At 41.8% G+C, this 503,838-nt stretch overlaps 6 protein-coding genes across 21 annotated transcripts; 5 read left to right on the forward strand and 1 right to left on the reverse strand.

Annotated features, from left to right (window-relative positions):
• Positions 1-753: 753 nt before the first annotated feature.
• On the forward strand, positions 754-36,165 carry AGK (acylglycerol kinase). 4 transcript variants are annotated; one of them, XM_005527953.3, is made up of 15 exons: positions 760-1,003; positions 8,787-8,826; positions 12,611-12,690; positions 13,946-14,021; positions 15,376-15,468; positions 16,385-16,417; positions 18,353-18,447; positions 20,445-20,514; positions 21,292-21,371; positions 23,449-23,506; positions 25,882-26,026; positions 27,118-27,215; positions 29,408-29,478; positions 33,701-33,785; positions 35,690-36,165. In XM_005527953.3, exons 1-15 carry the CDS (start codon positions 903-905, stop codon positions 35,825-35,827), a joined length of 1,263 nt encoding a protein of 420 aa, XP_005528010.1. In that variant the 5' UTR covers positions 760-902; the 3' UTR covers positions 35,828-36,165. The 4 variants fall into 4 exon arrangements, with proteins under 4 accessions (XP_014112358.1, XP_087911038.1, XP_005528010.1 ...); XM_014256883.2 differs by lacking the exon at positions 15,376-15,468 and having other exon boundaries at positions 754-1,003; XM_088054912.1 differs by lacking the exons at positions 15,376-15,468; positions 16,385-16,417 and having other exon boundaries at positions 754-1,003.
• Positions 36,166-38,284: 2,119 nt separating this feature from the next.
• On the reverse strand, positions 38,285-52,992 carry DENND11 (DENN domain containing 11). Its single transcript, XM_005527952.3, has 9 exons — positions 52,758-52,992; positions 47,314-47,413; positions 46,084-46,242; positions 45,246-45,399; positions 44,867-45,005; positions 44,266-44,397; positions 43,926-44,076; positions 43,660-43,728; positions 38,285-42,561 (listed from the first exon to the last, which is right to left on the reverse strand). Exons 1-9 carry the CDS (start codon positions 52,990-52,992, stop codon positions 42,366-42,368), a joined length of 1,335 nt encoding a protein of 444 aa, XP_005528009.3. The 3' UTR covers positions 38,285-42,365.
• A 3,731-nt stretch (positions 52,993-56,723) lies between these two features.
• On the forward strand, positions 56,724-74,658 carry WEE2 (WEE2 oocyte meiosis inhibiting kinase). Of its 3 annotated transcripts, XM_005527921.2 has the most exons (17): positions 56,724-56,768; positions 57,185-57,556; positions 60,244-60,443; positions 60,985-61,033; positions 62,625-62,797; positions 63,449-63,570; positions 64,833-64,979; positions 65,746-65,847; positions 66,173-66,258; positions 67,170-67,340; positions 67,426-67,568; positions 70,005-70,041; positions 70,945-71,005; positions 71,907-72,047; positions 72,784-72,871; positions 73,386-73,474; positions 74,493-74,658. In XM_005527921.2, exons 2-17 carry the CDS (start codon positions 57,224-57,226, stop codon positions 74,537-74,539), a joined length of 1,989 nt encoding a protein of 662 aa, XP_005527978.1. In that variant the 5' UTR covers positions 56,724-56,768; positions 57,185-57,223; the 3' UTR covers positions 74,540-74,658. The 3 variants fall into 3 exon arrangements, 2 of the variants coding, with proteins under 2 accessions (XP_005527978.1, XP_087911929.1); XR_015772596.1 differs by lacking the exons at positions 70,945-71,005; positions 71,907-72,047 and having other exon boundaries at positions 74,493-74,542; XM_088055803.1 differs by lacking the exons at positions 70,005-70,041; positions 70,945-71,005; positions 71,907-72,047; ... (1 more) ...; positions 73,386-73,474; positions 74,493-74,658 and adding an exon at positions 68,492-69,765.
• A 6,336-nt stretch (positions 74,659-80,994) lies between these two features.
• CREB3L2 (cAMP responsive element binding protein 3 like 2) lies at positions 80,995-155,870 on the forward strand. Of its 2 annotated transcripts, none has more exons than XM_005527920.3 (12): positions 80,995-81,211; positions 119,580-119,796; positions 131,414-131,580; positions 133,171-133,258; positions 135,245-135,426; positions 136,110-136,256; positions 137,973-138,031; positions 139,142-139,210; positions 146,242-146,341; positions 147,256-147,382; positions 148,066-148,291; positions 149,081-155,870. In XM_005527920.3, the coding sequence occupies exons 1-12, from the start codon at positions 81,104-81,106 to the stop codon at positions 149,154-149,156; spliced, it is 1,566 nt and encodes a 521-aa protein (XP_005527977.1). In that variant the 5' UTR covers positions 80,995-81,103; the 3' UTR covers positions 149,157-155,870. The 2 variants fall into 2 exon arrangements, with proteins under 2 accessions (XP_005527977.1, XP_014112356.1); XM_014256881.2 differs by having other exon boundaries at positions 135,248-135,426.
• A 5,542-nt stretch (positions 155,871-161,412) lies between these two features.
• On the forward strand, positions 161,413-359,646 carry DGKI (diacylglycerol kinase iota). 7 transcript variants are annotated; one of them, XM_005527919.3, is made up of 34 exons: positions 231,426-231,550; positions 236,615-236,723; positions 246,274-246,369; positions 248,866-248,940; positions 251,354-251,410; positions 252,094-252,159; positions 257,940-258,011; positions 258,330-258,446; positions 263,934-264,029; positions 264,330-264,404; positions 265,654-265,749; positions 267,557-267,639; positions 268,942-269,002; positions 272,060-272,173; positions 272,704-272,841; positions 273,999-274,077; positions 277,930-277,985; positions 278,853-278,915; positions 279,143-279,216; positions 280,553-280,664; positions 283,559-283,758; positions 294,691-294,791; positions 304,200-304,279; positions 306,158-306,202; positions 309,035-309,104; positions 311,531-311,571; positions 313,166-313,293; positions 313,835-313,960; positions 331,108-331,133; positions 345,528-345,565; positions 347,104-347,224; positions 354,623-354,659; positions 356,547-356,646; positions 357,551-359,646. In XM_005527919.3, exons 1-34 carry the CDS (start codon positions 231,546-231,548, stop codon positions 357,665-357,667), a joined length of 2,874 nt encoding a protein of 957 aa, XP_005527976.2. In that variant the 5' UTR covers positions 231,426-231,545; the 3' UTR covers positions 357,668-359,646. The 7 variants fall into 7 exon arrangements, with proteins under 7 accessions (XP_087911547.1, XP_087911550.1, XP_087911549.1 ...); XM_088055422.1 differs by having other exon boundaries at positions 258,330-258,431; XM_088055421.1 differs by lacking the exons at positions 231,426-231,550; positions 263,934-264,029 and adding an exon at positions 161,413-161,618.
• Positions 359,647-384,160: 24,514 nt separating this feature from the next.
• On the forward strand, positions 384,161-459,840 carry PTN (pleiotrophin). 4 transcript variants are annotated; one of them, XM_005527918.3, is made up of 5 exons: positions 384,161-384,464; positions 435,711-435,820; positions 437,314-437,487; positions 438,482-438,643; positions 453,125-459,840. In XM_005527918.3, the coding sequence occupies exons 2-5, from the start codon at positions 435,712-435,714 to the stop codon at positions 453,175-453,177; spliced, it is 498 nt and encodes a 165-aa protein (XP_005527975.1). In that variant the 5' UTR covers positions 384,161-384,464; position 435,711; the 3' UTR covers positions 453,178-459,840. The 4 variants fall into 4 exon arrangements, with proteins under 4 accessions (XP_005527975.1, XP_087911641.1, XP_087911639.1 ...); XM_088055515.1 differs by lacking the exon at positions 384,161-384,464 and adding an exon at positions 399,258-399,276; XM_088055513.1 differs by lacking the exon at positions 384,161-384,464 and adding an exon at positions 405,922-405,940.
• Positions 459,841-503,838: the final 43,998 nt, after the last annotated feature.

Consider the following 503,838-nt stretch of genomic DNA (forward strand, 5'->3'; position numbering starts at 1 on the left):
CTGGCATTTGTGGGTTTTCCTGACAAAAGCTTTACTGAAATCCAAAAACATTACAAATACTGGCTTCCCTTCATCAAATGGGTGGGTTATCTTGTGAAAAACAGCTATAGAGAATACTGGTTACAACCTAAAGCTAGGGCGGGCTACCACCACTAGTTTGTCCCAAAGCTTTTTCTATGACGAGGTCAGATCTTGCCCCTTGGTTATGTTTCCACCTTCCCTTGGCAGGATGTTCACGGCTGCATGGCATCCTTGTGATACTGCTGTTTTCCACGTGTGCTTGCAGACATTTCTCCAGGTTCTTATGGCCATCCCAGTAGTTAGGCTTAAACAGCAAACCCCAGCTACTTCCAGGACAATACTTCTTCCAACTGCGTATTCTGGAATATTTTCGGTTTGTTTGTTTGTGATTTTGTTTTGCTTGTGAATTTTGATTTTCTTTGGGTTTGTTGTCGTGTTTTGTTTGGTTGGTTTGGGTTTGGTGTTTTTGACAGATTTGAGGTTTTCTTGGGGTTTTTAATGTTTTTTGTTTTGGTTTTTGTTGTTTGTTTGTTTGTTTTTGTTTCGTTTTGCGGGCGGGGGCACCACCGTGGGTATTTACTGATGTGGAAAAAAGACCCATTCACCCGCTCCATCTCCGCGCGCTCCCGGCAGCGTCAGCGCTGGCAGCCCAGACCACAGCAATAGCTCCTCTGCGGGGCTGGACCAAGACAGGGAGCGCCGGGACTGTGGGGAGGGTGAAAGCTCTTTTCCCTGGGATTCGCGGGGGTTTTGTTTGTTTGTTATTTTGTTGGTTAGAGCGCAGTGCGGCCGGGTGTGTGCGCGGAACGCCGGGGCCGCGGGGCCGTTTCCAGCCGAGCCGAGCTGCGCCGGGCACGGGAGCGGCGGCGCGGCGGGGCGCCATGGCGAAAGTGCTGGCGGCCCTCAGGAACCACTGGAAGAAATCCACCTTCGGGGCCTGCCTGCTGGGCTGGGGCGGACACTGGCTCTATGGGAAGCACTGGTAATGCCGGCTGGAGCCGGGCCGGGCGGGGAGGCGGCAGGCAGAGATGGAGGGACGGGCAGCGCCTAAGATGGGGGTCCCCTGTCGGAGGGCCCGGCAGGCAGAGGGGATGGCTCGGTCTCCCTCCAGCTTCAGCAGCTGTGGGCGTGGGAAGCTCAGAGCCTTTTCCTGCCTTCCCACGTCGGCCGTGGTGTAAGAGTGGGGCGGGTTCAGGCGGGAGGTTTAAACAGAGGGGATGTGGCTGGCGTGAGCAATGTTGGGGCCTCTTGGAGAGGAGGAGGTTCTCTGTCTTCTAAACTAAAAATTAATGTCATGAGCCATAGTGTGCCTTCAGCTTGCTTGCTTTTAGGCTGTGTGATAAGGATGGGTGGCACCAGGCCCGCAGGATGTGCTGAGCGTGGCCCATCCCAGCGTGGTGGCCCTGTGGCGGTGGGTGCTCCCACCTCCCCCTTTCCCACCTCCCCCTTTCCCACCTCCTTTTTGCTGGAGCTGAAGTCCTTGTCTCTTCCTTGAGGCCTGGCACAGGCAGCCTTGTGCTGTCCCTCCCTGCTGTGGTGTTTGCTGTTGTCGCCCACCCAGCTTGGAAGGAGCCTGTCAGCTGCTCCTCCCATGAGTTATACCTAGTGGTGTCATTCCCACTGCTTACCTGTGGAGTAAATGTAAATTTACAGTAAGTAAAATCCTCACTGGTGTTCTTTAAAAAGATGAGTTTATATTTTTAATCCTTGTCCTTCAAGATTATGGTTAATACATTTAACCGAATAGCAGGTGTAGCCAAATTATTTTTTAAAACTTATTTTTGGTTCTGCTGTTTATTATCACTATCTTAATGATTTTTAAGTGTTTTGTCAGGTTTTTAACAGTGCCCTTTTCTGCTTACATTGCAGTGCTGCCAAAGCCTCAGTAGAAACATTAGGAAAATCTGTTTATGTTGTATTTATACTTTCCTTCTTCACATCCTTTTGCTTAGGGACTTTGGCATTAATTCAGCCTTTATTTTTCATGTTACATCTGCTTTAGTTGCCTGAAGCACTGAGGCTCAGTGTCCCCTTTGTGTCTGTTGTGTCTGCGGGTTCTTATGCCCACATGCTGTTGGTTTCAGATGTACAGTGATTTCTTGTGTGGTAGTGGTGAAACTGTGTTTGGAGCACAGAGAATGTGGAGTGTGCCACAGGTGATGTGATGGGGAATAAGGAGGAAAATATGAAAAGCAAACAACCAAAAAGGGAATCTTTGGTATCTGAATTTTGGTGCTGAGGGTTGCTTACTCCAAATGTAGGCATGGTGCTTTAACCTGGATGATAGACTGGGAGCAGAAAAATTTTGCATATCCCATTCTCTGTCCTCCCTTTAATCTGTAAAAGAAAATACAGCATTTTCTTAGGAGACACTGGAAATGCAAGGTAGAAAATCCTGTGGTAACGGACAGCTCAATGAGACTTTGATGTAGTCTGCAGCTACTGCCTTCTGAGTTTGAAGCACTGTTTGGAAGCACTGCAACTGTTTAGCAGTTTCTGGGCCATTCTCTGTGGAGAGTTGTTTTATCCAGGTTAGAGAACAACAAGGAACAACAAGAGCCTGATGGCAAGAGTGTAGAAAACAATTCAGAGGTGATCTCAACAGCCCTTTGTGATGCTCTGTGAACAGTGAGCACCTTACCTTGTAGCAGCTGGACAGCAGGGCGTAGGCCAGGATCCCTCTCTGCAGCTTGTGGGGATGGCTTTTGGTGTGTTTTTGTACATTCCCTCTTCCCAGTTTCTTTGTCTATGTCCCAGTTGTGCTGGGGAGCAGAGAGGTGCATTTTGCCCCATGCACAGATTGCCACGGGCAGTGCTGGAGAGAGGTTAATGAAGGATCTGTAAGGGGCTGTGTTGGCCCTGAGGCTTGTTGTTATCCACATCAGAAGCTCAATTGCTGTGCATGAGCCATACCTGACTAGACTGATACTTGGTCTTTGAGAACACATTTAAAGTGTAATGAGGTCTTGTGCTTTGGTTTCTGGCATCACAAGTTCCTGATGATCCTGATGAAGAGCCTTGCTTTAGCACAGCATTGGTTCAGATTAGCCTCTGACTTCTTGGAAGTAGCTGAGATGTTGGTCATTTATTTGCAGGCAAAGAAAATTTTTGTTTGCCATCCTGCATCCCTCTTTCCGCCCTTGTGGGTTTTCTAAAATATTTCTCTTGTGGAGAGAAGGTAATTTGCTTTTTTTGACTTCTCAAGGTTCCTTCCTCCTTTTGGATGCAGCAGCCATGATGCCTGCATTAAGTGGAGCTGTTGTAAATAACAGTCTGTCCTGCAGCTCTTCTGTAGTCAGGGACAGAAGAGCTCTGAAGTACTTCCTTAAGACTTTGGAGGATGCTATATGGACAAGAAGAATGTTGCCTTTTCCAGGCTTGCTCCCAGTGCCTCCTCCCTGCCTGGAAATGGGTGTGGGAGCCCCCTTGCACACCGTGAAGACTGTGCTGTGGAGCCCGGTGTGGATGTGCTTGTGCTCCCTAGGGTGTAAAGGGAAGGAGGGGCGCTGGAGTGCGATGGATCATCACTGAGTTGCTCTAAAGGTGGCAGTAATTGTGAAGGTTGAGGAGCTGCTTCGTCCCGGTACTTTCTTCCTGCAGCATTTAGTTTCTGGATCAATGTATTAGCCTTTCAGTTTGGGATGTGTTTGTTCAAATACTGACTGATTTAAAAGTAAGGAGATTTGGATGAGCAGGAAGAATAAAAGGAGGAACCCTTGTACTTTTTCCTCTTCTCCCATGTGTTATTCAGCCCTTCTAAGCATGTGATAGTAGAGAATGTACCCCTTCAACAGGGGTGTGAGTCAGGAGGTGACAGAGGTTTTTCATGTCTCAAATGACAGGAGTCATGTCTGGTTGAGCTACTGTTAACTAGAACCCTACTGCCATTCTTGTGAAACCATCATGCATATTGAAATTCCTTTTGCTCTCATAAAATTATATATTTTAAAAATCCATTGTCTTGCATTTAGGATAGCAAATACTCTTGTGCTGTCTGAGAAGAAGGAGGATAACTCAGTGTTGCTACGTGTGTGGTTGTCTTTAATTTCTCTAGATTGCATGAATTTATATATTAGACTCATTTAAATCTCTAGCATATCGTGCTGCAGGTACAAGGTATACTTAATTTAATATCCTGGATCAAAGCTTGCAGGGTATGCAGATTGTCAGATGTGTGTTAATACACAGTGACGTGCTTTTGCTTAGCGTACGCAGGTGAGGTTGATTACAAGTAAAGATTGTTCTTTGCCATATGATTGTTCTAAAACTTTCACCAAGTTTGGAGTCCCCTCTCAACTTTATGTCCTGGGTCACCTTTCCTGAATTGAGCTGCAGCTGTTCTCTGTATCCCCAGGGGTTGCAGTGAGTTACCAGCTCCGTCAAATCAGCAGAAATGAAATCTCCAGCATGAGGGACATGAGCTGAACTGATTGTCAGATTTGACCAGACTGCTACAGTGATGCCACTGCATAAGTGATCATCACCATGTCAGGACAGAGACCTTGGATATTCTACTGAGGCAGTGGACTAATCACATACTTAGTTTTACTCTGTATATGTTAAAGTATTGACATTCTCAGTAGAAAATGCTGGCAAAGCACCTGAGCCTTTGACTTCCTGCCAGTAAACCTGAGTGGTGCTGTTATCAACAATTTGAATGTTAGTCTCTGTGTGTTTTCCAGCTGATAACTCACTTTGTCACCTTTCTGCATATACTTCCTCAGTAGCTGACTTTATTTCATCAAAACTTTGTCAAAAAAACAGAGTATAAATTCTGAGTCTTAGGTAAAGCTGATGAAACCTAAAATTTGTCTTTCATGCCCTTCCAAGGCCAAAATGAAAGTAAATCCTAATATCCAGTAAAGAGGATTCTGTGCCCTTTCTGTATTAGAAGCAGCCAGAAAAGCTCTCTGCTAAGATAAAATCTTTTTCAGGAGTTCTGATATAGCTCCAGAGGACTGATCCTGTGTGCACAGCTTTGGTCAAGTTTCTCCTCACAAAACTCTGTGTTTTGATGCAGACACTGAACTTTAAAGTTTTTTGGCTTCTTCATATTTGAGTATATTTAATAGTCTTAGATTTAATGCTGATAACCCAGTTTGGAATGAGATCCTGAGCTTCTTTTTTACATTTTTTAGTGTGATCATTTTAAGGGGAGTTGCTTTGGTTGGATCCAAGACAGACGCTTGCTGCAGCTGAGAGCCTCAAACAGTGTCAGTTTAACTTTGTTGTCTTCTGCTTGTTGCGCTCATTGCTGCCCTGGGTGACCTTTCATCATGGGAACTGTCCTTTCCACCCTGGCTTCTGCTGGCACTTGGGCACAAGGCTCAGTCTCATCTCGAGAAGCATCCACACTAAATTGTGTGGATCTTGTGCTTATGTGTAAGGGTGTGAATGCCCTGTTCCAGCTGAAAATGTCGAGGGCAGGAGCAGTGGTCAGCTGTCCTGCGCTAGGGGTGTTGCAGAGAAATCAGAACAGCCCTATCAGGGTGAGTTGTACAGATGTTGTGTGCTGTCAGCCTGGCATGGCTGGGGCGTGCGGAGCTGTGCACAGTCACTCTTCTGTCCTTTCTGTGTTGGTTCCATCCTTTGGTGTGAGCCTGCTCTGTTCTCCACAGAGTCTGTGCTGCTGTGGCTGCTGGCCTTGAGGCTTTGCTGGGAGTGTTCTGTCTGTGAGTTCAGCCTGGGACAGCCTCTTTCTTCCAGACCCTGCTGCCACTGTTTGTTCCTCTCCGTTTCCCAATTTTTTACTGCTTAAGCAAGTTGGCCCAGCTGTAAGCTGTGTGACACTTAATTCTCACAGCAGGAAGACAGCCCTGAGTTGGCCAGCAGATGCAACACTGCTTGTCTGTTTGGCTGTGATGCTGAATTGTGTAGATAAGGCCTTAGGGGAAACATAAAGTAAAAATTGATTTTTAGTTTGCTGTGGATATGGTGCAAGTCAGGAGAAATCTCTGTGTGTTCTTTAAGGCAATGGAGCAATTTCCCTCCACCTCCACCTGCTCATGTTTGAGCATTGCTGAAAAGGCTTTGTTACTACCTAATAATAGACAATATAGTACAAAAAATCAATGAAATCTTACATTTATTAATAAAGTCTCATCTTCTCTGGGAGCTGGTGAGCAGTCGTATTTTGAGAATGAATACATGCTGAGGCAGAAGGCTTTAAGAAGTTACATTTTAGCTGGTTTTCACATTTTTCTAGCTCTGTTTATTGGTTGTTATGACCTGCAGAGGATTTGCAGTGCCACTTGGGGTACTTTAGGTGAGCCAGGTGAGGTGAGTAAAGGCAACAGCTGTGATGCAGAAGGAGAGCTGCTGTTCTTACAGGTGCATCCCTGTGACTGTACCTGTGCTGGTTTTTTTCTGGAGTTTGAAGCTAGTTAAATGTTGACATGATATTTTAAGGAAATAAAACATTTACTGTTATCTGGCACCTTTAAACCAAACTTGGGACATCCTTGACAAACTCAGATGACTTTGAAATGTCCCAGTTGAATTAAGTGGAAATTCTATGAGTATGGCTTGGATGGTATGGGATTCTGGGTGCTGTGCTGCTGGAGAAGTGAGACAAATCTCCTGGAAATTGCTGATGGTAAATGATTTTTCTAAACCTAAACTTTTCCTTTGACACCAAAATGGTAAGTGTCGAAGTAGGCTTCTTCTGTCTCTTTAAGTGCTTCAATGCAGGAGAAAATCAGCATAAATGTTGACATCTAAGCTGTCAAGCTTAATTTTTATGGGTAAGACTCATTGAGGTGAATCCTTGACAGTTGTTTTGAGGTTCTTTGAGGTTGAGAAGGGGAGCACAATATCTTCTGCTTGCATTTGGAAAATGTTGCTGGACGTCATTTTAAAGGCAGTTAGCACTGCAGCATAAAGCTGCGGGCGCCAGGAAAACAAACTGGCTGACAGTGTGAACAGAGCTTGACTTCTGAACAAAATAGCATCAATGTGAAGTAAACAGATAATGTGGGTTTGGCTGGGATTTGTTCAGAAGGTTAGGACAGCAATTCTCAAAGACATCAAGTGTGCACCCTTTCATTTGATAGTGGGGGCTCCTTGATATGCCATAATATTTCAACTTTATATATTGAAATTGCAATTATTTTCTGTTCACTTTGGCCACACATGGTCACAGAGGAGGGGGAAAATGTCCCTGTGTGAGGGCTCATGCCCTCAGTGGCACAGTGTGGACTCCACCTGTCATGCTGTCTTGATTGAGCTGGAATTAGCTGTGACACTGCTGTTGCACGGCTTGGAACACCAACCTTTGTAGAGTTATTTAAACTGCTGCATTTCCATCATAATGCTGCAATCAAACCCAAGGCTGTTGCTCCTCTAAGTGATATTGCAGGTGCTCAATACAAATTATCTACTCCTTTGGTTTTAAGGAGCGAATATGACAGTATGGCTCTGGGGAATTTTTTTGCAGACATTCCAGTTACTTGTTATCCTGATGAGGTATTATTCACGTATTTTCTTTTTCCACGCTTCACCTCTTCCTTTGTCTTTTCGTTATTACCAGGAATAAATCTGTGGCTTTTATGCTGTGGTTATTTTCTCAGAACCCAATTTTATATCTCACCTGAAGTCACCCTACTTCTCGTTTTATGGCATTGCAGCATCTCTTGGTGATGCCAAAAAGAGCAGCTTATATAGTTCCAGTGACAGAGAAATACTGTAAACCAATGGAATCAAACAGATGGCACCAGGGTTTGGCCTTGCCTTCTCTTCTGCCATTTCCGTGGCAGGGTTTGGCCTGACAAGCCACACTTTGAGGCAGAAGTGTGCTGTTCTCCCAGTCACCTGTTTTTGTCTGGTGACCTTTAATCCTTTTGGTTGATACAGTGTTAGTTTTGGTATGCTGACTATATGTGGGGGTTTTTGTATGTAATGTTTTGAGACAAGAATATATGGTCTTGCCAGGTATTGGGAAGCACAAGCTGCAGGATGGAGAGTGTTGGTACCTAGAGGACAGGCAAGACTCTGGGCACAGCAGAACAGTACTTGCCATTTTGTCTGCAAGGGGAAATAGGGCATTTTTGAGGCTGGGGAAGGAACAGACTTCGATTACTCACTCAGTAGCTGTGTCTCCAGTGCTTACCATCTATATACCCTGCTTGCCAGTGACAAGTCAGGTGTGTATTTCTGGAATGATCATCTGTGACATATCTAGCAATGATCAACTTTCTTTTGTTTTTACACTTCACTTAATGAGTGTTTTTCACCTCTCTGAGTTACTGCTTTGGGCCCTGCTCAGACCTAGGCGGGTGGGAGGTGCTGCATTAAGGTGTGTTTGGCTTGCAAACTGATGGAGAGGGGAGTTCACAATTGTAAAGCACAAAGACTTCTCCCTAGAACCCTTCTACTTACTCTACTCTTACTGCCAGAATGGTAAGTACATTCAGTGTAAACACCAGGCAGCGAAAACATTGGAAAAACCCACACCTGAGCTCTGGAGTACAGTTATGAAGCAATTTAACAAATAAATCACAGTTTCACAATGTGCCAGAGCTGATGTCATTGTCTTTGTTTTCTGCTTTCCTTTTGTGTAGAAAGAATGTTTGTGTGCACATGCAGAAAAAAATATGCATGTGTGTATAAATGGGGGTGTTTTATCCTTAAAATGTTTTGGGGCTTTTTCTGTTTCAGTGTTGTCAAACTGTGTGTAAAAGTGGTTTGTACATACATTTTAAAAATGAGCAAACTGTTTAAAACTCGCACAACGTAATGTCCCCTCTCTTTTCTGTCTTACCTGATAGTGATAACCTGCTACGAAGAGCTGCATGCCAAGAAGCCCAGGTAATACCACTTAAAGTAATAAAATTAGATTAAAATCTCCCTCTTATCTTGGTTGTGCATGGCTCCTGAGATTTTCCCAGCAGGCCTTTCCTACATGACAAGCCTTATAGTGATGCCATCTGTGTTCTTTCCCTTAATGCCCAGGGCTGCACGGGGGGTACTGCCCCTTGCGTGTCCTGGCTGCTGCTGCAGGGGAGTGCAGCATTACCCTTGGGGCGATCTTAGTCACTGCTGGAGCTACCCAGACCTCCATTGCTGCACATGAGCCTGTAAACTTCTGGTGGGAAGATGATTTGTTGATAAGAGTGAAATCCCAGCCCCACCAGGGGGGTGTAGTCTGGGCAGAAGCAGCGCAAACCGCTTCATGTCAGTGCTCAGCTGCAAAGACCTCTCCCTTGTCTGTTTGACCCTGAGTGATTTTATCAGGGGGATGCCAGCTGTGATGACTGACTGACCCAGCTCTTTTGGGACCCATGTAGTGGGAACTTAATGGGGACAGCGTGGTTGCTGATCAGTGACAAGAAGGCCACTGTTTGAGAGGGGAGAGTTACTCTCTCAGGGTAGCATTTCATAGTTTGTTGCCTGCATGGGCAAACAGCAGTCTACAAACTCCCATACTGTAATATTCCCACAAAGAAATCTTGTCCTTAATAACCAGTCTTTTGGAGGTGTAAGTGCTACTGCCCATGGGTGGCATCACTTCTGTAAGATTTTAAGTTTTTACCTCCCACAAATAAAGTTTATTCTAAACCTGCTTGTTCATGACAGATCTTTGACATTTTGCAGGGTGTAACGCTTCTCCCACCATTGCTATATACTGGGGCCTGAGTAGAATGGTAAAATTATTTTTTTCTCTGTAGAGAAGTGTTGTGCACCTGAATTATCCCAATTTCAGCCTGTCTACTGTTGAAAGATTTTCACAGCAACTAGTCTTGTGCAGTGGATCTTCATGTCAGAATAGATGTAAGGGAGCTCACTGCTCATGAAAAAGCATGGAAAATCTTTCCCTGAAAATACTGCTTTCATAAACCATGATTTTTATTTATAAAAACCAGAGGTTTTTATTTTCAATATTAATTTTTACTGCATAATAACAAAGTGATAGAAGTTTTTTATAGCACAAAAAATAGCCACTAATACCTCCGTATTTGAAGCATGCTGACCAAATTAAACCAATTTTTTTAAAAGGTGCTGATGGAGTGGTTTATGTGTACTGTCAAAAAAGTGTAAATGCCAAGGAAGGGACTGGTACTAGCAGAAGTTCAGTTGTGGAAATCCTGAATTTCCCGTTTCTTAAGTCCAGTTATTAAGTGGCAGGTTCTATTCCATTATGGCTTATTCTTGAAAATTAAAACACAAAAGCACTGTCAATAGAGCTTCCTGCAATTTTAGTGGTTAAAGCCTGGGAAAATGTCCTGCAGAAGACTCCTGCACTAGAAAGGAATGAACCAGAAAGCCTAGTAATCAATTTTTGCTGTAATTTCCATTCTAACTGATGTGTCAGTGCCAAGTACTGCTTGAAAACACACAGCAATACTGCATTAAGGCATTAAGTGTCTGGTATGTTCTTCAGGATAACAACAATCTAAAATTGTTTGAAAAATGCTACTTGCTTTTGTAGTGCTGCATATAGGTATTGGAAAAAAAATAGAGGCAAATTCACTGAAGAAAAAGTTTAGTCCGGATGAAGTGTGTGTAAAGTTCTTACCATTTTTACATTGGATTTTTAGATTTTTAAGCCTGTTACATTATCAAATTGATGAGGAACCTGGCTTCCTGAGAAAGTATCCATGACAGCAGTATTTCCTGCAAAGGTTCTGCCACGTGTGTCTGGATTTAAATACCAGTTTATAATGACAACCTTGGTGTGGCAAATGATTATGGAAAGATTCTATAATAAAGAGCCCTTTAGTCATATTTTTAACATTTTACACTTCTGTCTCTGGAATAAGTCAGTGTCAGCTGACTCGGACTTCTGTGGCAAATCAGTCTTGCTGATTGACCTTTTTGTTGCTAAACTCTGGACACGTGTTAAAGAGGTGCTGTTTAGCTGACAACAATTCACTCAAGGATAGTTTTCTTTAAAAGAATGTAGTTTCTTTGCTGGTATTTATAAAGCACTATAAAAGCTTTGCATAAAGGGTTTTTCATAGTTGTAAAATAGTGATTGTCATTGTAGAAGTCCAGAAATACAGTACCTGGAAGTGTGCATTTGACAAGAAAGTGAAAAAGGCATTGACTTACCTAAATTATACCTTCATATATATATTTAATTACCATTTATATGGTATGACTATTAGTTGTCTTTACTTATGTTCTGCTCTGAAAGACTTCTAGAATATTGTATTATTATTTTTTTATTTCCTGTCTTACAAATCAGCATTTGCTTTAGAAATGTCCCTGTATGTAACATAAATGTCTAAGTATATTACATGAAGAAGCAATTATGTCATTACTAATAAAATCTTTATGAGCCTTGTTGGGTTGTTTAGAGCCTTGTTAGATAGCATGCAAATACATCATATCATGCCCCCTAAGCAAATAATTAGTTGTTTCTAACAGCTGTAATGTGCTAGAGGTCCCCTATTCCCCAATTCCCACCCAACAATTGCAATATAATAAGTTGGTGTTTTCCAGCTGATCTTTGAGTAACACTTAAGAGCTATTGATTTGTTTCACTTTGAAGATTTCTTTACTCTCAGCAACTTTCCTCATCCTTTTTCTTCCTGAAGAAGAAATTCAGATGTTTTAAGCAGTACAGCCAGCTGTACCCTTCTTTAAATTGAGGTTTCCTGAGCTCAAATTTGCAAGTGGAATTAATAATAAGTTTGAACAGCTAACAACCACTAAAATATATTCTTTGTGTACAGTATCACCTCCTTCAATATAAAAATTCCTGCTAGGGGGTTAACTTCCAAGATAAAAAGGAAAAAAAGCCAGGGACAGTTGACTGGGCCCTGTTCAGCGCTGGTTCCTACTCTTTCTGGGGCTTCTGGATGGTATTGCTGAATACCTTGTATTCCTTGTGTTCAAATCCAGTTTGATTAGGTGTGTTAGTGAGGATGCCTTTAACTGACTTTCTAGAGACTTAGAGCAGGATGTAACATATGTGGATGTCTTGCATTTTCTTGCTGTGCTGAACAGTTTTGGAAATAGGTACGAAGTGCAAGAGACTTTGTGGAGGAACTCTCAAAGAATTTAAAATTGAGATCCCTCTTCAGAACTGGATTAAATGTTGAAGAGGAATTGAATGACTTTTATAGAGAGAGATTAGTTTAAAAAAAGTGTAAGAAACAGTGGACTTGCTTATAGGTCAAGGCAGATTCTCTTGTAATTATCTTTCCTGTCTTCAAAAACTGAAGCATAGAAAATAATAGAATAAGTAGAAGAGATAGAGGAATTAAAGTTCAGAAGTTGGAAAGAATGCGGAGAGAAGGTGGCAGGCAGGTGTATGAGAATTACATAAGGAAAGAAAATCCCATAACCTTGGAGTCAAGGAGAGCTCCCTGGATCTCTGCCCATTGCAGAAAACCAGAGGTTGACAAAAACGAAGTGGTGGTGGAATTGTAAAAATGAGCTAAAGAGTACTTATGACAGTGATGTGAGCTGCTGCTAAGAGTGCAGATCTTTGAATAAGAGACCTGTACAATGGCTGAAGATGGAAGTCATCTGAATGTCATGAGGCTTGAAAGCCCATTGACATTTGTAGAGATGCATTTTTTGGAACTGTTTTAGCAGTGTGCTTAAAAGATAAACTGAGCCCTGCCTTTTTTCTCTTACTTAGGCTTTTGGCAACCAGCTGATCCCTGCCACTATGCCATTGAAGAAAGCAACAGTCTTCCTGAACCCAGCAGCTTGCAAAGGGTAAAATTCCCCCTTCCCAGCATTCTCATTTGAGCCACTCTTTCTGCATTTTTGCTCTGCTATCCACTATAAAAGCCAGCCAGATTTTTGAGCTCATTTTTGCCTCCCTCTGGTGCCAAGCTGGTGCTATGTAACTATGCCAAACTTTATTTCACCAAAAGTACTGGGATGAGAAATAGAATTAGTTGCTTGAGGTGGAAGAGTAATTTCTAAATATATGTATAAATATATATATATATATATAATTTCATTTTTTTTCTTTAATCTTGTGTTTTGGCCTTTGTCATTCCTTTGAATGTAGAATTTCTTTGTCTTCCTTCCAAACTTTTGCATCTGATATATTTCCATCCTCAAAAACTAGAGGAATGAGAGATGACCTTGATTGCTTCAAGACTTGAAGTTGGCAAGAAGTGATCTTACTTCTGTGGGAACCTGCCCTTGACAGGGATGTGCCCACAAACTGAGAGGCTAAATATGGGCTCGGAGCAAGACTCCTGGAAGAGGTCGGCTGCTATTTTTACGTGCTCATTAGCAGAAAACCATAATCTTGGATGTGATGTGTGCCTGTTTCTGCTGATCAGCTAAGCTTTGGAATAGTTGCATTTTGTGGAGGGGCAGAGAATTGCTACTAGCAATATGAGGGGAATGTTACAGATGACATGGAAGTGCTTGAACTCACATGCTTCTGTGAGTCTGGAAAATGCATAGTATTAATCAAGTCTCATGTTTGTAAACAATTTATAGTTAGTGATATTTTATTATGCAATGACAGGCATAAAATTATCAGTCCTGTAACAAAAAAGGTCAGATAGAGTTTTGCTTCTAACATTATTTAATAATATGCAGTAATAAATAATTGGGATTTTAAAAATATTTCTTAAAGCACACATGAGCCATCTTTGTGGTCCTAAAGGCTGTTGCTTTGTAAGTTATTAGTTTTCTAATAAATTTCTTTCTGGAGATCTTAGTTTATTTTAATGGGTTTTTAAAATTATTTTTGGCAAAACTTAGATGGCATCTTGTGCATTTATTAAAACTGCAATAAAACCCTGACATCTGACATATGAGACTAGAAATGTAATACATTTGAACCACACAAAATCTCATCTTTCCTGACTGTCAGGTTGAGCAACTGATTATGGAAAATGAATTCTTGGTTTTAAGTAGATTTCTTCTTGCTCTTTGTTTATTTTTAAATTTTTTTCAGCCACAGCTGAAAAAACTCATTAAACTGTTTTTACTCTGTTATTTCTAGCAAAGCTGGGAACCTTTTTGAAAAGAATGCTGCACCAATTTTACACTTATCTGGCTTGGATGTAACTGTGGTTAAGGTAAGAGCTGATGGGTTCTTCCTCTGCAGAAATATTGACTGCTCTTCTTTCTCCTCTTGGAGAATTGAAATTCAAATCTGCATGCATTTGGAATTCTCAGTTGTCCTGTAGACATCTTATAGGAAGAAATAAATACTGAGATATTAAGTTGATACTTAATCTTTATAATTCACGGTTTTCAAGCAGTGTAGTGAGATTTTAATTTTCAGCTAAAGCAGTACATATGCTTGTTTGTCTGTCTAAAGCAGCCCTTCTGTAATTCATGTTTGAGAGAAAACTCTCTGAATATTTGAGTGCTGGCTAGTGGTGCGTGCCCATTGCTGTTGAAATTGTCATTTTTGCCTGAACCTGAAGAATTGAAAAGTGAGGAGTTTTGACATGCGGTTGAACTGTTCAGATTAATTTAAAAAATAAGCTTTTATTTTCCTACTGAAATTATTTCTGTGTCTCTCCAAATAATTAAATGTTTGCACCATGTAAGTAGAATCAGCTTTAAATGGTGTGAATTAACAAACAGGTTTTATTTGGAAAGAGAAGAACAAGGAAACATTGAAGGGATTCTTATCTTTCTGCAGTTTTTTTGAGGCTGTGATATGTAGATTGCTTAAAAATCAGTGTGTCCTAACAGCAGAGCACTCTGATATGCATCTGTCTGTCTTGGAATCTTTTCCACAAGGTTTAGTATTAAAATGCTGTTTTTATTAATCCCTTTCTTTAATCATTAAAAATACCTAGGCTCACCCTAAGAGAAGAAATTATTTTACAAGACTTAAAAATGATGCTTAGTAGCATCAGACCTGACAAGTTGGCGAAACGGGGCTGGACAAGGAAGTGAGGCTGAGATGGCTCTGTAGAAGACTTTAATTTTGTAGAAGACAGTTTTGATGGTTTAAAAAGTCAGTACTCTTTACTGTTAATCCATTGTCAGTGGCTGTCAGGCAGTGGCCTTTTATGTAGTTGATGCTGTGATGCTGTGTTTCAGGAGATGCACTTGAGCACTTTGGCTGTTAAAGATAGTGAAAGCTTTTCTGCAAGTGGTTGGCTTCTGGTTTTGTTTCAATATAATATTACCTGGAAATAAGATGATTGCTATGGTATTCTAGGTCTATCAAGTAAGATTTGCTCTGATATTTCACTTAACCTCTGTGTGTGTGTGTTTACTTACACATATTATATTATACATCAAAATGGTTTTACCAGTTGAAAAAAAATTCTGATTGTAAGTAATATACAGTACTGTGTGCCTGTATAAAAATAACTATTAACCACATGGATAGATGATTCTTTTTTCTGTAAAAGAGATATACTAGAAATAGTCATTTGAGTCCTCATGTTGGGATCTCTGTTTCTTCAGACTGATTATGAGGGACAAGCAAAAAAGCTTCTGGAATTAATGGAAAACACAGATCTGATCATTATTGCAGGAGGAGATGGCACAGTCCAAGAGGTACTGCTGGAGCCTGGTTTGTTGGGAATCATAGCTGGGATGAGGGCAAGAAGACCGAGTCTGTGCAATGTAGCAGCATCATAACAACTGTTCCTAGAGATCTGTCCAGTTTAGTATCTGTATTTCACAAAATACTATAATATTCTGGGGACAGAATACTCTGCTCATTGGTATTAGTCTTACAGTGATGATGGGAGTGGGGCAAAAACAGTGTGTGGCATAACTATCTTCCAGAACTTTATTCTAGAATGGGCAAACGCTTTGGAGGGATGTGGCTCTTTTTTTCTGTGTGATGTAGTTGTAATGGTTTGATTTTTAAAGTTTTTTCCTTTCTGTATACTCCCTAAGACGAATGCATATTTTGCTAAGTGGGAATCAGATAATTTAAAAATTACATGGGAATGATAACAAAGCGTGGAACATATTTAATGTATGCCTATTGTTAAGATGATTAATGACAGGAGCAGAACCAGGGGATGCTCTTTCTAGACTGTATTTTACTCAGGCAGGTCCTGGTTTCTAACTGCTGATTTCATAAGACAATGGCTAAATTAATGCAATGACCTTAAGAGAAAGTGATCAGAATACATCTGCAAGTTCATTCTGGCCTTTTGTTACTTGTACTGACCAGTGCTGGTTTTGCATTATGCAGAGCATCATTCAGTGTTAAAACATTTACACTGGCATTGGTTGTGGTGCCAGCATGTACTCAGGCTCACTCATTAACCTGCTGTTTCTAACACGTTTGCAGGCTGAGCATTCCTCCCTTGCCATGTAAACAACTGTAGCACTTTCCATGAAAGAGTAGCTGCTCCTTAAATCTTCTCAAAGAGTAAACACAGATGAGAATTCCATAGCTTTTTACTGTAACTGAAAAATAAATTTAAAAAAAATAAGCATTTCCCATGTTTTTCAGGTCATAACTGGACTTCTCCGTAGAGCAGATGAGGTGAGAAGGTGTCATTTTAAAAATTGTGTTTATTTCTTGGAGCGGCTTGTGCATCCGCTGTGATCTCTTGGCCTCAGCTGCCTCCAGCAAATACTTACTAAGCTGGAGCCCGCTTGCTGTGCAACAGTCCAGCTGGGCTACTGTCCTGCAATGCTGCCTGTTGTTCTTTGTTCCCTTTCTGAGGGAGTGCAGTGACTCCCAAGCCATGGCTTTGGGAAGTTTCCAGCGTCAGAACAGGGATTGTGGAGAAGCCAAATGCTCAATTTTCAAAGACCCATGGACCAGCTGTGCATGCCACTTTGTTTGGCAGAAGGATTGGGCAAAAGTATGTGTTTTTCTTGTATTTGTACAGGCTTGAAACCGAATTTGGTTATGGTCACACTCCTACTGCTTTGGGACTGCTTTGCTGTTTCTTCAAGCAGTGCATACCTACCTATGCAGATGGTTGTACTAAGCAAATTTTAACCTCTCAAGGTGGATCACTCTGAATGGAAATGAGAGAAATTTTTCTTTTTAAAGTGGGAGGACCGTGTTATTGAAGAAAGGAGGGAATCATTGTTCCCAAAACCTTCTGGCAGGAGCTGGCAAAAACTCAATTAAATGATGCAGACAAGATTATAATGATACCCTTGGCAGTTAGAATTGTATCAGTTTAGGCATTTGCTTTGTCTGAATGTGACAGGGGGAACTGTGCAACCAAGTCAATATTTTTAAGGGAAGGCTATTTATGTCAATTCTGAGACATCATTGTTTTAAATCTAATATTATTATAGTTGGATCCTGAGACTTTTATAATCAGACAATAGTAGAAGAAAAGTTTAGAGGCTTTACTGGCTAATTTCGCTTTATTTTTTTTGGCTTCTTATCTTGATGTAGCTTGGATCGTTTTGCAGTAGTGTAGAGATTCTGCATCCAGCACAATTATGGGTGGAATACTGCATTGTAGTATTGCCACTGTGTCACTTCATGTCTTTGCCCAAGGAATTCTTGTCCTTTATGTCACTCTGTCCTAGGAGTAGAGATCTGCATTCGAGCTCACTCTCTCTGTGCTCTGCTTCCCTTTTCCCTTGGGGGTGCCACACTGTTGTCTGCATAAGAGCCTATGCAAGGTATTCCAGAAGCCCCGTTCCTAGCAGCCAGGGGAGCAGAGCTTGACTGCAGGAGCTGCAAACAGCCTCTCATCTGCACTCCGTAAAGCAGTGCTGAGGAAAATGAGAGCAGGGTATTTGAGAGCGTTGGGATTCACAGGTGACAGGGACACAGCAGGGGAGAGCTGTTGGGTGTGCAGTGAGCCCAGAATTCCCGAGTGGCTGCAGACTGGCTGTGTCCCTGTGCTGCTGGCAGCATTGCCCAGGAGGGAGATGGTGCACTGGAATATGGGGTAGTTTACACTGGTTTGCTGACTTGCTTCAAGAAGCAAGATTTAAGATGAGGTACAGGGTAATAACTTGCTCCTTCAACAAGCCCTATTGCTAAACAGCGATACAGAAAAATAGCATGGTCAGTGACTTCCAAAAATTAGACCTTCTGCTGCTTCATGATTCAGATGGCAATTAATTTCCTTTCCTTAAGTGAGAAAATCTCTTGGCTGTGCAAGGTTACTCTGTCAGAGGGGGATTTCTGCATTGGTAAATGGGATTCAGAGCCTTTGATACCACCATCAGTATTAAGAAAGATGGCAGATTGCGGACAGAGTTCGTGCATTAGTTGGGATGTGGCTGCCAAAATGCATGTAACAATGCTCTTAATGATTACAGAGAGCTCTTTTGTAGCTGGTTGGCAGTGGTGGCTCCACAGATTTGGGTGCCATGTACTGAGTCATTGTGTGAGGAAGTGCCTGGCTGCTCAGTGCCAAAGGGGTGATGCTAGACACAGCTGTGATCTCCACACAGGAAGCTTCATGCAAATGTTAATTTACTCTCCTTATGTGTCCAGGCTGCCTTCAGTAAGATTCCTATAGGATTCATACCCCTTGGAAAAACTTGCACTTTGAGCCACACACTGTATCCTGAGAGCACGAATCAAGTCCAGTAAGTATGGCATGTTTCTGAAACATGGTTGTTTGTTTTCAAGGGAGCAGTGCTTCTTGGTAGCTTGATGCTTTTCTTTTTCTTCTGTGTTACATAGAAGTTGGCAGTCTCTGGGCAGAGCCTGATGATTCTCTGGAGTTGCCTGAGTTAATGACTTCCAAAAACTGACTAAAAATTAAAAGGAAATGTATGTATTATTAGAAATCATTTGCTGTGTCTAATTTCTCTGTGATCGTGTGATGCTCAGAGTTTAAAAAGAAAAAGGGATTAAAAGGATCAGCCTCTTAGGAATAGCAGGAAGGGTATGACAAGGATATAGCAAGGATATTACAAAATAAGCCAAAAATAAGTCCTCTTTCTGACCCTTCTCCAGTCTAAGAATTCTAGAAACCAGTCCACATATAGCCTGGTTAGGACCTGCAAAGTAAGGCATACAATATGGGGAAGGTTGTATCCCATTACTAACTTTTGCAGGGCAGAACTGACTTTTCCCTGTGGTGGGACTGATGGTGGCAGTAATCCAACAACCCAATTCTTATCTTCAGCATCCTGGATATGATCCAGTCTGGTGGTATCTGTTGCCTGCAGTTCAGTTTGTTGCAGGATTGCTTTGTTCTCTTATAAAGAGAAAAGGGAGTCAAATAAACTTTGTTTTCCCCACACTTCATTTCTTTTCAATTTTTTCCTTCCTCTCCTCTCATTTCTTCTTGATCCTGAAATCTTTTCACTGTCACTCTCCCAGTAATTCATTAACATTGTTCTTTGTGGAACTGGTATCCATCATACATAAAACCCATGAGTCAACTGGCATAACATCCTTTATTAAAACTGCAAGAGTGCTTTGAAGCTCAGAAAGGTGGACAAGGCTGTAATCAGCAGCTAAGATTAAAATAATTTTTGTTTGGGTTCTAAAGAAGCTGATGAAATGGATGATCTTCTTGTCTCAAGGTAATGAACTGTGCAGGTAGGACTGCTGCACACTGGCGAAGCTGAAGGGTAATTTGGTCAATAGGCTGCTTAACAACCCACACCAGTAACAGAACCTGAATTAAGAAGTGTAGAAATTATATTTTTTGAAGAAATATTTGGGTTTTGGTTCCTTCAGCACTCTCTTACTTTGGAGTGTAGGAACAGTAAAGGTCTTAGAGAAAGATAAGAGCTGGGAGAGAAGATGGGCTGTGAAAATAACAGCTTCCTTATCTGTCTCAGTATTACAGTCCTGATGAAACCAGGGGCAGTTTCTCCCACTGATTCACATGAATCATGGGCTGGATCTGAAAACTGCATTTTTTTTCCTTGTCCAGCTGAGACACTGGATATGTATGCAGTGTGGAAACTAATTATTACCCAAGTTTGAAAACAAGGAAGGGGTTTCAATCAAGTGTATGCTTCAAGGTTTGAACATAGATTATTTAGTGGACTCGGACACTTTGGTTACAAAATCTTTACAGCTTGAAATGGCAAAGTGCCCTGGCTACTGTCCACAACTTAATGGAGACCTAAACTATATGAGCACTGCTGATAGGTAGATTTACATTGATTAAAAGCTTCAAAATAAATTAGCACATACTAAAGCAGTTAAATCTCTGACACCTAAGTTGAAAGTAGTCATGCTGTCCCCTTCTCTCCCAGGCTCTAATAACTGCTACCACTAAAATAAGACCATGATTTAGGCCCTTAGCGTGTTAAGTATCCGAAACAGGATGTAATACAGTTGGCCTCTGACCTGCCAGGTTAGCCAAAAGCTTAGGCTGATAATTTCCTTTTGCTTTTTGTGTATTTTGCTGTTTGCTAGGTTTTGTCATGTGTTGCAGCCACCCATTTTGCTTTCTGATCTCAATTAAGTGCAGCACAATTCCCTGGGGTTTTTACTTTTGCTGAAAAAAAGCCCCACCTGGACTCTTAGTGGAATTTGCTGGGAAAAAAAAAAGTAATTTTAAAGCTTATTCATTTCCTTTCTTCCTGTTTTCTTTGCTTTTTTTCTGTTTGTTTTGCAGACATATTACTAATGCTACATTGGCCATTTTGAAAGGAGAGACAGTTCCACTTGATGTGTTGCAGATCAAGGTGAAAGCATCTACTTATTTGGAGCCAAACATTCCTAAAACTTTCCTGTTCTCATGTTTTTATGGTTACATGGACTGGTTTTCCTTTGTGTATTGCTGTTAGAAATTTTGGTTTATGATATCAGCAGTTCTGCTGGTAGTGATTTCTCCATCATGTGCTGTGGCATCAGACAGTCTAAACAGAAGAAAACACTAGAAATGCCTCAACATCACCTTTCTTTGAGACTCAGAGAGTATTGATGAATACAAAACTTAGTACAGTGATATTTCTGTAGCAGTGGTGAGAGATAGCAGTGACTGCTGATTTGATGCACTCATGTGTATTGTGAAGTTAATAGCTTTCTTTGACAAACTGAAAAATACAAAATGGGAAAACCTTTGACTATACCTCTTATGGTTTCTGAATATTATTTTTCTGTTCAGTTGTGGAATGGACATTTCTGCAGCAAGTGTTGTGTCGATGTGCAGAGCTCCTTGCTATTGGCTAACAGTCAAATCCACAAAATGAAATGGCCATTGCTGGGTGTGCAGTCAAACTCAGGCTATCTGTTCCAAACTTCACCACTTATGTTCCTTCCTGGAGCAGATGGAATGTGCAGTGCTCAGATTCTGCTAAGCTATATTGTTGCTAGCTCTTTTTCATACCTCTTCTGTTAAATTTCTGTATAGAAATTTAACATAAATTTTTATGTAGAGATGCTATTTTTGTAACTCCAGAAAATAAAGCTGGAAACAAGGTAAGATAAAGCAATTTTGTAATGTCTGTTTTTCTTTACAGGGAGAAAAGGAGCAGCCTGTGTTTGCAGTCTCTGGTTTAAGATGGGGATCTTACAGAGATGCAGGAGTTAAAGTTAGCAAGTAAGAAAATGCTGTTTTTTGAAACTGCACCCTTTTTAGCATCTGTTGCCTAAAAAGACACACCCCCCTCTCTCAAGTAAGTCTTTTTTTTTGAGTGTAGGTATCTGACAGGCAGAGGCACCCACTCTTGCTATGTCTTGCATTACACACAGGAGTGTAAGATGTATCAGAATTCTTGTAATTTGAAATAAATACTTACTCACTGCTGACCTGTTCTTTTAAGTATTTAAAAAAATACTTTGTGGTATGCTTTGTGGTATCTGCTTCTGGAACTTTCCTGAAGGAGAAGTAACAGGGTGACCCTGTTACAATCTGAATAAAGTCTAAGTAAAGTAATTGGCCATTGTTTTTCATCATCTGCCAATGAAAAGCTGCATGCGTACTCTGAAACTCTATTCCAACAAGGGACAAGATGCAGTATAAATTCCCTTCAGGTTCCTGCCAGAAATGGCATGGACTGTGCTATCTGATGACTGTTCTCTGAATGCTAAACTCATAATTACTGAGCTTTCTCCAAATGGACATTTAACATGTCACTGTCTGTGTATCAAATGACAGGCATTATCTGCTGAAGGAGCAGCAGAGCCAAAGCAGCTCACTCCCCAAACTATTACGGAGGAAATGCAGCTGTAAGGAAATACCATGTGCTCTGTGCATGAGCTGTCGTTGTCAGGAAGGAAGAAGTAGCAGACCTATGGAGTCTGTCTGGCAAATGTTTGAGTAGGTTTGAGAGGTGATGTGGGATGGGGGAGATGCAGTAAATGGTCAGGTTGTTTGTCCCTGGGAAGCCAGGGACATTCTTAGTAGGCTGTGTAGGTGCTGACTTGGCTGTGCTGCAGGCTCTCCTGCTAATTGCAGCCCCCAGTTCAAGGAAGTGCATTTCTCTCTGCTCAGCACTCCTACTGGCCTTCCTGCCCGTGCCCTGGTTTTCTTCTGGTGTCAGCCTTCACATCTTTCCCTGCAGCACTTCCCTTTTGTAAGAGTCCTTTGGGCTCAGTGCTGAAGGCATGACAACACCTTTGGTACGTGAGGCACGTGGACATCCTCAAGCCTTGCCTCCTTCCATAAATGCTTTTGAATGCAGAGAAGCATGTCCAGCTTGGAAAGCACTTCAGCAACAAATAAACAGGCCCTCAGAGTCTGCTTGGAACAAAATCCTCGTGTGCTTGTCCTCTTTTTATACTTTCCACTTCATCCACTTCTGCTCCCTGTGAGAGATGGGTTATTGGTCTAAAAACATTTGGTGTGTTCCAGTGCTGCTGATCTTAAACTGAAAAGAAGTCAAAGGGAGTTAAGCCGTAAGACACAGTTTCAGAAGTGTGTCTGACTATCCCTCTGCTAAGGACTGTGCTGCCGGAGACCTGGTGCTCTTTTATGTTACTATTTTACAGACAGTTTAGTGGTTTGAGGGCATTTAATGTGGTGGCACAGTTGCATGTCTTAATGGTTAATGAGATCCTTAGATCTACAGTACTCTTGAGCTGGTGGTGTTTAATATGCTTTGTTGACCCTCTTTGGAGAAAGATGGTGATCAAAATGTGTGCCAAGCCTGCCTAAATACAGTCACATCTTTAGATTCTATACAGTGCTGTGTAGCTGGCAGGATTTCTATTTTGTAAAACCCTGATTTTAATGTGAGAATCCTTTGGGACTAATGAGTGTTTGCTGGTTCTTTTGTCACTGAAGCTTTTGGTTTTTTGTTTGTTTTCTCTGACCTTTGGAAATACGCTGTATTACATATTGTGAAGATGCACACCACCAGCTGTTAGACAACAGCCCTTCAAATCATCCCCAGTTGTCTCACAGAACAAAGTAAAATTCTGATAGTGAGATGTTCTGCTGCCCATAGTGAAGATTATACACTGCAGTTTGGCGATGTGTAGCTCAGGACAGGGATGTCACTGCTAGGCTGCTAATGTGTAGAAAGTATCTCACAGTATCAAGAAGCTAAAGATTGTCAGGGAGTACTAACTCAGTGGCAAGCAAGTCTGTGTGCTCTGACTTCATGCAAGATTTCTCCCTTTCCCAGTATTGACCCCTGGATATCTTAGAAGTTCTATTTCTGTTCTTTTTTCAGGTACTGGTACCTTGGACCTCTGAAAACCAAAGCAGCTCATTTTTTCAGTACATTTAAGGTAAACATTAATTGTGAGGATATTTTTGGAAATTGTGAGGGAATATGTTTGGTTGGGAAATGAACAGGCTGACTTTGCTTTGTATAATCTATCCTCAAGCTTTTGTGAAGGGTTCTGGTAACAACATAAAATGGGACTAAAACTCAACTTCTTAAAAAGTCTACCAATTGATAGACTTACTTTTGAAGAGAGGAAGGGGAAAAGAAATACTTTTTAAAAAAAAATTTACATTTTTTTGCTGCAAGATCACCAGGGGAAGCCAATAACCCCCTGTGAAACTGGTGAGCAGCAATGGTGAAGTGTTAAAGTGCTCAGCCACCTTTTCTCAACAGTCTTTGTAATAACATTTTACTCTGATTTATTCATCTAGCAGAAGGATCTATAATTAGACTGCTCTTTTACATTGATTATCAGACTTCCTTGTGTAGTAAAACGAACATGAAGATGAATAGCTTTTATCTCACCTTAAACTTTTCTGTTACTTAAAACTGATCCTGGAAAGATTAAAATTTGACCTGCATGAAAGGTAAGGCATTTTCATTCACGTGGTTTTCCTGTTCTCTGAACATATAAGGAACCTCATGAAAGGCAGTGAAAATACCCAGGAGCTGGTACAGTAGATGAAATAGTGCAGTCTAGCCATGCTGGCTGTGAGAGTGACAATGCTTCCTTTATAGGAAACTCCTGTAAAGGGGAACTTAAAAGTAATGTATACAGGAAAGTTGGAGTGGGTTTCCCCCTCCCCCCACCAATCCCCAGAAAATTTGAGGTTATGCTTCTGTGTGCTGGCATTCTAGGTAGAAAACTGTTCTTAATTTCTGTCCACCTCCTTTCTCATTTCCTTTGAGTCCTTAGGCTGAACTGGGGGTGGTGATAGTGGACTTCTCTGGTGAGCTATTAATTGTACATTAAAAAGATCTGTTTAACCTGCTGAAGGTTAAAGAGAAGTGCCCACTTCTTTAGCCATTTAGATAGACAACTTTCTAGCTGATATCACCTAATTGTGGTATTCATTGCTTTATGTGCCTCTTATGTTATCATTTTGTTAATTTCTACAAGAAGTGGCTCCAGCCTGTTGAGTTTAATCTCTTCCTGGCTTGTGGTTGCTGCTCCACACTTCATATTTTCTGTTTTTACTGTGGGTGTCTTTTGAAACAGGATGATCTGTAGCTGAAAAAAAGTGTAACGGGAAACATCACCTCTGATATTGGTAGGGGCATTGTTATGAGTATTATCATCTCTTCTAAAATACACAATAAATTATATTTAATAATTATGTATATAGAAAATATACAAAAAATTATCACAGCTGCTTTCCCATTTAATCATTAATATTTATTGTTTGTGTACTGCCCTACTGATACAACCTCTGTCCTGCTTATTATGTGAGTATGAGAATGGAGTCTTTCCTTGCTCTCAGAGGTGTGAGGTGAATTAATTTAACAACCTATGCTATATGATTGATCCAAAACGACTTCTGAAGTTTTGTGCATTGAAAAATAATTGTATTGAGTTAATGTGGGCTCTTGGCTGTGTTGTTTTAGTATATAGATTTAAAAAACAATTCAGTTATTCTTTCCCTAAGTCCTGTGCTTGGAGCATTTCAGAAATTATTTTCAAAGCAATGACAGGAAATAAACTTTGTCAGCAGAGATATTTCAAAAGCTAAGGTTCTTCTGTAGCCCTGGTACTGGAATCTGAAATATCACCAAGAGTAATGTGTTAGTACTTTTCTTTTTATTTTTCTTTTTTTAAGCTGCTTTATAGAGCTCACATGACTTGCCTTAAGAGCTGTTGTGTTACTGTTTAGAAGCACCTGCCTATCAGGTCAGATCTGGATTGTTTGAGTTGCTGGAGAACAAAGGCCTGTCAGGTTTTAGTGCCCCTTGGCTGCACACAGCACTGTAGTCTTTGTCTGTTTCCACTGGATCCCACTGAGCAGTTGCTCTTTGAGGTTGCCTTTGTGCCATGCAGAAACCAACTGTGCTTTCAGACATCACTGTTGACCTGTCTGGTTTGGGTTGTTCCCTCCAGCCAGAAGCAGCTGGGTCACCCTGCCACACATCAGCAGCAAAGGAAACATCCCCATCACCCCCTGTTCATGGAGGGGAAAACACCCTCACTTCTGTGCAGGGAAGGATTAGATTAGTGGATTTGGGAACTGTGGGTAATCTTTTTGAAACTGCAGAAATGTCATCTCACCAATGAAACTGGAGACTGGAGAGCCATAAAGGCAGTGGGGGGGTCTGAGTAGCTCTGCAGGACTACGTGTGAGTACACAATAGATGTGCTACAGGACTAAAGAGAATAAACAGGTAATGCCCTAAACAAAATGCCCTTTTATCTTCTGTGGTTTCTTTCCATGCAAATACAAGGAGTGGCCTCAGAAACATCAAGCTGCTCTCATATACCTGGGTCCAACTGAGAGACCTCCAGAAGAGCCAGAGGAGGAGTCATCCAGACTTCCTTTTCATGTGAGGCTTTACAGACGACTTCTTTCGTACTGGTCACGTCCAAAAGGTGGGCTGGGTGTGTTCTAGCATAAACTCATGTGCATTCTCTACTCCTCTAACAGATCCAGGGATGTGTTGTGTGGAGGGCATGTCTACTTTACTGCTCTCTTTTTTATTACTGTTATTTCTTTGTTTGTTTCTTTTTTTTTTATTTATTTAAACTGTGATTTTTATCAAGACTGTACTAGTGGCATCTGTCAAAAATGGAACGGAGTCATCCTGCCAGTGTTTGTGGTCTCATAAACAAATACTCATTTGTAAAGAGCCCAGGGCATTCCCTGGACTCACAGTTGCCATTGCAATGGAGGCATCCATAGAGGGTACTTGGCACTTCTGGGTGAGCTTCTTGAAATCTTCTTCCAGCAGAATGGCTTCTTAGTGGGCTGGAAAGAGAGGAGCAGCCCTTGTTTTCCAGGGTGGGGAGGGTTCCTGACACAGAGCAACAAATGTTACTCTAAACAGAACAGTAAAATTTGGGCCATGCAGAATCCCTAAATTTCTCTTACTATGTTAAATTCTTCCTGTGCCATAAACTTTGTGTTCTCTGAGCCTCTCTTGGTTTGGCCTGGGTTCTGGGCAGTGCACATGGCAGGCCACAGGAGGAAGGAGAGTGGGTATTTTGCACAGTCTGGTGCAAAGACCTCGTTCCTCCTTAGCTAGTAGAGGTGATTCATGCAGGAGCATGAACCAAGTGACTTGGGGATGACAACTGAACTGTGGAGCTGCCTCCTGTAGAAAATGTGTTACCACAGCCTCCTGAACATTAGATTCCTGTTTTTTTGGCACTAGCACTTCATGGGTTTTCTAAATGTTCCTGTCACCAGCCCAGGAGATCTGTTAATCCCTGGACATAAGGACTCACAGGGCTGTGATGTTCTATGCTTGTCTTTTATGCTGTGTATAAATGCTGATGGTATTTTTTCTTATCTTCAGTACTCCCAAGCTCCCTTTTACTTTTTTAAGATTTTGACATTTTTGAGAAACAAAACTAGTGGCCAGAATGGCTCAGACTGATTTTTGTGTCTGGCATCTGCTTCATAGCGATCTGTGTAATTAAATTCCACTTAATGATTGATACCTTCTCTCTCTGATATGCAGAAGTCTCCCAGGAGGTAGCCCCAGAGGACTGGGAAGAGGTGAAGCTGTCCACCATTGAGCTTTCCATTGCAACTCGGAACAGACAGCTTGATCTAACAGTAAGACCATAAAATAATTGGATTCCAGGTGCTGCCTGCCCACAGAGTTTTCCTGTCTTGCTAAACTCCCATTCTTGGGTCTATTTAAACAACATTTACTACCTCATGCAGGAATAGGTCCATGACTGAATCCAGGAATGCACAAGTTTCAGAGCCAGTGTAAAAGCACTGAAGACCAGTGTAAAACTGGGATGCAGTGAGATCACAAAGAATTGGTGCAAGGTTTCAGTAGCCAGAGAGAAATTTTTAGGATTGCCCATGAGTAAACAAAGCACGAAGAAGCATTCCTTTCCCTCTTCACCTATGTGAGAGTGATTCTCTTTTTCAGCTGCTGCTAGAAGGAGGCTGAGCCTGGGTGTCTGGCTGGGGCTTTTGATTTTTCTCTCGTTTTTTATACTTGCAGAGTGGAGTTAAAAATAATTGGTACCAGGGAAAGGACAGGGGCTACATTGATTTGAAGGAAAGAAAGTGCAGGTGCTTGAAAGAATAGAAGCAAGGCAGCAAAGGAACTGTTCCTGTCATAACCTTCTTAGCATGTTCATGCTATTCATTCACTGTTTTAGAGCCTGTCTTTGGCTTATGCCTGTGTTTTGGTGCAATTTTACTGCTGTGAAAGCTATTTGGATAGATGTCAGTCTTTAATTTTACAGGAAAATGCTAACACAATGATCCTATACTCATGAGCTTCCCTTCATTTCCTCCTCAAGGCTGCAGGAAACCCTTGCCACTATACCCAGCTTAACAGGAGGTGCTGAACTTCCTTAGAATTTAGGGTCTTTAAGAACATGAAAATGTGAGTTATACTGGTATGTTACCTTGTAGGATCAGACCAAAAGAAGCCCAAACAGGACAATATATGTTCTCCTGGTTTCTCCTGAGAACATACTGCATGAACTTTAGTTTCTTTTTCATCGTGGTTTATTATTTGGACTGTCAGTGTTCTAGTAATGGTAGAAGCTAGACAGAGACTAGTATTTGGGTATTTTTTTTAGTGGTTTCAAGGTGGCACTTGAACACAAGAGTTTTAGTTGTTGAACTGGATTGGAGCCAGTGATGTAAAGTAAAAACAGACCTGCCAAGAACAGAAAAAGTATCTGATTGCTACAAACTAGCCCTTATGCTCTTTCTGGTTTTTTTGTTTGTCTCCCTTAGGCCTTCAAGATGCACTTTAATATTGGTTTTGAAAAGAAGGAACTGATGTAGGGTTCTCAGGTCTGTTGCATTGTCTAGAAAAATGGACAAGTTCATGTTAGAGCAGTTGTACTTTCCTGTTTCTAGAGTTGGAATTATCTTGGTGCTGCATCTCTTTTTCGACAAGTGTGGATCCCTTATCATTGCGTTAAGGTCCCTAAAGTTGAAACCACTGTCCCTGTATGCCTCAAAGCTGAACAGGTCTCTGGAATCAATGCCAGGCCATATCTGCTGACTGCTGCCAGCCACTCCTGTCTCTGTGTCTCACCTCAGATTCATGCAGAGGCTGCCCCATTGAAGAGAAGCTGATAAAGCCATACAGGTGCAGCTCAGGCAGTGCCTCTGCAGAACAGCAAAGAAATAAACCAAGTTACACTAATAGATGCATTTATTTTTACTTTTGTCATTTTGATTGCATCTGCACTAGGACTTTTGCCAGGACAGAAATGTTAAAATAAAGGAAAAAAAAAAATTGCATCTTAATCAAAGTTGCTTTCCTGGAAAAAGCTGTACTGTATACTCATTTTAAGGGCAGGCTGTAAATAGGAAAGAAGCTAAATAAGGAGTTTCAAGGATTGTTATCAAGGACACTTTGATTTCCAATTCATATTGTTTAAAATTCCCTTACTGTGGTGTTGGGTGGCCAAATGTTGTATCATTGTACGATTGCTTAAATTCATGAAAGACCCATTGAATAGAAATTAAATAAGTGAACCTAAGAGATTTGCTATTGTCTTTAAATGTAACAAGAAGCCAAACCTGTGACTCATTGTTTTGCTTCTTGTGGTATTTATTGAATATTCATTAATGGGAAAATACTGTCTGTAATTTCTAATTCACATCTCAAGTTACCATTTGAATAAAGCATGAAATGCAGAATATATATCTTCTGCCTCCTTTTGCGGGACAAAGGACTGGCCATTGTGTGAACATATTGCAGTATCATGGGTGTGGCATTTTCAAATGCTAACTGCTTGATTTCTGAATCCTTTTTTGCACAGCGCACTGAGGACTTCATGGACATTTGCATCGAAGCAGAGAATGTCAGCAAAGGGCAGTTTGTTCACAGAGGGTGAGTATGGAAGGGCTGCAGAAAGGGGACAGGATCTCTGAAAAGTGGGCTGGTTTTCTCTCATGCTGTGCTGCAAAATTCAGAAGCAGAGGACTGCAAAGCACACCAGTCAGTACTGTTTCACAGGGACTAACACTTTGGTTCTTTAAAATTCTTACTCATCTTCTGTTTCTGTAAACAAGGCAGAACTCCAGAACCTGGAGTGTTGGTATTCAGAACCTGGAGTTCTTCCTAGATTCTGAGTTTGCTAAATCTTTTGTCTGTTCCCCTGTTGCTGTAAGTCACTACTGCTTGGATATTACTGAGTTTTATAGGCAACTATGCAGACTTAGCCCAGAATCTCTTAGCCCTAGCTGCTCCATGGATTGAGAGGTGGGTCACAAAGCTGGTATGTTTGTACTACTAGTACCTGGGAATTTTTGAACTGTGATTAGACAGGCCCTCTTTGAAAAAAAGAGCTTCCCTGCCTCAGTAGCTCTTGTGAGAAATTAAGTCTGAGCTGGAAGAACTTTGGAAGATGTGAATTTAAATGCGGACTTTAAGCAAATGTCCTGCTTGTATGTAGAATAAGAAGGCTGCAGCTATGAAGAAGCAGCATGTGGAGAAAGTGAGTGTTACTGCTTCATTTGTGCTTGAGATGTTGTCTTGTGGTGTGCTTATTCCTCATGTTCTCACAAGACACAAATCAGAACTTTTCCAGCTCCTTCTTACAGTCCCACTCACAGATATGTTGCATGTTCAGTGCAGGTTTTACCAGCAACAGATTTTCCTGCTAAATCCAAGGGAGCTCCTCTCCATATTACCTTTTTACTTCCTGTTTTCTCAGTCTTCGAGCTCCCTCTAGTGAAATCAATGGGTGGATTTCAGTGCAGTTTTCCCTGCTTCTCATCACCCTAATAGTTCCTGCAAGATATTGTTTATGATACTAATGGTAACTCAGGCCATCCCAGGAGCCTCAGTGGGAACAGAATCTTCTGACCTATGCATACACTGTAAGTCAGGTTACCACCTGCAGCTGCTTTTAAATTGCATGATCATGTGGACCGTGGTTGATTGGGACTGATTTGTTTGCTTTGAATGCTACAGAGGGAAAGGAGGAGGCAGTTTTCCTTTTAGAAGCAAGAAGAATCTGGTCTCATAAAGGAGATGCTATTCTGGGTTCTCAAACACTTTGCTAGCAGAAAAATGTAGATGAGCTTGTGTGACTTGAGGGAGGCATATTCTAGTGTATTCCCATTGTAAATAATACCTCCTGTGCTGACTGGACCTCCTTCCTGCAGTAGTGTGGCACATTTTCTTGACTGCACTTACAGTGTCGTGCAGAAAAAGCCTCTGAGGAGCATTACCATTGCCCTGCTGTTGAGAGCTAATTAGAGGCAGTACTGAAAGCTTTGAGCTGTTCAAGCAAAGTTCAGAGAAACGAGCTCTTTTGATTAAATACTGCCAAAAAAGCCTGCAGGTAGCAAAGAAAGACAAAGAGGAGTGTGGGGGGTGGGGGAGCAGTGGAGGGGATGGTTAGTTGTACATAGGGGAGTACCAGCAAAAAAAAGGTGCACTGTTTTTTCAAGGCAGAATCAGGGTGTTAAGAGGTCCCACTGTGCCTTTGCCAACTGGATTTGAGTTAAGCCCATTATCAGAGGCCCCCCATTGCCTAGCACCTAACAGGGTTTGTCTTTGGAAATGTGTGAAACAGCTCTTTCCTTTTTCTTCTTTTTTAGTACATAGTTTAAATACCAGAATTTGGGGGGTTGAAAAAAGTTTTTAGGGGAAATACGTTATTGGTGCGGATATCAAGGGGTTTTTATATTGGAGAGGGCACTGATATGAGCTGATGAGTCACACAGAGAAAACCACACATCCAGCAGGAAACTACCATGGAGGCTCAGGGAGTGTGTGTGTGTCTGAGGAGGTGTGGGGGTGCATCATTGTGCTGGAGGGCAGCTGCTGCTGGATTTCGCAGAAAGGAGGAGGTCATCCCAGGTGTATAAAAGTGCCCTCTGGCTGCGGGTCAGATTTGTGCGAACAAGAGCATCCACAGCAGCCACAGAGCTGATGTTTAGACAAGGTGGGGGAAGAAGAGTTCTTTACAATGGAGTGCTTACTAAGAAGTGCTGCAGGGAAGGAGAGCAGTCATGGAAAGTGTGGCATTAGTTATTCACCTCCTGGTAGCCAGTTTACATTCTATATGTGAAAATATGGAGAACTGTAACTCCAGGGAACAAGTACAGTTATCATTTACAGTGCAGAAAACTGGGTTTTTTGTTAGAGATCTTACTCTGAATTGTTTCACATTGGCAGCTTCTGGATATGAAAATGAGGGTCCAGTTGTGTGTTACATGCAGTAAGTGTTGTGGTTCTCTCTCTGCCTGTATTTTTGTGGTTCAGCATAGAGTAGGTTGCAACAGTCAATGGAAGCTTGTTGTTAGACTTCTGGTCTTGTTCCTATTTCACATTGCTGTCTGGTCTAGAGTGAGGAGCAGAATCTAAGGGAAATGAATTATGATTTTTTTTTTTTGCTGGACCACTAGAGGTGCAATCACTACAAGTGCAGTTGTGTCTTATTTGCTTCTACCAGTGTTCTCCTTTGATTGATCTTTAATTCTATGTCTTGGCTCTTTTGAGTTTACCTTGACCCAACATTGAAGGCTTATGTGCCTTCATTGATCAAAAATATCTGCTCACTCACCAGAGCATGCCTTGTATGTATTTAGTATCTAGGACCTTGTATGATGAATTTCAAGCAGGTTAAAATTTAAGTGGGGAATGTTGCTGCTTGTTTGTACAGCACTGTATAAACTGACTGTATTGCATGCCATCAAAGATTTATAATTTATATTGCTGGAGGATGTTTAATTCCCTCACAGTCACTCATCAATCTTTCAGTGTATACATATTTGATTAAAACCAAACTTTCCACAGTTAATATTGCTTCTGTCCTTCCCTGCCCTTTCCTTAGCTTTTCTTGATTTGTCTTTGATTTTCATCTCCTGTTTCAACCCTCTCTTCTCATATTCTTTCTCTGGGATTTTCTGTGACTTTAGAGTTGCTGCTTTCCTCAGGGCATAGAAGACTTGGGGTACAGGGAGATTCTGGCATGCTTTTGTATGTTCTTTTCCTAGGCAATATTTAAATATACCCTTCTTTCATATCACTCTAGAGATGGAAATTTGGGGACAGCTGGCATTGCCTGTTAGAGAAATATCTGTGATAATTCTGCCATGCTTGAGAGTTGTGATGTATTAACACTGTAATTCTGTGCAGTTCTCTTTGCTATTTGTGTGTTGCTGTCTGTCAGGAGAGGAGCCCAAACAGAGAGGCTGCTGCCTGGGGTGCAGTGTACCCTTTGCTGGTGGTCAGTCAGAAGGTTATGTGTGTTCTTAGTCAGGAGGCCAGAGGAAGGTCAGCACAGCCCAGAGCTTGTGCTCACTCTGCAGCAGCACTTGTGGGGAAAAGGAATCACAACTCACTGTTCTCTAACAGCTGAGCCAGTGACAGGACAGCAGCCTAAGCCTTGAAAAAGACCACGTGGCACTTGCATCACCAGCTTTCCAAGACAGGAAACTGCATTCCATGTGCTCCCTTTTGACATCACCAGAAGTAGGAAGGAAAGCAGCACTTATCTGAGTACATAAATAAGAATCTCACAGGCCCCAGAAGAGAGGAGCTGTCAAAACTGGATATGTTATTTGGAATGGATGAAATGATGGGGGTTTTTATCATGAGTGATAACACAAGCAGCTGATCAGAAATGTCATGCTGATTGGTGTTGATATGAAAAACGTGGGGTATTTTTTTGTTTTTAGATAGTAATTTAATGGTTCACAGTAACTATAATTCTGTCTTTTTTAGCTTAGGTTGTTTAGTTTGCTGGGAAGCTTAGGTGCATGAGATATCAGGAGATGGTAGTCACTGCAGGAAGTGCACAGTTCAGCATGGAAGTGAAGAGCACAAAACCATGCTCAATGTTCAAATACATTCAGTGAGCCTCAGAGCAGAAGCTGGTTGGAGGCTGTCAGTGCATTCTGATATGCATTGACTGCAGCAGAAGAGGGAAGGACTCTTGTAGTTTTTCACAGTTATACCCACAAATACATATCTATATCTATATCTCCTCTAAGTTTACCAAATGCATAGTGATTTACCACAACAAGATGTCATCCCTGAAGAAGGCTGTTTCTGAAAGAAGCATGTCCTTACCTTACCTCTCTTTTGGTTTGGACAGAAGTCAAAAGATGCGTGATCCACACATGTGCCCTGAAGGGAGTCAGCACATCCAAGCCAGCAGATGCATCTTAAAACTTCCAGAGGTGAGAAGCTGAGAGAGCTGAAACACTCTTTCACTTTGTTTCTTGTACCTGTTGATGCTGCACTTCAAGAAATTCCTACTCTAAATCTGGGAGATTGATTACAGTGCAAGTGAGACACTCAGTTCCACAGCACAGCCAATGAGTCTCTTGCCAGGACAGATAGACTGCAGCTACCCAAGTGGTCTGTAAACCTGAAGGGGGAGCTTTGTTCTGCTGGGAAATAATGGCAGATCTTTTATGAAGACAGTCATGGTGGTTAAAGGGTCTCTTACTTGAGTTCATTGCATACAAATGGGAAGTTTCACTTGAACCTGAGGAAAAATTACTGTGCAGATAACCAGGCACTGGAACAGACTGCACAGAGAGGTTATGGAGTCTCCCTCACTGGAGATACGAATCATCTGGACACAGTCCTGTGCAATGTGCTCTGGGATGACCCTGCTTGAACAGGGAGGCTGGACCAGATGATCCACTGTTGATTCCAACAGACCCGTGCTGTGATATGCTGTGATATATGGATCTTCTCCTTAGCATTGAATATGTGTACATTTTGCCCTAGAAGGCATTGTGCTGTAGAGAAGATAAATACTAGAGACAAAAAAGGGTAAGACAGGGCAGAGGAGCTGAGATTGGTACATGGAAATGCCTCAAAACTTTGAAATGATGAAACTGAGAAAAAAGACAAAGCTGTGTCTGACTGTGTAATTTAGATGTGTCTTTTTCTGCCTCTGAGCTGTTATTGCAGCCTTGGGAGGACAGTTTCTTGTTTTTGCAAGGACATGAAATCAATCTCATAGATAATTTCTGTCTTCAAGTGATCTATCATTTGGCAAAATAATTCCATATTAAGGAAGAAGGAATGTGTTGAAAGGCAAAAAAATCTGTTGCTACCAAGTGAAAATCATGAATTATGATGTCATGATTAACCAGCATCCTAATACTTCCACTGAGTTCAGATCATGGCAGATTTGTGATTCTGAAAGAATACTCTGCAGTGCTGGGCTAAGTACAGCTGGGCCATAAGTAAGGGTTGTGGTATAAAATCAGCTGTTCATACTGCAGCTGCTGCTAAGATCTTCAGAACATGGGTGCATGGTACAGAGCAGTGTTCAACTCCATGGCCCAGCTCCAGTGAAGGAACTGGAGGCAGCCCAGATGAGTCTCACCAGCTCATGTTGTTGGAGGTGGGTTGCTTTGCTGTACCTCTGACTGCCAGAACTTGTACCAGTTCCTCTAGTCTGTGCTGCTCTGGTGTCCCAGTTCCCTTGGAGTTGGTTTGAATACCCACATAGCACAGCCCTCCCGTGAGTCAAGGGCATGCAGAGCAGTCACTGAAGTTGTTTTTAGGTAAAGTCAGCCTGCCATTTTGATGAATGCTTTTAATCACATGGTGACTTTATCAGCATTAAACGCTTGAGAAAATTCTACTTCTGAGTAATTCCTGGCCAGTAAATTACTTTGCATCTCATGTTTCAGATCAATATAGTAAAACAATGCTGAAAGGGGTTTGTAACACGGATTTAATGGAAGTTACTTAACAGGCATTTCTGCAGATTAGTTTATGTCACCACTGGCAGACCCAAGATCTAAGTGCACATAATTGTAGTTCCAATAGCAAAGAATCCTTCAGTGTAAACAATGTGGGTCATTAGACCTTCCTAGCATTTAATTATCACTAATTAGTAACTAAGTGAGGTAACACCTTATGTACCAGATTCTTAATACATTCTGTGCTTTGAAGGATAGGTCTCCCTGTATTGTGGAGAGGAAATGGGCTGGAAGGCAGAGGCAGGGGATCATCTTGGTTGAGAGTGAGCTAAGTATGCAACTGTATTGTATTAGTAAAATCAGCATTGCAGCCTTGCCAAAATAATGTTTGATGTTTAACTGTTATCTGCACACAGGGCACTGAGGGATCCTTTGGCATTGATAATGAGGAGTATGAAGCTATGCCTGTGGAGGTGAAGCTCTTGCCCCGCAAACTCCAGTTCTTCTGTGATCCCAGAATGAGACAGCAGATGCTGCAGGCAGCAGTACAATGAGAATTCATGGCAAAGGGGCCACTGTTCACCAGTCTTACTAGGGTCTCTTCAGGGCACATGAGACCTAACTAACTTGATTAACCCCACGAGACTAACAAGCCTTTTGGCTGTTTTTATGTGCGAGGTACTTCCATTGGAAGTGTATGATTTAACTGGTCTCAAAGGGGTTAAAAATGCAAATGAAAATTCTGAAAAATGCGTGTTAACTTGATGGCATCGTTCTTTCCCCCTCCCTTAAGAATTCATCATTGTTCCATTTACAGCACTACAGGCTGAGTGCTGTGTGCCAGATGCTACTGCTGTAATGCAATTGTATATTAAAGTGAAATTTAAGTATACTTGTCCTTGTGTCCTGAGTTTAGGTTTACTTACCCACATAAAAATCTTGCAAAACCTGAGGTCCTGGGAAAAAAAAAAATGTGGGGGAGTAATGCTAAGAAATTCTATGAAATATTGGAATTGCCACATTAAAACAGATGGTTGGTTATCTACTCCATCACAAAATAAACTGGAGATTGGTGATACAAAGCTTTGGAGCAAGTTTAAAAATTCCCCATATGTATCTGGATAAGATATCTATGTTAATTTTTTTCATCTTGCCAGATTCAACAGCACAGGGTTCCAGTAATTATATAGTAGAAGTGTATTCCTTTGATCAATTTAGGTATATTGCACAGAAGCAAACTGGAAAACATCATTGACCCAAAGCTGTGTGAAGTACACTTGGAAAGACTCTTTAACAAGCTGAGTGAGTCTTTTTTTTGTAAGTATTCCTTTTATTCCTGCAGTAGTATAACGCCAATAAGGACATCCAAATAACGTTTATTATTTATTGTGTCTGATTGCTCTTCTCTAATGTAAACAGTGCTCAGCACTCCATATGCCATTTCCATCCCCTTGAGCCTCAGTGCCATAATTGGTTTTGTTGCTTTTATGAGCTTTTGTTTGTAGCTTTGCTTTAATTGCTGCAAGGAAGTATTACTGACTTAGGCAAGCTTGTCTGTTGCCCTCATTCTGACTTGGAAATGCACATGATTCTGCCTTGCTTACTGGAAGAAAGAAAATTATCCTTATTTTTCTGATGGGATTGTCTGTAGTCAATGTGTTATGCTGTGGTCTAGTCTAAGTTCACTTGTTGATTCTCTGCTGTTACCAAAATACAGACACAAGTGAGTTGGCTTCCAGCAGCTCTGTCAAGGACTGAATCCTGGCAGCCTGCGCTCCAACAGCATCCTCTGCTGGAGACATCTTAAAGGAAAAATGCCTCGAAAGGGGAAGCAAGGTTGCGTTTCTGCATGATGCTGAAACCAAAGTGAATGTTCTTCTTCCCTGGACTACACTTTGGAGAGACAAATTACCTAAACTATAGGTGATCTTTAAAGTCCCTTCCAGCCCTAGCTGTTCCATAAGTCTTGACTGAGATCAAAGGGGGTAGAAGCCTGCTAGTTCCTTTTCATAGTTGCGCTGGTGACAGGACCTGGTTTGTGCCATCTTTTGGTCTGCAGTAATGAGGAGTGCCCAGTGGAGCCCTGGGTCACTCTCCAAAGAGCATGGTGGTTGTGCTTTGCTCTTTTTGCTTGCCACAGAGACACCTGGGACATTGTGCTGCAGCCCCTGGCTCATTCAGAGTCAAGGGCAGTTCTCACCACTGGAATTTTTCCTCAAGTTGATGTTTCTGTAATAAAATCAGCAATGTGTTTTTTCTCCAGTGGCCGGAAAGACAAGGCAGCAGCCATTTCAAAAAGGTAAGCTTTAATTGTATTAAAAAATACCCATGTTTTTAGTAAGCAGTTTCTCGACAGAGCCACAGGTCTATGGGAGCAACCACACATCTGCAAGATGCAAACAACATCAGAGCTGTTAGAATTACAACCAGCCTAGGTTGTAGCAAGGGGTGAGATGGTGAGAACTGGCTCCTTGTTCATCTGTACCATTTTACAGGGAAAATTACTAATTCTCTTCCATAGCTCCCATTGCAATGTGATTTCCTTGCCTGAGGGTAACCAAGAGATCCCTTCAGAATTGGTATTGCTGCTGCTGTTTTGATGTTAAAGTACCAAGGATCATCTGAGACACAGGCTGGTATTTAAATACTCATACTGGCATAAGTTGAGTAACTTGTATAAATAGCATTCAAGTAATTTTCTCCTTCCTCTCAGTTCAGAGTTCTTCCAGTATAGGGTAATTCTAGACCTCTGAACTGTAACATTCAGAGGAGAGGTGTGAGACAGATACTACATAAAATAGGCAGGGGCTGAAACCCACTATGTACAGTGTTGAGAAAAGGACTCGGTTCTGTCTGACAGCAACACAAAAAACTTTCTTTGTACAAACTCCAAGACAGGAAGGAGTAGAAGCCTAGGTCCCACTCATGAACACACTTATCCTGGCTTCAACTTACAGTCCATTCGAGAAGGGCTTATACTGTAAGATAAATAAAAAGGAAGGATAACAATCTAATGATGGACCACCTCAAGGCACCTGTTTATTTTGATTACATTTAAACATTCCCATTTGAATGGCATGTTGCATTAACCAAGATCTAAAATCCTGGTTCACAGGCATTTAGTACCCTGTTTCAGACAGATCACACTGTTAAGTCAATACATTCCAGTCCCTCATAAAAGAAATTTATGCTGTCTTTCCCCATAATCACTACACCACTAGTTTTGGGAAGATGGGAAGAAGACAGCAACTAACTTAGAAGTAATGGCCAGGATGAGAATTTGGGTTAGTGTGCATGCTTTGTACCTAGATTTTTGCTTTATGATAGAGTGCTCTTGCCCTGGTATTCCAGGAGCCACTGTCTTTCCACCTCCCAGAGTGAAGCATGCCTGTCCCTAGCATAGCCTGTGGCCAGGAGGGCCACAGCTACTCCTAGCCTTTTGCTCATTAATTTTGACAGGTGCTAAAATGGGGTATCTCCATAACCCTGCTTTACTGAATAGCCTGTACAGGGAGCTACTTGAAAAGGTGATGGAACTTTGTTCTGTCCATAAGGACGGTGGACAGGCAAGCTCAGCTCCTGTGACAGCCATGACCATTGGCTGTAAGATACACTGCAGTAAGTACCTTGTGTATGCTAGAAAAGAAGGTAAGTAGCATGGCTGTAAGACAAATCTGAATTCTGATTCCATAAAGTGCCTTTCTTCTTAGTATTCATTATAGTTCTTTATTGGCTCTATGCAGCTTGGCCTAACCTTGCGGTGAGAAGACTCTTGGATGATTTAAATGTCTGGCATGATGTTGCTTGTTCAGATTGAAAACTGAGCTTTTATGTCTCTCATAAGCTTTACCCTTCAATGCAGATAGTACAAGTAGTAATAATTCATTGCTTGGTTACACATTTCTAGTGCGGCTTGAGTTAAGATGCAGTTAGGAAGCTCTTGTTCTCCTGGTTAAGTATGTACCAGCTGAGAACCTGCACTGGCTATTCAAGGACTTGTTTTGGAGAACAGCTGGGGCACAGCATAGACCTGGTTACTGTAACCACCATTCAAACCTGGGCTCTGATCACAGCAAGTGACCAGAGGCATTACAGCCAAGAAACTGAAGGCACCACTGTAAAGGCAAAGTACTTCAAAGGGAGAAGATAAATCAGCAATACCCTTATCTTAGGCACACTTTCCTCCCTCTTTTTCAAAACATGCCCAAGTAGATGGCTCCCAGCTGGTAGTATGCAACAAAGCGCCAATTGAGTGCCTAGGAGGGGATTTTGAGTATCTGCATATAACTGTTTTACCTTGAATAATCTCCTGGAAAGATAAGACTTAGTTAAACTGGTTCCACAGAACAGTCCTTCATGTCCCAAGCTATAACAATTTGTTTCTATTATGTACCCATTGCTCATTTCTCTGGGACTTTTCACATGTGACAAAAATAAAAGCAGTATCTTTTAGAAAAGGAGTGCAGTTGAAAGCACTTTTACAGCTAATCAAATAAGGAAGGGTTAGGAGAGAAAAGTCTTTTTCTGTTTTCTGTCAGACAACTTCTGACTTCTGTAGTAGTTGTCTGCCAAGAAAGACTTGGTAGGATGCAAAATTACAAGGAAGAACAAAATAGGCTGTAGCCATCCCACTGGATGTAGCACATAGATGCTACTTCTACAGTAATCTGTACTGTGGGTGCTTCACCCCTGTTACTGCTGACAACTGAAGACCTAATTTCTGGAAAGTAGAGGTTTAGTACATGTCAAATAGGAATTTCAGGAGCTTCTGCTTGGTGGGAGCAGGAGCTTCTGGCAGTGCTGTCTACAGGGCTTGTAAACAACATTGTGCAGGGTGTTAGCCTCTGGCTGTTGTGACTGTAAAATTTCAATTTAACTCAAAGGTTTGTTTCTGTTCAGTTTAGCAAAAGAACTACTGACAAAGAGAATAGAAAGTCATTAACAACTGACCACAGCTAAACTATGCAGCAAACCTTCAAGAAAGTGAGAGGAGAAATTGCTAGAGACTACTAGTTTCAGTTCTGTTTTTTTTTTCTTTTTATGTCTGAAGAAGTGACAGCAATACAAGGGCAGCTCAGCTGTACTTCCTCACGGATCGTCCCTGCAGACAGCATGTTAAAACTGAAGTGGAAGTTAAAGTGTGAAGGTTGTTGGCCACTTTTATACTTCAGATGTCAATTTAATAACAAAGCTATTTCTAAAGGAAAAGAGATCGGTCTTTCCATTAAATGATACTCAGCTGTTCTTGCCTCTTTCTACATATTTTTCCCCACCCTTCTAAGTATGATGATGTTACAGTTGTTGTGAGCAACTGACAGTATGAACAACAGCATATTTTCTTCTCTACAAAAACATCCCAAGCCTTGAAAAAGCAGCCAGAGCAGTGACTGCTCAGAGACAGGCAAATTGCAGGAGCAATTGCCTCCTCCCTTCCAGAGGGAGACAATCCACAGAGGGTATGCTTGGAGAACATTTGTTTCACCTGTTTCAAAAAGGTGCTTGCCTGCTTTTGAGTGGGTGAGATCTCAGTGGTTCAGGCTCTGTCTCATCCTAGAAAATGCTAGGACAATCAGCTAGTACATCAGCTACAGTTTGCATTCCTACAATGCACAGAGAGCCTCCAAGGGTGCTGAAATCTGTAACTAGAAGCAGCAATTCATCAGCTATAGCCACAGTTCAGGAAGAACAGTAAGCTGTAAGCTTGAAGCTGATACTGCTACTGGCTGAAGGATTTGGGGCAAAGCTGTATGTCACACCTAGAACCCACAATACCATTCTTGGATTTTGCATGGCAAAGGGATTACTCTTTACTGGGATAGCCTTCCTGGAGGTAATGACTAGTCAGTCCTTCAGGAACTGAATCCTGTTCTTTCCACAGCATAAGAAAATACCTGTTTCATCTGGTTCTGCAGCTCTGCCCAGAAAAAAAAGACTTGCTTTTAAACATTGCTCCTAGCAGCTGTGCCAGTTAAGAATACAAAACTCCAAGGGAACCTCCTGCAAACTTCAGTTGTTCCAGCTGAAAGGTACATTCTCTGTCTCACATGGAAAGCAACAGGCAGTGCTGAAGGCTCAGCAAAAGGAGGATTAGCAGACAGTGTTAAAGCAAAGGAGCAACAAGTCCCATCAGCTACAAAGGAAGGGCTAGTGACACTAGTTAAAGCATACTTGTTCTACCCCTTCCAGCCCAGCACCATCCAAGCTGAGGCTGGAAAACAAAGTGACTGCAAAGTGGCTCAGTGGTGTTGGTCCCTGTTAAATGGGAGACCATCTTGCTGGTTTGAAGATTTTAAACCAAAGCAGCAGGTGTGATGCAAATAAAAACCAGAGGAGCTGGTGGGATGGATTGAGGAAGAGAGGGTGCTCTTCTCCAGCTATGAGATAGATGCAGTCTCTGCCAGTTTAGACCATCTCAGATGCTGGAAGTGAAACCGTGCTGCTCCAGTAAGCAGAGTCATAAGATCCTGTAGCGTCCCCGATCCCAAACTTGCTTCTGCCATTTACAAGGAAGGGTGGCTTTACTCCAATTCACCTTCAAGATGGGTGAGGAGTGTTTAAAGGAGTCCTGGTTCTTATCGCTGGTTTAACTGTCCCCACCAATAAACTTGGTAGGAGCTGTTTATGAGACTGGGCTGTGCTGAAGCCCTCTTCAGTCCCCAAGTGGAAGGGGGAGTTGTTAGGAGGATTTCCAGCCAAGTCTGAAAGCTCAGCTATAGCATTTCACATTGGTTGTCATCAAACAAAGTGCTTTCCTGAAGTCATCAGCCTTCAGGTATCCAGGCCAGGCCAAAACCTAGCTATCACTGGCAACAGTGAGGTTTGGTGCAAAGGTGCCACTGGTCCTAGCTAGACAAAATGAAAAACACAAATGAAAGGGAATGGGAGACAAAACCAAAAGGAACCCCTAGAGCAGGTACTCACTGGGAAGTGGAGTGTGAGAAAATAAAGTCACATTTTGTTTTAAAATTATAAATACTCTCCATATAAAGTTATTAAATAACTGTGGCTGTGGTGAGTTCCAGTGATCCTCCTAAGCAATGTCTGGTAGTCTTTAAAAAGTGATCTTTGCTCCCCATCTCTCTTGCCCTTGGTTTAAGTGCAGCAGGGGTTGTCAATGACTAGCATAACATCAATGCCATACACTTCCAGGAGGTCCATAAGGAAACTTCGATCCCCTTGGGGATCCAGGCCCATGCCTCGTGCGTGGTCAGCTGTCAGTGTCTTGTCCTGGCTGGCTGACACCTCCATCAGCGTCTGGAAGATGCGGTTGTTCTGCTCCATGAAAAACCTACAGGGTAAAGTCAGGGAAAGCAATTGCATTGGACCTCCAAAAAGATAGTGTATTTACCAAACAGGCAGCAGAGCCCCAGAACTGCATTTAACCCCCTTCAGCCAGGGATCCCACTTTGTTAGGTGATGCTGTAATACTTTTCCATTCACTCTATGGGTGACTCAGAATAAACAAAGATAAAGCAGTAGCTTTTAATTGACAGTGGTGCTCCCAGCTGTGGGTGGCATTTCCCTCAGAAGAAGCCAGGTATCAGCTAAAGTGTGTTCTGTGGTCACCAAGCAGGTACATCACACCTACAGCTCCCGTAATGTAAAGGAGGAAAGAATGTTGTCACCCATCTGATAAGCTCGTGGGTAAATAAATTCTCCATTACTGGTGCAGAGCACACCAGTGAACGCTACTCCTTACCTGTTGTTTTCCTAGAAACACTCAAAGCTGTTCAGGAAGAGCTCTAGCTACACCTGTGAAGCTCAGCAATCAGAGCTCTGCCCTGACAGCCCTTCACAAAGTTTCATGCCATTACTTCTCACTTGCTGCAGAGTGTGAATAGCAACAGGGAGTGAAGGGCTTCAGAGGTGGTAGACATGTGTTATTTGTCTAATTCTGTACCTCCTACTCTGCACCCAGTTCTGGTTCCTCTGATTGCCAGGTATGAAGTCAGCCATATCAGTGGGCCAGTCCTTCACATGCAGGTCATATCTCCACACTGTACCAACCCTCAGCATGGTACACTGCCTCCTTCCCACAAACATTGTGCTTTCCAGAGCCAAATGTTCCGGCAAGAAAAATTCTATGGTGCTTAGGTTTGCCAGGGCATTCTTACATCTCTAATTGTGTTTTTAAAATTCACTTCTCCCTCCCGGCACATAAGCAACCCCAGTGGATACTGCATTTTGGCTTCTCAAAATGAAAGGAAAATGATCTGAAGAGGGAGAGAGCCAGTCTCTTTTTTGGAGCCCTAGAGGAAGAAACCTGACTATGGAATTATATCAAACGCACTGTTTCACAATATGCCAAACAGTGCAACACAAAATGAATGCAAGAGGCTCCCTAAAACTAGCAGTGTCCAACTAAGTATTAGAGGTAGCCACTCACAAGATGAAAAGGTCCTCTTCACAGGAGCTGCAATCTTCACCCACTTCTTGAGAATACATTAACATCTGCCTGAGAGAAGGGAGACAGGTTAATTGCACACACCTACCTACTCTGAACCTGAAAGCTTTATGAGATAACCAGAATCTTCAAGAGATTAGTTGAACCAGTGGGATATTTTGAAAATACTACAAGGAGGAAAGTACAAAGGAACAGGGTCCTCTTTATGCCACGTCTCCTATCAGGACCACCCGGGTGTCTGTGATTACCTTTGGTCATTGAGCCGTCGGTACTTCTCCTTGTCAGCATTGTTAATTTTCAGGAGTGGTTGCAGATGTTCATGATGTGTCTTCACATTCTGGTTGTCCACATAGACATCATAGAGATCCCGTTTCTGCTCAAAGATCTTTTCTGTTGTACCTGCCAAAATCAGAGAAGATTTTCAGAGCAGCATGTTGCTTTCCCAGCAGACCAGCTGTTCTCTCCTGCTTGCATAGTTAGTCATTCTATGCACAACCTATTTCTCATCGGTTCTATTCCACAGTCTGGTGTCTCAAGACATTTTGCAGCCTGAAGCTAAAAACATCATGCCTAATCCATCATACTTACAGGCCACATATGATACTTCTGTCTCCAGCATTTCTATGTCTGCCACATTGACATAGAAGAATGGTTTGGACTCTGGGACAGTTCCTCCAAGACCAGGCAGAGAAACATTTGCAAGGCAACAGCAGCAATACACTGTGGACAAGAGAAGCACATCCTGAGATGCTTTTGGTTTCCCTCATGGGCACTCTGAACCCCACTTGCCCAGTTCTCCCGCAGGCCTCTATGAAAACAATGGTCAGAGCTCTGAAATGCCCTTGAACACCAGAACTTCTCAAGTGATGACATCCTGTTTTGCATAGGAAATAATCAGTTTCCCCATAGGAATCCAACATTCTAGAATCCACAAATTCAGTCAGTGCTCTTATTGTCCTGTGCTGACAGGAACTGAGTTTGACAGTGCCAGATGTGTCCTTACTCACGAGGCCTGAAGAAAAGCATTTGGTAGGAAACGTGTAAATGCAGACTGAGCGGTATCTTCACAAAGCACAGTCAGAATGGATTTTGAAGACCTGCCTGATGTCTGTCCCCTTAGTACTCATGGGCATTTCTGCAATGCTTCAGCCTACTAGATTGGAGCTCTGCAGTGTCCCTGGAAACATACCTCTATAGCAGACAACTCCAACTGGGGGTGGTGAAAATATCAGTATGCGCTTGCGCAGCAGGGCAAACTTCCAGAGGACGAGGATCTGCTCACCGAAGAATTTGATGAACTGAGACATACAGCCAGCAGGGTGTGTGATCTGCAGGTGGAGCGAAAGGGAAGAAAACAGCTCAGAGGTGAAACAGGGACACATGCACAGATGCTAAATCTAAATGTGGGAGCAAGACCAGCACGCAGCTTGCAACGGTCCAAGAAACAAAATCTTATCTAAAGCAGCCTACAAAGCGGAGGAGTGACTGCTTACATAAAGGAGTATGAGGCACCAGCAAGGAGCAGCAGCCCTTTGCCCATTCCTGCAGGACTCAGGCACCTGCCTCACCTTCATCTCTGGGTACATGTATCTGTGGATGGAAGGCAGCCAGTGGACAGGTTGCTGAGAGCTGGGGGTGCCCTTGCTATCAGGGAGAACTCCTTTCTTGTCATCATAGAATGCCTCTAGATGGGAGTAGTGCCCCGGCATCTCCAGCTGGTGTCTGGAAAAGAAAGGAAAAAAGGAGAGATTTGTAGTGTCTCCAGACTATTTGTTTAGTGCCTCGCCCCCAGCAAACACCTGCTCTCCCAGCTAAAAGGGATCCTGGGTGCCTCAGTTGCACAGACTCTCATCCAGGAGGGCTGAACAAACATCAGGACTACCAGCTCACAGTGCAGCCAGAGAATGCACCTGGGACTGACACAGGCAGCGACCTGGGCTGTGCATAGTACTGGTCCTGTTTTAAATACACTAAGGAACAGTTTTCTTTTCTACCATCACCATTTTTGCCGCTGGATCCACTCAACACAACTGAAGCACACAGCTAGCCAGGATCACCATTACACAATCAGAAGCCTTTTGTAAGCCCCTAGTGAAATGGTTTTCAGAAGGTGAAAAGGGAAACTTCTTGTTCTCTCAACTCTCCCTGTGACACTTAGGTCTGCCACAATAACTATGGTTTGGGTTGCATTTAACTAGGCTGTTAGGAAGGAACAGACTGCTGCTAATCAGTTCCTTGTCTCGTTCACACTGTGAACCTGTAATACTTCTTGGAGAAATAGCCAGCCAAGGAAATCACAGCAGAGCATTGCCACTGATTTCTCACTTGCCTAAAACTGCTCTCCATAGAAGGAACATTTCCTCTCCCAGGTGGGGAACGGCCAGGCTCATTCCCAAGGGAACTTACCTGACCTGGTTCTCCAGGAAGTGCATGTACCTATACAGCAGTGTGTAGGAAGGGGAGAGGATGCCCACAGACTTCATGCGGGCACCACGCTCTAACTCACTCTCCACAGGCATGTTGGCAAAGCAGGCCAGGCCAAAACAGAGCCCTTTCCGGAAATAACTGGAGACAAAGGTTTGACAGAAGGGTTAATGTTAAAAAGAGGAAAGAAGGAGAAAGAAAGGTAACTAAGTGCTAAAATTACTGATTTGGGAACATATTTTCTTCTCTAAGGAACTCCCTGAAATCCCACCCTGCTAGCTGAAGGGCTGAAGACAGGCCTTGGATGCTCCAGTCTTCTCAGTAGCAAGACAAAATGTTTAAGGCAAGAGTTCCCAGAAGTTCCCACTAAAGCCCTTACCAGCCATGTCAGGAATAAGGACCAGTAAGGAATGCAAATAAATAAATAACTTGGAAGGAAGACCAACAGAATGCATGATTCAGTCAGTGCAGAGCCCTTCCTCCACGGAGGAAGCCTGCAGTGAGTGCAGTTCTGAGTACAGTACAGCTACCTGGTCATATTTTGGGTGCCAGCATGTTGAAGCACACTCTGATTATCTGACTGCAAGGGTTCAGTTCACATGCCTTTAAGAAAGTAACTGTTATTCCTGACCAAAAGGAATTGTGACAATGCAGTTCACTGCAAAACATTGCTGCATTGCAACACTGGGCTAGCAGAATGCAGAAAATTCCTCTCTTATGTGCTTCCACTGAAGGAGCTAGCAAAGAAGAAAGTGAGCAAGACCTCTTTATAACAACATTTAAAGGAACCAAAAGCCCTGGCAGGGTTAAGAACATTTTTCCTAGTCCTGTTCCTGCAAAATCCTTCCCATTTCAGTTCTGCCATTCCTTGTCCTTCACCCTAGGCCTCTGCTGACAGTCTCAATAGTGGCAGTGCAGATCATTTGTCCAGTAAATTAAAATTAAAATTTGCACACCAGTGAGAAGCTGGCCTGCCCCAGTTGGCTTCCATAGGCAAAGTAGTCATACAGCAGATCCCTGCAGGTAGCTGGTACTTATTATGATACTGAAAGTGTCTGAAAAGTATCTTTGGCTCAGGTAAAAAGTTTAGCAAGCAAGTTTCTGCAGGACCCTAGCTTCTTAGATGGCACTTTTTTTGCATGTTCTGAATTAAGAGCTGGTGGTGTAGATGCACAGCTAAGAAAGGAAGTAATACAGCTCAGATGTACTCACATGAAATCTGACTGGATTTTGTGGGACCCACTTGCCATGGATTTGAATTCCACACCTTCCAAATCTATATCTTGAGGTAAACACCATTCCACCATGTTGCCTGCAGAGAAGCAAATTAATTTGGGTAAGCTTGAATACAGTACTCATTTCTAAAATGCATAAATCATCAACAGCAAGTTGCTGCTTTTCTAACCCTGGGACACCTCTAACAGTGCCCTAACACAACTCCTAAACTCCTAAATTGTCACAAACAGTAGGTGACATACAGTACTTCACACATCTCTTGCAAATGTTACTTGTTGTAGCACAACACACAGACACTTCAGGACATTTCTGAAGCTAGTGCTATTTTGTGGGTTTATCCTTGATAAGCTTAGTCACAGAGCAGCTATGATTTTACCCGATGGTGGATAAACTTTGGTCTACACAAGTATCCATCCCATACAGAAAGAACCAAAGGACAGACTGTTGCTCTTTAGGATGAGTACCTAGGATAGCTCACACCACCACCAATATTGTTCTTTGCCTGTGCTCGGCAGGCCTGGTCAAACAGAAACCCCTAAGCCATCATCCAAGTCATCGCTTCTTCCCTGAAATCTCTCCTATTTTCTTTAGTATAGGAGGTGTTAGCTGAAGCATTGTATGGAGGCTGAGGTGATCCAAGTACTGCAATGTGTTTGTGTATGCTAGAATAGCCAGCAAAAAAAGTACATAAATTACAAGCTAGATCAAGATCAGCAAACATCTGTCACCTACCAACCCAGCCACAAAGAAAGCAGTTGTTCAGGGGAAAAGGCCACCTGAGGAGCTTGATCCTGGAACAGATGATATCAGAGAAGTCACAAAATGTCCCTAAAGCAAATGAAGTCCAACAAGTTTACCATGGGCCAAAAAAAGGGGCGATTTCTCATACTTTCCCATGCCAGCACTTCAGAGCCCAACCTGCTCACCTGGACATTCCCACTGCACTGAGATGTGCTCCAGATTTACCCACCAAATTTCTGTTCTCTGTCAGTCTGCCCACAGCATTTGGAGTCATGTGGCTTAGTTTTAAAAATGAGACAAAAACCCCAAAATTCTTCATGATAATGCAATGGCAGATGCAGCACAAAGGTGCTTCCTACTGGTTCACTCCTTCCCCTGCTCCTTGGGGTGAGCATTCCAGCTGTGCTTGCATGGACAGCGTACATTTGGAAGGGCCTTACACTCAGCCAAGACTTTTGGAGATATTTAAATCTAAGGCCTCAATTCTGAAGCCTGTCTTTTGTCTCATTACTCATACTGCACAAGTATATGCCTGCACAGGAATAGGGCTTAGCTGCTGACATTTAAATAGGCTATTTTTCTTCTCACATAGATGCTGTATTCAGTAGACCTCCCCCAGCCCTGCCTGGCAAGGACTTCAAAAAAAAACCAGCAGCGTTAGGCACGGCAACAGGAGAAGCTGTGCATCCAAGTGCCCGCTTGCAGTGCACCAGCAGACCTCTCCCGCAGAGCCGGGCTGGCCGGGGAGCAGCGGCAGCCTCGTGACCCCGAGCACAGCCCTGTGCAGTCACACAGAAACCACAGAGCTCTGCTGTGCAGTGCCTTGGCCTCTGAGGCGTGTGAAAGGCTGGCACAGGGAGCCAGTGACATCATGGCAGCCCGCGCGCTCCCCTGGAGGGCTCGCAGATTATATATAGATGGTGGCTTTTGTTGTTTGGGGTTTGTCAGTGCCTGTTTGGTTTGCTCTTTAAAGGCGCAAGACCATTTCTTGAAAGTGTGAGGAAGTCAACTCTTGAGACTGTTGCCTCATAACCACAAAATTGTGGTTAAGGCCAGATGTGCTTTTAAGCCTTGCCCCACAGAGCATCTCTTACTGGTCATTACCTGTAGATTAACAGATCGACAGGCCAGAGTGCCGTCAAGAGCAAAGGAAGATTGGCTTTGCTCAGGTTAGTCACAAACACTGCCAGGTGTCACATCCACTGCAGAGGTGGGACATGAGGGGGACATGGCTCAAACAATGCCTGTTCTGTAGCAGCAATAAGGAAAGGATGCCTTCAAACAGATCTTTACCCAGCATGTGACCTCAGAAGCAGCTCACCTATCATGTAGCAATTTTTTTTTCTGGGATCTGTCAGGAGCAACCTGCACCTGTGCTCCTGGCTGTTCCTCACGCCACCGTGCCCTATGAACACACGAGCGACGTGGCAGTCAGAGAACAAACGCGGAGATTAAAAAGTAGGCAAGTCGGTCTGGCGAAACAGGAAAGCAAACAAAGGAAAGACTTCACCCAGATGAGATACGACTGCCAGCCTGCCTGAGAGACCAGAGGAGGGAGGAGGAAGTAGTGTTGTAGGAAAACAGGAAGCATTGCCCTTCCCCATGGAGAAAGCGGCTCTCGTGCACACAGGAAACTTTCCAAGTGAGAGTCACCCAGCATTAGAGAGCAGGCTAGTGATTTTGCTGAGAGTCAGATCTGCAGATCTGATCTCCTGGAAGCAATCTCCCACCTTCAGGTCAGGTCTGAGCCAGCACTCATTTTCTAGTGTGCAAAGTTAAGGATGTTCTTCCTCTTTCCCTTTTCTTTCCACTGGATTTTCACATCCCCACAAAGAAGACATTGGTACCAGCATTTGGGGGTCATCACCTGGCCCTCCTCACTATCAGATGTTTCCCAAGGGCTTTAGGGTCCCCAGCTGTGCAATGCTACCATGTTGTGCTAGGACAGGAGAAGCATAAAGTGTAACCTAAACATCACACTCCCTCCATTTCCTGCATGGAAGAAATGTGGGACAGAAAACCAGAATATTTTGTGTACTGGTGCAAAACACATGACTTCCCTCTCTTCTCTCCTTGTCTCTCTCCATTACTTACCGACCCTTTCAGCTAACAGACTGTGTGGGACCTCCACAAGGGTGATTGTTATCAGCTGCCCCAGAGCAGCAGTAAAGAGAGCTCCTTCTCAAGGGCCACAGGGTTCACCATGCTGCAGGTGAGGACAGCAGCAATACAGGAGCTGCCTCTGGCTCTTACGTCAGTCACTCACATGAGTGTTGACAGTCACAGGGACACCGGAACTGTAACAGTGACCTGGCAACCCCATAACCTACCTTCGGAAACTCATCACATGCCACTGCTGTACACTGAGCTCCTCTGCTTCAAGCCCTTCTAAATTTAGGAGGGAAGCTGTTACATTCTTTATTAACACAGTTGCCACTTCATCCTTGTACGGTAAAACCTCTCTTGCCCACCTACTTGCCTGTAGTTGAGCAGACATTACTTGGCATAACCACCTGCACAGCCACCAGCAGAAATTTGGCTGTTCCTGTGCCTCAGCAAGCTGCTAGAGGTGGTCTGCTGTGCTTTTCGTGGGCAGGATCAAGCAGGTTTCCTGCTCAGACACTAACTGGATGATTTCCTTTAAGTCATACACAAAGACCAGACACCCCCACAAACAGTACAGGAGTCCTTCACGCTATCTGATGTGGTTGACCAGTAATTACCATATTCTCTTTTTGACTCTAGCAACTTCACACCACTGCAACTTCATGATCTTTTTCCAAGTCCACACCCTCTGTAGGGCACTTTGCTCCTCAGCTGTAAAGCTGACATTAGCTGGTATATTGCCCACAGTCCTATCATCATGCTGAGTAGCAGCAGGAGGCTGAATCTTCCCAGACCTGACAGACTACTTCAAGGCTGATGACACCCAGCATTAACTGCACATCAGATGTGAGAAGAGCTGTTTCCCAACTTTCCCTGGACTTCGTTCAAAGCAACAGCTGGTTCAGAAAAACTCCTGAGAAAGTTCATCTTTCTGCCAGCTCTCAAGAAAATCTCACAATTTCATAGAAGGCATATGCTGTCGGATTGAAAGACAACCTGCTGTTGCTGCAGTCATCCAGACTCTTTCATGTTTTGGAATACTTAGGAGAAACACCTCCATTTTCCATCTCCTGGTGGAAAGATGACATCCAATCTCATTTCAGATTTTTATGAGTGAAGAGCCTCTCACCTCTAGACTGAATACACTTCTCTCTGGTGCAGTATGAAAGGGTAACTTCTCAAAAGCCCCTGGGTGTTTTGGGACACAGCAGCCATGCTGACAGTGGGCATTGCTGACAGCACATCACACCAGTGGCTACAATCTGTTCAACTACTTCCTTAGGATTTTCAGTTCAAGACCAGCATCCAGCCTTCACTACCAAGGCCATCTTGTGAGCATGATGGCAGGTACTCTCCCTTCCCACTGAAGAACCAATCTCACTGTGCTTTACAGACCTCTTTACTGTCTCTAGTACTTTTGCCATGGATCTGTGAAGGAAGTGCTTGTCTAGAGAAGAAAAAGAAGCTCGCTCTCACATCTGGATGCAAATGGGCTCCTGAATCTCTCCTTCTTGCCTTTGAACCCTAGGTCGGTGCCTGGCAGCCAAAAGACCCAACAGTGTGTCTCAGGACACCAGGCTCCTCTGCACAGTAGTACCTGTGTTCACAGGTGCAAGGCAGGTGCTAACTTCATATCTGTGTCCTAACATCCTGTTTTGTGGATACTGTGGGAGCAGCAGGATTGGAAAACAAAGTTAAGACATTTTCTGAAATGCTGATTTACAGGTTTGAAATTAATAACCTCTGTCAGGAGTGATACAACACCACAGTCCAACAGCACTGAGAAAGATTGATATGGCAGTGAGAAGTGGAAAATACATTCCCTTGCCCCTCTCCTCTACCCTCCTGGATCGCAGCAGTCCTTCAAAGCACTAAGTCACAGAAATCCCACCAGAGGCCAGACTCTAAACACATTGGTCACCAAGAAATACACAGCTGCTGCTGCTGCTGGTGATCATGCCCTGCGAGCCTGCCGGATTTACGCCTGCCACAAACGCCATCCATCACCGATAGCTGCGGGCAGGTCTGCGCCACTCCACGGAGACAGAAGGATGCTCTCAAGATGCTGCTAACAGGTTGGTGCCCTCCAGGCAGCGCTGGGCAGAGGCTCGGCCTAAGTCTGTGCGGGGCACAGGGGATGCCCCAGCGCCACCCACGAACTCTCTGTGCCGTGACCCGCTGTGGGGAAGACATACACCCATCCCTCTCTCTCCTCGGAGCGGCACCAACCGCGGCGCCTTCCTCCCGCCAGAACTTCTTCCCGGCGGGATGGAGACCAAAAGCAATCCCCCTCGCGCTCCGTTTTCGGCAAATGCCCACGGCATTTACCCACGGTCCCCGGTCCCGACACCGGCAGCCGCGTTCCCCCGCGGGGCCAGAGGGCAGCCCGGCCCCGGGTCCGGCGACGCTGCCCCAGCGCGGCGGGAGGAGCGGTCTCTGGGAGGCGGGATGCGGGATGCGGGGAGAGCGCTCCCCAAGGGATGCCCAGTCCCGCATCCATCTTACTCCAGCGGCACCGGGAGCCCCAGGCCCGGCCCCTGCTCCCCGGCCCGCCCGCCCCCGGCGCCGCTCACCCGTGCGGGGGTCGAAGGTGACCACGAAGACGGCCACGATCTGGTCCTCCTCCGCCTCGGCCCGCGGCGGCCCCGCCGCCTCCGCCGGCCCCTCGCCGTCCCACGGAGCCGCGCTCCAGCCGCCGCCGAGCCGCCGCCCGCCGCTGCCGCCCGGCTCGGCCGCGGGCGGCGGCGCCGACACGGCGGGGCCCTCGGCCCAGAACAGCAGCGGCGCCTCGTCCGAGCGCTCCACCATGGCCGGGCCGAGCGGAACCGAGCTGAACCGGGCCGAGCCGAGCTGAACCGAGCCGAGCCGGGCAGAGATGAGCCGGGCCGAGCCGAGCCGGGCAGAGATGAGCCGGGCCGAGCCGAGCCGGGCAGAGATGAGCCGGGCCGAGCCGAGCGGGGCACAGATGAGCCGGGCCGGGCCGAGCGGAGCGGAGCGGAGCTGAGATGAGCCGGGCCGAGCTGAACCGAGCCGAGCCGGGCCGAGCGGAGCCGCACCCCCCGCGCCGCACCGGCGGGGGGCGGGAAGCGAGGGGGCGGGAGCACGGGGGTGTCACCGGCGGGGCGGGGCCGGGGCCGCCCGGGGCAGCCGGCGGAGATCCCGGCTCCCGGCTCTCCGCTGCCGGCTCCTGGAGGAGCGCGGGGCGCAGTCCGCCTGCCCGTGCTTCACCTCCCCGCGCAGCGCAGAGCCGGCTGCCCGCCTTCTGTCCGCCCCGGGCTGTGACCCCGGTACCGAGCAGCTGCCTCCCCCCGCCCCGGTAAAGCCATCCTGCCGGGAAAGCCACGGGAACTCGGCAGAGAAGCCTCAGGGCCAGCAACGGGGCAGGCTCGCACCCTCCCCCCGCCCCAAATGGCTGTGGTGAAAGGTTCGAACCACAAATCTGAGAGTCAGGGATACTGATCCAGTATGTACTGATGTGTGTGTGTGTATACATATACACGTACATACATACACACACATACACGTATACATATATATATATTATATGTATGTATATACATATATAATATATGTATATTCATACGTATACACACACATACACATAAATTTTATATATACATAAATATATATATGTGTATATATACATATATATATACGTGTATATACATATACATGTACGTATGTGCTGCAGAGGGTCATGAAACAGTTTTGGGCGGAACAAGCAGAATCAGCTTGAGATTGAAAGATGGGGACACAAGCATGGCCAAGGCATCTACAGGCAGCCAACTCTTTGTAATTACCATCCTCCTTATGCCACCACCAATGTCATTAAGTGTCATTAGGATTAATTTGGTTCCCTAGGTCTTTCTGATTAATTGAATTACCCAATTAAGCAGGCCACAATTAAAAGGAAGATATCGTCATAAAAGCCTTAATTGTCTAACTTTTTTCCTGTTGAGCAGTTCTGAGTGTTCAATACCCCATTAAGAAACCCATCATCCAGTTTCCTCAGCAGTGGGGTTTGGGTTTTTTTCTCTTTTTTTATTGGTAACATTAGCATCCATTTGCTGTGAGCTTCCTTTCAGACAACTCCAACACTGAGTGGGCATTTTGTTTCGCAAAGCCCATGCACAAGTTTACTTTGCAGAGCTATAGACCAGAGTAGGTGGATTTTAGCAGATGGAGTTTTTCATAGAAGGTGACTGGTAAAGAAAAAAAGAAACAAACCCTGCACAATATTTTGTTACTGTGTAAAGAAAAGCCAGATTCTGCAAATACTTGGCCACATGCTTTGCTTTAACTGTATAGACAGTGCCAATCTTCATTTGGATGGATATATTTTTGCATATTGGTGACGCTCAAATGACAGCTCGTTTCTATCTTCATCTCCACAGCAGTGCTGCTACAAATGTCAAGTGTCTGTCCCCAAGCAATCTAAGCAGGAAACAAATCCCAAATAAGAATTCCTTCATGACCCACACAAGCTATTTGTGGTGCAGAACTGTTCCTGGTCCCCTCAGCAGTGCAGTCACACCAGTATTGCCCCAGCACAAGGGAGGGGATGCATAGGGAAGAGCAACCAGTGACAAGGAGCAGGGGCTGCCACTGCTGGCTCTGGGATGTGTGAAACCTCATTGTGCTCTGAGCTCCTGGCTTTGCTGAAAAAACCCATGGGACAAGTGACCTGGTGGTATCAGAGCAACTGATATGGCTTTGGCCAGCAATCCAGGCCTGCTGAGGGCGCAATGTGTATTAGATACACGCAAAAAACAAAGGCCACATTTTCTACTGTTTTATTATTTCACCAAAATTGAAAAGATTTAGGCTGGAAGATAATATTACCCTTTTAGAAATAAAAACTCTTCCTCAAAAGAAAATGAACACCTTTTCCCTCCAGCTGAGAGCTCAGGAAATTGTCATCAGGTCTTTGAACAGTCAGGCTGAAAGTGTGGTAGCTTTTATCTTTAAAATGCATGATGAACAATCTGGGCCTTCTTTACACAGCAGGTCCAAGTTTTGTCCTTTACATATCACATCCCTCCTTAGAAAAATGGATACTGCCTCTAAATCCTGAGGTGGGGGTGGGGGGGGAAGTTTAAAAATTATTTAAGGTGGGATTGAAAACCGGTCTGAAGAAATTTCCTTGCTTAGTTATTAAAAATATGTAGTCATGAGGACTAAAAACATTATTTCTTCAGAATAAATATATTCAATGTAATGCTTCAGGTACTGAACATCTGATTGATGCAGTCAGATCACAGCAGTAGTAAAGTGGTCCTGGATCTCAGCTGGCCAGATGCTGCAGACACAGTTTGCCATAGCAGAAAGCAGCCAGTGCTTTCCCTGCCAGGCTTTTGGACCTTGCTCAGGATATGGCACAGGGAGATGCACCATCTGCATTTTAGGCTAAGAGAGGCTGCATGGCAGCAACAGCTCTGTGCCTGAAAGAAATACTGCAACCTCTGGGCCAGATACAACCAGTACTGGGCTCCTGGCATGTCCTCCTGGGGCTGTCTTGGTGAACTGGATGCAATTCATTTCTGCATCAAATTAAATGTTCATCTTAACAAGAAATTTCAGAGACCCATATAGCCATACTTTTCACTTCAGGAACGGGTTAGGAGAGCACAGAGACCTCAGACAAGGCCCTGTGTGTCCTGGTGGGGATTGCCCTTCATGTGTGCAAAGCAAAGCAGATGCTGCTTCTGCCAGGCACCCATACCCTGTGGGCTGCAGCCTCTTCCAATCTCTGCACGTCCTTTTCTAGCAGCTCTCCCCAAGGCTAAGAAAAAAGGCTGCTGTACCTTGTTCCCAATTAGTTAAAACTTGCTCTAGTCCCACTTTGAAACGCACGTGCCCAAAGGCTCAGAAGACTCCTGTTTTTCACCGAGGTGCAGCGAGGGGAGACATTGACCTGCTCCCAGGGAGCAACAGAACAACCCCACCTCTGGGCCTGCCTTCACCAACATAGCTCCTCCCTCCTCTCCTTTGAAACCTCAAATGGGAAGCTATCCTAAGACCTGGGTATGGCTCCTAACTCTCTCATGAAGTCTTATAAATTACACATTCATAAATCTGTACATTATAAATTAGGCTAATGACCTCTCCATGCAGTCTTCAACGCTTGCCCAAACTTACACATCTCTAAATGCAGGATGTTTAGGAAATTCAGACTTAAAGAAGGAAACACAGGGCCCCATCACCACAAGACAAATAACTTATACGGGTAAAGCCCACAAAGACTGGATCTCTGATGGGATTATGGAGCAGACAGGCTGTCAGCAAACATCACCCCCTTTACAAGCCCCAGGAAGCTGGAGAAGGGACGAGCATGCAGGAGCAGGGGGATGACTCCGACTGAGAGAGAGTCCTGGCTCCCTGCAGAGCTGGTTGTTGGCACCACAAATCCACATCCAGACAGATTTCCTCATCCACCAGGCAACTGTGGACAGGTGCTGCCAAGCTCCAGATGTTTCCCATTAGCATGGCTCTGGTGTGGGGTGGTTATAAATGCTCCAAGGCAGGAGGGAGGCTGTTGGTGGGGTATCTGGTGACTCCTTGGGGCACCCTCTGCTTTTACAGCTGTATGTAGCATGGAATTTCTCACCTTCACCCCTCTGGCTGAGAAATTTAATGTAGAAGAGAGTGGGTGGAGGCTCTGTGTGTTATTCTTTAGCATGTGTTTCCTTGTGTGATGAGAGCAGTGGATGGAGGAGTTCTCTTGGAAACTTACTGGGAAAGGCAGTGGCTTCTGAGTTGTATTTGACTTATGCCAATAAGGCAAAAAGCAAAAACCTGTTGTTACATGAGCAGTAGCTGAGTGGCTTTGTATCTGGTAATTCAGGGGTGGTCTTCATTAATAAATGCTACCTAATTACACTGATGGATGACCAAGGTTTTTGTGGGATTGAGGATTGTGGTCAGCAGAACTGATACCCTTGCTGGAGCAAGGAAGAAGATAGTTTATCTGTAAATAATGTTGTCTTTCTCTTCAAAATAGGCCAGTATCAGCTCTACCTGTTCTGTTTCATGTGGTAACATGGATGACTGGGACAACAGCAATGAGTTCATTCAGCGACTGGACTTTTCCAGTTGTGGTGAAGAGAGTGAAGACAGAAGTGTAAACGAGGAGGACTCCCTGAGCTTGAGCCCCCCCAGAAGCTCAGAGTTCCAGAAATGGCAAGAGAGCAGTCCTCTGCCAGCAACCCCTCAGAGAAAGCTTAGTGAGATTTTCCTGAGCACGACAAAAGCCTGGATGAGTCCCACCCTGAAGTCTTCCCCACCTGTGAACAAGAGCTGGAGTAAACCTGAGACACCACTGCACATCACCTGGAAAAAGCTGCAGCTCTGTGACACCCCGCACACTCCTAAGGTAATGGCAGGTCTGTAGCACCTCTGTGGGAGACAAATGCATCTCCCTTCAAGAAGCTCCTTGTTTGGGGGGAACTTGGAGGTGGACAGCTGCACTTGCTGCTCTGTTCAGAACATTTTTGTATGCAAGTGGGTTTTGTCTTGAAAATTGGAAGTGGCATTATGGCTGGGATGTGTACTCTGCCTGGCAAGTCTGATCAGCTCCAACCAGCTTGTTGTCTGGTGCCATGGTTTTTCTTTTCGTGTGAAACTGTTGCTAAGTGAATCTGAGGAAAGCAGGCCTTTGTTCTCAGGGTAGCAAATCCCCCGTGGAAGTGGTAACCAACCGATGTGTGCTTGTGGAGGGAAAGTTAGCCTCTCTTCACCTCTGTCACTGCCCTAAAATGAAACTCAGCTACTGAGCCAGTTTTCTGGGAGAATGAGCCCAGCCCCTGTTTCATGTGTAACTTCTTGGAGAGGGACAACTGCATTTTGTCTTGAATAAGCACAGGTGGAGACTTGGCACCAGTTTCTCTATTCCTAGATAATTTCTGCTATCTGCTTGGCTCCAAGCAGTCCAGACCTGCAGTGAAGCATAGCTTCACTCAATGCTCCTGCTCTACTAATAGATTGTTTGGTCTTTTGCTTAAGTGATACACAGAAGATCAGTGCTTCAATGCTTCTGAGCTAGGATTTGACTTCTGTCCTCCTACAAAAACCTGTTTATGTGGAGAGAAGGATGATCTTCTGGCCTTATATGGCTGACTGTGTGGTAGTATTTCCTGAGGAATGGCCTCTCACACCCTAGGAGAAAGCAGTCTAAAGGACATCACTCCAAAAATTTCCTGCAGTGACCCTTTATAAGAAATCTCCCTAAATCTCACCTTAACATAGGTGAGAAGTTGTCCTTGCTTTGGATGGAGTTAATTTTCTCCTGGTAACTGGTACTGCACTGTGGTTTTGGGTTTAAGGACAGTGTTGCTAAAACACGGTTGTTACTGAGTAGTGTTTACCCAGAGTCAAGGCCTTTTCAGTTTCCCATGTTCTGCCAGTGAGCAGAAGCACCAGCAGCTGTGTGGTTCCATAGCCAGGACAGCTGCCAGGAAAAAAGACAGGAAAGTTCATACCATAGAATGTTGTGTTCGACATACAAACAGAAGGAAATTAGCCAGGAGGGGCTGATTAGGGCCCAGGGATGGGCTGGCCATCAGTCAGCAGGTGGTGAGCAATTGTGAATCACTTGTCTGTCTTGGGGTTTATTTATCTTTTTGCTGTCTCTTTTCATAGCAATAATAATTATTATATTTTATTGTAATAATGAACTTGTTCTTTTCTCAACCCACAGGTCTTACCTGTTTTCCCCTGTTTCTGCTCCCCATCCCACTGAGGAAGGCATTGTAGTTGTGATAAAGGACTCACAAGCAGAGGGCTTATTTTCTGGCAGGGATTAAACCACGATAGAGGTCTATAAAAATCTTTTGCAGACCAGATGGTCTGCAGGTAGTGAAGGCTGCTTTCAGGGTGTGCATTGTGTAGATAACATGTTGGCTGGATGATTCAAAACATGCTACTTGTAGTTTGTCATGTTGTAGCCCATAAGCAGCAATTGCATGAAATCAGCAATCTCTTTTCCTTTCTCTTCTGGGATAAAGGTCTTGTTTTCCAAGGATGCTGCAAAAAATGGGCTCTCAATGGCATAAATCTGCTTGTAGAAAAATCTGGGAGAATATTTGAAAGTGACAGGATAAGAGAGTGGAGCTTCATCTAAAACTGCAGACAGAGCCATCAGATGTGAGTGGAGATGTGGCTCCAGGATTGTAATAGTGAGACCACTGTGGGATTGAAAAGATACGAGTACCTTGATCTTCAACAGAGAGACTTCTGTGTTCTTAAAGGGTTTTTAACTAGAAGAAAGCACGATGCTAAATAATCCTTTAGGCCTTATACCACTTTCTTGAAGCTGAAACGAGTTCAAACTAAACACATTTTTTAAAAGCTGATGGCAAACTGAAGGACTCAAATTAGAGCGAGTTGATTTTTGTCTTCATCTCAAGACTGGTGTCTATGCTTTCCATGACCCAAGGTTCTGGACTAGTGAGCAAAACACAATGGCCTGTGTCCTATGGCAAGGTGAACTATAGAAGATCCAGAGGTTCTTTCTGAACTTAAATTCCTGAAACTCTGGTTTTTATTCATAAGGAGAAATGGGTTCTTTTTGCTTTGCTCGTAGCTGCGTAAAAAAAATATTTCTAGCAACTTCCCCATCCTAATGCTGCTTAGTGCAGGGAAACTTGGGCGGTGCTCTAGCTCACCTCCTGGCAAACCTCCCCTGACCAAATGGATGCAACAGTCCATGCCTGGCAGAACTAGGTCTTCCATGTTAATGCAACATATGATGCAATTTATGCCTCTCTGTAGGAGGGAAAAGGGAGCAGCTGGCTCCTCTTGAGGACTGTGCTTGCCAAAATGGTTCTGCAGGCCTCACCCAAGTGAGCAGGGAATAGAGTATGAAAGGGCTTAACAAAGAATGAAATGCTTTGGGGAAAATGAAAACTGTGGGGACTAAACTAGGGACACAGGGATTTAATGATTCAACTATTCCAAGGATGGGAGCTGAAGTCTTCTTGAGTTACAGGAGAACAAAAAACAAAACAAACAAAAAAAAAATCCTGGACTATTTGCCACTTTTGTTTTCTTCTCTCGGTACAGAGCCTGTTATCAAAGACAGCTTTTCCTTCATCTGCAACCAAGGTCCCACCCAAAGGCTTCCGACATCTGAGGCTTACTCCTCGTGCTGACTCTGATGACTCTTCCCAAGCTTCTCTTGTCAACATTAATCCCTTTACACCGGAGTCCTATCGACAAATGCTCTTTCATCCTAATAGCAAACGGAAGGCCAGAGGAGAGCTGTAAGTGAGCTACTGTTAAGCAGCAGACTGAAATCACACTGTTGGAAGGAGATAAGTAATGGAGATGTTCAGTATCTGAACATTGTTATCATTGCTAACAACGAATCATCTATTTCTGTAGTATTCATTGGTGTAGAGTAAATGTTAGCAGACATAAAAAAGTAACAGAAATACAAATAACAATCAATCATTGCCTTTGTTCAGGAAGGTAAGTGGGGGATCAACAGCTCTCTTTAGTGTTATGGCTGCAGCTTCACCAGTAATAAAGAGAATGATGCCTCTGGACAATGCCACTCTGTCCTTTGGGCAGTACTGAAATTGCTTTGTGGAGGCCTTCTAAATGGAAATAAAGAATTCCTAACCTGGAGTTGCAGTCTTTAAGACCTCAACCAAAAACCTGTTTATCAACTCTATAAAACACATGATTAGGTTGTGAAGCAAGGTTTGGAGGTTTTTTTTTGTTGTTTTTTTTTTAATTTCAAATCCAGATGGATTGCTGCACTGAAATGATATTCCAGACTTTCTTAATCTTCTGTTCTAGGAATGATCCTCATCCAGGAAGCCAGATTAAACAGGAGCTACCTACGAAGGTGAGTGTCCATACATTTTCCTCCCACAGACTGGATAAAATATTTGTTAAAGCTTGGTGTTTGATAGAATTTATTTTTCTTATTGGAATTAAACCATGGCACCATGCTAGAGGATGAATAGCTATGACAGAAAAGGTCTAAACTGAACATTTGTTTGAGGTGACAAACTTGGAAAAGGTGGAATTGTTTCTTGTAATGGTGCAACAGCCAGGTTTATGGAAGGATAACGATACCCTCTAGTCGAGGAGACTGGGATTGCATGCAAATGGGCTCCATGGAAAAACTACACCTGCAGAGCAAATCTGCTACCAGGCAACATCCAGTGCTGCCACAATTACTGTTTTACCTAGAAGAAAGCCTCAAGTAATTTGTGAATTACTGAACTATTATTCTGCTTGAGTGCTAATGAGATTGAGTATGTAATATAGGTATAAAATTGTGTACTAGGAGGTATTTTCACTACCAAGCTTAAGACAGTATCAAATATGTGTGCCTTATGAAATGTAACCTGTTGGGAAGGGCTGCTATTTCCTGTGAGCCACACTTTACTGGCTGTGAGGATCTCCTCTGTAAGCTCATGTACCATAATCTACAACAATCACAGCAGTGGTTTCTGTGGAAACCACTGTGCAGCATGAGCTGCTGTCCCTGTAAGGGATACAGGAGGATGGAGAAAAATCACTTTAGTCCACTCTGGTTGTTCACTTCATGGTCCAGTGCTTATCTTTTCTTAACTTATTTTCTATCTTTTCTTAACTTATTTTCCTTTCCAGTAGACATCACTCTACTAGCAGTTCCTAGATAACTAGTGACCATTATTGTAGCAATAATTATCTTCCAACAGTTCTGCCAGCTTTCAAACCTCTCTGGAAAAGTGTCTCTGGGTGAGATATCAGTGGGAATACAAACAAATACACTGAGACCAGCTAATCTGCCATTAGTCAGCAGCTGGTGTTTCAAACCTGGAGATCCTGAGCTGATGCAGAACACCTCAGCTGCCAGGGTAAAGTGGCTCTTGCATAGCTGGGGTCACAGGAAGCCAACACACCAAGCTCCTCTCCTGAGCTCAAAATAGGCAATAGATCTAAAGTCTTCTCAAGTCCTGGCTTTAGGCCAGTATGATGTTGTTGCTTGCTGCTCATCCCTGACTGACTCCATCAGCTGTGGGTCTAGGAACTGCTCTGGGTTGTCAAGAGAAGGGATGTGATGGCAGTAACCCAAGGAGTTAGGGTTATATCTATATGTAGGCATATACAGCCAACTAGACTAAATTTCTCCTTGATTTCTACCTCTATGGCTAATGAGTCCTGCCTTTATAAAACCAACCAAACAGCCTTGCAACTTGGCCAAACCAGAGAAAGTGGCCTTTAAGTAGTCAGAAAAAAACACAAGTGAAAGGTAATTTCAAGAATTGAAACCGCTGTTTCAAGAGCTGGCCAAACACCTGCACATATGCCTGGGTAAACATCCAGAATGGGAGAGGGAGCAATGTGGGTGCTCAGTGACAGCAAGTGTTGCACATGTCTAAAACAATGACAGCTGTTAAGTCTTTCAACTCCCATTTGTCTTTGCTGTTTTTGTGACTTTGCAGAGATACACTCTGAAAGCAAGCAATATGGTTTCCCGCTACAAGAAGGAGTTCCTGGAACTAGAAAAAATTGGTGTGGGGGAATTTGGCTCTGTCTACAAGTGCATCAAACGCCTTGATGGATGTGTTTATGCCATCAAACGCTCCAAAAGGCCTCTGGCAGGATCCTCAGATGAGTGAGTGTGCTTGCTGGGAACTGCCAGTTGAAATGATGGGCATGTTCTTGAGAGGTGTGATGGGAAGGAGGGAGTGTGGCTCTAAAGGTATCTGATGGGTGGCATGAGCAAAAATTGGCTGCTGCACTTCTAAATAACAGCTGGGAGAGTGGGGGAAGATACCACTATTCAACTATTGGATATAAATGTCTAGGGAAGGAGGAAGTCACATGCACGGCAAAGTGAGAGGATGGTGTACCTGAACACCATGGGCCCATCCAGACAGTTTCTTTACAATAACTGTCAAGAAGTTTATTTGACAGACATACAGCTGTCCCTGCCTTGCTGTGTGGCCAGCACTACTCTTATCTGTATTGACCAGCTTGTGGTGCCCTGAATGCTAAAGAAAATTCTTTGAAGCTGCAGCTGACTTTTGCCTCTTTAACAAAAGACTTGCTCAGTGATGATTTTCTTTAACAGCTTCTCAGGGCACTTGAGCAAGGGCTGGTTGTGCTTCAGCAGCTGTGAGAGCCAGTCTGTATGTCAAAACCTGAGAGAAAGGAGGCACAGAGGGGTTCAGGACTTTAAGGCTGCAAACCAGGGCTTCTTTCCTGGTACCAAGCAGCCTCTGGCAGCCTGTCACCTCTTCTTTTTCTGTGTGTGCTTCCCTAGGCAGCTGGCACTGCGTGAGGTTTATGCTCACGCTGTCCTGGGGCACCACCCCCACGTCGTGCGCTACTACTCGGCCTGGGCAGAGGATGATCACATGATTATCCAGAATGAGCACTGCAATGGTAAGATCTGGACAGGGTTCAAGGCCGAGATCCCAGCACGAGTGGAGTTGCCTTCTTTTGCACTTCAATGTGGGATGTTTTGGCTTACAAGAAAGTAAACTGCCCTGGGGCTGCATTTCTGTGGAGAATACAGTAAGGATACATAATTTTAGATGAAGCTGAGTGGTGCTGATGTTTTGGAAGCAGTGAATACCCTCATTAGTTCTGGGATTTGAAAACTGTTTCTCTATTTTGGCTGGCCTGGAAAAGCATTGCCTGTTCTGACATTAGAGTTTTGCCAGGACTGTCCAGGTAACACCTGATATGAGTGACTCAGGAGCTGCTGGCTTAAGGGCCATGTATCTTGGCAAGAACCTCCTCTTAATGGAGGTGGGTAGCGACTGGTTGAGGATGAAGACATCTTGCATCCTGACTAGAAGAAAGGGGTTGACAGCTGCAAAGGAGTGGAGCAAATGATGAGGCAGAGTATAAATGGGATGCTGCAGGCAGAATGGTAAACTCCTACCTGAGTTTACCCTTAGCAATACCACTGCTTGAGAGAAATTGGGGAAGATACCTTCAGCTACAAGAGTTGCTTGTATATGTATATGCACTGTTATCTTTTGACTGCACCTGTAGTTTTGGGGCTCGGTGAAAAGTGGTGGCAGCTGTTTGGAATATTGCTTTCAAATCTGGTGGAGGCAACTGTGAAATGTGGTGCTCATTGCTGCAGGATTGATGTATTGCTTGTGTTCTGGTGGCTGAACATCTAAGGCTAAAGGAGAGGTGGTAAAAAGTAAGCTGATGGAGGCCATGGTATCTTCTGGTTCTGAAATATCCAAAGTGTCTCAATGGAGACCCAACAAACTGTGTTGAATGTTAATGCTTTTCAGTCAAACATCTGCTAGTGGGAATTTCCTTGTTCCACCATTCCTATGCCTGCTTTCTGCACCTAAGCAGCAGAAGCAATTAATTTTCCTGTTGTTCACTTGTAGCAGCTCTGCATCATTAGCAGGTCAGCCCTCCTGGCAGGATGTAGAGCTGTAGGCTGGAGGTAGAACTGCAGTTGTTCATCCTTGTTGAGCAGGAGGCTGGCCATTCCAGGGCAGTGGAAAGGCTGGCGCCAAATGGTGATGCTGAAGTTTGCTCACTAGAGCACACAGAGCTGGTGTGGTTGGAGTTTGTCACTAGCAAGCCTCTAAGTGCTCTGGGCAGCTAAGCTATTTCAAACATGCTGTTCCATAAAACCTCTGCCAGGTCTCAGACTGACTATCTTCCCCTAGGTGGGAGTCTCCAGGATGTGCTGCTGGAAAATGCAAAGCTTGGGCAGTATTTCCCAGAAGGAGAGCTGAAGGAAATATTACTGCAAGTCTCCATGGGACTAAAATACATCCACAACTCTGGCCTTGTGCACCTGGATATCAAACCTAGTAAGTATAGTGCCCGCCTCCTTTGTGGAGGCTTTTCCTAGTGATCCCTCAGGGGTAAAACCTGTAATAAATCCTTCTGAATAGACTGTCTGTAGTGCTTTAAAGAAAAGAAGACCTTGCCCTTGCCTTGTGTGTCATGTTTTGGGTTTTTTTTAATTTTTATTTTCATTTGTGCCACTACTGCTGCTCTAAAATTGAGCCTTCTCTGATAGTTGGCAGCATTTCACTCCTGTCTCATGATCTTTGTAATCCTGGCTCGTGGGAATCACCTTTATTCTGGTGGAGCAAGTAGGGCTGCCAGGGAAGATGGGGACTTCCTTATTTACTGCTGTCTTGTTGCTCAACACTTAGGTTTTGTGTGTGTAATACCTACCTTGTGGGATTAAGTTCTTGCAGAAATAGCAACAAGGTTTCCTCTCTGCAGCTCAGGATGGTCACCTCCAGGGAAATGCTCCCCCTCACGTAGGTAATATTCTTAGAGGGAAACTCCGTTTTCCCGCTGACTTTAGGCTTCTAGCTTAGAGGGCAGAGGGAGGAGAAAGTTGAATTCACTGAGGTATTTTATGAAAAAGATACAATTGTCTTCTGGCAGCTGTGTTGCTGAATGTGAGCTGGGCAGAAAGCTAACTGAAGGGTGGGAAGCATGTGCATAGTTTCTCTGGCTGCAAAGCTTAACTACTTTGACAGGTAGGATTTTTACAAAGTTGTCAACTACTGCAGCCTGACCACTGATATCACCTTATTGCTAAACTTCTCTGTCTTGCAGGTAATATCTTCATCTGTCACAAGCTGGCAGTTTCAGGTCCTGCTGGGCAGGAGGAGAGTGACAGTGAAGATGAATTCTCTCCTGGTGTGGTGTATAAGATTGGTAGGTTTTAGCCTCCTTTACAGCTGGCCTAAGATTAGGGCTGCCATTGCTGCCTGAGACTGCCTTGTCCTGTGGCTGAAGAGACTTGTACACAAAACTGATAGGATAGTCATGAATGCCCCAATTACTCACCAGAATTAATTCCTCTAAGAAGACAAGTCACAGAAAATCCATGTGCTTGTTTCCAAGTGCAGATTCCTGAGTTAGGGGCAGGCTTGCTCTCTTACTCAGTATTTCTCTGTTGGTGCCTATAAAATGCAAGCTTTTATTGGAGAATGGCTTCAGTTTGCTTCCTTACATTTCAGTTGCTTGTTCTTTGTCTCAGGTGACCTTGGACATGTGACATCAATATCAAACCCTCAGGTGGAGGAAGGAGACAGACGGTTTTTGGCCAATGAGATTTTGCAAGAGGTACAACTGCTGGAGCAGGGCAGTGGGGAGAACAGGGTGGGAGAGCAAGTAGGGAGAGATCAACTGTAGAGCAGACATTAGTACAACTTGTTCCTCGCCTTATCTCCTCTTTCTTCTGTCTGGTCTGGCTGTGAAATCTGTGAAATTAGCACTTTATCATGAACAACAGTGGTGTGGGTCTTTTAATGTAAATACTCAACTTCCTATGTAAGTACTTCATAAGCAGCTATCATTGGATTATTGTGACTATTCTCCTTGAGGGATCAGTGAGACAAAACCTTTATCAGTTTGAAGACATTTGATTTGCATATCCAGCTGAGATTAAACTACTGAATGTGATTATTGAGAAATACATTTACCCAGACAGATGCCTTGTAAAACAAACACAGATCAAGAGGTGGGAGGCACAGCACACCTCTTAAACTGACTGCAGTTTTGTCACTCTGGACAACAAATGAAAAGGTAATCAGTATTGAACAACCAGGTTGGATGTGTTATTCAGTTCAGGTATTTAGGTGACAGTATCTGTGCTGCAAGTGGATTTAGGAACTCTTAGGCCAATATATCAGATGCAGTCTTCAGTTTGAGCTGGCCATGGGGAGGTTACTGCCTTGTGGTGAAGGCTGGAGGTACACATGTTGGGCCGTCCTCTGGAGTTACTGCAGTGATCCCAATGTAGCCTGCAAGGTCCTTATGACTGGCTGAAAGCCAGCATGCTGTTGGGTAATGGTGCTGCCTGTTGCCAGCGTTTTCATCCTGAGGAGGAGAAAACAGCTCACTGGGGTGGTGAAGGCAATGCCATATGTATATAGACACTTGCTTGGCTGTTTCTTTTTGAGCTCATACCCCAGCTCACCTTTGCTTAGTGTAGCAAGGTATTCCTTTCTAATGCCTTTCCCTTCCCTCTGCAGCAATACTGCTACCTGCCCAAGGCAGACATCTTTGCCCTGGCACTCACAGTGGCTCTGGCAGCCGGGGCAGCACCGCTGCCTCACAACGGGGTCCTGTGGCACCACATCCGCAAAGGCAATATCCCACCCATCCCCCAGAAGCTCCCCCACCACTTTCTTGAGCTCCTTAAGGTGAGGAAGTAGTCTTGACAGGATGGAGGCTTTTGCAGCTGGTATGTGACAGGAGTGCTAAGCTCTGAACTCCTTTGCCTTCTAGCTCATGATCCACCCTGATCCAGTGCAAAGACCTTCTGCCACAGCTCTCACTAAACACCCTGTTCTCCGCCCTTCATGTGGAAAAGCTGTGCAGCTCCAAGAGCAGCTAAATGTGGAGAAATGCAAGACTGCCATGCTGGAAAGGTAGGGCTGGCTTGGGCATGAAGGGGAGAAGGCAAGGGCACAGCAGTGCTGGTCACTGGCGATGAATGGAGGGTGGTAGCGCTGGGAGGCTTCACGTGCAGAAATCCCTGGTCAACTCCTGTGCCTGGAGCTGGGGGAATGATGGGGATGTAAGAGGGACTCGCAGTGCCCAGGCAGCAGCTGTGCTTCAGCTCTGGCTTGGAGGAGCTGGCTGTTACACTAGTGAACTTGTGTGCTTCCTGCAACCACTGGTGATGCAAAATGCTGATACAACCTGCAACCAGGGGGCAGATGAGGAATTGATAATGCTCTGAGATAGTGGGCTAAGCACAGAAGGAAGAGAAATATCAGATGGTGGCAGATATCCTTTTTTCCCCTTGCTGTTGGCAGTAGTGTTTTGAGGTGCTGGGATGTAAGAACTGCCCCACAACCCCTCTAAGTGCAGCAGTAAACTGAGGAGTAGGTTTTCTGTGTAGACAGAAGAGTGAATGCTCTGGAAGAACAGCAAGTACCAGGGAAGAAAGCAAATGGAAAAGAAGCATATGCCTTTACTTAAATATTTGTGCTGCATGAGATGACATGGATTTAAGTTAAACCATTATCAGATATCTGGGAGAAACAACGGGAGAAAAACTGAGCTGGGGGTTCCTCATTCTGCCACCAGCGTGTTGCTGACCCAATGCATAGTTTTTCTCCTGGTAAATCTTCAGGACTCCTACCTTTTGAAGCAGAAACTCTAGAGACAGCTACAGTAACCTTCATGTTACACTCTGGGCTGAGAAGTTGCCCTCTTCCAGCAGCGCTGGAGTATTATAGTACTCTTCTTGTGCAAGATTGTTCATAGTTTGCTTCTGTAGTTGGTGAGGATTCATGCATGACATGGTTTTCTTTCCTTTCTTCTTCCTTCCATCTCCCCCCTGCAGGGAACTTAAAGCAGCTCGCCTTGCCCAGACCCTCATGAAGGACCAAGCCTTAGGAAGTGCCAAGTTACAAGAGTCTGAAACCTCTTCTAAGCAGAAGAGCAAGCGTCTGGTGGGAGGGAAGAGCTGTCGCTCATTTAGCTTTACTCTGGGTTACTGAATTTCTGTGTTGTCCAAAGACTGCTGAATGGCCCTGTGAAAGCAGGGGGTCTGCACAGACCAATGCCCCATCTTGTCTCCCTGTCATTTTCTTTTTATCTTTGTTTTTTTTTTTTTGGGTGTTTTTTTTTTTTGTTCCCCCAGTTAGTTATGAGATGTTGGCTGAGAAAAGAATGACTGGCTTACAAGTGCTGGATAATGGGATTTAACGTTGTCCTCAGTCTTTTACCTGCTTAATTTCTTGTGTAATTGGCCTTGCTATAGGCTGAGTGTAAGTCTGCCGTGATGAAAGGATGACATTCTCTCTACTCCCCCCTCTCTTGAGTTAGGCCCTGTTATTGGTCATTTTCTGGTCTTAACACTAGGGCTGACTACATCTTTAGAGGGGTGATAATAGCTGTATGGGGAGAGCATCTACAGCTGGCACCTTCTAGGAGCAAGTAGGCAGAGACGATGGCAGCCAGTTTTAGCTACACATCAGGAGCCAGGCTGGTTACACGGCAGTCCTGGGGGGCTCGGGATGCAGCTGGAGTGATGTTTCACTGAGGGGGAACAGAGTAATAGGCAACACTTCGCGTTAACGAGTGGGAGTTGAAGAAAGACATTCTTTCGAATTTCAGCAACAAAACTTTTGTAACCGGGTGCGCTCTAACAGACTGATGAGAACCTGATGCCCGACTTGTTTTTTGTCGGTCGGGGAGGTGTCCTTGTTCATGCCGGGGAGTGTTGGGAGCTGGGTGTCTGTACCCATTTCCCCTCCAGTATCTCGCACGCGGTGCCGCTGCCTGCCCGTGAAATGCAGCCTTTTAGCTGAGATGAGGGCAATTAGAAAGGGCTTTTCCAGCTTTTTTGGAGCTGCCCGTGTTAATGGTGGTATCTATTTCGTGTTTGAAATCTCATACCCCCCTCCCCCTCTCTCCGCTAAACGTCGCTTTGGGCGTGCTTGTCGCTGGTTTGTGTTGGTTGGACAGAGCGCTGCGCTGTTCTGAGGGAGACCTTGGAAACGCGGTTATTTCCAGGTTTTACCGGTTTGTTTTATGATGTTGCACATGCTGGCTTTTAACTGTTAGATCCTACGGTTTCGTGCGAATAAAGGTTTTAACATTTTCTTTAACCGACGATGGAGTGATGGAATTTTGTTGGGTTTGGTGTTTTTTCCCCTCCGCGAGCCCTGTGTCGGCGGTGGCGGCCGCTCCCGCCGGGGCCCGGGCCGCGTTTCCGCCCGGAACTCGGGCCCGTGCCGGCCCTTTCCTCTTCCGCCCGGCCGCGGGCGCAGCGCGGCGCCGGGACAGCTGCGGAGGGCGGCGGGGCCGGGGCTCCCTGGGGCGCTGCTTCAGCCCTGCTTTTCCCTCCGCAGGCTCGGCGGCAGCATGTGGCGGCGACCGGCGTGGCAGGTAGGGCCGTGCGGGGCCGGGGCGGGCCCCTCGGGCGGCGCTGGCGGCGGGGGGGGCAGCAGCTGCAGCCCCTGTGCCCCGCCGCCAGGCTGGCAGCCGCTCTCCGGACACGGAACAGCGCTCGGCCGCGGCCAGGGGAGGGGAGGGGAGAGGAGGGGCGGACAGAGCCCAGAGCCCTCGCCCGGCCGGGCCCGCTGGGCCGGGGCCTCGGCGCTGGGTCTGCTCTTGGGGAGAGAGTGTGAGCTCTCTCACGGGCCTGGAACCACGTGTTAGGCGAAATGAGCCTTTTTTCCTATTCTTGCACATGGACCTCTAGCACAAACGTTGCTCCACTTTTTTTTTTTTTTTTTCCCTCCTTTCTTCTAGGATGGAATATTTGCTGGAATAACGGCAGTTCCTTTACTGCTTTCCCACTTGCAGTACTAAGAGTTTTGTGTCCTAGACTTGCCTTGGGAGCAAGGGTGTCAGTGCATCCACTGCTTGTTTCAGTAGATGGATGTACTTTTTGGGCATGCCTGGTTAACCTCCAAAATGAAGCAGATCTGTCAGACCTGTTTGTTTCCAAAGATTAAAGCCCAAACAACCAAACCTCCTCCCCTCCTATTTATATATCACAGAAAAACAGTAGTTACTGCATGTCCCAAAAATAATTGCTGGAGGTATAGCTTTGGGGCACACTTCTTTCTAAGTAACTCTTTAACCTTGATTTAAACAGATGTTCTTTAAATAATCCTGCTAGCTTCATTTGGCTGAACAGATTTCTTTCCCCAGTTCCCCCATTAGTTACCCAGAAAAGAACATGCTTGCAGAACTTCTACAAGCATGAAGAAAATGAGGTGTAAAGGCTTGTGAATGCTGCTCATAGTTTGTGTCTTGGAAGCTCACATTTCTCTGTTTCTTCAGGTGCTACGCCAGTTTGTAAGACATGAGTCTGATACGGTTACCTCATTGGTACTTGAAAGATGTAAGTAACTCCTGAGATGTAATTTAGTTACTCATTGTGTCTGTCTCAGTTTTATAGTGTCTGAAATAGGGCAGGAGAGAAGCAGGGAGGAGAATGGTAGCTCCTCAGTGTAGCAGCTAAGAAGGTGTTGTGTCAAGCCCACAGACTCTTGTGAGTGGTTTCCTGTCTGGTCTGTCAGGTGAAGCAGCGCTTTAGGGGGAAAAGAAAAAAGCCCTGACAAGGACTACCACCTCTATAGGGTAGGTAGTTGTACTTTCTGTGGCAGTGGTTTGGGCCTGCTGTTGGCATGGTTTCTAACACCTGCCTTCAGGTGTCTTGTGTGCTTTTTCTCAGACTCCTGGGGCACTTGTGTGTTTGCTGCTGGCCCAGCAGGATTTGCTCCAGGTGTAATTCAGCCTTCACTATTCACTTCACATGCTTATTGTGCATAAGGGATACTTCCCTGACCTCTTCCAGTTGTCCTTGAACAAGGGGGATAGACTGTCTGCCTAGGCCTGGTGCTGGTGTAAAAACTGACTGTTATTCAGAGGATGGAGTATAGTAATGCAGCTTTGTTTCAAGGGTACTGCTGTGCATTGTGTCTTATCATTATGAAACAAGTCGAGTAAATGCAAATTAGTCTCAAGTGATATGTGGATGTGTCTGTGAAAGAGATGGAGCAGAAAGAATAAAGAACCTTTGGCTTTTAAAATCAGTTATTTTGCAGTGATAATGACATTACAGTCACAATTAGCCATCTGCTGGGGCCCAAAAAAGCCAAATGTCACAAGAGCTTAAAAAGTGCTTAGGAGGTGCAGAAAGTTGTGTTCCTGGCCCTTAAGAAAAGCTGCTGACTGATGGCTTGCCATGCTTAGAAGCATCATAATTCACCTGTACGTCTGTTTGGTCTCTCTTGTTTCAGCCATGAATCGTGTTCAGCTGCTTGGTCGGGTTGGACAGGACCCTATCATGAGGCAAGTGGAAGGAAAAAATCCTGTTACCATATTTTCCCTTGCAACCAATGAGATGTGGCGGACAGGAGATAGTGAAGTGGGCCAGGGAGGTGAGTCTGCACGAGCAGTGTGTCCTAGGTCATGGCTGCATGGCCTGCAGCACCACACTTGCAAATCTCTGGGGTGCAGGAAGGTTCCTTTGATGTCAGCAGAGATGCTGGTACATTTGTGTGTCTCCTACTGATCTCCAACAGCATATACTGAAGAGTGATCTGCTGTTGGTGTTCCTCAGGAGGAGAGGAGATGGTGTTGAGTGGGTAGTTTGTCACTGTCACTGGTGGGGTTTGTCAGAGGCATAGCAGGTTCATACTCTTACTTGTATTTCAGGATGAGAAAAATAAATAAAAGATAACTTTCTCATTGATTCTCTCATCAGTTTGCACCTGCAAATGTCTCATTCTCCAAATTCTATTTGGTATGGAGTGTCTGAGGGGAGAAAAAACAAATATTTTTTAGAGGGAACTGAGGAAAGAAATCTGTTCAGCTGAATTAAGCTAGTAAGATTATTTAAAGAACATCTGGTTAAATCAAGGTTAATAAGATGATCACTGTCTTAATAGAAAAAGCAATGTCTTGGTTTGAATTGTGCTTCTGCACAAGAATTTGTTTGGATGCAGACAAGTGGAACATTTAGTTCTGAGTGAAGTGGGAGATGGAGTGCTAGTATACTTCTGTTTTCAAATCACTTCTCATCATTTGAAAATACCGATGTGTTGAAACTAATTTCTGAGTCTTGGATCACAAAGAGGATTTGTCATCCAGCTCTGTTACTTCTGTGTCCCATAGGTGATATCAGTCAGAAGACGACATGGCACAGGATCTCCGTCTTCAGACCTGGCCTCAGGGATGTCACCTATCAGTATGTGAGGAAGGGGTGAGTGAATAACAAATGTGGGTGAGGATTTAATGCCTTTGTAACGGACAACTGTAATAATTATGGTGACCAGGAACTGTAGTAAGATACAGGTGCCATAAAACAGGTTAGCAGAGCTGCTACAAACAACTGATACAAAACCCTGTGTGCTTAGAATCAGATTCTGAATTCAGCCTTTTCATCAAGGAAGTGTAGTGATAAGACAAGGAGTTGTGGGCTCCAAGTAAAAGAGGGAAAATTTGGGTTGGATATATGGGTGTAATCCTTACTGTTAAGGTAGTGAGGCCCTGGCACAGGCTGCCTGGAGAAGCTGTGATGCCCCATCCCTGGAAGTGTTCCAAGTCAGGCTGGATGGGGCTTTGGCAGCCTGATCTAGTGGATGGTATTCCTGCCCACGGCCAGGGGGTTTGAACATATGGTCTTTAGGGTCCCATTTTAACCCAAACCAGTCCATGATTAGAGTGGAAAACAGCAGCACAGTTCTGACCAAAACCAAATTCTTGCTTTTTTTCAGCTCTCGAATCTTTGTAGAAGGGAAGATAGATTATGGTGAATATACAGACAAGAACAATGTGAGGCGACAGGCCACAACAATTATAGCAGGTAAGGTGCAAAGCACCAAGGTGCCCCTTGCCCTTTTGAAATGAAAAGGGGCTGGAGGACCTCTGAAATGGAGCTTGGTTTGTCTTCATCCTTGGTATCTGCACTCAGGGATTTTGAGAGCATGGATAGTGTGTACCTGAAGATTTCACACTTGTGAACACAGAGAAAATGAGAGTATACTGTTGCAAACTCTTGGTGTCATTTGCTTACCCCACAGAATGGATAAGGAGTAGGCTTGTGCCTTGGAATTACACAATGAAGAAAATTAGGAAACTTAACTTTTTCCTGGAGCCTTTAAATAGCCTGAGCATCCTACATCTTCATTGTGGATAGAGCTGCTACTGTCTTGCTTTTGAGTGAGGGATAAATTAATTGGGTAGTAGAGCAAACATTTCTGTTGCACAAGTATGGCTAAAAAAAAATAGGACAGAGGAAAAGGAAGGGAAAAAAAAGCAAAAAGAACACTCATATTCCTGGATGTTTCTGCAGCCTTTTTAAAAGCTAGCAGTGCTATATGGTACTGGAAGGGAGAAGCAATTCTCTTTTTTAATTAGTATTCTCCTAATGGTTTCATGTTCAAACTGCCCAGTCTCAAGGCGCTTCAGAAGTTCCTTAGGCTTGATGAAGTAGGAGCTTCCCATAGTCCTAGAGGCTGTGGACATGGTAGTGCAGACTGAACATGGCAGAAGAAAAAGGAAATAAACTGTAACTGATAGAGATTGTAGGCAAAGAATGAAACCATTATTTTAAAGTGTTTCTAGTGCCTTTGACTGTTCAGCAGCTTTTCATCAGCTTTAGCACACTTGTTTCATAGAACATATGGCCACCTTGAATTGTCTGCTTTCAGGGGACGTAGAGAAAGAACCCTGTATTGGACACTAGTTTTATGAGCTATTATTCTGTTCCAAAATCCACATCCTAGCAACTTATTTTAACACAAATACCTGGGCTTCATGGTGTGAAGGCTTGCAACAAGGCAAAACAATGCTCAAGGTTAGTTTTTTTAATTTATTTTCAGATAATGTGATTTTTCTGAGTGACGGCTCGATGAAAGACAAGGCGTGATGTCCTTAGTGCTTGGATCCAGGCCATTTCATTCCTTTGGTTTTTCAGTGCTTCATAATTCTGTAATCATGTATACAGCTGTAGTTTCTTTAAGAAATAAATAAAATGTTTGTTACCTAGAGGGTACTTCTGTGTGTTTTGTTTTCCCATATGCTTTCTCTCTGTTACAATCTTTTGGATTCCATTCTTTTTTCCTTCCTAAAAGAAAAGGTGTACCCCAGGCAGCTGTATCAGTTCTTGAGCTGATGAATATAGAAATGGGACTCACTCAAACATCTTCAGCTGTTTTCAAACATTCTGTCCTTGGCTGCCTTAATCTCTCTCCTGTCTTGCAGGGCCTGCCAGCCTGATCCCCTCTCACTGTTGACATCCCTCTTCTGTTCCATAGGTGCCATTCCCTGTTTTTCCCTCATTAAGCCAGTTGGACGGTAAGATTTCTCTTACAGACCCGGAGAACGCCTCTTGTGCATCTGCCCCTCTGCTGATGCCTAGGTCTTGTCTTTGACCAAACCCTGCTTAGGTCTTGTTTGTTGTGGTATATGGCGTAGGATGACATCAGCCTTTCCATCCAGTCCCTCGGTTAGGGTGCTGCGCCCATTGTTCGCCATCAGGAGGAGCTGGAGGAGCGACTGCAGAAACATTCCGGGCCCGGGATTCTTCGTGTGGGAGTGGCGCGTGTTTCATTTCGTTTTGTTAGAGAGAATTATTGTATTATTGGTAAGGAGTTACTCAGCTAAAAGATGTTTGATTCTACTACACGAAGAAGAGGTGAAATTCCCACTGTAATACAACATGATGTGAACAGGGAAAGGAAAATATTAGAGGTGACAATTTCCTGCCTTCAGAGCTGGTGGGATTTTGTATCTCATCTCTGAGCCCAGTGCAGAACACATAAATAGTTGGCAGCTCTTTCCCCTACAGAATTTTGGGGTTTTTTTATGCCCAGTGAACATTGTCTGTACTAACAAAAACTTCAATTCTTTCAGCATCTATTTCTGGCTGATGTTAATGCTCTAACAAGTATCTGAGTCCCTGTCACTGGCATACTGGGATGTTAGATGCATTGCAAAGGCTTAGCTACATCAGTGGCTTGTCATCCACAGGAACTTGTCTTTTTAAACAGAAAGTTCTGACTTTAATTCCTTTAACTACTTGTTTAATCTGAGCCTATTGTACTGCTGGGAGATGGTACTCTTGCACAGTAGTGATCCAAGTACAGTTTGTGCTTGGTCCACACAAATTTCTCCTGCTTGCCAAAAGCTGGGGTTTGTCTTGAGCTTTCTGCTAGGGGGCCTTAAGCAAATGTGCTGAGGTACTGTTCATTCAGTGGTCACCTTGTTTGTACTCTGCTGTGGTGGTGGAGCTCATGGCAGTCTGTTTTGGAGCCTGGAAGCTGCCTTTCTACTCCAGACTCAGAGCAGAAGTGGCAGCAAGGATTCCCTTCACCACCACAAGAGTAGCCAGAGCTGCCAGAACTCTGCAACTGCTGAATGCCTCCTGCTAATCTCTGCCCCTGGCTCAAGTTGGAGACAGCAGAGCTAGCACAAGATATTAGCATTAGGTGCCAGCAAAGAAAAATATTTGCTCAAGAACTTTGAGTTTTCTTGCCCTTCCAGTTCTATTTAAAGTAGCTAGTACACTTTTAAAGATTGACTTGCTACAAAGACAACACACACTGACTTTGAGCACACACTGGAAGCAGTGTGCTGAACGTTCAGCACAGCTTGGCAGTAGGGTAGGCCTTCCCAAATGATTCTGCATGGCCTTAGTTGCAGCAAAAATAACCAGTGACAAAGGCTTGTTGTGTGTTCATCTCTTACGTCTGCTCTGCTGCTCTGGGGCAAAGTTAATCTGTAACTAACTCATTTCACTTGTGAGAAAATCCTGTGTGAAGTCAGCATTCCTGTAGCATCTGGTTGTTTTTTTTATGGGTAGGTACTGGTTCTGTGAGGTAATGGAATGGGAATGGTGTCACCTGAGTGAAAGACAGTGATTCCTTGTTTATAACTAGGCAATGAGTGTTTTCCCACAGTATCCCCTGGAAAATGGCATTCTGCTTTTTCTTGTCTGTGCTAGCATCTTGTGTAAACCTGATGAGGCAAACCCTGGTTGCTTACATCAACCAGGATATTTAGAAATGTTTGACCTTAACAAGGAATTTATTTTATGTATTTATGGAGATAATTGGAAAACATAAGTACGGGTGACTTTTTAAAATGTCAGCATGTTCACCAAGTATTTGGAGTGTTTCTGAACAGCTCTGAGGTAGAGCTATTCTGGTCTGGAAAGCAGCTCCATGGCACTCAGTTATTTCTGTTAGCCTGCTGTAAGATGTAGGAAACTCTTCTCTGCTTGTTTGTGTGGCTGGTGACATGGCATTATGTCTGTCACACACCAAAGAAGGCTTTCAACTTTAATTCTCATTAATCTGCAGAAATTGCTCTGTCCACAGAAATTATGAGGCATGAATAAGTAGGTGAAGATGCTTCATCCAAAGAAATCAAGTCCTACTTTACCAAAATAGCCCTCTCTGTGTTCTGTGGGGTTGGGGGCACTGTGTCTGTGTTCCCAAATACAGGCCACACTTCAGTTCAAGACCATCAGTGCCTGTGGGGGTGAAAGCCCTTGCAGAGGGGCAGGCATTGCAAAGGCAGGAAAGCTGAAATGGCACTTAGAGAAGCCCCTGGGTACAAGAGCAAAGAAGATTCTGGTAAAGGAAGCCTGCATTTCTGTCAGTGTACCAACTATGTGGGTTTAGTAACAGGCTCTCTTCAGGGCTGGCTATCCCACTCTTTTCATATGTCAGAAAAGGAATAAAATGCCAGGACTGTGGGGAGAAAACTACTATTCTCAAGCTCACCTTCTATTTTTAACTCTGAAATTTCTGTGGTGGAAGCCTTTTTGCCAAATAGTTGTGCATGTCTGAATCTTCAAACTAAGGCTTGGTGTCTGTTTATCTTGGCAGTGGTGACCTTCTCAGCACAGCAGTGTGATTTAAATCTCATTTACACAAGAAATTTGCTTTGTTAGTGCATTGCCAGATACTGGGTAGTGCAAGTCTTTGCACAACACACAAAGAAATAACTTTCACAGGGCTTCTCCTGAGACATCCTCTTGTGGGAAATGTGTGACAGTCTGTGTGAGATGTCTTTCTTCTGCTTGTTGCTTAGTCCTAAAAGTTCAGCTCATTACCATACCTGGCCATTTCACAAAAATCTACAGTAATTACTGTGATCAGAAATTGACTGCTGGTTTATTCTGTATATTCTTAGACCTGAAATTTGTGTCCTGCACTCTTTAAGAGGTGCTGAATTTGTTGAAAAAATCTTTAGCTGTGGCTGTTTTCTGTTGCTTTCAAGGGGTAAAATTTTTATTTGTAGCTGGTCAGAAACCTGCCTGTGGGCTCTGTTGCTGTTTGTTCTTTCTTTCCTGTTTGGTTTCTCAAACTGATTTGAACAGAGTGGCTGTAGGAAATGGATGGTTATCTTGATCCTGGTTGTCACAAGTCAGAAAAATGTCACCTGTAAATATTTAATGAACCATTGTGCAGCTGACCTGATCGAGAACTGAGTATTTATGTGGTTGCAGGAGTTGTGGTTTCTGTAACCTGGATCTGCAAGGAGAAAGAGAGCACCTTTCCTTTGCTAGGCTCTGTATTGTTGCTTGCTTTGTTCTTGGATATTTTAAGTAAGTGGTGTGTGTTTGAAGCTCTGCCTTAGCAGCCTCCCCTTTCTTAGCTGGTTTTCTCTGTAGGTTTTCATGTGTGTTTTCTGTGTGGGCTTTCTGCTCCTTGCAGAAAGGGAGCAGAATTCCCAGTAAACAAAAACTGAGCTCTCCTCTTCCCTGTATGTGCGGACAATATTCTCCCTACCCTTTTATGTTCTTGTAGATTTTTGGTCAATTTTTGCACTTTCCCCCTGTGCTGCAGAGCAAGTTCAAACCCTCTTCAGAACAGTGGGGTGAGGAAAGGGTCTCACACAAAAGAAGAAATCAAAAATGCTCACAGATTTACATGAGTTGGAACTTAAAATTCCTATTAAAGCTGCTTTAAGAGAAAAGTAATGGAGCATGGAGAAAAAGCCTTGAGTTTCAGCAGGCTGGTAACTGTTGAAATCCACCATTTAAATCCTCCAAGGAGCATGGGATAAAATTAGGATAGCTGTGTTTTTATCATGTTCCTGTTGGTTTTAAGGTGTTTTCCCCAGTGCCTTATTTCTGGTGCAGTGTCAGTCTGTGGGCAGCAACATATGACACATTAGACTGCTGTCCCATGTGTTGTATCAACACACTGAATAATTAATATTCTCTGGAAAGGATGAGTTTCACTTTTGTCTCTTCCTTCTTGGTGCCCTCTATGTGCTGCTAATCTCCAGCAGAACCTTGCTCTTTCAGATTTCCTTTCCCAAGAAGAACTCAACACATCAGCGTGGTCTCTTTGCTGTTGGTTTCCACCATGCAAAACAAATTGGTCACATTTCCTTATAAACCCTTGGGTAATTGTTTCAGAGATATTGAAGCTCAAAATTTACATGTAGCCTTGAACACTAATTTTAATAATGTGTCAGTAACTGGGCAGGGTGCCCAGTTACCAATATTGTGCTTTATATTTATTTAATAGCCCTGGAAATGGAAAGTTTTGTGTGTCAAAATATTTCAGTGGCCAAAGAAGTCTTCCAGCATACTTAAAAATTCTCAGCAGCTCTGTGTCACACAGCAGCTGCTGCACCTCAGTACCAATGATAAAGAGAGAGCTCCTGGGGAAGTGCAGAGGGGAGGGGATGCAACTTTATACGGTGCAGGAAGAGTGGAAATCACTGGGGAAAGCAGTGTGCTGTTTACCCAGGGTGCCTAATTTTGTCTGAGCGCTTTACCCAAGGGCGAATGACAGAAGTAGAATTGCCTGTTCAACTCCTTCCTTAAATAAATACTTCTGAGAAATGTGTTAGGGTGAGAAACTTCAGCCCAGTGCTCTTGGTCAAATACCAGTCCTTGGGAGCCCCTTGTTCTCATCATGCTCAGCAAAGGCAGCTGCACTCGCCCAATCAGGACCACCTTCTTCTAAGGTGTTTCATTTTGTTGGTTTACGAGGCAAACACGGGTCTCCCTTTAGACTTCTCTTTCTGGCAAAACATTCGTTTAGTGCCCCAGCCGCAAGAAATTATCTAGTCACAGCAGTGATTTTAGAAGGTGCTAATCTCAGCCAGCAGGGTGATGGAGAGCCTTTTGTTAAAGGGATTATCACAAGGCCACAAAAGTTTTGAAAGGAAGAACGCATCCAATGAAAACACGGGGGCTCCTGGATAAGGAACTGACCTTTACAAATTTCACAATCTGCATCTCTGGACTGGCACAATGGTATTGCTTTGATAAACAGTGCCTGGCAGTGCCGGGACACAAGAAGTTTGTACCTCTGGCTGGGCTTGCCAAAGTGTAAAGTAGCGATTCAGGCACTGGAAATTTGGCTTTAAATTTTTAACTTTTGTTACACTTTTACATTTTTTTTTTTTCTAATCAAACTCCATCAGTTTGATAAATTTTAAAGGAACAAACCCGGTGCAATCATCGTAAGTTCTCCATTTTTGTTGTGCCTATTAAGTGCTGGGAAATCCTTCTGGCTTTGTTTTCCTCAGGGGGCAAGTCTGGGCTCTCCTGAGTGCGGACTGGGTGACTCGCTCTGGCTCTGTGGGTGGATGGAAGCGGCTGCCACAAGAGATGATGGCTGAAGGGAGGTGTGGGAGGGAGAGAACACGCCAGAAGTCCAGTTCTGGTTCCTGCACAAGGCAGCCTGGAGGGGTCAATGAGTGTTGAGTGCACACAAGCACTGAGCAATGCCCAGCTTTCTGCATCCTAAATATCCGGCAACTTTCCACTTTTAAAGAACCATGGAATGTCAGTGTTGCCCCGGCCTGGCAGCAACACAAGTCTTAAAATACCATACTTTCCCGTTGCCTGGGATTATTTTTACTGCCGGTTGAGGCAGGCTGCCCAGAGCTGTGAAGTTCCGGTTTTCACAAGGTGCGTTCTGACCTGGCTTCACTGCACAGGTTCGCTGGGCCGCGCTGTCCCTGTCCCCTCTCCGTGGGCCCGCCCTGTCCCCTCTCTCTGGGGCCGCCATCCCGGGCGCAGTGCCGGAGCCGCCGCGGCTCCCTCCCTGAGGGCGGGTACGGGGCGGGGCGGCGCGCGCCGGCAGCAGTCTTGTCGCTGTCCCATTGGCTGGCGCGCCTGCCCCTCCGCCGCGCCATTGGCCGCACGCGCCACGCCCACGTTCCGCGGCCGCGGCCGCTCGAGGCCCCGAGCTCCCATTGGTTCGCGCCCGGCGCTGCTCGTCCCCGATTGGCGGGCGGGGCGGCGGGGGCGCGTCCGGGCGGGGCGGGGGCGCGGCGCGGAGCTGGCGGGGGTGGCCCGCCCCCGCGCTGCCGGCTGGGGGACCGCGCCGGGGCGGGGGCGAGCGCGCGGCTCCGCGGCCCGGGGCGGCGGCGGGGGCAGGGTCCGGCAGCGGGGCGGCGGCCGGACCGACGGACAGACAGACCGACCGACGGCCCGGCGGGGGTGCCTGCGGCCGCCATGGAGGTGTGCGAGAGCGGCGGGGAGCAGCCGCCGCTGCTGCACTGGGACCGCAAGCTGAGCGAGCTGTGCGAGCCCGCGGACCCCGACACGCTGCTGAGCCGCACGGTGAGGAGCGGCGGGGGCGGGCGGCGGCCCCCGGCGGCGCGGGGAGGCCGGGGGTGGGATGGCTGAGACGCCGCCGTGGGCGGCCCCGTTTCGGGGGCGGGGGCGGGGTTCCTCGGGCTCCCCGTGGGCGGGGGTGTCCCGGCGGGAGCCGGGGTCGGCACCGGGCCGGTTTGGCCAACAGGTGACTGCCGCCGCTCTGGGGCTGCTCCCCGAGGGCCTTGGGGTCCCCTGTGCGCCGGGGGGTCTCCAGTCCCTCCCTTCCGAGCCTGGCAGCGGCTCTCGGTAACCGGGGTCCCGCAGCCCTTGCTCCGGCCGGCGCCGCTTCCCCCGCCCGGCCGGGGCTCCCTCTGCGCTGCCGCTTGTCCCGGGCGACCGCTCAGGAGTCGCCGGCCGTGTCTTCTTCTTCCTCAAGACGAGACTGTCCCGACTCCGTCCCACTCCCCAAGCGCAGGAAGTGACACAAGTTTCGATGTTTTTGTTGTTTATTTTTTGGCTGGAAGCCCCGTATTTTGGTTTGCGCAGAACGCGTGGTTAGGACAGTCCCGAGGAAACGTGTCTTGTTATCTCTGCCCTGTTGGCTCACTGCTGCTCAGGAGGCTCCTCGTAAGCACAGCGGTGCTGCCCTGTGGGTGCAAATCCCGGGTGTGCCGGGGCGCCTCGGGACGGCAGCACGGGAGGCTCCCGCAGCCCGCTGCCGGTGCGAGGCCCGGGCAGCCACGCTCGGTGTGGTTGTCGAGCACGTGTTTGGGTGGAGAGCCAGAGGAACGTGGTGGTGGCGACTGGGATGTGGCAGTGCCCCAGGGATGGAGCTGGGCTGGGGCTCCGCGCTTCTTCCTTGCCCCTAAGAGGTGCAGTAGAGCCCCGGAGTGAGGCAGCCAGCTCTTCGTGCGAGCAGCGGTGATCCCACAGCCGCTGCCCCTGCGCCGGTCCTGGCGTTAGTCTTGGAAGGCAAACAAGGAAAATCTTATTTGTTGTGTGTGGTATGTGGTCGACTTACTGATCCGGGATCGTGTCCGTCACAAGCTCCGAGCCTCGTTCCAGCAGGAAGCGAGCCTGCTGCACGCATGACGGTCTTTAAACAGTGTTTGGCTCCTTTGTCTTTGGAAGTCTTGGGCTTTCTTGCGCAATACGTATCTTCTGGTAGATCCGGGGAAAAGCAATCATGTTATGGTGGCTTGTGTTTTTTCAAGAGCCAGCAGGACCACTCAACAATGGAAAGCTCTTCCTTCAAACAGCTGTTTTCTTATGGGTTGGTTTGTTTGTTTGTTTTGTTTTTTCTTTATCAACAAGAATATTTTGAACTAAATGAGAGGCTCTCTGGAGAGTGTTCCCCTTCAGATTTTACAGTTGTGCTGGCACACTTCCTCTTGCTCTGTTTGGATCGTTGTGATGAGAATGGAGTTGCCACTCCTGCTTTCTTACTCAGTGTTCTCATATCTTCTTTATTTAGTGCCTGGAAGGAGATCTTGCACTTGGGTTAGAACTTGTGGCTGCAGTGACATGGATATGTCTCTTTTCTGCCCTATGTCAAGGAGCCTGAGAATTGAGATGAAGTGTGTCTTGTTAAAGAAAACATCCTGTTTGTCTGGTGGATGGAAATGGGATGCTTTTTCCTCTTCTGTTTTCAGGTTTTATTGTGGATTTTCAGCTTCAAATGCTATGATTGATGAGCATTTTGTAAGGGGCAGTGCACAGCTGGATCTGCAAAATCTTGGGCAGTGATGACCTTTTTTGGGAGCAACACTGACATTGATTTGTTTGTATTTGTTCTTTTGCTGATTGGGTCTTCATAGGAGTTTAAGATTTCTTCAGAGACCCTCTCAAAGCCAAATAAAAAGTGTGAAATCAATTCCTTTTTTTGGTTGTTCTTGGAATTCTTCTGAAAGAAGTTTCAGAAGAAAGAGCCCAACTAAATGCTGTAAAGTAGGTATAGTGAGGTATTGCAATCTTTAAAGAAGAAAAGAATGTGTATGAAATTAACATTCTTTAGAGTGAAAAAACCCCACACTTCTGCCCGTTGAACTTGTTCTTTTGTGAATGTGTCCTGTCATGTGGAGGAAAATACTGTGCTTGATACCATGAAACACAAGGTCTCTATTTACCTCTGGCCAACACTTCATAGAATAATCTGAAATACCCAAAACAAATAAACAAGCTCTCTGGATGAAACATCTGTTCTTCTCCTGTGTTATGCTTTCCATCTGGGAGGACTGTTTTGACCCAGTTACTCTGCTGTTTGTAAACTTACTGCAGGGTCTCTCAGGAACGACTGGATGATGAGGAGACCCTTCGCGTGCTCCCTCTGCAGGAATGCCCATGCCTTGTGCTGTCACCCTCACAGCCAAGGAACACGTGTCCTACAGCATCTTCTAGTCTTCACACCCCCTGAGGTGCCCTGGAAGTGCAGGTCTGCACACCCAAGGAAACGGTGGGCTTGGGAAAGGTCTCTGGGACAGTCATGCAGCCCTGGGAGCGTGAGCTGGACTGGCAGGGGAGGAAGGAGAAGATGGTGATGACTGAGGGCAGAGCTCACGAGCAGGAAGAAGGATCAGTGTCATTTCACAGTCAGACCTGTAGATACAGACTGAGGGTGAGAATTCCGTGCCAGCTGCCTTTTGTGTATTTTGAGTTAAAAATTAACCTTTCTATGACCAAAAAGGCTGTTCCTGGCTCTTGTTGATTTGATACTAGTAGACAAGTGTGAAAGTATGCATACACTTAAAAACTTGACCTCTATTTTAAACTGTTCCAGCCTGCCTTAATTACCAGGGCTGAAATCCAACCTCCTGGGGATTTACATTTCTTTTTAACAGCTGATGATTTCACCAGTGCCTGGAGCTGTGTGAGGAGCCGTTCCCTCACCCCACTGGTGCTGTCAGTGATATCATCGGCTCTACCTGGAGAAAGTGGGGCCTCGAGGAGCTCAGCTCTGCTATTGGCAGGCAGCAATCCTGGAGGTGTCTTGTTAAAGTCCTCACAGTGCTCACCTGGATGCCAGATAGCTTTATAGCAGTTGTTTTTCCAGAGTGGTTTAGTTTCCCATGAAAGCAAAGGCTGAAAGGTTTCCCAGAGGTGTGTTCATGGTACGTGTCACGTGTTTGCATTATATAATCTTCATCTGTGCTGTAGCTTGCTGTGACTGTGTTGGCAGTGCCATGTGCTGGCACGGTGCAAGGCAGTGTTGTTGTTACTATTATAAATCTTATTATTGTTATTCTATGCTTTTTCCTGGTGGTCTAACAGAAGGGAAACACAACACCTGCCACTGTCCAAGGGGAGCAGGAGCACAGCCAGGTGGCAAAACCTCCCGCTTCTTGCTGCTGCTGTTACTTTCCATAACACACAGGTGGGCTTGAAGTGGGAGAGCTCTGCTGTTGGCCGTGGGGCTTTGCTGGAGTTGATCTGTGGTTGGACGTGGCCCAGCTGGGACCGTGTCTTCTGTGACAAGTGCCAGATCTGATGCAGATGGATAAGTCTGACAAACATGCTGTGAAATGCCAAGTACCTGTCCCATTGCTGGATGGGGGCTGAAAGAAAGGCAGGTGGTTCTGAGGAGCCTTTGACATTCAAAAACCTTTGACTCCTTTCGTAATACTGAGGAGGAAGTTTTAGTCCCCCCCATTTTCATGTTTTTTTTAGTACTTTGGCTACTGCTTCCAGATGGTAGCAAAATGCAGCTGAATGCAAGCATGGATGTGATCTCTGCATGGAACATGGAGAACTGCAGCTGCCCTACAGGTGTGGGGGGACAGCAGCTGCCTTAGATATTTAGGACTAAATTCCTAGATGTCAAGTCCTGGGTGTCTGGATGAATGGTTAACTGGAAGGTTACCTTCAAATGCCAAGTAGCCCAAATGGTTTATTCGTTAAAGAGCGTGATTACTGAACTTGGAACTCATGAAAAAATTGGACATAGTGAAATGTCACATTGCTGCTGCTGTTGTCTGAGTGGTGTTTGAGCCCTGTGATCCTGTTTCCATGTTGCTGGCGATGCTGTGTGCGGCTCAGCCTTGGGACAGGGGTGTAGCGTTGGTTGGAGTGAGAGAAGGAAGCTTCCCAGGCTGCAGCTACCAAGTTTCTGTCTCCCTATGAAAGCAAAACCAAAGGTGAAGGTTAATGGTCGGGGTTGTGATTGTCATCTAAGATGAGCTCGGGAAACTCTGAGCTGGCCTTCTTTCCTCCTCATTGCAAACCTCTGAACCTCAGCGGCGCTCGCCTGGTGATTCATTTCCTCTGCCACAAAAACGATGGTTGCTGTTACTTTGTGTTTCTAATGACTTCTGCAGGAAAGCTGCTTCTGGATGAGCTGCCAGGAAGTGCCTCGAGCCTTTGGAGTAGGGCAGTCGTTATTGTAATGGAGGGCAGCCCTTGATTTTTACAGCCTGTGTGTATTTAATTGAAAGCTGCGGTTGGTGCAGCGGGTGGGGATGGGGAGCTGGCTCTGTTCTTACTGTGGGGTGGCTGCATGTAGCTCTCTGGTGTCAGTATAGTTGGATCCAATTTTTGTTTCATTTTGGTAGGGGGAGAGCTACTTCATTTATTTGCACATGGGGTTTGGTCTGTTGCCCACAAGCCATAAAGCTGAAATCTCTCATTCTTTCTTCTCTATACACCTGCAGCTGACTTTAGGTAAAATATTTGTACAGTCAGTACTTGCAAAGATTTTTCCAACATTTGCAGTAAAGAGGGGAAATGAGAAAGTGAGATTTTAAAGTAGTTGTGTACAGAGCTCATACAAGGCAGCAGTGTTAAATTTTGTCCATGACTTTCCATATCAATAAAAAAGTCAACATCACAACTGCTGAACAGCAAAATTAGTTGTACCCAGTGCCTTGCACTGAAAACCATTTCTCCTCTTCATTTTCTTCCCAGATTTAAATAAGAAACCTATTCCAGTTTGCCAAGAGACATGTCGCATACTTGTAATGGGTCTAACTGATCTACAGTTCCTCTAAAAGCTGAGATAAACACAAGTAGGAGACCATGAAACTTTACCCTGCTGTTTTCTGACAGTTAAAATTAGAAAAATAGGGGTATTGAGTTGCTGGCTGTAACTGTATAGTGAAGTGCTTGACCTGCAGTGAAGACAGGAGCTGGAAAAATTGTTAGTCTTTCTTGGGACTGACTTTGAAGCGTGGTAGATAAGAACGAGCCAGAATTTGATGTACAAACCCACTATTTATTCTTTTTCCTAAAGGATGTGGCTGATGTGTGCTGTCCTCTGTAAATGTTTCCTTTGGAAAGCCAGTCCTTACACATGGAGCAGGTCGTGCATGATAGCAGGGGTAAAGGAATTTCACTTCTGGTGTTACCAGACAGGGCTTTCCTGTGTCTGGAGCTGTTCAACTTATCTACAGGGCTGGTGGGAACTCGTGCTCTTTGCTGGTCTTTGTAATGTGAAGGGTCCCTTCTTAGCTAGGGCTAAGTGAGTTTCCCCTGTCCTGGGATGGGGACCAGGTTTTTATTAAAGCAGTCTCGCTTTTTTAGGATTATTTGTGTCTGTAGAGGAGGCCAGTGTGTGCTGTGCCTTGCTGGCTACTCCTTCCTCCAAAGAGCTGGGAGCTCTGTGTCACTGTGGGCTCATTTTCTCTTGGTCCCTCAGCTCACAAGGTCCCTGTGAGTTACTTGGTAGCTTTGAAGACAACAGTCCTTTGAGAGTAGCCCCCTGTCTCTGACCAGGCAGTTTTTCTTACTGCCTTTGCACTTGCAGATAGGTGCTGCTTTTTTGTATCCTAATGTTGGTTATCAGGCCTTGCTGTCCTTAAGCTGTACACCTTCCTCCCTGCATTCCCAAAAAGCGATTTTCCAGTCACTTCATAATACTTGCTTTAAACATCTGTCATCTGTATCCTCTGTCTTAGGCTACTCCTCTCCCTTTTGGAGAAGGATCATTTTGTGGGTGAGACATTAGCAATTACTGATGTGTGAAATTGCTATCAGACAGTGGCTCAGTGGCATTTGTCACAGCCTGTCTTGGCAGCTGACCCTGAGCTTACAAGGTCTCCCCTTTAACTCCTCTGATTCCCTAGAGCATCTTGCCTTTTTCCAAGAGAAATAGGTTCCTGGTGAGTCCCTGAGGGCTGCTCTCACAGCAGAGCTCTTAGTCTGTGTTTTCAGGAGGGCACATTCTTTTGTGCTGTTGCTCCCTATTTGTCTCTCTCTGAATCATGGAGATGCCTTCTGACTGTGTTTTTTTTGTGGGTGACAAGACCTGACAGTGCAGTTCTGCACCTGGATGTAACCACAGGCTGTTGTGGCAGCTGCCAGGGAGCCCATCCAGTTTTAAAATTACTTTTTTTGCCAGAAATTAGCTTTCAGGGATATCAGTTCCCTGACACAGCTTGCCCTGTAGCAGCCCAGGTACTGACATGAAGGGGCAGGTAGGAATATTTGGCTGGGGAAGGGGTAGTGGAACTGCATTTTGAGCTAAAGGAATGTGCAGTGGGAATAGTCAGAGTAGATTTATGAGATGTGCTTAGATGCAAGCCTGATATTCATGTATGTATTTATTTGATACCTGAAGATAATTATTTGGATGTCACTGGAAAGAACACGGTTTGCCTGGAAGTGGTATTTGTTCAAGGGTCTGTAGGAAAAAGGGTTGCTTGAGAAGGATGTGGGTATGTAGCAGAAAAATAGACAGACCTGATGTTCAAGGAAGCACTGATGTTGGATTGGTGCATGGCCCCACCACCCCATCATGATATCAAGTGCTTGTGAAAAGTGGAGGCTGCCTTGGATGCTAAATTATTTTTCTTTCATAAAAGCTAAAGGAGTGACTTGCAAAGAATAAGCTTGGCTTAAGGGCCACAATTTTGCTGGCAAATATGTTGCCCTTTCACCTCACTGAAGTAATAGGCAGTAGAGAAGACAGGTGAAAAATGGTGAGGTTTAACAAGGCATAGCTGAGGTGCACATTCAGTCTGAGATGCTGAGCTTTTCAGAGCAGGGACTTTTTCCTCATTCTCTCTGTCTGCGAGATGACAGACACAGATCACAACTGCAGAAAAGAAAGTCCCTGGACTGAGTGCTAAATGTGTGCAGGAAGGATAGGCATACTCTACCAAATAATGAGCATTCCCTCTCCTGAGAGTGAGTGGGGAAGCAGAGAAGGCAATGTAAGAAAATAAAGTGTGGTTAAATGGGACCTTAATTACTAGAGTTGTCCCCATAGGTGCCATCCATCCAAATGTGGAGCTGAATGCTGCCAGTGACCTCTCTGTGCCTTCTCTGTGTCTTGGAAACTACTACCTTCTATTCGTTTTGCCATCTGCTTCTAACTGGCTTTCAATCTTCTGTATGTGAGCTGGCTCCACTGTGGTGACAGGCAAAAATTTAATGGAAAAACGTGACACCCACTTCATCTCTCTCCTCTATGCCAAAGAAAAACATTCCTCTGCAGCTGTGCCGGGGCTGACTTTGTCCTTTCATGCAATCTGTCAGTCATATGGGGTGCGAAATAGAGACCAGGCTGCTCTAATAACCTCTTAGGGAGCTTTGGGGGTCTTAAGGAGCTTCAGGCCTCCTTCACTACCAATCTGGATGTGTCCTGAGCAGCAGTTCAGGGCAGAATTTGATGGAGGCTCCTCTCCTGTAGCGTAGGGGCAAAGAGCAATATTCCTGACGGGCTTTAGTGGCTCACCTGGAGCTGGGCTCACTGCACTCCTGCAGCTCTGCTGGGATGAGCCCAGGCTGTTTGGTGACCCTGCAGTGCTCATCTCCAAGCTCTTGCTGTAGCTGCAGATGCCGGCAGAGGTAAGGAGTATGTTTTGTTGGGTGAGATGGGCTGATCTCCAGCAGACAGGAGGAAAGTTATTTGCCCTTGTTGCCTCAACACTGAAGATGTTGAGTGCTGCCCCTGATTTTGGATGTGAGCAGAGTCCTCAGCTGTGGCAAAATTCTTTGAAGCACGTGGTGGCTTGTGAAGCAAGAGAAGCAACTTTCAGTTGCTCTGCTTAGGAGTACCCGGTTTAATTTCTCTTTTCCAAAGTTTGCACGCTGTGATGTGAAGGTCTGTAGAAAAGAGTGGAAAAAGTCAGGCTCTTCACACCACAGCATGGCAGGAGGGTGAGAGGAAATGGACATCAGCAGAAGTGAGAGAGGTTCAGACTGGTAAGGAAAAAGGGCTTCACAGTGAGGATAACAGCACTAGAGAGAGCTGCCCAGGGAGACTGCACCACCTCTTTCCTTGGAAGTTTTTAAGACCTGACTGGCTGAATTCCTGAGTAAGCTGGTCTTAGCTTAGTGTTGGCCCTGTTTGGGCAGAAGACTGGGCTAGAGACGACCTGAGCCCCCTTCCAGCTGGAGCTGTGCTGTGTTTCCTTTCACAGCAGTCTGGACTTGAGGCACTGACCTGCTCAAATTGAGATAGGGCACTGCTGGGCAGCAGACTGGTTTGTTTCAAGGCTGTTTGTCTATTCTACCTCATACCTGTGTTATTTCCTTTTTATGGATAACCCTGAATCTATGGGTGTGGGAAGAGACCACCTCATGGATTAGCTCGTGTGAGTAGCATGGAGAAGGTCTTCTAGACATAAAAGCTGAAAAACACCCAACAAAAAAACCCCAAAACTCCAATCTTTGAATTCCAAGCAGATCTCCGTTCCTTCATCCCTACAGCAAATTCTGTGCGCAAGGGAATGCTTATCCCAAGGCTGCTTTTTTCCCCAGTCTTCTGTAGTTTCTTTTGTTGGCTTCAGTGCCAAGAAATCTGCCTGCAATATTTTGATTTTGTGGGGGTTATCTGAAGACATTTGTGTTCTCGTTTACGGAGCCCCTGTTACCCACAGGAGTGATTTGTGTATGGGTAGAACCAAAACACAGGAGCAGCAGAGAACTGATCTTCTCTCCTGGATTTTGTCTCCACTGCTGAAGCAGTGATGGCACAGCTGCCTTAGAAAGCCTGTGATGTTATGGACAGGATGCCTTTGGCGTGCCAGGACTAAGAACTTAGATCTAAGACTGCAGTATTTTTTGCAGCCAGACACCTGGCTTTCTGGGATCTGTCCTGGCTAGCAAAGGATGAAGACTAAAGGAAAATATGATGTCTGAACTCTCCACTTTCATAACTCCTAATACGAAGCAGTGGCTGACTTTCTGCAAAACATCTGTCTTTCTCATCATGGGCGTAACTGGCCTCGTCATCAGCGCTGATGGTATGTCTTGTTTGAGCTCCTTGGAGCTGCAGCTCCCTTTCCCTCCTCTTCTGTGCCTCCCCCCTGCACAGCTGGCTGTGTGACTCAGGCCTGGGAGTGGTGTGGGGTTTCAGGCAGGCTGGTAAGATGTACTTTTTAGAAAAAGGGCATAAAGCAGAAGAGGAAGGGTTCTTTTCAGAAAAAGAAAAGCAAACTGGCACTGCCTACATATGGCTCCAGTGCCTTGCGTGTGCTCCCTGGTGAAACGCTGCAGGGACTGAGGGCTCTCTGGGGATGTCCATTATGGCTGGCTGTGAGCCATCTGCCCTTCCTCTCGCTGGGGAGCATTTCCTCCTTGCCTCTGCAGATGGATGCCTGGGTGTCTGGCTGAGCCCTTCCCTCACGGCACCCCTGGAGGGGCTGAACCACTGGGAGAGGGCAAGAGCTGGCAGCTGCAGGAGGGCTCCAGATGTGTGTGGGTGCTGCTCCCTCGGGATCCCCAGCTGGCTCTCTCTGCCAGCTGCTAGAAGGCACCGCTCAGGCATGACTCCCTGCAGGAGCAGGCATGGCAGGAATGAGTTCTGGCACAATTTTTAAGGCATGAGCTTTCTGGATGCAAAATTTGTCTCCTCCTCCAGCTTTAGTGCTTTTGCAGTTCTTTTTCAATTCAGCTCGTTTGCTCCTCATGGCTTTCAGTGGATGCTGTTCCTTGCCAGAAGGACTAAAAGAGAAAAAGTAGTATTTTGTACTTGCCCAGGGTGACTTGTGACTTCTCACTTGGGTGTACTAATTCAGAGCAAAATTTCAGCTAAATTTCCATCAGAAAAGTGCTTTGGGGAGTCTGCCCTTTGACTTGGGAATGCCTCCCTATTGCCATTGCTTCTTTGTTGGGATGTTAGAACTATGTTAGAAAAACCACAGGGAAAAGATGAACTTAATTTATGTTGTTGGTTTTTTTTCAACTACAAACACTGCAAGATCTGCAAGATCAAAATGAATACAAAAAGTGCCACTGACTTTCAAAACTGTGCAGTTAAAATCTTGATTACTTTTCTAAAAAGTTTAAAGGCATTTCAGGTCCAGAACGTCTTTTTTTAGCTTTACTGAAAAAGAGCCTTGATTGGGACAGCTTGCTGGAAAAATTAGTTGGGGATTTAAAAAAGTCCTACCTGGTTTTAAGATGTGGCTTCAGTGCTCAAGAGGGACATTACATGGTGTTGTGGCTGGGATGGAGCCACTGCAGCTACGAGGAAATTGTTTCAAATTTGCAGGCATTTGAGAGGGAAAAGGAGCTTGAAATTATAAGCAAGAAATGAGAGTCTGCAGAAACTTGCATTGCTTTTGAAGCACTAATTGAGTGCAGAAAGCTGTAAAGTCTAGGTGTAAAGGAGCCAGGGCTGTGGCTGGCGATGGCAAATTAATGGTGCCGCTGCCATTGTGGTGATAAAAGTGTTGAAAAGTATGGTTTGGGGAGATTCTTAAAAATCTGAGTCTTGCAGGTGTCAGTATGTCACAGTTTGGCTGAGGACTTTTCAGTTCTTGACACCTGGATATCTGAAAGAGAGCCTGATTTGGGAGAATTCCAAAAACAGCCGCAAAAGTAAGTGGTTGAAGTATGAGGTTTGTGAGAAATGATTACAAACATTAAATGTGTATTGCTTTGAAGGTGGGCAGGTGTTTGGAGGAGTTTGAGGAAGTGGTGTGATCAGAACAGTTTGTATTAAGCTCACAATACTATTCTTGAGGCGTCTTTCTCAGTTTCATGTGATGTATGTAATGTCATTTACAGTAATAGTACCAGAATAGAGCGTTCTGTGAAAACTTTGATTTCAGCTGTGGTTCTTGTAACACACAGATAATGAATATTTCTGTACTCGCAGCAAGATCCCTTCAGAGCTTTGTGCTTAGATTAAAATTATCAAAAAGGGGATTACGAATCTTAAGCTATCATTATGCTCTGTCTTCTTTAAACTGCTAATGTCCTCTGGTAGTACCTTTTCTCTTTTTGTCTGATCTAATGCTTACAGGTTAGAGAAAGGTAAGAAAGAATCAGTGTGAAATAAAGAGAAGCTGATGATGATCAGCAAAGAATATCCAAGGGGAAAACACTATGTTGGCAAATGTAAGGTTAGAAAGGAGACTTTTCTAAATGGTGTCCTATGAAAATTAGCCACTGTCAGTAATCAGGTTACAAAACGTTTTGGAACCAATAATTCTAGATAACTGGAAATCCAGATAGGCTGGAAGGTCCCAGAGGAGAAGTTTGGCTTGTTGACATTGATTTTTGTTGCGTCATGACATCATGAGGAAATAGCTGAAAATATTCAATTAAAGAGTAAAGGGGAGGTAATTTAAACTATTCACTAGAGATCCTGGTACCAAAGATATGTAAAAATACTTGGAATCTTTTAGGATTCCTCAGTTAGAGAGTGCAATAATACAGATAGGATTTAACCCTGGTAGGTAGAATTTAATGGAAAGCAGACAAACCTGGTTTCATTCTTTGAGATGAAAAAAAAAATGACAGTAAATGGAGACACTTTGCAAGCAATTGGCTATTTATTTAATTGTATTGGTTGAAAGATTGTACCGCAAAGTGTATGGGATTAAAGGACTGACTCAAAGTAGTTGCTAATGAAGAATTAGTGTCAGAGGATAGATTTATTGGGTTCTGCAAGAAGGTACCAGACAGGAGGCTTCTCAAGGTTCTCATCCATGGTCTGGAAACAAAGTTATGTGACTAGGAACAAAAAAAATGTGTCTACCTATGGGACAGTGAATATATATTGGAAATCAAGATTTGGAAGGCATAACAAGAAAAGTGCTAAAATATACTTAAGAAAAATGCTCAATCTTTGAGGCACACCCATGTTCTCTCCTGGCAGTTATATTTCAACAAATTATCAGATCCTATGTAAGTGTGTACCTCATGGAAACGGTGGATTAGGACGGGGAAGATTAGGAAGGTTTCATAGTCCTTTCTAGCTTGAAATGCCATAAAACTTTATTGCTGGGCCTGTTGACTCTGGGTGCTTCAAGGCATAACATACATCACATGCATCACAGCATTTGGTCCTTTTCCTGAACTGTTGATTTCAGTGAAGTTTAAATAAGTGCTTTAATTGGTTCAAGCTGTTTTTGAACTGCTTGTGTTTATCATGACACCTCTTGGCACATATTAAGGAAAAAAATGTACAAGGCGTATGGAGAAGGATAAGATTTCTGCTAGAAAAGAGACGTTAGTCCCAAAATGCAAAATACAAGGCCACCTTTATGTGTATTCCCTCTTGAAGCTGAGTACTAAAGGTGGCCTTGTGTTCTCTGAGCCTCCATCTGGGGTAGACTGGTAAAACACACGTGGTTGGTGTCAGTGTGCCAAGGGTCTTCAACTCTGTCAAGTGAACGGCAGAGGAAAAGAAGAAAGCAAAGCAGTTAGGGTGAGGTATGAGGAAAAAGGGAATATGTGATGGTGGGATAAATACCATCCCAGATAAAAAAAAGCAAAGTTTGTAGCTTTGATTTTAAAGGTGTAATTAGTGGAAGGTGGTGGTTGGTATGGTTCCAGTTGTACTAATGGTACCAACTTTTGCCCCAGTGTTTAACAGTGGAAGATTGTTCTTGTCCCTCTGTCTCTGTGCATCACACTACAACCCTGTACTTTTCTACACCATCAGCTGAAGAAAGCTTAAAATCCCTTGCCTGTGGCAGGTCTTACCTCATTAATGCCTGTCCAGAACTTCTGCAGCATTTTAAGAAGTGTGGAGATCACTATGCGATCCAGGGTCAGTCTCCTCATAGTTTAGAGGGGAATAATCTTTAATTCTGACATGCATATTGAAACAGAAGGAGGAGAGTGCCTGGGACATTTGGGAAGGGTGAGTAATTTTTCTCCCTTGGCATCTCTGTATTTAGGTGGCTGGCCGACAGGAGATGCTGCTTTCAACTGCTTCCGTGGCATGGCATAACCTTTTGTAGTGGTAATACTGTTTTGTTTTTTCTCTGGAATATGCTAGAAGCAAAAATATTTTATTCAAGTATATAGTATGGACAACAGATGTGTTTTGAAAGTGTACAGAAGCTGAATTGGAAACATGGCAGTGACCAGGAGAGTACCCATCTTCTCTAAAGCGGTGTTCCTTCTTTTGGCATGAAGTCCCAGTGTGCCTGTGATGTGACGGTGTGTGGGGGAGTGCTGCTGCACTCGTGGAGTGGCCCCTTCCTGACCTGCTCTGCATGGAGAATGTCTGGCAAGGAATGGAGCTTCTCAGCCTGATGATCCTGTCAGGCTGGTCAGGCTCCACCAGGAGAGGCTGAAGCTACGTGCTGCTGGGAGTCACCGCCGGAGCCTGTGTGGGGATGGAATAAATGAGCAATGCTGGTTGTTCAGCACCAGTTAGTTTGTGGAGCAAGTTCTCCTCCTGTGACCGCCTTCCTCATGGAAGCCACTGGACAAGACATGCCTGACTTTTCAAAGCACTGCCAGAAGGCTTTTGAGGGGTCTCTCTTGACTTACAGGTCCTCTCTAATTGAGATAATTAAGGCACTTTCCAGTAGGTGTCCCAAAAATCTCAATTCCCACTTCTGCTTAGATATCCAACAAGAGGTCTGGTGTTTGAGCCGGGCAGGCTGCATTCCATCAGTTTAGTCCAGCAACAGGAAAAATGGGAGTCAGAATTCTGTGGAGGTGATATGGAGTGAGCAAATGCCTGAGATAACCTGGATCAAGTAGGGGTGTGAAGAATTGTGGAGGCAGATGGGGTAAGGAAATGTAATGAGCCGTGTGCAGCCCAGGCTGTGACTTCAGAGGTCTGCACTAGGTACCAAGGAGAAATGGCTGTGCTGGTGCTGGGGAACAGCTCTTTCACCAGCTCAGTCACTGGCACATGCTGCACTGTCTGTGAGCTTTGAGGCAGTGCTGTGACAATCTGAAGCGTGTCTGTGTGATGCTTTGCTTCAGAGCTCTTGCATTAAGCAGAGATATTTGACACATCTCGGACTGGAGCTGTATCCATACGGGAGCTGATCTTCTCTCTGGACTTTGGAGGGGAGAGGGGCCTGGTTTAGAAGCAGCTCTGAGGTTGCACATGGCCTGGTACTGTCTCATAGCAGCAGGGAGGAGGTTGCTTTTTTTGTCGCTAAACAGATTTTCAGGGATTTCTCTGGAGTACAATGGCACAGTTAATGTAACCAGCACATTCAGGTTCCTCACCGTGGTTATTTGCAACACAGGGACACTTAAACCCTCTTTTTGTTAGCTTAGCCAGGGACCAAGCAAAGACCTGGTTCCTTCAGCATCCTGTATTTTCCCCTGATTTGGTTTGAGGAGTGGTGCCTGTGGTTGCACCGCTCCTTTGGACTTCTTGGAATCTCCCTGCAAACGCGCCTTTTCCAGTTAGTGACGCAGCGCTTCAGGAAGCTGAGCCAAGCCAAACAGGGATGTTCCCCACTTGGGGAGTGAGCAGGGAGCCTTAGGAACTTACGGTCAGTGTAACTGCAGGCAGTATATTCAAATATTAACTTCTCAGAGTCTCCTTTTCAGCAAATAGTCTTTGTGTCCTGGTGGTGTTCCTTTGAAAACCATCAGGAAAATAAGGTTGGGAGGAAGGAGAGGGTTTTTCCATCCCGCTCTGACAGGGAAGAAAAAAAGTAGGTTATAAAATGTCAATTTTTTTGGATAGTTTTATGCAAGGAACAGCTCTGCCTTCTCCACTATAGCCTAGTGCACAGTTTCTCACACTGCTGGACAGGCTCATATGAAAGTGTACAGGTGTAACCACTATGGGGAGTAAAAAGGGTTTCCATTATTTTATTGGAAAAGGGTATAGCCAGAGGATCTATTGAGGGGATCCAGGGAAGGGGCAGAGAGATGTAGAAGAGCTGAGAAATGTGTGCTCTTTCAGCCCACTCCTGCCCTAGAAACCATACAGTGTAGGAGGGTGTCACTTCTGCTCCTTACCTTCCTGGTAGGGACTGGTGGTCTTGTGGAGCTCTCATTGTTATGTTTTTGTGTGTCTAACCCAGATCTGCCACCTCCTGCTGAGTCTGTTTTAACTGGAGAACCTCCTCCCTTTCCAGATTAAGCTTTGGAGAGCTCTCTAGGGAGTTCAGACTAAGGGACAGAGCATGGACTAGACAACAGTCAGTTTGACAGAAAGTGGGAGGGAAAAATAACAAGGAGCTCTGTTAGCTTAAAACTTTAAAGACTAGTTGGACTGACCAGGAAGAGATTTAAGAAAGCAGAAACTGTCTGTAATCTTATTTAAGCAAGAGTTATAACTAAAGGAGGCTGGGTTCCTTTTATTCTGTATTTCTAGTATATGCGTGATGAACCTGTGACTTAGAATATTTATCTGCAGACTGTGCTTTTTTTATCTTTCCCTGGCAGACTTCATGAAGTTGTGTGTATCGATGCCACTGTGGAAAGCTGGGCCTGCTGGTCAGAGGCTCCTCTGGGAAGTCTGGATTGCTTGCTTTGGTCAAAGGCTGACTGGTAAAGGGTAGTACAAGCTGGCTCAGTCACTTTGGTTTGGATTCTGGCTGGGCTTGGAAGGGTTTAAAGGAGGTTTAAAGACAGGGAAAAAAAAACCAAACCAAAATCTGCCTTTACCAGGAAGTGATGCAAACCTCAGAAGATCCAAATTTGATTCCCTCTTCAGCAGGGGAAGGCGTGTATTCAGCCTTAGCAAGAAACTGTCATCTGTCCACTGGTGTGTTTTTCTTGGAGGTGTGCAGTATTTTGGAGACAGTTTTTTTATTTTGGGAAAAGAGTGGGAGTGTACCATCCAGAGCAGAATATATCAGAATGTGGCACTGGCACATTAACAAAATAATGTTTAACTAATGTAGCTTAAATAACTTAAAGAAATTTAATTGCTCATTAATGCGGTGGGATTTTGCTAGATGGAAGCATATGTGAAGAAGAAAACACGGAAGTGTGAAATATTTTGAAATCTCCTCTTGTATCTGCAGTGCTTAAAATGTGTCTTGATAACTCTGTAAGAATGAAATCATGCCTGTTATGAGTCTTTGATAGTTACCAGCCAGCTCTGATCCCTCAATGATCTTGGCCGATATGGGAAGTGCACTGCTCTGGAATCTGAGATGTACATGGCTTGTTCTGTTCATTAGACTTTGCACAGGTGCTGCCTTGCACAGGAGACACAGATTTGGGATCTTGTGGGAGGGTTGGAGCACCAACAGTGCTTGTCACGCTGTGTAAATAGGGAGGGAGGGGTTTGTAGCTCTGAGTGCATCTGTGGTGTGGGTGGCTACAGACTCAGCTGCGGGAGGGCGGCTGAGCGAATGTTTTACTGCTGCTGTCACAGCTATATATGGGAGACCAGAAAAAAAAAAAAACAAACCAAAAACAACCCACTGCAGTGGCCAGGCCAAAAGAGCTTCAGCTGAATTTTATTTTCCACTTGCTGAAGCATGTCTGGATCGTTTCTGTAGTAAGAAACAAAGTCAGGTACTTCGTGTCTGGTGGATGGCAGCCGGCCCAGAGAGGAGTAGATTGCTTAGTTTGAGGCTGATCTGTTGCCACCATGAAGTACGTGGCTACCTAGAGTAATCTTTTCAGGTGGGATTTGGGAATGTTACATGCCAGAAGCAGATGTTCCCTTCAGGAGGAGGGGTTGAATAGTCCTGTGTGTGGGCTCTAACAAAAGTTTGCTTGGGTTTTGGAGGAAGCAGTGTTGCTAGTGCCCTCCCAGAGCCTGCAGAGGCAGTCCTGTTGGTATAGCCTGCAGGATTACGCTGGTTTATGGCAACTCTGACACTTCCAGCCATTCAGTGACTCAGGGCTGGGGAGAGTAGCCTATGAAGTCTACTTGGCACTTAAATTTTGTTGTTGCAACATTATGAGAGACAGTATGTCCTGGACAGGATGCACTGTAGCCTGAGGCATTTCAGGCTAATCCATGAGATCTTAAGGACAGGGAACCACACAAACCTCACATTCTTCTCTAGGGAAGAGCTGTTCACCCTGGAGATAGTACAGCTACGCAGTGCAGACTTGGACAGGATGTGCAGATCAATCGGCTTTTTTTCTCGTTCTCTGATCATGGCGTGACAATTTAGTGAAATTGGACTTTAAAGTACATCTTCACACAAAGAAATTTTATGAAGTCTTTATTGATAGAGCTCAAATTGCTCATTCCATGAATTTAAGAAGAATTCTTGAAGATGTCTTTTGTCTCTACCAGTTTTGGTTCTTCCTGATGCTGAAGACAGAGTATCTCTTTTTCAGACTTACACATATGGGGATAGGTAAATTTGCAGATCCCTTACAGGAATAGTCAAGTTTTTGTTGCATTTTCAATGCAAAATGCTGCTCTAGTTTGAGGAGGTCACTTCTTGCACTACCTTATCTGGAAAATAGATGCTAATGTACCTCACCGTGTTTTATGGAATAATTATAGAATATATTGTTGGCAAAGATCTGCTGCAAGAATGTGGGTCTTATTTTTTATTTTTTTATGGAAGTGCATTTTTCACTTCAGTGAAGTTCTGTGCACCTGACCTCAGCCAGAATGGTCTAATTGTTGCAATTAAATCACCAAATTCTGTCATTCATAATACCCGTAAAGGAAGCAGTGCTCTGTACATGGCAGTGTGATTTAGATGAAGCAGCCTAAACAACCTACATCATAATGTCTAATTTTACAAAGGATTGCACACACCAGATGATGCAGGAACAGTGCATGATTTTTTATTATGTCACTGTAAGATTCTGTATGGAAACACTGAATTACTTACATGCTTCTACGTTCTCTTATGTTTCCAAGAAGAAATAGGATGTGAGGTGAGCTGCTGCTGTAAACAATGCAGCTCTGAGAGAAAAAAGAGAAAAAAAAAACCCCAATTTTGCTGGGAGAGCTTGAGCTGTACAAATCTGGGTGCTTGGGCTGCTGCTGTTCCAAAGTTGTTGAACTTTGCTGGTGTCTTAAATGAAGTCAGTCCTGGTCGACCAAACAGGTAGGAATAAAGCCAAAATCACCTGTGGGAGGGACAGCAAGAAATGAACAACTGGTTAGGTGTTCTGGCTGTCCACTTTGGAGCTGCTGGCATAACTGAACCTGGAGTAACTCCCTCGTACTGCTCTGCCAAGGTGGTCTCTGTCAGCTCGAATAATCCACAGATCCGTCTGGGTGGAACTAGGTTTGAGCAGCAGATGCGGAGTGAAGCTGCTCACTCTGACAGAACAGTGACCTCTGGGAAGGGGAGTGCCATCTTTTGAATATGAGGAATAAACCAAAAGTTTCTGGCAGAAGGGCATGTATCTCTGCAGGTTATGGGTGTTAAACATTTTTATCTCAGAATTCCAGTGACATAGTGATACTAGGGTTTCCTTGGTGGTGGCCTTTTGTGTGATCTGCTGATGCTGTGGGATGCTGAAAAGAGGCTGAAGTGCACCTTTTGGTGAAACAGATAGCATGGAAGGTCAGGCTATAAGAAATTGCATATTTATGAACTCCTGCATTTTCAGTCTGGTGTGATGGCTTCAAATTGAGTCTTGCAGTTGAAATGTGCCTCTTTGTTGTGCTGTCTGAGTTTTAATGACGGCACTGGCATAGCTGAGTAGTTTGCATGTGACTTTGCGAGGACTTGCTCAGTTTTCAAGATGTGCTCTCATCCATTGGATATGAGCAGCATTTAGACTCTTGAGCTGTTCAAGATAGGTTGCCAAAGCATGTTTCATAGCTTGATATTGTTATAACACTCCTTCCTGCATGTGCGTTTTCAGGCACGTAGAGGTTTTCTGAAATGTGTTCCTTCAGCTTTGTTCACACTGGTTGTGTCGTCTGAGATCCCTGCTTTCTTCACCACTATCAACAGAGAAAAATGGTTTCTCAGAGTTTGAAAAACCCCAAGTGTTACCCAAAAATGAGAGTAAGATAAGATTGTGGTCATTTAGGCCGGAGAGTGTTCCTTCAAAGTCTAGGAATAGGCAGGAGGACCATGCCATCACAATAGGATGCCTTCTGATTGCTCCCCTTGCCCCTCCTCTTCCCCATCCACTTGAAAGTAGAACTTGGGAAAGAAGTAAGAAAGACAAGAAAGAAGCTGACCCCAAAATGTAGCCAGCTGGGGCAGTCTGAGCTGGTGGAAGCAGAGGCATGCAATTAAAAAAAGCTGTGTGTGCCCGGTCCCAGTCCCAGACATTCCTGCAGCTGCCGGCTCCTGGCGCGGTGTCCGGGTGGGCTGGATCCCTGCTGGATCCCTGCTGGATCCCTGCCGGATCCCTGCCGGATCCCTGCCAGCCCCTGCCTCGGCAGGGACTCTGCTGGAGAGTGCACTGTGGATGGGGAGAGGCGGTGGCTACTGCTCTTTCTCCACAGGGTGATGGAACTGCTCCTGCCTCTGCTCAGAAATGTCTCGCTTTCTGTTTATGTGCCTTGGACGAGCTGCGCTGAGGGAAGAAAGAGCCTCAGAAATCCATCTGAAAGGCAGATGGGGCACAGCTCCCCTCCAGCGGGGAGCCCACCTCAGCTTTCCAGCCTGCCTGCACAGTCCCTGCTCTGTGCGCCTGTGGGGGAATGGTTTCACAACAAATGTCTCTGTGTTTCCTTTGGATCCAGAGGGAAAGGGGCAGGGGTCAGTGCCAACAGTCAGGCTTTTGAGACCCTGGGCCCACTGAGCCTTGCATGTGTGTATAACTTTTAACCAAACCCTGTTGAATCCATGTGGTTTTATTCTGCCAAAGGGATGATGTAAATCCAGGGAGAGGTTAACACATCGGTTACTGGTAGTTAAATACAACGTGTGAGAGCATGGCTGGGACTTTGGTGGGGTGAATCGTGGGGATGCTCTCTCCTCTCTCCAAGGACAACAACTCTGTGTTTGTGCTTTGGGCTGAGGCAGGCCTGAAGCTGCTCTGGGCACATACTTGGTCTTTCTTTGCACGGTGTTGCTTTTCCACACTGCTGCCTCCAGTTGTCCCTCTCGTGTCTCTGCTGGGGACTGGTGTGGGAAGAGGTGCCTGGGCCTCACACACCAGTGTTTTGGCTTAACCCTGCCCTGGAAAGCGAGTAGTGCACCTTGTCCCTTCCTGAGAGCAGGCACGGCGGGGGTGAAGGCCTGCTCCTGCCATCACAAGAGTGATAATCCTGCAGGTGTCTAGCATGATGTTATCTTACACCAGGGCTGTTTTTCTGGATATTTTTCTAGAACTTGTTTATCTGAGTTTTTGGGCAGTGACTGAAGGGTTCAGGTATCTTGGGGCTAGATAGGTGTCTTAGATAAAAAGCACCTGGGATGTTCTGGGTGGCTGTTGGTGAAATATTGTCCCTTTCCCCAACATCCCCACATCCCCAGGGCTCTTCCCATCACAGGCTCACAAGCGTGCTCTTGTGCCACCACTGGCAGAGGCTGAACAAGGTGAATGACCACAAGACCATTTTGCTGCTAGAGGTTATCTTGTCAAGGATGAAACTTCTGTCTGTCAGCAGAGGAGGCTTGCTGGTGGTGTTCCTGCCCTGGTTTCACAAGTATGCTCTTGTTTTCGGGAAGAAAAGTCATTACCATGGGAATTTGAGTGTTGAAAGGCAAGATGGGGAGCTGTGCACGTTCCTCTTCTGCTCCCCGGTTGTGTCTTTTTGTCTTGTTTATTCTTCTTGTATCACTGAAGTCTTCAAGAAGGTCTGTGTTGCGGTTCTTGTAAGTCCTGGTAGGGACCCCCTCTTTAGTCCTCCTTAGGTGCTGGATTTTTTCTCTAAACAGAACACCAGCTTCATAGTGTCCCAGGAGAACACCTAAATATGTGCATGGACATCCCTTAACAGTGAGAGATTTCACAGCCCTTGGCTGGGTCTGTAGACCATTTGCTTATTGGCCCAGGTGCGTCTCTTGGAGGTGCAGAGTTGTGTTGTTGTCTGATAATACAGTGCATTGCCTAACAATGCTGTGATGTGGTGTGATGTGGTGTGAAAATTCCTGTCCAGCTTTTGTTCCTGCAGGTACAGGGCTGTGTGAAGGGCCTCTGTCTTGTCAACAGAAAAGCCAGGAATACAAATATTTACACATCAAAAAAGGCTGATTCTCTACATGTATCCTTGTTTACTGCTTGAGCTTCTAAGAATGGATTTACATCAGGATCAGTCAAATCATCTGCTTAAAAAAGAATGGCTAGAGCACTAAGCATATCAGATTGTCACTGCTTTTATTTGATATTTTCATTTTAGTTAGGGAATATACAGTTTGAATTGCTATTGGCATGGGAATCTGGTTTAAATCTATTTCCATGTTCTGTCCTGACCTTTTTTGACTGGTTTAACAAATCCTGTGGATAGGGGAGTAGGTCTAAGTGCAGCTACATGCACTGGAGATTATAAGCAGGATGGGGAGGTTGATGATCTCTTCTACTTCTTCCCCCCCATCCCACTCACCTGGCAGCTTGTAGAATAGCACATACAGGAGTTATGCTAAAAGCTGGATGGTCCATTTAAATTTCTGTTATCTCCATCTGTTTGCAGGCTTTTCTGGGTGTGCCTGCTATCCCCATAAAGCTCAGACTGGAGGCTTGTGTAATGGAATCCTTTCATGGAACAAAACTATTAGGTCTTTCTGTAAAATGGCCTGGTGTGTTCCTTTTACAAAATTAAAACTTTCTGGACCTTTTGAAATGCTACTAGATATTCTTTATTGCATTATTGGAAAAATAAAGATAATTTAGTGGGGAAAAGAGGGAAAGCTGCTCTTTCCAAAAGAAGAGCTTTTCTCTCTACTGTCCTATGCTTGAGTTCCCAATGTGTGCATGCTTGCAACTGTTACAACATGGGAACAATTCAGCTTTATAGAAATCCCAGAAATACTGAGTTCTTCTCCTTTGGCATTAGTGCCAGCCATGCTCATTTTTACTTGCCAAAGACCAGGTCTTCCAAAGCTGTCTGAAACCACAACTTGTTGGTAGAACAGAGCAGTGATTTTAAATCCCTTGCTATTTGCACACCCAACACTTTTCTGGGGAAGTTTGCGGGCTCTGCAAACTTGAACTTGTTTCATATTCTTTAGTTTCCTTTGTTAGACTTTGCAGCTCTTGCAACCAGAAAAAAAAAAAATTAAAATAGAAGCAGAGAGGAGGATGCTCAGTAATTCTGAAAATCTGATGGGTGTAGTTTCAGCATGTCTGAGTCTTCGTATTGTTATTGCATTAGATGTGATTATTGTGAGCCTTGATTTATAAAATCTTCTGGTTTGTGAAACTTTGCTCTCATCTCTGGAGACCAGAAGCTGCTGAAGGGTGTGGAGTACAGATCTCCTGGCGAGTGGCTGAGGTTGCTGGGTTGTTTAGCCTAGAGAAAAGAGGCTCAGGGGAGACTTCAGTGTTCTCTACAACTACATGAAAGGAGGTTGGGTCAGTCTGTTCTTCCAGGTAACAAGCAATAGAAAATGGCCTGAAGTTGTACCAGGGTTGGTTTAGATTGGATAATATGAAAAAAAAAATTTGTGGAAGGGGCTGTCAAGTATTGGAACAGTCTGCCTAGGGAAGTGGTTGGGATTATGTCTCCACATAAACATTATTATTCTTGGTTAGAAGGATGTTGGAATGCTTTGCACAGGAACCGTTTGTTCTTGTATGTTAGTTGAATGAATTAAAACTTGTGTGGCTTTGATGTGCTTTTTTTTTTTAATGGAAGCAAAAGGCACTCTGTGCTAACCTGCTGAATGCCAGGTACCACTTTCAGTTCATTGGGGCAACATCAGTTCAGTACTTGATCTTCTGGCACACTCATGCCTGTCCTGGCAACTTGGTTTGGTTTCATTTCATGATGCTGAATTTAAGTGGTGTGAAGTCAGTCCTGTTATCTGTAGTCAGCTCCAACCCCCACAGGAAGCAGCAGTTTTAGGATCACTTCTCCTTCTTTTTTTTTTTTTTTTTTCCTTCTTTCAGTTAGAAAACCTTCCTGATACCACACATTTGTCCGTGTCCCTTATGCAACAGCTTTCTGTGTAAAATCCGCTGCAAGTTTCAAATTCCTCAAGAGTCCCATAGCGTTTTGGTCTCTCTCCCTCCCAGCCCAGATGGTCTGTAGCAGATGCTCATCCGAAATGTTACGCAGCCAACGGTGCCGTGTTAAAAAAATGATCTATATTTAATACACACAGACACACAAGCACGCACACACATACACATGTATATAAATCTATGTATATATAGTCCTAACTGGCTCTGAAGTTACACATTGCAGATGAGCAGTACAAGGTTCCCCTGATTATTTTTTCTGGCTCTGTACCTGTGTTTCCCTAGAGCCAAACAGCCTCATTTAGCTCTGGGAGAGTTTTCCTCCCTTTGCTCTCTGCTTGAGCTGTGTCGTGCGGGTGGCTGTGCTGTGTTGGTACCTGGCAGCGGGGTCTGGCGTGGCCACGTGCCACAGGTGGCTTACAAGCTGCATGGAAGAAATCACAAGGCCTGAAATTTGAATGCACATTTTGATTTCTGAGCTCCCGAGCTTGCACTTGATGTCTGGGTAGCCCTCAGAGCCTGAAGTACCGTATGTGGTGTTGACAGGGTGGCATCTTGAATCTGGCGTTCACCCTCATGACAGGAAAGACACTGAGGTGCTGGAGCAAGTCCAGAGAAGGGCAACAGAGGTGATGAAGGATCTGGAGCACAAATCTTGTGAGGAGCAGCTGAGGAAGCTGGGGTTGTTTAGTCTAGAGAAAAGGAGGCGCACGGGTGACCTTCTTGCTCTCTGTACAGCTATCTGAAACGAAGTCATAGCAATGTGGGGTGGGTCTCTTCTCCCAAGTGATAAGCGGTAGGACAAGAGGAAATGGCCTCAAGTTGCTCCAGTGGAGGTTTTAGATTGGATAATAGGAAAATTTTTTTTACCAGCAGGGTTGTCAAGCACTGGAACAAGGCTGCCTAGCGAAGGGATTGAGTCACCATCCCTGGGGATTTTTTAAAAGATGTGCAGATGTGGCACTTTAAGACAAGGTTCAGTGTTGGACTTGGCAGTGCTGGCTTGGACTTGATGATCTCAAAGGTGGTTTCTAAACTAAACAATTTCAAGTGCTTGTGTGTGTTCGTCTCTCGCTCCTGGCCTTTGTGCAGTATTCAATGCTGTGCCCTGCAACAAGGGGCTTTCTCTATCTCCCAGCTGGCATTGGTTTTCTTATGATCCTGATAATTTTGGCACTGAATGTGATGCAATCTTCCATGCCACTACCCTTGAGATCCCTCCCTTCTCACTAGAGTATCGCTTCCTTACTGCCCCTGGGCACGTGGCAAAGGGTGAAGGCAAAGGGTGCCCAGGCTGGCCCAGGTGGTATGTGATGGCTCCTACCCAGCCCTCTAACCACCAGGCCATATTTCTTTTCTTAGAAGAAGGAAAATGTTTGATAAAGTCTGGAAAAACCACATTTTCCACCCTGCTCCCCCCGCTTCTAAACTGTGGGGTGGTAGTTGCACAAGCGGGGGCTGAGGGGCCCCTGGAGGCACTGGCTGGGTGCTGGGACAGGTCCCATGTCCTTCGCAGGCACACCCCCAGGCTGGGCCTCCCTTGCATGCTCCCCCATTCAGGCACCCAGCCACCTCTGAATAGCTGGAATAGATCTTGGCCATGGCTGGCAGAGGCCTGAGCTAGCGTTGGCCGGGATAGCGGGAATGAGCGATTATGTGTGCCCGTGCTTATGCAATGTCTGATACTTCCCTGCGCCGTCTCTGTCCCCAGGACACTGGCAGGCTCTTTCTGCAGTCTCAAGAGAGAGGAGTCTTCCACGCTGCACAGCTCACTGGCTTGCTCAATATATCCAATTAATTAAATTTCAGTGCCACAAGTGAAAGCGGCTTTGTTTGCGCATTAGCGTTTGGGAGATGTGGATGGGGAAGATGCTGTGCAGGGCTGTGTGTCTGTCTGTCTGTGTGTGTCTGTCTGTGTGTGTCTGTGTGTGTGTCTGTGTGTGTGTGTGTCTGTGTGTGTGTGTGTCTGTCTGTGTGTGTGTGTCTGTCTGTGTGTGTCTGTGTGTGTGTCTGTGTGTGTGTCTGTCTGTGTGTGTGTCTGTCTGTGTGTGTGTCTGTCTGTGTGTGTGTGTCTGTGTGTGTGTCTGTGTGTGTGTGTGTCTGTCTGTGTGTGTGTGTCTGTGTGTGTGTCTGTGTGTGTGTCTGTCTGTGTGTGTGTGTGTCTGTGTGTGTGTGTGCTGGCTGGAGGTGTTGGCTGCAGCACCTTCTGCTTCAGTGCCAGAAATTCACATCGCCTGCCAGCATTCGTCTTGTAATTAATCTTTAAAACTGGATGAAACTCCTCCTTTCCTTAAATGCTCCCTCCTTTCATTCTGTCAGCTGGTTGCTTTTAAAGCTTTTCTTCATCAAACTAAAAAAGCTTATTTCTAATGTAAAATAAGAGCACAAGTAACCTTGTTCTCACTGTGTTTGAATGGGGCTGCACATTACGTGCTTGTGTTTGTGCTCTTTGTCAGATTTAAAGCAAGAATAAAGTTACTTGCCTTTGATTTCTCTGCTGTGGGCAGCCAAGTTCTGCTGCTGCAAGCTTGGCACTTGGAAAGGATGATAGTCCCTGAAAGAGATGCCCAAACACATGCAGCTTTACTAACTAGAAGACTTAAAAGAGACTTTGAAATGAGCAACTGCTAAATGACTTCTTTTGAAGCAAATCCCTTCACAGGAAGTTCCCTTTTAATTTCCCCATGCAGTTTAGCATTCCTCTCGCTTGGGCTCACAGGGAATCTCCATCAGCACTGAAAGTGGCCATCTATTGGATGTGGCAATCAGCTGTGGACTCTGAAAAGGATCACAGTGCTCTGTGCTTGGGAGTCCTTGCAGTTTGTCACAACTGTTTGCTTGTGCTGTGTCGTGGCTGCAGCTGCCCCTCTGGTCCTGAAAATCAGTTTCAGAAGGATAGGGAATGGTTTGCATGCGTGTGTTTGCGTTTGCAGTCTCTTTGATAGAGAAGCCTTGGGGTCCAACGTGAGCTTGCCAAGTCTTTCCTCCGAGACCCCGTCCCAGCTCGCTGTTGGGGCGCGGCTCTCGCAGTGATGGCAAGTGGTAGGGGCTCCCTCTCCCACCTAGCTGGAGATGTCTGAAGCCTTCACCAGCCCTCTGGTGTGGGGAGGGAAGCTGTCTCACTTGTGCAGCAGAGCTGGAGAGCCCAGCCTGAAAAATAAACAAGGCTTTCAGTGTGCTGAGGCTGCGGGATGTGCCGGCCGCTAGAAGTTTGCCGAGCAGTGTGTTTGGAGCAGCCTTGTGAGTGGGAGGGTTGTGTCTAACACAGACAACCTTTGGTCCTAAACCTGGGTGCTTGAACTGTGTTCCCCAGCTGCCTTCCTGATAAGGATATCAAGTTACCTGGACTACAGGGAATGCAAAGCTGCATCAGCAGGTTTCCCAGCTCTGGGTTTGCATCACTTTCTCCAGAACATGCTGCCATTCTAGTAAACAGCCTTGTTTTGCTGCCAGAAGGCCAAAGGAAACAATTATGATGAATTATTTTGACCTTACGTAAATCAAGGGCTATAAAACTTCACCAGATTGTTTGAATTCCTGCATATCTTTCTAGGGCAACCTCTAGTCTTCAGTTAAGAGTGGTTTGGGTCAAAGAATTTACACTGTTCCTTCATGATTGATTGTTCTCCGGTTTTTTAATATTGTGAACCACAATGAATGGATCCGGCTCCAGCTGGTAAACTTAGCTGAAAGCTGGTAGAGCCATCCTCTTTAAGTCTTATTCCCTGTTTCACTACTTAGGAACATTCACGTTCTGCATTTGTTTCCTCTTTGATAAGCTGAATACATTGTTTTCTTACTTGCTTATATTTTGGGGCAAGATTTCCCTTTCTGCAGTGATTCTTATGATTCTCTGAGCTTTCTCCAGTTGTTCAACTTCCTTTTTGTTTTGGAATTTGGTAGCAGAGGAGTAGAGCCTGGCTGTGGCCAGGAGCAGCTGCATCCACCATGAGCATGGAGAAATTTGTGCTTCACACCTCTCTGTCTTCTGAAGTCCTCAAACTCGTGTGCTCTGGGTTTTGCAGGGAACAAACTTGTGCAGCAGGTTGTGTGATTGGTGTGAGGCTGCAGTACAAAGCTGTAGCTGGGGGTTGAGCTTTACAGGCACACTTCTTTTAAATGTGAAAGAAGTTTCTCATTTAAGAAACAAGTACAAACAAAAGTAGCCCTAAATAAATAAAAAAGGCAGAATTTCTACAGTGCCTTCCTGCTGTTCTTTGGGTGCTGGCTGCGCAGCAAGGGATGGCCGTGCAAGAGTCTCCAGCGCTTGGCTGCACCTTGAACTGTGACCTGGAGTAAGCAGGGGTCTCCTGCATCTGGAGCATACACACATCAGCAGTAATTCCTCCCCAGGACCCAGTGCTTGTGGTACCTGTCCCACAGATGTTCCTTCAGCCATCTCTCCCAGAGTCCTGGGGTCTTGGTTCTGATTGTCAGTTGCCTAAGTGTGGCTTGGAGCCTTTTGTTTGCACAAAAAGATACTTTTATTTTTATTTGTTTTTACCTTCAGCTTTACTTAAGACATGTCTCTTGTTTATGGCTGCTTACCAGTTCTCTGTGTTTTGGTTTTGTGACCTGTGCTTTGTTACTTGCTGCCCCTGCTGATACTGCATTATCTGCAGCCTTCTGCAGTGGTGGCTTTTCCTTTCAGGTCACTGATAAAATATTAGAGTCTGAGGCCAAGAACTGATCCCCGTGGGAACCCACTGAAAACGTGTGGCACAATCAGCTCATTGCATGTGTGTGTTGTGATTGACATCTGGAGATGTGTTTCACATCTGGAGATTTCTGATTTCCTTGTCACACTGAGTGAGCCCTCCCTGGTGACTTCATCTCCCTCTGGCTTTGTTTGTGTAGCACCAAGTCTCTATATTGTATAGCACCTCACACTACAAGGGGTACTAAGCTTGTAATATTCTTTCAGAATGAGGTAAAATTTAAGAAGCTTGATTATCAATTATTGTGAAATTATAAGCATAAATTAGATTTATCTTCCTTTTGGAAATCCTTGGGCTCTTTACTACTCTCTTCCCTTTTCCATCTCTTCCCTTCATCGGACATGAGCAGTAGGTAGGTTAACTTGCTGTTACTTTGGTTGCCTTGTTTGCACTTAAATATTTTTGTATTGTTTCTTACAGTCCATCAGTACTGTCTCCTACGGAAAATTGTTCCAAGAGCTCCTTAGAAGCTGTATTTAGACTTTTCAGATGGAAGTTTTCTAGGTCTACTAATTAAAATGGCCAACTTTGAGTAGCTGTTTTTATAGTCTCTCCCATTATTGTTGGGATAAAAGTAATTTCATTACCATCCTGTGGGATGGCTGTATCATCTGGTCTTATATAAAAAGCAGTAATTCAGAACCGCCCCCTCCCAGGAATATTCAACTAAACATTTTGATCTTCTTTTTTCTCCCCCAAATAACTGCAGCCAAGCAATGGCCTGATCTATAATTAACATTCCTCTGGATCATGACAAACTCAGAAGCAATCTTTCTCCCTCTCAATTGTATTTTCTATTAACTCTTTCTTGTTTTCTAGATTCTGATTTATGTTAATTCTTGGTAATTTTTCCTTTCTCCCAGTTGCTCAAATATATAATATTTATGTTCCCATGGTAAGCAGGTTTGTTTTCCCTGTGTGGTTTTCTCTTCACCTGCCATGGTGAGATGGCAGTGGTTTTGCCTTTCAAGTGGGGAGGAACAGAGGAGAGAAAGTCCAGAGCAGTCATGAGAGTAAACACTAATAGGCAGAGATTTAAATGGCAGTGCACAAAAGTCAACGACACTTGGCAAAAATACACAGCTGGGGATGGAGGAAGTTCTTGCACAATCTTAATATGCTGCTTATCTGTCATTGGTTTATTTTATCCCTTTCCAGGTGCTGTGACTTTGACTCTTCCTGTTGTTTTCCTTCTGCTCCCTTGCTTTTCTGGCTCTGCTCCTCCAGAGTCTTTGACTGCAGTTTGCAGTTTTATTCCCAGTTCTGCTGCTCTTCTTTATGTCCTGCAAGGGGATGAGTATCTTGGCCTCCCTTTCACCTGCTTGGGAGCAAAGGCCTGGAAATGGAACGTGCAGAGAGGAGGTAGAGGTGAAGGAGAGGGGTGCTCTGAGTGGGAGAGGGCTAAAAAAAAGAAGCTGAAATATCAGCTCACAGACAAATGATGGCAACACTGACAGTCTGCCCTGTATTCCCAGGATTTATGAGGAGAGAGAGCTACCATACCTCTTGCTAGATAACCTATTCCACAAGTCCCTGCATCTCTGGAAGGAAGCAGAGAGGAGAAATAAGCACACAAGTTTGTTTTTGTTTAAGACCTGGTCTTAGGATACAGATGTTTCCATCAACTGCTATCTTGAGTCCTGAACCCAAGTCCAATACCACTCATGGTTTATTTATGTATTTATTTTTTACAAAACTGAGTGAAGTAATGTTTACTGGCACTGTGACAAAAGGCTTGTCATAGAAAATTGGAATACCAGCTCTCAAGTGTGGGATATCTTAAAATTATTTGACCAGATGCATGCTACACATGCTTGTAAGTGTATTTTATTTGATCTTTTTCATATCCTGTCTCCTTTTTTCCTTTCTGCAGATTTCAGCAGGGTTTCAAAACAAACTTTGTCTGCCTTTGACACAAGTGAAAACCAAGTGATCCACCCACACTCCTGTTTTGACATAAAATGAAATGTGTCTTCCCTCAGAGGAAGGGTCCCAAAGTACCAGTGCTGATGGAAGTACTGGTCCGTACAAAATGATGCGCCAAAACCATTTCTGTGGGTTCCTGTGTGAATTTTTGTAGAGTTCAGGCTGTACAAGTGCAATGTGGGTGTCCTTAAGTATCCATCTCATGGTACAGAGGACCACTAGGGGTGGCTTTAAAATGCAAGGCTTTTTGCTGTGGGATGCATTTGGTAGGGCTGGCTCATCTGAAGCAGCTCCAGCGTCCTGGCTTCAAAAACCATGTTCTCTTTCAGGTAGAGGGTAGGGATGTTCTTGGTGGTGTCAGCATCAAGTACTGTCACACTGCTCTTCATTAGCTTGCTGGGCTGTAGCAGGTTTGACATGAAATTTGCTGCAAAGTTGCAAACTGGAAACATTTTGACAGTGAGGGATGGGAAGTCTGTGATAATACCTGCTGTTGATGAAGTCCTGGCTCTGTATGCATCCATGGTGTCTGGACTTAGTGCAAGCTCATGGGAAGTGTGAGAAGCACGTCAGATCAAACCCCAGGACGTGTCTGCTGAGAGCAAGGTAGAGGACTTGTTTGGAAAGGTGTTCTTCACTGTGGTTGTTTTTTTGACTGTCTGGTGAGATCACACACTGGAGTAGTATTTGACACACAGTCAACTTTTTTAGTGCATGGTGCTTCATGTGTAACCTCAGTGAGAGCAGCACTGAACACAAAGTCCTGCCAGTGTGTTTCTCCTCCTGCCCTGATAGCAGATATCTGTGATAGACACAGGTCCTGTTGGGCAGGGTCTAAACCCTGTGGCAGCTGGGGCCATTGCTAGCCAAAGGCTGCTGATCCTTGAGCTCTGCAAGGGTTGTGCAGTTCATCCTCCTGGGTAGGGCAATATGACCCTTTGATTTCTTTACATTTGTTTCACAGAACCACTCCATTTTGTTTTCTCTCCATCCACTGTGCTCAAGCACATGTTTCTTGAGTTCAAGAAAGGGTTATATCTGTGTGGTGTGTTTTTTCTTTTTAAAACTATACACACATCTGCAATTTCAACCATTATGTGTATGAATTTTTGGTAGTTTTTATAAAAGCTAATTAATGTTTTCCATAATCAACTCAGGGTGTCTGCATTTAGGCACTTGATAGTCTGACTCTTCAAAACTGAAGAGTACCTAAATAAACATTGAGGAGCTTAAATTTGTGTCTTTTCAAGCCTCAGTTTCTGTGCTTCTGTTCTTAAAAACAAACAAACAATGCAGCTGTACAACCCCCCACCCAAAGAGTGCTATAAATCTGTAAAACAAAGCCTCCTAACTCTTTTGTGAAATAAAATGCCCAATCTCTCTTTAAGCTGCCAATACTGATCATAAAGCCTTGCTCATTTTAATAATAACAGCTTTAATTAAAGAGCAGCTTTTGATGGGTGGTATGTAGGTTTGCAGCCAGTGTTAGGAAAAAGAAAGAATGATTGCTTCTGCAAGCTGGAACCCTGCTATTTAAACTTTGCAACCATTAGAGAAGAAGCACTTCTTTGGAAGTGGAAGGAAAAAATCAGGATTTTTATTTTAAATGTCAAGTGTCCTATCAGTCAGGACTAGCAAGCACTGCTGATAGGGCAGAAGTTGTTTCCTACCTACACCAGTCAGGCTAGTGAAGGATCCTCCTTTGAAAGATACTAATTTGGTCCTCAGGGAGGAGGCTGTTGAGAACACTTTAAACATGAAACAGCTGAGCTGGAAAGCATCTGTGTTCTGCAGGACATCCCCTGCACTAATGGGAACCTAGATGTGAAATTACAATTTTTCTCCTAACAGTATCAGTGGTTATCTTTTCCTCATTCCTGTTACAGTTCTAAAGTCAGCTGGGAGTTGGACTTGATGATTACAGGTTCTTTCCAACTTGAGATATTCTGTGATCTCTCAGATACATACAAAACTAGTGGATTTTGTTTAAAATACAGGAACTGTGCTGGCTGTGCCCCTTACAAAGGGCTCATCTGTACCCATTAACAAGGGATGCTGTTACATGAAGCCTGAGATGTATTTTCTTTCATCCCCTCCCATTTCCATGTTGAGGGGAAGATGTTAAATGAAGCCAAGTGCAGTGTGCCCAAATGGTGTGAAACTCTCCTATATTGTTAAGATCTGTCTCCTGTCAAGAAGGAACTGGAGCAACCATGTTCTTTTGAAAATGTCTGTAAGTTGAACCAGCTGTGCAAGAACAAAATGTGTTATCCCTGCTGCCGAGCTCTTGAGCAGCAAAGAATACCCTAAATGCCCACCATTGAATTGTAAAATCTGTGTACAATCTGAAAACTTTCTTCACTCTTTATTTTTTGACTTAACCCTGTGAGTTACACAGAAGACACTAATTTGATGTAAAACTTGCAGTAAATGTGAGTTCCTTCCATGGAGCCTGGAGGTGTAGCTAGGGTGTAGACAAGCAAATTAATATTATCTCACAGCAGATATTTATGACTGGCACTGCATGGCTGAAGCACATCTGGGGAAAAAAAAAAAAACAACACCAAAACCCCAAACAAACCAACCAAACATACTTTTCTATTTTCTTTTTTCACTACACAGTTTTTAATACATAGCTGGCCTCTTCAGGTATCTTGTGTGGGAGACCCCCAAGTTTTGGGAGCTGAGCTCCCCTCCCTGTGTTGTGTGAGCCACGCTAGCTGGAGGTGGCAGGAAGAAGTTTTGCTCTTGGTGGATTGGAGGCTTGTGAGATGCAGATGGGTCAGCCAGACCTGTCTTGTTGCCTCTGCAGTCACTGGGGTAAAGAATTGTGACTCTGCTGGGTGAGGGGAATGGGGACAGGTAATGGAGAGGTTCAGTGTTCTGTGCTTCTGCTACTCAAGCTGGCAAAAAAAATAAGGGATAAGGGAGTAAGGGGGGAAGAACTGAGACAAAAGAACAGCTACATCTGACCTGAGAGTGTAATCCAAATGCTTACTTGCAACACAGAATTAATAATGTACTTTGAGGTCTCAGTCAGGGACTCACATGAGGGGAGCCTTTTTGAAGGGCTTCCAGCTCACCTACTCACTGCTCTGGCCCCAGTGACTCACTCTTCTGGCTTTGGCATTTTGGGGAGAGGGTGGGAAATAGCAAAACATGCACCCAGCCTGTTGAAAAATTAGGCTAGATCCAAGAGCTATGCACTGGGAGAAGGGCAGGGGAGTGTGAGAAGGATTTTCCTATTTTGCATGACTCCCAAGAGGCTTGGGCTAGGAATGAGCAATAGCATCCTTTTCTCTTCTTGCAGAAAGTAGACTTAAAAGAGTGAACTTAAAAGGGTTGTTTCTCACCCTTGCCTCAGCTGCACAAGGGCTTATTTTCTTTGATTTTTGTTTTTCTTTCTTTTAACCCATATTTAGTCCCGTCTATTTAAGAGTTTCATATAGGTTTTATCTTTTTTAAATACAAAATACTTTTTTTGGTGAGGGTTGTTAAGAAAGTGAAAGAATATTTTGGAAGAAGGGCAAAGAAGTAAGGACGGTTCTTGAAAAATCCCCCTGATGAGTTAAAAAAATGCATGTCTTCTTTGCTGGTTGTGGGGTGGAAATATTTGAGTGTTTGCTACGGGAGTGTGTGCATACATGTGTACATAATGGGGTGGATTATAAGATTTGCTCAGCATGAACTTCAACATTTCCAACTGTGTAACCTGAGCAAGCGGAGAAGATGTGCAGATTTAATTACCATGTAAATCTATTAGCGCTGAGTTTCCTGGCATTTGTTTTGCTAATGACACAACCTGTATGTTGTTCACTTAGTGGATTTTTTTTTTTAATCTGCCCATTTTATTTTTTAAGTGCTTAAAATGAGTAAATGCTGGTGTGAGAGTCCAAACAATTGTGTCTGCTCTTACAGTGGATCTCTTTGCTGGTTTGAAATGCCAGTTTTGCATTACTCTTTATGTTCATCCACAAATAAAGGACTTTCAGTATAGTTACTGAGTATATATTAAAGGAGTTTACAGTATAATAAAGAGATAAAACCCAGGCTGTTTTGTACCTATGGGTGGATAGTGGGATTTTCTTTTATCCCATGAGTGCCTGTTGTGTACCTGACAGTTCCTCCTGTGGAGGGGTGACTGATTCCTTCAGCTTGGGGAGACTTTGGGGCGAGCCAGAAGGGAGACACTAACTCCCAGGAGGGTAATATCTTGAATTTGTGGCTGGTTATAACCCTGGCATGTTGCATGGCTGCCTTGCCCCGGCCTGCTGGGAGAGCTGGGCTTGTTTTGCAGTGTGCAAAAGGTGCTGTCACTGCAGCTGCAGCTCCCCTCTGGCATGGCTCTGCTGGAAAAGGTGGGATTGTGCTGCTGCGGTGTGTGGGACTTGCAGCTGATGCAGTGCATTTTCCAGGCTCAGCAAAGCCTGCTACTTTTTAAAAAATTAAATACAATTGGAAAGTGTCATCTGGGGCTCTTGACTTCTGTGCCTTCCTTTTAAATGAGTTCTTAGTCAATTTTCTGAAGATGACTTTCATTTTTAGGCATGGTAATGTCTTATCTTTAAACGACCAACTGGGCTGGTGGAGAAGCCAGCACTGCCATGCACCTAGCAAAACCTGAGTGTTTTGCTTCACAGATCTTCATTTGGTCAGACAAGGAGGAAAAAAAAACCCTGGTCCCTGAGGCAGTTGGAGAAAAGGGCTTTTGTGTGGCAGGAACAGGCAGATGCTGTGGAGAGCTGCAGCCCACGGCACAGCTGGTCTGCAGCCAAATGCTACTTTCGAAGAGCTGTCCAAAAATCCGCTGTTCCCCCGGATGTGAGAGCTTTCCTCTGTTTGCTTACTGCAACGTGATGTCCGGAGGTGTTTGTGTTCCCCAAAAACACCCAGGATATAGGCATGAGCCAATGTCCAGCCATTGAGTGCTGGAGCTCCTCAGGGCTGCGGTTTACTTTCTGTATGTAAACAGGAGTGCTGCTGTTTTGTTTGTCTTTTCAGGGTTCTGGGGGAAGGGGAGGCGGAAGATAAGGTTACATCTGTCCTAAATCCCTGACTTTTTACAGAGGTTAAAGTCTCAGCTGAACACATCTCTTTGCTATGTGGTGAGAATAGTTTAATAATTCAAACAGACTCCTTGTACTAACACATGTCTGCAATTAGTGCTGGGGCTGCCAGTGGGGTGTGAGGATAGCAGGGAGCTGGCAGCTGAGCTGTCTACAGAGGTATTAATAACAATAAGGGAAAAGAAGAAAAAAAAGGCAGATTCTCAGTGCAGGTGCCCTTTCCTCTGCTTTTTAAATTTTGCAAAGGTGAACCCACTGGGTGAAAGATGGCCAGCTGCAAGCTCTAAACAAAGAATTTATTTCTTTTGCAAACAAATTTATACACAGGTTCTAAGGGTCAAAGTCTCTGTTTCCTTCCCAAATTGCCCTTTCCTGAGCGCGGAGGTGGCTGCTACTGTGTCAGAATTGAGGGTTATTCTGGGACTTTCCAGCTATGGAAGTGGCTGATGGCCACTGAGGTGCATGTGGAAGTAGAGAGGGGAGGAAGAGGAGGAGGAAGAGGAGGAGGAGGGGGGTTGACAATGCTTTGAAAAGAAAGAAGGAGCAGCTTAGGTGTAGGTGGAAGTTTTGGGGAGTTGGAGGTTTGGCTGCCCCCAGATGGTTTGTGCTTTAGCTACTGCTCAGATACTTTTTCTTCTTTAGTTCTCTAAGCAAATGGAGCCACTTTCAATGAGAATTGTTTTTTCAAGGACAAAAAGTGATCTAGCTTTAAGCATTCACAGTAGTACAGAAGTGTATAACATGTGAAAGATTCCTGTAAATCAAGGAGTCTGTGATTTTTTTTAATCAGAGTGAGAAGTCCAGATCGCTAAAATTGTCTGTCTGCTGAGTTCAGTAGCTGCACAGTCTGACCTGTGGCAGTCTCTACTGGCCAGTGTACAATGTTATATCACAGACCATTAAAAATAAACTTGAGAATTATAATGAAACTAGAAAATCATTTTAGAAACTAACCATTTATTTGCTCTCAGACAATTCTCTTATAAATGCATATTCTTTTCTTGCTTACAGCTTGCTGCTTTGGAGCTGCATGTGAAAAGGAGAAAGCACAAATATTGACAGACAAACATGTTGAACATTCTTCCCCACCCTGAGGTCCTCTTTCTCTCTGGTTTTCTGAAGTTGAATGTTTGTTTCCTCTTTTGCTTTTCCTGGAGTGGTTTTAGGAAAATTCCCCGTTCAGAAAAGAAAAAATAAATAGGTCTAGCAGATTTTAACTTCAGTCAAATGGAAAAATAAAATAACATTTGATAAGCTTTTATTCCATATCAAAACAGTGATAGACAGAAGGCTAATAAAAATCTTTATTTGTCAATTTGCCAAAAATAGCTGAGTAGCCTGTGGCCATGTTTCTTTCAGCTGAGTCTGTTAAGTTATAACATCGAAATAGTGTCAGACTAAGTCAACACATAGGTATGATACTTTCAAGGATGACATCCTGAAATTGGATGATGCTGGTGGTAAAGTAGCTGCATGTGGAACCCATGGGACAAATATTGTAGCAGACATATTCCAGCATCTGCTGTTCATCAGTCAGAGTAATGCATGCAAGAATTAGAAAGAAGGAAATGCTCCAGCTTTAGGAAAATATGTAAACAAATATAATTGACTCTTGCTATTGCTCCAAATGAAGTGTGTAGACCGGAGGGAAAAACATTGTCCCCAAGAAAGGCAAAAAAAACACAAAACAACCCCATTTTTATAGGTTCATCTTTGACTTCTTTCATGTCTGGGAAGTATTTCTGTGCCTTGTTTACACATTAATGGCTGCCTACACCATTTTACTCAATGTCTTTGTTGATGTACCAGGAAGTTCAACTACTCTGGTCATCCTTTTTCTTTCTTCTTTGCATAGTGGGGTGTTGTAGTTTATACTTCTATCCTTGTTGGGAATCACCTGGTTGTGAAGTGCTAGCGAGTCCTTGGGTATCAAAATTAAAATAAACTAGGCTTTCTAAGGTGGTCATGACCCTCTAGCAGAGCCCTCTAAGAGTTTATTAGTGTTATCATTTACAGTAGGTAAATATGATGATACAAATAGGTTTTGCCATTTGTAAAGGCTTTTCTTGAGCTGGCTTTTTATTCCAGCAGGGCAGCTGTGGTCCTCTGTTTATTGCCTTGTATTCAGTCAATATTTTCTTTTCCTCAGCATCAGTCAGAATTGACTCAAGTCTTACTAATTTTGAAAAAAGGCACAGTTAGCATTTGGAAGAGGTGCTTGAACATCCAGGGAACCCTCTGAGAGCCAGCTGTGCTCAGGGTTTTCAGCTTGAGGCTTCATGGCCACAGGTGCTGCTGGAGCTGTGAAATGTGAGGGTGTGAGCACACTGTTTCCTTTGTGGGTTTATACAATATTGACTTGTTTAATTCTTAATTTAGCCTACAGGAAACTGAATCTTGAATTTCAGTGTTTGTTTCTGCAGGAGAGAGCACGATAAAGAGCCAAGATCAATACTGCTTGCAAAAACTAAACAAATCAAACAAACTTAGACTTTTATTAGCATCGTGCCTCAGCTGACAAAGATTCCTATATATGATGGTAGATAATGCCTCATTGTTCAGAAAATCTCATTACAATTCACTGTGCAAGTATTTTTATATAAAAATAGAATTCTTTGTGTGAATGAGATGAACAGGAATGATTTGTTGCAGTGCAGATTTTTCATCTGCCAAAGATGTAGTTTTCTGACATTGGAAAGAAGATGAATAGACAAAGTTTTTGGCTATTGATGGGAACTGCATTGGAGTTTGAAGAAAATAGATTGCAAAGTTTGGTTTGTGCTCATTTGAATAATAAACAAACATGAAATTACTCTGCTACATAGAGATCTAATATATGTTGCTAGTGTAATGAATTCAGTGCAATAGACAGTGGTAATTAGTAGTGGCTGTCAGGAGCTTTAGCTCTGGGGCCTAGAAGCTGGATATGGGCTCTAGGTGGAATGCTACTTCTAAAATAGACACATAAATCAATCAGGAAACCCATTTTATAGCAAATGTGTTAATTGCTTGGCTGTGGATGTGCATGGACCCGTTTTCCTGGAGCACACAGAATGTTCTGCACAGCTAAAATAGTCATATGTGGTGTCGGAGTCTGTGCTGGAATGTGTTTCATTTTCCTTCTGTGCTTCAGTGAGCATTAACCCCCTATATTCTATTCCACACGTATTATGTTCTGGTGACAGATCCTGTAGGATCTTTCTATCTATCTGAGTCTATCTGAGGGAAATACGCTGTCCCATTTTTGGTGGTGCACTGTAGTGATGCAGTTGGTGTGGCGGGAGGAGGCTGCTTCAGGACTTGAGTACCATGCTTCCATTTTCCATTTTTTGTTGCAGTTTGGTGACAGGCTCCTCAGTTGTAATGTGTGCCTCTGAGAGGACTTTTGTTCTAGCTGTAGTGATTGGAGGAGGAGGTTGTTAGACAGGGCTGGTAGATCCTGCTGCTGACTGGCACGGACAGCCAGGGCACATATAGAATTGTTCTGATCTATTCTCTCCTGTGGCTGGCATGACAGACAGGCAAGGAGATAAACTTTCCCCTGCCTTTTTGTCTCCACAGCACTTCACAGAGTTCCTGGATGAATTTTCACCTGATGTCCTAGGCCAGCTCTTGAATGATCCCTTCTTGTCTGAGAAGAATGAAATAATGGAAGTGGAACTGTCTCCAGCATCCCCAGCGCCCCTCATCCAGGCTGAACACAGCTATTCCCTCTGTGGGGACTCCCGACCTCAGTCTCCCTTGACCCACATCTCTACTGATGACAACTTCAATGAAGGTACAACACACTGAGCCCATGTTCATTTCTTGTGATGATGCAGTAATGAAATGCTCCTGGTGGAACTGTGGCTGTGGAAAATGGTGATGCATAGAAAATTATGAAAACCCATAGCATTTTTAACAGTTATCTGTAATTCAGCAGCTATAAACTTCTGGAGGGGAAGAAGGGGGAAGGCAAGAATGGTGGGAGTAGGAGATCCAACCTTCTTGTTCTGCTGTGAAGGGGTTGATGGAGGAGCAAGACCATGAATATCTGGTAACTCTAAGGAATAATTGCAATGCCAGACTGACTCCTTTGACTAATACTTGGTTTATTTTCACCATTAGCTTCACAGTACAAAACAGTGCAGTGTTAAGCTGCATTACAGTAAAAGGCAGAGAGATTAGTGCTTGTGGCTAAGTATTACCAGCTAAGCTGATTGTGAAGATCCACCAGACAGGTCTTCAAAGGCTGACAGTTTTGTAGTCCAAAGTGCTCTGTTGGAACAAGATGAAATCTTTTAGAGATTTTACAAGAGGACAACTAATAGAACCTGTGAGAAGGATTTTTCAGTGTGGGACAGGATTTTTTGGAAATGATTGGGAAACATAATCTACAGAAAATCTTCCATTTTTATATTTCCTGGTTGTTTTATATGAATATTTTTAAATTAACACATACAGGAGATATTAATTGTGGAAGGGGAAACAAGCACAAGGAACATCAGAAACCAAGCTTTTCTGGAAGTTAATAGAGAGAAGCTTTAAATTAAGCTAAAAGTGAGGGGAGTTTCCTTTGGGGAAAATTTCTGAAGAAATTCATACTGCTGAGACCACTCTAATAGAACTGTAGTCAAATGGTGTTTTAAAAAGCCAAGAAACATTAACAGGTGGGTTTAAAAATAGAAAATGAATGGAAGGCATTTCATCTTATGTCCAGTCTGCAGAGTGTTTCATAAGAGAGGAGGAGGAAGAAGGGTTGTTCTTGGTGTTTGGGATTTTATTTAATCTTAACCCCAGGATCTTGCTCATGACCTTTCTGCACCTATTGACTTCAAAACAGTGAAGCTCAGAGAAGTGCTTAAGGGTATTAAGTGCAGTATTAGAGTGAACCTGGCTGTCTGATAGATATTCAAAGGCATCACCCTGATGATTTTTCATTCCTTGAATCTGTGAGAGCAGGCGGAAAGGATTTTGTGGATGGCAGTACTGCAGGGCTTGACACTGGAGATGGAAAGCATCTCTGTTACTGGACAGTGAAGGTACACAGCACTCCTGACAGCTCCAATGAAGGCCAGTCTCCTTGGTGGAGTAGCGCACAGATACTGGAAGCTCCAGTGTCCTTTTGGGGACCAGAAAGTACAGAGTGTTGAGGAGGAGGTCCATATGCTCCAACATGATCCTCTGCTGCTGGGGACCTGGGAGGGGTTTTGTGGAGTGGCAGGAGCTGAGACATATATAGAACGTCCAAAAAATTTGCATTCTCCAAATACCCATCCCAATGGTCAGGTTGGTGAGCTCTTATAGTGTGTTCATGCTTTTTCTGTGGTGAGGAGAAAATAGGCTGGCCTTGTTCAGCACATGATCTTCAAGACAGGTTTAAGCCCTTCGATGTCCATTTCCATCTTTTGTTTTTTCCCCCCAAGTCTCCCACCACCTTATTAAAATTTTATTTGATGTTTCCTCTCAGCCATTATGGTGAAGTGATTGTTTGCTCTGATTCCATTTTCCTGGCCACTCCTGCAGGGGAACGAGTAATTTCTGCTGTGAGCTGTTTCTTTCTGGCCACTGCCTGGCCATTACCGTAATTTCTGCAACTGCTGAGTTGACCTATTCCTGTAATTGTAAATTTTATATAAAGTTTTTCTAAAAGGAGCTAGAACTATAAAACCTAGGAAACTCATAAGCCTGGGTTTAACTTTTCTGAGAAGTCCTGTTAAAGTTCAATGTGAGAGCACATATAAGTGGCCATAAAGTCAAGGTCCAAACATTGGCTTTCCCCACTTACTCTTCTGACTTCATTGTATTGAGGCCATTTCCCCAGCTTTCTACAGGATAACTTCTTTGAATACTTGCAGCCTGTTGCTAGTGTGGGCTCTCTGAAGGTGTCAGTTTTAAAGCACATGTGTACAAGACATCTGGCATTTAATGCATTATTTGGTTTCTCCCCATGACTAGAATCTATTCTTAGATTCAGTTTTGCATAAACTTTAAAGATACTAGAGGGAGAGAGATTTACAGGCTTGACCTGTCTGCTTGCAGCTGGCTGATCACTTTTGTTTGCCTGAACTGGTAAATAGGACTTATGGCCTGGGGAGGGCTTCAGGCTGCAGCATGGAAAAAGGAGGCTGTGTCCTGTTTACAAACTGTCCACACCAGCTGCACCGCCACCTCTCTCCCACCAGGTTTCTGCTTTCTGGTTTTGAGCCCTGGGGTTTTTGGAACAATTGTAGGGTGGCTGTGGAGAAGGGCAGTGGGTAGCTGCAGAGTGGAAAATGCTCTTGAAAGGACGTGAAGGAGCTGAGAGGTCAGACTGAGAATAGGGCTGATGGGTAAGGGAGATCTCATCACAGCCTTTTGAGGCACAGATTCATTTCTGACAGCTGTAAAGAAACAGAGAAAGCTCATCCACAGCCTAATTTTCTGCTGTGGTCTCTGCAGCCTTTTAGAAAGGAAGGGCTGTGGGTCAGACAGCCAGGAGCAAGGCAAGATCCAAGTTTCAGCAGGCACTATGGTTATTCTCCTTGTGACTTGAGACAGGAGTGTAGGCTCCCTCCCTGCCCGCCCGTGCTTGATCTTGTTGGCTGTGGGCACAAACAGCAAAAAGACAGTGGCTGTCCCTTGTTTGGGACGTGTGAGATACATGGGTGACAGCTGAGTACAGGTAATACTGAGGGGCTGGTGTGTAGCAGGAATGTGAAGGAAGAGCCTGCAGCATCTTGTGGGGCTTTCCATCCTCTGAGATGAGTTCAAGTGCTGGGGGTGTTTTGTGGTAGGGCTGGGTTTGATTTTCCTGATGTTTTTCACTTTGTGAGCCTGGCAGGGCAGTGGACAGCTGACCAGTCATTTGGATGCTGTGTCTCCTCAGACTGTGCCCAGGTGCCTGGGTGCATTCCTTTCCCAGTCCCCTGAGGCCTCTGATTTTGAGACTAGTCTGGGTCTCCACCTGCCCCTCCTGTTCATGCTTTCCTGCTCAGGAATGCTTTGAAGTTACTTTTGGATTTGAAGAGGCTTGTCTTGGCTGACGGTTTGACAGACTGATTGCTGAAATGATGTGTTTCTGTTTTACTCCTAGCTGTGCCAAAACTGGGGCTGGCCCCAGACTGTAACCTGTATTGTTACTGGGTTTTTACTGCTGAGGTTATGTTTTTCTGCAATGTGCTTTTAAAATTTGAATTTTCTTTTTCAACTTTTAAACTTTAAGTCCATCTCTCTACATGCTTTGAAAAAGAAAAACACAAACAAATAAGAAACGCAAATGAACCAAACAAACACCCCAAAAACGTGGCTCCTACTTTTTTCCCTTCAACAATAAATCCATCCCTCATCTCAGGCAGGGCTATGAAAAACCACTGCTTAGGTATGGATTTCACAAGCAGTAATCAGTGTCATATGCTCTCTCTTTGCATAGAGGCACCTCTGTGAGCTTAGGCTCAGCTTGGTCTTCATAGATTTTATATGAATATTATATATGTATTCACACACATAACATATGTATGTATGTGAGTCATAAGAATTTTATTATTTATAGTAGGTTATATTACTAATCTGAGAATCATAATTTTTTTTTTTTATACAGCCTCTCTATAGAGAGGTATAATGTCCTGCTTCTGTCTTTCTCCAAATACACTGAACAATGAAAATGGGAATCTCTGCTGCCCTGATTTTAGAGAAAATGGAAATTAACAAAGAAATTCACTTGTGCTTTCAAAAGTTGCTGCCAAAGCTATTAGAGCATATTCCTGCAACTTTTTTTCTGTGTAATTCTTTATCTTTTGTATTTATTTAGGAAATAAGGAGAAAGCCATTAGTGGGAGTAGCCTGTATTTGAATGATTTTTATGTGGAAAGGTAGCAGCCAATCCTTGTCACCATCTACAGTGTTAAAGTCATAGAATCATAGAATTCTCTGAGTTGGAAGGGACCTATGAGGATCATCAAGTCCAGTTCCTGGCCCTGCACAGGATACCCCAAGGATCACACAGTGTGCCTGAAAGCTTTGCTCTGTATGAGAACAACTAAATTCATACCAGAGTATGAGGAGATTTTAGAACTTCTATATATCCAAGGTCCACAACTCGATAGGTCACTCTGCATCAGCCCTGTAACTCCTACTTGAGCAGCAGCATGCCTGAGAAATGTTAGTTTTGAGTTGGAGGTGGGTCTTTACTTATGGCTACTGTTAATAATTGTCAGCTCTATTTGAACAGTCTGGCCTGCTTTAGCTTCCAGTTATACATAGATGAAATCTCATTTTAGCCTTTGTTTCTTTTAAAGAGCCATCTGCTCTCTGAAACCTCTTTCCTTAGGTGTTTGTAGGCTGTGATTAAGTTCCCTCTTGATTGCTGCTTGGATACAGTCTGAATGAACTGCACTTCCTTGGTGTTTCCCCTGAGGTGGAATCTTCTGGAGATTCAGCTGTTGCCATGCTTTTCTCAGCACAGGAACTTCACAGTTTCTTTTTCAAACTCTTTGTCAAGTGACTACAGAAACTGATTTCCCAGGAATAGTTTTCCTGATGATGCTTGTTATGGGAATACTCCTCCCACTTCCAGTCCTGCTGTTTGTGAAACCAGTGATCTCATTTTTTCTGTAGTGTTGCACTAACAGCTTGTGCTCACTTAGTTATGTACTGTGAGCATCAAGTCCATTTCATGTGTGTTGAATTCATAATACAGATCTGCCTTCACAGCATCTGTGTGGGGTGTGAGGAGGAAAATCCAGACCTGAGAGAGAAAACTTCTATTTGACCACAGTGCTTCTGTAGATAACTTTCTCATACCTTAAAATATCACTATCCTATATAGAATATTTAATGTTATCCAACTTTAAGGCTGTAAATCCAGCTACCACCTCAGTCTGTGCCTGACTCCCATGTACATAAAGGTGATATGTCTTTGTTTCTATCTTAGTAACTTTGATAGCAATGGAAATTATCTGTGGGTTTTACATGGACTCCATGCTGGTCAAAGAGGGGATGCCGGTAGAATGATGATCATTTGTTAGGAAGAAAGCTATTTTTGCTATGTGTTGTAATTAATGTGTATCACTGCTGCTCGTCTTTGCCCCTTTATTTAACTCTCCCTTGCTGGCACTTTAAAAAGGACCCCAATGTTTGGTAGTCAAACAGTATCTCTTTTGTCGCAGCAGTGCTGAGGGCTTCGGTTTCATTGTTGGCGGTGGGAGCGTGTGTGCGCGCCGGGAGGGGGAAATGCCATCTGGGAAATCTGTGAGAGGAACTGTTTGTCGATGAATGTGGGCTCTCACCTCCCAAAGGAGAGAGGGGGAGAGGTAGAGGCGTTGGAGTTCAGCATTTCAGGCATAATAAACAGGGCCTGTGTCTGACAGGGAGTGTTATGTGAGCCCAGGGCTGGGCACTGAGAACCATCGGAACCCAGGGGATAGGGAAGGAAGCAGTTATTCCTCCAGAAAGGTCCAGTTTGCCTTTGGGAGGCTGGAAAGTCTCTGACAGCAAAGCCGGGGACACTGAACTTTCTTCCCTGCAAGTAGTGTGTCCAGCTGCTTGGACATACAAAATGTATGCATCAGCAGCCTTTTTGGGCTCATGGTGCAGAGGTGCTTCTCTGACAGATGAAGCAGTTGTTTTCCCCACAAACAACTTGTGAGCCACTTCCAAGAGGTGCCTTCCCTTTTGCAGTTAGCGGGCTCCCAGGTGGCAGCTGTTCTTCTGTGGTGGAGAGCTGGTGAGCACCCCTAGATCCTACTGCTCCACGTATGGAGGCACTCCCTGCTCAGGGGGAGATTCAGGTGAGCACTGAACACGTATCCAGAGGCCAGCTTTGCACACAGGGACCCTTGGTGCAGTTGAAGCACCATCTGCATCAAAGCGTGTCATTAGCGTGTGGTGAGCTGAGCCTGAGGCTGCAGATGGTCGTGCATGGCAGAAGCCAGGTGGGCTGTGCATCCAGCCCTGTGGTGCATGGTGACATGCATGGAGTGGGGCATGCACCAAAAGGAGTTAGTTGGAGCCCTATTGTTTGAGTCTGTGACACAGCTGAAGAGGGAGGTTATTTAAATACACTTGGCTTTGGCTCATTAGGGAACTTCCTGCATTACCCTGTTCAGAGATGGCTTTTCTGATACCTGTGCACTTTGATAGTCTGTGGTCTCCTTAAATTCTCAGTTTTGTTTTTCTCTAAGTTACTTTACCCATCGCTTGAACAGTGAACTGTAAGATGGAGGCAAAAGCTGCCTCTTCATTCTGGTGATACAAATAAAGATACATCCCTTGATGGTTCTGGAGGTCTTATTTGCACACTGGTTTGAAATGACATTCAGTGCATGCATCTGCTTTCTGTGATGGAGATCTGTAATGGTGGTATGGGCTTTTATTCCCCTTGAAGATTGGGTTCAGTGGTATACCCTTCATGTGGGTTGTTTACACAGTGGTGCTATCTTACTTCTTACTGCAGGGGAAAAAAGGTGAAACCCATGTTGTTTTTCTGGATACTTGCATCTCTGTACTTGAGATGAGTGAATGAGGGTGAGATGCAGAGTGAATCTCTCATTTATTTAAAAATGTACAATAAATGCACATGCAACTTAATTATCCAGCAATAAGTGTCTCTGTAAACTCTAATGAAGAGTGCTGAAAAGAATGTGGAGAGCAAGGGACACGATTTTAGTTATTTTTGCAAGTTCTGTTTTTCTGTACATTTATCAGAAAGGGTGAAATTTAGTCAGTGTTGGAGAAGATCTACTTTTTCACAGAAAAGGAGGTGGTATGATGGACAAGATTGAGGAATTAGTTGGATAGAAATAGGAAAAGGAAAACAAAACTTGTCAGGAGCTCTGATATTAGAAAAACTGTACAGTTGAAATAAGCATTTTTGATCTTTCCACTTTTCCTATCCTGCATTTCTTTAACATGTTCATGGAACAAGAAAAGAAGCAAAACGTTGCAGTTCTGAGAGATATGAATATCCTAGAAAGCTGCGCATGGTCTTATGAAGACACTATGTAGAATTTTTAATATCTGTATAAATACAGATATATTAAAAATGTTTTTTATAAACACAGAAATGGTATATATTAATTATGACATGTAAAAACACGGCTGTTGTTGGTTTTGTGCCTAAATCACACACACTGATTACAGCTACAGCTGTGATGCTCAGAGGAGCACATTTCTGTTGACAATTATCATCACAGTGTGTGAGGTGTGCAGTGGAAGATGCATGCTAAACAGGTCTTCAGGAGAAGAGGAACAAGCTTGATGACAGAATAAGCACACAAAAGCTTTCTGAAGAAATGTAATTTTAGTCTTGGACACAGAAGATCTTAGGCGCATGTGTCACAAACCCTGGGTGGCTGTGACAAATGGATTTTTTGGATGTCTTAGTTGAAACTCTGATGTTTAACTTGCAGCAGTGGTAGATGCTCACAGCCCAACCTGAAAGCTCAGCGCATACTGGATTTTGATCAAGTGTAATAACGGGGCTAAATCTGAAAATCCAATTCCAGTTATCTCCAGCTGGACATTTTAAATTGCTAGTTACTTTTTGGCCTTAGTCTCTCCATGTCTCACTTGAATCTTCAGCTCCACTGTGAAAATGAATTCAGGTTGTGGAGCATTTCCCTAGGAGGGAATTAAATAGCCCTGTGGGATCATATTTTGAGTTGTATTTGGTAAAGGAGAGGTGAGGCTGTGCATGGGACAGTGCAAAGAACATGGAATATCTTCTCAATTAGTGAAGCACCATGCATTCTGCTTGTTGGATAAAGCTCGGATTCTGCAGAGAAATTGGTCACATTATTAAAACATTCCTATTTTAGGTATATATGATGTGCAAAAGGACACTGAGTTAAACTTTCATAGGTATTTCCTAACACCTGGGCACTTTGCAACCTGAATGTTCGGTTCACATGGGTGATTTACCAGCACTAGTGCACTGCATGCAGGAGTGTTGGCTGGCATTTTGCTAAGTACTGTGTGGACTCCCTAAATGACATGTTCTATGTGCCAAAATGCCTAGCATTCATGGACTTATGGATGTGTGGGTAAAGGGAAATTATATTCATCTGAGCAGTCCTTGCATGATGGTGTTCTGAGGTTTGTAGAAAATTTCAGCTGGGGAGGGAACTGACAAGCCAGGATCACTTACTCAGCACTGAGCTGTTTTGAAGCCTGAGAAGAGATTTTTAAAGAGAGAGAGCCAAAGTGACAGTACTTAGGATGTGTTTCCTTAGCCATTTTGAGAGCTAAATCTCTTCTTGTTTGGGCTTTCTTCTTTCTATATCTGAATGACTTGTGTTCTCATTGTTCTGTGAAACCTCTCCCATGGTTCTCTATAACCCTCCATCAGACATACTCCTGTCTTGGAGGGTGTGCCATGCCTCTCTGTATGACCACTGATCTATTAGCCTGCTCCATTTTTCCTCTTTGCTTACGTTTTTCTGATTTTGTGTTACATTCTCAAGGGCTTTGGGAGAAGGGTTGCCACATTGCTCTGCTAGTACAAGCGCTTGGCAGAGTACACTAAGATGCCAAGGAACTATTATAAGAGTAAACTAAGAATGATTTTCAGATAATTTCAACCTGTTGCACTCAGGAAGAAGAGAAAGGAGAGTGGTAAATGGCCTTGTAGCTGCCTTGGAGCAGAGGAGGGAATTGTTGGTGACTTCAGAAACTAGAATTTGTCAAAATAAAGTAACCTGTAGCACAACACTCCCTGATCCTGGTACGGAATGTGTAACAGCAACTTGGAAAAAGGGGTGCGGGAGGAGAGTATCAAGGTGAGATTTGACCAGTCCTCTATCCCTTCCTTTCACGGGATTGTTCATCTGGAATGACAGCTGTCACCAGGCATTGTGAGAGGCAGTGTCAAAAAAGTGCCAGGTGCAGTTCTTCAGAATTATATCTCAGTGCTAAACGCAGCGTGTTGTTGTCGCTGGAAACCATCTGTAGCCCTACAAACTGGTTAGACTGGCTTAAAGCCTAGAATAACTCCGAGTAGTTTATGCAGATCTAAGTGGTGATGGCAGGGGTGTCAGGTTAATTAGTAAAGTCGGCTTCCAGAGGAGTAAAATGATGGATTCCAGAGGAGTGAAATGACCAGCCAAAGGCCAGCATATCTTACTGTCTTAGAACAGCTGAATATTTGTGATGAGTCTGGGGATTAGAGGTGATAAACATCAGAAAGTGCAGCCTTAGAGAACATGCCCTGTTTTTCTGGTCACCCTTGGCTGGATTTCCTTTCTACTTTCATGATGATACAAATTTGAGAAAATTGAGGGCTAATTACTGGCTTCACTAATAGCTCTCATTTATCCATGGCCTTCACAATAGCCCTGCCCCAGGGGTAGCTTGACCCAGAGGTGCAGGAGGCAGCAAACAGAGGCTCTGCACAAGGTGGTGTGGGGCCAGTTTTGACACAAGTTATACAAACAGGCATTTGGAAGTTGCATTTGCCAAAGGACTCTGGATTTCCAGGCAGATACCACTTGAAAGGTTTTACCTGAATGATGCATACAGAGCAAGCTGGGAGGGAGCTGCACTTTTGTGTTTGTGAGTAGAGAGGCTCAGGGAGGGTTGAAAAAGAGCAATGTCCTCTCTCCTGAGTTAATATTTAGACAAGCCTACCTATTTTTTTTCCCATAAATACTTCTATTTTTGAATTTTTTGCATTTCCCAGGAAGCTTTGGAGTAAGCTCTGCAGAAGCTTAAATATGGTGTTTAGCCCTTGCTCTGCAGTTAAATCTGGCAGAGCTGCTGGCCTTGCTGTTCCTGAGCTTCTGATTACAGGATACATATTTTTCATTTTTAATTCCTTGGTGTGTCTTTACTCAAATTACCTCCTTCCTTGCCAGTGGTGGAGGTTAGGTCCCACCACAAAGTAATTACTGGAACTGGAGATGAACATTCTTCTCCCTTCTTCCAGGCACCCAGCTTCTGCCCAGTGCCTGTGTGCTCTGCGCGTGTGTGGTCTTAACAGCAAGGACACACGGCAGCACAGAGGCTGAAAGCACACTCTTACTTTTCTTACCTGTTTGCAGCTGAACTCTGGTGACATTTCAGCAGCTTGATACACTCAGCTGTGAATGAAGGGTCTTGTGTAGCCTTGCAGAATGCTGGTGGCACGGCACACCAAGGATGTTGGTGCAGCACGCAGCTAATTCAAAGCTCTGTAGCTTTTACCAGCCCTACGGTGTATGCATTGCTCTCTCTGTTTTCATTTCATATACACAGTAAAGAATCTGTTTGAAGGCAGTAGAAAGCTTTGAACGAAAGATCAGCACTCTTTTTTCTTTCATGTATATTTGCTTTCAGATTCCAGTTGCTCTGTTTAACGGATGTGCCTCTCATGATGACTGCTCAGTCTGTGGCAGAGGACTGTGCCACATGCAGTTGGGATGCAGTGCCCCTGGTATAGGATATTCTCCTGCAAGAGGAAAGACTAAAGTCTTTCAGTTGGAATAGGAAGCTTTCTAAGGCAAATTGCAATTGCCAAAAATGCATTTGATTATTTTGTATTTTTAAAAGGAGTTGTTAATAGCCTTGCAGAATTGTTTCAAATGTTGAGTGTTTCCAAATTCTTCAGACCTGGGAAAGTAAGTCCTTTTTCAGCAAGTCAAACAGTGAATGGAAATAGGTACCTAAACTTACCATGCCAACCTTCTTCCAGTTCTTGGCAATGCTGGGCAAAAACCCTTCAGGTTTGTCTGGAAAAAAGTTTCATGGCTTTCTCTTGACTCTTGAAAGTGAGCTTTCAGTAAGTGGAGTTAGGGGATAATTCTGCCAACATGTGATGCATGTTTCATTGCTACCAGATAAAATATGCATCCTGTGCTGTGCCTTCCCAGAGGCTGTATGGAGGAAATTAACATGATCACCATGGCACTGCTGCTCCTGTGAAATCATCAAAACCTATATCCTCTTTTGCATGTACTAAATGAGTCCTTGGGGGAAAAAAATGAAGTTAGGGCGTGACAAATACTTTGTTCTTAAAAGTATAATCCCACCATTTGAGCTATTTGCTTACTGCAGGCAGCAGAAGAAGCAGAAGTCTGGCTAAAGGCTATCTCTAGAAGGAGGAATAAAACTGAGTCAGCAGGCATTAGCCTGTTTGGGACATGGCTCCCTGGCTGCTGTACCCAGTGGCTTGTTTAGTCTTGTTCTGCTACGCATTAGCAGCTTTCAGCAATGTGCAGTGATTAGTGCTCTGTGTCTTTCCTCGATGCTCCTCTGTGTATCCTGGGGCTAGGATTAGGTTACAGCCCTGAAATGGCATGGTTGTCTGCATTGACTGAGAGCTGAATAGTAAGGGCAGAGTTTTGTTGATAGACTTAAAATGTCCTCTGTGTTTCCCTTCTCTGGAGGAGGAATGACATTATTTTCATTTGTAGTCTTTCTGTTTCTGATCTAAACATGTGGTGTCCAATTTCCTTCCCTGGCAGGTGACCTGGAAAATGAGGAATGGTGTCTGGCTACAGAGTTTACTCCAGCTTCAATAAAGACTGAGCCAGGGCTGTGTGAGACATCAGGCCTCGCTCCCTCAGTCAGTCTCACCGTCACAGCCGCGTCGCTGGAGGGGGAACAGCCTGAACTACAGACAGATGTCCTGGTACTGCAGACTCTCTGTTCTCTCTGCACAGTTAGCTGCAGCTTCTCCTAAGGCTGCACACCAGTGTACCCTCCTTGGTGCCAGAGCTTGGCAGTTCAGGATGCACACTGCAGTCTGCTTTAATGATTTTTAGTGTTTGCTGGTCCCACTATTGCTGTAAGAGCTTGTGTTTCAAAACACTTGTCTGCATCTTTAGCTCTTAATGGCTGGATATACAACTTAGTCTTTTGTGCTAGCCCCAAAGCTTGGGGCTCTTGGGTATGTAGAAATATTTGAATAGTTTCTAATGAGCCAGTTGCACCTGAACTGACTAATCCACTTGCTCTATCAAGCCTGTGACAAGCTGAGTGTCTGTCGTAAGAATTTGCTCTAATGCTGCTGTGCCTTCCCCTAAGCAGAACAAGACTCCTTGTTTGGATTGATTGGAGCGTTTCCCTGTTTGCCTGCAAAGTTACTTTTGCCAGATATGTGAAGCTTTGACATTTCAAGCTGCTGCCACTTCGAGACCAAGCAGCCTCACAAGGAGCTTTGTGATGCTTTTCTGACCACAGCTGGAGCAGCCAGTGGGCATTCTAAAGAGCTTAGTTTGGTTGGTGCTTGGGTTAAGGAGAATGAACTGCAGCAGCTGGTGGCTCACCAGGGTCCCCAGCCAGTAGAGGAAGAAGCATAGCTGTTGTCAGCCCCCAGGATGCAATGTCAGTCCAGGCTGGAGGGAGTTGATATATGCTGAAAATAAATGTTTCCACTTGGATGTGGATCAGAAATTTGTGCAACAGAAATTATTTAAGGAGAAACTGAAAAAAGCTAAGCACAAGTTTCCCATAATTATCTCCTAGCTTGAGTGTGCTGTTCCCAGGACGTAGTCCTGCTGTAGCTTGGGATGCTGTGGTTTGCAGAGTGGTGGGACTTGCTGGTGGCTCATTGCTGTTGCATGGATCGATTACATGGGTTGCTGGGAGAGATTTTGGCTGCAGGTAACCCGCTGGTGTGCCAGACTGGCTTCCTCAGGCCTGGGACCGTAGCACACAGACAGGCTCTGGGCAACAGCCCTGTCAGTGGGGCAAGCCAGGTGTCTTCCAAACTTCATTCAGCAGTGACTGTCTCTTTTCCTGCTCCCCAGCACTGTGAAAGGGACTTGGGTCCCAAAACCTGGTGCTCAGTGACTGGCACCTTGCTCTTGTGCCAGATGACAATGGCCTTTAACAGGCTCTCCCTGACTCCCAGGGGTGTTTCTGTCCTTGCTCAAACAGACCGTGCAGTCCAGCACATCCTAGCAGCAGCTCTGTTGCTAAGAGAAGTAATTTGAGTGGGTTACATGTTAGCTTTCAGTCTGAAATGTCATCTCTGAGGAGTAATCTTTTATTTTAGCTAAATATAGTAGGAAGAAAAGCCATAGTGGGAGTAGTCAGGGCAGTATTCTCTGTAGCCTCGTTTAGCAAACTGTGCAAAGCAGTTAAAACTTTGCCTTTGGCAGAGCAGGGGGAGAGGAAACCTCTCCATTTATGGAGAAGTAATCCTTGTGTCCTTCTATTAGGATTTTTATGGTGTGTACCCCAGGTTTTCATGCTTGTTTTAATTTCTCTTTTATAGATCAAACCACTGACCCAGAAAGTTCTTCCAGAGATTAAATTGGAGCCCCATGAAGTGGATCAGTTCCTGAACCTCTCTTCTAAGGAAGGTCCGTTAAATACCAAATGAAAATGTAGGGGTAGATGTCCAGAAAATACAATAAATGTACTTCACCCTGATTAAATACTTGGATTTCTCCTTCATCATGTTAGTTTTTAGGCTGAAGCTGTTGTTTTATAGGGATTCAACTAAGGCTGTTGATCAGGCTGTTGAAGATCCAGAGTCTCTCTGAGCCTTTATGTGAGGTCTTTTCCTTTTCCTTTTCCTTTTCCTTTTCCTTTTCCTTTTCCTTTTCCTTTTCCTTTTCCTTTTCCTTTTCCTTTTCCTTTTCCTTTTCCTTTTCCTTTTCCTTTTCCTTTTCCTTTTCCTTTTCCTTTTCCTTTTCCTTTTCCTTTTCCTTTTCCTTTTCCTTTTCCTTTTCCTTTTCCTTTTCCTTTTCCTTTTCCTTTTCCTTTTCCTTTTCCTTTTCCTTTTCCCACCTTCCCACACCTTCCCTTCCCCCCCCACTTTTTCATCACAAAGAAAATGATCTCTTTTTCTCTGTAGGTTATTAATAATTGTACCAAAGGGAGCTTGAATTATTCAAGTGCAGGATTATTTAGGATAGAAAAGAAATTAATTTAAGGAGACTTAGTTAAGATATAAGAAACTTTTCTCTTAATCTCTGATGCAAAAGCAGGATGTGAGTTTATATGAAGATGAAAATTAGGTGAATCTGTTTGTAGTATATTAGTTTTAAGAACAATCATTATCTCTTTATACTACTCTCTAATGTGGAAGGAGGAGCAAAGATCCCTGAAAGCTAAATGCAGGTAAAGCCAAGAAAACTTTGGAAGAGCCAAATATTTGTTGTGAAATCTGAGCAGATAACTGCATTTCAGTTAGAAACACTTGATATTCTGTGAGTGAACTAATTTCTGTGGGTAAGTAGTACTGCTCTAGGGAGAGAAGCAAATGATGTAGCAGGTGGATAAAGGGAAGGCTGTATCTCAACTCACGTGTAGATTTGTTTGCTCACTTTGTGGGATTAAGAGCCTTACTGTTTTTCAGACATGTTTCTTCTTCTGACAACTGCAAGAGCTAACATGTGAGAAAAAAAAGAGTATTATAGATTTCTTTTTTATTACTATTTTTCTTCCATCCTCCCTCACCACCCATTTGATCTTTTCAACTCAAATTTACTAAGCATAACAGAAGTGGAAGGTGGCAAATTAGCCCTGTATCTTCCTACTTCAAAATCCAATTTCTGTAAATTTAGCTCAGAGAAAAAGAGACTTAGTTATGGCTGTTTTGAGTATCTGCTAAATTGTCCATTTAATAATAAGAGTAGGTGAGACATGTCCTGTTGCTCTCGGTCCAGACCCATTTCATCACAAGCAGTGCTTTGACAGCCCTAGAGCAGGTTCTTTTTTCTGCAGTTGAGGTTGTTGGATAGACAGGGTGAGAGAGGTTCCTGTGGTGGCTGCCTGTGCTGCTCCAGCTCCATCAGTGCATTGAAGCCTTTGCTGTCACTAGGTTGTCAGTCACTTCTCAGCTCTGCCAAATCATGTCCTTAGGAGGCCTTCCTCTTCTTCCTGATCATGTAACTCCTTGGATGTCATCCCTTCCCTTGCAAATACTGGCAAATTCTTTAATCCACGGCAAAGTTAGGAAATACTATTGTTTTTGGAGAGAAAGTATGCTGGCTCAGAGTCCCTCTGTTAATGTGGTTTCCCAGGAACAGGGAGCTTGTACTTTACATTATACATGAACCTCAAAGCATTTGAAGAAGGAGCTGAAGTGTAGGTAGAAGTGACTGGAGCATATGCACAGAGCCCTGTTTTGTCTGTCAAACCTAAAGATAGCTGCTGCATTTCATTCCTTCTTTGGAGACCTGCATGCTCCCAACCTCTTCCAAGTTGCCACTTTTGCTTGATCCATTTTTTCGCAGACGCTCCGAGTCTTGGCGACTGTGTGGTGGTGGCGGCGGCTGTAGTGGCAATTTAAATCAACACCCTAAACCCCTGTGTTACTTTCTGTCTCTCGTGCCATTTAGCAGTGGATCCCCTGCATTTGCCTCCCACCCCTCCGAGCAGCCATGGCAGTGACTCTGAAGGAGGGCAGAGCCCAGCTCGATCACTCCCTCCTTCCAGCCCAGTCCAGCTCCAGGCCACAGCTAAGGTTGCGTCGCGCACAGCTTCAGTGCTCTCCAATTCCCCTCTCCTGACTGCACCACATGTAAGTTGAGCTGGCTTTCTCCATCATTTATCTCTGTGGGTTGTTTTTTGTTTGGTTGGTGGGGTTTTTGTTTTTTCGGGTTTTTTTAACTTTTTTAATTACTGGTTTTGACAACGATTTGCTTTCTGTTATTGTTTCAATGAATCCATCTCTGGTCAAAACTGCAGATCCAGTAATTCTCGCTCACTGGTCTGTTCTGTTCCCACAGGGAACAGCATGTGCCTCTCCTTTAAGCTGAGACAGAGTTCACTGGTGTTATCAGGTTTATCCCATCATGGACTGTGTTTTGCCCTGGGGCCCAGCCCTGCTGGGTTGACCTGTCTTTGGTAGACCTGCATCTGTCCTCTTGTCGTGTCATTAGCAGGTGGTGATCTTCAGGGAGGGATTTTCAGTAGTGTTTCTCACATGTCTCTTTCCCTGTGAGAGCCAAAGGCAGTTTTACTGTTGGCTTCAGTGTGTACAGAGCTGGGCCAAGAACAACTGTTTAGAGGGAATCCTGTCCCAAAGTTTTGAGCTCTGAATAGGAGTTAGCTGAAAGGTCTTCCACACACTCCCATTTGCAGGAGCCTGTTCTGGTCCTCTCCGAAGTGGGAGACCTGCAGCCTCTCCTCCCTAACAACCTTTTCTTCTAGGACTGTATACACTTACTGTTTTCTTTTATTTCATTTCTATGACCCTTGAAGAAATTACAGGGGACTGGCCCCCTCATCCTGACAGAGGAAGAGAAGAGGACGTTGATTGCAGAGGGTTACCCAATCCCTACCAAACTGCCCCTGACAAAAGCAGAGGAGAAAGTTCTAAAGAAAATCCGCAGGAAAATAAAAAACAAGGTAAATGTTAGCTAGCTTGGCTGGGTGGTTCCTGCTTGTCCTTCGTTTTAAAAAATGCTGTAGAATTCTGCAGTAATGGTCTGTGGTACTGTTGAATGCTCTAAGTTGTCTTTTAACAAAGTGCTTTTCTTTGTTCCTAAACACATCCATCAAATTGTCTGTCAGTGTGAGTGTGCCTCGGAGTAGGTATTTACCTGACCCCTTTAACAATAGAGTATTTAGCATGCAGGGTATCAAGTTGCTGTGGCTTGGCTCCGTTTAAAAATCAGTACAATCCTACCCTTATGGTAGGCAAGGAGTTCTGTATTTGCTTGGTGAGGAAGGTGTTCTTTTCTGTTTCCTGTTTTAAAATATGATGTGTATTTCAGTGCACCAGTCTTCTGATCACTGAATTCACTGAATACATTGTACAGTTGGTACCAAGATATCAAATGCCCTACAAGTCTTTTTTTTTTTTTTTCCCTTCTGACATGGGGATAGGGAAGAATGAAATTCTTTTCAGACCTGGCCAGCTCACTTGTTCTAGAGGATTTTACCACATCTTCAGTGGTTATTATATTCTGCTAATAATCTGCTAATGATTTTGCAGATAGAGGTGTAAATTTGGACACATTAAATTGAAATAAATTGAAATTTGGTCTCGTAATGTGTTTTTTCAAAATTTTCTGAAGTGATCTTGTGCCTTTCATGTACCACTTACATAGAATCAGAGTCATTTATATTGAGGAGAAATCTGGAGGTCCTTTGGTCAAAGCCCTGGCCTGGAAGGCAGGGTCAGCTTAAAGTAGGTTGCTCAGGGTCTTGTCCAGTCCTGTTATACTGCCCCAAGGGGTGATGAGTCCCCTGTATCTCTGGATGCTGTGTTCCCATTTTAGGCCACTCTTGTGGTAAAAACAAATAAATAGAATCCCTAATATGTTATTGGAATTTCCTTTGCTGCAGCTTGTATTTGATGCCTCTTGCCATTTTGCTGTGTGCCTCTGAGAGCTCAGACATCATCTTTGTTGCATGAGATAGCTGAAGACAGCAATAGGATTCCCTCCTTGGCTTTCTCTTCTTCAGTCTGAACAAGCCCAGCTTTTTCTGCCTTTCCTGAAATGTCATGTGCTCTGGCATGCTTATTATAGCAGAGATCTGCCTCTGGGTCTGCTTCTGTACATCCAGAGGATTTATTTCTGAGCCATGGTGAGTGAGTACACTGCTGTACTCAGCTGTGGCTTTGAGCCACTGAACAGAGTGGGAAGAGCCACCCCTGGACCTGCTAGCTACAGTCTCATTGATGCAGACCCACACTTGGTTGGCTGCTTTTCCAACAGGGGCACACTGCTGACAAATGTTTGACTTGTTCATCAGGACCCCATGTCCTTGTCTGCAAAGCTGCTTTCCAATATATTCATGGGCTTTTCCTCTCCCAGATGCATGACATTGTCCTGGGATCAGCTTTTGGTATTTGTCCATGGATATTCTCTCCAGATGAGTCTGATTTACTTTTTAAGATTAGCAAGGGATGATCTTTTTTGTGTGATTGAAAGGAGGAGCCTTGCTTCAGAATGTGGAAATAGATCAAGTCAGTGCTTTGCTTGCCAGGAATAGAAATGAGAACAAGACAGAGGCTTGAATCTAATAATACTGTGGCTTTTTAGCAGTTTATTAATTTGTCTCTGATGCTTTTGTTTTCTATGCAAATATTTGGTGTTTTCCCTCCTTTTTCCTTAGATCTCTGCCCAGGAAAGTAGAAGAAAAAAGAAAGAATACATGGACAGTCTGGAAAAAAAGTAAGCCAGCCCCCTTCCTGTTTCAAGCAGGCCAATAGCACTAGTTTGTGGGACTGGGAAGTGATCCAGCTGTGGCTGCTGGGACAGTTCCATGCACAGAGTGCCAGCTGCCATCTCGTGGCAGTGACTGAGAAAAGGCCTTGCTCCTCTTGTCGGGGTCAGGACTGTGCCTGCCTGCAGCAGGTTGTTAACAACACTTCTCACCTTAAATTAGGCAAGACCCAGCTGTATTGGCCTTCGCCTCAGGTAGCTGTGTTGGCCTAGAGGACAGGCAGCGTTCAGGGAAAGATGGATCCAGAGTGAGTATATTCTGTCTTCTAGCGCAGATGAAAACAGAAGTAGGAAGTGGGTGAGTCAGGACTGCCTGGGAAAATAAGCAGGACTCGGGAAAATAGCATGTGACCCATCAACTTCCCTTAGCAAGCAGGAGCCAAACCCCCAGTTAGTGATTTATATCCCAAATTAATCTTTCTTCCAGGAGATGAATATTCTAGTATTACTCTTATGCAATTCACCAGATGGTTCTGTTAAAACCCTTGTACCATCTTTGGTTATATCCCTGATGTAATTTCCATTTTTTTCTTGTCTCTTTATAGCTCTGTCTCGCTTCCTCAGAGTTACTCTTGTGAAATTCCACCTCATGTATACCAGATATCAAGGCTATTTCCTTTTCCCATTTTAATTCTTGAAGCTGTTCAGGATGGTCCTGTTTGTCTTCTTAGGAGTCACATATTTTACTTGGTCCTCTTACATCTTGTATGACAATCTCCTTTAGTTAGGGGATTTCCAGGGATCGTTTGGAAATGGGTAGTATCTTGGGACAGTCTTGAGCACTGTCTTCAATCTTGTGGCTTATTAACCCTCATAAACCTGAAATTTGAGCCTCTGATTTCAGAAGCGTGGCATTTGCCAAACAGCTAATGCAACTTTTGCTATGTGTTTCACACTAATGTGTGATCAAATACTACGACTGAAGTTCATTGGTGTAATGTCTCCTTAAATGTAGGCAAGATCACAGAGCTCTCAGTGAAAGCAAGTTTGGCTTGTTTTGCAATCACTTGAATAAATAACTGATGTTTTTATATTTCTCTTTCACTGTGCTGTCTCCAGAGTTGAGACCTGCTCAAATGAAAACAGTGAGCTGCGTAAGAAGGTTGAGGTCCTGGAGAACACTAACAGGTAAGGTATGAAGATCATCAAACAACACTTGGCAGCGGGCTATTACCATGGAAAGTGAAGATCTGGAGGTTAAGAGATCAGCTGAAATGTGAACAATAGCTGTGTCTGATGGGGTTCAAGTCAGAGAAAGAAGTGGAAGGCGAGTTATTGTGACTGCAGTGGGATGTAAAGCATGGAGGTTTTGATGTCATGTTTTAAACTGCCTCCCCACCTGTGGTGTGCTTGAGAAACCTTTTAGCACTCTTTTCTGAGTTCTTCCACTGCTCAGGGGAATGTAATTAGTTATACAAAACAAAAAAAACACTACAGTCCAGCTCTCCTAATTGCCTTTATTTAGTGAAGTTTTGCTAGGAAGCCTTAACCTGAGACATGACACTTAGAGAAATGACAGTGCTGAAACTCACGAGTCATTATTAGTTCCTTATGCACTACTAGATGTCATTGCAATTATTGTGCACCATTCTAACTATCTCACACCCCAGAATTTTCTTCATTTGTAGGGGAAAATCACCTTCTTCCTTCTTCATTTCTGAAGAAATGGGTGACTCAGTGGCTTTTTCAAAGGACACATGGCAGAAAATGTTGAATAACTAAGCTTTTAATTGGGTGTTAGCTTGAGAGTGTGCAGTGTCAATTCTGGTTTATGTTCAGTGTGGCAAATTCCAGTGAGTAGATACTAGATGAGCCCACTCCTGCCACTTTCCAGCTAGAGGCATTTGCAGTGGTGTTTGAATGTTACGGAGGAACATGATGGTGACACTGAAGTGTGGGAGGAGGCTGGGTTTTGAAGATAAGACCCACAATCATGGAAAGTGGCCCTAGAGCTGATCTGGCAGCCAGTGCATTGCTAATTGAGTGGCATGTGCTGTTTCTAATCTCTGGTTCCAATCTCTAATTTCATGAAGCCAGACCCTGTAGTACTGTGACTTGCTGGAGAGTGTCTCCCACACACTGCTCATGCAAAAAGGCATCTGCTGCTTGCTTGAAGAGAGCCAAGCCATTTCTGTGCCTCTTATATCGTCCTCCAGGGCTTGACATAAGAGAACCAGGAACTGTTCTGTAGCTCTGGAGTAGGGATGTCTCACCCAGAATGTGTCCCAGAAGGTACTGAAGCCAACTTCTCTTAAGAAAAGGTTCAGCTGTAGATTATCCCTTTGGGGACAACATGTTGTCAACCCTGGAGTTGTTCTCCCCAGTTAAGATAAATTTTGCCAGCTGCTTTCATCTCTGAGCTGTAGAGGGTGCACTCATGAGAACAGCTTTGTTGGTGTTGTCCATCCTTTCAGAAAGGACCTTTAGCATCTTATCTATTATTTGATTATCTTAATTCTTTCATACTAAATGCTCTAAAATATTTTAATTCAAAGGTAGGTGATATTATCTCCAAACCCTTCATACTTTGGCCGTGTGGGATGAGTTGCATTGTTTTCTTCCCTCTGCAGTAGCATTGATATTGCTCTGTAATATCATGCAGAGAAGCAGATGTTCGTCCTTCTGCACAGAAATTCTTGTAATTCATGGCAATGCTGTTTTGGCTATTTAGATATCAGCTGTGTCTAAAATCTGCTAAGGCTTACATGTGAAGTACTGAGAAATTTCTTAAAGTGCCTGCTTTCATCAAACATCAGTTTTGTAACATATCATATTGTAGAGTTTTCCACCTTATATCCAAAAAGACTTTTCCTATTTACTGTATAATTGTGCAGCTTGTACAAAGAGAATGGTTCCAGGCCCTGGTTTAATGTACATTATCCACATCCAGTGAATTCAACATGTCTCATTTCCTCATTCCTGGTATTTGCATAGAGTCTTGGCACGACATCCATAAACTGTTCACATGTTTCAGAACTTGTCTTCACAGCATCCTGTAGCTGGAATTTTCATCTCCTGCATACAGTCAGGAATCTAAGTTCAGAGCAGTGGTGGTCAGAATTATTTAGTGTCAGTTTGGTGTGTCAGATGCCCGAATTTATATGTTTAGGACGTTGTTTCTCAAGGTACCTAGCACAGTTATGCACACATGTATCTTATTTAATATGCCCAAAGCAGAGCCCTAGTTGACTTCAGCTGTAACTTTGAGTGCTCATTTCAGTGAAAAATGAAGACATTACTGAACATACTATCTAAAATTAGATCTACAAACATCAGAGCTGTTCTCCCATTGTGAAAGATTGTGAGAGTGGAAGATTACAGAAAAATAAGAGCTATGATTACATGTTAAAATGATGCATTCAAGTGTAGATGTAGACAGAGTTGGATTTTTACCTTGTTGAAAAATTGGGCTATAGCTGCTTACCTAAAAGTTCATGAACATGTATTGCTGTCAGTCAGTATCATGTTTGTGTAGTCTAGCTGGATTGAGAGGAACTGAAGGGCAATTTCCAAAGCATGCAGCTATTGTATAGCAGTTTCCTTTCAGTATATGCAATCAGATTTTAAGAGCATGTTAATCTCTATACAGAAAAAGTTAGCATAGATGCATACCTAAGACTTCAGGGGAACCCTGCTTGCATTTCAAAATCTGTCTCCAAACCATGCAAACACTAGAATTTTTTTTCTGATAAAAGTGTTCCTTCACTACTCTTGGTAACATGAAAAATAGAGAAGATTCTTCTTGAAAGCAAGCCTTAGCCTGAAAATCTGAGTCTGAAAAGATGTAATGTCAAAGGTGCAAGTGTTGTCATTGCATCCACGAGCATCTCCCTAGGCATTCACACATCTTAAAAGACAAGGCAGGAGGCTGGGGATCAAGATGCTAGAGTTTTTAATTCTCATTACTGAGTGGGTGAGTGCAGCATTTTTGTCAGCTTTAGTGTTAGAACACTAGCATATGTTACCTCTCCTAATTTGTGTGACTCAATCCCTTAAAAGAAACCCATCCAAGTCCCTTCCTAGGCAGTTTTCTCAAAACTAAGGAAGCATATTATTACATGCTTATCTGTTTTGTCTTATAGCCACAAGTGAGCCTTGGTTTGAGTAGCATCTAAACATGTGGGAAAACTGCTTTCTTAGAAAGCAAAGGGTGTGAAAAGAAGCTGGCTCTGGGTAGTGAACTGAGTTGTCCCAGTCACCAAGAAGGCTTGACCCACTCACATTTTGGCACTGAGACCAAAGGCAGAAACTGCCAGTGATCCAGAGGGTTGCAGACATTCTCTGACACCAGCGTTGTCTACCTGGGAGCCAGGTCTGTTTGGGCTTAAAGACAAGTTTGAAACATCTGGTTCTGGGTGTGAAGTGTTGAGAAATGCTTTTGCTTCTCACTTTTGTTGAGTCTGTATTTGTGAGTATCTGATGATCACTTTTCCTGGAGAAATGATAGGCCTAGGATTCGGTGCATGTGTGGTTGAGAGTGTCACACATGGACAACGAATGCAAGTGGCTGCCAGATTTGCTCCCATGGAATGACAGTAGCCAGCTGTATAGATCTGCACTAACAAGCACCTTAAAGGCAATGCCTTGTAAATAAAAATGGGATATCCTTCCATTTCTCCAGCTCCCAGTTATCTAAAGAGCAAGTTGCACATCAGTCTGACCCACCAAGGGTTTATTAGCACCAAAGCTTCCAGACTTCACTGATTTTCCTGGCTGTTCTTTCATTTGAGACTGGTAAAGTCATTTTACCCAATAATTTTCAAGAAGTAAGGGATCTAGTTTAAGTTGCAATGAGATATCTTGCACTTAATTTCAGGCCACCATTACAATATTTGACAAACCTTGGCAGCCCTGGAGTAGCTCCTTAATTTCAGACCAGCAGGACATTTGTTTTCATGCTGAAATACCTTTTATGAAAAATTACTGAAGATTTTATTTGTAATTCAAAGGAGGGAAAATTGTGGATTTAAATGGTCTTTTAGTTAAAACCTTACTTTGGGATTTGTTCCCTTTCCTATAAATGGGATGGGCAGAGAAGAAATCTCTGTGTAGAGTTACAGAATAATTTTTCTCTCTCCTTATCAGAATTAGGTTTTGTTCCTCACACAATAGGAGCAATCCTCTAGAAACTTTTGATTAAGTGTTTGGTGTCCACTAGAAGATGTCTTGTTTGTTTGTTCTTTTGTTTGTTTGAATCAATGTTGGACTTTAAACAGAAATACTGACTTGAGGAAGTCTCCCAGGTGCTTCTGTAGTGACAAGTTTTCTCTCCTTAATTAAAGTATCTCTGCAAGCAGAAGGGAAGGCTTGATTTGGTCCATACTTTTGTAGTGGAAAGACCTCTTCTGAAGATGAATGTATGTGAATGTGCACCAGAACCAAGACATCACAGAGCAAGTTTACTGGCATTATGTGTAGGGAAGTGCAGGAATCTTCAGTCACTTTACAGCTTTCCTGTGAGGTGCTTCCATTGGCAGGGAAAAGTGTGAAAGCACGCTCACACCTCCTACGGAATTGACCCTCTAATTGAATATCCCTGGGATATGTGTCAGACACAGTGAAAATAATCCCTGTGGGTACAAACCCCCTTAGCATGCTGTCTTGGGATTGCATTTTCTCCTGTTAGGACTTAGCCATAGGCAGTGCATGCCACTAAAGCATTTGTGGCCTTTGTACTGCTATTTAGAGGGAGCATCATAGTTCAGGAAAGTCTCTGTTCTGCAGGGCAGAGATCTGCTCCTTTTGCCTCTCCTGGTCCAGATCACCCATGCAGCTCTCCAGTCACAAGCTTTTGCATGGGAATCTTTTGACCTCAGAATCTTCCACCATTCCAGATTCAAATAGAGAGTAAAAGCACCAAGGAGTGTCTCATTTTGGCAGTGGCAGGATAAACTGATGTCATCTGATGAAACTTGTTTCTTGTTCTTGCCTTGGTTCCTGCTCACAGTTTGCAAATGCACCTGTATCCTGTCAGCTCCAAACACTGAGTCCTTGTCTGTTGAGAAGAACAGTAGCTCTGCTCAAAGTAATAAACTGCTTGGGGAAGAAAGACATTTTATGTGAAGGTATTTGGTAAATAAGGTGGGGGATGAATCTTCCTCAGAATACCTGCCTAATCATACTTTTCAAAGAGACTGTTTTGTAATCAGCTCTCTGGGCCCCCTCTGCCCAACAGGTTTTTTAAATTGAGCATGAAAAGGCAGAGATGAGCAAAATGAGGAGAATTGCCTCTTCTCTGTTGATTTCCTCACCAGCCATTAGCTGTTTTCTCACTGACGCCTCCACAAAAAGTGGCAAGAATGATCAGCATTTCAAGGCTGCTGCTGCTGCCAGCCCCCGAGCTGAGGAGGAGGAGGAGGAGAGCTCCTTCCTCCTCACTCTGCAGAGCTGTTCTGCATCGAGCCCAGTGAGTCAGGCCTGAAATGGGGGAAGGATTTAGCCTTCCAAAATAGCACAGAAAGTTCAGGGTTGAAAGGGCATTGCTGTCTAACACAGCAGGTGGCACATGGTGGGAATACTGTGGGCAATGTGTTCTGTGCCAGGAAACGATGTGCACAAGTCTGGTGAAGCCCATGCCATGCAGTGGATGTCAGGAGGGATTGGGGAGAGCTGCCAAAGGGAGCAGGGAATTAGGATGGTCTCATTTATGTGGTGGACACTGTTCATATCTCTTCATTTGCCTGTGGTCTCTGTATTACTGAATAAAGGATTGCACTGGGTACATCACTCTGTTGTTTAAATACTGAGTTGCAGAGTAAGCCATGCCCTCAAGAGCATGCAAGATATCCTTTCTTAACGAGTTGAGAAGGATCTGCTGGCCCAGATAAATCTGTGCTGTGAGAATGCCTTGTGCTCATTTCAGAATGTATTCCTGAAGTCCTTGAATTCACTAAACCCTAATTAGCAATGAGCATTGATGATTAAAAAAAAAAAAAAAAATCTATGAAAATAGGCAGACCAGTGTATATTGAGCTGTGGAGGCACCTCTGGATCTGACCTACAATTAGCTTTTAGCCAGTTTGGTCTTAAAATACTCCTTCTATTTTCTCTGACATCCTGACCTTGCTTCTTGCTTTAGCTTTTGACGTAACAGCCTCCAAAACTGTCGTCTGGAGTTTCTATGGGGTATCCTCCACAGCAGATTGTGAAACTTACAGGAGAAGTGAAAAGTAAACTTGGAAACAAACAGAAAATTTAGCATCTTGGTACAAAATTATTCTACATTTGTGTTGAGGACAGGCATTTGGGTTGCTCATAGATTGCTCAAAAAACTGCTGTGGAAACCATGTATCAATCATACTTTGAGATCATTTCCCATTTAAATTACTTGTATTCTGACTGTAGTCAGAATTTATGCTGTAGCAGGAAAAAAACAAACGGAAAACAAACAACCAACCAGTCAGAAAGGCTCTTCTGGTTTGGGCCTTGACTCCAGCCACAAGAGAATTGTCATTGTGGTTGGGACCTCTGAATGACACAGTCAGAGTAGCCACTTGAAGCACCTGCAATTTTTGTCAACTCCGCAGGATTTAATAAATAGCATTAAAGTGTTTTATTTATTAAATGAATGTGAGAAGTGAAGGCTGTGCCTTTGTCTGGTTTTAAGTCCTTCTCTTTAAAAGTCAGCCAGCATGTGTTCTAAACCAATAAACAGCAGATTTTGGGGAAAAGAAGGTTTTGATAACCAACTGTATAACCAGCTAGAGCAGTGGGAGGTTTTGATAACTAACTAAAGCAGTTATAACCTCAATTCTGCATCTTTAAAAATAATGGGAAAGCTCCTGCTGAATTCATGACATAGTGTCAGGTTATATATGCAACTGGTCACTTGCATGTAGAGCAAGTGCCGTTTTGTATAGAAACACTGAAAAGACAATTTTTATTTATAAGAACTTACTGAAAGTACTGAAGAAGTAATTGTTCAGGGACATCAGCTGAGAGAAAAGCAAAAGATCTTTAAAGTTCCAGTGCTAATACATCTAAAAACTATGTAGAATTAAAAACATTCCTTGCTAGTAATTTCAAGGAGTAGACTGTAACTCTCTCTAGCTTATCCTAAATGCTGTATTATTTCCATGTGTGGAATTTGAAACAAGAATCTATTTAACCAACAAGCAGGTCGGTGTGTGTGATGTTTGTCTGTTGTCTTTGCTTTCCAGAACTCTTCTGCAGCAGCTGCAGAGACTCCAAGCCATGGTTGCTGGCAAAGTGTCCCGCTCGTGTAAGGCAGCTAGCACACAAACAGGGACCTGTCTTATGGTGAGTGTTCCTAAGGCTGGGAATTGTAAGGGAATGAGAATCTCTTTCCACTCCTCAAAGGCACATCTCTTGTTCTGCAAAGCCTCTCAATGGCAAATTTGCAGCTTGGGGAACTCCTTTTCATGATTTGACAATTTTGAGGGAGATGAGACTTGTGACTGATGGAGATTAATGATGGTGGGAAGGTACTGAGTTCTGGAGGAGACTGGGCCTGCACTTTTGGTTGGGTGCTGCAGTGATAAAAGAAGGAGCAGTGCTCCTCCAAGTTACCCACTTGATTATTTCCTGCAGTATTATATGGTGGAAATAGTGTCTAGGGTTGTAAAATGAAAATGAGGGTGACCTTTGAGGTTCGGTGCTTTTGATACCAATAAAAATAAACTTGCTCAACCAAATCAAAATATGACAGAGGCTGTAAATATGCCTCTGTCCTATTTCAGTAGTAGTAGTCAAGATAAGAAAATGAGTATATTGAAACATTTCCTTTTCCCTCCTTACACTCAGCTATCAAGTTCCCCTTACATCTAAAGTGCTGTAAATTGATGGAAATCATTTACAAGGCCTAAGCTGTTCTCCCAATCTCGCCTCACTTTCTCTTGGAAGCAAGACTGGGGCCAGCAGCAGAAATAACCTTGTAAATCCTCAGCAGTGTCTGTAGAACACCCATGGCAGCTTTATCTGCTTTTCAACTTTGTGAGAAAATAAGGCAGCTGGTCAGAATGGTGCAGACATTGAAAGTGAACCCCAGCATTGAAATGTGCCCTTTAAAACACTGAATGGTTATTGTACAGCTGCCTTTGCTAGGTATGTAGTGATGAGAGTGGCCTCAAATGATTTGTTTTGATATGGTATCAGTTCTGATGTGCGCATGTGGGTCAAGTGCACTCACCTCTCCCGCATCCTCCCTTTGCCAGATGGTGGTGCTGTGCTTTGCAGTAGTTTTTGGCAGCTTCTCTCAGAGCTATGGGCCATATCCTTCTGCTACAAAGATGGTGTTGCCCAGGCAGCATTCCTCACCAGAGTCCTACACAGATTCCATTGGTAAGTGACAGCTATTCCAGTCCTGCTCTTTGCTTGGTTGTACTTAAGCACTTGTTTTCCACACCCATTCCTAACCCCTTTCTCAAGCACTTCTTGCAGTTCTGCTCCTTAAATGGCTATTTTTTAATATACATATATATACCTGTGTTTTTCTAAGAAAGATAACTTTGCAAACTATGCTGATGGCAGCAGACTTCATAAAAATGAGCAAAACCTTTTCCCCACTAGCTTGCTTGATACTTCTGTTTAAAGAATTTTTTGCCTCTGTTTGCAGAACTAAAGTTAGTGGTCTGTGAAAGGTAGCAGAGTTTCTACTCAGTAGCAAATGTTCATACTGTTAAAATGCACAAATTATTTCAGTTGCTGTTTTCTTTGCCGATGTCACCAAAGAGTCCAAAGACTGAGAGGGAAACTAAGTATTATGTAACCATAATGGACCAATGTATTATGAAAGTTACTATTTAATTTCGTTCTTGTTTTGTGAATAATTTAGAGCTTTTTGATCCCTACCTGGACCATTCCTGCAGTTTCTTTCTTCAGCTATCAAATTGCCAGTTAATCAATATGGAAAGGCCTTTGCAGCTTTGGCTCTGCCCTAACAGTTTCCATTTCCTGAAATGACCAGGGCTGTTCTCTGAGCTGTCTGTTGCTCATGTCATTTTGCCTTCTGTCTTTGTATGCAGTGAGGTCAAGGAGTCTACTAATTTATGAAGAGCCTCACCAACTGGAGGAGCCATCAAGCCCGATCTCCTTTGCAGATCGCAGTGACAGGCAAACAGACACCTCCAAGTTCACAACACTCTCCCTGGAAGCTGTGTCAGGGACACAGCAGGATGATATCATGCAGTTCACAATAGCCAACGAGACAAGGCTAGAAAAATCAGTGCTGCTGGGCCTGCAGCAGCACAGGTGAGTGCAGGGTTGTCACACTGTGTTCTGTGTCACTCTTGTTCATGGCTGAGCCTAGCAGCTCAGCTGTGCTGGGCACTGTGAAGCGTGAAGTAAGAGTTTGTTTTTGATCTGGAGAGCCTATAGGCAAAGTCACTGTTGCTCTGGAGAAGTGGTTGCAACAGAATTGTACTAGTACAGCTACTAAACTTGGTACTTCTGCCAGAAGCCTAACCCCTGTAAGCCTGTTAGTTTGGCTTATCCACTTCTTTAAAGCACTTGTGTGCTTCCCAAAGGAATAAGCTTTTGGCAGTTGTATGGAAGTGTGAGGTTGTGACTCACTGGAATTTCAATGAGGTTAGGGCATGAAGAGCTGGAGTTTCTCATCTTACTAAAGCATTACTGTGGAAAGTTTGCAGGACTCAGTCTCAAGAGACAGACATGTAAAATTATCTGACTATTTAAGTTCCTACTCTGAGTTCTCTCACTTTTAGCATAAATGTAAGGGATTTTTGGTGGTGGTGGTGGTTTGTTGGGGTTTTTTTAGGCATAAATGTAAGTTTTGCAGGCCTCTGAAAAGAAAGAAAGTCACTAGTTTAAATATGTGTGCTTCTGTCTGCTGCACCTTTGCTTGCCTGGCACCAAAGAGATGACTACTTCAGTATAATTCAGTATGTTACCAGACTCAGCTAACTGACAATACCTACCTGGTAAATACTGAATGGTTCTTTAGCATTAGCCAAATCAAGCAGGATATGTACTTAGAAAAATTACTATTAGGGTTAACCTTTGGTTTTTTATTCCCTACAGAGTCAACTCGGAGCTAGAAGGAAATGAAACACTGAAGATAATTGAAATAGATAGAAGAGTCAATGCCACCTCTTAAAAATAAAAAAGGCCTTTTTTTCTTGACTTCCCTCTTTCCCATATATTTTCAACCAAAGTTCCCCTGACTTGTCATCCTCAGTGAACCAAAGTACAAAAGAGAGGGAGTTCAACTTCTGCCATTGACTGGTGAGGCTGTGACTACAGATGGGATCTCTTGTCTTTGTAACTCCCTTCCTCACGTTGCACACAGTCCCTGTCTCTGCTTTTATCCCTTTCCTGTCTAACACTGCAGGGGCAGGATTGAATTGTGATGGCAGATGATGCCAGCAGTGTGCTGGTGACTGGTGGGTGTGTGTGCCTGCACAGCCTGGTCTGAGCACAAGGACATTCTGGAGAAGGGTGAATTGTGTGAAACCAATGGGAGCATGTGGGTGATAGGTTTCTTGGGAGAAGGTAATTGAGAGAGAGAGGAGATGCAGCATGATGGTGCTTAGAGTCTCACCACAGCTCCGTGCCTACTGGTCTACAGCACTCGAGCCTTTTGGGAGGATGGAGAGGCACATGTGCAGCCTGCTTCTGTAGGGACAAGAAAGGGCCCTGACACTGCTGAGTTCACAGCACAGGCAGGAGAGGGCTGGTCCATGATGCTGCTGAATTGTCCTCCCCTAGCTCTTCCTCTTCTCCCCTCCAGTCTCTTCATCATTTAGCATGGTAGGTTTCTCTGTGCATTGGAAGCAGTCCCTTGAGAAATTAAACAAAGATCAGTCACTGTCTTACCACGCTCTTTGTGGGAGAATTACGCTAGTTTAACTAAATCTGTTTAGAAAGCAGGTTTTGTTACATTTATGCAATATTTTAGATGGATGGCCTTTAGTCTGCTTAAGCTAATTTATTTAGCTTAAATCAGTTCCTTCCCAACAAACTAAATCAATGTAAGGCTTAAACCAGAAGTGCCTCCTGAGAGGACCATATAGATTTAATTTATTGGCTTCTAGCTGGTTGATGAAAATTCTTGTGAAGACCCAGTCTCAGATTGTCTTGTGTTTTCCTTTTCTTGCCATCTTCCTGTTACTGTTGTAAATAGTATTTATTAGCTTCGAAACATTCTGTTCAGGCAGTTGCAATGAAGAGAATTGAGCTTTCCTAACCCTGCAAGTGATCTGGGCAAACCCTGAAGTTGGACACATAAACATCACTGAACACCCATTTCCTCCCCTTAATTGTCCTAAAATAAAGCCACGTGTCTTATTTTCCTCTTACCTGCTTTTCCAGAGATGTGATCTGAGACTAACTGCTTTGGGCACAGATAGGCCCAGCTCATGGCTAGAGGTGGTAGGTACTGTATTAACTGTGTGGCAGGGCAGCCTCTGCTCTGGGCAGCTGATTATGTTATGTAGGCAGGAGACCTGGCAAAGGAGGAATGGGATGAGCATGTGGGGAGGTGAAGTGACTGGCCCAGGCTCATTGAGAAAGCCAAGAGCAGCATTCTGGTCTGATCCCAGTCCAGTACTCTTCTCCATGCTTTGTTTCCTTATCCCATGTTGTTGTTGTCTTCAAGTGTCCTCTCCCTCTCCCTCTCCCTCTCCCTCTCCCTCTCCCTCTCCCTCTCCCTCTCCCTCTCCCTCTCCCTCTCCCTCTCCCTCTCCCTCTCCCTCTCCCTCTCCCTCTCCCTCTCCCTCTCCCTCTCCCTCTGTACCCTAGTCATGCCTTTGCCTGAGCTGTGGTTTTTGTAATTTGTCCTTGCAGGGGCATAGTTGAACTCAGTCCAGAATTTGAGCAGGGTTTTATCTGGTTCCTACAGAAGGGCACTTGTGCTCCATTGAGGATGGATCTAATGTGAAAATCCTAATTCAGCTGGCTAGCATAGCTACTTTACAGTTTACCAGAAGAAGTCAATTAAAAAACAAAAGTAATTTGAAGCTCTTTTTGTTTTTTTTTTTCCTAATGATAAATAAGGGAAAAACTAACCTAGCCTTACAAATAATTTTTTTACTATGTACAGTAGATATTTCCTGCATTCTATTTTGTAAAATATTGTATTTGTATTTTATTACAGCATCTGTCACACCAGCTCCTTTCTTGTTCTTCATTCTCCTTAGAATTCCTTCCTTTGGTGTCCTATTTGCCACCCTCAGGCCTGACTCAAAATCCAGTGAAATGAGTGGAAGGGATTTGGTGACTTGGAGAGGACTGTGGATCAGTCCCCTCCGTGCCGTTTTAAGAAGGTGTTTCACATCTGTGACAGTGAAACAAGTGCCTGACTCCGTGAGCTAGCTCTGATGTACAGATATGCTTTTCTAGGTAGTGCCCTATTCTTCTATGCAAGTGCCTTGTTATTTTACCCGAGGTGACAATGGAAGTAGAAATGCAGTTGTAGTCTGTTCTGCAAGTGTTCCCATCTTGGCATGGGTCAACCTCCACCATAAAGTCTGTTTCCCTTCGCAGTGATCCTGCTGGGTTTTTGAATCATTCCAGTATCCATTAACAACTTTTGTGTTTGGGGTTTTTTTAAATGGTTTAAGGCTTGACATGAACAGTGATCACTTGTGAGTGCCACCAGGGATGGCTGCATTGCTCAGCCACTTGAGGTCAGCAAAGTGACGGGAGAAAGCTGAGGCTGACCCCAGCTGGTCAGCGTAAGTGGGCAGGGTCAGAGTTTAGAAAGTTCCTCAAATGGTCTTTTTTTTTTCCAGAGCACCCTTGGTTTGCCGGATTTGAGGGCAACCAAGTGGTTAAATGTTTTGCAAAAGAGGCCCCAGGGTGTGAAGCACAACACCACTTACTTGGTGTTGCAGTTTGCACTGTGCCCATTGCCAGCTAAATGCATCACCTCCCATTTCAGATACAGCTGGCTGACTTCACCTTGTGAAAACCAAAGTGGAATTATTTCTCAGCTCTTAAAGGACAGATGATTTTGCACAACCGAAATGGCTCCTCCTCTCTGAAACCTACTGCACTGGCCACCATTAAAATTTTGCCCTTTTTTAAATTTAAAATTTAAACTTTAATTTGGGCATATTGGTGCAAATCTGGTATCTGGAAGATAATCATATTTTTAATCATATTTTCATTGTGAGTATTTTAAACTGGCCATGGTCTGGGTCAGGCCTCTGTACTAATTCATCCAAGCCAGTATGGCCATGCTGATTTCTTCTAAGTGTTTGATAATCTATTGTTGAATCCTAATTTGTGTAATCCTTTAAATTATTTTTAGGTACTCTTTTAGGGAATCTCTTGACCTAGCACACACATTGCATGGGGATTTATTGTATTACATGTTACTTTATAATAAGGAAAAGCTTTGCTTCACTTTGGTATGTTTGTGATAATTTTTCTTCAGGGGCTTTAATAGAACAGGTTTCTCTGCTAGAGGCCAGGAAGTCCCCTGTCATCACCTACCCACAGGCTGTGGTGTGGCCAGGACCCCACAGTCCCCAGAGGGAGTTTGTGCCCGTGTTCTGTACCTGGCAGGGGACAGAGGAGGCAGGAGAAGCCTCAGCATCCAGGGAATACCCTGGTGGAAATGTTGATGCACTGCAGATCACGTGGAGAGGCAGCTTTGTGCTCTGAGTTAAGGGCATGGGGCAGGAGTAGGAAGGCACATTCAGGGAGAGGATGCCAGTAAGTGCTTTTAGTTAGTTCAGCTCTATTACTTGAGGCCTTAGCTTTCTTCCAGTGTGCTTTTTCTGGTGATCAGTGACTTGGTGCTGTGGAATCATGTGTGTGTGTGTGTATATGGACAGGGTAGGCAAAGGCCTTGTGTGCTACATAATTTCCATTTCCAGTAGAGGACTTAAGAGTCCTCAGCTGCAAGGTTATGTTGCTCATCAACATAATTTTATAAACACTATTAAACTTACTTTTTGGCCTATAGCTTTAGAGCATGTCTAGATCTGTAGGATCTTTGCTTCTAGGGAGATAAGCTATGAAGGAATGTAGGGCATTATTTTATATATATATGTATATTTAAAAAGTCTGAAGCACAGGGCATGTGACGTTTCTAACCTTTTTACCAATGTGTAGATAACACTGTTTTCTGCCCCACCCCAGGCTATTTATAGTTCTTTGCTTCACTTCTTTAATTCCATATATATTCCATAATACCAGTCAATATTTTTCAGCAGCACAAACTAATGTATTTGGCTTAGGTTCTTAGGCCAGATCCCAGCTGATATAGCCAGCATGGTTCTCACACACTGCTCTTGGAGGCTGCAGGTCTGATTTGTACTGACAGGGGACCTTTTCCTCCACATCTCTTTGTGTAACCATGTATCTTGATGTGTTCTTGATTCTTGTAACATAGACCAAAAATTAATCTAAAACCTCTTTTTTTTCCCTGCAAAAGAAACCAACCCACCTCTCCACTCCCATCCTCCCAGACTATCAGTGGTGAATTCTGTCTAGACACTTTTAGAATGTAGGTCAAGTAAGTGAATGATGCTAATTGCTACGTTGGGAGGGATTTCCACTGAGTATTTGGGCTCTAGATTCTAGCTAGCGCCAAGAGGCCATTGTTCAAAACCCACGCAGCTAAGAACAGAGGAATACAGAGTATTTTTATACTCTTGGTGACTAAAATATTTCTTTCTCGAGTCACTAATTAAAAAGGGAACATTTTGTATTCTGAAGGTGAAATGATAGGTCAATACTTTGTAGCTACAAAAGTTGTCCCAGCCTATATAACAGTGTAGTGCTGTGATGCGTTGCTGCTTTGCACTATCTAGTGTTAAAGTTTAACAACTTTGGGGGTTGAAAGGGGAATGGACTGATGTATGTGTTAGGTAAGGTCTGTACGAAGAAAACGTAAGGATTCAATCCATCTTGGAGCTTTCTCATGGCCAGTAAAGTGACACTGGGCATTCAGAGACTTTCTTGAAGGTTGATCCAAATTAATACTGCATTGCTTAGGTGATCAGCATCCATTGGAGACTCCAGGATTGAGAGGGAAATTGCAATTTGATTTTCTCATTTTGATGTCAGGCCTTTTTCTGCTTTACCAAGGTGTGTATTATATATATGAATCAAATTCCTGTGTAAAAAAAAGTGCCTCATGCAGGGAACTCATTTGTGATGCTGTTTGGATCTGATGCTGAGTGGAGTTTGAATATTCTTTATTAGCAGTAGTCTCTTGTCTGCCCTACAACCAGTCTCCAGATTCTTCCTCCAAGAGCTGTGACTAAAGAGGTGAGACCAGAACATGGGAAAGCTGGATTTGTAGACCTGTCTTACAGAAAGTGTGAAAGAAGAGGCAGGTGAAGGGACTCCTCACATCACAGGGAAACCTTCTAGTTCTTGATTCCATAAATCAGCAGTGATAGTCTCTTTCATTAGTTACCTGCTAGGTTTAGTTTTACTCCTGTTCCCCTTGCTCTTTAAAGCTATGCAATACTGTGTATGTAGAGCTGACCTGTACATTATATCTTACTTTATCCTCTAAACATCAGGTAAAAATGTTTTGGAACCTTAGCAGTCCATAATGAAGGGAGTGGAATGGAGAGAGGGGGAAGCAGAGGCAGGTACTGCATTTTTTTTTAACAGAACTCTGCTCATATCTGACTTTACCATAGCAGATTTTAATCCAGTGGTGCTGGTTTAATGGCATCTTGCTTTCTTGATTTGTACAGTTAGCGAGAACGAGTGTGAGTGTGTGTGCATCTGTGCACATGTGCATGGTGAATGATCAAAAGGTATCAAAACCACAGAGTTTCATTTGTAATTTCTTAATGTAATAAATGTTGCTAAATAAAGGCATCTACCTGAACACACAGGGCACTTTGGGCTTGGTGCAGCAGAAAGCCCAGGCATTTCTCTCTGAAACCTGTTCACATTCCACATCACTGAGCACTCGTAAAACTGTTGTGTGACTTGCTGTCTGAGGACTGTCCTGTGATTAATTGTCAACTGAACGTTATTGCACTGTGTCATTTTGTCTGGCCTTTCTAGAGAGCAGTTCTGGCTTGGTACAAAAAAATAATTGTCTTATATTCTGCTATCATTTTTGGTCTGCAGAATTATGGCTTTGAATGCCTTCTTTTTATTTTTATTTTTTTTCTTAAAGTGGTGTAAATTAGTCTTAAAAGGTGGCCCTGGGAGCACTGGTGCCCTAACCACCCCTGGAGCACAGTGAGATGCCAGCCAGGGGAAATAATTTCCTCTCAGAGGGTGGTGCAAGTACATCCCAGTTTCCCTGAGATTCACTAGGCCTTGCAAGGGTAAATTACCTGGTGTTGCTCTCTTGAAGAGAAATACATATCCATGGCCAATTCCATTGCCTTGGACCATGCAGAACAGCACCGTGTGACTAAGTCACTCTGCTGTGACACCCCTAGGGCACTTAAGCTGATTTTTCCCTTTCTCTCTGTTCATGTGAATGCAGTATAGGTTTGTGCAAACATGTAAAACTATCTAAGATGCCAGGGACAGTGATCCTAGTGCAAAAGCACCCCCCCAGACTCCTTGGTAAGCTTCATTGGGGCCTCTTCTGACTGCAGATATCTCTATTCTCTTGCCATGGCTATTTAACTCTGTGTCTGTCTTCAGTGGCCTGTCTATTTTTGTACAAGTGCTGTCATCTGGATACGGTCCCACCTGATTGTTCACACTGCAAGCATGTCCATTGGGTGGAAATAAATTGCTGTTTCTCCTTTTTAAATCATCTGCCTGATTCTGTGAGAAAACAGACTACCTGCTTTTGTAGCCTAAATATGTATGTAGTGAAGTATGTTATGCTTTTAATTTCTTGCAAATAAATATTTTCTGTAGAAAAAAACAAGTACTACTTGTTTGATTTCCTGATGATCAGAAAAAATCGGGGCCCTCGACTTTTCCACGTGTGCCATGTGTCCATCTTCAACACAGCAGAACCCTAGTGACAGAAAAGGCAGCTAAAAGACTGATGTGGGGTTTTACGGAAGCTGTCTGCCCCTTCCCTTTTTGAGGTTAGCAGGGAATTCTATCTCAGTAATGGGTGGAAATCGGGTGAAGGCCGATGGCATTTGTTAGTGACAGTAACATGCAGTGCTGTGCTACAGCCCCATTAACACTAAATTCTCTGTACAAGTGGGATCCAGGAGGGCTGATGCTGGTGGGGGAATTGCTTCAGCCCAGTGACACCATCTGCCAGGGCTTGCTGGGGCTGATCTGTGTGGCCAAACAGCCCCCTGGAAGATAAAGCCTTTCCCTGCTCTGGCTACGCACTGGGCTTGCTTAAACTGGAGCGAACACTTTAAAAGAGCACTTCCTGCTTTGGCTTTTGGGGATTGGGTCTTCTGCTGTCCTCGGCTCCTTTCCTTAGCCTGCCTCACCCCTGAGGTGTTTTGGGAGCTTTCTCCAGCAGTTTGGAAGCTGTTCTGCCTGTGTGAGCACCCAGCATCACACCCTACAGCCAAACCCAGCATCCAGCCAGGACACAGAGCTGACCTCTGAGTGTTTGGGTAGACATGGAAAAGAAAGATTCCTTTCAGTTTGGGTTGGCTTTTTGCTGGTCATCTAGGGAACCTGGCTATGGATGACCTAGTGCAGATGTGAAAGTTACCCTGTGCAGAGCTGGCATCACAAATGGCACGCTAATCTGTTTTATGCCAGTTTTCTACTAGGAGGGAGACCTCATCTATGAGTACCATGCACCCCTACAACAGGACCCAAGAATTTCTCTTCCACAGGAAATACTAGCCATAGAAGTCATAGTTTCAGCTTAACTGGAAATAGGAGCGAGACAGATGGCTTTGGTGCCTCCTTTCCAAGGCCTCTTAAAGAAGGCTGCTTTAGAGTTTGGGGAAGGCAGCATACCATGGAAATTGGAACACTGTGGCCTGCACTAAACTTGTGGCTGATGCGGATTTTCAGAAATGCCTCGATTTTGGGCTAAAGAGGTTAAAGTAGCAGAAGAAATTGGCAGTGAAGGAAGGAAAAAAATAAGCTCTTCTCCAAGGATCTACCCTGCATGCCTCTTGCTTTCCAAACAGGCAATTTCACTTGCCAGGACTATTGATCCAGGGCACTTGTTTGCAGCATCAAGCCATATATAGCATTTTTAGAGGAAAATCGTTAGACTGTGACTGATTGGGAAAGTTACCCTCAGCTTAGTTTTAGCTGAGCTCAGTTCCTCCAAGCAAGCAAAACACAGGCCGGTGATTTGCCCTGGGTGAAGAATCTCCTCGGATCTCCATGTGACCCTTAAAGCATCACACAGCAGGTGATGCTGCAGGGAGTCTGTGATTAAAAAAGAAACCCCACACAATGGGGAAATGCTGTGTGATGAGCTGTCAGCCTTCCCACCTATCAGCCTCCAGGACATGCTGTTCTTGGAGAAGCATCTTACTGTTTGAATTCAGGGCTGGATTTTGATAAATCCTTTCTCAGGCTGGTTCATGTTGCTGGGCTGGAGGAAGGATGTCCTAATGCAGTTCGTGATGCCTCTCATGGCATGTTTGGGTAGAAAGTGTTCTCCTTGCCCTGTTAGCTATTGTTTGTACCTACTTTAAAACAGCACAGACTTCACCCCTTTGAAGGTATTTCATGGAAGATTCATTCCTGATGCTCCCTTTCCTGATTTGTTTGCTTTAGGGTTTTTTTAGAAACGTGGGCCTCGTGCCTATGGCATGCTGGTGAATCTGGCTTGCCCTGTTCCATGCTTCAGATTCCTGGTCTGCAAAACCAGTGGCAGCTTATTCCTCTCTGTAAATCACACTGAGTGAGATTAAGCTAAGCAAGGTGATCCAAAGGAGATGGAAATTGGAAACAAAAGCATATATCCTTTCTAATGAATAATAATGCATGAGTGTCTTGTCTCCCTCCAGTTTGTGCCTCAAAAGTCAAAGTAATTTATTTGATTTCTCATTTTCTTGGTGTTGCCTCTTTGTGGGCTTCAAATAGTCCCTAGGAACGACTTCTTTAAGTTATCATACCTGAATTAATCTTACATTGTATTTGCATGAGTTCTATACATTGCTATAAAATTAATATTTTTTGTATCTCTAGTAAGGAGAAAATTACAAGTTCTGGCCCCTCTCTTTGCTGTGGTACAGCTGAGGGAAGATAAGAATAGGTTCATGACTGTTGGGTTGTCTCATTTTCTCTGTCTAAAGAAATGCTGAGGTTCTGGTTAGCCTTCTTTTTTCAGCCTCTGGTAAAAACCTGTGTTTGATCTGCTCAGCTGAGGTCAGTCCCTCCTCACTGAGCCTCCACATCCCTCAGTTTCCCAATGGATGAGCAGTGTTCTACTAGATCTTCAAATGTTGACCAAAAGGGAATGTTCTTGTGGGTGGATCCAATCTATCAACATTGGATCTGGAATGGGAAGTTGGCCACTTATGTCACATTTAAAAAAAGATTTACAGTTGGAGGAGATGCAAATACATGCATACACGTGTCCATGTGTATAAATATATTTTTATATGTTTTGTATGTTCTTCCTGAAAGTTCAATGCTGGGGGCTAACTTGGGGAAGAATTTTGTATGAATTTAAGGAATATGGAGCATTTAAAGTAGACTGACTTCCCACTGGCTGGCCTGGCACACTGAACAAGTAAGGTTCCTTTTCTTCTCCAATCCTTTTTTTCATATATCCATTTCTTTTGTATTAGAAAAAGAATTTTCATACCCTCCCGCTCGGAATAAAACTTACCGCAGTGCACACAGTCTGTGCACACTGGAGTGTTCAAAATGGGATTTAACAGGCGTGTGAGTAATGGAATAAACCTTCCCTTGGCTTTACTCCAACAGGCTGAAATCCCTCCTTTCTCTGCATTTCCTCTGTCATTCCCACCATCCACCCTGCTATTCATGGCATGCAGTATGGTGAGAAGTTTCCACCCAGGAAAAAGAGCTCCCCACCTGCTGAACCTCGTCAGCTCTCCCAGACAATCAGGGGAGGCACCGCAGAGCAATGTGAGGTGCCCCATTTAACCTGACAGCGATTAAGAGAACCCAGACATGGAGTTCGGATTTTTGTTAGTATGATAATCCCAGATACTGGCAAAACCTGCTGAAAAATCTATTTTTGTGCTCATCTTTTCCCTCCTGGCCCAGCGGTATGTCTGCAGCAACCACACCTTGGAGCAAACGTGATACTCCTACAAAGTTTTTGCTGTTGCTGCCTTGCTATACCCACAGGGATTGACAGCTGCACCACAGGTGTAATTGCGTAAGCAGGGCTTTCCTTCACGAGCCTCAGACTCTCATAATTGCTCATATTCAGAAAAAAGGCAAAGGAAGTCAATTTAGCTCTTCATGTTGCAAATGAGTCATGCAAATTGCAGCAGTCAGAGGAAAAATAGGTAATCCTGGAGCAGAGTGTAAATTTGGTCATGTGGATAAAAGGGTTATTGACAAGCAGGAGCTACAGGAGGGCTTACGCTGAAGGAGGAGGCAGCTCAGTGGCATGGATGTTCACTGGAGAGGAGGTAGGAAATCCTGATTAGTTGTTAGGCTTTCCTCCAGATGCTGTGGGGGAGGTGGAGCTAGTAGCTGGGGCACAGGCCGCAGAGCTGTTCGCATGTGGTCTAAAGGCTGGGAGAATAAAGCTGTGAGATGATGCACAGCATTCTGCTCTCCAAGTGCAAAATTAATTTGCAGTTGCGGGTTTTTTAGCGCATGTCATTGGCATCTTCTCATAGCAACGGGCCACACGGTTTTCACCAAAGACAAAACCTCAAAAATAGCACTGACAAGAGAGGGACTTACGGTGCCATCCCCCCATCCCTGAAGCTGGCTTTTGGGCTGGCTCTGAACTGCTCTTTGACAGGTCCACCCCAAGATGGTTTAGTTTGGTTCTGCAAAAAATGATTTTCATGTGATCTTAAATTGAAGGCTTACACAAACAACATTGGCTGCTGATTTCCCTGGGAGCTCAACCGGAGACTTTCCAGCCTGTGACCCAGCTCTCAATGGAAGACACTGATGCTTCCAGTAGAGCTCCATGCTGGTTTGTAGATCCCTCTGCTCAGAGGAGGATCTGTACCTTCCTTTTACGGTCCTGCATAAGAACCTTAGTTTTGCTTCTAATACGCAAAGGTTCTACATGGCTTAATTGTGCTTTACCTGCTTCACTAGTAATTAAAAATACTCTGAGGTTTGGGGGAGAAAACATATATTTGACAAAGCACCCGTGCATGCAGGGAAGGTATGCATTGGTTATGCACAGGGGTAGAACATTCCCTCGAAGGTTCACTCAACTTTTCAATACTCATGCTGTAGTGAAAAGACCCACTTTCCATCACCCAACAAGGTGCTGGTGGCTACTGCCAACAAGGGACAGGTTGATGTTAATTGGCTGGCTCGGAGGGCCTGTCAGTGCTGAGGCTGAGGTGAAAGATGTGGACACAATATGTGCTTCATGTGGGGAAGCTGAATCTGTGGGTGGGATTGGGAAGGAGCAAGGATCAGCTGTAATGAATCTGTTGACTGTCATAAACCTGACTGGCACAGGGTTCACACAGAAGAGGCAAGGCTGCTTTGGGAAGTCATCTGGGGAGCACAGGAGCTCATGAAATCTCTTCCTGTAGGGTTTGCTCTTCTCTATAGAGCTTAATTGTTCATGCTTCTCTCTCCCTATTTATTTTTTTTTTCTTACATCTTTCTATTTTGGATTGCGTTACTTCTGAGAACATTTGGATACAGAAAACAAAGCACTGTCTGTGTGTAATTCCTGCAATAATTTCTGTATAGCCACAGACCTCAGCCTTTTCTGTAGTTTTTAATCTTATTGTCACCCTCAGCTCTTGTGCCGAAACATGCTGACTCCTTCCTCTGAAGTTTTCCTTAGTGTCCCCTAATGAAGAAAAGGGAGAGGCAGGGAACGAGGTGGGAATACAATTAGCTTAACGAACGGGCACCGAGATGCTCGTCAGAAGATGTCTCTGCCGCAGGAGAGAGCACCAGGCTGAGACCGCCGGGGGAACAAATCGGAAGCAATTGGCAGACGAACAAGGACGGGTATAAGAAGACGAGGGCAGCGCTGGATGTTCCGGGGCTCTCTCGGGAAGGGATCTGCAGGGTACCCGCTGGGGCGTGGCTGCGGGGCGTGGCGCTGCCGGGCGTGGCGGCGGGGGCGCGGCGGGGAGCGGCGCTGCCATTGGCCGGGGCCCGGGGGGGCGTGGCTGCGGGCGTGCCCGGCCAGGAGTTTCCCACAATGCCCCGCTGCAGTGCGGCCGCCGATGGATGCTGCGCGGTCGCGCTGCCATTTGCAGCCGCCGCGCCGCCCAGCGCGCCCCGCGGCCCCGGGAGCTGCTGTCCCCCGGCCGCCGCCGCCCCCCCAGCGCCTGCAGCCGCCGGCCGGCCCTCCCCTGCCCCCGCCTCCTCCTCCTTCTCGGCCCCGCTGCCCCGCCGCAATGAACCCCCCCGCCGCGGCCGGCGGGGAGGGGACGGGGGCGGCGGGCGGCGGCGGCTGCCGGGGGGCCGAGGGGGGCGGGGGGGCGGGGGGGGGCGCCGGGATCCCGGAGGAGCAGGGGCTGTCGGCGGCGGACGAGTCGCTGGAGGAGAAGCTGCGGAGCCTCACCTTCAGGAAGCAGGTGTCCTACAGGTGGGTGCCGGGCGGCTCCGGCCGTGCTGCGGCCGGGCAGCGGAGTGAGGGCAGCACCCTGGAGCCTGAGGGGCTTCTCCTTTCTTCATCCTGCAGCCTAAAAGAGCGTTCCCAGATCTGCATTCCCTTAAGCCAGCGAGCGAGCTGCTCTCAGCCCCGCTGCTGCCGCCAGGTTCAGGGCGCTCCTCGGGCGAGCAGCGCCAGGGGAGATGGGGAGAGTGACGGGGAATGTGGGTGAACTTCAGAGTTACTCCGAGCCGGAGCCGCGGCTCCTGCGCCGCTGCCTGGGGAAGAGGGTTTGCCCTTCTCAGTGAAAACACATCCGCCCGTGATCCCGGCGCCTCCAAACGCTCCTTAAGGGGACAGGAAAATCCTTCCTGGCGGCGGCACGGCTGCTCCCGGGAGGGGTTTCTCTGCGGGAATTGTCCCGGAGTGCGGTGTCCCCTCCCTGCCTGCTCCCCACTCGTTGCATAATCCCCGGCTGCTGATAACTAAGATGGGGGGCCGCTGTGCCCGCACCCCACGCGTGGCTGAGGGCCACCAGCGGGCAGCCCCCGGGTGCCACATCACCTGCTACGGCCAGAGCAGGACGCTACTTTCGTAATCGGGGTCTTCTGTTTTTACGGCTGTGCATTTTCCTCACATGTCTGATGTCAAATAAACGGGTTTGTTCCTCCTGTAAATACACCTGCGCCAAGGGGCCGGCGGTGGGGCTCGTCTGCTCTTCTGTCACCAGCTAGGAGCTGCTAATTGCCAGCATCTGCCGAAACGGATTGCTGTCTGAGAAGGTGCATGCCAAAAAGTTTTTGAGTCTTACCTAATTCTAGTTGCAGAGCCCCTGTGGAGGCAGCACACCATCGGTAACTAGCGTTCCAGTGTGCTTAGGGATGAGCCCTCTCAGCTGGGAGGACAGAAAACACAGAGCTGTTACTTGGTTCTGCAGGAAAAGGGTGTCTCTAGCCCCAGGTAAATTAGCTGAAGATTCTCCCCAGCCACGGGGATGCTTAATGTGCCGTCAGTTTACAGCTGGGATAACTTAGGAGCTGGTCGGAGTCTAAGCTCTGCATGTGGCAGGGCTTAAAAATGATGTAATTAAACACTCTTCATAGCTGAAGTTTTATATAATACTTGATGTGTGCAGAGAGACTTTCCCCATCAGGGCTGACTGTCCCAGTGGTGAGTGTGAAGTTTGGGATGATTCATCCCAGACTCAGTAAGGTGAGTGATGTGAAAATGAAAACTTACTGGACACCTCTGAAACAAACATTGCATCAGTCAGCTCTTGGTACTTTTTCATCTCTACCCTGACAGTTTTCTTAGCTTGTACCATTTGGGGGAAAATGTGTTGCAGGTAAAGGCAAAGTCTGAGGTGAGCTGCTGAAATAAAGTTGCTGCTAACAAGCAACTTTAGGTTTGCTCATCTGTCTGCTGTTGGGACAGAAGGCAAGGAGTTTGTAGTAATTCTTCTGTCTTTTTTTGGTGGGGGGCATGAGGGTGGGGAAGAAGAGGTTCTCTGTTTCTGATGTTCTGCTCTCTAGATTGTCGAGAAGTGTGTTAAAGCTGTGGGTGTTCTTGACATTTTCTGCATGGTCAATATTTGTAAGGGTTTCATAATAAATGCTTTTAGGAGGAAATGTAGGGGTCTTTTTTCCTACTTCTCCTCTCCTTCATCTATGTAAGCTTATAACAAGTCCTGAACTTCAGATATAAAAGCCTTTTCTTAAGCATGTTTTGTTGCATTATCACTTGACTTAAGATACGAGAAAGTGCAAGAAATGTACATTTATGCAACAAATTGTACATTAATGTGCAAGAAAGTACATTTTCTTTTCATCCTTAGATTTCTACACGTTTTTCTCATTTACAGTTGGTTTCCTACAGATAATATGTACTTTATCATTTACCCATAATGAGAACAATTGGGATAGACAGAAGAGTAAAAAACTTCCACAGAGGACCTCCACTGAGTTCTCCACACCTTGCAACCCTGGCTCTTTAAATTGCTACCATTTCCCTCACTAAATTATGGTGCTGAAATACATTTGCAAATGTAAATGGCTATATTAGGTCCAGGAAAACCTATTTACATTGGCACTTGGACTCCCTTACCCACTGGCACAAGAGAAATTATTCAAGGCTTCACACAGCCTTTCGAACAGCTCATTTAGGGCTCTCTATGCAGGTGCATTTACATTGCCATACACACCTATAGAGCTACATTTACACATTCAGGAAATAAAGCCCCAACAGCTGGAACTTGCTTAAAATAATAAAGGTGCGTGAAAATGCATGGAAAAAAAGAAAATCTTCTGGTAACAGTTGAAGGAGTGAAATGGGAGGTCAGGGTATTGTTACAGGGGGAAAATGGGGAGAAAAACTTCTGCTGTATCAGTGTTATTGAACTGTAGTTTACCTGAGACTGGATTTAAAGTATTCTCTTCTGCCCTCCCTTCTTTTTTAATTTGTTTTTAAAGAGCAAATATCGTCGATGTAATAATACATCTCTGATTAGCTGACATTGTTGTTGTGAGCAAAAAATTTGTTAGTTTCTCTAGGATTGCACCAAAACTATGAGTAACATGTTCAGAAATCAATGTTTCCTACCAACGTGGCCCGGAGCTCGAAATGCAGAAAGTGCTGTATTAAATATGTCATGATTTTGTGCAACAAATACCAATGTAGGCGTGTTTGTCCCCCAGCCGAACCAGCAGGAGGAAAAACTTGATTTAAATGGCACAGGTATGCCTCGTGGGGAGCTTGAAGGCTCCCATGCCCTTGCCATGTTGCCAGCCATGCCAGCTGGCAGTCCCCAGAGCTCATTGTCCCCTCCAGGAGCTGGGCTCAGAGCAGCTCCGTGCTGGCTGTGCTCTGTCACAGCCCTGCGCTGTTTTTAGGGACACACCGGTGGGGATGTGCTGCTTTCCCTCCCGTGCTGGAGCTGGTGGCTTTGGGGTGCGGCTGTTCCCATGTCCGTGCACTGCCAACCCCTCTGCAGGGATCCAAGGGCTCTTCTTTGCCCTGGAGCTCCGGTTCTGCCCGCTGGGATCAGGGAGGGGACGGGGGGCTGCAAACGGAACCTTCAATCCCTTGCTGAGGGGTCTCTTGCAGGCCGAGTGACAGCCAGAGAAATCTCCCTTTCCAGGGAAAAATCTCCCTTTTCAGCCTCATGTTCTTAAAGGAGGCCGACCGACCCAAGGGTTGGATGCTGACATCAGGATGCCAACAGCCAAGCAGCAATTCTTAGCCCCAATATTTTCACCTGACAAACATGGAGTTAAGTATCTTAATGGTGTTTTGGCTCTTCTGCTGAAAATCTGAAATATTGGCTCACAAAATGAGAACTTTTTTTATTATTATTTTTCTTTCTTTTTTTTTTCTTATTTTTTTTAAATAAACTGATAGAACCAGAAGTTCAGTCTCCCACCCCGCTGTGAAAAGATTGGCAAATGAAAACTGAAAAGTGAATTAGATATGTACATCTGCCAGAGAGAAATGCTTTCTACAGTTAGGTTCTCAGAGTACTATTTACCCCATACATTTCTAGACCCAGCAGAATATTTAGAAGATATTGGAACAGAAAGCTGTAATTATTTTTTCCCTTTAATTTTTATTATTTTGTCATTGCAAAGTTTGTGAGGAAACTCATGGTGTCCTTTAGATTAAGTAGAGGTTAAAGTTGTTGTTAAAGTTGCTTTCCTGAAGTAATTCTTGATATAAAGAGAAATCCAGATTGTTCCAAAGACGGATGCTCAGTAAGAATATTTCCACAATAAAAAGCTAAGGTAAGAAGAAACCTGGGAAATAAAGCTTTATCTGGTAGTTTCCTGCAAGTGTTTGCACCTCCAAAATCTAATCTGAAATGCAGTCTTGTCATGTAATTGTTTAAGCTTAAAGAAATAGTAAAAGCAATAAAAAAATGAATAAAACCCCCAACCAAACGAAAGATCACCCCTAAAAATCAAAACAAGCAACACAACCTAAAGAGCAAGCAAACTGGAACAATCAAGAGAGAAAATGGTTTTTGATCTCTTAATTAATTATTATTTAGAAATTTAGGGAATCTTGATTAGTGGCATTGGAAATAAAAATAAAATTGTAATTTTCAATGTGCCTCTTGTGAGAGCTCAAGTGGTTTTTGGCAAACAGTTCTCACTAGAGAGTAGTTTTCCTAGAGAAACCCAGTTTCATTTTGACCAAGTTGAGAAATCCCGACCGAGGCGGTGGGTGGCGGGCTGGAGAATTTTTGTTCCTACTTGAGTCATGGATTTCCAGCCTTGGTGCCATGATGAACCCTGTGATGTGACCCCCATGATGTGCTGCTAACTGGCAGCATCCTGGCAGCTCAGTGGTCGTGCCTGGTCTTTGGCTGAGGTGTCTTGCTCCAGCAGGGAATCATGCTTTCGGTAATAGAAGAGGCTGGAGGTGCTGCTTTCCTTAGCTCATTGAGTCCCCTGGCCACCCAGTTCCACTCCTGCTGGGATGATTCACTGTGGAGGGTCACCACCTCAAGTAGGTGGTTTGAGTTTCCTTGGCTGAAGTTTTTACCCCGCTTGCCAAATGAATCTGTTTGGGATGTGCCTTGTGTGCTTTCCCGACCCTTCCTCTGCCAGCAGAAGCCAAGAATCGAGCTGGCCTCTCCCCCTGCACCATCAGCAAGAACTGCTTGTCTGCCCTGGCAATAAGTAACAGGAGTTATAATTAGAGTTGGTTTTGTCACTGCATGTGAAGGGGGAAAAGTTATGGCAAGGAAATTCTGGGAAATCCTTATTACACAAGCCTTGTCACTGCTGATGCGCATAAAAGTACCTGAGACTGCAGATGGGGACCAAAATAGAAATGTAAACATAGGAAACATCCTAATCTTTTTTGGTTCTTTTATTTTCAGGCATGATAACACTAATAAAACATGCATAATTTCTTAGTAAATATTAAATATAGACAGGATAATAGAGGTGTCTCCTATTACTAAGACTTAATTGTTTTATGAAATGTGACAGCATTTACTATTGTGCTGTGAAGCATTATAAATAATTAAAGCTGAATGACATTTGTAAAAATGAAAACACCCAAGCACCAAGAGGAACACACCAACAAGCCTTTGATTTTTTGATTGTGTTGTTTTATTTTACCCAAGTTTCCTTGAATCTTAACACATTCTAATGCTATAAATGAGTGTGGCTGCTCTGCATGAAAGTGATGGATGAGTTTTTATCTCCTACCAAATGTCAAGGAAATAATTCTCACTCTCTGGCCTAAATCTCAGAGGATCTGTGTGCAACTGTCTTTGTTAGAAGCTGTGGGTAGGTACTGTGCAGTCTTGTTACCACCCACTCGTGTAAGTGACTCGATTCACTCTGTCACCCAAGACTTTCATCACCATTTTGTCATTTCCTCCCAAAGCAGATCACTGGATGGTTTTGGTACATGAGGGGGACTTCATGAAGCTATTTGAATGATAAAGCTTTGAGGTGGAAACTGTGCTGCAGCAAAATGCAGAAAAATGCATCCTAGCAGTCAGAAAGAAGAATCCTACCATGGGAATCGAGCTGACATTTAAGGTTCCCTCCTGACACTGAGCTGTGGCTGCCAGTCTGGCCATCAATGTCTCTACACAGCACAAAGTAAAGGGACTGTCTTTGAATTTAGAGCATGTCTGACCTTCTCCCTTTTCTATCTGGGCTTAGCAGCATCTCACAAAAGAGATGTTGTGAGTGGTAGCTGACTAAAATTACATGTGAGCTGCAATGGAATTATGTACATAGTCAGAAGGAGATAAGTGCATCAGTGATCTGAAAGAGTGAGCCTCTGTGAGCACATAATGAAGCTGTTGTGTAGCACAGGCACGGACCTGTACACCCAGATTGCCCTGCAGGTGGAAAATTTCATCGTGTAAAAAGTGCTGAATCAGGTGCCACATAACTTTGATGAAGTGGAAAACCAATTTTGCTCTCTCCAGTCCTTTGGAATAAATCAGCAGGTAGTCAGTTCTTCTCTCCTGGGTCAGCCATGGGGCTGACAAAATTATCTTCTTGAAGCCTCATCAGACTTTTGATAGGTTTGTTTGTTTGTTTGTTTTTTAATTTTAAAATATTTTTTTATTTGGCAACTTGGCTGAGGTTTTGGGAAGGAGATGTGCATAGCCAACCGTCTTCTGTGCTCTTTCTGTTGCTTTATGGTACATGCAGGAGAGCCTGGGCATGAGATACACATGTGACAGTCGGGCAAAGGATTTCACAGATGTTAAGGAAAAAAAGGAATGGGGGAAAGAATAATAATAGTCAGAAATGGCAGCCTCACATCTTTGTATCCACTTCTAGTCACAGAACTGTCAGTGAGAAACTTCACCTTGGAAGAAAATGGATGTAGAAATTTGGAGGTCTTTTTTTGTCTTGCTTTACAAAGCTGTTGTTTTGGGTTTTTAAAAGCTCTTTGTAAGTCGAAGTAATGCGTGAACTCAAATACACTTGACATGTTCACCCACATGTCCCAGTGTTGGTTTGGGGACATTTTTTTATTCCTGCTTCTTTTTAGTTTTTGAATGGTTCTATGATTTGTTGCTCTTAGCAAAGAAAAGCCATGTGGGATGGAGTATATTTGAAAAAGAAGTGTTAAGGGTACCTCTAGAGAAGCCCATGTGTTTGTAGGGAGACTATAGGGGCCTCCATGTGGATTAGTGCTGGGTATTTGGTGGCTGTGTGTGGCTAAAGTGATGTCTCTTCAGGGTAAGGAAGGTTTATGGTGGGACATGAGCATGAAGGACTTTGCTATGTGTTTTAAAAGTTGCAATCACGTGGGAAAACCATCTGTGCTTTCACCAAAAAATTGCTGGGCCCTCCGTGGGCTGAGAAACGCATACCATGGTGTGCTGTGTTCCTGTGGGCCTTGGTGCATGCTCTCTATAAATATCCAGGGACAAAGATGAAGGGACGTCATGATGTTGCTAATTCCAAGGTATGGTGTGTGAGTTTTCAGCCTTTTTCTGTCCTTTCCTCTAAGGCAGTACATATTCATGTGTGCAAAACGTTCATGTGCTTGCTCATGGCGAAGGCTATAGGTCTGGTGGAAGGGGCAGTGCCAAAAGCTGTGTCCCAGGTTTTCAGGCACATTTCTGTCTTTTTAAAAGCCCCTACATCTCTCTGGTTTCATTTCCCATTTCTGTCTGTACTGTGCTTTTCCTTTCTGTTTTCCTGTATCTCTTGGTGTGGATGTGCTGGGTGCAGCCGCTTCCCTGGTGCCGTGTTGTGCCAGCCCCTGCATTCTCCCGTTTCCCTTTCTCCCCGGATGCTGAGCTCCTGGTGAGGCTGCTGCTGATCCATGTGCAGCCCACTTCATGCTGCCAGCAGGGAACTTGATTCCCTCTCAGCCTGCTTGTAAAGGCTTCTTTTTTCTACCTGGAAACTTGTCTTCTGTGTCTTGCCTATAAAGAAGTTCAGGGAGGATTTTGTCCATGAAGATTAAGATGTGTGCAGCCCTCAAACCAGCACCACCTTGTCTACTGTGTTGGTTGCTGTGTGCCACAGGTTAGACTGTCCCACTGGTGCTTGAATCTGTCTCTGAGGAAAACACTGGGCTTGGGATGACTGTGGTTAGGAAAAAAAAAAAGAGTCTTTTCTGCTTTAAATTTCACCAGAATGTTTTTTTGTCTTACAAAAGACTACAGTCCCTCATCTTAGTCTGCAGAAGAGATCCACAAATGAAGTAGGAGACTGTAGTGTCAAGGAAGTATCTTTTTCTTAACCCCCAAAAAATCTCATGTGCTGGTCAGAGCCTTACCTCAAACTAAAAAAGTGTAATTCTCACCCATTGGATGTTGTCTCAAGTTTTTCCACCTATGGGGCTGTAATCTGTGACAATACATAACACAGGCAGTGTAGGGCCTGAATTTTTGTAGATACACTTAGACAAACAGAGGGAAAGGAACATAAAGAGACTTAGAGGGCAGATGGAGTCTGTGGGACAAAGTGGGAACAGATTTTTAACACTAGCACTTAGAGCAAGACCTCTCATCCAGGCCAAAAAAAGACTGGAAGAGAAAGGGATTGAAACTACAACTTTCAGAGAAAAACCTGAAAGTTAGGGGAGAGACAGAGGACAGCTGTGCATGAATACTGTAATTTAATCTTGCTTAGAGTATAATATACCCAAATATATTTAAAGGGAGCCTACAGGAAAGCTGGAGAGGAACTTTTTTTACATGTAGTGACAGGACAAGGGATAATGGCTTTAAGCTGAAAAAGGATGGGTTTAGATTAGGTATTAGGAAGAAATTCTTTCCTGTGAGGGTGGTGAGGTGCTGGAACAGGTTGCCCAGAGAAGCTGTGCATGCCTTGTCTCTGGAAATATCCAAGGCCAGGCTGGAAGGGGTTCTGAGCAATCTGGGGTAGTGGAAATTGTCTCAGCCTGTGGAAGGGGTGTTGGATCAAGATGATCTGTAAGGTCCTTTTCAAACCAAAGCATTCTTTGCTTCTATGAAGTTTTGCTTCTGACTTAATTAATTGAGCAAGTGGGAAGGCTCATCTTTAAAGATCTTCTGTAGCCTGAGGCTGCCACAGGGCACTAAGTGGTTCTTCTGAATGTCTCAACACCTTTGAATTTAGTGAAGGGGCTCGGTGTAAAGTTGAGGAAGAGGCTGAGGGGAAAGTGAAATGTTTGTTAGGTGCTTCTGAGGAATGAATGATCGCTAACTACTGTGTTCATGACAAAGAAAGCTGGTGCAGGGCTGACCTTATCTGTACTCTGGGATTGAGCCCGGTATTTCCTAATACCTGTCTACAACCCTATTTTTGAGGAAGTTTGGTGGTTTGAAACGCTTGTTCTAGAAAAAAGCCTTGGTAATGAGGTCCTGAACCTTTCAGTTCTGGATTTCCATTCCAATGCAGCTCTGAATGGCACTGCCAGGATCCCTTTCCATTTAACAGCTGTTTGAAAACTTTGCTAGATTCAAAACTTACAGTTCCTAATGGGAAAGTTCTATTTCATAATTTGGTTCATCCAATTTTTATTTTTTATTTTTATTTTTTAGGGGTTATAACATTAATTCTACCTACAAAGTTTTCCAGCTCACTGTCCCTACTGACCTAGCTAACACTGTTATTGTTGTAGACAAATGGCCATGCAGTCAGAGAGAAGGGAGGTGTCTAATTGTACTTGGGATTGAGGTGTAATTGAACACTTCACTGCTCCTCCTGTGGCTAAATATGAGAGATGAGAAGATGCAGGATGCCCTTCCCTTGAGATGCCAATAAGGTGTGTACCATCAGCAAAGGGGTCACTTATTGGCAGTGGGCAAAGCTGCTGCTGGCACCTGTAACCCCAGCTAGGCCACAGAGGCATTGCAGAGATAAATGATGCCAATGCCTTTGGTGGTCTGACTCCGTGCAAGAGCTCTTGGAGGAGAGATGTGGGCACTTTTTCGGCGTCCAGAGACTTGGGGGAAGGCGTTTAGTGGTCAGAGGTGTGGGTAGTGGGAATGTGGTGGGCGAATACTTTGTCTCGCTTTCTAATATCCTTTTCAGATTTATTCAACATTATCCATTCCTCCCTCGCTGTTACTAAGGAGTTTGTGTTTAATATGTACATCTAAAATATGTACATATTGAGGCTATATGATACAGAAATGTTTGGGGGTATGAGCTGATGTTTTTTAGAGAAGGAGAAAAAAAATTATGTTTAATAGAGACATAATTATTAGAAGCACTGCGCTTATGTAGAACTCGCTTCAACATTTGTAATTCCGCCAACTTCAAAGTATTTAAAATCTGTAAAATTTGTTTCAATGTTTCTAGTTTCTTTCAAGTGTTCATGAGTTTTTCCTGCCATAAAACCAAACAGCAAAGTCCTTAGTAGTCAGATTGTATTTCTCCTAAATTGTATGACTCATCAGGAAGCTTGACCCACTGGGGAGCATTTTCCAAGTGGGGCAGGGATTAAGCTTCAATTGCCCAGATTCATCAAAGATGATGAGTCGAACACCCTAGAATCCCTCTGTGCTCTGAAACTGCTCCCTAATGCTGTGTAATATGCAGGAGAGGGGACTGCCTGTGATGCTCTGAGAGGTGCCATGGGGTTTCTGGGCACCACAGGAGAGGATGAGGAAGCAAAATAGCTTTAAAGCCCTTTAGCATTAAAAGATGATGAGAAAATACCTTCCTGTCATCACTTTATTTCATTAGGCTGCTAATGAGTTTCCTCTAGGGATGGTAATGGGGTAGTTCTGATGCTTTTATCCAATTAGTGAGTGGCCCCAGGAGTGTATCCTTTTGTTGTGAAAACACATCGAGGTTCATTCCTCCTGGAGCATTGCATCCTGCAGGTGCTCTGAAGGCAATGAAATGCCATGTGAAGGTGCATGCTAGGCCAGGTCCTTCATTACTAACTGCTGATGTTAGCCTGAGCTGTGGTTTTGAGATGGAGCCCTAGAGGGCAATGGACTCTCCTGTGAAGGTAAGTAAAATGCCAAAGATGTGAATAAAGTTTCATTATGAGTTTTGAGGTTACTTGTAAGTTGAGACACTGAGGGAATTCGCATTTTAAACACCCTCATGTAGATGGGAAACAAAAGATAAGTGCCTTGGATGCTACTGCCTCAAGGGATATCCAGTACCAGTGCCTTGCCAGCTGCTTGTGCTTGTAGGAACCTTTGCTTCTGGCACTGCAGTCACCCCCAGGTTTTAGCTTGGTTTAAAATGACATTGAAGAAGGAATTAGCAACAGTACTGATGCAGCTGACATGTTTGGTTGTGGGTGGCCTTCCATTAGTGAAAAGAACTGAAGCTATTCCCTGTTTTTCATTTTTGTCGCTGCAGGTAGCCAACAGCTGCAACTGTCACTCCTCTAGGACGCTGCATTTGGCTTTGCAGCAGGCAGTTTTGTCCCTTGCCAGTGTCTACCACGAGAGGATTTATGTCTTTCTATATTTTTTTAGTTGCTCTCTGTCCTTTTAATTCTATAATTTTCCTTTGTTGCCCTGCCTTCACCAAGACCCCGGCGCTCTGTGTTATTTATATACCTGGGGCCGTGCAGTGCATGGTACAATGAATGAACACAGAATTACATGAACACTGGGTTCCACATTCTACAAGGTTAGATATAAGTTATTGAGGTTGCTCAAACCGTATTTTTCCTGCCTCCAAGGTTAGTGTGAGCTTTATAGTACAGTGCTTTATCTCTGATTCTTTGCCATTAAGGTGCTCATAAGCTGCTTCCTTTTTCCTTTAGAGTTGCAACATGGGGAGTTTCCAAGCCCTGCAGTGGTAGGCTGTGTTGCAGAGGGTTACATGCTCTTTTAAAATGTAATTGGAATAGACACTGGTTTTTGACTTCTTCCTGTCAGTACAATGCAAACCTGTGGCAAAAAGAAAGAGGCACTAGTTACCCTCTCCAGGTTTTCAGCTTTTATTTTTTTTCAGCTTTTTCAGGTATTGAAGGAATGCTGAGAGGTGTCTCTGACAGGCCCCAGTGATGCATAGCAAACAGTGCTGGAGTAGGCTCCCAGTGGGTTGGGTACAGGGTAGGGCTGTGATGCTTGCCTGGACTCTCTTTTGGCTTCGTGAGTCTTGATTCAGCCTGGACAGCAAACAGCAAAACAGTGTTTTTCATTTCCTTGAGTGTGATATGGACCACATCATCGTTTGATAAATGTGCCGTGTTCCAGAGTGAACAGCAAAATTACTGAGTGTCAGATTATTTGGCCTCTGTCTTGGCAGCATTTTGTTTCTCTTTTTTCAGCAGAGAGAAGGATGAGTAATGTTGGCTGTGATGCTGGGGCAGCTACGAGCTGGATTGAGACCAATGAAACAATTAAGATACCCCCTCATAGATTTTACATATGGTGTTTAGAAACTGCCACCCTGATGGCCTTAACTCTAGTGGCCTAGGAGTGGTAGCTCTTTCCCCAAAAATCCCCTTACCAATCAAACCTTAATCCATTTGAGAGGGAGAAAAACCTTCAGCAGGGATGGCTGCAGGCTCTGGTACCCTCCAAAGGGAGGGCTGGCAGAATCACAGCTTTTCTGTTTTCCAGAGGAGATACTGCATGTCTTTCCCTCTGGGAATAGCCTGGGCTTTCCCAATGCACAGCAAACTGCTGTCCAGACCCCAGACTCCTGGGGATGTGATGGCCATTAACAATGTAAGCCAAGAATTATGCATGTTTATCCAAGCCTCTGGGCAGTCTCAAGCCAGAGAAATGCTGTCCAAGACAGGACAAACCCAGAGTGTTGTGTGAGCTCCCCTCTTAAAAAAAGTGTTTGGAAAAACCTCACGTGATTAAAAAAAAAAAAAAAAAAAAAAAGAGACGGGGTGGAGTAAATTCTGCTAATTTTTCCAATTTTTTTTTTTTTTAATGAAGGACACAAAGCTGAGCTATCTCTGGCTGCAGCTGGGTGAGATGTTTAATATGACACACAAGTAATTTTATTTCCTCCTATGTAATCTTCTAGAGTCACCTATTCAAGAGGAAGGAATGCATTCTTTCCAATTTTCACCTCATGTCTGGTGAAAATATGAGAGATCAGATAGCAGGGAATTTAAAAGGAAAACCTAATCTAATCCCTTGGTTGTGCAATATGGTATTTTTTCCCTAATCCCCGGATTGCTCAGTACACTCTTCTCCCCTTACCCCCACCTCCTTAGTGCAGAAAGGAAAGCATTGAAGTGTAATTCTGCCATCAGCAGATGACAGGTTGACACTGTCATTTTCCTGCCCATACAATAGCTGCTTACAGTTCCAATTTCCCTTCTCTCTGAAGAAAGGCTTTGAGTTTGGTGTTTATATTAGTACCTGGTCCAGTAAGCCGCAGCTGCTGAGCCCGAGCGTGGGGCTCCTCTCCTTTCACAGCTCGCGCTATTCCTCTGTGGGAAGAGAAGATAAGATGACTAATTTGGGGAGAGAGATGGAAGGAGGAAGGGAGCTGACCTACGTCTTTGAAAGTGCTGGGTTCATTCCTCATTTCCTAACTGGTAGGGGCTGCTCTCTGTTCAGGGAGAGGTGCAGTGCAGACAGAGGCAGGGAGAGCTTCAATCACAGACTGATTATATCCCTCTTCTGACTTAGCAGAAAAAGAAAGTAATTCACTTTCTTTTCAGTTTTTGGCCTTTGTCCTAAGATTACTCAACTTTTACTTCACGAAAATTTGAGATCACCCCATTTTACACATGAAATGCCAAGATTCCAAATGGCCTTTCTTTTCTGCCACCAGTGATGTTATTTTGCTATCCTTTGTGGCTGTTCATCTTATCAGTTATAAAGCTGAGCCTGAGTTTCTCCTGAAGGATATGGATGTGCTCCATGTGCCTGTTTCTCCCATCTGCATGTGCAGGTGATAAAAAGAAAAGGATTTGATTATTTCAACCCTGTCAGAGTTTTGGATCCTCCAGCTGACCGAAGATAGGCTTTTCCAGTGGGTCACCAGCAATTATAAAATGAGAAAAGGAGAGGAAGGAAGGGTGGAAAGTCATGCTTAGAGAGCACCAGGTAATACTTCAGAAGAAAAATTTTTCCAAGCTTGAAAGAAGCCAGTAAGGATGTGAAATACAGAGAGAAAGAAAAGAAGGAGGAAATAAGTTGGGACAGCAGAATCACCGTTCAACTCCACCCAATTTGATCCAATGGGTGAAAAAGAGAAAGGCGTGGATTGCTCTCACAGAGGAGACACAGCTTGCTGTCTCAAGAGGCAGTTCCCTGGCACATTGGCTCTCCTGCCCACTCCTGCCTGAACCAGGAGGGTCATGTCCAGAAAACATGGGGTTCTCCTGGGTTTTGCTGTGTCTGAGCTGTGCCTGGACAGCAGCCCCCGTTTCCTGCATGGCAGCCCCTTTTCCAGCCACCCCTACCCAAACACACAGTGGGAGCTTTTTGTTTCTGATTCAGTCACTTTGCAAACAGTGTCACAATTTGTCAGGTGCTGAGAATGATATTTGCTTGATGGAAATGTTGGCCCTATTGTGAATCAATCCTAACAGCTTCTCACAGCGAGGTTGTAAGACAATGAGACAAATTTACTGCACAGGCAGACAAAGCAGCTTCTATTATGTGTGGAACCACAAATAATAGGAGGAAAAATGAAAACCAATGAAAATATCTTCATGATGGGTGGTTGCAGGCACAACAGTGCGTGTCAGCAGCTGACTGGAGTGATGAAGGTGTTGGGGATGGCCAGGTGAGCCTGGAGGGCTCCTGCCTGAGCTGGGGGTGTGTGCTGAAACACAAGGAAGATGTCAAAGCCATTCTGTGAAGAGTCTGCTCAAACATAGAGTCAGTGGGAAAACACACGTTTGCTTTTTAAAATGGCTCATTCTAAGAAAGCTGGGCATCAGGCAATACTTGTGAAGGTACCACAGTATATGCATTTGCTTGTAATTCCAGTCCTCTATAGTGGAGAAGGGTAGCTTAAAAGTTCACAGTGGAGTATTTCCATTTTAAAAACATTTTTGACCTAATATTTTCCAACTGAAATCTCCTGGGGAAGATACTGATTTATTTAAAAATCCTCCCAACCATGACCAATATATTTATATATTCATCTTATCAATAAAATATAGAATGGTTGATATTATAATTAATTTTCTTCATCCTGAGTTCTTCTTTTCACTCTGATTCAGAAGAGAAAAGAGGTTTCGTTTTGATTTGAAATTTGAGAATTTTCCAACGAATGGGAATGCAAGCCAAAGTTGTTATTTGGTAGCATTTGTGAAACTATCTTGGCCATGATTAATTTTTTATGATAGAAATGTGTTGTAATAACCACATCTAGTGCTGGTCAGCCCTGTGACACTTAGTCTCTTCTGAGCTACCAGAGACAGAAGGAACATGGAATATGAGTTGTCCTCTGACTGCTAGCAGGAGCTTCTTGAGGTCGTGATTAAATTATCTTATCAGAGTAATATTGGGTGGCCATCCAAATTTTTCCAGCTAAAGAGAGCTGAGAGCTGAATGTACATCAAGGTGTATGGTTAATGGTTATTTTTTCTTCTCTTTCTGAGAATATTCTGTATCTATGGAAATCTTCCTCTGCAGCTCCTGGTGGAAGTAACTGGCTAGCAGAAAGCCGAGTAGTCACTTAGTGGCCACAACTCTTGTCTTACAGAGAGGATGAAAGTGATGTCTGATGTTAGAGCTGAAAAGGCTTCTGCCCTGGAGAGATGTTGATGTGCTCTTTAGCCATTCCTGCTGCTCCTTTCTGAGCATGGAGCAGTTGGATCAGCAATTACCCTGTCTCAGGGAGGGGGCACCAGGGGGGTGGGTCTTGGCAGGATGGTGATCTCTCCCACCATGCTCTGGTTGCTGAGCACCACAGTGTGCTTGGCTCAGCAGGGTGAGAACTTCCTACTAGTCAAATTTCTGTGAAATTTGGCTCTCTGGGCTGAGGAGCTCCCATCCAGCTGGTCTGGGCAGCAGAAAAGGAAGGAGGATAAGACTGAAGGGTGCTGATAACTGCAGCCTGGAAATAAATGTAAGAGATAGGCGGAATAGCAAGGCAGTGTTTGATATAGTGAATTATGTCTGGACAAGGGATTGCTGAATTGTCAGTCACAGAACAGTGTCTGCTTGTACTGGTTTTGCTGTTCCAGACATGTGTCTCCCACAGGATTTAAGAACTTTCTTGGGAAGAGACCATGTGAATGTGCAGTTCTTGCCATTAAGACTAATGCATTTCCTTCTAATGGCTCTGCTGTGATGAATCAGTCCCCACTGGTGGTCGGTGTCATGCCCTGATGGCTCTGGAAAAATTGTGAGCAGTGGTATGTGTGAAGAAGTCAGTATGAGGAGAGGAGGAATTATTCCTGGAGGATAATTTCAGGCTGGGGAGACTACCCCTACTCAATGGTTGTTAGCATGTGAGAGAATCTTCTCCAGAGGACCATTTTGCCAACATAATTCTGGCTCCAAACTGTCCTCTGGAACAGCCCATCTCTGTTGACTGCAGGCAGTCTATGGAAAGCAGTCTTAAAATTAGTTTTTATGTGGACCCTTCCTACAAACAAGATGAATAGATGTATGTGCTTGTTAGTGTTTGACATATGCTTCCAAAATAAAAAAAAAGGCAAAACATAGAACTTGCAAAAAATTTTTTTATTTTTTTTTTTTTTTTAATTTTTGTTGTTGTTTTGGTTTTTTTTGGCGAGATGTAAATCTGCTTTGAAGTGGAAATGGTGACTTCTTTTTAGTGGATGCTGGAAAGTATGTCAATTTTATAAAATGCTGCAATATCTCTACAGCCAAATAGAGATGTTGCCATTTTGCCTGCTGTGAACTACATCTTGAAAATGAACTGCTTTGCCAGCTGCAAGGGCAGCTGGGAGCCTCTTGTTCTGTGATTCAGTCCTGGTGCAGGACATGAAAGCAAATCTCTTGCCTCTCTAGGGCATATATATCTAGGGGGGCACATTTGTCATGTTTTCCGTGAGCTACAATAGATTGCCTGGAAAATAAAATGCATGGATTGCCCATGACTGCTGGTCTCTCAGGATTGTTCTTTAATGGTTCAGAGCCAGCCCTGGCTGCTGAAAAGAGCATGTGTTAGAGGAGGGTTGGGTGGATGCCTCTGTGCAAGTCCTGATGTTATTCCGTGGGACAGTCCCTTTTTTGGTGAGCTTTGCTCTTAGCTTAACATTTGCTGTTACTATAATTCATTTACCTCGCCAGAACGGCACAAACAAAACCTGCAGGGGGGCAGGAATGGGGACAAATCATCTTTATTGTGAATATGTGACACCTCCAGCTGTTGATGATGTGCTGAATGGTACCTGGGTGGCTGATATTTGACCTCTTTGTTAGTTTTGCTTTTTTCTTCCTTTGGTTTCTTGGGAGCCTGAAAAGCTATAGATGAAATGAAAAAGGACTGAAGAAGGGTAAATCACTTCAGGCATTCAAGTGTGTTTGTGATTATTCTGCAGGAAGAGAGATGACAGACTGTGATTATTTGGTTTATAAGTAGAAGAAAATATGATGGAATAAGTGAGCTCAGGGGCTTTTTCTTTTCTTTACATGATTGTTTTGTGTGTATTTAACAGGGACTTCACTGCTGCAGCAAATCATTGAAGGGAAATATTCAGTAGAATCCAAAGAAGGATTAGGCTTTTATAGGAAAATGAACTGCATTCGTAACAAGTCTGACTGCTGAGTACCCACAATGTCACTGGAGCTGCCAATGTTTTCATGCTTCGGGAGCTGAGAATGTGACCTGGAAGGGCTGGAAAGGGAGTGTCTGTGCACTGCAACTTTCCATCCTCCACTGGGTATGTGCCAGTGCCTGTGTTTCTGTCTCCCTTGCCCTAAAACACCAGTATAATCATTGGTGGGATATTGAGCAGAGTTTTTGAGCTCATTGGGCAGTGATTTGATCAGGTGTGACAGCCGCTAAGGACCTAAACAAATAGCAAAGAAGCTAATTCTGTTCCCCTATCTAAAATTCTAATCTTGTTTGTGACATCACAATTGGTTGCCATAGGGACAATTATGGTGTCATAAAAAAAGGATTAATGATGAGTTTAAGTGAGGATTAAGCAGCTGGAACAGATGAACTTTTTAATAACTCCTGCCTCCTGAAAGCTACTGTTTTGTGCATAAAAATATAGCTCCAAATAAAGAATGATGGGCTGCATGAAAGAAAATACGCACTGAAGGAACTGTTATGCATCTGAAATGATATTGCCCTAAGCTTCTATCAGGATGCTGCACTGTAAAAGAAATCTCATCCACACAGAGAAATGCTAGAGTGAACAACAGATGTCCTGTCTCATTTGTGGACTTTTCCCGGTGTGAAACTCCACAGGTTTTTTTTCTTCTGTGCATTTTTTTTTCGTGTGTGTGTATTCAAACATGAAAAACTATGTGGATTTGGGGTTAGTGTTCCACTGTAGTTAGTTTAGAAAATAAGTATGAGGGAAGCAATACATAAAAGATAAATGAATTTTGATGCAACTGAATATATTCACTTGTAAGGCTGCTTCAAATTTTAGTGGCTTGTCCGTTTGGGATGGCTTTGTCAAGAAAATCAGGATTCCTGAAGCTAGCAAACTTCAATATAGATCATCTGATGCTTTAACTTTTGCCTGTGCTATAAAAGCTGGGAAGGGCTACTGAACAGAGGGCAAATCAAGCAGACAGGATTCTTGTGCCCAAGCTGGCAGGATCTGAACTACTGCATCAAATGGTCGGTTCATACACATTTTCCATGCTGCTGAATGTATGCCATTTGTAAAGCAGAGTTTTGAAAAACACCTGGATTGTTTCTGCAGCATGAGTGTCTGTGCTGGCTGCTTTGTGCATGTTCCCTCAGAGCCAGGCAGGCTCCGTGTGGCTCCGCAGCTCTCACTGCCGCTCTCACCTGAACACCCTGGTGCCATGGGGTAGCAGAAGGGCCATCAACAAGAAATATTAACACATGACAGGGGATGGAAAAGTAGTGTGGATAGCACTGGGGATGGACTCAGTGGCAAGAAACTTCCTGAGGGCTTGTGTGTGGGTGTCAGTGCTTTGTTGTCTCCCTTGCTCTTGTTACATTTGCTTGACTCTGTCTCTCTCCTTCCGGCTCCTCTTGGTGCCTCTGTTATGAGCTGGAGAGGAATGCCTGCTTCTGCCTGCTTGGGAGGGGAAAAACTGGGTTCCTGAGGTTTTCTGGGGATCCAGTTCTCTTGTTTATTACCGTGATGTTGGTCTTGGTTGTGACTTTTGAAGTGGAGTAAGACCAGCACCGTTTGGCTGCTGTTGCTGAGTGTTGGAAAAGAGCTGCTCTTGCATCCACGATAGAAGTGCATGGGAATCCTGAGCAGAACACACTGGCTTGTTCAGTGTGTTGTTGTACAGACAGTGACTTGTATGCCAGGTGTTCCTGTGAGGTGTTCCTGCTGGGGTTGCCTTCTGCCTTGGTGTGCAGGTGGCAGATGAGGCTGGGTGTCTGTGGTCCTGGCCCTGCTCTTGGCTGCTGCATGCTCAGCACAAACCTCTCTCTCAAGCGGTTTTGGGGAGTAATGACAAACTCTGAGGATTTGTAAAGTGGTTTTCAAAATCTTGTACAGGCATACATTAATCTCTGCAACACCACTGGGGCGGCAGAGGACAGGCTGTTCTCTTACCACAGGAGATGAAATTCAAGAGTAAAGGTTAAACTATGAATTTTTCAGACATTTGTAGCGTTGAAACAGTCCTTTCAGAGTACTTGCTCAGGGACACATGAACTTGGGGCACTTAAGAGTCTGTCTCTGATTTTTAGCCAGGCTGAAGGTTTTGCCACAATTATAAGGGATTTCTGTGGGTATAATGTCAGTAGGTTTGGATACTCTGACTGCTGCCTTCTTAATTTTATTTATCTCTTCTCTCCCAAAGCCTTTGACGTTCATTCCCCCTGGATGTAGCAGCCCAGTGTGCAGCATTTCACCTCAATCTGCCCTTTTGCCCCCAGGCAAAGGATTTCCTGGCCAAGGATCCAACCCTGCAGTTTTGCAATACTTTGGAAAGAGCAGTTTGTAACTGTACTCTGGCTAGTCCTGCCCTCTAAAGTAGTGATACTGAAATCAGCTTGAGAACAAAAATTTTAACACAATTGGAAGTATTAGGAAGCTGGCATTTTTTATTACAGTGCTGGACACATCTGGGAAATTTTTCCTCTGAATGCATGAAATTTTACAACAAAGTGTTTATTCCACCATGATTAAACATATTCATTGCAACATTTTTCCTAGCCAATACATGAACATCACTTTTCCTGGAATTAATTTACATGCTTCTGCCTCTTACTGGAAGTCCTCTTATGGTCCTGAAGAGTCCTCTAAAGGGGTGGTCGCATTCACTGAGAGCCCCCAATATTGTGATGACTTTGCCTTGAACTTCTCTTAGGGCATGTGCTGTTATTTCTTGATGCATAACTTTGCCACAAAAGACACTATGCTCCCCACTGTTTATCCACTGGTTCTAGCTATGTTTATCATCCTATGTGCATACTTCTACATTCTTTTATCTAATTTGCTAGTTAGTCTTTAAGCTCCCTTTTGCAGCTTCAAGGCAACTGAACATTTTTATTCTCCGTGTTGTCTCTCAGCAGGAATATCACAGAGCAGGAGTGTTGCTGCTCTGAGCTGTGCAGGCAGGCTGGGGAGTGCTGTGCTCCCAAGTCCTGGAGCAGTAAGTGCAGGGCAGAGTGGCATGATGAGCTCAGAGCAGGGCAGATAGCTTGTGCCAACACAGACCTCTATATTTTGGGCTTTTGCGGGGGAGCAAAAACTCTCTGCTGTCTGGACCTTGGTGGTTCTCTTCTGAAGTAGATTATCCAGTTGAGCCTCTTACTAGATCAGCAGTAATTCCTTGAGGAACAGCTGGGACGGCACAAACAATTTTATCGTCTCCTCCAGACTGCAAAAGGTGTGCCCAGCACCCGGTGTGGAGCTTCAGGCAATTTGAGAATGCAGTGCCCAAGGATCTACTTTGTTATTTTTCCATCCATGCTTATCCAGTGGTCTGCAAGCTCCTCCCTTCCCATACAGAGATATGGGGCTCTGACTGCCCTGGGAACACCTCAGCTCAGTGCCAGGCCTCCTCAAGGTTTGCCCAGGGACCTGGTACCACCAGTATAGTGATGGGGACCTGCTGGTAGCTCACAGGGGTGAATCTGGGAGAAAGCACTGCCTTGGCTTCCTCTCAGATGTGGATTCCCCCCTTAAATCCCAAGAGCTCCTTTGTAAAATCAGACACATTCTGTTTGTTTTCAACAGGCTGCACCTTCCAGAGTCCTTCTGTCTTGGTTACAGCAAAGTCATGGTGTACAGCTGGAAAGAAAAGTGTTCTATTCTAACTCCTGTGCTAATAAAGCCCTGAAATAAGCATATCCCAGTTGTGTCTTAGATGGTCTGTATATGACACGTGGCCAGTGAGAGGGTACAACTGTGTGCCTCTGAGCTGGGCAGGAGAACATTATTCATGAGTGATCACATGCAGCTGACAAACGGTGGAGGCATATGATAAATTGGACCTTTGGCTACCTCACCCTGGAGAACAAACAGCCTGGCTCTCCACTGAGTGCCTGCTGTGCTGCTGGGGCTGGTGATGGAGGTCCCCTTGTGACAGGAGAGCTCATGATCTGCCTCTCCGTGGGTGGGGAACAGGATAGGGCTGTCCCTCCTTTCAAACAGGGGGTGAAGTACATCTCTAGACTAGCACAACCGTTCCCAAAGTCACCTTGCCCTTGCAGAGTTCGGATGCTGCAGGGGTGGACACCAGCAGCACTTTCTGCCTCCAGTCTGAGGGTTTTTCTAAAGACTGGTCCTGCCTGCCTGGGCTGCAAAAGTGCTCTCTGAAAGTGCAGGTCTTGTGATCTCAGGAGGCATTAAACACAGATTAAACTGAAAAGCGTGTGGGAGCAGTGGGTCTGGATGCTAACATCTGCCAGAGCACAGGGGAGGTATGTGAATCAAGGGGAATTTCTCTGTCTGTTGATACCTAGGTAAGAATTGTGAGCCAGAATGCTTCAATTATCTGTTTATATAGATGTCTTGAGTTCCCTGCTGCTTTCCAAAACACAGCAGTAAACTAAGCCCGTTTCACCTTCTGACATTTAAAACCTATTTCCATTTGCTGTGTCAAAATCTCTCCCCTCTTCTCCCTCAGTATTTTATCTTTGCCCTAATTAATTGGAAAATTATTAAAAGCCCCTACCCAAACCTTGTAAACAACTTCTTAAATTCTAGATTGTGAATTTATTTCACTTTAGCTGGGACTGAAACCCTCTACCATTTGTAAGTTACTGAAAAGCCTTTGCATAGGTATTAGTTTGCTCCCAAATGGGCAAAGACACTGTTTTGGTTTTATTAGTGATCTCCATATCAAAGAGAAGACCAGGCTCTGAGGCTATCCTGGAGGTCTTTGAAAGAAAGCTAGAGGCAACCAACATCCCAAATCCCATTAATTTCCATAAGATTTGCTCTCCAGCTTTTTTGATTCCTCTGGAAAATTGCTGCAGATGGTTTAATGGGATCTGCCTCACAGAAGCCTTCTGTGGATCAGGGTTTTGTGGCTCTAACCAGAATGCTCTCCTTGTTTGAAATGGGGACTTTCCATGGCTGAAGCAGTAACAGTTTATATCTCACCTAAATTTGGGTCTCACTTTTTAGGGCTACCCTTTTTTGATTTTTAGAAATATTAAATAATAAATTTCACTGCAAGATATGTGTAAATGGGAAATTATTTCTGGCTTTTTATTTCATTTCTGAAGCACTGTTGTTCAATCTTATGAGGTTTTTGATGATGGTAAATGAAAAAAGAAAACCCTCTAGCCAAATATCTCTTGAACAGAGCCCCCTCTTCATCTGAATCTGGGAACATGAAAGTACAAATCTGTCTCTTGCTGAAAAATTTCATTTGTGTTCTAATTTGTAATAGGTCTCTAGATGCTGAAACAATTTTCCTTTCTCTGCAGATTTATCCTGAGCTTTTGTCAATGGTTTCGAACTGAATGTTTAAAGTACATTTTTCTCTTTTCTTTCCTCTTACATGTAGTGCAAAGAAAAGTCTAAGCCAGTTGCTGACCAAAATGAGCCATGGTGACAAAAGTGTTAAATATGAGTCAGACTCTCTTGTTTTAGTGGATGAGTCAGCTTTAGTTTTAAGAAAAACATTAAAAAGATGATTGGAAAAAATGCTGAATGGAAATATTTCGGAAGAGTCTCTCTGTTGCTGAGAGAGAAGATGGGAGATTTACTTATCTCCACACAGAAATGATCACAAAGTGTTAAAAGTAGTAGAAGTGATGAGGTCATACTAAATTGAAGGGTTTTCTTTGGGAGTATCATGCCCAGTGTCCCCAGCTGGCCATTTATGGCAGAGGAAACAGTGATTCAAGGTGAAGATCAGGGATGCAAACCCAGGTCAGGGAGTCCCTTGATTTACTAGGCACAGGTGCCAGGAGCATGTTGGGTGATGGGATTCCAGGGAAGGAGAGAGACTGAACTACCCTGTCTGAGCTGGCACAGGGGCCTTTGGAGCTGCACTTGAGGCAGTGGAGTCTGTCACTGCCCTTGGCTGGTGAAGCCAAGGGAGCTGCAGAAGGTGGGATGCTGTGACCACCCTTTGGGAAGGAGACTTCTTTGTGTGTGCACAAAGCTCAGACATTTTGGTAAGAGAGTAGCAGGTGTTAAGAGGAAGGGAGCATTTAGAGAATGGAAAGACTGAAGAGTTGTCAGACATCTATGAAAGGATTTTTCTCTCTGGATTTGTTATACCTGCTTCCTGTATTTCAGAGCGTTACCTTTTTGAAAAAAGGATGATCAGCCCAAAGGGATAATCTTCAGCTGTAAAGCTGGAAAACACCAGCAGAGAGAAGCAGGTGATGTGTGACACAAAATAGCAAATGAACCAGCTAAAAAGCCATCCAAAATCCCAATAAAAAGAACATATTGACAAAAAGCATAAGAGTTGCCATTAGCATGGGATGGACTATTGCTGTGCACAGTAAATAAAGAAAATTTATTCCTGAATCCACTCTAAGAGCTTTGCTTATAGCCAGATAAAATGTTTGTATGAAGAACACAGTAGCTTCTTCTTACTCATGTATAAAGATGTACCATCTAACTGTGGTAATGTATTATTATTATTATGCTTCATCACAGGGTAAGGGTTATTATGTGCTCTGCCTGGCTTTGTTACTTGTTATGAAAGGCTACAGCACTCAGAGCTTTTAGCAAGCTGCAGTGGTTATCTGCTTGAAGCAAAAGAGAGGGATTCTTTATTTACTGCTCTAACTCCTGATGCTCATCCCTGGATTTGAAGTAAAATTGCAGCAGGATCTGGAAATTGCATGGGTTTTGCTTACTCTGCTTTTATTTGCTGTCCTGATGTTCAAACAGGATAGAAAATTGTCACGTCCTCCATGGAAAAATATAAGCCCAGGAGGTTGGTTTTTTGGTTGGTTCCCTCTCCATTTTACAAGTAGCTACTTATGTTTTCACCTAAATATAAAAAATGGGAAGGAAACTGAAGCGTGCTCATATGACAGTTGTTCCAGTGGCCTCTCAAGAACCACCTCTTCCCTCCTTCTGCCCTCATCTTTTTTTCACTTGGCTACCCTGGGGCAGCCACAGGGTACTCCTCAATCCTCCCTGGACCTACTGCTTTCTTGTCTTCATGTTGGGCAGCTCCTGAAGTTGACAAGAAAGTCAGACACTGGGTGCTGGGGGCAGGAACCAGCAGAACTTCTCGGGAATGTGGGACCGGTGGAAAGACAAGCATCCTTGGAATACACGAAGGTTGGAAGCTTTCATGTGTGCTGGTGCATATATATCTCTGTGGTCCAGGTTTTCATGTGTGTATTTATATCTCTGTGGGCCATCTGGGTGCTCCAAGTTAGTTGCAATGTGCGTGTCAGCATGATTGTGTGTGTATAATGGCGAGCTTATGTAGTAAAGAAACAAAGGTGCTCCTTAAAGGGCTCACCCTCTTGGTTTCTGTCATGGCAATTTGAGTGGAGAGCTAAAGAGGAATTTTCTCCTTAAATGTCACCAAAAACCAAGTGGCTTTAGATGTATGATGTGGAACACTTGAAGTGCTGGGGTGTGACAGAGGACTTTGCAGATTCTAAATGACGTTATGCTTTTAATATGTTCTTGTGAATTCATGCCTTGAAGTGCAAGAATTTTAGAGAGGCTTTGTGAAGGGTAAGGGGACTGAAATTTGACCTGCCCTCAGAACAAAGTTTGCTTGATGCTCCTGATCTGTGCAGTTTTCATTCCTCCTGCAGTCAGGGTGTGATGTTCTGGATGCAGCAGGTGTGTTCTGCTGGCAGCAGGAACAGATAGCTGGGCCACCCTCAGGATGCCAGGGCACTCAGGAAACCTTTCCTCTACACCTGCCCCTTTGGTTACCTGAGTGGATAGATTGAGCACTCATCCCTACTGGTTATCCCTCCCCTTGGTTTCCAGTCAGTGGAATTCTTATGGGATTCCCAAGAGTTGATTTTCCTGTTATCCTCCTTCTTTTGTTGAAGTTACCCTGGCTTTGAGAGCTGTAAAATTAGTAGTTTCAGAACCCCTCAATTGTATTTGTAGCTCTTCATGCTCAAGATGTTTCTTGGTGTGAATGCACACAAATCACAGTGATTTGGAAGACAGGATGATGTGTTTGCAACAGCCTCTGTACAGACTGTATTAAATACAGAATAATTTGGGGCAAGGGAACCCCAATTATTAGTTCCTAGCTTCTACTAATGAATCATAATATTGTGTGTAGGTCTTCATAAATCTTGGTTTATAACTTCACTTGCTCCCTTGAAAGAGGCAGCCCTGCAGAAGGCACTGAACGTTGCAAACCCCTCTGCACTGTTTTCACAGCTGTTGAACCCTCATGCTGTGCAGTGGCTTTCTAACCCATCAGCTCTCTAGTTTCTGCTTCTCTTATTCTACCTCTTAGACTTCATTAAACAGGTCTTTATCTGAGTATTTTCCTGTCTCTGCCCCAGCAGCATCCCTCATTGAAAACAAAGATGGACTCAGTATAAAAGGCTGTAGGATTAGTTTGTTCAGTTTTCTGCTCATCTCATGTCTAATTTGGTATCTGTTGGAAGAGACAGAGTGACTCCCTGTGATTTCTTCTCTGGTTACCCTGGCCTTCACTGTCCAAATATGATTTTGAGGCACATTTTCTTGATTATTGAACAGGTATAGGTGACTGTGTGAGCCGCTGTAGCTGTGGTCCAAGACTCTGCACCTTAATTTTGTGTCTATTGTACTTATTTCTCAAGTTTCATTGATTTTTTTTTTGGTCATTTTTGACAAGAGATGGCATTGTAGACATAAAGTGTTGCTACATTTTATTTCAATTTCATTGAATGTAATACAATTTTTCTTACTCATAGTGATTTACCCAGGTAAGTATGTAAGCACTGAGTGTTTACATTTTGCAAGTTGGGGAGGGTCTAATGTTATCCTGCAGGAAATCAGATGTTATATAACTGACTATAATACAGCAAAAAGTAATCTGCTCTTTTAAAAATAATATTAAAAAGAAATTCTTATTTCATAGTTATGAATTTTGAGCCCTAAACTTTAGCCATCTGATGATATTGGTTGTGAATATATTTTTAAAATTTAATAGCTAGCTGCAGTGAAATTTTTTGTAAATCCTTCCTAGGTAGGACTGCTTTTCCCCCAGTTGTTTACAGTGCCATAAAGTGAGTGCATCTACTCTTCAGATTTCTTGTTGTGGTACAAGATGAGGAAAATTTTGGTGTCTAGGCCTACATGCTTTTCTTTAACTGTGCTGGGAATAGAAAACCTGTTTTCCTTCACCCCTGAAAGGTTGTACATCAGAAATACTAATTTGCCCTCTTCCTGTGGGTTGGGTTATGGCAGGGCTGCTGCTGGAAGTAGTGGGTGTTTCAGATGCCATGTGGTCCAGAGCAAGATCAGCAAGATGTTTTTGTTTTGTTTTCTCCTTTGGCATCTATTCATGTTTACCTCAGCTCTGTGAGGAGCTGCAGTAGGTGGGGACTGATGGAATGACAGTCCCAGGAAGTGAAAACTGGTGATTTCTTTGTTTTGTGCTTGTTCTTTGTTTTGAAGGAGGGGAAGAGGAAAGGTGGCATGCTGTATTAATTGTTTCAGGAGAGGATGTTTGTGTCTTTGGGCTTTCTGTGTTGCAGTCTCTGCTCTACAGCTGAACCTGAACACAGAGCTGAGGCAAGGAAATGGATGTGTCACCTGTTCCCACTCTAAACAGTGATCATGAGGATAACAGCTTTCCTGGAAATTATGCATATAGGGATGAAAGGCTGAAATGCTGCTGGAGACATCAACCAGATGATTTTGAAACTGTGGTGTACTTAACCCTCCTGCCCCCAAACACAGAACTCCTCCCCCTTCTCTGAATCCCAGATCTCCAGCTCTATTTCAGGACTTGATTGATCACAAACTTCCTGAAATAAGGGAGAAGGCTCAAGGAGGATGTTAAATTTGGATATTCAAAGATGTTAATTGCAATAGAACCAATTTCCTGATGAGAGCTCTTCTCCACAGAGAAGTCATCTCATCATTGTAGAAACACCACCATAATTAACAGGAGCTGAAGCACTTATTGGCAGCTCATCACAGAGGCCTAGGTTAGTATGTGTCCAGATATTATATCTCCTTCTCTCACAGGAGTGGTATCTTCACACTCACAGATGAGGAGACTTGGATCATGTGCTGCCTCTCTGTTACTGCTGATGTCTCAGTTATTCTCTGAATGGCGAATGTGTGGTTCTTTCCTCCAGTTATCCAGACTCAGAATTTGAGTGATTAAACTTCTTTTTGGATAAAGTAGTCCAGCAACTTTCCAGAGTGTTTAAAATTCAACCCAATAAAAAAAAATAAAACAGCTCTGGAAAAGGGAAGAGGGCGACTTTTCTCATGTCTCTTCTCCCTAATTCTCTTTCCCTCTGGAGTTTCATTTGTGAGGCTAATGCTGCAAATTTGGACACTGGACAGATAAAACTGTGTGCCTGGCCTCTGAGTGAGGAACCAAATGAATCCAACTTGTGTTATCCAGCAAGCAGACTAGTGCAGGGCAAATCAGAAACCTGTTCTAGGGGAGAAGGTGTCTGGAAAGGTTGCAGTGCAATTATAGAAGTCTTTTACCTGAGATGAGACACAGTTTAATTTTTCTTGTAGGTCTCCAGCAGGGTCACTTGGTTAGGCACATCCCAAATAGGTTAGACCTTGAAGTCTTTGGTCAGGGAAGACTCTAATGTTGGAGTAGAAGTGGTGCACATGTACTGCAGTTGTATGGATCAGGGAAAGAGCAAAAGACTTGCACAGAAAGCAAAGCCATTTGCCTAGCTCCAGGTGTTTCCAGCATTTTGCCAGTGGATATGAAATGAAGACACACAGAATTATGCCTCAGAAATGGGCACCATTTCTTAATCAGTACACAAGTGTGACAGAAAACTATTTTAAGAGCATCTACATTTGGTACAAAGGATGCAGATTCCCTCATTTAATCTGATCTGTGCACTCCTGCTTCAACCTTCTCCTCAGCCATTTTCTCAGCTCCCACCTGGAGCTGAGATTCTGGATTCTGCTGGAATCAGAAGTCTGTCCCTGTTCCCACCTAAGCGACCCACGGCTCAGCAGGCCCCTTGCCTTTCCCAGTCCCTTTCTGCTCCAGGGAGACAGCTTTCCCTACACATATCCCTGAATGTCAGGCACATGTTCTCTGCTCCCACCGCATCCTCCTTCCGCATGTACATCCCACTCCTCCCCACCTGTTGCTGGTTATGGAAAAGGAACAAAAGCCAGCATGAGCGAATGTGCAGAGCTCCGTACAGCAGCAGAGGTGTCAATCTGAGCAAATCCCCAGCTTTAGCAAAAGCCTTCTTTCCCCTCCAGTGCCAGTGATGCTTTGCAGCTCGTGGTCCTTCGTGTGCTTCCACAGGCACCGGGACCCAGGGGCTGGAAGGGCTCTTTTAATGTCTTGCTTCAGCCTCCTGCTTTATGCCCAGAGACCACCCAAGCACCACTGCCTACAGAGCATGCATAGCCTGATGGGAAATTAGGATACCTGCTGGTCCTAAAACCTGATGAGAAGTTCTTGTTGCCCTAAACATCTTAAAGCAGGGCTAAACAGTGACATACTAATCCCTCTTCTTGCATGGGACAAACTTTCACTATTCGAAGGAGCCAGTAGGTTCCTAAAGCAGCCCATGGCTCACCATGGCTGTGGTCTGGGCACAGCTTGTGGGTCAGAGCCAGATCCCTGTGCAGCACATGCGCTGAGCTGCAGTGCAGCACTAAGGCCTCTCCCTACCACATGTCTGGTCACGGCTGATGTGCGCATGACAAACGTCACCTTTTGCCAAAGGCTGTGCTGGTGGAAGAGGAGAGCTACCTTAGACCTTCTTGTCCTGGTGTCTTCAAGCACCAGCTCAAAATAATCTTGAGAGAAGCCAGAAGTGTAAGTAAAAGTTGAACTCAGTTGGGTGGGTTTTGACTGGCTCTGTCATCCCGGGATGGGGGAGTGCAAGAACTGTAGGAGGAAAGTTGGATGAGAGAGGGTGGTTGGGTGAAGATTTCAAATATGTGCAGGAGTATGTGCCTTAATGCATTGAGTGTGTTGGAGGTGAGGAACTAGAAAAAGAGAAGTTATCTTAATAAGTCTGAGTCACTGAGTGAGTGGGGGTGGTGGCAGAGAAGTCTTAGTGAGGCAGGGATTCATACAGTGAGGAGGACACTGGAAATTTTGTATGGGCTGGACTGTGGAAGGGAAAGGAATGAAAACTGTTGTGCCAAGCTCTTGTGAAGAAGCCCTTGAGCTCTTGGCAGTGCCCACCTATTTCTTTACAGTGTTTACCTTGTGAAGTTTGCAAAAATAGAACATGCAAACCTTCTGAGGGACTGGGAGTCTAATCTCAAGTAAGTGGCAAATGGTTAACTTAATGAATAAATCTTGGGCAATTTCCCCCTTGGTCCCTAGGCCACCTCCTCCTAGTTTGGCTACAAACTCAGAGGAGGCTTCAGCTGAAATAGTTTCATCTGAATTTGTTTCTAAGGTTGTTCAGCTATGAATCTCTGAGCAAAACTGGAGGTAGCAGACTCATGGGGATTGAAGGAGAAGAAATAGCCCCCACAATGCTTTACTGCTGATCCGTGCACTCTGACAGCCCAGAATATACGTTACATAAGGGGGGTAGCAAAGCCACATGGGATTCGTAAATATACCTCTTCAAAAAAAGCAGCCCCCACAGAGAAATGAAAAAAACAAAGTAGAGGGAGAGAGGAAACTTAGGTTGAATTTAAAAATTGCTTTCCTGAAGAACAAGGACCATGATTATCACAGAAAAGAGACTTCTGACAGGGGGCATATTCATTTAAAGTAGGAATTTGCAATACCTTCATCCAGAATATGAATGAACCTTAACTCAACTTAGTGTTATTTTATTCACTTGTCTCTTCTTTCTACTTGTGGGCCTGACCACACGTGCATAAGTATTCACAGAGATTGCTGCTTGTGTGCTGTTTCCAGCCCTCTTGTAAGGAGTAAGAAGTAGTGGGCATGTCAGAAGGATCCAGGTTATGAGATTATAGTTTGGCAGAGTACAGACTAGTGGGGCTAAAGTTAGCCAAGTTGCATATATGAAGCTTCATCTGAATTCTGCCTGAACTCTGCACTTAAAATTAAGGGCTGCTAATTTAAGAAGGTATATTTCTGAAAGAGTGTGGGGAGGAGCCTATCTGCATGCCTGGTAAACAGAGCTATAAGAGCATCTATGTGTGCTGGGCAAGCAGGGGACCTGTGCAAAGCACAGCAATAGGACAACTAATTGTAAACCACACTGCAACAGCAACTGTTTCATTATTTGCCATAGCTGCTGGGTCTTTCAGCTAAACTCAGACCAGCCCAAACCCTGAATTAGCTAGAAATCAGCAGTCCAACTGCTTTCAGAATTGTGCTTTTATCCACTGGAGGCAGGCTGAGCAATGCAAAGTCTTCCATGGGGACCATGGTTCATATGCCAGTGAACAGCTGCTGCAGATCTCTGGGTATGCCCAAATGATCCTGAAACTGATGCTTCTGCTTTGGTGTGAGGTTACTATGTTGTGGTGTAGATGAAGGATTAACTAGTTATTAATTTCAGGTTAATAGGGTCCTTGTTTGCTAACCTGCTTTGGTGTTGCATGCAGTGGAAATTCAGCCTCTTGAAAATCCCCTTCTGCCTGTTCTTTCCCACCTTGAAACTTTTAATTTTCTAGGTATTTAATTCCATGCAAATGTGTGAGATAGTAGAGATAGCATTGCTCTTTCTCTGAATGATATATGTTGTACTAAAAATTATGAGGGGAAGAACAACTTTGAAAATCTCTGCATTTAGCATATATATATATATATATATTCCTCCTGAGATGGAAAGCATGGTTAGACAATTATACATGCACACAAAGCCATGTGGCTTTATTCCTTCATGCAGCATCTCTTGCCACTTTAGGTTTTTTGTTTCTGTTACAAGAAAATACATGAAGAAAAGAATGGTGTCTCTGAGTGGGAGTTATCACCTTCTAAGTATCGGTTCAAGACCAGATGAAACAAGGTTTGCTTGTGACCTACATAATTCTGGCCTAGATCTCTGGTCCACAGAATGGAAAAATCTTACTTCATATTAAAAAGCTCTAGGCCACTGCAAACATCTTGTCTTTGGTGTTTCTTTTATATTTAGCCTCCTTTGCTCTGTTTTTAGCTTTCATCTCTGAAATACCTTTTCAGGGCTGTCCCCTCACTAATGGCACTAAAATTGCATTGCTGATGTATAGTGAGGTAGGACGAGGGTGAGAATGGGGACTGGAGGAGAAGGGAGTTTTCATGGGAAGTGTTGGAAAGTTTCATCTGAAATAGCTGGGATTAGGTGTCTCTGTTTTCATAGCATGGTTCTGAAGCTGCATTATCCGACCCGGTGCTCTCTGCCTTGCCTCTGATTCTTCTCTGGACAAATCCAGAGAACAGTCAGGCCTAACGTATCCCTCTGCATCACAGTGGCTATTTCTGCCAAATTATGGATGTTGGACTTGGAAAGCTCATAGGAGCTGTGGAGAGAGGAGGAGAGGAGGAAAGGATGATTATCAGACATATTATCTTTTTGATCTCTTTTTTCAGGGAGGGAGGGAGGGGTAAAGGGAGGAGAAGGACAGAGCAGCCATAAAGGAGAGTTCTGATGCTAGTTTATTTAACAAGAAAAACACATAAAGATTAGGGTTCCTATGGCAACTAGCTACCAGCAGAAACACCTCAAGGATTTGGGGAGGAGTGGGGGGAATGATGGAATGGTTAAGCACAAGGTTCTAACATTTTGGATTTAAAGACCTTTACCCAGCTGCAGCAGCATTCTCAGCTTATTTGCTGAAGAACAACATTTATGTATGAAAATGTCCTCAGCACCAGAGGCAGAGGACATGTTCCCCATGTTAGCTGAGTAAGTCCTTAAAGTCAACAGGAATTGTTTTATTGACTGTTCTGTCATGTTCCCTCTCTGAGGAGTCTGAAGGAGAGGAGTGGGAGATGGCAGATGAAGAAAGGAAGATGCAGAGGCATTAGAAGCTGAGTGGCAAGTGCAGGAGGGACACTGGTTAAGGTTTGTAGATGTGGTATCTAGCTCTGTCCCCTGTTCTACAAGGCCATAGGAGCCACATCCTTTCTAGATCTGAGAAAGGTTGTAGAGCAACTTTCTTCTCTGGTCGAGACAATGCCATTTCTACAAAATCAGAGAGGATAAGTGTATGTACAAGCAGCAGAAGTCTTTAAAATGTCAGTTTTGTTTGGCTTTTTGAAAAAATTATTCTTTTCTCAGGTGCTGTAGTAGCTCCAAGAGCCTGGGTGCTTGTATTTGTTCTCTGCTTGATGCCAGACCTCTTGCTGAGAACAACATCTCTCACCAGGTATTGTGTTTTTTCCATTTGGATTTGAAATGCCAGATCATGTAGTCAATTTGAATCTGGGACTAAGGGGAGGATGAAGAAGGTTAAGCACAGCTTTTGTTTACATCAGCACAGTACAGAAAAAAAACATCTTTATACAACCTCAGTTGTTTGTATTGAAGGTCCTACTGAACAGTTCCCTGATCAACCCCAACCCTGCGAGGTTGATTGAGTGATTTTCTTAACTGAGTTTTGTCTGTTGATCTCACTTGCTTGGTTTTTTTTTTTTTTTTTTTTCTTATTAATAACTTGTTATAATCATGCCCCTCTGTCTACTAAAAAATCCCCTACACCTCACATTGAGAAAGGATGGTATTTGTCCTTTGGCATCTGGTGGCTGGCATAGCTTTCATTAGAGCTCGTGTTACTGCTGAGCAGTGGTCACAGGGAAGCATTCCCTGCTCATCCTGGGCTGTGCACACACAGACATGTACCAGCTTCTGCTGGCAAGGGTGAGAGAGAGAGAGAGAGTTTGTCAATCAATCTGCAGGTGAAATCTGAAATCAGGCTAATTTCAGTGTTCATAGAGTAAATAGCAAGTTGTGAACTTGTCCCACCAGAAGGAGTTTGAGTTGCTGTTTGGGTTGTGTGGTACAGTTCCATGAGCATGGGCTATCCTAGGATTAAATCATTCCATATTAGGAGAGCATTTGCACTGTTTGTGACAGAAGACTGTGTGTAGCAGGAATGAGACACATTATTAATTATAGACAGATAAATAGCACAGGAGGATGAAGGGCCTTTAGTTCTGATCAGAAAAAGGTATGTCCAAAATTTTAATAGGTCATAGCTGTTAATAAGAGGAACAATCCCACTACTGTTATAAATGGAGAGGGTGGATGGGGAAGGAAAAATTTAGGAGATGGGAAATATGCAGTAACATGATGAAGAGAGATATGCTGATATAAGAACCTGAATAGAATTCAGGAAAATGAAATATGATGAGGAGGTTTGAAACTGGGGCGGGAGGAGAAAGGCACAATGGATGCTGTGTGGGTAGGAATGAAGTGGAGGAGTAGGAACTGAGCAGGATAAAAGGGGAAGGGAGGAATGGTTAGTGGAGAGAATGAGCAGGGCAAGGAAGGTAGAGATTTGTAAGGCAGTGGGAGGGAGGAGATTAAATGGAGAAGGTGGAAGAAGGAAGGGAAGCAAAGAATATAAGTGTAACGAGGATACTGAATTAGAGAAGTGTGGGGGATGGATCTAAAAGGTGAGAGCAGGGAAAGGAGGAGAAAGTGTTCTATTACCTAGGGAAAGCAAAGGGTTTGAGAGAAAGAGAGCATTAATTTTAAAAGGGGAGGAGAGCAGTGCAGGGGATGGAGAGAGCAGTGGACACCAAAAACCTAAAAAAAATAGAGCTACAAAACAAACAAACAACAAAAAGGTGAGAAAATAAAAGGAGAAGGGCAAAAAAGAAAGAACCCCCAAGGGTGACAATGTGTTACTTTGCAGACACAGCACCTGCAGAAACTCCTCAGATACACATGTTCCTGTGAGCTCCCATATAAGCTTATCTTTGTGCTCCCACTGATCTCCCTGATTGAAGTGGGCAGCCTTTGCCAAAGGAAATGAAAGCTCCACAGCTACAGGGTATGACTGTCTAGATGACCTAACAAAAATTCCCTCCACACTGCCTCTGCCTGTATATTTGCTACATAAATTTAGGGTGAGGACACAGCTTAATTCCAGTTTCTAATGCCTACCTGCTGTTCAGAGAATACCCTTAGTGTATGTAGCACTGGGTAGCATGCATGTTTTTGAGTAATTTGTGTAATAAAGATTTTATTTTAGCAGTAGGAGCAAATGCTGTCCTCAAGAAACAGATGTGATCTGTGTATCATGAGTGGCTGACAGATGAAACTGTGCAGTGCAAATAATGCTCAAAATTGTCCTGTGATCAATGCCTGAACTATCTTTAAAGGGAGCATGCTGTCATTCTCCTGCATACATGCTCTGCCCTGGAACAGCCATGACAAGTTGTGACAGGCAGAGTTATAGGGAAATCCTTGTTAGCTCCAGCTGCCCAGCCAGGAATGGCAAAAACCAGGAGAATGCATGGGATTTTCCTGCAAATCTGCAAGATTTGTTCTTGCAGCAAGAGATGTGCCTAGAAATGCACTTCTAAGCCAGACTTCCAGTATCTTGTGCTCTGAATGAATTCATGAGCACAGCCTGCAGCACACTATTTCTCCCTTGTTCTGGTCTGCCTGCAAAACAGCGTATTAAGGGAAGCTGGAATCCTACCCCAGGCACTCACTTGGTGGCTGAACCCTGTCAGAGAGAGGGAAGTGCCAAACACATGCTCTGATTTGTAAGCACCATGAAGGAATTGCTCTAGAGGGGGTTGCAGCCATTCAGCCATTCTCCCTACCAGGCCTTTTATAAATTTTTCGTTTACAGTCAAAGATTGAGTCAACAGAGTAAGTGGTGGATGGGGTAAGGCCTCAGGGATCTTCAGTAAGACAGAATCTGTCAGGCTGAGCTCTCTGTGTTTAATAATGGCATGATGATGATTCTAAGCAAGACTTCACTTTCCCAGGCTTAGTTTCAGCCTACCTGATAGCTCACCTTCCTTCTCTTGATCTCCTATTAGATTTCCTTCTGCAGTTGTCACCATCATGAGCATCACTTCTTTGACTTATGTTTTCATTGGGAAATGACTTTTTCCTTTCAACTGGAAACTTTCCACTCCTGTTTTCTCTACACTAGAATTCTCCATTAGTAGTAACTTCTGGGTGTTCAGCCCACTTTGAAGTAAAATAGGTTGCTATATTAAAGTTGCATCTGAAATGCAGAATTTTAGTGGTGGGCTGAACAGAGGTGGAAATTGATCATATCTTTGGCGAATGTATAAAAAAAATTCTTTTCTGCCTTAGTGGTGCAGACTTGTGTGCCTGGCAAAAAAAACCCAAGTCTTCTGTAATTTTTTTGAAAGCATAGGGGGAAAAAGAGACATGCAAAACAAAAAATAAGTGTGGAGCAATAAAGAATTGGATGGGACTATGCTGATCATTGAATACTGTTTCTGTAATTACAGGTAAACATAATTGAAAAGTCTGGATTTATAGGGGGAAAAAAATTCTAATTTTTCTTGTACCTAAATTTTTAAGGAACTCTCATATCCCTGTAATAAAATTAAGCCCTCTAGCACAGTATTTGAAAAACTCTTCAGTGGTGCAAGGAGCCATCAAGTGAGATGTCGGCTTCCTGGGTCCCTGCTGGAGTGGGACTTTGGTAGTGAAAATACCCAGGTGATCTTGGGGAAACACACAGGGCCATCTGCTTAAGGAAAGGTGGGAAAATCTCCAAGGTTTCTGCTAACCTGAGCTTGTGGGAAGGGCATTGCTGATCTCAGGGTGGTGATTGCTTTAGTCACAAGTGTGTGAGCAAGACACCAGTCAAGTAGCTGAGGGTTTGACCATGTGGTTAACAGTGCCAGTGCTCAAATAGTGAATATTGTTGTAAGGAGGTCAATCAGTACAGAAATTAAAGGAATGCAAGATGTTATTTCTAGTCCAACACCCACTACATCTATTAAAGTAAGCCAAAATTTATAGAGAAGGTTAATTTTTTCTCTTACACAATCTCAAAATAATAGCATAATCTGTTGAGACTCCAAACACTGATCCCTGCTAAATTCTCCTCCACGCTTTTGGTGATGTTAACTGCTTTGTGCAAGTGTAACAAAGATGGGAAAGGTCAGTTGTTCTCCATCTGATGCCTGTCTTTCTGCTACTGTAAAGGGAACCTGCATCTTGTCTTCTGCAACTGGTATTACTGCAGCTAATGTAAAACCTCTATCAACTTTACTGTGAGTGCTGCTGGTTTGTGTTGAACCAACAGTCTTGTTTTGGGTAAATTCTCTTGTTTGTTTTGGACATTAAGTATTTAAAGCTTCCATTTTAGTGGGTACTTTTTTGGCTGCTGAAAGGAAAAACTGAATGCTTTTATTCTTTGTTTCATCCATAGAGTGTTCTCCCTTCTCAGTGACTAGGCAAGCAATTTTATAAAAGGGAGGATTCTTTTTTCTTTTGTTCCTGATGCATGATGCAATGATGTTTCTTGGTAGCTTCAAGCTACAAGTTTAAGATGAAGCCTCCATGTTATGCAGATTTCTGGAGCTTTTTTAAGAAAAAGTCCTCCTCCCACTCCTCAAAGTTGTGTGGCTTTGTACCACTGTTCTTGTTGTGTGCAGGCTGCCTGTCACAGAGCTGCATGGAGGCTTGGCTTAGGTTCTCTTCTTTTTTCCCTCCCCTGAGGTCTGAGATACTGCTGCTGTGTCATGACTGGACACTGGCTGTGTGTGAGAACACACGGCGCCAGGTTTTCTCTATTTCAGTAATTGATTGAGGATTAGGACAAACAGTTGTTTATTTTCATGCTGCTGTATTCCTGCAGTCTAAAATGGCTTTCAGAAAGAAAATGAGAAAGCCCTGAAGGCATCTATGAGTTCATCAGCTCTGAAATGGGAGGTGGCTACTGCAAGGACAAAAGCAGTGCTGATACCTTGGCATGTACTGGGGCAAATACTTTCCTGCAGCTGCTTTCCTCAGCAGGAGAAATTTTAAACTGCTCCTTGCCTTATTTTTACTGATGAAGCTTAGTGAGTGAGGACTGAGCCTATATTAGTGCTTGTAGATGGAAGATACTAAGAATTTCCCAAAATAAAAACTTTATCTTGTTGGAAAAAAATATTGACTTGATCTGCAAAGTCCACCTGAATAGAATGAATAAGACAAAAAGAGATAAACATCTGCTCCAATTTGGGAGCAGGTGATTTTGGAGCCTACACCCTGTTGGAGTAGCTTTTTGTCAGAGGAGAAAATGCACTGGGAGGCTGGGTTTGGGGTAAGCTGGGAAGGGGGTGAACCTGCCAAGAGTCTGGGTGAATCATGCAAAGGAAATTTCTGTACTGCAGCACTGGAAAGGGCTCTGGGGAGGGTCAGCAGCAGGCAGGTGTTCACCAAAGGGCAACTGCACAGAGTATCAACCCTCCTCTGGTGATGGGCCAAGCTAGACTAAGGTTCTTCCAGCTGGAAGCCACCTCTGGCATGTCTGCTGAAGGAGAGGTCAGCAGGTTGCCCCAGAAGTGTCCAGAACCAAGTAGAGATGAGGCTCAAGGCTTTGCTGCTGAGTCAGTGCCTGAGGCAGTCTGAGCCTCCTGCCAGCCATGCAGAGGCAGCTGTGATTCCCCTGCTCTCAGGACTGACAGCCTTCACCCTTGGAGCATGAGCACTTGGGCTTTGCAGGGCTACCTGGGGTTTAGCGCAGCTGAGAGGTTTGTGTTTCCCTCTGTCTTGCTCCCACATGCTGTACTCAGCAGAGATCTGCTCGAGACCCTCCCCAGCCCTATTGACCAAGACCTCATCACCAGATAAATATTTGGAGCTTCACAGTTGCTAAAAAAAAAAAAAAAAAAAAAAAAAAGTAAAGGCTTTTAAACTCTGCTTTGCAAACTGTGCCAAAGGTTTCATAAAGTGGGTATTTTTAGCATGTCATAAAAATATAAAGGCCCACTCTTATTTTTATCCCTTCAATCTTTGCAAAATTAATTGAAGGCATTTTACCTTGCTTTCCTTTTCTTCTTTGACTTTGAGAAACTAGCTAACTTTAGGACCCAGGAGGGAAAGCATCATCAGATGTTGGCAAACGCTGGTCATGTTGTGTGTCTATTTATAGTAAGTGTGTGTCGAACCACCTTGTCGTTCTTTTCTTAGCATCAGCTGGACGAGCACAGCTATCAATTATCCACGAAGCTAATGATAATACAAGGAAAGCTATGTAAAGCAGGTGCTCAGAGGCGAGAGAAAAAGGGGGAGGTAGGTGAAAGGACAGGGAGAATGAGGTTTTAGGAATTGAAAAAAATCCTTTTACTTAGCCTGAAAGCCCTTATTATCTGTAATAATTAGTAATAGCAGGGGTGCCTGTACAAAGTCATTGTGACTGCTTTCAGCTGGTATGTCCCTCCCAAGCATTATTTCCCTCATTTATTTTCATTGTGTTGACAATCAAGGGCAGTGGGTTTTTATCTCCTTTTTTTGTTGTTGTGGTTCTTTTTTCTTTTTCCTTTCTCCCCTACTCACTTTGATTTTAATAGATCTTAAGATGAGTGTTCTGCTTCCCCCCCACTCTGTCCTGGGTTCTGATATTTGGGTTGGTAATAGCAGGTCCTAGTTTCCCTGTGAAAAACGGAGCCTCTGGTATTTCTCATGCTGGGAGATTGCACACACACATTTGTTTCCTCTTTCATCTCCATTGCAGAGAGGATTTTGCCTGTAAGGACACTGGAGGGAGAAGGGAGGAAGTGAAGTGATGTCGTTCCACTCCCTGCCAGTGACAAAGCTGATTGTCAGCTATTTATCAGCCTTTAATTTTATTTTTTTTTTTTTTTTATGGCTTTTCTTTGCTGCTTTCATCTCTAAGTGCAGGAGAGCAGGACAGTGTGAACTCTGCTTTTGACAGCAGCTCAGGTTCTGACACCATCTGCCACCTAATCCACTTCCAAGGAAGGGGCTGACGTTTATGTGCATGTGTGTGCACACATGCCCTCCCCACCTCACCATACATCATTTCAGCAGACTCACACTGCTCAGCTCACCAGCAACATTTCTCTTCCAGGAACTGGCCTTTGATGATATTACCTCTTTTCTTCCTCCTGCTTTAGACTTTCCTGTTTCAGTTTGACACACAGGTGGGAGGCACTTCTCTGTTTTCTACCTAGCCTGGCTATCTGAGGTGTCAGACTTGGAGATTTCTTTTTAATTTTCCTGGAAGTTGTGAGTGTGAGAGACATGGATTTCTTTTGCAAAAGCAGCAGGAAACAGAACAGGTGTAAAATGTCTGTGTCAGGCTCCTTGAATAGCTGGTAAGTGGGTTCTTGCAGGATCTGTTGAATTCTAAGTTTGAAAAGCTTTGACATAATGATTAGTGACATAATGGCCAATCTTGTCCACAAGCACTGAAGGTGTTTCAAGATTTCTGGACTCCTTTCTCTAATCCATGAGGAATGACAGTTCTCATCACACATGATGCTGTGGTGTATCTGCTGGTGATTTCAGATGAACTGTACTCAGCGCTGTTCACCGATTGTATGGATCAGGTTTGCTCCCGGTGTTCAGTACTGTGCACATGCAGTGCTGTGGAAAATGGCATGAGAATTGAGATGGAAAGACAAGAGGGGCTTTGGGAATGATGGTGAGGGAAGGAAAAGCATGTATTCAGAAAAGCCAGTTGTTTTCCTTGCAATGATCTCTTTTGCCATTTTTCTGGGCTAGGGTAATGAATGTCTGAATTAACTTCTGGCAAACTCTATCTCTTTCTACTGTTGGATGGTTATTGCACCTGAGTGTTGGGACTTCTTACTCCTGAGTGCTCATGTATAACCCTTTCTTCTCCCTTTGAAAGAGTCTCCATTGTACAAAAATGTGTCTTTTTTCCTTGCTGAGGAGGAAGGAGAACTGATTCCTTCAAAAATTAACTCAGTCTTGGGAAAGAGGTCTCTACCTCTGCCAAGCGAGGGACCAGGAATTCAACTTTCCTGCAAAGCTGAGCAGAGCTCTGCTGTGTAATGGAGAGGGTTTGATGCAGAGATGCCATCATCTGCAGGGGACTTTATATCGGGCCCCAAGCCCTCATTGATTCCCGTGAAGATCTGCTTTACTTTGTGGTTGTATTTTTTTTGCCCCTCCATTTGTCTTTGTAGACCCTCTCCCTCATTGTCCAGGCACACACTAATGGCAGGATGTTATTTGCCCATGTGAGCATCACACTGAGCTTGGAACAGAGGAATCCTGCCATTCAGTTGTCCTTCATTTCATCAAACACACTTAAAGCAAAACAAAAAGAAAAGACAGTTTTATACTGCATAATGCTCACTAATTAAGAAAGCAAAAGAGCTTTATTCAATTACTTGGAGGTAGATTTCTGTTCAAAACTTAATTTGTCAGCATTCTTTGCTAAGTGCATTTTATTTTTCTTGTAACAGAAAAAAAATATCTTTTGTAAGATTGCTTGTGGAGGTGTTTGAAGAGAAGTTTATACTGAGACTGTATTGATGTCTATTGATGGAGCCTGAAAACTTCTCTCCCTTTCCCACTGACAAATGAAAGCAATTTTCTGCACTTCTAAAAGAGGTAATAGAATAATTCTCTGCCTCCAACTAGCAATTTAATATTGATCTGACTAAGACAGAATATTTCAAACAATTGATTAAAGAACTTATCTTCTAACCCAAGTTTCATATTTTGTTTTGGATCATTTCCTGTTCATAAGATGGTTGGAAGCTTCAGGTTAATTTTGAAAGTGGATTCTCCAGAAGAAAGTAACAGTGGAACTAGCAGAGGTGTGTGATGCTCTGGTTTTGTTTAGAGGATGTTACATTCACATTTTGCACTAGTCTGCATAGTGAAAATAGCAGTGTGCCCATGGAGGAACCAGACTTCTGAAGTCACAATCTTTTGTTAGAACATTATAATTTTTCAGTGAAATACGTATCTCCAAGGCCATGGAAAAAAATTGTAATGAGAGCTGTGTGTGTGAGAATTGTGCTTCATTTTGAATTCAAAGTATTCAGAAGGACCTCTTTTTCCTGGTTGGTTTATTTTTCATTGGAAAATATCTTCTAATGACTACTAATTAATCCTGATGTGTATTGGCCATCTAAGATAAAAACAAAAGCTTCTTTCACTGCTGAAACATCTCTAAGGAATTAGAAAACTGGCTCCCTTCAGTTCTAGAAAGTTTAGTGATTTGTTGTTTCTCAGCTCTATCTCTCTGCTTCTGTCTCTAGCACTCTGTCTCAGTATGGCAACCGTGTCTCATAAGACCTTTTCCAGCCTTCCCTTGAGGTTTTGACAGACCTCCTGCAGGGAGGGCTGGGGAATTCTCTTAGGCATAGGTACTCCCCTCGTGCCTCCAGCCAAGCTGCAAGGAGCCCAGCTGCTCCTCATGGGAGGCACAGACTGATCTTGCAGTTGAAAGCTTGGAAAATTCCAAATAAATCCCTGGGAAGACATGAATGTTTGATATAAATCCAGGAGCTTTGGAGTTCAGTTTCCAGAAAAATTTAATGCGTGCAAGAGGAGCAATGGTGTTCAGAAGACTCTTTAGTCAGCTCATTGCAGTCAAGCTTACCTGGCACTATTGATAAACTGAAACATGAAGAAAAAAACCCCAAACAAATAAAAGAAGAGCCAAAATTCTGTCTTCTCTTATAACATTGGGAATAAATGTTTAAAAAATATGGACAAAGTAGGATGATGAACATGCTCCTGGATCTGTCAGTTAGGAATATTTTTGTCAGGGTTACCTGTATCCCATTTGGAAGACTCTAGCTGGGTGTGTTATTCTTTGTGGAAAGAAATGCTTTTCTTCATTTATTAACTTTACTATTGGAAAAATATTGTAATTTCTGAATGTACATACAATTTAAAACATGGTATATTGCTTTTACATTTTACTGAAGAAAAAAGGGATCATGTTGGATGCCCATACTGAGACCAACAATCTAATCTGCTGAGTGTGGGTGCACGGTCATTTTTGAAAATGTCCCTTTCAAGTTTGTCTATTTGTTCAACTATTTACCTCAAATTAACTTAAAAAATGTCAGTTACAGGGAGTCACATGTTCATTCCCCTTATTTTGGAAATGGCAGATATAAAACTTGCTTGTTTCCTCATCTGTAATATGCATATATATGTTAAATCTGGTCAACATTTCGTAAAATTTTAGGCTGAATAGTTTTAACTAGTTTAGTCTCCTCTGATCAAAGGTAAAATCAGGTCAAATTATTAATTCCATCTATACAGGCAATTCAAAGACATTTCCCCCACCTGGTCCATAACTGGATGTCTAATTTGTCACAGATCCTTTGAATGTAAGAGCAGCAATTGCTCTACACTGGAGACCCCTGCATCAGTATTTGGTCACCTAAAATGTAGATTCATGCCACTGTTTGCAGTGATCAGAAATACCAACAAAGAAGCTGGAAGACTGATGTGAATCTTTGATTAAAGTTTAAATTAAAGTTTAACTTTGTTTCAGAATTTTCACACAGCAGTAGGTTATGGTCAGATTCAAGATTGGCAAGCTCCTAATTTATGTGTTTGTGGTGATCTTGAGGCAAACATCTGTTCGGCAATGTGATTAAATTTAAAATCAAGTTAACTTCATATGAAAATATTTGTTGCAAGCAAATTTGAAATTTTTACATCAGGGACAAAACATGACTCCATACTGCTTCCTCCCAGAACTTTGGATTTCTTATCTGCAAGTGCCCATTTCAGATAAAGCAACAAAAGAATGTGAGGCTAGATCACCTAAGACCGGATGATACTTGTCTTGGGTTACTGCAGGGAATAAAGTATGAAATAACACTGGTACTGATGAGGACATGTGATATATCCTGAAAAATCAACAGCTGCTGGTGACAATTGACAAAGCACCAGTGTGGGATCTGTCTCCAAACTGGAGCAGCAAGGTGCCGGAAATCAGGGAACGGGCAAGCTGCCCGGTCACTGCAGGGGGACTGGATGAGAAACTTGGGATAGAAAAGGGCAGCACGTAAGTCTGGGGTCAAATTGCCATTTCACTCAACAGGTGGAATCTTACATCTGTTAGACTTTGCAGATATGAAGTGGCACAGATGTGAGACTACATATGAACACAGAATAATGGCAGTCCAGCATAGCTGCCCTGAGTTACTTGATTTTTCAGAAGACTTTTTCACTGAGTAAGTTATCTGTCAGAATTTGGAGTATGTATCATGAAATGCTGACAGTGAGAATTAAGAAGTGAGTAGAACTTCTGCCAGCTCTCATCTCTGTCCTATCATTTTAGTCAGTAGGTTCTTAAATTCCTGTTTGTTTTGGTCTGAAGCAGTTCATACATTTTATATCTCACCCTGGAGGTGGATAAACACAGCTCATCAGTGTATCTTTGTTCTTTCATTTCTGGGAAATCTGCATGCAGTAGGCTGCTTCATCAAATATTCCTAATACTTGAATAGCCTCAAAAAACCCCCAGTGCAACCAAATCCTCAAAGACAAACACAGCTAGGACTTGCTCTCTTAAAACTCCAGATGAGTATTTGTGCCCATTCCGAATGCTTCAAATCCTTCCAAGCGTATGCGTGCGTGTCTGGAAGTATCTGTGCAGTTCACAACTGCAGCATTCTGCTCAGCACTGCTGTTAAATGGCAATCCAAGGGGCATCTGAACAAGGGAGATGAAGAACTCTGTGGGCTTCAGACCCTGAGCATTCACTTCCTTTGGAGTGGGTGATCCCTTTTTATGATGGAATGGACACGCTGAGATAAAACTGAACATCCAAATTTCCATCTTTTTGTCAACCTGTATGCTCTTTGGAGAGGCAAATTTTATTTCACAGGCCTGTCAATGGGGTGCTTTTTCATTTGCAGCAAATTCTTGTTTGAAAAAAAAAAAAAAAGGAGAGGAGAAAACATTTGGTAGAGACTGTAAAGGAGGACAAAAATCTCCAAGTAGATGTTGGTGTGCCAGGAGCTTTGTATCATGGTGACACTTTAAATGTCAAGTAATGCGTGCTGGCAAAAATGGCCTGAATTCACAGAGAGTGATGCGCTCTGGAACTGTGGAGTTCTCTAAGGAATAAAAGTCACTGTGGATATTTCAGTGGGGATATTTAAACAGAACATTACTGCAGCTGGAAAAGAAAAGGGGAAAAAAAAGAAGAGGGGTCTTCTGAGGAACAGAGTGGAAACTAAGTAGAAATTTGAAGTGGGTAACTGGGTTCATCCATGTCTTCTATATTTTCTCAGGGATCAGTCCTGTAATAATCTTATTCTGCTTACAGTAGTGTATGAAAGAGTGCAATTTCACTGTAATTAATCAAAAGCAGCATTGAGGTGAGAAATCTCTGCCTAACTCCTACTCTTTGCCTGCACATATCTTGAATGAAAATCACCAGGTGTTTCCATATTTACTGAGATTCCCTTAACTCAAGGTTTTCCCTCAGCTTCGTGATTGAAAATGTTGGTCTAATCATTGTGAATTGTGAAGGAATCACTGGAGTCCTTTGGCTGGAGAGGAGCTCCTGCAAGGAGCAAAGAACTCTACTGCTGAAGGTCTTTATTTTTTATGTTGTTTTAAAGAATGCATTTGAATTGCTGTATATTGTTACTTCTGTCTTTCCTGGTGAATATGTAGGCAATTGTGAGGAACAGAGAGCGGCTCACGTAGCTCTGTGTTCAAGTAGGAAACTGCTATTTTAGATCGGGTTTAAAAGATTATTTTGAAACTGAACACTGTGTCCTTAGAGAAAGCATTGGGGTGTGGGGACGTGGAAAGAGTATAGAGATTGTTAAATGTAACCCTTGAAAGAGTTTTAGGTTGGGATTTATGCCCCTCCATGGGGAAAGAAATAGCCAGTCACCTGGATATTTTGGAAAGACTGTGTTGCAGGGGTAGAGCTGTTACTCTCCAACAAGGTCTGAGATTTTGCTTTCAACAGATTTTGCATCTCACATCATTGTATTCACCATATGAATGGTGAATGAGTGTGGCTACTGCACATTAGTTCTAAAAGCACTCAGCAGTTCCTGATGGCAAAAACCTCTTCCCAAAGGGAAAGTGGTTATGGAACTGTAGTATCTCTCTCACCTTCCCTGAAATGAGGCTGGGAATCAACTCCCATGAGCTGAGCTGGAATGAGTTAAGGCAGGGAGGTGAGCAACATGAGAAGCTGTGGAAGATCTTGTTATTCAAAAGGATGGGTTTGATGTCTCACTAGCAATGTTGGCAATTCAGTGCCTTCTCTCAGGAAGGCTGCTGGATCCAGGCATGTTACTGCAGCCCCCTGAGGTTTCTCTTCTCTTGACAGACAAGGAGGCTGACTCAGTCCAGTATTTAAAGTCTGCCTGACAGTTCACTTTACTGTACACTCCTGTGTACGTTTTCAGGTGAATCTTATTTCTTCAAAGCAAAATAAGCAGATGACCTTTCTTCATAGCCTCTTTAGCTAGTAAGGACATCTCTGCAGGATGTTTTAGTGAGAAAATTGCCATGTAAAATGTTTAGCATAGTGGTATTATTCAAGAGTTCCTTTATTTTTCTCCTCAGGTCTTCATTTATATTACCCTGTAGCAAACAGACTTTGGGCTGGGATGTGACTTCCATGAAAGATGTCTAATATTAGAAACAAATTGATCCTTTTCTAGTTCCTGTTTAAGTGGTCATCTGTATTAGGGGTCAGTTCCTATTTTAGTGAACCTGTGAAAACGTGTCTCTATCCTGTATAGCATATAAAGAACATTACACAAACAGTGGAACTTTGAGCAGTTTAGGATTACATCCTATGGGAAAAGACAAAACTGCTGTCATTATAAGGTCAATAAACACTTGAACTGATCTATACTGGCATTTTTCTGGGTTGCATTCTCTTCTGCCATTCCTCACATGGGAAGGAAATGGTTTTCTGAAAATGTTTCTGCTGATGTCAGCATTGGTGTTCCTAAACACAAAACAAATTCAAATGGCCTGGGCTTCAGTGACAGCTCAGCACTTCTTGGTCCTGGTCAATATGAGGCTTAGTTCTCTTATAATTTATTTGGCATGTATTTGGACCTCTTTCTGAATTTTACTTTTTTCATGTCTGTGTTGCTTGCACTAGAAAAAGATGTCCTAGCAAAGATTTTTGCCTTTCATCCACAGGAGAGGCACCTCTTCCGTTGTTTTCTGGCTATTTGGCATTGCTGTTTAAGTATTTTTCTATGAAAAACAAATTGCAGTCTGTACTGTCCTTTCTATGAACAAAATTACTGACAAAGAGCCATAATTGTACTCTTCCTCTTAGGTCAGGGCTGTTGATGCTTTTAAAGGGAAAGGATAAGAAAGGCTTCAGAAGTGCACTTTAATTTAGAGATGCATGTGAATTTGAAGAGATTTACAATGCTACTCTTAAAACAATGCAGAGCTGAAGTCTACAGGGCTTGAAATTGGAAGAAGTCTGAGAAAACAAATGGAGCTGTTGGACTGTATAGAAAATGATTGTCTGCACAGCCCAGTGAACTGAAGGGAATTGCAGGAATAAAAAAATACATGCAGCTGAATTCATAGGTTTTTTTCTTCATTGTGAGTGCTTCTCATGGAAGATCACTAATGGGCTAAAATAATTTACATCTCTACAGTGTATCTATCCTCCTTAGCAACCCAGTCCTATGCTGCAGAGGCTCTGAGCATTCACTTCTCATTTGTGATGCCATTCACAGTTTCCTGCAGACACCTGGCACATGTTGGCCTTACTGGGGAAGGGGTGTGGAGTAGTTACTGTGCAGAGTTATCTGGCAGCTGAAAGACAGCCAAAGTGTTTTAGCAGCCTGGTGGATGCAGCTATTGAGGCACACTTTGACTGCATTTAATCGATAAATACCTCAAACTATTTAATCTAAATATACACTGCAAAAAATTTGGGCAATGCCTGCTACCTCCATGTTTTGTACAGTATCTACAAGAAAGGAAGATATTTATTTTTCATATGGTGGGAGGCATGTCATTGCCACCCACCTCAACCTCCAGAAATACTCCAGGAATAATCAAACTACTGCTTTTTTTACAGTTACTTTCCTAGCAGCGTCAATAACTATCCCGTGAGCAAGAGCTGTGGTATGTTACAGCCTTAGGGATGAGTGGCTAGTGCTTTATTTGCCATGCATGTGAGCTTTGAGATAACTGCGAATCCTCGTGGGATTTGGATTTACTATTGATATGCAGACAAATCCCTAAGCCTGACTGGGATTTGCTTACACTGAGTTTGGATTGCTCAAGGCTGGAGATGGGCTGAAGTGGCAGTATTTAGTCACACTACTTCTGGTCCCTCTGCCGAAGCTGTTTCTTTATTTTATGATCTCATTGACATAATGTATCTGTATTTGCTACTTTTTTATTTTTCTGAACAGCATTCTTGGTCTATAAGAAACAAAATTGCATTCTGTGGGGTGAATTATCTTGGTCTAAAAACTGATTAAAAAATACTAGACGCCAGTGGTTTTTGGTCTAGAGGGGTGTTATCAGAGATTTATGTGGAGCTAGAACAGTTGGTGCTAAATCCACTCCTGGAAATTGTTTGGAAAGAGGAAATAAACTATGGGGTGCTGAAACTTGTCTCTTAGCTATTTAAAATGAGAATTAACTGCGGAGTGGAGGGAAGATCAATTGTAGTGAATGAACGGACTATAAAGTGGGGCTTGCAATTCTGTGTTGATAAGGCTACTTTTCTCTGTCTGCACTACACTGCAGGTAACTCAGGCAAGGATGGACTGTACATTAGTTAAGTGCCCATTTGGAGAGAGATTTAGTAGTCACTGTAGATATGTCTCTGAATATTTTTGCTTACTGCTCAAACAGAGCAATAGTAATTAGATCAGTGAAATGGAACAGTTTATGATTGGGAAAAGACTGAATAGAAAAAGTTTTACCAGCTTGAATGGCTTGGAGAGCAAACAGAAGGCAGGTAGGGAACGCTAGGTTAGTCTTTCCTGTGATGTGGGAGCCAAATAAATTTGTCAAACAGGTTTAAAAGAAGAGGAATAAAGTTTGCTTGCAATTCAATATTATGTGGTGGTTTTCATTGCCACACAGTGTCAATGGACACAAACATACCTGCCTTAAAAATCCAAATATCTGAACACTGAGAGCCCATTGGTGAACAGGAAGTGGGAAGATTGGATGCAGCCCCTTCCAAGGAGACCAAAGCTTTGCTTTGCTAAAGGCAAGATGGATATGTGGAAGGCAATGTACCTTTGTACTCACCACATTGGCATGCTTTCTCTATTAACACCCATCACTAATCTGCTGTGAGCAAGAGCTGCTGGCTTAGGTAAACATTTGGTCTGTCTCAGTAAGATTGTTCTCTTAGATTACATGACAAGTAGACAGAGGTAAGATTATACTGCCCTTTGCATGGTACAGGCTGGGAGCTTGAGCCTGAAGAGCCGCTCATCTTGTTGACATGATAGCGAGACTAAACCCTCTGCTAGCAAGATTGCTGGATCCTGCTGCCTTCGAGTGGCTCGGTGTGAGGTGGCACAGACATGGAGGAACTTGATGGCACAGGGGTGTCAGGACTGCATGGCAATTTTAAGAAGACATAGAGACCACTCTTGCTCCACTCTCCTAGCACCTCCCTATTAGTCAACTTAGTTGCTATGTTACTTGGAAGAACCTAGTTCCTTTCCTCTCAATAAAATATTTTGTAGGGAGCCTGTATTTCTTTGTGGGGTTATCTAAAAATGTATCAACAAGACTCCACATTAAAATACATGAATCTGCTTCTGCCTCGAGCTGTTGTTCTGGAGCCTGTTTTTTTACAGATGGTTCCTGTTATGTTTCATTGTTTTTATTTGTGCTGAAAGCTGTAAATGTAGCTGTCCTCATGTATGTTTTAATGGTCTAAAACCAGTCAGGAACTGCTGAGAAAGTTCACTAAGCTTGAAATAATCCACGTTACCCACATGCTTCTAGTTTTTCTGTTGAAGGGCTTAGAAAATCCTTCAAACTTCATAAAACTCAGTCTGAAATAAGCAATTTTGCTGAGCTGCCAGACAGGGAAATTGTTGCATTTGTCAGATCTCCTATGTGCAAGCAAGGCCAAAAGAATGGGAATGGAAGCTGCTTTTGCTGTCTTTTTTTTCCACTTTTCTGATGCTCTAGTCCTGATTGCAGAGCTGCACGGAACGGTGCTGTCCTCCGTACACTGATGTGGCTCTGTTGTGCCATTGCAGTTTTATACTAGCTAAAAGCTGATTTATGAGACATTCAGCACTTGCTTTTTTTTCTGGCCAAATCTGTAGTGAAATTTTTCGCAAGGCAGTATCATTGATTTTAGCAAGCTCAGTGTATATCCACTTGTCCTTCAGCATGTGGCATCCTAGAGATCCATGCCAAAAAGAGTTTCTCTAGAGAAGCTGGCACATAGTTTCCAGGAAAAAAAATAAAAATACTTTCTAGTTCTTGTATATATGTACACAGTGCCCTCCATGAGTCCTCTGAGGTTTGCCTTTTACATTAAGGAAGAGTAATGTGGTTTAAAGAAAAAAAAAAAAAAAAATATTTTAAAACCTCACCTCTTTGCTACAGTTTCCAGTTCAAAAGTATTTCTGGTTTTTTTCATTTAAAATATTTTTTTCTATTTGAGCATCTTCTCTGACTGGAGGTAGACTTAAAGTAGAAGTCAAGCTGGTGCCCTCAGTCCTAGCACAAGATGTGTACAGCTTCCATGAAGAAAACAAAAATGTTAAGTCAAATTATTTTTTTTCAGGTAGCTTAGTCTACCTTTGATCTCAAAGATCTCACTGTCCTATAAACTTGACTTAAAAACTTGAGAAAGAAAAAATGCTATGTTTTGGTCATGGAAAAACCAACCAAAAAAACCAAACCCCTCCAAAAAACAACCCTCAAATCCAAAAACACAGGCAAAACAGATCTTACAAGAAGAAATATGGGAGAGAGAAGAAAACAAGATATTGGAAGAATTAATTCTTAGCTGTGTATAAATTACCAAAATTAAGGTGCATGGGATGAGATTGTATTGTCTCTGATCTTTTTCTCACTTCAATTAGGTCTACTGCACCTTTGGTCTGACCTTTTGAGAATTATCTTTGGTTATGGAAAACATAATATTCTGGCGCTGGTGTGCTGGGGAAAAACTGCTGTCTCCACTCTGTGAGGTCCAAGGCTGACCTTTCTACACTGGAACAAGTGGTTTCCCATCCCATCTGATTGGTGTAGGTCAGGATTGTTGGGCTTGGAACATCCCCTCTTCACTTGGAGACTTCTTGTCTAATATAGACCTCAAGAAGCATGAGTAACGTGTAGTATGAAATTAGGAGCGTTGGGTCAGTGGAGGCTGGTGCTACACGAGCTGGCTCCATCCTCTTCTGCCAGCAGCTGAGGAATGGTGTGGGTGGCACCCCCTCAGGAGAACACGTTTGACACATTTGTGAGTGAAAATATCAGCCAAAGGAGAATCCAGGGTCCTTTGTCATCTCTCCTGTATCTTGTCCATCTGTTTGGCACCTCTCACCTTTCTGCTCCAGCAGCAAGGGCCTGGGGTATGAAGGTCTTATTACTTTAGCTGTCTGGAGAGATGTTTTCCTGCCAGCTACCTTAGCCTAGAAAAAGAAAAAGCTGTAGGTCTTGTTACATATCACTCTCTTCTAACATACAGAAAAATAAAGTTTGGGGGAGTTTACTGCTTTTCTTCACAGTGGGAGTGCCAGATGAGTGGGATTTGTTAGTCATTAGCACAAGTAACAAGGATATTCTGATTTGCCTGAAATGAACAACCTGGGGAAATCTCATGACAGATTGATTACATGGAGTGCCCTGTTTTCTTTGTTTAAAGTCTGTAAGTTCACACAAGGACCTGCCCTTTTGCCTGCTCATTTTGAGAACACTTCTGAGGTGTACCCAGTGCATAGAGCTGCCTCCAAGCACATTATGTATCATAAGGTAATGCGTCAAACTGAGAGAAAATAGATGCTTTGACAGAGAGTTCTGCACTTAAAAAAGCAACATTTCTCCTAGCTTCCAATCTTTTTGGTTAGCTATTTTTAAAAAGTATTTTCCCACAAAAGCAATTTTTTGCCAAGTGTATACCAGCAAAAGTGGAAAGTGCAATCACTGTCTCGAATTTGAAAGGTCTTGGTGGGGAATGATAGGTGGTACAAGCACTGTGGTTTGTTAGCAATGACTGTCAGTGAATGCATTGTTTGATTTATTTTTGTTAAAATGCTCAGTTCTGCTTCTTCAAACACTGCAGCTCCCTCTTTTCCCTGTTTTGACTCTTGCAAATTAGGGAAAGAGAACAAAAGCTATGCTTACCTGTCTCTTTTTTTTATAAGCAGTGCAGAAGAAGTAGGCCTTCAGAAGGGATTTGAAAGGGAGGAAGACAGTGGTTTAAACTGGTACAGGAAGTAAACTTAAGAGGATACAGAATCTAATCTGTGGTGGGTAACAAGGAGAGTAAAGTAATAAAAATAAGAATAATGTTCAAGTTGCTCATGGTTTTGGAGGGAGTAATGGTCAAGTGGCCTATGAGGAAATGAAATCATGCTTTATAATATCTTCCTGACATGGAAGAATGCATCACATGCTAGAAAGACTCTATTGTCAAGAAAGCATTTAATTTTAGTTTGAAGGAACTGGAAAGACTGTATTTTCCATATGTGCCTCTATTAAAAATGAAAAACACATTTTTGGGCAGGAAAAGACACTTTGTACCTTTTATGTGATATCTGTATTTGGTACTGTTTTGTATGTTTAAAAAAATCATTAGAGCCCCAAGTGGAAAATCAAGACTTCTCTTTATCTTTAAAAACTTTTTGTCTTTTCATCCCAGCCCTCTTCAATGAGAATATCCTTCTCTGACCAAACCTGTGTGGAATTAACTTCTTTTGTGTCAAATGGCCCAAGGGAACAATTTAGGACTCCAACAGATCTTGTATATTTTAAAGTCATTAGGCATTTTTTAAAACTGCGGCGTACACCTCTTTTCAAATTGTGTCTTTTATTTTAAAATGTACCAAATCATTCATGAGTTCTGTTTTGGTAGAACCACGCTTTTCTTACCAAAACCAGCTGATAACAGATTCTGTATTGCTGGAAGGGATTTTGTAACAGTGACTGCCAGGGTCACTTGTATGTTGAGTCCAACTCTTAGCATGAACTGTTAGTGCCAGGCAGTGGCTGGATAAATAAATACAACTGAGGACACTGCACAAAACCACTTAAATACAGCAGGTTGAATAAATGCTGGGGGGATGGAAATCTCAGCAATGAGGACATACATTAACTAGTGGATGGAACTTGGACAGGAATTTTCTAGTTGTGCTGGGATTTTTCCAGCTGCAACAGAGCTGTCCCAGAGAATCAGATCTGCTACCGCTGCTCATTTGTGTTTGCTTTGAAGCAGTCTACATGGACCAACAACAGAGGCATGTTCCTAGGGAGATACAGCCAAATTGCAGCTCTGGAACTGATATCCCAATGTGAATTGATAGCTCCTGTGGCAAAGGAGCATTATATTCCTTAAAATAATCTCAGACAAAATTGTCTTTCAGCATGGAGACATTCTTGATGAAAATATTTTGTTATTGTATTTACTATTATTCTGTGGAGGCTTGATTAGCTTTTGCAATAAGAGAGATGGGGATCAGACATGCTACCTGAAGAAGACTGGTCAGAGAGACAAGAAGCTGGGAGTGGGAACATAAATACAGCTATTCCTAAGGATGGCATTCCATTTCTTGATATTTGTTTTCTATTCTCCCCTACTTCTCTTGCCTGCATTTGGTTCATAGGCAGAGGAGGTAAAAATAATGAAACTTGCTATATAGTAAGTGAATTGTTATAAACTTGTTATAAATATAGCTTAATATCAAGTTAATGGAAGAATTGCAACCTATTATATAGGTAATCCAAATCTAAAATGTGACTTTTCTCCTTCCTTTCTTCTGGAAGTGAATCCAACAGTCAGCCCCTGGAATCCTTGATTTGTTGGCTTTGAGGTGGATTAATTTAACCCAAAAGCTTATTAATTTAACCCAAAAGCAAGAGAAGGAAACAACACATATCAGCAGCTTCTGAAGTACTTATGAAATTCTTCAAATAGCAAAAACCATTGGAGTCCAATTTTTCATTGTCACATGTTTTATTGGCAGGCAGGAATGAGAAGGTAGGGAACCTTCCTGCACTGGAGGGGATTGTGTCTTGTTAATAGAGTTAGTTGATGCAACTAGTTTAAATCCTTTTCGAAGAGCTTTTCAAGGTCCTTTTAAAAGAGGTCCTGTTCAGATTTTTCCTTTATTCATCCTCCACCCCTGAACTGATGCTGCAACAATGCTTGCCAGCTTGCTGTTGAAATATACTCCCTTAGTGATGGACTTCTCCTCTGGATACCCTTCTTCTGAGTTCCCACAAGTTGCTAGTGAGTGCTATACTTAGTGCTAACTGCATTTTTATTTCAAAGGCTATTTTTGCTCTATCTAGAGTTCTGATGGGTTTATGATCTGTCTTGTCAATCCTTCACTTGTAGAAATGGCCCCAAATTCCATTTCAGGTTATCTGTATAGAATGAGGATAACACTGGTTTGGGTTTTGGGCACCCTCCTCAGTTGCAGAACTGCAAGGTGAGTCCCATCTTTGCTGTGATGTGGGGGCACCAGGTGGTGGCTCTGGCTTCCAAGGAAGTGCTTAAGTACAGTGCAGCCCTTCAGTTTGGGGAGAACAGTCGTGAATTACAGACTGCAGTGTTTGTTTTCATACCAGACACGTGTTCATGACGTACGGAAAAAAAGTACTCGTGACTGCAAAATCAAACATGCAAAAGTTAGGAAATGCCAGGATGTGGATTTTCCCACTGTCTTGCATGTATGCCTTGTGATTCAGTATTTAATTACACAGTTGCACACTGTTTTTTCCACAGAATTCCTGAATCCCTCTGTGCACAGGATGCATGCTGTTGTTTCAAAGAGAAGCTATTAAATATTTTGTTTTCTTCTCATTTCTCCTCATGACATTATTTATGCTGCACAATGAGCAAAGAATTATGGATGCCCTCATGTTTTTTTGTTTTCTTTTTTGCACATCTTCATGACAGCATAAGTGTTTCATGAGCACTCTGCAGTGGTCCTGTCTGATCCTGAATGCTGCCCTGACTCTGTTCATGAACCATGGGAATGAAAGAACATTGAGGATGTGCTTTGGACCAACAGCCTTACCAAGTCTTCTGATTTCATCATCTCCATTACTCTCCTCATTCCCAGGTGCCCATTTCAAATCCCAGTCTGAATTTTTTTTCCTTCCCTTACCTGGCTTTAAAAAATAAATTGATATGGTAATTTTTTTGTTACCTATATGTGATTTTACAATTCTTTCTTCAGATATCCTGTACCAGAATAGGGCACCAAGCCTCTTGTAAATATAATGCTTAGAGAACCACAGGGGGAAAAAAATCTAAAGAATACGGAAGGTAAAGTTGTTTTTACACTCACACTCCATCTCTTTTCATATTACTCTTGGTCTTGTCTGTTTCAGTGAAATTTCTCTGTTTTTTCCCTGTAAGTAGTGCTTTGAGAAGATGCAAGTACCACCCATCAGCTTTCTTTTAGTTGGTAGGTTAGCACAGAATTCTGTTGCCAATAAACAGTAATAGACGTAGAAAAGAATGTGTGGGGCTGCTGGCTTCAGGTGAGTCTGAAAGCCCAGCTCAGCTTTCCTTCAGTGCTCTTGAGTTTTTGTAGGAAGCTGAACAAACCACCAGTGTAATCTTGTTTCTTTTTTAATTTCTAATAGCCAAACTATTGCTTATCTACCTTGGTGGTACCATTAGAAAAATCAATGCATGTCAGAGGATGCTGGAATACTCGTTGAGGCAAAACCCAAATAAGTTGATTGTTTTTATACTCAGCTGGTTACATTTGAATTGATTTACCAGTATATTAGCTTCAAAGGCAATCCCAGTATAAAATATATTGACATGTAGCTGCATCACAATGATTCATACATTTGCTGTAGTCAATATCACAGATTGTGTTTAGTGTTTACATTTTGTAACTTCACTAAATTTACCCAAAACATGGAGTTATTTCTAGTCCTGATCTTTATGTAAGGCTGAGTTTTGGAGTCCGAGCTGGCAAAGCACTGTATTTGATTAGTAAAACCTAAACCAAAACAAAGCAACTGACTGTTCTTTTCATCTGCATTAGGCATTCCAGTTCATCAGAGTTTCTTGAGAGTCTTAATTCAATGCCATATAATTAATTTACCATCATTATGACTGGACTTCAGGCTGACCCACTTGCATGGTGGTCAATCCACAATCAGACTGGTAACTAGACCTCTGTGGAGGTTTTTTGACGTGATCATATTTGAAATAAAAAGAAGGGAAACACCAAAGCTGTAAAATGAGTCATCCAAATTTCAGTTTTTCACTAGAACCTCTGCTTCAGGTAGTAGTGTATGCATACATAATATATTTTACTCTGAAGATTTTTCTTGTTCTTTGAATTCCATCTCTTTATACAAGATACTGTAAATATGTGGTTTTGAAAAATGATAATTGTTTCCAGAACAATGAGTAGGAGCACTGCAGCATTTGGGAAATTCTGGTCTTCTTTGTTTTTTGGTTTGTTTTTTTTTTTTCTTTCCATATATTTTCTCTGTTTCTGATTCACATTTAAATCTACTGAGAATTTCACATTCAAACAAACCTAAAAACTCTTGAATGTTGGCTAATCTTTTATTTTAATCTTCACAAAAGTATCAGCTTTGTCATTCCTTCTACTTTCTGGTGCTGTGAGCTAGTGTGAGGTAAGGCATACACCTTTGTACAGAATATATGGGGAAGAAATATTCCACATAGATCTGTTGCCCCAGACCTCCAGCACTTGGCTTTGTGGTTGTTGTGGTGCAAAGGATCACAGGCTGCTCTGCTCTCTAGATTAAGAGCCACTTTTTTTTTAGGGATCTAAATTTGGGATAATGGAGGGAATATACTTTTTTCTTAAATGCAGTCTCTCTAAGGCTTTGCATGCCCAGAAGAGCATATTAATAAATCAGGCCTGTATGTGATCTGTCCTTTGTTCAATGTGTGGATTTCAAGGTGGGCTGGAGTTTCTCTGGTCAGAGTATGGGGGATTTTCCTTGCTGCTTCAGCAACTGTGTAGTGTGTGATGTCCCTTTGGCCTTTGGGTGGACACTGTGCAAACTGATCTGGCACATTCTTCACAGAATCATTTTCAAGGCTCCGGCTCTGCTCAGTGAAAAAATGATGGTGTTGCAGTTAGGAGAGAGTCAGGACACTTAGGCACAAATGAACAAAGAAACAGATACGGCTTAAGCCATCTGTGGTTCAGATCTGCCAGGCTCAAAGTCTCCTCAGCACAGAGTCAGTGCTATCCAGTGGTGAGGGATGCAATGAGTATCTTGAGGAACCCTGATTACTCTTGTCTTGGCCATGGAAAAGATGGAACCTGGACGAGTCATTTCACACCTCTGTTTCCTTTCCACTCGCCGTCAGACCAATAGCTAGTTACAGCAGGGTGTGTCGTTCATGGCACACATTCCTAGCTCAGTAAAGCCTTGGTGTTCGCTGTCAGCTCCTTCTGTAATGGTGATAGCCTCCAACAGAGCAATCCAGAGTGATCCTTTCCAGTCCTCAGCATAAAGCCATGGCTGGCAGGGCTAGATAAAACTGAGATGCAGACACATTGCGAGGGGGCTGGAGCACAGCAACACATTTAGAGTGTTACTTTTATTAAAGCTGCCCTTTCTTTCTCCTACTCCTCTTCCTCCCTCAGATGATGATGACATTGATTTATTTGTTTTACTTCTATAGTTAGCAAACATGGTTACTGAGCCAAATTAAAAATAAAGCAGCAATCCTTCTCTGCTCTAACACTGTGAGAGCTGCTTCTGCTGAAGCTTTGCATTGCAGAAGGGGTATCAAGTCCTACCCCTAGCTGGAGAGGTTGTGCTCAGATCGACATACTCTGGAGTAGCTGGCAATTTCTGTCCCCTTTCTCTCTTTTGTGTGACTTCAGGCATATGATCATTAATGTCATCTTGGTTAAAGAGTGAAGTCCCATTTCCATGGAAACATGGGGAAATGCCTTTGGAGTTTTAAAGGTCCTTTATTTATTGGGTAGCATTTTCACCTCCTGTTTCAGCATTTAAAACAAAGAACTCTGCAGTGCTGGAGTCTTTTAAGAGAGATTGAGTTAAATGAGGGAGGCAATTATAAAAATGACATTTAATTTTGTTCTGCTCTGTACTGCTGTAAAAATACATCAGCTGGTGAAAAATCAACCTAGTTAGCCTGAAGCCAGTGGAACTAGACTAATTTACTACAGCCAGGACTTTGTCCCAGAGGTCTGGTAGCCTATGAATGACATTCCTAAGGAAAGCTATGAGACTTTCATTACCTGAAAGCCATATCTAGAAAATATAAACTACTTTACAGGTATGGAGAGTTTTAGTTCTTCCTGAGCTCTAGATGACAAAACAATCTAATTTCTTTAGAATTTATTATTATGCCTATGGATTTCCTGATGCAAGGTTTATTTATGTCTAAATGACTTATTTTTTTTGCATTGTTTAGTGTCAAAGGAAACCAGTTATCTGTGCAGATATTTTGTGTTTTAATGTGGGTACATATTGTTTTCTGTTTAGTATGAGATGCATGATATTACAATGACTACTTAAATAGAATTAAAATCCTGTGAATTCTCCATCTTGATCTTTGTTTTATTATAAGTTATTTGCAGTATATTACTGTTAAGCTCAATAAAATACTTTAAAAGGTACTTGGTACCATTAACAGTGCATGGAAAGATAGAATGCATGAAAGGCAAATTAAAGAATATGTTTAAAAAGGCTTAACCAGTGGCATGGGAAACGACAGTCTTTAACATAGCTACTGAAGCTGAGGGATAAAATACCAGTCCAGTCAATGTTGGTGGTAGGGTTATTGTATTAGATGAAACCTGGTTCAACCAAAGATTTTTAACATTATACATCCCATTGCTTCACCTTACAAATCACCAATATTTTTCCAGATATGAATTAAATCCCTGTTCTGATTTTAAAAAAAGTGTTCTTTTGCCAGTTGAATAGAAACTGTTCCGGTTTATTTTACATCTGAACTCTGTTGTTTTTTCTGATAACCTTCAGAAAACTCTGCACTTGCAAATGTTAAAACCTGCTTGGAATTATGACAACTACATATATGTGACTCTTGACAAAGTGCCAAAGGAGCAATGCAGATAATCAAAATGTGATAAGATACCTGGATAATATATTTATCTATAAGTAGTAAAATGAGAACACAGAGGGGCTTTAGATTCAGCAACGGCCTTAATTTTTGTTGCCATCTGATTCCTCCTCTTTTATTGCAACCCTGGAAGAGTTATGTTTTGCCTTTCTGAACCTTGCTGGTGAAGGGAGGTAAATAATTTCACTTTGAGCTCCCTTAATGTAGGACATCACATATGGAGCTGAACCAGAGGTGTCAAGTGTATTTGCATTTGCTTCAGTGTCAGGCAGCAAAAAAAATTAAAAATTACAAGAAAAAAATTACAAGAAGATATAGAGGTGTGTAGGTGTCTGGAGGGAGTAGCACCAGACTTGACACTTGCTCTTCAATGCAACAGATGAAATTCCTAAAAGTGGGGATGGCAGGGAAAGGCACAGGGCACAGGGCACAGAAGTAAGAATTCAAGAAATTGAATTCTTACTTCTGGGCAACCTTCTTTTTCTGCAAGTTTCTAGTTAGTCTGGCTCCTTCTGTATAGACTCTGGCCTCATTTTATTTAGAGTGTCTCCCTGTCAGATGAGATTAAGGGGAAAGATGAGGCTGGTGAACTGTACAATTAGGCGTGATAAATTCAACAAGTTAATTTTCAGGGGGCTTTTTGAAGACTGGAATGTTAGTGAGACAGATGATGTGCACGAGTGTTGAATAAGTCTCCTCCAATATTTCCCAGTAAAAAATTGTTAGTGCTTTCCTTTCTCATCTGAATTTCAAGCCAGTGATGATGGACATGCTAAAGTGAACGTGATCTCAGAACAAGGTCTTGTACAGATTAGAAGATTGAAATACTGCTCTAAATTTAGGATGCAGTCATTTGGATGAGATATGATGGAAAATGCCTTTTATTTGTTTTAAAAGAAGAAAATCCAATCCTCAGCATCTGTTGAAAATATTAGCTGCTCTGATCAAAGCTGAGATCCAGAGCTCTGTGGGAAAAAATTGTATCTGAGGGAAATGTATCTTTTGGTTTATATCTACAAAATGCTGGCTTGCTCTCTGTTTTATAATGTGTTTCAAAATCTGCAATATGAACCACTCTAGAGAAATGGAATGTCACAATTTATAGTGCTGCAAAGAATTTTTTTTTTTTTTTTTTGGCTTATGAGCTTAAAATGAAGTTACAAATAAACTGTTATTTTAGTTAATGGTACATTTTGGCATTGCAAATTAACTCAAGATAGAAAAAATAGCTTCTCTCAAGTTCAAATTGCTCTTTGTTTTTCTGCTGCTCCTTCTGTAAAAGCTACTGAAACATTTTATTGATGAGGTAATGCACTCTTGTCTGCATGTAGTACTTCTGTAACTCTGGCAAAGGTTTCTGGTGACATGCTAGACCACAAGAACAAAGCTCAAATTTATTGTGTTCCCCCAGATGGAATTACAGTCTTCATCAGTTAATGCAGCATCTCTCAAGTTTGGAAAGCTGAATCCTGACTTGTCAAGAAAATTAGGCTTGCAGTATTGCTGCCACCAGCAATGCTGTTTTAAAAGCGTACCCAAAATGAACAGTCACTCAAATCGACTGTGTAGGTATTCATCCTCATTGTACACTTTAATTAGCAGTGCATTTTCAACAGTACTGAAGTAATGTCATTGGCATTTTAATCATGACCCTTTTATAACCAAAACTACTGCATTAGTTTCTCTGCAAATTCAGGCAGGCTTTTCTGCATTATGGATGGGCTGTGGTTTGCCTTTTGTGTATTGTCTTTTGCAATCAGATGTCTTAAAAAACAAAGCAATCACAATAACAAAATAAATGGACGTTCTGGAGAACCTGTAAGAATCCAAGCTGCTATTCACTGCACTGTAGATTTTTCAATTTTTATTATTGTACACAATTATTGCTACCTGGTTTTAGAGCATTGCTAATTGAGAAGTTTGCATTTGAATGACATACCAGTGTGAAGGAGTGGCTTCAGAGCACTGTGTCTCCTGTAGGCACTCCCTTAGCAGTTTTTTCAGGTTATTGTAGTCTGAGGGGCACAGACTTGGCCTCAAATGCAGTAAGATGTTATTAAAGGAAAGTAATTTTTCACACTCTTGTTTGGACTAGTAAGAATTAAGTAGTCTAAAAATTTAAGTTGAAACATTTGGTGTGGGTTATAATGTTTTATTAGCCCTCACCATACAAAGAAGTTATTTGATTCTGCACATCCCAACAGCAATGGGAATTGGAGGTTTTTTCTTGTTGTCAGTTTTTCCTGATAATGCCTAATTTATTTTTTTCACTCAGTTCTTGCTTGGTGTTACTTATAAATAATTGATTTAATATAATACCGCTAGTCTGTTAACAACTAATTTGTGGATAACATCTCAAGTGATCCAAAGTGGTATTTCTTCACTGGAGTTGGAGTTACACCATATTTGCCAATTGGGGATGAGGGATCTTGATCCCAGCAAGGCAGCTACTGGTTTCTACATGTTCAGAAGTGGCTATCCCTACTCAGCTCAGGGAACAGACCATATATTGAAGAAAATCTGGGGTGAAAGAATAGTAAGAGTACTTCACTTTATTTTTTTTTGTTTCTGTCTGCTTTGCTTTTCCACAGAAGAGATTTATTCTTCTTTCATTTTTGTTGCCCAGAACTTTATCTGTGCAAGAGCTTTAGTGCAGTATTTGTTTTAAGAGAAGTTACCTGCCTGTATCTGGAAAGATCAGTTGAGGATGAGTCGAGTAGTTGCAATTGCCTCCCTGTTGGATTTTTCTCAGGAGGAACTTTTCATAACCTTTCAGTATCACGTCATGGCTTGAAAGCCTGAATGTGGCTGTAGGGAAGAAACATTGTCTGAGGAGTTGTAAAGATAATCTGCTGCGAGGGCAGCTAGCAAGGATGGGTTTTGTGGTCATACAAACTTCACCAGTTACGTACTTTTTCCAAGACTCGGGAGCAGAGCATTTCCCTTCTCTTCCCTGTTGCTCAAGTAGATGTGTCAGGATGTGAACTCTGTCCTACTACCAGCATGGGATGATTATGTTCACTTTTAGAGCAGCAAAAATCAGTCCTAAAAAGTACATTTAATCCTAGGTTGAAATTGGTCATTCTCCCCTTAAAAAATCTCAGGATTTCTCTGTCTTTTGCTATGTGCCTTTTATCCATGTTCTCTCTTAACTACTCAAATATTTCTTCTCTCACTTCTCTTCACTGCCCATTAGTATTTTGTTGTAGGCTTTATTGAAGGGATGCACAGGATGGAGTTTCAGGGGAGAATTTGTTCCTCCCTCTAAAGTGGATGTAATATCAAAATCAGAATAACACCCAGTGATTCAGTCCTTTTTTGAGTGCTGGGAATGTGGCATAACAAATAACCATAAATAACCTGGTCCTGCACTTGGGGTGTTTTTTACATCTATATTGTGATCTCATCAGGTCAGATGATCTAAGGTAGTTTGGATTTCCGTGCTAAGAAAAGGTCAGGTTTCATTTCGTATGTGTGCAGTGAGCTTCCAAAGGGTATCCTGGCCTGGCTGCTTCTGTATCTGCCAGGAGAAAAAGACAGCTAGAATATTTTTGCTCCTCTTTGATAGAACAATGGCCATTTTGTGGTCAAGGTGTGATTTTATCCAACAGATGGTTGCTATCTAAATAAATGATTTCTGTGTGTGTGTTTTTTTGAATAGGTGATGCAGCAGTAAAGTATGTGGGGAGAAAGAGAAACTACTGCATTTCTGTACCTTACTCTGCTTGGTGGGGGGATGTATGAAAAAAGGAAAGTGCTACTTAATTTTAATTCACCAGAGGTGGATTTTCTTTCTTTTAATAGTGCTATATTGGAGACAGTGCCAGTCCAAGGCATGATGAACAGTTCCCTCTAGCAGATTTTTAACCCAGATTTAATTCTACCTGAAACAAGCATGATTTAATGACTATTTAGTTGTGTGCCAGTGTAAAATGACTCGGTGTTCCCACACAGGTCACATCTTAAGGGACATGTAGTTTTATCCTGTGCAAGAGGACTAAGACACTTGGATCTATGGCTCCCTTCTTGAAAAACCCCAAGAAAATATGAGGTTGAAATTGGATTGAATCTGGTGATTGACCTGCCTTCTCAGTTCTACAAGTGTTCCTCCAGGGTAAAAGTGGGTGGATGGTTGTACAGCTGATACCTTTTGCTCTGGTAATTTTGTGGTAAAATATTTTAATCTCCTGTGCTGTCAGTTATCTTCACATCTTAATGCTCAATGATAGAAAAGAGCCTCAGATACTGGCCTTATTCTTTCATAATAAAACCAATGCATAAACAGGTAATATTTTTTTTCTATTGTGGTCTTATCAGTGATTTGACTTCAAATCAGTATTTTGACCTCAGTGACTAAACAATACACCAACACAAGAGTTAAGAGTGCGGCATTACAAATTCTTGTTTTACACTCAAAATCTCTTCCAAATTAAAATAATGTCCAAGTAATAGGGTATTATTCTGTCATAAAGTTAATATCCAGATCTCTTCCAGGCCAAGGTAGTCTTTCAGGTCATTCTGTCTCAGGATTTATCCAACCCTGAAGGAGCACCTGCAATCTACTGTGTCCTTTTCTGAAGCTATATAGGCAGAAGAGAAGCAGCACCCAGTAATAGTGTAGCCAGAAAGAAACTAGAAGAAAAATAAGTCTCCTTCCTCCCTGCTGTTTGTTATATGCATTTGACAGTGCTTTGTATTGTGGAGGTTATTTTAGCCTGCTTGTATACAACTGATGAGTCAACAGGGAGGAAGCAGAACCACATATGTATAATTTAACAGAATTTAGATGAAAAAAAGAAAAGGGAAGATTATGAGAAAAATGAACATTTCCTAAATTGGTTCCAAAAGACAAGAAGCACAACCCAAACTCCAGTAATACCATTTGTTTAACTAGATCAACAGAGCTGCTAACAAAAGCTAAAGACCTCCACTTTCATCTCAGCCATGAAGATCACTGCCCTAGTTGATGTACTGCTTGCACTTTTCTGCCTCAATGTCTCCCTGAAAGTTTCCCTATTCCTAGACTGAGATCTAGGCTCAACCCTGTGACAGCTGTCCCTTGGGGTTGGGAGGGAATGTAATAATCTCTCTCCTGACTGAGGGTGCCTTGGCCTTTCCCTGCAGCACAATTCAGTGTCTGCTGCATGGGGAAGGGAGAAGGCTCTCATTGTGATTCTGGTGAGATTTGTAATAATGCATGACACAGGTAATGTTGTCTTAATCTGATGTGAAACCTGGTGTGATTTCTCCTCCAGGCAGAAATGTTAAGGTTTGCTACAGAAAGTCAGATTTAAAAAAAAAAGTAAAAAAAAAGTTATGTGTAACTCCAAAGTTGATTACCAAGAACAAGCTTCAATCATAAGTATTTTTGGTAGATAATTCATGTTTCATTCGGAGCTAAATAGCTGGATCAATGCATCATGCAATGAGTGAGCACTGGCTTTGGGGTTGGGCACAAAGGGTTACTGTGAATAGGGAGTCACTAATGGGTTTCCACAAGGCTCTGTCTTAGGCCCTGTGCTCTTCAACATCTTCATCAATTACTTGGATGCAGGGCTGGAAAGGATACTGAGCAAGTTTGCAGATGATACAAACTGGGAGGAGCTGTTGACTCCTTTGAAGGCAGGAAGGCCCTGCAGAGACCTTGACAAATTAGGGGACTGGTCAATCACCCAGTGGGCGATCATGTGAAGTTTAACAAGGGAAAGTGCCCTACTCTGCACCTGGGACAGAGTAATCCTGGATGTACAGACAAAGAATGGGAAGCTGGAAATCAGTGCCACAGAAAGGGACCTGGGGCTCCTGGTTAATACAAAGTTGAACAGGAGCCAGCAGTGCCCTGGCAGCCAGCAGGGCCAGCCCTGTCCTGGGGGCATCAGGCCCAGCACAGCCAGCCGGGCAAGGGAGGGGATTGTCCCCTCTGCTCTGGGACGGCCTCACCTCCAGTGCTGGGGGCACTTCTGGGTGCCACAGTGTCAGACTATTAGACCATTACTAATAAACTATTAGAGAGGGTCCAGAGGAGGGCCACGAGGATGGTGAATGGTGTGGAGGGAAAGCTGCACATGAGGAGGAACTGAGGTCTCTCGGTGTGCTCGGCCTGGAGGAGACTGAGGGGAGACCTCAGTGCAGTTCCAGCTTCCTGTGAGGGGAAGAGGAGGGGCAGGCACTGATCTCTGCTCTCTGTGACCAGGGACAGGAGCCAGGGGAATGGCCTCAAGTTGCATCAGAGAAGATGTAAGTTGAATATTTGTAGTAAGTTCTTTACCCAGAGGGTGGTTGGGCCCTGGAAAATACTCCTAGGGAAGTGGTCACAGCACCTGACAGAGTTCAAGAAGCATTTGGACAATGCTGTCAGGCATATAGGGTGATTCCCAGCAGGGCTGGGAGCTGGACTTGATCCTGATGGGTCTCTTCCAACTCATCATATTCTGTGATTCTGTGAGTGGGAATTAATTTTTTATAAATACACTTGGTATTCCGAGTCAGTTTTTCTTCCTCAGAGCAGAGCTTGAGTCAGTTTCTCTTCCAGTTTTAGAAATTAGTTTTAAGCTGTTTCTTAAGTTTTCTGCTTTCTCTGGACTGAAGGGAGAGGAGGAATCTTGCCAGGAGGTGCTCTTTTCCCTCATTTCCGTATTGCCATACCATTGTTGCTGATGAGGAGAGGGAAAGGTGATGATTTTATGTATTTCCTACACATATCCTTCATTACTGGTTTAAATTCTTTTCAGATGAAATTTTATCCCTAAACCTCTGTTCTTCGATCCTAAAACTTGTTAAAACTAATCAAAACCTCTTGATTAGAATCTGAGCTTTGGATGGGATCCTGCAGGGATAGGTTTCTACACAGATTTGCTGGGGAGTTGATGCTTTCTGTTTTATCTGCCATTCACCTACTGCAGTAAATTCTCTTTTTCCACCTTCTGCTGAGTCCTTTCAATTTGTCTCAAACAGAGGGAATTGAAAGTGCTGGGAGCACATCAGCTTCCTTGGGATGGGTGCATAAAACCATGCCAGAGGGAAAGGAAGGATGTAGGGATTGGTATGGAGAGGATGAAGGTTCAGGTGCTCGGAGCATGGTGGTGCTTGTCCTGGCAGCTACCAGCCCCCTGAGGCATTAGGGGCCTCTGGTCCTAGGTGCTCAAAACAATATTTTTTAAGCACAGCAGTAGATGCCATCAAGCTGCTTTGTGGTGAGGAATGAAAAGGAAAAGACACTTGTTGAATTTTTTTTTTTTTTTTACATCTATTTTTGTATCTCATAGGATCCTGGGGAGGGAAAGTGTGAGGAAAAACCTTTGTCTTATCTCAGTTGCTGGACTCCCTTCCTTAGGGAGAAAATAGAATTTATTTGGTTAGTGAATGGTAGTTTAATATTTTTATCTGTCTTTCTTGAGTGTAACTCTAATGCAAAGTGTAGGCTTTTTTTTTCCTTTTTTTAAAATTTTTTTTGTTTTTTTTTCTGATGAGCTGTGCAGGCAAAGCCTGAACTCCCTTCCCTGCTCTGCTCTCTAGACTCTGTGTTCAGAGTGTGAAAGTCTAACTTGCTTTCAGAAGAGAGGGTATTTCTCTGTCCTGTGTGCAAGCAAAATCTTTTGTTAGAAAAAAAATAGTTGTTTTGGATTGTTTTAAAGCTTGCTTTTATTCTGGGTCTTTCCTTGATCCCTAGATACTTATATACCTGCAAGGAAGGAAATTTGATTCTTATACTAATACTTGGTAATAAACTTGTCCTGACATCTCCTATAATATTCCTTTTTTTCTTAAATCCACAGACTGGAAACTGGAATATTTTTTATTCTGGTGGAATTATTTCTTTTTGTCTAGTTATGAATCTGTATTAAGTTTTAAATTTTTATTTGCATACTCAGAATGGAAGATTTTTATTTTTAACCCCTCTGAGACCCTTGCATGCTACATGAAAGTTTATAATGGGGAAAAAAATGTGGAAATGGACAATCACAATTTTTGGTGTTTCCATTTTCAAGGAAAAGATACTACACAAAGAAAGAAAAGAACACTTAATCATTCAGGGGCAGGGAAAGGTTCCAGAAAATCTGTATTTGAAGCTTGCAGTGCAAAACTGCAAGACACACATTAGATTTGTAGAAAAGAAGAAAAACGTAGTAGTTTATTATATAGTTTGTGTGAGGCTATACAGTCCTTGAGTCATAATATCATTTCAGCATGTGTAAATAGCTTATGCCAATGAAGGATCCTGGCCTGATATAGAAATTACCTTAAATTAAGTTATTTTAGAAAGCATGTGCTAGTGTCTGAGTGGCAAGGAAACATTTCCAAGACTAATATTAGACTAAAATGCTGCTCTAAATTCCTCCCTTCCTCCCTGTCTTGTTTTGTTTTCCTTCTCCTTATCTTCCAGATCAAATGAGTATTGATTGATGCCACCAAGAAGTACCCTGAAAAAAGACCTTTTTTATTTTTTAATCTGGTTGGCAGAGTGAAAACATAGAATATCTGCACTCTTTTTATTTTGGAATATTATTAAAAAAAAAGGTCACAGTCATACCAGAATCATGTCCATCCAATTTGCTGTCTGTATTTGAGCTACAGAATGCAGGTCCTGCATATGCTATGACTTTTGTCTGGATGAAATATATGAAAATGTGTTATGAAAATTATTCCCATTCTGACTTATTGTGCTTTCTGAAATAGTAAAAATGTATCAATCTTCTCTAATGCTGATGTCCAGTCTGTGATGCATCTGGAAATCATTTATGCTCAGAGTTCCTGAGAGCATTTCTTGTTGTTTGCTTGGAAAGACAGTGATTAAATTTTATCATCTTGGTTACTCGATTGATTCCAGAATCTTTGAAATGTGAGCTTCTAACTCCCTATGCACATCTCTGCCCTACATAAACTCACTCAAAGGATTCTGATCCAAAGGTTTAAAGATTTCTGGATCAAAACTTTCAGGTGCCTTTTATTCTGTAGAAGGATCATATAAAATCATTGGTTGTCAGTTCAACCTTAACTCTTTGGATGAAATGTGAAAATCCTAGTAATATAAATTTAAGGAAGATTGTGTAGAGGCATGCATATTGAATGGAAAATTACAAAAAATAATAACAAAAAAAGGATTTTAATGATGAAAAGAATGGAGATCTAGCACAGCTTCTCAGTAGGAAGAAGAGAGAAGGTACAACCAGGCTAGATTTCAAATGGGTCTTTAACTTTGTGAATTCAAACATATGATAAGTTTGCTTGAAATAGAGTTGACTGGATTTCATGACCTAAAAGGTCTTTTCCATATCTGATATTCATGGCTTTAAAAGCTAAAGGCTAGAAAAATTTAAACCCTTTTCTGAAACAAATTGGTTTTGACTGAAGAAAAAATAAAGCAAAATAAATCAGTTCAAGAAAGCTTTTATGTCTTTTTTATCCCTAGCTTTCCTAGGCTCCTTTGTTAGTCTCTCAGTAAATTACAGGGATAGGGAATACTCCTCATCTTTATTGCATCACCAACTGTATCACTTTTTTTTCCTTTCCTCCTCATGAAACTTAATGCTGACATTTCTGTTACTACAAGGAGTCCTCCAATGCCTGTCAGTTTTTGTGGCAAGAGAAATCACCGTATTTGTACATATCTTTTCAGAAATTTTAAACAAAATATTGTGAGAAATCCTAAAATTTATTTGCCTTGTACAATAAGTCTCCATGTTTTATCATATTTGCTATGAAATCTAGAGAATAAATTAAAGAGTGAAGGCAGAAAAACCCTAAAGTGGGCAGAAGGAAGAAACGGGAGCTAATCATTGATATATGGAAATCTGAGCTCTGATAGGAGCTCAGTGAGAATTCCACACGACTTTGACTTTTTCTTATAATTATCTTATTAATTATCCAGGACTTGGATCTGAGCCGTTTTCAGTTTCCACATTGCTGATGGAGATTGTTACAGAGTTTCCAAGGGAATGAGCTGGATCCAGGGCCTGGCCAATGAAGGCTTGCAGGAACAAAGTCACCCTGATTTTAGCGCAATAGTGACTCTGAAGTGATTTATAGATCTGGGACAAGATATATTGGTCACCTTGATAAGAGCTGACACAAAACTGTGTGCTTTCTCTGGCTTCTGAGAAGATGAACTCTTGATGGAAGATAAGATTTAAGGGATTGAATAATTTAGCACAGTTCAGGATCAAATTGAAACCATAAATTGCTTTCCAAAAGGTAAAATTTGGTGCTTAATGTATGCCTACTGGTCAAGTGAAGCAGAGAAGAGGAAAATAACATATAGTAGAGATCTTTGGCATTTGGACTTCCACTGTTTTGACATTAAATCAAGCTCCATTTGACATTAAATCAAGTATAACCACAGGGCAGTGATGATTTGCATGTCTACATTAAAGAAACTGCAGATATATTCATGCCACAACTTGTGAATGCCTCTTGTAACACACAACCTGTTTCATGAATCCGTTTCATTCTCTTGGGATAGGAAAGGTAACCTGCCATTTTTGTACCCAGAATTTGAGGGGCAAGAATACCAAAAAGCTTCCTTTTAAAGAATATCCCTTCATGTGCGTAACAGAAATGTCTGTGAACTCCACTGTTGATGCAGAAAAGACATTGTGTGGTACAGGCATTTCCTCTGTTAACCTGATCCAACTTTCTGCAGTTCTTTTCTGCTCCTTTTGCTTTGCCTCATAATTCCTTTTGTCAGAAGACTTGTTGGCTCTGTTTGGTCTTGAATCTGCTCAATACAAGCTGAATAAAATATTTGATGTTGTAGATCCAAATGTTCCTACCAGAATGTACTAGGGAGTCAAGGCACTGTGTTACAGCTCTGTGGCTGCTGTTTGAGGTACTTGGGAAGATTGTCATAGTGGAAATTTGTTTCACTCTCTTCAGCTCAGTCTCTAGTGGACATGAGCTGCTCCAGGTACAGGAAGGCTGGGCTTGAGGCTGAAAGCAAAGCTGCCCAGAGCTGCAGTGTTTCATAGATATGTGCCAGTTTCCATGCACCTTTTTTCAGACAGCTCTATGAGGTGAGGAGCGGAGAGAGAGGAAGAAAAGGTTTGTTTGGGGTATTGGTGATGTGGGTGTTGACTGGCCAGGATATTACCCAAATCTTGGCTTTTCTATACACTGGTTTCCTGGGCAGCAGGGAGTGACAAATGCTTAGGAAAGTGTTTCAGGAGAGGTTTTAAAAGGTCTGTTTCTTTTAGTGCTAATTGAATTTTTTTGCATCAATGTTTACTGCTGAGGGTGCTTGAAAGTGTCCTAGGCTGAGCAGCTACTTGTGTGGATGAACCTGAGGAAAATGGGACAGTTAATGTAGGAGGCTTATGACCACATCGACAAAAGGGCCAGTAACTAATTAATAAGGTTTGATTTTGCTAAGTATTCTGGTGGAATTCAAATAAGAAACTGCTGAGAGGGGTTTATAAATCCTCTGTTAAGTGAGCTCTACTCCTAAAGGAGTGGGGTGGTCACATGGGTTCACAGAATGCTGATGGGGCAACCCAGCAGCAAGTTTTAATCAGAGAAACTGGTAAAGCTGCTGATAAGATTCAGGATTAGTATATGCACAGCTGAACCTGATGTGCTGGAGGAGAGCCAGCACAGCTTTCTCAATACCAGGACTGGTGAATCTTGCAGAGGTTGCTGACAGAGGCATGTGGCCTGTGAGCTGAGGTGGTCTGGACAAGGGGAGCCCATGTGGGCTTCCAGAAAGCTTCAATGGGGTAAGAAAAACAGCTTCTGCTACCAAAACCAGGGGTGAAAGGTGTGGTGTGGTTAAGCAGCTAAGTGTTTTAGTGTAGCAAGCAATGGGGTGGTGTTCAGGGTTTAGCTAGGTATTCACTGGTGAGGACCACTGGGGATCTCTGATGGGAGCAGTGCTGCTCACTGGAAGAAAAATGAAAGGGGGTAAAGCTTTCTGTTGCTTTGTACAATTAGAGTGGGCATGGTCTGACTGCAGAAATTCAGAAGGATTCATGATGCTGAATGACGGAAGCAGATTGCAGTTGAAGTGTGCGATCAATGAAGCCAGAATAATGCACATGCAGGATTAAAAAGCTATCAAGTTTGGACTCTATATTGTCATTTAACGCTCAGGAAAGAGATCTTTGGATAATTAAAGAGAATAGTGCAAAAAGTGTGATGACACCACCACTCTGGGACAGCTAGATGTTGAATATTTTTTCAAGTTCTGGCAATCATACGTCTAAAATGTAATTGAGCTACAGAACATTGGTGAAGATAGAACCAATTCAGGATTAGCAGAAGTCAAAGTAGTCCAGGGTGCTTCCATTTGGGATTGTGGTGATTTAAGGGGTATATCAAGAGATTCATAAAATCACAGGAGGTGTAGAGAGGCAAGTGATTACTTGCTGTTACTTACAGTATGATACAGCAATTGAATTATGAGGCAGAATTTTAAAAACAGACAGAAGGAAGTACTTTACATTGTCCATAATTAAATTGTGGAGCCTGCTGTGGAGACCAAGACTATAAATGGATTCAGGGAAGGACCAACACATTCCTAGAGTAAAGAGCCATTACAGGCTATTAAGTGCAAAGGTCTGGAAGCGGCCTCCAGCTCAGGAAGTCCTTAAACTACTGATTACTGGAAACTGTAACTGGAGTATGTCAGGGGAGGGATCACCCAATTTGTTCCAGTGCTTCTCTGAACACCTGCTACTGCCTACTGTCAGGAATGGGTTGGTGCACCAGACAGATTATTTAATTTGGCTGAAGTTGGCTCCTTTCATAGGAAATACAAAAAATCTGGGAATTGATGTTGCAGTGAAATAATCACTGCCCAGTGGCCAGCTAAAAAGGAGAACAATACATGCCCAGAAGGCAAGCTGGGAACAGTGGGTTTCAGGGTTCTGATGCAGAGGTGCATGGGGATAACTTAAATAATGCCAGAGATTAGCCAGTACATTTTCTTCATGACATTTATAAGCACCAAATGGCAGGAGTGAAAACTACCTCCAAATAACCTCAGGAACATATAATTTGTTCATACTGCATACAGGTGCTGCCTGGCCTTGTACAAGGCTTTTCAAGCTCTAGCTGGCAAAGCTGAGGGCTGGCAGGGTTTATCCAGATTGAATATTCAAAGAAATTCTGGACTATTGTAACTTAAACATCTTTATACAAATGATTGTCCCTTTCTCTGTAAATATCTAGGTTAACTTTGAGAAAAGACTCCCAAAAACATCTTTCCTGGCAGATGTTCTAGCCAGAGGATCTGTGGAAGCCAGTCCCTCTGCATTTTTATATTCTCTCCTCCTTACAGCTGAGAGAATACCCCAGTGGTAATGCTCGTATACAAGGGAGGATGATAACCCCAGCCTTGGAATAGCAGCAACTACAACACCAGTGACAGCTAAATTGACAGTCAAAGCTGTTAACTACATGCAACAGTAACTTACTCTTTCTGTTCCAAATAGACCTTTTTTCTAGCACTTAAATAGGTTGCATACTATTGACTAATTGTGGTCTTGACTAATTGTGGTCTTTGAGGGTTCAGGTAAAACTGTGAGTCTAAAGAACTCATTGGAGGATATTTATATGCCTTCAGTGGAGGAAAAGGCTCAGTAAAGCCAAAGGCTGGGATATAAGCTCAAATCTCCCCTGATCAAATATGTATCCTTTGATCTAATAAGTAGGTTGAATCTCGCCTGACTTTTCAGCAAAATGCAAATGTAATGCTTTATTTTTTTAAAAAAAAGTCAGTTAGTGTACTTGAATGTCTCGAATGTCTGATTGCTTTTGGTTCTCAAGACAGTTGACTTTGTTAAAGAATTTCCTTAGTGGTATCAACTATAGATTTAGTATCAGATATTTCTGTTAGTTGTATGTTTAAGGACATAGGCATTTATGTGTACCCATGCCACGATGGGTACACACCACACCACAATGGTGGTGTGTTAGCTAAGTCAGTAATAACATCTACTACAAGTAACTGATTACTGGATGTGAAAAGGTAGTTATTGAAATATAGCTCGTTATTTTCGATAAAATATTTCCTAGCTGTTGGTTACTGCATCAGCAACTGGGCTGGTTGTGCCCATTTTAATGAAGTTGTGCCCTTCATAGTCTGAAGAATGGAATATATGATGAAACCACAGATTCACTTTTTCTGTCTGTCTCTTATCAGGGGAACAATGATTACTTCTATGGGAAAGGCTGACTGTCAAGCCTGTGTTTTCATTCATGCACTCAGCACAGTGGAGATGAAATTTCTGGGAAAGATAACTAAAAGCCAATCCTCTTACCTTGCCATTGGAAAAGTGCCAGGTGGTGTAATTTGTCAAAGTAATATGAGATATGATCACCTGGATACTCAGCATCTGCTCTGTTATCAAATTCGTGCTACCTTCCCTTTCCCCCCATTTTTCCCTCTCTTGTCTGTCTTACATTTATTAGAAGGCCATGTGTTTGCTCTTTAGTTTGGCCTCCTTTTATAATGGGAAAGGCTTCTGCAGTGCATATAGTGTGTTTTGACACTTTGTCTCTCTTTTCTCTGAGAGAAAATTCTGATAAGAAACTGTGCAAAAGTATACATTTTTAGGTTGTTCTTGAGACTAAGGGTCACTTGTGGCTGACTCATGAAAATTTGCAATCCCTGAGATAATTTTAAAGCTTTTACGTTAAAACAAAGCAAAAAAAAAAAAAAAAAGGCATTACTCTCATGCCTGTGTTTTGTGTACTTTCCAGACAAAGCCATCAAAGCCATAAATCCATCTTGGTAGGCAGAAGAGGGGCAGGCTGTTGGCACAAAACTGTGCCGGGTCTCCCCCAAAAAGGCTCATCTTGCTCTTAAAGAAATGTGGGCCAAGTCTCAGGTTCTCCTGTGGGAGGCTTGCACATCTCTAATTCTGACTTGAAATAGTATCTGAGGCTTGGTGCTGAGATGTCTGCAACCACTCATTACACATATTTACCTTCCTCTGTTGTGAGGACAGGCCTAAGTAGGTTTGCTTTACCCCTATCAGTGATGCAGAGTGGAAAAAGTGATACTGCACTGTTTCCACCCAAATAAACTAACACGTTATGAACCACAAATAGACACAAAAATGTACTCTTGTGTTTAGGAAGCACGAATAGCTACATTGATACTGAAAACAGCATGGAAGGAGACTGCCAAATATTGGGAAGAATATATTTAAAACCCATTTTTTTTTAGTTTCTTTTAGCTTATTTCTCTAAGGCCTTAATCCAGTTATTGAGATGTGTAGCTTATGTTTTACTTATATATTTGGCATAAAATCTTTCTTGCTAAATTGTTCCCTCCTGATACATTGCCAGATGGTAAAAGTATTTTTCTTGGGCTTCTTCCCTTGTTTTGTCGAATGCAAAATGTTTTGGAAAAGAAACCCTTAATGTCAAAGTCTGGCCCACACTAAGTAGAAAGAGGGTGTTGGGTGATCAGAGGCTGATGTTAGTGTTCTGAGATGTTCATGCTGCCCACAAGAGAGGGAATTTAAGAGATTCTGCTTCAGTTCACTCGATTTTTCCAGACATGCACTGTGAGCAGCGAGGCTTCCAAGCTCCTTTGCCGCAGATATATATTGCACTATATTGTGCAAAATATTGTATATTTTCAGGACAATGAAAAGACTTATTTAGCATATGGCTGACCTGGATTGTCTCCACTGGCTCAATTGACCTTTATTGCCTTGGGACAGTGGTAAGATTAGGAGATGCTATAAATAGCTGCAGCACTGTGGGAGCGGTATCACAAAAATGCACTTTACACAAACAGCCTGTCATTTTACTCTGTGGGGGATGTGTGTATTTGGCTAACAAAGTGAGATATCTCTCTGAGATGATTTTTGTCCTCTTCTGAATCACTGCAGCTGAAACTGTGAGATTATTTTGGCCACTACCATCAGATTCTAATACATAAAATGCAATAATGTTGGGAAGCTGTAGGAAACAGACTGTTCAGGTGCATCATACCATGCTTCCACCTGAGGGCTCACTGCTGGAGGCAGCTCAGTCAGGGCTGGGTGTCTGCAGGGAGACTGGCAGGGGGGATGTCCCCTCAGCAATGTGGAGCCAGCTTCAGGAGTGTTTCTGACCACCACCTATGACTTCTGAAGAATGTCACAGCTATACCTAAAGAGCTGTAAAAATTACTTTGGACCAGTAAGATAGAACTGAAATATAAGTGGAAAGAAGCTGTAATTTCTTGAGGGATTCTGATATGATCAAAGAAAGTAGCAGTTTATGACTTCCCTTCCTGGTGGCATCCCCATGTCTTGTTTTACGGAATTGGATGCTGAATGGATGGCTTTTTCTAGCCTATAAACTAAGTAAAAGCAACAAGTGTTTGATTCTTTGTATAAACTCATATTTTGTCTCTCCTATAAATGGCATTTGGAATTCTGCATAAATTGATTCAAAAGATCTAGTTGGTGTGTATATAGGTTGTATCTAGATGGTGTAAGGAATAGGTGTAATGCATGAGGACTCCACTGACACTGGCAAACATAACCACAGATAGTCCACTGGATTTGATATTTCAACTTAGTGCCAGATGAGTAACTGATCTCCATTAAACAGTAATTTCCAGTGATCAGGTTGCTTTATTCTTTTCCTAAACTGCTTTAGCAGGAGATGGCATTCAAGCACCATTTCACTGAAGCTGAAATGAAATGCATTGCTGCCTCTCCTGATTTCTGGAGAAGGCTGGGGAGGATGTTGGGAAATTATGTTGGAGAGATATATTTGTTATATATACAATCCCTATATACACTCCATTTATTGATGTTTTTCTTTTCAATTTGCAGGAAGGCAATCTCCAGGTCAGGCCTCCAGCACTTGGCTCCTGTGCACTCCCTCAACATTCCAGTCACCAATGGACCTGTGAAGGAACCAAGAGCGGCCTTAGAGTGGACTGTAGGTGTTTGGTTTTTTTGGCAATTAATTTGAGCAGTATCTCTAGTTGGTGCTCTCTATCCATCTTTAAATCAACATAAGACATTGCATTGCTATCAGAATTATTGCTAGTCATTAGGTACGTGCTTCTATTATGAACTGAAACACAAGGCAGAGATATGAAATCTTGTGACAACTTGAGAAAAGAAGGACAGGTTTTCCAGAAGTTGTCTGGTTACATTTTCCCACCTTCTTCTTGACAGAGTCTGCCATCAAATGTTGATTTAATTTCAGCACAGCAGGGTTTTGTGCCTCTGTTTGATGGGCCAAAATTTAAGGCTAAAGATACATGTCAAGCTGTCTGCATCTGTAGAGTTGGTAGTTGAAATCTTTGGTTACAGTTCTTTGTAGGTATGACTAGATTTCTTCAGGGCCTAAGCTAGTGTGTAGACATGGAGAGCATGTTCCCACCCCTCCTGTCTTGCTCTTTTATGTTTCTGGGCTGAACCACTCTAGGGCTGGCCAAAAGTTAAAGCAGATTGTTAAAGGCATTGTTCAAATGTCTTTTAGACACTGGCAAGCATGGGGCATCAACCACCTCTCTTGGAAGACTGTTCCAGGGTTTGGCCCCCTCTGTGTTTACTCATGGCAGGTCTGTACCTCCCCTGAAACCATCCGTGTGCACCTTCCATGTGGTTGTGCACTGGTATAAGCTAAGAGAATGAGTCAGAAGCCAGCAGTTCACACAAATGTCTCAATTAAAGAAGAGCATACAGTAGATTTTACACTTGGCTATTGGTAAAGAGGTTGATGCATTGCAGTATCAAGGCACCAGCCACCCAAGCAGCTTTTAGTTGAAGATAACATCTGTTTTGATGAATATGGCTTATGTTTATCTACTCTATACCAAAGCAGAATTGATTTTTACATTGCCTGCTCTTCTTGAACTCCAGATGTTGCATCTGAAGTTTAAGGGGATGAAATTTTGCAGGCTATGTTGCAGGAAGTTGGGTTAGATTCACTGTAAGGGTCTGCACTTTGAAAGCTTGCATAGAATCCTCTGGGAAGTGCTTTGGAGAATACCTTGTTCTTTCATTTCATCAAACCCAGGTGCTGATTCAGCAAGGTAGTAAAAATGCCTGTTTTGAGTCATCACTGCTGTTCAGTAGAAATCTGAAAGATCAGACACATAAGTGAAGGGTTAAGCACATTAGCTAAATTAAATACCTTTGAAAACTGTACTTGGGAAAAACAACAGCAACAATCCAGGCAAAAGAAACAACCCTGAATCCCAAGTCTATCAACCATGGCTTGCCTTTACTCTGCTGATTGTCTGTTACTCCATTACCAGGATGACCCATGATCTCATGATGGTTACTCCTTTTTTCCTCATGTGGTCCCTATACACAAATACAGGAGTTGGTATAAGTTGGTAAATATTGATTAAATATTTTGGGTTTTAATTGCATGTGGAGTATTTGTAGTTTACTTCCATTCTTATGGTTTAGAGTTTTGATCAGTTCAATTTCTTAGCTGTTTACAGCACCTCAGACTGGTGTTTTGCTTTACTTCACACTTTGATTGGAGAGAGGAGGCAACTCTGTGTCATGGGGAGAGGGACAGGATAGTGCATGAAAGACATCTGTGGCTGGGAGGAGACTGAACTGACCAGCTGTAGCAACCAGTAAAAGGGAGAAAGGTATTTCTCAAATCTGAGGTATGGTGGAAGTAAGGTTTGGAGATGTGGGGAGGTGAAAATGAACCAAAGGTTTTTAATATGTAGTGAATTTCAACAAAGAAAAAAACCATACATTTTAAATTAAGTTCAGAGGTGTATTTGGTAGAATGAAAAGATGTTTCAATTGATGTGTCAGAGCCAGACAAGAAGTTTTTGTATCTAATCACTGGAAGGCAGCATTGATCAGTGTGTGTAACATCTTCATATATCATCCTTCTCTTCAGTATTTCTGAGGATGATTCTCCAAGGTCACATGATGGGAGATCTTTCCAAAGTCTAAGTGACACAAAAAGAAATTGTCTCTTGACTTAAAAGGAAGGAAGTATTTTCTACCGCAGTCTTCACAGTAGTAACTGGATAGAATTCCCTGGCCATTGCCTCAATTTTTGAGAACTGCTTGCAGGTGATTTGCTGTTATCAGATGGTTCTGTGAACAGAGCACTGAGAGAGTGGAATTCCATTCTCTGCTCTGTCACTTACCTCGTGAGTGAGCTCACATGAGTTGTTTTGCCCCTCAGTACGTCAGCCTCTCTAGCTGTAAAACAGTGGTGATGGTTCTCATGTCCCCTAGGACTTTTTACACAAAACCCTCCAGTATTCTTTATTGTAGTTGTTGCTACTGTCTCTCTTCCCTGAGGTTTCTTTCCCCTAACATACGTAAGTCCGTAAATGTCCAGTTTCATCACATTTGTTACACCTAATTAAAGTTGTAGCTTTGCTGTATAATTTCATGTTCTCTTTTCACACCAGGGCTGTACCAGTCCAGTGTCTGGAGTAGGTGTTTTAATAACCAGAGGGGAGTGCTGGGGATGCCTTGCAAAAAAGGAATTGGCCTCAATGGCTGCCCCTGTGATGTGTTTATGCATATCCCTTTCTCCCACACGCTTTCATTTTAGACATCACTTCCAAGTGTTAAATAATGAAGTAAGTAATTCTACCCCAGATTATCAAGTGAGTACAGACTAGAGCCACACAATACACTGCCTGTGTACCTTTGAGGACTCAGGTCTTTGTGTATTTTTCTATTGTGATTTTCAACCAAGGATTATAACCATAAGCTTGTACACAAAGTCCTCCTGTAATTTTCTTTTAACTACTGCCTTCTAGCTCTTGCTTTCTATGGTGCCAACAAAACTATTGACAGCCACTAGAATAGTAGAGTGTTGAACATCCCCAAATCTCTCTTTTTTTTTTTTCATAGTGGATTTTTTCTCTTAATGCCCATTTTCTTTCCTTTTCCCAAGACAATGAGACTTAGAATTTTTCTCCCACATCTTAAGAGGCATGTAAAGGTATTCAGTTTCCATTCCTGGAGGTCAATGAAAAACTTGACTGATCCATGCTTTGTGCTCTGTATATGCATAATTGGAGTTCTCTGGGTACAAGTTGAATGTTTTTTAGAGGAGAAATATTATTACTTATACCATAAATTTTTATACACATAAATTATGTGTATAAAAGACAAAGCCAGAAATCTTTTAGATCTTAATGAGAACAGAAAACTGTGTCAGAGTAGAAGTTGAAAAATGGCCTTTGGCAATACATGGAAGCAGGCTTAGGTCAGGAGCATTGTACAAGGCACTACCTGTGTCCACACAGATAGAGTAAGGAAAGCCAGACCTCATCTAGTGAGGTCTAACAGGTCTAACTCATCTAACAGGAACAGGAAAGGTAACAGGAATGTTTTCTGTAGGCAAATCAACAGTGATTGGAACAGCAGGAAAAATGTTGGGATGCCACTGAATAAGACAGAGAGCATGGTGAGAAAAACCACGGGAAACCTGAATTGCTCAGTCCCTTTTTTTTTTTCTTTGTTTGTCTTTTTTTTTCCCCCTCTCCATTTTTGCTGGTAAAAGCCACCTTTAGCAGTTCCAGGTCACTGATACCATGGCCTGAAAGAAGGAAAACTTGCTTTTGTGGAGGATGATCAGCTTAGGGAATACTTAGACTGAACATACAGAAGTGCATGAGACCTGATGAGTTGCACATAAAGGTGTGGAGGGAGCTGGCTGATATCACTGCTGGGACAGTCTGTTGTCTTTGGGTGGTCATGGTGGTCAGAGGATGCTTCTGAGGACTGCAACAAAACAAATGTCAATTCTGCCTTCAAGAAGGATAAGGAGGATCCAGGGAACTCCAAACTAATCCGTTTTACCCTGATTTCTAGGAAGGTTATGGAGAAAATCTTTCTGGAAGTAATTTCCAAAAATATTAAGAATAAGAAGTGACTGAGAGTACTCAGCATTGATTTATGGAGAGGAGATCGTGCCTGACCAGCCTAACAGATTAAATGACTGCCTTGGTAGATGAGGGGAGAGCAATGGCCGTTGTGTTGACTTTTGCAAGGCTTTTTACACCATCTTCCGTAACATCCTTGTAGATAAACTGATTGGGGTATGGACTAGACAAATAGATATGAAGTGACCTATACCAGTGAGGTATTTAAAATTAGTGAATGTGGCTTGGAAATGAGTCTGTTGCATTATATTCTGTGCCTTTTTGGCACTAGTCAGTAGTTCTGTCTGCTTACTTTCATGGACTAAGTATTTGGAAGTGCCTGATGAGTACTAAAGCTTGGGTAATTAGGATATGTGTTAATACAGTAGCACATGTTTTACATATGATGAAACATTTTCCTCATTCTAGGGAATTGATTTCTTTTCCCCTTGAATGGTTTGGCTGCTGTACCATAACTTCCTAAAAGCTACACTAACTTTTACACTGAAGGATGGATTTCCCTTCCACTACAGGGCCTTCAAGGCTAAGTTTAGTAATTGGGAATTTAGTATTCAGTTGAAAAGAGATGTATATTTTTATATGCTCTCATGACAAAAGGAGAATCCTGGAGTATTCCATTAGTCACATAAAAACATGAAGAGATGATAGGAATTCTATCTCAAATAAAGTAGTAATGAGTGCAAGCCCTGTGCGTATTTAAAAATTGCTGAAATGCTGTGTGCAGTGGACACTTGGAGTGCTGAGTTGTGGATCAGTAGTTCTGCTTTGCTGCTTCTTTTTCATGAAGGTTTGAGATCGGATATTCTTTCCAGAGAGATCTAAAGAGAAAGGATGTCTGTCATATTTCAAAATGGTGGCCATATTTTTGTATTTTTCCAGTGGTGTGGAGAATGCAGTGATTTTGCAGAAGGTGCCCATCTAGAAAACATGTATTTTTTCATGTTGCTGAAGTGCAGCTGCTATCAGCCAAAGCACTGGTTCATGAGAACATAGGGAATCATCATCTCAGCTGATAGCATCTGAACATTGCTGCTTCATGAAGACAAATGTTGTTATTCTGCTTCTGTATACAGGTGATCTCTCAGCTGAGGACTATGGGGATCTCAAAAGGCCATTGATGCAGATGTTGGAAAGCATAGTGGGGGAAAGGAGAAACATATCCCTATGCTGTCTTATTTTGTTCTATGTCTGTGTATTGCATTTGCAATAATTAAAGAATAGGTGACCTCTATATGAAAAATATTCCCAAATTAAAATGTGCTAAAATGGAGTTAAAATTGAGACTATATATCAACAGAAAAATATTTAAGGCATTGGTTCTGTTCGTAACATGACTACTGCAAACTGAAATTTCAGAGTTAAGGGTGAAACATAATCCAAACATGACAGAAAGATATTTGGTAAAGATACATCTAAACAAATTTGTTTCTGCTCAATAGTCATCTCATAAAGAAGAGGGCCAAAAGTAACAATTTTTGCTTACAAATACATTTAATTAAGTTTAGATTGATGACCACTTTTGCACTTATTGTAAGTATCACACAAATGCATATTTGCAAGAAGATTATTCTCTCTTGCTGGAGTGTTAACAAAGGGAAAATTATCTTACTGACTTGTTTTAGAGATTTTTCTTAAATAACTTTTTGCAGAATGTCAGTCATGACAAGAGGGTTCCATTCCTCATGTTACAATTGGAGTTACAACTCTTTTGAACTAGACGTTTGGACTGACTGGTCTATTTGTATGGCTGAATAAGAGCAGCTGCTTGACGTGGCAATTTAAAACAGTCAGGTTTATCTTCATTGCTATTGAAACCATGCTGACTGCAGCCTGAAGAACAGTGAGATATGGAGATAGTGGTGGGTGTTAGAAAAAATGGTAACTCTTGCTCTGTCATTTACTATGTTGGAGTGTTTGAAGATATGTAGTTGAAAAGTGCACAGCAAGTCATGAACACGTCTGTAATTACATGGTTCCCAAACTCCTGGTCCTTGAATTCTTATTTCTCTTCCACTTCAGGGGGGATTGTGTGTGGTATTTGTTCTGTATGCAAGAAATGTTTGCTATACTGAAATTATTTTTGTTTGGTATTAAGGTGGTAATGGGTCAGGAGCAATCAAATGGGAGGTCTCCATCGGGGGGAACATACTGGGATGGTGTGTCCCCTGTGAGCCGGGCTGCCAGCCACTGCTGTCTCTGCTTCACTGAGCAGGGGCTCTTTTTCATCCCAGGACACTGAGTTTACACTCTTGTGAAGGCTGGGAAGCTGGAGAGGAGAGAGAGTTCACAGTTTTCTTTATTAGGCCACAGTCACTGCTGTTTTATCCACAGTGATGGACAGTATCCATTTTCCACATCACAAGTCAGAGCAAAGCGTGTCAGCCCAAAAGCGTGATTTGACGGGTCAGCTGAGGTGCCCTGACACTGAGCTGGCCCCAAAAGCATCAGTCCCACTGAAGCCATCTTTAACCCACCACTCTCTGTGTCAAATCCAACAGTTAAGTGGTCATAGGGTGAGTCATTTTGTCTAGCTGATTTGGTAGATAAGATATCTAGTTTTTTCCATTAGCTGAACTGATTTTATGTGTAGCTTTACAGATTCAACACGAGGAAAATGGCAAGAGCATGAGACTGGCATCTGTGTCTTCAGGGACAGAAAGAGAACAACTGCTTCTTTAAAAGCCATTAAATCCTAAATCCAATGTAAAGACATCAAGTACAAAATAAACCAAACTGGCAAACTTCTTATGGAAAAAATAAAGATCTGTGTCAAAATATACAAGTGATGACAGGACCTTTACTGTGGTCTAGCACTGTGTTAAACAGGATGTCATCCTAGAGGTGATAGGAGCTTATTCCAGGGACCTCTATCAGCTTCTGTGTTGGTAGGGGGAGAGGAGTATCCTTTTGTATAGCATTGTCACTGTCGGACATGAAATGATTTACACAGACACTGCTCGATGTGTGGTAGAGGAAGAGGAAACTTTATTCTGTCGTTTCAGTATTTATAGAGTCTTGACAATGACCAGGGATTGGATAGTCAGATCACCACCTTCCCAACCACACTGGTTGTGACAAACGTCTATCAAAAGACATATCTTTAATGGAATATATAAATATCTATGTTTATAGTTACTTTCCTGGGAAAGTGTTTAGAAACTATGAAAACAATGTCAGAAAGCTTGATTTTCAGGGTGACACAGCATGTTGTGGAATATTGCCTGTAAATTTTGGAGAAGAAAATACTGTTTTGCTGAAGTCAAAATTCTTCATAGAAATGTATTGATTTTTGTCAAAATTTTCTGTCAGAAGTGAATTAAAAATTTGGCTTACTGAGGGTCGCAGGACTTCCTTTGACTATATCATCTTGATTTGCATAAGTGGCAAGAGAATGTCTCATGATATAAATGATAGACCCCTGTAAAATTTGAATGGTGAAGTTCAAATAATTCCCTTTGATCTTATCGAGACAAATTAACTGACAAGGAAAGATTTTTGAGGGAGGGCATTTCATCTTGGGCAGTGTCAGCTCTTTGCTCTGATTCAGGATGAAAGATTTTCCAGGAGTCAATTTTCTGGAATTGAAATTGTGAGTTTTCACACACAGTGCTGTGGAATTCTCTGTGGCACTAGGTGCCTGGAGGTGTGCCACTCATACCAGATCAGGTTATTTACATTTTTATTATCTAGTTGTGTTAGAACTCTATAATAACATGAACTACAAGGTCATCCTTGTAGACTAACTAATTTTATTTACACAGTGATGTAAAGTTAGATATGTATGTGTCTGATACAATCTGGAACAATAGAGAACAAACAGTCTAAACCAGGTTATGGAAATAGGTCACTTTATCTTTAGAAATCCTGATGACAGGTTGTGTGGACCTGGACCAAATGAAGGGGTGGTTAATCTATTTTTTAATATAATTTTTAAACCTTGTTAAAAATTCTGTCCCAGGAGCCATGTGCTTTCTTACTTAGCTTTCAGAGCTGGCCTTTCCTAAGAACCTTTTATATCCTACGAGATTTACCTCTGAGTTATGCTGTTGTTTGCACTGTTTTATCAGCAGAGAACCTGCTCAGGTCAGGCAGTCTTTGGTGAGTTTGTATCCTGCTGCTGAAGGGAAAATAGCTGCAATAGAAGGACACACATGAGAGACACAGTTTACAATCTGAATAATGTACCCTCTAAAAAAGTCCTGAAGAATTTCTTCAGCTAGCGCAAGTTCTTAGAAATTATTTGGCAGTATAAAAGTGTTGAAAATCCTTACCTAAACTGTTGTGCTCTGCTGTGCTCTGTTGAGCATTTCTGATGGAGTAAAAGACCTGCAGACAGGTAGACCTCTCACCAGAAAACAGCCAGTGCTGATCTTATCTTTTTGTTTTACTGGAAGTGAGCACCATGGTTGTGGTAGGCACCATGTGCAGCCTTGCATAGGTCCTGGCTGTTGTGGATGTGCTCCAGAAAGCAAAGGATTTTCCTATTTCTGCTTTTCTTCATTACCTAAGAAATCAGCATGGCAAGAGAAGCTATCTCATTTCATCACTTTGAAACTGACAGTGGTATTTTAAATAAGTTATTTTATCCAAGATGGCTATTTCGGAGCATCCTGCTGTCGGACGCCATCTGTTTGGTGAGCGTCATCGTTTGTGACTTCTGCAGTGTGGGAACCAAATGTCAGACTGTCAAAGCATTTTCTATCGTGCTCTAATTCTGGCTGAACAGAATTCCTATTTATTCACTTTGTTCAAGTAGTGTACAGTAGACTTTTAGGCTTTTTAGACACAGAAGGATTACAGGCAAGTGAAACCCATAGTTTAGCTACAATTGAGTTTCCCCAGAACAAGAATTTTCACAGAATTGAGGTGCATATTTGGTCAAATGAGACAAAGTTAGATGTTAGCCTGTTGATCACTCCTAATTGTCAGTGTGCTAGGTAGATTTTTTTTTTTTTTGAGAGCATTCTCAGATGAATGTGTTGTTTTTTCATGTGTACAGTTAAAGTCTAAGTCTCTCCTGGCAGTGTAATGTTTTGTTGAGTTATTCACAGTGTTGACCCAGCTATTTCAAAGAAAGCCTTTTCCCTTGTCTAGTTTATCCCATCATCCTAAAGCTATAGTCAGCATGTTGTTTTTCACTCCTGTGCCCGGTTCTCAAGTTTTTGGTTTCTCCCATTGGAAGTTTATTAGTTGTGGTTTTGTTTAATCTCTCTGGATTTGCTGTTTCTTTAAACTTCTGAGTACATCTCATATTTATGAAATCTCAATTCCCTGTTAAACTATGCAGCATGTGGGAAGAACATCAGCAAAGTTTAACTGAAGTGTATTCAAAAATACTTTGGTTTTGATTGGTGACATATCATCGTATTGTCAATATCTTTTAAGCTGGGGTGGTCAGCCAGGGTAATGCTGTTATATGCTATGACTTTGTGTTGTAGAAAACCAAAGCAAGACTTGGTGGTAGTAGTTTTTTGTTTGTCTTTTTTAGTTTATTTTAATTTTCTAAATTTATGTTGAAAATCAGATTTTTTTCCCCCTATATACTCACATGGCTGAATTTCACAAAACAGATTAACAACTATTTCTTTTTCCCAGGAAAATGCTGTGAATGGAGAGCATCTGTGGCTAGAGACAAATGTTTCTGGGGACCTCTGCTACCTGGGGGAGGAAAGCTGCCAAGTCAAATTCTCAGTGAGTTATTTTCGGATTTCTTTTTCTCTTTCTGAGGTAACAAGCCTGGCTTCAGACTGATGTAGTGCTCAGTCGCTTGAGAGCTTGAATTGTTTGCCTGTGTTCCAAAAGGAGAGCAAAAAGGGCAAGAGTCTGCTGGTAAAGACTTTATTGCTTCAGGAAAAAAGCCCAAACCAGTTTTGATTGACCCAGGTTATTTACACAGTGAGAACGTATGGAATGAACAGCCTTATTAACAAGGTAAGGGGAAAAAAAGGTAGCCTACTGAGATGTTTCAGGAATATTAAAAGGCTAGTCTATTTTACATGAAAATATAAGCAAATATATCACCTGTTGCAGCCTCTGAGAGGAAGGTATGATCAAATTTCTGCAATTTTAATCACTGCAAGGGTTTGAACTGAATTTTCCAAACTCTTGAATGCACTCACCAGCAATGAGTGCAGTCATATTTTAGTGTTTACCTTCTCCTGTTTAGGAATAGTCAAGGTTAGCTTTCTTCTATTGAAGCTTTTCTGCTGTCTATGGAAATGTTTCTTTGGACTGATTTCAGATCCATGAGTATCAGTTCTTTGACTGTTGCACTTCCAGTCTATTTCATGAGCTCTTTTTGCCAAGTGTTTCAGTTAAATTGCTTCATCAAAAGAGAAGAAAATACCCAAGCCCCTCTAACTTTGGTATTTAGGAAGACTGGGAAGAGAGTGGGGATCCTGTGTTCATGTCCTTGATTTGAAACAATGCTCTAATGGAGTCCCCTAGCCCTTGGACTGAAAAGGTTAAAGGGAAATCCTCTTTTCTGGGCTGTTTGTGGTTACCATCTGTGACTCTTAAAGATGCTGTCTTTCTGCTTTTATTACCACCCTCCTCAATGCACCTCCCCACCAATCACCTTCAGAGCATTTAATTCAAATCAAAGCATTTTGTTTCACTAATCAGTGAATCTGACATCAGTGAAACTGCCCCCAGTTTTCAGGGCAATGTGATCCAAAATACATGTGCTTTCCATAGCGCAAATTTAATATCCATCTCATGAAACTTCTTCAGCAAATTGGTTACATTATGGTATAGAGCATTAAGACCAAGCCTGAGAAACCCATGCCTCCTTCAGAGTGCTGAGGCTAAGCCCCAACAGCTGCTGATTGTGTGGTAACACTCAAAGGAAGGGTCACTGTCACTGTGTGTTTGCTGTGCACTTACATTGGTCCTGAGGCACTGAGTTCTGGCAAAAGCTGGCCACAGGATTTTTTTGGCTGAGTGGACCCTTGGTCTGACCCAGTGTGATGGTTCTTGTGTTCTCAGCAGAACTTTGCCTTTCTAAAACTGGACAAATTCTTCCTTATGATTTAGTGCATTAAAAGTAGTATGTTGCATATTGTTTTCACAGAGATAAAAAGCATACTTGGTAAACACAGTGATAAAAAACCTATTCTAAGTTATCAAGTCACAAAACATGTGAAAACCTAGTCTGCTATACAATGCCATGGTTCTTCAGGTGAAACAGAGCACCATGTATATGTGAACATGTACAGTTAGGGTGCATCTAGATAATTGCAAGAATTAATAACATTTTAATAATTATTCCATAATGTGAGCTGAAGCTGTGTTCCCTGTTTCTTTCATGAGTGTATTTAAAACATGCTGAAAATTATAAAGAAATAATTTATTATAGATTTAAATAGACTTGGATAAATTGAATGTAAAAAATCTGAAGCAAAGAAATCTCAACTTACTGTGTGTTTATAAATCTTCTGTCCCTCAAGCACAAGTCTGTAAGTTAAATTTCTATGAAAATTAATTCCATCTGGTTAATTAAATCGAGTTTATGGAAGTAAAGTAAGTAAATACATTCTCTCTTCTGGATATATTCTCTTGCTTTTGATATGCCTTGGCCCAGGGGATTCAATGAAAATTATTTCAAAAGCCCTACTGAAATTAATAAAACTAACCAGCATAATTAAGAATTTTGTCCCTGCTGTAGTGCTTCATGCGCATTTAACAGCATTCTCTGAGAATTTTATCATTCTCTGCAAAATGACCCAAATATTTTTCTGCAAGGCAATGGTCAGGCCCATCAAATTAAATATTTTATGATAAGCATGAAATGACCTCTTGCAAACAGATCCAAGTTCTCTGATTTGCACATGCAATTCTTCTCCCCTTTGCTCATCATCTTTGTAGGATGCTCAGTTTTAGAGTGATGCTCTGCTGTGTTAGCCTGATCCCCTAGTTAAAGGGAGGCATTTACTTCTACTTCACAAGCTGGGGTGCTGTGGCTGTATTTTTTCGCTAAGTTCAGGTTTTAACCAGAAGAACTTCAGATCTTTTAAATTTATTTATTAATTTATTTTGTACACAACTGAGAGCACCAAAGGAAGAGGACAAAAAAAAATAAAAATGTGTTGCATAGGGAGGGAAACATCTCCTGTTTTTCAGCTGACTTTGTTTTCCTTCTGGGAATAGCTCACCTCCACACTCACGCGTGTCCCTCTCCTGTTGCAGAAGTCTGCCCTGCGGAGGAAGTGTGCTGCCTGCAAGATCGTGGTCCACAACGCCTGCATGGAGCAGTTAGAGAAGGTGAGACATTGCCATCTTCTGGAGCCTGACATGGCCAACACACTTTTAATTCTTCTAGTGAGGTTTCAGCCTATGCCAAATTACGTTTTCACAGCTGTTTTAACAACGTACTTGTGAACAAAACTTGGCTTTAAATTCTACCTTTTTTTTTAAAAAAAGTACATTTCTTCAAACCCTGTGAACCATAAGTAAACCTCAAACCAACAAAATGCAAAACCACACAAAGAACAAAAACTACAGAATGCTTTCACACTTTTAATGCTTAAAAAATAAATTTCCTCTGCTTCTAGATTAAAAATTGAAGGTAGAAAATGGACAATCCTGTCACATACAAAATTGGCCTTTTACAATTCCCCAACTAAAGCTAGCATAATTCATTGTGTGACAGCTATACTTATGAGCAGTGCAGCATAAGATGCTAGCGTGAACTTCCCCCCTGTATTTACTAGACTATACTGTTTTCTCTTAAAAATTTCAGAATTTGAGTTTTTGTCTGTAAAATGGAAAACATCAAACCTTTCCTTTATACTACCATTCTGTGAGCTTCTGTGAGCATCTGTCCTGCTCCTCATTTTCTTCAAGTATCCTTGATCATATCCAAGCACGTACAGAATATCTATCAATGACTTCAGTCTTCGCCTCAGAGACTTGTCTTCATTATGCCTAACTGGAAATGTGCTAGAAAAATCTCCTCCCCACACTTTTCATTCCTGGTGGGATATGTGCAAAGAAATATGTGTGGGAATTTCCCCAATTTTTTTTCATTAGAGCTTCATTTTCACTCCTTTATGTTTAGCAATGTTGTTCTTCATAAAAGAAGCTGAAGAATAACAAATTTATAGCATCAACCCTATAAGGAAAGGGCTTTTTCCTTTCCAAGTACTTGGACTCATGTTGACAAATCCCACAGTGATTGCCATTACACCAAGCTGGAGAGGTACCATTTCCACCCCCGATGCTTTTATCCACAGTGAAATTAACAGTAGCACATGCTTTCAGCACAAAATGTTACCAGTGAATTTTTCATGACTTCCTTCATCACCAGCAGTGCTGATTTCCCATAGCCCAGCGAGTTGGTGGCATTGCCAGCCAGAGAAAATGAGCACTTAGATAAAACCCAGCTTCTCTGTGCTGTTTTGGAGACCAGGAAATCCACCTCTTGGCAGAGGGCTGTTATAAAGTCTATAAAGTTTAAAACTAGTACATAAGTCTTCTGCTTGGCCCTCTCTGAAAAGGTGCACATTTTAAGCAAAATAAATATTAACCGGGTCATTCTAGCCTGCCATGACTGAGCAGTGAAACAAATTTCAAATCCAGGTGAAGAGCAATGGAAGAAGAATAATATTACAATGCTTTTTATTTCTTTATACATACTAGGTATTTTGTTTATTTTTTTTTGGCTGTGCCTTTAAAAAAAATTATTATTTTTATTTTTCTCCTTATTCTTATTTTTCTTTTAGTGCTATTACTTTGAAGGCAAAGTATTAAATGAGGGAAGAACTTATTTATTTGGGGAGGGTTGTATTTAAATTTGGAGAAACTTGGTCATGCTACCTTTGTAACAAAAGCATAGCTGTGCCTTATTTAAAATGTTTAATTCTTTGAAGGGTAGTCAGCTCAAACTTGAATTTATTTCATTTGGTGCATCCATGCTTCACATATAGTTTAGACTTTTTGCAGGCCTCTCACTTCTTCAGTGTCTTTTTTTTTTAGCGTCAACATCTGTCTATTCTTGTTTCTATTGTTTTTCTTTTCTCACAACTTTTATTTTTTTCTCATAGGACTGCCTCCTTGTTTATTAAATGCTTTTTTCTTTTCACCTTCTTCAAAATGTTTTCCATTAATGAGAGCTCCTGTTGTCCTCTTTGGAGTGCAACACCACAGCTTGAGGCAATAAAATGCTCCCCAAATGATTTGTGGTTGAGGAGGTGGATGAAAACATCTTTATCTAAGAAAAGGGCAGAAATCTATGAGAATTTGCATGGTTCTTTATGTAAATGTCAATTTCTCTGCAGATTTTGTTTATGAAGACATAAATATAAGATGTGCAAAAAGTGAAATACACCTACTAACTTTGGAGACCTAAGCTGAAGTGTGCACTTGTTTGCAAATGTTCTTCAGAAAAACAAAACAGATAAAGTGTTTTCCTTCTAGAAGAAGAAGGCAATATTGAACTCAGTAGGCAGCAATAGCATTATTGAAGATGGGGGCTGTGTAGAGGTCCAGCAAGGAGGATTAATATGGCATATGAAAAGAGATTTTTCTGACATGTAGGGAAGTTACTTTTTTTCACCTAGTGAAGCTAGTATTTTAATAGATAATAAATACTTTGGAAGTCAAGCCTAGATAAAAATATCGGAATAAATTTTCTTTCATTTCACCTTCAGTTCTAACAGTTTTATTTCAATGCCAGATTAATTTTCGCTGCAAACCGACTTTCCGAGAAGGAGGCTCCAGATCTCCAAGAGAAGTAAGTAATAGACAAATGACGATTACTTTTCATTTGATATGTGTGCTGATCCCCCTGGTGTGCAGCTGCAGTAGTGCTTTTAGATTGACAGGAGTCTTAGAGACAGAATTGGTTCCCAGTGGAACATGTTCCCCTCTCCAGAATAAATGTAAAACGAATTCTAGCTGAAGTACTATTGCTTACATTGATAGAAACCATTTCACTTTCTGCTGTCTTTTGCCCATTCTTTCAGTTATTCTGTCTTTTTCCTTTTTTTTACTTTTTTTTTGTAGCATTTTTTTTAGCTAGTATTTTTTGATTTTTTTTGGCTTTTAAAAAACCTATTTCACCCTCCTTTCACTTGCTCTCTCTTTGTCTTTTTTTTTTTTTTTTTCCCTCTAGAAGTATGTTCAGTTCCCTCTGAAACATAAAATCAAACATTTAAAATTCTGAAGACTGAGGAAGTAGTTCTGGCCTCATTTCAACATAGATAAAGAAAACACCACCTTGTCCTTACTCCTCATACATTTTGGTGGTTTTCGAGGCTTCCTGCAGTGCCTCCTGCACATTTTGGTCCAGGAATTACTCTGTTGGCTGAAGGGACTTTTTCTTTGGTGTCTGTTAACAAATTTCACATAGATGGTACCACTGAGTGCAAGGTGCCAATGCTTCCTATAATGCATCTTTTATGTCCTTGTTTGCAGAACTTTGTGAGGCATCACTGGGTGCACCGGCGGAGGCAGGAGGGCAAATGTAAGCAGTGTGGAAAGGTAAGATTTCCAGCACAAGCACGACACAGGACACTTAGGAATTCAGGGTGGCCAGTAGGTCCTTCTAGTCACTACATTTCTTTCTATCACAAACACTTGGCCTCTTTTAATAGCTAATGACAAGTCTGAGATGTTGAGCATTACAGTCCTGATTCCCATGTGGGAAGAGAAAGGCAGTTGCATCTGCAGGAATGAGCACATAATTTGTCCTGGGAGGTTGTGATGTACTGGCTGCTGAAAATGAGGAGGAGGAAAGCTGTGACTCCTTGAGCCTTTTTAACTGCTAAGCTAACCCTGTGCTAATATGATGCTCTTGCAGTACTGTCCTCTGTGCCAAAATTATGATGCCCTATTTTTTAGGCTCCTGGAAAAGAAAGGCTGTTGCTTTCTTTATGCCCCAGCAGACTCTAAGATTTGTGAGACTGCTTTGTGTTTCCTCTGCTTCATATATTGTAAAAGTTTATTTCTAAAAAGTTATAAAAAGAGGGAAGAAGTACTTTAGCTACTCTTCAGGTCTCTCTTCTGAAATATGATGAGCCTCTGAAATATATTGGGAGATATATAAAAATTAAATTTACAGGGATTTAATTTCATTTCTTTAGTACTATATTATACTTTTGCCTCTCTCTTTACAACTAGTAAGAAAGTCCATGTTTCGTCTCCATGGCACAGCACTTCAGTCAGAGGAAAATGAGATTTGTATCTGGATACTCATGCAGATTGTCAGCTACCAGCTGCAACAGGACATGCAATAAAAATGTGATTCCCTTTTATAGCAAGTACCATGGGAATAGTGCAGCAAGACAGTTTACACACAGCATTCTTAGGGTATGACTTTGCCATCCTTCTCTGCCTTCTTGGCCTGGGTCTCTCCTACAGGCATTTGGAGTTGATTTTGCAGTGAGAGTACTTACTAGGTATCATATCAAAATTTGTGCTGGGTATGTTCCCATGGGCAGCCTTGGTTGATGTAAGTCTTCAAATCCTACCATCAAACAGAGAATATAGAAAAGTTCAGAGAAAAAATCAGTCTTCCCCTTAAATAAGAAATATTAGGTTAAGAACAACATGAGTATGTTTTAATAGAGTTGTTCTTTGCCAGGAAACAAAGAATTAGGAAAAATATAACAAAAATAAATCAGTTGTATTTGTTGGTGAAGGAGACTCCTATTACAGCAAAATGCATGTGCTGTGGTATAACATTTAAAAAACCTCCAAGTAAGAACCACCTTTATTATTCAAAAACTCAAATTGATGAATTTCACTACATCTTATCTTGCAAGAAAAGGGAAACTATCATTGAAATAGAATGACAGTAAATTTAAAGCAATAAAAAAAAGTCTTATTCATGGAATGCTGAAGGATTCTGGTAGATCTTGTTGTATAATAGTCCTGCCCCATGCCTGGAATGGGATGGTAAAGTATTTTAATGATCATTAATTACAGTTCACATAAAGAAAGTTTTCAGGAAATACCCATCTCATGCTTCAAATCATAAGCAAGTAGATAGGAATGAATGCACTCCATATCCTTAGCATAGCCTCGTGGCTTTATATTGTGCCATTATGTGCAATGGCTGACACCTCCTGAAGAACTGAGATCACAGGGGTCAGTCAATGGTCCACCTTAGTTTAAAGGTTTGCACTTAGAAGTGCAGTTTGAGTTTTCCTTGTTGTCATCACTTACGATGGTTCACGTGTGGGACATTCTTGTAACAAATGAACTGAATTCCTCTCTGATTAAACATAACTGAAAGTTCACTCTGCAGTTACTGGTGAGAATTCAGTCCACAGGACCGGATTGCAACTAATGCAAAGTAAAATTTCCTGAAAATACTTGTGTGTAATCTCTTGAGTACTAACAGAGCCTGTGCTACCCTGTTGCACTTAATTTGCTAGTGCAAGTACAGCTCATGTAAACTCATCTAGGCTTTAGCTTTTTACTCTTCTTCCCAAGGGTGATTTCACTGACTTATTGCTGAAGTATTATATATAGAGAAATTGGTAGCAGGGAAAGGGACCTGGGATGTGCAGTGTAACCAAGCAATCTAGTTCTGTCTTTGTCTCATGAATTTCCAGAAATTGTGCCTTTGTAATTAATAGTCTATGTTCATCTCTTTCCTGTGGTCTTGCCTTGTTGAACCTTGAGTTCACGTAAAGTTGTAGCATTTACAACATCCTTTAGCAAGAAATTCCTGAACTTAACTACATGCTATGAGAAGAGCTACATTTGACTATTTTAAACCTGTCACACATTAGGTTTTTTCCTTATGCTTCATAGATATTGTATTTGAAGGGATGGCAATTAAGTGTTCCCAAGCCATGGCATCCACACCATTCATGATGTTTAATAATTCTTTTCTTTCTCTTGAAGACGTGGAGAAAAAAGACATTTTCCTAGCTGTTAGCTGTTTGTTACCTGGGGTCAGGTCATCAGAGAAATCAGGATAATTTTTTAATCTTTCTGCAATATGACATAAAAATTCTCAGACCGTGTGGTCTAGCATCCATTTCATAACTATATGCAGTAATAGAAGCTTAAGGATGAATGAAAAGGAATCTTTTTCTCATATGCTTCCAGTTAGCAGTGGCTGAGGGGTTTTTTGAGACTAAGAACACATTTTGGACCGTAATGCTAAACAAACACTATTTCTTTAGTCTTCTGTGGTGTCCAGAGTGGTGTATCTTCCATACCAGATGCAGTGTGTGTCTACAGAGTCTCTGCCACTGGTCCCTTTAAAGGCCTGTGGATTGGTGCAGAGCTGAATGTAAAGTTAAAACTGAAATTTCTAGTGTTTGAAAGGCCATTCTAGTTCTTTGTTGTTTTAACAGAGATCACCATCCAAGTGCTTCTGCTGCAGCCTGAATTTGAGTTGTAATAATACCTGGCCCTCCTACAGTTGTGTTGCATTAGGGTATCTCTAAGAGCACTAAAAAGAGAAAATCTTTTGTAGGAAAATACTTGCAAAAAATATTATTAATAGCCCTAACACTGGTGTGAAAATAGTTTTGAATAATGAATACTTCTGAGAATATAAAAAATCCAGAACTAGTAATCCCTATGTGCTGTTTTTGCTGCACAGGTGTCTATGTTAATTTGTACTTTAATCCAGGCTATACAGACAGGTTGAATTATCAACACAAGCTGGCTTTGTGGACATTCAGGTGCTCTTTTCCTAAAAGTACATTTTTTCTGGTGTGCACAGCTGATTATTTCTGCAGGAGCAGCTCACAACATGGGGTTTCATGTGTTGTGGAGGGATTGGTTGCTGGATGATCAGTGCTAATCATATGCTGTTAGGCTGATGTTCTCAAAAAGGTGAAATTCATTTTCTATCTCAAAATTTCTAATTTGGTGCAGAAGAGCTCTTTGCATGATTGAAGACATCTGAAATTCAGTGCTCTTTCTCTCTCAGAGAAGGCAGAAAATATAATTTCTAGTGAAATATGGAGGGTTCCTATGTTTCAGACCAGTAGTCCCTATCAAATCTCACTGTGTCTTACAGTGCACGGTTTATTTTATCAATTTTATCAATTGTTTTATTTGTAAAGCAAGCTTTCAAATAAATGCTATCTTACCTGAAACTTGTATCCTTAGGAAGAATCAGCTCACATTTGTAAAGCAATTTGAGGAAGGAAAGTGGTGGTTTATTGCTACTTATCATTAATATGTTTTTATTGCTGTATCATTTTCTCTAATGACTCCCTAAAAGCCAAATGACTTAGTAAATAAATGAAAAGCAATCCATCCAGAACCAGACAAGCTGCTCAGTCCATATGTTTAAAATGCACAGCTGATGGGTTGTGGAATTAATGTAGTGAATTTAGACTTTTATTAGTGGAGATTTGGGAGAGAAGAGTTTTCCCCCGGATGTTACAAAACAGAAAAAACGAAAACACTTTGTGCCCATGAGGGACTGAAATAATTATTTTTTATTTTAATGCACTTTGGAACAAGGAGGAGTGAGATTTGTGAGAAACATTGTGAAGCACTAGAGCAAGCAGATGAGGAAAGAGTGTTTTGTCCAGTGTCAGACCTCTGTTCCAGCACTTGTATCACAGTTGCTGTAACTCTTGTTCTTACGCTCCCACTGAATGGCAGACAAGGTGTGCCTAGCCAGAAGTGTCTGGCCAGCTTGTATTTGTTAATCCACTTCACTACACTCCATTGCTAAACCTGAATATGCCAAATCACCATCGTTATGAAGACTCTACTCTTTAAATTTCTCTGAATATAAACCCTGAGGCATTAGGGGAAGTATTGAAACAAAACCCAAAAAAATCTAGCCAGAGGTGACACAATCCTTTTCAAGAGTTGGTCTCGGTGATGAGGCTCATGTGGCAAACTGGTTTGAGTGCATGCTGGGGACACCTGTCTGTGGAGCTGCAAGATGTACTTCTGCATTCTGGGCAGGCAGGTGGACTCCTCCTCTTCTGAGTATCAGTATAGTTGTCCTCAGCCACCCTGTTTAGACAGATTGCAGCTCAATCCCTCACTTAAGAAGGCCAAGTCATCTCTGCATGTTTTTTTTTTTTGTTGTTGTTGTTGTTTATTTAATTCTCCTTCTTGGTGTGCTCGACCTTGTCATTTCACTGAGCACTAATAGGCTCATTTGTCCTGCAGGATAAAAAGGACTTTAATCAGAAGCAGTGAGGCAATGACCTGTTAGATGTTACTAAATCAGTTTAGAACTTTTTTTGCATTGGATCTTTGGCATTGTCCAGCATGTAGGAGATTTAGGTATTACTCAGCTTGTTGAAAACAAAACTGGCTTGCAAATTCATCACTTGGTAGAGAGATTGAATTAGAAAATTCTGGATGGTAATGGGCTACTTACAGAGGTAGAGAGGATTGATGGAAGGCCAGGAATAAAGGATCCAACCAGCTGAAAATCTGAAACCTAAGTAGTAAAGGCAATTGTGACAAACTGTTCACTGAAATTGTGGACTTTCCATCTCTCCAGCCATCAACCCAAATCAATTTTTTTCTGTGACTAAAATAAGATTTAATTCAGCTCAAAATTACAGACTATATCTTATTATTTGTTATCTGTGTTAGATGCAGAAGGGTATATATGACCCAATTGTCTTTTCCAGCCTTAGAATTTACAGCACAGTCATATTGGCTTCTATAGAAAGAAGCTCCTCTTTAGCAGAATAAATTTTCTAGTTGGGGTGGGCTTTTCTATCTTTAAAAATGCAAAGAAATATTTTATTTTAATTGTGTGATCTGAATCAGACCATACTGGGTTTTTTTTGGAATTTACTGGAAAGATTTTAACCTGAGTCAGTTCAATAAAACTATAAACTTAATTACTTCATTTCCCTGTCAGAATATTCCCAGAGAGACATTGTAGTTAATTTTGTTCTGTCGTAAAAAATGGTAATTCTACTCTATAGTAAAGAAAAAGGGAAATTCAAATTCTTGTTTATATTTGGAACAAAAAAGGCTGCAATGACAGAATACTTTGTTCAACAGAAAATCTTAAACTTTCATGTCTGTAGAAATCCATTAAAAACTAAAATAGTAATTTCTTCTCTATTTCTCCCATTGTTTTTAACTAAAAAAAATTAAGGGAAAGCATAAAATTTAGCATAAATCCTTTTAAAAGGATTGTGTGAATATATCACAGTGGATGAACCTTCTCTGTTTCCTCCTGTAATTGTTTTATCCCCCAAAAATCTGCTTGCCTAGCACACTCACCTGGCTAGAGTTAGAGGTATATATTTTCTTATAGTCAAGAGGAATTTAATCCTATTTTTTCCTCCTGGTTATTCTAGGGCTTTCAGCAGAAATTTTCCTTCCATAGTAAAGAGATTGTGGCCATCAGTTGCTCCTGGTGCAAGCTAGCGGTAAGTGGAAAATACTTCAGGAGACTGTGATCTGAGTTTAACTAGGAGTGATTTGGGTTTTTTTTTTGGTTTGGTGCTTTTTGTTTGTCTTGATTTGTTTTTGTTTGTGGATTTTGTTTTGTTTTTTTTTTTCCCTGAGAAGGCATGGCTTAGGAAGATAATCTTTAGTTACATGTCCTGAATCTCCATGCTTGAAGGACTTGAAGATGGTGGAGTTGGGAATATTGCTCCAGTTTTTGTACCATCACCTTCTTCTCCAGGCTTCCCCTTTGTCTTTCTTGTCCTCTTTCTTGACTCTACTTTTTCCTTCTCTTCCAGTTTCATAACAAAGTCACCTGTTTCATGTTACATCACATTGAGGAGCCATGTTCCCTGGGGGCCCATGCTGCTGTCATTGTGCCTCCTACCTGGATCATTAAGGTGAAGAAACCTCAGGTAACTGCATGCTGATGTCTGTTTCTGAAGCTGTCTGGCTGTCCAGGGCCTGTCTGGCTGTGCAGGGCCAGCCTGGCTTCTCTGCTTGGTCCTCCTTCACCAAGGCATGCTTGTTCTACCCTGTCTCTATCCCTGAAACCCAGCATACATCCATGGTGGTTATGAACCTGTATCCTCTTTCCCCTCCATCAAATCCTTCAGTAAATTTCCCTGTTTGGGATGATTAGCAACAAACATGACTTGTTCTGAGCTAATTCAGCTCAGAGTTGTTCCCGTGAGTTCAGCAAGCATACTGCAAGTCATCCCCTGTGTGGTAGGCAGTCAAGAATGTTCCATTAAATAGAGCTGAGCAAATACAGGGAAAAACTGCACAAACATTCACTTCAGTAAGAATTGGCTGTGTCTGGACTGGCATCCCTCTGAATTTGCCTTTAATGGACATGTAAAGAATCGGGTCTTACACCAGTGCTTGTGCAGTCAGCAGTAAACCCACATGCTCATTGAGTTGCATGTAACAAGAATTGGACTTCAAAGCTTTTGTGATGGATGTGGTAGGTCTTGGAGAGGGTAATTCACTGCTGAACACAACAGGGAAAAAAGATATCCAAAAGAAAGCTGGCCAAAAATTAAAAGGAGGTTCACATTGTGCGAGAATAATTTTTAATTTGAAAGTTTGTTTTTACTCCAAGTTGAGCTGAAAGAAACAAACACTGAACATATCAGGGAGTCAGAAATGCTGGTTAAATTTTTATTTCAGAATAATATTCTTTATTTCAGTCCATTCTTGGGAAGTGACCTGGGCTTTTTGACTCTGCTTCCTGGCTGTCAAGAGGAAGCTAAGAAGTTCAGGCTGTAGCCAAGGCACTAAGACAAAAGTAGTCCTAAATAGTGACTTTAGTTCTAATTTAGGGATATGACAGATTTGGGCATGAGTAGGATGTTGTTTGTTGAAGACAAGGGGCAGAGGGAAGGGGAAATATATAGATAGAGGAACCAAAAAGTCAGCCAGAGAGGACTCTATATCTCCTTTAGCTCAAGAGACCCAAGATTCCTAGCCACTTCCATTCTGAGAAAAAAGACTTTTTGCCATTTGAAGATTTCCCCCACACTCTTCTTTCTCTGTTTTACTCAGTCTTCTCCAGAAAAATACTTCTTTTTCTTCTGTTGGGGGAAATGTTTGAGTCCTTGGCAGAGACTTAATATCCTTGGCTAATTTTCAGCAGCTGTGTAGTATTTGACCAATGTATTCATATTTAACCCTACTAAAAGAAGCTTTTCTTCAATCATTTTAATTTTTATTTTAATTTTTAGTAAAAAAGAAAAAAAAGGCAGCAAAAACCCCACCAAAAACCAAAAAAACAAAGCAAACAAATCCTGACGTGTAATTTTCTTTTGATTTGAGCAGGGTACCTTTCTTACAATATTTGTAGTGGATTTTCTTTCTTGACTTTTTTTTTTTTTTCTGGGAAATCTTCAAATTAAAGAAGAGACCTAATTGAGGTAATTATAATTTATGGGAAAATATCTTCTAAATAACAACTTAAAGTATTAAACTAAAATAAAGTATCTGTTAGCTTTGTGCACCTGATTAATGAGCACAGAGAAAGTACTTCATTATTAACTTGCCATCACATCTCAAGTCCTTAAAATTCACGGTCAGTAGCATGCAAAACCTTGAGTAGCTGAAGCATTAAGTAGATCAAAATTGTATTTAACACAGACAATGGGTGCATTTTCATGAAGCTTCCCAATAGTACCTATTTGAGTTATGGGAAATGCATCCTTATTACTTTATAAAATAGTGATGTATCTTTTGGATGCATCTTCTGGCAGGATTTTTGGCAGAAGTCTTTTCTTATTTATTTCTTATTTTCTCAGGAAATATTTTTCCTCTCCTGCTGTTTCTGGCCAGCTCTACTTCTATGTATTATGACCCTCTTCAGCATATAGAAATGTTTGGTAAACACTATGAAATATTCACATCACTTGATCCAGAAAGTACAAACACAACATTTACAAATCTTAGTAATTTCACATTAAAAAAATGAATGTGTAACCAACAATCTGTTTTTCCCATATTCCACAGTCAGAATAAATATGGCTAGAAGCTTTTTGGGTATAAAATATTTCCTCAGCTCTAATTAACTACTTACATTGGTCACAGACAACTCCTGAACTGAATTCCCTGCTCATATAAAATTGATTTTAGTGGTGCCTGCATCCTGTTTGTTTGTGGTTTCTTTTAAGTAAATATGATGGCATTTTGTAGCAAATCCTTGCCCTGTTTTATAATTTCTTATTTTTTGATTGCCACAAATATGGTTTTCCATGCTTATTTTGTACAACATGGGTCACCACCCTTCAAATATTAGGCTTGCACAAAGACCACACTCTGTGTCTTGTAACCAACAATGTTCTGCTAGTAAAGAATCATAGAATAATTGGTTAAGAACAAATTTAAGTGACAACTTATGGTCTAAATGGGGAGCTTTTGCTTCTTGTTAGCAACTGATTGCAAGATGAAGAATATTCAGAATGGTTCAAACAGTTCTGGAATTGGTGGTAGCCCTCTGTGTAATGACCCTGTTACATGAATGGAAAACTCCCAATACCTCTTCCATGTTATCTGTAATGTGAGCCACTTCTGTAGCTTTTCTACTGATTTCTAGTATTTCTGTATTGTTACCAGTGCTTTGATACCAGCTCTGTTTTTCTGGGGTTCAAAACAATTCCATTTCCTAGTTTGTGAAGCAGGTCACCCTTGTTGACTGGTGAAATTTTGTTATAGGTGAGATTTGGTAGCCAAAGTGGTGTTAGCTCTGGCAGTGGAGTTGCTATATGCTTGTGTTGTGGGAAAAAAGTAGATGATAAAGAGTATCTGACTGATGGATTTACGGATTTAATCTGTCTTCTGTTTGGGAAGACAAAGGCAATAATTGTAAAATTCCTGTTTTTCTGTTCAAGGTGAGTAAACTTGGTGTTTTCTTCTCTGAGCACTGTGAACTAGTTCTAGTGAATACTTACATTTCTGGGCTTATTTCTTTATTTCCTCAATTGCTGAGTGGAGCTGGCTTGTCTGATAGTGAACAACCAGAAGATGGTCAAGATTGACCTTCCCAGATGCTGTTCATTGTTTAAGTAATTTGAAAATCAGTGCACTAAAAGCCTTTGAAAACTGAGGATGAAATGTTGTAAAGGTTAGAAGGTTTCATTGGATTTGTCTGAGATAGTCCATGGCTTTTACACCATCTACCACCACAGAAGAAGGACTCCAATTCATCTGTCTAAGCTTTCTGAGAGCTATACTGACCATTCAATAATATGAAAAATCTCTTTTTGAAGATGGACAAACTGACATCCACAAAACAGAGTTTTCCTCTCTAGAGGGAAGTTAGGATTTACTTATGGTGCCCCTTTAAAGGTATGCTTTGCTATTAGGTACCTTGTTGAAAAACATATATTTACAAAATACTCTTTACTTGTTCTGTAAACAAGGTATTATGTATGCATTTCTTCACTTCAGTGTGCAAAGACTGCTGATACTCTTTGGCTGTTACTCCTCTGCATGTTTGCAAAGAAACCCTGTGTATGTCTAAGTGGCTTTTTGCTGTTCATCTGCTAGGGACACATGGATGCATTTACTGTAGCAAAGCTTTAGGTACCGTTAACACCATAGGTGTAGGCATGTTTAAAAAAATAAAAAAAAAAAAGAAGAGGAGATGAAATAACATTATTGAGATGCAGCATTTAGTGCTTTTTTGAGTATGGAAATTAAAATGGTTATAATAATGAATGGAGGCTTAGACTTAAACTGTTTAATATACCTGTATGCATTTTCCCACCCCACTGTTAGGTATATGATAGTGAGATTTAATGACAACTATTTTTAAGCATTCTTTAAGCTATTCTGTTATAATTAGGTTTTATTAAATAATTATTTAATAATTTATTTAATTTATATAATTATAAGGTTTTACTGAATGGTCTTTGCCCTTGATATGCGTGTGAACTTTCAGCACACTGCTAACAAGAGCATGGATACACTAGATCTCCTCTCTCTGACCTGTGTTTTGCCCCAGTCCAGGGAGAATTCTCTCCAGAGGAACTGGACTAAGGCCACCAGGGGAGGCAGCTTTGAATGTAATGCCCCCATAACTTTCTGTTGACATTAAGACTTTTGCCTGCAGTCAATATAACTACTGAGGTAGGGCAATGCAAAACCTAGCAGATGGGATTGCTGATGCACTTGGTAGTCAGTGCAGGCTTTATGGTTTATCATGCTTTCAGGATCACTTTGTATCAGAGTAGGGAAGATTATGAACCTGTGAATTCTTCTTTAGGTGGTTTCTCCAAATACGGTCTAAAAGGGCAAATTCATGAAATTGCTCTACAGAGCTATCTTGTCTTAGTATTTTCAGTAATCAATAAGGCATGACTATTTCCTTCTCCAGGAATGCTGAGAGCTTGGGACCCTGTGCTCTATGGCAGGCTTCTCTTGTCTACATGATAGAGGACAATGCCTTTAGGTATTTCAGTTAGATAGCTGTTAGTTTTTCTTCTCAGGGATGTGGAAGATTTAACTAGTGTTATGGTGAGTCATTCTCAAGACTTGAAATTCTGAAAGTGGTTGATGTGTATTAAACAAAACTTAGTAGCTATTCCTGTTGCTTTTGGACAGAGAGCAGGATTAAGAATAAACATAATTTTTTATAGATTTGATGATCTCTGCTTGTTGGCTTTTATTAGTGGTAGACTTCTGATCAAGGTCAGGACAGAAATGAACTTTCAGATGAGCTGAGTGAATCTTGCTTTCTCTCTTATGTCCAGGGAAAAAAAAAAAATGAACTTTCTTCTTTCTACTTTGTTTCCTAGTGATGGTTAGACTAGAAGTTGAAATACTGCAAATATATTTGGAGTACTTCCCATAAGACAAAATTTAAATTATGGAAATGGTTAGGGTTTCCTGCAGGTATAACTTCAATTAGTGAATTAAAAGAAATAAAAAAATATAATAAAATTCTCCTTTTTTGGACTGGTCTTATCACACCAGAAAGACCTTTTTACTCAGTGTCACTGAGCAGATTGTCATCTCTCTGGAGAATAGCCTTGACATAGGTTCTATTTTAATAGGTTTTGCAAAAATACAAGCACCGGTACATTTTTTTTTATGTAGCTAAGTGATGCTGTTATTTTAAAACACAACAAAAATCACCCCACAAACACCTTCTTTACTTAAATCCTTAAAAATTAACAATTCAGTTTGTTCCTTAGCAGATGATTGCACAAGTTTCTTGCTAGGCTGGAATTGACTCTACAGTGCCAGCATCATATGCCATGGTGGCCTACGTTACGTTGAGTCATAATGAGTCATAATTTTAGCCAGAGCTAAAACTTGTTGTTTTCTTTCCTTAAAAAAAAAAAAAAAGCAAACAAAAAAACATGAAAAATATCTTATTTATCATGTTTTTTTATTACATCTTTATGCAGGTGGTCTCCATACCAGGAGACGAGCCTGATTGGGCAGGAGACTGGAGCCCCGAAGGGGAAACGGGCGTCTCCTACCCCTATTGGGAGGGTTGGCAGGTACAACATGTGGTGTTATGTGAGTCTATGGGAGCATCTGATCTTTTTTCCCCCCTCACAGCGTGGGAAAGTTTCCAGTTCCAAAGCACCAGTCTGGTCTCCGTGTGTGGCTTTCTCCATAAACGGTGGTGTGGAAGTGTAAAGCATGCAGCGCATGTAATTTAAATCTCGAGCATGTGCCAGATACTCTTATCATTCTCCAAGTGGACATGCATGGAAGAGCTTCGTAAGGGGCTCTGTCTGGGCCTGTCTTCTAAATTTTGTTTTGCTTTTCATGTATTCTTTTTTCTTTTGATGTAGAACTCCTTAAAGACTTCAACAAGACGAAAGAAGAGAACGTCCTTTAAAAGAAAAACCAGCAAAAGAGGAAATGAAGTAGGTATTCAAGTGCTTTGGAAATCATGCTCCTTTTGTTTAAATGTCTAAACACAGACTTAAAAGTTTTTAGGTGTTTTTTTTTCCTTTTTTTCACTGAAGTGTTTAATGTATTTTTTCCCCTGGGAAATTCCATGATATTGAATTTGTTGTTAGAAGAGACAAAACTTGTATGAAAAGTTTTATTTTCTGGGTTGATTTTTTTCAAGAAACAATGTACCAGACTCCAGAAGGACCAGCACCCTAATGAAAGAGTATTCCCTTGGTATGTAAGAAACTCAGCTCACACCCTTTTTTCTACTAAGCAGAACAGTGTGTGAAACTGAGGTTGTGAAACCCATGGGGAGTGCACTGATGCAAGGCTGTGGTCCGGATGTGATCCATTTTAGAATGTCTTCTTCAGGGGATCTCGTATTAAAATTGGACCACAGAGAGAGAAAACAGTTTATTGATCTATTGGTTTATTTACCATGTGTCTTATAGAAGACCTTGTTTCCAGATCTTTTCTAGTGGATTAATTATATAGAGAAACACCCTCATGGGAGAGGTGGAAGTGGACTCACCTGCATAGCCAGGGCTCTCATACTCAAGTCCTTTATTGCATGGTGGGAGAACTGCAGACCTGAAAGATGGAAAGACCTGAAAGACCTCTGGAGATCTCAGAAAATGAAATCTCTGTCTGTTAGAGCCCAGGACAGTGCCCTCATTACTGGGCTCTCAGGTGTCCTGCAGGGGCTAGGGAATAGGGAGGCAAAAAGTTTTCTCATTGATGCGTCATGTTGGATCTGTGGCATTTGTTCAAAGGTGGAAAGGCAGCAAGGGCAAGAATTTGAAAGCAGATTATTTGCAAATAAGTGCTTATGCAACTTGTCTGTTAGATGAAATTAATGGAATAAGTAACTTATCCCATTCTGTTTTCCTTTGGAAAAAAACATCTGTATTAGAAATAACACTGCATCTGACACAGTATTTGTGTTGTGTGAATAATTGCAGGGAATAGGTCGGAAATAATCTCAAAAGAATTTTGAAATAGTTGTGTGCTACCCTGAAATGATATTTTCCCCCTCCTATTTTATTTTGTTATGTCAGCTGGATAAATTACTCTTGGCTGGGCACCACATTGACATGGCTATACTATTTCCAGTACCTGAGGTAGTTTTGTCAGAACTAGGTTGGGTCTTCTCTGTGTGCTATGCCAAAGAAACATACATCACTTGTATTAAAGCTGTTTCTTGCCTCTGTTTCTCAGGATAACAAAGGCCGGCCTTTTGTGATAAAGCCTATCTCCTCTCCACTCATGAAGCCACTGCTGGTTTTCGTCAATCCAAAAAGTGGAGGGAATCAGGTAAGAGTATCAGCTGAGTCTGGATTGCAACATTTAAATTTAATATCAGGGTTTCTGTAAATGATACTATTCCTTGGCCAGTCACATAGAAGGGGCTCCGTGCCTGAAGAAGCCTGAAGACCTTCCTCAAGAAGAGGTCCTTGCTGTGGAATGGCCTTTCTACTTCAGTAGTGTTGGATGGAATGGATGTTTGAGTATTTGAGTGGTTGTACTCCTATCTTCAGATTCTTGAAAGGAATCTAAAATGATTGTTTGGAGGTTTTCAGAAGATTTCATCTTGCCACAGAAAATTTAGGTTTCCAGTGAGGCTTTAGACTTAGTGCAAAAACTAAGCTTTGCTAGGAAAGGCTGTTGAAATGACTGAATTTGAAATGGCATATTCCTGTGGCACCTAAAAAAATCATTAGTGGTCTTGTACTGTACCACAGAAACCAAGTTTCAGTGACTAAAATGCAGCAGACTTCTTCCTTAAGATTCTTGGAATGAATATTCACCCAAGTGAATATTTTCCTGGTTCTGCCACTTTCTGAATACTGAAGAATCTCAATATTGAGTGCCTTTCGATAAACAGGGCTTTGTAATAGAAAAGATTGGTGTAAGATACAACAGAGGCCTATAGAGCATGGAGAGTAGTATAGACACTGCTCATTTTCTCCTCTGTTAGAATTAGGGAGGATATAAAATTGAACTGTTTAGACTGATTGAAAACAAAAGGAAAAAGCTGGTTCTTCTCACAGTCTGTAGTTCAATGAAAAACTCCTTGCAATAGGATGTTGTGGATGCTAAATATTTACACAGATTGGAGGAGATAGTTGGAAGTGAAAACCATGAAGTCGTGTATCTCCCTCTGGTTCAAGAGTTCTATGAACTGCACACAGTTGAGACTGGAAGAATATTTATGGCAAATATCACATTTATTTTCTCTCTTCTTATAACTTTTCCTAGGTACTATGACTGCAATTCTTGGTTCTTCAGGGAAGCTGTCAGGCAGAAGAGCCATCCCTAGGAAGGGAGAGCTATGGAAAACTTCTGATGTGTACCCTCAGACCATGTCTGAAAGGCATTCTTTAAATTAGAGTGCAAGCTCAGCCCATAGAGTTCTTAGCTCTCTGCTGCTAGTAAGAGATCCTGTCACTTTGTGTCTGGGCAGAATGTGAAGGAAGGAATTTGAGTGGGAATATGAACCCCAGAGTTCAAGAAAACAGAAATTATACCTTTAGGTGATGGGCTGGCCACACTGCACAAAGTGAGGGACCATTAGGGCAGCTGTACAAAGTCCTTGACTCCTGCTTCATTAGATGGTAGAGGATACAATTATGAATGATCATCGTGGTGATGGCAGAGGCCAGAACACTGTCATTGCTTGGACATTGGGCAGCACAGTGCTCAGTGTGATGGAGACTTTGGCTACAATCTTGTTCAACTTCTTTCTGTCATGGATAGCTGAGGGTGAGGTGGGATAACAGAGGTTTCTTCTTGTTGCAGGTGGTGAGAAGCAGGAGAACAGGTTGCTGTGGGAGATGAACCTTTGGTCTGACCCCAAATGCCTGTTCCTATGGACCATTAGTGATCTGTGTTGTTGAAATTGGTCTATATGCCTGCATGTGCACCTTGTCCTGGATTGCTATTTTACAGAGCAGTCATTTGCTATGCCACTTTCTAGTTCATCTTCTTGTTTTATGTTTGCTTTATAAAGCATAGAAAAAAAGAACAGCATTTGAAATATAGTGAATAATGCACACTATTATTTCCAATAAGCATTAAACTGCTCGTAACTTCCCTGCCTTTGATTTTTCTCCCTTGCCAGGGCACCAAGGTTCTCCAAATGTTTATGTGGTATTTGAATCCACGCCAGGTCTTTGATCTCTCTCAGGAAGGGCCAAGAGATGCGTAAGTACTGGAGCCTTCCTTGCTGTGCACCCTATTTCTGGTCTGGTCAGGAAAACAGGAAAAGATCTAGCTTGGCTGGATTAGTGACTGTGTGAGGTTAACATATCCAGGTTTTGGTAGCAAGGGGAATGGCTGCAGTGAGGGCTTTTGTGAGGTCAGGAGCTGCCCCCGTATCCAGACAGAGCCAGGTCCAGATGGCTCCAAGGCTTGCTTGGGATCCCAATGCCTGACCATTCCCTAATGAATGAGCATTCTAATGGGGTGAGGCTGCCTCCAGACTGACACATGACAGCACTGTGCAACTGTCCCTGCTCTCTGAGTAACTAACTCAGCTTAGCCAGGTGTTGAAGTGCAAGCCAAGGGAGAGAGTACCTCTCTTTAAATGGCTAATTCTTGCTGCCAAGGGCTGAGAACCATCCTTCTATGGTCATGGACATATTGGCTTTACTTAACCATCTGCCCAGAACTACTTTCACATTTTGTAAATATGCTTTGTATGTATTTGTAAATATTTTACAGTAGTAATGTAAAATCAAATACTTGCCTGTAGAAGAATAGTCTGTTTCCTATTCAAGGCACCCAAGCTTATTACTTTCCTGCAGAAACACCTGCACTGCTGTTCTCTTATAATGTTTAGAAGCTTTAAGTTAGACATACATTTTTCAGAGCTGTATAATGGGGAAAAGGAGGGTTAGGTCCACTGGTCACTCAGCCCTCTACATGTGAATGTCCCTCCCTTCATTAGAAAATATTTCATTATGGCTTTCTGAAGGGTATAACTGAAGGATCAGGACTTCAGTGGGTGCTTTTTTTGTTCTCTCCTGTTGATATTTAGATCACATATCCAGAGAAGGAACTCTATTACATATTCTTGCCTTCTGTGGTGTTAAAATACAGTCACTAGTTGAAGAAGCTGTCACATTATACAAGACTGAGATGGTAGCTCAACAAATCACGATGAAGAACATTAAATATTGTTTTAAAACCTCAGTGTTTAATTTTTTTTGCTTTAGGGTAAGAGAAAAAGGAAAGATTTTGACCTCCCTAGAGGGAATATGAAAATCTGGGAAGATAGTAAACTGATCAAACACTTGTCAGGAGGTGCTGCCTAACACGGAGGAAGGCCCCATTTCACATCCTATTGGTTTTACATTTCCACCTCCACTCATATTCTTAGTAATGAATATTTGAAAATGCAGTATGTGGTGGTTACACTGTCACTCAGAAAAATGCATTAAAAATGTCTGCATTACTCTTCTTACATTTTTCCCCTTTTTTCCCCCCCTTTCCCTCCCTGGGCAGGCTGGAGCTGTACAGAAAGGTGCCAAACCTGAGGATCCTGGCATGCGGTGGGGACGGGACGGTAGGTGGCAGGGACCTGGCAGTCCAATGGTCTTTGGCCAAGTAATTAAACTCCTCATGGTGGAAGGTTTCCCACCTCACACTGCCTGCAGAGGCACGGAAAGATAACACACCTTGTACCTTGTGAAATCTAATATTTGTTTTTCAATTTTCTGAGTGGCTTGGCCTGTGTAGATATGGGGCAGATTCTCATGTCCGAAGCTGTCTTCCCTTTATGCATAAAGATTTTGTACAGCTTAAAAGAGAGAAAGACTAATTTTGCTGGTCTCCTCTCACTTACTTACATTATATCTGAGGCTCTAGGAGGTTAAGTTAGTGTCTGGCAGCCATTAAATCTCAATTTCTGCTTCCTCTTGCTAGATCCTGGCAGATCCAGGTTCAGTACTTTTCTTTATGACAGAGTTTCTGTGTTTTGGGTAAGTGAATGGGGTCAAACCTTTAAAGGATCCTGGGCACCTTCATTTGGAGAAAAACTCTGCAGCTCAGGGCCTGAAGGTCATGAGTAGTAATGGAGTTATTATAACTGCATTCTCTTTACAGTACTTGAAAATATTTTAAATCTCAGTCTGTGCCACTGAGTGCTAAATACAATTGAAAAACTTACCTTTAATTTCTAGGGGGCTCAGTTCCCCAACATGAATCTGATGGCAATTTTAACAGTAAGTATGGCAAGGAAAATGCTTTACTATTCACAAATAGCAGTGATTGGGCAGAGCATATCTATGTAGATATTTAGGGCATGGAAAGGCAGAGCTGAATCCCCTCTCTTAATTCATCTCTGCTCGAATTTCTGGGGGAATTTTTTCAGCTTCTGTGGGTTCTTTTAAAACCCCAGTGGCAAGGTTATTAATATCAATGCTTCCCCTGCAAGACTGAGAAATGAATCAGTGATAAGACTACTGCATTACTAGTACATGGGAAAGTAAGACGTGACTGCTACTGAATGATGAGCTTTTCTTAAGAAACATGAAAGGCAGTCCTTTAGCAGGAGAAGGCATCAGCTGAAAAAAAGTTTCCATCTGTTTTCTTTCCCATCTGAGGAAGAAGGAAAAAAATTAATCATGATGATACTAAAAGAGAAAAGAATATAACTACATTGAGTCAGACCATCCTGTTTCCCTTTGCTGAACTGTGCGAGCGAGAGGTGGCAGCACCTTCTCATTAGTATGAGCAGCACTCCACTATTACCTTTGCTGCTGCTCAGTTTGAAACAAATTAATATCCAGTTATTCCCAAAGCCATTACGTCCAGAAATGAAAAATCTGGTTGAAATGGACTTAATGAATATGCAATGAGACCAGATGTTACCTCTCATTATTGAGGTGAATCAGAACTTATTGTAACTTTTCCATTGTCACTGCTTGCTGTTACTTCCTGGGGCAGAAGTAGAAAGCTTTGCTTTCAAAGCAGTCAGGAGCTTTCTGTTTACAGGGAATTGTTAGCCTGTGCCATTCTGGATTGTGCAACTAATGTACAAGGTTTAGGAGTGACCTCAAGATAAATAGCAATGTTGTGCTTATAAATTAGTAATTTGAAGTTTCTGTTCATCAGCTAAAAGTATTTACAAAGTGGTGGATATTGTGATGTTACCTGTAGCAGTGGATGCTGAAGTACAGACGTGTGGATTAAGTCAGTGGCAATGACAATGACCAACTTCTTTAAGAAATCCTGGCCCTACTGATGTTATCTTGACTTTTTATTCTGTCTCCTGTTATCAGTGAAGAAGTATAGATATTTTGAAAGAGAGAGGATTACTTACCTCTGAAAATCCCTTTAAAAGACCTCAATAATTTTGGTGACATCCAAGGTCATGAGAGCTGTAAGTACTTGAGATGGCTGTTGTCAGAGAATGAAATCAAATAGGGGATCACATCCCAGATGAATGCTTTAATAATTGGACAATTGGTTATGATAAATAGCTGTCTGATAAATGCCATTTGTGAAAAATTAAATTTATTTTTGAAGATACTTGGAGAAAGAAAAACCACAGAATAGTAAATAGTGTGGTGGTTTCTGTATTTATCAGGCCATGCCTCTGCAGTCCTTCAAACTCCAGCTAGTTTTCCTGATGGCCATGTTATGCTGGGTGCCTTTTGTGAAGCTCCAGTGCTATCCTGGTTTGGATTGAGAGTATATTTGAAACCACAGTAATATTAGTTGGGGCAAGACAAATTTAGTCCAGCTGTAGTCATGATTTTGGTCTTCTGTCCTGTTTAAAAGCTCACATTTGCAGTAGAAACTGCATCTTTGAAAATTGTCAACAGGAAAAAAATCTTCTGTTAATTTTTTATTAATTCTTTATCTAAAAATTCAGCACAGGTTCTTCACTTTTTTTTTTTTTTTTTTTAAGTGAGAAGTTGTTTAAGAAAGATTCCTTTGTTTCTGCACAAGAATTTCAGTCACCAAAAGTTTGATAACATCTTCAGCAACAATTCTTTCTCCCCTTTGAAAATTACCATTTAATGAAAACAAACTAATTTACAGTAATTTGTTCCTTCTGGCTAGATTTCTATTTGTAAGATTTATGTAGTCCAGAAGAAAGATAGAAGAGATACTCTCTGAAATAGCTAATAGCTTAGGATACAAAAGAGACAAATTCATTGTTCTAATCCAAAGCCTCCAACCCTGAACCTTAGTCTGTCTTTTAGTCTAGTATTTTATTATTTTATTTGATATGTATGTGTAGATGTGTATGTGTATCTGAATATTGTATATCTATAGATATAATGCCTTGTACTAAGTGAAATAATTCAGCACTCAGGTCTCTGGGAAAGGGAGACTTGTGAGCAAGTTCATGCTTGGCAAGATAAGTTCTGAGACACCATGCTGTCTTAATGTGTCTCTCATTTTCTTTCATAGATGTTTGTCAAAGGTTGAGTTTCTTTCAAAATAATGGTAATTTAAAAAATAAAATTACCCTGAATTGTCGATATTATTCTTCATTCATTTTTAAATTTCTTTTACTTGATTTTCTCTATGAAAAAGAATATGATATGATCAAAATATGTCTTTTTCCCTTCAATATTCCTGACTGTCCTCTTAATTTCCCTTTTTATAGGTGGGCTGGATCCTGTCCATCCTCGATGAGCTGCAACTCAGCCCCCCACCTCCTGTGGCTGTCCTTCCACTTGGCACTGGGAATGACCTTGCCCGCACCCTCAACTGGGGTGGGGTAAGGACTGGCTGGGGTACCCTTACTTGGGGGTTCTCAGCTTGCTGCTCACCGTTTAGTTGTGTTGGGTGGAGTTTCCTTTTGGCTAAAATAGCAGGCAGGGCTGTGTCTAAAGTCTGCTTCACTCTGGCAGAACAGTTTGCTTCAATTTGCAGTCTGAGATTTTGCATTACTAATGATGTTGCAATAAAAGTATACATAGATGTATATGGTATTTCAGGCCAAGTAACAAGAACAGTAAATAGGCTTCTAATTTAGGCTTAATTTAAAGTTTCTCTTTGTTTATCCGTTACTACAGCACTGGATTTATTCCAGGAAAGGCAAATATGCTTAGAATTCCTCTCCTTATGGCCTTACCTTGCCTGCCCTAGACTTGTGCACCTCAATAGTAGCTTGTTAAAACGCTTGATCAAAAGTTTATCGAGGGTCTCAGGCATGTTGGGAAAGGAGGAAAGTCTGTCAGGTGATTGGTGAGTAACTTGATTTGTTTTCACCATCCATGGCTGATACTCTGGTCACTCTGCTGTCAGGGTTACACAGATGAGCCGGTGTCGAAGATCCTGTGCCATGTAGAAGATGGGACCATTGTCCAGCTGGACCGCTGGAATCTTCAGGTTGAGCGCAACCCTGATTTGCCTCAGGATGAGCTGGAGGATGGGGCACGTAAGGTTAGAGCCTGCTTTTTCCCATGGAAACTATAGAATGCTTATGAACCACTTTGGGTTACACTTTAAGCAGTGTGGGTGGGGAGTTCTGCAACTTTCTAATTTTCTATTTGCATCTCTCCCTTTGATTCTTTTCATGTGTCAGTGATTCTAGAGTTGCGTGAAAGGCATTTATTTGTTTGAAACATCCCTGGCATTGAACATTTATGCCAAAGATTCAATCCTGGAAAAAAAATCCCTAGCATTTTATCAGAAAGGTCATGGTTGTTTTTCTCTAGTTGCAGGAAAAGAAACCCTGCCTCTGTTATCCATTCCCCAGTTAGACAAATCTAAAAGCAGAATGTAAAATTTTATTCCTTAGGATTTTTCAATGGGTACCAGCTGTTTCCTGCTTTACAGGAAGGTGTAGTGTACTTTTGTATTTAACTTCTTCATATGTGGATCTCCATGTAATCTCTACTAGTGTATCTTGGTAGTTGAAGAATGGGAAAATTTTTGTGAGGGAATCACATAGTAATGTATCATTTGGAATGGAGATGTCGAAAATACTACAAAATTTAAAACCCTCCCTATTCTGTGAACCATTTTCCTCTTCTCAGTTATAATTTCCAGTTTATCTACTGGATGTTACAGTTGCCTCTCTACAGCCCTGCTGTATGTGTGAAACAATGAAGAGGCCAGATGTATGCTTGCCTGCCTCATGCATCCTCAATAGGATTAGGGCTTCTTCTCTGGGACTTGGATTGCTCCTGGTTATATATGAAGCGAGAAGAACACAGCTGGAGTTTCATTTGCCATGCTGAGCTTGAAGAGCCAGCAAAATCTTTGAAAACCTTTGTGTTGGTGATACGTTAAGTGGCGCAGCCTTATGGGAAATCTAAATGACAACATAAGGAACCCTTTGATGTGTTAACAAAGACACGTATACGATCATAAAGCACTAGAGGTCTATTTGTGTTCTTTGGGCTCTTGGAACTGATCATTTTCCACAAGCCATTACTAACCTTCAGGGCAACCTTCTGCTTACATTTGCCTGATATGTTCCACTTTGTTCTTAGTAGGTTTTCATGATGAGCCAAGTTTAAATAGTTAAACCCTGGCGTGTGGAGAAATGTTCCATTCATGTTGTTTTTATGTCTCTTTTTATTATCTAATTACAGCTCCCCCTCAATGTCTTCAATAATTACTTCAGTCTTGGATTTGATGCACATGTTACGCTGGAGTTCCATGAATCCAGAGGTAATAGGAACTTTTTATTTCCTTAGCCTTGTGGATGGGCAGTTACTGTCTTAATTAGAAATAGAGTTGGATTTAACATCTTGCTCTTATCATTCAGAAGTAAAGCTGGAACATAAAACCTTGAGATAAATACAAAAAGAAAAAGTGATTGTATCATGAGTTTCCAAAGGACTTCATGATTAGGAAGTGAAAAAAATTACTAAGAAGACTGTAATGTACTTTAGAGGTTCCAAAGTATTAGATCTTGCAAAGGAGATGATAGGTGACTTGCAAAAGAGTCAGGTGTGAGTGTGGAAATGGAGGCAAGAGAGGAGCCATGAGACTGGAAGTGGCAGGAATATAACTGTGCTTTCAAGCTGAACAGCTGTTACCTATGGATCAGTATACCATAATGTCCCTGGACTTGGTACAGACCCAGACTGTCTCTCTGCAAGTTAAGAGGTTTAATGTCAGGAATTTGAGCAGCTGTGGCACCTTGTCTTTCCCCTTGCCTGTGGCAGTTATGACACCCCGTACAGACTGACCTGTGACAGGGCTGATATGGTCAGCTTTGCACTGATATGAATGGCTCTATTTATATGGTTTAGGCAGGTGTGCTTGTAGAAACAAACCTTGTCCAAGTGTCTGCCTTCGGCTTTTGGGCATTCCAGCTTCTTGCACAGGTACTTTTTCTGAAACACAGCCTTCCTTAAATTCACTGTCATACTATTAGGGTGTCATTTCAAGATGAAAAGATAGCACTTTAATGCCAAGCTAAAAAAAGAGCAGGATACATGATGGAATGAGCTAATGCATATTTTATGATGTTTAAGACTGCTTCAAGCTTTAGGAATAATAATGAGGGGCCACAAAAGGGCACAGGAATGAAATTATGACAGCTGTACGCATTTTTTTATGAGTGCATATCACTCTGCATTGCTAATGTGACTGTGAATATACTGTATAGATTAAATGCATGGCTACTTTCTCATTTAATGGAGGCATTACTTAATAATGAAGTTATGGAGCCCTATAAAGAATGAATGTTATTCCAGACATGCCAGTGTTTTAAAAATTTACATGGGTGAAAAAGCACTTGGCAGAGCAAGCTGTGTGTCTGAGTATGCATGGCCAGGAGAGCTTCTTGCAGCACACGTCTGCACTGCTGGTGTCATCCTTGTCTTCTCAAATGCTAAAATATATGAAGTGAATTCTATGTATTTTACAGGAGGAAAGTTTATAGCCTTGGAGGTGTTACTGATGTGTGGGTTGTATTCTTTTTCATGTGGAATTTTCCTGGGGAAGAAAAGGTTCCTGGGAGCACTTATTATAGCCTTTCAATACTTGAAGGGGATTTATAAGAAAAATAGGTCCTGTTTCAATAGGACAATGGATATTGGTTTTAAGCAAAATGAGTGTAAATTTGGACTAGATATGAGGAAGAAGTCTTTAACAATGAGGGTGGTAAAACACTGGCACAGGTTTCCCAGAGAGGTGGTAGATGCCCCATCCCTGGAAATGTTCAAAATTGGGTGGAATGAGGCTCTGAGCAATCTGATCTAGGTGAAGATGTCCCTGCCTAGTGCAGGGGGTTGGACTAGATGGACCTTAAAGGCTCCTTCCAGCCCAAAGTATCCCTGGCTCAGTGAATTAAGCAAAGCAGAGCAGATTATGATCTTATTTAGCACTTATGTCAATCCAGAGAAATTCTTAGCAGCAGTAGCAAAATGTAAAGTACTTTTGTAGCTATAGCATTTGTGCTCTTGAGGTAAGTGGCTGTATGCATTTGCTTATGTGGAACAATTTAATCACATATAGTATTAAAACAAATGAATAACATGCTTGCAAACCAAAATAAGATAAATTGATATGGACTCTCAGCCTAGCAGGACACTTCATGCAGTAGGGAATGGTCAGCTGTTATATTTAGAATAAGCAGTGAATGCAGTGTCTCAGAGGATCCTACATATTAATGTGGCCTTTTCCATGGCAACCTCTACACTTTTCTTGTGACTAATCAGATTGAGACTTGAGGGCTGGATCCAAGGCTAATGCATTTAGCTCTGCTTCTTTAGGAAGTGTTTTGGGTAGTGGCTCTTTCCAGCTTCCTCAGTTGGTATCCTTATGCTTTGGTAGAGCATGGAAGATGCAATTTACTTTATCCCTGCTGACGTGCTGTTTAGTCCCTCAGCTGTGCAGGACTGCTCATTTGCACAAAACCTGCCACTGCACACAGAGAGTTGAATACGTTCTATTTTCTACTTCCTTGATGGTTTAGGAATGGTGAGGATGGAGTGAGCCTTGGATATGCACTCAATCATTTACTTCTACAATCAAAGATACACTCTAATCAACTTAAGGCTCTATATTAAAATCACAGAGTCCTTCCTCCCTACCCGTGCTCATCTGTGTTGGCAGAAGTAGGACCAGTAAGCTGAGGGAGTATTTGTCATTAGATCCATGTAAGGTCCAGTGCTGTGGTGTCTGCTGTCTGAAACCATTGGGGATATTCACATGAGAGAATGCGCAGTACAGGCACCAAGCCTTCAGAAGCCTTCTGCTGCTTAGCATGGGGTGTTGAGACTCTTTGAAAAGAGCTGTGAGCTCAATATGTGAGATGAGATTGACTTATGCAATTAAATTAATTGTTTGAAGTAGAAGTGGCCCTGACTGAGCTTGAGTCACCTGTGACACAGCAGCAGATATATTAACTGAGCCAACAAGCAGATCAGAAACCTCAAGCAGCTCATTCTTACAAAATGGAGCCTTATTTTGTGAGATGCAGTGGCTTTCAAGAGAACTAGAAGTATTGTTTTAAGTGGTCATTTGAGAGGTAATTTGGATGTGTCCACACTAATGTGATGCTTTAGCCAGAAGGACTGCCTTGTTAGTTTGATGTTTTCACTGGAGCATCAATGAACCACCGTGAGTAGTTGGCACTGAGTACAGGGTCAGAAGGGCTGCTTCTGGAATCTCTAGGTGCCACAAAAGGAAAGCAGTTTCCAAGAAGGCTCAAGAATGAGCTGTATTCTGGGAAATGTGCCTTATATTGGGAGATAAAGGGAATTCCATTTAGCTTATTGGAAAGAAGGTTCAGAGGCTATTTAATCACTGCCTATATGTATTTAATCAAGGAGAAGATATTTGATAGTTGAAGGCTCTTTAATCTGACAGAGAAGCATAACAAGATTTAGCAGCTGGCTGTTGAAGACTGAAAATTTCAAGATTGGAAATGGCCACATTTACATTAACCGTGAGAATAATTAACCATTTGATGTACATTACTACTAGACTTAAAATTCTCCATCGCTTGGAGCCTAATCAAAATTAAATTACTTTCTAAATAGGTTTTAGAGTAACTAATTTTTTTTTCCTGCAGAGATCTTTGGGTAGAAATGTCTATTCCAGAGTATCTTTTTGACACATCAGAATTTAGGGGCTGTTTAGTCTTATAATTTGTTAATGCTTTACTCCTGGTTCAAAGCATAGGTTATTGTTTCATAAATTTCTAATAATTCTTATAGATTTGTTCTCCATTGTTAGAAACAGAAGTCTTACAAATTCTATTGAGGGATCATAAGATGAATAATCTGAGAGGCGTTAAATTAACTGAATTCTCGTTACCTCTTTGCTCCTGTTGCCCTCTATTTCCACTCTCTATGAGAAAAGGGAAGGATTCAATATGAATGTTTGAAATCTGATTGCAGAGAAAGGCACAGATGGGGGACTCACACATGGAAAACATATTTATGTTAATATTTTCAATGAGTGATACACTGAAAGCACTGTAGTGCTGGTAGGGAATGTGAAGGTATAATGAAGTCTACTTGTTTTATTAGAGTGTTCATATTTTTATTTTTCATCCTTTCACAGAAGCAAATCCAGAGAAATTCAACAGCCGATTTAGAAATAAAATGTTTTATGCAGGGGTAAGTACAGCTTTGTCTTACAGAATGATGTTAACTTAGTTGCTTGAATGTCTTCTTAATTACCTTCCTCCTCACTTTCTCACATCAGGAGCTCATGCCAGTTCATTTTGCCTGTTACAACTTCAAGTGCACACGTGCTGTTTCTGGCAGTGCCACACACAGGTGTCTGTAGAAAAGAGCCTGTGGTACTGTTATTATACAGAGCTGAGCAGGTGAGAAAAGTACCACACCTTTGACACAGTCCTGGTTGTATCTTGGTCCCTCTGCTTCCGGCTCATAAGCTTCTCAAGGCACTGCTCCGCTTCTCTCAGGGTTTAGGAACTGCATTGATACTGACTTTCCTAGAAGAATTCCCAAAGTTTTGGCCTGTATTTTGTAGCTTTGAGGAACAGTCTCGGATGTAGGATCATAAAACAGGCACAAATTAGATCTTTGGAGTAATTAATGATGGGTGAATATACACATATAAATACCCACTTGTGCATTCAGGAGGCAAATGAACAACACTTTATTCTGAAGCCATTAAGAGCAAACATCAGTTTGATAATAAATGACATATAATGTATTTCTGGATGATGACACCCACTGTACCCATGTGCCTTAAACATGGAAACAAATATGCGAGCAAGACTTTGTGCTTAATGGTCCAGGATACCATTGCACTTGGGTGTCCAAGGACTTTTTTTCAGTTAAGCTCCAAAAAGAAGAAGTATCACAATTTAAAACAATAATATCAAGTCACATTTTCTGGGAGAGTAAGTTTGACCAAAGGATGTAATTTTGGTAATTAGTCCTGTGGAGTGATAAGAACTTAGGAGAAAAAAAGAGAGGAAGTGTTGCTAATTCCTGCACTTATTTCTGTTGCAGGCAGCCTTTACAGACTTTCTGCAAAGAAGCTCAAGAGATTTATCCAAGCATGTTAAAGTTGTGGTAAGTATAAGAAATTGTGTCGTAGTATTGTGGGAAGGGGGTGGAGGTGGAGGTTTGGAGAGAGTGAGGTGAGAGTTTAATGGCTCTGTTACTTTTCAGTTTTGAGCATGACATTTGCAACACATTCCAAGGAAAGTCTTGGGAAAGTTGCTACAAAGCAGCAACACTTCTCTTGTCTGTGGCTCCATTCAGCAATTTCTCTGTGCTCTGTCACTTTGGCTTTGTAGTGTGATGGTACAGACCTGACTCCAAAGATCCAGGAGCTGAAGTTCCAGTGTATAGTGTTTTTAAACATACCCAGGTAAGCTCAAGACAGATTTTTGACGTTATACAAGAAAAATAACAATAGTTTTCAAAAGGCACCTACTAGTTGTCCTAGGCTGGGTGAATGTGCAGGAAGCATTTTGATTCTGGGCTACCTTGTTGAGAGCTGGCTGCTTATAATGCTGTTAATGATTTATGCAGAATGGCATCAGAGTTTTGGGTGCAGCAAAACTGTTCTCTAAAAAGTTGAATATCCTAAGACAGTAGAAATGCTTAACAAACAAACTTTGAAAAGCTGTACTTCTAACCTTCAAACAAGTTAGTAAGAGACAGATACATGGTCTTTTGCTTAATTAGAATCAAAGTGTGAAAAAGAGGAAAGGGGCAGGAGGGGACAGAAATGGAGAGAGGGGAAGGATAAATATTTTACCAGTAAAGGAATATGAGACTGCTGAAAGAAGTCATAGTTTTTAACATGTTACAAGGTGTCCTTAATAAAAATATAAAAACATATAATAAAAATATAACTGAATTATCAAAAGTTGTTTATCTCCGGCTCTCTAGGACAGTAGTCTCCAAACTTAATTTGATTGTACATTTCTATCAGTAAAAAGCTTTTAAGCACCACCCCAATATATTTATAAATCATATACATGTACCTCTATACTAGTATTACAAGCAATATAAAGCATACACAAATATAAATTAAGAACGAATGTCATAAAGATGAGACAAACACTTATTTTAATGTTTGCTTTCTTATTGAAGGTAAAAATAATTTTTTCTTCATGCACTCTAATTGTCTTGTCAGTTGTGGATTTTTCCTGCATGCCCCACTTTGGAGACCATTAGACAACTTCCTACTTTGCTCCACAGGCAGTCCCAAACACTTCATCTTTTGAGTCCTGCACTGCAAGCTTCTACTTGGTGTCACCTCTCCAAAGTTCCCACCTCTATCACTTTTAGATAACTTTCACATCTATTCTTTGATGGTGGAAAAGAGAGATGCCACAGCTGTATCGGTTCCTGCTTCTTATGTCTTCCAGCCTCCTCAAGCTATGCAGCATTTTGCATTCCTTATGCTGTTAGAACTGCTGAGCTAGCAGGGAGAGAGGACCAAAACAGCTTTATGGCACAACAGCTCACCAGCAGGAATCAAAGCAAATAGGGAGGAAAGAGCGCTGCTGCTCTATGACCTATTTCCTAGTGTTTCCCCATTTTCCTCTGAGAGGAACTTGATAAAGTTTATGGTGAATATATCTGAGAGTGTTGTATCAGCTTGGGAGCAAAAAGAGCAGGCCAAAAGGCTACTAGTCAGGACCCATCAGGGCAGGCTGCTTTCTCCAGCTCGCTCTCCAAACCTCTCTCTGTAGGTACTGTGCTGGCACAATGCCCTGGGGGAACCCTGGTGATCACAGAGACTTTGAGCCCCAGCGTCATGACGATGGCTACATTGAAGTCATTGGGTTCACCATGGCCTCGCTGGTGAGTACATGGGGGTGCTGCCAGGCTGGGTGAACTCCATGGGCAGCACTGCAGAGTGCAAAATATTCCCTGTTACTGAAAAGCAAATGTGTTTCCCCATAGTCAGATAAGGCCAAAGCATGCTCTGCTGTTAAATGGCAGGGTCCAATTGTTATTTTAAGTGAAATGCTATTTAATGTTATTTAATAATAAAAAGTATTACTTGCAAAATATGTCTGATTTGCATGTGCAGTGCTCCAAAGTCAAATAACAAGATTATTACAGTATGATAAGAGCATGAATTCATGATTTTGCTGTGGGCATGCTCTATGATCAAATAAACACACGCTTTTCTTTTTAACTCTTGTATATTTCAATCTATGGCATTAAAGTCTATTTTTAGATATAGCTGGTATATAAATATGAAATATTATATAAAGTTTTATGCACATACAGTTTCCATATGCTCACCAAAAATCTTGAGGAACTTTAGAAATGGCTGTGGAAAACTTTATTAGTATTCTTTGTCTGAATTATATCTCTCCTCTTTATTCTGCTACAAAAAGGAAATTCAGCCAATGATTTTAATTTGTCAGTGCACTTTCTTTCAATGCTGTCCTTAAAGTGAACTAAAACTGAGCTACTATAAAAGCAATTTCACTGTAAATACCTGTTTGTGTCCTGCTGTGACGGTGGTCAAACACTGTGACAGTGTCTTCAGGGCGTGGTTAAATGAAGCCAGAGCTGACAATTATCCCCATGCTACCTAAGGCACTGCAGCTTGGACTTAATGTGGCCAGCAAAAGGCCCTAACTGGACTTCCTGGCAAGTTTTTATAGCTCATACATAGCTCCATACCCACAGGCCTTTGTCATTGCTGTCTCATGTAAGCTGGTTTAAAACATAGATGAATAAGCCTGTTCTAGCTAAACTCTCTTGTTGTGTGACCTGCCCTCAGTCTGTATCACTTTCAGTAAATGCCCACGATAATGGGTATTTGTCTCCTCAAAGAGAAACTCAAGCAAATCTAATCTTCAAAGTAAGCAAAAGGCAGTCTTGGTCAATCTCTCCTTTAAAAGTTTGTCTGTGTTAAGGATACTTTCCTGGCATTTTTTCTTTTTCTTTTATTTTATTTTATTTTTTTTCTGTTGGGCCTAATCCATTTCACAGAATGACTGGGTTGGAAGAAACATTCAGATCATCAAGACCAACCTAGCCGTAACACCTCAGCTAAACCATGGCACTGAGTGCCACATCCAGTCTTTTTTTAAACACATCCAGTGATGGTGACTCCATCACCTCCCCAGGCAGATCAATCCTGGACTTTATCACCCTTTCTGTAAAAAAAAAATTCCTAATATCCAAACTATATTTCCCTTGGTGCACCTTGAGACTGTGTCCTCTTGTTCTATCAGTTGCTGCCTGGAGAAAGAGACTGACCCCACCTGCCTACAGCCACCTCTCAGGATGTTGTAGAGAGCGATAAGGTCACCTCTGAGTCTCCTTTTCTCCAGGCTGAACAACCCCAGCTCCCTCAGCCATTCCTCACAGGGCTCGTGTTCCAAGCCCCTCACCAGCCTCGTTGCCTCCTCTGGACGCGCTCAAGCGTCTCAACGTCCTTCCTAAACTGAGGGGCCAGAACTGGACACAGTATTAGCCTAGTAGATCTGGTGGAATAAATGTGAAGAGTTTAGGGCGTGTTTTTGAAAATGCTGTCAAAATTCTCTTTAACATGTAGAAACTGACAGTTTCCAGTCAGAAGAGTTTTGGTTTTTTTTGTGTTTGCCACAAACACAGTTCTAGTCAATAGAAGTGTCTAGACAGATCTCAAAATCTGCCAACAATTTCACTTGGGGTTGAATTTAACTAGGGCCTTTGAGCTGCAGTTTCTCCTTAAAGAAAGCCTAGTTGACAACTGAGGGTCTACAGGTGTACTTTGGTTGTGATGCTGAAGAATGATTGTAACCCTAGACTGTAGTGATAAAATCCTAACTTGCCTTGTATGTCTCTCAGATGTGCTTGTTGTACCTAAGTGGGTCTGCGAAACCAAGGGAAAGAACTTTATAAAAAGCATTACTATATTACTGATCAATATTGTCAATTGATCCATAATTTTAAGTGCACAGGCCTTGACTTGTGTTTAGGCTATTCTCTGTAAGCATTGCAGTAATATGAGAATTTTTTTCTGCATCTGAGAGATGAGAGTTAATTGTCACATAATAGTAATATTCATTAAAAAAACTACATTTCTGCCCAAACATGTCTGTCTAGAAACTGAAGGATCTGCTCATTGTCTTCCTTGCTTAATTTCTTTGAAATGAATTCTTAAACATGCTTTTTAATTGTTTTAACAAGGTTCTTCTGCTTGCTCTTTTCAGCCTGTCTAATGTTGAGGTTGACTTGATGTGTAAGCTTTCATAATAAAAAATTTAAATTTATCTAATTCACATTAAGGACTATTCTGTTCAGGAAGGGGAAATAATTTTTCTGCCTCACAGATGTATCTAATTAAGGATGTTGTTTTAAAGAGCAAATAATTATTAGCATTACTGTTATTGTAAAAACAAACCAACCAAAACAAATTGAAAACTTTAAGAATGAACACAATTATTAATTTGTGTATGCACATGTGTATATAGATGATGAATCCTATAATGCATGTGGCTAGATATCTGCTTGTTGCTCACCACTCCTCTTTAGGAAATTTTAAGTATTGCTTTGCAGTTTTGGGGTGAAAACGCTTTCATTGTGCTCTTAGGATAGCTTAGGTGTGGATCACTGTGTAGTGGATGTTGTCAGCAAAGTGGCATTTTGGATTCGTTAATTGCCTCAGCTATCTCTGTTCTGAGGTATCTTTTTTTTTCCCTACTTGGTGTGGTGTTTGTTTGTGGTTTTGGTTTATTTGTTTTTTGCAGGCTGCTCTCCAGGTGGGTGGTCACGGAGAGAGGTTGCACCAGTGCCGGGAGGTGACGCTTTTGACGTACAAGTCTATCCCCATGCAAGTGGATGGCGAACCCTGTCGGTTGGCTCCCTCCCTCATCCGGATCTCCTTAAGGAACCAAGCCAACATGGTGCAGAAAAGCAAGAGGAGAACGTCTATGCCTTTGCTGAATGAGTGAGTTGCATATGTGCATGTCCTAACGGCGGGAGGCCCGTGTGGGGCAGCATATTCCGTCATGGATTTTGCATGTACTGGACTTGCAGTGCGTTTGAAAAATAAATTTTAAAAAAATCACATATTCTGAAGTCCCTTTTCACTCTTTTGTAAATACTTATCTGACTTTCTTTTACTCTTTATCTTCTGAGTTACTCCTGTCTTGCTTTTAGACTGGTGTTGTATCTTTCTGTTATGTATTTCTTTATTTAGAGAGGTTTCTGCAGGCTTGGCAGTGTGCCCCTGGCTTCTGATGGTTCTGCATATGTATGCCATTTGCCCTTGAAGTTTTTTTGATTTAGTTTCTCAGCTTTATTGATCTGCTTTTTAAGCTGCATTGAAGACCCCGTAAGAAATTGCCACAATCAAGAGCTAATCAGGACATATTTCAGTCTCTGTTGTGAGCACATGCTGCCTGGCAGAGTTTGTGGAGAAAGATTTGAATGTCCTGAAAGAACTGTTTGTACTTTGTAGAAAATCCTTCTCCAGTATAGAAACTCAAATGAGAAATGACTATTGTAAATATGACTAGAGAGAAGCTGAGAAGACTAGAAACTAGTAGATAGTGAAGAGGAATACACAGGACTAACATTCCTTTTCATGATTAAACTTTCTTTACAAGCTGTAATATATAATGTAATATAATACTGTAGATATATTTTAATGAAAAGAAACCTAAATAGTCAAATTTTGACCTATGGAAATGACCATCCAATAGAATAATTTAGATTATTTTTTAGAGGGTACTTTTGTAATCCTTGTATAGGTCTTTATTGCTGCTAAAATGAGTGATACAAGGGACTTGGCTGGTTTTCATCAAGGATTCTAAACGTGAAGCAAAACAGTCTGTCCCTTATCCATAGATACTGAACTAATAGCCTAAATATATTAAGGATCCACATTTAATTCAAACACTCATGCACCGAGGCTTTGATATTTCAGGGGAAATGGGTGGGGAATTTTGCTGTTGCAATTGTAATGGTGAGGCAGGTTCTGTAAAGAGATGTAATACCTTTCAATAGACTAACTCATATAATGGGAAAAAAAAGAACGAGATCTTAGGCACACCTTTTCTCTCCAGCTGTCTTAAAAGTTGTGTGCCTTACAGCTGTATATCTAGAGAAAAATACTCCTTTACTTTAAACTCGGACTCCAGCCCTTAAGAGTTTTTTGTCATCCCCTGTCAATCTATTAATGTAATCAAAGCCACCCTGGTTACTTTCAACATGTTCCTGCTTAATTTAGCTCTCTGTTCTCTTACTGTGACTAATGCCTTAAGTTGCAGTAGAAGCCTGTTTCTCTAATGTGCAATTTCTATTTGCCTGGAAAGTACATAAGGTGTACTCATCTTTCTTGAGCAGAGAATAGTAGACTCTTACCTATGGACAGCAAATTCCAATTTCACCCAACCACAACTCCTCATTCCTCAATCATTAGTGAAAGCTAGAATAAAACAAAGAGCAATACTGGGACATCTTTTTCTACTCTGAAGGAGGCTAATGCAAATTTTAAAAGAGAATTTTTGGTATTTCAAACCAATAATTAGCATGGTTAGGTTTGGATTTTTAGATCTGAATTTAAACTGTGGTAGGGAAATACAGATAGTATATGCCAATTGTCAAGGGGATATTCTTCATGGTTTAGCTTGATTTAAATGTGCCATGGTACGCTAAATTGCTGTCAGAGTCCTTTGATTTGGCTGAGGTATTTTTCTGCAGATCTGTGTCTTGGGAAAATGCAAATGATCTGTCAGGAACTGTAGTCTCAGCTTCACATATCAGAAACTGTGTGTGTATATATTTACATCTATTTCTATATATATATCTGTGTATGTACTTCACTCTGAGGTGTTGAAAAGGAAGGAGAGAGGGTTTGAATCTTCTAATGTGATAAAAAATAAATTACTTGTTAAAGGTTAAAATCTAGGAAGCATATTAGTGTTGTAAGGAGTTTGTTCAATATGATGCTAATTGGTAGTATTGCACAAGTGAAGAAATTTGTAATTAAATATGCTTATTTATTTTTCTTTACCTGATCTCTAGGATATAACTCCTTGCTCTGTTGGAATCTCCCAGAAAGCCTTGTATTAGATTGAACATGATAGATTAAGAGTTTTTTTTATGACTATCATTTGAATGTTAGATGCGTGAGATAAGTCAGTGGGTCTGGAGCTGTCCTTAATTACTAGACAGCCCTTCTTGAGCTCCTTGCCAGGAAAGCAACTAGAAAATTATCTTGGTCACAGAAATGCAGAGTTGTTATATTGTCAGCTTTGATATTATGGCCAGATAAGAAGTGGGACTGAGTAGAAAAAGACTTAATTGAAGAAGTTTTACACTGTTTCTGTATTTTTTTTTTTTGTCCCAATCCTCTGTGGGTGTTTTTTTTTTGTTCTCCTTTAAACACTTGTTGGCTAAGTTCTCATTCCTGTTCTCCACTATTGATCACCATAGCATGTGAAAGAGACAACACATAGCTTGGTTTTCTGTGACTAAGCCAAGAATGTGGCTGTGAGCTATACCAAACATTATGGGGAATAAGAAGACAAACTGTGGTTTAGCTTTTCTGGGAATAATTTTCTGATTAGAAACTCCTGCATAGTATACTCCCTAGTAAGTTTCAGTTAATGAACACTTTGTGAATTGCAAAATGTATTTTGCTCTCACTGACTTTTAGTTTGGGTTGAGGAAGAGCATCCTGTGTAATGGAAGAGAAAGAAGAGGGAAGAGCTTTTAGATAAAACGTATTTGATACATTCAAGAAATAGAAAGGGATAATTTGAATAGAAACATGTAATATAAAGCAGGCAAATGAATATTGCGAGTCACTACGTATAAAATACAAGTTTTCCTAAGGTATGAGAAAGAGGAATGGAAACAGCAACTTGTCATTGTGGATACAAAATCTTCAGTAAGGGTATTTTTTTCTTAAACAGTAATTAGAAATGGTCAGCCCTTGGAGACAATTCCATCCATCTGGATCTCAGCTTCAATGTTTGTTTGCATTTCTGGACCTGTTTCCAAGTCTGTTGCTTTGAAATTTTTCAGTGCCTGTGGAAGAAATTCGGGGGTCCCTTGTCTTCTTTGTACACTTATGTGCCAGCTTGTCACTGGTCCTCACTTGTGTCGTTAGAAAGCTCCTGTGTGGCACATAGCAGTGATTTTCTCCATTTGCATGTCTTCAGTTGTTCTTGGCTTCCTGGTGTGAACTCAGAGCTCTGCATGTCCCTTCATTCAACTTTTATGTGACGCATTCCTTTTGTTTCTGTTTAAATGTTGTGTGTCTTTCTCTTTCTTTCTTCTCTTCCACTCCTTCTCTCTCTCTCTCTCACCTTTTTTCCTTGTCTGTCCTCACCATGTGCCGTTTTTCTCCCGGCCACTCATTTCCTGCTGCCTTATAGTATCCATAAAGTGCAGTCTGCTGACCTGAGGAGAGTCTCGGCTCCCCCCGATTCCTTCACTGTGTGAGTATCTGGCTTTTTTCTATCCTATAAATTCCAAAGCCTATTGTTATTACCCTGTGTCATTCAGCCAAGAGATGGGGCAGTAAAATCCAGTGACAAATGGGAAGATCAGATGACAGCATGACTGATGGGCACAGGATCTTGCCAGGAAGGGCACACTTCCACAGTAGCCAAGTAAGGTGAGCAGGTGTGGTGATGGTGACCAGGTTCAGCCATGAGCCAGCTCCCCAAACATCCATAGCAACAGGCACATCTGAAGTTTAATGCCAGGCTCCATTCCTCAAAAGTATTGAGATGAGATCTTTTCAATACAACAGAGGAGGTTTCCTTTGAACATGAGGAAAAAATGCATTTTGTCATAAAGTTGACAGAGCACTGGCACAGATTGCCAAAAGGCAAGGCTGTGGAATCTTCTTCTTTAGTCATGATCAGACCCTGCGTGGACATGGTCCTGGACAGCCTGCTCTAGCCTGCTTGAGCAGGGGTTTGCAGCAGATGACCTCTAGAGGTCTCTTCCAGCTTCAACCATTCTGTCATTCTCTGAGATTTCAGAAGGCTGCAAGTACTTCATTGTTATTTTGCAAACAAGGAAAGACTTCCAGTTTGGTGTGCCTTTTCTGTGGGTCCAGTTTGCTGCATTCTGCTGAGAAGCATAATGAAACCAATTTGTCTCACCAAGTCAGCGTCTAAATCAACCTCTAGAAAAAAGTTGAGGTAACCTTTATTTCTTAAACAGAACATTGAGCTATGTGTCTAGGAGAATGAATACTATTTCCAAGCTCAGGGATACCCCTTGGAAAATGACCTCCAAGTTTTGATGTAGTTCATTTTAATGTCCCATTTTATATCAGCTGTCAGAATAAAGCAGGGAAAGATTTGCAAGCCCCAAACTAATTTGAAAGTCAAAGATGTTCTGTATCTTAAAATCTGTAAAAATAGATTAAACATGCTGCTGCACTGGGGCTGCCAATTAATCTGTCTGGAAAATTAAAACAAGAACCCATGAGGTAACAGGGAAATTTGATTTGGATTATGATGGCTTTGAGATTCAAATATTCCTTTGTTTTTTTGTTGAACAACATAGAAGCAGAATGAGTTACAGTTACTACTGAACAGCAGGGCAGATCCTACTGAGACCTGGTGATGTATATAGCCTGTCTTAGATAAATGTCAGGATTTCTGTTTCAGAAGATGCATGGGAATTTGGGGCAGCCAATTTATTAGGCTGATATGGTGTATTTTTGCAGAGACAGTAGAACTGTAGTGTGATGCATTGCAAATGCTCATATAAGGTATGTAAGGAAATACTAGTGCTGTATTCTTGAGGGTCTTTTAGAAGGAAGGTAAAAACTTGCATTTTCCTGCTCGATGTTCAGAGCTGAGAAGATGCACATTGTCTTGCTTGGTTGATGCAAAGGAATGCTGAAAAAATTACCATTGAAAAATAAAATATTTACTTGTGTAGCTCTTACAGTTCTTCTGCAAGTGGAATAAACACTATAGGTAGGCTGTAATTGTTTTTTAAATTACAAAATCTGCATAAATAAAAATAGTAATAATAAAATCTGCATAAATGAAAATACAAATATCACAAATATCAATTGGTATTGTAAATACTACTCATTTATGGAGTTTATGTGGTAATGATTGCAGCAGAGTATGCCTATAAAACCTGTGTGAATAACAAAAGGGTAATAGAAAATAATGTTTTTGCTTTTAGAGATCCAAATTCCAAACCGAATCATCTTTCTTAGGCTGAATATGGTTACTGTCTATAAGAGGAGGGTTTAATAAGGAACAGTAGGAGGCAAGGTGTAAGGGAGAAAGTGGTAGAAAGTGAGCTGTTCTTCAAATGCATCTTCTCTTTTTTTTCTGAAACATGATTTATAGGGCATTGAGTCTCATAGTTTCTTCATCAGTTTTTCCTGTTTAACATGTGGGCTTCTGAACATGGGTTTCATCCCGTGTTCTCTGGCAGCCCAGAGGGCCAACCATATCTTGGGCTGCATCCAAGGCAGCGTGGCCAGCAGGTCAATGGAGGTGATTCTGCCCCTCTGTTCTGCCCTTGAGACCTCACCTGCAGTGCTGCACCCAGCTGCAGGGTCCCCACCACGGGAAGGATGCTGACCTGTTGGAGTGAGCTCAGTGGAAGGACCCCAAGGTGATTAGAAGGATTGAACACCTCTCCTATGGGGAAAGGCTGACAGAGTTGGGATTGCTCAACCTGGAGAAGAGAAGGCTTTGGGGTAACTTAATTGTGGCCTTCCAGTACCTGAAGGGAGCCTACAAGAAATATGGAGAGGGGGACCATTTACAAGGGCATGTAATGACAAGTGGAATCATTTCAACCTGAAAAAATGTAGGTTTGGATTAGATATTGTGAAGGTGTTCCTTATGGTGGGGTACTGGAACAGGTTGCCCAGAGAGGTTGTGGTGCCCCATCCCTGTAAGTGTTCAAGGCCGTGTTGGATGGGGCTTTGAACAACCTGGTCTTGTGAAAGGTATGTCTGCCCATGGCAGGGGAGTTGGAACTAAGTGATCTTTGAGGTCTCTTCCAACCTAAAAAATTCTATAATTCTGTTTAAAGGGATTATTACTTATGGAGAACCCACTGTGCTCAGAAGGGTAAAGTGTGAGAGATCCACAGTTGGCATTCAGGAGAAGAAAAGCAAGTACCAGGATTCTACTGGGAACTTCAATATGTGTCTGTACTTTAAGTACGTGTGTGGGTCTAGCCTCTACAAAGCAAAGTGTATTTGCTGAAGCAATTGTGAGATAATGAAGTGCCAAAGAATTTAGTTGGGTTCACTTGGCATATCTGGGATAACACTTATGTCCTGGGTTTGGCTGTGACATGGCTAATTTTCTCCTAGTAGCTGTACAGAACTCTTTTTTTGGATTTATGGCAAGAATAATGTTTTGGCTGTTGCTAAGTAGTGTTTATCCCAAGTAAAGGACTTTTCAGTGTCTCACACTCTGCTGCTGAGGAGCTGCACTCAAAGCTGGGAGGGAGAGAGGCCAGGTAAGCTGGCACAAACACACCAGAGGTCGTGCCCAGGATGTAAACTGGAGGAGTTACCTGGGAGGGGTCTGACTGCTGATTGAGTATATGCTGCATGGTGAGAAGTTGTATCATGCATCACTTTTTTCTCTCATGTTTGAAACTGTCTCTACCCCCCACTTATAGCTACAATTATTATTATTACCATATTTATTACTATTATACTATTTTGTTCTATCGTGAAATTCTCATCCCATCTCTGAGGTTTATCTTTTCTTTCCAATGCTTCTCCTAACCAAGGGGACTGTACTTTGGCCCAGCATTTTATGACATGGCTGCTCAACTAGCTCAGATTCCCAAATGAAAGAAAAAAATATGTCGTAGAGCTTATAATTTCAAGGGTATTTTTTTCTTTTAGGTAAAGAGCTTAGCTAGAGCTTTACCTTAAAATAGTGAACTTTTGTGAAGCACTGAAATTCGTCCATAGAAGAGACTGAATGAATCTGCTCTGTTGTGGCAGTTCTTATATTTTAAGTAGATAGATGCTGTCAGAAACTTATTTTTAATGTATCATTTCCAAGATGTGTCAGTATGATCTTGAAAGTAAGGTGAATTCATTTTTCTCTTTTGGATAAGCTTTCCTCTTTCCAATTGTTCTAAACACTGTAAGACTTAATTAATTTTTCATGTTTATTTCTTCTCTAGGAGACAGGTAATTCATTAATCATTCATTGTCACTGCAAACACCCCCTAAAGGACTGATTTTTTTTTTTTTACTCAAGTATTTTGTATGGGGGGAAGTAGATTTCCTTTTCTGTTTATGGAATCGTGTTAAAATCTGTGTGTAGGATGAAGTGGGCTGTATTCTAGAAGATCTATCTGAAATTTGTCACGGGATTATGTAGACTTGTTGGACTGTTTTTTCTTATTATTCCTTTCTCTGCAGAGACATGAAGCATAAGAAATGGTTCACTGGGTTCATAAATAATTGATATAGGAACTGGGGTATTTATAATTTACAAGTCTGTCTTCCCAGCTGAATAAAGCTGGTGGCATGGCAGAAGTGTAACCAGTTGCTCTGCAGGAGTGCCAGGCTTGGGCAGGACCCAAGCCTGCTCTGCCTGTGTTCTTCCCTGGGTGACTGGAGGCAGGAGCACCTTTCCTAGGAAAACCAGCTGTGCACCAAGTGAGCTGTCTGGCATCCTCTCACTTGTTGCTGGATGATTAATAGGGGTGAGAGGAGGAAGTCGTGACTTCATCAAAAGCCGAGTGTGTTTTCTAGGTGAAGGATCTTGGAGAAGATTCATATTTAAATTTGTGTTTAGATGAAACAATTATAAATAATAAACATGAACAAAAATAATGTTTTAGTTGACCCCAATCTTTATTTACATCCTCACGAGGCAAATAACATTTAGGATTTAATTCTGTGGATTGATGTATTTGTGGAAGGCATTCTTAATTAGATTCCTTAGGAGGTAATGGACTTCATTCATCTGAACATTCAATTCTTTTTGTTGACTATGTAATACACCATTTAAAAAAATAATTGGCAAGAGGTAAGTAATTTAAATATTTTAGGTTGAATTAAAGTACAGCAGTCTCCCCAAATTTATTTATAAATTGCTGCTTTATGTGGAAAGCTTTTCTTCCTCTCCTCGTGGTTGAGGAAATTGTTTTACACAGTATTCAGAGACATCTATTTCTATTAATACTGTACTAATGTTTGTGTTCAGTGACATTCATCACCCTGTTATTTGCTTTTACATGGACATGCTTATGTATTTAATCTTTCTGGTTCCTGGGTATACTGAGTATATCTGAACAAAGACAAATTGATCTATTTGTATAATAATATGGATTATGATGCAGTGTCTATGAGGACTGCAGTACTGTTGATAGTGGAAATATTTTGCTCAGCTGTGTTAAACGGAGTTCTGTGAATGAATGAGTTAATTAGTTTGATGGATGGGGACAATATACCCTGGTGTCAGTTGCTAGTCTGATAGCACAAGAAGTGAATATTCAAATAGTGAGTTTTAGAATCAAATTTATTTTGAATAGGTAATAAAATTTAGTGACAAAATGTGTCAGCCAATGATTATTCTAAGAGAACAAAGGGTGTTTGCAAAGAACTGATGAACAAAACCATGCAGCTTCAGTTATTGAATAAATGTCTCTTTTGTGTATATGTCAATACACACACATTTTTAGGAATGTGTATATATGTTTATACATATATTATACATCTATTACTATGAATATGCTACTTGTGACTGGACCTCACTAAGTGTATAAATCTCTACCCCACAGAAAGGAACTCCTGGCATTGTTATTTCTGATAATAGTTTATTTCCTTTGGAAAGCTACTGTTTCCAAGGTTACACTTTTTTCACTAAGATAACTAAACTTTTTAAATGGACAAGAGGCCAAGTTCTGTTTCTCCCCAGTTGTATGTTTTAGCACACAACCTGTTTATGTAGTGGTTTTAGCCTATCTTTATAAAAATGGTGTGAGAGGAGGGTGGAACAGAATATCAGATTCTGGTACTTGGCCTCCTACACCAGACCTGCTCCTATTTCTCCTCAGAAAATACGTCACATTTTAGATGGTGTGCTTGTTGCCCCTGCAGAAGCAAAGTCAGAGATATACAATGTGCCTATAATCAAAAATTATAGTTTTTGCAAAAGCATGGGAAATGTCCTCTTAATAATTTTCTAATTAAAAGAGAAGTTTGGAGAGTGTGTGTGTGGTTCCTGGAAGAAAAAGATATATTCTAGATTTGCACTTAATTTTAGATATTCTTCCTTCAGCTCCGAGCAAAGAAAAAAGATCTTGTTCACTTCTTTTCAGGTGAAAGGATTAATTTGACTCAGAAGGTGATACTGCGCATGCAATAGGTTGCCATCAGCTTCAAGCTAAGAAATAACATTTGTTTTTCTTCCTTACATGGCATTAGGTAGTGAGTCAGCATATCTACAGAAGTCAGTGTTGTCTTTCTCTCCCCTTGGTGTCCAAACACCATCCTGTTCTCACAGGTAGGTTGGAAGAGAGACAATTAGCCAAGGTGTGGCAGATGTTGGTGTGAGGTCATCCTGTTTCCCTGTCTGTCCTCTCCTTCTTTCATGAAATATCCATATTATTCATTGTGATAATGAGTTTGAAATGAGGCCCATTGTGATAGGACATGTCTACCACTGATTAATTGATGACATTGGTGAAGAAAATTCACATTTGAACCAACGTTTAGAGATGAGGTAATGCAGGTAACATTTGTGAGATGTGCCTTGTCTTTCATGAGCAGTGCAAAGGCTATAAATCGAATAGTTTGAAACTGAGACAAAGAAGCAAACCTATTACATAGGTAAATAATATATTTATGATAGTATGCAGCATTATGATTTTCAAAAGGCAGTATGTATTAGTCAATATTACTGTAGATAGAGTCCTGTTACTAACAAGATTAAAACAGAAAATATAGACAGTCTTTTAGTAAAAGCACAGAATGAGTAATCTACTTCTAACTGACCTGGGGCTAAGTTCCTATTGGACAGACATTTGCTATGTGTGTTATAATACACAGATTGTCTATCTTTCTTTAAAAGTGGAAGATGCAAATGTGGCTAAATTAATTTGCATAGCATCCAGCTAAACTTAACAAATCAAATAGGTTACGTTAAGGTAAAAACTTGTGTGACGTGAAAAAGAAAACTTTTCTGGACAAATTTCTATCAATACAGGACCACTTAAATTTCTAGATACTGACCTACTGAGTCTTTCAAAATTATCAGTAGTTGAGGTATCTAAATCAGACTGAAATCTGTAAAAGTGAGCTTGCCTTACTGCTACTTGCTTTTAAAAGTCCTTCTGGGTTCTGAGTATTAGACTCACCACTTTAGAAATCCAATTCTTAGCCACATTTTTGTTGACTGTTTCTCAGGCCTGAGATGCTGGATCAAGATCCTTCAGTAATGTGTTGTGGATGCTCTCATGGGCAGAGGTTGTCCTGAGATACTTCCCAAGAAGCATCTTTCCGTGTCTTTTCAAGCTCAACTTCAAATTCAAGTTGGCAGATCTATCTACTGGCTGTGGTAGGGCTCTAAGAATGTACACAGAGTTGAACTGGAGGAGGGCAGGGTAGCTACATCGGGGTGTAAGAACTCAGAAAAAAATCTTTACAGTTTCAGGTCACATAATCAACAAATTGGATTCTTGATCTTGCTTGTTATTTAAGGTGTAATGTCTATGCTGTTGTGCAGTAGAAAGTCATAATTTTAAATGCAGGAATAAGCCTGTGAGGATTTGTCCCACTTTTGAAGAGGCTGGTTCGTTTTCTTCTTTCAGAGAAGATTGAAATCCCTTCATATCCTGTTTTCCTTTGCTCTTCCAGGGAATGCTTTGTCTAAGAAGCTTTCTTCTTTTCTTACAGTCCTCATTCCATCCCAGATCGCCTGCGGATCAGAGTGAACAGGATTAACTTGCAAGAATACGAGGGGCTACATTACGACAAGGAAAAACTCCGGGAAGCTTGTAAGTTGGAAGAAGCCAGATAGTAACTGCTTTTGGTAGAACATTCCATACATATCTTACATTGACCAAAACAACCCCTTACCCCAAAAATAACAAAAGAACCCCAAACACAGAGTCAAGCATACATTTTTGGATGAGTAATGTAGAGAGTATGCTCATCTATATGTGCGTATGTACAAAAGTGCTCTCTCTATATAACTAGCCTCTGTAAAGATCATGTATAGAGATTGCACCTGCTTTCTTGTTTAACTATGTTTCTGCCCTATGATTATATTTACTGTAAAATAAGTGTTTTTCACACAGGGTATTTTTATTCATGTCTTTCTGTTGGTTCTGCTGGGTGTCTAGCATATGGAACTGTACCAGATTTTATGATTAGCACCAGATTTCAAACTGAGTGGGAGACCATGATATATTTGATATTGAGAATGTGCACTGACCTGGAACACAGTTCTTGCACAGGTACATTTATCTTGGGGACCAAATCTGGGTTCCCCACACCCTTACTCTTTACCAGCCTTCGGTTTTCCGTTTCAGAGAATAATCACTGTTTTGTTTCCTCATGTAATGGTTTAATTGCCGTGTTTAGGGGTAAGTCAAAAGCAGACAGTGGTTGCTTTGGCAACATTGATGATGACAATCTGCACTTAAAAATGGAATTCCTTTCCTTGGTGACACAGAGAGTCATTAATCAATGAGGGACAGGGCTGCTTGTGATAACAATTTAATAGCCTTGTTATGCATCTGGCTCATTATTCATATTAAATTACAAGCATGACTGTTGCGCAACAGAGCTTCAGTCCCCTCTGCAATACAGAGTGCTCTGGTAATTACAGAATGACAATCCTTTCAATTGGTTTGCTTATCTTATTGTTGGAAGATAGTGAAACTGTTTCCACTTCACTCTTCCAGACCCATCCCTCCTCAATCTACTGTCTCTCCTTACAACAAAAGAATTGAAATGGCTTAAATTTAATATAGGTCTTGACAGCCTTAAGTGAAGTTAGTGGACTGTGGTCATATTTAAAGCAATCAAAGCCTTCTTCATTGGGCTGAGAAGAATTTTAACAGGATCAGGGCTGTTCCCCATTGGAGGAGAACTTGCTTCAAGTTTAAATTGAGTTTGACATTGAGTAGATTTCAGGCCACATTGAACACAGCTCCCCTACACTGTCAAAAACAACTTGATTCATCTGAGGGTTTCCCATCTGAGAACTATCCTCATCCATCCTTACTATGTATGTAAATTTTCTGTGTCTGTAGTCAGCATGTATTTTGTACTTGGGAACCATTACATGTTCTGACACAAAATATACAACTTTTTACACTATTGTTATTGCAGTGGTAACTGTATATTTATGTCATTTGTCACCTGCCAAAATTCATAATATTAACATCATAAGAAAATGCCAGCAGCTGATCTAACATCTTCATTTTGGATTTCATATGGATTTGATCACTTACTAGGAATGTGCTTAAGAGTTTATCATTCAAAAAACAGATATTTATTCATCAAGAGTTAAAATGATTGCTTTTGGACAGTGGTGGGTCATTTGTAATAAAACCCTTTTGTCTTTTTGAAGTTAATGCATGTCCACCTTGATAATATAACATAGTTGGACTGGACTGTTCTCCCTAGATATTTTTCATTGAGTTGTTTTTCCTACCAGCTGTCTTTTAATTGTCCCAGAAATGCTTGTGCATTACTGTTGTTACTTACTGTAAGAACACAAGAAATACAAGAAAAATAAAATAAAAATATCCCTACTATCCTAAAAGAAACCAGGAAAGACACTTCACCTTAGCCTTTGCAGTAAGAATGTCCTGTGAGATGGCATGTAACTTGCACTATACACTGGTGGTCATAAGCTTACTTCTCTGGTTATATAACTTCAAATGCCTCTTTTACTGGGGAGCTGTTACTGAAGAGGTGCTGGTGTCCTTCTGCAGGACTGTAGCTTTTGTGTGTATGGGTGTCTCATTAGATGCTTGCAGGAGATCATGTTTATGTACTTGTTCAGGCTTTGGCAGAATACCTACAACTGAATATAGAACACTATACTTAATATCCATCCACAAGGATTAAAAACATTTCAACCTCCCTAAATAACTTGAGAACAAAGCAGAATCTCACAGCAATCTGGACAGGAAAAGGAAGCCCATTAATAAGGAGTTATCCCTGAAGGAAAAATAGCGAAGAACCTATTATGGTTTTTGCCTGTTACATGTCTCCATAATACGGTTTTGAAAGCTCTGACCTCAGTGTAATAATCTGGATCATTTTAACTCACAGTAAATACATTAATCCCTTTGTTTGCTTGAAATACTCATTTGAATCTATCAACCCTATTTTGCCTAAGATTGCACTTCCCAACATAGAGGAGCTCATGATACAAACTGTTCCATGAAGATTAATCTTCACTCTGCTGGAGGTAGACACCTCATTTTGAAAGCCTCCAGAACAATTAAAGCATGTCATTTTGTCCTTTGAAGGGCATGACTGTCCTTAGCTCATACTCCTTCTGTTGTTTTCTACTTTTCTTGTCAATGCAGCTGGCATTTTACCAAAATGCTGTTTCTGAATTGTCCTTTTCTTCCCTCCCCTTGCTCCTTCTTTTCTTCTGTCAGCATCTCAGCATTGTGTGGGGGATGATTAATGATGGTACAGAGGATGCTTATTGATCCTTCAATGAAGAGGATGAATGCTTTCATGCAGCATTTTAAGAAAGGGATATATGTTGGCATTTTAGTTATGTTGTAATGTTCTTCACTGCAAATGTAGTTGTCTCTTCAAACACCTCCTTATTCATGTCCTATGCACTTGTCACTTTAGTCACAAACATCACCATCCCTGGCCAGTATGAAAGTTGTACATTGCAATGACCATAACTAAGATTATCTTATCCAAGAAATGAGCTGGACTTTTGTTTCTAGGTGGACAGAATTTAACTCTGCCTCTGTTGCCCACTTACCTTGTGTGCACTCTCTCTGGCTTCCTATTATAGCAGGAAAGTGTGATCCAAAGCAGCACTGTGGGTGAACAATTGAGTTATTTTTAAGACAGCAAAATCTTTCTGTGTGGCAGCTTATTTTCTCCTTTCCAATATAACTAAGAATTTCCTGATGATGGGGGCATATGCAGAAACTAATTATGTTTTTTTAAAAAAGGAAGGCAACAAACCAACCAACCAATCTAGCTATTGACCTAGTGATCTTCAGTGCTTCTTAGCTCTTCCTAGCAATATTTCAGATTTGCGCAATAAAAATGTATCAGTGAAATACCCACCATAAGCAGTAAGAGTTGGAGGATTTTTAATAGGGTATGTCAGCCAATACTGCTCTTAACTTGTTGTATGTACCCTAGCCATGGAGAGTAAACTTAGCTTCCTCAGTACCACTAAGATTAAGGAGGAATAATACCTGATTGTAGTGATGACAGTATCAGAAATAACTTTCAGCCCTGTATCAGTTCTGAGTTTCCCACACTTTCTTTTACACAGAGGCAGCTGCTCCTTATGTCCTCTAGAGTAAAGTAGCACACTAGGCTCAGAAGAAATTTTAAGAGAAAATTTAGTTCCATATGTATAATGATTGGACATTAGGTCTGTAACCTAACAATCCTTTTCTGTGCAGGCTCCTTGCTCTGTGTGTGTGTGTGTGATGCTGTAACAATGATGGGATCTTAACTTTGAATTCTTGTCTCTTTGATTATCTGTAGCTAAATGTCTATAATGTGTATGCCTCTAATATCTGTGGGTTATCTTAGGGTTTTGGGGTTGTCCTAGGAGTTCTTATCAGATAATGGGGGTACAGAGAGTGACAAGCTAGTGAATCATTGTGATGTGTACATGTACAGTGGTAATGTAGTTTCCTCATACCAGAAATGCATTTAGAATCCTTGCTCTGTCAAAGGCATTCTGACTCTTTAAAACTTAGGGATATCACAGGTGAACCTAATTTGGAGATTAGCTCATGTAATTTTGAGCAACTAGCTAAGTAAGAAAGAGTCAGCACTTAGGACTTTGTATTGATATCCTGAATATGTAATATGAAAGTCAGCAGGGAGCAGAAGACTTCCTCATGAGCCATGAAGGAAGTGTGCTTATATTGGGAAGCAACTCTGAGCTGGATGGATTTAGACAAGGCAGGTTGTGCAGCTACAAACTTTCTCTTTCATTCTATAAAGGATGCACCAATGGGCATTTATTCGTCAGGAGTTCTCTTTGGGCACATGGTAGAAGTTCCATAAAAGACAACATTAACTTCACTCTGTTTAGAAGTCAATACCTTGTTCTAACAACCTTGTTTTGTCAATATGTGTTGTGTACACATTAGCTAGTTTTGGCATTACTACATCTCAGTGATTTCATAAGACCTGAAACTGAGAGGGGTTGAATGAATTGTTTAAAGCCTCCCAGCAAAGTGAAAGCAAGAGGATTAAAAGTCAGTAGTGTGTTAAATATTGGAAATAGTTGTTGCCTGAGGTTGGGGGAAGGAGTAAACCCAAGCCATTGAAATTTCATCTCATGTAGTTATAGAATCATAGAATGATTTGAGTGGGAAGGGATCTTTAAAAACTATCTAATCCCAACCCACTGTCATGGGCAGGGACCACTTTCACTAGAGCAGGCTGCTCAAAGTCCCTGGCCTTGACCTCTCCTAGGGACGGGACATCTACCACTTCTCTGGGCAACCCATTCCAGTGTCCTGCCACTCTCATTGTAGATAATTTCCTCCTAATATCTAATCTAAATCTACATTGTCTTGACATCTCATAGGGCATATTCAGTACAGTCCTCTGCCTTTTGAGCTAATGGGAAATTGTCATGCATTAAGTGTGTCATCTTTAAACTAGAAGAGATGTGCAGTATTTCAAATAGGTACAAATTGATATTTACCTTAGAGAAGTAGGGAGAAGCAAGAATATTAAGATCCTTTTCATACTTTCCAGGAAATCACGCTGTAGTTTGTCTTTCCCATGCTTTTCTGTGATGTTCTTCTGTCCATATCCTACTTGTGTGCTTTGTTAGTGCTTTTCTGATTTGATTTTCTCTTACTTTTTCAGTCCTGTTGTCCCCTTGGATAACGCATCCCACACACATCCTTCCTGCCTTAGTCTGTCTCTGCAGGCCTCACAGCTCAGGTTCCTGTTCTTTTTCTTTTCCCTAAATACTTGTTTGCTGTTTATCCAGATCTCTGCTCTCAGCTCTTAGTCCCAATATCCATTCCTAGCCAGTCTCAATTCCCAGCTCTTCAAATTTTTTTCCATAATCCATTTCTTTTTGTGTTGCGTTTGGCACAGGTTCTCTCTTCCTTTGACTTGGGCAGCTTCACTTTTGGCAGGGTATTGGAGAAATCACTGAAAGACTGGAGGGGATGACTGCCTTTTCAAACATGATCTGGTTTAATCTGATAACCTCCACTGTGTTTTGCCTCCTTATATGTGAGGACTTTGAAAGTGGGCTAAAAAACTAGTAACCAATGAACCTAGGAAGATTTGGGTTTTCTCAGTTTAATAAGCAGAAGGGATCTGAAGAGACACATGGCTTTGATTTGTGTGGCAAAAAAATCCTTTTGTACAAACTCAGTACAAACTGGTTTTATTAAAACCATACTAGTAAAAGCCAAATCTCTTAATATAAATGTCTGAATATCTTATAATTCTCTACCATGAATTTATTTGGTTCTTCATATTCTTAATATAAGTGGAAGCCCCTCAGGAAAATGGCATTCTTATGACATATTCAGTAGTGAGGATCCTTTATTTGTTACATTAAACATTTACAGTCCAATGTCTAATCTCCCCAGTCCCCTGAGGTATGTCAGAATCAGAATGAGTTTTCCTGGCATTCACATCTACTGTAATGTTCTGTCTCAAGGCTGTTTTGTTTGGGATTTAAGTGGGTTAATCATGGTATTAAGATCACAAATTGAATCCTTTCTTTAACAGTAAACAGGAAAGTTAATTGAATTTTATAATATATATAAGTGTATTTGGGCTTCCTTCATTTGTGTGCTCAATACTATTAAAGAGTTCACTAGCTCTAGGTATTCAGCATAATGGGCACTTAATAGGTGGAAGATTTGTTTGTTGTTTATAAATTCCATAGCTAATTTCATGAGGACTTAGGAAATCACTCCTAATCTTGCAGTTAATTAGAACACCAGGCTGGCCATACTGCTGTATCTGCCCAACCCTCTTCCTACTGGTCCTTGATTTTGGTTAGTGTTGCTAGGAACAAAAACCTTTCTGTGGTACTGGTTCAGATTATGAAGCAACTGTCTGCCTGTCTCATTTCCTGGGGTTTTTGCACTGCTGCTCATCACAGCTGCCTGGACAAAATCCTTTTTCATCATTTTGGGAGCACAAAGGAACTGGGAGATGGATGCAAGTGGTCAGAAGAGCAGGCGCCTCAGGAGAAAAATATCTGGCACTTGAGTGCTGTGGCTTGGCTCATGATCTGAGACTATCCTTTATTTTTGGCAGATTCACATGTGTGGGTTTATCCATATATTCACAGGAGTGGACAGTGTGTGGGTACATGGAAAGTTGTTTTGTAGTGCCCATGCTCTTAATGTGTTTGCACTCCCACCTCTCTTCTGGCATATCCTGTAATCCCTGTGCCCAGTTCTGTACTGTCCACATCCTCATCCACACAGCAAATGCAGAGACTCCTGTAGTCCTGGATCTAAGTGCCCACAATGTTACTGTCTGCTTTGCACGTTGACTTGGCCTTCAACTGATTTATCATAAATTAACTCATTTTGCCTCTATTACATGGTATTGCGCTATTTGTAGAACGAGAAGCAACCCCAGAGTTTCTATCCCATTATCAATCACTAAGCGTTTGCTTTTGTTTTAGAACAGAAACTATTGTGAAGCACTTTGCAAGTCTTGACTGTGTGGTGCATTTTGATTGCTTATTGTGGTTTATGATAAAAATGAGGGCTTGAACATTTTCCTTGCTGGAAGCCAAATGGCTCTTGCAAAAGGAGCCAACCAAGCAACAAACAAACAACAAAAATTGGAAAGCAACATATTAGCATACCCTGTAGTGTTATCCAGTAATGGCTTCAAAGGTTTTTCAAAGGCCATAAACCGCATGGAATGGAACCACTTGAGACCCACCTCAGACATTACCTCTTAGCTAGTCATTGATCCCAAAAGCCATACATCATGCTAATTCACAATTTCCAAACAGTTAAGGGAGCACCTTTCTTTTTAAGGACAAAGTCACACAGCCCAGATTTTCAGAACTGTTCTTTGACCACTAAGAACCAGTATGACATTAATTAAAGCTGTGAATCACTACTTCTTCAATCATTATGTGAGACTCACAAAGTATCACCACTAAGATATCTATTGCTTGCTAGTTTTTTCTTTTTAGACATTTTGGTGGATTTTTTTAGAATTACAAATGTTTTAAGGTCCTTCTCTTTTGGTCTTTCAGGAATGATGATAGTTAAGGATTCCAATTCTGTTAGATCTGTGTTTTGTCAGGTCAAAGCTTTAGTCCCCACTAAGCACAGAAGAGAGACAAAATCTGTGGTGACAATCTGTAAGCCAGTGCTGTAACTCCCTAGTGCTCTGTAGCTGTTGGAGGTGTAGCTGTGTCTGCTACAATTCAGTTTTTAGTGCTATAAATGAATTTAACAAACACTTCTTTCAGTAAGGGCTGCAAAGGGATCTGCTCAATTGAAACTAGATAGCCATTAAGAACTCTCTGCAAAGAGCTTAAGGGGCTCCTGCCAAAGCAGGTTAAACAATAATAAACACTAAGCAAAGAGAATCAGTCAGTAACCCAGAGCACTGGAGTGCGTGAAGCAAGCCCTGTTTCTGACCCTCCTTCCACACACTTGTCTCTCAGTCTCTGTTCTGTAGTGAAAGAGTCTGGGAGGTCTCCATGAGCTCTGTTTCCACCTGGCCCTTCTGAAAATGTGCAGGGGGATTGTCATCACTATTGGATGTCAGTGTTGCTTCAGGAGATGTGTGACCTCTTCCTTCCCACCTAACCCTTTTTATGTTCCTGTTCTCACTCCAGCATTTTTTTCCCTGACTCCTGTTTTCCTGGGTCCACAGCTCTTCTGCTGTTCAATTTGCTTCCCAAACACAATTCTGGCAGCATTGTTTAGCCCTGTGCTGGCCTCTGAAGTCCACAGTGGCCTTGACTACAAAAGGCACTCCCCAGCTCTTTTCCCTGGAAACCACTGAGCTCCTTTTGTGCTTCAAGCCTCAGAGGACCAGAAAAATAGGAGGTCTCTTCCCCAATGTCTTTTAGCACTGTCTTGTTCTCTTATCAGAATGAAATCTTGTCAGTATTTAAGTATCTCTCCTGCTTAATCAAATTCTTTTCAACAGCAGGAAGGGTTGGAGCACAGTTGTGTTTTCTGTTTATCTCAGAAACCTTGGTGATTTTATGTTGCTGCTCATTATTCAGTTTTCAAAATTGTTTATGAGTTGATAGTCTGTTCTGCTTCTGGAATATTTCATGTGAAGATTTAAATATCTTTCCTGCTGCTTCCAAAATTTTTTGGCCATTATTTGATTAAAGAACCTTCAGTGAGAAAAAAAAGAACTTAATTCAGTGATTTGCTTTCACAAATACAGGTACTCAAGAGTTTTCACTTGTTTTCTTTTTATTTAATGTGATCTTAGTAGGTAGCTCTCTTGGTACCTTTCTTGTGGACTTAATTTTTTCTCTTTTGTTGTATTCTTTATTATTTATTTTTCTTTTTGTGATTTTGCTTCAAACTCTTTTTGGTGTTAAAAACAGAATGAACATGGAAACCTCCATCTCCTGTTATTAAAGCTTTTGTCCTAACCTGCAAGGTTTTGCTGTATTTTCACAAGTTATCTTTTGTTTGTTTGTTTTTTTCTGACTAAATATGGAAACGTGTCAATTCTGTGTGTAAATGGAATAATGTCTGTTTTGATTTAGAAGCACCTTTACATTAAAATAACCTGGTGTTGGATAGTTTTCCCTGAAATCAGGCTGTGACTTCCATTGCTTTAAATCTGTAGACTACGAGTTCTGAGAATGAAATATCACTCTTATTACAAGGTATAAGGGTCTCTCCCATAACACTTGTTCTGGGGTATGTCCCTTTGTTTTGCAGACAATATTTGATGTTCAGATCTGAAAATGAAGCACACAGTTAAACTGAATATGTTTTAACTTCTTTCATGAAACAATGAAAGATGGTTGAAAATGAGATATTTGATAATTATAAATGGGTGAAAATAATGAAGAATAATATGCACTTGTTTTTACATAACTGTTAAGGTTTAAATAGTAAAAAAGAATCATGAGGATATTAAAAAAACAAAGTTGGAAACCATTGCAAGTCTATTACAGTTCAAGAGACTTCAGTTAAAGAGGTTTTTCTTTGTTTTTTGATTTTTTTCAGCCATTCCCCTAGGAATCATAGTTGTACGAGGAGATTGTGACTTGGAGACTTGTCGTATGTACATTGACCGTCTACAAGAGGTGAGGCTTTTGTGAATTCAGGTATCACTTACAGGCCTATTTTATGCTCCTTTCAGTTCAGCAGGGGTCTAATAATTGCAACAATCACGTATCAAGAGTATTGCAATTTGCCTACCGTTGAAATCAAAATTCTAGAATTCAGACCTGATAATAAAAGTACTGGAAAATATTCACTAGACACGCAATTAAAAATCATACTGATTCCTTTTAAATGATAATAGAATTGAAGTGGATGGGTGTGTTTACTTCTCCTTGATTTATAATGGAATACTAGGACTTTCCATATACCTTGTTGAAATTACATAAATTATAGATTAGAAAGTGTGTTATGCAAGGATAAACACTGTGGTATTTGAGTGGGTCTAATTATGCAAATATAGTTCTCTAATGCTGTCATTGGGTAATCTGAGACACCACTAAACACAGCAAATATCAACTAGATATTTTCAAAGACACAGAAATGGGTGTTCACACAGCTAACAATAGTTTTGCTCTTATTTTCGAGCACCTTGTCTCATGAGAGTTCATTCTACAATACAGAGGAAACGCAGACTCCAAATTCCTCATTACCCAAATAATTTTAATTGTGAACCCCTTTAATGATAAAACTAATGGATTTTCATTAATGTATTGTCTCTGATTTTTTTTCAGTCTCTTAGTGACAGCTTTCAATAACATTTACAAGTCTGTGGATGCTACATTTATAAAGAATTTATACAATTACATTTATAACAATTTATAATTGTTATAAATTGCCTAAATTATGTTGTTGTCTAATTTATGAAGGAACTATGAACCTCATCCCTACCACTAAACTCTTTGGGAGCCACTGACTTCCCATAAGTTTTGGATCCCTGCACATGCAGTCTGAATATGAGCCTTAGTTTCTCACTTCAGGTTTTCACTTGTATGCATTTCAGCCAGGATTCCCTTCATCAAATGCACTTTTGGACATTCAGACCTGGGGTGTAGCTCTTGTTATCAAATATAAAGCCATAGGTGGTGCATATTTGAAGTATCCAGTACAGAAAATTGCAGTAAATAATAATAATGATTACAGAAATAATAATGTCAATGATCTCATCAGATTAGAAATGTGATCTCACACTGAGTTCAGGCAGTTTTAGGTACAACCCCTGAAGAAAGCAGAGCTAGATATTTTGGTTGAATTACCCATACTGGTTGTGGAGAAACTGTGTTTCTCCAACCTTTTGCAGGGTTTGTACTAATTTTTGTGTGTGTGCTTGATTTGGCTCAGTCCCACTTGCTGGGAGCAGAGATGCCAAGGTTTACTGGGCTCTGCCAACTTGCATGCTGCTGGAGGGCAGTGGTGTGCAGGCCAGGCTCTTCAGTAGACTGTGTCATGTGCTATAACTATCTGACAGAATCTCTATTAAAATAAATTAGATGCCTGAACCCTGTTAAATGTCAGGATCATTCTGATATGACCTCCTTGGAGTGAGGTTGTCTTAAAATAGAGAGAACTGTCAGTGGTTTTCTTTAGTGCATTAATCACTCAGAAATATTTGCAAAAGTGTCTTACTATATTTTCATTGATTTTGTTACTGATATTGTAAATTTAGATAGTTCTCTTGGAACAAATAGATTTTTTTTACCACAATAAAGATACAGTGTAAGGTTTTGTTTGTTTTTTTTTTTTCTGAAAGTATTTTTTGGACCAAATGTATACAAATCTAAACTTTGGGTTAACTTTCCCCGACTTTTCTGTGGAGTTTGTTTCATATGCTTAAAACCAGTGAAAAATATTTGCAAAATTATTTGTGTTTGCCCAGCCACTTCAAATAATAGAACTACAAACAGCTCTTCTTGTTGTTTTAATCTTTTTCATCACTGCCATGTCTTTCATTCTCCGGCTAGGACCTACAGTCAGTAACCTCTACTACACAGAGAGTTCATTACCAGGTAAGATAAGCTTTCCTTTTAGTATCAGAACAGAAAGAGGCTTAAAAATGGAATGACACTCTTTGCATTTGAACCTGTATGTTCTTGGGTGAAAGACCCATATGTTGGATGAATTTCTAATTATCTGATTATTTTGTTTACCCTTAAATATTGGAAGCTAGTTCGGCTTTCTCTTGGACAAGTTTTATGGAATCACCTTTAAAATTAGCAGAGCTTGATGATGTGAGTGATGTTACGATAGCAGTATTTTCCATATTCAAGTGAATGAACAAATGTGTCCTGTGGGACAAATGACAAAAGTAAAATTGTTCCTCTGTCTGAGAAACTGAACAATGACATTGTATTGCATAGCTGTTCTAATGAAATCTATCACTGAGAAAACAAAAGGTGTTTTAGCAGGCCCATCCTCTTAATAATTCTGTACAGGACAGTCATCTACCTTTACATAATCTTCAGGGTAATGTTTTAGTACATCCTAAGCACATGTGTGTTTCCTGTATGAGAAAAATAACTCTACTGACTCTTGAAATTCTCTAATATTAGCATGGAGACTTGGCACAAACCATGCTCAATTGACATAGTGCACAGGAAAATTTGCATGGTGTTGATAGTATTTTCCTAGAAATAACAATACAAGTCTTGTTGGATCAGCTGGCATGAGTTCACTGAGAAAGCATAGAGACCTAGCCCACAGGAACCAGTTGTGGTGAAATTGCAGATAATTTCTTTGGGGTTCATCATTATTTGGGTGATACATAATTCCAGTTTCACAAGAATGCCCGTAGATGCACTGGCTGCAGACACTATAAGAAAATGCAATTTGGCATGTTTTCCTGGAGTTGCCTTCTTTATATCAGTTCATGGTTTGTTTCTTTGTTTCCCTATCCAATGCTAACTTCATATTCTTGACATTTCCATCAATCATTGCCCTGGAATGGAGTTTTAGAACAGTGTTAGTGTCTAGAAAATTGACTAATAAACCAGCATGTATGATTCTGTTCTCATTATAAATTAACCTAAGTGGCTGCTGACTGCTCCATGTGTAGGAAACTGCCTGAGGTAAAATGAAGAACTAAATCTGTGTATATGGGGAGATGTACAAGAGTGTGAAATGTCAGAAATCAGCTCCATACTTGGCTCTAACCTCTGCAGTTACAGCAGTATATAAATTAGTTGCCTACCCATCTTCTCTAGTGCACAGCAGTGTGAAATCCCTAACATACCATTCATTTTTTATGATGCTACATTTTAAATTCCCCCCTCTCTGTGTTTTGTCTTCATCACTTGTTTGTCTAGGATTCTTTTTTTTTTTCCCCCTCAGTGGGTCATTTCTGCAAATTGTCTCATTAGATTAATTTGAGGTTTGTTCCATATTTCTTGGCATCCCTCTATATATTACAGAAATGGGGAAAAGAGGGGGATAAAGGGCATGAATAGGGTGCTTGAGCTGATGAAACCGTCTTCATACCTCACTAATAAGGTGTTATGGGTACTTTTAAGTCTCCTATATGCAATTAACTTGTGTGATTCCTCTGCAGTTCAAAGCAGGCAGTCAGCAGAAATACTAGCAAACCCAGGTGCAAATGAGAAAAAATATATTGGAGTGTTTTCTCATTCTGTTTTGTTTCTCTAATGAGTTTAATGCTCACAAAATATCATTCTCATGGGCCTGAGACTTTGCAAGCTAGGTCTGTAGTTGGACTGTAATGAAGTCTTGGAGGGAGTATGTCACAAAGTGCAATTTGTGACTTGAGTTGAAATTTACCAGCAGTATTCCTATCTTCATTTTCTCAGCATTTTGTACTCTATGAATTTTACTAATTTCTCCTCTTTTTATAAACTGCATTGTATATATAAACACCATTGGATGTTTTCTTCCTTTTGTCCTTTGCATTGCAGTCCCCTCCATTTCACACAGAGTGGACTAAATATTAAGATACATAAAGCTTTGTGCATGTAGACACAACAATGTCAGCAAGCCCAGTGGATTTCAGAGATCCTTGATTTTCCAGCAAACATTCCAGTGGCCATACAATCAAACCTAAAAATCCCACAAGTCTGTTTGCCTGTATTAGACAAAGTTGTATTTTAAATCTGATTCTGTGAAATCCCTGAAATGTGTTATTTGCTCCTCATGTATAGTTATAGTTCACTTTATGGAATGTTACGCTGTCATTGTCTCCACCTCCGTGAAGCACAGAGGCTGGATACCATAACCTGTATATGAGAATAAGGTTTATGGGATCAAGTAAAATCCTCCCTGTAGCTTTTCCTGCCACGTCATTTGGTGTACTACTCTGTGGTCTGTTGTCTGAAAGAGAAGTAAATAATCTTGAGCCAACACATACCTGAATTTACAACATTTGCAGATGTGCTGGTTGTACTGCTTAAGATGTGAATAAGGATAGAACCTGTATCTATATAAATTGTGTGTGCCAAAGGTCCATGCTACTCTGTTTTGCCCTGTGCAAATATATTTGTGTTTAAGTGTTGTATGCAGTAGATTTAGGAAGTTGGCTGACCCTGGAACAGAGCTGTCCATGATCACCCTCTGCTCTCTTAGATCCCTTTTGATCTCTTTTGCTTTTCCAGTAAGAGCTAAAACCACATGAGGTAGCCCATTTGAGCCTTTGATAAGTACAGGTCAGGAAGAAGATCTAAATTCCTCCCCAATAATTTCATTTGGCTCCTGGGTTATATAGATTTTGCACATTGTACAATGTTGGTAAAGCAAAATAAAAAAGTCCAAGTCTAGAAAATCTAGAAGTCCTGTCTAGAGAAGAAACAGTATGTTGGGGTTTTATAATAATGTAATTTTCATGCCCTGTCCAGGACCAGGAAAGCTCTTTCCCCAGAGTACTTTCTGTTCAGAGGCTCTCTCCTAGATGGTGCTTCCTAGATGGTAAGTGCATCTCCCCTCTCCTGTGCCTAGCATGCTGCCTGCTTCTGGTGGGCTTATGGAGAACAGTTCTGAATGTATTACTAGAAGGGGGTAACTGTTCCTTCTTGTTACACTGAGCAGGTAGAAATGGAGCTGCGTGCCCCCCTTTCCCCTCTAAAAAATGAAACAGGTCCTTCATATAATAATCAAAATATCTTGTGTAGATTTTTCATCCCTCAGAGGGGCGTTTCCCAGAGGCAGGTTATCAGTGGTTTATCAGTGTCTCTGCTGTGATGAGCAGACTTTATGGCGTGCACTGCCTGAGCTCAGAGTGCAGCCAGTTGTGGCAATTCACTGCTGCTGGCAAGGCTGAGTTCTTTACCCTGGTTTCTCTGCAGGTGCTTTAGGCACTACAATGTTTAGGTGACAGAAAGGTACCTCCCATTCCTTGTAACTCTGCACTGGAGAGCTGCGCTTGTATTTGGCCCAGACTTCGTAAAAGCAGATGATTTATCTGGGCTTTACATCAGGCTCCAGAGCACAGGAATTAGCAGCTGAAATGGATGGCATCTGCTTTTACAAAAGCTTCAGCATGAGGAGACTTAAATTTTTAATGCTCAAAACAAAAACAAATTATCCTTGGCAATTTCTAATCACCCTTCCTTGTCTCTCATGAGGGACATTGATAAAAGCCATGGTGAGAATCTGTTTGGCTTTTGGAGAAAGCTGGATGGGTAGATGTGTTCAGATTTTGTCTTTAGTATTTGATATTCCTGTGAACTGCCAAAACCTACAATGCTACATCACTGTGTTCTTGTGTCAGAACTGCAGAGTGAATGAACCTGATTTCACTCACCCAAATAAATGCAAAGCAGATACAAAAAAATGGCATCTGATGAAGCACATTGTAGGTGATAACTGCTTTTGGGTTTAGTAATATAAATGATTTGGCAACGACAAGATTCATAATACATGCTTTATTTGGTGAATCCCCCAATTTTCATGTGTTTTTCATGAGTAGAATAAATTTTCCTTGAACATATTGCTAATTCAGAGTCAATATCTGTGGCCGTGTATTTGATTTATAAAGAGCTCCTAAGCATATTATTGATCTTTAGATTCAGAGTTTGAATTAATCCCATTAGACCTATCAAATTCCGTATATGCTTGCTATAGTCTCATCAGAACAAAGCAGCTTTTTCTGTCATTTATTTTAATGTAATCAGTTCTTCTTATAAGACTGAAATCCATTTTACACATTTTAAAAATATTTATTTCAAGTTAATATTTTCAGTGACTACTGTTTCATTAAGCCTTCAAATTCAGCATTTGATGGAATAGGAATATCACAGAATCATAGAATGTTAGGGGTTGGAAGGGACCTTAAATATCATCTAGACCCAGCCCCGCTGCCACAGTCAGGGACAGTCTCACTAGACCAGGCTGCTCGAGGCCTTATGCAGCCTAACCTTGAACACTGCCTGGGTTGGGGCTTTCGCAAATTCCCTGGGAAACTATCTCACCACTCTGATAGTCATTTCTTCCTAATATCCAGCCCAAATTTCCCCTTTTTTCAGTTTGTACCCCTTACTCCTTGTCCTGTCACCACAGTTCATGATGAAGAGTCCAGCTTCAGCCTCCCTGTAGGCCTCTTCAGGTGCTGGGAGGTTGCTTTGAAGCCTCCATGCAACCTGCTCTTCTCCAGGCTGAACAGCCCTAATTTTCTCAGTCTGTCTTTGTAAGGGAGGTTCTCCAGTCCCTTTATCAACTTCATGGCCCTTCTCTGGATTTGCTCTGACAGTTCCAGGTCCTTATTGTGTTGGGGACAACAGAACTGTACACAGCACTCCAGGCGGGGTCTCACAAGAGCAGAGTAGAAGTGGAGAATCCCATCCCTTGACCTGCTGGCCACTTTCCTTTTTACTGAAGCCCAGGACATGCTTGGCTTTCTGGGCTTAAAGCATACCCAGCTGGCTCATGCTGAGTTTTTCACCAGCCATCAAGTCCTCCTCTGTAGGACTGCTCTCAGTCACTTCTCCACGCAGCCTCTGGCTGTGCCTGGGATTGCCATGGCTCCTGTGTAGGATCTTGCATTTTGTTGAACTCCATGAGGCTTGCACTGGTCCACCTCTCAAGCGTGTCAAGGTGCCCTTGGCTGGTGTTCCTCACCTCCAGTGTGTTCCCTGCTCCACAGAGGCTGGTGTGAGCAGGGAACTCACTGTGGGCACGCTCGACCCCACTGTCCGTGCCGCTGACAAAGATGCTGGTCACAGTACTGACCCAGGACACACCACTTATATGGACATTAGGAATTAGCTTATGTCCTTGTGGAACCACTGTGACTTCCCTGACACAGGGGTTGTTTTATGAGCCAGTAATGTTAGTGCAGCCCATCTTCTCCAGGCAGTCCTGCTCAGACTGTTTTCTGCTGTTTCTCTGTCTTGCAGCAACTTCTGCTGATCGTTTTTACCGCATTGACAGATCTCAGGTAAATCCTTATTTGTTTTTTTTTATATAGATTATTTTTTTTTAATCTATGTCAAATGCAGCTTAAAGTGAATTATTTGACATTCTTCCTGTGTATTGCAAAGTGTTACTCATGAGAAGTAGAGAAAAAAATTCTGGACTGTTTTTTAGTTGATTTAATTCACGTTGTTTCACTGAAGTCTCGTATCTGCTGACCATCTGCCATTCTGTTTACTACCAATCTGATGCAGAGGAAAATTTTCTGCAATTGTTTTCCTTATCAAGTCTTACTAGGGGCATCTGTGTGGCACCAATGTATTTGTATTTATCTTTTCACTAATGTTTTTAGGCACCAGAAGTCTTGATCCTGTGGATGTGTGTGTGTGTGTGCGCACCATGAAAAAGCTATGGAAGTTAAGATATTGTTACAATTTGAGAATTATGAACAGAGATGTATAAAATACTCACAAGGAACCCCAAAACAATGTATATCTCTGCTGGATTCAAACCTGTGGCATAGATCTGACAATCTGAATGTATTTTCTAAAACACTGAAAATTTTACAGGGCTTTTGGTGTTTCTGATTTGTAGTCAGAACAGGCCAATTAGTGGCTCAGCATTAGGTTCAAATTGTTGATTTCACACTGTGGTTGTTTGTATCTGGTCCCCCTGAGAGCTGTGTAAGCTGTTTCTGAATCACAGGAATGTGTTACTGTTTCTTAGCAAAAGCAGCTGGTGCTTTAGCTCAAGCAGAAGGAGTTGAGACGTTAGTTCAGAGTTCCCATGTTCACCATGTAGCCATGCATGTAGACACCATGGGACTTCTTTGCACACAGTCAAATAAATGGTTTGATGTTGCAATCTAACCTTGGGAAGGCAGGGGTGAAGAAGATGCTGCTACAGATTAAACTGGGCAATTTTACTCTGGCTTATTCTGCATTTCTTTAATACTTTACACTGTACTGGTGGTCATTTTTAACGCCTACTTCATCCTGTGATTCTGTGGGGGAAAAATTAATACTGTGTGTTGGTCCCAGCACTCAAACAATGGCAAATTTCCTGCCCATTTGACTACATAGACAGGCATACTCACACTCAGTGGGTTTTTTTTCAAGACAATTAACCTTCAGTGTCAATCACAAAAATAAAGGATTGAGAAAGAGAGCTTTGGTAATGGAGATGTGAAAACAGAATGTACAAGTGGTGGAGATCTGGAAGAGTACTCCCTAACAAGAAAAGTTTTGTCAACCATCATCAAAGAAGAGACTTCAGGTGTTGTCCTCATTTCAAAATGCAAACTTCAGATATTTGGGTAGACCTCCAGGATTCATCAGAATGGCATAGTTATTGAATAACAGCCTTTAAAGTGGTGCTGTGAGTGTGCAGCTTGCTCATTGGGAATCTTGTTTGGTTTGAAATTGATGACCTATTAATTGGTGACTTCTGTGCCATTGATTTTAATGTGTGTGTATATGAGTACACACTTAAATACACAGAGTCCCTTGAATATTCTTCAGAGAACCTGATATGCAGTCAACTCATTCTAGGGCACTGGGTACTCTGAGAGACCACTGATACTGCAGGTTCATTATCTGTTGCTTGTGTCACTCCAACAGGAACATTTGCACTTTGTGACAGAAATTTCGCAGGACGAGATTTTTATTCTGGACCCAGAGATGGTAATGTCTCAGCAGGTGGGGACGCCTCCAGGAATGCCTGATCTGGTAGTGGAGCAGGCAACTGGGTGAGTGTTGCTGGGATCTGATTTTCAGCAGTTGTATTAGTGATGGGCATCTCTTTCTGGTCCCCTTTTCTGAAGGATTAGGAGATAACGGAGGGTGGGTATTAGGCAGGAACAAATCGAGACGTGGTAATTACATGAGGACAGCAGTGTAACATCTACTCCATTAGATTTCCTGGAGCACACAGCCGGACTAGTGGACTTCAGCACCTTTTAGCCACCTCACACCACCTGGCCCTAAATCCTGCCATGAATCTCTAATGATTGAGTTACGAACTTCTCTGCATGGTCAGAGTTTTGATTCCACTATGTGAGGCCCTAAAGCCCTTTGTCTCTAAGACTGATCATGAAGTGTCTCTGTTTCTCATCATCCTCTTGACAGACCAGAAATGCTTCTACCCATCCTTAGGAACAGCATTGTACTGATAATGAATTAATCTATTTTAACTTGCTGAAAAATGCTGGGAACCAATGAGCATAAGACCACTTCCAAGTGGAGCACACAAGGGGTGTGAATGCCTTTCTCTTCCTCCTTCTCTCATAGAATATCGGATCGGTGGAACCCTGCAGTTCGGAAGAGGATGCTGAGCGACAGCGGCCTTGGGAAGATTTCTCCCCACTACGAGGTACCTGACAAACAAAAGGACGCCAGCCAGACACATATGCTGCAGTAAGAGTCCTCTGCATTTCTCTGCTTGATGATGCAGTCCCTGTCATCACAAGACAATCCCTAACGCTCCTTTAAGCTTAATGAACTGTGCCAACATGCTGAAATTACAAATACTTTTTGCTACTTCTCTTTTGCTTCTCCCTTCTGTTCTTCCTCATTATTCATTATTTTTTATTCTTGCCTTTGTTTCATTCTCTGTGGCACGCTGCCCTGTTAGTTAATCTAAATCCAAGTTTTTGAAAAAAAATAGCTTATTTTGGAAGACTGAAGTTCCAGCTAAGAAAATCTTGGCAACTGGTTAGGTGAAAGGTCAAAGCATTCACCCTCAAGGCAGCTCTGATGCAATGTGACAAAGCAGAAGCCTCCAGAACTGCTGCTTATTGTGAAAGATGTAGCTAATGCTTTTTATATAATCTTGAATCATGTAGGATGGCTGTACAGTAGTTTTCTTTCTCATAGTTCCCCCATAAAAGAATTTTTTACCACCTTAGCACTATCTACTATGCTCAGACCTATTAAAAAATATCTCTTATTCTGCTTATTTATCACTTTTTATCTATTAAAAGTGGTTCTCAACTTTTTGGTCATTTCACTTTAGATTTTCAAAACCATCAGTGGGTCACTACCAAAGATTAGATGGGAAATGTCTGTCAGAACTCTGTTGCTGGCTTTGAAAGTTATTTGTGTTTTGGAGTTGTATTCCCCTCACCCCCAAGTATATAATGTATAATTGTGTTTCTAGTTTTACAGTATCAGCAACCCTATGGGCAGGTTTTAAAACTTAGTATAGAAAAATTAGGAATATTGACCATGTGACCTTTTTTTCAGATTTTTTTTGTGTCAGGTTGTGTGGGAGGGGGCTGCAAGGTACAGGGCAGGCAGAGCCTACAGCTCCAGGACAGGTGTGGTGGGGATAGCAGGCTGTCTAGCCATGAGGCTACCAACTAGAAACTTTCCAGCTAACTGGAAATTGCTGTCAGGAGGAGGTGTCATGGCAAGAAATGGTGATCAAGGTAGCACTGCCAGGATTAAATTGCTTGGTTTTCTCCCTGAGGGATTCTGGATCAGCTCTTGATATTCTTTGCAAAGAGAAGAATGGTGAATTCAGGTTCATTTTTCCATCAACCGGAATGGCAGGGCCCAAAATCTGAAGCTGGAAAAGCTGTGAGAAAAATTATGCTTAGAGAGTTTTAGGCAGTGTGGAGAAATGGTGAGAACATGTGGACTAATTTCTTATTGATAAGAAGAATGATTTTGTTTACATCAGCATGACTGGAAATGTTTGCTTAGCTGTAAGAATTACATTTGGTAGATTTATTAAGTACAAAGTAAGCTGGTAGCATTGCTCAGAGTAAAGTGTCCCTGTCACTGCCTACTATGAGGAATTGTTTTCTTTACAGTTTCTCTAAACTTTAATTGTTTTGGCTGAAATTTTTCATGCTAAGTTTCAGTCTATGACTGATTCTTTTTCTTTTAGTAAAAACTTTAACAAAAAAGACAATTTTTTTTTTTTCCTGAGGACAAGATTTGTGGGAAATGTGCTCCTTTAAATGACCTTCTTTCAAATAAATAAATCCAGTGGTTCTTTCGTGACATGTGTTGATGCTGGTAGTGGAATGAACCTCACTGGAACGAAATTTTGGAAGCTTGACATTTTGTAAAATGTCATCATAATACCAGTGAGATGCCTTTTGCTGTCTTGAAAATTATCCCTGAGTTCGCCCTGCTGATGGGTTGTTTGTGCACTTTGGAGACACCTAAGTTTTGAACCTAAGGTTCAAAAGTGTTGCTTTCAAAAATTTCTGTCTGTACATGCTCACAGAGGAGTTACACTACTGTGTGCTTAATTCAGGTTGCTGACCTGCCCACAGGGCTGAGAGAAGTGGGACTGTGCTGCTCATTAGCTGATCTCCAGCAGCAAGGGAAAAATGGATGCAGTATCATGGTCAGATGGAGATGGTCAGGAGAAGGTGTATGAGGGACCAAGGAAAAGAGGTTGAAAGAGCCAAAGGAGTAGAAGGGAAAAGGGAGCATGTGCCAGAACTTGGGGAATAGGGTTAAAGGAGGGGAGCTGTTCAGGACACAGAGGATAACCAGGTGTGTCTGGCAAGTCAGAATGGGAATAATGAAAAGGAGGAGGGCATGGGGCACAGATAGGTAAGAGATGAGTGAGACAGGCTAGGGGCATGGGGAAAGGGTCTGTGTCTGTTTCTCTCCAGAATACAGAATTCTGGGTTTTTGCAGGTTATTACACTGGTGGGCAAGCTCTGAAATATGTTTAGACACCGCCTCACTTGCTACCAAGTTGGAAGGTGTGTGGTAAATGAGTCAGGGGACTGCAGTGGAGGCAGCAAGGTATTATTAAATTTAAGACAAGACAAGAATGATGCTCTGTGGGACTGGCTTCTCTTTTCAGCATCCGTAACAGAAATTCTGAATGGTGAGGATTTACAACAAACTTTTCACGAGTGGCCGATTAACCGTGGGCTCTTCATTCTGTGCATGTCCACTGGGAAGTAGGTTTGGTTACTGGGAGGCCACTACAAGGAGATTTTGAAAGGGTGTGGAGGGCTGGAAACTGAGAAATAGGATTTCTGTTGCCTCAGGTTCTATTACTAAAAAGAACAGAAACTTGGTACCTGCATCTCCAGCTGCAGAATACAGATAATATTGCAACCTCACCTTAAAGGAGCACAGTGAGGATGAATTTCATGGTCATGAGAAACCTGGATGCTATGGAGAGAACTGTTAGAGATGCTTAGCAGGACATTAATCATTTTGCATTCTGTGTGCAGTTTTGGCAGTGTGGAAGAAATAAATCTTGAGGCTGTGCAGTGCATATATGGGAGGCAAAAGTCCAGTAGAAGAAAATAGAAAGTGGCAATGTGACTAAAAGTTGTCATAACATTTGAGTGCATCAGGGTTGCAGAATGATCCCAAAATTTTGAGATCCCAAATTTCTAAGCTTCTGGATGTTTGGCTTAGAAAGCTAAAAAAAAAATCTCTCTAACATGGCACATTAAAGGAAAAAATAAGTACTTTAGAAAGCACTATTATATTTTGGCAGCTGAAGTTGCTTACAGGTTCTCTGCAGAGATTTGCCCCTTCAGAAATTATTTTTCAATTAAAATTTGAGAAAAGGATTTCAGCAAAATTCCTAAACAGGAATATGGCAGAGAACAGAGGAGTCAATTCCTCTTGTACACAGAGCTGACATGGATCTTCTAAGACTCATCAGCATCCAGAGTTTTTTAGCTAGTCAGAAATATTGTACAGCTCAAAATGTATTATCCTATAGTCAAGGGCAAGTAACAGGGGGCTTGGTGTGAGAGAAAGTGCCATTGTTGACTCATTGGGAGTGGTTTCTCAGTGGTCATTTTTCTCCTAAACAGGATATGACCACAGCTGGTTATTATATAGTTTCAGGATATATAGATTGTATTGTCATCACTATATACACACATGTAGGTGTGTGCATATGCACATATATACACACACACACACACACACACATACATAAAACTTCTTTAAGATAATTATTTCTGACAAGTGAGGAATGTAGCTAAAAATTCAAAGTTGAATGATCCCTTACATTATTTCAGTACATGAAAGCAGGGAACAGAATATGTGATCTAAAAATAATTATGTTAGGTGTTGCTTTTGATGACAAACTTGTTTGGTTAAAGCATAGTGTGAATAAAATGGTTTTGAGTCAGGGGTCTTTCTGAGAGAAAAATTATGCTTTTGTTTTCAATTAACTGAACTTCATATTATTTTCAGGTAGCTGTTGATTAATAGTATTTCATGGTTTGTTCCTTATTTGTTCCTCTTTGATCTGTGGTGGATTGGACAGGACATAGAACAGTGTCTTGCTGCGGTAACCAGGAGCTGGGGCAGACTGTAGTTTAGTAGGAACATCAATTAGTGTGAACACTGCATTTTAAAATACCCACATCGGGAGGACAACTTCCTAGGACTAGAGGTGCTTGATCTTGAAAAAAGGTAAATATTCTGGTCTGACTGCACTGATACAGGTAATTTGACCCTTCCTTTGTACATGAGTGAGTTCATCCTTTGATTAAATGGTGCAGTGAGATGCAGAAGACCTCACAGCCTGCTGTGTTTGTTGTTGGCCATGTGTTTCTCTTCTTAGCTGTTTGTCACCCTGTTATATGATGAGAGCTGGAAAATTCAATAAAATAAAAACCCCAACAGGATACAGAGATGAAAAGGTGACTATATCTTGGTAGAGGTTTAATCTGCATATTTTAATTGAAGTCATTAATTTTCCCACTATTCGGGGCAGTAACCAGCACATTTTTAGCATCTGTCCAGCTGTGATGGTAATGTGTTTCCCAAGCTGCTGGCTGCATTTTCTGAATCAAGTGCATGGCTTGTGAAGGGTGGGTGAAGGTTGGCCAGGATGCCATCTGGTCTTGCCAGGGAAAGGAAGAAAAAACGCCTGTAGGTGCTGGAAGATGGCTGCAGCCCATTCCACTAAATAGACATTAATTAGCTAGTAATACCATCCAGGCACTACATTATGAAGCAATAATAACCTAGTTTCTCAGAGGAAAGAAGAAAAAGAATAAATGACAAGTGTTTAACTCAGCCACAAGTATGTGATCGTTGCCCAGGAACACAGTGTGACAATGCAGATGTTACAAGGTGGTTTAGGGTATTTTTTTAATGTGAAATCTTCATGTAATACAAGATGAGAAGAGCATCAAGGATACAAATTTGCATGTAGAAAGGAGAAAGAATGCTCATTTAGTGGAAGTTTAGAAAATATAAAGAGATGATTCAGAACATGCTAGGCAGGAACTGCCTAGTGACAGTGAATCTTTAAAATTTCAAATATTGATAAGGACTTGAGAAATCCAAGGGTTTGCCTGAAAAATTTTGCATTTGAAAACTCAGCATCAGCTCCTAAATAGGCAGAGTAGTCTGCCCTGGTGTTTTTGATAGCAAAATCTGAATTAATTTTCAGGTTCAGATTTAGTTCAAGATGCATTTACAAAATTACACGGCAAGAGTGAAGTGCGTATGTCTTAATCAGGTTTTTGTACACCTGTAAGAACTGCTTTCCATTTTGCAGATGAGGCTCCATGGGTACTGATTACTTTTAAACAAACCTTATTTTAGTGAAGGTGTAAATCACCATTACCTTTATGTACACTCCTGTGCAGTCCTTATAATAGAACTTGAATATAACAGAGTGCAATGTCTGCTTTTTCCTCAACTCTTCCTTTTCTTTCTCTTCTGTTGTCTTGGATGCATTTACAAACAGCTTGTAAGGCATCTTTCTCACTACCTAAAGTGGAGCATGAGGGATTTGCATAAAGCAACTCTGCCTCTCTTTAGGAAAGTGATGTCAAAAAGGTGGGGTTGTCACTGGAAAGTAAGATGTAGACTCAAAGAAGAGGGAAAGTGTTGTAAAGAGGACTTAGAATTACTCAGAAGAAAGTAAACATGGGTTAAATAGGAAAAGAACTTTGAAGAAAGCAAAGAAAAATAAATTATAAGAATACAGCAAATTAATTATAAGAAATTGGATGGAAAGTAAGTTCCCTACATGAGACTGAGTGTGAAAAAAAGTGATGCATTTTGGTGTGGGGTCTGGTCCTGTATTTTTAAAGCTTTTACTATTTGTCAGCATGATGCAGTCACAATACTTAACATTTTATGCACATCCCAGATAGAAGCTACAATTTATCCACTATTAGGCAAACCTTTCTTCAGTTCCTCTATAAATCTTCCTTTACCCCCACTTTTGAAGAATTCCTTGACAAGGATGCACCTGCTAATTTTTTAAGTCTAGTGCACAGGTGTGGTAAACAATGTTGTATATTTAAGTTTCTATTGTGATTATGATTTCTCTGTATGCATCAAGTTATTTGCATGTTCATTGTTTTGAGAGATTTTCAGTGGGGAAAAATGCAAGAATTTTTCAGGGACTTCTGGTCATATCTGATTAGGAGACACACCTTGACTCAGCTGTAGAAGAAAGAGTTAGGAGAGGAAAACAATGCTAAAATGAGAGAGAATGGAGAGGAATTTTGATACTAAATTACCTTTTTTGATAATAAAATACCTTTGCAAAGATTGGCCTGCATGAGATATGCTCTTGGTTTATCCTGAGTGGGTAAAACATGAGAACAGATGCTCTCGACTCAGGATTCAAGAGGCTTTGTGCTACTTCAGCTGGAATTGTACCATCTCAGGGATGGTTCTGGGCATGGAAAGATGCTGGCATTTAGTTCTGGTGTCTGAAGGCCCAAAGTCAGGACAAAGGAAAGTGTTGCCACATACAAGCCCTGCTAGGTAAGGGCATGAGGCAAGGCTTTGTGGTGATTGCATGCACTGGACCTGAGGGACCTTTGCACATAGTGGGAATCAGATGGTTCTGGAAACTATTCAACACAAACTTTCAGCAGCTTCTGGTGTTACCTTTAAATGATTGCATACAGGCAAAATCTCATTTAATCATCTCTTCCTCTATTTTGATTAGTAGAATTTTTATGTCACCACTGTCAAGTCTGGCCTTATCTACAGAGAACTGGGCTGTAGAAAATTCATGGGTTTTACTCCTTAAAATTTTCTGTAACAGTTATTAGTAATTGGTACTTACATATCATCCTGACAACCCCAGCTCAATAACACTGAGCTTTAAGGCACAGCTTTTTGCTTCTGCTCTTGTTAACCATAATTGGGAAAAGAAGAAAGCAGAATTTGGTTTAGATTTGCATGTCTAGAACCTTATTTGTGTACGTGAATGCAATGCAAAGAGTGTGTGTTTTTTTCCAAGAGTGAAGTCTCCAGCCTTTGCTGTTGAGGCAAAGGGGTTTCAATAACAGTAGGCACAGGTGAGGTGGTTTTGTGCATCCGTCCCTTCGATAGATGGCAGAAATAGAGCACATCCTGTACTGCAGTACATCCTGTACGGTGGTTTTTTTTCCCCTCATCTCTATTTATTACCAATATATTTTATCTTTCAGCATTTAGCTCCCCAGAGTGGATTAGGTGGGATTTTAACTTCCTCTTTTCTCACCAGCCTGCCCCCTCTTAATGACTTTTGTGGCATCTCAGCACCTGATGCACAGCTGAGGAAATTCACTCTGATGACAAATTATTTTGACAGACAGGGACATGAAAAACACTCCCACACATGATGAGACTACAAATTGACTTCTTTAGAGAGATCTTGCTTCTTGACTGGCATCCCACTTTCCAAAAGGGAAATGCAAGCAGTCCAGCTCTCCTCCTCTCCTTGGGGCAACTTCAAGCAACAGAATGCACATGTATGCGACAAAGGAACCATCTTACCTGAATGTTAAAAAGTCAACTACCATCTGGCTTGAAAATGCCTTCTGAATATTTCCAGTAGATAAAGGGGCAAAGCCAGGTTTTCCACATGGAATGTAAGTTTTTATTTGAGTGCATATAAAGGATAAAAAAATGATGTTGTCAAAGTAAAGATAGCTGGGTACCTTGGTTTCCTTTAAATGGTTTACCATAACAGTTATTAATCTGCTTTCCACTCTCAAGCTGATAGCCAAGACTGAATCAGTGAAGTCTCTTTTATTTTAACAACTGTGTTCTTCTTCCCCTTTGCTTCCATCTTTGCTTGCCTACTTTGGTCCTTGGTTTGCAAACTTTTTACTTCTCTGAGAAGTAAAACAGCTTTACAGCAAAGAAGACAGGAATATATCAAGACAGTAACTTCCCATAATCTTGTTTTCTTTTTGTCCGCATAAAAGAAAATGATATTTGATAATTTAATTTTTAAGGCCTACTGCTTTCCTTGCAAGCATTGGACATGTGGTAACTGTACCTGACAGGGGCAGGGTAGCAAGAGTGGATCTGACAATGCCACTGTAGAATGTGAAAATCCCTCTCTCCAGCTTTATGGGCTGGAAACAACAGACCTACAGTCCCCAGTGACATTAAAGGTGCTGGAAAAGGGGATGGATGGGTTTACTGGGGTGATAAAGGATGAGTGACAGAAAGATATATTCTTCTGGGTGTACTTTAAGCACTGTTATAAATATAGGTCAAATATTCTCCAGCATGGCAGACTTACAAGCCAATCAAGCTTGGAAAAGCTGTGTACCTTGTAGTTTTAGACATGTATGTCAGTATTTACGTGTACTTCTTACTCCTTTGTAGGAGTTGAAGTAAGAAAAAAACAACCAAAACAACAAAAACCAAACCCCAAACCTCCCAGTCCTAGTTTTCTGAGTGTTGCACAGGAATAGCAAGCCTTGTGTCCATGTGCTCTGTCCCTGCCATAAGGAGCTGCCATCTGCTTGGAGAGGAGACTGGTTCTTAATGTGTTCTCACTCAGTACCAAGCTGTCTTATCAAAGCCAAAGCTAGCAAGCTTCAGAGCCTGGGTAAGAAACATGGTCCTGTACATGTGTTACACACACACTGGGCTGCATACTGTGTTCAAGCTTTCACACCTGGACATCTCATTATATGCATTCAGACTGTATTTCTGTTCCTGTTCATATGCCTAAGTTCTGGTTTAACAGGCTTTCAAAGAGAATAGAAATGTAGTTTGGTAAAACAGCTGCTCTAAACTATCTCACAGGAGTACTACTTTGCCTGAGTTGACTGTGTTAAAAAAAAAAAGCCAAACCTTTTCATAATTCTTCAGATATCTCCATGTTTGTATTTCTGCTGTGGCTGAAAACTGGGAAATGTCAAAAATACAATAAAAAAGCTAAAGACAAAGGATAGTTGTGTGAAAATAGGTCATCTTTTGAGGTTTGCAATGGAGTATTTTAGACCTGCAAAAATTAGTGTTTGAGTGAGGCTGGGAACGGTATTTTGACATGAGCCTTCACTTGACTCGTGGAACAAGAAGTGAGATTTTTCACTGAGGCTGCTTGGAAAGTTCATTGTTTCCCAGGCTGTGTGTCTTGGCACAGCTGCTCTGCAGGGAGCTGCACTTTCTCTTCCATGTCTGGTATATCTGAGTCCCCTGGCTCTGGGCTTATATGTCAGGGTGTAGGAGGTACAGCATCTCTTCAACATGCCTGCCAAACGACCTGGGTGAGCAGAGAAACTTCTGAAAGTTTAAAAATTTGTCCCTGCTTGCCTGCTGCTCCTCAGCGCTAGGAAAGGACCACTAAACCCCACAGCTTTGTCTTGGTAGCCGAGAGAGAGTTTAGCAGTGCTGGCACAGAGGTGTGTGCAAAGGAGGGAAATACATGGGGAGCAGGGCCATAACAGAAAGCCTTGCTGAGGTTCTGGCAGTGCTGATGCCCATGGGCAAGTAGGGACAGATGGACCTGGCTAAATTATGCCAAGAGCTGAAATCAGAGAGCCAGAGGTGGCTTGGAGCCAGTGTATCCTTGACTCTTAGATTCCTATTTCTGTGCCAGACACCTAAAAGTGCAGCACAAAGCCATATCTGAAACTCCCAATAGAAGTTTTATTTTCTATCAATTAGTCTATAGCAGGAGTGTAAACACCTCAGCAGTTCTTTTCTGCCTGGGATCTGTGTGTTTTGCATATTAACTAAAGTGAATTTTTTAATTTTTAGAGTATTTTTTTAAAAGATGGCAGGAAAGTGAGTTTCCTAGTGCTTAACACTTGTGGAAATCAGGCCTCTTATTTTTTAACATAATTGCGAGAGTCCATTTCTGAGGGATTCGGTGTTTCAGGGACAAAATGCTGTTTCTCAAAGTGACTGGTTTGCATTGTTGTAACAAACACACCATTTAGGATAGCTTCTGGATTGTTTAGAAACCCAAAGTGGCCAAAAATTATTTGAGTAGTATCTCAAGACACCAAGCAACTGATGTGCTTCACCTCCATCTAGCCTGAGGGCCAGGTAGAGATGATGTCTTATGAACCAGGTTGTACCTGAGATGCTCAAAATGGGGCTATTGTTCCACTGTGCCTAGCAAAATAATTTATTTCTCTGGGTTAAATAACAGTTGAAGTCCAAACAAAGTGACCTCTGCTTTCATCTTTTTGTGGAGAAAGTAAAAGTGCACTGATTTGTTGTTGAGGAAAAGCCAGATGTTTTGTTACCTAATGGATATGCTTTTATTCTCATATAGAATGGTAAAGAAGTACACAGATGGGGCCACTTTAGCTCCTGTTTCAGGTCTTAATAATGACATGTGTCAAACAACATCCAATCCCCTGGCATCCAGGTTGTTGTTTCACTAAAGCATTACATGGTGTGCCTAGATCTTACTTTCTATAGGTCAGTGAGGATTTCGAAGATTTAATTAAAGTCTGGAAATGGAAGAATAGCATTTCAAAGAGGGATAAGACCCTCTTCAAAATAATTTTTTTGCATTCCACTGAGATATTTTGGTGCCATGTGATGATAAGAGAAAGAAAGGCCAAGTATTTAAAAAAAGACAAAACCAAAAAACCAAATCCAAACAAGCCATGATCCTGCCAAACAGTGATCCTGCTGCTCGTTTGGAAATACCTTCTTTTTCAAGTCAATACTGAGCCAGATTGCTCAGGTCATATTTTGGGGTAAAACTATCTTAACCGATATGAATTTCATAGAATATTTCTGTATCCTTCTTCTCCTTTTTTTAAAATAAACTCTAGGCACGTTTGGGTTTATATTGGATTTTGCAATAAAATCTTCTAGTCGCTTTTTAAGCAGCAATTCCCAGACAACTCCTCTGGGTGTCAGTACAGCTTCAGGTATAGCAGCATTGTGGCATTACAAGTCTTCCTTTAAAATATTCCACAGTGGACAGAGTGGTAAGAGGTAAAAAGTTAAGCAGTAATGGAAAAAGATATGTGACAATACAGGGGACACTGACATGCCTGAGACCCAGCATGGAATACATCTGGGCTGCCCTGGTTTCCCTAACGAGCACCAATTACTTTCCTGTACGTTGGATGTTGCATGTGAAGAGCCCAAGGCAGTGATTGCTGTGCAGGTAGAGATGGACACTGCTGGAGGAAGCTACAGAGATGCTAGAAGGAATACTGATCTTTTCCCTTAGCAGGGTTAAGAAAGAATAATCTCTCTAGTGTTTGTCTCTAGATTGTTGTTGCAGGTTATAGGACATGTCCAAACAGATTTCTGCAAACTAGTAAGTAACTTGAGTGGAATTTCTTAGATTCTAAAGGGGGCTTTGCTGGTCATCATTTTTCCATGTGTATGAGACGGTATGGCCATTGTCTATGACAAATATTTGAGAGGAAAGAATGACAGGAAAAATGGGGTAGTATAACCAGAAAGGGTTGTAGAGAGACTTAAAGAATGGAAGAAAAACTTGGGTTGAGAAGGACTCTGAATCTCTAATACAAATCTTCAGAACAGATCCAGCTAGATGAAGAGCTTTTTCCAGATGAGCTTTGAATATCTGCAAAACTGGAGATTCTACAATCTCTTTTCACAGCCTGTTCTTCTCTTTGATCACCCACATGGTAAAAAAATTTTTCCCTAATATCCCATCTGAATTTCCCATGTGCCAGCTTGTGGCTGTTGTTTCTTTCTTCATGCTGACTCTGTCTTCTCTTTATTTTCCTATTAGGTAGTTGAAAAGCAGCAATTAGATTTTGCCCATACTTTCTCTTCTTACTGAACCAACCCAGCTTCCATAGCCTGTCCTCCTATGCCTACACCATCTCTGCAGCCCTTTCTGGAGCTCAGTCCAATTTGTCAATATCTGTCTTGTTCTCAAGTCTCACAACACTGAGTAGAGGGTCAAAAATCACTTCCATCTACTTTTTGGCTCTGTTCTAGCAAATACAGCTCAGTGTCATTGGCCCTTTCTATCTCAGGGTACTCTGCTGACAGATTGCCAACTTGTACTTTGCTAACATCAGGCACCCTTTCTGAAAAGTTGTTCTCAGGTGTTAGACGCCCCAGCCAGTCTTGCTGCAGGGTTTACTCCTCCTGAAGTGCAGGACTTTGCATTTGCCTTTGCTGAACTTGCTGTTCTTTTCCAGCCTCTGATGGTCACTCTGATCTGGGAATGTATAGGGTCAAAGTGAAAGTGTGGGAAAGCTCTCAGGAGTTCTTAGGCTTTTATTTTTCATCAAGTACCATGACAGAAAATGGTGATGCCCAGACTGAGTATTATCTGGTCAGGGACCAGGCAAGCAAGTAGTTCTGCCTTTCTGCCAGTGAAATGATGTACTGTTTGCAGCTGGGACTGCGAGGAACTCACAGTTACAGAGGTATTGATGCAAATTACTGTATGAGAGGGTTTCCTCACCTATATTTTAAAAATACTTGATGTGCTAAAAATTTTCTTCATTTGCAATCAGGGGATATATGAATAAATCCCAACAGGGATTCCACTTTTCATTCTGAAGAGATGTACTTGCAAAATTAGAAGGAATGGGTTTAATTTGACAGCTCTTCCTTTCCCCTCATCACAGGCGGCTGTTGTCAGACTGAATTAGAAAGTTTGCAGAAATACATTCCTTAAGCAGGAAAAAAGTGGAATGGTCATAAACCCCAGTAGAATTGCTGCATAGAGATTGTTATTTGGCCTTTAAATATTAAATGGCTGGTTTTAAATAGGCCTGGTGCAGATGGTTTCTGCTACAGGTTTATTGATTAAAAGAGCTGCTTTACATCAGCTCCAAGTTTGTTTCTCCAGAGGCTTTTGTCTTCATGAATAATGTACTCATTTGCTGAAATTTTGTTAGAATTAGTCTCCTGGAGTCTGGCTGTATATCTCTAGGTTCCTAAGTCTCAGTTGACTAGGCTCAAAATTGTGACATTCCCTGCACTTCCCTCCTTAGAAATGAATGTTCCTTCTTCCACCCATCTAGTGTTGAACAAACCTAGGGCTTGCACATTGGAGAGTGCACTTGGAAACAGCTCTGACTGTTTGGCTCTTTGAGAGAGGCTTGTATGATACTAAAGTCTGCCTTGGCTATACTGAGGATTAGATTTCTGCAGCAATACATCCAGACCCTGCAAGAGCGAGTGGAAAAATTCCAGTGAGCTTTGGATCAAACTGTGGACTTGGAGGCCTGTCGTGGTTTTAGGTGGGCAGGTCTCATGCCTTCAATATTGTAAGTATTCCAATTTGCTGGCTGCATCTAGTGTATGTATGATTAGGCTTTTTTTACACAATTTTTATGACTTTTAAAATGCATTTCTAAATATGTGTACCTTGATTTCTGGAAGATGCTTGAAGATTTTATGTTAAGCCCAAAGCTTATTAATTTGCTTGTGTAAGGGACAGTGGAACAGACCTTGCACGGCTTCCCCTTGCAGGCTGAGGCTTGCAAATTCTGTTATCCCTCTGAGTTGAGTTTGCCACTCTGCAACAGGAGAACACTGCTGCAGGACCTGTAAGAAAGGAGGGCTATGAACAGCATGGAAAGCAAAAAATGTGCTTTTCCTCCTTCTCCCTTCTTATTCTCTTCCCTATCACAGAAAGATGTTACTCAAACTATCTGCTATGACAATAGCTGTTTGTAAAACCAGAGCAGGAGGAAAGTCAGATTAAAGCCTTTGGTGAAAATATGTGAAATCAGGCTCCCCAGTTTCATTTATGCATGGGAAAATAAATATCACTGTTGGTAGAAGAGATAATTGAACCTCATGACTCTGGAAATGTAGCCAGTCACAGACAATCTGGCCTGCCTTTACTCTCTTGGGGAGATGGTGATCCTTCTTTCTACAAGTTAATTTTACACCAAGATAACCAGATGAAAAACCCAGTTGGTGTGTGTGTGTGTGTATATATATAAAGAAAAAAGTTATTCCATTCTGAAATGGCCAAGAACAGGATATTGAAATGCCTGAGTGCCTCAACTTTTTCCTGAAGATGTTTCCTGTTTTGTTTAACCAAATGAAAATATCTTCAAGATGTCATTTGGCTAAGTGTTTTGACCCAGGTGAGACCACAGATCTTGACAGTATATTAGTTTTCCTCAAGTGTCTCTGACTTGTCTCTAATTTTTTTTAAGGCATGGAGACTGGGAAGATGACAGCTTGCTTCTTTGTGACAGTGAAACACGTATCCAGGATCATATTGGGAGCGTAGTTGACAGGCACTAGACAGATGGTTCCTGTGTGGATGTTAGCAGACAAGAATCCTCCCTTCTTGGAACACCTGTCTGGTGACCAGTGCTGCCACAGTATATCTCTCACACTTCTTACAGACCTGAGAGAAAGATGTGTGACCGGAAATATGAGCATCTACTGGATTTTTTTTTTCCTGTCAGGAAAGCCCCCTGTGGCTGTGGAGTGAGTGGATGTGGTTTAGAGCAGGTCATTAGGATTTCTCTCTTTCCTCCCTTAGAGCCTATCATATGGAGAGAACAAGTCAGTGCATGAAATGCCCAATTCTATTTAGTGTGGAGGTTTCTGCAGTCTCACTTCCATCAGAGCTATCAACAAGACTCCCCTTGGTGTAGTTAGGACAGGACTTGAGCAGTTAGGAAAGCCTCCCCCTTGCTAATTGTATGGCCTGGAATTGTAGGAGGATGCTGAAAGTCCTCCCCACTCTTTGCCAAAATACTTCATGTCAGCTGGGGAGCAAAGAAGCTCAGTTTATTTTGGTTGAGCCTTTGGTATCTCCAGCAGTGGAAGTTCTCATTGAACTTTTTCCTGTGGCTGGGATATTCAAAACCTTTCTTTGTGGTTTTGTTGCATCAGGAAAGTTCAGCTTATGCTATTTTGTTTCCTGCTGTGTGAAAGCAGCAATTGACTCTCTGTCAATTAACAAGGGATGAAATGAGCCAACAAGCTCAGAGTTTATCAGGGTGAGACAGAGAGGTACATGTACACATCAAGATGCTGATATGAACCTGATTAAACTGATATAAATAAGGCTACATAAACCTTATTTTCTCAGGATACCAGGCTACACAGTTACTTGATGGATTCTTTCAAATAAAAGCACTGATAGTAACATCAGTAGTTATGTTAAATTTCTTACAAACACTGTATTTGAGGCATACAACAAAGCCAAAAGGCAGTAATATTTTGAAAAATATATAATAATTTTAGCACACAAAATATGCATAAACATATTTTACATCCTTCCCTTCAATCAATGTTTTAATTGAGAAGTCATTGGTATTGTAATAGCATCTCTTCTGTTGTTGATGCTTTAAGGAACTAATGACATCTGTTTTACCAAGCATGAAGAAGAGCCAAATTATAGGATAATCTGTATTGTTTATTTTATTGTTTCAAATAAAGAACTGAAAGGTGATGCAACTGGGCAATTAAAAAACAAAACAAAGGAATAAATTCTGCTGATGCAGTGGAATACAGCATTAGCAATGGGTAAAGAGTCAGGATACATGAGCCAAGGAACCTTGTGTGACTCTTGCATGGAAAAATATTTTCAAGTATCTAAAAATTTTTGCCTCTTGATATGACCCATTCTGCATTGTTTAACTTTACAGAAAATGCAGTGGGTTTTGATCTTCAGAAAGGGTTCTGCTAGGAGTTAAAGACAAAAGTCTGTAGCTAACTAGTCAAAGCAGAACAGTTCTAGTGGTGCCTGCTAAGTCCTTTGGGTTACCTGCATTCCTGCTGTATTTCCATACACATGGCTGAAGGGTGAGGACAGAGCTGGCCTAGCTGGCAGCAGAGCAGGATACATGCTTAGGATGTTCAGCAGCAATCAGAGCCTTTAATGGGAGTAGAGGATTAATTAATTCTGATCCATACAGACACATTGGCTTCTTGTGCAGCCAGAATCCTAATTAAGCAATCAGATTTTTTTCCTTTCACAGTGACCATTGCTCCAGCTGTGCTCTAACTCTTTCCTCTCTTTATTTGCAAATCTCTCTATTTTACAGAAAAAAAAATTTACATACTTTGGCAGGAAAGGTTCCTTCTTTTCTTTCAAGTTTTCCTGTTTGCATCTACATATTTGCATATCTGCTTCTGATGTTCTATAATCCCTCAAACCCTTGTTATGAAATGTGATCATGGCTCCTTCCTCAGCTCCTTTATTCCTCTAACCCAGGGTTCCTTCACTTCTTTCCCCCTCTCCAGCCCTCAGCCCCTGCTGACTCAGTTAAATATACATGTGCTCTTTTCCCCTTTGTTCCTTCTTTTCCCTTCACCCCTCTGTGGCTGCTTTTCTTATGTTGGCTTTGATCTGTTTGCTGGCAACACTAACATTTTTAAGTCTTTTCTAATTTGTTATTTTTGTACATTGTTGTGAAATTAAATATCTTGGAAAGGAAGCATGGGTTGGCCCACTCACTGCAGGAGCAAACTCATTGTTACTTGGGTGGGAAGGCTGTGTATATCTGTGCTGGGCAAGTGCTGAGGAGTGTTCCAGTCCACTGTGTGCTGTCAGCCTGGTCTAAAAAATGAAGGTACATCCCAGATTCAGCTCCATGGTTAACCTCAGTTTCGCTAAGCCACGCTACTGCAGTAAAGGGAAAAATGGAGATCCAGTACTTCTGTATTCCTTTGTTCTGGGTGGTGACCAAAACCATGAGGAGTGTGATCCTTAGTATGGGCACTGTGACACAAATCCCTGGAATTCACTGGGGTTCTTCTCTTTATCAGCAGGGACACTGACAGGTCACCCATGTTTTATAACTCTTCCTTCTCTTGGGGTATTATCAGAGTCCTAATCCACTGGTTAGGGTATCCTATAACTCTTGTGTTGCTGCTGGTATGTTGCTTTTTTCTGTAATTACATCCGTCCAGACATTATTTTTTTTATTTTTTTTTTATCTGTTGTGTTAGTTTTTTGAAGATGACATTAATTGTTATTAATTATGACTACTGTTTTATACTAACCACTACACTGATTTATGGCAAAAAAAAAAAATGGCCACTGTAATGACTGTGAGCTCCTGCCAAGATGTAATTTCCTTGACCACCCTTAGTTGTGAGGTTTTCTCCTGGCAGTGGCAGTAGCAGATGAGTTTCTGCCAAGTATCTACAGACAGTCTTGGCATCAGTCCTCACAAAGATGGCTCCATATGGCCACTCTGGCCTGCAGAATGTGCTGCTAGATGGCCTCTTCAGCTCCATGTCTTTTATTTTTATTTTTTTTTTTTTTCCAAATGTCTTTCAGTCCTCTCTTCTAAGAAATAAAGAAGAAAAACTTCAAATTACTCTATATCCCATTCCCCGTACTGAGACTGAACTTTATTTTTGACCTTTTTTTTACCAAAGATTGACTGGATTTTTTTGTTTTATTCCAGGTCACCTGTTTCTTCAGAAGATCAAGGTAAGATCTGTTTTATAGATACTAACAGCATATTAAAAATGAGACCAAAGGGAGTAAGCTCTGTTTTAACACAGTTGTGGAGGAGAAAAGTGTTTTTTGTAAAAATGAAACATTGATGTTGATGAAACTTTGTTCACCCCTAGACATTAAGTGCTTCATCATTTAGTTAGTCTAATTGGGACTGACAGAAGTTGTTGAGTATTTTATAAAATGAATCTTGCTTAATCAAATGGAAGTATTGCAAGAGTTTACGGTTTATTCATCCAACTGTGTAGAGCTTCACCTGTGGAAAATGATGTATGGCTTAAAGGGCAATACATGTTTTCTGTAAAGATAAACACATCCTTTACAACTCTCAGAGGACAGCATCTTTGTCCCTGAGAGGAAAGTGCATTGTGTTTTAAAAACTTGAACACACATTATCTTTGGTTACCAGTAAAGTCAGTTTAGTAGGACAGGATGGAATTTAGCGCAGCTAGGCTCTACTACATGGAAAAATCTCACGGCTTGAGTAGCAGGAGTAGCAGGTTTATGGCAATATGCTTGCTATGAGGGAGACTTGAAGGATCTGATCTTCCCCTATGGACTAAAGAGGGAGTTTGTGGTAACCAGCTGCTTAATAATGTGGCAAACTTAAGTCCAACTGCAGTACATCAATATATGGCTACACTGGTACTGAAATCCAGAGACGTATTGTGAAGGAGTGGTAATTGCACTGCCAGAGTTGCGTAAGGAATGAGGACCGAAAAAAAGGAGACTGACTGAGAGGAGAAAGTTCATATTGGGTTCTGAACTAGGAATAATATTTTGGTCCAAAAAAGAAATATCTGGTTTCTTCTGGCATCCAATTTGTATGTAGTCACACAATCAGAATATTTTCTGGCCAATACCATAAGCATTACCCAAGAAAGGTCCAGGTGGGAATAGTAAGGACTGTTGCAAATGGAGGTGTAAGGAGGTCTGAGCCTGGAAGTGTGTCACTGAACTATGTTCACTTGGAGTGTGGAGTGACAAGTTAGGTATCAACCTACACTGTTCTTGGCTCCAGCCAAGATTTTCAGTCCAGTATAATGGATGTCAAACATATTGTCATTAATAAACTCTATTCCAACTCCTTGGTGAGTCCTTTCTCAGATACAAAAGTTGTAAAGGAAGACATAAAAAAAACCATGCAAGACCAAAGATATATCTGGCCCATCTCATCCATTCCCAGTGTCTGCCAGCAGCAGATGCAGTGACAAATGAAAGTATGAGACTGGCAGAAGTATACAGGTTTAATTTCCTGGTGTGCCCTATTATATTTTTATGATTTATAGCTCATTGATTTTGTGAACCAGATGGAGTTTTCCTGTTTAATAGTTCATCTGCTTTTTACCGTGGCCACAGCTTCTAATATGCAGTGCAGGACACTTGTGAGGAGATAATAGTATACGTCATGTCTCCAGCTCTCAAAAGAGATTTGAAGTCATTATGGTCTAATATACTATTTCAGGACCTGGATTCAAAGCTGCATCTCAGTATAAACTTGTTAGTGATAGGCTGCTCTTGCTATTTAATTTCCCTTGCATTTACTCTATTGTTTCATCTTTATCTATTAATGGAGCAACAGACGGTGTATATGCATTTCCTTGTGTATCTTTAAAGGTTAGTATTTTATGCTGTCAGAATGCTTGCCTTTTTTCCACTATTTTTATACTATTCTAGTTTTTTACAAAACCTTCCTGTTTGCCATCTACCATCTGCTGCCATGGTTTGGCTTTTCAGATTTGATCAACATCTCTGAATAGTCTCTTCTTCCTTGCCTTTCTTCCCTTTCTCTCACAAGCTACCTCTTCTGAAATGCAGAGTGAAAGACCTTGACCAATTAGTGACATGATAGTGCCAGTTATTAGAAATTTCATGACCACGGAGTATCTAACTAGGTTTGTCATCCATATAAATATGTAGGAGCTTCTCTCAAGCACAAAAGATTTCCCATTTCCAGTTACTTTTCAGAAAGAAGGGTCCAGTGCCTGGATTTCCTCCATCCCACTATGCCAGCTACAGACCGTGGTAAATGGGTACAGTTCAAAGAGGAAAATGGAATAAAAGTGCTGCAGCATAAGCTCTTTAGAGTCTAGAAGGTTCTCAGTCCACTGAGACACATGTGTGGAGGCATCTCAAATTAGCCCTAGATCTCAAATCTCTTATCTAAACAAAAAAGAAGGTCCAGGAGAGAGCTGAAAACTTATCTCTGAATTGCCTGTCTTTTACAGTGTTTATGCAGATGTCTTCTGGCATATTGTTCTTGGAGTATGTATCTTGGAATCAGTTTTGGGAACTACAGGTTTAGTAATAATCAGTACTCAACTGTGTACCTATTCACTATGTTAAACACTGTTTTTGTTTTTTTTTTTATAAGGCAACAATTCTTTGGGCTACACAGTAAGGAAAGATCCAAACAGTGGAGGAATGTACCTTCACTGTATCTACATTCTGTCCTGTATTACAGCTGCTCTTCCCTATTACAGACACCATTCTAGTGCTGATTTTCTGATGATGTGATATGTTGTTGATCATTACTGAGAAATTTTCTTTCTCTGTTTTGGATCTTTTGTTTTAACCTCCCTCTTGGTTCCTGATCTTTGTTTTGTCTGCTTTAATATTCAGTTGTCACTTTTTCTTCAACTGTTTTTCTGTGTTTTTTTTTTATCATCCTCTTTTTGCTTTTTAAATGACTCTTTCCTATTGACCACAAGGTTGCATTCTGCGTAGATTTTTGCATTGTGCTCCTCACCTTGGTTTCTGAATGTCCTGCTTCTGCTCCAGTGTGGACTGACTGCAACAAGCAGTAGTGAGAAACAGTATCTGTAGCATCTGTAGAGTCCTAACAGACTTGTACCAGAATTAGCATATAATGTGAGTGGCACTTCCATTAATCCCTGACAGGACAATGCATTATGCTGTCTTGACAAGTGGGTGAAGATAAAGCACCATCTGTCTGGGACTGGGCATCTATTGAACAATTGTAACTGCACACAATGCTCCTTGTTGTGTACACGTGTTGAAGACACCTTTATCAGTTACAAAGCAGAGCCATTTTAATTGGCACTGAAAGGGAATGAGCACTGCTAGAAAATCCCAAACTTCAAAAGAAAAAATACCCAAAGCCTCTTCAGATTTGTGTCTTTGTTCTTGGTACAAATAGCTAGGAAATTGATAACTAAAGAGTGAAATCCATCATCTTCTTCTTTTTTTTCTTTTTTTTTTTTTAATTAACAAAAGGAGTAGACAAAACCCCTAACCCCTTAAAATGCTCTAACTGATTGGCAAAATGATACAAGCCAGGTAAATCCTAAAGAATACTAGTTTAGACCGGGGATTGACAACTCTGAAGAATCACCTGTTTGGTCAGGTAGGCCCTGGTGCAGCTACCTGCCCTGCAGCCTTGGAAGTCAGTGATTTTCTTTGAGTGTTGGGGTTAGATGACACTCAAAAATGAGCCAGTCTCAGGCCCACAGAAGACCTGGTAGATGTCATCATGAAGGGCCAGGAAAGTTATCTTTTAGTGAAGGGTATCACCTGCCATATTTTTGCTATATAAAAAGTTCAGGTGATATGCTCAGGAAGTCTGACACCATTAGAGGTTATTGCATCCATTTCTTCTGGAACAGGCATGGTAGTGTGATGGGAATGCAGACTTCTAATACAACATGTTGCCACTACACACTCATTGTCTGGTTATCCAGTCCACATTTGTTTTCTGGTTATTGTTGGGTGACTGGTTGAGGTTTACCAAACTCTTCTCTCACCCAGCACCTTTCAGAGCTGCACTGTATTTTGTGGGCACTCTGGATCATGCCTGTCCTGCCCACCCCTATTTATAGCCACCCTGCAGAAATTTGCATTAAATATACGTATCTGTAGTTACATCTGGCCAAAGTTAGGTTCTCTCTACTATTCTTGGTTTACCATGTATGTTTGAGTTGGTTCTTCACTATCATGTGAGCAATTGAAGGAAATGGCCCTAAAAAGAGTACACTGAGTTCTGCTTCCATCTTAAGTATTCTGGAAAACACCCAGCAAACTCTTGAGTGTTTCTATTAATGGTATAGGGACATTGGTGTGTTATTCACGTTGTGGCAACTTGGAGCTGATGATGCTCAATATTTGTGGGTCTAACTTCAAACAGGAGAACCTTGCCTTTGATGGAATTACTCAGTTTTAAGTAGCTATACTAATGCACCTCAAGTAGCAGTCAACCAAAGCTTAATCCTTATACATCTGAGTATAAGGATTCTGAGTATAAGGCATTCTGACTGGGAGACGAGAGGTTTCAAATATTTATGTTACTGCTCCCCTACTCATTCATCTATAAACCAATGAAACTGGGCTTTTTGCCTTGTTTACTTCCAGCAGTCATGTGTTTTTGCTGCATCAGCATAATTTCTGTGGTTTTGGTACATTTTGTGTGTAATAGATTCAAAATTCATGAGGGAATAGGGGACAACTGAGAAATTAAGACAAGAGGGAAATACATTCAAATGAGCAATTTTGAAGGCTATTATTACAAAGGGATAATATCATATAAGAGATTAAGAGAAGGGATGGTGTTCTGCTTGAAAAGACAAATAGCAACGCTCAAAGTGAAAAAACACTTTCAGATTCTGCCAGATGCTGGCTCCATGCCATGGAGTCACTCTATGATTTGGAGTCATCCAGCCTGGATATCCTACACCTAGGAGGGATTTGTGTAGGGCCAGGAGTACATTAGAAGTGAAGTGAGTATGTAATGGTGACTTCTAAATTAGTCTCTTTAGAAAAAAAAAAAATTCCACAGGGATTGCTTAGCATGGGTTTAAACTGGAAGTTTTAGGTGGGAGGTGTAATTCTGTCTCTGGATATCCCTCTGAATAGAGAGAGCTGCTCTCTGAATTATAAGGAAGGGACTGATCAAGTGTGTGCATGGAAGGCAGTGATTGCTCCATCCCACACAGGAAAATGCTTTGCTATGCTGTGTCTCCTCCTGCCATGGAGGCAGAATGTACTGTAACTCTGGGATTTGCCCCAGTGCCATCTGCTCTGTTAAAGAGAGGAAGTTTAAACACATGAAAGGAGGAAGATGGTTGCAGGAATCCCAGAAAATAGCACAAGCAATAACACTTCCTGGAACCTCCAATAGATGGGATTTCCTGTTGCCCATGGTGGCCTGTGGGAATGTAGACTTCACTCTCTCAGCCTCCTTTCTTCTTTCCAGAGCCAATCTCCACTAATCTTGATAGTCACAGTCTGCAAGGGGATGTTCTCTAGAGTTTTGAAGCAGTCTGCCATACTGATTAAAAGGATAAGCAGGAGGCTGCAGATGAATCCAAACATCTTAGTGCTGGTAGAATTAAAAAAATAAAGAAAAAAAAAAGAAGTCTATTTTTCACACCAGATGCCTTCAAAAGAGATAGAGGAGACACTGTATTCTTCACAGTGATACTGCAGCTGTTTACCCAGCAGCAAAGTGAGATGTCTTGGAAGGCTTTCTCTGTACAAACTAAAATGTGTATGGGAGGGGTTGGAAGGAGGCTCCTGACTGCAGGTATTTATTTTGATTTATTAACCACTTTGGGAAGAAAGCCCGCCTGGACAGTGTTTTGAATGTGCCTGTGGACAACTGAGCCAATGATGCCTTGGGGATCCGCTCTGGGTTTGTTATTTGCTTCTCAGCTCAGCAGAGCCTGGTATTGATGCAGACTCAGGGTCCTCCTGGCAAGAGAAAACATTATGTGAAAGCACGTGTCAGGGGCTGAGGGAGGTTCTTTCTGGATAAAACCTTTAAAAAACACCTACACACCACCTCTTGTCATATCCAAGCAGCCTGAGGGATCATCAGGCAGCTGAGAGGGAGATGTCTGGCAGATGTAGGCATCTGAATAAGTACTAGATGAAAACAGAAAAACATTTATTTCACAGTGGCCACTGCCATTATCCTTTTCACCTCTGGAGGAAGTAAGGAATATGCTGTCTGAATTGGCATGCTTGTCTTCAGGCAGAAGCTCTGGGTAGCCTTGCAACCTACTTTGCTTATGTTTTTTGGATTTTTTTTTTGTAATGGAGGTAGCTCATGGTCAGATAAGAGTGGCAACTTCACCTACTGAAGAACTTGGCTAGAAAAAATACTTTTGAACTGAATTTCAGATGATTTAGTCCTCCTGTGAAGCCCTAGCTTTTTGAGGAAGAGTTCCTTAGATATTGCCAGGCAAAGGCGCTGCAGCCAGTGTTGCAGGGGCGAAAACCTGAAGGGAGTGTGCTAAGAGTGCCTGTGATGGGAATGGCCTACACAGCCAGAGAAGAGGAACAGTGTGGCCCACAATGTTTCTTTTTTGCTGTCCTATTAATTTTTAAATTAAAAATAAACCATTGCTTAATTATTTTACCTAGAATTCTCCTTCTTCCAAGGTAGTGCTACTCTACTGATAAAATTACTGCATTAGTCAGCCAAAGTCTTCCCTGCCTTGAATTCTTACTTCATCACAGACATTTTCTTCTACTCCATCACTTCTGAGAATGACATTAATTGTTGTCTTGGCTTAAAAATAAAAATGGTGGAAGCAAAAAGGAAGGCAAAAAAGTGATGATGTGAGCCAGATGGTGCTTAGTTTATCTATGACTGCTCTTTGGAGTTCTGAACTATTTACAAAGGAAGTCCTTTTCTTTTTTTTCATTTTTTTACACCATCCTTTCCCTTTGTAAATCTGAGCTAAATGGTTTTGCAGCAAAAGTTCAACATTAGGATCTGAATACTTCCACTCCTAACTATCAACTGCACTCTCAGCTCTGTACAAGTGCCACATAAACAATTCAGGTTGGACTCTAATTGGCATCAAAGTAGCTTTAAACTAGTCTCAGTGAAAATAGGGCTTTAAAGGCAGCTTGAGTGTAATTTACATCTGCTTGAAAGCCTCTTTATCCTTTTAGAGTTGTATGAAGGGACTTCTGTGTAAGTGAGAATTTAGCCTTTCTTTCCCTTCAGCAAGTATGTGTGGCTATTTTTGTCTTTTTCCCCCCTGCTTCTTCTCTCTTACCAGTGTTTTGGTGCAGTTGATTTAATTCAAAATTCTTAAAAGATAAACGTTCATAACACATATTTATAGCCACCTGAGTAATGATTGATTTTTTTTTTTTTACATGTTACATTTTATTCTTACTCACAAGTTAGGCAAACAGGTGCAATCAAAACTATGTCAGATCTCTAAATCTGCATGGGATGCTTTTGTAACTAAAGGACAGCCCTCAAATATTTAGAAGGGTTTTCTACCTCTTTGTGCAATCCTAGAAACAGATGTTATTGGGGCATGACTTATTCAGAGGGCCAGCAGACTTCAAAAGTGTCTCTCTCAAACCACAAGAGGATGTGCACTTATGGACATTTTCCTGTCCAGATGAAATAGCTCAAGATACCACGTGAAGGCCCTTCTAATATTCCTCTTGCTGAACAGTCATCAGATGTGTGTGTCTGGCTGCTGCTCAGCTGATGTGCTTCTGAGCTCTTGGTTGCAGCAGGTTGCTGCACTGTCAGTTTGCTTGGTCTCTTGGGGGTATTTTGAGCTCTCAGGCTCTTTATTTGGTTGTCTTTCATGGAAATAGTGCCACGCAGCAGAGCTGTTGTGACTTGCCTAGACTGGTGGCATTGACTTCAGGTTCCATAAGAAGCCCAAGTCTTTTGTGAATCTGAAAACCTGTGGACAACCCTCATTTAACACCTGTTTCTTTAGGGCAGTGGCAGCAAACAGACACATTTTGGAAAAAAGTTAAAAATCAATGAGTCTTTGCTTTATTCAGCGCAAGGGATATTATGATTTAGGCAGGAAACCACTAACTGCATGTAATTTTTGCTGTCATCATGTTTCTTATGCAGTCTTTGGGCTGAAATAGAACTCTAGCAAGTTCAGAAACCTTTTTCCATTCCCTGTTTGATGTACTTTTTCAGTGACTACAGAAGAAGTGATTTAAACATTTATTTCTGGATTTTTTTATTTTTTTATTTTTTTTGCCAGCATCTAGAAGACCCCTTCACTTGCAAGGTTTAACTTCTGTTTACTTTTTTCATGGTCTTCAGTTTTCACTTCCAATACTTGCAGGTGCATAAAATACATGAAGAAAAATTTAATTGCTCTTTTCACTCAGCTTATCTTCAAAGGAAATATTTAAGCATCATCAGCTTTGGTGAGTCTTGAGATTGTCTGTAGATCAAAGACCTGTGAGCTCACAGTCATTCCAACAAAGTGTTATTAATTTTGTAATTTAATTTCTCAGTTATGTAGACAGTTTGGCATGTGTATTTTATAGGTGGTTTGTGTTTCTTTCTGTAACTCTAAAAGCAGATAAAATGTTGGAAAGGGGTAAAGTTTTTGTAAAAGCTCAAGTGCAGAGATTTGCTACTTCTCTTCATGGATCCCTAAAACTGTTCTGTGGGACTGGCAAGCCCTTCAGAAATACCAAGTGAATTCGCTGCTCTTAATCTTAGGTGCCTGTTTCTCACAGTCCTCTCAGAAGGGAAGTAATCCACGCACCAATTCCCTGTGGCACCCCCCACCCCTTTCATCTGCAGGTCAAGGATGAAGATTGTGGCTAGAGTAGAAAAAAATCAGTTCTGTACATTTCTGGGTAAGTTATATTACTGTCAGTTTGTCATAAAGCTTTTATGAGCAAGTTGTTGTTTACAGAGAAAAGAGTGTATTTCTGAATGATAATCTATATATACTCCAGTCTTTTGAGAGCATAGCTTTTGGAGTGATTGAAATAGAAATTATTATTGATTTCTCTAAAACTGGTGAAAAATAAGCCCCGAGGGCTTCTTTTGTTATCTTTTCTGTAATGCTAATCTTTAGTAGCTCAGAAGACCCCAACTGTGTAAAAGAACTCTTCTAATCAGGGTCAGCTTTTAACTTCTCAATGTGTGAAGCAGTAATTACTTTAAATTTCTGACTCTGTGAATTACACAAAGACTATAACATCAATAAAGGGTTGGAAATGTTCTGGAAGCTAATGATAGTCCAAGTTTAATAACTCTCAAACATCTGATGATGTCATTTTCTCCCATAGTTTCTTCTTCATTATCAGCTCTACAAGGTTTGAGTGAGGCAGTATTTTATGAGGTACTCTTTAGGAGTTCCCCTGAGCATGCTGATAGGAGATGGTGGTGAACACTGACACTCATATTCTGGGCACTACACACCAAAGCTCTTCTATTTTTTATTAGCTGCCTCCAACCAATAAGAACCATTCAGCACTGGAATGCTGATGGCATATCAATTCCAAATGCACTGCATCAGTGCATTAGATGTGTCTTAGAAAGGGCTGGACAGGTGCTGGAATTTTCTGTTAAATGAGGTTTCTGCAAGGAGTTGATCACTTCAGATTATCAACAGTCTTACTGTGTCTTTTGAAAGAGCTAAAGGTTTTATGAACCCTAATTCTGCTTGAGATCAGAGAATTATAGAATTCTATTCTCTTTGGATTGGAAGGAACCTTAAAGAACATCTAGTTCCAGCTCCCCTGCCATGGGCAGGGATGTCACCCACCAAATCAATTTGGTCAAAACAGCCTCCTCCAACCAGGTCTTGAGTTATGGTAGCTCAATTTTGCCATAAATTACCATCTGCTTAAATATTGTCATACTCTAATTAGATGCATTGATACCCTGGTATTTTTTAACTGATAGTAGGTAGGATGCATTATTGCAAATAATACTCTGTTGTCACAATGCATTTCATTCATAGGTCTATAATTGCCTGCATTTTAATTATGAATCTAACAGCTCCTTGGTGTGGTACTTACACTTTATAATATAGTATTAAATGATTATGCTCCTTTCAGTCACAATTTTTAGATCTTCACTAAAGAATTGCTTGTAAATGTTGAAAACTTCAAAGATACTGTACATTTTTATCAGCATTCCCTGTGGCTTAATTGGCACAGAAGTAGTGGGTTCAAATATGGCATTGAAGGAGTCAGATCAGGTGAGCAGGCTGACTAATAAAATCTGGAGGATATTTATGGTTTATGAATAACTCTTACTCAAGTGAAAAGACACACTACCCCTGTACTGCTGACAGGGGCAGGCTGTAGAACTATCCTGTTCTTTGAGATTCTTTTCAGTGCAGACCACCTCCTCTTACTAATGATTATTCAACTAACTTACTTAATAACTTCTATGTCAAGCTACTTCAAGCTAAGAACCTTGTGATCCTGAGATGTTATTTATGAGGTTTTGTAAGAATTCTTTTCTTCATGTTCTTTCTGAAAGTGTTTTAGCAGCAAAGTTTCTGGTGTGATAGTAACCTGGCGATGAGCCCTGTGTCTGTCCTTGGTGTTAAACTGATCAGCAGATTTGGGATTAGGAGAAAATTTTTCTGCAGGGCATACAGGAAGGGGTTTGAGGTTTTTCCTTGCTTGTGATGCTTCTGAGAATTTTCGTGGCATTTGAAGTGAGTGAGGTGATGGTGATGACTTCTTCCCCTCTCCTGCTGCATTCTTCTGATGTGCTGCAGTCGTGGGTCTGTCTTTGTTAGTCCTTACATTGATGAGACATTCCCATTCTGTGCCTGTAGGTATATGAAGAACTAAAAATTCCAAGACCATGAGCATTGCCTGGTGTTAGGAATATCACACATTGGAAAATCTTAAAAGAAGACCTCCCATTTTGCCCATGTTTGGCTGTCATTTCTGGAGGTGATCAGACATGTCTCTCAGCATGTCTGAAATCATGCTATTCTGAAGGAACCCCTCTCTGTCTTAGTTGGACTCTTAATTTAGGTGCTGCAAGTTGGAGGTCATTTTCTCAAGAGCTTCTTTAGTCTGTGGAGCACAGCATGAACTGTTGCAGGGCAAAGCAGCTATTTTCTATGGAGAGTTATTTTCCCTTCTGACCATCCAAGCAACCCTGTGAGACCTCTCAGGCACCTTGCAGCCTCTGAAGTTATGGATTATGAATACTTCTCCTTTCTCTAATGCCCAGTGTTTAATGACTGACTTTGCAGCACTGTTTTCATGGTGCTGGCTTCACATGCAGAGCCAGAGAGCAATTGTTATTTCAGAAAGTAATTTTGTCTGAGAAACATAAATGTTCATTGTGACTCAGTGGCATTAGCATAGATTTTTAGAATATGAAATAAAAATAGCTGTTTCCAATGGAAGCAATGAACGCTAACATAGAAATTAGATGAGTGGTATAAGCCCTAGGAAAAGTATTCTTTTCAGCATGAGTGTGTACCAGTAGTTGTTTATCCGGTGTCTCAAGCTCTATTAGCTTGCAGCATTACCACAATCCAATTAGCAACCGTTTCAACATGGCTTTTTTTTCTGTTGGTGCATTATCCACTCGTATCTGCTCAATAATAATTTATAAGTCAGGTGTGTACGTGTGTATGAGGGTGTTTATTTTGGAGTGGGTGGTTTTTGGTATTTGTTCTGCTAGCCATTTTTTTGTGTTTGCTGGCAGGCCTGGGTAGGGTTTTTTTTGTTTGTTTGTTTTTTGGTGGTTTTTTTTAATGAAGATTCTTTTCTAAGTTGGGTAGTTAGAGCTTTGCTAAGGAGGCAGCCTGGGGACCGAGTTCATCCTCAATACATTAACAGAGCACTCCCGTTGCCAGTTTTGGCAAGCTGTCACCTTACATCAGCAATAAAGCTACCTGCTAAATAAATAAAAAAGGTAATAAACCACTTTTATTAGCAATGAGATATGCTTTTCTTAGGATAAATTGAGAAAATAATGACTTGATTAAAGTATTAATTAAATCAAGTAATTTTTGAGACATCTTTAAGTCCTGAAGGTATATTATATATGATAAAACAGTGGCATAGCTCATTTTACATATTACACCAGCGGTGCGGTGTTGCTTGGAAGAAATAAAATAATTATCACTTTAATGTTTCTAATTTTAAGCTAGCCTGGCTTTGCATGTTAACAGCATTTTTCTCCACTTCTCAGTCTGCTCTCTCTTGTCAATGCCATCTGCTTGCTTGCTTCACCACCTCTTTAACAACCAGGTGATTTTTGCCATCTTCACCCTCCTCCTCAACATGCCCAGCAGTCCCATTTGGGTCTATGGGGTTATTGTGCTAAGCAATATTCATATATTTATGTAAACATGTTCCCGATTCCAAAGAACCTTTCTCCTTTTCTAGCTCAATAGCTTCTAAATCTTCGTGTCTTTGGCTGTATAGCTCTGAATTATTTTACTGTAGTCTAATCTCTTGTTATGCCAGCTGCTTTTGTTGATCTGTAATGTATTCATTTATCCAATAAGTTCTACGCTAGCAAAGCACTTAATTTTAAGAGTGCAGGTAGGCTTGGTGTGAAAAGAATGTAATTAGCTCAAAGCTAAGCACTTGCCTAAATGCTTTGCTGGATTTGAGGCTTAGGAAAGAGATGAAAAGATTGGTCTAATTATGTTGAATTTGTTTTAGAGCTGCTTTATCCTAATAGCCTTATCACCAGACCAGTTCTGATTATGGATATTCAGCGTAGAAGATTTTTCACATCTTGTCAGGCTTTTCAAAAATCATAGCTCTCTCTTCTGGTTTTTTTGAACTGCAATCTTCAGCGTGGCTTGCATAAGAAAGTGTATCACTGCCTCGCAGAAAAGTGACTTCAGGGAAGCCATGTCTTAAGAAATTGGATGTAGAAAGCAAGGAAAAACTCATGTCACCAGCTCATTTGATTTTCACATGCTAGGAGTGGAAGATATTTATACAAGTGCAGACTGCAGTAGCCTAGAGAATAAAGGTGTCAGTGAGACCAGATTGACCAAAAGAAAAAAAAAAAAAAAAAAGAGGGAAATAGATAAAGGATATTACATGAGTTGTGTTCTGCTATTAATTTGAGCTAAGCAATTGTTAGAACTATTGGGAAAAAATGATTATGTAAACCACTGAAAATAAAAATGGAGGAATTTTCTAGCTCTTACCTGCTGGTGTTTGCCTTCTTCTATTCCTAAAATCTGTGTGTCCTCTCTCTCACAGTTGCCAGGGGGATTTTTAGGATTTAGTTTAACTCATGGACACTGAAAAACTGCCCTAAATCTGAAGTTGCAAGAATTGCTGATGCTGCTTTCTCAAGACAGAACTTAGCTGGACTGGAGTTTTGCATTTCCCACTGCTGCATGGCTGGGGTATGAGGCTTTACAGAGACTAGAAAGCCACATAGCCCCAGGTATTTTCAAAGAAAGGGGCATTTGTTGAGTTGCCTTTGAACATCCTTCCTTTTCTGCAGTGTTTAGCTTGGATGCCTTGTCATTTCTGAAAGCGTAGCATGCTCATCATGGAATTCCCACTGTGCAGTTTCCTGTGGGTTATTTTTCAGAGGCAGGGTGATAGTGTGCTTCTCTTTCCTGCCTTGTTCCTGCTTACGTGAACTTTCGGCATCTTTATCAAGGATGGTGCTTGAGCAAATGCTTAATTTGATTGCACTGCCTAGATGCAAAGATGGAAATGGGCTTAGACACAGGCAGATGTTAAGTGCTTTCTAAGACACAAACCATTTAATCTCAGAAAGATTATTCATCATTGCTTTTTACAATATATTCCATGATAGGGAAAAGGAGGAGAAAAGAAGGAGATAGTCACATAGTGGTAGGTTTGTAACTGCTTCTCTGGGCAATGGAGTCCCAGGCTTTTGCCTTCCTTTTGTCTTTTAACAGACTCAGGGCAGACAGTAGTGAGTAGTGAGAAGCTCCCAGCTCTTTGCAGCTCTATCCTGCCTTGTTGTGAGCCCTTGTCCACTTTGTCTCTTTTTCCTTCTATGTCTGTTTAAAATACAAAGGCTGACAAGGTGAGAACTGGCTTTTGCTCTGTCTTTGACTCTGCCTGCCAAACCCAGGGGATTTTCTCCCCTCTAGCATCTCAGAATGTTTTTGTAATACAAGTAATTGTTAAGAAATTTCTCTCTTGTCAATCATATACAATTTGGGATTCTCAGTGTATTGGGGACTGACAGACTACTCCACTATCAGTATGACAAAGTCTGACAGGTCTGTAGAGAGTTTCAGGTTCTCCGTGCAGATAACACTGGTATTTTCAGTGATGGTTCTAGTGCTGGAGACTTGACCTTGTCCACCTTGTGGACACTACTGAAAGGTCTCAGAAGTGTCTCAAGTGAAAAATTTAGACAAAAGCCTGCAGTTCCAGGACAACATTGGAAATGACGGCTTGATGCCCACATAGCTTTTATCACCATGGGTTCTCTTCTGCTTTTCCAATATGTGTCCGTGCAGGGTTTGCACTGGTTCTGGTAGTACATGAGAATGCAAGTGGACTGAGGGATGTCAGTCTTAACTTGCACATGCTGTGAGCTATGTCCTCAGCTGTGAAGCTGTATGCATAATGCTTTCAGCCTGACATCAGTTTTCTTTTTGTCTTTTGCAGCACTTTTACAGGCAGTCATATCTGGTGATCTACTGAAGGTAGGTACAGAGTACCAAGTGTCCACTTATTCACAGTTTCTTGCCAGTGAGATATACTGTAAATTTTATTACACCTCTGCTCAAAACATAAATAGGCTGCTGTGGGAACTTCTGGCAAGTTCCATTTTACAGCCTTTCCAGGAAACCCTGAATACTAGGGGAACACCTCATTCAGGTGAGGTGTGAAATTTGCATGAATAAGATCTGGTGTTAGACAGCGTCTTTTTGCACAGGATTCAGAGCCCACTGCATGGAGCAATGTGCCAGTTACTAACAGGGAAATTACTATATTGGCAGTGTTGAACAGCAGGGTAGTTCTGACACAGTCCTACACAGGAAAGGATATTTTACACCAGTGAGGTTGGTGACCAAGCCCCCAAGTGCTAGCTCACTCTTAAGTCTACCTAGGCAACCACCAGACCAAGTAGAACAAATCTCAGCTGGTTGTTTTATCACCTGATGGATGTCTCAAAATGTGTAGTGGTATACTGAGTTTGGTAGGTAAACTGCTCATGCAAAAATTTTTGTGCCAGTGGCTGAAGTCCCACGTCAGACAGCTATTCAGGCATGTCTCAGTGGCCAAGTCAGGATCTGAAAACATACCCTCGAATTTGGATGAGGACTGTGATTAATGATTGCAATTTTATCTGTGAGAAGCCAGCTTGGAGCCATTTGTAAAAATGACAGTGCTGTAGGCCAACTTTTTGCCTGCAGGTGCCCCTTCTATACCACTGCCTCAGCACTTGTGGCCGCAGCATCTGCGGAGCAGTCCTTCAAGCAGTCATAGAAGTATTGTCTCCTTTACGCTTCTTGAAAACCTCTTGCCTGAGCTGGCTTTGATGGGGAAACTCCTTGCCTTTTTTCAGATGTACTGCATCATAAATGAGTATCCACTGTAGCAATTCTCTCCTTTTTCTGCAATGATCTGCACTGCAAATTCCACCCCCCTCCCCCAAAGTTTGCAGCATTTCTGAGACCTGCCTGGTTGCTGTTCCCCTCTCATTCTTACCCCACATAGTGCTTCCTCCTTGGCCAGCCCTGAACAGGGGGCACTGTGAGAAGGGAGGTCCCTGACAGTCACCTTACATCCTTGTGGGATTTTGAGTTGGACTTTTCTGATTTAGTCAGAAAATCTTTAACCCTTGTGCTGAGGAAAAATCTGAGTCTTCAGCAAAGAAGCCAGGATTTTCTATGAAGTACATATATTTTAATATATCCCAACAGTGTTACCAGATGTGGTTTGCAAGCATTCCTAGCAAACAATAAATCATCACCAGTAGAATAGCAATGTCTCATTGTTTAGGAAATACAGACTGTTCTCCTTAACCCATATAATTGTCAGTACTTCTGGTTCAGATATTTTATATCAGGGTCTAAAAGCTGGGTTTAATTTAATGTTTTATATTATTTTATTCTCTTTTGGTATTGACTTACAATGAGAACCAGTAAAGAATTTACTGACATATTTGTTTTTCTGCTCCTCCCATCTTATCCTTCTGTGTGATTTTTTTCTTTCTCTTTTTTTTTTTTTCTTCCAGTTCATAGAATGTTGTAAAAAAGGAGCCAATTTGTTAATCCAAGGTCCTGATCACTGCTCCTTGTTGCATCATGCTGCCAAGACTGGGAACGGCGAGATTGTGAAATACATCCTGGAGCATGGTGAGTACCAGTGGGCAAATCCACAGAGAGCTGTACTCCAGCCAAGTGTCAGCCAGGCAAAACCACCCCAGGCTGCTGGAAGTGGCTTCACCCATCTGTGGTGTCCCTCAGTGAAATGTCCACCTGCAGCATGTGTGAGCAGGAGCCTGGGAATGGGGTAGCAATGAGAGTGGTGGCTCCAGATAAAGAGTGAAGGAAGAATGAGAATGGCTTTTGAGGAGGATGGTGTTTTCACATTTGCATCAGCTGGGGGGGTTGTGAAGAAGCAGTGAGAAGCTCTAGTTAAAACCTCTGGCACAGGAATCCTCTGAACTGTTTTTCACTTAGAGCATACGTTGTAGAAAGCACCTAATCTCTCTTAAAACATTTACAAGGAGCCCATACAACCACAGCCATTATTTCAGCATTTAGTAACACACTGGTCAAGACTCAGCTTACTTTTTTCTAGAAGAATTCACCTAGCATCCATTCCGACCTTTGAAGATTATGTCTGTTAGATTCAAGACCACCCAACAGCAAAAACTTATGATCTCTATTTTGTACTTGTAGACTGTGATCATGCCAGTGCCCTTTTTTCCTTTTCATTCTTCTTATCTTTGTCAGCAGCAGAGACTGCAGGCTATGCAGCAATTTTTTTTGAGTCTGAGGCATCACATTTAGGAGCTTCTGTCTGTCAAACCACTGTAACCTTGTTCCCTCACTGCTGGACAGTGGCACAGTAATATAGTCACTGCTCTGCACATAGAGCTGAAGTCACAGTTATCAGCCTCCTTCACTGCTGGAAAAGTTTTCTAGTTGTAACTCTTCTCCAACCCCACTGCAAAATATCAATGGCTATTTTGGCTTCTGAATATCAAAACCAGCTACAGTATTTCAGCAGTAGTGTTAGCATGAACACAGAGACTACCCCTGGCAATTAGAATAAGTGTTAGCTGATGCTCCAAGGTATTGCTCAAATTGTACAGAGAGAAGAAAAAAAGCACAACTCATAAGAAAGGAAGAAGCAACAATGCATCTTTTCAAGCATGACCCCTAAGTTATGTATACGTGTCAGGTATTCTATAGGTCCCAGTTCCTGTACTGTCAACAGCAATCTGTGACTTAGTCCATTTGCTCTGGTATGAGAGAGGCACTTTTGGTGGCAGATGGAAGGGAAGAGGGCATCCTTAATAGCAGCAGGCTTCTAGCAAGACTAACTCAAAGGACATCTTAGTCAAGGTAGTCACTGGAGCCCAGAAAGTGATTCAGGCAACAGTTACCTTGCATATTATTAATTTAGATAAACATGAGTGTCTAATGTAATTTGCCCTTGGATATCCAGGACATTTGCTAGGGCCTACAAGATAACATACAAGGCCAAGAGGAGGCCCAAACTGCACTGACAGCCAAAGCCCAAGCAAGCATCTCTGTCATTCCAAATGCATCCCAAGGTTTGCCCTTAGGTATATCAAATGGCACAAAATATCTGTGTGTGGGCAACTGAACAGTGCCCCAAAAGCTGACTGAGAGGGGCTGAATTCTTCTTTTACTTCTCTATGTATAGATACCTACACATGGATAGGTCAGTGCAGTTGGCCTTATATCCAAATAATGGCTGGTTTTCTCACCAGTTCTAGCAAGCCTTACCTATTTAACTGCTATTTAACTGCTCTGGATTATCACACTAGTCACAGTGCACATATGTGCCACTGAATTCTGTAGACAGGCATTATTTTGCTTTATTTTCTTACTGCCCCTGGTCTCTTTTCGCACTGCACATGACCTGTGCCAATTCACTGTCATAGATGCTTCTCTAGGATTTTTATTAGACACATATACTGTAACTTAGTCACAGTCTGACCCAGTTACTGTTCTTTTGGTGAAGGTTTAAAGTGAGATAATTTAAGCTGATAAGAATGTAAGCAGGGAATCCATGGGAATTTTTGAGGTAATAGAGAAATGTGAGGGATTACGGACTGTTAGACAAAGACAAATCAGAAGGTCGAGCAAATGTCAGCTCAGTTCCTCTCTCCCTTCTTTATCCCCAAGGATGGCAGGAAGCTTTTGAAGCTTTCCAGACATATGTCCTCTGGGCTTCTCCAAATGATTGTTTGTTTAACATTCTTTGGGGATCAGGGAGTGCATGGGACAATGCACAATCTAATAGAGGCCTCCTCTCTTCTCCCACCAAGCAATTAATGAAACTCATTTCTACTCTGGGCACTTCTCAGCCACAAATGAGCTCTCTTGCTGAATCATCATCATAATGTCCTTGTTTTTCTTTGCATTCTCTGGCATTTGGCATCTTCTCAGTATTAATTACTGTATACTACCTCATCAATGCTACTAATATCTAAGGGTTTCCCCTTTTCTTCTTGTTTCTGCCAATATTCACGCATAAAAATTTCATAAAAATGAGTTTTACTTCTGTTCTGGCACTTACCTCTGCCCAGTCACACTTCCTCTGGAGTTTCCCTGCTTTCCATACATGGCTGAGGATAGTGAATGATAATAGGAGTTCCAGTGTAAAATACCCTAAGCACACAGCACAGAAAATCTATTATTAACACAGCGAAAAACCTGAATATCTCTGAAAAACAGCAGCAACAAAAGAAGACAAAACCTACTCTCCGCAATCTTTAACTGTCTAATATGAAACACAGTGGGGTGAATCCAATCCAATACAGGAGTTGTACCCATAGAACTAGAATAACACTAGTTTTCCTAGGAAGAAAAATGGTGTAGTGCTAAAGCTGTCCTTTGTGGAGATGGCTTTCTGCAAACATGCAGGGCACATTTATATGAAAGGTTATTCTGTGATCATGATCAGAATGATTTCAGATGCTAAGGGGAGGAAAATAACCTATCCTAAATTAGAAATAGCAGAGATGAGTCACACAGGGGGATTGCTGTGCAGTACTGCCAGATAATTTGCAGTGGCCCAGCACAAGCCTGGAATAGCAGCTGAAGCACCAATGTAGTAGGTGTAGGACAACAGCTGCTTGCTGCTACAGGAAGAGTTGTTCTGGCTGCTGCTCCAGCAAAACAGTTTGTCTCTATCCCCTGTGCAGGAAGGGCAGATACACAGAGACACTTGTTCAAGATTTTCCACCTGAATCAGGAATCATTTGCTTTTAGGAGAAGGGTCAGCTTCAAAATCTTGTTTGTAGCTGAGGTAAGAAATGCTTAGCTAGAAACTGGGGGCCAAACTCAGTAGGTATCAGAACCACAGCTTTTTAATGCTGCAGTCACCAACTGCATCACATCCCAATGCATGTACATTAGAGAAGATTTAACTGTCTACTTGCTTAACACAAGCAGAATTAAGGAAGGCTTAAGAACCTCTGTTAGAAAAAGGGCCTTCTAAATCATCTGCATTTGGTATCGAACTTGGATTGGAGTCTTTATCTGGCAGCTGTGAAAAATTTATAATTTATAAACATTATACAAATGATTCCATTTGCCTTGTCCTTGTCTTCTCTAGACATTCAAAAAACAAGCAGAAATTTTCTAGTTCATCTATGGTATTTTGATTTTAAAAGAAGAGAGGAAAGATGTTTACAGTTGCTTTAGGAGGTTGTGGTGGGAAATTCTGATGCAACAGACAGTATATATAGGGCATCCTATCCTAAACCTTTCTGTCCAACCTCAATGTCCTTGCTTCACTAGAAGGCATCTCCTGATAAAAAAAAAAAAAAAAGATGGTGCTTTCATTAATCTTAACACTGCAAAGTCCAGAGTTAAGAACCATCAGTGAATCTGGATTTTCATGCTGACCAGATTCAGAAGTTCCTTAGAAGGCTTTGGGAAAGCAAATTCTGTGGTGACAGAGATGTGTGTCGGGGACAAAGTTTGAATTGTCATCAGAAAGCAATACTGAATGAGAGTGAGTTTGTATGGCACTTGTTAGTATGTCTGTATTTGCGGAATGTTTTAGAGTAGGGGTCATTTGTGAGGGGCCTGAGCAGAAAACAGTTTAGTTTTCTAGAAGGCACAAGGTATAACATAGTCTATTTTAGTTTCAAGTTTATCAAATTTTAGGGCAACATGGCTGGTGGACATGTAGGAAGGGATGCTCCCATAACCTGACTAGCCTCTATATTACAGTGGAAATTCTAAGTTGAAAGACACTAGCAGAAAGAAACACTGTTAATTTTCACATCAGGTGAAAAACAAAAGTGTGGAATTGGGGAAAGGCTAGAAATAGTTCTGAATTTCCAGTTTAGTGTTATTTTAAAAATACTCCTACTTTGAAGGCAAGGATCTATATCCATTGTCCCCCAGATAATAATCTCAATCAGGATATTAAACAAAGAGGGTTTTGACAGATAAACATCCAGAAATGCTGATAATGTCTGACATTACTTCTTAGAGTAAATACCCTTCTTCCCTGGTTCTGTGAAGGGCTGACAGGACACGGGACTGGCAGGGGTTAATATCTCTGGGTCTCCTGTGGGTAGCTGTATCCACATCCATTGGAGAGGGCTATGCTGTGGGCTCAGAGGCCTTTCAAGAATGTGTGGTGCTGTATATTTTGGAAATGCCTCTGAAATATGGTCAAAGTATTTTTTTTTTTCCTTTTTAAATTTGTTGTAGTGAGCTCAGCGAAGGAGCAGCTGCTTTTGAGTGTCTCCTTGCTTTCCCTCCTCCCATACCCATACTCGGGCTGCTCTGCCTTCTGAGAAACTGGAGAGGGGCTTTGGTGGAGCAAAAGAGGGCAAAAGGAGAGAAGGAAAAAAGTTAATAATTCTGTACAAGCAGTCTATGGGCGATGTTGAGGAAAGAGAGTGATCTCAGCTGGGCTTCCCCTCAGTGCGTCATGCTTTTCAGCTCTTTTCATGCAAACTTCTCCCCCCACCCCGTCCCCCGTCCCCATCCTGCCATTCTTCAGCCCCCTAGTCTCTTTTTCCCTTTCTCTCTCTTTTTTTTCCTCCCTCCACCTCTCCACACATTTCCATCTTTTGTTTTTATTTCCCCCCCTGCTGTTTTCCTTGATAGAAATCTCACTCATGCATTTCCCTTCCGGATTTCTATTGGGTTATTTTGTCCTCTTTCTCTCTGTGCCTTGGTCCCCTTTTCTTTCTCTGCCTCTTGTCCCAGAGTAAAACAGCCGCCTCCCCGCTGGGTCAGGATGACAGTGCCGTTAGCTTTCCCAGTGCCAGCCCTTCCCACATCTGTGCAGCTTTTGTCCCCGGGCAGAGGGGGATTTGGAATGGTCGGTTGGCAGCGCCAGGGAGACTGATATAAAAATGAGGTCCAAAAAAGAGGGGAAAGGGAATTAGGAGGAGGGCGTGAGATGGTTTAAGTGAAGCACAAGTGAAAATAAAGAAGTAAAGGGCACAGCTCAGGCTGTGAGTTGGGACGTTCCAGCTTCAGAGATAGGCCAGAGAGAATAAAATTAAAGAATCCTGGTACCACGTTGTGCAGCTAATTATTAACCCCAGTATCTGGCCCTTATGTATGACTCGGATGGAGTCAGGGCTCTCCCATGAAATGGGACATTAATTTGGGACAGTATCCAGGAGAGCACCCTTTGCACTTAGGTGGGGTGTACTTGTCATCTCCTCAGGTCTGTACTCACAGACTGCCCTCACAGTCCTGAGCACCAAGCTCCTCTGCCGTAGCCCTGCTATTTCTTTCTGCTTCACCCCAGCTTTCCTTTACCCTTGGTTTCTCTCCAGACCCACTCTGACCCAGCTTTCTTCTCCCTCTCAGGTCATATTCTTCTAACTGCTCTCTGTTTTACCATCTTTACTTACCTTTTAACAGCTTCCTCCACTTGGGCAAGTACCTCTATGTCCGATAAAGCCAGACCTGTCACCCTCTTCCACCTTGGCAATACAACCTTCCTTGCTCCAACCATGAGCAGAAATAAGAAGTGGCAGTGTCTTCCCTAACACACTGCAAGCCATTCCTGCTTATGTGGCATTGCAGGAAGCTATGGGAAATTACCTTTATGTATTGAGAGGACACCATTTTCTCCTAGGAAATGTAAAGGACTCATTTTCTTCATATGTGTTTCTTGAATTATCTTTTTAGCTTCGCAGGCATTATCTTTTTTTCCACTCAACAAGAGGCTCTGCTTATCCCCCTTTATACTTCTTTGTGATCCTGGGAGCTCAGGGGTAGAGACTGACTGTTCTTTTTGATGGGCAGGAGTGAACACACAACTGCCAAGTGTGGAGATGAGGATGTGTGGTGGTAGAGTCAGCGTGCATTCAATAATTGGCAGTGGCTACTGAGTTTGGAGAACTGTCATGACAAGTATGCAGTGGTACACAAAGCCCTGTGTACCGAGGACTAAGCACCACCCTTTCTCATGATGACAGGAGATGAAGCGAAGCTCCAGGAGCCCCAGTGATACTCCATGTGTACATTGTAAAAGCAGTGAGGTAAAGACCAGCTGCTGTGATCTGTTTTGACATACACTCAGACTGAAAGGAGTGTACAGAGGTTGTGTGTAGGCCTTTGTAAGCAAGTAGTGTGAAATTCCTCAGTTTCAGGTGAGATTTGCTGTAAGCTCTTGAGGACTTGAATTTCAAAGTCACAGTGTGCTGGGGAGAAATATTCATGTGGAGGAAGGAAATGTCTTGTAAAGTCTCCCTATTCCCCTTGCTAACTGCCCTATACCATCTAACACTACACTCCAGAGGAGTGGAGAGAAGAATATGACAGACTGCAAAGGAAAAGTTGTTTTTTTCAAGTGACATCCAGATCCTAGCCTTTCCATATCACTGTAATTCAGCGATGGAATTTGCTGCTATACATATCTGTCTGTAGTGAATATCAAGGACAAAAGGACATTAACATAAATGTATTATTTTTTTCCTCACTTAACAAAAATCTTTTCTGCTTTCTTAATCTTACTTTCCTGATCATTGCTAACCAGTAGAGTACAGGATTTGCATATCAATATAAAGACCGCTGGGAATATTCCACCCTGATCTACATTTTGTGTAACGCTATTAAATGGAGTAGCACAGGGATGTCATTCAGGGTGGAATTTGGCTAATTTCAACTTCCTAATGACATTTTCCCTCTGATACCAACAATAGATTTTAACTTGCAATATATCAGGGTTTCCAGTATATCAGCATTTTCAATGTACTGTACTTATGTGAACCACTTAATTGAGCAAGGTGAAGAGTGAGAAAATAAACTCCATGAATATTCATTCCCAGTATAATTTAGAGGCTGCTACTCCCTGTTGCTGACACTCCAGCAGTGACTGTGCATTCAGAATTTTTTTAGTACAAGGGCTCACACAAGCAAATATTACACTGTAGTTTGATATATTTGTGCCGGTTGAGCTTTCACTTGGCTTCTTTTATATATTTTTACAGTGAATCTTCTCCTGGTAGACATATTTTTTTGTCATGCAGACAAATGCTATATGACATACCTGACTATCTTTTGCAGGTCCAGCTGAATTACTGGACATGACAGACAGTGAAACGTAAGTACAACCTACTCTGTCCTTCACGTTATATGTGTGTTAAAGTAGCAGATTCCTCTTGGTTTTCAAATGCAAACTGTTAAATAGGAAAAAGCTTGTAAAATAGCACAGCTCTTCAAAAACAAACAAACAGAATGCCCCCTAAACACCACACATCAACCACCTCATATGTGGCTTTCTTGCTTAAAATAAACCTTTCTAAACAACTTGGACTCTCAGAGGACTTTCTCCCTATTGCTTCCCATGCTTCCTTAATGTTTCTAGAGGAATAGAAGCTCTGCCTTGTGTTTTGATGTTTCTGGTCTCCAGCTACTAAGAGACCAACCTGAAGAGTAAATTCCAAAAGTCAGGAAATTACTTTTCTTGCTTTACATCTTTTTTTCCAGTCCCTTCTTGATTCATCCAGGGTGCTCTGCCATAGCTCTCCCAAGTGGCCAGGATTTGTGCAGTTGAAGGTTTCCATCAAGTAGTTAAAACATCAATCAGCTCTGTTCTTATATAAAAAACCCCAACCCAACCCAACCAAATTACTTTCCTTTCCAATTCCCAATTTTTTTGCAACTTGTATAACCAAAGTTTTACAAAGGTATGTAAGGGAAGCATAATAATCCTGGAAAATATGTGTAATACATGCAAAACAAAAGCAGTCTTTCTCCCAGGGATCAAGCCTACCATTTCTCATCCCACAGTGTTCTCCTCTGCGAACAGAGAACATCTTTTGCACAAGGTGCAAGTCCAGAAGTGACGGGGACTGGATGGACTGCCAGGTTCTTTTCATCCAGAGAGCAGCACAACCACATAAAGTGTCAGCATAGCTGTGAGGGTTTCCCTTTACAAGGATTCCTCTACCTCTACCTCTTGGAAAGGGAAGGTTCAAGCTGTAACTGGCAGTATGAATTTGTCTTTTGGTCCTCAAGGGGAAATAGGATAGTATCCTAGTCTGATACTAGTTCTCATGCAGCAAGGGCATATTTATTACAAGGTTGCCTCTTAATATGTCAACTTCCCCTGTCATGGATGGGGGCTGAGATTCCTTTATGCACTCTGTGTAGACAGGTGCAAGATTTGAGCTGCTACAAGTATTTCTTGTCATTTGTTATTTCACAGGTTATGTAATGGCTTGTTGGGTGCTGGTACTAAGGACTCCTTTTCAACCCACTCAAAACATACTTTCCTCTTCTTCCTAGGCAAATCTAGATAGATTTCTTTGCTCTCAGTAAAGAGTTAGTCAGTTTCAGTCAGTTTCAGAATCCTGTCAGACTTAGCTCCAGTCCGAGTGAGAAGTTTTGCAACAAATGTGTTCCCACTACACAGTCTTCTCTTTCTGAAAAGCATGTATTCAATCTTCCCCAGGAGCTCAGCAGTCCAGTGGTGGAAAACACATGAGAGTTCTTGCTCTCATACATCCAAGAGAGCAGGGTATCAGAACCAGGGCAGCAAGTGCACCAGTCATAGCTTTGATAGGTAGGATTTTTTCTAGGATGACTCCAAGAATGAGCTTGAAGAAAGAAATTGCAGGAAGAAACAAATCCTGTTGCTGTTTCACCTGCTGTGAAATAGGAAGGTGGCTAGCTTGCCTTTACAGCAGTTAACAAAGCTGGTGGTTGGATGGGAATGTGACATTCAGTCCTCTGAATACATAAAATCTGTGCATGTTTCTTTCCCATCCCTCAGAAGTTCTTCGTCTGCTATTTGTGCGTTGCAGGCTTTCCTACTGAGTCAAAGGATGTAGATGCTAAGGGAGAGAGTGCACAAGTCTACCCCTGCCAGCAAGAGGGAACCTCGCAGAAATGCAGCATCCTTCTGTGTCTATCCTCTGCACCTCATGCTTCGTAAATGTACATTGGTGTGATGTGTCTCACTGCTGGTTTCTGTACTTTGGTCTAGGGGTGAGACAGCATTACATAAGGCAGCCTGCCAGCGCCACCGCGCCGTCTGCCAGCTCCTGGTGGATGCGGGAGCCTCTCTGAGAAAGACAGACTCCAAGGTAATGCAGCTCCATCAACCACTTACAATCTCCTGCAGCCGAGCGAGACAGACCAGCATCCATCCCTGCTGTTTGCATGACTGAGGCTTCCTTCTGTGTGCCAAGGGCAGCTCCTCTTAAGCAAGCTACTTTTGTAGAGAAAACTGTATTGATTAAACAATTAAACTGGAGACTTCAGTCCCCAACATGGGTTATTGTAGCCATAGTTAGAGCCTGGCTTCTAACTATTTGGTGCATTGGGTGCAAATGAGACATATCCGTGGCACACTGTATCCTCCTCCTGTGTGGTCAAAAGAGAGGCCTGTGGGCAAGGACCACCTGCAGAAGCCTTGGCTTCTGATTGCACAGCATCTGTGAGGCTGGATTATTGTGGCTGACTTGCTTTGTGAGGATGGCTAACTACTTTCTTTTGCCCTGGCTTGGCCCTATGCCCACTGATGTGACACTAACCCCAGCACTCTCTTGGTGTAAGCTTGACTGAGAAAGAAATTTGGGAAAAATTAAATCCAAGGAATATTCTATCATTACAACCATCTGATTGCTTAGGAACATGGTCCAGAAGCTGCCTCCCTGGAGTTTCTGAGCACAGGCACCCTGTAGGCAGCAGCTGAGAGTGAGTTGGTTCTCTGGACTCCAGAGTCAGAAGCACCTTTGCTGCAGCCAGGCAATCAAAACCAATTCCTACCTGCTTGGGCTTTATGGGGTAGCCTATAATGGGAAGAGAGATCATCCATGATTCTATGATCTCTTGTTCAGATGCCAGAATTATATGTTGCAAAAAGCTTTCTGAAACAATGAAATCCAGACAAGTAGCTTCTGACTTGTTAATTGTCTTCTGCCTGGAAATCATCTGTTGTTCTAGACGTGTTAGCACAAAACTTTCTCTTCATGTTTCTTGCTACAGGGTAAGACCCCTCGTGACAGGGCTCAGCAAGCTGGTGATCCGGATCTGGCCTCCTACCTGGAGAGTCGACAAAACTATCAAATGGTTTCCCATGAGGATCTAGAGACAGCAGTCTGATGTCTGAAAATGTCCAAGAGGATCCCTGGAAATCTCGAGACTGCACCTGAGGCACTCGGGCATCGTGTGAGGAAGAAACTGATGGAATCCATGTGTCTCTCACTCTCGAGGAAAATACCTGAGGACATGCCACCAGTTTCTAAGGGCTACTGAGTCTTGCCGCAGAACGGTTATGTTCCATAAGTTAGCCCATGATGGAAGAGGTGGGACACTCAAAGGTCTGTGGAATCCATAGGCCACAAAAATTTACCTTTATTGCTTCCAGCAAGTAGCATGAACTTCTCCCATGTTCATCTGTACAATTTATTAAAGAAAGGGAAAAAAAAAGGAAAGAGTAAAGAGAGTGTGGGGGAACAAAATCCAAACTAACTGGTACATTAAGCCACCCAACCAGGCTCTCCTCCATCCTTACAGTTTCCTGCATTGCTTTTATTCTCCTGTTCCCCTCACTTCTCATCAGTTAAATATTACCTGTTATTTCTGTGTCGTCTTCACGAATGGTCAGGCAGTAGCAAAATATTTGAGGAGCTCTGGATGCCCTTTAGAAATATCCAGCGTTTTTACCAGCTACATTCCCTCCCTTGCCATCCTCTCGGAAGCTGTGTTGTCAGTAATCAGCCACCATGGAGTTTCCTTGCTTTCGGAGAGGGCTTATTCCTTGTTTCCCAGGGCGTGGGGCAGGGTTAGATTTACAGCAGTGACAAAACCCAACCTCATCATTGGGCATACGGTTATGGTATCCTCATGACAGGAATTTGTATGGAAAGGAGTTATTTGGGATTTACCATGCTGAATGGCAGAGCAGAAAGTCACCAGGAAGGTTTCTCATATCACTTTTGTGCGTGCAATGGCTGACCCAGTTCTTCTCAGGTTTCAGGCCTGCCAAGAAATTGATAGCTGTTCTTTCCTCCTGAAAAGATGGGCTTTACACCGGGGGGAGATTTGTGCAAAACTGAGGGAATTCTAATGGACTGACTGACAGACCTAGTCCCTTTTGCAGCACAGCCAGAGGGAGGAAGGAGGCCTGGAACATCAGCAGCCAGCTGGGCTCGCTGCTGCCAACAAACAAATGGGCACTGGCCTGGTCGCATTGGGAATGGGGAAACATTGCTTGAATGAACCTGAAAACAATCTGATTTTTCAAGGGAACAAAGTTTTGGGAAGTCTGTCCCTGGAGAAGGACAGGCAGCAGCTCTTTGCCTTGTTACCCACCACAGGTTTGAAATGTAAAGCTCAGCTGCTGTGAAGGCCAGCTGTGTCTTCTGTACTCGTCTACTCTCTGTCTTATAACCAATACACAGGCATAAAAAAAATGTTTCACCTTTGGATTTCCAATTGCTACAGATATCTCAGCTGACAAAACAGCAGAACTTCTACTTTGTCAGCCCAGTGCCCATGAAGATGCTCATGGCTGACTTTTGGCATAACTCTTGCAATACGTTTTTGAATTTTGTTTTGTTGTTTGATTCAAAAGATCCACCAGTGTTTGTTCTCGCATCCCTTGCTAGGGGTTGCTCTCTGATAGATGGTGATCATCGGGGTTGCATACAGTTGGAAACCATGGAAATAACTCAGGTCATTATCCAGATAAGTTTTTTTTTTCTTTGGTAGATGTGCAGAAAATCAAATGAATGCATTTTTTTTTTTTTAACCACGAGTGATTGTTGTGGTGGGGAGAGGGGAGCTGAACAATATATTTTAATTTCTTTTTCTTCTTTTCAAAAGTTTATTTGATATGGGCAAAATATTTCTTTAGTATTTCTTCCTCTGGAAGGAAACTATATATATTTGTAATCTATAGATAAATGGCGACATGAAATGTATTTTGTCTTATTTTCTGTCTTTACCTTTCTCATTTAAAAAATAAAATATGAAAGCCAAATTACTTCCCTTGATAATTATCCAGGGACTTGTGGAGAACATTTGTGTATATATTAGAACAGAATTTGGCAACCATTAAAATAAAAAATCAGAATATAGTTTTGGTGTATGTGATATTTCCACAAGGAAAGATCCCCACACTGTGGTTTCATGGTAGGCCTTGCTTCATTTTCCAGCTGTGTGAAAATACACTACTGTAATATTGCTATATATTTGATGAAAATAAGAATTATGTTACCATCACTTTAATCTTTTGGTTTGCTTTACTGATCTGAGAAATGGAGGAAGTTTCAATGACACAGGAGCTTGCCTCTGTCTTGTGCTGAGGCCAAGCTGAGTATGGTCACTGAGCTTGAGACAGCTCCCTGATCCTTTAGTCCCATGAAGCAGGGGGAGCAGTAAAGGCTTGCTTTAATCACAGGTAGCCTCCAGAGGCCAGACGTGGGTTATGATAAGGGAGCTGCTTCTGGTCCCTCTGTCCCCAGATATCCTGCCCTTGTCAGCTCATCCCTGGTACCCAGGAGGTACCCACAGCCTGCAGCTGTGGCTGGCTCTGGAGCAGCTTGTCAGGATGGGCAGATTTCCCGAGCAATTTTGTGCCATTTGGACTGCTCAGAGGAACTCGGAGCGCACGAGAGAGCGTGGCTTGCCTTTTTCACTGAAGGCTGGAGTATGATGATATGATCAGTGAGCCTGTTGTGTCTCTGGAAAGCTGCCTGTGCTGTGTGCTCAGTAGGAGACAGCCACTGTATGATAAAAATAGCCCCCAGCACTGGAGGTAGGACAGGAACTGGCTGGATGTAGTGCCTTTAACGTTCAAGGTGTCCCAAAGCACTGCACACGTGATGCACTAGATACTGGTGATGTTTTGCATCTGTAGGTAACAGAGCACATCTATTGTTTCCTACAATGGCTCATGCGTGGCAAGAACATCAGAAGCTGGTTCCCAGAGGGCAGTTTGGGACCAGGATGCTGCAGGACTATTCCTTACCCTTTTCAAGGGTGATGGGATGGAGAGAGCAGGCAGACTCTGCAGCAGTTAAAGGTGACACATACCTATTGAATCTCTGCAGCACTTGGGGTCTAGATTAGTACAGTACAACTGTGTCTGCACTGGGCAGGGCCCAAATTCCAGTGTTCAGCTGGGAGTCCACTTAAATTACATGTAAAGCATTTTGATTTACTAAAAGCGTCTGTTCAGTGGCTGTGTCTGTTAATGTGTGTATATTACTATATATATGTATATTTATACGTATCAGTATGCATGTATATAGGTGTACACATACACATGCAAACACACTTGAAAACTGTGCAATTTGAATGACAAAGTCCCTAGGGATGCTCAGCTACTGAGATTGCTGGACTGACAAAATGTCATTTTCCATTTTAATTTCTTATTAAAGGGAACCTTTTTCAGTAGAAATTGAACAGAATAGAACAATTCTGAATTGTTCCATTGTACTGGTTTTACGATCTCATTTTGGAGTTAAATGGAGGGAAAAAAGTATTTATAATGTTGATAAAATAAACTTAATTTTGTAATTTAATAGCATCAGTTACTCTTATTATTTCATGTTTCAATGCTAGAGGTATCTTTTATGTGTTATTCAAGGCGTGATGATGTCATACATTTTTCACTTATTATAGCATGGAATGGCAATGGACCTGCACTAGACCAGGCTGCTCAGAGCTCCATCTAAGCTGACCTTGAACACTTCCAGGGATGGTCACCCCCAACTTCTCTGGGCATCCCTCAATACCATGAGATGTGAAGCTGAGTTTTTCCTTATGTAAAAAAGGGATTCAAGGCAAATTGTGCCTGTTACAAAACAGACTCCAGTGGCTCTTTCATCATTTCATGTGGTGGCTTGCTTACCTGTGTTTTAGCACTTTAGGATGTCTGTTGGTGTTTTTAGGATGTCTGTCGGTGTTTTTACTGTCACTCTTGCTTTTCCCCAGCAGCAGTAGAATTGCTCAGTCTCAACTCATGGTGCTTTAGCCTGGATTCACTCTACATTGAGATGTCCCCTGCTACATAGGACTGTCATACAGAAGAACCATAGACAAAGAAAATAGTACAAAATCGATATTTTGTTGCCACTGATCTTCCCAGGTGTATTTGCTGAGCTGGTACTGTTGTGTAAGAATAGATGGGGCACATAGCTTTTCTGGTGATGTGGCTGTGGGAGGTTTGTTTCAGTAATATTTGATGGCCTCTTTGTTTCGTCTTTGTCTTTGCTGTGACAGTGAAATGCATGTTAGTGAAAGTTTCTAACACAAATTCATCTAGAAGGTGGCTATTTTCCTTTCAGCCATTCCAGTTACCTTCTGTGGGACATACTTATGTGTTGACCCTTCCAGGATGACAAAAGCATGCTGACATGATCTGTCTCTGGGGTATGAAATAGACAAGATACATTGATAGCCTCAGTTTTTCTGGGAGCATAATGGTACTCAAGAAACGTATGGTCATGCTGGAAATTTGAATGCCTTGAAAAAACCCCAAGGAAATTCTGTCCTTGCACTCTATGTACTACAAGAAAAAAACAGTTCTTGTGCTGATCTGATTTAAGGTGTGTCATTTTCCTTCTCCCTCTTTTTGCTTCTTTTGCACCAAACATCTCTATAGAGAAGTATTTTATAAGACTTGTTTTTAAGCTTGCTAAAAGTAACATTTTGACCTCCATTTTACCTATTCCTTTCCATTCATAAGATATTGTTTCCTCTCTTTATTTTCCTCAGTGAATCTGAGCCAAAGTGACACTGTGTTATTAGCTTCCTAATTAGTCTAAAGCACCAGATGTATCTTTGGACATTTCAGCAGCCCTGGAAACAGCTTATATTCCTGTGCCTTTCTGGATGCACAGGACACAGTATTTGAGTGCTCACTGTGGTACTCATCTTCTCACTTTGCTTTCTTAACAACTACTTTTCTTTGCAATGGATTACTACAGCCTTAAATTCCATGATCTGCCTGCCAAAATCTGTTGATTGCAACAGCAACTCAGTAATGTGCTGCAAGTGACTCCAGGTGACCGTAGCAAGTGACCATGGCTGCTTTTGCTCCAGGTTCTGCCATGGCACTGGGATTCCCTGGAGTGCCTGTCTCAGCTCCTCTGCAGGTTCCAGAGCTCAGGGGCTTCCCCTCCCCGGTGTGTTCCCAGCACTGCTGCCCGTGGTGGTGCCCACAGAGAGTGATGTTCTCTCATCGCCTGTACGTGTGCACTGGAGCAACACCCCCCACCTTGGCCAAGGAATTTCCTGGCCCACGTATGGTGCCATTTGTGCAAAAGGGGAAAATTCCCTCCCTCGGGCCTTGATCACACCTGTAAATTCATTATATTTGACTTCAGTGATTAGGCAGGCTCAGAGCTGAATAACCTTACTGTATTCAGCCATCAGAGTGCATCTTGTCTCCTGCCTTATTTATAAGGTGCCACATTCCAGTCTCAGCTGCAGTTTCTTGCTTCCCTGACTGATTTTTAAAAAAAAAACAAAACACAACAAAAAAAACCAAACCAAAAGACAAAAACCCAATCCCTCCTATGCAGTACACATGTATCTAGTTACCAAGAGGGTAGGGAAGACAGATCATTATAAAATCCCCTCATTCTGATGTAGCACATCATGACTTCTAAAGTCTGAGCAGGGGGATGCCTTGCAACAAAAACATTTGTCTCAATATTAACACATCTATATTTCGGGAAATAATTAGATGCTAAGCCCTGTTAAAACAGTGAGCTTATGCTCTTCAGTCTCCTATGTGTCAGAAATTTGTGGAATCTAAGGAGGCAGTGATTCTCTTGACAGGCACATAAAGGTAGGTGAATGCCCCAAAAAAGAAAAAAAAACCACTTTCTTCAAAAATTTTTTTCTGTTTTGCCGACCTCATCCACTAGAACCAGAACCCTGATTTGGGAATGCTATTTCAGAGTTCACCAACATTTTAACAGCCTCAGAATTCATATGCAAAGTGTATAGAAGCTGTAGCATTTTGAAATGCAAGAAATAAAGCACTATTTCTTTGAGCAATATCATACTGCATATGTAATTGCTTCATCTCTTGCCAACCTCCTTTTGCTGGTGAAGTGCCACACCTGGCTCTTCAATTAGTCCCTGTCTGGGAGGCTGCTTGATGTGTAACCCAGCACTCAGTGAAGTGTGCGCTGTGGCAATCCAATGTCAAAGTGCTGCTGCAATTAGCTAACTACTAGTGCATGAACCACATGCAATTCATTTCTTAGTGTTGCACTTCATTGTAGTGAGAAAAATGGCCTTCTGATTCCAGCTACCTTAGTGATCTTCAGTTTCCACTCTTTTCCTCAACCTGTGGCCAAGAAGAGGTAGAAGGTAATCTGTGTTCCTACGGAATCCAAATGCTGTCTAGGAACTGTACAAATCAGTTAGGTTTGTCAGTATGAAGGAGAAGCTCAAGAAGCTCTTGAGTCTGATTCAGCAGACATGAGTGATTTCTACTTGGCTAATTAGGCTTTAATAAGCGGTCCCACTTTTCTAGGGCTGCTTTTCCTGTGTGACATTCACATAAAAAATTGAAAGATGCCAAAATTAGAAAAGCAAAGTTAAGCTGGCCCCTGGGAATGGGGAATTCTACAGAATGGCTTCCACATGTATTGCTCTTTTCTAGAGAGGGAGTTGCAATGCTACTTCTTGAATAACACTGTAATGAGTAATTATATATCATAATTGGATGTCTTTAATTGTAATAGTGAGGTGGGTGCTCACTGTGTCCAATATTTATGTCACCCAGATGCAGAGGTATTCCTGTCCCTACAGAGATCACCACACAGTCTGGAGGGGGACACCCTTCTGTTTGCAAAGCTTTGTGAAGTGAGACATGAGCCCTAAGGTGTGCAAGGACACCCCTCCCCCCTCCTTAGCCATGCTGGAGGTTTTCCTTCCAAGTGAATGCAGGCAATGCCACATCAAAATAAACGTTTGCTGTAGGTCACAAAGTGAATAGCTGTCTTTCTTCTCCTATCCCCTGCTTCAGCCCTTTTCCAGGACCATTTTTTCCCTTCATCAGAATGGGAAGTCTGTTGATGACTGGGAAGTCTGTTGATGTGTCTGTTTTAATAGAAGATGGGTGCAGTTGTGGCTGCTGTCTGTGATCTTGCTGCTGTTGTAATACTCACTTTATCTGCATGGCATAGGGGAGGAGTACATTCATATCATAGCTAAGGAAAAAAGTGATCTTGCTGGCAGCTAATGACAGGAAGGAAATAGAACATAATATTATTTAAATTAAATTTTAAATATTCTTCAGTGGTCTTTGCTTTTCCTTCCTTTCCCGTCCCTTTTAGAGTTTCTATATTGAAGTATTTAATCTTTCATCACCTCTTCTTTCCTTAGTTCATTCTACCTTCATTTTTTTCACTGGAAAGGTCAATATCCTGCTCATGTGCTTGCCCCTGGGACACTTCTGCTTGACCAGTCACAGATGGTTGGATCTCTCTGACCATGTACAGATATGGGCAGGGAATGTTGAAATTCTCTGTACTAGGAATGAGTTGGATGTGCAATACTAAAGGCTCCTCTGAGGGCAGTTGTAATGCCTGAGTTGTAATCTCAGGATTAAACAGATGGGAAGTATGATGGACTTGGGTTTTTCATGCCTGTGGGCTTGATTTCAGCCTTTCCAGTCTTAGTTTTAACATCAATAAAAATTCTTATGTATATATTTTTTGTCTACTCTCATGTTTCTTCCCTTTGTGATTTTTCTGTTAAATAATCTTTGCCTGGGCAAATGTAATTGTAATGCTCGGTGCTTATGCTTGCAAGAAGAGGCAGCTGCTTCCAACTGGCAAGCAAGTGTGCTGGTCTCTCATGCAAAATGGCTGGCTTTGCTACTGTACAGTTTTCTGCTCAGCATGTACCTCACAGAAATCACAGGGAGATGGCAGGGGCTTATCAGGATTTTTTGTTCCGTTTACATGTCACTGCAGAGTGATTCTCTTCCATCTGCCTCCTTTGATCGCACAACAGCTTTGGGAGAAAAGAAGCGGCTGAGCCTTCAAAGCACTAAGAAGCTCTTGGGAGCTTTGTTTCTCCTAGCTTGCTGTTGCACCTCACAGAGCTGGGAAAGGGAAAGTAGGGAATGCCTTATGCACAGAAAGGTCAGTCTCTCACCTTACTGGCAAAAGTAACTCTTTGAAGGTACCTGTTCCTGACACCCCACCAGTGCCAGGTAGAGTGTGAAATACATACGGACATCAGCAAGCCTGTAGGAGCTGACTTCCCCTCTTAAGGGCTCTTCCAAGCTCTTTTTGATTCTCCTCCTGGTGCCTCTGGACAGGGATTCCTGCCTGTGTCTTCTCAGAGCAGTCATCCTGAGAAAGCCCTTTGTAATGGGTGCCATCTAGCTGCCCTCACACCGTGCGTTACACAGTGCTCTGTGTCCTGTAACTACTGGAAAACAAAATAATCAGGAGTTAAAATCCCTTTCAAAATGGACTTAGGAGCTGTCAGCCTCGGCCACCGACTCACCAGGGTGCAGAGCACTGGGGAGGGGAATATGGAATGGAATATGACTGCCAACATTTCTCTGTAGAAATCTCCTCAAGGTGAAATGTGCTTTCACAGTGGGAAATGAGGGTTATTTTTCTCCTGCCCATATTATTTTGTATTGCAAACCCTGTGCCAGTCATTTTGGATGCAGACAGCTTTTTGGAAGCAGGAGGCTTTTGAAAGATTTTTTAAAAGTCTAGCCAATGATAAAGCTGAGGACTTGTGTTCTGCAGCTCCCACACAAACCTTCTGGCAGTCCATGGAGGTTTCAGTGTCCTCTCTGAGTCAGTGAGCAGAATATTTTGCTACAAGCTACAGGCCTGCCTTTGTGCCACTGCTATCGCTGCTTTGCTTCTGCACAGCTTTTAGAAGAGCTGTGGCTTTGCAGCCTTGCACTGGGAAAAATCGTGGTGGTACGGGGGAAATGATGCTTTTCCTATGGACACAAAGGTGCAGTTTTGTGCTAATGAAAATGCAACATATGTAAAGACTGAGCTTGGTTTATGAGGCTGTCACAGCTACCTCGGTGAGGATTTATTTCCAGCAAGACCTGACTTGTTTTGCTGCAAAACAAAGAAGATTATGTAAAAAATAATCACTTGGTTTAATGGTATGCTTCTGTCTTATGATAGTTAACAAGTCTAAGTGTGTGCCACATGATTGTGTCACAGAATAGGGAAAGCATTTGCTTTCAGTATTTATCAGAATTCTCTCAGGAGGTCAAAGAGACAGGGCCAAAGGTAGCAAATCAAACATCTCCCCATACAGAGACAGGTAAGGTGCTTTGTGTTACAAACCCAAAATAGGCTTTATATTAACTATTTTTTAATTGTTTGGGTTTTGATTTTGTTTTTATTTGGGGTTTTGTTTGGGTTTTTTGTTATTGTTGTTTTGGGTTTTTTTGTTTTAGTTTGTGGTTTTTTTGTGGGGTTATTGGTTTGTTTTTTGTTTGTTTTTTTTTTTTTTAAGAGTGCCTTGTAATGTTACTCCTCTCTAGCATTGGTTTTTCTGGAGCCCTTTTTTGAGAGGCAGTGAGAGTAGCCCTGTCCCATGCTTTTTCGTTTAGCTGGTTTGGGATTGTAAAGCGGGATGGAGGATGACCATTTTCTAATGAGCTATTTTGCACTTCTCATGCTTGATTTCCATGTTTGAGCTATCTTGTATTAAAGGTTGTAACTCAGGTAATATTTCAAATCAATGAAAGCATTCAGGTGGGTTATGTCTCTTCAGAGAAGAGTATTTTGCTGAATTTTAGAGCTGCTTTATTCCATCGTATTGAGTTCATTGAGTACAGAATGTTTCCTTTGGGAGTACCCATCTCAGAAATAACTCTTTCTGTCACCTCTCTGCTGTTGTGCTGGTGTGACAGAATATTGCCTAAGAGTCCAGAAGTCACAGCTTTGGTTTGTTGATGTGAAATGTTTCTGGGGAACAGAGAGAAAACATTTGAGGAAACAGATTCTCTGGCCTTCATATTAACATGTCCTCTGGCCACCTGGCAAATGGGAGATGGAAATTGGTGAAGAACAAGGACAAGGGTTGGCAAAGATTTAGGGAACTGGAAGTTTCTCATGCAAAAGGGAAGAAGACTAGGAAGGAGTCATCAAGGCTAGGAAGGAGTGGGATGGTGATGAACAAACTCTTGATGGAAAGGCTGAGTCTGAGTTCCATCAGGCTATATATATATTATATAAATATTATATATTTATATATATATAGTGATGCTTCCTGGAGAGGATGGAGAAAGGACAAAGGACAGATTCTGATCTCCTCTGCGCTGGCTTCACTGCAGGTGAACCAAGATGTGACCGAGGTCAGAACCTGGACCGCTCCATGTGTTTGGCCCCCTGAACAGAGCAGTAAATTCAAATAACAAACGTGCATTTTTAACCAACGTTTTGTGGGCATCCAGAGTTCCAGTATTTGTACATATCCTATTATCTGAACCCACATCTGTTCCAGGAGTTGTAATAACACCTCAAAGGGCTCTTTTATGCTATATGACCCCATGCATAAATGTGCTGGAACGTCTTGAGGCTGCCAGCTGGTAAAAGGAATCCAAGGCATTCAGCAGTACCCATGAAGGGAGGATATATATTTAACAGAGAATCAAGGCATAGGTAATCATCAGTGAGGGGAATACGAGAAGGAGGAGGGGCTTTTTCTAACAAAGTAAGAAAGTATTTTCTTCCATGATTTTCTTTCCTATTTATACAAAGTATCTTGATCACTGTGTTGCTAACAAAGGAGATTTTACACGGGGGGGAAGGAAGAAATATGTATACAATGAAAGAGCTGGTTACTGCTCCTTTTGGACACTTTTTCTGTATTGTGACTTGTGTGGAAATGTACAGAATAAAAAGTGAAGAAGCGCACGCCTTGGCTGGGCTGAGTTTCTTTGTGTTTTTTGCCAGCAGAGCTGGGTTGCTGCTTCTGGCAGAGTGGAAAGACTGGTGTGACTTGGAAGTTGTGAAGAGTTAGGGGGAGAGGAGGAAAGGGATCCAGGGGTCAAAATTCTGCATATGTGTAGAGAATGGAGTGTTAAGCCTCTGGATAAATCAAGCTCATGAAGAAAGAGGTTAATGATACCTTTAATATTTCCAGGAACACCTTCTCAGTCCCTTAGTAAACTCAGATTGTCAGCACAGCATTCAGTGTGTGCAGGAGAGAGCCAGCAGAGATTAGCAGGACTGTAATGTAGGCATGCAGGTCACCCAGGATCTTAGCTATGCATCTCAGGAGAGCTTCTGCAGTGCATCCTCTGGTTCACCCCCATATTATCTCAGGACTAACCCAAGAGCATATAATGAAACTCTGCTTCTTTCTGCCCAGCTGTGTCTGATTGAAGAATTTTTGAGAATTGCATGGCCATTGCTCGTTTCTTGTCTTCAGTTGCTCCCCTCCCTGTCTCACTCAGGAGTTTCTGGGCCATTTCTGACACAAAAGTTTCATGACCTCTCTTCTGTGCAAGTCAATATTTCCTAACAGCTCCCCTGCCTCCCTGTCCCACCCGAAAATTGTATTTCTGAATAATTTTGTGATGTTTCCTTTGTCCTGTCTCTCTGGGACAGTGCCTGGCCCCAAAACACCTCCCTCACACATGGTTCTGTCTCTCTCCTCCACTCCAAGCCCTTTGATGCTCGCTGAAGTTGCCAGCAGCCAGCTGTGCGCTTGTCTCTTTTAAAGGATGTCTAAAGCTCCCTTTTCCTGCTGTCTCAGACAGCCTAGGAATATTATTATTATTAATAAGAATAGTGCTAAAAAGACTGACTGTTCTGCCTGTGCAGGACTGGCTGGGGCTGGACGAGGACGTAGCCTGGCCATGAGTGTTACACTGCACAGCAAGGAACAACCAGCAAGCACTGCTCTGACATCCACAAGCCCTGTGCTACAAAGCACTGACGCCTCTGGGGAGCTCCACAGCCACCAGCTGCACCAAATTGCTGCCAGCTGCTCCCTGGAAATATCTGTGGAGAAGAGGTGCTTTTTGATGTGCTCGGGGCTGCCCCCACAGCAACCTCTGGAGGTGTTCCACCACCTGCAGGCAGAGCTGCTCAGTGGTGCATCTAAAAAAATGAGAAAACAGCTTTGTGTCCTACTGGGTTTGCACCCCAAATTCTTGAATGTGTGTGGCCTTGCACGTGTGTGTAGTTCTGAAGAGAGTCCAACTGCTCTTTTCTCATCCACTGCAATTTGCCCTTGTTGCTCAGCCTTTCAGCTCTTTTACTGTTTCTAGCACAGGGCTGTTTCTTGCCATTTTTCCCTACAAAATTCTTTAACAGAGCCTGTGAAATTCAAAACTATATATGTGCACACACATGTACATTAAAATTTGTATCTCTCAGGTTAATATACTTAAGTGAAGAATTCCCTTTTTCATGCAACCTTTCCTTACATATGAATTGTAATGATATTTCTTAAAAAAGCTAAAGTTTTCATAGTAGGAATGTAACTACTATGAAAACAATAAAACCTCATTCTTGGGAGGAAAAAACCCAATCCTGACAGGAATAATTTGCTTTGAAACCTTTCCCCCGCCAAACCCCTGCAGCTTCACGGCAGCCAAGTGATTTCAGTATTTCCCTGCTGTTAAAATGTGGTTCTCCCTAACAAGGGACCTTTTAAACTAGGTAGTGATGCTTGTAAGACATGTTGCCAAGGTTGTTAAGTCTAAAAATAGGTAAATATTGGAAGCAGTCCCATAATTTCAAGGTGTTTGATCTCCTGCTTTCGCATTCAAGGCTTGATATTTCTACACGAGTATTGTATTTGCAGCTATATTAGTTCACAGCAGCACAAGAAAACCTTCAGAGGATCACCCTCTCTGCTTCTGCCCCATCTAGCCACAATCCTAATTGGCACTGACATGTGTGAGTGTGTGTTTGTCAGGAACTGCTGCTATGTGAGTGTGCAGATAAAGGTATCAGTGCGTCAAGTGCATGGATTCTGCTGCTCTCCTTCAGTAAGGCAAGCAGCTCTGAGGTATTAAAGGTGAGCTGCCATTTCCAACACCCAGAAGACAAAAGGGTTTGTTTCCCATGGATAAGAAACAGGATGCTGGCTGTTAATTCACATGGACAATCCATAGATGATAGGAAGCCAGGAGAATGAGGCACTGCCTGGTTAATGCCTACAAACAGTTTGCTATCAGGGAACTAACAAAAATCAGTCAGCAAAAAGGACTGACTGTCAGAAGAACCTCCCACTGCAGCCTCCATTGTTCTACATTCGCCTCCAAAGCACGTAATGCCTTGACAGAAACCACAGAGGCTTCAGCTTTTGGATGTAGCCTTCTGCTAAAATCAGAGGGAAGAGGAGGCTTCTCACTCAAGGACAGGTGTAGACCTGCTCAGGAGGAAGTTCTGTTACTCTCCACAAAATAGGGAGGGCATAGAATAGTTGATATCTATTTTGGTTTTGTTGGTTGGTTGGCTTTTTAAGGGTGATAAGAGAAGGAAGAAGTGACTTAAAAAGGAAAGAATAAGATTAGAAATGTAGTTCTGAGTATTTTGGATCCTGGAGCTCATCCAACCTGAGTGACCCTGAGTCAAAAATAGTGTTAGGTGATTCAGATTAGTGTTTGGTGTCTAGATTTTGGGGGCTTTGCTCCTGATATAATCAGTCAACAGGCTGAAGACTGTGTTTTCTTTAAACAGGGTATGATTACCTGTCTCTTTTTGTTAATGCATGTATGTACCTCATAAATTTCTTTGCTGACACAGCTGATGATATTCTAATAACAGTTAAAAAGCTCTGGTCTTTCTCAGTCCATTTATGAATACACACTTAGCTCCAGAAGTATCTGTGTTTTGCTGCTGTGTCTCGCTATCATCCCTGAGGTACATCCTAGTGGGATGCAAGGCTCCATATAAATACAAGGGGTTATTATTCTGGCTGTTCACTCTTTCTCTTTGTTCCTCCCCTCTGCCTTTTTTTGAAATGTATAATGAAGGGGCAGATATGAACAGTGGTGTCCAGTTGAATGAGATGATTTTACAGTAAGAGGTCACTGGATAATCAGCAGTTTCTCCATATAACACTGCCATTAAAAGTTCTTGTAAGTCTTCCCAGTCACTTAAAGTTGTTCTTTTTTGTAGCTTGAAGTTTTCCCAAATACAAAACCAAGAGAGCAGTATGTCTGACTCCATAAGTCACCCTGAAATTCTTATACTGGATTTGCAGTCAAGCTGATATTTCCTTACAGATCCCATCTCTAAGAAGTGACCTCCTAATGGGAGAGTTCGGTCAGTATTGCAGTGCTCTGGAGATCATCTATGGCTTTTTTGCACCCTTTAATAACGAAGGAGTTCCAGTCTATAACCAGAAATGAAGCACCTTTGTGCCTATGTGGGGGAAAGAGAATGAGGGCTAATTAGGATTGAGGTGCTGTTTGATTTAGAAGGCCAATACTTTCTGACCTTCTCATTAAGATTTCTTTTTTTAAGTTTCTGTAATTTCCTGAATTCTAATTTTGAAAATGCAGTAATACCTGATCTGTTTCTCTTCTTTTTTATTTTCTTATTAATAACAAACAGTGAGATTAATCTTTCCAGAATATCAATTCACAGCTCCTTCTAAATGGCAGCCCTTTTTCAATGTCTCAACTCATTCATCCAATTAAAAAGACATCTGTAAAAAACAGCCGTGTGCATGTGTAAGGTGAAGGGTCTGGAGCAAGGGCCTTAAGAAGAGCAGCTGTGGGGGTTAAGGTTGTTCAGCCTGGAGAAAAGGAGGCTCATAGGACACCTTATTGTTCTCTAGTTACCTGAAAGCAAGTGATGGTACAGAGGGAATGGCCTTAAGTTGTGCCAGGTGAGGTTTAGATTAGATATTAGGAAAAGTCTCTTCATCAAAAGGGCTGACAAGCATTGGAACAGGCTGGGAAGTGGTTGAGTTGGTGCCACTGGAGGCATTTAAAAACTGTGCAGATGTGGTGTTCAGTGATGTGGTTTAGGGGTGGACTTGACAGCGTGAGGTTAATGGTTGGACTTGATCTTGAAGGTCTCTTCCAACCTAAATCATTCTGTGATTCTATGAAGGTCTCGGATCCAAGGACATGGGAATGGGTGGATAATTCAAGAACTTCCTTGTCATTGGTCAAAGTTAGTTTCTCTGCTTTAGATTCATTCTTACTACAGGTGTCTTGAGGAAACAAAACTTTCTGGTTTTAGAAATTAACCTTCTGTTTCCAGACTGTGATGCCCAGCTCCAGCTGTCTCTGATCTGAACTTTGGTCCTACCCAGGCATATTGAACCTCCTGTTGCTGCTGCCCTTTCTTCCTAAACAATGTGAGGTTTTTTCGCAGCTCTTTGTTATGTTTCCTCACTAGATTATAGAAACAATTTGTGTATATTGTATAACCTATACATGTATATAAGTTGTAGAATACAAATGTAGACTAATTTATATTGGTGGGGACATCCGATTCAGTCTTGCACTTGAACCAGGGTCAACTTGGAGGTTAGGGCAGGATTATCAGGGTTGGATCCTTGTGTTTAGGACCATTATTTAGGTCTCACCAAGGCCTTCCTTGGATTTTTTTTTTAAAAGCAGAAAGAAAAAAAGCACTTCCTATAAGGAAGAGGGAAGATGAATTGGCACATGGAAACAAAATGTGTATGATTTTCAGAATCAGGTTCTGAACACACCACAGACAGCTAAAGAGAGGCTCCTTTACTCAAAGTCACCCAGGAAATTACTGCTGGGTATAAAGAATAGACCTGCAAGTCCTGACTCCCACTATGTTAACCTCACATCTGGATAATTCTATTGTGCTGTGTGTCTTCTATTGAATTTTCTAGTTTCTGCAGTCTCTTGTGCTGAAGGTACTTTCATGAACTTATGCACTTTGCTTTCAGTTCTTAGGGCTTGTTGTGGGTTGTTTGTTTTGTTCCCTGAAGCTAAAAGTTGCAACCCTATTGTGTAGAAAATAGGAAACAGATTTGTTCTTCTCAAATGTGTTGGGTCTTTAAATGGAAACTGGGAGGAGAAAGAGGGAACAGCCTGCAGCCCTGTCACATTCTTTCCATTGATACACACGGACACCAGCAAAAAGTCTGATTCTGTTCCCCTAAAACAATTGATATGGAAATGCTTTCTCTTTTGTTTAGTTTTCCTTCTGTCCATCTTAATGTGAACATAGAAGCAAAAAGCACTGGAGGGCCTGGTCTAAGGCTTGTATTCTCTGTTAGCCAGTACAAAAAGAGAGAGCTGCTTACTCCACAGGTTCAAATACCACTGTACTGGCCAACAACAACAACAAAATGGTTTTATCTCAGTGTGAGCTGAACATAACAGTTAAAAAATGATCTGTTTCAGGGTACAGCTGTGTTCATGCTTACCCAAACACACCCATGGAGGAGCAGTGCATTTGGCTGGAAGAAGCACATAGAATTTCTAGATGAGCAGGTAAGTAATTCCTCATCTTCCTGCCACAGGGGTGTGAGGTGGAGGTTCCCACAGAGGTGTCAAGATGTAGATACAGTCAGGCAGCTGACTCAGGCCTCAGTGACCACTGTCTTTCTCCCAGCAGAGGTATGACTGACACCAAAGAAGGTTCCAAGCATTGGCCCCTTGTTATCTAAAAACTCCCATACCTTTTCTTTTTAACCTTCCCATGGGAAGCTCCCTGCAGCAGTGGCTCTTTCTTTCCTTCTTCTCTCTGCCTTCTGCAGGACCAGCTAATTCCTTCCTGTCCCTAGCACAGCCTCCTGACCCTTCCTCCTCACAGCACAGCCAGCAGACCCCTGCAGACCCTCAAGCAGCTAACCCTCTCTTTTATAACTCCCATCCTTATTGGATAACTGTGAGGGCAAGGCTGTTCCCACTCTTTGGTGATGAACACATCTGAGATTTATCAGGGGTGAGATTGCCTTCAGCACTATATCCATCCTCCCACATCTTTCAGTCCTCTTGTCCTCACTTTCTTCAATAACCACAAAGAAGGGGGATCTGGTGAGTTCTGGTGCTGCCACAAGACAAAGAGCAGCCAGTGGTTTGTACTGGGATGGGAGAAGGCAAAATGTGGGGGCTGAAGCTCCAGTGGCAGAGGGGCCAGTTCCTGTCTCACATACACACACAGAGACCAGCCAGCATCCAGAAGCTTGACCTTAGCATCTCTTTTGCTTACTAATATAAAAAAAATATATATATATATGCAAATACTGGCTTTATCTTAAACATTGGGATAAGCACCACTACAGAGCATGCAGTAATACTGATGAAGCTTTCAGTTCTCAGATGAAATGTGCTACAGTTTTTAATAAGAAATGAAGAAAGTTAATTCTCCTTAAAGTAGAACTAGTGTTCCAAGACTTCTTTTTGCATTTGCCTCAGTCTTTCAAACTTACCTTTTTGAAACAATTATGCCCATTCTTAGCTGTTGCTCTGAAATATTAAGAAAAAAATAAAAAGCAACACAAAAAACTACACCCAGAAAAAAAAACCCCGACCTTGACCAAAAGTGAATAATTTGATCTCCTTGATATGTTAATTACACAAAGGCTTTTAAGAGTCCATAGTGAAAAATTTGGCACAAGAATGAGGGTCAAAACCAGCAGTTCAGTCTTGCCTTATGTCTCAAGTATTGATGAGATGTATGAAACAAGATCTCACCAGGCTGGAGGACAATTGGTTAATGACTTTCACAGCTATGAATGCCAGAATTTTAACAGTGTTGGTCAAGTAATTCTGCACAAGGGTAACAGGAAATCACTTTCCATTTTCCTTAATTCATCTTCATTTTTTAGACACCCTGAGCTTAAAAATGGTCTGTATTCTGAAGAGTTCAACACTCTTCCTCTTCTCAACCATCCCACATAAAAACACACCGGAATGTTAAAACAATATTGTTGGCCTCTCTTAAATTCTATTTAGTAATCTTAGTGGGTGGGATTTGAATTTTGAATGGTTGTAATCAGAGGAAAGTTTGAATCAGAAATGGTTTTGAGACATCTTGGGTGATACCTTGATGTCCTGGGAATTGCAATCCTGAAGTTTTATAAACATCTTATTATTGCAAACTCAAATGCATTGACCTGATCTGTTTTGTTTTGTTGTTTTGGGTTTTGTTTTTTTTTTGGGGTTTTGTCTTTTTTTTTTCTTTTCTTCCTTTAATAACAGTGAGTCCAGCAAAATTTGCCCTGAATCCCCTTTCTAGAACAATTCTTGTAGCAAAATCCCAGGTAATACTTCAGCCTCAGTCACACAGCTGGCTTGTTTTGTTAGTGGGGAGAAGCAGAGGTGAGAACTGGCTCCACAGTGAGGAGAGCCTAGATGCAGTGTGCCTGCAGTGGGATCTGGGCATTCCTTACAGGATGAATCTGCACCCTGGCCAGGCTGGGGTGATGGGGGGATCCAGCTGTGGGGGTTCATCTAGGATTTAATAAAAAGCTTATCCCTGTCAAAAAAACAGGATTCCATGGAGGATGACTTTTTCCTGTCCAGATATCAGTTTGCATGGGTTACACCCATCTTCACTTTTCAATTTCATGAACAAACAAACCCACAAAAGACACACTTGATAAACAAGTTCATGGATTCCCAGCACTTCTTTCATCATCAGGACAACCAGGGGAAAAACACTATATAAAGAGCATTGAATTACAATTGTGACCTGGTTCTATGCCTATGCTTCAAAATTAGGTGTTTTTCTTTTTTTTTTTTTGACCAACACTGTAGGAATAATTTGAAACATAAAGGGAGTATCATTTTACAACCTTCCAAAACAATATTTCATCTGGAAAATGAATGGTACCCATAGATGCTAGAGTAAAGGCAGGCAATGCAGCTAGGAAAGTGCTCCTCATTTCCTATCCCAGACAGCTGAAACAAAACAGATGTCACACACACACACAAAAAAAGGGAAAAAATTAATCAAAATCTAAAACATGTCACTAAGGGAAGAATTCAGGCAACAGTGATACAGGGTCACAGACTCATATGAACTCCTTGTTAAAGACTCATTTTTTCTACCTCCTGAAAAGATATGATGAAGGAAATGTAGATGGGAAAATTGTACCAGAAGCATGGGAATTTTGTTAAATATTGGGAACATTCCATTAAATATGACATTGCCTTTAGGCAGCTAACTGTGGTTCTTAAGACAAATGTGGTGGTGTTGCTGCTTTCAACTCCTTGCAATTTCTAGATGCGCATTATTTATGCCGTCCTAATCAGAACTTACATTAGCAACATTTAGACAAAGAGAAGGATGCAGGTTATTTAAAGGGAGAGGGGTGAATGCTGAAGAGAGAGACAGAACTCAACTGTTTGGAAAGGTCTACTTCACAATATCTTAGCATTTAGGCAGAATAATAAGAAAAAGAATAGCCTGGGGAGGTAAAAATAGTTCTGAAGAACCTCATGTAGCGTTGAAAAGCAAATTGAAAAAGCAAAAATATTGCTACTGAAGTACAAGCACATATATCCTCTTTGGTTCTGAATATAACTTCATTGATAATTTCATATATTAATTAATTAGCATAATACTATGGACAAGAGGAACCTTAGCTAAGATCGCATTCCTCTGTTTTAAACATGGCATAAGTACTACTAAAAAAGTGGTACCATCAAAAAGGCCTAGAGTACCTGAGGAATCTTAGAAAATCTTAGATGAGACCCTGTTCCTATCCACTTCTTGGCAGAAATAATGAGACTAATGACCAAAACAGCTGTGGAAGGTACAGGGTTATCCTGATTGTTCCCTCTCCTCAAAGCAGAATCAAGTATCTTTGCTCAGACCTAACTCCTTTTAAAACCTCCATAATTTCACTGTAGAAATGAACGGTAAAGGCAAAATTATTACAAGCAATAGCTGTAATGGTTTTGTCGAATGAGCCTAAAAGTAGGATTTTTTAAGTGATGTCAGAAATTATTCTGCATGGAAAGATACCTTCCCCTGTGTTCTACTCCCTTCAGATTCACAATATGCAAAGTAAACTAGTGAAGTGAAGGATGTACCAGAGGAAATAACCAAAAGAACAACATGTGTGGCTATTTTCTTGAGTCTTTCTCACTATGTTGACGGTTCCAAGAATTAAAAATGTGAAAAAACTCCCACCAACTCTTGTGAGAAAGGCTCCAAATGTTAAACATTTATATGTATTATGTATTACAATATAGAAGTTTATGATATACAGTTTGACACATATCCTGAGAATTTTTATTAACTGGATTTTTTTAACAGCATTTATTATATTCTGAGATTTTCCCATAAAGCATAAGTGGAAGAATCAGGACTTTCTCCCCTATGTTTGCACTTTTTACTGCTGTAAACTGCATGTCTAATGCAATCACATAATGCTGGGAATTAAGTCTTTGGGGAAAAAACCTCACATGGTTTAGCAAAAAGGTTTAGCATTGCCCACAGTAATCCCCATGAGCTGATATCAGAATTAAATTTTTAACGTGGGTGCTAAAAGGTTTTAATGTGCACATTTTTTTTAATAACAGCCAGTCCAGGTCTAGGCCTGTGAATGATGATGCCACATTTTGTTAAACTCCTGAGCATGAAAACCTAGATCAAGCTGACATTGAAGCCAACAGCATCCCACAGGAGTTTCCATCAAAGATGTATTGTGCTTTATGAGGGCCATGCAACTGGCTCAAATCTCAAGCAAGAAATTGCCAGTAAGTTAAGAACAGATGTACCTAATTTTATTCTTATGGGCAAAAAAATCCTGGCCATTACATTAACTAATGAGGTATTGCACATGTGCAGGTTATAGCTGTTCGTCCTCCAGTTCCTATGTTTTTAACAACAGACCTTTATGTAGGTTTCTCATTATCTCTGTATGTGCTATCACCCAAATTTACCATCATACCACAGTTGTTTCCAAAAAAATGGTAGCAGGGAAAGAGTACTACATAACCTTAATAGAATTTCACTTTTTATTTTATTTTATTTTATTGTCTCGTAAAAATACCTATCTATTTAGCTAGCTCCTAAAGTTCTTTGCAACCCTGTTGTCCTCAGAAGCAACCATTTTAGGGCCTGAATTTTATTATGTCCTACTTAATGGATGAGTTGCTGTCACTTCCACAACTGTCAGACTCAGTGCATGCTTGCCTTTACTACATTGACTGTTACTAACTAAAGTGAGGAAAACCCCTTCTGTTAGTATGTGCAAGCTTGTTCTGTAATCATCGAAAGCTGATGAGCTCAACTGTGAACTAAGCCACCAGAGTCTTGGGAAAAACAGCCATAAAGAACTCTCAGTAATGGTATTTCTGAAGATGTTTGATAATTATTTGTCAATATTATTTTCTCAGTGTTCCTTCTGTTGCTGTGATTTCACTCAGATTTGTAATCAAGGATTTAGCTGCCAGTTCTGCAGTTGTTCCAAAAGAGAACTATCATTTGATTGTGCATAAGAAAAACTTGTTAAAACCATTTATATTTGTCTTTAAATGTGAAATATATCATCATTATAATTACACAGGTCAACTCTTTACAAATTGACAAACAATTCAGAAGGCAAGAGAACATTTTGGTAAGTGGAATTTCTGCTTTGCTCATACAATCAGGCTCAGAGTTGTGCTGGTCACATTGCATGCAAAGGGTGTTGTAATGATTGCCCCCTAAAATACTACCTACTAAAGGAAATATATTAAGGAAAACTTTTTTTTGTTATATAGGCACAATTGGATGGAAAGTTAGTGATCATGTGTTTCAAAACGTGGTCACTATAGTTTTAACTGGAAAACATTATGTGTCATGATTCAGCTCATAGGGAAAGGATCTGAACACTTCTAATTTTCTAATCACTTGCCTGCTGTAGAGTTAGGGCCTCTAATCTGTTATTGCTAGCTTGGCAAAGAGCAAAATTGACCATTTCAATCCAGTTCCTAGGGCACAGCTATTTAGTACTGTGTCTAAAACTAGCTGATTGCCTTAATGAAGTATCAAGGACTGATTTGCTGGGATTATAAATGCTCTCTTCTCTACTTCTAAAGCCAGTCCTTTCACAGAGTAGATACACACGTGGGTATAGTGCCTTGTGAAAAAATAGGTATTAGCAAATCAGGTTCTTCCTGTGAGAAACTGAAAGGGAAATTTGCATTCTAATTGTACAGTAATTTTCTGCCATAAGTTTGAAATCAATTAGATATGTCAATTTTATTTGTTCTTTTTCAAAGGAAAAAAAAGTTGTTTCTGCATTTTGCTTCTGTTTTACAGTGCATAGTGACAAACCTCCAGAAAACAGAACAGAAATGGTAGCTGTTGCTCAGCCCTCCATAATAAAATGTCATTTTCTCTTGCTTTAGACTTCTCCCTAAACTACAAAACTAGAGTGAAATGAACATGTTTGTTTATGGAAAAAAAAAAAAGGTGATCATGACTCAAAGCAATTTTTTTTTTTTCATCATAGCGAAAGTATTTTATTTTTAATGCAGTAGACTTCAAATCCTGGATATGTAGGACTTCCATTCACAGGACTGCCAGCACAAACAAAAGAAGAAAGTGGTGAGAAAAGCCAACATATGAAGAGCAGCCTTTTAAACGCTGGGGATCTGGAAAGGCCTGCTGTGTCGCATTATATTTGTGGATTTCAAACTGCAACATGCAGATGTATGCACATGAATAATTTTGAGCAGAAGAGCTTTAATCCCCTTGTAGAAAATAGAATCAGTCAAATGTGTAAAGTTACGACATGTATTCATGATTTGGTGACTGAAGCTTAAGATCAGGTTCTGGGCCACTGACTTTGTTTTCAAATATCTTGAGTTTTTAGCATATGTGCATGAAAGAATAACTCTTCTGGGCTCATGCTCTCGCCATCATCATCCACAGGCATCTGGGAAATCTGACTTTTTGTATGCTGGCTTACTTTAATACTAGAAAGTGAGGTATGAATTATTATTTCCGAACTCCACGGATTTTTCTCCTCCATTTTTAAGACTGATAGTCTCTGTGATGATAGTGTGTGGGCTTGAAATGAAAGAGTGAGAGGGTACACAGCTCAGAAGTAGTTGATTTCAATCTTGAATGCATTCACTAAATAATTCAGTAGCACTAATGGAAATCTCATCTGAGCGCGGGAGTCGGGATGCAGGGCACTCAGTTGCCAGGGCTTGGCAGCTCAATAGCTCAGGAACAACAATGGAGCAAAAGGTGAAAAAACCTTTAAACTGCTGTGGAGTTCTCCTCTCCACTTTCCTGGAATCATGTTACGTTTTCCTGGAGCTGCTGTTGTTGATGGCTGGGGAGAGCAGGGAAAGAAATTGATATTTATGGCAGAGCTGAAATAAACAAGGCAAGCTCAGCTGCAGCTGACCTTCTAACCTACTCAGCAGTGGGACCAAAACAGGGAAGCTCTTCTTGAGAGAAAATTGCATAAAGCCTCGTCCTCTGACTTGCTCTCTGAACTTTGGAGACAGAATTTTTAAGGCCATCTTTGGGAAAAAAAGTGCAAACCGCTGTTAGAAGCTCCAACTATCTCCTCCTTCAGGTGGGTTGTGAAATGATTACCTAGGAGTAACAAAAAGCCCCAGTTTCAAAGAGAAAATTTGGTGTTTATGTTTTTTTCAAAGGGAAAAAAACACCTAATTAAAGGGAACTTATTATGGGGTGCTTTCTGTATTTTGGTAAAAACTGCATCTAAATTTGGGAGCTTCCTTCTGCAAAATTGTGATTGAATTCAGACTCTAATTAGGATCTAATACTTTTGGATTGTTTATGAGGCCATTTGCACGTGGCATCAATCAAAGGTCCTTTTCAGCTTGTTTTGGCCCTAACCTCCACTGTTCCTGTTGAAGAGATATTTCAGACCTGTGTCACCCATTAGGCTGTGCATTTTTGCTTCAGGTAGCAAAGAGGATACATGAAAACAGAAACTGGACTTCTACAGCTGCCAGTCCATTCCTCACCACTGTTTTCTGATCAGAGTAGAACCTGCAGCTGTAAACAAATGTTAAGGATTTAAAAGATAAGTATCCCTGACAATCTGTGAGCAAATTCTCTTTTCTCAGTTACCTTTGTGTTCAGAGTAGAAAAGTAATAGTCAAAAAGTATTTTTTCAGTAGGGATTTTCCTATTTGTCACAAGAAATGTTGACTAGTCTGCAGTTCCAGAGATCACGTAGCAAATTATATAATTGTCTGAGAAAAAAAAACCTCAGGAGAGACAAAACAGCAGAGAAGATCTGGAGATAAGCTTCTCCAACCTTAATATCCTTTTATTAAGGAAAACATCCCTGTGAAAGTAAATGGTCATAGCTTATTTTCCATCCATCTGTTTTCTCCATGAGGTATTGCTGTTTCCCACTGGGAACCAGTGCCACAGGCACCTTTCAGGCTGTGATTAACATATAGTTGGTGACCTTTTTCTTGGCAAAAGAAGTTATATTCGTCCTCTCAAGACTGCTGTATTCACTGTCTCATCGACTTCTTGTCTTAACAGGTTCTATCTCAATAGCAAAAGTTCAGTCAAGAAATTCAAGTGTAATGCTCTATTAATATCAAATGTTTCCAACACAGTGAGCAATTTGGGGCAAAGAATATTTTTCCTGTATCTGTACAGTGCTTATTCAAATGGAAACCTCAGTTAAGCCTCAAGGTGTCATTGAAACAAATAATATGAACAGTAAAACACATCTACATTTTTGGCAATCAAAAACTGAGATACTTCCTTTATCAGTCACAGGTGCTTCAAAGAATGATCTGTCCCCTGAGAAGCTCTGCTAACCTTGTCAGCAGTTTTATTTTGGAGATTTTGAGTCAAATAGCACACAAAACTAGTTTCTGTGCATGTAAACTCAGTCTCAGGAAAATAATGCCTGAGCTATAAAAAACTAGGTACAGAGAAACTATGGGAGTAAATTTGGTCAAAGATTAAGTCTTGCCATTGCTTCCAAATTCAGAGGCTAAAAGAGGCTTCTAACATTGTGCACATCTTTGTGAAAAGCAGTTGCTTTCTGCAAAGTTTCCAGTGTTTTATGAAAATGCTAAGCTTGCAGTGTTTTGGCTAAGACTCAGATTTCTGAGAAGAAAGTGAGAAATCTGTTGGCCCATTCTGATGCAATCTGTTTTGGTTTCGATCAAGGTGGATTTAGAGCCATTGTTCTCTTTCCTACTTTGTTACTCAGAAAGGATCAATCATCTGAAATGTGCTGTGGTGGTTACATGGAGAATTTCTTGGGTCTGAAAAGCGTCAACCACAACCAGGTGTTTTTTGATGGAAGGTTTCTTTGTCTAGATGCTTGTCGTGCTTAGCACCGTGCTGCCAGATTTCACTGAGAAGACCTCAGGAAGGTGCAAGCTGGCTAGCAGGCATTCATTCAGCCTTGCATGCTCTGAAACACAATGCTATTGAGTGCTCCTTTCCACTCATCCAGCTGCTAGAAAGGATATTCTCTCCATCTCAAGCCATCACTTTACACTGCAAATCAAATTTGTTGTTTTAAATTACATCACTGTCATTAAACCTGCTGGTGGTGCAAATCCTGAACAGCCATGCCAGGACTGAACACATAACTGTGTGATGAAAAGAAGATGCCAAGGTGTGGATGGAAGGGGTTAGTTTACTTTACTAAGAAGGACTCCAGGTGAGTGCAATTGCCTGCGCTGGGACTGGCTGTACAGTGCTTTTCATTGTCACAGATGGTAGGTGTTAGATGATGCAATGTGTACGGTGCCAGACAAATTACTTTTTTAGCTCATTCCTCTGGAAACAGGAGGGGAATCTGAACTGGATTTCTGTGCAAACCTGGAGCAAGAGCTGCAAGCTGCAAACCCAGCTGAGACTTAAGCAGTGAATGGGCCCAGTCTTTCGAGTGAAGGCAGAGACTTGCTCTGGGGAGAGAGAATTACGCAGAAATTGCCTGGAGTTTGGAACAAGTCCACTTAGTTTTAAATTAAGCTGTGGATTGGGGAACACTCTTATTCAGTGGGTGTAATGAACCTAAAAGTTGGAAAAGCCTGCTCCTAAATGAAAGCCCTGATACAACTTCAGCAACCGCTATGACCAGAAGTGTTGAAATGGCATGGCAAAAAGTTGTTCTCATAGCACTTTTAGGCCAAGTTGAAATTAAATGCTGGGGGCAGGGGGCTGGGGGCGGGGAGAAGGGGGTAGGCTGTGGGTTTTTAATTTTTTATTTATTTTTTTTCTTGTTTCCCACTCGCTAGCAGTACTTCCAGCCTATCACTCCCGTGGTCAGAACGGCGAGCTGAAGTCAGCGAGGCCGCAGTTAGAGAGCTCTAAACTCTGACAGCCAAGGGCAAAAGCTGCCGTGGGCGATTGTACCTGCAAGGGCAGCTGAAGTCCCGCACCCGCCGGGCTGCAGGGCGAGGCGCCTGTCCCTCCGCCTGGTGATGAAGAGGAGGGCGAGCTGCCTGGGCTAACAAGCCCGGGAGGGACTCTGGGGCGAACCGCGCTGCAGCAACTCCCCACCGGGCTCTCCCCGGTGCGCTCCTCCCGGCAGCGGGGAGAGGAGAGGAGAGGTGGGGAGGGGAGGGGAGGTGGGGAGAGGAGAGGTGGGGAGGGGAGGCACGGCCCCGTCCCGCCCCCGGCCGCCCAGCCCCGGCGGGGGCGAGGCTGCCCCGCGGGTGACCCGCCCGGCGGGCGCGCCCCCTCCGCATCACACGAGGGGGCAGCGCGGCCGCTCGCTCTGCCCCGGCGCCCGCCTGCCTTCCTTCCCTCCTCTCGCCGCCTCGCCGCAGCCCGGGCTCCGCCGAGCCAAAGCGCGGATCAGGTTCCCTGCCTCCAGTATAAAAAGCTCTGCGAGAAGGCTCCGGCGGGAGAGGGAGCCGGGCGTGAGGCGGCGGCCGGGAGCCCGTCCGTGGGGAAGCGCAGGGACGCGCGGCCGCAGCAGCAGAACCGGCCGCTGCTCACCGGGGACGCTCCAGGCTCGCCCCTTTCAGCTGCGGGAGAAGAGCTTTTTGCCGCCCGAAGTAAGTCCGAGGCGGCGGCGGGGACTGCCGGGCTCTGCCCGGGGGATGCTGCCTTCAGCGCTCGTCCCCCCGGGGCAGAGCGGGAAGCGCTTCCCCCCGTCCCTGCCTGGCTCCGGGACGCTTGGCCCTGCAGGACTCCGTGGGGCTGGGTGGGAGCGCACCTGAGCCCCCGGAGACACCTGGCCCAGGGGCTGAGCTCTGCCAGTGGCCAGGAGCAGGAACGGGACAGCGAGGGGAGCGCTGCCCCGGCCGGTCCCTGCAGAGTTGAAATGCCACTGCGGGCTGGCAGGGACACGGGTGACGGGACCCAGCGGGGAAGGAAGGCAGGAGTGTTCGGGCGCTTGGAGAGGACAAAACGGCAGCGGAGTGGCAAAACCCCTGCGGGTCCCGGTTATCCTGTGCCAGGAATGTCCCGGCTGAGACTCGCGGGTTTAAATTGTACCTTCAGACCGAGCGCTTCTTCGGCTGATATTGTTCTTGGGACTTTGCCTTCTTCTCCCTAGTTTACTTCTGGTGAAAGAAGTAAATCTAGCAAGTGCTGATCGGTCTATCTAAAACTGCCGTAGCTAGTTTGTGTCTTCTCCTTCCTCGGGGAGGGGGGGAAATAGGATGGGGGAAAATCCGAGTTAACGATGGTGAAAACACATTTTCCTCTTTGAACTTACATGTTCTGCAAATGTTTCATGGTCTCCAGCCTTGGTGCTTCGAACTCCTTACCCCCTTTCTTCTCTCCTTTTTCAAAGTACAACTTTTCATAGGGGAGAGGCAGTGTTCATTCTGTGGGAGCTTATCTGCTCCTTCTACAATTTCCACTTGCCTGTCGCACCTCTCTTCCACGCTGCCAGTGGAAGGCTTTGCCTTGGTGCTGAATGTCTGCTGTGCTTTGAGCTCGTGGTACCCTCGGGAGCTGGCTGCTGGGATGTGCACCCGAGAGAAGGGCTGGCTCTTGGAAGCGCTGGGGAAATGTTTGTGACAGGAGTTAAATCTTCCCCTGTGAGATTACCCTGCGGCTACGGATAGTGGTGTTTTAGCCGGATCCCGTTTGCTTGCAATGACTTGTATTATGGTAGGGGAACACTTGACCTGTGGCTCATCAGCTCTTTAGTTGATGTCCTACCTTGTTTTCCCTTTGGGCACTGATTTTTTTTTTTTTTTTATTTTTTTTTTTTTTTTAGCTTTTAGCAAAGCTCAACTTTTTGAACAAGAAGTAGACTGTGTGTGTAACTTACTGTATTAGGGAGAAGGGAAGGGATGGAGAGAGAAAGAGGGAAGGAAATTAAAAGTTGTTACAAAGAAATACTTGGGTTTTTAAGTCTTCTGAGCAGTGTTCTTGAGCTGATTACAAAACAAATTTAATTTTTCTGTGTGTTTGTTTTGTTTCAGTTTTCTTCCTTGAAAAGGAATAAGTATAAAAAAAAGAAGTCTGAACTTTTGATCATGAGAAATAGTTTGAAGAGAAAAATGAACTGGTGTATTTGTGACAAAATTTGTTAGTTTGCTGTAGGAAAGAAAATTTGGAAGTGCATGGAGAGGGTACTTCATTGGACTTAAAAAAACCCAAAAAACCCAAACCCCTATTATTGACTCCAAAAAGCAGCAAAAACAATTCCTGCTGCATAATTTAGTGACTTCTGCTAAAGAGAAGGAAAGTAGAGATTTAACATACACTTGTCTCCTGGCTATGTATGAAGCTTTGGGTGAAAGACAGAAACTCACCGACTTTACTCCAGAGCCAGCTCTCGGGTGGGGGAAAAAGAGAAGCCAGCAACAAATCTTTCTGTTACAAATGGTAAATATTTGTTTATAGTGTAGAAGTGGCCTAAGAAAAACGTGGTTTTTTGCAATTATCCAGATGTCTATCCCCAGTTACTTGAGATGCAGTCTGTGGCTGATGCATCCCTGCCAGCAGAAGGGTTTGTCTTACTATAGGATTACAAAACATAGTGCTGCTATCCCAGTACCATATGCCTGACACTGGGGACACTTGGGAGGCTTATCTTATTCCTGACACAGCTGTACTGATGGATGTTTTGTGTAGATTAATCTTTCTGTCACAAATGTGAATATTATTACTTAGTGAACTTCCAGCACTTATGGCTTCGGCAAGGTACTTCCTTGACACGTCCTCTGTTTTTTCTTGCTCATTCTGGGAATGGTTGTTCTTGATAACATTTAGTTAGTCCTTAGATAACAATTAAAAATAATTCTTTACAGGAGCTCTGGAAATGCACTCATTGAACTTGTACTTTTTTTTTTTCTTTCTGTGTGTGTTTGTGTGTATTGGGTTTTTTTTGTCAAGGAAAATACAATTTATCTAGTGTTATGGTATAACAAGTGTTTTAGTGTAAGACTAGGGCATTAGGGATGGAGCTGGCATGGCTCATTGCTTCTGCTCTGTTCAGGCCCCCTCATTACCTACATTCCCAACTGTGGCATTTTCTGTGGGAATTGGTCTTTAACAATGTATGCTTTGCTTCGATATTTACAACCTCTTGCTGATCAGTGTATCAAAAGCATTTTCATTTAGAGGATGCATTTCAGGACTTTAATTGAGGAAATCTCTTTGTTCCAAGGCTTCATAATAAACCATACAAAATGCTGTCTTTGAACGAACTAGGTCACTGTAACGCGTGCACACATAGAGTGATTCTCATCTGCTTAGGGTAGCCGACACTCGCTTGAGCCATATCCCTGGTGAGCTTGTCCCTGATTTATCCTTCTTGGACTGGCTTGTTCACAGGGAGCTTATGCTGAAAATTCACTGCTGGAGGTCATTCTCCATTCTTGGCATCTCTGGCAGCCTTAAGCTTAAACTGCAGCCTCGTTTTCTATCCAATCAATACCGCTCTTATGTCTCTGAGTTTCCATGGTGCCCCCAATCTTCTGTCTACATATTGATGTCTGACAGCAGGAATAGCATTCTGTGTCGCTATATATACTTACTAAACCTGTCAAAACTATTTAGGGTCTGTCGCACTAATTTATATCCATATCCTGATATTATTTGTATCTGTTGAGCTTTGACTGATGGAACTTGCTGCACTAAGGAATTGGCCCCAACAATGCACTCCAGGGATGGCTCAAGGGATGGATGTTTTGAGAAAGGGGAGAAAGACTCTTTTTCTGGAGTAGCTGGGGTAGTCTAGAATCCTTTGAGCACAATAGAGTCATTTTGAAGATATCCAAGTCTCAATGGCTCCAAGTTACTGCTTTGGAAATCATTCTTCATTGTGCTGCTCTGAATGCACAGAGGGTCCTCCCCAGTGGAGCCGGGGAGAGGAAAATAGAAAAGTGTGCATTGTCGAGTGCTCAATGTGTATTTGAGGGGAGTTTGGGGAAATTTGAGGCAGTTGTCTGACATCAATTTCTTCAGCTGAGGCACTGTGGAAAAATGGAATTAGAGGAGCCAGCAGTTCCTTCTGTAATGTGGATGTTTTTGTTTTACTACAATAACCCACAGAGCAGAGTGGTTGCGTAAGAAATGGTATGGCGGCGTCTCTGTGGACTGACACAGCAGCAGTGAAGCCAGATGAGAAAAGACACATCTTCTGAGTATCAACTACATTTCAGGGCACTGACTACTTGGTACTCGTCTCAGCAGTATTGGGCACTAAATAAAGACCGTGTCGATTTTTTAGAAATTTAAATATGCTTTGCAAACTGTTGATTTTAGGTTGAACAGAAGTGGTCATCAGCTGAAGAACTCTTTAATCCCACTACCTTTAACATGAGCTTGATCCAGCCCATGAAATAAGAGCTGGCAGTCAGTATGGAATTTGCTTCTTAATATTTTTCTTGTTCTGAGTCGCCAGAGGAACTGATCTTGTGATGCCAAGTTCGTCAATACTTTTCAGACTCTCTTCAGCTCCTACATTTTTTTTTCCCTAGTGAAAAGTAAGGACCTTGAAGACTTAAAAGGACCTGTTGCAGGTGGTGGTATTAAAGTAGTTCAGTTTGTTTCAGCAGTGTTTCACCTTATGGTAGAAAGGGTCATCAGGACTTCCCCTAACTAGACAATCTTGGCTGATATGTCTCACCTTCTTTTATTCCAAGAAACAAGATCACTGTGCAATTTAAAATATTTGGCTCTACCTTCTGCAGTGGCACTGTGATGATTTTCTTATTTTTTAACTTTTTAATTTCCTTCCTTGTCTATATGTGTGGGAGTGACTTTTGAAAAAGCTGTAGTCGTCTTGCAGACTGCTTTTTCATGTCTTTCAGGCTGAAGATTGAGAGAACACAGCTGTAGGCAGTTTGATGGGAGATGAGAAGGGGGAATGGGAACGTAATAAAGAGTGAGCTATATTCCTGATAAAGCCAGGGGATTTTCACCCTCACCGTATCCCTCCACTCCAAAAAGCCCTTCCTTGCCTTCCTGGAGTGGCCCATTCTGGTTTCAATGGGGGTGACCTCTGGAGGTCAGGAGTTGAGCTAACTATATCTGAGGCAAAATCCAATTCCATTACATTAAAAAAAAATAAAAATGTATTAATGTGTTATTTTGGGCCTTAGAGCACGTTGCTTGGCAAGTGCCACTGATTGCATGGCAGCTGCAACAGAGGGGTAGAGACTTTTAGAGCAGAGGAGTGTTACAGGAGTTGGGTATTTTCTGATAAAAATAGTCTTTGAAAATAAATAGTGCTTGGGGCTCCTGCCATTTAGTAAACTGCAAAGTTCCATTTTAAACTGGGCCTTTCTCCTTTGAGGCCTGCCAACACTATTTTAGAGCTCATTAAATGTTCCACGAGAGCATTATAAAAATCTTCCTTCCTCATTAGTTTCTACACAGTTTCAGCATAGCTTGGACCTTGTAAACATCCCCCATTTAGTTGTGGATAAAACCAGTGTCAAATGGCTGTGGGGAGAGAAGAGAAAGAGGAAAAATTCTCTAATACCTCAGTCTAAATTCTTATTTTGACACTGGTCTACAGGTAACTAACCACATAAATGAAAGAGAATTTTTGCCATCTTCAAACAATATTTTGGGAGTTATTCCCTACCTGTACAAAAACTCTCCTCTCAAGAGTAAAACCAGACAGAGCAATTTGGAGGGACAAGATTGGATGGGCTCTGCTTTCCTTCTGAAGGCCTCATTTACACACCTGGGCTGATGCTCAGGTATTTTAGGGAGGCTGGTCCAGCTGAGTGGGGACAGGCACAGGACTATGAGGTAGAGGTAGGCTGTTTCTTAGGCTGGAGTGCTAAGTTGGTCTTGATCTTCTGAGCTCATTGAGGCACTGAGAAAACTCTGCTGTTGTCTTCATCATCTGACTTTGCTAACTGCATCTAACTCTAGCCTTTTCTGTCCCTAAGTATTAAAAAGGCAGAAGAACAGATAATTTGACTCCATGGGTACATGGAATTCCTTGTGCATTGACACAAACAGTAAATATATGTGTATCTGTGGAAGCCAGAGGCTCCCTGCACAGAAATAACTGAACTAACTTCTCAGATTCAGTTCCAGTGGATATCAGGCACAAAACCTGTTTTGTTCTTTTTTGTTTCTTTCTCTCCTCGGAGCCGTGCAAATAGTGGCATTAGTTTTATAACCAGCTAGAGATGATATGGCTCTTGCATTTAAGGCTTCCTTGTTTCTACTGGATCACTGGAACAACAGATTCATTTATGTATGTATTTATTTTTTAGCTCTACTCCTCACACATCATGTATCTCGAAGTGCAAAGGAGCCTTAGTAGTGCAATGCAAATGTATGCACCCATCTGTAGCCAAGAACAGAAGGCTCACAGTCTGTAGCATCTTTTCCTCTGTGGTAGGAGCATCCAAAATGTGCTCAATACATCGTGGAAGGATATTTTTTGTATCCAAAACTTTGTTTTTAAAGGTAACTAATTTAGGAGTTCTGTCTTTTTTTTTTTCTTCTTTTTTTTTTTAGCAGGTTTACAGCATGTGAGCAACAGTGGGAAGAGTGATATTGTCTCAAAGTGCCCATTTTAACATTTCTGTAATGTTTATTTAGGCACTTTGTCAGATGGTAAGGGACAGATCTCTTAAGAAAAGTTTATTGTCTTTGAAAGTAAGGTAGGAAGTGATTTAGACAGCCTTGGTAGAAAGATGGCAGTTCTGATGTCTGTGCAATGGTGCTACAAAGTCACAGCTTGCTTTCAGACAACCAAGCTTCTTCCATTTCAATATTTAGTTCTTTTTCAGTTCACTAGAAATCATATTCTTGCTGTCTAGCAGAGATTAATATTTAAGCAGACACAAGTCCTACAAACATTATTCAGGCAAAGTTGATGCTGCAGCAAGAGCTGCATCAGAATAAGGAATATATAATTCAGTCTATGATTTGGAAAGAGTACCCCCTCCCTTGTTTTGGCAACAAATTCTTCAAAATAAGACACAAATGTGCTATAATACTGCTAAATGGTTGTGACTCTTCTTGTGCTTCTTGCAGCAGAATCTCATTGCTTTCATTGAAAGTGCCTTTGAAGTGAAGCATCTTTTAGTAAATTAGAGGTAATAGATTGTTCTGATATTCTGCCTTAAATCTGGTAGGAAAACACTTTGTTCCTTTAGTTCGAGCAATGAAAATTACACGTTTAAAAGTAGCCTCTCCACTCCACTCAAATTCAATAGTTTGAAGTTTCTTTTTCTGCCTAGGATGGTTTCACCTGGAAACCCAGTCTTTTACTGTAGGGATTTAGCTTGCTTTGTGGTGCTGAAAAGCCCCTGAGATGCTGTGGTTGCTTCCCAATACCTTGTGCCACCTGAGTGCCTGGTTGTTTGCTTGGATTGCTGCCTTCCCAGAGGCCAGGAAGATGTTTTCCTTTGTGCAAGAGTCACTTGCTTTTATTAGAAGCCTGTCTGGCTGCAGCTGATATGCATTAGGGACGGGTGGATGGAAAAAATCTACTAACCAACAGATAGGATTTTCAGCAGTCTTCCAAAAATGCTGCAAGCTTTGATTCGGGAACTTCATGTCATTTCACTTAACTAAATCCTCACTTTGCTAAGCTGTCCCTTCAGCCCGTGTTTCTTGTCCGATTTGCGCGTTGTCAGATGCTTTTGCTAATCTCTGTAGTTGATGTTTGCTGAAGTGATTATTTGGCAGGAGCGTGTGAGCAGGCGTGTGTGTGTGATTGCTGTTGGCATGGCAGTTGGTATGATACGGCATTAGCATACTTGTTCCGTGCTCTGGGCCTCCTCCTCTTCTAGGCTTATTTATGTAGCAGAAGGACAGCCCCCCTCGCCCAAAACCAAACCAAAAACCCCCAGAAACCAAATCAGAAACCCATGTGGGAGCCGGTTACGGTACGATGATCCTCTGGCCAGTTTGACCTGAGACCTGCAGAGCTCAGAGGAGCCTGAAGGTTGCTCTCGTTTTCCTTCAAGAACTAATCCCAAATAGACCATCCACCAGCAGAGGATTTGTAAGGAGCTGCAGGGATTATGGGCTGCCTAAGTTAGGGTATCTGCATTGAATCTGGTCTTTGCTGTGCTTGCAAATACCATGGAAACTGTATTTATGGGGTGGTAAAGAAGAAAAAACAAGCTCCTCTCCCTTCGTGTTTGTTAGCTCAAGAGGCTGTCATTAAATGGGACATGGGTTTTAATTTGTATTTTGTGCTCATTAATATTGAGTGGTCATTGGGATTATAGGTGCATGTGTTTTAAGAGGTGCTGTTCTCTTTTTTCCATCACTTCTAATTTGAGTGTAGTCTTTGTGTTGTTGGAACATCGTTATGGGCTCTGAGTTACCTCACTGAGAACACTGGAATTAGACACAGTAAGTGCAGAAGTGTGTGTGAAATCTTTGGTTGATCGTGCAAACTTCATTTATAAGTTTAACACAGTTAGTGGAAATAAAACTCTCTGATGACACAGTATGTGTTCAGGTCCATGCCCTTTGTGAGCAGGTGGGATGAAAGCTCTTGCGAAAAGTTTTATATCAATACATTTACAATGGGGCCTTTGACAGCTTCACTTGGTATTTTTCTGGACACCTGTTTAAGCATAAACTGCTTTTGTATTCATATTTTTTTTTTTGTAAAGTCAAACTAATGATTAACTGGGTTTCTCCTCCACTTTCCAATGTAAACTGCTTCTGTCGGTCCATGTTAATAACCATTCCTCTCCAAAGCAGAGTCTGGACTGTGTGTAACCCCTGGCCAAACCTCTCCCTGAATGAGAAGCTGGTGCTGTGAAGGTTCTGAGTTTATCCTGATCAGAGGTGGAGGACGACACTGTCTTCCCACTGGGATCAACCCTTGGTTTTGTCTCTGAAAGAAGAAATCTTCTGATCTTAACATCTGAAATGTTTTGTAAAGTTGACAGAAATCAGAAATGTGGGAAAGAAGGGAACATCTCTCTGTTCATAACTACCTGCAAAATTTGTTTTCATGATGGAAAAAAAATACAGAGTTCAAAAACGGATGGGAATGGGAGGAGAAGTGTGTGAACTTCCTGTTCTTACTCATAATATTGATCCAGAGAAGTTATTTTGAAGCTGCTTTAAAAAATACTTATAGGCACTTCCAGTATTTTGTAACTGAGTTAACATTCACAATCACCTCTTCTTACTTGGTAGGACAGTGTCCCACATGGTCCTGGCCTTTCTTTGGCTGCTCCTCTGTGCAGCCCAAATCCAGCACCTCTGTACTGATCTTCCCAAAGGGGGAGAGCTTTTGAGTGTAGTACTAGGTTGAACACTCCCACCCAAGAAAAGGATGTAAAAAATACAGCTGGGCATCTTACTGCATCTACTGTGTTCATTTAATTGCTCTGTACTATATTTTAGTTTGAATTATTTATGGCTGTGCATGAAATTCCTTTAAATAAGAGCCCCTCTTTCCCATGCTAAGCACAGCCGTAGGATGAGCGGGTATGGCAGGTGTGTGTTTTTATAGAGGAAAAGAGAGAGGTGTGCATAGACTTTGCCCTGACATCATGCTTTACACACCCACCAAAATCAAGTCTCTGCTTGGAGAAACTTAAAAAAATGTAGGGGATGCATAGCAAAAATGTGTTAGATAACTTTAGACTCACCAATTGTGCACCATGTACTGTAAATGACAAGTTCACATCTTTATGCATTGACACTTACAGCATGTGCAATAAGAGTCTGATTCCAGTTGGGATTTTACCAACTGAGATTTCTCAAGTAATTGTGGGTGGGAATTTCTTGTCTTATTTAAACTGCAACAAACAAAAAACTCAAAGCAGGAGAAGTCTGTGAAGTGTAAGCTATCTGTCTTAGGTCAAGAAAAATTGAGGTTGAAATATTTCATCTTAGGTTTATTGAAATGAAAATTTTTGAGTTAGTGAATCCATGATTTCTGTTCCAGGTCAGTGGAATTCTAGTTTGTATCTGAACACTTCCAGCACTTAATGGGCATTGAGAGATGGAAACAAGAACTTAGCCTACATGAGATGGACACTGGCTACAGTAAGCTCTTCACGGTGCCCTGTGGTGTCCAGCTCGTGCTCTTCATTAGGATGTTTTTATGATTGTGATGTCTCAGAAATAAGTGCTATAGCATACAGCAGTGGGCAACGAGGAGCATTTTCTCAAGTTTCTCCTTTCCTGATCCATTGAAAATTTTCTTCAAAGAATACCTTTGAGAATTAGAATCTAAGTGTAGTATTTGTAAACATTTTTAAACAATTGTGATAATTATGAGGTACTATAAAATTGTCTATTTACAAAATAATTGTAAACAGTTTAATAATTTATAATTGTTCATAATTATGTATATAATATGTATATGTATATAATGTGTGTATATAATTATTACTACTATTATCGTAGAATTGAACAAAAATAGAAGTTTTGTTTCATTTTTTCCCCCCAAAACTTGTGCATGTCCTTTTCAATTGCTTCACAGGACACAGTGCTTTGAATTTTTTTTTCTTTTGTCTTTCTTTTTATTCTCCCCGTATAATCATAACTTCAGTTGCAAAAAACATTTTAGCCTTTGATCAGTGCCCTTAGCAGAGAATAAGCTTGGTTTTCACTGCCTGATGCAAAGTGTGATTGGTATGAAATGAAGGGGATATTTTTTTAATCTCATTTATATCTGTCTTCTATTCCTTCAGGTTTAAAAAATATATATTCTAGGCATAAATACTTTTTGGAGTAGCAGAACTTCTAAGCTGCAGCTGCTGATCTCAGGTGAACTCTTGTTTCCATGCTCAGATTCCTGTATGGTTCCAGCTTTGCTGCCTTGCAGAGCTCAACCACTGAAGGCAGAAAGTGCTTCTGTAGCAGCAGCTACAGAATTAGAGAATTCTGTGAATTAGGCCTGGCTTTTCCCAAGGCATGGACCACTCTCTTCAGTCCAGTAGTAAAAGATGTGGAAGTGGATGGAAGAGCATGGGTTGAGTTCTGTGGAACCAGGCTTATGTAGATTTCTTAAAACTCTTTGCAAATAGTGTTCATCTTCCTTAGCTTTAAATGTGGACAGACCTGACAGGCGTTTTCCCCTTGGCAGATAAACCATGAGCAATCTGTTTTGGTTTGGAAGATGTATTTTCATTACTCTGAATAGCTGAGGTTTCCTGAATCTTATTTTTGAATTCATGTGTCTATAATGTCCTTATTTTCATAACCTCAACTTGTCTTTGCTTTAATCTCTCTTCTATTTAAATAGTGCAGTAGGTCACCTTTCATAAATATTGCACATTCTCTCGTGTTTCTCATTTGCAGTAGCCTTTTAGAGCCCCATGCCTAGCTCTAAATCAACAGAATATTTCAGTTTCTTTATTTCTAAGCATGCTCACAATTCACGCCCTTATTCCAGCAATCACATTTAGCTGAAATTTAACCCAGCATTCTATAATTTTAATTTCACAGTAGTTTTTTTCATATTGCAGTTAGCAATTTTAGAAGTGCTGTTCCAAAGTGTCTACTCTGAAATTACTCTTGCTGAGCACAGGGATGTGACATCATCTGTCTACAGAATTGTTTTGATGTCTAGAAGTTAGGTCAGTAGTCACTAGTGTATAGTGGTAAGAAAGCAGATAATTTTTTTTCTTTTGTTGGTTTTTTTTTTTTTTTTTCCATTAGACTTCAGTATATCTGTGGTGAATTTTATCTGGTATTTGTGTTGTCCAGTTGCCTGGATAGTTGTGAGAATGAGGACCCTCATACTGTTGGTTAACACCACATTCTATGGCCACCCTGTTTTGTTGCCTTGTGATGCTAGGCAGTACTTTGGGTGCTAAAACATCTCCCTTCTGTATGAAAAAATTAATATTGTTCTTATCCTGGGAGTCTCTGTTCCTTGGCTAATACTGAAAGAGTGACAAGGCTTTTCCTTTTGTCCCAAAGATGACAAAGTTCTCCTAACAGTTTCAAAGTCTTTGAAAATCTGAACAATTTACATCTAGTGAAAAATGGTCAGGATGTGTTTTTAAAGCCTTTTTGTAGGTTAGTGAGGCATGCTTTATCATTGTGAGAAATGTGCTTTTTTAGACTTCTCTAGTTTGTGGGGCTCCTATTTCAGCTGGTTTTCACTTGCCTTTGACTGGCTTTTCTCAGCTCTGGAAATGCAGTTTAGTGCAATCAAATTTCTCAAGTAGTTTCTTTTTTTCATTTGCTTTATTTTGTTTCCCCTAACTCTGTCTGGCAGTTCTGCCTCAAGTTCTTTACTTGTATAACCCTGGGCCATGCGTCTCCCTCCCCTGCTCTGAAGTGAAAACCGAAGCAGGGGAGCCATTTAACTTCTGTGCAATCTCTCTTTCTGCCCTCACTGACTTTGTGTCGGGAGAGTCTGCAGGACCCACCAGCTCTTCTGGAGTTCCAGTCTCCCATCTGCTTAAGGAATGCCTTATTACTTGTCACTATGCATTTGCTTCCCTGTTCTTCAGCCTTGCTCTTGGACCTCCTAATCTCCATTTTACATCTCACCTGCCAAAGTTGTTCTCTCCTATTAGTTTCACTTGTGCTGCATTTCCATTTTCTTTCTCTTAAAGATATTCTGTGAGTGAATAAATTCTTAAACTACATTGGCAAAGTAATTTTGGTTTGTTTTTTTTTTTTTTTTTTTTCTTTTTTTCCTGACTGACCAGAAGTATCATCAGTTATTGCATTTTGGCATCATTTCAGAATATCTGTGCTCATTGTTGGCATGCTTTTTGAAAGGATGGCTCTCAGGGAACAGAAAGGAGCAACTCCCAGTTTCTGTGATTTTTTTTAAAACCTGGTTCTCTTAGCACTGATAATGACCTGCCAGTCATACACCATAATCAGGTGGTAACTGTGGTGTGAAGATTTCAAATGAGTGTGAGAGAATTCTATGTTTGCATCCTGTGGAAATGTATCTGAGCTGCCACAGTCCTCACTTTAGAAATAAGTCTAGAAGCAGCCCTAACTCCTTAATCAATTCTTTTTCATTGCTTGGGACTTACTCACTGTCGATTTTCCTTCTGCAGTCTTCAAACTAACTGCCACCACGTGAGTTGATTGCACTGACAAGAAATAATTTATAAAAATTATCGTACTTTGACCTTTATAGAAAATGGTAATGTCATCATTTGTGCACCAAGTATTTCAGATCGATCAGCCCTGGTCTGAATTGGAGGCTTGTATATTATCACCCTCAAAATTTCTAGCTGGAAACTCTCACCTACTGCACCTCCCTGCAAGGAAAACTTGAAAAGTCCTATTTGTCCTGACTTCTTCCTTAGCTGGTTTGTGTGCAATGTTGTATGTTTTTGCCTTTTAGAAGGATTCCCTCCAAGCAGTTTAGCAAACATCCTGATCCAAAGTATCTGAAGGTCCACCAAAGTAACTAAATATATATTTAAAAGTAAATGTGTATGTATATATAGGGTCATTGTGATTTAGATTGGTGGTAAAATGTAACAGTTTTTGTGCTCCTGCCTTGTTTGGGTGGGGGGTGGGGTGGTGTGTTTGTTTTTTTTTTTGTTTTGTTGTTTTAATTAACACCTGTTAATTAACAAACTGTGCTCCAGGAAGCTGTTTGTGATATTAGAAATGTGAGCTAATTGCGCCCACGTACATCTAATTTGCTGCCCTGATGCTTTTCAGCTGTGGAAAATGTGTAACTATTTGGAAACAAGTATGTTGTCAGAAGTACAATATCCTGTGCAAACTACCCATTTTCCCTTAAGTCTGACTGTGTTCAGTTTATCTGATGCTGACTTTGTCTCCAGACATCTCACAGAAAATTATTTTAATACTGACTTCGCATACTAACACTTATGCTTCTAAAATGTCTTTCATTTAACTCCTAGAATTATTGATCTTATTTGTTGTTTAAAATTGATGTTTAATCTACCCTCTTTCTCCCCTTTCTGATTCCTGTCATGGAAAATCAAGCCTTAGTAAGTTGAGGTTGCAGGTACTTTAATGTTATTACCTTTTAGGAGTGGAATCCCAAAGCAACTCTTTTTTTTGAAAGAGAGGAAGCTTTTGTTTCAGCCTTCATTTTGGAGCTATCCCACATGCTCAGCAGTGGTGGGAGGGCAGGGCTTGGGCATCTGCCACTGTGCTTTCTCCTCAGCAGGTGATGTGCAGCCCTTTCCTCGGGTTGCATTCCCGTGCACATATGGAAAGGGAGAAATGGGACAGTAGTGTCTTATCACAAGCTGATGTCACAACAAGCCGTCTTGAAACATCTCTGTGCTTGCTTTTTTTTTATTTTTTTTTTCTATTTTGATGCATGCCAGCATCTTTTTAGCAGAAGAAAATCAACTTATGCAAACATATGCCAAGATCAGGAAGGGAAGGCTATTTGAGCAGGAAGTATGAAATGGGTTTGTCTTTAACAGTTGGTTTTCTCTCTTTGTGCTATTGGAACAAGATTTATAACAGTGATTAGTAATCACAAAGGTCATCCAAGCCATTTTAAATTCGTATCTTTAGAGAAAAGCATCCCTGAAGGAATATATGAAGAGGAAAGAGGCAATTGTGAGCCCGAGCTAGGCAGCACCCACATGTTCTTCCTTTTTAGCAAAGTGGTGTGTGCAGGTTGGGTGCATTGCTGCTTGTCAGCCCTGTCTCTCAGCATTTCCATATAAGCCTGCTAACTGGATTGGGCTGGACTTAAGAAAGAGCTCATTCCTAATCTTGATGAGCCTCAAGTGGCTTTTATGGAGGGTGCTGTGCATGGGCACAAGGGCTTTAGTGTTCCTTGTCATCATGTGAGTCACTAAATGCCTCACAGGTTTGGCTGTGGCACACACAGCACCAGGAGTGACAGAAGCCAACTGGGGTTGCAGAACCTCCTGCTTCTAAAGGTGAGCTTTTAGAATATTTGCCTACCGTGCCTCTGAGTGTGGCAAATGAAGGGGGGACAACAAGGAGCTTTTACTTAAAGTCAATCATTGTTTAGGTAGAACTTGAGGAAAAACATGCCCGGTTTGAAAGGTGCTCCCCTGTGGAAAGTCTTTGGAAATGAAATAACCTGACCTTTTTTAATAGCACACCTGTGCTTGACATCCAGCTGCTGATGCCACTGCACTGAGCTGCATGGATTTGTGGGGGAGGGAAGAATTTAAGTGTGCTGATCAGAGTTCAGTGGAAATGTTTTTGCCATATGACAGATAGAAACAAGGACTGCCAGCCTCCTGGGACTTGGAGTGACCCTTCAGCTTGGTCTGGTGGGATTGTTCTCGAGGATTTGGTGACCCTGTTAACACAGCAGCAGTGTGTTCTCTGCTGCTCTGGTGCTCACCACGGCTCACCCAGGGTCCATGACATTGTCTTATGGTGTGCTTTCCCATGTGTGTGGTTTGCAGGATTCCAGCAGCTCTGTGAGGTCCCAGCGAAACCTACAAGTGATCCCGTTCTCCTCCCTCCCTGTGTGCGTGGTGGAGCACACAGCAGGTGTGTATAACAGGCAAATCACAGCAACCGAGGTCAGGAGAAGTCAAAACGATCTGGACAAATCAGTTTCTCTGCAACTGAGAGCTCTTCACAGTGAAATGGAGCACACTGTCCTTTGGGGTTAATAAAATGCACAGACACAAGATTTGGAAATGTATGGTAGCAGGAGGCAGTCTGAGAGCAGTTCTTATTTGCTGCCAAGAGTGCTGAGTGTTCATCTTTTAACCCAGTCCCTCCAGGACAGCTGAGCTGTAGCTGTGGTCTCTATGGGCTCTTTGGTGCACAGACACTAACCTCGTTACTGTATGCTTTCAGTTACGACACATTTTGGTGTGAGAATTTCCAAGTGAGAATTTGGCGTAGTGGCTAAAATGTGCTTGACCCCATTTGGTGCCACCTCAGCATCTGTCTTTTTGGAGGCCGGCTTGCTTTGGAGCTGGGGAGGCTGCTGAAGAGGCAGAGACCTCTCAAAACATTTGACTTTGTGATTCCTGGAACATCCACCATAGCTGTAAAGGCAGGTGAAGATGGTGTCCATGAAAGGACCAGAGAGGATTGATTGCGGGGTGCTCTAAACCCGAGGAGAGGACTTTGGTGTGTTATGACAAACATAGACAGGACATGCTGGGAAGCCCCCAGGCCTAACACTGGTTGGAAAACAAGCTGCATTGTTGTGCTCTTAGACCAGGTTTTGGCCAGGCTTGGGACAGCTGTTGGGGTGGTGGAGCTGGGAAAAAGGGCTCTTACTCTGTGGGGAGCACTGGATGCTGCAGGTAGTGATTAAGAAATGGTGTGAGTACAGGGACACCAAGGAATGCAGTAGAAATGTATTTTTTTTATTTTTTTTTTCATCCTTGTGGGTAGAAGAGGACTGTGAATACAGAGGAAGTGCTGTAGGATAAGATGTTTTTATGGAAGACCAGGGCAAGAGAAGTGAAATGATGCGGTGTGAAATGCTTTGGCAGAGTTGTGTGTAGGAAGGTTACATTTTGCTTGTGTGCAGCAAACTTGCTGTAGTTAATAGTATTTAATGCTATTATTTGTTTTCTGAGGTTTTCTTTTCCTCTCTTTTAAGCAGCCTATTTACCACATAAAGGAAAACAAAATGTTATTCATATATGTAGTGCCTTCCAGGGAACTGTGAGGAGTCCAGAGCAGTTTGAAGCTGACACAGATTTATTTATTCCTGGCAGAAAAATCAGTTCCTGGGATGCTGTGGGGACCCCAAGTGGGTGTGTGATTGGGCTTTCTTGAAAGTCCAGCTTCTTGTGTCGTACTGTCCATTCAAAAGATTTCAGGACATTTTTAAAAGCTGGCCATGATCTGGGCCCGTGTGTGATTGTTCTCTCCCATTCTCCTTGCTATCCTAGCTATTAAATTGCAGTGCCTGAGCTTTGAGAAGAAATCCCATCACAAATTGCATGGAATCTCTGGATTTTTTACTAGATACAGAGTTCAGGCTTTCTCTTGCTCTTCATTGGGAAAAAGGAGGGTGAAAAAAATCTATTGCTGAAAGCATACTGGGTGAAAAAGACAAGAGCTTAAATAAATACACCTTATGGTCCTTTGGTTGTAAGGACAAGTGGGTGTAGTATCAGACTGCAAGGGAGATCAAAGGCAGAGCTCCTTCAAAGACTTCCTTCCCCAGGCATGAGCTGGCTGCTGTGATGGCAGAGAGACTCTTGGAGGAGGTTGATGTTATGGTGCTCCTCAGAAGCCTGGGTGTTAAATAGCATCCCTTCCCCATTTTCCAGTCACACGGCTGCATGAGATAAAAGCCTCCTCGAACTCCAGGACCTTGGATCGGTCTTGCAAAACCCAGCCAGCCATTGTGAGTGTGGTTAATTCACACCGTCGCCACTGAAGACAAAATGGATCTTTGAAACAAATGTGGTGGTGGGGGTAAACCCATCAATCATGTGAATGCTGCTTTACAGTAATTCACAAGTGCAGCTTTTCTCTCCAGCAAGGGCTGGCCGAGGCCGATCAATCCCTTGGCTCTCAAATAGGTCTCAGCAGGCAGTAGCTTGCTCCTTGTGGGTTTGTATGTACATGAAAGCCCACTTTATATTAACTCTGTGGAATAGTATTTTTCCCCTCTCTCTAAACCCCTTAGCAGTACTTCAGTGTAATTATACTCATTGAATACGGTACTGACAGCCCCACTCCTCCCCCTTTCCTGTCAGGATATTTGCCTAAAAATCGCTAGATGAAGAAAATCCAAAACAATGATGGGATTCTGGCCTTCTGGATAGGTTTTTATTGATTAAATGTAACTCAATGGTCATACTTTCAAGTATTTTCTTTAAAGCTGAAGACTGAAAGCATGTTTTAATTTTTTTTCTTTTAAAAATTAAAGAAGAATTAGACTTTAGTCCATAAGGAAAATGTTAAATATTGCAAAAGTCATTACTAACTGAGCATTGGAGTAATTATTAACAGTTTGAGGCTGCTGAGGACCTCCTTCTACCTTTCTGGAAAGAGGGAAAGACATCAGGAGAAGGCAGGGAGCCTCTTTCCAGCCTTTTCTATGTCTGTGTCTTAGGCTTGGGTGACACTTTCCCTGTCCTGTTTCAATGCTGAAAATAATGATGCAAGCGGCTCAGCACAGCATGTTTTAGCCCTTTCTACCTCCATCTGTACGAATGAAACTTACATAGTGGAAATATCTGGAAAGCAGTGATTATAAGGGATTTTAGGGGGTCATAGGAGGCAGGAATTGGCAGGTGAACTCTGAATGTAGTGCTGTGGAGAAAAGTCTAAAACCAAATCTCTGACATATGTCTGAGAGGGCCAGACCAGGGTGATGACAGAGGTACCAGGATAAGACATCCTGTGTTGGTGTTGACACTTTCAAAAGATGAAAAAAAGGAAAGTAAAAAAAAAAAAGAAAGGAAAGCAAAAACTCTCCATCAAAATAGCGTCTGGAGAAAGTTTGCTCTGCAGCTTAAAGAGCTTAGTCTGCCTGACAAACTCAAGAGGAACAGATAACCACATTCTAAATATCTCCTAGGGAAGAAAAATTACGAATACTAAAGGCCTCTCTAACTTGCTGAGGAGAGCTATGATAAGAAAAATTCAATTACAAACTAATTTACTATATTACAGTGTTGATGGTGGGAGGCGGGGTGATAATTTCACAAAAGCTTTCCTTAGAAGGCAGGGGATCCCTCATCTTTCAAGGTGTAAATGGCAAATGTGGAGTTGTGGATAGCAGAAGATTGGTACAAGGAGCTAACTCTGGGCTTTTGCATAAGGACATCCATTTTGTCTTGACAGAAGAGTTTTTCTCAGCTTCTCAGAGGTGAAATGTGGGTAGGTCAGGGAAGCAGAAGCTTGTGTTTTAAAAGACAGCAAATGTGTCCTGCTTTAGCAAGTAATTGAGTTCCCTTTTTAACTATGATATGCAAATACTGTAATTTAGGTGCCAATTTGCTTCCTACAAAGGCTGTGACATGTTGCAAGTCACACCTCTTGTGTGCCCTTTATCATATCAATTTGTAACTTGGCTCCTGTAAACCTAGAGAAATAGAGTCAAACATCATGTGAAAAGCAGAGGGAACAGGGAAACATGCATCATAGAAAATAAAAAAGCCATGTTGGGAGGTCATTTACCAGCAAAGTTGCTTACTCTTTCCTTTCTAAGCATATTTTGGTTATTGGTAGTTTTTCTTGTTTTCTTTCTGTTTTTTTCTCCTGCTTACCTTATCTTTTTGGAATGCTAGCTAAGTGCATGCTTGCCTTTCCAGTCAAGAGATATTTTCTTGACAGCAGACAGGCAGGCTGCAGCCCTTATTCCTGAAAGCCAGGTCCTTGGGCACAAAAGGTCTCCACCAACCATGATCTTCCTCTCTTCAAGTCTCACCTGTGTGAAGCTTCTTAAAAAGGGGAGTCTGTATGAAGAAAAACATGCATTTTTTGAGATAGGTGGATTGTGTTTAGGTGGGGTGGAGGAGATGTCAGCTTTATAGGCTTCTTTTGCTTGTGGGAGCCCCACATGCTTTTCTGGTCATGTGGATAAGCCAGTTCTGTTTCCAGAATCAAAGGAAATGCTGATTTTCCTCTCATTGAGAAGAACGAAGAATCTTAGCAGCTTTGAACTCTAGTTCAATTTGTGCACTGGCTATAGCTATAATAAATTGCTGGCTTTATTTAAGAAGATTCTGAAACATCAGATACAAAGCAGGATTTTCCCAAATGGGAAAATTTGTTTGTTCCTCTCTCTGAGAATAGTCTTGAGATTGTGTAATACAACTTGAGTGGGGAGGACAGGGGGAAAGAAAGCAGAAGTTGTAAGTCTATGATGTGGAAGGTGGTTATAGACTACATCAGTTCCACAGACCTTAGAGCAGCCTCTGTTCTCTGTCCTGCTCTGTTTTACACAAGGATCATTCCCCCAGTGAGCATTAAGACCCATTACCTTTTGTTTTGTCTCTGTGATGAATTTTGCCTGTTTTGATGATTGTGTTGATCTAGTGGAACCATCTGGTGGTTCAGCTTCAAAAGGCTGAAACTTTAGGCTGGAAACTTTGGGTAGAAGTGCCAGGATTGGGCCATCCTGGGTTCTGTGGAGTGGCAGGAAAGTAATTCTAGATTTCTAGAGCTGATGAGATATTTATTCTCAAGCTTTATGCAGGTGTCTCCTCCTGTTGCTACAAAAAGTGTTTTCAACAAGTTGTGTTGTTTAGGCCAAGGGATCTTAATTTTGAACTTTCTTCTGTGAGCAGTTGCTCAGGTAGCAAACTTTGTAGCACAACAGAGGACTTTTGTTTAAACAAATCACACAATAATTGTTACCAGAGCCAGATAACTACAGATGAGCAGGCAGATTGATGAGATTAGAAGGGCAGCAGTAGATACCACAAACAGAGGCGTATACCTTATGAGCTCTTCTGATTAGCTCCTGTAATCCTTAAACAGACTTTACTGAGCTGTGCCTGGTTGAATTGTTCTCTCGTGAGACACTGTGTTTTGATTTGTGTTGCTGACACAGAAGAACCATCCATGCTACCTTTTGAGTAATTGTGAGCTGCCAAGGCTGGGAGTTCAAAGGCTGGAGCACACTGAATTGGGGAAAGGCAGCCAGGAGCTGGTGCTCTTGGTGAACAGATGGTGACCCAGAAAGCTGTCTGCTCAGCAGTAAGTACTTAATGACATGCAGGTGTCCTTCACGTTTGGAGCACTGAAGTTTTTAAATTTACTGTAGGAAGTTTAGTTGAAGACCAAATGAGGCTTCCCCACCTCTGTGGAGCCATTTGTGGCACAATTTGCTGCTTCCAGAATCTGTCTGTTTAACATAAACAGATGTGCAGCACAGAGCTGACCTGAACCGCCCTACAGCAGGAATTAAGCATGGAACCAGAGACATCTTCATTCAAGACAATTCAAAGCCTTAGCCTGAGGCCACCAGAGAGAAGAAGCATTTAGAGGGTAACTCCTCACTAAAGTATTAGTGATCTCTGTTCTTAACAGTACCACAAGTTTGTTATGCCAGAGCTGTGTGTTTGCTCTGCCTGGGTGGAATAGCATATCCTATGAGCTTTTGCCGTGCCATGAATAAACAGTGACTTTTTTAAGAACTAGCAAAACTTTTCCTAAGTGATCTTTCTGTTTGCAAGCCAGCTTTGAATAGGCAAAGCTCCATGGAGGTGAGAAGGGAAGAGGTGTGTGGGTCAGAGACCTGGTGAAGATGAGGCAAGGTGTGAGGATCATCACTGTTGGGTTTCTAGGTCTCCTTCCTTTTCCCCTCAGCTGTGCTGAGCTGTGCACTCCCTTCTGTCCTCAGCCTATGAGTCTGTGGCATTACTTCAATGCTTCTCATGAAGGACAGGGCACAGAGGGCTAGCAACAATTCTGCGTTGTGCCTTCAGTGCTGGCATCCCTCCCTAGTGAGATGTGCCTCACTAGCTTTAAAAGGTAATACCTGTGGTCTTAGCAAGCCTTTGTGTGTTTGGAGGGATGACTCCCCAATATCAGGGGATGAAGGTAAAAACACCACCTCAATAGCAGGCAGTTCTGCAGGTGAAAATGGTGGGACCTGTACCTACTTCTGTTTTTGATAGAGGTGTTTTCTCCTAGCTGTGGAAGAGACATTTGGAAGCAATGGAGAATGCCAGCCTTAGTTTCAGGTAATTTGTATACAAGTTGCCAATTTTGTTTTTGTTTATTCCAAAAGCTTTGTTAATATACTGGCTCCCTCTTACTGTGTTTCCCAGGCCATATATTGTATATATTCTGAAGTGAGTGTTTCTGCTTGTGTGCCTGAATTTCCCTTCCTGAGGACTCCTCAGGGTATCTCAGGCTAGGGCAGGGTATGAGCCACCGTGGAGGGTAATACAGATTAACCAAAAGCTGAAGCTTAAGTGTGAGCTCTGGGTCTGAGCTCACTGGCCAGCAGAGGTGCTAACGTCATTCCCAGGAAGCTTGGCTTGGCATCCAGCTCACTGAATTAACACTGAATAAAGTTTAATGATTCCTGCCTCTCGGGTGATACCTTTTCACTCCAATGCTAAAAAAAAGGAATTAAATTGGCAAAAGGATTGGAGGAATGAAAGAGAATCATGCCTGATTAGCTTTCGGAAGGAGGAAAAAGAATCTCACGGTTCAGAATGGTAATGGCTCTGCAAGGGGCAGCTATCTCATGGAGTTATCACTTAATCTCTAGGTAGGCTCTCTTCTGAGTCCTACTTAATGGGTAAGCTTTGGACTGGCGTTCACTGAAAAGGAGAACTGCATTCATTATTATTTCTCTGTTGGGATAAGGCTGGAAGGCAGTCTTAGGTAAGAATTTGCCTCTTACTGAGATCTGCCCTTTACAACTTTTCTCCCATAACCATCCCCAAGGGCCCTGCTGGCTTCTGCCTAATTTTTGGTGTGCTTGAGGTGAATTTTGCCTGGTTATTCTGGGAAGTCATCAATTATATAAATTCATATAATCTATGACACCCTTATCTAATACCTTTGCAAAAGACTCTGGGTTTAGGGAATCACTTGTTACAGCTTGTTGCCTTCCTTCTGTCCTGCTTATCTCTTTTTCAAGTGGTGCAGGAAAATTAAGCTCTTTGGAACTGCTGCATTTCAGACTTTCCTCTCTGTCCTTGTCCCTTTCTTTCTGTCACTGGCATCAGCAAGCTCCCCCAGCTCTTTAAGACAGCATGCAGTAGCACATTCTCCTTTGTCTGGCATCGGGATATGTGGTGTCATTTGACTCTCTTTTTAATTATTATTGGTTTACTGTGCATCTGATTCAGATGCTCTGAAAAGAAAGAGCTCTTTGCAGTTGTAGGGAGGTTGCAAGAAATGGGAAAATTGGAGGAATGCACCCGAATGCTGGTGCTATGTCTGAGTGAATTAAGCTATTGCCTCTAGAGTGTTTTACTCCCTGGTGCTAAAAATTGCTTTGGTGTTCGATTGATATCACATATGAAGACAAATCAAGCTGTGTGTTGTGGAGGTGATGGGGAGGACAGACAGGTGTATGTTTTGGGAGAAAAATACTCTCTAAAGTAGATTTGCTGAATGGGATTTAAACACTAAAAACACAGCTTTGTTTCTAAGTATGGAATTTAAACACTAAAAACACAGCTTTGTTTCTAATTATATTTTTTCCTTTCCATGAGTGGTCCATCCTTCAGACTTTCACTGAGATTTCTTTTCAGGCATTTCTCCCCTTTCCCCTCAAATTTCTAGCCTTTTCCTGGTAATCCTTTCCCAAGAAATTCTGTCTTGGGAAGGGGCTGAGGAAACCACCCCTGCTCCCAAAACCAGCATCTTTCTTGGTGGAATCTGTAGTTTTTGCAAGTGAACTATGTTCCCTCACACCTCCTGTGCTTTTCTTTTTCAAATCACATAACTTCCTGCATGAGGTAACCTTTTCTGTCTCAGGCTGTCTCTCTCTCTTGCCTGCTCTGCCTCTGGCTTGCTCTCTGGGTCCCTTGCTCAGTGATGAATGAGTTTCATTCATCTTTCTTTTGGGGGCTCTGTGAAAAGCTTTAGACTTTGCCTGCTCCCATTTTTTCGCTCAGCTATTCATTTCCATGGCGATGGAGAAAGGAGGGGGGTGGCAGAGTGGGTGGCAGTAGGGCCAGAGGTCAAGAGTGGCCACTTTCTGAATTAAAGCTTTGAATTCCATTAAAGGTGACACGTTGTAACCTGGAGTAACTCTCCAAGAACTTGGCTGTCAAAGTCATCAAAGCAAAGAGAGAGGGAGGCAGGAGAAAGAGAGAGATCAGAGGAGGAGGAGGAAACCAAGAGCTTGGAGCTGCTGTCAGGATTACATCTGGTGACTTAATATAGGGTAGTTCATTTGTGTTGCCATACACTGTGCTTCAGTGAGGCCGTGCTCCGAAATCTGCATGTGGATGGGGTGTGTGAGCTAGGGAGGATTCCCCTCATCCTGTGATCAACAAATGTAATCTTCTGATTAAGTAAACAGCCCTTCTCCTCTGAGAAATGGGAGGGGGAAATTGAGTACGGATAAGAATCCCAGCTACTTTGGCATTTCACTAGGTTATTTTTTCATTTCTTTTGAAGAGGTGCCAGGAGGACTTGGCCCATAAAGAGGAGGAATCATACAAACAGTCATCATACAAAAAGTCTCTGAGTGAAAGTCTGTGTCCCAGAAGGTAGCATGTGAAGTAACAAAGTGTATCAAGCTGTTTCCAAACGCCCAAAATTTAGGTGTTTTAAACACTAATCTAGGAAACTCGCCAATCCCTATAATAAAAAACCCCAAAACAACATGAAACAAGAAAAAACCAAAACAAAACCTGCTGAATTTTGACATTTGCAGATGTTTTTTCTCTGAAGGCTGATGATACAGGGGAGGAATTGGAAGGAGGCACCAGGACCTTACGCTGTGTGTGTTACATTCTGATTTCACATCGCTTCTTTGAATGGTCTCATCAATTGGTGATCAAGTCTGTGCTAAGATTCCCCTTTTTTCACTTCTGTGACCTGATGAGGCAGTGGTCCAAAGCAGAATTTTCTGTTAGGGATCTTGCTTCTGATACCACTGAGTTTCAGAACTTGTTATCCCTCCATCTCCAAGGTTTCCATTTCTTCTTGTATGATGACCTGTGCCTAATATGAACCAGCATGAAAGCCTGCTAACTGGGGAGTGGAAAAAATTTGTCATGCTCAATTTCTTGAGTTTTCTGTAATAAATGAAAATGTGAATGTTTGGTGCTCAACTCCTTGAGGAACCTGCCTGGAAACCTTGCCCCAGCATTATGTTGCTCAGCTTGCTAAATCTGTGTAGATCCCAGACTGAGCAATACTGTTCTTGCCAGTCCTGAGTGTGCTGCTGTCAAAAACTGTGCTGTGTGATCAGGAACCAAAGTTCATAAAAGTCTCTCTGTACTCTGAGTCATACTTGATATGAAGCCTTCAGCATCCAGGTCAAGTTGGGCTATCTGGAAGGACTCAGTTCCTTCTCCTTCAGGATACTTGACACTTCTTAGAAAGGTTTTTCTTGTAATTATGGTTTCTCTGCTTATTTTGCCACTCACTAGCATCCCTGAGCTTCCCTGCAGCCCTGTAATGAACAGCTTAACCTGCTAAAGGTAGAGGAGGATTCTGAGGTTTTTATTTTGCTAGGAAAGTGTGGTTTTTATTGCTGGAGGCTATTAGGTTTCTTTGCTAAAAGTTGACTGTGACAGACTCTTGCTGTTGTATATTTTTGTTATTATGCATGCCTTCAAATACAAAAATGAATTCTGGAGTCTTGTAAAATAATAATCTTAATGATACTTTTTAATTTTCCAAGTCTGTATTTTCATGGAGTTTTTTTACTGACATGTGGTATATAAGGCAGTATTAGCCAGTAATTGGTCTAGTAATGTAACACATTATTTTTTAATCTTAGGCATGTCTTCACTTGTTTAAAAAGCAATAATGAAGGACTTGTGGCAAAAGGAACACTGGGTTTTTCAGACTAATTTGCACAAACCCTGCATCTTTGCAATGGAGTAAGAATTGAGGCTGTATATAGTTACTACAGGAGGTAAAAAATGAGGTACTAGGAAAGTTATTAGGAAAGTGTGATATTAATGTGCAACTTTTGTTTGTTTGCTTTGGGTTTGGGGGCTAGGGAAGATAGGGAAGGCATAGCTTGATTTGCCAGAAATCATCTGAACTGACAAGCAAAGGCAGAATGGAGGCTTACATTGCTGAATGAGTCCTATCAGTCAAAGGCAACTGTAAAGATGTTAAAATTCCACTAATGAGGAGAGAATCAGCTGTAATATTCATTATTCTGTGCTATAGCAGAGGCTGCTGAGAGGAAGAGCTCTAACTTTGGAGAAATGCTGCAGCTAATAAAGGCAGGGAAAGAAAGGATCAAAACTGCAACAGCAACTTCTGGTTCAGAGGTATGCAAACTGGGGCAGAGGGGACCCCAGAAATAGGCCAGAGTGAATGGAGAATAAAGGCATAGGAGGTCTTTTTACATGAGAGGTAGAAGGAGGCAGTGCAGGGACTGAGAGTGGAGAGTTTCTTTGTTAATAAGGAAGATATTGGCCTACTTTAGCGCACTCAGACTGTGTTTGGCAGCACATGAATAGGAGGGGAGCCGCTATCGTGCTTGTAATCGTGGCACTTGATGGGAGGTTTCCCTGTATCTGCAGGATGGTGAGGTTGATGCAGCAGTATCTCAGAGAAAGGTGCTGTGAGCTGCCTCAGGAGCAGCACCTGGACCAAGTGTACTGGCCACTGAACTAGGGCTATTCTCTTCTTAAGAGATCTGTCTACTATGTTAATCTGCTTTTGTTGGTGAGATGCTTGTTTGGAACAAATCTGCTCCAGCAGGATTTTCAGTTCCGTTGTTCCTCTATTCCGCTCACCTGAAACAAATAAAAAACTAAGACAATTGACAGAAAGCTTAGAAATTTGATTTGCTGCAGAGGCTGGATTTATCTCTTCTGCTATCTTTGATCCTCCTTTCCCGGGTACACTTTCCGTCGTGTGACAGTCTCATAGTTTCACCCTCAACGGTGTTGCCTTGCTCAGTTTTATTTCTTTGTATTTTCATATCTGCTTGGAATTCATTCTTCCCCTCTCTGTAGCAAACCCACTTGTTAATGTTGGCTCTGCCTTGAAAAGTTAGTGCTAGGAGAAGGCTGACTTAATTGTGTGTTATCTGAGAAGTGAGAGTACACTGCCTTGCAGAAGCTGCAGTGGGACTGATGGAGTAAAGCACAAACAGTTTTCTTTCCTGTCAAGACATTTTGAGAATCAAGATGCAGGAAGGAATACAGCATTTTGCAAGCTGTAATAATCGTGCCTTCCATTTAGAGGTGTGTCTTGCTGAAGAGCAGACATGGCAAAACATTAAATCGTAGGACTTCTGCCTCCCTAGCTGGCTGGATGTTGACTGTAAAACTTGTTAGCATGGATGAGGTGAAGAGAAGAGCATGCACTGTGTGTTATCTTAAAAGAGAAGGAGGAAAGGGGTACTAAACTAGCTTTTTGTTTGTAGGAACTAAGAGTAGCAACATTGCCACTTCAGCTGCTGTCTCAGTCACGTGCAGACACTGACATCCTGATAAAGTTCTGTGTCTGAAGGAACAATGTTGTTGCTCCTTCAAAGAGACCTAATTGTTCTGGTAGCCTGGAGCTGCAGGGAAATAGGTGCTCTGCTATGGTTTATACCAAATGAACACTTTAGACTGCAACACTTTCTAAGCACCCTGTGTGCCTTTTTTGGTTATGGAGTCAGGAAGCCAAAGTAGACAGGGGCTAAATTTGGTAGGAAGTCATCTAAATCAGAGTTGTCTTTGCTTTGGAGGAAAGTCCCAACCTCCAGTATATGCAGAGGAATGGTTCAGTGGTTTGTGAACAGGTCCTGATCACATGAACTGTTTAAATACAGCTTTCCTGAAACCTGTAAGGATGAATTGCTGCTAGGAAAACTGGTAGGAGTGCCTTGGAATGGTCTGCTGTCAATTGGCCCCTGAAATGGCTCGAACTCCTGGGATGGTTTTGTTCCTTCCTGCCCCCAGTCTCCAAGCTTTTTCACTAAGAGCCCTGCTTTTTATTTCTAAGGTTATTTCTGGGTCAGTGAAGATGAAGATATAATCCTTGAGCCTTGTGAGGTAGTTACCTTAATCATCCAACCTTCTTGTGGCAGAAAGCTGCTTACAACAAGCCTGTGCTGTGGCAGGGAGAGAGGTGGAGTGAGAGGAAATAGGGTGGCCTGGATCACAGATCTGGAAATAGATGCTGGAAATCCCACTCTTCTGACACAGAACTCCCATCGTTAAATCCCCTGACAGCCTCTGGCTTATGTAAATGTTTGTATGAGAGGGAATCAAATTACTCCAATCTTCTAGCAGTTGAAAGTCTGACATCTCCGGGTAATTGTTCTCCACTTAAATTCTATAAGGTTTAGTAGTAACAGTTATTAAGTTCTATGTTTCCATCCTTTGAAATCTTACAGGGTGCTTTTTTTAAAGTCTAACCCTTAGTAAGTTCCAGTATAATTAAGCTGTCATCATCTTGTGATTGGCTTGAGGACACAGTCTTCAGAAGGATTTATTCTTCTCCGTTTTCTTCGCTGAGTTTCGGGGCACACAAACCAGTTGCCTGCTCTCACGTGCTCTCAGGTGAGTTGCTACCTCAGTTCAGTGTCCTCATCCCAGCTGGCTGGGCTGAGCTTCATAGTCAGAGACTTTCTGTATCAGCCTTCCTCCTCAATTCACAGCCTGCTTGTCCCTGTGTCTCCTGGCCCATCCCATTCCTGACTGTCATTTTCTTCCAAGTCCTTTCTTGTACCATCTGTTTTTGGCCTTTGCCATCTGTGACTCAGTCCTCTACCCTGAAAGGGTTCAGAGTCTTTTCCTCAAGTGACAGAGTTGGGCCTGATTGTTTCTGTGCTCAGTGTATCTAACATACAGCTTTTGTGCCATCCCTGTCAACTTTTGGAAACTTTCTCATAAGGTGTATTTGCAATATCTGTGTGTTAGGACTTTACTCTCTGACTTCAGGAATGAATAAGACTTTGGGTGACAGGTCATGTGAAAATTCAGTGATATACTATATTTGCTTTTTAAATATATATTCACAAGAATTAGTGACAAGGGACACAGACAAATGTAAATCCAAGCCCTTGTCCACTTCTCACTGCGTTTGTTGTGACTGAATCACGACTTTTCTCTTTTTCTGGAAAACTGCAAACCGGGAAAACGTTGACTCTGAAAAGATCAAGCAAGTAACTTCTGCTCTTCTTTGGCTTGTGCTGTTGTAGTAGGAGGGCAGCTCAATGGGGTGAATCAGAAGCTGGCTCTCTGCCCTGACCCATAAGGAAACAGGGAGTGGAGCAGGACAGTGACAGGAGGGGCACTGTCTTTACTCCATCCGTTCCAAGGGCAGACTGTGGTTACGGCCAGTCCTGGTCAATCTGGTAGTGAGATGAGAGGAAGTATTGCGGGTTGCTGTGCATAAGAGCGTCACAGTAACCAGCAGTGCTGCTCTGGGAATCTAGGAAGAACATCAGACTAATTTTCTCATCACTTTTGGCTGATGTGATTAGCAGTCAAGGCTAATTACCTGCAGGAATGCTCCCTGTTGCTGCCCTGAATCCATACATGAGAAAGCTGGTGTTATGATCCTTGGCAGTATAAGCTGTTCTTCCTCCTTTCTGTCATAGATGAAGATATAAATATTAATGATTTAGGACAGGGTAATGCTTCATCTTTTTTCCTCAACTTTCTTCTTTCTGTGTTCTGTGTCATTTTGTTTCTGCTATTGCTAGAAGGAGGAATGACTGGAATGTTCTCAGAAGTAATCTCATATCCATACATCCATTATGCAAACAGATACAGGTGCTCTTTTTGGAGCAAAATGTGAAAGTAGAAAAGAGCCAGCAGGTCTCAGTATACCTTCTGTGTCACATCACAAACTATCCAGAGGGGAAAAGCTAACATGGCAAAAGCTGGTTTTGGTGTTTCAGCCCTTGCCTCCTGTGCTGGCACACATCACTGGAGGTGCATTCAGCCTTATTGAGCTAATTGTTCAGGAGTGGGATTGAGAATCGTTAAGATTGATGATATGCAGGGGGAATGAGGAGTGTATGGCTGAGATCCACAAAGGCCTGCTGACTGAGTGATAGCTTGGCTGCTGAAGATCATGTGGCTACAGTAATTCAAAAAGGTAATGAGGTAAGTTAGCTTCTAATGAGCCCTATGAAGCCAGAGATTTCCAATATTCTAGCTACTCAGGCTTGAGCTGAGCTGCAGGGATATTTAGCTGTATTTAAACTTCACTGCCATCTGAGAAATTATCAGCACTTGCTGAGTACTGAGCAGAGGTATAAAAAATACACATTTTGTGAATCTAGGTATCTCACACACCAGTAAAGTCCCAAGTCCCTTAGGACTGAATATGTAGGCACTTGCCTGATTAACCCTATTAGCACCGTAAGTTGCCAGAAAAAAACTAAGAGAGTTAGCATAATTTTCAGAACGTTTTGTCAGTGGAAGGTTGTTCCTTGCTCTTTCATTTTCCACATTTCATCAGGAGTCATGGTGCCACGAGGTTCGAGTGGAATGCAAGTCTTTCTGTTTCAGCTTGGACTGTGCTGCCTTACTCATGCCTTGCTGCAGTTGTAACTTGAACTCAATCCTCGTAGGTATTTTCTCTGACAGGGACTGAAAGTCAGTCTCAGGATAGCTTAATTAGACTGTTTCTTTCAGGCAAGATATTTTGAAAACTACACTGGACACTTTCTACCTTCTTGTTGGCAATAATTTATAAATGCAGTTATATGGTATAATTATAAAGAAAAACAAACTATTTTTCCCCCCTCCTTTCCCTATTGGCAGCATTTAACTCAGAAGGAGGCTGCATGTAGCCAGAGTCCTCCCACTCCAATCCTGTCCTCCAGGGACTCTGCATGTTACTTTGGAGTGCACCAAGACCTTTTGGGACACCCACACCCTGGGAGAGAAAAGATCAGCCATTTGATAGTTTTCCTGCATTGATTTTCTGGCATTGCTATGGAAAGTATCAGGGATATACTGTCACTATTTATACCTGTGGCCATCTAAAACCTTGCAAAATCTCTTTTTTTTCCCCCATGGCTGTTCAGGACAGGGAAATTGAGTCAATGGAGATTTTTTGCATTCTGTTGTATCATCATCACCAAGCATTTTCCAATATAAAACATGAATAACTACTGTTGTGGAAAAAAAGTTCAGTTTAATCGGTTAATCAAAAATACAATCAGTCATGAAGTACAAAGCCCAAAGATCAGGAACGGTCTTAAGTCAAGTTTGTCTTTATAACTTATATTTTAAGAATAATGTGATTTGGGTTGGTTTGTTTGGTTTTTCGGGTTTTTTTTTTGTTTTTTTTTTTTTGCCCCATTTGAATGGTTGTGCTTTAGAATTTAAAGTAGGGAATGAACCTGAGTGTGACACACAGAGAATTTTACATACATTACCTTGCACATTGGATCACCTTGCTGAAGTATTTACATTGTGATTTATTCCCTCAGTCATAAACTGGAGCAATCATCTGCGTCACAACTGCATCACTGGCATAGAGACCACTGATGGTTCCAAAACAATTGATAACTGGCACTGTTTTGGAATTGTTCCATGTTTAGGTGTCTCCCATCATTACAAGAATGATTTTATGGTTTAGCATGTTGTCCAGTCATTGGTTCAAGGTGAGTATAAAACATTAATGGATCATTTTGCCTACTTACTTGAACAAGGATAGATAATTTCAAAAAAAAAAAACCAAAACAAACATAAAGGAGTGAAAAATTGGGCTGATGCTGTGAATTGTATTCTTTAATATCTTCCTGGTCCATAAAAGTCTGTTTTGGCATCTAGGTAGACTTTGTATTTAAGCATTGGTTTCTAGATAATGTGAACCTTATCACCTTTCTTTTTTTGCCATGTATATAATTCTTATCTTCCATCTGTCACTCTTTCAGTACATTCTTAGCAATTTCATGACTGAATGCTTTCATATGTAATAATGCAGACCCTTAATTAGTGTTAAGTTTTCTACTTTGCACAGTTTGTAAGCTGAAATCACTAGATTATCAAACCTTGACCTGTGGTGCTAACTTCTTTCTAGAGATCAGACACTGTAGGCTTTGTTCTTTTGTTTTCATTTCATGTGGCTGGGGTTGAAAATTTTTAAGTTAAACCCCAGCCATTGCTCTTGGCTTCCAGTACAGGGAGAAAAAAGGAGGCAGGAAAAGGGCAAAGTGCAGTCTGATACTTTGGAAATGCAGCACAATGAAAAGGTGAAATGTTACGGTGGCAAAATTTAATTAGCTGTAAGATAACAGAAAACAAATCATGGCATTTATTTTTAGGAAGAAGCCTCCCACAGAGAACTCTGAATACCTTGCAGGGAGAAGCAGGCTAAAGGGGGCTGTTTAGAGGACAGATACTTTCTTGCTTCGTTGCTTAATGAGAGTATCTTTAGAAACTGAATTTTTTATTGTTGTTGTTGTTATCATTATTAACAATACCACCCATGAAGAAAAGTGGGTTTCTCCCACAGCCACTAGTGACATAACAGAGCTGGAATCCTCAGCAAACTGGGGATATAAGCAGCTGCTTTTGCAGACTAGGTATTCCAAAGAGAATACACTGCATGTATTTTTGGTGGAAGAGGGAAAATAAGTAAGGTGGTAAATTGAGATTTGAAATGAGAGAATAAGTTAGAATGAAAAGGGGAAAGAATGGTGGGAAAAGCAAAGTTAGAAGAAACCAAATAAAGGACCGCTCAAAAAGTGCACGGGTAGACTGTGGAAATTAGTATAAATGGAAAAGACCTTTCTTTTTGCACTTCCTTTTTATCTGAAACAGTATTTTGCTAACTCTCAGCTTCCAGCATATTAGTCTGAATTAGCAGATGTCCTGATTCTCTGGATGGGGTCCCATTTTGTACAGCATCAAGCTACAGGATGCAAAAGGCCCTGCTGTGTCCTTTTACATGATCAGCAAGAATAATAGCTGAAGAAATACAGAAATGGGATTTGTTGTCTTTATCTAGGTCATGTGAGTATAATTAACCCATTGCAGGCAGCTGTGTACAAATAAGTATTTCCATGCATAGGTGTGCCTATATACCTGTATATGTGTGTTCATTTGGTTGGTTATACCAAAAAATCAGTAAGACAGGGAATAAACAGCAAATGATAGAAAATGGAAAGCAGGAATGGACAAAAAGATTTGCTTTATATTGTAGTGCTGCATCCAGTTTGCTCTTTGTCATGGTTTAAACCCAGCTGGCAATTAAGTACCATGCAGCCAGTAGCTCACCTTTTCCTCTAGGTGGAAGGGGAGGATAATTGGAAAGAAGGTAAATCCGTGGGTTGAGATAAAAATAGTTTAACAACTGAAACAGAATAAAATACTTGTGAAAATAATAATAATAATTGTAACAAAAAGGGAGACAGTCCGAAAGAGAGAAATAAAACAAAAATAAAACCCCAAGTGATGCACAAAGCAATAGTTCACCATCCACTGACTGATGCCTAGACCATCCCTGAGCAGGGATAGGCTCCTCCTGGCCAATTGCTCCCAATCTGATATACTGAGCATGATATTCTGTGGTATGGGATGGCTCCTCAGTCAGCTGGAGTCAGCTGTCCTGTTTGTGTCCCCTCACAACTTCTGGTGCACCTCCAGCCTGCTGGCTGGCAGGGAATGAGAAGCTGAGAAGCCCTTGACTTTGTATAAACACTGCTTAGCAACAAGTAAAACATCAGTGTGTTATCAACGTTATTTGCTCACTAAACCCAAAACACAGCACTGCACCAGCTACTAGGAAGAAAATTATCCTAGTCAAAAGCAGGAGATCCTTCCTCATTGTTGTCACACTCATCAGTCCACAGACTCTGTATTCATAGCTGTGAAGAGACTGGAAAGTCTTGAGTGCTTGAGTTTTCATCAGGAGATGCCCAGAAAGAAGTTGGTAGAAGTGGTACATAGCAGGAGTGCTGTGTGGTGGGTAACACCCAGTTGGATGTGACAGTCGTGCGTGACTGATTGCTCTTGTAGGTACCAGGACTCAGCCAGAGTTCACCTACAATTCAGTTTTGGCTTGTTTAGATGTTGTGGATCTGTGTGCAAGTATCTGGGCTCTGGGAGATGCATAGTGGTCTGTGACTGTTGCTGCACTGGGGAAGGGCTGAATAAGTCAGCACTGCCCCTGTGGAAAAAAAAAAGGCATAGGAATAAGCATTCATTCACTATTTCATTCCTTATTTGGTAGCAGGATATCCCCTTATGGTAATTAGTACAGTGCTTATTTAAAAATCCTCCTCTCTAGCTCAGCCAGAGGCAACTTTTGCTTGAGTAGACAGCTTAAAATCCAGCAGAGGGCAATGCTGTATTGCACCTATACAGACATTGCAAATGAGTCTACCTTGAGGACCCTTGAGTTATCTTCCCTAATGAGAAATCATGCATTTAATTCGTGACAGATTATACCAACCTTGTGGTTGGGATTTTGCAATAAAGCCCTGAGGCGTTTCTGGAACAATCCCTGCCATTGGAGGTAGGTGTGTTGCCAGTATGAGAATTGACTGATTGCATTGCAGGTTTGAGCTGTGCAGAAATAAACTAGAAAATACTTGTCACAACTTTTCACAAAAACTATCAAGAATTAGCATCCCTCGCTTTTTCTTTCTTTCTTTCTTTCCCCCACCCCTCCTCAGTACCTGCCCATTAATTTCAGCTATTGCAGTTTTATTAAGGCCTTTTGCATCCATCGGTGTTTCTTACAAATTCACAGAAATGAAAGATGACAAAACACAGTAGTTAAAATAGACTGTGTTCTTGGGAGACTCATTGAAACTGAATTCCTTTTTTACAGAAATTGTAAAAACCATGCATACCATGACACTTTTCTGCTTATTAAACCTCTGGGAAGAAATTAGAAACAAAAGATCAATGGGAAGTACCATTTAGAGTTACACATAGATTCAGCTCTCTAATCCCTCATGAAGAGTATAAAGAGCAGTGGAAAGCTTACAAGGTCTGGTGCATTTCTAGACAGCTTCAGTTTCAGAGGTTCATATGACACTGATTTCCTTTGAGGTGGATGGCACTCCTGTTGTCTCAGGATTCTTGTGTGGGTAATTCTGCTCTAAATGAAGAATCCAGAGCCTTCAGGAGCTCTTTGCTTTTACGAGGGTTCCTGGGCCAAGTGAAGAGCCCATGAAATTGGTCTTTCAGTCACACACTAACTCGTCTTTATTACCACTATGGCAGCTCACAGTAGTAGTACAGTGCCTGGAAAGCTGCTTTTGCCATGCTAGTTTCCAAATTCCTCAGTCAGCAGTAGCAGTAAAGAGTTTCAGTTAAGTTTATGGGAACAGAAACAAAAAGTGTTCACCAGGGATTTTGTCTTGAGTAAAGCATCTCTTTGAGAAACCTTGTGTACTCTTCCTATCCTCCCAGGTTAGACAGTTCTCTGGAGTAATGTGCAGAGAGGCTCGAAGCACCAAATGGAGAAGGATTTCACTTTAGATGTCCAAAATGTATTTGTGTTTTTAACACACTTTGAATTTTTTTCCCATTCCTAACTCCAAAACAAGTCATCAGTGACTTCCACATCTTGCAAGCCAGTTTTTTTCTGGGGGACTAGCCATGCTTATTAGGATGCAGGGCAGAGAATCCATTTTCTGTGGTTTGCATATTTGATTATAATTGCAGAGAGCAAAGGAGAGGAGAGGGTGGAGAGGATGAGGATTTGTTTCGCTGGTACTTACCTCTAGGGCGGTAAGGATGGTATGATACTGAGGGAGGATATATTGGGAGGGAAGGAACACACAGTCTAGAGCCTTAGTAGTTTGAACCATGGGTGATACACCTCTTTGCATTTAAATATTGTGTCTTGGGGGGTCCAACTTGTACAACATGAACTTGCAGGAGAGGAGCAGATAGATGCCACCCTTGCTTTGTTTGAGGGATTTGTGCTGCTACTCCTGTCCTGGACAGGCACCTCACAGAGACATCCAGCCTGGGACCAGCATGTGATTGATGGTTTATACACCATTATTGTAAAGAACAGAAAATCAAGAACAAATTAAATTTTGCGGGGTTTAGGATGGTGGATTACATGGTAGTTGTGATTTTTTTTCAGTGACAAACCCTACAGTCTGGGAGTTATAACTAATCTCCAGGCAAACTGTTTTTCTTAATTGATCTGTGCAGAAATGATGAGCTGAAATTCAAAGTCTGGAGCCAGTGCCCTCACAAATTCGGTGTGTGTGTGTGTGTGTGGTGCCCTGAGTGCTGCAGACTGCCTGCTGCTTTCTAGGAGAAGTGGGATTCCTGCATCAGAGCTGTAAATCCCATGCTGTACACATCAGTGTCTCGAGCTCAGCAGCTTCAGGTGTCTATAGCAGCTGTAACAAGCTGGCTGCTGGTTTGGTGCCTACTGAGGAGGAAGACACTTACAGCTGTAAGACTGGGCCCATTCACTGCTTAAGTCTCAGCTGGGTTTGCAGCTTGCAGCTCTTGCTCCAGGTTTGCACGGAAATCCAGTTCAGATTCCCCTCCTGTTTCCAGAGGAATGAGCTAAAAAAGTAATTTGTCTGGCACCGTACACATTGCATCATCTAACACCTACCATCTGTGACAATGAAAAGCACTGTACAGCTTAAGTATTCCTCCTCAGTAGGCACCAAACCAGCAGCCAGCTTGAGTCCCAGGAGGAGGAGCTGTCTCAGGTGCTGTCCCCAGTCTGTTCCTACCCCAGTTAGAGCTTCAAGGTGTTTTTGGGTTTTGGGTCCTGTCTGTCCCCACCAAATCTAGCCCCAAGAATAGGTGTTAAAAATTGATGAGGAAAAGATATTTATTTGTGTAGTAGACAACAGGCTATAGATGCAAAGAAGGGTGAAGGCAAAAAGACTGCCATGCCATTTCTCTTCAGTGAGAACTAAAGCCTCCAAGTGTTGTTTATAAAACAAGGCTCAATATCCAGCTTTTCCCAAGTCTTTAAGAGTGCAAATACAGCTTGCAGCCAACGAAATTTCATTGTCTCTGCTCTGTGGCCAAGTAAAGGTTTTAATTATATATTTTTTTAAAGGACATTCGGACTGGGTCTCTGAATACCAAGTCCCAGCTGAGCATGAATTCAAATGACCGAGGCCTAAGCCCCTGATAATAAGGGTTTATTAAGGAAGCACTAACAGAGCTGAACTGGAGTGGACTGAATGGCTAAAACGAAATAATGGGATGCTTGTGGCAACCAGAAAATGATTGTTTATTGGCAAAATCCCAGGATTAACTTCTGCCAAGAGCACACGGACTTTCCTTGCCAAGTTCTTCATATGGGGAAATACAGTACTGAATTTCTGCACGTATTAGCAGTGTGGAAGACTGGGAGGAGGAGAAGTGGGGAAGGGAAAAAAATGTACACCCCAAAAAAATGCTGTCAACAGTGTGATCCCTGGAGCTCCACTCAGCAGCAGGCTCTAAAGAGACCACCTGGGTTTCAACTTTAGGAAAATGATCTGAAAAACATGGATTTGGCTATGGAGTTTTATCTCTTGAATCTCTTCAAGTACCCCTGCATGCATCATGCAGAGAGCAGAAAAATTTGGAACTTTCTTCCTAAAAATCCTGCCTCTATGATTGTTGAAGTGCTTGCAAGCAGTTCCTTTCACTCATGACAAACAGGACTGTTTTGGAACTCTGCTGGGAGGTGCATTCTCAAGAAAATTCTGTTAAATAACACTTGGGAAATATTTTATTCACTGAGAAATGCAGTTACACAGTGTAGCTACACATGACTGCAGGTTAAGTTTAAGTTTATGGAATAACTGCTGTTCATACAAGGAAGAAGAGAGGCTGCTCCATATCGTAGGGCCTTTCCCTTTTCTAGCAGTCTTTTGAATATGATATTTAGTGAGGGAGTCCCGATTCACATTACCTCTCTGTTGTGCTGGGAGAGATTTTTATTTTCAGCACAAAACTAGCATATCTGAATGCCATAAATATTGTCCTCTGAGGGACTTTATAGTGGTAGTTTCCCATATCTCCTGTGCAAGCTAAACATGTGGTATAAAATACTACAGTATTCCCTAGGGTAAAATAATCCCACCTTCCAGGAAAATGCCTTGGAGGCCATCAGAAATATCAGTAATATAAAAGTTATATATACTACAAGTATGTAGTTCTGTACTGGCTTCCAAAATGGAAAGGTTTTTATGGGAAGTAACAAGTAACAGAAAAGTTAAACTGTCCAAAAGCCAAAAAGGCTGCACTGAAGTCTCACCTCAGGTGTGTTGTGTGCTGTACAACTTCATCCTCTATCATCTGAAATTATATATGTACATTATAGTTTGACGTTTTTTACCTTGGACAGAAAAATGAAACTTATTCCAATTAGGTAGGAGACTGGACAGGGACAACTCTGTCTTCCTGGGCGTATTTGAAAGTGGGATTTTCTGTCTAGGATGTTTTTCCTCGTTAAGGTGAAAGACTATTTTCTCTGAAAAAAAGTTTTCTCTGTCACACACATTTTGTGGATAATTACAAGCAAGCTGATTTATGACAATAAATCTCAGTTTCTGTTCTTCCTAGTGATGTTGATTGTACTTTCCTTTCTTCCACTGGCTTGCTTCTTTCTAGGACACAAGAAATCTCCCATGGATGGAGGCACTGCCTTGTGGTGCTGACACCATCAGTGAACAGCCTAAAGCTGCTTCACTGCAGCTGTTAAAAGGTTGTTCCTTTCTAGCACTGAAAAGGTCGTGGTGAGCATTGGCCTATCTCCAATAACTGAAAAGGAAGTGGCAGTGCATCCCAACTCGTATTTGCTACTATTAAATTGTATGATGAATGTTCTTGCACAAATTCAAGGGAGGGTCCAACTTAGTTGCTAAAGTTGCAGTGGAACAAGTGAGGCAGTTCCTAAAGTTCTAGCTAAGTGGGAAGGGCTGTGAAGTACCTGACAGGAGGTTGTGCCAGGGTCAGGGTCACTCTCTTTTCCCAAGTAACAATGGATAACATGAGTGGAAATGGCCTCAAGTTGCAGCAGGGGAGGTTTAGATTGAATATTATGAAGTATTTCTTCGCTGAAGGGACTGTCAAGCGCTGGAACAAGCTGCCCAGGGAAGTGGTTGAGTCATGGTCCCTGTAACATGGAGGTGTGACACTGAGAGATATGGATTAGTGGTGGTATTGGCAGTCTAGATTGATGGTTGGACTTGATGATCTTAAAGGTGTTTTCCAACCTAAAACATTCTATGTTTCTATGAATCAATTGGAGAACACCAGGTCTGGGCTTTTTGGCTTTATTTGCTGACTGGTGTCACACTGGAGGGCATATGTGCCTTGCAGATGCTATTTGCTGACTGGCAAAGATAACATGCCACACAACTGCTGCCCTCTGCTCACTGTCTTTGAAAGGGAAGGATTTAAAAACACGTTCTAGCCCTGTGTCACAAGAAGGCTGAAGCAGAGATTTCATGTCACATAGCCTTTGTTTCAGTTTATTTGTTTTTTTCCTAATTCATTTTTGCACAGCTGTCCCAGTGTCCTGACGTTTGTCACTTGAAGCAAAGAGACAATTGCTCTGAAAAAAATAAAAATATAAATGGAGTCCCTTGGAAAGATTAATAGAGGGCATTGGTGAGAGGCTCTGTGCTTTCAGGTTAGATAGTTTTCTGACTGTACTGCATATTTTGGAATGTCATCTGAAGGGACAAACAGCAAAGGAGACAGTTGTAATGAATAAAAGATATAAAATGGGTTATTTTCTTTATGAGTATGGACTATTTCCCACAGCCTGATTTGAAGTTAAAAAAAACCAAAAAACAAACCCAGTAAAAAATCTCCAACATGACAGTCATCACAGGCAATTAATATCTCACATATTTGCCAAAATTTGTTTACTTTTGAGAAAAGGTAGTTATCAAAGATAAGGGGGTTCTGCTGAGCCTGGCAACTCTCCTTTAGCAACGTGCTGAGCCACTGGGAGTTTGTGTTCCTGCTGCTCTCCTCTGCTTGAGGGGGTTTGGCTACCCTGCTGAAAACCTGGAAGCATGGAGGCATGGGATGCAGGAAAGTAGAGCAAGCTGCAGCTGATACTGGCTAATAAAATTATCCCCTCTTCACATAATCATTTTTTATTATGGGTTTCTCAGTGTTCTTTTAAGGGAGGAGAGTGCTATTATCCCTGTTCCATAGATGCAGAAGTGAGGATAGTGACAGATGCTGTGATTTGCCTACTGCCATTGAGCTGAAAATGTCTTCATTGGGGCAGAGGGAGAAAATGAAAATGAAAATACAGTGGAGGCATCTGTTTGGCTTGTACAGTACAGCTGTTCATTATGCAAATCGTGTCACAGCTTAAACAGCTCTCAAACCATGATTCATTCACAATGATGGTGTGACCACTGGGACTGTGGTGACACTTTATCTGCACACGGTTTGTGTCCTCACAGTATTAATAATAATCTTTAGCTCTGGACCCAGATAAAAAAATTACTCCTTGATTGCTCCTTTTTTTTGTTTTTCCTTCCTGACTGTTACCCACAGAACATTGTTACAACTGCAACGGACAGGAAAATGTGGCTTCATAAGCTCGCTCTGTTTCAATACATGAATTTATATGGGTAAAGAAAACTTTTCCTCGAATAGACAGAAACAGTGAGAGACTTTTCTGCTTCCTGCTAAGCAAGTGGATGGGAATATGCCACTCCTTACTCTAACATTTTTCATAAGGTGCCAAATTAATCTCTGGTAGATGAAAGCACATTAGATAGCCAAGGAGGTGTCAGCAATATTCTTCATAGCAGAAGGATCTCTGTAATAGTATTTATTTGCCCTTTTCTGGTCTTGTAGTGTCATGGTAGTGGAGTAGTTGAGATCTGGCCACATATCAGAAACTCTGAAAAACCATGAAAAAATTCTTTGTATTCTAACAGTCCCAGGCAACCAGAAGATCATTAGGTAAAGCAAAACCACTGGTAGTTGGAGGTGTGAGAAGAGGCAGGAAGAGTAACTATTAAGAGCCTGTTTTCCCTCTGCTATCATCAAGTAATGATGTATTTTGCACCTTCGGGGAGCAGAGTAGAAAGGGAACAGAGAGGATTTACCAGTCGTTGTGGTACTCCTGACCACAACACAAGGAGAGAAACAGGGATGCAGAGGAGAGTTCAGTCAGAAATTTGGCCTCTGTCACTGAAACAAAAACCTTTGGAGGGAATGGAGGTCAGTCTCCCTGGTGATCAGATCCAGGAGTGTCTAATCTTTAGTCCTGGCGAAATGAAAGTCTAAGAAACCCACTGTGATTTTGTCGATACTGAGAGAGCAGCTGTGATTGTTGTGGGAAGAGCAAGGAGGGGAAAAAATTGCAGTAACAAGTGGCTTAAAATGTCTTTTTTAGATCTGGAGATATAGTAGAATGAACTGAAATATGAGTTGGTTTGGTTTGGGTTTTTCTTTTGTTTCTCCAGCCTCTCAGCTGGAGCAGTAGGAGTGGAAGGTCAATAGAAGAGGAAGTTGCAGAACTGTATTAGTTATCAGTTCAGAGCCCAGACTAGCTCAAACCCACAAAGAGCAAAAGAGAGGAAGAAAATGTGTGTATTGTGGATGAGAACAAAATAAGAGCCTGGGGAATGAGAGGAAACTGATTTCAACAGCTGTGTTCATTTCAAAAATCTTATTTCTAAGACAATTTTTGAAGTCCAGGGCTAAGAAAATTATCTCTGTGTACTCACTGGGGGACCAACAGGCAAAACAGCAACCACCCCTTTTACATTAAAGAAATGTAATGCTTTTTTTGAAAGCACAGCATGTTTTTTCATCCCTTTACAGACATAGCTGGTTTCTTAACATCCGTTTATGATACTGAAATGGGGTTTTTTTTGTTGCTAGGTTGTTGGATATTTCTCCTTTCTTAATTATTATTGTTTAGAAATACTAGATGTGTTCCCTAGGCTTTCTGAAAAATAAAATCACTTTCTAAAAGTTCATGTTGGAGGTCTGGAAGGAGTGAAGCATCTTATTTTTAATCCCCTTGAAAGTTTTGACTGTTTCCACTCCAGATTTTTAATTCTTTGGCCTTTTAACCATCAGTGCTGCCTGTTGTGTTTGTTTAGCACTATGCTTCCACTTTCTACGCTTTACCTTTGAGAAAGAAACTATTTGCTACCATTATGTCTTGTTCACAACTTGTATGAATGCTAAATTTGACCTCTGAAAATGACACCTTTTATAATTGATTCATCCTTCTTTGATCCGATAAAAAATTATAGTGACCTGGTTTGGCAAAATTTTGCCTAAAACTTGCAATAAGGAAATTACACAGTTCTTGGTGCTCCCTGAGAGAGAGAGCTGGCTAATGGGAAGGCCCAAACAGAGGTTCACATTTTTAGTTTGGATATTATATTATTATACAGAAGTGTCTGTAGAGTCTGCCTGTGAGAAGCAGTAGGATCCTCTGTATAGCTTGAGTAAAATTATTCTTTCAATGGAAGGAAATGCAGTTGTATACTAGTGAGCTTATAAAAATACATGTATATTTATTTTAATTCATAAGAATGTTTTCAAAGACTTGCTATCCTATGGAAACTGATGTTCTCCCATGAAACATTTTGGAAAAATGAAAGAAATGTTCCATCTGTATTTGTTTGTACCATCCATTTTCTTAAGTCTTCCACCAATCTAAATTATACTCAGCATTTAAAGGCAAAATTCAAGTAGCTAGGGGTATCTGTTGTCAACTTGAACTATTAATTTTTGTCTAGGGAACTAGAAATATAAAATATCCACAGTATGTGTATTTTCCTTAGCCTGATGTGAGAGACAAGTATGCAATCAGCTAAGCAAATATCAAAGACTAGGGGAGCTGTTATCCACAACTGAACTAATTACTTGAGTTTATTTACTTGAACAAAACTAAATGGGACGTGTTAATAGGTCTTTGTTTTTTGCTGGTTTTTTTTGTATTTTTTTTTTTTTTATTGTGGGTCAATATTTTTCTTCAGGCATGTAACTCTTGGTTCCCTACTTCTTCTTAGGGCATTGGCATAATTCACTGACCTCACTGCTTATTTTTTTGGTCCTTAATAATGTTCATGTTGAAAAGAGAACATAGAATTGGTTCCATGTTGAAAAATGTTGTCCCCAAGCTGCACACTGCAATTTCTGAAATGAAGCGTTTGACTTGGGCTTATCAGAAGGGTCATGCTATGATGTTTTTCCTTTTTAGTTAACTGTTTAATTCTTGCTTGTTCTTGTGGTACCCTGTGCTGTAGCTGAGCATAAATGCTAATTTTAAAAATACAGGAAGTTTGCCAAATATAATTTCAGCCTTCTAGAGCTTTCTCACTTCTCCCTGGCTGATCTATAGCCACAAATAGATAGTTACGCTCAATTTTATGTTTGCCCCTATACTGCAGAAAAGATTGCTGCTAACCTAACTCCTTCCAGCACTGGCTCACCTTGAAGCCATTGCCTCTTCCCTGCCAGCTGCTGCTTGCCAGCTTTTCCCCTCCTGCATGGAGGGAGTGCATTTCTGGAGCTGCTTCCATGTGTTGTGGCCCTTCTTTCTACCCCCAAATGGAAGCAAGGTAGGGGAGGGGAAAAAGAAAAGCTGAAAAGTGGCTGCTAGTTGAAACTCCCTGATTCTCTTATCATTTTGCTAGACAAGACAGGACCAGTCAGCTGCACTGGGTTGTGTGTTTCAAAGTTGAGGGATGTTGTTGGGATGCTGTGCTCCTAAGCTGAAGTGCAGGGAGCTTATTTTCAGTTTCCTACATGTCTTTGAACTGTCTCGGTAGCACACAGATACACGGAGTACTGGTATCCAGTTAGCGATGGAGCTGCCAAAATTTCGTTAGCTATGGGCCAAGAGGAAACAAAGCCCTCTCAGAAAAGTCACTGAAGTATGAAAAATGAGCACACAGGTTTTGCTTTGGGCAGAAATGCAGTGGCTGCAGGTCTCTAAATTAATATGGGAGAGTTTTTGATACACTGACCACTCAGCCCTACCCACCCAAGCATAAAATATAATTTCATTAATTAATTTGTCCAAATTTCATCATTATCCTAGTAGGTTTTCTTTAACAAAATCATTCTGAAAGATCACTATTACTATAAATGAGATTAAGACATGATTTTTCAGCCAGAGAGAGACCATTTGGCTGAACAGTCAGTTATTAAATTAAAGGTTCTTTCTTTAAATCTTGGCTCAGTCTTAGGCTTAGACCACTAAGGCTATAGTAAGAGTTTGAAATGAGCACATCATTTCTTTGGTCCATGAAGGTGTGATAAAATGATGGAGACTTGAGATTTTGTGCTCTGAGAAGAGTTTGGTGAGCTTTACCCTTGAGAAAGTATACAGAGAAATGTATGTGATGTCTGTGTCTACTTTTCGTACTCAGGAAAGGAAAAGTAAGGTGAATAAAGATTTTTGCATTGGATAAGGGAATGACACTACAGTGGCAGGGTAGACAAGACAAAGAACTAAATTAGATTGTAAACCACAGTAGTCAGGATGGAAAGCAGTTAAGGAGAAGTTGGAACCTGAAACATATTTGGGTGAGAAAAGAGAGAAATATCAGGTGTGGGTGGCCTGGGAAGTTAATCAGAGTAGCTGGAAAGAAGTGTAGGACTTGCAAATGAAAATTATTGGGTTAGCTCCCACACGCTCTGTAGTGGCAGTCATGACTGGTAGACAGAACTTGAAGGTCCAGAAAAGGTCCAGAAGACAGAGAAACCACAGCAAAGGAAATATAGCTGGAAATGAATGATATGCAGTAAATAAATAAAAGAATAAATAAATAGAAGCTATTGGTTGGTGTACTTGTTTTGTTCAGCCCGGAGGAGAAACTGAGGGGGTCCTCACTGTGGCCTTCAATGAGGGGAAGTGGAGGGGCAGGTACCGCTTCTCTTCTCTCTTGTGAGCAGGGACAGGACTCAGCAAAACAGCCTGGAGTTGGTTGGAAGAGGTTTAGGTTGGATAATCAGGAAGTTTTTCCCACAGAGGGTGGTTGGGCACTGGAACAGGCTCCCCAGGGAAACGGTGTCAGCACCAAGCCTGACAGAGCTCAAGAAGCATTCAGACCAGGTTCTCAGCCACATGGTGCCATTCTTGGGGTGTCCTGTTCAGGGCCAGGAAGTGGACTGGAGGATCCTGATGAGTCTTTTCCAATTCAGCTTAATCTACGAGTCTACAATGCATAAGACAATTTGGAGTCATGTGAATCTTACCTTGGAAGAGTCTGGGAAAACATCTACTAGCTTTGTGTTATCCCAAAGCTGGATGTGGATAACTTCAGTTAGAAGCCCCTGTGTAATAATGCAAGGGTAAAACAGGAGGAGATCTTTCATAACAGAAGGGTTTATCTTTCACAACTTAAATTAGAAGGTAAAAGGTGCTACTAGTAATAAGGGTTAAATATTTGCTGATGTGATTTCTTCACTACCTAATATAGAACTACAAAAAGTTGATCTATTTTAGAATTTGATTCAGTATGACCTTATATCTCATCTTCAAGTTTATCCCTAAAAATAACCATTTATATCAAGTGTTAGCAAGCTGATTTGATTTATGTTACATAAACATAGATCTAATTAAAGTTTTAAATTTTAAAAGTTGACTTCTGTGAAATTAAGCAAAAGGGTGGTGTGTGTTGGACTGGACTGGTAGAAGATTTTTAATGAAGGACTGATTCAAATTTATTCGTATTAAAGTAGGAAAAAATTGAAAATTGTTTCCACAAGAAAAAGTGGGGAGAAAAAAGCTAGAAAGTAGAGAAAACCTCCATATCTAACTGGGGATCAAGACACTGAAGTGCTATTATGAGCTTGCAGAAATTTAAAGAAATGGTAGTGATCATCCTATAAAGTAGTGTCTAGAAAATCCAGACATGGAAGACTGCTGAGACTCACCAGAAACTTAAGCTGGCTTAAATATTGCAAAGGAAATGAAGAGGAAATCTAGATTTTTATTTCCCTAGTAGTGCAAATAAAGACAACAAAGGAAATGTGTATGTGTGTGAAGGAAGAAGGAACATGCTACAGCTGGAAGATTATGGTTCATATAAAGGTCATGCTCCAGAAGCATGTTAGCATTTGCCTCAGTTTTCTATATGGGAGATCAGGCAGGACATAGGGGCATGCACTGGGTGGTGAATGAGAATAAAGACCTGGAGAAGCAAAAGATTCTTCAAGTGTTTCTGAGGGTAAAACTCCCAAGAGCCAGCGGGTCTTCATTTCTCTTTTACAGAGGAAACTTGTGTTTCCATCTCTGACTACTGTAAAAAATGGCATGTGACATTTCAGATTCACCGAGACCATTAAACCATGGATCAAATTTTACTTCCTGCTGTTGTAAAACTAGAGTTTAGCAAATAAAATATTTACATTTAAGAAGAGGGAAAGAAGCAAATCCAGGTAGCTGCAGACATATTCATCTGCTCTCAATGGACTGCAAAGTAGAGCACATTTTGAATAACTTAAGAACTGGAGTTAAATATTAAGTTTCATTAAACACAGCATGTGTTTACTGAAAGGAGACTGATGTCCCAAACTAGCTCATTTAAAAACTGATTTTGTAGATGTAACTAATCTGGCACTAATCAAACTGTAATTTATTAAAGTATTTGTTGTGGGACTTGATGAGAAATTATTCATTCAAGCAAGAAAATAGAAGGATTAATGCAAAAATTAGTTCTAATGTGGACAAGGAGTTTAAAGAGGACTCAAAATGAGCAGTGCTTTGAAGAAAAATAATGGGTTGCAGGAACTTCTTAAGTCTGCACCTGGGATGCATTTTTATTCATGGTCATGGGATGAAAATAATAGTGAGTGAAGCTGGGAGTCATAGCTCAAAATATTGTTTACTGCAAAAGAGGAACTGTACCTTTTTTAAAATACAGTTATGTTAAGCCAAAGATTTATTGTTAGTATAATTTAAATCTTAATGATCTAATCCAAGGATTGTTATTAGTGTGGATGTAATTATTGCAGAAAAAGATTATATCTATGCAGGTGTTATAATAATGTTAACAACAATGCCATTACCACCACCCCCACAGTTAAAATTTTTATACATACACTTAGATTCCACTGATTTTTCTTGCTGTTATAGTGACCCTTCCCCAGCTCTTCTTAGTCCTCAGGTTGGTGATTTCATTGTGTGGGTGGTGGAGATGGTTATGTTGACCTTTAATCATCTGGGCTCCTTGTCCAGGAGGATGTTCATGTTGCTGGTTTCTTTTTCCTTGCTCTAGGATCAACCTGGATTTGTTTTTTGTTTTTTATGTTTGCCTTTCTCTTCATTGTTCTGCAGTCCTGTTATATCCAAACTTCCTAGAGAGGACACCTTTTAGGTATTTTGCAAAGTACTTCTGCTTTCTTTTTCTTGCCCCTATATCCAGTTTTGTCCAGGTCCATGTCTGAGTTTCTTTATCTGACTTTGGGATAGTTGTCTATAGCAAGTGTTTGTGTCTCTGTTGCCCCATCTCATGTTCTCTCTGTCTGTATACTCTGCACTGTATCTTGTGTCTCCATTTCTCAAAGCCTTTGCTAACATACCAGCCCTGTGTTTCTTTATAAGATAATTATTATAACAGAGTCGTAAAACCTGTGTGACTCCATACAATGACAAAGGAAAGTAAATCAAATCAGCCACAGTTGGTTGGTCAATTAGAAAAAATGCTGTTGCAGCTAAAGCAAATATGAGAAAGCTGTGGACAGGCCCAAGGAATGCTCAGAAAGGGCAAACCTTGACAAGTCTCAGTCCAGAGCCCTGGCACACTCACTGCAAAGGCCGTGTCCCATCATTAGCAGTGGCAATACCTTTAATATTGATTTACATGCAGCTTAACAGTATCATCAACACAGCTGGTGTTTGGCACATTATACTGGAAGAGTTGGAGGATATGGGCAGGTTGTTAAAATAATGTGAGAAGAGCTGATTGTTCAGAGTGGCAGGATGCACTCATATGGACTAATAATGAAATACTTGCTTCGATAGTTTGGGATCTTGCCAGTTGCTTTGGAAAGAACAGATGAAAGGAAGGGCTTGTGCATAAATGTTATTAACAGCAAAAAAAAGCCACCTGTAAAAGGCATATGTGATCCTGGGATGTGTTGCATATGCCAGCTTCAATCAGGCTAGGAAAAATAAACACTTGCTCACCGATAGAGCTTCATCCAAAATTGTCTGCTTTGTTCTGAATGCTTGTGTTTGGGAAAGACTTGTTCAGATTCGGGAGTACCTGGGTGTGAGTTACTTGTGTGAGTGTAGATAGAGTCACTTGGGCAAGCTTGACTTGCACTAACAGAGATCCAGAGGTCTAAGAAGAGCAGCATGGAAATGCCTGTGCTGCCTTGGGCTTCCCACTTGAGTGGGATTGTAAAATCATGTTTTATGGGTGGTGTGGGATTTAGAGGCTCAAGCTCTGCTCAAAAGGTCCCTTAAACTGCAGGCATGGAGTGATTTCTGCCTGATTCTCTTTCTGAGGCTCAACATGTAAATGAAACCATGGATGGATGGTTGATGAAATCATTAATTCTCTGGTTGCCTGCTATTTTTTCATTTTCCTTTCATTTTTTATTCCCAAGCAGAGATTGACTGTGAAATCAACTGTAAGACTGAAATAATTCCTATGCCTTATTTTTGCTGCGAGAAGCTGCTTGCTATGGTGCATCTCAACTGGTCTTTGATTCTCCCTTCATTATACACTTCATGCTTTTTTAACACTCTCTGGTTTAGTGTTTAACTAATATTAAACACTTCTCTCTTCTCTCTTTCCTGTTTTGGCATTCTTTAGGTGATTACTCACCTTCTTTTCCTCATGTTGTTCCAACTTCCCATTTAAACTGTTCTAAACTCTCTCTCTCTTTACCTTTCCTCTCTTCTGAAGTTTCCTGTAGCAGCCCACACCTCGAAAATCTCTTTTCTTTCTTTCACTTTTATCTTTGTCTTTCTGTGGTTGTAAACACCACTGCCATTTGTTTAAATGCTGCCACCTTGCTCTGTTTAGAGGCTGTCACACAGAATTTTAGAGATGTTTTCCTCTCACGGCACATGAGTTACTTGCTATGGTTGCCGTAGCCAGGAGGCTCATTACAGAAAATCAAAATATCAGGAGGAGTCCATTTTGTATACAGTGTAACACTTTGTATTTGCTATCAGCAGTTCTGGCAGTTCTTTGAAACAAAGGTTGAACAGACAACGTTATCAAAGAATGTAATATAAAGGAAGAGCTGTCACCTTGGAATTTTGAAAAAGTAAATAAAAAAGACAGTTATTTTCAGTAGAATATATTGTTTGCAGAAACAAGTCTGGTCTGGCGAGATTTTATCTTAATCTATCTTTTAACTTCCAACTAAAATATTTGCAAGAAAGACTGAAGATTGGACCCATATACGTGCTGGTAGATGACATTTTCTGGCCTTTTGAAAAAAAAAATCCTTACTATTTTGTGAGTACTACATATGGGCTGTTGGTAATTTTGTGAGCACTCCCACCTTTGCTGTTTATCGTGTGCCAAAGAGTTAAATGGTTTTCTGTGGTCGTACTGGTTACATCACATTGGAGGTGTTGGTGTGGTGTGAGGCAAGGTCCCCATTTCTGCAGCATGGCTTTTCACTTGTAGGTGTAGGAAAGGCACTCGAGGAAGCAGCCTGGGTCTCTGCAGGGAGAAAAGATATCTATATCTCTGCAGGTTTTGTGTTTGCATTAGACATTTGGCAAGTGTTTTGGCTGTAGGGGAGTCTTGAGTCTTAGGAAAACATGCTATATTAAGGCTCTGTGGGGTTTTGTTTATAGGGCTTCTGGAATGTTTCAGACTCCAAAACCTAACTCTTTTCCCCATCTGTTTTGCTGAAAAGAACGTCAATCAGATTTAAATATGAGTCCCTTTCAACTTAATATTAGGCAGCTTCCCTAGTAACAGTTACCCATGACTCCCAGTGACTGGGGAGCCTCTGGGATATGTGTGACTGCATCCCAAGTCCCTGGGGTGGGTAGAGAGGATGTAGGAGGCAGTCCCAAAGCTGTGACCATCTCTTGTGTTTGGTGGCGACCTGCAGAGTAAAACCGCTAGTGCTGCCTTTGCTTCAGCTGCTGACACCCTGCAGACAGTGACTTGGGGCATGAAAGTGTTCGTATCTCCTGCTACTTGTGCTTCCATGAGATCAGTTAACTCCTTCAACAAAGCATTCTGGAAAGTTGATTGGAAGAGATGAAGTGAGAAGACAAATTATAGTGAAAATGGGGTGTTAGGGGCTGTGCAGTGTTACCGGTGGGGAAACTCCCCCAAAGGAAAGGGACAAGGGACTGAATATGGAGTTAGATTTTTAAATACTATGGGAACTGTGTTTGAATCTTAAGCATGGTTTGTATTGGAAGGGCCCTTGAGGGTCATTTAATTCCAACCCCCTGCCATGGGCAGGGACATCTTTTCACTAGACGCGTTGCTCAGCACTCCATCCAGCCTAGCCTTGAACACTTCCAGAGATGGGGCTTCCACAACTGTTTTGGGTTACCTGTTCCAGTGCCTCACCACGGTCACACTAAAGAATTTTTTGCTAATATATAATCTAACCATACTCTCAATTTGAATTCATTCCTTTTTGTTCTATGACTACATGCTCTTGTGAAAAGTCCCTCTTTGTCTTTCTTGGGAGCTCCCTTCAGGTACTGGAAGGCTGCAATTAGGTCACTCCAAGCCTTCTCTTGCTCAGGCTGCACAAACATGATTCTCTCAGCCTTTCCTCATAAAAGAGGTGCTCATTTGATTATGGAAAAGCAATTTGAAGTAAGGTGAGCTAAAAGGAAGGTTTAGTTTTTAATTGCTTATTTAATGTATTTATTTATTTGTCTATTTTATCTATTTTATTAATTTCCTGTGAAACACGAGAGGCTCTGAGTGTAAACGTAGCAGAAGAAATGGAAAAACAAACGCAAGCTCTTTGGCAACTCACATGCTCTACTCTGGGCTCTGTTTGAGTTTGCTGGAAACAATGGTGGTCCTTTCTTCTTCATGGGAAATGCTTTCTTTTGAAGTAGATGAAACTGGTGCTAATGACAGCTCTTTTGGACATTTGAATGCCAGGCCTCTTGCAGTCTTCAAATGAAGTTTATTTCAACACACCTATTAAGTTGTCTCATCTGACTTCTAGAATGATATTAAAGCCAGATACTTTAAAGTCTCCATCTTTGGGATTCCTCTCCTGTTTTCCATGTCAGTTATAATTATGTTGCATTTGAGCAAGAGGTTGCCAGCAGAGAATACTGAGGAGTGCCAAATTAAATTTCAAATACATTTTTGTTCTTTGTTCATGTTGAGAAATATTTCTCCTCCACACTTGCTGTGCTCAGCAAATGAGATCAGGCTGCCGTAAAACTCTCTGTAAATATCAGTCTAGCTGAGTTTTAGGGACCATCTTAGTGGCATCTCCTCTGAAGGCTGGTGTAACATCAGTGACATGGGTCCTGGTTTGAAGAAAAAGAAACACAAAGCAAAAGAAAAAGTTAGAGAAACCTTCCTTTCATCCAAGCAATCTCTAGTCCACTATCTTGGTACCTGGTTTCCTACTGGAGAGATGTCTCTAGGAAAGGGGGATGATGCTTATTTTTAACATATATTTTGAAGGCCCTGTGTTCTGATAAACAGTGCCAAAATGAGACAATGCAAACTATAGAAATGGGGAAGGGAAAGCTCAGAATGAGTTTTGGTGACTGGTTAGCAACTTCAATCCCAAGCAAATGGGATTTAATATCTTTTTGTATTGGAATATTTGCTTCCCAAATCCAGATTTCGAGTTCATTAGCATGCTGTGGATAGCCTCTGGCAGTGTGTGCAAGCCCTATCTCTGTGCCTACTTTGCATTTCAAACAATTAGCTTAATTCATATTATGAAGAGACACTAATCGGAGGGGAAGAAGTGCATAGCAACATGCCAATGACAATTAAGATAATCCATCACATATTACCTATATAAGTTTTTGTGAAAGAAGCTCTTTTCAGATGTCAGTTAAGCCTAATAAGAACTTCAACCCTTGCAAGGTGGACAGTAGAGTATTCCCTACTTCATATGAATTGGTAAACTGAAGTATGAAGTGTATGTTATGCTTATTTTAACACAGCCAGGGGTCAGAAAAGAAGAGGGGAGTTCCAGACCTGTCAGGATCCTTGATTCTCTAGCAGGTTTCAACAAGCAGTAGTTACAGAACTTCCCATGGCAAAACTCCTCCAATAACATCAATGATGTAGATCAGGGATTTGGTACACAGGCTGGAAAATAGTTAAAAATCTCCGTATTCTCTCCAGAGTGGAGATAATTGCCCATTCTGGCAATAGCTAATTATGTTTGACCTACTTGTGTCTTGTGGTCTTGAAGCAGAGCTTCCCAAAACCACTGTAGTTGGAGTCCCACTTTTTACAATCTCACTAACCATTTTTTTCCCTCTCTGTCACCGATCTGCAGAATGCAACAGCAACAACAGCAACGTCGAATGTTCACAGCTGCCCTCCTGGCACTCGTTTTCCTTCTGGCAGCCGTGAGTACCACTGAGGCTGGCAAGAAAGAGAAACCAGGTAAGGTCCAGTCTAATTCAGAGTTAAACCCCAGGATAGATAGCATGTGTGTGTGAGAATGTCAGATACTTCTGGTTTTGTTATGAAATCAGGTCATTTGTTAACCTTTTGACATCATGGGTGGGAGTTTTGGCTGTGACATGTTGTTCTGTGTTAAATAGGGAAACAGAAAGGGGTTTCCATGTCAAGAGGGAGCTTGACAGCCCCAGAGACTGGAGTCCTTGGTTTATCACACAGTGGATATTGCAAAGCAGCTTAAAATGTGCTCTGTGAATAGTTTCATGCTTGACTTAGGGGGAACCAGACATGAGTGATGAAAGCAGTTATGTCACTTGTTCAGTGTTATATATGACAGTGCCACACTGATGCTGTGTGCTGTGGATATCCTCTGACAGAGAGCTGTGCTAACTCGCTGTTGCACAGGCAGCCAGACATCCAGCAGTACTTGCTGTCTCTCAGTGATGAACCCAGACCTCATTATAGGAGAAACCAGCCTGGGGTGGAAAATTCAAATCTGTCAAACTCAGCTTTGACATTTTTTAAAGAATGTATTTTTTGGTGTTTTCCTTAAGGTCTTATTCTTTTCAGGCAACTTATACACCAGAGAAAATGAACCGTGAGTGTGTCAGAATTAGTGTTCCCAGTAAAAATAAACAAACTTTTTAACCATTTTGGCTCTGTGGAAATATGAAAAAATGCTAGCATAAGCACTCAAGACCTAGAAGAAAAATAATTTTATATAAGTATTTTTACAGTTACTTGTGATGTTGTAGGGGTCCAAGTAATTAATTTTGTGAATCCTTGGGTTTGATAACATTGCTGTCTTTTGACTTGGGTTTAAGGATCTAAATAAAATCATGATCCGTCCTTACTTTTTTTTCCTGAGCAACAAACCCACCTGAATTAACAGAACTTTGAATACACTTCTCCATGTGGCTCCTTTGCCTTTGAAGTTTTGTTCATATTCTGATAAAAAACGTGACATGGTATAGCAAATCAAAAGCTTGCATCCCACAGTGCATCCCACAACTATTTCCTGGAGGTGCTCAAATCCTCTGATACACAATGTCAGCATACACATTTCTCATTGTTTAGTGTAGGGTGCTTCAGCTGGAACTGAGGATATTTGCATGCCACCAGCCACTGGAGACAGTGTCCTTTTTGAGTGAGAGCCCTCCTGCATGTTTTGGTCAATGATCCCTGTGGGTTTTTAGATTTTTGAAGATGAGAGTCCACTTGAGAATATCCAAATGAACGAGTAAACATCACAGTGGGACTTAGTTTGAATGATCATCCTGCTTTGGACTCAAAGGGGCTGACCTGTCACTGCAGAATTGTGAAGAGGATGTCAGACCTTTTGCTTTTAAGGCAATTGCGTTACAAATATCTTCCTTACCCTTCCAGGTGCTGTGACTTTGGTTAAGTTTAGGCAACTTCTCCCTAGGCTCTGGATCCTGACCACTTCTCTTGCTTGGCTCTTTGTCTTCATCCAGAGAAAAAGGCGAAGAAGTCTGACTGTGGGGAATGGCAGTGGAGTGTCTGCGTGCCCACCAGCGGTGACTGCGGCCTGGGGACACGTGAGGGCACTCGCACTGGGGCTGAGTGCAAGCAAACCACCAAGACTCAGAAGTGCAAGATTCCCTGCAACTGGAAGAAGCAATTTGGAGGTCAGCATCGCTCTCTTAAGGGATTTACTTTGGTTTCTGTTTTGAGTATGGAGCATGAAGCCTGTATTTTCTGCTTGGTTCTGCAGATGTCTTGGTGAGGGTGTTAGTTCTGTATTTCAGGTTCATCAGAGCTAGAACATGCAAGGCATCAGAAGGCAGCTTCCTCAGAGCTCCTCTGCAGAGAGTCCCTATAACCTACTTATTATAAACTCTGCCTTCCTGCATGCTGAAATCTGCTCTCTGTGGTGTTCAGCCCTCTTTAGGGCAGTAGTGCAAGTTCACAGCTGTGAACCTGTGCGATGGCTTTCACAGGCTTCACAATGTGTGATGTGGAGTGTGGGGGGCTGGCTACCCGTGTGTGCATTGAAAGAGTGAGTGAACACCAGTGTATTTCATTTTTAGCAATCAGTTCAGAAGGTTTGTATGTAACAGTTCGGGAAGATACGTCAAATCTCTCCTGGACATCATGTCTGTCTAAAACTCAAATTTGATTACTCTTGCAAACTTGGCATTTTTTCTATTAAACAGCTTGCATGCTTTTGAAATTATTGTGACCTTACCAACACGATCAGTACTGCAGTTTCAGACTTGAGAAATTTATGGGTGCACATACATTCTAGAAACTGTTCAAGCTTTATTTGGTAACCTCTGGCATCACACAAATGGAGAAACAACCATTCAGAATGTAAATGACATTTCAAACTGCTGTTTCTTTATTTCTTTTTTTTTTTGTTGTTGTTGCTGTTTATATTCATAGCTGAATGTATTTCTCTTTATATGCCAAAAAATGCAATATCCATGCAAAAGCAAGAGGATTATATTTTAGAGCACTGGGGAAGGGGGAAGAGACTGCAATTACCACTGCAAATAATCAGTTGCACATCTTTTTGTCTGTAAGCACCAACTGCCTGTGGTATCCTATTAGACTCACAACATTTTTGTTTTCACATGCAGTCATTGTGTTTTAAATTCTGCCTTTTTTTCCCTGCTGCAGCGGAGTGCAAATACCAGTTCCAGGCCTGGGGAGAATGTGATTTGAACACGGCCTTGAAGACTCGGACCGGGAACCTAAAGAGAGCCCTTCATAACGCTGACTGCCAGAAGACTGTCACAATCTCAAAGCCCTGTGGGAAGCTTACCAAACCCAAACCTCAAGGTAAATTCCCTTTGCTGAAAGCTGCATGATAGTTCATTTAAATCACTGGGTTTGTGGTGATGTTCTGCGTGCTTCAGTGGGAGCTCAGTTGTACAGAATATTGCACTTTCATGGCCTTTCCTCAGCTCTACACTGCTCCTGTCTGTCTGTGCTCAGGCAGGGAATATTCCTGAGCTGCATAGTCAAGGCTGTCTCACACTTGAAAAGTAAGCTGAAGATTAGAGCTCCAATTTTAACTTTAGACCTCCTACACTGTTACCAGTTTGCTTACTAAGACTTCCAGAGTAAAGATTCACAAGTCACTTCCTGATGGGAATGGAATAATAATAATAGCATCAAAAAATACCCGTTGGTAAAGACATCTTTTGTATGGGTTTTGGTATGGTATTGAATAATGACTAGCTGAAGAAAGGACTACTTTTCTTCTGGACAAATAGCATTGAAAGGATCTTCTTCTCACTGCATGCTGAAGTATGAGAATATTGCACACCCTTGGGGCTGTTTATTCTTTATTCAAACATATCAGGAAGAATAGTAAAGAATGTATGTCTTACTTGTGTGACTGATAGTATAATTCCTGGTACACAGAAAGACAAATGCCCTGCATTTGCCCATTAAAGCCTTTTAATGTACTCTTTTATCAGAGTAGCAGGTGTTATGTGTATAGGATGATTTATAGTGGGAGCTAAAACTGTGAGATCTTGTTTAAGATACAAAGTAATGTGTTTTAAGTAGATTATAAAAACTATGCTGCCTGACATTTGTTTACTTAAAACCAGCAGGGTTTGACACATTCCAGGCTCTGAATACTTGGATAACAGTACAAATAAATGTGATTAGGTGTGACAGGTGCACCTGGGACAAGCAATTTTCATATTGTAGGCTGTGGTGCTGCACCACTGATCGGAGGAGTACCTGCAAGTGGCCTGCTCTGCTTGAGTGACCAGAGAAGTTGCAAGCACTGTGTGTGTTTGTGTGTGTGTGTGCATCCACCCATCCATGTGACTGGTTTTCCTTGCACACTATCCATGGAGCTATCAGACCAGTCTAGAACCTGTGCAGACAGAGACAGGTTGTGGAGCAGCAAAGTTACAACTAGATTTTCAGAGACCACCTGAGTTGGTTGAGCTGGCAACAGCAAACACCATTTAGGGATCGGAATGATTGGATGGGAATGTAGGAATGGCTTTGAGATGTGTGATTTTATTGTTTAGCAGTTTGGGGGAGGGACTTTTTTCATGTTTTTGGGGTTTGGGTTGTTTAGATGAGTTGGTTTTTTTTGGTGTGGGTTTTTGTTGTTTTCTTTTTTTCACTAAGTTTCCATGCCTAAGTAGCCTTTGGGAATTTACAGAATGAGACTTCCTATTGTGCTGCCAGAAGGCCTCTGCCCCTCGAGCCTCTGCCTTGTCCTGCTTCCACTGAGTCATAGATCTATATTCTGTCAGTGGCTGTCAGAGCAGGGGGAGAGGGGGACAAGGCAGAGCATTGGTGCAGCATTGTTTTGTGAGAGCAGCGCTCTTGGGTGGTACAGGCTCATTTTCAAGTTGTAGTTTCAAAGGCAGAGCTTGAGAAATTGCTGGATTGGAGTCAACTGATTCTAGAGGCTAGGAGTGAGTTATAGCTGAGACTGAAAATTGCATTGGGACTGACTGCAGCAACCAGTTACAGGGTTTGACTTAATTACGAAACCTGACTTTATTTGATTTGAAGGAACGCAAAAAGAGAAATAGGTACCGAAGTAGGTTTTTAATCATCATAACTGTGGGCAGTTCTGCTCCCCTGATCTGCGTAGGAAATCTCACGGCATCTTCCTGCATGCCACCTGCTCACTCATCTGCTGTTGGCATTAGTGGGAGCAGCAGGCATGGGAGGCACACACACACACAGCCTGGGCTCACAGCTAAGTCCATGTTGCAGATCTGTGGGTATAACTACACGGGAGCTGCACTGGGCAGTGTGTTGGCACCAGGAGGAGCAACTAGAGGAGGGAATTAGGTCAAGCAGACTTAGTACTGTGTGAAAAGTTTTGCCCCACTGAACTTTATTTCTGAGTTAAAAGTAGGAGAGCTGGCATGCTGGCTGGAATGAGAGTATTTGTTTTCTTCCTGAGGTGAAGTAAATTACAGGTTGGAGGTAAGTCCAAACCTACAACTTAGATAAAGGAAAGGATTTCAACGTCATTCAACCTGTAGCTAGAATCTTAATGAATTTCCTTCTTTGGAAATGAGAACTGGTTTATGGCCTGAGCACCTGAAATGGTCTACAGTTACATGTTAGGCTCCTTTTTCACCCCTAACTTTGCATCAGTGCCTCAGGACTGTAACAAAAAAAGCCCATGGTGCATTATTTGGAAGCAGGAGGTTATTTTCTGAAGCATGAGAGGTCTGTACTGATATCCAGCTAAATCTGTGAATGCTGATCTAGGGCTGTCCATTCCTACTGGGGCTGCCTGGCTGAGCAGGGCAGGAGCTTTCTGGCATTTCTGGCAGCAGAGCAGTCAGTCAGGGCTTAGCAGCTCAGGAATCTGTTTTACTGTCAGTAGTTGCCTTTCTGGCTGGTCTTTGCTTCAAGAGGTGCACCAATGAACACGTCTCTGATAACAGAGCTGAGAGTACCAAAAGCAGACATGAACTGACTGAGAATATTGCACTGAAAAATACCAGTATATTCAGAAAAAAGTGTTTTCGTGATTTTCCTGACTTTCCAGTGAGGTGAAATTTTTATTCTGTTAGGTTGTGTTTGTAACCTCCCCATTATATCAGTTTTCCTTTTGATTTCATACTGTAAATGAGGTCAGTGAAAGCCCCTATTTAGCTTCTCCAATCAATGGTACTTTACATTTTTTCATCACTTGCCACCTTTTAAAGCTTCCGACTCAAGTATTTCTTTGTATAAGAATTTATCCACAATAAGAATACTGACTACTGGACTTACCTAAATTCCTTCTTATGCAAAAGAGTTTTTATTATGGAGAGAGGCTGGATTGTAAACAGTATTCCAAGCATGTCCTCTACAGATCTGTATTGAAAGAAGAAAATATCATTGTAATACTACCTTTATTGTTCATTAGACCCACTAAATTAGTTAAATAGAATTTTAATTTTGATCATGGCTTCCATGGGGAGTATGTGAGACCTTCAAAATTCTCCCTAATTAAAAAAAAAAAAAAAAAAAAGTGATTATTTAGGAACCCCAGAAATTGTGTGGGTAAGATAGGCTATCTTGTCTAGGCCTGACCAATGAAGTGTTGTGCATCAAATTTCACCTGACACATTTCCTTCATGAGGCATGGTGTCTGAAGTTCCTCCTCAGCATCTCTATTCTTTGAGAAGAATTCCAATTGATTGATTGTAAATGTAGATCCTGCTCTACTGTTGCTTATCCACCTTTCCAGCCCATCAACATATTTGCTGATGAATTTGCTTTGCTGATAGGATGAGTCTCCTTCCTCTCACTCAATGATTTCAAAAATGATTGCTGTTCATTCTTGGATCTGTTCTTACCAGAAAGGAAAATCATACCTGAAAAAAAAAATCACAGGGTTTATAATTTTACAGATTTGTTGATAAAATATAGTTTGGTTTTCCAAGACTCCTATTATCTCTGACAAAACTTGTGCTAAGTTAAAGCAGGAGATGCTCATAAACTTTGGGAATCAATGCCTTCTTCATAAACTGGTAACCTAAGTGTTCTTACAGTTTCTTTTATAGTTAGTAAGCATTCATAGAAAAGCCTAAAACCTTTTTTAAGCACTCTCCATTATTTTGGAAACTAAAAAAATAAATATTTTCTTCTTAGCAACTGGTCTGTGTCAGTACTTTTTAGTTCTGAGCAGCTGTCTTATGGATTACAACTATGTGTAAGGATGAACCAGGAATTTTAATTTTACCTGGCTTCCTGACAAGCTCATTTCTCCATAGCTTTGCTCACATGTTCTCAGACTGGAAGAAAGTAACTTGGTCCTGGGCTGCTGGGTTAAAGTGTAGGATGAAAACCACCTTTCCTTCTGGAATACTGTGCATTTGGACAGACAGATTGTCAGCAATGTAAGTGTTTGTTGTGTATTTAGTCCACAAATGAGGTTGTGAGAAAGCCTGTCACGAAGTGGGGCAAGGATGAAAGGATAATTTTTATCACAAAATCCCAGTGGAGACAGGCACCTCTCCTCTAGCACACACAGCTGCATATTCTAATCAGTGTCTGCAAGGCTGGTGATGTTGAAGCTCTCCTTAAACTGTCCTGACAGATGTGACAGAGCTGGGCACTTGTGGCGAGTGGCTGCTCTAATGGCCAGCCTGTGCTGAGGAGCACAAAATGCTTCTGACATCCTCCATATGGCCTACTCCACACCCACCCAAACTTGATTAATGCTTGTTCAGGTTCCAGCCAGCCAGAAAGCAGAAGAATGGAGTATTGTCAGGATTCAGGAAGCATTGTTCTTTAACTGCTAAGAGAAGAGGAATTTATTTTCCTTGAGCTGGGTTGCCGCGTGGGTTTTATTTCTTCTTGCGCTCTTTCTGTCACTCATTCTTTCTTTCTCTCTCCCCATAACTGTTGTACTTTCAGATATTTATTCTTCTGATTAAGATAAAATTAAATAGAATAAGCAGTTTGCCAGCCCTTTCTGCAATCTACCCCTCATTTTTTTGATTTATGCTTCTTTCTGATAACTTTTTCACCTGGCTGTATTTAGTTCTTTTTAATAAATCTCCCTTCCCAACTCTATCAATTTACAGTATATCACATCCATGAGTTACTTTGTCATGGCTGAGCTCAGTCCTTGCCACACAGGAAAAATATGTGCTAATGTTGGCAAACATTGCTCACACCACTGTTGTATTTAGTAATTGGGGTGCCAACCAAAGATCACATCCTCCAACATGCAGTGTTTGGAAAGATTTCCCACATGAAGGCAAGACCTAGCTGAGTTGTTAATGGCTGTAATCTCTTCTGTGTAATTCAGATCAGGTTTAGCATTTGAGGGCATAGCAAGGTGTCAGTACAGTTCCCTGTGTTTGGTGTGCATGCTCCTGCACGGAGGAAAGGACTGCATTCTGCATCATTAATAATTTCATATATTTTGAAGAGTTTTACCTCAGAGCTGAGTGACCTATAACTAACCTGCCCTACCCTGTTTCTTTTATCTATATATCTTTACAGGCAGCAATTAGCTAATCCTGCTAATCACACCTTGGTGCTCAGGAAGTCTAATTAAAAGAAAAGTAGTAACTGAAAGTCAGAAAGGCTAAATGATTTCCCAGATTGACAAAGTATCAGTGGTAGGTCCAGGCACGTAGCTAATAGCTGCTGCTCCCTTTTATCATGCAAATAAAGTTATCAGGATGTGACAATTGACTTCAAGGTGAGTGTCTGAACTGCAGTTTTTAATCAGGGTCTTTGGTTTTAGTTGGTAATCTCAGTGAACTCCCATCAGTGTTATACACCATTTTATCTTTGGTCTTCTTAGGAAGCTTCTTGTCAAATCATAGAGATGGACTTGTGTTAATGAGCAGGTGTATCCCTGTCTTTGCTTTGGTGACAGGAGCAGAAAACAACCATGGTTTTTAAGCACTCCACTGGCAGATTCCTACCTGTAGGGAGAGGATCTTGCAGTGTGCTGCCAGAACAGACTGACCAGCTTTGGCAGGGTGGCTTGACTGCTGGCTGTTGCAAGGAGCTGACAGTGGTGTGTGGGTGACCTGCTCTCCTGAGCTGTTTGTTCCTCAGACAAACTGGGTGCTGCACTGATTCAATTGGACCACTTCACTTGGTGTGTTGGACAAGTTGCTTTTTCTGGTGTGCCCTCCCTTGACTTTGCCTTTGTGCAACAGCACAAAGCAGCTGGAGGGGACACAGAATGAGAGGAAGTGACTTGTTAGGGCTGCAATTTTCTTTTGTTTGAAAGATGCTGGTGTCTCCTGTTTTGGCTTTGCAGTCATCTGTATCTCCCTCTGTAGGTTTTAGAATTCCCCAGCTTTAATGTAACTCATTAGTCGTGCAGGCATGCAGCTAGTGTAATAATTAGTATTACAGGAGGCAGAATAATAGAATCTGCTCAAACTAATTAGTTATAAAAATGAGGGATTTTCTCATATTAGGAAACAGCTGTGATAGTTAAAGAAAAACGTGAAAGGCAAAACTGGGAGGTCTTTCTCTTGTTCTAAAGGGTGAGGCAGATTTATTGAAGAATGGCCCCTGGCACTGACTGTGAGCCTGCAGTGAAATACAGTGATCTGAGCTCTGTGGGACAGGACACTGGAAGTGTGTGCCCGGTGGGAACAGCATAGCTAGCTGTTATTATTGTTGCTATCATCATGATTATTTGTATTGCATGAGTGCCCAGAGGCCCCAGCTGAAAAAGGGTGCCATTGTACTAAGCACTGCATAAACTTTGTGAGAAGCAGTTTTGCCATGAATAATTTATGCCTTATGGTGCTGGGAAATGTGAAAACCCAGAGAAGAAGCAGTGGTCCAGAGGGGCGAGACTGGGCACTAAATGCTTGGTTGTGTTGCCCAGTGCTGCTCTGAGGACAAGGCCTGTGTTTCAAGGTGAAGTAAAACTCACTGGAAGCTTTAGGCTCTGAGACATGGCTCTGTCATTTGGCTCCTTGCTACCATGACAGGAGGAAATATGAAGTTTCTCAGTTTCAGTGGGAATCAGAATAAGCTATATAAGAAAAACAAAACACAATGCTGCTTATAGTGTGGACCAGCCTCAAATGATTATAAGCTGCCAGTGCAGCCCATAACTAATAGAGTTTGGATGTCTTTTAATGGTTGCTTTTCTGCTTCCATTTCCTTATGTTTCTTGGAGGCTTTGTGCTGTAGTTTCCCTTGAGACTGCTTTTGTGCCTTTGAAAAATTTTACTGTTTGGATAAATAATTTGAATGCCTTGTCAGATCATAGCATAATATCAGTCTGATTGACACAACCCTAATTCCAGGGGGAAGGAAATGCATGTAAGAAAGGGAGAGAATTTTTTTTTTTTTAAACTAAATATTTTTCAATTTTCAGTTGTTCTGCAGCTTTTACAGGTGTTTTTGGAAAGAAAAACACTGGGATGTTTCACGGAAACCTAAACATCCGTGTTTTTCTGACCTTCTGGCTTGTATTGACAAACATTCTTTTAACACTGTTGTACCTGCAGGAGTTTCTTTTAGGGTTTAATTCAGGCCTTTGTGGGTGAAAGTTTAAATTTGTGTGTGTCAATTCTGTTATGTGCTCATTGCCTCACTTTCCTTGCTCCTAAGAGCTTAGTCCAGCCTCCTTGGCATCAGTTAGTGCCCTTGAGCCATGAAAATGCCTTAAACTATGAGATTTGCTGTGATAAAAGGTGTGCCACCAGCAAATGTTTATCCTCATTACTGTTCTCAGCAGTGACACAGAGAAGAAAGCCCTGTTTCTTCTCTTCTGTCCTTTTCCTATTTCTTCACTTCCTTTGCTTTCAGGCTTTTTTTTTTTTTTTTTTTTTTTCCCTTCTTTATCCCTCCATTTAATTTTCAACATTGCCATTTCTCTATCTTTCCTTCTATCTGTGCTTACTCCAGAACTTTTGCAGGCATCTCTGCAGAGTGGGGAGCACTGGTCAAAGCCAACCCTCTATCCTATGCCCTGAGGGTAGAGCTCATCTGGGCCAGATGCAGAAAGCACAGCTGAGAAGAGCATCTGCCTGGTTTTCAAGGGCTAGCTGAATAAAATAGGTTCTCTATTCACATTATACCACAATAAATAACATTTATATTATATATCCATATATATTTATATACTTACATATAATACAGATCTCAGTTTGACATGTATGAACTTTTTGCTGTATAGGCATTATACTAAAGTCCCAATGGATTATTAAAGCTTTCTGTCTCCAGCAGAGACGTGTATGCAGCAAGTAAACCCTGAGTGTATCAGTCTATGCCTGCACCTGTCTTGCTGGCATTGAGAGGGACCTTGTGTACAGCACAGACAGAGAGGGGGCTGAAGAGCCAGCTGGGACTGTGTCCCTCTTGTGCTGAGCACAGGACATGATGAAGAACAGTGAGAAAGTCCCTACCCTCCAGAAGCAGCAGTGCAAATGTGCCTGAGGTCGATGAGAAGCCAACTGGAAGAACATTGAACTGCTTCTAAAAGTGTTAGCAAGATTCCTTTAGCAGACTCCAGATGCGAAAAAGCCTTGGCTTGAAAAGTTTATCCATTGCAGTCTTCTGAATACTCACTGTTAAGATCTAACATCTTAAGGGCTAACACAGATGTAAAGAAAATGAGATGAAACTTTCATGTTCTTTGCCTTCTGGCTATTAGGCCATCTAGCAAAATCAGAAATTGCATGTGTCTTTGTGGTCTTTTGAGTGCCTGTGCATAGGCAGTTTTGAAACTTTTTCTCCCAAATATTTGAAGGGAGAAAATCATCAAAGAGAAACCTTTCTGATGAAAATCCTTGGCTTCATCAAATTATCTCTTAAATAAAAGCTCCCTGTAATTCCTCACTAGTTTAAGTTGGGATGTTAAAGGAAAAGGTTTAAAGGTCTTACATCAGTATGTCAGATTCGGGAAATGGCTTCTGATTGTCTAAGATAATTTCAGAGTTTTGTGGCTTATTTTAGAACAAATTGGATTATTTTTTCCTTACATTTATTTCTTCTTGCAATTCCGATGAGAAAGAAAAATTGACACATTTTCTGTGAGCGGTGACTTGGTTCTATTCCTTTGTCACATTATGTCAGTGTTTGTTAAAAGCATAAATCTGGCTCTTCCCCATTCCTAACACACTTCGCAGCATGACTTTCTGACTTAAATGGGGCAGCTGCAGCCTTTAGGTCTAAATCAAGTCAGTCTTGTGTTCAACTCGGAACAAATCAAAATCTATCCAAAAAAAAACTTCAGCAAAATGAGAAGCAGGACAAAACCTTATGGAGAGGAGTGAGGACAAGTGTTAGGAAATTGAGGAGCACAGATAGCTAGAGAAAGCTGGTAAGGCTACATCAATTGTGATCTATTAATGAAGTAAAAGTTGCATCAGGGTCATTGATTAATTGGAGAGGTGCATTCTGCTGCTGTTCAGCTGGTGGATTATTGTTTTTTTTTCCCAATCCAGAAGAACTGTGCTTCTCAAAGAAGCTTTTCAGAAGAATTCATTAGGGAGCAAAGTTGCTAACATAATATAGCTTTTCCTTCTTAAACCTTTTGGGATACAAAGAAGCTGTATGTAGTACAGGAAAAAGGAAGGAAAGGATTTAGATAGCCATGAAAAGTTTTCTTCCTCTACAAGAAAAAGAAATACTATGTTTAAAGGGTTTTCAGAAATCCAGGTATTAGTTTTTAAAGTCATGAAAATCACAAGATAATACAGTTTCTGTTCCTAGACAGGAGTGTGAATCTCTTTAAGGTGAGATTTTTTTACCAAGGTATAAAATCATTGATTGTACCAACGTTAAGACTTCTCCATTCCCCAGGGACTGACATTTCATCCCCAAAATTCAGAAGCTCCCTGCACCCCAAGGCACCATTGCCCTTTACCACCATAGCAGCCTGGTGCCTTGGAAAATTTGCTGCAGTTGAGAGATGGAGAGACCTTTCTAAAACATGCCTTCTTCTGAGCTTACTAAGACTGCATGAGTGCTAGGCCCTGGGAAAATTGTGTCCTGAGCATCTGATCTGGTAGTTTTTTACTCTAACCTCCCATCAGTACAGCTTTGGCTATTTTGAATAATTGATATTGCTTTTGGGGGCACTGCTTGACTTTTATACACAGGAGTTCAGCAGTGCCAGGAGTGAATTGTTACCTTCTTTTCAACAAATGAAAATAAAGACCTGCAAATCTTGGCTTACAAAGCTTGACTTCCATTAAAATGTAATTACCTCCCTTTTGTGCCTTATACATTAAGAGTGACTTCAAACGGTGTGTGGCTCCTGTTCAACTGAATTACTTTCATTTGCTGCTTGCATAGTAAGAATGAGGTTCTGGAATAAAGATGACTGTTTAAAGAGGACTGCAGCAATTCCAAATTGCATAGAGAAAGTTCTGCTAATGAAATTAACTTGTTTACTCACTAAGACTGACTGGAATTTTTGTTACTGGTCATCTTAGCCCACAGAAATTGAGTCCAGTGCTAATCCATGACCAGTTTTTAATCCTGTGGGTAATTCTAAGTCTTGTGACAATTTGTAGGGTTATTCTGGTGATGAAGGATGAGATAATCCAGTGCCTGTGCATTGACACAGTTTGCTCCTGCAGGGCTGTTTGTTTTTTATCTTGCTGGAAGTGTGTTGGCTCTGGGGGAGCAGAGTGGCTGTGTGATGCCTGGGTGTTGCACACTGCAGGGACTACCAGGCATTTGGAATTTGGTCTTTGTGTGTGCCCTAGTCCAGGATACTTAGCCTGGCTGAGGGTCCCTGAACTGACCAAAGGCTGCTCTTCTGAAATCCAGGATTTTCATCCTGCTTTTTGCTTTGGTCCTGCCTCTCTGGACTCCGAATTCTACTGTAGATAGCTCATAAACATACCTCCAACTGGTGTCTGGCACAAATGGGCCACCTAACTTGAAAGCTAAAAGGGCAGTGAGTAGATTCAGATTCAAATTCTGTGTGGGCTGGTGTGAGTTTCACAGCTGAGTTTCAGTTTGAGTTAAGTGGTTTTACCATAGTGTCTCTCTGTATTTTTGGTAGCACTTGTCTGCAGCACACACATTCCCTGAAGGCAAAGGACAGCTGGTGCACAGATCTGTGCCTCTGCCGGTGGGAATGCTGCTCTCGGCAGGGTGGGTGAGGTGGAGGAGGCTGCTGTAGGCCCAAAGCTCCTGCAAATGGCAGGGTTTTGCTCAGGGTAGTCCTTGCTCACTGGGCAGCTTTTCCTGCTTCCCTCTGGCTCACTGGTGAGTGCTGCTGGCGTCATGCTGCTTTGCAGTGCTGGTGAGATGTGGAACCAGCTTAGTGGCTTCCCCATCATAAAGGCTGTCTCAGTGGGCTCTGCTTAGTGGGTGACTATAATTTCTGACGGGACCACATTAAGATGCCTGGTAGGAAATGGCTGAACTAAAGGTGTTAACATCCAATCTGTGCTAACCTGAACTGAATTTTGATCATTTTGACGTAGGGAATAGGAAACTGAATGGGACTGTTGGACTCAGTCTACTTAGGGGATCTTTCCCTAACTTAAGTGGCAAATGGCTGCAGCTGATGCTGGAGTATGATAAGCTGGCAGATAACTGGCATTATACTCTCAATTTGTCAGCCCTTTGAGCATGGTGACCCTTTCAGTCATGCCTGGTTACCCTGGGGAGAGTAGCACTGGCAGGGTGATCAGGGTGATGTGGTTCCCAGTGTGGCTGTGACCCAGCAGCATGTCCTAAAAGTGGAAATCGTAGCCTAGGGTGAACAGAAGTGAGGATAATAATAGCCTGAATGACACAAATGCGAAGAGTATGTTGAGAAATGAAAAAACATGAGCAAAGTGCATCTTAAAACAACTTTATACACTGTTAGCCATGGATATACCATAGCCTGATCATAATCAAAACAGGTAGAGTGTGTCGCTAGAGGACACGAAATGTTTCACACAAACACCTCTCAATATCAGAGCAGAAGAAGAGAAGTTCATTCTCTGACTCCAGTATTTATAGATTCTCAACAATGACCAGGGATTAATAATTAAGTTACCACCTTGCCGAGCACACTGGTCATGCGAAACAGCCATCAAAAGACGTTTCTTAGAAGAAATGTGATAAAGAACTTATGTTTACAGAAATTTCATGGGAAAGTAACCAAAACTATGAAAACATTTTCAGAAGACTTTAATTTTCAGGGTGACTAGAGTGTAGCTGTGAGCAGACTTGTCCATGAGCATATGAACATCAACATTTTCATGGGTCAGCACATGGGTGTTGGTGTCTGTGGTGGGAATTTTAAAAGAGCCTAAGGGCTGGGAGATATTTGGGCAGTTTCCTTTTTTCTTTTCTTTTTCTCATACTCCCACAATTGCGTGCATGCTTGCCATTTCATGGAGCAAATATGCTGTGCATCAATCCAGATTACCTGTCTGAAAGATGAAGCTGTGATGGTGTGAGTACTTTTAATGAGGGAGGAATTCCATCTGGCACAGTTTTACTCTGCTGAGGCCCAAAACAGAGTCACTTGTCTTTGTAGGTAGATGGGTTTGGCAGTTTGGATGGCATGCAAATCACCACGAGGGAGACAAAGGGGAGGAGGACTTGAGAAAGGAAGAGATGCAAACCCATGGGCATTTAGTGCAAATGGATAAACAGTGGGCTGTATGGTACTTCAGGTCAAGTGAGGATGGGAACCTGGTGTACTCACAGGACTCCAGCCCAAAGTCTTCTCCTGGTGCTGACCTCATTCCTACCATGAGCTGCACAAACTCTCCAGCAGAGTCCTCTTAGCAGTTTGCCTGCATTTATACGTCTTTTTCACTCTTAGTAAATCTGTTTGAAGTCTGCATTGTGCCCTGCTGCTTGTGCTGGGTCTAAATAAATTTCACAGGTTCCAGTGCTGGTCTGATTGATAAAATGCCCCTGTTTCTTTCAGGGTGAGTGGGGTGGTGTGGGGAATAAAAAGTGTGAGGGAGAGTGCAATCAATAAAGAATCCAGGAGGGTCATTCTTATAGAGAGGCAAAATTAGAGGAGGTGGAGGATGTGGGTAGAAGAGGTTGAGGGCAGATACAGGAAATTTTCTGGGGGGGGAAAAGCTGTAGCTGAAAGCAAATTAGGTACTAACTCAATGAAATACTACTTTTTTGAAATGTCAGATTTTGTGAACAGCTCCAGACCACAGACATTCAGATGCACATCTGCACATGCAAGCACACACACACAGGCACATGCAAATGCAGGGGAGAAAATTTTTTTTCAAATGAAAACAAATTATTAATTCTTTTAAATTATTATCCCTTTGAAAGTTAAGCAAAGTTTTTAAGGGAAGGAGATTTTAGAGGAGATTATATGACTAAACAAGTTTAGTTTGTTTTTTTTTTTTTGCTTTGACTAAAGGATTTTTTGAAATAATTTTCATCTTGTTATAACAGGTGAAGAAAAAATGTTGGTTTGAAACACTAGGAAAGAGGAAAAACAATCATCAGAGAATTGTGGTAGCCTAAGTTTTCCTTCTGCTGGAGGTACCTGGCCCTATCCATACATGAAAGATGTTGGTGTAATTGCCTTGGCTTCAGTAGAAATAAGCTGTTTTTACCACAACTGGTGATTCTGTGCCTGTGTAAATGAGTCAGAGAGAAAATAATCATATTCACAGATAACAGTCCCACCTTAAGTGCTTGTTTTCTCATTCAAGGTGATAGTTGTTATGTAACCAGAGGTGGTGCTCATGGCAACAAGAATGGCAGAGTTCAAGGCGTGCTTGGGCAGCCCTCTCAGGCAACATGGTGTGATTTTTTTGGGTGGTCCTGTTCAGGGCCAGTAGCTGCACTCAGTGATCTTCCTGGATCCCTTCTAACTCAGTGTATTCTATGAATCTATGATAGTTTTGCTTGGTTTGGTTAACAAAATCTGGGATAAGGCAAACCTGGGTCTGCTTGCTTGCTGTTTTGGTTCCAGGAAAGATGTTTCACAGAAGCTCTGTTTCCATCTCTCTGTGGTACCCGTTGTGCTGTTTTGTGCTGGTATCAATGAGGATTTACTCATGTTCCCCATGAGAGCTGTTATTTTCCCTGTTACAAGGTGACATGTGACACAAGAGTACCTAATCCTCTTAATTTTGAAGGTCCCTCTGTGAATTTCCTTTACCTGTCGAACACCACACTGCTCTGGAGTACAGTTAAAGTCGGTGCAGGTGCTAGTGCAACACTTGTACCTTCCCATTGTTCCCTTATTTACCCCAAATGAGTTAGAGAAGCAGGTGCTTTGCCCATCCCAGCAGTGTCAGCTGGCTGGACAGGCCGTGCTCCATGACCCCAGCCCAGCCTCCCGAGTGCACATAGGTGTCTGTCCCAGGGGAACGGGGCAGGGCTGGCACTGGAGGAGCTGGAGAAACAAGAGAGCTTTCTCCCCATGCTCTGGAGCTGCTGGCACATTCAGAGAAAGCCAAAGACTCACAATGAGACAGAGAGGAAGCAGGGCAAGGGTATATGTGTGGGTAGTGTGTGCAATGCTTTCTTCCAGCTCTCCACTGAGCCATGACCCGGTTTCTCCAGGAGATGCCTGCTGTTTCCCTATTTTCCAAGCAAGTTCCTGAGACAATGCTTTGCATGCCAAACAGGGTCAGCCCTTCAGATAGGGAGGGCTCTGAATGGAACATGCAACTCCCTCTCTGTCTTCTCTACTGCCTTGGCCCTTCCTGTTATTTTTCTTCTTTTCCTTCTCTTTTCCCTTTCTTTGTTCAAAATGAGGAAATACTTATGTGCATGGAGAGGGAAAAAAAAAAAAGGGGGGGGGAGCTTCCATAGGTGTTAAGTGAAATTTATTGCAGTGCTTGCTAGACACTGGTTTTTTTTTTTTTTGTTTTTGTTATATCTTGACAGAATCCAAGAAGAAGAAAAAGGAAGGCAAGAAACAAGAGAAGATGCTGGATTAATGGAATCACCTCGGGCAGCGTGAGAAAGGGACATCAGCAAACATGATCAGTTAACAGTTTCATTTATACCTAGGCATTTTATCCTAAAATTATTTATAGCTTAATGGTACCATAGAAGGAAAAAAAGCAAACACAGAAAAAAAAAAATCCTTTTTTTTTATTACTTTAGTATTTTTAATGTATAACCCTAACAACAATTTTTAGAGGCCTGTAATAAAGGACTCCAAACTCATTTAGAAAATTATGTCTATTTTATATTGAACAATGTAGAGGATTTTAAAATATTTTTTTTTTTTCTCAAGTCTTGCCATAGGTCTCAATCTGGTAATTAGTCCATGCAAGCAGAACCTGAGCCTGTGTGGAGCTCTGCTGAAGCCAGTGGTACCCTGTGTGAACATAGAACTCTGGCTGGATGCATTTATATTTAAGATTGGGACCTTATATCTGAAAAACTGAGGCCTGTTTCTTAATATCTGATTACATCTGCATAACTGTATGAAACTGTTTGCTTAAGGAAAGGATGGGGGCATTTTGTTGAGTATTTACAAGTATGGGATTTTCTTGGATGTGTGTTTAATGTTCATTCCAAAATGTCACCATCTACAGATAAAAACCAGTAATGCTCCTTTCCTTAACCATATTTTGAATGTTGGCAGTAAATCTAAAATCTTTCAACAATTGGACATAAAAGAGTCCTAATTTTTCATGATTTTTCTAGCAATGATTTTTTTAAAGTGGAACGATGACAAAACTTTCCACTTTTCAGCATATCAATGTTGGTGGATGGTAGTGACCTCCATTTCACCTATAAAAGATGAAAAATGCTGTATTTTTTTTGTTCATTTTGACAGAAGGGGGAAAATCCTTTTCATATGAGATCTAGTTGAAATTGTTGTGATTCTGCTTGACCCATCTCCCTTTCACATCAGTGGCAATATTCCTGTTGATCTTAATTATAGCTGGGTAAAAAATAGTATGACTGGTGGGAAATAAAAGGAGAAATCTGTTTGGAAGCCACCGGGGGTAGTTCATCTTTTTGACCAAAAAAGGGACAATTTGTGGGACCTGAAACCAATAGGAATGAAATTATTTTTAGTTTATCTTTTAGTAAAATAGAAGGGAAATATAAAACCAGTTTCTTTTACTTTCTTCCGTTTTTATATAAGTTAAAAGACCTTGGAAAAAGCTCAGTCAACATAAAATTAGTTGAGCTTTTTTTTTTAATATAGTCTACAGAGGAAAAAACAAAGACAAAATACAACCAGCTGTTTTTTCTATTTGTTCAATTTTACCTAATTTAAATAATTCTGAATCCTGAGAGAAAAAGTAGAAAAAAGATCTGACAAATGTCTGGTCTGTCTCAAGGTAAAGGGCTGTTTAACGAGCTGACAACAAGCAGACCAAAATTTTTAGAGGAAACATAAGGGATTTCAGTGCCCAAATTAAGTTCAAAATCATTGCTTCAGAATTCTAAATCTTAAAATTCAGCAGCAAGAAATAAGCTTTGCCATTTGCATAGGCTGCAGGCTTGCCTGCTGGTCAAGAGGAATAGTCTCCCTTGTACTCCTGCATGGCACCCACTGACTTCAGTGAAGCTGCTGCAGGCTGTGTTCATCTGAGTAAATCACATTTCTCTCGTGGGATTAGCTTGTAGACAAGCAGAGTTTTGGGGTTTTTTCCATGCTAACATCACTCCCCTTTTCTATGCAAAAAAAAACTTGTAACAATTGTAGAGCTTGCCCTCTTCTTTCTCACATGGAGGGTATGGCTGATCTGGACTCACGGTGAGGCAAGTCCTTCTGTTCCCAAACACAAACACTCCTGAAGCCTGCTAACCAAGGCTGCACATAGCTTAAGGTAGACTAGCCTCACAATTATTTCCCAGACTCCTTGGGTGTGTTTTGCAGTCTGTGTTGATGTCCTTGTTATTTTGACTGTGCCGTTAGACATACTTGAGTCCGTGGTATAGTTAAAAATGTCCCCCACACATGGTGGATGTGCAATGACCAAATCTGAAATCACAGAGGCTCATATTTAGGTGGTTCTGGGTGCTATTTGGTTTCTTCATTGTCTAATCAGGTCTACCTGTGCTTGTGCCTCAGACTTAAACTAATGGTTTGGTAGGTCTGATTGAAAGCAAAGGGAGAAGGAAACTTTTTTTCAATCACCAAAGGTTTGTCTGTCTAAATGCTGCATCAGTTCACTTAAAGTGGCTCAGCTTTGAGTGCAAACACTGTTGCACCATTGTCTCACACTGGTTAATCTAGTCCATGTTTCATAGGGAGCTGGCAGGAATTGGGAATGATGTTGAGACCAACACTTCGATTGTCCTTTAGCAAACCTTAGATGTGACTTCTTATTTCCACCTCTGTGAGTATAAAAACAGTAAATCCCCCTGTGTTTCCTCTGACATCTTATGGTCCTTTTGTTTAATTGCCCATCTGGCTTGTTAAAGGAACATTCCTAATGGTTTTTGAAGGAAGCCAGTAATGTTCCCATGGTGGCATAGGGCCTTCATGGAGAGAGTTTACAGAAAACAAGGAAACAAAACGAAAAAATACCAGAAGAAAATGCAGCAAAGGGTGTGAAATAGGAGAACATTTCTTACGTGCGACTCGGCCACATATGTTCGGATCTATTTTGGCATCTTATTGCTGACAGCAATTGGAGTAATACTGTACAAATTTAAAACAAAGAAAATTTCCAATAAGCCAGAAGAAAATATTCAGTGGAAAGTCTAGCTATGCAGGAGGTGATAAAGTAATTTATGGCAGAACACAGAGGAGGAAGATTGAATGGGTCAGTCAGGTCAGGTCTAAAAGGAGGCTCCCAACAAATAAAAGGAGCCCTTGTTTCACTAGAGACATTATCAAGAAAGCAAAAGGTAAGATTCTGAACAAAACCTCTTCCCACTCATCTTGATCAGTTTCTACTTCAGTCATTCTGAAACTTCTCCTTATTTGCTTTCTAATCTCCCCTCCCTGCTTTGGGAGGGCAAGCTTGTCTGACAGTGCTGTGGGAGCAGCTACTTCAGATGAAAAACGTGTTTACCCTCTTGGTGCTATCCTATTACAATGAAAAATGACTTAGCATAGATGTGTTGCTTACCTAGTTTAACAGACAGAAATTTTTTTCATGAATGTCCCTCTTGAGGAGTGGTTTACATCTTCATTTGCTACAGCTGTAATGGAGTATGGGGAGGTGATAAAAATCCCTGAAATGACAGCCTTTTTCTGAGCACTCAAATCTCCTAGAAAAGAGATGGGTGAGTTGCTGAACATCAGCTATGGATGAATCTGCACCCAGACTGTGGATTCCAGTGAGCTTAAACCTGAATATATTTGGTATATTTAGGTATATCTCTTTTCCCTTACTCTAATTAAGCTGAGGCAATGCTTCTTTCAGTTCTATCTTGATTTAAAGAAGTATTTGAGGATTGGGACATTTTCTGACTTAGATATGTCTTCTGACAGAAATGCCCATAGTAAATGAGAGTCATTGCTTGTCAGCCTGGCCTATTTAATAGTCTGTTAAGTGCAGCAAAACTTCTGGGAAAGGCTCCAGGAAGGGAAAATGTTTGTTGTACATGCAGGTAGATACTAAATTGTAATTTACTGATTTTCTTCTTCTAATTCCATAATGACATTCTGGGCTGTTTTTCAAAGGAGAAAGGTTAGAAGAAATGGAAGAATAACAATTATAAAATATATATACAGGCAGCTTTGGAGAGTTGGTCAAGAAGAGACAGATAGGAAGTCAGGAGCATTTTTTATCAATTTCTATTGCATGCTTCTTATGTGCAGAGGGCAGAACTACTGGTTGGCACATTTGTTTTTATGCTTTCCCTGATTTGTGCCTTAATGAAAACAAATAAAATGTAAAGTGTTGCAAAGAAGCAAGGTCCCATTCCAGCCTCAAAAGAAAATGTTCAAGTGGAGGCAGTCAAAAGGAGACAATAATATATAGGCTAATGTCAATGTTGAGGGTGGGACAAACTTGATTTTCCCTCAGTCTAGGAACTGCAGTGATATTAACTATGTAAACTGACCACTTTTCTAAAGCAATATATTGGTGAGGTGTACACCATTTTGGTACCACACAGCAGTCTTCCATGTCTCCCAAATCCTACTGAGGAGGGGAAGCAGTATGTCAGTGGGGGTTGGTATTTTGTATCCAATCCATTTTAATTCTCTAGGACAGCACTTCTCTGAAGTTGAGACTGAGTTCTCTTCTTTGCAGAGACAGGTTATACCTGTTGCCTGCCTTCCCACTCTTATCCATAATTTTGATAGCATTTGTAGGTTTTCTGTCAATTCTTCTGAGGCACTCTACTTCTCAGTTCAACTTCTGTGGATTTTGCTGATCTTTCCTCATCCTTGAGATTGTATTCTCCATTTCTTCCTGGATTGTGGCAAAACAGCCCCAGGAAGCCCATACCATCAATTTCCTCCAACTGTGTACTTCTGAAATTAAAAGACACAGTAGCAACTTGTTAATCACTGTATGAAAATGAACAAGGAAATATGATAATGAGCAAAAAAGAGTCCCTGGATTTGCTGGGAGGGTGGATTCTGGTAAAACTTTCATCATAACTTGACCTTGTCAAAGCTTCCCAGGGAATAGAAATGATCAAATGTTCATCTCTGGAATCAGAGACATTGATGCAGGAGTGTCTGCCTTCAAACAAACAAACAAACAAAATTCCAGAAAACAGAAAAACACTTTAACTAGACAAATAGTGGTAAAAAGCTGTATCCTTTACCACTGTCCCCTTTTATCATCAAATTATCATGGTGTACAGAGTTTCATGAATAGTTAAAGACTTGCCTGCCTGAGCAGGTGTAGAGCATGGAGAGAGCCTTTTCTATCCCTGGGTGTTTGCATTTGGAGAAGATGTAGGTGGTCTCATTCATAGGAGCATCAAACTTTGTTTTTGGACAAGAGCTAAACAATGCTGAAATCTAATGATTTTCCTAATGGCCCCTTTCTGCTACTCTTCACAAATGGCTGTCTGTCTTGTGGCTTTATCACTCTGAACTGAGCAAAATTCTGGGAAAACATGAGAATTCCACTATATTTGACTATTATTATCTCATTGCTGGGGTTGTGCAATCCTTTAGCCCTTTCTGTAGTTTGCCATTTAAATATGGAGTGCTTGGAGTCCCACATGGCTAAAGAACTCTGTAAGTATCTCCTAGCCTTTAAATCACTTGGCTTTGAATGAATTGTGTATGAAAAAACCTGTACTTACAGATTTGACTCCTTTCTTAAAAACACCCCATCATAACAAGCAAAACCCACAGCAAAACTGAAAACATGTCCAATGAGTGGATTTATTGGCGAGATAAAAACAGAGGCTCACAAGTGTTCCCATTTCTGAAGTCATTGAAAGTTGAAATGTAAATTAAAGTTAAAATGTTAAAAGTACAAAACATTTGATCCTGAATTCAGTGACAGAAAGCTAGGAAAATGGGTAGCCTCTGCAGGGCTGTCTTATCCACAGCAAATTTCATTCAATTAATTTTGCTGATTGACCTCCCTTACTCTAATCTACCTGGCAACAAGACATTATTTAACTTTTCTCATTAGACCATTCACTGCACTCCCCATATTACAATTACTCAGTTCATCTGGACTTTTACAGCTGAAGGAAATGTCTGTGGTAGTCCAGAGTGTGTTGTGGTTGCTGAGGCGGCCTGAGGCAGAGACAGGCTGCAGCTTAGAGCTAGAATCCACCTAAAGCAGCTGTCAGCATCAGACACAGCAGCTCTTTAAATACACACACGTGCACACTGCATATATATGTATGTATTTATATATCTACACATTCATACAGGGGGGAGCAAAACTCTAGAAAGGTGCATCCATAACTCTGAATGCGAATCACGACCGGTGCTGCCACGTTTTCAGGCTGTGGTTGAAATGAAGGAGCTTTTTGTCCTGTGCTGTTATTTAAGTGAGGATACACAAGTAGGATGAAGAGCTAGATTTCTTCCCGCTTGCCAGAACTTCAGTTTAAGGATAGCTGTGTCCAAGGGAAATGCAAAACACATGCCAATGAAATGGCCAAAAGGACTTACTATCACAGTGATGTTCTCTTCTGTCACACCAAGTACACACAAAGACTTTGTTCAAAGCTTCAAAGTTAAGGTGTGAACATAGAAACATAGGCAGGAAAAGTCTTTTTCTCTGCCAATAAAAAGTGAGGAAAATGGGTAAAATAAGATGGAAAAAATAAGAAAGAAACCATATTAATTCTTGTAGTTTGAATAAACTGAAAGGAGAAATGAAAGTCAAAATAACAAAGCCTGAATATCATGTTCAATGGATTTCTAATTCTGTATATATCTATTAAACCAGTGCTATATGATATCTTCCTATGGGTTACTTTCTTTTCCTGTTCCTTTTCCTCTTTTTTTTCCAGTTTGTATATTGATTTTGTAAGCTAGCAGTGTGTTACCTTTTCAATTTTTTAAAACTTGTATGAAAGCCATATATCCATATTGTAGAATGAAAGCATTAATCCTGTAACATCCCTTAATGTTTCCCTTAGCTCTGTGGGATTTTGGGGGGGCTCTAGCGAATGTATATGTTTACCAATTGTATCAGCATAATTTACTTGCTCTTAGTGGCGATAAAGAATTAAATAAACTAATACACAGACATGTGGTGTCCTCATTTGGTTCTGGGAACTGTTTCTGGAGTTTCTTAAATTAATTCTCAGTACTTAATGGTATCTCTTTATTGTTCTAATTTTCATCAGCTATAGGTGTTGCTTGTCACACAAACAGATTTGTAAATTTAGAAAAAGTTTTAGTCTGTAGAAAGAGGTCTGCCAGGAAGTGAATCTAGCAGGAATTTTGGTTTGTGCCCACTAAAGCCTGTCTGTCCCAATTTCCTGGCACTTTTCAGTTCTTTTAAGTTCTTTTTTAGTATACAGTTCTTTTAAGCAGCTTGTTTCAGTATACAGTTATTTCAACCTGTGTGATATTGACACAATGATGGATTACAGATGAAGACTTTGATTTTTTTAAAAAAATATTTAAACTATCAGGTAAGCAGTAGTAAGCCCTTATTCCCAGCCCTGTCATGCTCATGCTGTTTTACTTTAACAATGACTTTGTTATGTGTGTGTGTGTGTTTGGTGAGAGGTGATTAAGACTCAAGAGAGAGCAAAGAAGCTACATTCCAATTTCTCTGGGCTTTTTTTCATGTCCAACTACTAGTTAAAATCTTAGGATAAGTAATTAATTACTCCATGAAAACCATTCCATCAGTCACTGTCAAAAGAGGGAGATGCTTCACATTTTTTACAAGATGAGGAGATTGATATAGGCTTCTAAAATTGTTTGGAAGAAAATTAAGTATTGTAAGGCATGAAAACTGACAGTACATTCTTCAAACCACTAATGGACTCAGAAACCTAAACCCTATCCTTGGAAAGGAGACCAAGTGCTCACTATTGTTTAATTACAAAAGAAAAATGCTAATTCCTTTGTAATATGCTGCTTAGCAGTTAGTTACAATTTTAGCTTGCAAAATTAGTTACAAATTTACAAATACAAAGTTGTAAAAGTTAGTTACAGATTTTGATCTCTTTAGTGAGAGAGTTTTAAGATGCGCTTGTACTTCCATGTGAGATATCTGGTCCTGTCAGTAAATGTGAGCTGCTTGAGGAGTGTGTAAAGTCAAGGTTAGCTTCCCTAAGCCCCAACATGCAGGAGACACACTTCTGGATTTCTCATGTCCTTCCCACCTCTGTCCTCAGATGCTGACTGAGCTACAAACATGGAAAAGAGCTTTTACACCCGTTCTTTTAGGGTGGGTTGCTTTCTTGGAACAGGGTCTTAGGAGGCCATCTCTGCCATTACATGGCCTCTTTTTTGTTATGTATGGAGTACATGAATGGAGAGGACTTCATGCAGAAGAGAGCCAAGTTCTGCTGCCACTTTCTGCCCCAGACTTTTGGGAATTGTGGTTTCTTCAGGTGGGTCTGGATGGAAGGAGGACTCCAGAATTGAGTGGGGTGAGATGTCTGCAGGCAAGTATCTACTAGCAGCACAAAGCCGTTTTGAGAACTTTAAGACCCCAGAGCTCTGGTGCACTCTACAGCTGAAGTTCAAAGCCTGTTCTGAACTTCATCATCCCTCTGGCCTTGCACAGGACAGATTTGTAATTAATACTCAAATGTGTGATGGTCACCCTTGCACAGACACACAGACACCATCACTTCATTCCTTGCCTTGTAGATGATGCAGCAACACCTGATTTTCACTGAAAACAGAGGATTTGCAAAATGAACTCTACATGTTCGGGATCAAACCTTCTCACAAAGTAGTAATCCAGTTTTTTGTTCATTATTTTATGGTGATAAGGGAAATTGCCTACAGGAGATTCCCTGTTTTTCTGAGTTAGACGGTACTAATTGTCCTCAGTGAAACCCAAATGGAGGAAAAATCCCTGTAATCTTGTAGTAAAACACAATTCTGTTATAAAATCTTCACTGGGAACATTTCTGAAGAAAGATTATTCCACTTCTGGTCAAATGAAATTTGACATTAAATATAAATATGCATACACACAGAGAGTATCTTTTACAAAAAAACTCTCTATCCTTACTGGGTACTCTGAGTTACAGAAGGCTTTGCTGCTACACAATCATCATTGAAATTATCGTCTCCATTGGCAAAGAATGTTTTTTGTTTGTGTTTATTCAGTCTCTGCTTTCTTAGTTAACACTTTTCATTTGCTGTTTTTCACCATTTCTACCACAGGAGCAAAAAATGAAATCATATCTGAAAAAGTCAGTAACAATTGTTTTGTTCTGCTCAGTACATAAAGCCTTGCAAGACCAAAGCACACCAAAAAAAAATGTGCCTTAAAAACATTGTTTTCAATGAATTAACAGCTGTTTAGGAGATTTTATTACTGGTGTTTCTGGAGGCAGATGAGAAAAGTGGTTTATGCTGGGAGTGGGGGAAAAGCAAAGATCTTTCCATAACGATAATTGCATACTCTTGCATTTTGATATACAGGTCTTTTCCCCACTGTTATACAATTTTGAAAACCCTACTGTTCCTAATAAAAGTGTTCTGCACCTATATAATTATGTGGGGGCTTTCTGGCTGAAAACTTTTTTATTACATGGATATTTTAAATTTTTATTACATGGAGTCACTGTTGTAAATGGTCTTTAAACTTCTGTGGGGCCAGAAATTCTGGGGAGAAGTGATTTTGAAAAGTGGGAATAGAATCCCTTGATGTAAAGCTCAACATAGCAGAAACTGGGTACGTGTATTAGAAAAAGACACAAGAAAGGACACAGAGTGGGGCATGCTGAAGAATCCTGTCCCAAATATAGATTTGCCTGGCTGGTTGCTGGAAATGGCTGCAAGGTAAGCCAAGTATATCTGACATATAAAAATATATAGGTCATATATATATATATATATACACACACACACACACACACACGCATATATTTTAGTATTTCTGACAAGATACACTAAAAAAGATTTATTCTCAATTCAGGACCTGATTTTGAATATATTCCAAATGTGAACTGGCCCATTTTCAGCATGGAAAAATGTTTTGAGACTCATGATAAAATGTGCAAAGATCCTAAAATATGTGATATCTCAGTCCTGTAACAATTTGCATGAGTGCTGTGCACTTAGTCCCACTGACTCATCAGAACACTTCCCAGTGCCAAAAGGGGTGGCAAGACCAGGTCTCCATTTATCCTTAGCTGGGAATGAAGTGCCATGTTTGTTCTCTTTGCTGCTGTTCCTCCTTCGCTGACAGGGGTCCATCACACCCCCTGTATAACTGAGTGTCTCAGAGACAAAACATAGCCTCTCTCGGATAAACACTGTTTTGTAAGTAGCTGAATTTGAGCTGGGCCTGGGTTATCACAACTTCTACTTGCTGTCTTATCAGGAAAGCTCCCTAAATAAGCTACTGCTCTCTGCTCACATGCAAAGAAAAAAGACCAGTCAATTTTCTTTCAGTGCAGGGTGCCCTGCAGCCTTTCACATAAGGGTCACAATAAAGTGGTGCAGCAGAGTAAGAAAAAGGCAATGGAGAAGGCAGCCACCTTCCTACTTTGCAGCATTTATGCTACAGGTCTCTAAAGACTTCATCAAGGGAGATGAAAAACAGTCTGATCTTAAATCCAGAAATATACTTGCTGTTGTTACTAGCAGCAATTACAACAAGGATGTAACAGCCATTATTGTGATTTATGCTGTAGTTTGGTAATGCACTCTCAGTTAACACCTTTGATTCAGAGGTTTTCATGCAGTTTCTCAGTGCTAAGCATGCACCACCCCTGTGTGTGGGGTCGAAGGTTAATCTTGGAGGCTGTCCTTAAGCTCCCTCTGTAGTCAATGGAGCATGACAAGTCCATTCAGAAGGTGATTCAAACTAGAGGGCTAATTTAGCAAATCTGAAAGATGTCAGAAAGGGCCTCTTTCCTTGCTAGATGCTGAGGGAGCTTAGGGAAATTAAGTGTATGAGGCTGACTGGAGTTTTGCTTGGTAGCTTGCTCTTCCAATAAGGTTACAAGCTGCTAAACTGGAGGCCAGCACTTCAGAAGTGTTTAGGAATTAAAAAAAAACTAAAGTGTCTTAACAGCTCTGAATACAGGGACCCAAATATGTAAAAGGCAAGTGGACTAGAGCCATGTATTGTGGCAGCGAGTGAATTTCTCTGAAGTCCCAGTGCAAAACTGCCCTGGCAGAAGGAAGGACTGCCCACACAGCACAGCTGAGAGGGAGCAGGGAGCAGGAGAGAGGTGGCAGTGCAAGAGCTCATCACTGCCTCCTCCTCGGCCCTGACGTTGGGATTGAGGAGAGGGGAGACAAAGTCCCTGCTTTTGTTCACTTCGGCCCAGCTGAGGGAGGGAGGGAGGCCTAGCCCAAGGCCCCTGGCGAGCTGCAGGCCCTTTGTGGCACACAGCAGGTGCGAGGGAAGCTCCTGTCCCCGGCTGAATGCGCGGGTGGACGCGGATGCCCCCGCTCCTTTCACGGCCGCGCTGGGAACCGGGGCGAAGCCGCCTTTCTCAACAGCAGGCCAATTAATTCCTGGAAACAAACGAGCACAGGAAGGGGCCGTGGAGGGAGAATGGGGATGGTTTGGGAATAGCTCTGCAGGAGCGCTCCTTATCTCGCTTTTCCCGCTGATAGATTTAGGGCTTCATCCCACAAGGCGACCAGCATCTCCTGAGAGACCTCAGACTGGTACCTTAACTACTTTTCTCTGTAGAAAGCTCATCTGGACACCTTTTAAATTCTTCAGTTGAAAGGGGCTGCATAACCTGAGATGCAATTATCCCACAGGCCCCTGCTGTGCCCGCCGCAGTTCCTCGCTCTCTGTTTGAGGTGGGTGAGCTGTGGGCAGCCCCATGCTCTTCCCCTGCTCCCACAGCAGCAGCTGCACCGACAGGAGCCCTCAGCCAAGTGCCTGGCGTGTGGGAGACTGTGCCAGGACAAAATCACGGATCCAGCCCTGTGCCAGTGCCAGCTGGGAGGTGTGAGCGCCAAGGAGAGCAGGCCTGGGGCTGCAGCTGGCTGCCTGTGCTATTGATCCAGAGGGTCAGCCAGTGTCAGAGAGCTTCGGAAAAACAGCATTAAGCACCCAGAACCAGAGAATCACTGAGGTTAGGAAAGACATTTATATCATCAAATCCAACCATTTAATCTGGAAACGCCACATCCATGACTTAGAGCAGAAGGTGCTGAATTTGCCTCATGCTTTTAATACTTAGCGTAGGTTTATAGAAAAGAGAGGGGGTGGTTTTTTACACAGACAGATAGTGAAAGGTCAAGAGGGAATGATTTTAAACTAAAATAAGCTGCCTTTATACAAGCAGGGACACTCTGTACATATCCATGGAAAAAGAAACAACTGTGTGCATAAGAATCTGAATTTTTGTATTGCCAACCAGCATGTAATTTAGGAACTACTAAACTGACATTCCTGGAAGTCACTATTTTCTATTAAAAAAAAAGTCTTTGACATTGAACCTCAGCCATGCTGTAGGAACAGAGCTGGACAATTTATAGACGTGATTGGTCATTTTCAGTCATTCCACCCTAGTGACAAAAAGAGATAGCCACTATCCACACCAGAAGGTCAGCTTGAACTATCTGAGGAAAGGACAAAATGAGAGGTTATGAATAAACACAGAATAAGAAAGGTAACAGGTTCACAACGAAGTGCACAAATAATATGAGCCACAAGTAAACTGAACTTTTAAGCTTTGTTTATAGTTTGGAGGAGGTTTTGCCTGGCAAGTTGGAGAGATGACAGGATAAATTTTCTTCCCACGTGTATCTAGTGCTTGCAGTGCACACCCTGGCTTCTTGCCAGGGAAATAGAAGTTTGTCTTCATAATCTGCCAGGTAGGCTTGCAAAACAGCAAAGATCAGAAAATCAGACAGACTACTGCTCAAAACAGTCAACAGCTCTGCATCGAGAGCTTTCAAAGGGCAGGAGGATGGATTGCAGGTACCTTTTGGCTTGGAATGAGAAGATGACATAAACTCTCTTGCTATTCACCACTGTAAACACCCAGCAAGATGTGAACATGCCATGCTTATATCTTGCCAAGAACTTAGGGACTTCAGCTCACCTCTCTGGTGAGAGACCTCTGCTTAACCTCTCTGCTCTCTCTCAAAGCACCTTATGCCTCTTCAGGCTACTTGCTTTCTAATCTTCATCTCATCAGAAGAGCTGGCTTCATATTTAACAGTCATGAGATGGAGCTAATGTCTCTACTCATTAGTTTTCTATGTGTGATTTCTTTTAATTAGAATCTTACATACTCCTTTTTTAATTGCTTGAATGTTGGAAATATTTAGAAGGAAACCTTGAGGTTTTTTCCTATGCAACTGAAAAAAAACATAGTGATAGCTCTTCATTCACTGCTTTATAAAAAAGCTGGTCTGGAAGAGTCCTGAGCCCTGCTTCAGATAGATATCTTCCCTCTTGGCCCTCTGGGCAATGCCTGAGTTTAACCTAATCCTGAATATTCTTTACCCAACCACAGCATCCCAGGGGCAGGACGCTCTCCAAGAGGCATCATGTTTACAAGCAGCATTTGGAACAGCTTTTGTCTCCATTTCTCCCCAAGAGTGGGCTGTAAAGAAATGAGGTGGGATGGTGAAGAGAAACACAGTCGTTTCTGTATTTATTTATTTAAAGAAATAAAGCCTGCTTTATTTCTTTATCCACTGTGTTAATGATGCCCTGCAGAGCTCATTTTCTATCTGTCCCAGACAGAGAATGTATTGGAGAAGACTGTTTTACACACTGTTTATTCCAGTCATAATTTTTAAATATACATATATAGATTTCAATATATAGCCTATATCTAAATATATTTTTACATGGCTTATATGTGCATTTTGTGGGTTCTCTATTAAAAACTCAGTGTACACTTTAGTTGTGGAACTGTTTCTATTCAGGTAGCCATCACAGTTAAAAATCTAAACAGGTCCATATAGTGATTAGACAAATTAATAGGAAAAATACCGCAAAACTTTCTGGACTGATAAATACAAAGAGTGTTGTCTTGTAATTTAAGAGGTGGCTGTTAAGTTGGCAGAACACATTAATTAGGAGTTAAGAGGTTGCCTTCCTTGCCCTGAATTTGTTCTTTCCCCTGATGCCACTGCTCCCTGTCTGTATTGACAACTCATAAGGCTGGGATGATGCTTGACCTCTAAAACTGCCTCACATCACCAACCCCAACAGGCAAAACAAGGCAAAAAACAGCAGATAAACCAAAAGTGTGGTGGGACAATAACCAAAAAAAGAAAAAGGGATGAGACCACAAAACTTTCTGGCCATGTAGAGGGAGCACACAGAGCTTGCTGGACTTCACCACCTGTTTGCCCTCATGTTTTTTGTAATGTTTCCAGTGTTTAACTGCAGGACATTGAGGACATACTGCAGCATTTATCAAACAACATTTCTTTCTGTTTCCCTGCCACAGCAATCTGGTGTCAGTGAGCACAGTGAAACAGAACTCAAGGAGAGCAGAGAGCCCTGAGGGACCAGCACTCAGAGGCATTCCCAGGGAGCCTGGCAGCGTGTCCTGCTGCTTCACACCATGAAGATGGGGGTTGCTGCCCTCCTTTCATGTCTCCTGCCCTCCTCTATTCTGGAACCCTGTCACAGAATTGAGCAAAGCCTGAAATGTCATGTATCAGTGCTATATCTGTGCTTTTAAGCTGTCATATTTGTCCTATATTCACTAATATTTTTTAAATGAGCAAATAATTTTCATGCTTTTTTTTTTTTTTTCTTTTTTTCTTTTGGTTTCACTCTTCTATAAGTCTGTTGTTCCTGAGCAGCTCCTACATGCTGTTCTACATGGGTGCTTTCATTACTGGAAATTAATTGCAAGCATTTTCCTGCTGGGATTTGTTGTGTGACTTCTTGCACTTGCAGTATGACATGAACTAAGCCTCTGTCCCTAAGTGAGTCTGTGAAACTATTAGAATTGCCTTGCTGGCAGAAATTACAACATTTTCAGATTCAAAAAATGACACAGATGAGCTATTTGTTCTGACTTTTTTTTTTGTCAGGAAACTGCACTTCTGGGTTCTTTCCAGAGAGCTAACAGAGAAAGGGCATCTGTGCATTCAGAGGGAACCCACTTATAATCTGAATTACTATTAATGGAAGACATTTTACACTTGATTTAATGAGAGGTTTTGGTTTTATCTGAGGCTCCATGTCTTTTTGCTTTAGGCTAAATTTCCACTGAGCTACATGGAAGCCTGACAATCACAGGAATTGAACCATCATGCCCTCATTTTCAACAGTCACAAAATTCTTTATTTGAAGCTGGGAAATTTCAGTAACAGGTGAACACCCCTGCACAGTTAATTATTTTTCATACTCTGAAACATAAGCAGGAAGGTTGTCTTTCCGCCATGCGAATGTGCTTATCTGTTTTTATTTTCCTGTAGTGTAGTTGCAATTTGAACATGTTTATAAGGTGCTGGCATGTACCCTGAATGCACACCAGCCATTGCTGATGGGCTGGAATGTCCTGTGACCCCGTGAGCAGATAATAAAATTGTACTACTGCCTCCATACTTTGCTGAAGAGAACATAAGCTTTCCAGGAAAATGAAAAAATCAAGGCAATTCAGGAGACTAGTAATAGCTTGAAGCTTTTCTCTTCAGTTATGGCTAAAAATATGAAGTTAGCCTATGATGCAAGTGAACTCAATCAAAAGACACATCATTAGCTTATAATGAAATGATTTGATCTTGACTTATTTCCATCTTGAATACATCATTACTGATTTTTTTTCATTACTCCCATTCTTGACATTGTCATGCAATTTTCGAGACAGAGTGAACTCTGTGAATTTATCCCCTCTTACTGCTGTAGCTGTGAAAACACATTTCCAGCTTTTAGCTGTCTCTGCTGTTTGAGCTGGCCTCCTTTTGCAAACACAGTGCCACCAAGACAGTCTGCTGTGATTTCCCAGGCATCCAGCAGGAAGCCCAAAGGCTGACTGGCTCTCCCAGCACAGCCATCTTCTCCTCCACAGGAGACAAAAGCTAGAAAAGATCATTTACTAGGTGGACTAGAGAAGATGTTTTGGTGCCAAACAGACTGTGCCTGTTGTGCAGGCACCAGACCTTTATTTTGATTCTCCAAAGGGTCCCTGCCACATGGGGCAGTGCTTTGCAGGGTCACTGTTCAGGGCAACTTTTAGCTGGGACAACTTCATGGCTGCTTTTATCCTTTCTGGCCCTCCCTAATCTGGCCGAGCTCTTCTGCTTGGCCACCCTCAGAAATTTCCTGCTGTACTTGCCATCAGGTAATGTGGTGACTTACATCCCATTTTTGTATCTGTCACAGTAATATCCCTTGCCATCTATACTGGAAAATCAAGTGAAGATTGAGAGAGTGTGTTGGGGAAAAAACAGGGCTGCAAGTCATTGTGTTGAGCTGATAAAACCTTGGGCAGCTGGGGGCAAATCTATTTTATGGACTAAGTAAAAAGGCCCCACACTATCATCCTAGGCATTTTGCTTTACTCAGTGTCCTTTTTCCATCCCAATGTCATTGGATTTGTCATTTGTACCAGGGGAATAACAAGAAAGCTTTCCCTGTATATATTTCTCCCTAAGCTCCATCGTCTGTGAGTGGTTAGGCTGGAGACCAGACAGATTGCCCTGGGACACTAATTAGTGCGGAGCATTTAGTGACATTACATCACATTAAAACCAATTACGCTTCCATTACACTTGTCTACTTTACCCCTTCCTGTATATGTGCCTGTTGAATCCAGTCCATATTTAATTTGGGAATGGATTAGCTAATGAGGTGGTAGAATCGGTTACTGGCCTGGCAGCAAGGCAGTGAAAGCCATCCAGAAAACACTTTCTGATTTGGAAGTTTTCTCTGAAGGGCAGCAAAGTAAAAAGAAGCTGGAGCAGGGCCTCTTCATTAACCCTAGGAATGGTTCCCTCATGTGGTGAATTTTCTTTTTTTTTTTTTTTCTTCTATTTGATGGTAGTGTGGGGTGACTGACAGAACAGTTACTGAGAAAAAGCATTTGAGCAATAACTGTCTGAGGACAGAGGAAAGGTTTACATCTGCAAAACTGATGCCAGAAAAACCTGCTTTAGATAAATAGAAAGTGTTCAGGGATCAAAGTGATGCTCCAGAAATATTCTATCGGTGGAATTATTCTGGAATTATTCTAATTCTTTATCTAATGCTTTGTTCTTGCAATTTTTACACGGGGCAGATGCAGAGGTTGCAGCATCCATAGTCAAGCAAACATGCTGTGCAGAAAGCAGGTCTGTGTCCCACTTGCTAGTGTCACACAATGACAACTAAAAGTAAGGCTCAGAGTTTTCAACAGGGAGAGGAACTGAGAATCTCTTAGGGGGGAAGGGGATACTCAGTGCTACCAGGGAGGGAACAGGAATGAGCCTGGGTCCAGGTGGAACAAAGAAGAGAAAAGGGAAAAAAAAAGAGAAAAAGGGTGGTGTGGGTAGTGTTATATCAGCAAAATTTTATTTGCTGCTTAGTGTTAGTCTTGTACACTTCTTTGGCCAGGCTGTTGTTGGTGCCTGGCTTTTTGAACAGTGACAACTGTTAGGTACAGCTGTATCTAAAATGCACAGTCAAGAGCATTTCTAAAATTGACAGCTGATTTTAATACCTTGTAGCTTTCAATCATGAAAGGAAAAGCAAACAAAACCTTTTGTGCTAATAGTGTTTACACAAGTCCCAAAGCAGGCTATTTTTTTTCCTACAGTCGAGATAAAAGTAAACCAAACTGGACTGTCCAAAGAAGGGAACAATGAAAGAGCTTTTTATCCAGGCTCTTCCCTCCTGCTCTCCACCCCCTATTCTCTGCAACAAAAAACTGATTGGATCCTGAAAGATGGGGAATGCAGCACCACAGATTACAAGGACATGCAGCACATCCACTTGCTTTATCAGGTGACAGAACGACCTTCTAGTCCCAGCTCCAGCCAGCCCTCTCAGAGCCCTGTTAGCAGCAACCTGGCTGAGCTTGGCAGCCTGACAGGGCTGGGCTGATGCCTTTTGTGTGGCCATTGCTTCTCATCCCCACTGCTGCCACTCTGCTGCTGTGAGTGGCAGGGGGCAAGGGCTGCCCTTTTAAGCAGAGGAGCTCTCTGAAGTGAAGTTGTGTGCAGCCTCACAGATGAGCATTTAAAGAAGTGGTAGTCACAAAATGAAGAGATTGAAATTATAATCCTCAGGCCAGCCATGAATCCAAAACGTGCCAGGAAATGGTGCAAAGAGGAAGATGAGACACTTTAGTGCAGAGTTTGGTCTCATCTATTTTTCATTACACGGAGTCTTTATTTTTCTTTATGGCTGGACACAGCTTGCAAAGGGATGAGTATCTTCTGTTTCTGATGTAGTGCTTTTAGCTTTTCAGCTCTAACATCATTCTGAATTTTTGTTTTATTTCTAAACAAGGTAGATGGGAAGGAGGGAATACGTGTGTGTGGTACTCCCCAGTAAACTAGGATTATATTTGTTTTGTACTTCAAAAATGTCATATGGATAGCTGAGGCAATTTTAATCATAACATCTTATAGACTGGCCAAAGCATGGTGCAGTTCTTCAGCTACACTATTGCATGTATTAATTTACTCTGTTTATAATAGGGAGGCTGCTGGTACTTGAGGTAACTTTGAGGTTACCTGACAGGTGTTACAGTCCATGCAGGTGTGAGCATGCACTGAACAGTAGGTCACTGAATTACAGTGCAGTAGCAGCCAAAAAAAGCAGTAATAAAGGGATTTGGCAGTAGGCATAGAAAGGAAAATGTGAATTTTGGATGCTGCAAAGGTTTCTAAGATGCTGGGGAAACAGCAGCCACAGCTACTAGCAGCAATCTAAATACAAGTCTGAGTGAGCGATGAAAGAGAAGACAGCAGAAGCTTCTGCTATTATTAATCATTGTAGAGATGGAGCAGGGAAGGCAAGGAATTCAGGGTCTGGTTTGTCAGATTTGAATGCATGGGAGAGCTTGGACCTGTGACAGTTTGGGAAGGCACCCTGCCACAGTGTGCCTTACATTTTGCCCTTCCAAGGTCAGATTTAAAACTGTGCACTGTGAAGGAACTTGCTAGGAAGCCAATGAGATTTAAAAGCAGTCCAAAAACATTCAAGCTGCCTTCAATCCTGTCTCAGAATGGCCAGTGTGCCCAGCCCATCACCAAGCAACTTGGGGGTACACAGAGCTTTTTAATGCAAGGCATTTTAGCACAGTCCAAAGATGCTGTCATGACACATGCCAGCAGTGATTCACTGCCTCTCAGCTGCCATGTGATTCCCTCCCCCCATACATTCTCTCTAATTACTGCTTCCTTTTTTAAAAAAAATAAATCATTGTGTTCTTATCTTTCCCATATAAAACCATCAACTTGTCAAAAAAGAGAGTACCTGGGAAAATTTTCCCTTTTTTATAAGCTCGTCTGGCTTCTTTCAAACTGAGCTATGCAAAGCTCTAGTGCAGCCTGACAAGTTCAACTGCTGAGATTTCACAGACACTGGGGGGATGATGGTGGGAGGGAGAAGGGGAATTGTTCCTGTGGGGGTTTTGCTGCAAGCTGCTGCATTCTGCAGGGGCTGTCACAGACACTTTGCAACTGAGGTAGGGCAGGCAGCTAAAATGGAGCAGGGGAAGTCACATTCAACAGGAAAGCAGTGTAGACATAGGAAAATATGATGGTAAGTTGCACACTTCAGTGTAAGAAACACTGCTGATTTAAACAGCCAAAAAAGTGAAAACTTATTTTTGTAATGAGACTTGCCCCTGGAAAGGAAGCAGGAGGTCCTTGAGTCATTATTTGGAGAGTTTTATTTTGAGGCAGAGGACTTACTTTACTGACTGAAACTGGATTGAAGAATTACTGTGCTACAAGCAGGCCATCTGTCCATAACTGTATTAGACATGATAATGTTCTTTTCTTCACCACTATTAATACCATGGCTCCAGTTGGCCTGCTCCTCTGCATCGTCTGCCTGGATCTGCCTGGTAAACAGGCGCTACAAGAGACTGCTCTATTCCTAAGATATAAATATTTCACCAAGTCTAAAGACCCCCATTGCAGGGTGAGAGAAGGAAAGGGAGCGTCTCTCTTTTGCCATGCAAGCAAGATGCAAACCCTTGGTATCTGGAAAGTTTTGTCAGTCAGTGCTCAGCAGCAGAACTGGATCTCTTTACACCAGTGATGCTGCTCAGACTTTCATTACTTCAGGAAAGCACTAGATCAGGGCAGTGCCTTTTTACTTTTACCTTGTCATATAACTTAGGAAGAGATTTGGAGAGACATTCCAGATTTGTTACTTTCTTGTGCAGGTCTCCAGCCCCCTGCCAGGTGCAATTACAACTGTTGGCATATTTAGGATGAAAGATATTGTTTTATGGGTTATGCAATCAAGGTGGGGAGGAGACACATGATGAAAAGAGAGATCTGCAGAAAGCAATCTGCTTTTGTAACAGCAAACTTTCAGCTTATTTGCCTCTTTGGTTGTGACACCTTTTATTTTGCTGAAGGAAGCAAGTAATAAGCAGCATTTAATCATCAGAATACCCAGGGATACAAATGCACTGTAATTATGCTGAGACTTTCTTCTGCCACTATCTGGATCAGCAATTGAGTTTACAGCTGGAATAATGTCTCTTCTTTTATCTTTTTTTTCTCAGTTGGTACCTTTCTAGATGGCAGATAGGAGACAAGCTTATTTTCAGTATTTGTCAAGTTCTATTTCTTAAACAGAAGCTGCTGTAGGAGTTCCTCTTTCTCCTAAGTTATAGCACATTCACTCAGGAGCAGGAAATCACTCAGGAGCCATCTTTCTACAGAGATTTTTTGCAGTTTTCTGGCAAACATTTCCCCAGTCTTCATGTCACTGGATGAGCAGCCATCAGGGAAATTTGTCATGGCTCTTCACCAGCTACAGTTTCTTCTCCCCCAGTTAGTGTCCAGATGAGCACAGCCTTCCCTTTCTTCTACTTTCTCTAAATTCATCCCCAGCTCCTGAGCTCTGGTTTTCTTTTGCCAGGAGCTCAGAGCTGGCAGGGCAGAAATTGTGGAAGAACCAGCTCTTCCAGCAGCTTCTCAGAGCAAGGGATGTTTTTTCCTTCTGCCTGGCCATTGTATTGAGACACTCTCATCACTTTAGCTCTTAAACTGTGAGATGCCCCACAGTGCAGGTTGTCTTAATCCAGAGGAAGTGAGGTTATAAAAGAACAGTGCATGCTGTGCCATTATTAAAAAAAAAAAAAGAACTATCCTATGGTGTAATGGTATCATTTTGCCAATATTCTCTAACTCAATAAACAAGAAATAGAGCATTGATTTATAGCCAGTTGAAGAAAGAACCCCAATTCTCACTAATAACATTTCTCTTTTCTGATTTGACAATAGCTGATGGCAGCTTTTATAGACCAATCTGTGCTGAGCACACACCTGCAAGGAAATGGACCTGTGAATTAATGGATTATAGACACCTAGGAATAATTTGTACAAATTGATGGCAAAGGCCAAATCAAGCACACAAAGCCTGCTCTGACAGCAGCTAGTGAGGTACAGGCCTGGAGGAGGTGGGTGACTTCCCCGTGCACTTCAGTCTGAGTCCCCAAGGTGCCCTGCTCTTCCAGCTGGGCCTAAAGTGAAAACAAACTTAAACCAACCCTTTGCCACAGATACTTTTGCTAATGAGTTCTCACTTGTGTGTGTAATTCCCACCTGAATAAATGCTCTTCACTGCAAGGAAGGATTGCACAGCTTAGCACCACACTGTGGGATGAGAGGAGGAAAAATGAGTGGATAGATACCATGTGCAGGGAAAGTTAATATTAGTGCATTCCTGGTGCCAAAAGAGGATTTCTCAGCTTCTCCTTGACTCAGGATTTCAAGGAAAAACATCATCCTGAGGAGAGATACTTCTTGCTGGGTTTGCTCTTTGTGGTAAAATGCTTCTGTAGTTCTATTTCTGATGGAGGATGCGTAGGCCTCAAGTGTAGTGAAGGCTTTACATTGAAGGCCAAATTTTAACATAAGAGGCTAAATTACTGTGATCACTTCATGCTTCTTCTCTATCCAGATGCTCACTGAACCTTTTGACACAACTTGAGTGGAGATGTTTCACAAAAGGTATTTCAAGTTTGTCTCCAGTAAGCAACTAAACCAGTTCTAAGTAAAAAAAAAAAACAAAAAACCAAATTATTTTCCCTGCAAATTGTTGTCAGGTGATTTATAACACTAGTATGTGTGAGCCTAAATAAGCTTGATTAACAACAGAGATTAAGCTGTTTTTCTGCATGCATCAGATTATTTGAATAGAGAAACAATCTCAAGGACTGTAGCTGTTCCACTTCTGTGGATTAACTGTTTAATTAATTAGTGCAAGGAGGGCTGATTATGCCATTGCTCTGTCCATGCAAGCGCAGAGTGGACATTGATGGACCCAGGAAAATATCTGGTATTGGGAAACCAGAGGAGCAGACAATCCTTCTCAGTGGTCCTGCAGGGTCGCAGGCTAACATGTACTGTGAGGAAAACTGATTTTCAGGTCATAAGGGTTGTTAAAGGATGCATGGGAGGCTCTTGGTAAAGTCATCTAAGTGTGTCTTCTGATGGACTTTGGCACAAAAGAAGCTTGCTCTGTCAGGATCAACACGTTCTTTGAAAAATAAAAAATCCTGGTCACTCACCAAGTTCTCATTCAGGCTTGAGGGACTTGGTTTTTAAAATTTAATACCTTTTTTCAGGAGAAAAAAGCATGAGATTGAGAAAAAATGTATGAGTTTGTTTCTGGAGGCATGTAAGTTTGCAGTTCTATCAAAAGGAACTCTTGTGGCTCTCAAATGTTCCTTTCCCTTGCCATGACCAAACTGCAACAAAGACATGATGTGACTCTGCACACTGAAGCTTTCTTGTCCTTAGGAAAAATGTATGAAAGGTAGGGTCAAACAAAATGGAGATATCTTCTAATCTATTGCAATCCCCTGTGCTAAGTGAAAATAGCCTGCTTGATACCTTTCCTAGAGGAGAAAAGAAGAATGAATCAGGAAAACTCCAAGAAATGCTCAGGAAATCAGGAAATGCTCTAAGAAAACATTAGGCTGTGCACAGCACAAGAGGTTGTTTGTTTTCTTTTTCATCTGAGGGCAGATTGAGTCTGGTCCCTAGAAATTTACATTTTCTCCAGTAGGACCTCATCAGCTGTCACTCACCTGCGTTCTCCTGGTAGTGAAAAACTGATTCCTTACTTGTATGTAGAAACCTACGGCTAAAATAGTAGATGCTGCAAAGTTTTGTTTTCAGTTTATATTTCTGAAGTACCAAAAGGTACATTGTGCATTGGGGAGGATCAATAAAATTGATATAGACAAATGAAAATGGCAAATACTATCCACTCTGCTGGTTCTCATCCATATTTTATTAGCCAGTTTAGTGTTTTGCTGTCACTAATTCTTTTTGAGCACATCTTTTTCTGTCTTCATTTTGCACTCATCCTGAGTACATGTGCTGCAACAAGCAAGAACTCTTCAGCAGATGTTTCTGCTTTGGGGATTCTGGCATTCCATACTTGGATGTTTGTTGAGAACTAGAAATCCTGACTGGGATGTTTCATTTTTCTCACATGAGCTATGGGAGCGCCGCAGAATTACATCTAATCACTACTTATTCCTGTAGCTTGTATTAACATTTATTTCTCAACTTTGGGGACAGAACATACCCTTAGCAAATTTGCAGATGATGCTAAGCTGGGGGAATGCTTAACATGCTGAACAACAAAGTTCAAATCCAAATAAACTTGCCTGAGACAAACTCTTCTCAAGGGTGGCAAGTGGTATAAACAGGGAGAAAAGTCACGTGTTGCAGCTTGGCAGGTTCAGGTTGAACACTGGGAAAAACTTCTTCACTGTGGGGCTGGTGCAGCACTGGAACAGGCTACCCAGAGTGGTCAGGGACTCTGTCCTTGGAAGTTCCTGGGACTCAGCCAGGCAAAGCAACAGGTGATCTGATCTAGTGCTGGCAGCAGCCCTGCATCCTGTGTGGGACAGAACCAGAGGCATCCAGAGATCTCTTTCATCCAGCACTCCAATCAATGCTGGTATGACTTTGAGGGATGCAGTGAGCCAATCTAAAAGAATCCTATTTCAGTCAAGCTTTAATTGAACAGCCTACAGTTATGAAGTGTTACTGAGAAGTGAGCTGTGTCTTCACGTACAATGGGAAATCTATTTTCCCAACTCATGCTACATGTGCTACAAAGCTTCATCAGAGCACATGAGTCCCTGGTGAGGGCAACTTTTCTTATTTGGCTTTTGCCCCAGTTCTGGAAGACTTGCAGGATATGCCAACATGTAAGTATAGGTTTTGTTTTAAACCACTGGATCTATGTGTTGCTTGGTTAAACTCCAGAATTATGTGCATAATTCTATAATGAATCAGAGGATTTGCAAGTCCTTAGCTGGCTCCTGGTGTGGTGGTTGTTCTGCTCCTGAGGTATCTCAGCTGTGGCTGACTCTGGAGAGTTAGGTCAGACAAACTGAATGTACGTTTTACATTGAGCACATCTGTGTCCCTTATTCAGGTTACCGCTTCACAAAATAGCGTATCTGCACTCCAAATGAAACTTCCATGAAAATACAAGCTGCTCCTACCTTATGAGTCCAGTTCTTCCCAGAAGGAAAATCCCCCAACATCTGCACAAGTGATAACTATTTCAGCTGGGAGTGTTTGCTGTTCCTTGAAAAATACACCCAAAACAGCTGAGGAGCGTTTTAAAAAGTAAAGAGAGCTTGCAAGTAGTCCATGAAATGCTTTAACTCTTCACCAGATTCCTGTCTTGTTCCTCTAAAGCCAAGAATGTTATCACTCTGGTTGATGAATTATTCATAGGACTCATTAATTTGCTGTCACACAGCCAAAGTTATTTTTTCACGGTATCTTGTTTCAGTATGAGTGAGAAGTGTAGAACCTAAATTCAAAGCATGTCCCAGGCCTGTGGAAACCTTTCCTAAGGATCTTTTTTGAGTAACCCTGTACAAAACTTGAGGGAGCGGCATTATATATTGAGATATTCTCATTTGATTACAGTATTTGGATAATATGCGCATTTGTAAGAATGCATGCTACACAAGTTTAAACACCCTGAAACACAGATGCCCAGTTTAATGTGCTTTTCCAGAATTGTTCCATGTTTCTCTAATTGTTCTCATAATTTTTATTTTCATGTAGTTTTATGATACTCTTATTCCCCAGAGAGAATGATTATACCCAATGTAGAACAAGCCCTTGCTATATTCAAACCTAGTTATCTGACCACTACTTTCTGATAAGTTGGTTGCAGGGTGTCATTTGCAGCTAAGAGCAGGTAGGTTAGTGAATCTTCTACTTGGCAAAGGCCTCTTATCAGCAGAGAGATAAGAGTTATAGTGAATATTACAATGCATGTAATCAAAAGGGAACTTATGGGGTGCTGCTAATAGCTTGTATATTTGCTTCTTTTCAAAAATATCATTATTTTGAGGCTTCCTTATTTGAACTTTGTCTTCTAAATATGGATATTTAGAAGAATATCAATGTCTTATTAACAGAAATATGTCTGGCAAATCCTTTAGCCAGCATCTTGTCCAATATTGTGTCTTTAGTTTTCACCACTGACATTTGTTTAGGGTAACTGAGTTGGCATTATTTAATACAAATTAGTTAATCCAGGAAAATAACAGCATTCAAGTACTGTGACTTTTTGTTTGATCTTCACTCATGCTTTAATTTCCATATCATTTATATATTATAGGAAGCCAGAGACAGAAGTAGTGTCAAGAAAAGCCAGAAAGAAAAAATTGCTCCAACATGCAAGATTCTCCTTGAGTCAGCTCATTCAGCTCATTATACTAAATACATTTGTACAAGGTTCTTTTGGTCACATCATTTTATCCTGAAGCTGTGATTTAGTCAAACGAAAGAATGGAAAATACGACGTTCTCCAGTGGACTTGTGCACCGAGCACTTACTGGTGTCTTTTCTCAAGCTGTTATATTGTCCTGTTTTCAGCCCCCTGGACAATGTGGAGGGCTCACAGGCTGCTCTGTACCTCTGCCAGCTGTCCTCTGTGTGGTGATAGCACTCATTCATACCTCCTCTACTCCCAAAACACGAGGGGCCCATTGGCACACACAGGAGTGGTGTGTCTCATCAGCTCCCTCTCTGAATGACTCCTGGCTGGACCCTTCAGAAAGGCTGAGGTCAACATTTATAGTGGATGCAGTTATCCACTTCTTTATGGTAACCCACCTCTTTATGAACAGCCCATGGGCTCTGAAAAGAAATTGTGCTTTAAACAGCAGGTAAGGATTTTAAAAAAAAAAGTTTGGGCAGGGGTTTCCATTGAGTATTGCTGTTAATCTCTCTGCTCCTGGTCTTTTTACACAGGTATCATTGAATTAGTATAAAGCCATGTTCATATAAAATTAGGAGACTACTGTGTGGAATACATTTTCTCTTTAAACAATTACTTATTATTGGCAGGAATACTTGATGCTGGAGACACCATTTGGTGTGTGTGGCCAAGGATAAAGACCCATAAGGATTATGCATGGTTTAAAAAGAGAGGCTAGAAGTGAGGATGGTATTCAGCTCCAGATTGTAGACACTTGCACAAGGAACATGAAAGAGAGATTTTTGTATGAGCTGAGCGCATGAGTACCCATCCTAATCAGAGCAGAATTGATGTTTCATTTAACTTTTTTATAAGTATCTAACCAGCAGAAATGCTCTTAAGGTACCTAAAGGCAGGTATGACACAAGACACAAAGGAGCCCTGCTCTCTCCAGCAGATAAATGAAAGTCGGGAAGGATACCGTAGGATAACGGAAGCAGCGGTGTGTGGACAAATGAGTAATGATTAGATAAATTAATGAATAACCTAAGTGACTGAAGAATAGTCTTCACTGTAGCTGAGGAGGGTACAAAGCCACCATTTTATCTATAAGCCTAATGAGCCATTAAAAAAATTGTTCCAAATTGTTGGACTTGTTATAGGTGAGGCTTTAATTGGTAGTTATAGTGATCCAAAATCTGAGCTCATTAGCTAATAGCTGTGTAAGAGGAACCCTTCTGGGCAATGACAGAGCTCAGAGGGTCCCTTCATAAAAGTCCTTAGCTTTTGTTCAGTGATGCCTTGATGGACATCTTGACTTGCTAGGCTGTTCTGGCTTGTGTAGGAATAAGCCTAAGTAGTTGTAAGGTTTCTTTGGGTTCAGTAAGTTACAGAGCTCTCTTTGGTGCCTTTTGTAAATGCCCTGGGTGTAGACTCCCTTCAGAGAAACAAGCTCCAGGGATATAATTACATCCTCCATGTCCGTGAACACACAAGAGACATTTCCCAGAGCACAATACCTGAAGGCACTCTGTTGCAAAGTTGGTTTTCTCAGAAACTCTGAGTACTAGAGGAATCTTTTGTACTGGCAAGGTTTTCATTTCCAACTGTGCAAGAAACTCATGGATCTAGGTAAAACAGCAAAACATCTGAATTTTAACCCTTGCACTGTGTTCTTTGGACTTAGGCCAGATGCTTCAAGATCTCTGTAATTCCTTTTACACATCTTCTATACATCCCATTTTCCTCCTCCCTGAGTATTGCCCTGTATATAATTAAATTCCTTGTCAGCTGAAACTAGTGAATTGGCTTCTGTGAGATTTTGTTCAGACACCCCTAACCTTTTTAAAGAGGCATCTGAAAGGCTTCTTACCTGTTGGATCCCAAAGTATATTACTACCTAATTGTTCAGAGGTCTAAGCCTCCTTGCCATTATCTCCTGAACTGTTCATCGCCTATCTTGCTTGGTGTGACAGTGACATTCTGATATTTGCATTGCTTAGTCCCAAGTTCAGAGAGTAAATGAAAAAGCCAGCAGACTCACAAGGACAAGGCACAGAGAAAGCACCAGGTACAATTCAGCCTTTTCCCTGGTCCTAATCTATATATGTCCTTTGAAGAATACTCTGTTATATCTCCAGTTTAAAGAAGCTTCCAGTATTACACTTATTTCATCAAAGCAATAGTGATTTGCAGTAGATGACTGGCCTAGTTATGTTCAGATTTTTAGAAACAGCCCAGCAGACAAGTGCAATGAATATAAAGGATTATCAAATAAGCCCTGTATTGGGTTTATTCTATTACATATCTCACTGGTGTCAAAAATGCTTGTGTGGTTCTCTTTGAGGGAATAATTCTACCATTTCAATTTTGGTTTCTTCATCCTACCTGCTGGGTTATTAATTTATTTTTTTTCCCATAGAATTACCTTGCAGCAAAAAACCTCTTGGGTGAATGGGTAGAAACTGCAATCTGGCCGTTTTCAAGGGGAGATCAAATTACACAGTTTGCTGTATAAAGCACAAACAAATTTTAGTCTGGTTGGCGCTTATCTATTTTTGCAAGTACATCACTTTGGAAAGAGACTTGCTCAGCTAATCTACGGCTGTCATGGAAATGTAATTTTTCCTTCCTCTGAACCAATAACAGGCACCTGGCAAGCTTGCTTGTGCACCCATGCATTCAAGTCTAGCAGTTTCCATGGAAACCCATCAAACTGTCGCACCAGTTTTCTAACATGCTGCCACTTCACAAACACGGGACAAGTTGTTTTGCACAAAATTCCTCTATAATGCTCTTCTGTTTTCTCTCTGGAGACAATTCAGCAAGGCTAAATGTTTATATGTTTAGATGGCAAGAATTGCTTTTTATTTTACTGCAATTTTGTTCATAAATAATAAATAAATAAATAAATAATATATATTATTTATGTATAATTTATATATATTATTTATATATTATTTATACACATAAATAATTGCTATTTTATTGCAGGTAAACCAGCTCATCTATGTGGGAACATTCAGGCTAAGGCTTTCAGAAACTCACTTAAAAATATATTTTAGGCTATTTTAGGTGAGAAAAAGGAAAAGTTTCTTTTAAAATGTAAGTATATTTTTATTTATATTTCATTAATATGCCACCTATGTCTCTGGTGCCCTTCTGGGAAGATACTTGAATTCCTAACTCAATAAACCAGACACAGCTGCTCCTTTAGTGATACTTTCACATGTTAGCCATGCTAACTTTCAAGTTAGTTTGATAAATTTGTTAAAGGAGTTTAAGAACATGAACTCTGTGACAACAGAAGATGGGAGGCAGAGTTATGAGAGGTCTTGTTCACTCTATGACTTAAAGCCCATCTAGTGACGAAAAAAATCCACAGCTTCTTTGGTTATGAATAATTCAGATTTCAAGCTGTATCCTAACACAGCCAACAAACAAGTTTTCCGAGGAGCTTCAGAATCTCAGAGGTACTGACTTGTCTGGTACTCTCTCATCTCTTTCCAAACATGTAGGTTTCAGATATGGTCCAACACACATATTCCTCACAGGTTTTCTGTTTGAGTAAAACTTGTGGCATGTGCCTTCCCACCATGCAACTCAACATCTATTTATTATTCAGCTGGTAAAAAGCAAATAAATATCCCGACATGGCCATTTTTTGACTCATGAACTGGTCATTTAAAAAAATTATTTCTGAATCTTAGAAGCCACCAGTGCCTATAATAAGGAATATGTTCTGAGAATTTTTTAAAATATCAAATATTTTTGTGCATTTGTTTCTTCCCTATGCAGTCCTGTTTCACTAACATCAGCAGTTGGCCCTCTGTCTAAACTGGAGAAGTATCAAACATGATGATTTCATCCTGTGGTACAGCAAAAAATAGTTAATGGTACGTGTGAGCTGAAGCTCAAAGAAGGAGTTCAAAACCAGGACAATTAGTGGCAGGAGCCATAGAATTAATGCACAGCAAAATTTGCAAGAAGGCCTTATCCACTGAAATTTTATGATAGAGATCAGATGAAGTTGGTTGCTGAAGGGGCATAAACTGGATAAATGCCTATTTATCAAGAAACATCTTTCATCTGAGGAAATGGAATAGTGGATACCGTAAAAGATTGAATACACTTAATATTGGCTTGCTTAATGGAAAACTGCCTATGCTATTAGCTTTAATTTAAAGCTAATTTGCCCATTTAATAACAATTGATATTAAACAGTTTCCTATTTAATGTTAATTGAAAATCACTGGTCTCTTGTTCCAGACAATATTTAATGTCGCTTATTTCCACTAGTGACAAAAAAAAGCATTTTTATTGTGGCCTGAAAACTTTCCAGGAAATATAAAGTACAGAAGAAGCATAGATCAGTCAGTAGAACTGTACACTTTAATTAAATTGTACTATTATTTTTAAAATGACCATCAAAGCCCTAGAAACATAATTAAATGTCACAAACAATGAAGGATACACTGAGATGAAACTGCAATTGCTGCAAACTGAGTCATATTGTGTTTGCTTCCTTTACTTTTTTTCCCCTCATTTTTTCTTTCTGGTTGAGCATGGGCATAAAATGGTTGTGGTAAGGAAAAGAATTCTGGTTTGACTGACACCTTTTCTGGATTAAATCATGTACTCACCTTCTGACTTTCCAGGGCAGCTGCCACTGGCCTGCCAACAAAAACTAGTGGAATAAACACCTCAAATTCACATTCACTATTTTGCTATCTCTATGAATATACACTGAAAAGATGCATTATGGATTCCAGACTCTGTGAACTCTAAAAAGACTCTCAGCAGCCTACAGCCTCTCCCTACAGGTATCTACGAGCTTTTTTTTAGATGGAGAATGTAACTCTTTTTGAAAATTATATCCTATTTCTACTGCAGGTGTGTTTGTGTCACATGGACCACATGTGTAGGCTGTTTATAAAATATCTGTGTCGATTCCCTCATGCACGCACATGCCCAGAGTAAAAGGAACATGTAACACCTGAGGCTGGGATCAAAAGATGAAATATTTTCTCATGCTATGGTAAGTACATTTGCATTATAATTTATAAGTGGTCTGTCAGTCTAGCTGTCTAATCTGCTACTGATGTCGGGGTCTTTGTACCTACCTCAGTCTTGCTGTATTTCTTTGCTATCATTTTCTTTTTCAGGATCTGACTCTAGTTTGACACAAGTAATCAGAGTTATGTTTTCTGTGTGTTATCTTACTGGTTTATTTCAGAAAGTTCAATGAGCCAATTACAGTATTGCCCGTTTCCTACATGCTGGGGAAAAGCTCTAATTGCTTTCTGTCAGTTGACCTAGCCATGGCTATTTCCTATGTAATTTCTCCAGCAGAATAATCTCCCACTGAGAATTCTCCCTCCTTACTTTAGAAATATGTATTTTGGTGGGTTATAATTAATAACAGTGATGTTATTAATCTCCACAGCATTTTCTAACCTTACAAACAAACAAACAAAAAAAAATAAAAAGGGAAAAAAAGCCCTGTAATTTAACATGTTAACGAATGAAATTATGGCCCACTCCTTCCCTGAGGGGAAATAGGTTTCCTGTACGATTCTCAATCATTTCCCACAAGGAATAGAGCCTGTAAGAGCTTTTAAAAGCAAAGCTTATTGCAGAGGAGTGGGAGGCAATACAGATTACTTTACTGTGGGCCTCATTGATCTTACACATAGAAAGTGAAGAATGAATTCAGAGAAATGCTAATGGAATAGGTCCATTTTGGACAGAAGCTGGCAGCATCACTGGCAGATCCCCCTGTTTTCTGATTCTGATTTGGGCTGACATGCAAACATCCCTTCATCTGGATCAGCGTGAGGCATTGAGCACATCGAGCTATTGCTCTCCCACTGCTTGCATTGATGATTCATCTTCTGCAGTAAAATTTGACAAGCAGAAAATTTTGAAAAGGTCGAGTCTGGGGTCTCCTGAGATTATTTTTGACCTTAGTTTTGACAGCAAATGAAGGAAATCAGTAGCTGTGTGCATTTTGCAAGTCCATTAAGCAAGTGAGGCCTGGCAAGCTGCTGTTATTAGTAGGATTAGTGATAGCAACCTTTCCATAGCTAATGGAAGCCAGAGCTGACATTAGAGTCTGGCAAATACAGAAGGGCTTGTGCCACTGCAGGGACAAAATAAACACACACAGCAATTGATTGTGGACACAAAGGGGCTTTCCAAACTTGAAATCCCACTGCTTTGAAACCATGAGACCATATCCTGGTAGGATCTTCGATCTCTGAGATACCAGCATTTCAGAAGGAGGCACTAAGGCTTTAAAGAGGTTTGTTGTATGTTCCTCTTCATGGTGACCTGAAATGTCTGAATTGCTGGTCTGACAACTGTGGTGTCTTATCCTGCTGGAAGAGGAAAGTAATCCTCACTTCAAATATGACTTTGCAGGGTCAGATTGGAAGGTTTAAGGGAATATCCCATACCAATCTTTGCCATCTCCAAAGGCAACAGTAGAGAAACAAATACTCCTCCAGGGAGTAAATCTGTGGGCTCACTCACTTGTAATAAATAAATTACATATATAAATAAAGCAATAAATTACAGCTGTGGTACTCCTACTTACACTAACAAGTGTGGTCTAAAAGGAGTCAGTCTCAGTGATGAAGTTACTTGTACAGTAAATATGTCAGAATCCATTTTCCATGTGCACGAGAAGAAGAAAGTCCAGTTAATTGAAGCTTAGGTAAAATGTAAGAACTGTGTGTTAGGGAATGATCATGCCTGGGAGACTAACCATAGCTTAATTAAATTTATAGATGTGTCTCCTTTAGCCTTTACAGGATAGTTACAGAAAGAAAAGGAGGGATGAATGTAGCAGGAATATTGTGAACTTGGTATTGATGAAGGAGCCCTTCTTCTGAGGGCAAGGGGGAAGTTCAACAGAGAATTTATGAAGTGGCTTTTGACAACTTAGAAACACTAATGTAGACTTTGGCCAGATTAATATAAACAATATTTATTCATGTAACCATACAGATTTTTAATAGTGGCTTGATTTGCTTTCATACCTTTTTTTGGTTTTACTAAATCTTGCTTTCAGGAAATAGAGGAGGGTCCACTTTAAGATCATTCCTTGCTTTCAGGTTTTGATTTAGTCCATTTAGAAAGGAAGATAGATCCTTTGCAATGAAAAAGAGAATGATGCAGGAAAAAACAGAGCTGGATCAAGAGCTTGTACAGGCCCATAAGCTGGTCCACTTTTTTTTTTGCCAGAGACCTTCTAGCCACATTCCCTTGCTGTCAGCAGTTCTGCCTGTGTGTCCCAGCTCTACCCACTCACCTGATCAGTCAGCAGCTCTGGTTCCTCCTGTCTGCAAACCTGGCTCCAGCACAGCACTCCCAGGACAGGGAAATACCTCATCTACCTCTTGGCTCTTCAGCCCAGTTCTGTGGCTATCTAGCAGCAATGCATTTCCTTGCTGCTGCAATAGTAGCAAAAAAGTAGTGAGGGAGGACAAGAAACTTCAGCCAAAGAGAACAGATTTCACTTCCAAAAGGAAAAAAAAATGGTGTTTGAAAAAAGTAATCTGAAGGCAATTCAGAAAGTGTTGGAATTGCAGGCAATATGGTGCCATTTTGTTCCCTCCTCAATTTCTGTTTTGGCTGTACAGTATGTCAGTTTATTTTTTATTTATAATTATTTTAAAACTCACATCCAGCCAAGCTAAATGAGCTCATGCTTAGAAACAGGCTATCATTTATTATGAATTGTCCTTTGTGCCATGTAAGCTGCCCCAGCCTCAGGCATTTGTGCCTTTTAGCACCTTGTGGCCCACAGAGCATAGTGATAAACCTTTTATATCTTCAAAGTCCTATCTTTGTTCTACACTACCATAAAATCCTCCAGACTGAGTCAATATCAAATGTGGCCATGAGAGGGAGGGAGGGAAAGAGGGAGGGAGGGAAAGAGGGAGGGAGGGAGGGAAAGAGGGAGGGAGGGAGGGAGGCAGGAAGGCAGGAAGGAAGGCAGGAAGGCAGGAAGGAAGGAAGGAAGGCAGGAAGGAAGGAAGGCAGGAAGGAAGGGAGGCAGGAAGGAAGGAAGGCAGGAAGGAAGGCAGGAAGGAAGGAAGGAAGGAAGGAAGGAAGGAAGGAAGGAAGGAAGGAAGGAAGGAAGGATGGAAGGAAGGAAGGCAGGCAGGAAGGAAGGCAGGCAGGAAGGAAGGCAGTCAGGAAGGAAGGAAGGAAGGAAGGAAGGAAGGAAGGAAGGAAGGAAGGAAGGAAGGAAGGAAGGAAGGAAGGAAGGAAGGAAGGAAGGAAGGAAGGAAGGAAGGAAGGAAGGAAGGAAGGAAGGAAGGAAGGAAGGAAGGAAGGAAGGAAGTGGCGGAAGGAAGGAAGTGGCGGAAGGAAGGAAGTGGCGGAAGGAAGGAAGGAAGTGGCGGAAGGAAGGAAGTGGCGGAAGGAAGTGGCGGAAGGAAGTGGCGGAAGGAAGGAAGTGGCGGAAGGAAGTGGCGGAAGGAAGTGGCGGAAGGAAGGAAGGAAGGAAGTGGCGGAAGGAAGGAAGGAAGGAAGGAAGGAAGGAAGGAAGGAAGGAAGGAAGGAAGGAAGGAAGGAAGGAAGGAAGGAAGGAAGGAAGGAAGGAAGGAAGGAAGGAAGGAAGGAAGGAAGTGGCGGAAGGAAGGAAGGAAGTGGCGGAAGGAAGGAAGGAAGGAAGTGGCGGAAGGAAGGAAGTGGCGGAAGGAAGGAAGTGGCGGAAGGAAGGAAGTGGCGGAAGGAAGGAAGGAAGGAAGGAAGGAAGGAAGGAAGGAAGGAAGGAAGGAAGGAAGGAAGGAAGGAAGGAAGGAAGGAAGGAAGGAAGGAAGGAAGTGGCGGAAGGAAGGCAGGAAGGCAGGAAGGCAGGAAGGCAGGAAGGCAGGAAGGAAGGAAGGAAGTGGCGGAAGGAAGGAAGTGGCGGAAGGAAGGAAGTGGCGGAAGGAAGGAAGGAAGGAAGTGGCGGAAGGAAGTGGCGGAAGGAAGGAAGTGGCGGAAGGAAGGAAGTGGCGGAAGGAAGGAAGTGGCGGAAGGAAGGAAGTGGCGGAAGGAAGGAAGGAAGGAAGGAAGGAAGGAAGGAAGGAAGGAAGGAAGGAAGGAAGGAAGGAAGGAAGGAAGGAAGGAAGGAAGGAAGGAAGGAAGGAAGGAAGGAAGGAAGGAAGGAAGGAAGGAAGGAAGGAAGGAAGGAAGGAAGGAAGGAAGGAAGGAAGGAAGGAACTTTCATGGTAGCAAGAGATATGATGGAAAGGAACTAATTTTGGGAAGAAAAATAAAAAAGAAAACAATAAAAGAATCAGTCTCTTAGGAAGTGAAGTAAAACTTGAGTCTTGATTTCTTGAGTGTCTGTTTTATCCTTTGGAGGACTTCTTTCTCTAAGGGTGATCTACCTGTAGAAGGAACTCTGACAGAATACCTAAGGACTATGGGAGTGTTTAAGAGGACGACTCAGAAAACAGGATATCATCTGAGCAGTGCTGGGTTTTAACACATGTTACATCTTGAGATGCTAATTAAGTCCACTTGGAAATATTGTCAAGAATATATAGTAATTTCTGTTAGAACCATGCCTTTAACGTGATCCTTGGTGAATCCTAGTGCACAAATTTTGGAGTTAACTGGGGCTATTTGTAGTCACCAGTAGCCACCACTCTTCCTTTTGCTGGCATTTTCACTCGCTTTACATAAAGGACAGCAGTGGCCAAATAAACCTGTGAGATTTCTGTCTGACTTGTGGGCATGTGGATATGCACTGTGCCATGAAGAGCTATGAAAATTATGTCAGTGATGCTAAAATGTTGTAAGCACACGGCGTAGCATTGTAGCTCTGAGGGTTTAAAGCAATACAGCATCTGCTGGATGATTTCATTGTCACTAACAGCTGTCAATGACAGTGGGAGGTGACAGAGGAAAACCATCAGTCTGATTTACACTGAATTCTACTTGCAAATGTTCCTATCTGTTTCCAAACAATTATTAGTTATTTTCATTAGAGATAACGATATTTTCTCTTCTGTGAATAACAGCACAGCGACTGCATCTTGTCTGCAGCCCTTGCTCTGACAAAGTTTTAGAGAAGCCTCAGATGTCATTTTGCTTAAATTAATTGAATTGCTCTGGATCTTAAATGATGTTAGCCACCTGGTCTCCCCAGGCAAAAAAATTGCAGTACTCAGTTACTCTTGAGCTGGAAATACTTTCTCACAAGATCCTTTACTGAACCAAAGCTCAGCAACCATCAGCTCTGTTTGAAATAATATGTTGTCAATACCCTTGGGTTGGAATCACTGTCATGGGTCAATTTTTTGATATAAGAAGCTATTGGGAGAGCTAAGCCTGTTTAGTGCAACTCTTTTGCAAAAGCTATTTAGTGTTGCCACAGAGGAGCTATATTTTATTTATTTTAAGTTTTTGCAAAAACTTCATTTTTCACACCTGTTTTCATGACATGCCTCCTTTAAAGAGGCTTTGGAAGACATAAGCATTAAACAGTAAGAAAAATAACTTGCAATGGAAATGAAGTGTTTTTTTTTTCCCTTGGTATGGAAAATAAGAGAAAAAAAATGTCTTTTGTAAAATCTGAAATAGATAAGTGCATGCTGTAGTTGCTGACTACCATTTTTCAGTCTACAAAATTATTGATATTGACTGCATTTAATGTACTTGTCCAGAGTATGTGGCATGAGATATACAAATATGCTTATGAAATAGATGGCTAGGGCTGCTATTGTGTTGTTTCATTGACTTATCATAGACATAAAGAGCCCACAAATGTGTGTCTGTGACAGACAGCAGGATCAAGAGTCACACTGGAAATTGAAATCTTAGCTCTTTTTTAATCATAAGTCATAAACCAATTTATCTCATATTGATCTTGTGGATATTACAATTAATTTGGATCTTGCCTTCTCTGAAGCCATCTCCTCTTTTGACTGCATCTGAGCTTCTAGTGAAGAAAAATTACACTGAGCCTGTGTAATTGAGCATCCTTAGCAAGATGTTATCTTGACATCAAATGCAGGGTCAAACAAGCATAGGTGCCTTATTGCAAGAAGAAGAAGAAGAAGAAGAAGCAGAAGAAGCAGCAGAAGAAGCAGCAGCAGAAGAAGCAGCAGAAGAAGAAGCAGCAGAAGAAGAAACAAAAGAAACAAAAGAAGCAGAAGCAGAAGAAGAAAAATAAGCAGAACAAGAACATGAAGAAGCAGAAGCAGAAGCAGAAGAAGCAGAAGCAGAAGCAGAAGCAGAAGCAGAAGCAGAAGAAGCAGAAGCAGAAGAAGCAGAAGCAGAAGCAGAAGAAGCAGAAGCAGAAGAAGCAGAAGCAGAAGCAGAAGAAGCAGAAGAAGCAGAAGCAGAAGCAGAAGAAGCAGAAGCAGAAGAAGCAGAAGCAGAAGCAGAAGCAGAAGCAGAAGCAGAAGAAGCAGAAGCAGAAGCAGAAGAAGCAGAAGAAGCAGAAGCAGAAGCAGAAGAAGCAGAAGCAGAAGCAGAAGCAGAAGAAGCAGAAGAAGCAGAAGCAGAAGCAGAAGAAGCAGAAGCAGAAGCAGAAGAAGCAGAAGCAGAAGCAGAAGCAGAAGCAGAAGTAGAAGAAGCAGAAGCAGAAGCAGAAGAAGAAACAGAAGAGGAAGAAGAAGTAGGAGAAGAAGGAGAAGGAGAAGGAGAAGGAGAAGGAGAAGGAGAACAAGAACAAGAACAAGAACAAGAACAAGGAGCAACTCTTACACAGGAAGCCTGTCTGGTGAGGTAAACATTCCCATCACTCCAGGTTCCTTCAGGGAAGTGCTAGCCAGCACACAATGTGTTGATATCAGTTCCAAGTGGTGCAAAGACTAAAGGAAAAGCAAAAGCCCTAAGGGCCTCTGTAATACACCTCAAATACACTGAAGGTCAGATAGATCTGCCAGTTTGAGAGTTGTATTATTGAAATATTGAAAAACCCAAAATAATAAAAAAATTAAAAGTATTCCAGGGAAGCAATGCATTCGATTCTGCAAAAAGAATATTTTTTTCCTGAGCTTGAAGCCACCTAGAAACCTGAACCTTTCAAATGGCATTTCTGAAAGACAATTCCTAAAATGTGAAGCACATTTTAAACCATTAATGTAGTTAGGCATGGAAGAATTTCTACTGAATTGTGATGGATTCTCCGTTCTTGAAAACTCTGGCATTAAAAATTATCATTCTTCCACAGAGGACATGCTTGCCCAAACAGAGATAATTCAGTGCTGAAAATGCTGTGATCTGTGTTGTACAATTGGCCAGACATGACTGTCGCTGTGGCATTCTGGGATTATTTTTGGAGGCATCTGTAAGGCACTGCCTACAGAAGAATCAGCTGTTTATTTTTGTTGAAAAATTTTTATTGATAACTGGCTTTAACAGTTTTTTTCTCAGTGTGCAACAAATCCAAGTTATAATTACTAATTTGTGGGGGGGAAGTGTAGAAATGTTGGTCTTCATTTCTTCCTGCAGATGTTGAGATGCAAGTCAGAGGAGTGGATGAGGGAGACAGAAATGTGTAGGCAAGGGCTATCCCAGTCTGTTAGGTGTGATGTTGTGTGATGATGCTCTCTGTGCTGGAAGCCTTGGCAGCTCCATCTGTCAGTCACAGCCACAAACAACAGCAGCTCACATATCTTGTTTTAAGAGAGATGAGAGAATACTTTTTGCTGCTGTTCCAACTTTTTGGGGTGTTTGTTTCTCTGTTGTCCAGATAAAGCAACTGTTGAAGAAAGCAGAACAAGGACAAGGAAAGGAAGTTCAGTATTTAGCAGCTTGAATTTCTGTTCCTGACATTGGCAACAAACTGAAATAGTGCAAAATCCTTGTTGTTGGTCGTGCTCCTCACAAGCTACAGTTTGGGGAGAAGAGTTATTATCCTGCAACCTTTTCTCTGCCCTGTCTGCGAGCAAAGAAACAGACAGCCCTTTTCATGGAATCAGTCTGAGTTGGAAGGGACCCACAAGGACCATTGAGTCCAACTCTTGGCTCTTCACTGGGCAACCCCATCTCCACACTTTTGCTGATATATGAATGTTTATGTAGACTGTAGAGAATTTTCTGCTTTTAAGTTACTGCAAAGTGTACCCAGGATGGTCTAAAATTTGGATTTTCATATTGGAGATGAAATAGGTCCATGAAATTCCTTTGTCCTTCCCTGTGAAAGAACATCAATACCTCAAAATTTTCTATACCTCAAAATTTTGCCTGAGCTACTACTCTTGAATGCTTGTAGTATTTTTGTTAGAGGAACATTTGCAATGAAGGCATAGCTTCTTTGTTAATGTTGATTTATAGTCTCTTATGACCAGAGCAATTAAACTGTTGCTGTTTAAGGTGAATATATATCTGGCAGGAATTTATTTATGCATATTCAGCAAGAGCTTGAGGATGAACCCAGTGGAAAAGTAAATACTGTTATGTTCTCAGTGTTCTCAAATCTCAAAGTGAAAAATGCTATGACTAAACTCATTGTTATGCTGGTTTATATAATGTCTCCTTTACTGGAAAGAAAGCATGACTTATTCACATTCATTATTTTGTCCCCCTGCCCAGATATCCTTTCTTGGGAAATGGAAAATTTGCTTTTTCAAGAAATGATTGCAGAATTTCTGTTTTGTTTTTTTTTCAAATTTTCAGTGTTGTGGGTGAAAGCAAAAATTCCCTGCCAATATTTCCATCTCTGAGGTGCTGCACTGATAAATTAATGGCTACATATATTTAGATGCAAAAAAAGCATATATATATATATATATATAAAATATATATATATGCTTTTTTCCTCACACACCTACAACTCTTTTCTCCCCAACAGTGGTGAATAATTTGAATTGCCAAGAAATTCAAAATAATATTTTTTAGAGTCTGTTGAGCAAACATCTTTTTCAATGATTTGAACTAGACTTTATCTAAAGAACTGAAGAAATAAAACAAGAAACTGTAAGAGAGAGAAAAAAATCTAGCTATCCATCATCTATATCAGTATAGCTTTTGTTGAAACTCTTCTAATTTGGATTAATCTCTGCAATGACTTCAAATTTCTGATTTCACAAATTCTCTTAATTACTGTGCTCCCTGATTGTGATCTCTAACAAGGTGTCAGGGCATGTCATTCCACTGAGAGAGCACGTGACAAAGTTAGGGGGATATGTCACAACATCCTAAATGCTGTCTGTCCCTCTGTCTTTAGAAATCCCCTCCTGAAACAACTACACAGCAGCACTGGTGAGGAAAGGCTGTGACAAGTCAAAGATGCTCCTGAAATGTCATCCTTGTTGTATCCTGATGGAGTGGTACCCACTGATCCTTAGATTCTGCACTGAGAAAAAATCTTGTCTAAATTGATGGGAAATTGAGTTAATTTAGAGGTCATGCAAAGAGACCCTGAAGGTAAAGATTGATTTCAGCCACACTGTATCTTTTTACCTGATAATATTTAAATAATTACACCTTGTTATTTCCTGCATATCTCAAAGAAGTTGAGCACAGCTCTAGTGCAAGGCAGGAATGAACACAGTCCATTTGTCAAAGTGTCACTGACCTATTTTATAATAACCTGTATAGTAGCCACAAGTTCCAGATTTATTTCTCTGGTGGGACAGTAAAAACAGTTTTATTGCAGATAAATTAACACTGGAAACAAGCTCTGCCTTTCTCTTGCAGCATTCCTATGGGCAGCAACCCAGACAGGGCCGTGGGAGTCTTTGAAGGGAAGTTTTAATGCACAATAAATAAACATTCATAAATTATCAGATGCCACCAGACAGCCTGCTGGAAATGTAAGCCACAAAAAAGAGACCTACACTCAAACCCTCACCCAGGGATCAGCCTTTGTCCACATATAGGCACACACACACACACACACACAGAATATATGCACGTGTATATGTGCTCCCACATTATGTAAGAGCAAGAAAAGGTTTTTGCTCTTTCACTGTAACCATGAATGTATAAGATCTTACTACTTTCTCACCTTCAGAATTTAATATCCACACAGGGAGGAGCAATTAGGCAAGTGCTAGACTTTATCATGTCAGTGTTATTAGGGGCAACCTGTTAACTTTTAGAGAGGATTTAAAAGGGGGTTGTAGCTTTGTACGGACTTGGAAATATCCTAAGGAGAGAGAGACAGTAAGGAAGAGCTTAGAGAGCCCTTTCCCAGTAGGTTAGTGTAATTTATGATCCCCAGGAATATAGAAGAAAGGTGTGAACGAGCTGGGACGTTTGCAAGTCTTTCATTTCCCCCGTGGTATGTGCCATCCCCAAGACAAGTGTACCTGTAATTATCTTACTTGCTTTAGCATCAGGGTTGTTCATCAGGAAAACTGTGTTTCCCATCCTTCCTGCGTGTAGTGGAAATAAGATACTCCTACTGGCTTTGTGACATTTAGCACACTCAATTTAAAAGAGATGTTTTATTTTCTTTTCAAGTGCCTACTCTGTTAGCTTAATGCTTTTGAGACTATCCACAGAGTAACAGCATGATGATTGTTTTCTAAAATCCTCTTGAAGTTTCATTAGATTTTGTTGGATCTTGTAATAAGCTAGGAGAAGTCTTTGAGACCCATGAGTATAAGTGCATTTATTTTGCTGAACTTTATTTTCCTTTCCTCTGTTGCCTAGGGCTAATATTTATTTTGTGTGACACTTTGCAAATGCATTAAAAGCCTTTGGACATACATAGAGGGAGGTGACTGCATTTAATCAGTGACTGACTGCATGCAAAGAACAGTATTTGATTTCTCCCTCATACCACCAGTAAAGGAAAAAAGAAAGGTAGGGAAGAAGGTGGTGATGGTTTCAATCTTTCTCATTAAAACCTGGAAAGGAATTATTGTCTACATCAAGCCTCAGTGTTGACACAGTGGATGGGCTGTAGCATGAGCAGCCCAGTCGAGCCCTTCTGTCAGTCTCTGTCTTGTTCTGGGGCAGAAAATGGAGAGGTCTGGATGGAGGGATTGTGCAGGGCAGCCTGAGCAGCTCACAGCTACCTGGTGTTTGGCTTCAGAAAGTCACCTGTTCACAGTGCTTTCCTATGACATACCTGTGTTTCCCACGGAAAGCTGTTTGCATTTATAATCTCAATTTATCAGTTTCCCTCTCACAGGTGTGGAGAGAAAATGCAAAGCAGGGCAGAATCAGGCACCATGCCTGGGACCAACAACATAAAATTAAACCATTGAATCCAAGTTTGAATGCCTCTACATTCCATTTCAGCTAGTAAGCTTGAAAAAATATAGAAAAAAAAATAAAATTTATTACAGTAGCTTCTATGTTTCTGTTTGGGTTTCATGATCAAAACAGAGTTGAGAATGTAGGGACAGAATTGAAGACCTTTTCTGCTTCTTACACTGCTGCCAATGAGGAGGCACAAGAAGGTGGGAAGGATCACACTGGGGACAGCTGACCATATTCCATACCATATGATGTGTTTGGAAATTAAAGCCAGGGAAAGAAATGGGGACGGGGTATTCAGGGTGATGGTGCTTGTCTTCCCTAAGCACTTAGGTGTGAAGGAGCCCTGCTTTCCTGGACATGGCTAAACACTTTCCTGCACGTGGGAAGTAGTGGATAAAATCCTTAATTTGCTTTGCTTAGGTGTGCAACTTTTGCTTTACCAAGTGAACTGTCTTTATCTCAGTCAACATTTTTACTTCTCTAATTTTTTCCTTATCTCACTTGGGGTGTGGAGCTGAACTATGCACAAGGGTTAGCAGGCAGGAGTCCTTTGTGGTGCCCCAGTGTAGGGCAGGACCCACAGTCCATGTACCCCTGCCAGGAAAATGTGTCTTTTTGGGCTTAACGTTTCTGTCTTGAAGTAGAATTTGTGTACAGCAGTTCAAAAAGGACAGAAAAAGTCCCTTTTAATACGTGGCAGTAATTACATCTAGATAATATAGGCTTAGGTGCAAGTTCAGTCTAAAACAGAGCTAAGCAACTTCTGTGTTTCCAGGGAATGAGTCCTTGTTCAGTGTGCTGGAGAAAACTGAAAGCAGAAGCCTTCTCTGCCCTTACACTGAATTAACTGGGGATCTCAGCCACGACAATGTAAATGCATGTTCTTTTCAGGGAGGTAACATGTGTGCCTTGGTGATTCACTATCTGTTCATTAATCCATAAAGAGCTGACTTCTTATGCAAAACTGAGCTGCTAAAATTTTCATGATTGCTCAATGGAAGGGACCAAAGAAAAGCCAGCCAAGGCCTGTGGGCTATTTGGAATTTGAATATGACTAATTTTTCATTCACAATTAATGCAGCGATGCACTCTGCATGAAGAGCAAAATCACATGTTGTCCCTGAAATAGTTTTTAGATGACTTGGGGGCACACAGTTTTGTTCTTTGATTGTGTAAACTTAGGACAATAAAAGCTCCAAGGGATCCTAGAGGGAATATGGCTTGGATACTTTGTGCTAATTCCAAGTGAAATGTCATAGCTGCTGATTAGAAGCATTCACTAAGTTAGCAAGTTGTTTTAAAAAGTTTGTGCTATTTCTTTCTGTGTTTTTCTTTTGCTTAAAAATTCAAAGCCTCACTAAAGCAGATTAGAGAACATTATTTTAATGATTTGTAAATACATAGGAATAAGTCTTATTTGAGATAGATCTTCCAGAACAGAGTAATTTTCTTTTATGGGTTGTTTTTGTTTGGTTTTTTTCCTTGCAGGATACTGAAGATTTGCCAAGATGGTACATCAGACAGAATGGACTTCTGTTCAAAGAGAATGTTTTCATTAGTAAAGCCATCAATCAATACTAAGCCCTCTTGCAGGTCCAAGTGTAAGACCTTCTATAGGACAGTGTAGGAAATTATATGTGGAAATCATTATGGATGGAAGACAAAAATGGTGATAGTAATTTTGCATGAATGAGAAAAAATAGTGGCTACTTATGCCAGAATAACTTATTATATTAGGAAGTTTGATAACTGGGACACTTTATGGACAAAGGTCAGAAGAGTTTAATCTGTTCAAAAAGCAGCTGATCAAAATTTTATATCTTGCTTCAATTAAGACAAAAGAGTACTCTGATATTTTACCACCTTAAGTAAGGTGTTTATTGATCTAAGTTTATGCAAATAATAAAAATAAAATAAAGACCACCATGGAGAAAATGCTGCCCTTCTATTAATCCTATGCTCGTTCAGCAGAGGAACAGATTCTTGTCTTTTGATACCCAAAATATACCTCTGTGACTAGCTCAAAAATTTAAATTCCTTGGGTAAGGTTTCTGCCTTAGTAAATTAAATTCTTTAGAAATAATTCTTTAGAAATAATCTTTACATTTTCCTTGTATAATCTTTCATATCGCATGCACTTTTTAGTGTAATTGTTGGCTGCATACCCTTTATATCTCTGTGAGACAGGATATGTATGAGATACTATTTACTTATTTAGTCATTGCATTGCAGTTTCAAACGAAAAAAATTCTTTTTATCTCTTACAGTTTCTTGGGGTGGGTTACTTGAACTCTCTCGGTTCTCAGCTAATGTCAACATGGGGGAGAAACAGAACCTGTCTGGTTCATGTTCTTTTTTACTCAAAACTTAATTGCTGTGTGTGCAAGGAATGTGCAGCACTGCCAAATGGATAACCCCATGGAGACTGACATTATAGCTTGCTGTGGGGTGCTTGTGCCTGGGATAAAGCAAATTCCAGAGCAGCAGGGACCTGAACATCTTTGAGCACAATCTGTCTGATTTTACCAAGTATCTCACAGAGTTCTGGCCTTTAATCCAATGTAGAATGAGACCAAGGTATTTTCTAAAAATGTAATTCCTGTTTGATATTAATCTAGTCCCACATATTCTACTGATCAGGAGAGCATTGCTGGAGGAAATGAACTACCTCAAGGCTGGATTCCACCCCCTCCTTAGCTCAGTCTGCCCGATAATTTATGTAGTGCTTAGAAAGAGCAGCCAGGCATTACTTTAAATGGAGGGAGATCTGTACTTGTATTCCTACTTTAAATTCATCACATTTCTCCCTAAGCCACCTCCTGTTTTCTGTGAAAGCTTGGAACAAGCTGTTTGAAGTAAACAGGGGCTCAATGCTTCAGCTCAGCTGCTCTCCACAGAAACCGTAACCACTGCTCCACTGCCACCTCACCTTTCAAAATGTGGCCACTATTTTACCCATGGTTTGTATTCAGCCTGACTCATTCACTGCTCACTTTCTGCAGCACCCCCAATACTAGTTGTGGGGTTTGTTTGTAAAGGAGTCTAAAAGCAGTACCTCAGTAAAAAAAATGGGAAAAAATATTTCTCATTTTACATTTCTATCTGTTAAATGAGTTGAAAAATGAGGAAAGAAAGGGATGTTAAACTTGAGTGGTACACACTATGCTTTTCCCCAGAACAGTCTTGATGCTAGCCTTTGAAGATTTGCTTCCTTTGGGGATTGTCTCTTCCCCCTTCCTCAGGAACCTCAACCAGAACTGTTTGCCCTTGAAGGCTGCTTCTGGTTAAGAGGAGTTGTCCTCCCACGCTCTCCAGAACTGCTCCTGGTGAGGATGAGAGAATTAAAAAACCAAAAGCACTGTGAAAGTCAGAAATACTATTTTCCTTGTGATATTTTAATGAGGTTACAGCTTATGGTAATCAAGAATTTCCCCACTCAGGGAAAGAAAAGGGGTTTATGCTAATCTGCTGTGACGCTGATTGTTTTCCAGAAATGATGTTGTGCTTTTGTAGCCGCAGCCTCAGCCTGTGGGGTACAGGGCTGGGGTTGTGAAATGGGTGATTGAGAGCCACTCCTGTTTGATGCAAGCTGTCTAGGTGTCTTTTACAGGCATATTATCAAAGTCCTTCCCTTTGACCACCACCCCAGGCAAGGTTCAGATCTCTGTGTTTTCTTTTTGAGTTTTTGCAGTGGGTGGTGAGATCAAGAACATATTACCCCTTTTAAAATAAGTGATTACATCTAATGAGAATCTTCCTGTTGGAATATAATGGTATGAGTATATTAGCTCTCTCCTTAAATATTGCTTTCATAAAAGCTGTCTGTTTTCCCTGGGAATTCTATTTGCATGTATTAAGAAACTTGTAAAACCAAGAGATTTGGGCTGTTACTTCAGTTAAAGGGTAAGAGTGTTGAGCAGGTTTGGATAGAAATATTTCAATTTCAATTGTATGATTTAAAAAAAAAAAAAATCCCAAACATCATCGCTTTAAAATTTGAACTCTAAAACTCACCAGGAACATATTTAAGTGAAAAGTATAAAAATTTTACCAGGAGAGATTGGGATAGCCTGGATTAACCTGTAATCACAACCCTTGTGTATATTGAAAACAATGTCTTGTTTACTCACAGTATGCTTTTCCATGCAGGGATAACTCCTGCTCCTTCTGGCTGGGCTCTGTTGGCCCTGAAAGTCTATTGGCTTAGGGGAGATGAACAAAAGGCAGAGGAGAAACCACAGCTTGTTACTAGCTGGCAAAAATGAATTTGCAGAAGGCTGCATTTCCAAGAAAAACTTTTTGGGTGCCTACAAGCAAAAAAAAAAAAACAAACAAAGAAAACCCCAAAACTCAACACTGAAAGTTATAGTTTTCTGAAATGGAGGGATAATTCAGGAGCCAGCAGCTCAGTAAATGGCTCTGGGATTGCTTTCTTGAGTGATGGAATTTTCCTCTTTGGAAAAAATGCGGTGTGAATAATTCCTTTGTGCATCCAGGGATAAATAGGAAAAGGAGACACTGATTAGAGGAGTCCTCCAAGATGACAAATCACAAGTGATCTGCTGTACCACAGAATCGCAGAATATTCTGTGTTGAAAGGGACCCACAAGGTTCAAGTCCAGCTCTGCAGGGAATGGCCCATCCAGGGATCAAACCCACAAACCTTGGTGTTGTTAGCACCATGCTTTGATCAACAGAGCCAGTAGGATTCTATATCAAAAAGCAAAACTCCACAGAAGCTTGCACGCATAAGGTGCAATCCTACAAGACTACTCATGCACATCCTTGAAAATCTGCACTGTATAGAGAGGAAATTGTGAATAGAATTTCATAAAGTACACACCAAACAGAAGAGATTCTTTTGTACACCCATGCTACCTGGGCTAGAGTCACTTCATTGCTTCCTAACGTTCTTCTGGGAAAGTTGTTCTGTATTAGGAGGCTGGAACAAGTACTGAAATAAACAGCACAAGTTGGATAGTCATTGAAAAAAATCCACACCAAACCTTAAATGCTACCCTGTGCTTGAGACAAATTAGAACCTGCCTCTCATGTGATTTGGGGCATTCAACAGCTGAAAATTGCCCTTACCTAGAAGAATTGTACAGGACCTTGTTAAGCTGTGCTGTGTGCCTATAGGCACATATTCTTTCTCTGACCCTCTTTTACTTTGCCTGAGGCACAGTAACTATATCTGTATTTTGGGAAAACATAGGCATACCCTCCTTCTAGTCACATAAAATCTGCTGTCTGGACTGCTTTTTTCGTTCTTGTCACAGAGAGAGGGAGAAGGCTGTGACTGCTTTCAAAACTGACTGCCTGTGTGAGGAACTGAAGCTGCAGGAGGGATGAATGGTGCTAATGCCAAGTTCCAGAGCAAGAGAGGACTTTAGACGATGTGGGATGCTCCACATTTCTCAGAGGCCTGGTTTTCCTGGATGGACAAGATAGCTGGTAGGTAATTAAGAACTAGAAATCTTTTCATGGCAATTTTTGGATTGTAAGTAAGTAAGGGCAAATCTCCCTGGGTTTCCTGTTGGCATGCTCTTTGCCTGGATCCCTTTCCCTTTGCACAGTTGCCTCAGCCACGTCATAAACCTTGTCTCCAGCTGGAAGGATGAGGTGTGTTTCAAAGCTGCATGTTGGTGACAGCATGGGGGGCTCAGCTGAACAATTACCACCTTTCATTTTTAATACAGCTAAATGTAAGGTTGTTCAACTAGGAATGAAAATTTTAGGCCTTACTTATATAAGATGAAGGCTGTGTTTAGAAATCATGATTGAGATAAAGGACTGAAGGATCAAGGTGAATAATCTTTGTAACATGAGTTCTAAGGAGGGTGTATTAGCAAGACAAGGGCCTAAGCAGTCCTTGATTGTGTGAATAAAAGTCAGCCACAAGCAGGGCCACTGTTGCCACCACATGTAGCAAGACTGTATACAGCTTTTGTAAGTAAACCAAATCTGAAAAGTAGGAATTGTGCTTTTCAGGAGGTTTCAAGGCATATAATTGTTTTTAGCCCTGCAAACCAAAGTTGTCCGATACTGTTGTGTGAAAGCTGAAGAGCTCCAAGGCACTCAAAGCAGCCTGTGGCAAGTAGTGGTTTCACTCCCCTGGGACATAAATTCAGTGGCTGGATTGAGTGTCCCAGACTCCAGGGGTGCCTTGGAGCTGGGGTACATCTTGGGACCTGGTGCATCTGAGCCTCCTGACGGTCCCCAGCCACTGCCACCTCTTTTCCCTGCCATGGCAGAGGTCCTGTCCTGTGGGAATGCTGCCGCAGGGCCTGGACATTCTTGTCCTTTTGGAGAGTCCCTCAGGACACCGAGATGGTGGCCATCCCACCAGGCCATGGGTCAAGGTTTGAGGGTGTCTATGTGAGGGTTTGGGTCAGGAGTTTGAACTCAAGACTTTCATACCAGGAGCAGTGCCAGGAGAGCTCTTGAGCAGTGCATGGTGAACTACAATGAGCTCAGTTTAGGTCCACTGGGCTTCAGTGAGTTACAAAAAGTGCAATAACTCCAGCTGGAGACAATCAGTGTAGAGCACGGCTGGTTTAGTGACTAGGTCAATCCCTTGGATTACCAGAATTAAAGATTTGAGATTCCTGCTTTGAACCTGGATGACTTGTACATGTATCAGCCACAATCCTAGACAATATTTGCATTGTTGGTCTAATTCTGAGACAGTTTGACAACCTCCTGTAAATCCACAGGTTTCCATGGAAAGCTTTGTTTTACATTGAGAAAGGTGTTTCAAATAAAACAGTATCCACAATCAGCTCTGTTTCATAGTTTTAAAAGCATATCGACAAACTGAGAAGTCTAGAAAAGAGCTACAAGGAATACTGGAGTCCTGGAAAATCTTTTTCTGCTGTAAAATGTCTTTCATTTATCTTTAAAGGTAAATGGTGCCTGTTCACTGTAGAGAAGTGCCTATGAGAGCAGCAGATTTACTAGAAGACAACATTTTAACCTTCTGAAAATATAAAAATCTGCAAATGGCTCTCATGGCTGGGAGCTGAAGCTACTCAAATTCAGAACAGAAATCAATGGCAAATGTTTAAGATAAGAATAATCAATCATTGAAGCATCTTTAAGAGAAATGGATTAGACCTGCCAGCAAACGCTGTCACTAAACTAGGATTATTTTTAAAATGTCTCAAGATTCAGCAAAATTTTTTGTATAAAGTAAGTTTTAATTCAAGTGGAACTTCTGAACTTGCAGTAGGAATCACTTGACGGTAACTCATGGTATCTCTTCTGCAGAAGGTCAGAGTAGATGACTATTGAAGTTAAGGTTTTGTAACTATTTTGTCCTCATAAGTTAATATAAAATTAATGATAATAAAAAATATTAGGTCAAACAAAAGTTTCCTCACTAGACATTCTGTTAAAATCTACTTAAATGGAACAAGGTTTGTTTTTCTATTCCTTTCCTTAATTTTTCCACTTACTAAACTATAATGTAGGCAATTTTTCAGATATTTCTTTCTGTTTTCCTGAAAATATTTCAATCATTCATTTAAATTTTTGACTTTCATTTTCATCCATGTACACTTTTTGAGAAACATTTGACAAATAGCTCTGCTTGACTCAAATATGTATTTTATTTTTCCCACCACTAAAAGAATCTATGACTTGTCATCTGAGCTCAAATCTTAGGATTTTGAGAAAAGAATCTGACCTCACACTCTGGTACATTTCCCCATAATGAAGGGCATGTAAGCCCTGGGCTGACATGTCAATTTTTTCCCTTGAGGACTTGTTAAGTAGCAGTCTTAGTTCTAGAGAGGTGACAAAAATAGTTTGTAGGTTCTTGTTTATATGGATGTTCAGTTGTTATGCTTAATAAAGAGTAGCAAATTGCCATGGTAAAGGCAGATAAGTAGCTGATGAAGGCTAATTAGTATCAGACTACCTCATTGCTAAATAGGGTTATAGCTGGCTAAAAGAGAACACAAATTATGAATTTCACTGGTATTAAGGATGATTTCAGCACGGGAAATAGATTGTCCTGTCCAGTTTCACTCTTTTTCTAGTGAGAAATGTATAATTTTATTTTAAGGGACAGTTCCCGGTACCCATGAATGTTTCACAGAGATGAATGGCAAAGGCTATGAGAAGTTTTTAACCATAAATATTTGATGATTTGTTTTCAAAATATCTTCTTTGTTTCCTACTGAGCATGCCATAGATGAGGAAAACTCCCAGGGATATGTAGAAGTTGTGCACCTAAAAACACAGAGATGTCATTCTGGAGTGGCATCCCTTGTGCTTTCTTGCCGTGTGGTGAATCCAACACACTGTTAAAAATACAGTACTCCTTCATTTCATGTAAAATGAGAAGCTTGCAAAAGGGTTAAGCTTCAAAGAAGGTTCAATATGTGCTTTTGATAGTCTGAATGTCAGTCTGGATCACTTTATTTCTAAAAGAAATAGTAACATCTTAAAAATATCTCAGCTGGATGACTGTAGTAATCACCTCATCTTATTACTTTCAAAAATTTGCATGTTGTGACTTTAGAAGAGAAAAAGGGTTCAGAATCCACCTTCATTTGTGTTGGCATCCCATTTCAGATAGTCCCAAAAATGAACAGAGTTCAAATAGCCCCTGAAGCTTAGTTTCAAGGAAGATTCTTGCCTATGAGGGAATGAGCTCATGTTCAAATGCAGCTTCTTTCACAGTGAGAGCATCACCACTGGGATTTCCAGGATTTTAGAAGCTTGTGGCCCTGAGCACAAGACAAAGTGTTGCCAATAGGTCTTTCCTGAAGGTGGAAGCTCAGAGGTTGAAGGAGAGGAAGGAGGAAGGGCAGGGCTGGGGAGGGTTGAGTGTGAGCAAGAGCTCAATTTTTATTCAAGCAATACTGCTGAACGATGAAACCTGAGCTGATTCATCATCTCAGCTCCCAGGCCTATTTCTGTGTAATTCTGTTTAGCCTACTTGGTGTTTTTGGTCAGCTGTTGGATCAGGTTACAGAACTGCATGTGTGTCCTGGTTTCAGCCAGGGCAGAATTGATTTCTTCTCATTACAGTGTTGTGTTTTGAAATCTCAATGGCAA

This window comes from Pseudopodoces humilis, chromosome 5 (assembly GCF_049639895.1).
Source record: "Pseudopodoces humilis isolate 2021_Gansu_Grassland_sample_001 chromosome 5, ASM4963989v1, whole genome shotgun sequence".
NCBI lineage: Eukaryota > Metazoa > Chordata > Aves > Passeriformes > Paridae > Pseudopodoces > Pseudopodoces humilis.

What these genes read in the sequence shown, in the direction of transcription:
- AGK (XM_005527953.3), top strand. Translation starts at nt 903, where the DNA reads ATGGCGAAAGTGCTGGCGGCCCTCAGGAACCACTGGAAGAAATCCACC. An exon ending in GAGAGCACGAATCAAGTCCA is followed by an intron (nt 18,448 to 20,444) that starts GTAAGTATGGCA and finishes TTTGTTTTGCAG; the next exon opens with ACATATTACTAATGCTACAT. An exon ending in GTACTGGTCACGTCCAAAAG is followed by an intron (nt 26,027 to 27,117) that starts GTGGGCTGGGTG and finishes TCTGATATGCAG; the next exon opens with AAGTCTCCCAGGAGGTAGCC.
- DENND11 (XM_005527952.3), bottom strand. Translation starts at nt 52,992, where the DNA reads ATGGTGGAGCGCTCGGACGAGGCGCCGCTGCTGTTCTGGGCCGAGGGC. An exon ending in CACCTTCGACCCCCGCACGG is followed by an intron (nt 47,414 to 52,757) that starts GTGAGCGGCGCC and finishes GCTTCTCTGCAG; the next exon opens with GCAACATGGTGGAATGGTGT. An exon ending in CGACGGCTCAATGACCAAAG is followed by an intron (nt 43,729 to 43,925) that starts GTAATCACAGAC and finishes CCCTTCTCTCAG; the next exon opens with GCAGATGTTAATGTATTCTC.
- WEE2 (XM_005527921.2), top strand. Translation starts at nt 57,224, where the DNA reads ATGGATGACTGGGACAACAGCAATGAGTTCATTCAGCGACTGGACTTT. An exon ending in CCAGAATGAGCACTGCAATG is followed by an intron (nt 63,571 to 64,832) that starts GTAAGATCTGGA and finishes ATCTTCCCCTAG; the next exon opens with GTGGGAGTCTCCAGGATGTG. An exon ending in GGCCACAACAATTATAGCAG is followed by an intron (nt 73,475 to 74,492) that starts GTAAGGTGCAAA and finishes ATTTATTTTCAG; the next exon opens with ATAATGTGATTTTTCTGAGT.
- CREB3L2 (XM_005527920.3), top strand. Translation starts at nt 81,104, where the DNA reads ATGGAGGTGTGCGAGAGCGGCGGGGAGCAGCCGCCGCTGCTGCACTGG. An exon ending in CTCTCCTGACTGCACCACAT is followed by an intron (nt 135,427 to 136,109) that starts GTAAGTTGAGCT and finishes TGACCCTTGAAG; the next exon opens with AAATTACAGGGGACTGGCCC. An exon ending in GCAGGAAAATAAAAAACAAG is followed by an intron (nt 136,257 to 137,972) that starts GTAAATGTTAGC and finishes CTTTTTCCTTAG; the next exon opens with ATCTCTGCCCAGGAAAGTAG.
- DGKI (XM_088055421.1), top strand. Translation starts at nt 161,428, where the DNA reads ATGAACCCCCCCGCCGCGGCCGGCGGGGAGGGGACGGGGGCGGCGGGC. An exon ending in AATGTAAGCAGTGTGGAAAG is followed by an intron (nt 252,160 to 257,939) that starts GTAAGATTTCCA and finishes TGGTTATTCTAG; the next exon opens with GGCTTTCAGCAGAAATTTTC. An exon ending in GCTCCTGGTGCAAGCTAGCG is followed by an intron (nt 258,012 to 258,329) that starts GTAAGTGGAAAA and finishes CTTCTCTTCCAG; the next exon opens with TTTCATAACAAAGTCACCTG.
- PTN (XM_005527918.3), top strand. Translation starts at nt 435,712, where the DNA reads ATGCAACAGCAACAACAGCAACGTCGAATGTTCACAGCTGCCCTCCTG. An exon ending in TGGCAAGAAAGAGAAACCAG is followed by an intron (nt 435,821 to 437,313) that starts GTAAGGTCCAGT and finishes GTCTTCATCCAG; the next exon opens with AGAAAAAGGCGAAGAAGTCT. An exon ending in TACCAAACCCAAACCTCAAG is followed by an intron (nt 438,644 to 453,124) that starts GTAAATTCCCTT and finishes ATATCTTGACAG; the next exon opens with AATCCAAGAAGAAGAAAAAG.